At 41.4% G+C, this 487,587-nt stretch overlaps 9 protein-coding genes and 2 long non-coding RNA genes across 40 annotated transcripts; 4 read left to right on the forward strand and 7 right to left on the reverse strand.

Annotated features, from left to right (window-relative positions):
* Window positions 1-9,379: 9,379 nt before the first annotated feature.
* Window positions 9,380-12,580, reverse strand: CTLA4 (cytotoxic T-lymphocyte associated protein 4). Its single transcript, XM_064167187.1, has 4 exons — window positions 12,523-12,580; window positions 10,985-11,335; window positions 10,401-10,510; window positions 9,380-9,478 (listed from the first exon to the last, which is right to left on the reverse strand). Exons 1-4 carry the CDS (start codon window positions 12,578-12,580, stop codon window positions 9,380-9,382), a joined length of 618 nt encoding a protein of 205 aa, XP_064023257.1.
* Window positions 12,581-56,019: 43,439 nt separating this feature from the next.
* CD28 (CD28 molecule) lies at window positions 56,020-61,100 on the reverse strand. The gene is made up of 3 exons (XM_064167202.1): window positions 60,841-61,100; window positions 60,504-60,625; window positions 56,020-57,559 (listed from the first exon to the last, which is right to left on the reverse strand). Exons 1-3 carry the CDS (start codon window positions 61,022-61,024, stop codon window positions 57,419-57,421), a joined length of 447 nt encoding a protein of 148 aa, XP_064023272.1. The 5' UTR covers window positions 61,025-61,100; the 3' UTR covers window positions 56,020-57,418.
* A 71,055-nt stretch (window positions 61,101-132,155) lies between these two features.
* RAPH1 (Ras association (RalGDS/AF-6) and pleckstrin homology domains 1) lies at window positions 132,156-230,274 on the forward strand. Its single transcript, XM_064161300.1, is given in 15 exon segments — window positions 132,156-132,544; window positions 174,062-174,181; window positions 176,293-176,398; window positions 177,231-177,745; window positions 205,032-205,109; window positions 206,463-206,622; window positions 210,769-210,890; window positions 212,482-212,547; window positions 213,914-214,057; window positions 215,263-215,373; window positions 219,629-219,727; window positions 220,280-220,400; window positions 221,817-221,959; window positions 226,333-226,476; window positions 226,479-230,274. Coding segments are annotated over 14 exon segments (3,753 nt in total). The 5' UTR covers window positions 132,156-132,544; the 3' UTR covers window positions 228,303-230,274.
* Window positions 230,275-234,951: 4,677 nt separating this feature from the next.
* ABI2 (abl interactor 2) lies at window positions 234,952-305,660 on the reverse strand. Of its 23 annotated transcripts, XM_064161453.1 has the most exons (13): window positions 276,512-276,673; window positions 271,721-271,748; window positions 269,842-269,880; window positions 268,319-268,495; window positions 265,299-265,316; window positions 258,248-258,345; window positions 257,303-257,449; window positions 256,128-256,252; window positions 255,005-255,187; window positions 253,639-253,797; window positions 246,251-246,337; window positions 245,754-245,927; window positions 234,952-241,035 (listed from the first exon to the last, which is right to left on the reverse strand). In XM_064161453.1, exons 1-13 carry the CDS (start codon window positions 276,583-276,585, stop codon window positions 240,860-240,862), a joined length of 1,485 nt encoding a protein of 494 aa, XP_064017523.1. In that variant the 5' UTR covers window positions 276,586-276,673; the 3' UTR covers window positions 234,952-240,859. The 23 variants fall into 23 exon arrangements, with proteins under 23 accessions (XP_064017523.1, XP_064017377.1, XP_064017544.1 ...); XM_064161307.1 differs by lacking the exons at window positions 269,842-269,880; window positions 271,721-271,748 and adding an exon at window positions 305,487-305,657 and having other exon boundaries at window positions 276,512-276,679; XM_064161474.1 differs by lacking the exon at window positions 255,005-255,187.
* Window positions 305,661-322,191: 16,531 nt separating this feature from the next.
* Window positions 322,192-336,765, reverse strand: LOC135185111 (cytochrome P450 20A1). Of its 3 annotated transcripts, XM_064161506.1 has the most exons (13): window positions 336,621-336,765; window positions 335,565-335,614; window positions 335,310-335,476; window positions 332,113-332,258; window positions 331,300-331,467; window positions 330,558-330,636; window positions 328,839-328,954; window positions 327,495-327,549; window positions 326,086-326,206; window positions 325,266-325,377; window positions 324,556-324,620; window positions 322,706-322,795; window positions 322,192-322,543 (listed from the first exon to the last, which is right to left on the reverse strand). In XM_064161506.1, the coding sequence occupies exons 1-13, from the start codon at window positions 336,690-336,692 to the stop codon at window positions 322,393-322,395; spliced, it is 1,392 nt and encodes a 463-aa protein (XP_064017576.1). In that variant the 5' UTR covers window positions 336,693-336,765; the 3' UTR covers window positions 322,192-322,392. The 3 variants fall into 3 exon arrangements, with proteins under 3 accessions (XP_064017576.1, XP_064017586.1, XP_064017595.1); XM_064161516.1 differs by lacking the exons at window positions 332,113-332,258; window positions 335,565-335,614; window positions 336,621-336,765 and having other exon boundaries at window positions 335,310-335,395; XM_064161525.1 differs by lacking the exons at window positions 330,558-330,636; window positions 331,300-331,467; window positions 332,113-332,258; ... (1 more) ...; window positions 335,565-335,614; window positions 336,621-336,765 and adding an exon at window positions 329,073-329,230.
* Window positions 336,730-344,130, forward strand: LOC135185126 (alpha-aspartyl dipeptidase-like). Its single transcript, XM_064161554.1, has 8 exons — window positions 336,730-336,903; window positions 336,979-337,067; window positions 338,285-338,359; window positions 339,137-339,216; window positions 340,573-340,746; window positions 342,146-342,205; window positions 343,008-343,090; window positions 343,624-344,130. The coding sequence occupies exons 1-8, from the start codon at window positions 336,803-336,805 to the stop codon at window positions 343,700-343,702; spliced, it is 741 nt and encodes a 246-aa protein (XP_064017624.1). The 5' UTR covers window positions 336,730-336,802; the 3' UTR covers window positions 343,703-344,130.
* Window positions 343,867-440,986, reverse strand: NBEAL1 (neurobeachin like 1). The gene is made up of 56 exons (XM_064161562.1): window positions 440,902-440,986; window positions 440,073-440,343; window positions 421,180-421,271; window positions 414,791-414,952; window positions 413,366-413,447; window positions 413,076-413,203; window positions 410,202-410,284; window positions 407,504-407,589; window positions 405,726-406,032; window positions 404,692-404,798; window positions 400,920-401,006; window positions 399,430-399,513; window positions 397,898-397,996; window positions 397,213-397,793; window positions 394,457-394,589; window positions 393,706-393,825; window positions 392,197-392,500; window positions 391,433-391,518; window positions 390,922-391,011; window positions 386,867-387,035; window positions 385,710-385,843; window positions 385,420-385,579; window positions 385,229-385,331; window positions 384,373-384,529; window positions 383,648-383,806; window positions 383,137-383,296; window positions 382,728-382,816; window positions 381,150-381,731; window positions 380,449-380,624; window positions 379,926-380,079; window positions 378,761-378,889; window positions 377,270-377,575; window positions 377,011-377,160; window positions 375,956-376,113; window positions 374,989-375,113; window positions 374,043-374,169; window positions 372,556-372,704; window positions 371,594-371,727; window positions 370,602-370,703; window positions 369,573-369,668; window positions 369,317-369,441; window positions 367,362-367,502; window positions 367,159-367,289; window positions 365,829-365,938; window positions 364,907-365,024; window positions 364,212-364,309; window positions 363,790-363,906; window positions 363,227-363,316; window positions 361,989-362,098; window positions 360,712-360,884; window positions 360,176-360,270; window positions 356,881-356,997; window positions 356,148-356,309; window positions 355,023-355,171; window positions 353,251-353,386; window positions 343,867-350,760 (listed from the first exon to the last, which is right to left on the reverse strand). Exons 2-56 carry the CDS (start codon window positions 440,121-440,123, stop codon window positions 350,659-350,661), a joined length of 8,175 nt encoding a protein of 2,724 aa, XP_064017632.1. The 5' UTR covers window positions 440,124-440,343; window positions 440,902-440,986; the 3' UTR covers window positions 343,867-350,658.
* On the forward strand, window positions 440,967-452,253 carry LOC135185134 (uncharacterized). Of its 4 annotated transcripts, XR_010306373.1 has the most exons (4): window positions 440,967-442,865; window positions 444,609-444,694; window positions 448,413-448,452; window positions 450,653-452,253. It is a non-coding gene; the product is annotated as an uncharacterized LOC135185134 (long non-coding RNA). The 4 variants fall into 4 exon arrangements; XR_010306372.1 differs by lacking the exon at window positions 448,413-448,452 and having other exon boundaries at window positions 440,969-442,865; XR_010306375.1 differs by lacking the exon at window positions 448,413-448,452 and having other exon boundaries at window positions 440,970-442,523.
* Window positions 452,254-452,323: 70 nt separating this feature from the next.
* LOC135185133 (uncharacterized) lies at window positions 452,324-460,497 on the reverse strand. 2 transcript variants are annotated; one of them, XR_010306371.1, is made up of 3 exons: window positions 460,407-460,497; window positions 456,201-456,307; window positions 452,324-452,991 (listed from the first exon to the last, which is right to left on the reverse strand). It is a non-coding gene; the product is annotated as an uncharacterized LOC135185133 (long non-coding RNA). The 2 variants fall into 2 exon arrangements; XR_010306370.1 differs by lacking the exon at window positions 452,324-452,991 and having other exon boundaries at window positions 456,163-456,307.
* A 313-nt stretch (window positions 460,498-460,810) lies between these two features.
* Window positions 460,811-470,451, forward strand: LOC135185106 (shugoshin 2-like). 2 transcript variants are annotated; one of them, XM_064161496.1, is made up of 9 exons: window positions 460,811-460,995; window positions 461,214-461,357; window positions 462,271-462,446; window positions 463,802-463,864; window positions 464,394-464,488; window positions 465,256-465,521; window positions 466,090-468,054; window positions 469,186-469,306; window positions 470,134-470,451. In XM_064161496.1, the coding sequence occupies exons 2-9, from the start codon at window positions 461,216-461,218 to the stop codon at window positions 470,324-470,326; spliced, it is 3,021 nt and encodes a 1,006-aa protein (XP_064017566.1). In that variant the 5' UTR covers window positions 460,811-460,995; window positions 461,214-461,215; the 3' UTR covers window positions 470,327-470,451. The 2 variants fall into 2 exon arrangements, with proteins under 2 accessions (XP_064017566.1, XP_064017573.1); XM_064161503.1 differs by having other exon boundaries at window positions 460,815-461,117.
* A 1,059-nt stretch (window positions 470,452-471,510) lies between these two features.
* IDH1 (isocitrate dehydrogenase (NADP(+)) 1) lies at window positions 471,511-487,005 on the reverse strand. The gene is made up of 10 exons (XM_064161539.1): window positions 486,897-487,005; window positions 484,084-484,211; window positions 482,218-482,509; window positions 480,387-480,492; window positions 477,637-477,814; window positions 477,046-477,197; window positions 474,636-474,776; window positions 473,706-473,868; window positions 473,132-473,218; window positions 471,511-472,822 (listed from the first exon to the last, which is right to left on the reverse strand). The coding sequence occupies exons 2-10, from the start codon at window positions 484,203-484,205 to the stop codon at window positions 472,816-472,818; spliced, it is 1,248 nt and encodes a 415-aa protein (XP_064017609.1). The 5' UTR covers window positions 484,206-484,211; window positions 486,897-487,005; the 3' UTR covers window positions 471,511-472,815.
* Window positions 487,006-487,587: the final 582 nt, after the last annotated feature.

The raw sequence follows: 487,587 nt of genomic DNA on the forward strand, positions 1-487,587 counted from the left end.
TATGTTTAATAGTTCTAAATCCTACTGCTACTTTTCCTCATTATCTGCTTCAGATACAATAAGCTATTTCCAGTTTCTGCTCTTCCAGTTCTGTTGCAAGGAGATCTTTCTGGAACACCTACGCATTCTACTAAACTTTACCCTATTACTACTATTATATAATGAGTAAGATTTTGTGATTTATTTATAAGTTTAAAGCCACAAGAATGAATTTTTAGTGTGAGTCTGAGTAATTAACTACAAAAGTTGATGCTTTCAATATATATACAGGCCCCTAGGACAATTAAATTCAGAGAGTAAAGTAAAAATTAAGTTAAAATGAAGTTGAAAAGATCTAATTGGTCCAACAGGCAGTATTTAAAGTTACAGTAATCACAATAATTAATTGAGCTGGGAATCACATAGTGGCAACTACCTGTAATGTAAAAGGAATTATAATCAGAAAAGAAAGGTTGTCCACTTTGTGGAAAATAATTGTACCTTTGTAACCCACTAAAATGTCATAGAATAGAATCATAGAATCAGCCAGGTTGGAAGAGACCTCCAAGATCATTCAGTCCAACCTATCACCCAGCCCTGTCCAATCAACTAAACCATGGCACTAAGTGCCTCATCCAGTCTTGTACACTCCCAGGGTCGTTGACTCCACCACCTCCCTGGGCAGCCCATTCCAATGCCAATCACTCTATCTGGGAAGAGCTTCTTCCTAACATCCAGCCTAGACCTCCCCTGCCACAACTTGAGACTGTGTCCCCTTGTTCTATTGCTGGTTGCCTGGGAGAAGAGACCAACCCCCACCTGGCTACATCCTCCCTTCAGGTAGTCATAGACAGCAATGAGGTCCCCCCTGAGCCTTCTCTTCTCCAGGCTAAACAACCCCAGCTCCTTCAGTCTTGGAAGGTCAACACAATATTTTCTACTACATGTGACTACTGGATTTTGTGACAGTAAAGCTTGTATTTCTTTTTTCTTTACACACAGACATAACTTCTATTCTTTTTCAAATACCAGATTTATGAGAAAAACTAGTTTTAAATTCACTGTCCAATGTAAGAAGAATTTGAAACTTTGACAAGCTAGGAAGTTGAGAAAAAAAAATTTGTTTGGCAAAGAGATTGATTTATAACAAATCAATATAGTTAAAATAAATTTTAAAGTGCAACACTATTTCGAAGCATTTTGAAATGCCATGTTTCTTTTTTCCAATTTTTTTCTGTAAACAAAAATGTGCCAAGGTAGATTTAAACAAAATGTTTAATGTGCACAGTTTATCAGTGGAAGAGGATATTCAGTTCAAGTACTTCATGTGTCTAGAACAGACAGGTGCTGAGTGTTTCCTGTTTTGCACGTTGGAAAGTAACACCAAAAGCATCCATGTTGCCACACTTCAACTTACTTTTTGAGGGGGAACCATTGTAAAAGACATCACATTTAGAGATGACATTCATGCAATGTGGCTGTGACATTCAGGCTGTGAAGGTCATATCCTCTTACTTCCCCCACACTCTTCCTTTTGCAGCCTGACTTCCACTCCGGTGCCGTGCAGATCGTTATGGTCTTTGGCATGTCACCTGCCTACTGAATAAGAGGTAGCCTGCGTCCCCTCCTAGCTATTTCACGTATTTGTCTGACTAGTGCTAGTGATCTGCTCCTATGGATCATCCCGCGTTGGAAAACAAAAAAAGGAGAAAGGAAACACATGTTCACACATAGCATTGTGATTGCCCCACTTCCAGGAACTACACAGCAAATGCCTAGGGTCTATTTCCAACTGAGGTATCTGAAACCTGAGAGTAAAGTGACTTTGTCCACTTCCTTGAAAGAACCATATCTTTCTTGTCATCAGTGGTTGTATTTAATAAGATTATATGGAAGCCTGGTCTTTCTTAATCATAAAATATGAAGTAAACCCAGGAGAAGCAATGATGGAAGTTGATCTGAAAATTGCAGTAAAAATCGTTACCTTAAAGTGAGGAAATCTGACACAGGCTCTGTGCCTGTGGCTTACATATGGGAGGGGGAGTAACATGAGTTTGGTACCTACTGGTAAAATTAGTATAATGACATATTATTGCAGAGAGATGAGAGAAAAGATCTTAATGAGAGAAAAGATCTTAATGAGAGAGTACTATAAAAAGAAGACTAGACAAATAGTCACAAAATAAAGTATGATATAATGAGTTAGTTTGGCATTACAAAAGAAAGGAAAATATTGTTAATTTGTGAAGCAGACAGTCATCTTTGCTGCAGAATTAAAAGTGAGAAAGCTCTTTTAAATGCTACCCACACGTTGTAACACCTCACCAAAGCTTAACTATGAAACCAGCTTATTCTGCTGAATACTGCTGTTCTAGCCATCTTCCCTGCATGTAAAACAGTAAGTCAGCCAATTATACGGCTATCGAATGTTTCCAGAGTGTCACTTACCAGAAGGATTTGATAACTTACAGACAAAGAAACTGTTTTGTTTTCTGATCTTGATTAAGTATTACTAGCATACCACATTATGTGACAGTTTCAATAGGGCATTATTTTGGGTTCTTGTTTCCCCCCAAGAGTAGTTCTACAATTTTTGTCCAGCTCATTGCATGTAAATTCTTGATCTGTATGATGCAAATCAGTTAGAGTAGGTTTTGTGTTTCCATAGTATCACCTAACACTGTTTCTGGCACAAGAGAAGAGAAGGCCTGTTTTGGATCACCACTTTCTTGTATTTGTTTGGGTTTACATGAAGTAGAAAGATGACAAAAGCAGGAACTAGAGATTGTGTCTAGCAGGTTAGAAGGCTGACTCTGAAAACATACAAGATGAAAAAAAATCTAACCAGAGTTTCTACAGAACTTCAAACATCTCAGCTTTCCCCCCATAGCAGCACCTGAAGAAAGGTTTCTGCAATGCAGCTGAAGGCCAACAGAGACCATCCTTCAATTACAATTTCCATAGGAAGGAATGAGGTTGGGGTATTTCTTACAGTTTATGATAATGCAAGTGCCCAGCACTAAGTACTGCGGGAGTTAACACATTCCAGTCCACTCACGTTCCGGAGGGAGACTTTCTAGTTTTCACAAAAGTAAGCAGTACTTCTGCTGGTTCCATTCGTTGCAAGTTCAAGGAAGCTCCAAATCCTCAAGCAGAAGCTCTAAAAGCAGGACTAAGGTGCAGTAGGTTAACAGCTGGCCATTTCATATAGAGGAAGATTCATTTATTGCCTGTAGGTACTGAACCCTGGGAATCATTGAGGCCTGGCTACTCAGTTGCTCTTTTGAAAGAAAAATTATTTGCTCAGGTACATATATTTTGTTTATGTAAAACCAGCAATCCTATGTTTTTCATGTAAATGGACATCTTGGTCCAAACATTAATGTTAATTTCATATAGAAAAACCCAAACCCAGGCATTGGTATCTGGCTGCAAAGAACCAAGCACCCTGCTGTTTGTTCCAGCTTTCAACACAAGATGCTGTATCTCAGGACAAAGCATGTTGACAAATCTTACCCACAGCACAGCATAGTCCAACCAGATGTTCCACAGCCTTTCAAGCTCTCCCCATTGTATCACATATCTTATTACAGGAGATGGGCTTCTTAATGTCCCACCTGCTGGAACCTTGTAATTATGTGCAAAATCCCATCTTCCTCAAAAATGAGGTGGTGCTTTATGTTGTAAAAACAAAACAAGTAATCCAGGAGCAGTCCAGTCGAAGAAACATCTCAAAACTGACTTTTTTCAGGCAAGGTCATAGCTGTCAGGTTGTCTGATAGACAGTTTCTCAGGATTGTGACTTGATATCACTGCAGTCTGTCAGGAAAATGGTGGGCAGCCACAGCTCTACAGATACTGTCAATGGTGCAGAAAATTACTTTACTGACTGCCCTATGTATAGAGAATTTATACTGAAAACAAAGATCCTTCATTTCATACTGAACAGTCAGTATTTTGTTACTTGCTGAACTGGCTGGTTTATAGCTAATAAGTAAGGTTTGCTTTCTTATTATTGATTCTGCTGGCAAGTGCTGTGTAGCACGTGTGAGAAATGTTCTTATGCCTGTAAATATAAGGGAATTTATCCAGGTTCTTTAATACTAATTTTGACTGCATCTTTCAATTTGCAACTTGTAATATACTTACATTGAAAAATGCCTCTGTCTTACTGCTTCTTTTGTGGGAAGCTGACCTGTTGCTGCCTCTGTGAACACAAATGTCTTGAGAAGTTTGGGATCCCATTTGTATCACATAGATGTTTGAACAGAAATATGTAGAGCAACAAACTACTCAGATCAAATTGAGTATTTTAAAGTACCACTTTTTCAAAGCAATAACCAGAGGAGAATGAAGAAGAGAAACCATCAATGAAGAAATTGAGAACCTCTTGTTAAATTGTAACTTCATAATCACTAAAAAAATTCCACTAAAATATTAAACTGTGGCTGTGATTGAGACAGCTGACTATGGAAACAGAAAGAAATAGCTGTTTAGAAGTTAAAAAATTAAAAGAATAGTGAAATTTTGGGCAGTTAACAATCTTCTGCTTCATGGAAGCGTCTGCCATGTCGCATCAGCAGAATTATTAATGATTCCAAATGAAGTTTTGTCCCTTACCTGAATTCCTTCTTGCTCTGTCCCTCTAGTAAAAAATAACAACAACAACAAAAAAAATCATCTGACTTCAGGGACAACTTTTACAACCTCTCTTCATATATTTACTAAGATACTTCATCAGTAACTGTTGTTTTTTTTTTTTCTCAAACATAGCACAGCTCCTTGCCATTCCTCTTTGATATACAGTTTAAAAGTACCCTTAAATAAGACTGTTCTATCAGTCACAAAAAACATTCACACAAAATGATAACAAAGTCATGTAAGTGCTGAATGTCTGTGTGTAGAAGTACTGGAATAATTATGCCCAAGTGGTGCTCAGGAATCTGCAAGATCAGCAAAGTATGGTGCTGTGTATTTGTAATTATTTCCTCATTCTCTGCAGCTCAAAAGTTTTCTGAATTTCACTCCTTCCCCTCACCCATAGGCCTGCATTAAAAATGTACATTACCCTCCCAGGGACTGTAGAATCTCCACAGTCTAGCTGTGACAGAATCTAGCTCAAAGTACCATTTATGTGTTCAAGAAAGCATGCAGTTTACAAATGTCAAGAATAAATTTGGTTTAGCTATGGATAAACCATCTGCTGTACACCAGCCTGCTTTGGTTTGGTTTTCATGATACAGCTCTTGGTTACATCATCTGCTTTCCATTTATGCTTCTCCTAGAGTCATGATTCAAGTTGTTCCCATCACAGAGAAAACTGATGCATTTCCTGGTTCACTTTTCAGGGCTTACTCCCCAGCAGTAGTCCTTGTCTAGTGAAAGGAAGATGCAATTCATACCTTTCAGTGTACTTTGCCTTCAGATGTCACCTCAGGACCTCATAAAATACTCGTCCTCTTTTGAGCTGCAACACTGCAAGTCAAGAATCACACAGGAATTGTGTCAAGCCAATTAGGAGTTTACTGGTCAATGCAAATGTTGGTTATTGAAAAACAAGAAATTAGACTCAGGGCAATCTTGAGCAAAGGTCAGGAGAATAGGAATGGTAGGAATAGGTCAATGAAAGTCTGCCCTTGCATAGCCTAGGGGTCTTCTTTTTTAATTTGGTAAAGATCTGTGGAAAACAGGATTAATGGATTTTCTCTACACACCTCAAGACCTCACTGAGTAGTGAGTTCAGATTCACATATTCCTCCAAAGAGTGAGGAATGTGAATGTTTCACAGGAAAATATCTGATGATAAATGATGGGCTACTCATAGAGCAGCTAGATGGGAGAGTTTTGCCACTTATTTTCCTCTACCAGCTAGGATTTTGGTAACTGAAAATGGCAAGGAGAAAATATTTCAGATTTAAAAATGGAGAAAAATAAAAGTAGAATATTGGAGAGTGGGAGCTGGTGATGTATGTATATGCCATTGTCTTTGAAGGAGACAAGCATACATGTGAAAGCCCACTTAGATGCAGCCAGACACACACTATCTCTTTTTCACAAACAGGCTGACACATCTCCTGGCTGGATGAAGGACACATCAAAAGAAACTCAGCCTGAATCTCACCAGGAAATACGGTCTCATTACTTGGCTGTCCAGGTAAGATGCTCATTTATGTTTTTAAACCTCCTTTTCTAGTGAGCAGAGTTCTGAGATTAAATCCTTTCACCTTTGCTTTTCACATTCTTCCCAGGAAGATTTCTCTTTATTGCATTTTCTGAGGTGCACACTTACCTAGAGTTTGCACCTTTCATATTGGTACAATTGTGATCTGATGGAAAGCTTGTATGTAGCACCATGGCAAGATGATCTCCAAGTACCAGAGGGGAGCATAGAGCTTAAGGTCCTGGGAGGCAGTACTGGGCATCACAGAAATAAAAATTCCCCGAGGTCTGGGCTCTGTGTTCCTCAGACCTAGCTGCTGTATGTGCTATCTGGAGAGAGGTGTAAGTATCATCTGTGCAGGTGCTCAGGCTTCACTCATCACTGTAGTGTGGGATATAAATTATGAGAGAATCATTGTCAATAACTCCTGAACTGAAATCCCACTTTGGTCTCCATTGCTACATCTCCTAATTTGAGGGCACCTGTTACCCTGCCAGAAAATTCAAAAGGGAAGCCTGGCTTAGAAGAAAAATGGTGGTGCATAAGTATGTCACTTGTAGCCCAGGCAAGGCCTTAACAAGCGCCAGGAGAAATGAAGCACTGCAGAAGAGGAAAAAGTAGCAAGTGAGGATGAAACAAAGTTCATAGGAGCCAGAGAATTGGGCAGATTTCCAATATGATATTTATTAAACATCGTACCAATAATTATGTAAGTGCAGGAGCAGCACAGAGTACTGCTATTGCCCTATGCAAGGTGAACATTTCTGCTATGCTCTCCTCTACTCTAAACTTGTCCTGGTTTTGCTGGGACAGGATTACAGGCCAGCCATGGGCTGCAGGCCATTCCATCCCATGGGTTTTCTCTCTTTTTCCTGATCGTTTTTTCCTGCTGGGGAGGTGTCATTGGGTGATAGAGCAACTGCTGTAGGTTAGCCTCAGATACAGGCTAAATATAGGCAAACATTCACTATTTTAGGTAATTTAACAATCTGGAGTTTATATAGGGCAGAATTCTTCACTGAACATTACAGGTTCAATGTCTCAAAGAAATTCTACTGTAATAAGAGGAATTAGTCCAAGTGGATGCAGATGGCCTAACCATGGTCAACTTAGCTGCCAGAGACTGCAATAGACACAGGTTCTTTGGTGACACAGATAAAAAGACAGCTGAGACCAGAGGTCATGAGGCTGTTTATACATGTCCAAAGCATCACTTCATCCAGGATAGATAAACTTGAAAAATTATTTACTTGAGCTGGTTTTAGATTGCTGAAGAAAACTGACTTCTTGGTCTCAGTGAATAGGAATTAAGGAGAAGAAAAAAGTAGTTGGTTACTGGTTAAGAACCAGACATGATTTAGGGGATATCTGAGCTGTGGTGGAAAATTTGTCCTAGATAATTATTCTTGCATTGCCAGGGTAACTTTACTAGAAGATTTTACAGAGCATGCAAGTGGATGTGTGGGTCAAATCTATTTTTACCAGTCATGAAACACATTTCTTTGAGCAGGCTGCACTGGAATAGGCAGGAATGCAGTCATTTTGCAGTGACATTAAATATGTGATCTTTGAATATTTTAGCCCAAAACACCAGGTTAGTGGAAAAATGGGGGGAAAATCCCAGACTGATGTCAGAATACTAAAACCCCTCCACAAAAAGGATATGTCATCAGATGCTACCTGCAGTCATTGGAAAATAGAGAATATGAATGTTTATTTGTACAGTTAGATGTGGTGCCAGATGAAGGAGCAAGAAGGAAAAAGCAAACCAAAAGACTAATGAGATTTGGTGTTCTGGGAGTTGCTGCCGCTGAAGGAACATGGCATAAAGGGTTGCGGGCTTTGGATTCACAGTTATGGAGCCAAGAAAATGGGATTCACAGCTGTGAAATAGACACATGCTGCCAAGATTTTGCGTTGCAAGGTGAAATTTTGATAGCAAAAAAGTAAGGAGTAGATGAGAATGCTGAAATTGCTTTAAGTGCCAGCAGCTTTGTCCATTTCAGCTAGCATTTGGTGAGTGAGAGTGTTAGAAAGGTGCGAAGAAAACAGGATTTGAAACTAGAACTAGCTTTTCTTAGAAACGTGTGCAGGAGATGCTGTCAAGGTTGTTACAGTTACCTTCTTCAAGTAGGTAACTTTGCTGGAAATGAAAAGGTGATTGGTAGCATCACAAATAGAAGATAGATTGTAATGGTAGCCTCTTGGAGAGAACGAGAGCTGAGAAAGTTGACATGAGCACACAGGCTTCCTCAGAAGGGCAAAACACAGGGTTAGAGAGGAAAGGTTCATCTTGTAATTGCTGCTTTCTAATATGTAGCCACTTCCTGTTTCTTCTGACAATGATGAATAAGAAATAAACTTTAATTTGGGGAAAGCTTCAAATTTTTTTTTATTAAATGGTACATAACTAATAAACAAGATTATACACTGTCAGTATTTTCATGGAAAACAGACCCAGTTACACACAGTGATATACTTCTGCCTTTTGGATAGATGCTAACTTAGCATTTATAAAACGCAAGGCCCCAGCAGAGCTTCTACATTTTTCCAGCAACAGCCTAAGAGGACTCCTACTGGGTTGCCTTTGTCTCCAACCCAGCTGTCAGCACTGGCTCCAATGTCATCAATGGTAACTTCAACATGGCATAGCTGGAACACAATGCCAGTGAAAGGAATTAAGATCAGGCTTTTAGAACAGTAGTGTCATCAATGCCAACCTACGGTGTGGAAGTGCAGAGCACTAATGCCAGGAATGGGACCAATAAATAGCAATGCAGGGAAACCAGTTAACATTCCTTTGTGTCTTTGTGTGCTCCTTGCCTCTGCTGCTCACCTGTAGGATTAGCTATGCAATGACACACAAGGCTCTGTTGCAATAGTGTTTGGATTTCAGCTGATCAGCAGACAAGGCAGAATTTTACATTAAGTTTCTCAGCTGCAACAGCAATGGTTCATAATGCTATACATATATTTATATGTATATATATAGACTACATATTGGTACAATACAACTCAAAGAGTCAATGGCCTAATGTAGCCATTTTTGTGTGACAGCATTAACTGTGAAATGTTAATGCAGAAACTATTTATTCTCCTCCAAACCACAGAAATTACAAAAAATATTCTCTCTCCTTCCTGTACAGCTTTGTAATAAGACAATTAATTTTATTTCTTTAACTTATGTAAATTAGCAAACTCTCTATCCCAGCTAGGAAATAGTTTCTCTCTTTGCTCATTTCATTTAACAGTGATGTGGAATGGAACCACTTTTTTCTCTAGCTTGTCAGAAGGCATTTTCACATAGACCCCAGTAGCGAGACATCGTCTTCTCTTTATCTGTAAAATATGGGAGGAAAGTATAATAAACAAGTAATCTCAGCATAAATATCAACTGGCACATTTAGAGAAAAATCATAGATGTTCTGCCTTTATTGAGTAGAAGGCACTCCAGGCACCTTTCCCTGTGACCATTCTTTGTAGAAAATCCATTGAGAACATTTGAGGAAGAATCAGGATTTACAGAGGCCATTTATAAAGTAACACAGTCTTGCCATTCACAGAGACCTCTGAAGGTGTTCTGGAGCAGAGTTCAGTGTTGGTTCCAAAAAAGGAATATTCACACCTGACAGTTTCCCTTGGCTTCTAAGGACTAGGGCAAATTGAAAAATAGAACCAGGGATGCTCTTTGAATATAACTTTGGCATCAGACCAACTGTGAGTACTCCAGACACCCATGCAGAGGCAACACAGACTTACATCTTGCTTGCCTTTTTCTTTGTGCAGACATTTCTAGCTGTGAAGTTAGAAATGCTGTAAGTTAGAGTCTGTCCCCATCACAAAGGGAAGCCTTTTTAAACTTGCTTTGCAGAGGTGAATGGTGATAAAAGGAAAAATAAAATCCTGGCATTTTCTATGAATCAACTGTCAAATCAGAGTGCACATGAAGACTGTGTTGCCTTTGATCCCAGAAGCATCCATGACTCCAACTTATTCTAAACATCCAAACCTAAGCCAAGAGTCAGACCAGCTGATGCAAGCTGCCTGCTTTCTGGTATTCTGGCAACACAAATGAGCCATAGATCTAAATTGCAGCTCCAGCAAATTCCCTTATTTTGAATTGTTGTAACAGCATTACACTGTGAAGAGGAGCATCCCAGTGTGTTTGGTCCCAGTGTTCTTCCCTGTTCTCATTTCTTTTTCTTTGTCCTCATTGCACAAAAGATTGTCAGCAGGATAGGAACGTGTTGATGAGACTTACCATTTTGCCCACAAAAATGGCTGAGATGATGGTACTGTAAAGAAAAAATCCTGAGGCAATAGCTCCTAAAACCCAGAGATACATGGCAGTGTCTGGACAAGGTTCTGGATCTAAAACACATAATATCACATAAGTCATATCACTCATAAGCCTCATAAGAATGTCAATAGGCCAACTTCCACACTGTTTTTCTCCAGCATGTGGTATCCCAGGATACTACTAGCACTGAGTCCCTATTCACTCAACCTCTAATGCAAATAGGCTATATCTGTTGAAGAACACACATATTACTCTCCACTGTTTCACCATGTACATGACTAATTGCCTAGACATATAGGTACACTAATGATATTGCCCACACTGTCAAGCATCCATACATTGCTAAACATGTGGCATGCTTGTGACTTTGCTTGCTTTAGGTATGTGCAAACAGACCTGAAAGGGATAAGACCTGACAATGATTCTCAGAAGCTTGAGCAGTATTCAGCCTCACTTCTTACAACAGAACTTTGAAGACCTTTGAGACATAATAGCAACTACTTTCACCTGGGAATATCTTGGTACTGTGAAGGTGCTTGGCTTACCAATAACATAGAGATGTGTCCCTTTTCCCTCGTTCATCAAATAGGGTGGAGGGTACATCTTCTCCATCTTGCAGATGTAAAGACCAGTATCATTAGCTTGAAGGCCAGCGAGGGTGAGGGTCACATTGTTTCGGCCAGGGCTCACATGGCACTGAATGACCTCTTCCACACCAAACATTTTAAATTCCATTGTGTAGGTTGAAGCACAAATTTCAGTGAGCCTGTCACCCGTCTGTTTAAGCAGAGTCACTCGAATTTCCGTTGCATTCCCAACGTGCTTGTATTTACACACCAAGCTGGCTACTCCTTGCCTGTTGGCCAGCACCATTGCTGGCTGAGTCACTTCCATTACTGCAAGGAAGTAGAGCATGAAGGTAAGTGGACTGTCAAGAAATTATCTGCAGTGATTTACCTGAAACTTGTACAACAGGAAGGGAGTCCTACCACCTCCTATTATCCATGAATAATTCCTAGAAGTGCTGCTAAATCCTTCCAAGAAAAGGACTCCAAGACCACAGTTCACATACAATATACTTTTAAAAGCACAAGAATTTCTTTGATTGCTATAAATGATACCATAAATCTGAGCAATTACTGGAGGAACGACCTGCAGGCTTCCATTTCCTTCAACACAAACATTTTAATATGCATAAGAAAGCAAAAAAATAGACTTCAGATGGTCAAGCTGAAATCTGAAATTTAAAATTAGGCATTTAAACCACAATTCATGCCTGATAGAAAAAAACATGTTTACACATAGAAACAAACAGGTCGACATTCTGTATGGATGTGTAACATAAGTACTAGGGTAACAGTAACACTGCATGGAAAACCTGTTTGCATATTTTTTTCTGTGGTCTAGTTGCTCCTCATTTTTAACCAGCTGGCCCCTAAGCTGCAGTACAGTGGCAGTGTATGTCCCAAGCCACAGTCTAGCACAGCCTGATAAATGCATTCCAAAAAGTAATTGCAAATCTGAAGAGAAAACTTGTGTAGCATGTACATCCCCACTCTCTGCCTTTTACAGCCTCTATACTCTATCCTGCTACACAGGAGGAAGGCACTAGCTTTTGCTTTCCTAGGCTGTGAAGACAGTACTATGTGGTCAATTTTGGTTTATTTCAATTCTTTTGGGGTCAAGGCTTATCTTCTTTGGTTCTGCTGTGCAAGAAATCAGGACAAAGAGGAGTAGAATTTCTCTGTCCGTTCAAACCATGGACATATCCATGTTATCAGCTGCCAGCCACTTCACTCACAAGGCCTGGCTTGTCAAAATCTTCCTTCCTTCTTGAGCTGCTCTGATTCTTGCTCTAAGTCTTTAGAGCACTATCATCCATCTGCAGATATTACTGCTCTAAAGTCTATCTGTTTTTTCCAGATACTTTGCGGTGCCCCAAGAGCTTGTTCCCAAAATCTCTTATGGAGGTGTCCCAAGTCACTTCCCTCTCTCCCTGTTGTACCCAGTCCATTTTCTGCACAGATGTGAAACCAAGAAAGTGTAGACACCCCCAGCTATCTTGCCTCCTTCATCTACCCACCTTCGGCAATGGCAGTGGCTGTGCAGAGAAAGCCCACGGTGACCAATATTGAGAGCATTCCTGTTCTGGGAGAGATGTTGAAGGGTCTGAAGGTGGCTGATGCCTTCAGACTTAAAGACAAACTGGAACTCTCAGGACTGGAAAAAAGTAATACCTTTCAGGATACTGAATCTTCGAAGTGTTTAACCCACACACGTTGTGTATATATATAGCTTTGATCCCAAAAGCTGTACCTGAAAGTTATATGAAGCTTTGTTTTGGTTTTACGAGAAAGGAAGTAGTGGGTTTGATTAGTACGTGCACAGCTAACCTCAAACAGCATGAACAAAAACAACTATTCAGCAGATGGAAAATATGTATTTAATCTGAAACTGTCATCCATTCTGGTTTAAGAATTGAGGGAGGATAGATAATCATCCAGTAGAGCAGTTCAGGCCCAGTGGTGCTGCCAGCTTGCACTTAATATTTTAGCAATCATCAGGTATTTCCTATTAGGACAACACAAAGAAAACTCTACCTCTGCCTAATGTAGCATGGTGAATCAGTGCAAGCTTGCTGTTTTATGGAGGATTTCCCTCCACCTTCAATTTCTTTGCCTGCTCTAATGTTAGTGCTTTTGAGGCTTAAAAATTGCTGCCCTCTTCAAAATACTGATTACACTGGCAATACCTTAATCTTTTCTTATTAGCAATGTGATTCTAAACATAACCCAGCTTCTTTAAGCTTTTCTGCTTAAAAAAAAAAACAACTCAGAAAAATCTAGGTTTATAGCTAATGATTTCCACATCTATAAAGAACTCTTCCTACCTACAGCTTTTCCTGTCTAAGTGCCTTGACATCAACAGATGAAAAACACTGCAGGAGCTTTGATTACTGCAACTGCTGCTTAGAACATCTGCGTCATTTCAAATCTCAGTGAAACAGTTTTCACCCCTTAGCCTTTTAAAAGTCATGTAAGGTCTGAATATCACTTTGCTTTTCTGTGTGATAGACTGTAATTTCCATGAACCATTGACTAAAGAATTGCACTAAAATGAAATTATATTTCAGTTGCACTGAAAGTCACCATTCTGGTTTTGTCCCTTACTTTGATAAGTGCTTCTAGAAGGTGCTTCATCATTTATATGTTGTCCTGGGCTTGGCTATGATAGAGTTAATTTTCACAAGAAGCTGAGAGGGAGCATAACAAGGATAGCTGACCCAAAGTAGTCAAGTGGATATTTGATACTATATGACTTCATGCTCAGTATATAACTGAAGGAGCTGGCCAAGTGGGAGAAGGGATCAAGGCTCAGCAACAGGCTGAGCATAGGGTTCCAAGCGGTTAGAAATGGCATTGTGCATCACTTGTTTTTTATATATTCTTTTATTACTATTATTGTCTTTATTGCTTCTACTCTGCTTCTGTTGTCCTATTAAACTGTCCTTATCTCAAACCACAGGGTTTACATTTCCTCCAGATTCTCATCCCTGTCCCACCATGACATGGAAGGAGTGAGCAAGCATAGATGTGGTGCTTTGTTGCCAGCTAGGCTTTACCCAGAACATATATGTAGATCTCATAGACTGCAAAAACCTATTTTTAGATTGTGACCTAGAAAAACTTAACAGCATCACTTCTTGAACAGGAGGATATCCAATCCAAAGATACAGGATAAATACTTGATCTTTAAATCACACAAATATATAATGATTTAAATAAATTTACTGCTTCTATACTGATGTGGTGCAACAATTTGCAATGATAAACTCCTTGTCAATATGATCTTAACTGGCATTCAAAACAGAACTGATTATAAATAAAAATACAGCTCTGGGAAAATGAAAACTGCACCCTAATAATGAGTCAGAACCATATTGTACTACTGACTAGACAGGCTTAAGTAGATTTTAATATTATATAAACAATATCACAACATTGTGTACCAGAATATCAGTGAGATTTATAGCATGGAATTACCAAGTCATGACTGACATTTTCATATCCAGAGTAATAACCAAATCACCTGTCCTGTGCATCTTTTCGCCTTGGGGTTTGTATGCAGTTAAACAAATGAGGCATTTGAGCCTCATCAACCATAAAGTCATCTCCTGACAATTGACTGCAACTGCCAGAGCAGACTGAAGTAAGCTCAAAATATTCCCCTTCCAATCCATAGAGATCACCTTGCAGTGGTGCCCTCTTATCCTTGCTAATCAGACTTCTGATCTTGAGTTAAGGTATGCAGATAGCAGGTGTATGATGCAGGATTCCCAGAAAGATCTCTCCTTCACTGCTCCTGTCCTTTTCAGCTCAGTTATGGCATGGAGCAAAGTCTTGGTAAGTGAATGAGATCTTGCCTAAAATAAGACTCACCGCACTCACTGGGAATGCTTTTGCTCTCTGTTGTGCCCTTCTAACTACGCTTCAGCTGATGAAGAGTCTCTGAACTTCTGCTTGGTCCACCTTTCTTGTATATCACAGCCATGCTTTGTGCACTACAGCCACAGGGCCTTTCTTACCTAGTTACTGTGCCTTCTTACTTCTATAGTGTGGTGTCTTGCTTCGCTGAGTTCCTCATCTTGAAATTTTTTTTTCCATCCTTTCTTCTTTACTGGAACCTTACACATGACCTAGTGGGTGAAAGAAGAACCCTCTCTTTGAGATTCAGAAAGTCTTTCAGGATGAATATTCCTTAGGCTGTCTTCAGCAGCCTGTGCTTTACACTTGCTGTGTCCAAAAGCTCAATGTAAATCTTTCCCTTAATGTAAGTCCACATTTTCTCATATATGTATGTTTATTTATTTGTTCTTAGGGGGAATATGAACCCCCAGACCACGGGAAACATTTATACTCTACATGTGCTACCATATCAAAGTGCCAGAGCAGGGGAGAGGCCTTGCGGAGCTAAGCTGCAGAGCCTTCAGCTGAGGAATCAAGTCTGATAGCCTCTTTGAACTTAGCTCTGAGAGGAACACACAGCTTACACTGAACACTGGGCTACATTACTGGGATTAGTCAGTAATTAGGTTTCTCATGCACGTTTCTTTCTCATTTTGGGTTATTCACTGACATTTCAGTGAATCAAATTGCTTTTCTTCATTGAGCACTGATTAGGGCAAACCTTCCCACTGAGACTGTCAGAATCCCACTACAAAATGCTACTATCCACAAAATCTTTTTGTCATACTATAAAGCCTTTCTCATGCGACCCATGTTTTTTTCTTCTGTGACAGGAACTTAACTGTTGAACTGCTTGAGATGTAATGGAGAGCAGCTTATCATTTGCATAAACATCTGGTTTCAGGATATTTTGTTAAACTCACAATGTGAGATCATCTCTTATTATGTTGAACAGTTCATGTTTTTAACGTGTCACAGACTTACTGAGGTTTTGAAATGCACTGTCATTTGAAAAAAAGAAAAAATCCAGACCTCTAAGTGGTATGGCTAAAGATTTTTTTTTCTACAAAACAATAGGTAAAGAGAAAAGGAAATTACACAGTAGCTGGAAAAAAGTAGTGTTTCATTACCATTAAAGGACTAAAACCTGATTGGTGTGAGTAAAGGCCTAGATATGACCAAGTTTGGTGGATCGGTCCTGGTTCTTGAAGGAACCGCAATTCACATCACAACCCCACTGATCTTTGAGTCTCAGAAATATGGCCTTTCTGTCAGCTGGATTCACAGATGGTGCTCTCTAGTCCTAAACCTGCAGAGGCATGAGGAATTCATGTTCCACTACTTCTTGGGCCACACAGGATTTGTCTTCTTGTGCAGTCCTGCTGACCAGCAGATTGCGTAGAAAGACTTGAGGTGTGGGTGGATATATGAGAGTCCTTCTGATTTGTGCTACTGTTGTTGGTATGTCTTTTTTAGAGGCTAGGATTTATTTCTTCTAAGGTAAATTATATTCAACAGGCTTTCCTGAAGTTCAAGGCACCTGTTGTTGTCTAATAAAGAGGGAAACGTGCTTCCCAACTTTTCATGCTAACAGTTGGCAGTTTGCCTTGAAGGTTTGCTCTGTACCTGTTACCCGGTTGGATTGCTGCACATTGTTTGTAGTACTCCATACAAGTCCTAATAGCAACCAGGATCCTTACCTGTGTGAATGTCCTGCCCCTCCCCATGTAGCTTAAAGTCAAAATGTAACTTCTGAGACTGTATGGAATGTGATCCAGACAGAACTAAGAGGAAATACAGGGACAGGACTGAGAAACAACACAGACAAAAGGTTTTTACACACCAGCTGTCTTACCATTCTTCAGTTTCCAGGTTGTGGTGAGGAGATGTTAGGTTTGAGCACAGACCCTGAAGTATCTTGACAGATGTTTAAGAAATCATAGAATCATAGAATGGTAGGGGTGGGAAGGAACATCTGGAAATCATCTAGTCCAAGCGCCTTTCTAATGCAGGTATGCCTACATCAAGTTACACAGGAACATGTCCAGATGGGTTTTGAAAGTCTCCAGAGAAGGAAACTCTGTAACCTCTCTGGGCAGCCTCTTTCAGTACTCTGTTCACCCTTAAAGTAAAGAATTTTCTCCTTAAGTTGAAGTGAAACCTTATATGTTCTACTTTGTACCTATTGCCCCTTCTCCTGGCACTGGCCACCACTAAAATGATCCCAGCCTCATCCTCATGACCTCTACAGTTCAGATATTTATATGCATTCATAAGATCTCCTTTTCAATTTTCTCTTTTCCAGGCTAAAAAGTCTCAGGTCTTTCAGCCTCTTCTAGTAAGAGAGGTGCTCCAGTACCCTAATAATCTTTGTGGCATAAATTTGGCCTCTCTTCAGAAGTTCCCTATCCCTCTTGAACTGAGGAGCCCAGAACTGGACACAGTACTTCAGGTGTAGCCTCACCAGAGCAGAGGGGAAAAAGAACCTCCCTTGATCTTCTGATCAAAATCTTTTTAATACACCCCAGAATACCATTGACCTTCTTGGCCACAAGGGCATATTACTAACTCATGAACATGTCCACCAGTACTCTCATGTCCTTCTCCACAGAGAAGGAGATTTGCAAAGCAGAGCACCATAAATCTCTTCTTAATAGGCCAATCACTTGTGAATTAATATAGAATAAAGCAAACACAGTAACTGAAAGCTGGTCTGTTTTCACCAATAAGCAGAAATAGAATCAAAGGAATCCCCCAAGTGTAAAAATAAGCAGTTAAGTGTACGTTGTGACAAGCTGCAGCTGTGAAGACATGAAGTACTAGAGAAAACTTTTTCTTCTGCTGTCCTTTATTGTGTAAAGCATTGCAAAAACAAAAAACCAGCAAACATCCCCAGAAGTTGCTCTTTGGCTCTGACATCACTGCAGTTTGCATTTAACAAGTGACGCAAGAATAAATCTTTACTGAACATGTGAGGAGTGCTGATGTCCTCAAAAATGAGATGCATAAGAAATATTTTAAATGCAAAGAGCATAATTTGTGTGTGGTATATAGCTTAAGAGCCTGCTTCCAGTCTTCACAGCCCTAACTAACTCCCTGATGTTTAGAAAAAAAATTCAAATGAAATTTCAGACTACAAGATCAAAGCAGGACTCATGGCAAAAAACTGTAATTAAACCATTATATTTAACATTTACAAAGCAAATAACTCAAAGAAGTTTATGTAAAGGAGATAATGCTCCAGCTTAGTGAGCATACAGAGGATTGAAATGTTTGAAAGACAGGATACCTGACAAGGAAAGGCATTTTCCTGAGCCTACAGTGGGAAGTTCATTCAAGGGTTAGCACAGAGCATATTCTAAACCACCTCTTTGAACTGATGACAAGTTGGTAATGAAGATCAGCTTTGTTTGTCAGTCAAAGTCTGGAATCACAGAATCATAGAATCAACCAGGTTGGAAGAGACCTCCAAGATCATCCAGTCCAGCCTATCACCCATCCCTATCCAGTCAACTAGACCATGGCACTAAGTGCCTCATCCAGTCTTTTCTTGAAGACCCCCAGGGACGGTGCCTCCACCACCTCCCTGGGCAGCCCATTCCAATGGCAAATCACTCTCTCTGGGAAGAACTTCTTCCCAATATCCAGCCTATACCTACCCTGGCACAACCTGAGACTGTGTCCCCTTGTTCTATTGCTGGTTACCTGGGCGAAGAGGCCACCCCCCACCTGGCTACAATGCCCTTTCAGGTAGTTGTAGACAGTAATAAGATCACCCCTGAGCCTCCTCTTCTCCAGGCTAAGCAGGCCCAGCTCCCTCAACCTCTCCTCATAGGAATGAAAGCTGATAGCTGGATGGGGTAGAAAATGAAATTAAATGAAATGAAGAAAACTTAGTTATATAGCAGAAGGGGGAAGTCAGCAGACAAGCACAAAGAGAATGACAAGGTGTTCAAATTGACAGATTCACTGTAACATTTGGAACACATAGCAGTGAGACAAAGTTTGCCAAGACCAGAGAAGAGAGTGTTTCCACAGTTAAGATGAACAGCAATCGTGAGCTAAGGGTTCTAAAGGCATTTTGTCATATTCAATGTCCCCACTCAATTTGATTTGCCTGTCTGGGACCTCGATCCCAAAACTAGGACAAGGAGCAATGGGTGTAAATTGCAGCAAAAGAAGTTCCACCTCAACACAAGGGGGAACTTCCTTACTGTAAGGGTCACAGAGCATTGGAACAGGCTCCCCAGAGAGGTTGTGGGGTCTCCTTCTCTGGAGCCTTTCAAGGCCTGTTTGGATGTGTATTAGATAGTATTGTCCTGCTCTGGCAGAGCGGTTGGACTCAGTGATCTCCTTGGGTCTCTTCCAACCCCTAACATCCTGTGATCCTGTGAACTACAGCATGGGGATGTATCCAGTCCCAGGGGCACATCAAGTTTGGGACCAGAAGCCACAAGCCTTGGACATCTTAGGGAAATGACTTCTGTATGGAAAATAGTATGTAGCTTCCAGTGCTTTCAGATGTCACTGCTAGGCTTACAGCCCAGAAGCCACAGTGAGAACACATTTCAGTAAAACCCATGTAGTGTACTGTCTGCATCCCTGGCAATAATGCTTTTTTTAAATTGGCATGGCAGAGCAAGGTGCTATGGAAACACAGCACTGAAGCACGAGCCTTCACATTGCTGAAAGTTTGCAGAGATGGGTTACAAGGCTTGTGAGTTTGCTTTAGAATATGTGTTAAATCATAGGCTGGTGGCTCTGGAAAACAAAGATAAGGAATTTCTGGCAGAGGATTGTAGAATAAATCCCAGATATTGTATGAGTCTTCTTGCTTTTGAAGTGTAGCAGTTGCAAAAATAAATAGTCAGCCCATAACCCAGACCTCTTTGCAAATGGAATGCTGTAGCCAAGCACTGGGTTTGTGACTGGCATCACATGAGTCAGCAAACTAAAAGAAGGTCTCATACCTTACAAAAATTTATTGAGTGCAGGATTTGTTGTTCAACCAACTCTTCACCACAGAATGTGATCTCATGTGCAAAGTGCTACCCATGCATAAATGATAACTCAAACACCCTTTGTCTTGCCTAATTTACAAAGTAATTGAAACCACATTTTTAGGACTTAAAAATTCCCCTTTCCCGAAGTTCCTACCAGGGGTACTATGAAAACAGATCCCTGAAATGACAGAGAGGCCAAATGTGCAAGGAGAGGCTGAGTCTTTCATTAGCCAAAGAGATAGTTTTAAAAAGGTGACAAGCCTCTACTCCTATGTTCAGAAGCTGCTTCTCACTGTACTTGTTTGCTGACAAAAGTTACCACTACCTACAAGCTTTATCTTTCTCATATTTTTAGGCAATCATGTCTATAGCAACTCTAAGAGCATTAACTTGAACTTGTCAATGTGGCCAGCTTGCTCCCCTGGTTGAGTTGAGTGATGATTAATGCCTGCTGTAAGCCTCTGATTGCAGTGAGCACCCACTTGATGTGTTTCTTCACAGCTCCAGCTGCCTTCTCCCATTATCATCACCTGAAAACCCAAAGAGAATCGTAGAGTCATTGAACCACAGAATAAGGATGTTTTGGATTGGACACGGCCTTTAGAAGTCATCTAGTCCAACCCCCCCAGGCCCCATTTACATACTGAAATGCCAGCAATAAGGTCTCACCAGACCCTTCTCTTCATTTTTCTTCATAAGAGTTTTCTGGCCCTCACCTGGACTTGGTTCAACAGGTTCATGTCTTTCCTATGCTGGACCTCCAGACCTGGACATAGTACTTCAGGCCTCAGCAGAAAGTGCAGAGGGGGAGAGTAACCTCCCTCACCTTGTTGGCCATGCTTCTTTTGATGCAGCCCAGGATACAACTAACCTTCTGGGCTGCAAGCATACCACTGCTGCCTCATGTGCAGCTTTTTATCCACCAGTACACCCAAGTTCTTCTCCACAGGGCTGCTCTCAATCCTTCCATCTCCCAGCCTTTATCAATCCTGAGGATTGTCCTGACCGTTTTTATCATAGGAAATCTGAAATTTTAAGATTCAGATCTGGCATACAGAAGAATTCTTACTGTTTTGGCCTCAGGGAAAACAGAAAATATGATAGTAGGCAGTTTGGTTGGCCTGTGTACTAGAGATGGAGACAATCAACGTTTGCAAATGTGCTTCTGGAGAGGATAGAGATTATGCAAAAGGGCTGTAAAGTCCTGAAGAGGGTATGAAGAGAAGGATGGACTGTGGGTGCCACATCAGTTGGGGAATTTTTCTTATCAGTAGCAGTGGTACATACGAAGAAAACAAGTCTATTGGGTAGGGCCCAGTGAAAATCAAGCCCTACATAAACCGGGAGGAAATGTTTTGAATTGTATTATTTTTATGAATGTTGAAGGAAAGGGGGAGAAATAGAGAAAATACATGTGCATCTTTTCCTAAGCCTTCTTTTGAGACCTCACTACCAACATTTTTCATTTGGAAATCATCAGGTCTTTTGCAAAGAAAACAAATGTCTTGCACAACAGCAAAATGCAATTTTGTCTTATTTTCTGCCTAGAACCAGTACTGGCTGAAAAGAGAAAAATGTGAGGGGAGTCTTTTGCAGCAAGAGCAACTGTAGTTAAGCAGAACTTTCTTGAGAAAGTTTCACTTCCTAAGGTTTTTTGCTATGTTTGCTCATTTAAATGGCCATTGTATTAACCCCCTTTTTATGAGTTTCAAATGTCAGCAACCAACTTATGTCTTGTAAAAGAAAAAGTGTAAAGTAGAAGGCCTGGTTTCCGTTCCTCTAAGGACCTCACTGCAACAACAAATTTTGCTGCCACAGTCTTGTCAGTGACATTGCTACAATCTTACCTGTTTGACACATCAGCCTGTGTTAGATTATTACCGAAGGTCAAGAGTCAATACTGATACATGCTATCTCTGTGCCAAGGTCTTTGGGCTAGAGGGATTAGGCACACTTCATCTCCCTTTATTCCCATTCCTCTATTCCTTCAATAGCTCTACCCGTTCCTGACCTGGAGGGATTTAACAACAAATACTCTCTAGGAGTACTTTTGCTGCTGCTTTTTCAAATACCACATCCTGATACAGAGTGATTTCATCTGGAAGCTGTTTACTAGTAGGCTGTGTATTAGGTCATAACACATTGAGCTGGTGAATGCAGACTCTGGAGGGAGTGCAGGTGTGATTGTTTGAGACTTTGATTGGCTTGTTGAGTTCCTGGGCCACTGAAGAGCTAGAGAGAATTAGAGCTGCAGGCTCTGGAGTTTTAAGAAGTTTGGATTTGAATGATAAATTGTCAAGCCTGGAAATGGGACTTTTGCTTTTTAAACAAATTTCTGAAGCCAAAAATTCAGGAGCTTGGCAAGTGTGGTGATATTCTTTAATATCAAGAATGGGGGGGAAATAAGGTCAGAATTTCCAGTGAAATGGGTTTTAGTGTTTTTCATACTAAGTGATTTGATTTTTCTTGCTCAAAGCAACATTTTCTTTCAGAAATCCTTGTTATTTAAGAACATTCAAACCCTATTTAAAGAGCCACCATCAAAAGGAAGCGTTACAATTGTAGGAAAAAATGGATCATTTGAAGCCTCCCAATTATTAATTTTACTTTTCAACTCACCAAAAAAAAAAAAAAACCAAAACCTAAGTTTTTTCTTTCCATTCTGATTGAAATGAGTCGTCTTGACTTTCCAAATTTGCCAATGAAACCAAAAAAATATTAATTATTCATCAAGTTCCAATGAACACCCTTCATAAAACTTCTGAATTATGCAAACTAATCACCTTCTGGGAAATAGTCGTAGACCATTTTATGGTACAAGCTTGCAATGTGACTCAATGCCTCTTCACTTGCACACTATAATCCTCCTCACTCGTTTGATTTTTGAGACTTTTGCCTTGCTTATAGTTTTCAGTTCTCTTTCCCCCTACTACCATCACCTATCTTCTCTAATTTTCCTTAGCTTGCAACAAAATATTCTTTATCTTTTGAAATATCAAATGCTGTCATCCTGTGAGGCAAATGCAGTTAGGAGGACAGAAATGGTTAAATGATTTGGCTTGTGACGTTACTTGCAAAATTTGTCACTACTTTGATGTGTTGGTGGGGGATGGCAGGCCTAGCTCAAGATCTCCGGCAGTGCAGATATTCTTGTTTGGCACAGGGAAGGAGACATTCTCCTCACAGAGATCTGGCCTAGCAGGTGGACTCTAGGGAAAACAAACACTGAGAAACACAACAGAAATAAGAGGCACAAGCTGAAACTGAGGCATCAGAAACAGAATGAAGAAAGGAAGAAGTTTCCATCTACCCCTTCCCTTGCAGCTCTTCTGTTATTATCTTCATTTCCCCCTTCTCTGTGCTCTGTGACTACAGATTCTGCACAAGCAGTGGGAAGGAGGGGAGTGGGAAGAAGTGGGAAGGCTGCCAGCCTCCTCCTCCACCCAGTGAAGTAGCTTTCTCTTGAACTGAATCACAGTCGCTCCCTCCCCAGCAGCCTCGCTAAAGCAGGACCCCAGTCTCATTCACCTACATACTACCAGGCCCTTCAGCTGACCTTAGTACTGCTACTTGCAATTTGCACAAGTGTCGTGGTCTCTTGCTTGCATTTCTCACTCGGTCACAGCAGGGCCTGTGCACCTGTTGCTGCTCTGTTTGCGCTGCAATGGACAGCAAACACATGCACACCATGTACATGGTAATCCATTCACTTTGCTCTTTAGGGCTTTGCTACATTTTTAGCTAACTTCCATGTGCTGTTCTCAGAATCCACTTAAGATAAAGTGCTCACAGCTTCTTCAGGGTTTTTGTCCAGTAACTTGATTTAATAGCAAATGTCATAGAGGCCACAACTAGAGTTTGTACACTCCACACTGTGTTTATGCCTGCCATAGTTGTTTGCATAACTGTTGGATATTTTTCACACTTGATATCTGTTTTACTATAAGAGTGGCTGCTGACAGCAATCATTGTTCATTTACCAAGAAAGCACAGACAGATTCTAAGTTTGTTTCTTTGTTTTTTGTCAAGGACAGATCAATTCTTTAATTCCAGTGCCACCAAGAGCTCCAATGCAGAGCAGGTAAGAGAAAGGCTTAGCTACTGGCACATTTTCTTCTGAGCTGTTTCTGCTCATTGAAGTGACATCTGAAGCTCAGACAGCCAACATGTCTTTGTGGGGAATCAATTTTCACGTGGCCTGACTTCTGCTGAAGGCATGACAAAGAGTTTGTCCTCTTCAGCTGCAGGCAGCTCTAATTTGCGTTGGCAATCATCAGCTTCCAAGAGGGAATTCTCAAGGAGGAGCATTGTTTCCCAGTAGCAGAGCCACCTCCGCCGTTACACTGTGGGCACATGTTTGGTGTAGCCGTTTCTGTGCTGCTTTTGAGCTGCTAAAATGTTCCTGTTGTGACAGCAGCTTCACACAAAGAAGTACTATGCCTTCCCTTCCAAGAGAGGATTGGTGGTGGTGTGTGCCCCTGCAGGGCTCAATTCTTATCTGTTAAGCTAAAGCAGCTGTCTTCCTACCTCAGCATTTCCCTCAGGCAGGCCAAACCTGACATCTTTTAATCTATTAAACTTGTGGAGTTCTACTGTATTTATTACTGTTATCTGAGTGAGAAGACTGTGCTATGCCTGAATTGTCTTTTCACAGAGATGAGATCACACCCTGTCCTGCAGGTGTGATTTCACCAGCAGCCTGACTCAATGAAAGGGCAACTGCTACAAAAATCCATGGTCCCACGGCTCTCCCTTCCTTGTGCAGCTGTACAAGCTAAATCCTTTCTCTGCTTCAGTTCATCCCACAACCAAACTAAGCTGAAGTGGTACAGCTGCCTATTCTTGACAATGCTGATTGAGATCAGATAAAGCAGATCATAAAACTATGTCCTAAAATACTACCTGGAACAAAATTCTGGACAGTTAAGATAGGGCTGGTGAAATCCTCAAGGCTTTCTTTCCAACCACTTACATTTTGTTCTTAAATCCTTCCGAGTCTTGATTCTGTGTCACACTGTATCTCGTGTATTTATTATATAGTGAAGCTAATTAAATCCTAAACATATGATCTGCAATATGGGTGAGTTTGTGAGCAGAGTCAGCTTAGGGAATGAATCAGTAGAATGTATCTGTCTGGTGAGGCACTTGAGGTTTACTCAGCTTCGACCTCAAAGGCCCTAAGCAGTGACTGCAGTAGTAAAGTGTGCTAAAATGCCACATTGCCTTGATAGAAAGGGCTGGAGAAGGGGCTGATTAAACAATTGCTGTGAGAAATATCAGAGATAGTGAATTTGGGCAGGGGAATGTCTTCCAGAGGCAGATACGTGCAGTTTGCTCCAGATACAGACAGGCATGGCAAGGAAATGTCATGAAGTTAAAGCATAACTGAGATCTCCAAAGGATAAGGCATATCTGGGCATGTAGGGGACCTCAAGAGGGAGCTCGGGGAAAAGGAGTCCCGAGGTAGATCCTGCTGGATCAGTTAACAGCCATAAGAATGAGGAAGATGTGAGGAACTCTTGCTACATGCCTGTGTGAACAGCAGACACTGCTTTGGGTGTTTGCCATGAGATACTTGTTTCTGGAATGAATGGATGTGAGCTTCAGAATACCCTGGCTGCACCCACTTGCATTCTCCATCAGCTGTGCCTGAGTATTGCAAGGTATTTAAATACAAAGATCAAGTGTTACCTGGCATCTTGTGGCACTGCCAGGGTTACCCCAGAGCAGGGGTAAGCTGGCAGGTGCTCCCACAGAAGAGCGTCACTCATGTAGAGCAAGTATGTTCCAGTACCAGCTCCAGTTAAGCAGTCTGGGTGCAGCCACTGAGCCTTTGAGGCTGAGAGGTTTTCACAGGACTTATTTTATATTTATTAACAGAGACAAGTCATACAATCCAAAGTAAGGTTTTGTCCCAGGAAAATGGTGCAGGGGGAATGTTTCTACAAGCTCTCTGAGCAGATGTTCCTGTAAGTCTGGGGTTTGGCATCCTGAAGTTTTGTAAGTAACTCATAGGCTTACCTCTTTCTTCGAAGAACATACCTTTTACATGAAAGACTGGACCTCAGCTCTTAAAAGCATAGCTAGCTCTCCCCCCCCCCCCCCTTTAAACACACCCACACATACATGCTTACTTTTATGGTGTGGTCATCCTCACCATTGCCTTAGGATCAGGTTTCGTAATATTGTATCTAGCTCTCCTAAATAGGGCTGTGATTGCCTTTGTAACAAGAAAGGACAGTTGCTAACCTCTGTAACTTGCCAGCCCAAAAGAAGAGGGAAAATAAGAGGAGGGGGGTGATTCTCAGTTCAGTTTCTCTAAATTCAGCATCCCCCAGAAAAATACATAATCACAGTATCACAGTATTATTAGGATTGGAAGAGACCTCACAGATCATCAAGTCCAACCCTTTACCACAGAGCTCAAGGCTAGACCATGGCACCAAGTGCCACATCCAATCCTGCCTTGAACAGCTCCAGGGACGGCGACTCCACCACCTCCCCGGGCAGCCCATTCCAGTGTCCAATGACTCTCTCAGTGAAGAACTTTCTCCTCACCTAACCAGTTAGGTAAAGACTCAGCTAGAAATGGATGATAAAAGTTAACTTAATAAAGAAGTAAAAAATTATCTGACTACACAATTATATTATCGTCAGACCTCCCCAACAGATGGTCAAGACAATATATACCCTTTTGCCATTCCCCTTTGGTAAGAGTGTAATGTGTGACCAAGTGATGTATTCTTAGAAAAGCATCTGCCATGCCTTCCTGAAGAGTTCATTTCTCACAAGCCCTCCCTCTTCTCTGTTTGAGAGCTGTGGGTTTGTAAAAAGCATCATTGTAAAACAAGTCTACCACAGCCAAATGTCATTTGGCCTGCTGCATTCTCAGAACGAGCAATGCCGCGCCCGAGGCAGGAATGACGAAATAGCGAGGGCTGCTGTGAAACATGCGTGAGCTGCAGTGAAACGCTTCCCTATGGGCGCTCCTCAGCTCTGCTGGGCTTTGGTGTAAGGCTGAATGGTGTAGAACAGCTGGGTCCTCCTATCAGATGTCCACAAGAAGGGATCATGCTCCCTATTTTTTCAAGTCCATTACTCATGCTCAGAGTGCAGACCACAGCTGAAGAGCCAGTGCCACTCTGCAGCTGACAGAGTCATCTGCAATGAGGTCTATTTGCAGAGATTCACATGGCCCCAGAGAAGGCACGTTATGTCAGGTGCTGCAGAAGATAAGAAAAAGCTGCTGTTCGTATCATAGAATCATAGAATCAACCAGGTTGGAAGAGACCTCCAAGATCATTCAGTCCAACCTAGCACTCAGCCCTATCCAGTCAACTAGACCACGGCACTAAGTGCCTCACCAAGTCTTCTTGAAGACCTCCAGGGACGGTGCCTCCACCACCTCTCCGGGCTGCCCATTCCAATGGGAAATCACTCTCTCTGTGAAGAACTTCCTCCTAACATCCAGCCTATACTTTCCCTGGCACAATTTGAGACTGTGTCCCCTTGTTCTATTGCTGGTTGCCTGGGAGAAGAGGCCACCCCCCACCAGGCTACAATGTCCCTTCAGGTAGTTGTAGACAGCAAGTGTCCAGCCCCAGCTTGAGCAAATCCAGTCATTCTGGTTTGTTCCTCACTCCACAATGCCATTCACATCACTCAGTACAGCTCCATTCCCCAGGCAAGACCTGAGGTGTTGTGGGTGTAGTATCTTGGCAGATATTCTGATGGGAACACTGCACAAGCGAAAAACAGTGGAAGTCTTTTGGACATGTTAGAACTTAGGCTGGTCACTGCTGTTAAGGAGAATAAAAATTGTTTCTATAAGTATGTTAATGGCAAGAGAAGGGGCAAGGACAAACTCCAGTCCTTATTAGGTAGTGACAAAGTATGAGGAAAAGGCAGAGGTGCTAAACATTCTTTGCCTCAATCTTCAAAAGTGGGACAGGTTGTCTCCAGGACAACTGAACTCCTGAGCTGGCAAATGGAGTCAGAGACCAGTATAGTCCCCCTGTAATCCATGAGGAAGCTGTAAGAGACCTGCTGAGACACTTGGATCCTCACAAGTCCATGGGACTGGATGGGATCCACCCTAGGGTGCTGAGAGAGCTGGCAGCTGAGCTGGCCAAGCCACTCTCCATCATTTATCAGCAGTCCTGGCTCACTGGAGAGGTCCCCGAAGACTGGAATCTGGCCAGTGTGAAGCCCATCCACAAGAAGGGCCAGGAGGAGGTACTGGAAAACTGCAGACCTGTGAGCCTGACCTCAGTGCCAGGCAAGGTCATGAAACAGGTAATCTTGAGTGCCATCACAAAGCACCTACAGGATGGCCAAGGAATCAGGTCCAGCCAGCATGGGTTTAGGAAGGGCAGGTCCTACCTGACCAACCTAATCTCCTTTTATGATCAGGTTACCTGCCTGGTGAATGTGGGGCAGGCTGTGGATGTAGTCTGCCTGGACTTCAGCAAAGTCTTTGACACTGTCTGCCACAACAAGCTCCTGGCAAAGCTGGCAGCTCATGGCTTGGACAGGTTCACTCTGATATGGGTCAAGAACTGGCTGGAAGGCCACCAGAGAGTGGTGGTGAATGGTGCCACATCCAGTTGGCAGCCAGTCACGAGTGGTGTTCCCCAAGGATCAGTGCTGGGCCCAGTCCTGTTCAATATCTTTATTGATGATCTGGACCAGGGGATTGAATGCAACATCACTAATTTTGCAGATGACATCAAGCTAGGAGCAGGTGTTGATCTTTTGGAGGGTAGGAGAGCCCTGCAGAGGGACTTTGACAGGCTGGATGGGTGGGCAGAGGCCAATGGGATGAGATTTAACAAGGCCAAGTGCAGAATTCTACTCTTTGGCCACAACAACGCCAAGCAGCACTACAGGCTGGGCATGGAGAGGCTGGAGAGCAGACAGGCAAAAAGGGTCCTGGAGGTACTGGTAGATAGTAGCTGAACATGAGCGAGCAGTGTGCCCAGGGGGCTAGGAGAGCCAATGGCATCCTGTCCTGATCAGGAATAGTGTGGCCAGTAGGACGAGGGAGTTTATTCTTCCCCTGTACTCATCACTGGTCGGGCCACACCTTGAGCCCTGTGTCCAGTTCTGAGCTCCTCAGTTCAAGAGAGATGTTGAGATACTGCAACATTTCCAGAGAAGGGTGACAAAGCTGGTGAGGGGCCTGGATCACAGCCCTGTGAGGAGATGCTGAGGGAGCTGGGGTTGTTTATCCTGGAGAAGAAGAGGCTCAGGGGTGACCTCGTTGTTGTCTACAACTCTGTGAAGGGAGGCTGTAGCCAGGTGGGGGTTGTTCTCTTCTCCCAGGCAACCAGCAATAGAACAAGAGGACACAGTCTCAAGTTGTGCTGGGGCAGGTATAGGCTGGATGTTAGGAGGAAGTTCTTCACAAAGAGAGTGATTGGCATTGGAATGGGCTGCCCAGAGAGGAGATGGTGGAGTCACCTTCCCTGGAGGTGTTCAAGAAAAGCCTGGATGAGGCACTTAGTGCCGTGGTCTAGTTGACTGGACAGGGCTGGGTGATAGGTTGGACTGGATGATCTTGGAGGTCTCTTCCAACGTGGATAATTCTATGATTCTGTCTTTGTGCAGAGGCTAATTCTCCAGCCAGGGAGCATTTCATCATCATCATGCATTGCTTGGTGCTGCTCTTATCATAACCTTTACAGGCCTGAAGGAAATTCACTGCAAATGGATGTTATAGGAGAAGATCAATTTTTATCAGTAGTTTGAGAATCTATGGGGAATGTGAGGAATATTTCCTGCCCTACTGGAATGGAGTCATACTTTGTCTTGCACAGGGTTAAATGCACAAGTTTAAACCAGGAACAGCTGACTAGATCAAGCAAAGCTTGTTCCTGGTTTTGTATCATTGCATTTCATTTACTGACTGAAACAAGTGAGGAATGTGGACTGAAAAGAGTTGTGAGAACTGTGGTGAACCTCCTGGAGTCTCCAGTTCCCTCATGTTGCATTCATAGAGAGAAATAATCAGCAAACAGGCCCCTGACCTTTTCCTCCCCTCCCCATATCCTCTCACATGGGAACTGTTTGTGCCAGGCCTGGGAGTCTCTGGTACTCAGCACTTAAAGTTACTGCTTGCAAGAACATTTCTTCCTTTCGGAAATGCATCGAATTCCTTGGGACCCTGGGGAGAGGCTGAGTAGGATCTTAGCAGAAAAGGCACCACCAAATTCTTTGCAACTTGTAGTTTTCCTAGACTCATCTCGGGCTGCCCATGTTGAGCTGAGGACTGCAGTCTATTGTGTGCAGCAGCCCACTGTGTTAGATGGCTTGCCAGAAGGGACACGCAGCTTTCCCTCCAGCAAAAAGAAGAGACACAGCTTTTTCTCCAGCTTCTTAGCCTGAGTCTTCACCTCTTGCAGCAGTATGGCTACATGCAGGGCCCACCACTGAGGTGATGTACGTCCTAAATTCTATGGGTGCTGTTAGATACATCCCTGTGGATCTCTAAAGGCAAAAGGAGAACTTTGATCTGAATGGATCAGCTGGTGGAGAAACACTGCTCAGTGAGGTACCATGAACTGCCACCTTTCCTCACTGTGCTCTCATGTCTTCTACATGCTTGTAACTGAAGAGCTGTGGGTCAGTGTGAGTGTGAGGTGAACCAGACATGGGCCTGGGCTAGAAAGGCTGTGCTAGAGGAAGGTTCATGCTGGCAGGTGGCAAGGGAATTTGCTGGAAAGAGGTGTTCATTGCCTCCTCCAGCCGGTCTGGCAGGGGCAGGAGGCAGTTGGGCAGAGGCCAGCAGGAGCACCTAGGCCCCCATCTAGGCTGCTCACCTGGCCCTGCCACAGCCTCTGCAGCTGCTGTGGTGGGACCCATGGCAGTGGAAGGTGATGGGGACATGCCACATTCATGCCCATAGTTCATTATCATTTCCAGTGGCAAAAACCACCCTACAGTTTCATGGGAGGGATTTCTCTCCAAATGTCACCACTCACTCCTTCCTACTCCCACTTTTTCTTCTTAAATACTGTTTCCTTTCCCTTTAGCCCCTAATATCCTTCCACAGTGCCCATGCAAGGACCAGAAGAGAAAGAGTGTTGGAGAGGGAAGTGTGAGTGTGTGCTAGGAGTGCGCAGGGCTTTACGTTTGCAGGGCAGCGCGCACATCAACCTGCTTTCTCTGCTTGAGCACACGGTGTGGTTAACAGGAGATGACAGTGTGAATGTGGCTTTCTGGAAGTTCTGGATGCTGCTGAAGCCCAGTGCTTTTCCACCAGCACACCCACAAGTAGACCTACCACAGGTAGGAGCTCACTAGATCCACTCGCTGGGGAGCTTGGAGAAAAAAAAAGCTTCATCTCTTCAACGCCACACAACCTTTCCTGTTTAGTATCCAGGGCTCAGAATCTCCTGTGCAAGGATAAACCCTTTTTTTTTTTTTTTTCCTTTTCAGTCTAAGGACAGCCCTGAAGTACTGTACAAACTCTACAAATTTAAAGGCAGGGAAATTACATGCAGATTTTTTTAATGTCATTTCTGTCATTTATAATCACTCTGCCTTTCACACGTGTCACAGTTAGTAAAGCAATTGAATTGCTAAGTGTTTGGGCACACAGTGATCTGTTTAAAATGAGGAGGGTTGCCCTTTTTTTTTTTTTTTTTAAATCAGGAAAGGCATAGGTGAGTATTAAATGTCAAGATCATATCCTGTCCTTTCTTATTTCCTCTATTATTAAATGCTCCTTTAAATTCTTCATTAATTTCTCTACTCCTGTTTTATTTATTTATCTATCTCCTTCTAGCTCAAAAGCTGCCCATGTACAGAAGTTTACTTTGTTTTATTATTGTGAAGGCTTTGGTTGAGGTTATATGTTTATATATTTTTAACCAACAATATACCAACTCCACATCAGTTTCTAGCTTTCTGTTGTTTGACAAGTTGCTTAGCAAGCAAAAAGCTCACTGGTGTGCTGCAAACCCCCATTGTGTCTGAATTTTTAGCATGCATCCTCTCCACCATAATTAGCAGCCCTCTCTGTGCACACTGTTGGGTCATCATCCAAATATTCCTGGGTTTATCTATTTTGTCATTATGGTCAAGTCAGACTGTGAATCTTTGAATATTGAGTGGGTAACATTTTAACCTGAAATTCTTAAAGCTTTGAGGATTAGAATCCAATTGTGTTCAAGGGGAAAGTCTGAACTTCTCTGCCACTAAATAAAAGTTGAAAGAGTAAATAAAATTGTTGCTGCTGCCTTGCCCACTGTGAAATGTAATTACTTCAGGCAACACTTCAGGTTCATTTGAGTGTTGTACATCTTAGAGGATGACTGGTCTTAGATGAACAGTGAACTGCTGTCCCCCAAATTACTGTATATAGCCACTGACACAGTTAGCTGATCAGTCACGGAACAGGGAGTTTTGTAGCACTATTTGAGCTAAGTAGCTCTTTGACAGTTGTCTGCTTCTGTGAATCTCTTTTAATTATTGGTCTCTTAGCAAGCACTCAAGGCCACAGTTTTTCTTCTCTGGGGGCTTGCATGTAGCCTGTGTTGCTTAAGTCCACATGTGAAGTCTTTGAGGTTCTTGAGCCCTACCATACCAGCCTGTGTGAAGAGCTGAGTCAGGATTTTCTTGCAGTGTGTCTGTGGCATAGCTTTGCTGAAATGACCTTCAAGAAGAAGATGCCACCTGTTTTTCTAGTCTTGTCTTCTAAGTAAGCAGAGGAAACACTTGGACTTCTCTAGGCGGAAATGAAGAGTGGTGGATAAGGTTGGGCTACTATTAATTGGCATTTTTCAGTGGGCCAGAGCCAAAGAGCAGAGACTCATTGCTAGCAGTGTTACGAATCGGGACACGGTAGCTGATGTTAGTTGAATGTGTCACAATGTCATTGACAGCACAGCAAGCTCCATCTGCAGCCACTGCTTGTTTAAAGGGCAATGAACAATTAGGGCAGAATCAGTCCCTCTAAAAAGATCATTTCAATGTCTCCAAATTTTCAAACATTTGCAGAGCCACTGTAGCAGAGAAGATGTGCTACTGTAGTCACAAGTTGGAGTGTCCAGTGGGAAATCTCAGCTGAGGTACTGACTGTGACAGCCCAGTGATTACTGTCTCAAAACCTGATCTGAACACACAGGGCTATGGCTTTGTTGGAACATAATAGCTCTGGCCTGGCAGAGTGGCTGAACAGTGATCAGGTAATTTCTGTAGAGGTGGGAATTTCTTCTTTCCTTATTTTAAAACCACAGCAACAGCGCCACAGAAAGGTCAGTGGCAGACATGACACTGAAGTGCTCACCTGTATACCTCACTCTGCACACCTCTCGGACTGCAACTTCCAGGGTCCAGGTGTTGCATCCACCACAGAAGACCCTCCTGGGATGTAGACCCAATGCTGAAACACTTTGACTCTGGATCCAAGGAGTGGTGATACCTTTATTTTCCGTGACTTCTTAACTCTCTTTTTCTCTCTCCCTCTTTTTTTCCTTCCCATTTTCTCTCTGCATCAGTCCATTACCAAAAATTTTTGTTGGCTCTAAACAACCCAACTCATCAGTTGTTTGGTGTGTGCTTTAATATGCTCCAAGGGAAATTCTGAATCTTAGCACAACCTCCCCCACTGCCCAGGGTTGGCTTAGAACAGTGAGTCACGACACTAACCTATCCTGTTTTAAAGTAGATTTGGGTCAATGCCTTCTTTTGGTACTATGTAGTGATGTGTTTATTCTTTTTGTCTCTTGTTAGTCTGACTTGTATAAAGACCAGTGTCAGAATAATTTAAAAAGCTCACTGTGGGTGACTGTCAAGTACAGATCTACATAAGATGACCAAAATATAGGTAATTTTAACTGTGTGGACTGGAAACTCACTATCATGCCAATTTTTAGAATAAATAAAGCAACTTAGCAAACAGGGAAATGAGTCTCTGCATAGTCATGGTGAGAGAAAAAAAATCAATCTGATGGGAATGAAAGAAGTGAGTTCAGAGATGATCATAGAATCATAGAATGGTTTAGATTGGAAGGGACATTTAAAGGCCATCTAGTTCAACCCCTCCCCTGTGAGCAGAGGCATCTTTGATTAGATCAGGTTTCTTAGAGCCCTGTCCAACCTGATCTTAAATGTTTCCAGGGATGAGGCATCTACCACATCTCTGGGCAACCTGTGCTAGTGTTTCACCACCTTTATTGTTAAAAAAATCTTCCATATAACAGGTATAAATCTACCCTCTTTTAGTTTAAAACAATTTCCCCATGTCCTGTTCCAGCAGGTTATGCTAAAATTACTGTTTTTCATCTTTCTTAAAGGCCCCTTTTAAGTGCCAGAAGGTCACAATAAGGTCTCCAGGCTGCACAACCTAAATTCTCTCAACCTAAATTCTCTCAGCCTTTCTTCACACAGGAGGTGCTCCAGCTCTCTGATCAGTTTTCTGGCCCTCCTCTGGACCTGCTTCAACAGGTTCATGGCTTTCCTGTGCTGAGGACTCCAGCATAGTAGTCTAGGTGGGGTCTCACCAGAGACACAGAATCATTTCTCAAGCTTGTTCAAGTACCTCTAAATGGCATCTCATCCTTTAGGTGTCACTCAGCTTGATGACATTTGCAAACTTGCTAAATGTGCATTCAATCCCACTACATCACTGATGAAGATATTAAACAGTACTGGACCCAATACAGACATCTGAGTGACACCATGTGTGGACAGTGAGACATTGACCACTACCCACTTCATTAAGCACTGAATAGTCCACTCATCAAAGTCATATCTTTCCAATTTACAGAGAAAGAAACTGTGGGGGACCATGTCAAAGGCTTTACAAAAGTCTAAACAGACAACATATGTAGCTCTTCCCTTGTCCTGGTGCTACTGATGTAATCACTCCATTATAGAAAGCTATGAGGTTTCTCAGGCAGGACATGCCTTTGCTGATGACACACTGGCAGTCCCCAGTCACTTTCCTGTCCTTCATGTGCCTTTAGAACAGCTTCTAGGAGGATCAATTCCATGATCTTCCCAGACACAGAGGTGAGGCTGACAGGTTAGTAGTTCCCAAGGTCCTCCTTTCTACCCTTCTAAAAATGGGTGAAATGTTTCACTTTTTCCAGTCACAAGGACTTCACCTGACTGCCATGACTTTTCAAGTATTACGGAGACTGACTTGGCAGCTACATCAGCCAACTCCCTCAAGATTCTGGAATGCATCTCTTTGGCCTCTCATATACACTAATGTATGTTCAGGTTCCTCAGGTGGTCATGAATCTGACCTCTTACAGTGGAAAGGAATTTGCTCCCCCATTTCCTGTCTTGCAATCCATCCACTCAAGAGTCGTGGAAAGAGAGATTACTAGTGAACACTGTGGCAAAAAATTAGGTGAGTACCTTAGCCTTCTCCTCAGCTGTTCCTGCCAGTTTGCCAGTCTTGCATATCTGAGTAAGCCATGCTGTCTTGGACCTTCTTGGAGATTTGACATCAAATCAAGGGCTTAGCTATTTCTAGGGCAAACTAATCATGAACACAAGATGCCTGGGTAGTAGAAAACAGCATTTATTTATGATGATAGCATAATGAAATGGAGAAGCAAAGGAAATATGTTATCTCCCACAGTATTTATTACCTATTTGTGCTCCTTCAGTGAGGACTCTTTCCCAGTTTTTCTTTATTCTGACCACAACAGATTTCATGTCTTCAACCAGGGTGTTACGTTATTGTGCACCAGAGGAGGGAGATACATGCCCACAAAGCTTCTGAGAAACACATTTACAGGAAATAAATAACACACAAGCAAGTATTTTGCTGTGTGGAGAGCAAGCCCTTACTCTCTTTGACAACTGTTAAGTACCTTGGCTTGGGATTAAACTACTGCAAACTACTAAATATAGTAGGGCTACATAGTGGTGATCATATGGTCTTCAACAAGTGCTGCAATGCATGAATATTATCTGAGGAAATCATAACCAACTGAATGTCATACAGAGGCTACAATCATTACTGTTCTAAAAAGTCCTTCTAATTGACAGGCTGGATGGGTGGGCAGAGGCCAATGGGATGAGATTTAACAAGGCCAAGTGCAGAATTCTACTCTTTGGCCACAACAGTGCCAAGCAGATCTACAGACTGGGCACAGAGTGGCTGGAGAGCATCCAGGGAAAAAGAAGGGACCTGAAGATACTGGTAGATAGTAGCTGAACATGAGCCAGCAGTGTGCCCAAGTGGCTAGAAGAGCCAATGGCATCCTGGCCTGATCAGGAATAGTGTGGCTAGTAGGACGAGGGAGTTTATTCTTCCCCTGGATTCAACACTGGCCAGGCCACACCTTGAGTCCTGTGTCCAGTTCTGAGCTCCTCAATTCAAGAGAGATGTTGAGATACTGGAACATGTCCAGAGAAGGGTGATGAGGCTGGTGAGGGGCCTGGATCACAGCCCTGTGAGGAGATGCTGAGGGAGCTGGGGTTATTTATCCTGGAGAAGAGGAGGCTCAGGGGTGACCTCATTGCTGTCTACAACTCTATGAAGGGAAGCTGTAGCCAGGTGGGGGTTGGTCTCTTCTCCCAGGCAACCAGCAACAGAACAAGGAGACAGAGTCTCAAGTTGTGCCAGGGGAAGTATAGGCTGGATGTTAGGAGGAAGTTCTTCCCAGAGAGAGTGATTGGCATTGGAATGGGCTGCCCAGGGAGGTGGTGGAGTCATCTTCCCTGGAGGTGTTCAAGAAAAGCCTGGCTGAGGCACTTAGTGCCATGGTCTAGTTGACTGGACAGGGCTGGGTGCTAGGTTGGACTCTATGATCTTGGAGGTCTCTTACAACCTGCTTGATTCTATGATTTTATAATTGTGTAGTTGGCAGGCAGATTCTAGACAGGGTCTCATTTTCTCACTGCAGGGCTGCCTCTGTTCTTTCACACTTTATAATCAGATAATTCAGTATGCTTTGCAGATGCATCACACTGCATGGACATATACATAAAAAGATCTCATGGTTTTTTTCTGTAGCATTAGAGTTGCTTCATCTTGTGACTTCAACCCTTTGTAAACTAAGCCATCTCAATAGAAAAGATAACAGACTTTACATAGGTGAGAGTGGTCACTTGAGCTTTGAGATAATGGAGCAACTTCCATATTCTCCCCATCCTCCTTGCTCTGTGAAAGAAATAAAAAGTTAATAGTCAAGCTCTCCATTTTTAAAGTAAGAGGTTCTGTAAATATTTGCAAAATTATTTGCTTTATTCATCAGGGAAAAGATAAGATGATCTGACATTTTGACCTCTGTGATGGTTTGGGGGTTACCCCGCCCCCCCACACTTTTGTATTTGCCCCAGCTAACTCAGACGGACCCTGGGAATATAGATGAAGCAATTTATTTACAGCTAGCAGAATTTACAAGCAGCTATTTACAATATATACAGTTATATACAATTATATACAGAAATATACAAAGGATAAACAATATAAAAGCACAACTCCCCTCCCAGAAACCTGAGTCCCCAGGAGGGGCTCTCAAACCACCCCAACACCTCCCCCCGGCCCTCTCAACCTTACCCCAGTTCTCAGGAAGAAAAGAGGTGCAGCCAAGAGGTTAGGGAGCAAGGTTAGTAGGAGCAGGGTTAATGAGATGTGACCAGGTCTAAGGCAAAAGCAAGAGTGAGAAACAAAATGGAGAAAAAGTCTTTCTTCTTCCCAGAGTTCTCAGCGTGACTGTGAGAGAAGTAGACACAATTGTTTTTCATTTCACTGCCCGTTATCTAGTTCTTCTACCAAAACATTCCAGCTTGCTTCAAACTAGCACAATCCACCCCTGTCTACTTCGCTCAGAGTATCGCTGAGAATTATCCAATCTAATCTAAACCAATATTTACACTAAAACAATATATACAAGTTCAGTTCACACTTCAATCAGATGTAGGTGATTCAAAAGCTCAGAACAGGGACTCCCAGATGATGTTGGGTTCGTGCTCACGTACTGTAGATTCTATCGTAGATTCTCTCAGTGTTGGGCGCCGATGTTACCTAGAACAGAAAACTCCTAACAGCTTAATTTAAACTCTCTCAGCTAAAGTTAAATTTCTCTGTGGAATACACTGGATTTCACCATTCTCCTGCATTACCCAGTATGTATGACCAGGACCTTCAGCAGAAACCACCCCTCGGACAGGTTTCCCTTCGCCCGAAGGAGAAAATACCCAAACAGTTTTCCCTAACAGATTCTTTTCACGTACAACAGGAACTTTATCACCGTCTACTGTTTGGACTAAATCTGATTGTGCAGGTCCTGCTCTGTTTACTGAACCTCTACTATTTACCAACCAGGTAGCTTGTGCTAAATGTTTGTCCCAGTTTTTTAGAGTTCCACCCCCCATGGCTTTTAGGGTGGTTTTCAGCAAACCGTTGTAGCGTTCAATCTTCCCTGAAGCTGGTGCATAGTAGGGTATGTGATAGATCCATTCAATACCATGCTCTTTGGCCCAGTTTTTCACAAGATTGTTCTTGAAATGAGTACCATTGTCTGACTCGATTCTCTCTGGAGTTCCATGTCTCCACAAGATTTGTCTCTCCAAACCAACAATGGTGTTACGTGCAGTAGCATGTGGAACTGGATAGGTTTCCAACCATCCAGTGCTGGCTTCTACCATCGTTAGCACATACTGCTTGCCAGAACGAGATCGAGGTAAAGTGATGTAGTCAATCTGCCAGGCTTCACCATACTTGTACTTTGACCATCTATCACCATACCATAAGGGCTTGATTCGCTTAGCCTGCTTAATAGCAGCACAAATGTCACAGTCATAGATGACTTGGGTGATAGCGTCCATGGACAAGTCAATTGACCTATCGCGAGCCCATCGGTATGTTCCATCTCTGCCTTGATGTCCAGATGAGTCATGGGCCCACCGAGCTAAGAACAGCTCACCTCGGTGTTTCCAATCAAGGTCAATGTCAAGATCAGAGTTGGTATCAACTTGAGCAATCTTAGCAGCTTGGTCTGCCTTCTGGTTATGTTGATGTTCCTCAGTTGCTCTACTCTTAGGCATGTGTGCATCTACGTGCCGCACCTTCACTGGAGTTTTCTCCAGCCGTGCATCAATGTCCTGCCATAGATCAGCACACCAAATAGGCTTTCCTTTCCTCTGCCAACCATTCTTCTTCCAGTCCTTTAGCCAACCCCATAGAGCATTGGCTACCATCCACGAGTCGGTGTAGAGGTAAAGGATAGGCCAATTCTCACGTTCAGCCACATCAAGAGCAAGTTGAACAGCTTTTACCTCAGCGAACTGACTGGATTCTCCTTCTCCATCTTTCGTTTCGGTAACTCTCCTGGTTGGACTCCAAACTGCTGACTTCCATCTTCGCTTGTTCCCAACAAGACGACAGGAACCATCTGTGAACAAAGCATAGTTCTTTTCCTGATCAGAGAGATCACCATAGGGAGGAGCTTCCTCAGCACGAGTTATTTTCTCCTCTGGAGGTTTGGAACAGTCTGTGCCTTCCGGCCAGTTGGTGATCACCTCCACCAGACCAGGTCGGTCAAGATTACCCATTCGTGCTCGTTGGGTTATCAAAGCCATCCATTTAGACCAGGTTGCATCTGTGGCATGATGTGGTGATAAACCTTTGCCCTTGAACATCCAGTTTAGAACTGGCAGTCTAGGAGCTAAAAGCAATTGTGACTCAGTTCCAATCACTTCAGAAGCTGCTTTCACTCCTTCATAGGCTGCTAGAATCTCTTTCTCAGTTGCAGTGTAATTTGTCTCTGAACCTCTGTAACAACGTCCCCAGAAACCAAGTGGACGACCACGTGTCTCATTTGGAGCTCTCTGCCAAAGACTCCAAGTTGGACCATTGTCACTGGCAGCCGTGTACAGAATGTTCTTAATGTCCGGACCAGATCGCACAGGACCCAAGCCCACTGCATGGACTACTTCTCGTTTGATCTGATCAAAGGCTGCTTGTTGTTCAGGCCCCCACTCGAAATTGTTTCTCTTACGAGTCACATCATGCAGAGGTTTGACAATCTGACTGAAACCAGGAATGTGTAGTCTCCAAAATCCCACCACACCAAGAAAAGAAAGTGTGTCCTTCTTACTGGTGGGAACTGCCATGGTAGAGACTTTGTTGATCACATCCTGAGGAATGTAACGGCGACCATCCTGCCACCGCACTCCCAGAAACTGAATTTCTCTGGCAGGTCCTTTGACCTTGTCTCTCTTAATGGCAAAACCTGCTTGCAACAGAATGTCAATGATTTTGTTACCTTTCTCGAAGACTTCCTCAGCAGTTTGGCCCCACACAATGATGTCGTCGATGTACTGGATGTGCTCTGGAGCTTTACCTTTCTCCAGTGCATTGTGGATGACTGAGTGACAGATGGTTGAGCTGTGTTTCCACCCCTGAGGCAAGCGATTGAACTGATACTGGATTCCTCTCCAGGTGAATGCAAACTGAGGCCTGCACTCCTTTGCTATGGGAATAGAGAAGAAAGCATTAGCAATGTCTATGGTTGCATACCATTTAGCCTCCTTCGATTCCAGCTCGTACTGGAGTTCCAGCATGTCCGGCACAGCTGCACTCATGGGTGGTGTCACCTCGTTGAGGGCACGAAAGTCAACTGTCAGTCTCCAGTCGCCCGTAGGTTTACGCACAGGCCAGATGGGACTGTTGAAAGGTGAATGAGCTTTCTCGATGACAGCCTGACTCTCCAATTGACGAATCAGCTGATGAATGGGCAACAAAGAGTCACGGTTAGTTCTGTACTGCCTGTGATGAACAGTTTGAGTTGCAATTGGCACTTCCAGGTCCTCTATGTCATGATGTCCCACAACTGCAGATTCATCAGAAAGTTCAGGTCTAACAGACAATTTCAATTTATCATCCTCAATCTCTACAGATGCTATTCCAAAAGCCCATTTGTGACCCTTAGGATCTTTGAAACAACCTTGTCTCAAAAAGTCAATTCCCAGAATGCAAGGCGCATCAGGACCAGTTACAATAGTATGTGTCTTCCACTCTTTACCAGTTAAACTGATCTCAGCCTGTATCTTAGTTAACTCTTGAGATCCACCAGTGATTCCAAAGATAGAAATGGACTCTGTCCCTTTGCAATTAGATGGCAATAAAGTACACTGAGCACCTGTGTCAACTAAAGCCCTGTATTTCCGAACTCTTGAACTGCCAGGCCACCTAATGAACACATTCCAATAGATTCGGTTCTCTCCACTATCCCTTTCCTCCTCCTGGCTGGAGGCAGGGCACCCCTAATGCTGAACATGGCATGTAGGGTGTACACAGTGATTGGTGGTGTTGCGAGAGGCACTGCAACTGTTGGAACAATTGCAGTTGCTCTCAGGAGCTGAAGAAGTGACAGCTACCTTTCTGGCATTGCTGCCTCTGTTTCTGCCACTCTGCAGATCCCTGACTCTCTTTGAAAGAGCTGAAGTAGGTTTACCATCCCATTTATTCATGTTCTCCCCATATGTGTCACGCAGAAGTATCCACAGTGACGCACGTGATTGCTGCTGTCTGGGTGGAATTTTTCACCAATAATGCCAAAATTAATATGAATATTAAAATCATGAGGCAAATATTAAAAACTGTGAGAAGAAAAACAGTTTTACACGAGCATGTGCCTATACAAACAGTTGGAATTCCTGTCTTAGGCTGAATAACTCTCATTAGAGCCATATTCAAAGCAGAATTTCCATTGATTGTCACATTATTGACCAGAGCTCCTGTAATGTCCTTGGTAATATTCTCAGAGATATTAAAACCAGCATAACCAAGAATAAAATCACCCCAGCTCCAGAACATATCTGAAACCTTAGCTTTAGCCTTATTATAAGCCAGATCAATAAAATAAGCAACAATTTGACCTTTTAACCAACTAAATGCCAAGAAAACAAAACCAGACCAGAGCAATGCACCAACCAAATACAATAGCTGCTTGATTAGCTTCATCTTAATTCCCAGAGCTAATTTCCACTCACTCCAAAATATCTAGCCCCACGTTGGGAAAGCCAATTAAAAAAAATGATGGTTTGGGGGTTACCCCGCCCCCCCACACTTTTGTATTTGCCCCAGCTAACTCAGACGGACCCTGGGAATATAGATGAAGCAATTTATTTACAGCTAGCAGAATTTACAAGCAGCTATTTACAATATATACAGTTATATACAATTATATACAGAAATATACAAAGGATAAACAATATAAAAGCACAACTCCCCTCCCAGAAACCTGAGTCCCCAGGAGGGGCTCTCAAACCACCCCAACACCTCCCCCCGGCCCTCTCAACCTTACCCCAGTTCTCAGGAAGAAAAGAGGTGCAGCCAAGAGGTTAGGGAGCAAGGTTAGTAGGAGCAGGGTTAATGAGATGTGACCAGGTCTAAGGCAAAAGCAAGAGTGAGAAACAAAATGGAGAAAAAGTCTTTCTTCTTCCCAGAGTTCTCAGCGTGACTGTGAGAGAAGTAGACACAATTGTTTTTCATTTCACTGCCCGTTATCTAGTTCTTCTACCAAAACATTCCAGCTTGCTTCAAACTAGCACAACCTCACATAAGGCTTTTTCAAAGTGCACGGAGAACTCAAAGGCTTTTAAAATAATCCATATCATAAAAACTTAATGGATTATTTAGGTGGCATGCATAGTTCTTCCTTATAGTGCCTGAATTGGTCTCTGTACATTTGATGGCTCAGGAGTTCCTAACTTGCTTAAATCACTTTCAGGTACTTGTCCTTGAGAAACAGGGATTCCATATTGATTTATGTTTTTGTTGATTCAGAATATTTGTTTCCTTAAGGAGCTCCTGTTTGTGCTTCTTTTGCTTATTTTGACAGAAGGTTGTTCTGAATATGCAGCTGTTCTTTGTGTGTCTCACTCTTCACAGCAAGACTTCTTGCATTCTCAGGACCCAGGTTGTTGCCAAGTGGATGGCTAAATTTCTTCTGAGGTTTTGAGGAGACTCTTCTTTACATGACTGCCCTCTCTGTGCATAGGACTCACTAAGCCACTTCAAGAAGGTTCTGCTTCAGGAGCAGAGGCCTCAAATTTGAGGGCAAATGAATCATTAGACAGCCTCTGATTTTTTTTTTTTTTTTAATTACTATTGTCCTTCAAACCAGTTTATGTGTTGCCATACCATTTCCCTAGGGAATCAGATTCCTGCTCTAATGTAATCTCTTCCTGTAGCTGATGTCATCAGCAAGATTTAGTATTTGCTAAATAAAAACCAGCACATGCTGATGTTGCAAAGAGGGTACAGTACTTTCATTCAGCACCACCATAACCAATTTCCCTATTCTGTGGTTAATATTTGCAAGCACAGCTGGAACCTGGAGGTTGATGGGCTGTAGATGACAAATTTGTTTTGATCCAGGGAAAGCTATTTGATAATGGAGCATCAGTGTTAAAATCTAAATTAACATGATCCAATTGCCAAGGCTTCCACACGGCAGAAGGAGGTTAATTAAGCAGCAATCCTTTCTCCTGAGCAGTGTCTGCTTTCAGAGAATGAATAACAACATGATCTGGAGTCTACAGTTCATAATGCCATTAGGTTTATTACTCCCCTTTCACAGCCTGCAGTAAAGAGAACTGCTACAATTAATGAAAGAAGTGGATACAGTGCTGCAGTCACGGTCAGGGTAAGGCATAAAATGAAGAGCCCAGTTCTGCCTGTCACATGCTGGTAGAAGGAAGCACCATAGTTTGTTGGGAAGGAAAATGGAATCATCTCTTCCTTTCAGTACAAAGAGATCTCTCCCTCACATGCATCTAACAGCACCCTACCAAAATTCTCCACATGGGAGCAGAGAGGAACTTAATGAAGGTGTCATGGCCCAGGAAGAGAAAGACTGTTAAGCCAATTAGCTAGAAACCAGAGACACTACTCTGCAAATTCCTGCCTGTGGCAGGTTATACATTTCAGTTCCAAATTTCACACTCTGGCACCAGCGTACATCTCAAACAGTCACTGCTGACAGTTCACAATTGTGTAGTGGAATGATGTTTTCCTCTTCTCAAGCATTAAACTAGTGCTTGACTGAAAATAAAGCCAGCTAAGCATGAAAGTCAGTAACAATAAATATTCCTCTCCTTTAATTCCCTTTTCATTGCTTGTACACTAAGTTTAAAAGCAAACAGCCACACATGCCAATCATGTTACGATTCCTTACATTTTATTGTATTCTATTTCCTAGTCAGTCATTTCTCATCTGTTTTGCTTTTACCCTCTAAACTCTTCAGGGCATGGAATATCACTTTTCAGGTTGTGGAGTGTGAAAAAATAAGCTCTTTGGTTATTACTGCAGTATAAATGCATACTTGTGATCACAATGACTGCAGTTGCAGAAAATGAAAATCCTAAAAATTACTTCTCAAAACTCCTCTTTAAAACCATGAGATGATTGGTAACTAATGATAGAAAAACATTTCTTTCAGGACAAGCTAGGCCATTATAAAGACTCAATACCTTCCATTGGAGCAGCCAGTTTTCTGGAAACAAGAAACCATTGCCAGATGGAGCATAGGTCTGGGTGTTTATGCTCTGATGCAAAGTGCATGTGAAAAGCCTCCAGAGTTCTGAGTCCCCCAGGATGAGGCAAGAGAGTTAATAAGATCTGATTTTCAAGAGGGCTGATTGGTGGATTCGAACAGCAAGTTATTTCAGCCTTAATTCTTCCCATTAGAAAAAGCCACACTGCCAAGCAGAGGACAGGGCAATCAGCAGTCACCGAGTGGCATAAACTGTGTGCCAGACTTTACACTGAAGAAAGCTAGGGAAACAGAAAATCACACTGGCATGACTGTAAAAGAAACATTGTCCACTCACAGAACTAACTATATACGGGTTTGTTTACCCCCTCCCAGGCAAAATGTTTTGCCTGTGGAGAAGAATTTTCAGAATGTTTTCCAATTAGAGGGGCTGAGGTGGGACTAGAGAACTCTGAAAAAGCTCCCTTCTGCCCTCTGAGAAAAAATCATGTCTTCTATGTATATGTGCTTGAAATGCACCCTGTTCCTTCACCTTCTTATCACCCCCAGTACTTTAATGCTGCAAATTTGTTGTGTCAAACATCAGCAATTCTCTCCCTCCATGGAACTGCTTCAGAGCAATGCTGTGTTTCACAGCAGTGTAAGGGGATTACCTATGGTTTCTGGGTTGTGAAGTGAGAAATATCACTTACAGAGCTCTCTGGTGATACTGCTGCCTTGGCTCCCCTTTGATGATGACTTGTGTAGCATTATACATAAGTGATAAAGTGAAAAATAAGCTCCAGTAAGACCATGGATCCTATGGTCAGATAGGTTCCAAGTGGTAAATAAGAGGCCCATGAGAAAGAAACTGAAGTGTGTGGAAAGAAGAACATTTATGTGTTCCTGTCCCAGCCCCTGCACCTTTGTAGGTTTGATTTTATAATACTTTCTTTTCTATGTATTTTAGGGCTGAGAAAAGATTGACACTCTTCTTCTTAAGTTACTGTCATTTGTACTACAATGGGAGGAGCTTGACCAAGAGGTGGGGTTCCAGATACTGTACAAAAATGTAGTGACCAGTGGCCAAAGAGTTTGCAGTCTAAGCAAGGAAGATGCATAGGAAGTGGCAATGAAAGCTGAGGATAAAGCTCACGTACCTCTGCTCCTCTGTCACCTCTACATTACGCTGCTTTTGCCACGTATTTCAGATGACCTCTCTATCCAGCTGATCTTGGCCACCAAATCTTTCAGTTGTAGGGACAGAAGGTATTTTAAACCAGCTTCTAGCTACCCAGAGATTCAAAGAGTTTCAGTGCATCTCCAGCAACAGATGATTAAATAGACCTGAGTCTGTTCTAGAGAGTGGCAGGCATGTTGCAGGCTAATACAGATATAGCACATATTATTTAATGTTTTAGTCGTGCATGTCTTTATTCTTGCCACACATTAATATGCTGCAATCTGTGCAACGTTAAATTCCAGACTAATTTATTCTTGGCATGCAAAGCAAGTTCCACAGTCTGCAGAGGAAATGTATGCCGAGGATGCCCTGCCAATACTTGGTAATCTTTGTGAAAAAGGAAAAAGTGAGTCAGTTTGAACCTCCTGATTCCAAGCCAGACTCATCACCTTCACTTGGCTCTTTGTTTTCTAAATGGGTATAGTCCTGATCTTGAAGCCCAGTGGGATGGTTGATCTTCATGAGGCCCTAGCCTGGTGGCACAGACAGCTCTGACTTTCTGCTGCCTTCAGTTTACTGTGCTCTCTTACCACGGTGTACTGTCATGCCCCTTTACTCCTTCACTCCCACGGCAACATAGATATTGTTTCCTATCTAGATGGGCACATGCTTCCTAACCCTGTCTTCTGGTAACCAAAAGTTGTTATCCCCTGCCTATAAGTGCTATGAGACATCTTGGATTATGGAAAGGTTGTTAGAGATGAGCAACTCTGTGACCACAGGAAAACTCATTACATAAAAGATCCTCAGAAGTCTACAGGTGTTCACACAGAGATTAGATCTTTTTCTTCCTGTGAATCAGGCAGATCCACACAAGACATACAGATACATGCTGGCAATTTCCTCTGGTGCAAGATGAGGGAAGATGGGAGAAATGCATGGACTATAAAAGCAGTCACTGTGCTCTGAAGCTTATGTTTGAGAAGCCCAGCTGGAAGGTCTGAACTGTGGTAGAAGGGTAGAAATGAAACTGCAGTTGTGACCAGTCAGGACATTTCCAGGCTCAAGCAGCTAGTTCCTCTTCTTCCTGTGGAGCAGAGGGTCCCTCACATGATGCACATGCACTTGTGATGTGAGGCAGTGGGTAGAGTTTACCAGCAATGTGAAGAATGGCCCAGTTGTGCTTTAAGCCCTCACAACATGAGCCAGCATTGTGCCCAGGTGGCCAAGAGAGACAGTGGCATCCTGGCCTGCATCAGGAATGGTGTGGTCAGCAGGAGCAGGGAGGTCATTCTGCCCCTGTACTCTGCACTGGTTAGACCACACCTTGAGTACTGTGTTCAGTTCTGGGCCCCCCAGTTTAGAAGGGACATTGAGATGCTTGAGCGTGTCCAGAGAAGGGCGACGAGGCTGGTGAGAGGCCTTGAGCACAGCCCTACGAGGAGAGGCTGAGGGAGCTGGGATTGTTTAGCCTGGAGAGGAGGAGGCTCAGGGGTGACCTTGTTGCTGTCTACAACTACCTGAGGGGTGGTTGTGGCCAGGAGGAGGTTGCACAACTACCTGAGGGGTGGTTGTGGCCAGGAGGAGGTTGCTCTCTTCTCTCAGGTGGCCAGTGCCAGAACGAGAGGACACAGCCTCAGGCTGCGCCAAGGGAAATTTAGGCTGGAGGTGAGGAGAAAGTTCTTCACTGAGAGAGTCATTGGACACTGGAATGGGCTGCCCGGGGAGGTGGTGGAGTCGCTGTCCCTGGAACTGTTCAAGGCAGGATTGGATGTGGCACTTGGTGCCATGGTCTAGCCTTGAGCTCTGTGGTAAAGGGTTGGACTTGATGATCTGTGAGGTCTCTTCCAACCCTGACGATACTGTGATACTGTGATAACTTCTGAGCTTTATACATGTGCAACAGGCCTTTGCTTCTCTCTTTGTTTCTTATTTGCATTTTTAATCTCCTCAGGCAGGGACTAGCACATCACTTCTTTGTATGTCACATGTACAGTCTTTACATGTCACAACTGCAGCTTCTAGCCCAACACAGTGCCAGCCCAACTGCTTCAGATCATACCCTAGCAAAGATGGCACATGGAGAGGCCAGGCAGCATGAGCCTGCTGGCTCCACCTGGAGAAGGATGGACATTTGGGTACAAGCCAGCATTCAGAGTGATGATGAGTCACCCAGGTGTGCACAGTAACTACAGTGATAGCCCTTCTGACACATGTAACATCCTTTGCACTCTCTTGGTTTCCTGTTCCCACCACAAAAACTGTTTGCTTTTAGCAAGTTAAACTACTTCCTTCCCTGTATTTCCCCCCTGGCTTGGATCTTTAGAATTTTGCTGTGCATTTGCAATCTGTATGTGTCTGATATCCTAAACTGGGAGAGATTACAGCATCGACTCACTCCTAATGGATCTGAGAATGGTACTGAGATGCTAGTGCTCATGACATTCAATAAGGGGAAGCACTGGGTTTGTCAGTGCCTCAAATTTCACAGGTCTTTGCTTCTGATATTTTTCTAATGCTGTTCTCTAGTCAAAAGTGCTAAACTTTAGTTGGTTGACAAAGAATGCAACCCAGCATTTACATGAGGGAAGGAATACAGTAAGTTGCACTGATGTGCAACTTCCTCATACAAATAACAATGCTAACATCAGCTGGATTCTTCCCCTCAGTTAACAGGCACAAGAACTTGTTATGTACAAGAGCAAGGGATTAATCATTATTGACCAAGCATTCATTCTGGCAGCTATCAAGAACGAGTGAGTTTAGTTTTTGTAAAGAAGTCTGTTTAGTGGGGAAAGTGAATGTTGTATTTGCACTTGGGTGAGAAGGATTAGCCAGATCCTTCATTTTCTTAGGCTGTAGCTGGGGCACAGAAACTGCAGCATTCGGTGTTCCTTGGTAATTAGAACAGCTGTAGCAGAACCACAGGGAGCCCACTGCAATCTGTGATCAAAGGGATGGTCTTCAGTGTTTTCACTGGGTTTACTGATAAAAGGGAGAATCTTACAAACATGTCTCAAATCCAGGGACAGACAAATTGAAGCAAATTTGAAGGTGGAGGAAAATCTTATTTTTAAACACAGATACTCTGATTTTTTCCCCTTTTGTTCTTGATACTTCTTACACCTTAGAGGCTGGTGAATTGACTCAGGCAAGTCAGCACACAAGTCAGTCAAACATCATTAATCTAAATATATCTTAGCACAAACAAGCATACCATGCTTGATGTGCAATTCAAGACATATGTTTACTGGCAGTTTAATTTTATATATATATATATATATATATACATACATATAATGAGAGGGAGTAAAACCAATAGTATTCATGTACACAGTTGTTCACATGTCCGTACATGAAGTGTCCCTTTATAGTTTCAAAGCAGGAGATGTCTTTGCTTTAAAACTTTCTTAAAATAGTGAGACCTCTGCAGTGTATGCAGCAAGCAGTGTTTATGCAGAGATTCACGCTGTCACAGGCACAAACATGAAAGCACAAAAGAATCACAGCTCCTACATCTTCTACACAGACAGTAACACTCAAGTCATGGGTGGTGACCCAGGGCTTCTAGTTCCTGCTAGCATCCCTGCATAGCACTCAGAACAACATGTTCTTCTCTAAAGGGATCACACAGCGGATAGTTTTTCTTGTTACACGTCCCCAAAATTCAGCAGATTGGAGGAGAGGGAGGGGAAAATCAAGCTCCACGCCCTGGGAAGCCAGGCTGTCTTAGTGACTTACAAATGAGCTCGGTGATCTGCAACCATTCTGGGCACTTGATGCTGCAAGAGTCCCTCTGTCTCATTCTCCCTTACACTCTCAACATAATAGAGCTAAGGAAATCCAGGAGAGTAAATTTGGTGCTGCAGATTAGTGTCAGGAAGGAAACTGGATATGCAGAAATTAAACAAGGCCATTTGCCTTCTCTGATCTGCAGATGGTTTTCTTTCAGAAATGCAACTTCTTTCTCGCAGGTGACACCCACACTCCTTCACTTACTGGCGATGATACTAAAGGAGATAAACAACTGGAGCTCATGCAGTTAGGTTTAATCTTTGTATGCCATCATCACCAAGCAAAGCCACAGCAGTAGGAAAACAGAGCTGTTTTCGGCTGCTCATTTCTAACTGACATTTCTTTACCAAGGTGCTCATGTAACCTATGGACTCTTTGAACCTCGTTTAGTGCTTGCTCTCTTTCACAGTGTGTGGGTACTGCCATGCAGTGCTGAACTGCAATACAGATATGCTCTGCCTATACTCCAGTTGTCGTTTTGCCTCTCTGGCTCAGTGTTTTGAAATCAGATTGCAGAATCACAACAGAAACTCCTTAATAAATCTTTAGGGGGAAAAAAATAACACAAAAGGAATACTCTGATTTGAAAGCATTATACAGTGGGTTAAATGTAGGATTTTAAAACAATCCTTTAGTTCAGAAAGGAGAAAAGGCAGAAATAAAGTTATTTTTCTTTTTTTTTTTTTTTCTAAGTGTATATGCATGGTTATTTTGCCTTAAATCTCAGGAAATAAGCACAAAACCTTCATCCTTCCAAGGGCTGCTTTTATTGGAGGAAATCACTGGAGCTGCAGTCCAAACTAATGCATTTTTTAGCTGCTGGAGACAAGCCCTGGAGTCACTTAATTCCACTTTTCCTGCAGTCAGCCATTCATCCATCCTGCCTTTCCAGCCATTGCCCTTTGAATATAATTTGCTGCTTTCATCTCAAGAGTTTCCTAGGACTCAAAAGTATGCTCAAGTCCATGCACAGGACCTGACGTGGTTTTCACCAGCTACTTTCTCACTGATGCATAGTAGGCTATGCAGTAAAATGCACTTCCTGAGGCAAGAAGGATTAGGGTCTTTTTAATACTGTTATTTCTAGTATATAGCCAGGGAGAGGCAGAAGTCTGCTGTGTGTAGTGCGTTCTGCAGCTGGTTTGTTCATTTCCATTCCCTGAGGGACTGTTCCATGGTTTCGCTGAAGTGGTTTCAAGAGTGGTTTCTCCTTTAACTTCTTTTGCTTCTTTCATCCTTAGTGGTGGATTGCTCACAGGGCTGGGCTTGAAAGTAGTGTCAACTTTGTGTCTGTATCAGGAAGAAAGTTTAATCTCTTGCTGTCCAATTGTGTATCTTTATAGCCTCATACTTTTTTTCTGGTTGTTAAGATAGAACCCTGGCATTACTCCAGAGTTCTGCTAAAGAGAGGAAGGACTCTATGGGGTAATGCTCCCAAAGGCAACATTCCAACCTGGACTTCAGCCTCCATCCCCGTGCATCAGGAGCTGCTGAGCTACACAAACAGAGAAACAGTTTGCTTTCTCCAGCCAGTTTTTACTTGGCTGGGGAAGGCTGAGGAGCCCGGGGGTGGGGAGGAGGGATATAAGCACCCTACTTCATCGTTTTCATGAGAAAAAAACAAACCCAACCCTCAGCTCTCATTCTGACCACTGGTATTTGAAGATTAAAGTATCCCGAGAGCTGTCACAGGTAGCAAGCATAGCAGGAAAATGAGCTCGTTCTGACTCACAACAGAGTGATCTAATTTAATGGGGCACTGTTGAGGCTGTCAAGCATTAACTTAGCTGTTATCTAAGTTAAGCTGATTGATGGTTGTGTCTTGCTATAACCCTCCATGTCAGGGGCTTGAAATGTCGCTGGGATTCTGTACTCGCCGTACGGCCTCTGGCAATACCTGGAGCCTATTACTGCAGCTCTGGGCTCGCTGCAAGGGAGCAGGTCAGCATCTCTCAGCAGTGCATGCTCAGATTAAAAGGCAAAGCCCCTGTAGGCAGACCGGAAAATGCAATCGTAGTTCAAGAGCCGTTACGGTCACGCAAGGGGGCAGAAGAGAGGCTAGATAAGAAAGGTTCTCTCTGGCATTTCCTGCCTTTGATTTCTTCATTTTCCAACCTGATCTCTTTTCTTTTAAGGCATGTAATTTCTCAGTCTTCTTTATTTTAGAGAAAAATTATTTTGTACAAAGGCCATTTGATCCTCCTACCAGATTGAAACCACTGTGTTAATTCCCACAGAACTGTTCTGCTACAAGTGATTTGTTTGTGTCTCTGTTTTTACTAGCTAGGGAGTAATCTTTCCAGACTGAAAAACTAGACTTGTTCCAGCCCATGAGACCCTTTCAACCTGATCCAGAGTAGTTAGGAATGATGTAGCCACGTAGTGATATAATGGTTAGGAAAACTGTGACATTTGAAAATTCCTGGTCGCTTAAATAGTCAGATGAATGAGATGGAGTCAGCTCCTCAACCCTGAAGTGCTCCTGGCAAGTTTCCAGGTCCTGAAAATAAAGTTACATTTTGTCTTTATTAACAAAACAAAACAAACAAGGAGGGTGAGAGAAAGTAAGGACCAGTGCCTTGGTCTTGTTTAAAAAATAAACAACCCCCACCATGAATCTGAGACCATTCAACTTTTTGCAAATGGATTTGTATGAAGTTGGCAGCTTCTTACTACTTTGTCAGCCAAACTGGCCACATCAGACTATGCCCTGGAGGCTGGATAGTACTGCTGCTGTAATATGATGCTCTGACAAAAGCACCTAATTGTGAAGAACAATCCATTTGCATCAAGATAAGCAGCTAGAAATGTTTCCCTCTCACAGCCACTTTCAGGCACTGATTTGGCCACAAATTACTGCCTAGTGCTGTTCTCAGCCTTTCCTACTCTGCACTGGACCTTACCAAGGCTCATTACCCTAGCCTCTTTTCTGGTTAGTGTGAGTGACTAACGAAACTGTGTCTTAGTCTGTGATTCATCTTGAATAAAGTATTTTCCAGTCACACAGCAAAAGCCTTGCTGAACGTGGAAAGTTTTTATCTTTAGTACCGAAGCCTCTGTTTACATGCTCCTGAGCTTTTCGTGCCATGCTATTTGTTAGTATCAAACATACCATAAGTCACTAGGCTTGCTTCTGCTCCTGAGAACTTGACACTAGCCAGAGGCCTGCTATGCACAGGAAATAAAATGTACAGCAGTGAAATGCAGTGTGGGAAGCATGTGATGTGTAAGATTCCCACCTGGCTGTTTGAGACAGCATAAAGTCTGAATATGATGGGGAAAATCAGAGGGACACAAAACACCAAATCATTCAAACAGAAAACTAGTACCTATGCAATCACCACATGGCTTCAGTCTCTTATGGCAACTCCTTACTTCAAACTGAAGAGGAATGTGGCATACAAGACAGTCTTTGTCAAGCAAATAACTAGTCAGGGCTACATGTGGAAGGCTGAACAATGGTGTTAGAGACTAACAAACCGAGTGTGCTCCTGAACTGCTGTGTCTGGCATAAAATCAAAAGCAAAAGAGTTGATATGCAAAGAAGGAAAAAGTGGTATTGTGTGACAGATACACAGAGTTCATGTTTATAGCTGCAGAGGAAGAGGCATTTTGAAATAATCTGGTACAGGAAGAGGATATTGGAATTTGGGCGATTCAAACTAGAAAGGACATCTGAAGCCTTTTGGCTTTAGTAAACCTGACAACCCCAATGATGAAGGTTCAAGATACTGCAAAGATCTGCTATGTCCTTTAATCTCCTGTGGGCTTGGTTCCTGGAAGTTTTGTGCTATGCTGGCAACATGCAGGGGACTGGAGCTGCACAACCCTCGGTTGACCCCTTGCAACATATGTTGATTGCCATTCAGATACGATGACTGAAGATCAGATGTTCATTTGACACTGGAACCCAAAAGTAGGGGAAAGGAGGATGTAAAATTAAATACTTGTTCACCGGGATTATATTTGCATTTGTATTGAGTCCTGTGTGCAAGAAAGAAAATCTTCCTTACTGATCTCTCACTGCTCTCCATGAGGGCAAATTTCCAAGTTCAGAGCAGCAACAGAGGGAGGTTTCTCTTTATGTCATCCTATGAACAGCATATAGACCCCAAAGGCAGGGCCAGAGAGTCAGGGCTGTCCTGGCATGTTATGTATTGCCTAAATCCAGATGGAATAAATTAGGATTGCTTTGCTTGTTGTATATGCTAATCCACGTATACAGTCAGACTCCAGGCTCAACTAGCTTGCTTCTCTGCAAACTCTTTCTTTTAGTCCCTTACAGTGCAGAGTAAAAGGTAACTGTAACTGTAACTCCTGCACCTACAGTGCTTTAAAATAAGGGCAGTGTCAATTTTAAGACAGTGCTGGAGATTCTCCTGTCCTTGTATTCCTCATTCATTATATCACAGAATCACAGAATGCTTTGGTTTGAAAAGGACCTTCGAAGGTCATCTAGTCCAACCACCCTGCAGTCAGCAAGGAGATCTTCAACAATAGCAGCTTGTTAAAAGTCCATCCAACCTAATGTGGAATGTTTCCAGATGTGGGCCATCTACCATGTCTCTCGGCAGCCTGTGCCAGTATCTCACCACCCTCAGTGTAAAAAAATTCCTCTTCCTATCTAGTCTGAATCTCTCCTCTTTCCGTTTCAAAACATCACCCCTTGTCCTGTCACAACAAACCCTGCTAAAAGGACTGTTCCCATAAAATCTTGGGTTAAGGAGAAACTCCAATTGCTGCAGCGCTGGTGGTGACGTAAATGCTCAACAGTTCTCTTCATAGAAATCGACTTCTCTGCTAAAAGGAGCTGTATTTGGTCCATGTGGGTATTATGGTTCTCCTCACACTTCTGAGACAGACTTTAAACAGCTCCTTGGCCAAAGCATCTCCCTTCCCTCTACTATTTTCTGTAGCAGCCTCTTTGGGTCTTTTCAGTCTTTTGGTTCTCTTTTTGGTGGTCCACAACATTAAGACGAGAAGCAATAGCTACAAGCTGGAAGATAAAAGGTTTCACCTCAGCATGAGAAACTTCTTTACAGAGAGGGTGATAGAGCACTGGAATAGGCTGCCCAGAGATGCTGTGGAGTCTTCCTCTCCAGAGACCTACGAAACCCACCTCAATACGCTCCTGTGCAGACTGCCCTGGGTGATCCTGCTTTGTCAGGGAGGCTGAACCCAGTGATTTCTGGAGGTCCCCTCCAATCTCTAAGGTTCTGTGATCCTGTGATTTTTCTGTGCTGGGAAGGTTTTACTAGCTCCATGCACACACAATGCTGTAGGTGTTTATATATGTAGACACAGCTCACCTGGCTGTCCTCTGCTGGCTCGTAATTACAGCAACTTAAAAACCCCAACAAAACACCCCAAAAATCCACTCCTTCCCACCATTAAATGAAATGCATCGATCCAAGCAGATTTAGGATCTTTCCCTTTCTTAGTCAGTCAAATGGATTTGTACTTCCTTTGGGTATTCCAGGACTTACTAGTATCATGTCCTGGGAGTTATCAGTACATTTTAAATATGGAAATGACAGGAATGTTGGGGGAAGCATTATACCAACATTTGCTTTAGAAAGTAGTGCTTTCTTCTGACTAGCCTCAGGCTCCATGCATTTATTCAGGATTTAATTTACTGTATCCATTTAATAATATTTAAAGGAGATGGCAAAAACATAATAGAACTCTAAGGAATACAAATAAAATTAAATAGACACATCTATAGCTAGTATCTATATACATATGCAGTTTAAGCAAAGCAAGTTTACTGTGTTTCCCACTTCTGATACACACTTGCCATCTCATCTTACATTTCCAGTAAAATATGTGATTTTTCACAGCACATTGTAATGAGAGCACTTGTTAATGTTGTGTTACACAATGATATGTCTGGTAGATTGCATGGAGCACGGCAAGACAGTACCATACCCTGGTGGAAGGCTGTGCCCAGCCTGGTGCTCTCTATGTGTGGTGGCTAGATGTTCTTTTCTCCCTCCAGGAGGTCAGGAAGGAGGCAGCAAAACATTAGGACCCTCCTCCCAGTCAATGCTAATGAGGAGGGCAAAGATAGGACCATGCATAGACTGCCATGGATTCTGCCTGGCTCCCTTCCCTCCACCCTCTGCATGTGCTTCTTGATGTAATATGAAGGTGCAGATGAGGGCTTTTCAGGAAAAGAGTGAAAAATTACATGGAAGAGCATCAACCTTCTGGGGTTTGTGCATGTGGTGAGGAGAAAGGAGAGGAAATAAGTAAAAAGATTTTTTTTGTTCTTTAACCCCATTATAAGGTTTTGGTTTTGCTGAACTGAATCAGAATAAAACTTTCAGGACATATTGGGTCTGAGCCTGTGGTACTGTGCCAACTGCATGGCTCTGCCTCATGGCAGTGGGCACTCAGGCCTTGCTTACCACTGCCATTGTGGGCTTTGTGCCTTTCCCTGGCAGGGTGGCACAGAACACTTTAGGAACATGTTTCATGTCAATATGACTCAGAGCAAATGGTTTGGGGGCCAATCAGCAAACTCAAATCAAACTTCCAATTTGGACGTACCAAAACTTTTGCTTGGGTTGAGATGTCAAAGCAGATTGTTGTGTCACTTCCATACCTCTACTTTTGTTCCCCTCAAAGACAGAAAGACTTTTAAAATCCTAATTTGGAAGAAAGTAAATGTTGTACAATTCCAATCTTATTTCAAGGTGGGAATAAGGATTTATTTTTCATTTAATTGTGTATTCAGTAGCTCCTACAAAATAGACCTCAAACATCATCTCCTCAGTATGAAAATGAATTTTAGTTCAAGACAACCCCCATCACACTTTAGGATGTCCTGTTAATGTAAACATGCTTAACTGAAAAAAGTGAAACAGGTTGTGCTGAAGATGTCTTACTCCAGCACACAGCACTTCTGAAGAACATCTTTAGATGGGAAGGTAACCCCCAGTCAATGCAAAGCTTGTTGAAGTCCTCAGAGCAGTCCCTGCAGGTGGGTGAGCACTTGCAGGTCCAATTCAAAATGGTGGGAATGAAGAACTCTCACACCCCAAAAATTGGGTGCTTACAGGAAAAAAAAATCAAATTATCTTTAGTTGCTTATAACTGGACCTTGATTCTCAGAAGTGCTCTGGTACAGTCTAGTTGCTGGAAGATGTGCATGAATTTTCAGGAGGACTCAGCAGAATGTCTTGTGAATAGGAACAAAAATTAAAAATGAAAGTAAAGCTCTTCTCAAAATCTGATCTCTGTGTCTTCTAATGCTTCCCATGTAACTTTGTATTCCCTCACTGCAAGAGGCAAACAAACTAGAAATCATATTCTTCATGATGGTAACACATCTCCCTTCCTGCCTTGCTTGTCTTCATTCTTTCTTCAGGTTGCTCACTTTTTCGCTCTGTGGAGTGACTGTTTACAAAATGTCCAACCTAAGGACTCACATATTGATGGTGTAATAGTTTTCTACGAGCCTGACTTGTCCTGGCAGCCCATTTGCACCATAGCCTAATAGCTGAAATGTCCTGTGGCTGACTTTCCACTCTTTCTTTCAAGCATGTGTTTTGAATTTCAACTGTGCCCTGGTCTTGTAGGGGGGAAAGATGATTTACTTTTACATTTTGCCATATTTAACAGCAAAAGGGGGTTCTGAGGATTGGACATACAGGAAAGGAAATTAAGGGTTAAATCTAAGGCAGCAGTTACTGGGAAAGGTCAGTTCTGGTTTTACCAGTAATTGAGCAATACCACAAGTGTTAGAAGGAGACCAAATCTGAGGTCTGATGCCACCTATTTGTCTTACCCACTTACAATCCTCAACACAAGTTCTGTCTTATTTTCAGCTGTCACAGAGCATAATTTGTTTGCTCCTTCTCCTCACCCACACCCCACCCCTATCCTTCCCCCTTGTGTTTGTTTGATTTTCTTTTAGTACATTGTATCGAAGCTTAGCCAATACTTGCTGCAGTGTAGGTATCCATGATCAGTGATGACAAACGTTATGAGAAAATGAGAGGCTGTCCTTCCATGTCCAAGAGCAAGTGACTGCCTAGAAGCACATGAGGCTACTGGTTTGGCAGCTGGTTACTATCAGGGTTGCCAGGACCGATATGCAGTGTAGTCTCGTGTTGGAGCGTAGGATGGGTAACCTTTCTTCTTCTGGTATGGTGGATGCCGAGGAGTCATGTTCATGTAGTCATTCTGATGGTACATATTCTTCTTGGATTTTTGCTGTGGGAGAAGGGTGAAGTATGACAACATTTCTACAATCAGTTTGTCTCACCTTAGGGTGAACATTCAAAACAGGAGAAGAAGAGCAGGAATCCTTTGAGCAGAGAGGGTTTGGCTTAGAGAAGTTAATAATGGATTTGATTAGTTTTTCCTTCTTTGAATTAATAAATTGTCTTACCCAGCTCTCTTACTGACTGCTGAGATTTCTGGCCCTAGAAGCAAACATATATATAAGGCATCCACAGGTTTAAACACATATGTAGAAGAATTAGAACATGTTCTCATAGAACAATCTATGGAATTTGCCCAGCCTGCATGCGAGTCTCCAGCTTATCTGCTGAGATATTTACAGTGGTAGTTCTCCAGGTAAAGGAATGCTGCAAACCAAGGATACAAACAGATGCCTCTCACCATCAATTCTCAGCTGTTGAATGACTCAGCAGAACCGATATAGTCTTAGCATTGAGGGTTGTCCTCATTTTTTAGGAGGAAAAAAGAAATTAGCTTAAGTCAAGCAGAATAAGAACAGGAAAAATCAGCCCAGGCTATGTGTATCATGGTTTGCCTACTGTTTACAGCAGCAACACACAATCTGTGTGCTCTTCTGAGCCTTCCTTCAAGGGGTAAAAGAATCAGATCTGATATTACTCTTTTGTCTCACTGTCTGGGCCTCAATAATCTCATTTCCACTGTTGAATTACTGCCTTACAATGACCCCGTGAGACAAGAGAGGCATTGTCTCTTTCATAAATAAGAGCAGCAGAAGACAGGTGAAATAATTTGCCTATACTCAGAGAGGACGTTTGTGGCTACTGCAGCATTTAAACCTCTGAGTGCTGCAGGCTGTGCATAAGGTTGGTGTTTTTGCATAGCTTAAGGCTTTATTGATCAGGGGCCAAGTGAAGCAATTCCATGCTTTTTCTTTAATACTGCTCATATCTTCTTTTGTAATCTCCTTTCTACTGACATTTTCTCCCTATATACATAAATATGTGTAGATGCTGCAATATAGCTCTGATGTGGAACTGGAGGATGTTTGCTTTAGAAAACCTTTTGGCTGAATTACGCTGCATGTACAGAGTGGAGCAGTTTACTTTGAAGCAATTGAAGCTTTTTTTATGTCAGTGTTACATAGATGCAAGGTGTCAAATGTCAGTCACATGCTGCTTAAGCCACACAATGCAGTGGATGTACGGAAATCATTAGATGCGAAAGCTTTACCCGTACATGTTCATCTCCTTTATATAGGAGTTTTATAATTCACCTGAGGGGTGATTTTACATGGGAGAAAGATGTTAGCATGAGTGAATGCTGGACTGTTAGAGGATCAAAGACTGGTGCTCCTAGAGAGAAAGGCAGTTTTCTTCCAGGAAAGGCTGAACTGTGTGAAAATAGACAAATCTTCAGCTGCTTCTTTCAGGAACTCAAATGAAACAGGCTTGCCTTTGCTGGCAAATATCATATTTTAGTTGGTTTTGGTTTTGTTGTTGTTATTGTTGTTGTTGTTGTTGGGGGTTTTTTTGTTTGGGGTTTTTGTTTGTTTGTTTGTTTGTTTTTTACAACTCAGAGAGTATCTTCTGGGTATCTGTATTTATATAAAGCAATATTCTAAATACATCCACAGTCAGAGTGCATATCATCAGTAGAATACTAGCAGCAGTGATGGCAGCAGGTAAAAATTGATGCAGTAAACAGCACACATCGAATGCAGCATTGTCACTCTTGCTGGGGGCAGGTGTGTTAGTAGCACACTGCACAGCCATTAGTACCAAACAAATATAGCAGGCAGAAAGTGCTTCAGATTGCAGTGATGATTTCGAAGCTACAGTGTCTCATCTCAGCACAGCAGCTCTGATTTAACCCTAGCGGCTGTTTGCTGTAATCGTCGCAGCCTCTACAATAAGGCACACTGAAGTACCACCTAGCCTGCCTTTGTGTTTTCCTATGGCCATGCCCCATTTCATTGTTCTCCATGAGAAATAGCCATGTATTGAGCAAGTGTATTTTTGTCAAATTAAAGATCTCAAACTTTAGATGGCACTGGGAACAGCTTTCTGCACATATACAAAATTTAACATGTCAAGGATTCTGGGCCCTTTATACAAGCTACCCTGTAATGCATTAAAAATCACTATCTAAGGGCAAGATACAGGGAGAAGGAAAAACACAAGGAACAGAACTCTCAACAGTCATTGTTTAAGTCTTTCCCACACAGACTAATTTGTGTAAATCAGCTCTTGGATATCAAAATCCTAGTACTTGTCTAGAAACATGTCCTTCTTCTGCCTCTGCATCAGGCCTCACTTTCTCTTTACTCCAGCAGGCAGAACTGGGTGTGACCTGGGCCTGCCAACTCTCCCAAAGTGGTTGGAAAGCAAAAATAATGAGCTTTCTTAGGGTTAATGTACACAGACAGACCAGGGTCTGCTGAAAGCCCCATGCTCCTATTCCCTTGTAGTCAAGCTGCCACAGATAATGAATCCTCCAGGGAACTGCTGGATAGACACAAGACATCAGTGCAGATGGCCTTGGCACAACTGAGGGCTCCCTAAAGATTGTTTTATTGTAGGCAAGCTCCTTCTACCAGCATAGTCTCAAAGGGTTTTGCCAGGAAGGCTTATAGTGTTAGACTTCCCTGTCAGGGGCAATTGGCAGAGCTAGAGAAAGTGTGCCAATATTGTGGTGTGCAGGGCGCTGCCAGTGCTATGGCATTGCTATTTACTTTAGAACTATACTGCAGGGACCTGACTGTCCACCCGGAGAGCAGCTGGTGTCTGGCTCTTTTGGGGCAATGCATGGGTGTGGGTATGTGTCTGAAGTGAAGAAGCCCTGTCACCCTGAAGTGAAGATATAAGTGTGTTTATGGTAAACATGGCAAGTGTAGCCTGAGAAATTAACTAGAGACAAAGAACACATAGAGCAAATGAAAACAGTAGTTTCTTACCCAGTAGTGAACAAAACCTGCAGTTATTAGCACACTGTACAAAGCAAGGATCCCAGTCATTGCCACCATAATCCACAAAGAAATTGAAGACTGAGGCTCTTGTATTTCGATGTGTGTCTCTTCTTTAAGGAAAAGAACAAAGAAAACCTTAAGTTTGTGAAAGCAAAAACCTTAATCTCTGCTTATTTACTCATTGTTCCAATGTGCCATATATATGAACCACCTCTTTAAGGTGTATTCTTCAAGATTTCAGGAGCAGAATGTAGTTTTACCAGACAAGCCATCATGTAAGGAGCGTGTATGGAGAGGTTACTGGCTATCAGAGTTCCCAGCTTACCTTTCACATGAATGACAGTCCCATTGCTCTTCTCATTGCAGACATAAGGAGGTGGATACATGGCCTCAATTTTACAGAAGTAGATGTCAGTTTGGCTGGCACTCATATTCCAAAGATTGAAGATGACTTTGTTTTTGTCATGAATCACCTCGCAGTTGGATTCTTTATTTAAATTACTCATCATTTTGGATGTGTTCCATGAAATAAAGCAGACTTCCACCGCACTGTTTGCCCCTTTGTGTAGCGAAGCTCGAAACTCCTTCCCTATGCCATTGTATGTGTAGTTGCAGATCAGAGTTGCAGTTTTGTTATCTACAGTGAGCAATGGACGCTGAGCCACCAAAATCTTGTTTTCTGTAAGGGAGGGGAGAAAGTGAGAAAAACACTTTTAAGACAAAATACAGCATGAGACTTCAGAACCACACATCCTCCCATGCAGCTCTTCTCCGTATCTCCCCTGCCCTGCTGACACTCCCTACTAGGAGGTATGTAACCACCAAGCTGCAGAAACAGTTTTTCACAGGAGCTCTTGTTGCAATCTCCTATACAAATAATTACATAGTCAGTAGAGGAGACTGTGAGGTCAAGAGTGTTTCTCTTCGGAGAGGGAACATTAGTACAGAAATTGGCCCATGTGATTAAGATTTAGCATCAGAGCTGAGAAGGCTACTCTGAGTGTGTATGTCCGTGTCTGTATATATAAGGCCACCACAGTCTATCCCTTCCTTATCAAGCAGTTTCCCAGTGGACATTTGTGGAATGAAAATACTGTGAATGAAATGCTTGGTTTGGCAATTGGATTAGAGACTATTATTTATACATTTGCCTTTTAATCCAAGGACAGAGTCAAAGATTTTGCAGGTGAATTTGCTGAGCCATTTCAAGGGTTTGGACAGTGGGTAATGAGCACTAAATGCAGGAACTGAGATAGTTTTAAGTTAAAATAAGTTCTTTCTCTAGCTAGCAGCTGCACTAGATTCTTAATCTCTCAAAAGACTCAGGAGCTGACTAATTTGACACTGCATTGGCACTTAGCACTGGAATGGCCTGCAGAAAAGATGTGACATGGAGGTATAATTCAATTTGAATTGACTAGACAGATACATAAACAGGAAATGTTTTCTGCCATGTTGACCTCTGTGCTACCATCTGCCAAGCAATGAAGCACTTGCAAGGACTGTGCAGAAAGACAACTTCTTCCAAGAAAACATCATCCTATAAAACGAGGCCCTACTTTTCAAGTGATGACCCTTAAGTAAAAGGAAGGGGGACAGAAGTTGCCAGAACTAAGGACAGCCCTTTGCTCTGTGTATATTACTGTGAAAGTCTTCATGCAAGCTCAGCTCATATGAGAGCACAGTAGCCTTTTCACAGAATCATTCAGGGTTTGAAGGGACTACAAGGATCATCTAGTTCCAACCCTCCTGCCATGGGCAGGGACACCCTACCCTAGATCAGGCTGGCCAGAGCCTCGTCCAGCCTGGCCTTAAACACTTCCCAGGATGGGGCCTCAACCACCTCCCTGGGCAACCCATTCCAGGGTGTCACCACTCTCATGGTGAAGAACTTCCTCCTCACATCCTTTTATAGATTCCTGAGAAATACTGGGGTTGTGAGAATGGCCATCATACCTCTTGTCCTCAAAATCTGTGGCAAGACCTATAATCTTTCTGCTTGCTCCATGTTACAAGACTTAATAAAGGCTAGTAAGCAAGGTGTGGTGGGAAGGAGGTAAGATCCAGAACTCCCAGAAAATAAGTATTTCACAGTGCTTAACAATATTCGAGACCAAAAGACTATATTTAGTGTGTTCACACCTCCACAAGAAGATGGAGTACCCCAATTCCTCTTGAGTGGGACACTCTTTCGGGATGAAGGTGATCCAGGGAGCAAAGTAAACATGAAGAGATGCATGAGATGGCCAGGACTAGTGTAGAGTGTGGGCAGTAAAAGCACGCCATGGCTAGCAGGTTCTCAAGTTACCAGCCCAACCCATGAAGCTTCTGAAGTTGCTCATTTTCTCAGTGAAACTCTTACCAGCCCTTTCTTCTCATGAGAGAAGGAACATGTGAGACAGTGGATGCCCTACAGCCTTGTCTTTAGCAAAGAAAGTCCTGTAGTCTATCCTCTTCGCATCTTTGTTCAACATAGCATAAAAGGTGGATCAGAGCTCATCACAACTCTGAAATCCCATGTTTGCACAGAACCCAAACACTGTGGAACTTTTTGTTTTGATGAAAGATGAGCATTTTCAGGCTTTCCAGCAGACAGAGACACAGATCTTGAAATCTTGGAACTAATAACAGACAAGACAGATTTCTCATTGAGGTGATGCCTGTGGTGAATAGTCATTAAAATGAAGACATTTCAGCAAAACATTTCAGTTTCATCAAGTCAGCATTTTCCAGCAAAAGCTCTCACATAAGCTCATAAGGCATTTTAGCAAGGGGTAAAGTTTGTATTGCACCCCTTTAGACAAGGTATTTGATCATCTTCTGATGGCCAGAAGACTGATCGCTGGCCTAAGCGTCAGTGTGCCAGTCTGTGGTAGAATTGTTCAACCTTTAGCACAGCAGGTTTCTACACATCTCACTTAAGACAGAGTGTCCACCATGACAATCTTGACTGTCACAGTGACTGAATGCACCAGAAAAGACCTCTTCTGCCTCAGAGTTTACAGCCAAAACAGGCATACTGGAACAAACACTTGCAGAAGCATTACACTTCAGAAAAAATAGTTGCCTGTTTTCACTGCAAGTGCTCTCAAAAAATGGATGTTTATTGTTCAGACTTATGCTATGGGGAGAGAAAAAATAAAGAAAACTGACAACTCTTCACTGAGGGACCATCTTCAGATTTTAGACTCATCCACTGACCCAAATGACTTACCCCCACCCTTTGCTATATTAAGTTAATGACATCCAGACCCTGATGTTGAGTACGTGGTTTCATGCCTTGAGCATCACCATTTAACTACAGATTTGGACTATTTATGTCCCTGCCATGATATTGTGCTAATTGGCAGCCACCTAAAAAATTTAATTCTTTCAACTTATTTCCACCTCCTGGATTTATGGTCTGGTCTGCTTGCCTTGACACGCAGCCTGGATCTTGATAACTCAGCCCCATGCCACTGATGTTGGAATGCAGAGTGGCTGAGCAGTGGAAAGAAGATTATTTGTGGATTATTAAACAAAGACTGCTCCTATGTGATTTAAGCTAAGCACCTAAATCTGTTTTCACCATGGCTCCAAGTTTGAATCTGAAGTGATTGAGAGAGATCTTTTGGGTTTCATTTACAGGAACTAATTAGCACTTTGTGAATTAGGCTGTAATTCCACTGGGGCAAGGCAGGCTTACCCTGAGTTGTGTTAGACAAGTTGTGCTGCCATCCTTTTCCACTGGGCTTGGAACATTTTTTTAATTGAAGAAAGTCCATCATGACAAAATGTGTATTTGTTTCCTGGCAAAAGCATAGTAAAGCCAAGCATCCTTTAGTTCACTTGTGATCTGAGTAAGATTTGATCATATTATGCTAGATTGTGTGGTCCTGCTCTAGCAGGGGAGTTGGACTCGATGACCTCCTTAGGTCCCTTCCAGCCCCTAATATCCTGTGATATTCTTAGTAGCATCTGAACCATCATGAGCAAACATGCACTGAGTCTGCTTTTGCCTCCAAAGAGGCAGTTTTTCTTGTCAGAACTGCTTTGAGTTTGTTAAAATGGTGGAACTCTGTAACATTTAGTAGTATGTGTTTCCATTAGTGTATGCTTTCCCCTAAACAGTGTTATGATTGCCATTTCCAGAGCCGTGTCATGGTGGATAGCTAAGAAAGTGGCAGTTATGAAATGTTCTGTGCAGTTTCAAAAAGCAATGAAGCTTAAAAATGTAAAATCATTTAAATCAGCATGCACAGGATATAAGCTTTCTCAGGGTCTCAGAATTTATAAGCAAGGATGTGTAAGACCTCTAAATGTTCGTTAAACTTTTTGATACCTTATTTATCATACTGGACATTTGTTGTCATCACATCTGAGATTTTCTGCATCATGAAAAAAAGCCACCATCCATATATGATACCCCTAAAATACAGATTCTGTAACCATGGACCTCTGATGCAAGCAAAATTTTGCTGAAGGGTTTTTTTTTTCTTTCTTATTTGCCAAGAAAGTGAAGTAGGAATGACAAAGTATGGAAAATAACTATTTTGAGATTTTTTTTTCCAGAACTTTCTATGAATCATCATCTGCTATTGGTAAAAAAACATTCTGCTAAAAATATTTTGTACTCTCTTTCTTTTCTATGCCAGTTGACTTGAAGAAACTATTTGCCAGGGCAGGGAATCTGGGATAAGTTGGGAGATCTATAAGCACAGCAATGAAACAGGCCTCTTAAAAACCTGAGGGGCAGGGGAAAATTTGGGAGGGATTTATTTAATCCACAAACAGAAAGACACACATTTATGTTAGAAACAAAGCTATTCCCTTTTTTTGCTGCTACTGGTCTGCTGTATCTTTTCTCTTTTTTCCCAGGTACAAAAGTCTTTGTCTTTTACTTTGGTTTTAGGCCATCCCATGGTGTGTATAATGTGCAGCTGGAGGGATCAGTGCCTTCTAGCCGTTACAAACTTGCCCTATATTAATCTTCCTCACTTTGGTGTGGTACTGCAGGAAGCATTGTACTGCATAAAGCTCAGGTGACAGGTGCTTTAATCAAACCCAGCATGAGCACAGGGCTTTTTTCTTGTCAGTTTGTGACTTTATTTATTACGATACAAGAATTCGTTGATATAATCTTAGCTAACCTTGCTTCATAGATGTTTGCGTTCTGGTAACCTGAATAGGCTAATGGTTGATTTTAACACCCAGAGACTGTAAGTCAGAAGGCTGTGCAAGTAGTAAAAAGATCAGGTCATTTGTGGTATGCCGCAGTGGGAACCCACTTATGTTGCATATTGCACACAAAATACATGGGACAGACAACTTGATCTACCTGCCTCTCTGATAGACCATGGCAAAGCAATCATTTAGCTGGCAAAAAGGCATGGAGGACAAACTTTGTAAATGTTACTGTTTCTGCAAAAGGGGAATGACCAAAGTGATCTTTTGAGTTCCTTTCCATGTTACAGACTCAACCTGCAGCACTTACTGGTGTAATCTAATAACAGCAAACCAGAACAAATTCTGTTGTCTTCCCCAAAATTAAATACCTGAGGCCTATAACTTTGTGGCTTGAGGAAGTCCTGCACAGTTTTGACCTGCCTTAACATTTTCCATGTACTAAGGATCAATAATCCCAAGTGAAACGAAGAAAATAAGTGGAGAAAAGATATGGGGAAAAAGACGAGAACTGTGAGAAGCAAGTGATCTCCTGGTTTTCTTTAAGTAGTTGAACATTCTCAGCAAAGCTGTTGGGAGACTCAAGTTTTTCATGCAAAGAAGGGGTATAAATTCTATGGAGTCATGGAACAACCCCTGTAAACTTTATTTTCTTTTGTTGCAGCTCAAAACAGTTACTTAAGAGCTGCTCATACCTCATGGAAAGGTTTTGAAAACTGATAACCCACTGCTGATATGCATCCCCTCCTCAATCAGTGTCTTCTCTGACAACCCAGGGACCCATTTTGGAAATAATTATGATATTGCAAACACAGAATTAAAAACATGGGGAAAGAACAAGGAAGAAAAAGCCTATGATTGCTTTAAGAAATGGAGATCGTGGCGTCATGCAAATTACAATGCCTTCACTGAAGAAAAGAGTGATAGAAAAATAAGGTAGAAATAAGGAAAAATATAAGCCATTCTATCTCTTCTATTACAAAAGCAGGTCTCTAAAGATGCTTTGCATGTGAAAAGTTTTAAACTGGGAAGCAGGTTTTTGTTCCTATCTGTAACTTGCCTGTGAAATACAAAACACTGATGTTTGGAGAAGACCCAATAACAACAGTTCACAGGCCACTGGTTTGAAAAATTATCTCTCTCAAGATTATCCTAGCAAAAGCTATCATCCCTTGCCTTGGTTTGCATTCTGATGTACCTCTTGGAATGTTCTATTAACTCTGAACGTAGGAGCACTGCATCAACATGACGATGCCAAGACAAAATACTCTCAACCACAACTGGAAATTCAGAAGGATTCACTAAGGCTCAGGTTTTTAATATTGCAAATAGACTTTTTTTTTTTTTTTTTTTTTTTTTTTGTAGTTGAAGTTATTGTCAGAAAGAATTTAGGTATCTGGCAAGTATTGATAAACTACTAATGGAAAAACAATCAGAGCCTCAACAATTCACAGCCTCCCATGCTTGAGCTCAGTAAACTACTCTGCCTTTGGCCCTAGTTCTGTGACAGTGTGAGTCGGCTCAGCTCTGCAGTCCATCACACAAAGCCAGGCCATGGTGAGACCTAGAACTTTGCACTGGAGACTTGAGGGTGGTGGAGTGGGTGCCACAGGAGAGGCATTTGTATCATATCTGCTCAGCTCCTCTACTCCCCACTCCTCTGCTTTGCATTTGTGAGTGAAATTTGTAAAGCCGGAGGGGCAGGTGAAATAACCTCCCTCTATGCACACAATATCCAAATGCATCTGAAATTCAAAGAAAGATCAAGTCTCATCTTGGAGGGATACTTGTGGCAGGAAAAAAGTCAGCCTTTCCAATAAAGTCAAGCTGTGCACAGTGTTAGAAGCATGTCTTGCCTCTCTAATTTCACACAAATTGTAGGACAATTTGTGCAAAATGAATTCAGTGCTATGCTAGACTTTCTGCCCTGGAGTAGACCTTCTCCCTTCTCATGATCAAAGAGAGGAAAAATAGTGGGAAAGATTGAAAAGGTGGAGGGGAGTTGTTACCTGTTACATCAGCAGTGGGGATGAAGCAGAGCACCACGAGGATCCCCAGGAGCATGATGCTAATGGTGGGCCCAGTACCTGGTCCCCACCCCCTCCAGGCACTGCCACCTCTCCCAGGGGCCCGTGCCACCAGCCTTCCTCCCTTCCCTCTGGGGCTAGGCTGCACTTTCGGTTGCTCACACTTCTCTCCTCCCTCTACAGCACATGATACACAGGCAACTGAAACCACTCTAATGGCAGCGCTTGCAGAGGAAGTTAAATTTTGATGACTTTAGTCTTAGGAAATTGCCTCTGAAAAGATCAGCAGCACCTAAAATGTACTAGAAGCCTACCTGCCGAAATAGGGACTCTTGTCCCTGTATTCTGAGATGCATGCTTGTGTTTGGGCTCTGCAGGGTTGCTCTTATCAGGAAGGAAAGGAGGTGGGGGTGCTGTTTCTTTACCAGGTGTACATACAGGCGTATGCTGTTCCCATCATCCTGGCAGAAGCAAACAGCAGTTTTCAGGTTCCCAGTGGCTAAACCTGACTCCTTGGGAGGTTATATGCCCAGGAAGCTCCATCTGTCCTCACATGCAGGAGCAGAAACCTTGTTTTCTTGGCCTGCTGGCTTGCCTCTCACCTGCTTTTTCAGCTCCTGAGCACACTGACATACTTTGGCAGTGGATGGTCTTGGCTTGGTTTTCTGCATCTGCTTGCCCCTTAAACGCAGGGCAAGCAGTGCAAGAAAAAGAACTAGTGATCTGGTATACCTTTCCTTTTCAAAACAGATCCCAAGTTATGTGTGAGCACAATTGAAATACAGTTGTAATACAGCTGAAATCTGAATAAAGGTAGCATGCAACAAGCACACTTCTCAATTGTTGCTTTCATAAGAGGTCTTATCATTTAAAGTTTTTCTCTTTGACTTTCCTGTTAAATGGTCACTTTTCCTTGCCTGGCAAGCTCAATGTCACTTCTCCCCTTGAAAATGGAGGATTCTGAGAGCCAGTTAGAGGCATTTATAACTGTGAGGAAGCCTGGTTATTAACTAATTACTTTTGTCTGCCAGAGCAGAAATACTTAAATGTACCAATGCCTGTCATTATCTGTGATTTATCTGAGAGACAAGAAGAGGTGTTTAGCAGGAAGGCTTTGAAGAAAATTGGTTCATTGTAGAAAGGGATGAAAAGCTATGACCTGTTATTCTTTTTATCCCTCAGAATTTGAGGTCTTTAGGCCATGTTTTATCAGAAATAGTGTATGCAATCTAAGAACAACTTTGGCTGCTATATGCCATTTGCAATGTATATATTTAAAAATATTAGTTTGCTTTGTAATCAGTGTAAATTGCCTAAGCAAAGTTCTTGGATTTCATTATACTTAAAAAAAAAAACAAAAACAAGAGAAAGAATTCTTTCCTACTCCACTATTGTGGTTTCTAGTTAAATATCTGGAAATATTTTTTGAGTCACATAACTCTACAAGAAGTTATCAATTAAGCAGTCTCAGCTTAACTCAAAGAATCCCAAACAGATGTATAAAATTCAGTACCCATTTGCTGAACTGACCCATCCCAGAGATAAAAAACTACTATTGCCACATCTTCTGGCTCCAGTAGATGTATCATAGAATCATAGAATCAACCAGGTTGGAAGAGATCTCCAAGATCATCCAGTCCAACCTATCCCCCAGCCCTAGCCAGTCAACTAGACCATGGCACTGAGTGCCTCATCCAGTCTTTTCTTGAACACCTCCAGGGATGGTGCCTCCACCACCTCCCCGGGCAGCCCATTCCAATGCCAATCACTCTCTCTGTGAAGAACTTCCTCCTAACATCCAGCCTATACTTTCCCCGGCACAACTTGAGACTCTTTACACCAATGAACAGTAGTACCAGGCTTTCCAAAGCCTCTGGTCATGATTTTAGTTTCACCTAATAGTTTTCTGCTTTATCCCTGGCTTAAGGAAACACTTTTGCATTACCCCACACTCTCCAAACCCTACCCCTAAAAAAAAGGCTCTTGGCTCATCTGCACTTTTTGGCTTTCTAGGATTTTAAAAGGCAAAAACCATCATCATTGTGTTCCTGAGAGTATGGCTCTTTTCCTTCACTAAATTGCAGCTCTTCTTCTAAACAGTTGATTTCCAATCATTAGACACTTGATTTTGTCACTTCACATATCTGCTGTTTTTCTATTGTCAAAGTTATCGTGAGAGTTGGGAAGAAGATACAGCTTTCAGCAAGCCCTCTTGCACTTATCTAGACAAAAAAAATACCAACACCTGAAAATGTCCCCTAGGATGCCCTTACTCTCAGCTTTTCATCTCTCTATTACTCCTATATTTTGAGCATTACCCCAGAGTGTTCTGCAGTATTATTAATTCAGCCACCATTCACTCTTGTTTTCACCCTATTTTCCATTCAGATTTCTGTCTGTTCAGTCTACTGTATGCTAGCAGACAGGCTCTGCTTGCTGTCACAGTGATACAAATCTAGACTAACATCATTTTATTGGAACTAGAGCTGTGAGAGCACTGAAGGAGCTAAAATTGCAATTTGGCCATGTTTGGTTTCCATCCCATCATTACATGGCTGAAATTGCAGTCCAGAAGAAGTAAATGTGTTTTCAGGGTATAAAAGAAACTAGAGTTTAGGCTTGGGTTTGTTGGGTTTTGGTTTCTTTTACATTGCAACACGTAAATAAAACAATAGTCCAGGTATTGAATCATGGCTTTCATGGCTACTGTTAGAAAATCAAGCACTGACAGGAGGTTTGACTTGAGTTATAGAGAAGTGCAATAAGTTCTAACATGGTTTCTTGGAGGATTATCTAGATAGCTTCAAAAAAGTGCCAAGGTATCCCAACAGGCTACCACTTTGCCTTTATGTTAAAGAATGAGAAAGTAGTGAGCCACATATCCTGAGCCAAATGTTCAGCTATTAAGAAACACATTCCAAAGCTGGTGTGACTAAACAAGTGGAATAGTTTAAAAGCTACTTTTAAAGGAAATGAAGTCTCCTTTCAACCACTGGAAGTTGTATAGTGTCATAATTGATCCCAGCACATATTCCTGTTTTCAGACAAACAAAAATGTACATGCATACTAGAAGAGCAATTACAACAATATACTGTCATGCACTTATTCCTGGGGGCTCCAGTCTAGCAACATTAGGTTGCTAACATTCCCATTTAACTATAGACAATTAACATTTAAGTCCCCAGACTACCCCACAATGCTATACAAATATTAATTTTAACACTTGTCTGAGGGAATACTGCTCTTTATTCCCTCCCATGAGGAATCATAACACAGACCATGAGAGTAGTCTGGATGGGCTTTATTCAACTTGTACTGCATGCTTGTACACTGTGCCTTGCTAGAGTAAATGGTTGCTTTCCTACAACTTCAAATCTTAAAACTTGGTTATTCCTCCATAGCTGCTTCAAGCAAAGATTTGTTAATGAATAGTGCTATTTGTACTTGGTACAGATGGAAGAGTGGTTATTTCATATCCTTATTGCAAGTAGAATGTCCTATAAGCAGCTGCTGTAGAGATGCAGAAGTGGGGTGGCAGAAACAGTTTAACAAATAGTCATGTTGAGACAGTGAATGATCTATGTTACTTACTTCCTTTCGTGTCCTGTAAGCTAACCCTAACGAGTTGTGTTGCATTTGTCATTTGAAGGGCTCCATAAAGTTAATGGTTGTTATTTTCACTTTGTGAATGAGCAAGGTGAACAAACATGCCTGAGGATGTAGCTCAGGTTAATGGCAGAGTTAGGAACCTCTACAAGTAGCCCTGTGCTCTTTAGCTTCCAAGGTTTGGTGGGCTTTCTGAAGGCCTCCATCCTATGTTGTCATTTTGTGACTTTTCCCTGGTCTGTAAGTCTTTTTACACCCTTCTTTCTGTCAATCCAGCTGCCTTCCTACCCGAAGTACAACCATCACACTTAGAAGGGAAAATCAATGTACTTCAGAGGGAATTCTAAGTTGTTTTTCTGTATTTTACAATGTTACAACCTGTGTCTGGTATGTAGGAACCTTTCAGGGCCAGAGTTTAATATGACATGTCACAGTGGAAAGGAACTTTCTTTTTGGAATAACGTGAAAATTTTGTTGCCCACCTTCAAGATAGCAGCCCATAAATGTGTCACAAATATAGGACTAAGCTCTACCATCAAACACATATGAATTTGAGAAGAGCTTGAAGGAAACCTTCCTATTTGGGGAAAGAATCCTTTTCATAACAGACTGATTATTTTTAACGCCATTAGCTAGAAGCTGTTCATTAGTGTTTGATGGGAAAGGGGCAGGAGTGCACACATGTGCATTCTTGGCTCAGTTCAAGATAAAAATCTCAACCAAATTTCAAGTTGCAACCATTTCTTCTGGCTGTACCTGTTCCTGGTTTGGATTGTTAGAACAAGGCTCAGAGGCAGTGAATTAATAGGTAGAGAGGGAATGGCTCAAAGCTGTGAGATTACCTCTATCACCGGCCTGTTATATAATGTACGACTGCTGCTTCATTGGAAGTCACACGTAGGAGCACTTGAGACAAAGCCCACAGCTGAGTACATACATGTTAGATGTTCTGCACTGAAGAGTTTTCAGATTAAGGTTAGAGGGAGCATAATTTCTTTTAGCTGCATTACCTGCTCCTTGTTTCTCTTGGGTGGAAAAGGTTAGGTGAGCGAGACCCTTGTATATTGCTGAAGCTGATAAAATTGTTCCAGTTTACATCACTTGAAGACCTGATGCTTGGGACTAGTTGAACAAAGAGACACTGGGAAATAAATCCTTAGATTGTCTCAGTCTCTGTTTTAGAGCTGCTGCCAGGCAGCTGAAGGGAGCTGGGCTGGCTCTTCCATTTCTGCTGTGAACAACAAGCTAGTCATCTTCTGTCCTCCCTAAGGAGAGGGTATGGGGAAAGTTGGAAAATAGCTATTGAAGACATGAAAGATATGGCAACAAAGCAGTGGTGCCCTGCATGTAAGGTAGTTCAGAATGCCTCATTCTTTTGAAAGGAGAGAATTTCTTGCCCTCTCTTTTTAACCTGATGAAAACAAAAGATTTGAACGAGCTCTGCAGGAACGTTGCAAACTATTTTAAGTAACAAGAAGCATCTTCCAAAGAACTTAAGGCCTAGAAATCTTGAGATATAGGCCTTAATGCCTAGAAATTCAGAATTCAGCTTTGTCCAAAAAGACAGCTTCTAGCCATCTACAGCTTGTCCAAAGAAGCTACATAGATCTTTAAACATCATTTACAAGATTTGTGTCTGCTAGGGCTGTGCTTTCTTATCCAAGGGAAAGGAGGAGTGTCATGAATCTTGCAAGATCTGAAAGTCTGCTAGAGGGCTGCAGAGGGAGGAAAGCTGAATGGCAGCCACATAGAGCAGGCCTGAGAGATCTGCCTGAAGCTGGCTGGTCTACCAACTGTGCCAGCATTTCCTTTTGGAGAGAAATAATTGACCAAAATCATTGCTGCCAAAACCATCATGTGAATAGTAAGGATAATCAAGAAACCAGAGTCTGTTGGCTCAGACTCTTGAGTCTCTTGGTGAATGTCACCATGTTACCCGTAGCAAGGGAATGCTGTAGCTGAGGTTTCTAGGAAATTATCTACATTGCCCTTAGTTGTAGAGGATGGTCTGCATAGCTTGTATATATGGGTAAACCTTCAGCTGGAGAAAACACTAGCACCTCCACTGGGTTCATAGAATCATAGAATCAAGCAGGTTGGAAGAGACCTCCAAGATCATCCAGTCCAACCTAGCACCCAGCCCTAGCCAATCAACTAGACCATGGCACTAAGTGTCTCATCCAGGCTTTTCTTGAACACCTCCCGGGACAGTGACTCCACCACCTCCCTGGGCAGCCCATTCCAATGCCAATCACTCTCTCTGGCAAGAACTTCCTCCTAACATCCAGCCTATACCTCCCCCAGCACAGCTTGAGACTGTGTCTGCTTGTTCTGTTGCTGTCTGCCTGGCAGAAGACTCCCTTCAGGTAGTTGTAGACAGCAATGAGGTCACCCCTGAGCCTCCTCTTCTCCAGACTAAACAACCCCAGCTCCCTCAGCCTTTCCTCATAAGGCTGTGTTCCAGGCCTCTCACCAGCTTTGTCACCCTTCTCTGGACACGTTCCAGTATCTCAACATCTCTCTTGAATTGAGAGGTTGAGCAGATTGTCAGGATCAGCTCCACTTTGGTACAGTGAAGCATCGTCCAGTTACAGTTCTTCCCACGTACATAAACTTGGGAGGAAGCATTACTCATGTTTATGAACAATTGAAACTAGAATAGAGCACTTCATACAACAAGAGCCCCTTTGAGGAACTGTCACTTGTACAATGGAATATATTCTTTGAGATTACTTAATCCTGAGTACCCCTAACAGGAAATAATTATTTTGGTAGACTCTGGCTTGTAGAATAAGCATTTTCAAGTGACTCCCTTCCCTGAAGACAGTGGCTTCTTTGCACCCAGGAAAATCTAGCTTATGTCTAAATTCAACAACTTTCTGCCTGAGAAGTGGCCTATTCTTAGACTGTGGTGTTGCCAACACCAGCCCACAGAGTTGTTTTCTGCCAAAATACCATGGAAAACAGGCTTTTCTTTGTATTTGTGCCACTTCAAAAAAAGTACTGAGTCATAGCATAGCACACTGGAAATGTTTGTGCTGGACTACATAGGAAAACAGCATAAATATATTAGAAGGAGTTTCAAATATTTCCACATAGGAACTAGGGGGGCAAAATTCCTGATTCTTAGCTGTGAAAAGTGCCAGAAGTGCTTTTCAAATCACTCATCTCCTTGCTCTTCTGGATATGCATATGGTTTGTGACAAGTACTTATTAATTTTGTAATGGATTTTTTCTTAGAAAAGAAATCCTGCTTTTACTTCAAATGGGAAATGTAAAATAACCATTTTGCTGATTAAGAAGACCTTGGTAGATTCAGGGCATAGGGATCCTTGCTATTTCGAAGCAGAGGAGAAAAGTTCATATGATGGTGTATTAGAAGCCACATCCACGTGAGAAGCAGAAAAAAAATCCATGCTTTATTTCAGAGATATCCCCTCTGTCTAGTGGTGCAAGCCAAAAAGTCCCTTAGGAAGCCACCTTGATGCTGAATGTTTAGATGTCTCCTCTAACACACCTTAGGACATGGTCTGGCTCTCCAGACACACCAACAGCAAATAATTTCACTAACTCATTTCTCCTCACGTGAACCAACAGGCATATGCACAGACTGTTCATGTGAACAGGCATTTTGCTGTACTTTGGCTGACATAGAATAGAATCATAGAATGGTTTAGGTTGGAAAGGACCTCAAAGATCATCTGGTTATGATGCCCAGCCATAGGCAGGAACATCTCCCACTAGAACAGGTTGCTGAAGGCCTTATCCAACCTGGCCTCAAACACCTCCAGGGAGGAAGCATCCACAGCTTCCCTGGGCAACCTGTTCAGTGTCTCACCACCTTCACTACAAAGAACCCTTTCCTAACATCTAGTTTGAATCTCCTCTCTTCCAGTTTAAACCCATTATCCCTCTTCCTGTCATTACAAGACCTTGTAAGTAGTCCCTCCTCAGCCTTCCTGTAGGCCCCCTTCAGATACTGGAAGGCCACCACAAGGTCTCCTTGAAGCCTTCTCTTCTGCAGGCTGAAAAGCCCCAACTCTTGTAGCCTGTCCTCATAGCAGAGGTGCTCCAGCCCTCTGGTCATCTTCGTGGCCCTCCTCTGGACTCATTCTAACTGTTCCATGACCTTATTGTGTTAGGGGCTCCAGAACAGCACACAGTACTCCAGGTGAGGTCTGATGAGAGCAGAGTAAAGGGGCAGAATCCCCTTCCTTGCCCTGCTGGCCACGCTGCTCTTGATGCAGCCCAGGACACAGTTGCTGTCTGGGCTGCACATGCACACTGCTGGCTCATGTTGAGCTTTTCATCAACCCAGACCCCCAGGTCCTTTTCCTCAGGGCAGCTCTCCAGCCATTCTCCAGCCAGCCTGTATCTGTGCTTGGGATTGCACTGACCCAGGTGTAGGACCTTACACTTGGCCTTGTTGAATTTCATGAGGTTGGCCTGGGCCCACATCTCCAGCCTGTCCAGGTCCCTCTGGATGGCATCCCTGCCCTCTAGCAAGTTGACTGTGCCACACAGCTTGGTGTCATCTGCAAACTTGCTGGGTTGCACACGATTCCTCTGTCCATATCACCAACAAAGATGTTAAACAGCACTGGTCCTCCTGAGAGATGCCATTTTGCACTGGTCTCCAGGTGGACATTGTGCCCTTGATCACCACTCTCTGCATGCCACCATCCAGCCAATTCCTTATCCAGCAGTGCTCCACCCATAAAGTCTGTGTTTTTCCAGTTTGGTGACCAGGATGTTATGTGGGACAGAGTCAAATGCCTTACTCAGGTCCATGTAGATGATGTCAGTTGCCCTTCCCTTGTCCACTGTTACCGTGACTTCATCATAAAAAGCCACTAAATTTGTCAGGCATGATTTGCCCTTGGTGAAGCCATTGCTGGTTACCATCCATATTGCATAACTGACCTACATGATCACCACTAAAGGGCTCATGGGAGAGAGATGACTGCAGATTGGCTGTGTTGTTTTTACAGACTAAATTTGGCATTTAAACCAGAGGTTATGCCCAAACTAACTGCTAACCAAATACCATAGAATCATACAATCAACCAGGTTGGAAGATGTGGGAGAATTTCTCCCGCAGAGGGGCATGAGCTGTAAACATGAGACCTTGTGATGGGAGATGTCCTTGGAGTCTCACAGGCTCCAAGGAAGCCAGGCTGTGGACTGAGCAACCCACGCACACCTGCTGAGGGGTGGACCCTGCCGGCCCCTGGGGTGGACACAGCTCCAGGGGGCTGACCCTGCCAGCCCCCTGGGGTGGAACCACAGGCTGTTTTGATAAGGGTAACCTATCTGCACCCTGCACGTGGCTTGGGGCCAATCTGTACTGTCCACTTGTGCCAGCCCCAGGCTGGCTGGATACACCTCCTCTGAGCACTAGATAAGACACTGCACTACCCTAATAAAAGTGTACTGATGCATAGCAAGCTGCTGTCTCGAGTCAGCAGTGCCCCGATCTCGCCTCTCGCCAGCCTCTGGACCCCAACAGGAAGAGACCTCAAAGATCATCTAGTCCAACCTATCCAACCTATCCACCCAGTCCAACCTATCCAACCAAAATCATCAAGTCCAGCCCTATCCAATCAACTAGACCATGGCACTAAGTGCCCCATCCAGTCTTTTCTTGAACACCTCCAGGGACAGCGACTCCACCACCTCCCTGAGCAGCCTGTTCAATGCCAATCACTCTCTCTGGGAAGAACTTCCTCCTAACATCCAGCCTAGACCTCCCCTGCCACAACTTGAGACTGTGTCCCCTTGTTCTGTTGCTGCTTGCCTGGGAGAAGAGACCAACCCCCACCTGGCTATAGCCTCCCTTCAGGTAGCTGTAGACAGCAACAAGGTCCCCCCTGAGCCTCCTCTTCTCCAGGCTAAACAACCCCAGCTACCTGAGCCTCTTCTCATAGGGCTGTGTTCCAGGCCTCTCACCATCTTTGTCACCCTTCTCTGGAACTACCTAGAAAAGTTGCATCTAAGCCAGTAGGCAATTATTAAGATTAGAAAGCGAGGCACAGGCTTCCACTTCATGTTGTCACTGTCTCATACACCTACGGGTTCCTTTCTAATAAAACCAGAATAATCTCATCTTTTCCTTACACACAAAGTTTGACCCTGTAGAGGTCAAACTACATATTGCTTATTGCAGCTGTCTGGATAATCTTTTAGATGATATTAAAATACAATCACTAAGCTTTGGAGGTTATTAAAAGTAATACAAAAACTCTGGGTTTGCTGATTTCAGGACAGTCCATTTTTGTACCCAAGCATACTAAGGTTTCATGATAACAGTGGAGTGTGTGATTAAATTTTCCTTGGCTTCAGGAGATTGTTGTTGATGACTCCATTAGCCTTAATTCTGTATCATCAGGTACTTTCACACTCTTTTTAATAAGATGTATTCTCATGACTCTCCAAATTGTCCATGTGGCACATAAAGATGACAATTATTTCAACCCTTCTTTCATAACTCAAAGTAATTTTGTAAGTGTTTTTTACAAAACAAATTATTCTACATAGCATTTTGCCTGTTCAGTCAAATATCCTTTAGGCAGTGTTAGCCAAATTCCATGATTAGTTGCATGTGGGTTCTGTATTATGCACAGTATCCTGCAGTAGGTTTACACAGAGCAGCTCTGCAGGACAAGTGGCAAATCAGTAAGCAGCTGAGCTTTAGGAAATAGAAGTGAAGTGACTCTTGGCTGTTCTCATGATCAGATCTCACTCCTGGTTTCCAGGAGTCATGTGTATTTAAGCTGTAAGTTTAGCAAATTGGTTGTCAGTTCTAAACATTTTATAAACAATTTTTAACACAGATTAATATTAAACTGGGAGGTCACCACACAGAGACATTATTACTATTTGTTCAGTAAGGAACAAAGTAAGGAACTGATAAGCAAACAAATGGAAGAAGAGAGTCTATAGATCATGAAGGGAGGGACTGGCCACCTGAGAGGAGTAAAAGGCTGTTGTCAGAGGGTGTAGGGAAACAACTAGGAAGGCTAAGGCCTTGTTGGAACTCAGCTTTGCAAGGGAGGTCAAGGATAACAAAAAGGGCTTCTTCAAATACGTTGCAGGAAAAGCTAATGTTAGAGGCAATGTGGGTCCTCTGCTGAATGAGGTGGGTGCCTTGATGGCAGAGGACACAAAGAAGGTGGAGTTACTAAATGGCTTCTTTGTCTATACTGATGGAGACTGTCCTCAGGAGCCCCTGACACCTGAGGCACCAGAGGAAAGCATGACAAAGAAGTCTTCTCTGGTTGATGAGGACTGGGTTAAGGAACAGTTGAGTAATCTGGACATCCATAAGTCAATGGATCCTGATAAGATGCACCCACAGTTGCTGAGGGAGCTGGCACAGGTCATTGCCATACCACTCTCAACCATCCTCAGTAAGTCATGGTGGACAGGAGAGGTGCCTGGGGTCTGGAGGAGAGCAAACATCACTCCAATCTTCAAAAAGTGTAAGAAGGAGGACCCAGATAACTACACACCAGGCAGCATCACCTCCATCCCCAGAAAGGTAATGGAGGAATTTATCTTCGATGCTGTCCTTAAGCATATAAAGGACAAGGGAGTCAGTAGGAGCAGTCAACATGGTTTTTCCAAGGGCATGTTTGACCAACCTGATAGCCTTGTATGAGGACATAACCAGGTGATGACGGTAGAGCAGTGGATGTGATTTATCTTGATTTCAGTAAAGCATTTGACACTGTCTCCCACAGCATCCTTCTGGCTAAACTGAGGCAGTGTGGTCTGAATGATCAAGAAATGAGGTGGACTGGGAACTGGTTGAAGGAAAGAAGCCAGAGAGTTGTGGTCAGTGGGATGAAGTCTAGTTGTAGGCCTGTGACTAGTGGGGTCCCACAGAAACCAGTACTGGGACCAGTTCTGTTCAATATATTCATCAATGATCTGGATGAGGGCACAGAGTGCACTGCCAGCAAGTTTGCTGATGACACCACCCTGGGTGGAGTGGCTGCCACACCAGAAGGCTGTGCTGCCATCCAGTGAGACTTGGACAGGCTGGAGGGTTGGGCAAGAAGAAATTTAATGAAATGCAACAAGGGCAAGTGTAGAGTCTTGCACCTGGGAAAGAACAACACCAGGTATCAGTATAAGTTGGGGATTGATCTGTTGGAGGCAATGAAGGGGAAAAGGATTTTGAGGTCCTAGTTGATGGGAGATTGACCATGAGCCAGCAATGTGCACTAATGGCCAGGAGGGCCAATGCCATTCTGGGGTGTATTAGAAGGGCTGTGGTTAGTAGGTCGAGAGAGGTTCTCCTGTCCCTCTACTCTGCCCTGTTGAGGCCACTCAGGAGTACTGTGTCCAGTTCTGGACCCCCCCAGTTCAAGAGGGACATAGAACTGCTTGAGAGTGTCTAGCCCAGAGCTACAAAGATGATAAAGGGAATTGAACATCTCTCTTGTGAGGAGAGACTGAGGGAGCTGGGGCTCTTTAGCTTGGAGAAGAGGAGACTGAGAGGTGACCTCATCAACATTTGTAAATGTGTATAGGGTGAGTGGCAGGAGGATGGAGCCAGGCTCTGCTTGGTGATGTCCAATGACAGGACAAGGAGCAATGGGTGGAAGTTGAGGCATAGGATGTTTCATGTAAACATGAGGAGGAATTTTTTCACTGTGAGGGTGACAGAACACTGGAACAGGCTGTGCAGGGAACTTGTGGAGTCTCCCTCTCTGGAGATATTCAAAACCCACCTGGATACATTCTTTTGTGATCTGGTATAGGTGATCCTGCTCTGGCAGGGGGGATTGGACTAGATGATCTTTTGAGGTCCCTTCCAGTCCCTGACATTCTATGATCCTATGACACACTTCCACCATTTTTCTCCTCCTGTTTTAACAGTTTTTAGTTTCCCTTTCAGAAATAGCATGTGAATTAGGTAAACAGAAATATACCCTTAGGAGTAAAAAATAAACTGAGTATTTTCAAAGACATTGGTCTGCAAGCAATGCATCAATTGAAATGTATTTGTTTAATCAGTTTGATGAATATTTACAGTTAATTTTACAAACACAGAAGTCAGGATCATGTGATGGTCAAGTCACAAGCTGGAAAAAATAGACTAAATTAACTTAATTACTTACTACCATAAACAATTCCTTCATCTCTGAGTCTGGGAAAATTGTGTTGTAATAATAAAGCTGGTGGAAAGACATTCCTCTTTTTCTGCCTAAAGGGGATTAACAGTATGAGGGCAGTAAACTCATACAAAGAAGGCAAAACCTTTGATTATATCAGGGAAACTACTTGAAAAAAACACAATCTCTATTAGTACTGCTGGGATGGGAAGGAGAAGGAGTGTTTAGCTGCTTATCTGACCTGTAGTGTAGGTGCAACCTTCCTTTTCAGTGTTTCCACTTGACTGTTTTGTGAAGAAGTTTAACTGACATCATCACTTTGATATTTCAACATCTGCTCTTGACTCTTCCTTTTGTCCCTGGGGATAGGTTATGCTCGCTTTCATTTGTTCATTAGCTCAAAATAATCTGTTGAACTTAAGCTAATATCAGAGCACTAAAATCAACATCATTTCTCATTAGGCAGAAACCTCCAAAGGTGTGGAAGGCAAGAGACAGCCCAGGAGCACTCAAATTCTTGCTGCAGGCTGGCTGTAAACACTGACAGGAAGTGAGAAGGGCACACACTATACACAAGTCAGGCGTGAACAGACAGACTAAGGTGGAGTGTGTCGATCAGCTCTCATCAGCTGATGTGGTAAAATACTGTTTTAAGTTTAAGACAACAGTATAGATTTCAAATCAGAAGGACCAGCTTCACAGTTGAAACTCAGGTTGCAACCATACTAGAAATGCCTGTTTGTTATTGTCCCATCCACTGAAGGAGAGCGGTGATCATGGGAGAAACCATCTGGGGCCCAGGTGCTGTGTCTGCATATGCCAGAGTTACAGAAAGCTTGACTCATTTCTTCCAAACAGCACCAGCCTCTGTTAATCTGCACTACAGGGAATCCTCAAGGGTTGCTGAGAAGCATTTCAGCTCGTTGCATATTGGTGAATATAACTCTCAAGGATCTAGGGAGTCAGGGGCTCTCACACCAAAATCCATAGCTCCACAGAGCACCTTGCTTGGCTGCTATCCACCTGCACTGCAGAGTATTTCTTTGTCCATCCTTTCACCTTCAGCAGGAACAGTGCCTTCCAGAGTCCATTCCAACCTGACAGCAAAGTCACCCCATGGATATTTTCTTGCCCCCAAAATTCCAATTTGTCTGACTATGAATGCGTTAATGTACAAACCACTGCATGGCACCTGCTGCTTTAAACAAAAAAAAGGTCAGCATTTTTGCAGAGTTTGGCCAAACTGAAATCCTGGCCCCAGAAATATCAATGGGAATTCTGCCATGTATTTCACTGGGCCAATATTTCATACCAGCTCATTGTTTGACCTATTGAATTCTGTTAAGCTGCTAAGCCTAGGCTGTGGACTGTGTGAGAAGACTGTCTCCCCACGTTTTGGTTTCAGCTGTATTTCATTCTGGTCTTGGAATAAGTAGATAATTCTGTTTCTAGTTCTGGACACAGCCAAAAAAAAAAAAAAAAAGCAAGATGAGAGATGTTTGTATTCTTCAGTTAACATAAAGCTGCAGATTCTAACTTTAGATCTACGCTCACTCATGTTTGCAGGTGCTCAGGCTTTGTGTGAGGCATGCAAAGCTATAGGCTGTGGTATGCTTATGTCGCTACATCACATTTTAGGAAGTGATGCTGGAAGGATGTGGATTAGCTGGTTGATTTGTTATTTCATTTTTTATTATTCTGTCAGCATTGTTGCTGTTCAAGTAAGACAGACATGGGCTGAATTTTGTTGACTCCCACACATACTCTCACATCTCGTAGGCGTAGGAACCAGCCAAAAGACTTGAGATCAGTTTCCAATCAAAATGGTTCAGAACTTGAAAACTATGCTATATTTGGCTCTTGACACCAGAAGCCTAATGCCTTTTAAGTGTGCCTTCTCACCAAAGAGCACATGCATGTGTCTTCTCTAGTTTGTCATCTACATTTTCAAAGCTATCTTTACTATTATGTAGCAAATATAATCAAATAGCACTGAGTTTCAGAAAGATGTGGTTGTGCTACACTGTGGGCAGTTTGCACTGGTCATTCACACCTAGGTAAATGCACTATAAGAGATGTAGCTAAAAGCCCATGAGGTTTGTTTCCCAGCAAGACCAGAAGTGCCTGAGGGTGACATAATCAGCTGTCTCCACAGCATTTTTGGGAATCTCGATGATACAGGACTGTTTTCTCTTAATGGGCACTAAAAGCACAAGAGACTTCATCAGCTTGAAACACTACCAATTTCTGAACACTTTCAGAAAGAACTCTGTGCACCTTGCATCAGATACCATGCACAGATAAGAAAGCTTGAGAGGTATCTGCACTGTAATGCAGTCCGGCAGAAAATGTTTTATCAATAATGCTGAAGAAACAGAACTTGAGCTCTTCTTGCTGTACAGTTAAAATGCTGGCTTTGTGAGCAAAATCATAGAAACAATTAAAATCATCTTCTCAGAGGAGTGAACTGCTTCCAGCTTCCATGGCCTTCCTTTGCAAACTGAAGAAGAATGAAAGCAGGGAAATAAAGTGTATAGACCTCAAGAAGGTACATTTCAAAACATCTGAAGATTTGTTTGGGAGGATCCTGCTCTGGACAGCTGTAAGGGAAAAGCTGCTATGGTTTGCTGAAGAGCAGACCATGTCAAACCATCTAATTTCACCGTTGCATGAGATAAGCCTTACCATGCTGACAGGAAGAAGCACTAAATGCCATATATCTCTATTTTCTTAAAGCATTTGGCTGACTTTTATGTAAGCAAGGAAGAAAAATATAGCCAGATGAAAACTGAGTATCAAACTGATTGGAAAAAAGGCTCAGTAGCTACAGACAATTTGCTGTCAAAACAGAAAGATAAACTGAGCTCCTCAGATCTGAGTTCCCCGAGAGTGTGGTCTGGCCTGACACTGTTCATTACTCTCATTAATAACTTGGATGATTAATAAAGTCTGCTTTTCACATCTCCATACGGCTTGGGGTGGGAGGGACTATCGGCATGTTTGGGGATAGGGTTCAAACAGTAATAAATGGAAAATACTGGAAAAGTGGCCTTACACACATACCATAGAGTACAAGATTCACTGCCCATGCAGGAGCAGTGTGCATGATGATGCAGTGAGGAGCAAGTGAGATAGCTCTACAGAAGAAAAAAAAAAATCTATGAGGACCCATGTGTGGATTCCAGGCTAAATATGAATCACTAATATGAAAAAGGCAAAGAACACATTGGCAGATTGAACTGAAAGTTATGTGAAGTTGTCCTTCAACTTGGTTCTGCATCAGTAGTGACTTAGAGTAGCAAGCAATGGTTGGAGTACTATGTGGACAGAAAACTGTGCCAGGCTGGAAGTAGGTGAAAGGAATGCAGTGAAATCAATCAGAAATCTGGAAAGGATTGAAGAGGATGCATTTAGTCAGAGAAGGGGCTGAGTGGAGAATGCAATCATTGAAGACACAAAACACTTCAGGCAAAGATGAAGCAATATCCTCTATATTTGTCAAAGTCAAGGCAGTTCATGCATCCAGAAGTTTCATTGTAGGAAAAAGTTTTATTTGAAGATTTCCAGTATTCCTCAGTCTGAGTTCCACAAAATCCAACAAAACAGCTGTTGTGGTATTTGGGGTTATTCCTGATTACAACCTCAGCTGAGACTGGGATGTGTACAAGAATGGAAACACACAGATGAAGGCATCTGACACAGCCACATCCAGCCAAATCACCGATGAGAGGAGGCTGATGGCCCTACTGTCACCAGTATCACTGAACAGCACTACTTCCAGGAAAGAGAGGCACTGCTTGAAACAATAAATAGCTTATTATATGTAGTGCTTATTCAGGGAAGAAAAAAAAAAAAAAAAAAAGAAGCCCATCCTAATCCAAAAGGCTCAGTTAAAGTTTCAAATTGTCTGTGATAATAATTGTTAGGACTAGAAATAAGGATATCCTTGGGAAAGCCAGACAACTCCAGCTATTTATGATCTAATGTTCCAGCAGGGTTCATTCTACTTCTTTCTGTCTCCAGTGGTTTCCTAAATTAACTCCTATATTTTGCCAAGACTGAAGATCTTCAGCTTACAGCTGTTTTCTCTGCATCTCTTGTAGCTGGTAATATTCTTCAGGAGAACTTGCCCTTCTCTGAGACCACAGGCCTGGGAGCCTTCCATGAGGTTCCATGCAAGATGCCCATGACTGTAATCACACATGATACATAAGTCACTGCAGTTGCCATCTGCAGTATAATATGCATCCTGCCCTTCTTTATGGAACAGAGAGCTCCCCTTTCTGGTATCCTCCATTCATCTATTTGTTTTATAATCCCTTCTATCTTTCTGCACTGTAGTGTTCATCACCATGGGACATTTTCCTCCCAGCCACTCTCCTGTCTCTCTTCTTTTCTGGATATAGATCTTAATTTGCCTCATACCCTTTTTTCCCCTAGACTCTGCAGAGGCCCTTAGAAAAAGAATGTGTCTCTGCCAATTTCTGTGGTTTCTTTTGCAAAGGACAGCCTGTCCCCAAGTCCAGCCAGCTCTCTGCAGATGTTTATTCAAACTGCCAAACTTTTAGAAGTTTGCCCACTTAATTTCTAGTTAGTGTGCTGGAGCTGCGTGACGGTTTGGGTGTTACCCACTCCCCCACTCTTATGAAACCACCCAGACTAGACTCAGCTGGCTGGAAATTAAGGAATTAAGCTTTATATTTACAGCTTAGCACAAGATACAAGCAGACATTTACAATGTATACAGCTATAGACAGAAATAGACAAGTTAAAAAGTAATACAGAAACACAACAGCCCTCCCAGAAACCAGAGTCCCCAGGAGGGGCTCCCAACCACCCTTCCACCTCCTTTCCATCCCTCTACCTTATCCCAGAGTTTGCCTAACATGCAAGGTATTTGGAGGCACAGCAAGGGGGGTTAGACTCTCTACTCTGCTCTCATCAGACCCCACCTGGAGTACTGTGTGCAGTTCCGAAGACCTCAACACAAGAAGGACATGGAACTGTTGGAGCAAGTCCAGAGGAGGGCCAGGAAGATGATCAGTGAGCTGCAGCACCTCTGCTATGAGGGCAGGCTATGAGAGTTGGGGCACTTCAGCCTAGAGAAAAGAAGGCTTTGAGGAGACCTTGCAGTGACCTTCCAGTATCTGAAGGGGTCCTACAAGAAGGCTGGGGAGGGACTATTTACAATGTCTTGTAATGACAGGATGAGGAGTAATGGGTTTAAACTGGCAGAGGGGAGATTTAGACTAGATGTTCATAGAATCAACCAGGTTGGAAGAGATCTCCAAGATCATCCAGTCCAACCTAGCACCCAGCCCTAGCCAATCAACTAGACCATGGCACTAAGTGCCTCATCCAGGCTTTTCTTGAACACCTCCAGGGACGGTGACTCCACCACCTCCCTGGGCAGCCCATTCCAATGCCAATCACTCTCTCTGTGAAGAACTTCCTCCTAACATCCAGCCTATATGTCCCCCAGCACAACTTGAGACTGTGTCCCCTTATTCTATTGCTGCTTGCCTGGGAGAAGAGACCAACCCCCACCTGGCTACAGCCTCCCTTCAGGTAGTCGTAGACAGCAATGAGGTCCCCCCTGAGCCTCCTCTTCTCCAGGCTAAACAAAATGAGCTGCTGCAGCCTCTCCTCGTAAGGCTTGCATTCCAGGGCTCTCAACAGCTTCATTAGGAAGAAGTTCTTTACAGTGAGGGTGGTGAAACACTGGGACAGGTTGCCCGAGAAGTTTGTGGATGTTCCCTCCCTAGAGGTGTTCAAGGCCAGGTTGGATGAGGCCTTGAGTGACCTGTTCTAGTGGGAGGTGTTGCTGCCTATGACAGGGGTTTGGAACTAGGTAATCTTTCAGGTCCCTTCACACCTAAAGCATTCTATGATTCTAACTGGCCAGCCTAGAGGAACATGTATTGCTCAGGGATGTGGTTGAGGCCCTGTCACTGGAGACATTTAAGACCAGACCTGATATGGCCTTGGGCAGCCTGATCCAGTATAATGTATCTCTGCTGACTGCAGAGGGATTGGGAAAGATGGCCTTTGAGTGTCATTTCCAACCCAATGCAATCTGTGAATCTGTGAACACAATCTGTGACGAGTCACTTAAATATGATGGCACCAAGAATAATAGGACACATTTGAGGTATCATGGGTAAGAGACAGTGCAGTGTATGCAAATTATATGGAAACAACATTACCCAAGGGCAATATCAAGGAAGATTTTTCTGTGTGACTTAATGAAAATGATAGTTAAATCTGCAAGGCATAAATGAAATATCATTTATTGGCTTTTATCTACAAAGTTAATTAATCAAGTGACTTTTTAAAGGATTAAATGGTGCTATTGAAAAATCCCCAGGAAATGATCCTTGTTCTTCCTATCTTTCTGGTACTGCACCAAAAACCAGTGATAACTTTAAGAGAAGACTGAATGCTTGTCAGAGTGCTGTTGTGTTCCATGTACTTATTAGTCCCTATCTGCTGAGTGTAGCAGGGATCTTCAAGGTACTATTTTCTACCAGTTCTGAATCAGATTCAGCATGACCTTTTTTTACCATTTGATGCTACCTCTGAGTGTCACACTGAAGTATCATAATCCTCTCGGTGCAAGTGCAGGCATATGCTCTCAGAGAGTCCCATTGACTCTTCATCACCTTCGTGGTTTGAACAACAGCACCATAACTTCAAAGAGCATCCTTTAACCCTGTCACTATAGATCATTCTTTTCATGTCTTTAATCTCTTTCTTAGTGTTAGCTGAGATTTGTAAAATTCTAGTCCATTTTGGAGCCACAGAATCTGATCTGTAAGGCAGAGACAAATCCACACTATTGGGAAAATCTCTGTACTGTATTTTTTTCCCAATTAAAAACAAATAATGTGACAAAAAAACTTGTTTCAGGTTTTCAGTGAGTTCTGTTCAATGATTCAACCCCATGATACTTTTTATTTGTGCAGATTACTTCTCTGCACAAATTTTCTTTATCAGTTTCCTGTAACATCTCCTTAGTAAATGCGTTCATTTGTGTTGCCATTAGACTGCAAAGATCCCTAAAGATGAAGCACAACTAGGCTACCACCCTCATATCACACTGTGTAGCATCAGAATGGGGCTTTGGAAAAGGACAAAACTTCACAAGTCAGTGATGCATGAGTTTTAATTCTGTTGGCTGCTAACTGAATGTATCTGTGCATTTTCTCTTCAATATAAATTATCCTCAACTACTTGTCTGACTAGATGCAAAAATTAGTGTAACCTGTCCTCCTGTGCTAGTTTGAAGCAGGCTAGAATGTTTTGGTGAGAAGAACTAGATTACAGGCTGTGGAAAGAAAACAATGGTGATGTCTGCTTCACTCACAGTCTTGTTGAGAAGGATAGGAACAAGAAATAAAAACATTAGACCACCACTCACTCTCTGGCTGCTGGCTGAGCTGCATCTCTCTAACCTCGCCCTCCATTTTGGGCTAACCCACTTTGCTTCCTAACCTCTGGCCAAACCTCTATTCTTCCTTAGGACTGGGGTAAGGTTGAGAGGGGTAGGGGGAAGGTGAAGGGGTGATTGAGAGCCCCTCCTGGGGACTCAGGTTTCTGGGAGGGGAGTTGTGTTTCTATATTACCTTTTATCTTGTATATTTCTGTCTATGACTGTATATACTGTAAATATCTGCTTGTATATTGTGCCAGCTGTAAATAATAAGCTTCATTCATATTTCCAGAGCTGGCTGAGCCTAGCCTGGGTGATTTCTAAAGTGTGGGGATGGGGAACACCCAAACCATCACACCTCCAGCAAATCCTTAGACACTGCATTCCTGTACAGCTGGAAAACCCCAGTGAAGCAGGATATACTTGGTAGCAAGTAATGGCCACAGCTTAATGAAGGGTGGCAATTCTGCCCGGGGGAGGTTTCTAATGGATGTGGCTATTCTGGTGGCTTGGGCTTGCCCTGATAACTTTTCCTGCATGTTTGTTGATCCATATCTTGTTGCATATATAGAGAGACAAAACCAGGAACTTCTTCAGTGTGAGGAAAATGCTGGCAAAAAACCCAGCACGGGACTAGACTCAAACACCATCCTGGACACACATCTTCTTTCCTTTGAAATAAGACATAAAGAAGGCTTGTCTTTAACCCTGTGTGAAAAGCAGTTCTTCCATGTCCAAGGGGCTGCATAGGAAGTACCTTCTTTTCCTTCATACCTCTGAGCCTGAGAATTGCTTTTGACGTGTTAGTGTCTTGCTTAATTTGATGTTTCAATTACTGAATGCAATACCCTGCTCACAAAGGGAGCCAGGCAATTAAAAGGAATCTATCGCTTACTTTTTCAAGTACTAGTGTAAAACAGTGAGGGTAGAAATCAAGACTCAGAACACAAATGCATTCAGACAAACAGGCCTTAAATGCCAGAGATAAAAATTAAGACAAAACTGAAAAGAGAAGCAAGAGCTCTCTTTTAATTTACTGTTACTAGTCCTTACTCAAGACTGACCACTTAGGGGAGGCAAATGTTTTCTGTCTCTCCCTCGTGTTGAGACTAATGCTTTCTGAGCAAACAAAAAGTGCTGGAGATGCAGCTGTGTCTTGGAATTCAAAGATATCTCAGCAAAGAGCACAGAGCAGTCTCTGTGAAGGGCAGTATTTCAGACCAAAAGTAAATAGCTGCTGTTACACAAACCTGCGCTGTGACCAAATCCTGGAAAACATGACTGGATATTTTTCCCTTAGTCATGAGGGAAGGTTGGACTTGTCTAAAACGATTTTCTTTGTATGATGCTTTAAGGTGGTGAACCGAACCTAGAGCACAGTTTTTAAGCATTAATCAGTGAAAAAACATCAACTTTTCATTTTAGAAATCTCTCTTAAGAGTAGGCTTTCCTATTTGGCACTGAAGATCTGCCCCTCATAAATAGATGATCTTTGCTGCCATGCCTCCATTCAAACATGACAATAAGCAGCAATCGTTCCAAGCTTATTTGTTGTTTCTTTCTGTTATAATTTAACAACTTTTGAAAAACTCTATAGAAGCTTTTAGTACAGATACAAAAGCTCATCCTTGGTTTCTGCATTCTTCTTACAGCATCATACTTATCTTCTTACAGCATCATCTTTATGAGAGAACAAAACTCTCATGCATATTTATTTATATTTGTTGTAAAAATCTCCCTGATTGAAGTAAGAAAGGTCCAGGTCAACAAACATGCTCTAACTGTCCTCTCCCAGCTGCATTTCCTGAAATCCTTTCCCAGCTGGGAACAAGAATGAACTCAGGAAGTTCTCCTCCAGCAGCACACCAAGGAATAAACCACATTTGTCATTTACACCACACTTACTATGTAATGTCCCATGTGACTGTCTTCTCCTGTTTATGCATGTACTATTTTAGGTATATACTTATGTAAGGCAAGCATCACATAGATCTTCGAGTTGTTGATGCTGCGTGGTTGTCAACTTCTTGAATATTTAAGGGGAGAAGAACCAGTTTGAGGTTTAAGTACAAGCCTAGGAGTCAAGAGGTCTGGATTCTATTTCTGTCCTGTGCCAAAGACTTCCTGTGTGCCCTTGAACTGCCCATGTGACCTCTTTTCATAGAATCATAGAATCAACCAGGTTGGAAGAGACCTCCAAGATCATCCAGTCCAACCTATCACCCAGCCCTAGCCAATCAACTAGACCATGGCACTAAGTGCCTCATCCAGGCTTTTCTTGAAGACCCCCAGGGACAGTGCCTCCACCACCTCCCTGGGCAGCCCATTCCAATGGGAAATCACTCTCTCTGTGAAGAACTTCTTCCTAACATCCAGTCTATACCTACCCTGACACAACTTGAGACTGTGTCCCCTTGTTCTACTGCTGGTTGCCTGGGAGAAGAGGCCACCCCCCCACCTGGCTACAATGCCCCTTCAGGTAGTTGTAGACAGTAATAAGATCATCCCTGAGCCTCCTCTTCTCCAGGCTAAACAGGCCCAGCTCCCTCAACCTCTCCCCTTAGGATCTGTGCTCCAGGCCCCTCACCAGCTTTGTTGCCCTTCTCTGGACATGTTCAAGCACCTCAACATCCTTCTTGAATTGAGGGGCCCAGAACTGGACACAGTACTCAAGGTGTGGCCTGACCAGTGCTGAGTACAGGGGAAGAATAACCTCCCTTGTCCTACTGGCCACACTGTTCCTGATGCAGGCCAGGATGCCATTGGCTCTCTTGGCCACCTGGGCACACTGCTGGCTCATCTTCAGCTTACTATCTATCAGTACCCCCAGGTCCCTTTCCTCCTGGCTGCTCTCCAGCCACTCAGTCCCCAGCCTATAGCACTGCTTGGGATTATTGTGGCCAAAGTGCAGAACCCTGCACTTGGCCTTGTTAAATCTCATCCCATTGGCCTCTGCCCACCCATCTACTAAATGAAGAATAATCTTTGCTTCGTGCACACTGTTCCTATGAGGCTTTATTCATACTTCTCTGAAAGTGTTTCAGGTTCCTCAGAAGAAAAGCACTTCAGAAATAAAGCCTCATCTCAGTTTTAATATTGTCTGAGCTGTCTAGCTTAACCTCACCCAAAGGGGATGGTATTTGTAAATGTCATTCTTATAATTAAAAAATCTGTTCTCCTTTTTCTGCCCCCCATACCTTCTCTACTTCCTCTCCTTTATCTTCCAACAAGCTGCAGCATTGTTAAAATACTCCTTCAACCCCTGGGACACTCAGCTGGTCACAGACCTGGATCTGGGGTTTGTTTTATGTGGAGATGTGCAGGCACTTATGTTGCAATTTCTTTTCTCTGCCTCTGAGCAGGCAAACAGCTTTGCAGAAAGAATAGAGCATATCTGTATTTGATTTAATCAGGCATTCAGAACAAGCTGAGGATTTCAGGGAAATGATTCGTCTTCAGTTTCCTTTAAAACAAAGAGATTCCCAGACTGACATTTATGAGCACTTGGGGCTTTTTAATCATCTCTTTGGAGTTTCTGAGGGTGCAGAGGTGAGATACTAAGCTGCTGTTGAACATGAGTGTTTCAATTAATGAATGATTACTGAGTGATCCATTACTGAATCAACATCATACAAAAAATTCAGTATTTAGATGTGAGGAGGAGAAGAGAGTGCTTTGTAGGAGCTGGATGTGCTGCCCAGGCTGATAACTAAGAAGATTTTATTACTGGTGTAACTGTTTAATACTTGTGCTAAGCTAGCTCAATCAAAATGTGACCCAGTCCAAAAGCTCCATTGACTTTAAGCCTAGGCAAGGCCTGCAGAAACTCATGTGAGTTGTGACATCCAGATCCTGATTCTGAGTGCTACATGTCCCAAAGATGAGGTATGTCACCCTCACAGCAACAATTCAGGGCTAAGCTCATGAGTGAAGGCTGACGGTGAACAGGGTGATTCTGCTGGTCTGTTGCACCACCCCCAGAGAGCAAGAACAGCCTCAGGAGTGCGTAGGAGAGGAAGACCTTTGTACCCAAAGCGCAATGCACCCTGGTTGCTCTGGACTACTTGAATATCCCAGAGGACCCATAATATTGGTACACTGGTGAGGTCACTATATAACTGCTCACTTTTTCCTTGGAAGTCTGGTTGTGCATGGCTCAGGAAGCAAATCCTTGCCTGAAATCTGCACAGATACCAAGGTCAGGACTTAAAAAAGCTATCAGCCTCCTGAGCTGTGTGAAATAACCATTGGCTTCCAAATTCTTAACAGCCTTCTATGACACAACAGAACGAGTGCTGAGACAGTGTATTATAGGGGAGCTGCATTGCTGTAAATGCTGTGTCAAAAAGAGACTCTCAAGCAGAATAAGTACACAGATGAGGCAGAAGTTCAGTATGTGAAGAAGAGGAGCAAGTTACCACCAGTAGGTGTAAACATCGTTGCTAAAAAAGACATTGCTTGAAAGACCTGGAGGAGCCTTCATCAGGAATTACATACAAAAAAAAAGAGAGAGAGAGAGAGAGAGAGGAGCAAAGTTTCAAGCATTTAGAACCATGAAAACAAGGAGAGGAAGTCTGAGCTGGATGCAAAAGGGAATGGAAGCAGGAAGCCAGGATTAAGAGAGGACGCACATTTACTGTAAGGGTGCCAGGGCATGACAAGTTCTGGGTCCCGTATTTCCCTGCACTAGGTGACAAGTAGCAGCTATTGATGGTTTACGTGGGAGTAGACCAGCTATCAGATGGAGAATGCTTATTTACTGTCCATCTCCTCCTTTTCTCTGTCAGTCAGCAACGGGAGGTGGTGAGGCATGTGAGGACATTAGTAGTCAGAGCTGCAGCATCCTAACCATTCAGTGCTTTCAGGGAATGCGCAGCTCCTTTGTCAGTAATTTTAGGAGGTTGTGTCAATCGGGGGACGGGGAGGGTGGGGTGATTTATTACAAGGCCAGATGGACAAATCTGTGTTATCTGGCCTGCAGTAATTGTCTCACACCAAACCTTTTTGTTTTCCAGTTGGTGTTCTCCTGAGGATTAAAGCATATAGCTCTGAAAACTACAGACTTAGGAGAGCCAGGGAAATCAGCACTATTGCAGAATCTATGTATCCCTCCTACACCTTCAGTACATTCTTCTCATTACCACAAACTGTCCCCAGGAATGCTTGATCTGAATTAACTACAAGCTCTGCAATATTTTAAAGATCTCTATAGGCCATTTCCTGCCCTCCCAGTACTCCCTTACTTGGGCAGATATCCCAGTAAAGGGCCTTGGGAGTTTTGCTTGAGACATCTGTTCAGATTTCCATTTCAGATTTCTTCCTTTCAGCCAGTATCTTGTTCCTTTCCTCTGACTCCTTGTTATCCTCCTCTTGCTGCTTGGTGCAAAGCAAGGAGAGGAAAGTACTAGATGATGCAAAGGCAAAAGAAAAAGAAACCTGTCTGAAAGGAGCAATAAGGACCAATAGTAATGGGAAAGACTGGAAACTTGGCCAAAGTTAATTTCTTAATTCCTCTCAGCAGTGTTAGACAAAGACAGTTTGATGGATACACTTCAACTATCCATTTTTTATAACACAAAACTTGGCTTTTGCTTGTAGATGAAACTACCAAGCCAAAGCTATCTTACTGAAGTGTGATGGGAAAGACAATCTGCTCTTTGTATGGTACAAAGGCAGCTGGTCTTCGTGTTGTTTCAGATCTGAAAATGTTCTCACAAGGCACCTCTGCCTTTATATATCACCAACTGACTACATCAACTAAGTAGGTTAAGCAGTCATTCAAGAAACAATGGCAGACAAAATGAAAACACAGTTCATTCTTCTTGATGATTTCAGCCACCTTGAGAAACCTGCTTTCCCCATCAGAAAAGACACATCACAACACTTCAGCCAGGAAGCAGGTGAAAATCACAGCTGTAGCTATGCTTGTTTCTTTTTTCTGCAATGAGGTGACATGTCCTCGTGTAGACAAGGCTGCACACCATTTTTTCCAGGTTTAAACACATTTAGCAGCCTCTTGGGTTTATTTCCCAAGATAGATTTTGGTTTATTTCCTTTTCCCTCTCAACATAAGAAATTCTAACTTAGCTTCTTGTCACAAATATTCTGCTTTGTTTGTCCTGCAGAGTTAAGTGTTGCTTAAATATTTTAGGGATTAGAGTGCTTCATTTCAGAATTTCTGTCTCCATGACAACCCTTCTGTGCTTTGTAATAGCTTTGGTGAACACAGTGGAACTGGCTATTATTTATTTCAAACTATGTAATATTTAGCAGTGGAAATGAAAAGGAAGTGAAATCAAGAGAAAAATAAAAAAAATTAGGTAATCTGCACCATTTTCTTTAATAATAATTTTCAAAATGACCACATCATTTTCTGTGTGGGTCATATGCTCATTTCAAGAGTGCCTCATTTTTTCTCAATATTCACCTCTGGGATCATTTTTCATCTCACTACTGCACAGTTTGGCCTCCATGGCCATTAGTGTGATGTGAAAAAAAGCTGCTTCAGGTTGAAAGTGGGTCCCAAGTGGGGGACTTTCAGGTTTTGGGTTTGTGTTTTGGGGTTTTTTGTTTGTTTGTTTGTTTGTTTGTTTGTTTGTTTTGGGGAGAGGGGGGTTGTTTGGGGTTTTCTGGGTTTATTGTTGGCTTTTTTTGGGGGGAGTGGTGGTGGTTTTATCCCCCCCCCCCAAGACTTTCAAATAAACTGCTGACACACTGCAAAAAAACAGAAGTCTATTTTTGCCTGGGACGGTGAATGATTATCTGCTACACAATGTTCACAGTTCTTATGAATCTTAAATGATCCCAGATTTCCATTATTTGGAACCTTGAGTGATGCAAATAATATCCTGTATATGGAATTTCAGTTCTCTGATCTATAGCTGTGCTGGATTTCTAATCAAAACATACCAGTTAAAGTAATTTGGCTAGGTATTTTCTGTTCCATCCTCAGATACATCCATGCCTTTCTCTGTCTTCTTGATGCTGTCCTGCACCCACCTCAGTTTTCTATCTGGTTGACACCCAGCTCATATATGGAGTGGCTAACATGGACTTCTATCAGATGTCAGACTTCTAGCAGTTGTGCTTTGCAGAAGCTCTTTGTGAATAAGGCTCCTGGCAATGATGTGTTTGAATAGTGGCTTGATTTCAGGTGCATTTGTAAATGCATCAAAACAAGGCCTTATTTTCATGTATTTTTAAATGCCAGGGCATTTTTAAAATCAGATTGTGAAAAAATGGTTAAAGTTGACCATGTCATATCAGCAGTGCCACCAAACTCTGCTGAGGGGTTTGCTGTGTGACATCTTTGTGCTTCCGTATCTCCAAAGAGCAGTGATAACAGGCAAAGACTCTGTCTCTGCCTCCTCTGCTCCTGTGTCATATTAGAAGTTTTTAAAATAAATTAGGAGCCAGGAACTACATGTGGCCTGGGCATTTTGATAAGATCTCCATATAGCAGTGTTCTAGGTATTCAAAATGCCTTTCTTCTTATTTTCCCCTCTGTTTCGAAAACGGAAGCATGCATTTAGAGAATAAAACTTGATGCTAAGTCCGTAAAGCATGAACACTATCCATGATGATGTTTTCTGTTGTCTAAGCCATCCTCTTATGCTTCATACATAATGTTGTTTCATAAAGCTCACTGAGATGCAGCCCCAGAAGCCTCCCATGCTCTTCTTATTCATTCTGTCTTGATTTCTAAAGCTACTCAGGTCTGCCTTCTCCTATTCATCAAGCACTGTAATGCTCTGTCATGAGAGAACTGCTATAATTTATAGTGTTAATGACTTCAGGTGGTGTTACCTTGAATGTAAAAGCAATCTAATTAGGCCACCTTCTGGCTGAATCTGACTAAGTCTTTGACTCAGGAGAGACAAGGAAGATGAGAGACTGTGTGTACGGAAGAGTGACTGTAGTAAAAGCAGATGGTGCTCAACACACACATTTAAGTTCTAGGGTCTCCTTTCTCCTTTGTTTCTGTTGCTTCCTTCTTGTTCTTGCAACATCTACAGAAAATCTTGATATAATATGATATAGAACAAGCAGAATGATTATAAATGGATCTTGCCTCACTCCTGGATCCTACAGGTTTTACTACACAAGGCTTGGTCTTCCTGATTCTATAATTTGATTTTAATGGCTAGATTCCATTGGAGCATGAAGTCCTACAGACAACAGTGTCCTTCAACATTCAGAAACATCTGTTAGCTCAGTGTCATTGTACAGCCTGACCTGCAAATGAGCAGATCTGTTTGAACACCAGCACTTTATACTAACCTGACAGCATCCTCAGAAGAAACAAAGTCCAATATTCTTTTTCTCATTTGGTGGAGTTCTTTTCTTTCCCTCGTGCTTCATATTTCACCTTATTTTATCTACTGCTTCTAGAGATATGAAGTTTGAGAGCCCTTTTCTAAGAGCTTAATGCAGCCTGGGGACCAAACATGTAATTCAAATAATGGTGCTTTGCTGTTCCCTTGAAGTGTGGGATAGAACAAGCACCACTCAGAGTAATATTTTGGGCTGACACTATTTGATCAAAGGACATGGAGTGGATCTGCCAGTGTTAATGCTTTTAGGATGCATGACTCCTTTGCTTTAGAAGGGGTTTCCAGTAACTGAGGGCAATACATCTTTGAAACTTCTGTATTTACGGAGTAGTGAACTCTCCATGGTAGTGCACTTCAGGCACCCTCCAGGGAAGAAACAGGTTACAGAGTTTATTGGCACATCCCTCGTTTTCCTTTTCTAGTTTGTGCTCCTTCCAGTTGGGTCTTGTGTCTGTAGATTTTTATAGGTTTTATAGAAGCTATAGCTTCTGTAGCACTCAGCCTGAACTCAAACCCTGCTAACAAAGACAGTTTACTCAGAGCCATAGGCTGTTAGGAATAAGTTTTAAAGATGCCTGACTTCTTTGGAGCTGGAGTCACAATACTCTTGTTTCAGCTGAGTACATTTTATACCTTAAGTGCTGTGCTGCACAATAAGTAGTCTTTATAAAACAGCATATCACATGTACTGCTAATGCCTGTAGATTAAAGCAGCTGTCAGGTAGCAAAACTGTTGCATGCAGAAAAACCAGGCAGACACCCGAATTTGAATCTTAAATTAATTCTTTGTTAGGGACCCACAAATCTTAAGACAGTGTCCAACAAAGAATCTTACAGAGATTTCAAAGTTAAATTTACAGCAATTGTTCTGAATCTGTATTTAGCTTTGAGTTCAACTGCTTTCATTCTAGACTTGAATAAAATTTGCCTGGTTTTCCAATTATATTTATCTCTTAAAAGTCATTACTGTGCCTTGAAAACACTGCCTCATATAGTGTGTGGTTAGGTCGTAACAAAGCCACTACCATGTGTGCTTGGAACACAGCCACTTAACACGTTCTTTGTACTCCGAGTATCACTGCAAAACATCAACAGCTACATCTTTCAGAGGAAGTTAGCAAGTACTGGGGAAGGGTGATTTGTTTCTGATAAACCAGCTAGCTGCCCACTTACTTTTCAAGTAGATCACCACATTCTATTGGCAGATTTCAGGCCTGTTTGGAGTATTTATTATTTATAGTTTTAATCATTACTTAACTGAAACTAACTGAAATTTAGGTTCCTAACAGAAGTACATGTTCACTAGAGCTAATTTGGAAAGCCATACGTGAAAGCTAGTAAAAAGAGTCAACAAAATTAACTTCTCTGCCATCATGCTCACAATCCTTTCTTAATATCAGCTGCTCACACTATTGAAAAAATAATATTGCTTCTCTCTGGGCAATGGGTAGGTACACTTAGCAAACAAAACACACTATGAACTCTAGAAAGTATAAAACACAGGAAAGAAGAAAGTGATATTCTCCTGAAGAATATGCCTCTTTGCAAAACTTCATGTCCATTTCTGACATGCTAGATCTTTTAAACAGTTTTGTATATGTTGCCACTACATATTGTTTTGCCTTTGACTGTCACTGTGATTTTGTCCATAGACAGTTACCAAAGTATCAACATTCAGTGTTTCTTCCCTGCTTCTCAACAGATTAAATTACCCTGATCCCACCCACCTTCATGAGACAAAAGTTATTTCATCCATAGCTGTCATACATCTCAAGGATAACATTTTAATGCAGTTCCATCAGTCACGACTTTCATAAACTTAATTTACTGTTTGGTTTATTGGTCTCACTTTATGAGGCTTTGCCCCCTCTTTGCAGCTGTGAACACATTGCCATAACAGGATTTTTTGCCTTCTGTACACCAGAAATTTGCCCTTTCACGTTCTGAAATCTCCAGGGAAACCCTGGTGGTGTTAATCTTTCATTCCTGGGAACCTACCTCATACTGAAGACAATCTGGGCTTCTTAATAAAAACGTAGCTAAGGAAATAATGTAGGGTAACTGGGCAATGTTCACTAAATCAGCAAGACTACAAAGGATACTTTCCAAGCAAATTGTTTATTGAAAGTAATAAGCTTGGCTTCCAAATGAGTAGGAATTATAAATAGGCATGAGAGTATATCTGGAGACATGTAGGACATGCACAGTCAGCTTTAACTAGTTTGCTCATGCTGACCTAGACCTTCATATTCTCGTATGTCAATTCTATATGGCCACTGGAATAATGACAGACTGATATCTGCAGCTGACCAGCCACTCAGGAGATGACTGGATATATTTATATATATGTATTTGTAACCTCCCACTGTGGCTGGTAGTTATGCCACCTAGTTAACATATGTGGACTACAGCTGAAAACAGTGCAATGGCATTTAATGATTGCTGTGTCACAGAATAGGCGGCAAAGAAGGTAGGAGGTGTGTTTATTTTTTTCTGCCTAAGGGTGGGCAGGTAATGCTTTCAAAACATGTTTTCAGAGGAGTTGAGGAGTGGTTTCTGTCTGAGATACAGAAGATACCTCTTATGTAGGATTACAGCTGTGCTAAAGATCTCTGAAAAGATGTGTCCAGAGAAGGGCCACGGAGATGCTCAGAGGGCTGGAGCTGCTCTGCTATGAGGACAGACTGAAAGAGTTTGGGCTGTTCAGTCTGGAGAAAAGGAGGCTCCCAGGTGACCTTATTGTGGCCTTCCAGTATCTGAAGGGGGCCTACAAAAAAGCTGAGAAGGGACTCTTTAGGATGTCAGGTAGTGACAGGACCAAGGGGAACAGAGCAAAGCTGGAGATGGGTAGGTTCAGACTGGACATGAGTAGGAAGTTATTCAGCATGAGAGTGGTGAGAGCCTGCGATGGGTTGCCCAGGGAGGTGGTTGAGGCCCCATCCCTGGAGGTGTTTAAGGCCAGCCTGACCTAGGGTAGGGTGTCCATGCCCATGGCAGGGGGTTTGGAACTAGATTGTCCTTGTGGTCCCTTCCAACCCTGACTGATACTATGATTCTATATGTGGAAACGGAAATAGGAGACTGCTGCAGGGATACAGAGGACTGGCAGCTAGGGACTGAAAGGGAAATGGGATTGCACAAAGCAAGAGGAAATGACTAAGAACTGTAGCAGAGGTGAGATCACACTAGTGCACAGACTGAGCAGCAGAAACACAGAAAGGCAAATACAAAGGTGTAAAAGATGTGGAAAGAGAAGGAAAAGTCAAGTGGATACACAGAAGCAAAAGGCAGAGAAAATTCTTGTGGTTTAAATAACTTTTTTTCATTAAAAAACACTTCTACATGTTGAAAGTTTTAGGTAAAGAAAGCCAAGGCAAAGGTGCAAAAATGCATAGACAAAGGGGGAAAATGGATTGGAAATAGTCACTTGGGGTAGAAACAGACAGTGCAATTAAGTAGGTTCTGTAGAGAAAAGAAAGAGAAGGACTGGATATCAGATTCATTCCCACCTCTAGTAGTGTACCTGGCAAAGATCTGCCTTTCTGAAGGAAAGCTGTGATTTTGTCCTGGACAACTGAAATTAATCAAAGCAAGGAAAACCCCCAGACATCAGTATTCCGAGGTAATCAACAGAAAGAAGCCTGCAAACAAAGGTTTAGTGCCAGACATAACTGAAGAGAGGTTGAGTGGTTAGAGGCAAAGCAAGGGGCAGACATGACCTTGGCACCAGCCTCACTAACTGCCTTCACCAGCATGCTGAACAGCCCTTCAGTGAAGTTCCCAGACTTCTCTGTTGCTTCTTTATCAGCATTTTGACAAGCTGACTTATCAGCACTTCTAAACTGAGGAGTGTTGCCCTCAAGTACTCTTTCTGCGTTGCTGAAAGTTGCAGCCTTCCTCTACCATGGAATTAGCAGATGAGCACTCAGAGGCCAATTCTAAGAAATATCTTGGAAGCATGAGAGCCACTTCTTCTTATCCAAACTCTCAGCCTAGCCCTGCTGTCTTGTCTAATGTGCATAGCAGGACTACTTGTGCAGAATGAGATGTCTCCGGGTTCAGTTTTGCAGGGCAATACATTCTAGGATTATAATGTTTGACTGGGTCATGGCAAGAGGTCTGTGGTTGAAAACAAATAAATTAATTATTCATAGTCTGTCAGGGGGGAAAAAAAGCCATATAATACCAGACTGTGCATATTTTATTGTCAGGTTGTATAAGTGAGCTATTGAACTGCATACAATCCATGCAAGTCTTTGTTTTATAGATTAGTTTTACAAAGCATTTTGTGTTCCTGCTGAACATAAACAGCCTCTCATATCTCCACCTACTCTACCAAGTATTCTCCTGATTAATTCATGAAGTCTATAATATTGAAGAGGGACCAGGGAGAAGAAATACATTTTTAAACCCTCACCACACTTAACCAGAGCAAACTATCTGTGTTCAAGCCAAGAAAGCAGATGTCTGGATTGCAGCTGTCCAATGCAGCATGTGTTGTCCTTTCATTAGCATTATGCCTGATCCTCTGTCTTTACAAGGAACACAGTAGTTCTGTGGACGTGGTGGTGGCTCTGAGAGGTTATCGACATCAAGGCTAATGCTAGAAATAGAGGAAGCTTCCTCCAAAACTAGGTTAAATCCTAAACCTCAGCTTTTCCTGGCTGGGGGAACACTGGCACACCTCAGTACACTGCTTCCCAAGAACGGGCCAGAGGAGGCAAGTTCTATAGGCTCTTCTGAGCACTGCTACCATCACCAACAGCTACATCATGTAAGAGGAGAAAGACAGGCATTCAATGGGGAGATTTACAGCTTCACCTGGACAAGTGGGTGGAGCAACATGAGTTCCCACAGCGCTCACTGCTTTGGCCTCTGCTGGGCTTTTGCCTCAGAGCCCCTCCACTCAGAGCATATTGAGTGCCTGTAAACTGATGCCCAAGCATAGAAAGTGGCCCCAAAACTTCAAGGATGGGATGACAGAAACAGAAAACTTTCTCAGGAACAAGGACAGCTACTTCACAACCACTTTATGACCAAATATCATCAAACAGGTGCATTCTTATCCATGGATGTCTTCCAGCAACCAGAGCATGGGATGCTCCATTGTTTTCACTTTCATGAAATCAGTTATCAAGGCTGAGCCTGGCTGGCCACAGGCATGCAAAAGAGACAGGAAATTAATCCCAGTATTTCTTACTGACCCACTAAAGGGAAGTACCAGCAGAAACAAGGAGAAAGCTCAGTCTTCCAAGGCTTTGCAGGCTCCAAATTGATAGCTGTCTTGCAAACACTTAATGGAATTCCACTGCTTTTTAGTTGACAGCTCTTGGAATAACTCCATCTGAAGGAAATGCAAAAATAGTCCCCAAACCTCATTCTGTGTATCTGTGTTTCTAGTAGGCTGTATGCATAATGTAGCAGCAGGTACTAGGGTGGGCAGCATTGCTTTGGTAATGAGATTTTTATGTCTTCATATGATCTATACTCTGGCTGGTATTAGGTATGAGGAGAGAGACAAGGAAAGATTGGATCAAGGTGCTAGGCAAGAGAGCCAATGGCATCCTGGCCTGGATCAGGAACAGTGTGGGCAGTAGGACAAGGGAGGTTATTCTTCCCCTGGACTCAACACTGGTCAGGCCACATCATGAGTCCTGTGTCTAGTTCTGGGATCCTCAATTCAAGGAGATGTTGAGATACTGGAATGTGTCCAGGGAAGGGTGATGAAGCTGGTGAGGGGCCTGGAGCACAAACCCTGTGAGGAGACGCTGAGGGAGCTGGGGTTGTTTAGCCTGGAGAAGAGGAGGCTCAGGGGTGACCTCATTGCTGTCTACAACTACTTGAAGAGAGGCTATAGCCAGGCGAGGGTTGTTGTCTTCTCCTAGACAACTCACAACAGAACAAGGAGACACAGTCTCAAATTGTGCCAGGGGAGGTCTAGGCTGGATGTTAGGAGGAAGTTCTTGCCAGAGAGGGTGATTGGCATTGGAATGGGCTGCCCAGGGAGGTGGTGGAGTCACTGCCCTGAAGGTGTTCAAGAAGAGACTGGATGGGGCATTTAGTGCCATGGTCTAGTTGATTGGCTAGGGCTGGGTGCTAGGTTGGACTGAATGATCTTGGAGGTCTCTTCCAACCTGGCTGATTCTATGATTCTATGATGCTATGATTCTATGCATTAATTTCTGTAATGGATTAGGTATCTATCCTCTTGCACTGATGGTGAATCAGGCTTACTGAATGTTTTCAGAACTCATTCTACTGCCATTCTACTAAATTAAGGAGGCATTTAAAAAGAAATCACATGACAGCATTATTGATATTGTCATCCTTCCCCTCCAGAGGCTCCAGGTGCTTTTAATTCTCACTGGAGTAATAAATACTCTATTCTTTCAGAAAAAAAAATCTGACAATTGAAGGTTAAATATGCTCAAATCATCTTTTTGGCAATGTCTCTTTAACTCAGGTGTCAGGTTGAGATGTTCTCACCACTGTTTCTTCCGTTGATACCATAGCAACAGCTGGGTCACATGCCCCTCTGGAGTGCTTCCTATAAGCAGATGTGAACAATGCTGGCTAATAAAGTCTCAGCAAGTGCTGGACAGGAAAAGGACTGGATTAAGTCTCTACTTTTTTTTCTTTTTTAATAACTCCAAACAAAGGCTTTTCAATCTTTCTTATGACACAGGTAAACCCAGATCTGCAGGCAAAACCGATTCAGGCTCCTTCCTCACTTAATAAAAACAACATCAAGGTGGCTAACATTCTACAGCTGTTTTCTCTTCATCCTCTGTAAGCATTTCTCAGGAGCTTGAGGCTGGAGTATGTTTCCATATTCAAATGGGCCTGCAGTGCCTGGATGAATGCTATCTCTGCTTTATTGATGCTTAGTCCTGTTGTTAAATTGATTACACTCTGGAGTATTTTTTTGAATGCTCCATATTTTTTATGCATGTGGCAATCATTTAAAGGAACACTGCTCCATTTGGTCTAATAACTATGTCATTGTTTTTTAAATTACTGAATAAAGCTTTTCACAAGTCAAGAGAAAATTTAATAATGCCATCACCTGGATGAAGTGTTCCTAATCCTTTTCCTTGACTAGTGTGGAAAATCTATGTACAGTCTTATTTATGTTCATATTTAGGCAAACAGAGAATAATAATTCTCTCTTTTAATCTGATTTCTGCTCCAAAGTATCTCCCATAAATTCCTCCCATATAACATTAAATCATAAGCAGTCTTGGCTGTGTCATACTCCCTAGATTCAAAACTGACTTGCAAGGCCTAATCTGCAGTTATGTCAGACATTGCATAATCAATCTGTTCTTTAATTATGGGTTCTTACAAGGACAAATAAATCATACCTCCATGCAGTATGATGGAAGGACTGAAACCCAAACATAAAGAGAGTAGTAAATCTACTCCCTTATGCAACTAAATAGAGATTTAGGAAGAAATAACTGGTAATACTTATGATGAAAATGCAGAGTAGATTCTATGATTTGTAAAGTCTGAATTGGCTCTGAAATTGCAGATGCCTGTAGAGTTCTTAGAAGAATATTTGTTTATAGTGTCTGTATCAATTTAGAGGCAAAAACTTAAAGGATCTAATTATTTTCCTTGTTTTACACAGTCTCTTTTCTTTGCATACCATCAGGACAGAAATCTAGGGAAGATATCTGAAGTACTAATGTCTGCTGCTGAGTTTATATCTTCTTTCTGAAAACTAATTAATATCTATGTCTGTATGTGTGTCTCTCAAAAAGGGTCTTCTTCTGCCACCCCCTTGATAGCTCTATAAGAAATTTTTGAATGGAAATGCTCACTGGTAAGGTCATTGTAAGGGAAATGGCCTCCATTCAAGTAAAATGACAGCCTCTGCTCCAAGCCTCAGACTATCACACAGTAAGCTGCCTGACAGGCACTTGCATGCATGACTTCCATAAGCGTGGAGCACTCTTTGAGCCGTGTAAAAGGCACTGGTGCTTAAACAGGGTGGGCATGAAGGGTGGAAAGAATGCTTACTTGGCTGGGCAGATGCAGATTTAGATGGAACAATGTCTGGCATTTAGAGAGTCTGAGCTTCTCCCACATGTCTGTGGGAGAATGGGACATAAATGGAAGGGAGCATCCCGGCAGGCAAAGAAGAGACACCAATAGCACAGAGAATCCTGATGCTCCAAGCAGCTCAAGTGTACTGGTCTCCTCCTAGATTGCACATCACTGCCATAAGCTGTTGCATAGCTCCTAAGAAGCAAAGAGTGTGGAGGGTGGCCCACACTGGCTGGTCTCAGGACAAGCCCTCCAGGCCAAGTGAGCCAAGAGTTCTTGTCCTGCTGCTGCCCCTTGTGGGGAAGCACAAGCCTATGGTCCTCAGAGTGTTGAGTTAACATTTCTCACCAAAAGAGGTTAAAACAGGGTGGAAAAACTAGACCAGTTCAGGCTAGGAAGATGAACTGTTTGTAGAAGATGGAGTGGCTGCTTGCCCCTGTCCTACCAGAGGGACATGTCTTTTTCTGCCAAACCATCCAGCACCGGGAAGGATGCAGGCACAAGCCTGTAAATAGATACTGCACTAAAAAGATTCAGGCTCTTCACCTTCAGTCTGATTGCCACTGCTTTGAGTTCAGAAATCTAGTCCTGTCTGCCTAAGGATTGCTGGATAACTGGGCTAGTTAAACCAGGCTGCATTAGAAATTAGCAGGCATTGCCTTGGGGATGAATGATGCCAGGAATGAAAGAAACAGGCAAGTAATCATCAGCAGTTCCTAAGAGGATGAAATGCATGCAGATAGACAGATTTAAAGTCAGGAATAACAACTGTGCTTAGAAGTGAAAACAATTTACTTTATTGTTTTATTTGTAGTGATTGTGCACAAGCATTTGTTCTCAAAACTCCTAGGCAGACTGTGTGTGTTATGTTTGTGGAAGGACAAAATCATTGTTAAAGTGTAATGATAATCACAAAGATATAATTTCACCACCAAAAAAAAGATTTTTATTGCAGTTTGTGTTAAGAGAAATTCCAGAGAATTGTAACATATGCAAGCAACATAGGGTCAGCATTGCAGCTAGTATAAATCAGGGTAGCTACTACATGGAGATATACTTACTTACATCAGTTGAGTGTCTGGCCCCAGGAATGTACAATAAAATCTGCCCTGCAGAATGAGACTCCATAACCAAGGATCCCATGACTTGCCTTCCTATGGTGAGAAAATGCAGAGTTAATAATACTTTGCTGCTAGTGCAGTTGATCTGGTATTGTGCTTTTATCCCAGTGCAGCCTGGCAGATATTAAGCATCACGAAAGCAAAAGCTGTAGGAACATTTCTCACCTATTGCAGGAGCTCCAGGTGCAGAAGCCTGCAAGCAGCCAGGCTGCAGGCAGCACCACAGGGCAGTGCCGAGTGGCCTCACCCCATCGAGCGTGCCCTGGAGTCAAGGCTGCCAGTTCAGCTCTGGCACCGTTACTGTGGCATTACTCTCAATTGTTGAAATGCAAAACCAGGGAAAACAAGCTGCACTTCTTTATTTCTTGATAAGTACTTAAAATAGAAGTGCTTGGACTTTTTTTTCTAAGCTACCCCTGTCTTGATATTCCCAAGTAGAAAAGAGCTGCGTGTCACTCTTTACAGCAGCCCAGCTCTCAAAGACTTAGGGCTGGATTCAGCCCAACTATACTAGAGAGTATCCACCCAGCTGCACTAGAAGCAGGGGTCATTTGACAATGGCTCAGAGCAACGCTTTTCAAGCCTTGAACAGCACAACAACTCCAATAATAGTCACTGCCTGCCTTGCTCTTTTCATGCTCTCTCCTAGCTTGGCACTGCAAGAAGAAAAAGCCTCTTTAGAAGATAATGCACACTGTGACACAGACCACTCCTGTGATTTACAGGAGCTAAGGACACTACTAAGGTCCAAGGCATTTCTGTTGCATTCAGAGATACCTTGGCAAAGTCTTCTGGTAGATTAGAAGGAAAAGTAAACAGTTTAATGGAATCTCCTTGCAGCATCACCCATCTCTGTCCTGGAACTGTAGAAGAGACCAATGCTGACGAGTGCTTTGCCAGTACAATGGCTGGTGCTTCCATGCCCAGGGGCAGCAGAACCAGGAAAGGAAAATCCTGCAGGGGGAAAAGCTTTGATCCTTGTCTGGGATGCAGGTAGGGTCGGCGCTCAGCTAGGCAAGAGTGAGTCCCTCAGTGCTGGCTGTGAGTGGGCATGGCTCTCTCCTCGCGTAACTGTTTGAGAACTGGGTACAGCATCCAGAAGAACAGAGCATCTCCCATGTTTTACATAACCTCTCTTCTTCCTCCCACCAGCTGCTGCATCCCTTCACACACAGTGCTTTACTTGCTCCTCTGAAGCAAGGACAAGCCTTTCCTGCTTCCTTCCTACACTAGTGGTGGAAAATCCACAGGCCAACACTGCTTAACACTTGTCATGACAAGACAGTAGCTTTTCTCCTGACTGAACTTCTTTCCTTCTGTTTCTGACTTATTCAGAGATCCACAAAAGGAAAGCTGCCTTTGTGTGATGATGATGTGACAACTTCAACTGTCACCACAGGGCAGATGTTTTCTGCAGCAGTTGGGCAAAAGTAATTAGCACAACAGACGTATAAGCAAACTTGCACTGTTTGTTCCTCAGCAACAGAGGCCTTAGGCTTTGGCTGCCTGAGCAGCAACAAGAAAAATGGTGTAGTCCAAAAGATCTATTACACTAAGCTGAATTTTGCTTGCAGCACAGTTTGATCATTCAGCTTATTCACAACACTCATCTTTGACATCACTTGCTTCTCAACTAATACCATCTGCTCCTTGGTACCACCCTGAGTAAACCAGAGACTTTCTGGAGGGGAAAACAAAGGTTATCAGCCTGCTCTGCAGACTGTAGTAGATGGACTCAAAAGGGCAGCACCTTGCCAGAGTGGATTATGTTTTGCTCAAGGGTTACAGCTGCTCCTTAGCAAACTTTTATTTCCTTCTCTTATTTGCTTAACAGATGCAAACTTTTCAGGTTACTTCAAATATCAGTCTGGTTAAACATTAAATTCTTGCCACCAAGAGATCTGTCATTTGGCAGATAAATAACATTATTGCTGAAGTATTCAAAGAAATAATAAATCTTGAATCTTTGTGTCTTACAGCTACCCTGGGTCTGTGGAGCTCACAGCTGTTTTTCATGAGGGAGATAGATTCATGTAGAGAACAAACATGCATGTAAATCTCTCTTTCCATGTATGCTGCATCCTTCTGTGTTGAATCTTGGCCTTGATAAGAACTGTCATAATATCCAAATGTTTTTCCATGTATGCTGCATCCTTCTGTGTTGAATCTTGGCCTTGATAAGAACTGTCATAATATCCAAATGTTTTTTATCATTGATTGAAGAGACTACCCACTATGAAGTCACTCTTCTGCTGTGTCTCTCTGAATTGAGGTTGGAGTGCAAACTACTTCAGGGACAGCACTACAATCAGCAACAGGCTCATACTGATCAGATTCAGACACCTTCACATTGAAAGCCTGCAGTCTGCTCCTCTCTCTGCAAAAGTCCTCTGACATATATCAACTGAAGAGAAGCACTTCTGTGTTTCTCAGAGATCTTCCAAAGAGAGGTTCTATAATTCTGCCACATTCTCATCTCACTCATTTGAATATTGTCCCCCATTTGAGAAGATGCATAAACCTGGCATGGCTGTAAGGACCCTTCCCATAGAGAATTATCATTACATGCGATATAGATGCTGCTCCAAGTTTCTGTTTTCAGGTTTCAAAATAGACTATAAGGCTAGGAGGATGAAGTTCATGATAGAACATATCTTTAGCAAAAACTGGGAAGATTAGAGAGCCACATAATGGTAAGAATGAAGAGAATACCAAGTAAACTGTCTTAGTCTGGTGGTCACCTTCCTCCTGGACATGGTCCTGGATAGTATCACTCTGTGAACCAGATTTGTTTTAGAGGTGCTGCCCCTCCCTGCTTTTGGAGGAGAAAGACTGGATCTGTTTCCTACTGCCCGTGTCCATGCCCATGTCCAGCTTCTCAAACCAGAAGCTGCCACCACTGTAGCAGAGCTCATGAGCAGAAGCCCAATATATAGTGATCATGAAAGAGGATGTACCTGAAAGTACGTACAGCTTCCAGGAAGACCACGGAAATCTAGGATTGCTCAGTGACTTTTGTCTCAGATGTTTGGGAAAGATGACAAAGTGGGAGCCATGTAGTGGACAACAGGATCTCTTGCTTAACTACTTTGCCAGAATTGTTCCTTCTGTGCTGAAAGAATCCGAATGCAGAGCTCACCCAAAGACACTGAATCTAAGTTTCATCTCCTTTTCAAGAAAGGGTCAAACACTTGACTGTTACTTCATAAACCACCATCATAGGCATCTTATTTTCCAGCATCAATACATCCCATGAATAGCAAAAAACTACAGCTGGCTCACCAGCCTCCAGCACTTCCAAGTCAGAAACTATGCCCAATGTTAAACCTCCTGTAAATTAGTCTGGATTTGAGAGCAAACAGCATACCCTATTGCAAACACCAAAGCAGGACAGTGGCTCCATCCTCCATAAACAATTTAGCCTGATATGATGCACTGAAGAGCATTCATTAGCACTGCCATACTGACTTAAACATGGCAAGACAAAGAAGCTAGCAACTAAAATTAAGATGCTTGGGGCACAGAAGTCCTGTTCAGCTTCTAGTTTCATATTGTACAACAACAAAAAGAGAGAAAGAGGGGGAGGAGAGATGCTTTATATTTTGGGAGTTGGGGGTGGTTTTGTTCTGTTCTGGTTTTGGTTTTGTTGTTTGTTTTTTTTTAAGAGCATTACATAGAAAAAAACGAATCCTTTTCATGTAGCAAGTTCATTTTGTTTCTTAGAGGGTTAAATCTTGCTTGCCTCAAACAAGTGAGTAATCCAATTGGCTTCAACGTGACAACTCCCAAAAGGCAAACAGGATTTTATTCCCTTCAGAATGTGGTACGCAAATTTTGTGAATGAGCTGTTTGAAATGCTGGATGCTTTGTGTGCTAGCTTTGGTACAAGCCTGTAAACCCATGGTGATGGTGTCAGCCAGTTTTTTCTTGTGCTGTAGGTTTAAATGGCTTCCTGTGGCTCTAAATTTAAACTAGAACCTCTCACTACAAATCATGAATTTGTATGTTGGTTTTGTAAGATGGAGAGAATAGGGAGGAGAAGAAGGCAGTCTCTCTGAATGCAGTAGTTAGGGCCAATTTACTTTTACTGGATGTTTTAATTTCCTGAGTACTATCATTGTCCTAGGTCTCTTGCAAAACTGAACTCTGCATCTCTAATGAGAGCAAGAGTGACTGAGCCACATTATACAAACTTTCCCAGATTGCTGACATTGGGGGATTTCTATTCTCTTCACTGACTGAATTTCTGTATACTTACTAAGCCTTCTTGCAAGAAAGCAGACATTTCAGCTTGCAGTTTAGCTCATATTTGCTGCTGATAGTGCAGGCTGTTTTTAGAGTAGCCTGAATTTATTTTCTTTGACACCTCCAGCTACTTCACAAAAGACACTAAATGAGACACCTCCCAGCCTCCATACAACACTTGCACCACTACAGGAGGGAGCTCCCTTGACAAAAATGTTCACATTGGCAGGAAACCAAACCAGGAAGGTAGTCAACAGTCCATATGCATGAAACTCACCCAAGGATAATAGCTTCAGTGATCTAACCTTGAGAGCAGAAAGAATGTGGAAAATCACCCACTAGCTGTTAAAAAATGAACAAACAAACAAACAAACAAAAAACCCCAAACAGTCAGGTGTGTAGAGTCACTGAATCCAAACAGCAAGAAAGAGGAGAATACCACAACATAAGAAGTGCCAAGCATACTGTATGTTGATTTGATTATATCCAAAGAAAGGCTTAGTCCGATCAAAACTTACTTTGGGTCCTCTGCACTTGCTCAAGTTGCAGTCTCCCACTGGCCCATATCTCCTATCAGGTAGCAAGGCTTATGCAGCTTGCATTTTCGGAGGTGTATTTGCATCTCCTTTTTTGTGCGTGTGCAAAAGTGACGCCTACAGAAGCAGAGGGTGAGTGGAGAAAGCTGTTATATAAGCACTGTGGATAGAGAGTTCTGATTGAGTTTCCACTTTGAGCTACAAAATAAATAATCACAGAAAATTAAAATACAGGCGCTTATACCAGGACTGAATATAGGTCATGGATTTGTTTCCTGGGCACTATAGAATCATAGAATCATAGAATCAAGCAGGTTGGAAGAGACCTCCAAGATCATCCAGTCCAACCTAGCACCCAGCCCTGGCCAATCAACTAGACCATGGCACTAAGTGCCTCATTCAGGGTTTTCTTGAACACCTCCAGGGACGGCAACTCCACCACCAACTTGGGCAGCCCATTCCAATGGTAAATCACTCTCTCTGGGAAGAACTTCCTCCTAACATCCAGCCTAGACCTCCCCTGGCACAACTTGAGACTGTGTCCCCTTGTTCTATTGCTGGTTGCCTGGCAGAAAAGCCCAACCCCCACCTGGCTACAACCTCCCTTCGGGTAGTTATAGACAGCAATGAGGTCCCCCCTGAGCCTCCTCTTCTTCAGGCTAAACAACCCCAGTCCCCTCAGCCTCTCCTCACAGGGTTTGTGTTCCAGGCCTCTCACCAGATACTGCCCTGGAACTCATAGGTGCCATCAATCAAGCTACATAAGGTCACCACATACAGTACATCTCACTGTGAGGGAGCATATTGGAAACTGGCATAGTAATTTTTACTGTGTGCTGCTCATTGCTAAACTCAAGCATCATGTTTTTAAGAAAAGTCTTTGTATTGAGAACAGGCCTCAAACCAAAATGCTGGGTATGGATACTGTCTGTCTGTGCACCAGGTTTGATTTCAGATCACTGTGGAGCAGTGGACTCAGTATGCCAGTGCTTCACCCAGGTCATAAGGGCGGCAGCAACTACAGCACTCTGGCAGGAGAAGGGCACTGCAGCCCATCTTGTGTCCTGCTTTTGGCAGAATATAATGCTGGAAATTCAGGGAGACTCTGCAGACTGTGCCCTTCTCTCCAGAGAAATTTCATAGGCAGGACCCTGTAATCTGTGACTCTTTGAAGAGGAAAACTGCTGCACACCTTCTTACATTACTTAAAAGGACTTGGATTTCAGTAATATTATCACTTTTATTTTGGTAAATACGAAGCAGACTCTCATGCCTTGAAAGAGCAAATATCATTGGAAAAGAAGTCATTCATAAACTAATTTGCCCTTCAGCCCAACTAAGATGACATTCTTCCCTGGAGTCTATTTTCCTAAGATTTTTTTTTTCACCAGTCTAGTCAAATGTCCTAATTAATAGACCTCAGTAGGAGGAAAAAAAAAAAAAAAAGAAGGAAGAAAAAAACCCCAATGCCACAAACCAACAAACAAAGCCAACAAAAATACCACAGAATTAAAATAATCCAAAAATCATGGTATAATCTGAAGTGTTTCCCAGCTCCACTGTATTAAATTTGTTCCCAACAGCATGTAGAGAGCCCTGAGAGATTGAGTCCTACAGGAGCAGTGTTGGCATAGGTGTGAAATGATAAAGCTGTATGAAACTACAATCCTCACCTCTGTGAGTCTCCCAGATTTTTGGGGGGGAGGTTTCTGTGTCACATGGAAGGTATTTCTAAGCCACCTTCTGGAAAAATACTGCCTGAAATCTTATCAATTTGAACTAGATATTCCAAATCCCCTAGTTAGCCCTACAAATATTTTTCTTCCCTCTTATAAAAACATTAAGAATCTTTTAAGATCATAAATGGTGACATGCCTCCCTCCTCCGAAATCCTGTTGATGCAAATTAAAGTGAGATACTGTCCTGAAAGTGATGTAAAGGTCCAGGAATGAGACAGAAGTTTCGCAGTTACATCCAAGACAGTTTTAAGGTTAAAATGTTTTGCTTTCAGAACTTGCAATGCCATGTAGGAAGAGTAAAATAGGGCTGTAACCATGAACTCATCTAATCAGACAGAAGGCTGCACTTAACAGAAATTTCAATTCAGAAGAATATCACTGGCTGCAAATGTTCCAATAAAAACTTAACAACAAATACAAGTCAACAAATACAAGTCTAGAAATGTGTCTTTTCCCAATGTCACCTGCTAGCAAGTGCCATAAACACCTACAAGAATAAACACATCTTATTGCTGGAAGATAGCATCAGTGCAGCTGGGACATCTGAGCACATTTCATGGTCAGTGCTACTGCCGGATTCATAATCCTTTCCAGATAACTCTTTGAAGAAAGAAAGCTTAACCTCATTTGACCCACACTTACTCAGGGGGTCCTCTTCCACTTCAGCAGCTTGAGCCACATACAAAGGACCTTGGTTTTGCAATGGTTTTGATGGATTTTCAGGGACACAGATGTGCCTGATTGTGAGGTTTATACCTCTGGAAATCGACTTGCAGTTCATTAACCCTGGTTGCAGCTGTTGAAATCTGTTGCGCCAAAATAGTAAAATGCAACCCCGATTTCCTTTCTTTTGGATCAGGTCTTGACAGCAAGTGCCATTCTCAGCTCTGAGAGCAGCTGGGGTCTTTGGCTCCCGGAGAATGAGGCTCTCTGTCTCCTGTGGGAAGCCTTTGGTCTGTGTGGCTGTTGCTTTGATTTTCTAGTGGTGTGTATTTTTATACACGTCTGTAAAAACAAACACAGTTTATCCTACTGTCACACAGATCCCTTGCAATGCCTTGTCAAGAATGTTCAGCCAGTCTTACACTCAGGACAAGGAATGACTCTTTTTTTTTTTTACAACTGTGGTCTTCTGAGAACATTTTAAAGGCTACAGCGGAAACAGTTTAATTCAGAAATATTTCCTGCATCACCACCAGTGTCTTTTTTTTTCCCTGGGTCTCGATTTCCTTTGCTTTTCCAATGGTTTGGGTGTTCTATATTTAGGCAGTTCACTGAAGCACAAGAGGAGAACTGAACCAAGAACTCGTGAAAAAGATTTCACCCTGAATTTCTGCTTCGTAGTAGAACCCCCCTGTAATTTGGCTGCCTTGTAACTCCCACACATCCCTGCTGAATGCAACTGTGTAAGATTTTAGCAGTGCACAGTGGATTTTTAATTGCCTGTGTGCCTCTCCCTCAAATGAGAAGCAGATGACATCTGCTGCCAGGGTGACTCAGCACATGAAGAACCGCAACTGCAACCCAGCAGCCTGTGTTAAATAACCTGACCCGTTTAATTCAAAAGCCAGTCAAATCTAAGTGCCAAATATTAGATTAAGGTGTGGGTGGGTGGGGATTGGAATGAGCCTAGGAGAGGTGAGGGAAGGGACAGACTGCATCCCTGAACTAGATAGGCAAGCAGTGGAATAGGGAGCAATGTGGCAGTGGTGCTTGGACCCCTAGCCTGCAGCCCTGGACAGGGTGTTTGCTGACTCACAGCCTACCCAAACAAAAATATCAGGCAAAGGTGTTACTGCAGTTGGAGGGGGAGATAGAGATTTGCAGGGGCAGACCAAGGGAACCTGTATGAACCTGCCTTCTGCTGCAGGAAGGGTAAGAGAAGGTAAAATGACTAGTTTCACAGGTGGCTCAGACAGGATGGCCTGCGGGGAGTAGAAGCTCTCAGGAAGCAGTAGCTCACTTTAGCAGTATTTTGGGAAGGAGAAGAGGGGGCACTGCTCTTGCACAAGCTTTGGCATATGAACAAAAGACATTAGGTATCCAGCAGTTAATACACTGGAAAGGTGTATTCCTTGCCTTTGTAACAACAGGTTTTCATTTCCAACTGGACAAGAGCTTTGAAGATCTCTGTTAACAACCTAATGTTTCTTGGTCTGTCTGACCAAGTGTAATTTTACAGCAGTGCTTTTAAGTGTCCAGGCTTGCTTTTCATAGGAATGTAATGTTTCTACAAGGTCATGTTTGGTGATTGAGCCTCCATAGATTGTTTGTGTATGTGTGAAGATATCACAGATTTTCATATCTTCACTGGAATTTGCTGACTATTTACAAGCCTACAAGAAGGTAGCTGGACTTAGTGCAGCTTTCTTCATGTACATGAAAACATTACCATGTATTTATGATTATTTTCTTTCTGAGTAGAAGCAGCTTTCCATGGATCTCTAAACTAAGCCACTCCCTACAAAAAGCTTTTCTTATTCAGAGATGAGGAAACTAAAACAAGAAATGATTCAGTAGTTTTCCCAAGCTAACACAATGCTTTGGAACCTATTTCATGTCTGTGAAGGCAGGTTTTGTGGCTGAACTTAGTGACAGGAGTCATTTACATTTCCTGTGACCCAGTAGTAATGTTACACTATGTATTTCCATGTGCCCATTTTTTTGTTTAAAGAGGCCAGAATGAGTTCTCAGTTTACAGTAACTGTGTTGGTTAAGAATTAATGGCTGAGGTGAAATGCCCAGGAGTTCCTGGAGGAGTGTCTTGGTTCTAGTTCACAATTCCCAGAGACTCAAATACAGGTAATAGAACCAATAACAATTTATAGGATGCCTTTCCCTCTCCTTCCCCTGTCTTTTTTTTTCCAAAGAAAAGGATATAGATGTAGAGGGGAAAAGGTAAAACACACCCAAATAGTCTCACCTCAATTTGGAAGTTAAAAGAGAAAACTTTAACAATAAATAAAAGGTATTTGAGGTAGGGGAGTTACAAAGAGGTGCAGGGAAGGGAAAACAAGATACAAAATGTATATATATAAAACCAGATTGCTGGCAATGGTTTTGCCTGCCTCATGGATTAATGGCCACATGGTAAAACGGAGAGTGGCAGGAACAGGAGGGCAGTGCTGCCAAGCAGGGAGGCAGGGCGAGAGAGCACGAAACAGGCAGGTCCTCTATTTGTCTAGGGGCTAGACAGGAAGGGGGAGTGGGCAAAACGCTACACCTGGAGCGAGGCTCGCACCCACCCCCGGGGAGCAGTCAGGAGGGCCTGGGGGCAGGGCAAGACCCCAAGAGGGTTCACCCTTTACAAGGAGTGAAAGCACAAACAAGTTGTAGATACTGCTCTTCAGGTGTAAGGCTCTTTTCTCCTCTTGTAATGTGACTCTGGTTTCAGAGGTCTCTTCTTTTAGGAGCAAAACGTCCTAGATTAATTTCTCCTGAGATAATTTGTGGAGCTCACTCTGAGCTGTAGTGGCTTTGACTGTATAGTGTTGCATTGTGTGAGTGAGAAGACAGAGAGGCAGCTGGCATCCATTCCAGAAATACATGGGCACTGGAGTCTGCCAGGGCCACACCTGAGCATGTCTCAGTTCTTCCACTGCACGGGTGCAGAAACACAGACTGCTTCTTCCTACAGCTTGTTGGTTCAATCTGGCAATATCACCTAACTACCTTCTTGGAAAACAGTTTTGTGCTTTAAATGTCCTTTCTCTTCAGTGTCTGAGCCTGTGTGCATAATCAGTCAGGGAATGCTCTGGAGAAGGTAGATTGTTGGCCGTGATGTACATGACACAAAGCCACAAAGAAGGTTTTCATTTCAAAGCGGCACATCAGATGCATTATGAAATGACATAAAAAGTTACAGCTGCTCTGCTAATAACTCCCTACATGCCTCAAAATGAAACACTTTATGAACTCGCTATCTTTCTTAGACAGCCTTTATCATGATCTCCTAGCAGCCTCAAGCTAGTTACATTATCATAACAGTAAATGAAATGTCCACCTTGCTGTCTATTCCACACAGATATCCTTTATGAACACTAATGGCCTCTCCGAAGTCAACTAAGCAACTTGTGTGCATAAAAATGTTTGCAGTGAAATTTCAAGGGTCAGTCCCAGCCTTCATTTTGTTTGATTATGTTTCATAGATACACACATTCAGTCATTTCCCAATCCTTATCTAGAAAGCATCCATCCCTCTAGTTACACAGGGAGGTGTGAAGAAAAGAGCACATTACAACAGGTGCTTCAAAGGCAGGGAACAATGCCATCTGCAGAGAAACCCATACACACAGCCTGATGCCCATAAGGAGATACATGAAAAGACTCAAGCAGCTCAGAGAGAAAAAGAACACACAGAAGGCCAGCTGTGTCTTGAGGCATGGTTTCAGTTGTCAGGTCTACTGTAGTATAGAAGATACACCTGATTTCATTAGTTATGCTGAGAATGAAGTGAAGCTGAGCTGCCAGACAGTGTCTTTTGGTGCTGACTGCAGTCTCCAAACATGGCATGTAAGGAACACACTAAGCAGCTCTACCTGAACAGTGAGGCCATTCGAATCATGCTGTGTGCATGCTGTCCTTTCATTGCCTGCTCTAGTGCAGCTCTGATGTCTGAGTCTGTGTCACCAGGGACTGAAAGAGATGTTAGCTGCCACCCAGCCCTTCCAAACAGTGCATAAGGAAGACCGAAGCTAAGAAGTGTGTCAGAGCTCTAAGCTGCCCCTCGGTTCATTGAAACCTGAGACCTTGAAAGAAGAGCAGAGTGAAAATACAAATTGCATTAATTCAGTAGCATACCACAAAAACACTGACTGTGAGCTGAGTTTTAAGTAATCAATACTTAATGTTGCAGTGAGCACTGCTTGGTTACAGAAATACTGTCTTAAAGGTACAAAGCACTCAAAGGATTAAAAATAATCTTTGCCAAGTCCTGCTAAGATAAAGAGGGATGTTTGCACTGGGTCAATCCTGTTCTGTTGCTCTCAGGCTGTAGCACAGAAGAGTTCTCTTTTGTCTCACACTTCAAAATTTGTCTTTTCCTCATCAGAACAAGTGTCATTATAATATGAAGTGAACACCCCCATCATCATTTTAAGGTGAATAAATAAGTGAGCCAGCCCACAGATGCCTTTTTCTTCATATAGCAAATTCCTGTATTTATCTCTGAAGTTATCACACATAGTCAATCTGCTGGGAAATAAACTGTACAGCAGCACCAAAGAGCCAGTCATTAGGCACATATGAACTGATCACATTAACGCATAATTAGCACATAATTTTCTTAAGATCCCATATGGCTCCAGCCATATAATTACTAACAGCAGCACATCATATCATCCAACAAGAACAGGTCAAGCCCTGACCTTTTTCTCCATACATATTTTGATAAGAATGTTTTTTAATTGTTATTTTTCTAGATTTGTGAGCTATTACTGATCTTATTCCTCTCTTTGGAGTGAATGTTCTCTTTGATGGTCTTGGTGGTGATATCTGCTATCTTGCTGCTGTGGCTGACAATAACATCTGAGCTGATCATCAGCTCAGTCTCACAACTGACTAAGAATCTGGCATCTTACCAGCTCAAATAGTGATGCACTGGCTGCAGGGCCCAGGGAAAAAATGCAAATATTTCTGCTGTGTAGACAGCTATACAAATAGCAGAGCAGATGAGGCAACCTCATCTTGGGGAACAAAGGACAAATGTGATGGCCTCCTTCATTCAAGCTAAACAAGTAAAATCTTACCCTGGCTCATTGTCACAAGTTGCCCTCCTCTGTGAATATGCACAAAGGGCAATGCACTGTATCTGCCATTTAGCAGCATGACAACAGCCTGGAGAGGATGTTCTGTGGTCAGGTCTCACTGTACCCTGTCTATGTGCCTGCTGTGTGTGGTCAAGGTGCCTGGGGCAGGCTGAGCACACAAGGCAGCAAATGCCAATTCAAGCAGCCGCATTTTCTTGCCATTCTGTCTTTCCTCCCCCACCGACATCTTTTATGTTGCCATTCCATATGTTTGCTCTATCTCCCTGTGGTGCTGTGCTTCTCTTGCACTCTCACTTTTTCTTGAGAGAGCACAGAAGCTTATCAGGAAAATTGGAAGCTGCCTCCTCTGCGTGGAACATCCAACATCTTGGTCGTTCTCCTTTTTCATCACAGGAGGCTTGGATGTTGGGTTGCAATAGGTGTTTCTGTGCCCATGTCCATCTGTGCTGTCTGACACAATGAGCAGTCTCAGCTGAGATGTTTTTTCACTGACTGTGTCCCAACATGCCATGCATTGTGCAATTTACTTGGCTTTGCTTCTCACCAGAGACATTAACAAAATCCATACCATGCTTCTTGTCTGCCAGGAAGCTATACTCTGCATTAATCTCTCATTTGGAAGACAGGCTATGTGACAGAGATGATTAATCCTAGCCACAGGTAATACTTCCTGTCTTAAAATAGTTTTGGTAGATAAATAACTTCTATAATGAAACACTACCCCACAATGGAGGTTTGGTCCAAGCCAGGAACCTTTGAGTTTTAATTCTGGCTTTTAGACAAAATTGCTTTGTGGATAAAAGTAAGTTGAACCCTGTTTTGTTTGTTTGTTTGTTTGTTTGTTTCACAGAGATGGTACACCTTCAGCTTTCTTTAGCCTGGAGAAAAGGAGGCTCAGGGAGGACCTCATTGCTGTCTACAACTACTTGAAGGGAGGTTGTAGCCAGGTGGGGGTTGGTCTCTTCTCCCAGGCAACCAGCAATAGAACAAGGGGACACAGTCTCAAGCTGTGCTGGAGGAAGTAGAGGCTGGATGTTAGGAGAGAGTGATTTGTCATTGGAATGGGCTGCCCAGGGAGATGGTGGAGTCACCGTGCCTGGAGGTGTTCAAGAAAAGCCTGGCTGAGGCACTTAGTGCCATGGTCTAGTTGATTGGTTAGGGCTGGGTGCTAGGTTGGACTGGATGATCTTGGAGGTCTCTTCCAACCTGGTTGATTCTATGATTCTATGATTCTTTCATACTCCCCCAGAGTTTCAGCATCTACAAACACAACCCTACTTCTCTGGCCACTTCTTTTGCTATAAGCTAGTCATAGATTTTTCCTTGCAGATGTATTGAAAGCCTAAGTTACTCAATGTCATAAAGATTTCTGAAGATGCAGGTCACAGCTTGAGGCATACTACAGTCACACACACTGCTCAGAGATTGTTCTAGGAGCCTGCATTGTCATTATGGTCCCCACTAGTACTCAGTCTACCTGGAAAACATACCCCACAGACCTCATTCTTGAATCTAGGTCACACATACATTCACTGCTGCTCATGGGTAAGATCTGGTCCAAAGCTCATTAAAATCAGCAAGAGTCTTTCCTAATTTAAGTGGGTTGGAGCCAGGACTTTGCAGGATGCAGGAACCCCAGGCTTCCCCACTTGTCCATAGCACAGTGGAGCTGCCTTCTGAGAGCATGTGTACACAACTGAGGAAGTCTTAGCCTCTAGAAGATAAAGGACTTTCTACCATGGGCACTATACAACTAGCATTTAAAAATAGCATTCAAAGTCCTACAATCTCTCTGCACTACTTGCCATTTATATATTTTTTTTCAAACCACACAGAAACAGAGCATGCATTGCAGTGATTTTCATCTATTCCCTTCGACCAGACAAACCAGGGAAGAGGGAGCTGTGAACATCAGGTCTCAGGGGCTAGGAGGAAATAAATGGGAAGAGAAAATGCTGTGTGTGGGAATCTCATCCTTGCAAGAATGTTTAAAAATAAGGAGTAGTGATGAGATAAAACATCTGAAAATTTCTTTGAAAGAGCTTGAATTCATTTCAGCAACTTTTTTCTTTTCAGCCATGTGAAATAAATGTGCTACGTGTTGGAATACTAAAGATAGCTGTGCAGATGCAGAAGCATCACTAAGCCTCCAGAAACATGGTGGTTGCAATTTTAGCTTTAAACTTGCTACAGAGCACAATCTGCACATCCGCATGGCCATGCTATTGCTGTTGCTAGGCCCTAAGCTAGCTATGCAGCACTGTAGAGGCTTACCTGTGAGTAACCCCTGTACTCAGCACTGGTGAGGCTGCACCTTGATTGAATACTGTGTTCAGTTTAGGGCCCTCAATACAAGATATTGAAGTGCTGGAGGGTGTTCAAAGAAGAGAGTGGAACTGATGAAGGGTCTGGAGAAGAAGTCTTATGAGGAGCATCTGAGAGAATTTGGGTTATTGAGCCTGGAGAAAAGACTCAAGGGATACTATCACTCTCTGCAACTACCTCAAAGGAGGCTGTAGTGAGGTTACTGTTGGTCTCTTCTCCCAAGTAACAAGTGACAGGACAAGAGGAAATAGCTTCAGGTTGTGCCAGGGGAGGTTTAGGTTGGCTATTAGGTTGGCTATTCGCAGAAAGGGTTGTCAAGCATTGGAACAGGCTGCCCAGGGAAGCAGTGGAGTCACCATCCCTGGAGAGATTTAAAAGACATGGAGGTGTGGTGCTGAAGGACATGGTTTAGTTGCAGCCTTGCAATGTTACCAGTTGAACTTGATGATCTCAAAGCTCTCTTCCAACAAAATTATTCTATGATTCAGTTAATCTGCCTCTTGCTCTGCTCCCTGAAGGGAAGCCAGTCACTGTAGTAATGGTTAACCAGAAAAGTGGATCGGCTTACCTGTTTAGCCTCCCAGGCCAAGCAGTGACAAACAAATACAAGTTCTCTTTGAATTAGAAGCAGGGAAACTCTTCTACCTGTGTTTGCTTTTGCAATGGCATTTACTGGTAAAGCACTTGGGCAGTGTGACTGAATGATTATGCCAATTCAGCACTGCCTGTGAGAGGTGCCTTCCCCAAAACCCTCAGCCTTCCCCAACTTGGAGATCCATCAGAGCACTGAGGCTCCAGCACCTGTCTCTTCTCAGAGGGCAATGGTACCTCTGGCTAGGACAGAAGCTGCACAGCTCCTTCATTTAAAACCAAATGGACCAAATAGCAAAATCCTTACTTTGATAAAAATTACATTCAAACATGTTTTGGCTGACTACTGGGGCTCATATCCATGAAGAACACTGATGTCAGAAGAGTTTCCAAGAAGAGTATATGAGTAATGTTTCCTGTGGTGGTGGTAGATCAGCACAAGAACCTCAGTTCTCTGTAACCTCTACCATCGGATCAGATATGCTACTTCAAAATAGGTGTTAGATACTCTGGCTTAAGATTTTAACTCTAGGAGATGAAATTTAAGCTCCAAATGTCATATTTAAACTCCTAAATATAAGTGGCCTGATTTTCCAAGGTGTTAAGCATATGCAATGCCTGTTGATTTGGATGAGAAACGTGGGTGCCTGCCAACCATTTTGCAAAACCAGGCCATTTTATTTAGTCTCTGCCACATAGATTCCTAACTTTAAGCAGCCAGGTTTGAGACCTTTTCTAGCTTCATGCAGTTCTGCTTCAGCTTTAGCAGAAAATTACTTCCATTATGAAGCACCCTTGGCCTATTCTCTTTCATCACCATTTTGCATTCATTTAAGGCTGTTTGCAGAAACAAACAAAACCACATCAATTTAAAAGATGCCTTTTTTTTTAATGGCAGAGTAAATAATTTCATAAACACTTTTTAAAATGTTCCTTACAGAGAGGGTGACCTCGTTTTTATACAGCAATTACTACTTAGAAGGGAATTTGTGCTGCAGAGCTGTTCTCTTTAGTATAGAGGACATATTTCAGTGGAAAAGGCAAAGTTAAATGCATAGTGAAGTTAAGTACACACATTGGGTTCCAGATATATGTGAACTATATCACAAACTAACACCAGAAAACACCAGAAGATTAAAAATAAGCACTGCTTCTCAACTGTAATCTAGATTTATGATGTTCATCCCATGTGGTGCTTGATCAGAAAGGAATAGGAATGCATCTATCAGGAGACAATACACCAGGTCTGTGCACAGACTGAAAGTGCCAACTGTTCAAACACAAAGTCCTACTAGAGGGATAGCAAACACAAAGGAAAACAAATATGCTTTAACCCATATAGCTTTACATTAGTTCAGCATTAGTTACAGTCACCAAAATACTTTCCTCTTAGGACACTCTTGTACACAGTAGAGCTATAAATTCTGCAAAATTTCCTTTCTCTGACTGATACTCACATCATGGCACAGGCTTTTAGTGGCCTTAGCCTTAATCTTAGACTTTCAGAGAGAATTAGCAGCATGTGTTGCTTGCATACATCTCCTTGCCATCTGCGGATTCTTCAGGTTCAAGGGAGGCAAAAAATACACCAACATTCAGGAAGCCATTTGGATCTTAAAATCTTAAAGTGGGAAGCATTATGGAAAGTTGCAAATGGTCTGAACTTTCACACTGGAGAGGTTGTTTCAGACAAAGACCTCTTAATTTGGGCTCAACAGAAATAGAAAATTAATTAGATGTACCACCCAGAGAGCAAGGGTTAGGTGGTGAAGAAATAGGTGAGGTTAAGGGAGATTTTGGAGACCTAAGGATGCAGCATAGTGAAAATTTGTCTCTTTGAAGTCTACTGAAGAAGGACATTTGTTTCCAAGGGATAGGCCTGAGCTTCAATACATCTTACTTACATGGTTCTGTGTATAAGACACTCACCAGCAGTAACTCAGGCTCTGGGTACATTCTCTTCTGGAAGAGAGGTTACGCCCCAGAGCTTCTGCAAGTCCACTGAAAGGTGGATCTGCATAGGAACAGTCAGATGGGCAAGGAGCTGTTAACAACAGTCCTATCAGCTGCTTAACATGAGGCACTAACACTAACAGAAGTCTAGAATCACAGTGATGTGGTCTCGGCATGCTGAGGATCTGGTTGCAATTTGACACTCGTATTTAGTGGCAGGGCTTCTATTTAGCTAGCTAAAATTGTTTGCAATGATGTAAGAATAGCTCAGAACAGATCATACTCCCATTTTTCTGACTTTCCAGACATGACCATAATGTTTTAAACACAGGTGTTGGACCCGTGCTTCTGTCTTTGAGCATACACAACAAATTCATTACATAGTCATAGCTGGATCCTAAGTAAAGCCATAGAACAAATATACCCAAGCAAATGAAAACTGAAAAAAAAAACATATGAGAAGCTGCTGGGGCAGATTTCTGGTTGGTTGTGAAACAAAAAACAAAGTAAGCACGACTCATAAACTATTTAAAGGAAGCACAGCTGCAATTATCACCACTCCCCCAGCTCAGCTCAGAAGCAGAGACCCTACCCACCACTATTTTTCACCTCTGACAGACAACTTCTCAGAAAACAGACACTGCATTAAAACCATTGCCACGTCCTGCTGCAGCCTCAGAGGGGCTGGCACTTCCCACCAGCTCTTCAGTCCTAGCAGAAGAGTGGGCAATGCAGGATACCTGCCTGCTGCTGCATATGTGCAGCCCAGCCTAGAGAGCCATGACCAGTCACTACCACAGCACAACCCGCCCTGGGGGGCAGACCTGCAGCTGCAGCCTGGGCTCCCTTTCTGGCAAGACTGGAGCACAGCTGGTCACTTTGAATGGTCTCCAACACTTCTGTAAATTAGCAGTAGTAAGTCCCTGGCAAGACCAGGCTTCCTTTGTACCATTTATTGATTGTACTGTAACAGAACACAGGTGCCTGTGCAGCAGCCCTGCAGGAACTGTCACTATGGCCAGATAGATAATTCCTGGGCATTTCCAGTCTGAACACTTTGACCAGCCCAACTGTCCACTGTGTCCAATGGCATGAGGTGTACTGCTTGCACAGATATGTCATACAGCTGATGTTGTAGGTAGGGATTACTGCCTCCTTCATTAGTCAGAATTGCCACCCCAAGCAGCAGTATGGGAGTGGTAACCCAGGTCCTGTCTCTGTTAGTGCTTTTTTATGCCATGTATTGATGCACAGGTAACAGGGGATCTACATCTTACTAAAGAGCTGACACAATACAAAAAGTGGAAGAATATCCAGTGCAGGAAATGGGAAAGTAAGGACAAAAATATCAAAGCTAAAGCCAGGCAATTACACAGTTACATACATTGATTTTGTGCACTGTAAGCATTGCCAGCTTGCTGGTTTGAGACGTTTCTATTCTTACTGGTTGCTCTGGTGGTCTTATTAACTTCACATGTATCTGAATGAAGTGCACATGGAAGAGAGTTGTAAGGACCATGCAGTGGCTTCACATATTTGTACAGGGAGTTATTTTAGGACACAAGGAGAAGACATCTTGTAATTGTAGGAGAAGAGGACAATAGATCAGTAGAAGAGGAAGAAATTATTAGATTTTGATGAGTTTTACAAGGGTTTGAAAGTTATGTGAAGAGTGTCTAATGGGCAAATCAGTTAACATGAATGAACCTTTGGAAGGATCTGGAGGAAGCAGGAAGATTGCAGAATAACCTAGCATACAAAGAACTCTAGGAAGAGAAGATCATTAAGATGACTTCCAAATTAGAGTCTGGAAGAACTCACTGAGGTAGCTAAACATGAACTGGTTACACTAGCCAAATGCACAGGCATACAGTTGCTGGGAGACAATGGGCTCTGTCTTCTGAAGCTGTTTTTGCACTGTGATAGCCAGTTTGCTCCTGATTGGTATATGCAATAGATCTTGCAAGTTTAAAAAGCTGTTTGAAGCCTCATTGTCAGGTAAAGAATCAGGAAAAGCATGGCTTTAAAACTTAATATAATAACTTTTAAAAGAAACTGGGGTTTGGATTCTTTCTCTCTCTTTTTTTTTATGGGGAGGGTGGGATTGGGCTGGAAATCTGTCAGTTTAGGATAGGTTTATGAGACTTCCAGTCACATTTATAGAAAGGCACTTAATAAGAAGACAGTATCCATTTATAACTTGAGACTGACTTACAGGAAAACTACATGGGCATGCTGATGTGTCAAAAGAAACAAGCAGGTTCTCTCTTACTTTACATGTACATATTGACACAGTACAAGTGAAAACTGAGTTTCAAAAATGTGACAGAAGATAAAAGTTTAGTTTTGCAGGATTTCCCTCATAGGCAGTACCTGTGGAGCTTTGTGCCTGTCAATTCCTTCTTCAGAAAGTTTGTCCACACAGACCCAGAAGTAATCCTCTAATAAGCAATGCAAGCGTGGCAGAGTAAGATAAAAGGGGATTTTATTTCCATCTTTCTTAACACCATATGTTCACTTAATCCCACTCTTCATTTAGCTAAAGGTAATCCCTGAGTACTTCTGTACAAACTACATGCAAAGATAAATCATGTGTATGGGTGTACCTGTGTATAACACTGCACATGTGTCTCTTGGACTAAGAGAGGGATCACACTGATAGAGCTAAGGCAGCTGAATTTTCCTGAACAGATGCTCCCAGATCATCTCCCTCAAAAGTACACATTAAGATTTAAGAAGGAAATTTTCTCTAAAAGAATTACTAATGAAGCTTGCTTGGAATCTTGCCCATCAAATCTTGAATAAAAATCTGAGAAGTTATTCTGAAGTGCCATATAATTTTTCCTACTTCATAAGTAAAACTATTCAAAATATCATGACTGCTGCCTTTGAGAAGTCCAGAAACATCATACAGACCCTGTTAAGTATGCTAAAATATTTATCTTCCTCTTCTCATTCCAGAATGAGAGCTTTTAAATAAATTAAGGCTTCAAAATACAATGAGAAAAAAAAAAAAAAGTTGAAACATTGTGTTCAAAAATCTACTGTCTGGTCATCATCTGCAGCTGTTCAAAAAAGAATCTGAAACTTCCCACAATTATTTTCAGCCGCTCACTAGTTAAAGAGCAACTACTTCTTTAAAAAAATGAGACAAGTTCAGCCAATGTCATGGAAGTGGTCAAAACAGAAATTCCAGTAAATCCTAATGTATGATTTACAAGGCATATGTCAAATATTTCACAGATGCACAAAAATGACAAGGAAAAAAAAAAAAAAAGCAGTTCTGCTGTGTAAATATTTGGTATAGTTAAATAACGCAGAACTTCTGCAGAAAGCTGTACTTTCTACCCAGTCTTGCAACTTCATTGGTGCCTACTGGCTCCTGAAATCATGACTAAACATCTGCACTTGAGCAAGCCACTATCCAGAATGGGATCTGAGGACAAAACATAGCTGAAGACAGCTGGGGAAACATAGGTAACAGTAACTGGAAAAACAAACAGTGCTACCACTGAGTATGTCAGAGATGTGGATATCTCCATCCTGGCAGCTCCAGAAACTGTGCTGCGCTGCTGCACTACATCCACACAAAGTTTCCCCCTATAATTATGGCCAGTGCATAAATGTCTTTGACTAAATTTAAAGTATTTCACTCTACAAGAAACAAAGCTAAATGTAGTACAGTAATTTTTCACAGTACAGCAGGAGAAGCTCCAGAATTCTGTTTTATTTCAGACAACAATGTGACCAATAACTCTTTTATCGAACACTCATAAAATCACTTATACTTCAATAATTAATAAATCAGATTTAGCAGGTAATCAGTCTTTAATGAGTAGTAACAGCATATGAGGTATTTGGGTCTTGAAGGAAAGACTTCTAACACTTACATTAAAATGCTCTTTTTTCTAACTCAGTAAGCAAAAGATATCACTTCTAAAGTGATGTGAAATAGAAACTTGTCAGTGTAAAATGAGAAATTCCACCATCAAAGGAGTAAAACCAGAAGGTTAAAAGTAATCTGAAAGGTAATTGATTACTGGTTGCTTCTTTTATGCCTTACTCTGTAATGGTAACACAGATAACATGAACTTCCAAGACCTTCTGAGAAGCAATTCCAGCCTGAACCAGAGAAGTGCCCAATCCAGACCCCTGGGTTATCCTGGGATTCTTGTAGTTTAATATCAAGCAGTGCCATTATGCCTAAAAATTCATAAAGCCATGCCAAAAAGGTCATTGCAAGAAGAGAACTTCTTGTGAGGACTGCAAAACATATCAGAGCTGCAAAGCAGAAGGAGCAAGCAAAAACAAAGCTGATTTCCCACCTCACTCTGCCACTCACCTTCTTTAGTATTTTGAACTAGTTGTGGACTTGTTCTTTCTACGTACAGCAATGGTTCTCATGACTGCAGAACTTCTGGTATACTTTTGTCACTTCACTGTGATGTTCATGACCAAACCTTGGCCATTACACCACAGCAAATGGGATGCTCTGATGCTTTAGAAGCAATGCGTGATGTTTGCTCCTATGCCATAAATTCTAGTGCGTGGGAAAGAAGTGCTTGTATTTTAAGTGAATTATGTATCAAAACCTTATTATTCTTATGAATGAATAATGTCAGAATTTTCAGACGCATCACTCAAAGAAAGCAAAAATGTTCCAGGCTATATTTATTTGCAGAGTTGTTTGCAATGTTGTTGCCATAGCTTTGGTGTCTTTTTTTAGACCATCCTTACCACATAGCAACTTCTGCACAAACTGACCATGACAGAGTCAATGTCCCTGGACATTTGTTTACATCATTCTCCCTGCTGTTGTTGGCACTTCATTCCTGCTCAAGTTGCCTTTTTTTTTTCCCTATGCAAATAGGCCTTATCCAATTAATCTTTTTCTTAACAGTACAATCAGATAGAAAAGTACTGGCTCCTTCTCTCTCCAAGATCATGTTTTATGAATGGCCATTGCAACTACCGTGATTGAGATCCACAGCTACATATTTTTTCCCTTATAATCATATTAAGTCAGATGAAGGAAAAAGAAAGGCATCTAGGGAATATTAATAGATCTTGGAGCTGTGATAGATCTTAAGGTCTGCAACTACTGCAGAAAGGCACTCATTTATCTGTCTTTCAGCAAGAATCTTTAGAAATAGACACATTTCACATTATTTTGTTCCTAAAGATAAAAAATACATACATTCTAATTTCCTTTTGAAGAAGGAAAACTAATTAAGACAATGGAGCCATTCCCCATTAGTGGAAACGCCCCAGAGTTAACCTGCCTCGAGCACTTTTAGCATCACCGAATCCCCTGGGTGGGATTTTCCAAAGTGCCAGCATTAGCTCTGCCCTGCTCCCATTAAAATCAATTACTGACTTCAGCCTGGGAGGAGAGTCTACAGAGTCCCTGTAGTGCCCTGTACGTTGCAAGATCCTAATCTTTATGTGTGCTGTTGCTTTCCTACTTTTATGTGCATGGCTGCACAGGTGCTCAGATACAATCCGAAGGGCCAGGATTTTCCTCAGAGGAACTAAAAGGGAACCAGACAGTCAGCTATGTGGAATAAAGAGTAATGGATGGTGATGGTGATATAAATCCTGGAGGAAAGGAGGACTTCACATAAGATGAAACTTCATCAAGTGCCTAGTAAAGTCAGTTAATTGCAGCCTCTATGCCCCAATTCACAAAGCAAAACTTTCCAGAACACATTTTTGATGTTACTTCACACAGTGCATTTCCTGTCTACGGAATATGGTTACCATGGGCAGTGATCAAGGCAAAGAGGTTAGAAGAAATAAAAAAGGGCTTTAGGAAGCTTTGTGAGCAAAGACCACATTTGCAGCTGCATGTGCTAGATCACAATAATGCAGGGGACAAAAATACTTCTGGTTTCAGCAGCATAAGCTGATCGCTGTAAGGGCCAAAAAGAAATGTTTTCTTGCCCTGAGTTAGCTCTTCTAACCCCAGATTGTTGAGATGTGCTATAGGATGGTTTGAGTTTTAACTAAAAGGGGTGAGAATGATCATGAATGCTATAGGCAGAATACTTGCTAGTCTGCATTATGGTAATGATAGTGCTCCCATTAAAACTCAGTAAGTCTGTCATGAAGAGCAATGTCCCAAGTAAGGGATTGGTTTGGTACTGACAAGAGCAGAATTCAGACATTTGCTAGGAGACTTTCTGTCTTACCATAGCTTGCTCTCTCTGTGCTTTAAACCATCACCTGAGAAATGAGAGGACAGTCCTCTAGTTTTTGGAGGGGGAATGAAGGAGAATGCACAAAGAAAAGCTGTCATCTTACTATAAATCAAGAGTATTTAGCTGGCTTAGTCAAGATTTTCCTGATTTACACTGATGAAATGAGGTCTCTTCCAACCTTGTTGATACTGTAAAAAGCTGTTTACATTCTAGTGTCCGTGGTGCTCCTCTGTTTGAACTTGCTCTCACATGCAAATAGCAGCAGCCCTTCCTAAGAATGGTAGCCCTGAGAAAGCTTAGCAGCCTTAACCTAGAACATGAGTGGTTTCTACAGTGGAATATGTTTCATAGTGACTGGCTTGACACACCAGAAGCTCCTGTTCAAGTCTGCATTCCTGTAATGGGATACCGTTGTCCCTACACCTGTTGCTTCAAGGTCAATTCCTCTTCAAGATGCTCTTGTTTACACTGAACAGTAGCTAAGATCTCAGAGAAGGCATTTTTAATGTATAGGCTGGATGAGCTGAATAATTTATGTTAATGGCTATGGGTGCTATACCTGTCGCTAAGAATACAGTAATACTTCATAACTTCCATTGGGAAATACCATTATAGCTAGTGGAGCAGCAATAGATGCACTCCAGGTTGAGCAAGCTATTGATGCACAGGAAAGGCTTTTTCATGAGTTTGTATCTTGAAGAGTTTAGTTGGCAAAAATTTCATAAAGAAGCAGGTAGAAACAGTCAGTCTGCTCTTCTCCTTGTAAGAGCTGGCAGGGGTCACACTGCTCAAAGTTCCACCAAAAGGTGAAATTTCTACTGCACAAGTAATTGAGCTTTCTTAGGTCCAACAAAACAATTAAAATGGCAGTTGTTGGTTCTTTTGATTTTGACCTTTGATATAGCCTGCCTGGTGTGTCCTTAATGGAAATTCCCCCAGCTGTCTGATGATCTAAAAGCCTAGATAACCTTTGCTGCTTGGTTTTTTGTTTTTTTTTTAATATACTCAGAATTATATACAGAAATTAAAACTTTTGAAAGACTCAAAGTTGAGCTCAGCTGCCAACAGTGCTTAGCTGGCACTTGAAATTGAGATTGATTTTTTTTATTGACTTTAGGGAGAAGGAAGGGTCAATAATCATGAAATTTAAAAAATCATTCATTTTATGCTTTCTTGTTTAGAAGCAGATATACATTTAAACTGACCTTTTAACCTACTCAGAAGACATAACTTTTTAAACTGTTTCATTAGCTGTTAATTTTATTGGCAGATGTATGACTAAATTGTACTACTTTGAAAACCTTACCTGACATCTAGTGAAGGTATGTACTATTTCCCTGGCCTGGGGGATGATTCTAAAGTAGTAACTGATGTATGTAATTGGATGGTGGTTCTGTAGGATTCACACAGATTCAATCTGGTCCTCAAGCCTAAAATGGTGTGGCTCTGATCTCTATCCAGCACTAAATTAACTGTGTTGTCTGTTGTCTGTATAGGCTCAGGGCAATTTAGCAAGTTTGATATAAAGGAGTAAAATTTCCACATGCCAGAAGCGGAGTTTGCATTAAACAACTACATATTTTTTTTCCTTTCATAGTTGCACGATGAAGCTTTGCACATTTCATGGCCATGCAGCTCCTGAGCTGCTCTGGTGTTGAACGTGGCTTGGCAGTGCTTTTGTGCTGGGTTAGACATCACTGAGCTACCATGGAGCTACAGAATGAACCTGGCCATAGCACATCCAAGCTCAACTTGTGTTGTCCCCCAAAACAGTCACTGCACTTCCTCCATGAAACCCCAGTCTGATTCTGGGGGATGTGTTGTCGTGCTAATCCCTTCAGTGTCATGGACAATCTTTAAGAAAGTATGGTGGGATTAATACAACCTAGAGACAGTCTAAACCTGCTGATAACATCAGATTCATAGTCACTGCCAGCTCACTCTCACTGCTGATATTCAGGAAGTGCATAACAGCACTCAAAGTTTAAGTTATTAACACATTTATGAAACAAAGTGAGCTCAGACATGGATTTATTAATTGTGGAGCATTTCCACAAACTATGAAGCAGTGTAACATTAGTGGTGTATTCTGAATGCTTGGATTATCTGCAACTGGAGGTTACTGTACTCTCTTGGTGATGAACACTATATATATACATAAAAGACATTCAGGGATGCAGTTGAAACAGTCTGATATTTCTGCATCATAGAATCATAGAATCAACCAGGTTGGAAGGTCTAGCCTTGAGCTCTGTGGTAAAGGGTTGGACTTGATGATCTGTGAGGTCTCATCCAACCCTAATGATACTGTGATACTGTGAAGATCATCCAGTCCAACCTAGCACCCAGCCCTATCCAGTCAGCTAGACCATGGCACTAAGTGCCTCATCCAGTCTTTTCTTGAACACCTCCAGGGATGGTGACTCCACCACCTCCCTGAGCAGCTGTCTGGGATATTGTTAATAGTCAACATTTAATTATGACATCCAAATTCTGGAGGTGATTACATGCTAAGGCTACTTACATAGCAAAGATTTTTTTTGCTATATATGTTCAGGTGCATGAGGTTTGTCTTTCAAATTATGTAATTGTATGTACACGTGAAAATAACTTTCCTGTGTACTTGCTTGTATTTGAAGTTTCCTGTTCATGTAGCTCTTGACCTAGCCTGCAACCTTGTTGGCAAATTAGTATTTACAGAAGTAAAACAATTAACATGGGTTTGCATAATTGCTCTGATGTATGGAAAATATTGTGCTTTAGCTGACTGCAGTTTGCTCCTGTGACACACTGACGGATAAGACCTGCCGTAAAAGATGCCAGTGTTCCGGCACGGTGTAACAGCAGTCCTAGCACGCTCGCAGCTGAAAGCAGCACGAGTATCAGCTCTCCGTGTCCCGCCACACATCCCTCTGCCCGGGCAATAGGCTGTACTCGGGCGAATCTCCGCTCGCACGCGTTGTCTGCCGCCGCACCTAGAGCGTTCCGTCCCGTTCGGTAGATAATTGACACAACGGCGAGCTCGGCACTGAAGCTGTGGTGCGATGGGACAAAGGGATCAGCTCCCAGCCGCCGGAGTTTCAGCCCAGGGGTGCCGCAGCGGCTGCTGCCGTGCCCGCGGGACACGCAGGGCTCCGTCGCCTGCCGCCGGCGGAGGCAGCGGGGGGCCGCCGCGCGACGCTCGCCGCGCCCGCAGCCCGCGCCGCCTCACGCGCCTCACGCGCCGCGCCGCGCGCTCCGCACCGCCAGCCGCCCGGGGCACGGCCAGCGCCCGCCGCCAGCGCCCCTGCCGCCGCCGGGTCGGGCCAGAGCTGCTCCGCGGAGCCTGGCGACCCAGCCGCCCGGCCCAGCGCCGGTAGCGCTGGTCAGATACCCCCCGCTGCTGCTGCAGCCGCCCAACGGCTGCCCCTCGGGTGCTGGCGGTGGGCCCGACAGGGCGGAGCGAGGTGCGGCCTGCGCACCGGAAGTGAGCGGCGGGGGGAGCCCGGAGCGGCGGCGGGCGCTCAGGGTGGTAGCGGCGTGCAGGGAGCGGTGTCTCCGCTGGCGGCTAGCGACGTGCTCCGGCGGCCGGGCGGCTCCGCGCTTGGCGGAAACAAGAAACGGGAAAGGAAGGGAGCGGCAACGGGAGACGGCATCGGCGGCCACCATTAGCGGCGGGAGAAAGAGCAGCAGCCTCGGGGTCTGCAGGCGGAGCCGAGCCCGGGTGGTGCCGGCGGCAGCGAGCGGGAGCGTGCCTGCCGCCTCGCCCTTCTCTCTTGTGAGGAGTCGCCGCTGCCCGCCAGCCCGCTGGGGGGCTCCCCGGGAGACGGGGCGAGGTGAGTGGTGAAGCCGCCTTCTTGTCCTTTCTCATTTTGGGGTGGGGGCGGTGGTGGGCGAGCCGGCGGGCGTCTGCCGAGTCGCGGCGACCGTGGGGCAGGCAGTCAGGGAGCGGCGCTTCCTGGCGCTTCCTCTCAGCTAGGCTGTGGGGCGGGGGCCGCTGAGGGACTGCTGTTGCCGGGGACTAGGCAGGGCAAAGGAGTGTGAAAGGGGCGAAGATTGACCGGCCCGTGGTCCGTGTCCTGCGCCTCTCCACGCCTCGAACATCAGCGGCTGTTTTTTTCAAAGCGGACTTTGCGGTGCTGGTGCCTGCTGAAGGTTTGTGTGTGTACGATCCGCCCGTGCGGGACCGGGCAGGGAGTCGGGGATGCGCGAGGGATGTGGTCAGTGGCATCCAGACAATGCCAGCTTGGGTAAGCCTCCACCCTGTGGAGCTGCAGGCAGGCCAGTCCCCCGTACCACCCGGGCAACTCAACACGCTCAAATCCTCTCTCCTGGTGCAGAAAGGAAAGATCGATTGGAATTGTTCATTACAACGTTTTGTCTTGTATAGACCCCAAAAGACCCCAAATCTTTTAAGCTTTGTAGCCATGCAACTTATTGGAGGCGGACTGATTCGTGAAGAGCTTTCCAAGTGGTGTCTGCAGTGGCTTTCATTAAGATGAGGAGGGTGGTGTATTATGGTTTTTCTTTTTTATTTGTATGGGGAAAAAATCATTGCTGGTGGGAGGGGAGGGAGGAGTGTCTGTATACATCAGTATCACATGACCCATGCACAATTCATATAGGTACACTCATTTCTGCTGTGATCATGCCAACTGTAGGTTTTAATTCTCTTGGATTTGTTATCTGATGTGGTAGAAAATAGCTATGTGCTTGGGCACTGTCTTGGCATTTTAGATTTTTTCACTATTATTTCAAGGCTTTTAATGGTTTTTACCCGGTGATAGGTATTCAGAAGGGGATGGACAGCGGTATGTGAAGTGTAATTCCTCATTTATGGGAGGAGCACAGGTACACTCGGTTTGGCACAAGGATGCTATTTCATATGGCTAGTATTTTTACATGTCATTCATGTGATGGGGGAGTGGGAAGCCACTGCTTCCTGAGACTGTAGAATCACATCCACTCCATTTTATACAAATGGCCTCTTTTCACCTGTTTCCCCTCAACCCCCTGTTCTCCAGATGGGAACACATTAACTTGTAATTGCTTTTGAACGGTAGAATGAATGTAGATATTTATTGAAAAATATGTCTAAACCACAAAATCTTCCAGTCTTGCTGTTTTAATCAGCTTTTGTCTGCACATACTCATTTTGAATGGGTGTGGTGGGTAATGGAATATAGTACTATTTTTCTGTACCTTAGTGTATGTTTTTTCATGGCAGTAAATGACTCTCAAATTATGTGATAGAAATCCACATAGAGAGGGTTTTTTTCTTTCATAGAACGAAGAGGGAAGGGGCACTAAGGAATTTATGCATTGCCTTCCTACAGATTTAATTTTCAGTTAGGTATTTGCTTAAAATGGCTTGCAACATACACTGTTTTTCAAATTTGGCGTGGAATGACAGAGAGAAAAGTACTGCTAAAAGATAAGCCATAGTTCTGGAAGGCAACATCATTTACCATCTATTAATCTTGCAGAAGATTGTAAAGAAATAATGTAAAAAAGGACACTGACAGATTTTATATAATCTTCAATCTGTTTTCCTAGCATAGTATCTTGAGACCCCTGCTTTCAGGTTTGAATGTAAAGTAGCTTTTTCCATGGGGAGGAGTGTATTATGTAAACTGTTTTGAACTTCCTGTATATTGCAGCTGGTTCCTTTCTTAATAAGGTAAGGCATGGTACAGAGAACACCTGTTGGTTTCAAGGAGTGTATGAGACTCTTGTGCTACTTTTTGTGGGTTCAACATGATTGTTTTTTAAGAGGATTCATTTTTCAAGAGGGTGTCTCCAGTCTTCTCAGAGTGCCAGAATATGTGGATGTTGCTTTATTTCACCCTTCCCTTAAACCAATGATTTTTACTATTTTTTTTTCAGCTGTAAAGCTATTGTGGTGCTGCTTTATTTGAATTTTGCAAGAATATGAACATGCTTTCCTTTCTCTCTTACTTCAGCATCAAGATTTTTTATAAAATCAGCTGGTTTCTCTAGACAGAAATAGTTGTTTGTGCTCTTAATTGAGCATCTTTATGATGCATTAATCTTTTTTTTTACTGGTTGTACAGCTTGCCTTCCTTCTTCAAATGTCTTTCAGACACTGGAGGGGAAAGAAAGTAAATCTATCAAACTGGGACAGAGTTAAATCTGAGTGACTAAGCCAGTTAGGCAAATACCAAGAAGAATAGTGATGAAAATCCCAGCCGTTAAGTAATTTAGATTGCATTCCTAATAGTAGAAAAATCTAAATCTCTTGTGTTACAAGTGAAGCCAAAGGTTGCAAAATAATCTGTTATGTTAAACAATAATTTTATTACTGAATTTTCAAGTAGAACTGAAATAACGTGCTTCTTGGCTTCCTGTTCAGAATAAAGACCCTACTGAATAAACCTAGAACATGTTACGATTACTCAACAAAGCCAGGAACGTCCAACTTGTGTTTCAGCCTCCAACAATAAATGAAACACTGGTTGATGCTTACTTTGTGATGTTTCACTGGAGTTGCTGATCAGGCAGTCTCAGATTAAAAAGCCATATAAAAAAGGGCAATCCAGCAGACTGCTGACTACTCATGTTTAATGTATTTCAATGTTAATTTTGTTGAAGGAAATGTGACTTACAAAAGCAAAGCTGTCATATTGAGTAAGTTATTGTAAGGATTCAAAACCTGTCATAATTGGCAGTCACAGATTTTGATTTTGAGTACACGTCTTGAATGCCTTCCACTTTTAGGAATGTCTGCAAGGTTAAGGAATGCCAGTGAAGATACTTGCACTCTAATTGCCTGTTATAATTGTTCTTCAGGTTGGCAAGGGCTTTGTTTCTTGTTGTTAGTCTGCAGGCCTAATCATCACAAAAAAAACGTGCTCATTGGAAATGGAATATTACTTTCTAGAGGTTAATACTAGAAATTAGTAATAACCATCCAATTAAGCATATTGGTCCCTGTGAGAAAGACAAGTAAAATTCCTTGATGATTTAGGTTGCTAATAATCATCCTCATAGTTGAAAATCTTGCAAAGACTATCTGCAGCTTACTTTTAATGCGACTTGATCCAAATACATTGGTTGATGTTTTTCAACTTTTCAGTGAGTTAAAGTTAGTTCTTTAGTAGTAATTTTAATGATTTGCTAGGACAGTCTTTAGCTGAAATGTATTACAGGTAATGTTTTACATTAAACTATCTTTACTGAGCTTGCTTTTTTTATTATTGAAGAGCACTCAATGTCTCCTGTGAGCTATCAATCTCTTTGTTAGGAATGGTATGGAGGAGGATGACATAGACAAGAATTTGAAACCGGACTGAGGTTAAATATTAGGCAAAACAGTTTTTGTGGTCTCAATTTTGTAATGAGCTGAATTCTATTGAGAGGTCTGGGAAGGAGGAGGAATTCCAGAGATGTTATAAATACAGTTTTAAAACTTTTTGTCATAGGATGTAATTTTTAGCTGTTGCTGAATTACTGGTCTCAGAAATTTATCAGATTAATTTAAAAAGTGATTCATTCTTCATCACACCTGGTCTTTTTAGTAGAACAATGTGTAAGGTTTTGGGTTTTTTTATACAAAAATATTATAGCAAGTCGAGTGAGGCATTTACTACACACAGGAGCAAAAACTGTTATGATGTGTTTACTTTTCTTGAGTAAATATTTTCTAGTGCTCAAGAACTCGACTTGTCACTGATAGAAATGCACTGATGTTGCACAGAGCAAATGGTAAACTGAATGCGGATTGTTCTCATTTTATGTGAAAATTGTTTTACTTTTCTAGAAAGTTGGTGTTGTATTCTTCTAATTGTGTTTGACATCTGGAATGGTCTTGTGCCACGTAATAGCTATGTATTTAGAAAAGCAAGTTGTGTTCATATACTATAATGGTGGTTTTTTGCTTGCATTAAGATAAAAAAACACCTTACTGTTTAGTGTATCAGAATAGCTGACTTCTAGCAGATTAGGATTAGCCAGAAACAGGAGAAAGAAGTGGCATAATTCTCCTGTTTCATAGCTTTGATCAGTTTATTTCTTGTGTTGTCATTGCAGCACTTCAGATGAAAATCTTGGAGACATTAAATGAAAAATGTGATCATTTATCTGAAGTATATGTGTGAAGTGGAAAAAATACGTTAAACAAAACATAAATGCATAAAAGTACTGGAGGAAGACTAATTGGCAAGCTTTATCCTCTCTGATAAGTTTACCCTTCAGAAAGCTTTAGGAGCAGTTGCATGGGGACTAGCAGAAATTTCTGTTCATGTGATGCTGAGAGCTGAAGTCCACTGTCTGTGGCTGGCATAGGTCCTTTGGTACTGCCAGTGCTTGTCCTTCCCCAAAGACTCAGCAGTTTGTGCAGTTTGTAGGACCTGTAGTATTCTTGGCCTACATTTTTGTCCATCATACTGGGTTAAAGAGAAGTAAAAATGTAACTGTGCTGTGCTTAGATTTGAAATGTGCAGTTCAATTGCTTGTTGTAGTTTGAAGGTTTTTGTTTGTTTTAACTGTTGCTTTCATGGCTCTTGTAGTGTGCTCCCTAAAGAAAAGCTCTGAGTCAGACCACTTGCGTTCCAATGATCTATGGACAGGCTTCATCTTGATGCAAGTTCTGTCATTGTTGGCTTTCTCGGTTTTAAGAACAGCCATCTTTAGCACAGAGAAGTAGTTCATTCTATGCATCATAGTCTTAATGTCTGAACTTGGTTATGGAGTACTGGTAAAGTACTGCCCTGTACTAAAACTCTTGTTGAGCAAGTAGCTTCTGCTCCTGCTATCCTACTATTGTCTCTAAAATTACTTGTGAAAAAATGCAGGTTCTGAGAGGAAGTACTGCAAACTTTAGAGATACTCTGTTCAAGATCTTAACTTTATTTTCTGAAATCCATTTAGTCATTGTAAAAGGAAAAATATCATCAGAAGTATCCAAAAGACCTAATTGCTAGTTTTCCTGAAACTGTAGTTTGTGAACTTGCATCACCTGTTTGCAAAATTGTATTTGGAAGGCAAAATTGTTAAATAATGTTCAAAGTGCAAATAATAATTGTTTATCAAGCATTGATGATAAAATAATCTCGTCTCCAATGGTTGAATTCTTGGTCTGATATAATTTCTGCATCTTAATTTCTTTCAGTATATGTCAGAAAGCTGCCTGCTGAGTTAAGTGCAACATTAAAAGTCTAGTGAGTTACTGCATACTGTGAAAAATGTTACCTTTGCAACACAGAATTCATAAAGGGTTTTCTGGTCTGGAATTTCATTGGTTTTGGAGTTTACAGATGGTCCTAAAACAGTTTTGCTCCACTATGTTGTTTCAGTCAGTGATTAAAAACAAAAGGATTTTTTAGTGCCTCTAGATTTCTTTTAAGTGTTTGAATTGATGATGGTGATAAAATATCTCTTTGTCTAAAATGTGTATTCGATTGTTTTAGTAAGTGATAAAGTACACTGAAACTGACAGATTTTCTTCTCTGTCAAAGGATGTGTAGATTTGTAGTTGTGCTCATATGTTTAATTGGTTGAAGCTGCTGAACTGATCTTTGTGATACACTTCTTTTTGAAAAGGCAGATGTTCAAAAAGAAATAGCTAGTGTAAACACTTGCTGACTTTCCTCCTTCTTCCGTCTGTTTTTGTTACTGATAGATTCTGCTGTAGATGCTATAGAAGACAGCATTAGCAAAAGAAACCTGCACCACCTTTGGAGGGTGTAAAGCTGCTGCATGTGCTGATTCTAAACTTCCTCTGGTTATTAATCTCTGTAGAGATGCATTTGCTATGCATGGAATAGCCACAGTTCTTCCTGCTTGCATCTCTGACCAGTGCTGAACCAGTTGCAAGATCTGTATTCCACTCTGTTCTCCTACTAGGTCCCTTAATGAAATGGTGTTAATAAGAGCAAGAGAGAAGAGAATGAGTGTTGTTTTGTTTTTTTCTTATGTGTTTGCTGTCAGAAATATCCTTAGGTTGTATTTGACTTTAGTGATCGCTAAACTATTGTGTGTTAAAAATACACAAAAGGAGGTATTAGTGTGATCCACTTTGCAATGTGATAAACAGCATGCCAGATTAGTCAAATTGAAGGAGTGATCAGTTGTGTGAAAGATTCTACTTTTGGGTAGCTGTTGAGAGAGGAGGAGATGTGTACATCTTCCTAGACCGTGATTATGTAGTTTTGCAAAATTAAAGGTTCTTTTATCTATAGGATATAAATGCATTTTTAAGAATAAAGACAGATTCCCTTCCAGACTGATGTTTGCATCTTATGGGTATTAAAAGACATCTCTTTAGGGTTTCAGAATCCATTGTAGCAAGTACATTGCACCATGATTTTGTAAATTCATTTGCTTTTATAGCTACATGACAAATGTTATGTGTACTTACTTAGGCAAGATGATTTATAAAACTCTCAGGGATTCTAGCTCAGTGTTGAAACTTCCAAGTTTTCAAAATGTTTTCAAACATCTCATGAATTAAACTGATTTTTGATCGTGGTCTTCCAAAGGTGAAATTGGCATAGGAAACTTATTAGTTTAGCATAAATACTGTCCTGGTTTACTGATTGCCTTTATTTTAATCCTGTGGGGTTTTTTAATACTTTGTTTCTAATCTTACTGCGTGTTACTGCTCTTCTTTATTGTTTAGATGTATTGAATTAGGTGGGAAGAGAACTACTCTCTAACAAACGTGAAACCATTACAGTTGAGAGTTGCCTCACGTTTTGTCATATCATTGCTGAGAATACACAAAGATAAGTTAAAACCCAAAATTCTTCAATTTGTGTTAACTCTGAAACTCTGTGTCTGCAAGGATAAGACAGTGTGTGTGAAATTAATAGCATGCCTACACTAGCTTGGATAATATTCACTGCCCAGGTAAGTGCCTTACTATTGTTCTATGGAAGGTACAGTACCAGTGGATTGTGTCTGCACTTAAAAATAAAGCCTCACTCTTTGCCATTGCACCGTTTGCTATAATTGGCATTTTGCTGCCACTGTATGGTAATTTTTTTTTCATCCTGACTTGCCTAGTTCATGCCTGTGTAGTGCTGAGACATCTTGCATAGGATTTTTGATTCCATGCCAGCAGCCAAGCGTTCTGAGCTGTCTTTATTTATCCGTAGTAATTTTGCTTCCTGCTTTTCTTCTTGCTAGAAGAATCACCGTCATCTTGTTGCGCCACTTAAAATCAAGTTAATCATTGTTGGAATCTGTTTTAATATACTAATGCACGTTTAGACTTCCCAGGTGTCTGTAATCATTCTCCACAGGTGACTAAAGGCCTTCTCCACACATGTGTTTTAAAAAAAAAAAAGCAATTCCCGTAGTGAAAAAACTCCTGAAGTTCTTCTGAGTTTTTAAAGGCAAATGCCTCTGTTCTCCGAGGAAATTGTCACTTATCTCCTGAATGCTTGACTTAAAGTGACCTTTTTGCTTGGACGTGTAGTTCTGAGCAGCTTTGATAGAAACATGGGTGATTGCATGCCATTTCCTGAAAAACATTCTCAAGCCTGCCTCCCGTTATGCGTGGCCAACATCTCTAGTACTTTGGGTTTTAGTTAACAGGTTGTGTCTGGGGGCTTAAGAAAAACACTTTTATCTGTTAGACAGTGGCATTTAATTCAGGGAGGGAGGCAGGGAAAGCCAGTAGTTTTGACTCGCTACTAACTTTGCAAGGTAGTAATACTTACTAAAGCTTGTGAATTCCTTTGTCAGTCTTTATGCACGTCACAGGTCAGGAGAGCAACTCTATGTCAAGCTGTGTAACATAAGACACTTTTTGTTCTGCCTCTAGTTGGGTAGGTCTATCAATAAGTAACTTAGTGATATCTTCTGATCAGTTCTGTGAAACTGAAAGGCTGTTTGTCAGATAGATGTGAGTACAACAGTAGATTCCTGCCCAGGGAGGAAGGAAAGGAATTATTTGGCTTGTATTAGAGGCCTCAGAAATTCTTTCTAAGAAGCATAGCAGAAGTGAGAAGTGTCATTTTCAGCAATTACGTGGAAGGAGAAGTAAGGCCCCATAGAGTGAATTCGTGTTCCCCTCCAGCAGCTGGCAGAGGAAAAAAAGTGAAGCAGTAAGAAAAAGAATTTTTTAGAGTGAACCACATATTCATGTCATGTTTAGCTTGAATCTGTGCAGAAACTTCAAACATTTCCTCAAAACTAGTAATTTAAAGGGAAAAAAAAGTCCTTGGAATTAGTTATTACTACTTTGTAACAAAATATCTTAAATTATCTTCCGTCAATCAGAATTCAGTATTCCTGGAACAAGTAGCACGCGTCGTAGGGTTGAAAGTCCAGTGTAGAACAAACAAAAGTGTTTTCAGACCATATGCTTTCAACTTGGGTCATGCTTCGTTTCTGAAATGTGATGACTTGAATGTCTCTTGTTTTAAAAGGAGACGTTGCTTAAATTTTCATTCTACTCAAGTAGTTGGTATATTCAGAGAGATCATAGAAGGTAAGCTTGGATAGACCATTAAGAGTTTGGAGAATGACTTTATGAGTTGTCTTTTTTTTTTTTTTTCCTGAGCCTTCATTATTAGGTTTATGTGTCCTTTAAACTTAAGACATATAGTACAGGAAAAAAAAAATGTTATTTTGATTTAGCATACAGGCTGTCTGCAATAATTTTCACAAAAAGAGTTTTAGTTGATGTGCTGTTGCTTCTGTTCTGGCCTAATGATTGATCTGAGTGCAGGACGTTATGTATATTGTATTGTCTGTGACTTTAAACCACTCTTCATATGTGGTAACTTCTGATGATTAATATTTTGCACTAATTCTTGCAAGTTATATACTGTATTTTGAATGTGACAAGATGAATGATGTCACTCTAAGCCTCATGTCTTTGTAGACTGTAAAGTAAAAGGAGCACTGGATGAGGCACTTAGTGCCATGGTCTAGTTGATTGGATAGGGCAGGGTGATTGGTTGGACTGGATGATCTTGGAGGTCTCTTCCAACCGGTTGATTCTATGATTCTAAGTAAAAAGTGAACCTGAAAACAGGAATAGGCCCAAGATATAGCAAGAGAAAGTGCTTTAAATGCAATGTCTTCTGAAGACATTATTTAATTTCTCAATTTTTGTAGAGCATAATAAATCTTCTGTTATCTAAGCTTGGATTCCACCTTGCCATTTGTTTTTTTCAGTCTTGAAGGCACAGTGTCTTCGTTTTGTTTAAAATGTACCTCACCTGAAACTAGAAGGACAGGACTTTTCAATTTTCTGTATTTCTGTTGACTTTGTGATATGAGGTTAGTCTTGCATACTCTTCAGAACAACTTTTGGGAAGCAGTGAGTTTTTGAGAACATTTCTGTGTACCTGATCTGATGAAACATGACAAAATGTTATTGATATGTTTTTTGTAGTACGTTGTTGCATTTAATGCTGCCTAAATCTTACTTTTCAACTCACTCTCAAGGAGGAAAATAAAAGATAAAGAGCCAGATGTTCTCTTACAAAAACATTAAAAATTGCAACTGACATTCTACTCTGCAAGGGAATGAGGATGATGGCTCTTCCAGCTTAGAGGTGTCACCAAAGTTTAGGCCAAGAGCACCTGGCATTACAACCTCTGGTATTAAAAAGAAAAGAAGGGTAATAGTACTTGGTGATTCCCTTCCAAAGGTAGCAGAGGGGCCTGTATGTCATCCAGGCCCATCCCAGAGGGAGCTCTGTGGTCTCCCTGGGGCCCGGGTACAGGATATCGCAAAGAGGCTGCCCAAGATAGTTCGTCCCTCTAATTACTACCTGCTGCTGGTTGTCTAGGCTGACAGTGATGACACTGACATAAAGGGTACTAGGGTGATTAAAAGGGAATTCTAAGCTCTGGGCCAAATGATCAACAGGATAGGAGCACAGGTGGTGTTCTGCTCCGTCCCCACCGTGGCAGGGTTGGGTGCTGAAAGGTACACAAACACCAGCATTATCGATAAGTGGCTCAAGGGCTGGTGCCTGAAGCGAGACTTTGGGTTCTTTGACCATGGGGCAACCTTTACTGCCCCATGTCTGCTAAACTCAAGTGGAGTCCCAACTATCAAAAAAGGGCAAAAGAATTCTAGCCCATGAGTTGGTAGCCCTCGTTGAGAGGACTTTAGGTTTAGAGGGGGGTAGAGGATGGAACCAGGCTCTCCACAAAGGAAGATAAGGGTGGTAAGGCAGTGTCAAGGGTAAAATCAGCATCCCAGCTGAAGTGCAGGTACACTAATGAATGCAGTATGGGCAGCAAGCAGGATGAGCTGAAAGCCTTGGTGCAAGAGGAAGGCTATGATGTGATTGCCATCAGAGAAATGTGGTGGGATACATCACACGACAGGAACGCTACAATGAACGGATATAGGCTTTTCAGAAAAGACAGGAGAGGGTGGAGGGGTGGCCCTGTATGTTAGGGAAGCCCTTGATATTATGGAGCTTGTAACTAATGATGAGCATGTTGAGTGCCTATGGGTGGAAATGAGAAGGAAGACCAATAAGACTGACATACTGGTTGGAGTCTGCTACAGGCCACCCAACCAGGAAGAGGAGGTGGATGTGTTATTCTATAAACAGCGGCAGGATGTTTCAGGACTCCCAGCCCTTGTACTTGTAGGTGACCTTAGCCTGCCAGGTATCTGCTGGGAACTCAATACAGCAGAGAGGTGGCAGTCTAGAAGGTTTTTAGAGGGTATAGAGGATAGCTTCCTGACACAGCTGCTGTGCCAGCCTACCAGGAGCGAGACTCTGCTCGACCTGCTGTTTATGAATGGAAAAGGGCTGGTGGGAGATGTGGTGGTTGGAGGCTGTCTGGGGTGCAGTGATCACGAAAGAATAAAATTTTCAATATACAGTGAAGCTAGGAGACCCATCAACAAAATATCCACACTGGACTTCTGGGGTGCAGACTTCAGCTTAGTCAAAGAATTAACTCGAAGGGTACCTTGGGAAAAATCCCTTAAAAATAAAAGGGTCCAGGAAGGTTGGACCTACATCAAGAGAGAAATCTTGAAGGCACAGGAACAGGCTGTGCTGATGTGCCAAAAGCGGAGCTGCTGGGGAAGATGACCAGCCTGGATGGGTGAGTGACTTGTGAAGGAATTAAGGGGAAAAAAAAGAGGGCATATCACCTTTGAAAAGAGAGAGTGGTAACTCAGGAAAAAAATAAGGATGTTTCTAGGTCATGTAGGAAGAAAACTAGAGAGGCAAAAGCCCAGTTAGAATTTAGACTGGCCACTGCCTTGGATGATAACAAGAAGTGTTTCTATAAATATATTGATGACAAAAAGAGGGGCAAGGATAACCTCCGCTCAATTTAAGAAAGATGTTGAGGTACTTAAACCTGTCCAGAGAAGGGCAACAAGGCTGGTAAGGGGGATGGAGCACAGCCCTATGAGGAGCATCTGAGGGAACTGGGGTTGTTCAGCCTGGAGAAGAGGAGGCTCAGGGGAGACCTCATTGCTGTCTACAACTACCTGAAGGGAGTTTGCAGCCAGGCGGGGGTTGGTCTGCTCTCCCAGGCACCCTGTGACAGTACAGGAGGACACAGTCTCAAACTGGACCAGGGCAGGTTTAGTCTGGACATTAGGTAGAAATTCATCATGGAAAGAGTGATTGCCCATTGGAATGTGCTGCCTGGGGATGTGTTGGAGTCACCATTCCTGGAGGTGTTTAAAAGGATACTGAATGAGGCACTTAGTGCTATGGTTTAATTAATTAGAAGGGTGAGGTGATAGATTTGGACTCTATGATCCTAGAGGTCTCTTCCAACCTAGTTGATTCTGTGATTCTGTTGTCTACATTTTTTGCCTTCCAGTATGGATTTAAATATGTGGGATTACAACTGCACGTGCTTCCACTGGATTATGATGTGCCATGACAGTTGAGAAGGCATAGCCTACTGATAATTCAGCAGCTGCTTCTTCATTCCTAAAATGACTTCTGCTGGATTGCTTTCCTTAAAATGTTGGTGTTTTAGAATGATTCATGTATTATTATTGACAGGACTAATGTATATTCAGAAGTGGAGTTTCCTTGGTTTTGCAGGATGATCAAATGTTTTGTATCTGGATACTGTATATAAATTATGCATCTTAAATCATCTCCTTTTATCATGTCCTTATTCCAAGACACTCAATACCGAAGTTTTGAATTTTTTGGAGTATAGTGACAGCCATTGTTCAAACGGTGGTATGTAGGATATGAAATTGTTTCTTTTTAATAGATTTTGTAATATGTAGATGGTTAAGCAGTTAAAATATTGTATCATTAGTTCATTTTTGTAAAAGAATTACAATTTTTGCCTGCTATGACTTATGGACAGCTGTGGTGCTGTGATGGAGTCATCCATTAAACTAAAGAACACTACTGTGTGGGGGAATTAAAGGTCCAGTAAAAGAAGCCCTAAGTTTAATAGTATTTATATTCTAATTTCTGAAGTTCTGCTGGTGTCTCTAGTGTGATTAGTAACATTTCACTAAGAGTTGGGGGATGGCAGCAGTCTGGTCATGTGTTCATCAGGAATTTTCTACCTAGATACATGAACTAGTTTGAATGTATGGTTTGAGGTGTGTGTTTCAACAATAGTAAGTAGTGATGATGTTCTTATCATTGGGCGTGCATGCAGTAGCTCTCTATTTAATGGAACACAGATTGACAACTATATAGTTTTCATATTTTTATTGCTACTGTGCTTGGTATATTTTATAGATCTTGTTTAGAAATTTTGTTTCTAACTAACTGTTTTTTTTTTCCAAACATGAGCAAGATAAGTGCTGAAATGATATCCATGACTCTGCATTCTGTAAAAAATTGATTTGTGCCCTCTGTGTATTACTGAACTTTTATAGTGTCTTGAGGAATAGGACATTATTTAAAAAGAAGTAATGAGGTTTGCCACAGAGGAAGCATTATATTATGGATTAAATGCTGTCCTTACCATCTTTAAACCACACTTTTTATGCTCTCTTGTTACACACATTTATTTTTCTTTTACATGCTCTTCCAGTTCTCTAAGATTTAAACATTGTGTGTGTAGCTCTTTCGTCATCTTTTTGTGTATTAGTCTTACTTAGGAAATGATGCTTGATTTGAAACTGCATAAGTAGAAAAAATACTTTTGTGTGCTCAGTTCCATCTTGTACTTAGGGTTACGTTTGTGTACATGGTTTTAAGTTTTGTTGGTTAGAATTGTCCCACAGGACATGTGATGTCTGTTGTGAACTGGCCAGCATGTTGTTCATGGTATTCGCCACCCCAAAATGCACATGGGAGGGAGGCTAGATAGTATAATTGGCTGTGCTAGTCCTGTACATTGTGTATATGCTTTTCACCTGGAAGAAATCCTTTAGATGATGGGCAAGAATTGAAAAGGGGGCTGAGAACTTGCTTGTTGTGACTTGATTGCACTTAAAAAATAGAAACTGCCAGAAATGATAGAGCTGGAAAGAGACGCTGTTAGAATAGCACAGAGGCTGTGAATGATTCCAGAGATGTATTGCTCTTTTCCAGTTGTTTTCTTGTAAGAGAAGGCTGTAATGTCAGATGAAGAATTGAGACCAGGAATAAACAAGGTCTTAACATTGAATCCCTTTTTAATTACAGATAGTTCTTCACAAATGGCGTTATTGAGGACACACCTGGGCTTGTGCTTGAGCTGTGTCATATCCATGTAGCATAAGCAATTGCACAGAATGGATAGACAGGGTGACAGAAATAGTGCTGACAGCCAGCCATGATTTCCTGGTAGTCGTTCTCAGCAGTACTGCTATCAGACCGTAGCCACTGACTTCCCTTATTAAGTATGATGGTCCACGGGCAGCTCTGACAGAACAGTTGCAACTGATGTTAGGGCATACTAGCACCTGCTTGTTGAGTCATTCACTGCTGATTGTTCTAGCTACTGTACAGTAAATACTGAGTTCTGATTAGTTTCTCTTGGTGACCAGTCTTTTGAAGAGTGGTTTGTACAATAATTTTGCACTAACTTTGCAGGTCTGTCAGTCTTTTTCTACACTTGCTGTGTATCCAGGCAGTATCAGAATGCAAAGTTAAGAATTTAGAATGCTGTTGAAAAATAAAATGAAAGCAAACCAACGTGACCTGTATTCAGCTTTCTCCAAGTCCAATAAAAGGAAGTTGTCTGTATGACTTCCTTTGATATGATGGGAAAATTGCCCAGGTAATTGCTTCCTTATTTATTCCATTTATAGGTATCATCCTTCAAAGTGAGTCACAGGATTTCTGTCAAATGCAAAAGACAGTTTTCAACAGAATGCCAAACAGAGCTGCATGAGAACAGTTGCTTCAGTTTCACCAGCACAATTTTAAGTCTACCTTCTATATGAGTAGTTTGTTCCAAAAACCCCCAGTGCAACCTCAAAACCTATCTGCATGTTCTGCATGCAAATGTTGTAAAGACCTATTTATTGGCTTAAGTATTTGAGGATTCTTGGTAATAGATTATGTTGGTAATCCTTCCTACCTACCAACCAACCACTCATCTACTGGTTTTTCTAAGTGTACAAAAAGTGTACTGGTGTAAATAAAAAGGAAATAAAAGTGATTTTTCTTTTAACTTTCTGATGTTTCTCATACAGTCACAGATAGAAGGGGATAGCAGTGAGTACTAGGAATCCATCCTTCATCCATATGACCGGCAATGGTTAGCACTGTAGCAGCAGTATATGGAAATCTTAACAAGCTTTCTTCCAATAGCTTTTGGGCTTGTCTTTTCATTTTTCCTGCAGGCTTGTCTCATTTGTTTTTCCCTAGTTGAAGAGGAGTGAGGAGTCTCAGGTTGTTGTTTTTTTTTTTTTTTTTTTGTTTTGTGGGTTTGTTTTTTTTTTTCCTTGGGGTTTTGCATTGTTTTTGTTTTGTTTTTAAGAAAAAGCTTTTTGAGGCTTTCCTTCCAGTCTTTGACTCATAAAATTAGGTTTAAATGGTATACCTTTTTTTGTACGTGTATAGTGATCTCAAATCCCAAATACACTGCTGTAAGTCTAGTATTTATTTGCTTGCTTCTTTCTGCGATCACTTCCCCTTGGAAAAAGAAGATTTAATTTGTTTTAAAATGAATCAGAAGATTTGTATAGAGAAATTTGGATTTCCCAACTTTGTGTATACAAGTTGCTTGGATTATCTGTTGCACTCTGCAGAAGTTTAGTCTTAATTTTTTCCTTAGGATGGGAAGGAGAGGTCTTCTGGCTCCTTTCACTCCTTGATTATGAGAGGGAGTGATGATGTGTTTGTACTTGTGGGAGCTTTGCATCAAGAAATCTCCTGTACTATAATTAAGTGATTGGAATTAGTCACTTCAGCACTTTTAAAGGCTTTTGCAAGACTTGACGATGGAAAAGGGATAATTTATGAAAATCAACTTTATTGATAATAAAAACTAGTGTAATTAAAAAAACTTGTATTACTATTTCATCTCATTCTTATATACATTATGACTGAGCTTGTGGGTGATTTTTCTGTGGGGTTTTTGTATGTGACATCTGAAGTTTTTTACGTAGTGATGTCCAACATGCGTAGGGAATTTTGTGCTTTATTAAATGGCAGGGTTTGTGGGTTTGTTTGGTTTTGTTTTGTTTTTTTTATCTCACCCCAACCTGCAAAATCAGTTTGACAATCAACTCTTTGATGTTCCAATTTACACAAAAGTGTATAAAGATCAAATGCACCAGAAGTGTTTGGAGATTGTTAAACATAAATATGTAGCTCAGATGTTGGTGGATATTTTTTTCATGAAAATGGTTTGTTAACCTTTGACCTGTTTGAAAACTGTTGCTTTGAATTATGTCAAATTCTTTCAGCCACTGAGTTACAAGTATCATAATTCAATCTCTTACTCTTCTTCTAATGCATCTATGTCTTAGGAAAATTCAAATATATTTTAGTGTGGACTCTGTTATGTCTTCTATTGCTTTATCTTACGGAAGTCAATCTCCATTATTTATACTTACAACCAACTAGCTTGCCTTATAGCAGGCTTCAGTGCAAAACCTGTTTTTCCTCATGAAACATTTTCAACTGAAGTCTAGGCTTGTGGTGCAAGCCCTATTATATTGCTAGAAGTCATCCTGAAAAGTCTTGAAGAAACTATTCTTGAGATGCAAAGGTTAAAATCAAAAAGTATTGATCATGTTCTGGAGATGCTTTAGAGATTTAGAGTATTTATTTTAAAATTAGGTTTCATTATGTTGGTTTTAGATGTGCTACACTAGTCAAAAAGCTGAAATTCCACATTGCTGTAGTTTTCCAGCCATTAAGAATTTCCTTGTTTGTTTTGGTGATTAGGAACCAAATAGTTTCTTTATAATTTTAGGTCTGCCTTTCATGTTGTATAGAAGGAAAGGGGAGATTAATGTTGGGATACCTTAACAAAAGAGCTGCATTTCTAGATGTGTAAATATGTTGTCTGCTCATTCCTGTGCACCTTTCAGAGTTAGTCAAGTGAACTACCTGCTGTGATATAAGTGAACAAGACGAGATGCTCTCACCTGTGTGAATGCATTTTAACATGCTTCTTGTGAATCAACAAGAAAAAGAGAAAGCAAAAGCAGAGGTGGTGATTTAGTAGTAAGATCTTTTATACCTCACCTTTGAGCTCTGATTCTGAAGGATGAAGATGGATGCAGTCTGTCTTGGGTTCAAATGCAAGTTCCCAGAGACTCTTATAAATTTGGTAGACCCAATGACAATTTATAGAATTTATAGAGTTTATAGAGTGCCCTCCCCTCCTCCCCCTCCTTTCCCCAAAAGACAGGGAGAGAGATAAAAGGTAGGGACACCCCAATAAATCAATCTCACTCGATTTGGAAGTAAAAAAGGAAAAGTTTAACAATAACTTAGAAAAAAAAGGATTGGAGGTAGGGGAGTTTACAAAGGATGAGGAAGGGAAAACAGCAAAATACAAAACAGGGATGGATACAACCCGAGTAGTGTGATGGTGTCTCTGCCTCGTGGCTGGTATGCAGTATCAGTGTGTGTGTGTGTGATCATGAAACGCAGGTAGAGGAGGAACGAGCAAGAGGGCGAAAAGAGGAAGAGACAGGAGAACTCCTGTCTTTTATACCACAGGAAGTGGGGGGAGTGGGCTAACCATCACCTGGAGTGTGGCCCACCCCTGAGGAGGGGCCAAGACCCCTAGGGTCAGGTTCAGGGTCACTCCCCCAGGAGTGTTAACCCTATACATTCCACCCCTTGGTTAGACCACTTCCACCTTCCTAAGAACAGTCTTCTTCTCCAAAGATGGGAAAAGTGTCCATGGGTTAAGAGTTCGTGAAGTCCTTCTTGGTCCCCGGCTGTATCCCAAGGCGATGTGTTCCTCTGGTCCGGTGCAGGTTGCTGAGATGTGAGCAGGGCAGGAACGGAAGAAAAGTCAGTGAATCAGGAACAGTTCTTGTTGGTACTCAGGAAAAGAGTCTTTTCCCTCTGCGAAGAAAACATCAGGAACAGTCTCTTCATGTCTGGCATCAGGGGAGCAGGTGTAGATGAGATGGCTGTAGACATCCTCTGGAGGGAAATCAGGAACAGTCTCTCACTGCAGGGCATCAGTGACGAATCAGATGCAGGGTTCTGGTTGGACGCCGTGGTGTGATGCGATGTTGTAGGACTCTGGATAGCTGCTGCTGTCATGTAGGTTCTGTTGGACGCCGTGTAGTGGTGAGAGTATAACTACAAAAACAACTTGTAACCCCTTATGAACTATGATACAAGTATTGCACAACTATGATACAAGTATTGCACAACTATGATACAACTATTATACAACTATAATACAGGATAACCTGAAAGTATCTGGAACACATGGAATCAACTCTGAGATTTCAAAACCTTTTCAGCTAAAGAGAGATTTCTCTGAGGGACACACTCGATAACACCAGTTTCCATCATCACCCAGTATGTGTGACCAGGACCCTCTGCAGATACCACCCCTTTGATAGGTTTTCCCCCACCAGAGGCAGGAGCAACCCACACAGTCTTTCCCAGTAGATTCCTTTCACAGACTACAGGAACTCCATCTCCCTCAACTGTGGGCAGTAGGGCAGACTGAGCAGGACCAGCTCTGTTAACTGATCCCCTGCTGTTCACCAGCCAAGTGGCTTCTGCAAGGTGCTTCTCCCAGTTTCTGAGAGTTCCACCTCCCATAGCCTTCAGGGTGGTTTTCAGCAGGCCATTGTGTCGCTCAATCTTTCCTGCAGCTTGTGGGTAGTATGGGATGTGATAAACCCATTCTATCCCATGCTCTTTTGCCCAGTTGCTTACAAGGTGGTTCTTGAAATGGGTCCCATTGTCTGACTCAATTCTCTCTGGGGTACCGTGTCTCCACAGGATGTGGCTCTGCAGGCCCAGAATGGTGTTACAGGCAGTAGCATGAGGTACTGGGTAGGTTTCCAGCCACCCCGTGCTTCCCTCCACCATGGTTAACACATACTGCTTGCCACTACGAGACCGAGGCAGAGTGATGTAATCAATCTGCCAGGCCTCCCCATACCTGTACTTTGACCACCTTCCCCCATACCACAAAGGCTTCATGCGCTTGGCTTGCTTTATGGTGGCACAGATGTCACATTCATGGATAACCTGAGTTATGGCCTCCATGGATATGTCCACGGACCTGTCTCGGGCCCATTGGTATGTGGCATCTCTTCCTTGGTGACCAGAAGAGTCATGTGCCCACCGAGCTAAGAACAGTTCACCTTTGTGTTTCCAGTCCAGGTCAATCTGGCAGATGTGGGCAGCCTGGTCAGCTTGGTGGTTATGCTGCTGCTCTTCAGTGGCTCTGCTCTTTGGGATGTGAGCACTGATGTGTCGGATTTTAACTGGCAGTTTGTCCAGGCGTGCAGAAATGTCTTGCCAGAGATCAGCAGCCCAAATAGGCTTCCCTTTTCTCTGCCAATCATTTCTCTTCCACTCCTTCAGCCACCCCCATAAGGCATTTGCTACCATCCATGAGTCGGTGTAGATGTATAGCATTGGCCACTGCTCTCGTTCTGCAATGTCCAGGGCCAGCTGGATGGCTTTCACCTCAGCATACTGGCTGGATTCGCCTTCTCCATCTCTTGCCTCTGCAACCCTGCGTGTGGGGTTCCAGACGGCAGCCTTCCATCTCCGCTTGCTGCCTACCAGGCGGCAGGATCCATCTGTGAAGAGAGCATATGCCTTTTCCTCCTCAGGAAGGTCACTGTATGGGGGGGCTTCCTCAGCACGGGTCACTGCCTTCTCTTCTGTTGGCTTTCCAAAGTCAGTGCCCTCTGGCCAGTTGGTGATGACCTCCACAATGCCTGGACGCTCGAGAGTCCCCATCCTAGCCCTCTGAGTTATCAGAGCCATCCACTTACTCCAAGTGGCATCTGTGGCATGGTGCGGAGTCGAACCCTTCCCCTTAAACATCCAAGTCAGGACTGGAAGCCTTGGAGCTAAAAGGAGTGGTGACTCCGTCCCAATCACCTCAGAGGCAGCTCTGACTCCCTCATAGGCAGCTAGGATTTCTTTCTCTGTGGGGGTATACTTGGTCTCTGAGCCTTTGTACGCCTTGCTCCAGAACCCGAGTGGGCGGCCTCTTGTCTCATCAGGAGCTTTCTGCCATAGGCTCCAGCTAGGACCATTCTCACCGGCTGCTGTGTAGAGAATGTTCTTAATCTCTGGGCCGGTTCGAACTGGTCCCAAGGCCATGGCATGGACCACCTCTCGTTTGATCTGGTCAAATGCCACCTGCTGCTCAGGTCCCCACCCAAAGTTATTCCTCTTTCTTGTAATGTCAAAGAGGGGTTTCACAATTTGACTGTACCCGGGAATGTGCATCTTCCAAAAGCCCACAAACCCCAGGAAGGATTGTGTCTCCTTCCGGTTAGTGGGTTCCACCATAGTGGCCACTTTATTCACCACATCCATAGGGATGTGGCGTCGGCCATCCTGCCATCGAACTCCCAGGAACTGGATCTCTCTGGCAGGCCCTTTCACTTTGCTTCTCTTAATGGCAAAACCAGCATCCAACAGGATATTAATGATCTTCTCACCCTTCTGGAAGACCTCCTCTGCTGTCTCACCCCATACAATGATGTCATCGATGTACTGCAGATGTTCAGGAGCTCCACCCTTCTCCAGTGCAGTCTGGATGATGCTGTGGCAGATTGTAGGGCTGTGCTTCCACCCTTGAGGCAGTCTGTTCCAGTGGTACTGGACTCCTCTCCAGGTGAAGGCAAACTGCGGCCTACATTCTTCTGCAATGGGGATGGAGAAGAAAGCATTAGCAATGTCAATTGTGGCATACCATTTGGCCTCCTTTGTTTCCAGTTCATACTGCAGCTCCAACATGTCAGGCACGGCTGCGCTGATTGGAGGAGTCACTTCATTCAGGCCTCAGAAATCCACCGTGAGTCTCCACTCCCCCGTCTCCTTTCGCACTGGCCATATCGGGCTGTTGAAGGGCGAGTGGCTCTTGCTGATGACAAGCTGCTGCTCCAGGCGGCGAATCAGCTGCTGTATGGGTAGCAGGGAGTCTCTGTTGGTGCGGTATTGCCTGCGATGAACTACACGAGAAGCAATAGGTAACTTAACATCTTCCACCTTGTGGGTACCAACCACGGAAGGGTCATCTGACAAGCCAGGCATGATAGACAGCTGCTCTTTGTCTGCAGTCTCTACAGCTGCTATGCCAAAAGCCCACTTGTTCCCCTTTGGATCTTTAAAGTACCCTTCCCGGAGAAAGTCAATCCCCAGGATGCAAGGTGCATCAGGGCCAGTTACTATGGAGTGCTTCTCCCACACATTCCCGGTGAGGCTTATCTCAGCCTGCAGCACAGTCAACTCCCGAGACCCCCCTGTGACTCCTGCAATTGTAACAGTATCTGTCCCCCTGTGGCTGGAGGGGATCAGAGTGCATTGGGCACCGGTGTCTACCAACGCTCTGTACTTCTCGGCTTCAGAAGTGCCAGGCCATTTCACAAACACGTCCCAATATACTCTGTTATCCCTGGCCTCCGCCTGGCTGGAGACAGGGCACCTCTAATTCTGAGCAGTGTGACTGCATGAGGCACATGGACCTGAGTTACTGGCTTCACCACCCCTTGAGCGAGAGCGCTGCCTGCGGGACACTGGGGCAACCCCTCTTCTGGAGGAGTTATTCCCTGTGTTTGTCCCCTGCAGTTCCCTTACCCTGGCCGATAGAGCTGAGGTGGGCTGGCCATGCCATCTATCCATGTTTTCCCCATGGTCACACAGTGTTCTCCAGAGTGACCCCCTGTGTGTACCCTGTCTGCTCTGGGCTGGTCTCCTGCGGGGAGGAGGAGGAGCACGGCGTGTGTTCCTTATAGCTGAGACTTGCACCCATTCTGAAGGTGAAGAGCAGTCCTCCTCTGCCTTCTGCATTTCAGAGAAAGAGGCTTTTAGCTCGTTCATTTCTTGGGTGAGGGTCTCTACAGTGGCAATTAAGGTTTTCCTCGACAAACTGTCTTCAAACTGTCTTAGGTCATTCACAAACTCCCTGATTGTGGGAAGGTTGTTGGGGTCTCTGCCCAGCAGCAGTGCTCCCAATGTGGGGGCATATGTGGAAGGGGCACACTGAGTCAGTTTCTTTAAGAGGGCTGGCTTCATGCGGACATCATCAGGGTCCGAGGGCCTCTGGTCGGCTCCATAAATTATCTCTTGAACCGCCATTTGCCTCAGGTATGAGATCCCCTGTTCCATATCTGTCCATCTAAGGGGATGGAAAATCATGTCATCCTTAGTCGGGTACCTGTACCTCACAGCTATCAGAAGCCTGGCCCAAAGTGAGTGGGTACCATCGAGCCTTCCCAGCTCCTTATCCACACCTCCATCCCTCGACAAGGATCCCAGCTGTTTCGCCTCCCTGTGATCTAGGTCCACTGTTTCTGCTCCTGCATCCCAGCATTTCAAAAGCCAGGCTAAAAGGGACTGTCCGTTTGCCCTTGCATACTCCTGCCTTATGTGCCTGATTTCCTTTCTGGGCGTGGAGCTGATAAGGATCACTCCATTATCAGGTCCATTTCCAGCTGGTTGCTGTTGCTGGGGGGTGCTGGTTCCCGAAGAGGTCCCTTGCCCTGGATCGGCATCTGCGGGAGGGTTTTGATTTGATCTTGCTGGCCGCGTGGTTATTGGCGCTAGGTGAAGGGGGCTGGGCTGAGGGGGCAGGGTCCGGGGGGCTGCCCTGGGCGGGACCGGAGGCGGAGTTCGGGGCGGAGCCGCGCTAGGGGCGGTCTGCCCTGTCGCCCATCCCCCGCAGTTGCAGCTGGGGCAGTGAGGACCACCCCTCCCCCTAAGCACCCTAATGGCGGCGCCCACTCGATATTTCCACGTGTCCCAGTTCACCGCTATCTTATTAATTCCCAAACCCACATTTACACACAGTGAAATAACAGCTATCCAGTACCATTTCTCGCCCAAAATATCTGGAGCTTCTGTGCTCCAATGCATATACTCAGATTGATTCCATGTTCCAGAAACATTTCTAAACACAGTGATATTACTAACAGAATTCAGGAAATAGGCATAGACTCGGGCAGGCAAATGCTTAGAATATTCCCAGAGCATATCAATGACAATCCAGAAGACATGGTAACTTATAAACTTTAACAGCCAGCCCCACAACAGCCATGCAAAAGCGTTAATGATTAAGACTTTCAGAATATCCATTTTTTAACTTCCAAATCTTCTCTGAAAGAATTCTTTCTACCTAGCCCCACGTTGAGACGCCAAATAAATTGTCTTGGGTTCAAATGCAAGTTCCCAGAGACTCTTATAAATTTGGTAGACCCAATGACAATTTATAGAATTTATAGAGTTTATAGAGTGCCCTCCCCTCCTCCCCCTCCTTTCCCCAAAAGACAGGGAGAGAGATAAAAGGTAGGGACACCCCAATAAATCAATCTCACTCGATTTGGAAGTAAAAAAGGAAAAGTTTAACAATAACTTAGAAAAAAAAGGATTGGAGGTAGGGGAGTTTACAAAGGATGAGGAAGGGAAAACAGCAAAATACAAAACAGGGATGGATACAACCCGAGTAGTGTGATGGTGTCTCTGCCTCGTGGCTGGTATGCAGTATCAGTGTGTGTGTGTGTGATCATGAAACGCAGGTAGAGGAGGAACGAGCAAGAGGGCGAAAAGAGGAAGAGACAGGAGAACTCCTGTCTTTTATACCACAGGAAGTGGGGGGAGTGGGCTAACCATCACCTGGAGTGTGGCCCACCCCTGAGGAGGGGCCAAGACCCCTAGGGTCAGGTTCAGGGTCACTCCCCCAGGAGTGTTAACCCTATACACAGTCCATCACCTGTATAGATTTCAGGACCTCCAAGGAGGAATCACCATTTCATTCCAGTGTTCCCTTCCTTCTGGTGGAAACAGTTATGTGGAACTATTTGTGATTCTGCCTGGTGCAGCATTCCTTTACATTCCGGTCTGGGTCCCTGGCAAAAGTTATTAATAAATAAGTATACATAAGAAATTTGATGATGTCTTTTAATAATCATAAACTACCTTTACTATAAAGATATAGTGGGTTGCAGGGTGAACATGAAGAAGGGTCCCAGTGGAATGACATTTGTAACTCATCAGAAATTATTTATTTTTTTGGCTTGTAAACCTCTTCTGGTTTGTCACAAACTGGTCCTTTAAGATGTGCTAGGCTGTAGCTCCTCTCAGTGAAACTTTATTGTCTTTCTGAAGGATTTATAAGCTTCATTGTAAATCCTTTCATGATGGTACCTTTCTGATTTTAATTCAGTTTGAGGTAGAGAGTTTGGATTAAGCATAATATTATTTTCTACAAAAAGTCAAACTGAAACAAAGAAAAATAATCTTACAGCCAATTCACACCTCACTGTTAGCAATCCAGGGCAAATGGAATGTTCCACAAACTGCTGCATCTGCATAAACTTATTCATAGTTCAATGAACAAAGACAACTTGGAAATTATTTTGCTTTTAAATACTGAGGTTCTAATGAAATCAGAGACTTACTCTGGTGTGCCTTTCATACTCTGTCACCTACTTTTAAAATAACTGCTTTTGTCGGTTTGTGGCTCATTTTGGCTATAGCATATCAGTTATTTTTTTACTCGTGTTTGCCCTTAACAAGATGTGATTGCGCTCCAAGTAATTACTATTTCACGTGTCAAAAATGACATTCCTTATACATTGTGGTCAAGTCATTACAGCTGCTTTAGCAGTAAAAAGAGTCACTCTGATGCATATTCCACTTTTAGTGTTGTATTCTGTAGTCCATTCATCTGGCTAAATCCTTAGAGAGGTCTTTATATCAAAGAAGGTATTTTTGAGGAAACAAAAGTAATTGTTCTTTTGGGTTTATTCAGAAAAAAAAACTTTGTTTGTGAGGCTTGCCAAATTCTTCAACAGCTGTTAAGATGATACAATGATTTTTTTGTTTGACTCAGTTTGTAAACTTCCTTCCTCGTGCATTTATAATTAATCTAGCTGTATGCCGAATTTGTGATAAATCTCTTCCAAATATCTGTCGAGGGAAAATGCCTACGAAATGCTCGCAAACTTCAATGCGCAGTTTGCATTTGCTTGTGAAATGGGTGACCTAATTTGCTGTGAACTAGATGTAACCTCCTCCTCTAGTCCTGCCAAAAGAATATATGTCTAGAATAAGAGCTTGTCCTCATTTTATATAGCAGAAAAATATTCATCTGTGAGAATTCTTGACCAGAAGAGAGTTCTTCGTGCTGGGAGTAATTCCCTGTGGTTCGGTTGCAGTAAGCATACTTAGATTTCAAAAATGGGCTCAGGATGGACAGTAGATTCTCTATGTTTTGTGTATGCCAGCTATTCCTGGATTTGTTGTGAGCCATGTTTCCTGCTGTTTTCCAAATTATGCTGAAGGAAATGACAGCACTGGCAATCAGCCCTGTGGACACAGCGTGAAGTATTTTGAAGGGCTATGGGTGACTGCAGCGATATTGTAAACCTAGGTAGTGTTTTGCCTTGGGAAGGGCAAGATGCTTTTAAGCATGATGCAAATTCAGTATATGTTACACCATAAGCTTCTTTTTATCCCTGTGGTGCTAATTTTTGATGCTTAGAAATTGTGTGTAATTGTTTTCATGCGAGGACATGAATTTTGTGTTCTGTAGGACAAAAACAAGTTAGTGTGTGTAAATAATACATCTAAAAAAGGGTTCTTTAAAAGCAATATTGTAGTATCAGTATGTCTGGTGGGATTTTTTCTTGTTTGGTTGTTTTTCTTTGTTTTCTTTGTTTAAATATTGGTAGTATCTACATTTGTAACAGGGAGAGATGAAGGAATGAAAATATCTGAGTAGCTGTAAAAAGTAATCTATGAGTTAGACTTCTTTCAATTTTTTCCATTGAATTCAGAGTGGAAAATGACCCTTGATATTAAAAAGAGGCAGGGATGTTTGCTTCTTGACAAACTATTGAATTGCTTGAAGTTTTCTAAAGTTTGTGGGTTTGAGTCTCAGTGTATTTTTCAGACAGATATTGGGAAGAAAGACAAAGGCCCTGCTTTCAAAGGCATCAAGCTTTTTACAGAGTATTGGGAGAAACCATAGCCACAACTGAGAATATAGTAGTCTGGTATCCTTGTTTGAGTACTGAACTGTATATACCTGTTAAAACCAAAAATTCCCAAGATTTTTTTTTTGTTAGGAAAGCCTTGAGTGTCCTAGTCACATGTCTTTCTTGGACAAGGACAATGGGATGTGGTCATTCTTCATTCTCCAGGAAACAGAATGCAAGATGCCTCTTGATGATCTGGATGAGGTGATTGAGTCCACCATCAGTAAGTTTCGATATGTTAGAGGGTGGAAGGGCTCTGCAGAGGGACTTGGACAGGCTGGACAGATGCCATGAGTTTTAACAAGTCCAAGTGCCTGGATCTACACTTTGACCACAACAACCCCATGCAGTGCTACAAGCTGGGGACAGAGTGGCTGGAGAGCAGGCAGGCAGAGAGGGACCTGGGGCTACTGGTCTACAGCCAACTGAATGTGAACCAGCAGTGTGCCCAGGTGGCCAAGAAGGCCAACAGCATTCTGGCCTGTATCGGAAATGGTGGAAGGACCAGAAAAGTCCTCCTGCCCCTGTACTCAGCACTGATTAGGCCACAGCTTGAGTACTGTGTCCAGTTCTGGGCCCCTCCATTTAAGAAAGATGTTCTGATGCTTGAATGTGTCCAGAGAAGGGCAACAAGGCTGGTGAGGGGGCTGGAGCACAGCCCTACGAGGAGCGTCTGAGGGAACTGGGGTTGTTCATCCTGGAGAAGAGGAGGCTCAGGGGTGACCTGATCACAGGATGTTAGGGGTTGGAAGGGACCCAAAGAGATCATCAAGTCCAACCCCCCTGCCAGAGCAGGACCGTACAATCAATCCTAGGTCACAGAGGAATGCATCCAGAGAGGCCTTAAAAGTCTCCATAGAAAGAGATTCCACAACCTCTCTGGGAAGCCCATTCCAGTGTACTGCTCTGCAAGGAGGCTGTGGCCAAGTGGGGGTTGGTCTCTTCTCCCAGGCATCCAGTGGCAAAACAAGAGCACACAGTCTCAAGCTGAGTCAGGGCAGGTTTAGGCTGGGTATTAGGAAGAAGTTCTTCACAGAAGGAGTGATTGCCTATTGGAATGGGCTGCCTGAGGAGGTAGTGGATTCATCATCCCTGGAGGTGTTTAAAAGGAGACTGGATGAGTCACTTAGTGCCATGGTTTAGTTAATTAGAAGGTGTTAGATGATAGGTTGGACTTGATCGATGATCTCAAAGGTCTTTTTCAATCTGGTTGATTCTGTGATTCTTCATCTTTCTGTAAAGGAAAGATAATTTCAAACACTGAAAACCTCCAATTGTCTCTAGTTGTAAATTAGCCTGATTTAATAAATGTGACTTTAAAAAACCCCTTTCTTAAACTTTAAAATTATTTAAGTCACCCTTTCATGTCGTTTTATTTTCATAATATAAATATCTGTTGCCTTACTCTATTGATGCTGACCACAACATGAGACAAAAAGATTGAATACTGAATTGCAAAACTTCCAAGAATGTTTATAAGCGAAATGCAAAGCGAATTATAGTGTACGTTGTCTGTATGTGTGTGCATAGTAGCTGCACTAAGCTACTTGCTTACAGTTATCATTCACTGATTAAAAAAACTCATGAGGTTAGAAGTTTGGGGAGAGTTAATCAAGAAACTTTGTGGAGGTAATCTTGAAATCTATATTAAGGAGTGTCTGTATGGAGTTTGTTGATTCACTTGATTTATTTTTTCCTCACAATTGTAGTAGCAAAGCATGCTACTGCCTTTAGTTTTCACATGCAAGGAAAGTGCCATTTTCAAAAAGCTACCAAATGTGGTGACAGCAGACTTTACAGTAGTTGTTTATGTGACTCTTGGTGCTGAGCTGTTTAGACAAGACCTCTGCATCTTAAGATCCAAACAGCGTTTCCTAGGAATGCTGGGCTAATCCTGTGAATTTAAATCCTTCTGTTTAAAGTACTTCTTTAACAAGACCCAGCTGCCAGCCTTGTCTTCTGTCAGTGTTCTGCAGTATGGAAGTTTCATGTTCGCTTCCTCAGTGGCATGATTTATGTTTCCTTTTTTTCCCTTTTTGCTGTGAAAGTTGCTTTTCATACTTCTTCAGGATTCTGTGTTAAATATTTATATTTGGTCTTAATCTCTACAATTGCATTCCAGATAAGGTTCTTTTGGTATGCATCAGCTGGTGCTGTACTGGATTTTGTACTGCTCTAATCTTTGACATAAAACTTTTTAGCTGAAGCTAATTTCTTGCTTTAAGTGTTCCCCCCCTCCCAGGAAATAGTCTAGAACTGGTGTTTCCCCCCACTCCTTCCCTCCCTCACTCTCTGCTGCCAAGATTTATTTAGAAACTGAAGTGATACACATCTTAAGTATACAAATTTAATACAATTTAAAAAAATAGTTTCAGGAAACTTATAACCTAGAGATTAAGGTCAATGCTCAGTAGAGAATGCATAGATTTCTGTTAGGAGTCTGTGACTAATTTCATGGCTTTATGCCTCAAAGTGTTGATGCTGTTTTGAGGTATTATGTGGACTTCTTGATTTAAGATAATTAATCTGTACTTGCAGAGAAATGAGATTAAACTGACAGTAAAAGCAAAGTCCAAGTGAATAAACTATTAAAAAGAAAAAAATGCAGTGAGAAATACTATCTGTTTTCTCTGTTTTATTTAAGAAGCTTTAGAGCAAATCTTTCAGTGACATTCTGATAAAATGGCAAGTAAGAATTAAGTTGTATTTTCAGCCTCAATCAGTGATGACCCTGCCTTTCTGTATCTGCTCACAGACTTTATCCTCATCAGTGATTTGTGCAGGCTTTGCCAGAGAAATAGTGGCGGTGGAATTGTTACGGGTTTTGGCACGCTGCACAACCAGATACATGTCTTACAGAAGTTGTTTTGTGGATTGAGATCATTTCTGGAATGGCTTTTCTTGTATTTTTTGAGAAGAAAGAGCAAGTGCTGAAAACAGTTGTGCTAAGGGTAGGGCTTCTGTCCAGGGAATTAACTTTGGGTTTTTTTTATTTTCTTGCCTGTTGGGGTTGTCAGGATACAACTTGGATTCTTTCAGTATCAACAAGGAAAATGATGAATTGCACTTTCTGCAGTTGTCTTTGTGTGTTGTTAATACATGTGGGGTTTATGGACATCTCAAACTGTGCCTATGCACCTGCAAGATCCAAGGGAGATGCTATTGAAGTACTCTTTCGAATCAGTGGATCTACTGCTGTTGTGAGATTCATAAATGAATGTGTTTTTCCACCTTCATCCAAACTGTGTAGGTCTTACCTGTACTTTCTACTTTCTGTGCCACATAATTGCTCCCAAATTCCTTTGGGCAAGGGCCCCTTCAGACCATGCGCCTCACTTCGCTATCTCGTGAGCAGACAGGGATCGGTTCCTGTCACAGAAAACTGTCCCATTCCTGCTAAGTCTCAGCCTTTCTTTGCAGTCTTGACTGCTTGACAGACTCAACTCTGTCCAGTGACAAACATCAGTCTTTCTCCTAGACTCATGAGGCTCTTCTCTTTGTAGTGCTTCCAAACCTCCCATGGAGAAAACCTCTCCTTGGGTTGTATTTATCTCTTTTCTGGTAGTGTATTAATTGTATAAAATTTATTTATTTTTCTGCATCAGTGACTATCCTCATCTGTCACCTCAGTGCACACAGATCTTTTTATGTAGAAGCTGGAGATGTAAGAGAGCGATGTGGATAGAGAGGGACTTAATGTCCCTGCTTGAAATTTGCAGTGAAGTTGGAGGATGAATGTCGACTGCCAATTCAAATACTTAAATTTGATTTTATTGGTGGCTTAAAATGTAAAGTTAGTTGAGCTAGGGTAGCCTGTTGTTTAGATCTGTTTACCTTTCATTTAAGCCAGTGTTGGTATTCTTTGATTCAGCTTGTTAAGAGTTGGTTTAAAGTAAATCAGATAACTTCTAAATGGAATATTCTTTTTCCTTCTTCAGTATTTCACCCAAAAGACTACTTTCCTACTTCTCTAAACAGTTTGTTTTTTTCCCAAGTTGTGTTTCTTAAGCTTCTGCTGTTTTGTCATGGTAAAGTATAAACAACAAAATGTGATGACTCAAATACTAAGAATTAAACACACATATACCTCAGATGTATCAATCTTTGATTTATGGGGTTTTCTGGAAAATACACAAGTTTATTTTCATTTACCTTTTGTTTATTTAAACTGGAGATGGTAGTTCCAGCTATAGTGAAATGCAGACCTCCACAATGCAATCTTAATTCTTACCAGAAATTTTAAATCATCTTCTGTCCTGTTGCAGCTGAGGTTAGTGTAGAAAATGTATACCCTGATACAAAAGTTCATACAAAACAGTTTGTGGGGAATGGTGATGTGTCATAGCTAAAGTACTCCTCCTTTGTTTTTTGATCTATGGTTTATAGTCTGTCACTAGGCCCTTGCTGAAAGGGATTTGGCAACTTCTGAGCCTAGATAGTACACACATCATACAGATTCCCAGTGTCTGGTGTAGTATCTTAGGTGAGCATAGTGATTATTTTTAACCTTTGAGAAGGTTCACTGAGCAAAAAGTAGCTTTTAACTACTATAGCATAGAGTAGCTCAGAGTCTTGTGAGGAAATGTTCTCACTCCCATGATACTTTGACCTAAATTATGTTCTTACTTTCTCCTAGGTGTTTTGATCCTTCATATTTACTGTCTTCAATAAGCACTGCTTATTGCTAAACCATGCCCCAGTAACACAATATCTATGCATCTTTTGAACAACTCCAGGGATGGCAATTTAACTGCCTCCTGGGGAGCCTATTCCAGTTTGAGAATCCTTTCAAGGAATAATCTTCTAATATTCAATCTAAATCCTCCCTGGTGCAACTTGAGACCATTTCCTCTCATTCTGTCACTTGTTATTAGGGAGAAGAGACCAAGTTCCACTTCACTACAATCTCTTTTCAGGTAGTTGTAGAGAGATGTATTTGGGTATTTCCTGGGATGTATGCATAAGGCCAAGTATAATTACAAAATTCATTGATATTCTTAGTCTGCTGATTGAGAAGAATAATTACCTAATCTTTTCTGGAATAGATGAGGCTGCAAGAGGCAAGTGAGCTCACAAAAATTAGTTTACGTTGTGACTCCTAATACTTTTCTGTATTGAAGAGATCTACTGTGCAGTACTGAAGATCGATTGGGTACCTGTGGAGCGATCAGTCTGGGAGCAGAAGGAATGTAGTCTTACCTGCTTCAGTTGCATTCTTAAATTGTGCTTAGTTTAGTGTTGGTAGTGGAAAGATTTCCTTTAAATCTAGCTAACAACAAGTGTTTTTCAATGCCCATTAAGTTTAACTGTGAGTGTATACCAAGCTGTTTCTTCATTCTGTGTCTCTTCTAATGTATTGTTTGAGACATAGTCTCCTATGGAGTCCACATCCCTTCATGCAGTTTCAGTCACCTGCTGATCCTGAATTAAGAAGTTTCCTGTTCTCTAGGTTTCCTTACCCAATGGCACCGATATAGAAGTACCTTTTTTATGCATTGCCTGTGAGGAGAATAGTAAATACAACCTGCGTTTTGAACAGCAGGGATAGGGATGGAATTGTGTACTGCCTGAGAGTGAAGAAAGTTGATCTGCATAACAAAAAAATGTTTTGCTTATGTTTTGGTTGTTGAAATCCTTCTGAAGGCTCTTGTGAGGTCCTCCTACAGAATAAGACAGCCTTGATTTTGTTGTGTGTTATTGTTTGAATTTGACTTACTCGTTTATTTTTCATCTTTTTCATCTACTGTAATTCAGTGAACATTAGCATCAACAGAGGAAAGAGACGGACGAGTGAGGCATTGCAAAATGTGTTAGACCTTTTGTATCCTCATTTTGACTCTTGCTAGTAGTATATCTGAAAATGTCCTCATTGCGAAATAGAATCTTTTAACCTTTTATGCAGAATTCCATGCATGTTTCTCTGCTTTTTAATCAGATTTTGTGTTCTGTTGGTACATGCAGAATGTTGAAGGTACAGCTGTGGATGCAGGCAGTTTTTCTTGTTTCATCTTCACAAACCATGAGCATTTTGCTTTGTGTTCCTTGTCTTGGTCCTTATCTGTAGAATGGAAATCTTTCTACCTTCTTTCACCTGGTGTGCTGTTGTAGTTTTGCTGGTAAATGCATACAAAGATGTTGCTGGCTTGCATTTTAACTTAATGTCATTTAAAGCCAGTGGGAAGTTTCAGTAGAAGTTCAGACATCTAAGTTTTTGTTTTCCATTTCTGAAATTTTTATGTATACTTTAGCAGAGCTTCCGGCTGACAGATTGGAACGCGTGAGTCTATCAGGTTATTGAGATGCACACACTCTCATCCACTTGCCTTGTGGCAAAAGCTTTACCTACATTGCCCCTAGTGTTCTCCTGTCATTTGCAGCAATGCATTAGGATAATAACTGTAATTGAATTATTATGCTTCAGGACTGAAAAAAGTTGCCTGCTGTGTCTTCTCCCTTTGCTGCTGCACATCTCCTCCCTTCTTCCCCACTTCACAATAAAATGTTTTGGAGTGTTGGGTTTTCTGAAATAGAATTGGGAAAGCAAAGCAAGGAGCCCAGTGGTGTGAGGAGGGGAATTCTCGTTCTGAGATGCTTGCGTAGTCTGACTTGCTGCATACTCAAACTAATGGTTAGAGCTGGCAGAAATGTGCTTGCCTCTCTCTCAGATCAAATTGGCAAGAAGTGTCTAAAGGCTTTTCTTTTTTCTAATCTGTATGGACCAAGAGTCACCTTTTAGAGGCTTCTGAAAATTATTTTCTTAGTAGTTTTTCAGTTATTTTAGAGGCTCCATCAGTTTCAACTGGGGGAGGTTTAATGGCCTGCAACATGTTGGAAGTGTAGTCAAGGTTTTGTAGGAAGAATTTGTCTGAAAGAAAAATTGAGGGCTGAAATAGCAGAACTTGTGAGTCTCTTGTGGTTCTTCAGTGGTTAAGAGAGAGATGTTTTGTAATGGTCATTTATTCCAGCAAAATTTACCATTTATCTAAATATCTCTAAGGCAGATGAACCTGATTGTGGTTTTCTGTCCTCTTCTAATACAGTCATGAGCATGTTCCAAGTATATGTTGTCTGGAGTCAAATGTAAATAGCCCCCTTAAAGCTTTGAATTTGTGCATTCTCAAATTGTGTAACAAAGCTTAGCTTGACTGTGGAGCCTTTCCTTGATATCTAGCTGTCTTATCAAAGTTGCAGCTGCTGCAGGGTATTTCTGTTTCATTTATAATACAAAATGCATCTTCTGTCTACTTTCTGCTAATATTTTAAAATATTCTTTATGTGAAACAAATATTTACAGACATACACTTCTTGAAGTTACAACATTAAGCTTCATTCTGCCTCTCTCTTCATCAGCTTGTTGATGTTTGTTACTCTTTGTGGATGTGATTCCAAAGCTAAACTTGAATGGGAAGAGTTGCTGCAATAGTGCTTGTGTTGTGATAACTACATAACAAAGAAAATTGGAGCTAATGTGTGTTTTTAAGTACATCTCTGCCTACTGAAGGTAGCCTGATACAGATTTAAAGCTATAACCTTTTCTTAGCTTTCACAGTCTCACTCTGTTTTCACACTGCAAATTCTCTAGTCTTGGCTGGTAAGACCAAGATTTTGGATTCTGCAACTATTGAATGTCATTGTTTTAGAGAGTGCCTACATTTTATCCTCTTGGAAAATATTTTAGCTAACTGATAAGCAATTCTTTAGAACTGTCTTCAGGTTGTCTTCAGAAAGAATCTGCTGCAAGACATGACATCATCTAGGGTGCTCTTTTTATGGGATTTGTAGTGCCCACTTGGGTTCTCTGGCTGGAATCATGGTTCAGGAAATGGGACACAATGGTTGATAAAGCTCCTTCTTTCCAAGACAGCATCTGTTTGGCTAGATGTGAGACAGGCACTGAAATACATTGGAGGGAATAAAGGTTTTACTGTGTGCCTTCTCAGCAGCACAGATTTTAGATGCAATTAGATTCTTCAGTAGATATTTTGGTGATTTTGCTATGTCTCCTCTTACAAAAAGAAAGACATACGAGGGGTCACTTCATGGAGACCAATTAAAACTGTAATTATGGAAAGTTAGAGTCAATATAAACAGAAATTATGCTACTAAGGCAGCTTAAGTGAGAATGAGAAACAAGGCTGTGAAATACATGGTAGAACTTGATCCACTTGGCATTTTACCTCTTCAAGCCTTCACACAAAGGAGTGAGTGGGTATTTTGTGTGTGAGTTTGTGACACATCAGAAGTATTTCCCATTGTTTGTTAGAAGTCAAGATGTTGAATATTCTACTATCTGCAGTTTGTTTCAGGAAATTGTGTGCACTTGTGTCAACTAAAGTTAGAGGGGGGAGTGTATGATTTTGATCAAATACAAAGGGAAAGGGATGCTGTAGCTGCAGTGCATGTGAATACAGAGAACTAGATGTTTCTGTTTCCATGCTGCCAGCCAAAAAGAGCTCTGTTCTTTCATATTTGTACTGTCTGTGAAGAGTATTCTGTTGTCATATCCCTGCTTAACACACGGCTTCACTCTAAAGATTTGATGCTGAATCTGTGGAAGAACAGGGGAGCAACTGTGGTACGTTTGACTTCTCCTGATCAGAACCTCTAGAGGTACCTGCTGAACAGCCTGTTGTAATCTGAAAAGTCTAAGAGTGCACTCATGAGCAGTGCTGAGTTTTAGAAAACCTGTATTTACTGTATACAGAACTAGTATATTTGAGGGGATTCCAGGAACAGTAAGACATTTTGCTTTGATGTTACCACCTGATACCTAATTAAAACTTTTTTCTTCTTCCAGTTGATTTTTTAAAAAAACTTATTAGCAGTTGCTAAAACTTTTGCAAGTTATGTGTTTACTGGTGTTACTGGAAAGATTTGTGTTGCAAACTTGCAGATAACCGAAAGAGAACTATTTTTAAGAGCTTAGTGAAAAGGTTGTTGTCTGACTGGAGTTAAAATACAAACAGCTAGAGGCAAAGGCAAGTTCTTGTACAGGCATGTGCCTCATTTTAGGAGTAGCTTTAGAAATCATGCTGTGTATGTTTGGCTAAAAGTTAACTGTTACTTACAGCAGCTTTTAATTGATCTTCTGTTCAGACTCTAGCCTGTTTACGACTCAAAACATGCATTTTCAGACACTCTTTCATAGTTTCAGAGATCCAGCCCAGATCAGTGGGTCAAGGGAGGGGATATTTTGAGCTGTGAAGTTTTGAGTCTCTTGACAAAACCTGAGGAAAAAGGCCTTGCAGTGAGACTGCCTGGTTTTCATACTTGCTGGATTTCTGCAGTCCAAACCAGCCACGTGAAACACTTGAAAATTAAATATGCTCAAACTGCAAATTGCCTTTAAAACATTTTTTATCATATTCTATAATTATTTGTCTTCCTTCTCCCACTTGCTTTGAATAAGTCTTGTTTGTTTCATGTTCAGCTCTTAACGATGTTTGAAGAGTAGGATTTACTGCTTAAGTCCAACACTCTATTTTGATTTAAACAAAAACATCTTGGGAACCCCATGTGCATAAACATTTGTTCATTCTCTTTGGCCAACTTGCTACTAATTATTTTTAAAAAAACCCAAACAAACAAAATAGGTAAAGAATCAAATAAAGGTAGTTCTCCAAAGTAGTGCTGAATTCTTTGCTTCTTTTGATAGCTGGGATGCAGCTGAGTTGGACAATACAGATGTGACAGACAATGGGTTGGTATAAAGAAGACATCCTTAATAACTTGAGAAGGGAGGGGGGAAAAAAGGCAGGAAACGAGTAGTAGACTTGAGTTAAAGGTTATTATGGTCTTTAATAATCCAGTGACCCAGTATTGAAATACATTAGTAACTATGAATGCTTTATATACCTTAATTAGATTATCAGTCTAGTGTGGGATGAGGTGCAACTATTTCTTTCTTGGATCTTGCACTGAGACAGATACTGCTATCCAGGACCTCAAGAGGTCACCTGCAGTACTCCTTAGTATGTAAACCTCTTCATGTGTGCAAGGCATAGATTCAGGATTTTTCAATTTTAAAGTGTTACTACATATATAGGTTTACTTGTTTTGCTGGTAAAAAAGAGCACACAGACATGAGTTGTTCTTTAGGGTGTGGCAACAGATGCTACCTTTGTATAATACATAAATGCATAATTTTAACTCAGTAGATATATAAGCTTGTTGGTTATAATAGGTCTCTTTGCTTTTACTGAAATGGCCAAGGATTTAATCTTTTATCAGACACTCTTTGTGTTCTTGCCATGTTGTGTGACTACAAGTCTGGAAAATGATAGCCTAAAGCGTGGCTTAAAGAAAAAGAAAAACAAACCTCAAAGTTGGCTCAAAAAGTATATTGAAGGAGGCAATCTTACTTGACCAAAGATTTTTATTTGGGATATTTTCAAACTGAAGTTCTGGCTGAGGGAGTTGTACCTTAGTTTTTGAATTTGAGAGGTGTTGGAATGGCTGTGTGCTGTAGGGAGTCTTGATATCAATCATAGAATCAACCAGGTTGGAAGAGATCTCTAAGATCATCCAATCCAACCTATCACCCAGCCCTGTCCAGTCATCTAGACCATGGCACTAAGTGCCTCATCCAGTCATTTTTTGAATGCCTCCAGGAGCGGCAAGAGATGTACTCAGTACCTCTGGTATTGGAAGCTAAAAGGAAAAAAAAGAAGCTCTTTTGTTCAGGTTTTCATTTAGATTAATCTTAGTGTAAGCTGGGTTAAAATATGTCAGAAAATGCACAAAATATTTCCCAAGACTTTTAAAATCCCCCTTCATATATCTTTTTCAAGATCAGTTTATTTCATAATATTTTATGCTTATTGTTGGCTTAGTGTGCTGCAGTATGACATTTAAAGGAGAAATGTTAGTTTCTGTTATAGCATAAGATTTTATGTAAGTGTTTTACTGAAAAACACAATGGATCTGATCCCTGATATGAGGACAGGATATTAATATGAAACAAATAATTTATGTGCCATAACTACCTTTCATTATTTACCAGAATGTCATGAAAGTGTATAGAAATGTGGATGCAAGCCCTGGCTGTCAGTTTTATGAAAGCATTTACATTTTTTTCTATGTAAGTAAACTTATTTAAGCAGTTAAGTGAATGAATATTAGAAGTAAAAACCTGCTAGAACCTCAGCGTAGTATTAGTGTGCACACTGTGTTTATGTGCTCGTATGGTATACTACTGTAATGTTCTGTCAAACAGAACTTCTTAAACAGAAATAGATACTGGCATGATGACATTCAAGGTCAGGCTTGATGGGGCCCTGAGCAACCTGATCTGGTTGGAGATGTCCCTGCTCACTGCAGGGGGATTGAACAAGATGACCTTCAAGGGTCCCTTCCAACCCGATGCATTCTGTGATTCTGTGACATACGATCACAAATGGAAGAACTCTGACTTCTAAAGCAGCTCCAAACAGACTATGTTTTCTAAACCAGAGCATGGTATATAATAGTTCATTTTGGTTCTCAGGGCTAGATTTTACATTTTGGAAATCCAGTTACTTGCTCAGATGGTGTTTTGAACATTTTTGTATTGTCTACTTTATCCTTACAGATTTGCAGCAAGTTCCATAGCTGTTTTTTAGAAAGAAAGCCCTTAGTTCAGTTACAAGCATGAGCTTGTGCTAGCTTGTATTCAAATAATAAAAGAAGGGTTGGGGGGTGAAAACATAGTTTGTTTTCATTTGGAGATTTTATGCTGTCAGTTGCCTTTGAACACACTTAAGCAACTCCAGTTCAAAATGCTTATTACAGTGCTTCTGAAATTACAGTAAATAAACATTCTTGTTGCTGACCCTTTAAGCTCATAGGCATTTCCAGTTGCAGTTGGAATTCTATTTTTGTTTTTCTGGTAATCTTTCCATCATTAAGTGCAGTGTAGACAAATATTTCAGTATGATTCTTTTGCAACTACTTTTTTCTTTCCAGAGCAGAATGTTTTCATTATAGGGAAATAGTTTTCATAAATAAAAATTCCTGTAATCTTTAACTCAATTGATTTAAGGTAGGAACTACTATCTCAAAGTGCAGTTCTGCACAATGGAGTCTCAAGTGAAGGAGAAGCGTGCTTTTGATTATAACTTACTTCCTCTAAGGGTGTTGCTTTCTGGTGACAGCAGTTTGTTACTTTTGTAATTTTGCAGCGATGACTTTTCTTGAAGGTGACAAAGTTTTGTATTTCAATTACTGTTCATGAGCTTTTCATCTTTCCTTGTGTGTCTTTATATCGTATTATACCTTGCCTGTCCTTGAATAATAAAAGTTGCAATGGCTTGTTTAAGAATCAGCCTGAAAGAGTAAATGTTTGATTTGCTTCCCCTTAAATTATTTCCCTAAATATTAAAGTAGTAGGTTGTGATTAAATGTTAATGATGTTCATTAACTTCTAATGAAGGCCTCAGTAATTTTTCATAAAATAATTGTAGAATATTGTGCTTCATGAAGGTGAACAAATGTAGTGAAATGTTTTCTACACTAGGCTACAGACTTACAGCAATTATGTGTCTTCCTGTTTAAATAGTGTTGCAAAGAGTTAAAGCTGAGTGATGCAGTTCATAGTGGATAATGCAGTAGTAGTACATAGACCACACAAGTGCAGGAAGCCTTACTTTCATATGGAAGACTATGCCATGTTGGTGCCTTATTTTATCTATGTATCCCTCAGTGATGCTGCTTATTGTCGTTAACTTCTATTCTGACATACACTTGAGCAAGTAACTTGAATTCTAAAATTATTTTGGCACTTTGTTTGGTATCAGCCTAAGCAGAAGCAGCAGCTACTTAACATCTGCTGCCATTTAAATGATTTAGGCATGTAAGTGCCTTACTTAATGGTGTTACTGCAGAAAATACATTTATTTTCTATTTCTTAGAACTAAATTAGATCTAAATGGCTCATTTAAATATGAAAACAAGCAAGAAAACACACACAGCCTCCAACCCTGAAACTTACACCATTTTTCTTTCTTGCTATAAATAAAAATGGCACATCCTTAGAAAGGTTTGATAACTCTCAATGAAGTTGTGATTGCTCAGGTGTGGTACATATTTGCTGTGATCAATCTGGAGAAAGAAAATGGTCATAAAAAAGAAAATGTTAGGCTTTGTAATTGGAATTCTCCCTCTTTTTAAGTCGTTACTGTTTTGAGTATTTGTGTTAAAAAGTTTAGACACTGTTATCTGAACATTTAGTCTCTGCCTTAATTTATCACATTACTCCTTTAATTGAGGTCCTTTGGGATATCTCCTTCCTGTAATGCTGAGAGAGATCCCTTTTACAGAGCTAGCAAGTTAATATTAGCTGTCTCTTAAGTGAGACACTATGCTCTGTGTGTCTCTTGCAAGTGAATGCTGACAGGCACATAGGAAATGCAGCTGACGTTAGGAAGCCTGGGTGGGGACTACAAGGAGCTGGCAACTACTGCAGGGTTTAGTTGCCAGACTTACTGACACAACAGTACTTTACTTGTAGAAGTTTTCTTTAGGCTGCTAATTCTGTCTTCAGAGTAACTGAAACTAAAGCCGTGTTCTGATGCCAAGCTAAAATAGCTAAAGCAGGCAACAGTTTATGGGGAACTGAGAATGCTGTTTTCATTCCACAGCTTAGATACTCATAAATATTAGTAAAAAGAACAAGCTCCTTTCTTAATGAAAGGATGAGTTATGAACAGTGCCATAGAATACACTACAAAATACATCCCATCTAACTGTAGAGCGGCAAAAATAGCTCAGACAGAAAAGCTAGCAGTGTGAAGTATCTGTAAATACTGAGTTCTGCCTGGTTTACATCACAATTTCCAGTTCAGTCATACTTCCTAAAGCACACTAAGCTTCCCCTAGTCTTCAAATAAAAATTCTTTACTTCAAGTGTATCTAGGCATTGAGAAATGCTAAGCTATCAAATACAAACATGTAATCTTAAATATAATGTGTTTTGTCTTTAATTTGCCACATTTCTGGTCCATGGTAAAGCCTAAGGAGTAGTAAAGCAAAGCTTTGTAGGAGCATGGAGGTGGAATCCAGTTTCTGTTTGTTTTGCAGAAGTTCAGGCAAAAACGAGTTGCTGTCTTTCTGCTGTCTTCATTTCTATATGGGAAGACTTTCAAGTGACTTCCTGGGGAGGAATCTTACATGGGTGGGTGCACCTGACTTACAGAACAGAAAAACTGGTGCAGCCTTGGTGAAAGGATACATTTTTGTTACATAAACATTTTGGCCTTTCACCCCCCCCACCACCTTGTTTTAGCATCACTCTTAGATTTTAGGTAGAGCCTCCCTGAAGTGCTAGAAGTACTTAACAGAACTCAAAATAAGTGTTGGAAGAAATGAGATTCAGAGGGTGAATTTAGTCTGTTTAGTGTTTGCTCAGTGCAGTATGCCACACCAGGCTAGCTTTAATACTGTTGCCCCTTTAAGGTAAGTACCTATATGGTGCTCTCCTTCAAAAGTAAAATCTCTTGAGACTGAAATGGCTTTTCCTGGAGCAACTGGATGACAGTATCTTGTGGGAGGCATTGGCTTCTGCTGATCTCAAAATTGCAGATCATCATGAGAAAGTGAAATATAAGCAATATATAAATAGAAGGAACATGTAATTTTAAATCTTGACGTTTTTTAGCATGAACTGTTACATAAAGTCAAAATTGGATTAAGCAGGCTTTTTCTTGAGATCACCTTTATCATCTTTTGTAACGGTTCTCATCAGTGCACTTACGCAATGCCACGATGTCTTTCAGACCAAGATTTGTCTTTTCTTGGAAACTAGCATTTAGATTTTTATACTTTTAAAATCTGATGTGTAAATTGATGCTTTCTGAAAGCTGTGTAGAAAACTACTGCATACACCATGACTGACTTGACCAAATCAAGCTGTAGAGCACACCATGATATTTTTTTTTTGTGTGTAGCTTCTAGTGGTGATCTGTTCTTGTGTCTCTCTGGACATTCTGTAGTACATCCCTATAATTTACTCTTCTGCAATGCCTGCTTACTCCTGAATTGCTGCCACTGCCTCTAGCATGCATGTTTTCATTCTGAACCAGATCTTGGGTTTTGAAAATGTGGATGTACCCATGGAGGCATGTGTATCTTGGCTATGTGTAAGAGGCTTAGAGAACTTGTTTGAGGAATAGAATACTTATTTATGAAAATATTAATTTCCTTTGTTGTGATAACAGATAACCTTTGAAAAAGGTTAAGACTTTATCTCAGTCACTCAAATTTGTTGAATGTAGGAGGGTCTGATAGCTGTAAGATTCCAGAGAGGAGTTTCTTTGTTGGGTAACAACTGTGCATGTTATCACTGAAGTAATCTGGACAGTGTCCAAGATTTAAACTGTTCCTGGGATGTATTGCTGGCATTCTTTGTGGCATGTTTGGCATTACTCTTTACAGATATGTAGAGTCAGCTATTTGCAGTGCAGTATTGAATGGTGCTGCTTAACTGTGGTCAGCTGAATTCCTTGGACAAGTGTTGAATTTTTGTAATGTAAAGTCCATAGACTGCCAGCAATAGCTGGCAATCAATGCATGTGTTAAATATTGTGGACTCTTCATCTTTTTCTGCATGGTTCTGACAAAAGTGAGCTGCAAGAATGGATTGGTAATTATCTATTGTAGTGTTCACACTAAGTCTTTACTTGGGGGCAGGATAATAAACTGCTGTTACACAATTTTTATAAAGCTTGTGGACAGAGATGCGCTATTACTTTGGAACACCTTTCTAGAAACTCAGTAGCTGGCACCACTTTTCTTAGGCAGTTAAACAATTTCAGTCTCATACTTTCTCTTTTTTTCCCCCCAGATGGAGCAATTATCAGATGAAGAACTTGACCATGGTGCAGAAGAAGACAGTGATAAGGAAGATCAGGATCTGGACAAGATGTTTGGGGCCTGGCTAGGGGAACTGGACAAACTTACACAGGTTAGGGAGATTTCCATCATCTTACAGAATAATTTTTCATAACTATTATATGTTCCTTTTTGGTTGGATGCTAACTAATTAGCACTGACCCTTGCAGCAGAGTAGACTGTAGCATATGACCAGCTCACTACTCTAACATTTCTAAATTTGCTTGTTTTATCTCAAAAGTTGTTAAATTAATTTTGTACAGCCTGATAGCATGCCCTTTCTCAAAGGATATGGTTCTTTCAGACAACTGTGGAATTGGTATTGTTTCCTTGTGTATACAACAAAATACTGACCTTAGCTGGTTAGAAGTGGGCTATATCTGAGAACACAGGGTTGGACATTTATTTGTTCACAAAAAAATTGGGAATATTGCCACTGTTGACATGTTTAGGTACCCTAACACGCCCCAGAGAGCTCACTGTTATTCCAGAGTTTGCTTTCTGCATCGAGGCAGTTGATCTTCTTTTGGCATCTCCTTCTTTCTGGTGCTTTTCCTTCACAAGCAGATCCTGTTTTGCATGGAATGCCAGACTCCTGGGGTGAAAAGCCATTTCTCTTTGGCTGCCTGCTATGTTTTATTCACCTGTGTGAGCTTGATGAATTAATCTTCTCCCTCTTTGTCATTTAGACTTAAGCAAAGGTATGCTATCTGCAGTTCTAGTATGATGGAGAAGAGGCAGCTTTTCTCATCTTTATCTTCCCCAAAGACTGAAGGGAAATTGAGCCTGATTTTTAAGTTCTGCCACATGATTAGCTCATCTCTGTTGTCGTCTTGTTAAACCTGGATCTGCAAGATCTAAATATAGATAGCACACTTGTGTATGCAAGTACACATCCTTGCAAGTATGCAAGGATGATAAAGAATGCTGCCTTCTGAGGTGAATGGACGATCATGTGAGACCTGTGTATTGTAATTCTTACTGGGTTTTGTAACTTTGTATGCAGAATTTTTAATGGTAAGTTGGACCCTTTTGATGGTGTGGGCTCTGCCCCTTTTTTTCACATTTTAGCAGCCTAAAACATCCAAGCAGACTTTACTCGGGGCTTATAGCTACACTGCAGATACACAGGCTTCATGTTAATGTTGCAATTTGTGTGCTAATCCATGCACGTTTCTTCACGCCCATTAGCAGTTATGGTGAGGGAAGATCCACATTATTTCCTGCCTTCATACTGCTATACAACATGGTTTGCAACATAGCCTGACAGCTGCCCTTCTGTCTTTTGAGACTATTGAAAAATTACATTTCCCCCAAAAAACTTTGAATGACCTCATATGGTTTTGTATAAACAAGTTAGTGCAGTTAGCTGTGTCTCAGTTCATTTGTTTGGAAAGTAATCATGTCTTGATACAGCTGTCCCAAACAATGTCCCAACAGAGGCAGGTCATTAGAGCTAATGATCTCCAAACTGCATTTTCCTGTAGTTTCAGCATTTGTTGCTGTTTATCAGGCTGGCCTCTGAGAGCAGTAGGAGGAAAGAAGTTGTTGGTTTTTTTCCATCCCTGAGTTCCTTGAACTTTAACTTTTTTAGATTTCCTCTGTGTTTACGTTGAGGGGATTGCAAGTAGGATCCAGATTCCATTTCACATAGAATTGCTTTTTAAAAGCTTTGTAATTTTTAAGATGCCCATGAGATTGTTTGAATTCACTTTGCCTTCTTTCACTATTGATCTAACAAAAGCCTTATAAAATCTTGTCATAGATTTTGCAGCAGGTGTGAGCACTGTTTGGCAATGATGCAGATTGCATTAATGTTTATCCTGCTCTATGGTACAAGTTACATGAAGGAACTCTTGCCTTGATTCTCATAATCATAAACTTTTGGAGCTGTTGCAATTTTCAGCAGTTCTGAGTTTACTTTAACTGTTTAACATTTTTGCTTCTAAAACCTCCCTATTTTTTTAATGTCTTTTCTCCACTAAACACCTGAAGATAAATTTCTGTAGTATGGTGTCATGTCTTTTCAGTCTAAAGTCTGAAAAAAGAAATTTGTTTCTTTATATGCCAGGAGTTTTGGAGAAATTTATCTTAATGAAAATTAATTTTCATTCATCTTGAAGATTTGCTTATCTAGTTGCTTCTCAATCTTCATTCTGCTTTTTTTGTTGTTTTTTTTTCCAGAGTTTGGATACAGACAAGCCTGTGGCACCAGTGAAGAGATCACCTCTTCGTCAGGAAACCAATCTTGCCAACTTCTCATATCGCTTCTCCATGTACAATTTGAATGGTTTGTGGAATTATTTTCTCCCTCAAATGTTGAGGAAAAGAAACCTGTTCCAGTTATAGATTAGAAGATAGTAAGACATACACTTGTAGCCTAAGTGAGAAATGTTTACTGAAGACATTGGTTTCTGATGACACAGAATTTTGAGTATCCTAAAGCAGTAGGATTTTAACAGCATCCAGTGTCTGAGAATTGTAGTCTAGTCTGCACAGAAATCTACATTCTGGGATCTGGTCTCATGAAAGAATGAATTGATGTTTATCTGTTAAATGGGGAGAGAGAGCATCTTACTTCATGGGATAGGATGTAGGAATATAGCTACAGAATTCTTTCACATAAAACAAAAATAATGTTTTTCCTTGTTGAAAAATTTCCCCTGCTTGTATTACAGTAAGCCTTAATTTAAAAGCTTGAGTATGTGTCTAGTATTTTAGGTTTTTTTGAAAGCAGTGTCACATATCTTTCATTGCTGTAGGAGAAAATGCTTAGCAAAACACCTACACTTCTTTGAGAAGCTGAGGCATGTTATTATACAAATGTATTTTTAGATTCTATGCACAGACCAGCATTTTAAACTTACCATAGATTTTTTTTTTTCTCTTGGCAAATATATTTAACCTAAACAGCTTTATTTTTTTAATTGCATTTTGACTGGTCAGGGGTGGTAGTACAAATACATTTCTGCTTAGCTGGGAACAGAGCTTTTGCAGGACAAACGGGAAAAGAAAATACAGCTTCCTTTGTTCCCTAACTCTGTTAAGTTGCTAAGACAAAGTGAGAAACTGTACAGACAAATGAAGTAACTGCACATACCAAAAACTCTTGTTTGTTGCAGAAGCCCTGAATCAGGGGGAAACTGTGGATCTAGATGCCCTCATGGCTGATCTCTGTTCCATAGAGCAGGAGCTCAGCAGCATTGGGTCTCATTCAGCAAACAATGCTGCAGTGAAACGCCTTGCCACAGAATCCAAAGCTCAGAAACCACCTGCTAGCAGACCTACTAAGCACAGCAGCGTGAAAGGATTATCTCCCTCATCTGGTAAGGTGACTAAACCCTTACATGCAAACGTATCTTTGGATGACATCACGGCACAGTTAGAGAAGGCCTCGTTGAGCATGGATGAGGCAGCCCAACAGTCTATTGCAGAAGACACCAAACCAGTAGTTACTGCTCAGCACAGGAGGACAGCATCTGCTGGCACAGTGAGTGATGCTGAGGTGCGCTCAATCAGTAACTCCTCCCGTTCCAGCATAACCTCTGCAGCTTCCAGCATGGATTCTTTGGATATTGATAAGGTGGTGAGACCTCAGGAACTGGACTTAACATCACAAGGACAACCAATCACTGAGGTAGAGTGTCATTAATTCAAGATTTTGCTCTTTTCAAACTGTTTTTGTTGTTCCTTTCCTCCATGCTAACACTCCTAGCTCAACATGTGCAGTACAGCAGACTGATGGAAGATTAAGATTGCTTTTGCATGGACTGCATGTGCTATGGGTGTTTCTGTCTACAAGGAGTCTTTTTAAAGAATATGTATTTCCTTTTGTTTTTTTAAGGGCTTACCTGATCTCCTCCTAAGACAGTCATGGATTTTTATGTTTTCTAGTTAATGGTTTTTATTCTAACTACATCTTATGCATTGTTTTTAATTTAAACCTGAATAGCACATGGCTGTTGAAAAAGGAGGATACAACTGATCAGACCATACAGAGAAGCAACTGGGCTGGAATACAGCAATAGGTGATACTCATTTGGGATCTTGATGCCTGGAATGCAGTAATGGCAGATTCTGATTTAGTGCCTTGATGTTGCTTTATCAGAGAGGAGACTTTTCAGTAAAAACACAGCCAGTTTGGGGAATGCTGAAAGTACTGGTGACTTGTGTGAGGAAATGGGGAAAATGTTCCAGTAAATTGAGAGAATATAAACTAGAAGCTGTCTTGGACCACTACTTTATGAAACAGAAATTTGCTCTGTTCAAAAGTCAGTTGTACTAGTATGTATGTTCTCTTTTATGGGAGGAAAAATGGAACAAGCTGAATTTATTCTAATCAATAATTAACACTAATTTGCTTGAGCTGTGCTGAAAGCATGCCTCTGCCCATCTGCAACAGAAGTTCATCTGATTTAGTGAGTGATGCAGGCTTGTCAGTCTAATAATCAACTCATCAAGGTCACACTTAGATATAAATCTTTATTTAAAACAGTGAGAAATGAATAAGTGACAGTTTAGGTAAATTTTGGTTTTGTATAAGAAGTTGGTCTTCATTTCATTTTTATTACTGATTCGTACTGAATGAAACAAAACAGAGGTAGGCAGAAATGTGTCCTTTTCTCTTTGAAAGTTAAAATGCAAACCTTTGCATTATTGCTGTAGGCCTAAGTGTTGAAGCTAGGCTATGATAATCATTGATTGTTGTTTGTCAGTCATTTTCTTTCTGTGGTGTGGCAAGGCTTATTTTTGGCTTCTCCAGCTCTTAGTTGCAGTGATTTTATCTTTTTCTTTTAATGTAGAAAATTAGACAATATTGCATTTTTGCTCTCTCTTGGCTGAAACTATCATTTACTTAAATTGTTTGTGTAACTCCCATAGCACAAGAAAGACTTGAATCTTGCCTTTCTTAATTTTTAAGAATTCAGGGTGTTTTCTGCAGTTGATTTTTCAGATTTCCCTCTAGATCTCAGCCTCTCTTCCTTCAGGAGTGGTATACTTGAGACATTAGTAAGATTACCTTCCTTGTCTCTCACATTTTTTAGTTCTTTGATGGCTCAAGCAATCAGCAAACTATCTGCCGCACTTTAATAACTTGATGTTGATGAACCAATAAAGAGAAGGTCAAGAAGTTGCTTCGGCTTCACAGGAAACTAATCTATATTGCTGCAAGTGTTGCAGTTGCCTTCTCAGATGCTGAGGTCTTAGCCGCTGACTGCAAGGCTCAAAATCACCCCCAAAAGCTTTTATCCCAAACATGTGAGAGATGCTTTTGTATACCCGGTGATTGCTTCTCGTAAGAATGTGGCCATTGTTTCTCTGCCCAGATAAGTTGATAAGAATGATTCCTTTGATAGAGGTAACCAGAAAACGTTGGTAATTTGAGAGCCAAATCCTGCTGTCCTCTTGAGAGCCGAAAGCTCTACACTCGATGACAATGTTGCTTTGTTTTCTCTTGTTCAGTTCTTCATTTCAGTAGCTTAAGGAACGTTTTAAACTCTTGAGAATTTTTTCCTCAGGTTTACAGAATTGGTATTCAGCTGTTTGGTATTAAAACTGTTATGTAATGGGATGGGACATTTGACTCAGGAGCAATTTTTTTTCCTCATCAGTGGTGAATGGAAAAGGGGAAAATAACATCTGTTTTGGAGTTTGTAGGAGATTTAGTGGCCATGATTTTTAGGTGAAATTCACCTTATAAATAGGCAGGAGCCCAAGGTGCTAACAAAAGTTTGTTTTGTGTTTCATTCATTTAGTTGCTGAAAACTACTGTTCAAGGATTTAGTAATCTTTGTGGCCAGGTTGTGAACCAAAACACCTTTTCCTAGTAGAGTTGAATTCTCCCACCTGCACAGCTGGCTCAGTGGTGTTGTTTCTAATAGAGGACATCCCTCTAGTGAAGGAGCCTTTGAAGAAGTGCTCATATAGGAAAAAAAAACACAGTTCTGATTAAAAAAGTGAGAGAAGCAGTTACTTCATGGCCATAGTAAATCTGTTTTGAGATTTGTTATTCTCATGTAGTGCTTCAGGTTAGCTCCTCTTTCTGCCTGTCTTCCTTGAGACTGACTGTGGTTGAGCTGACCTTTAGAATTTTTCTCTGCTGCTGTGGCTCTTACAAGAGAGCTTAGTACTTGGCAGCTCTGCCCTTTTGACCAGTCCTTTCTGTCCTCCCCAGGCAGTTTAGGTACTTTTAAAAGTCATCCTTCCTTTTGCAACTTAAGGTAATGCTCTTCCTCTTGTGATTCCAATAAAAGTAAAACGGAAGACTATTTTGATGGGAGGAAGTGCTTGTCTGAAAAAGGAAGTTATGCTTTGCAGTTATTAACTTCAGTATTCTATCTGTAAAATTAATTCTGCTGTCTATTTTAGAGTTCTTTGGCCTAGGAATGTAGGGAAATCCTGTGAAAGGCATGCCATGCACTTGCCCACTTGAGGTATGTGTAATGTAGTGTACTTTCTGACTGCTAATAGTGGTAATTGTTACGGAAAGAGGCTGCAATTCCACAACCACTGAAGATGAGAGGATACGACTTCCCTTTCCTCTCATCATTTCTTCCCCAGTGCTCTTATTTACACTGCCTCATCTCCTCCCTTGTCTCAGCTTTGGCACTTACTGGTCCTTAATATGCCAAAACTTACCACTTTATTCTAGGCCTCGATCTGTGTTACTTGGGTGAATTGAATAGGCTCAAAGGGGTCTGATGTGAAGCAGGGGTACTGGAGCCAAGAACTAGAGGCTGAATGGGAGAGCTGCAATGCATGCATTGGTGCTAATGGATTATTCGAATCTTTCCTGAGCAATTGGACTGTCACCTTAATGATGCTGTCTTCCTCTTTCTCTTAACAGTCTGTGCTGTAGGAACTTCTGGGTCTAAAGATACATCATCATCATCATGGCATGATAATTCTTGGGGGTCTTATTACTCAGGACCACCATTTTTGTTCTCAGTCTATCACTTTCTGGGTTGTCTAAAACCATTGTTTTATTAGTTGTCATCATGATTTAACTTTCTCCTTTTCATAACAGTTCTTAGCACTATCTCTTTGGACTCTGTGATCATTAATGTGATCAAAGACTATGTAGTCTTGAGATCTTGTCATGGTGATGGTACTGTCTGTTTGCACTTGTGTTCTTGTCTTCAGTCTTCTGTATGCATTGACTAAGAAAAGTTGCTTCTACCCCTGCCCTCCATAATTTTTGCTAAATTGAACTTCCCAAATCCTTGCTTCAGCAGTGCATTTCCTTAAATTGGTAGGTTACATTTTGTCTTCATACTTTAGTTGTAATGAGTGGCATACACTTTAAAGTCTTGGTTTCTGCTTATGGAACGCTTGAATACAGGCTCAATGAGTGATGTAATAGCATGACTTGTAGTCATCACTTCCCCTACCTATGTGACTAACTTGTCCCACTCCACCTACCCATATTATTTTTTGCTTTCTGGCTTTGGTCACTCTACACCCAGAAACTGTTGCTATTTTCAGTGAGATGTGCTAAAGAAACAGGAATAGTGGGGAGAGAATAGAGAACTGTGTGGATCATGCTGATGTAGCTAGTTATGTCTGATGAGTGAAAGGGTCCATTCATGGACAGTCTTTGTTACTGTCCTGCATATACTCAGTTCAAACTTCACAGATAAGTTTGAAATCTGCCATCTGGTGTGGCACATTACAGCATCACCCCCACTCCTTCCCAGCATGATGGAGTTCTTTGTCAGTAGCCCACTTTGCACAGCTGAGAGATTCTGACTCTTATGAAGATAATGCATAATTTAACAGTTGGTGGTGACATGTTATTTTTTAAATCTTGTGCTTAAATTCATCATAGTTTCAGACTTAATGTATAAGCGGTGAAAAATCATGGCAGGACTTAAAGATTCTTTGCTTCACTTGGCAGAGAAGGCTACAGTGTAGAGCAAAAAATGTTCTTTGGGGAAAGAGAGCTTTGAGGCATGACAGTTAGTAATGGCTGTAATATGATCTCAGCACACAGAGGCAAAACTCAATTGGCTAGTGGCTCCTGTGGGATGAAGTGGAAAACTTGAAATGAGCATAAGGAAAAACAAAGTTCATGTTCCATAGCCTTGGTTCTCGTGTAGACATGTCACTAAACTGTACTTCCCATGCAGTAGCACGATACAGAAGCTTTTCACCCATTAAAGGTTATTGTAAGTCATAAATATGTGTGATTACTAAGTGTTACACAGTACGAAAATGCAGTTAAATGTTTCTATATGCAGAGAAATCAACCCATGATATATATGGCCTTTGGTAGGCAGTAGTGTCTTAAAGTAAAATCATAGAATCAACCAGGTTGGAAGAGACCTCCAAGATCATCTAGTCCAACCTATCACCCAGCCCTATCCAGTCAACTAGACCATGGCACTAAGTGCCTCATCCAGTCTTTTCTTAAAGACCCCCAGGGACGGTGCCTCCACCACCTCCCTGGGCAGCCCATTCCAATGGAAAATCACTCTCTCTGTGAAGAACTTCTTCCTAATATCCAGCCTATACCTACCCTGGCACAACTTGAGACTGTGTCCCCTTGTTCTATTGCTGGTTGCCTGGGAGAAGAGGCCATCCCCTCCACCTGGCTACAATGTCCCTTCAAGTAGTTGTAGACAGTAATAAGATCACCCCTGAGCCTCCTCTTCTCCAGGCTAAACAGGCCCAGCTCCCCCAGCCTCTCCTCATAGGATTTGTGCTCCAGGCCCCTCACCAGCTTCGTTGCCCTTCTCTGGACATGTTCCAGCACCTCAACATCCTTCTTGAATTGAGGGGCCCAGAACTGAACACAGTAGAGTTGGATTGCTGAACCTCAGATATTAGTTGTATGTGATTTAAAGAACAGTTGTGGTCTGGCTTAGCTTTTGGAGGAGTAGAGCACTATTGTCTCTTATTAAGGTTTGAGTGGTTTTCCTGATGTTACGTGTTTTGTGCAGTTAGCAGGTGCAAAGGATGGTCACAGACATGCAACAAATAAGGCATGACAGACAGTTGATTTATGTTTCTTCTAAAGGCTCTTTAAAAATTATTTTCATGTTATGCCAATTCTGTTATGTCTTAATGCAAAGTGCATTCTGGAGTGTTTCCAGTTATCCTTTTCCTCAGCTGAAAATAGTGAATGGGAGAACTTAATTTGAAATGCAATTAGATAACCTCTTCCTCTTTTCCACTTACTAGTTACAAGGTGGTTTTTAATACATCAGCAGTAAAGGAAAAAAAATACATATTTATCATCCCAAAGCACTATTTTGGCTTCCACTTTTGTTGGCATAAGTGTGAGCCATCCCATCTTGAAATGTTCTTGAAGTGCATGTAAAGTGACTCATCACTTGCCAGATTTTTGGAGGCTTTCAAAACATCCTCTGAGATAAACATATCAGTTTATGAAATATAAACAATACTTGCCTATTTTGGTAATCAGATGTGCTCAGCTAGTCCTCATGAAGGTTATGCATGGCAGTAAATGATTTCATACGATGCATAAGAACCCAAAGATTATTAATGCACTTAATTTTTTTGTTCACTTGATAGTTGTGGTACCTGCAAAACAAATGATGAGAAGGGATGATTTTTTGGTTTGTTTGTATGAGTGCATGAGTGAATTTTTGTCTTTTCCCTTAAGAATTTTGCATTGGAATCCAAGGGAGATGTTTAAAAAACCTAAATTACTACACATGCATGGAATGGGAAGTTTCAAAAATTGGGGGTATATAGATTTAAAGTAAGTGAAAGTGAAGTGAGAACCTAACCATCCGTTCTTGCACATCTATCAGTGTATCAAGATTTATCTGACTTACTTCATAACCATGATTTAAAAATGATCCTGTAGTGTTTTTCCACATAGAAGGTCACTAATTAACATGTAACAGGAGCCATAAGACATGTAAGAATATATTTATCTTCAGAGATTGCCTGTCAACTCACACTCATCAATAAGCTTACCTCCCTGGAAGGAAAAGGAAAATGAACACTACAAATATGTCAAGTTGGACACAGCTGACTGGCAAAAAATTAGTTATGGTGGTTTTTTTTTACCTTAAGTGTGATCACTAAAGGCATTGTCTATGCCTAAATGCTGTTCTCTGGTGTTTCTGTGCTGTTGTAGTCTTTCGTAGATGAGTACTGAATGATTCAAATACTGATGTCCCAAATGCATTTATCTGCAGTTAAAACTGCTTCTTCAGACACTTTTCTGGTAGCCCCTTGCATGTGGCAGTGGCGATACGACTGTCTCCAGCTGTCGTACTGTGTCTGTTAGAATTTGCCTACGGTGCTCTTGGCTTTTATTCCTTTGTGTCCTTTTGGAGATAGCAAACACTTCATGGTTTCTGTTCTCCAGCTGCTCTGTTTTTTTAAGACTAGGGCACACAGTTCAGGGTTCATCAGCCTTCACTTTCTAGTTGTAGGAGACCTATTACAGGAGGATGTGAGCTGGTGGCAGTGGTAGTTGGCTGAGCCAGTATGCTCTTAAAATGCTTCGACTTCTGTTTGTATGTTATGTGCTCCTTGGTTAGTAATACTAGCAGTAGAGCAGTTGCTGATGGAAGCTGCCTGCAGTCCAGTAGGCTTTTTTATCCGGTTAGCTTCCCCTCCTGCCTCTTCACAGGAATTGGTTAGAGAAGTCTGTCGCAGATTTTATCAGTTGTAGAAAACAGTTTGAACTGGGTGCTTGTAAGTAACCACATTATCAAAATAAATCCCACTCTTTCATGCCTATACCACAGCGTTATGGAATAATACTTGTGTTTATTATAAGATTTATCTTGGGAAAAAATAATTATATCCTTGATACACAAGCTAAGAAAATGGTTGCTCAGAGGCTGGAAATCTTACTGGATTCATCTGCAAGAGACAAAATATCAGATCAATGACCAAGTAAATCAAGGCAACATACTCTTAGAAGAAGCAGTCTTGGACCAAGCCACTATGCTTGAGTTGAGAAATGACAAGTTTTGTCTTACTGAATGTCAAAAACACTGTGGGTAGTTTTATGCTTTGGTTGCAGTTTCCAGTGAAGAGATCACTCCTAAAAATGGTGATTGCTTGTTTTAAAAGTTCTGTAAATCGATTTCTTGGTAGATAGACCACTCTACTTACAACCAAGACAAACTCCTTCACTTTTTCTGCAAAGTCTAATTAGATTATAGAACAGAAATACTACATCTGTAGGAAATGAGCAACAGATTACTTGTTTGCTCTTACTTCAGGCTGCCAAAAAATCAAATTTGGAGCAGATGACAAAAATTAAGAACACAAGAGCTGGTTGCAAAACATTAAACTCCTAAGAGGAGAAAAGAATTTGTGCAGTTTTCTTTAGCTGCATATACTTCTAGTTTAGAGGATGAAAACTAGGATTTGTCAGGCTTCTAAAGAAGCTTGAACTCAAAAGAGGAGACTGCATGTTCTGAAGAAACATCTGAGATCTGGGCTTTTAGCTGTGTCAGTTTTGCATGGTTAGCGTTTAGTCCTTTATAATAAAAGTTGCCTCCAAACATAAAGTCTTAATTTTCAGTTAACCAAATTTACAGCTTTAAGTATGATTCCTGTGTTAAACATTTACTAGCTTCGTGTTTGTAAAAGTTACTCAAGATTTAAATCAGTGGTTTGCTTTATGAAACTTGCTTTATTGTTTCCTCTTTTTTTTTTTCTTCATTTAATAGGATTTACCTACTTTTAACAAAAACAGTATATTTGTGATTCCTAACTCCTGAGCTCTATATACTTGTTCTCTTTTAGTGATTAGTATTTGGATGATTTGATGTCCACAGTATTTTTCTTTAGGGCTGATTCGTAGTTTAGAAATCCGCAGACCCAAGCAAATGTTACTTAACGCAGTTAATACTGTAACTGTATTAAAGCTACATGTACTTTTATTCCTTAGGTTTCTTAGCTCCTGTTAAGTGTAGTTTTCTGTGCTGCAGCTAGAGCCCTTCACAGGATGAAGTGTCCAATATTCATTGTCTAATGCAGTTACACATGAACTAGTCTTAGTTTGTGGTGCTGATTTTTTTTTTTTCCTTCCTTATTTCAGTCTTCCACTTAAATGCATCTCTTTTGGATGGGTCAGGCAAACATTTACCATGAAATTATACACCATCTTTTTTTTTTCTTTCCCTGTTATGTGGTTTTTTTTCATCTTTTGGAAAATTCCACTGCTTGAAACCACTTCTGTGCAAATAGACTTTATTTGGGATTTCATGTTTGGTTTATGCTAATTTAGATCCATGCAACTGCTTCACTGAGCAGTCCTACCTCATCTTGTATTGGCACTAGTGTTTGTGCAGCTGCTTAGTGATTTAGATCAGCTTGTGTTCTCCCTGATAAAGCGTCTTTCCATTCATCCACTGGTGACAATCACTACCGTCCATACAAGAGATGTGAGAGCACATGGCTGAGGGAAGATCAGGGCTTCCTCCTCCTTGTGATAGTTTTGTCTTAAATTTCTTAGAACTAGTATTGAAACTAAGCTTATTTAGTAGCTTTCCCAATCCTTTCTGTCCCAATGAAGCAGACTGACAGAGAAACATTACAACCTCACCTGGGAGCTGCATATACTAGCAAATGCAACACCTTATGCACATGGTGCAGCAGTTTTTTAATTCAGAATGTCCACTGACATTTAAAACATCTTAGATTGGAGCAAATTTCAGTGGGCTTACACTGAAATTGTTGGAACTGGGATGAAGTTACACACATCTTTAGTAGTTAAGTAATACTTACTGGAAATTAAATTATTTGGGGTTTTTCATCCTGGGTTGTTTTGGGTTGGTTTTGGATTGTTTTGTTTGCTGTTCTGTGTTTTTTGACTTGCAGAGTTGACCATTTAGAGTTCAGAAATTGAAGTCACCTGCAGTGAAAAAGAGATGCACGAGTTCTGGGAGGAGAGTTGACCACTTTGGAGCGCAGAGGTGTTCTGATAGCTCTAGGTTCTCACTTCCCGTGTCTGGTTCCAATATGCTCTGCAGCAGCCAGGCACTGCAATTTAAAGAGGGCTGATGCATTCTCCCAACATGAACCCAAGCATTCTCAGATCTGGCCAGTCTTTTGTTCCAGACTAGTAGTGTGCAGCCAAGTTGAAGGGCTGGGCAACACTCTGAGACAATGCAGACTTGAGCTTTTTTAATTGTCGTATTCCACAATTCACAGAGTCTTAATGGACTCTAATTTTGATTCTAAAGGTTTATGCTCAGACAAATTTGGGTAACGTTATATGGAACAATGCAAAGCAAATATTTAAGGATGCCTTTGTCAGTAATTAATTTAATGGTCAGATGTGCAGAGGTCTTTAACACCCTCAATATTTTGAAATGAGATAAACCTTCCTTAGCTGTGTTGAAAATGCTTCTTCTAATATAAATGAGTAGTAATCATCCTATGACAGTTAACTCGCCATGGAAAAATTCTGACTTAATGGTTTTACCTTGACACAATTTTTATAAGCAACTGAAAACTCATCTTACATTGGACAACTCCATTATCTAATGCTGCCACTTCAGTTTCTAAATGTCTGTTTTCCTTTTCTGAGGTTTTGATAAGAATAAACTGTAACTGTTTCCATGTCTATCAAACCTTAACTGTGTAGCTCTGTCACCAAAATGTAATATTCCTGAAACAAGTATCTCTTTGAAGGAAAAGGAGCAGGCATTGCATGACTCTCTGCTTTTTAGTAGCTTAATTTATTTTTATGTGAATTACAGTGTGAGAGATGCTCAGGGATCTAAAATAGGATGTCCAACTGGAAATAAGAAATCTCTACTAAATGGGCCTTCTTCTGTATGTGCTTATTAATCGCCATCAGAGCCTATTATGACATTTACTGGTATGGAGGAACTGACATGGGAAGCAGATAACTTGTGTAAATTGACTGTATGGTGGTTTTCTTTTGCAGTGCTGAGAGAAATTAACTCTCACTTGTTGGCTTAGTGAGCAAGTGGTTGTGTGTTTATTTTCTTATTTGTCTCAGCAGACATAGAAAAAGCATGTTGTGTGTGCCTGCAGATGTTTGGCTGCACTCCTTTTATCTGAGATTGACTGTTTCCCCTCAATATAATGGAAAATATGCTTATGTCCTATCTCTTCCTCACTTCCCATTGAAGACAGCCTGAGTCTCCTTTTGTCTTCAAGTAATTGGATCATTTGTCCATAAGACATTTGTATGAGAGATACTGCAACTTCTTAGTCTGATTTTGTTGCTTTCACTTAAATTGTCATTACCATGTATTGCTTGCCTCTTCTGAGCAATCATAAGGCTTTTATTTCTCCTTCCTCCCTTTCACTCTTCTTCTTTTGCACCCTTTCCTCTTCATTGCCCTACATTTTTACTGTTTCTGTGGGGAGTTCCATCACTCAGTCCAAGCATCCCATTAACTTTCCAGGAGAGGAGGCTGAATTGCCTCCTGTAAGTTATTATGACGTACTCGTATGTTTATGTCAATAGTTGTGTCAATTTCCCTGCACACAAACATGACATTAGTGACTTTGAATTTAAGTCATTCATATCCCAACAGTGCAGTGAGGTAACCATGTATATCATTACAGTCAAACTTTTTAGTTTTCAAGTTGATCCTTGCCTGTTTTCTAGTTATTGTTTGAGCAAAGCTACTTAAAATATGCATAACATTTTTTCTGAAGCATGATCATTCTTGGCAATCATAGAATCACGTAGGTTGGAAAAGATCTTTAAGATTGTCCATTCCAACCATTAACCAAACATGCTACCAAGTCCACCACTAGAGCATATCCCTGTGTGCCACATCTATATGTCTTTTAAATGCCTCGAAGGATGAAGACTCAGCCACCTCCCTGGGCAGCCCCTTTCAGTGCTTGACAACACTTTTCATGAAGAAATTGTTCCTGATATCCAGTCTAAACCTCCTCAGAGCAATTTGAGACTGTTTCCACTTGTCCTATTGCTTGTTACCTGGGAGAAGAGAGCAATCCCCACCTCACTACAACCTCCTTTCAGGTAATTGTAAAGGCTAAGGCCTTCTCTCAGCCTTCTTTTCCCTAGACTAGGTAATTCCCATTGCAGAGGAAACCAGAAGAGAGACTTTAAAAATTAGATGTTCATCATTTTATACTGTGTGCTCTTACACATTCTGTAGGAATACATAAGCACAATGAGTATGCAAAGAAAAATACTAGTTCTGCTTTGCCATTGTTGGCCCCATTATTGGGGCAGAAATACAAAAATCATGTTCAAATTACCTTCAATTCTGGAGTTCTCTTGTGAGAACAGTGGATTCTTATTCTTTAAGCTGGAGTCTAAAAATGCAACGTAGTGGTATAGTTGAAATGAAGCCCCTCGTAGTTATCTTTTTAACAAAGTATTGCAAGTGTGTAGCTTTCTACTTCAGGCTGGTTACTCAGTTTCCTTAACTTTAGTTTGTTTCTTAGAGGCAGAAGGAAGCTTTCTTTAAAAAGAAGTTTGTAGTGTTGCTCAACTGTCGTTAAGTTCAGAACAGTGGCACAAGAGTGCCACCAGCTGGTTTAATTAGGTGCATCTGTTAATGTTAAAGTACTAAAAAGTTATATGGCAAGGTATTTACCTACAACAGTCCTCAGTGTCTTGTCCTTTCGTTTTGATTTAGTTTACTGAGGCAAGTTACTCTGCTGTACATACCTTTATAATATTTACAAATTAGTTTTCTATTTACATATTACAACGATAAGACAAAATGCCCTAGAAGATCACCAGGTCATTTTCTTCTTACGCTTTCTACCTGGTTTTTGCTCACTATTAGTAAATTGATAGTGTAAAGAACATCTTTGGCACCTTTCATACTCTATTGTACAGTTTTCCAACCTTGCATGCAGATATTTTGAGCCCTTATTTTAAAATTAGAGAAACTGCATACAAGTACCTTGAGTCCTGTGTCCAGTTCTGGGCCCCTCAATTCAAGAGAGATGTTGAGGTGTTGGAACGTGTCCAGAGAAGGGTGATAAAGCTGGTGAGACACCTGGAACACAGCCCTGTGAGGAGAGGCTGAGGGAGCTGGGGTTGTTTAGCCTGGAGAAGAGGAGGCTCAGGGGAGACCTCACTGCTGTCTACAAGTACCTGAAGGGAGGCTGTAGCCAGGTGGGAATTGGTCTCTTCTGCCAGGCAAGCAGCAGCAGAACAAGGGGTCACAGCCTCAAGTTGTGCTGGGGGAGGTCTAGGCTGGATGTTAGGAGGAAGTTCTTCACAGAGAGAGTGATTTGCCATTGGAATGTGCTGCCCAGAGAGGTGGTGGAGTCACTGTCCCTGAAGGTGTTCAGGACAAGCCTGGCTGAGGCACTTAGTGCCATGGTCTAGTTGATTGGCTAGGGCTGGGTGCTAGGTTGGACTGGATGATCTTGGAGATCTCTTCCAATGTGATTGATTCTATGATTCTAAGTCTTGTCTCTTCGCAATGAGATTGAATCTTTCTAAACTTGTCTCACTTCCATACTAAGTGATAATCAGGTCACTGAATGGTAAGGCTTGGAAGGGAACTTTGAAGATCATCCAGTTCAACCCTGTTGCTACAGCAAAATCACCTAAAGTAACGCCCAGGAACACATCTAGATGGGTTTTGAATACCTGCAGAGATGGGAACTCCACAACCACTCTGAGCAGCCTCTTTCAGTGCTATGCCACCCTCAAAGTGAAGGTTTTTTTCCTTATGTTTACATGGAACCTTCTGTGTTCCAATTTGTGTCCATTGCCCTTGTGTTGTCACTGAACACCAGTAAGAAGAGTCCAGTTCCATCCTTCTGACATTTATCCTTTTAGACATTTATAAGGTAGATGTTCCAGTCCCTTTGTCATCTTGATGGCTCTGTGATGGGCACTTGCAGCAGCACAGCCTTCTGGAGTGTCAGCCACACCTCCCAGTTCTGTATTGTCAGCACACCTGCTGGAAGTACTCTCTGACCCTTTTTTCAGGCCATTGATGAAGATACTGACCAGGAATGGACCCAGTACTGATCTCCATCGTTACTGATGTGTAACAAGAAAATGGATCAACGTTCAATATGGTTCTGGTTGTTAAGGTCTTACAAAAATGTGCAGATAGAGTTGAATAAAGGAGGCAATGTGGCTTGTTACTTGGGAGCTGGAGGCTTGCTGCGGCTGTGAGATAGGCCTCCTGGTTTGTGTCTTCTAGATCCTAGCTAGATTGCTGAGGTTATCACTTCTTCTAAAAAGATCTTCTTAAAATCCACTCAGTGATTATTGCCTACAAAAAATAATTCTGATATGTTTAGTAATTCAGTGTTAGTTGAAAAATAATTTCAGGTGTTGGTGGTTGTGTCATGGTTTTTTTGGGAGGTTGTGTTGGCTGGTTTTGTGTGTGTGTTTGTAAAAAAGATTTTTGCAACAAGCAGCTACTTTGTATGTAAGAAGAGTGTTGAGTTGTTCTGAAAACACTGAAATGTGATATCCAACAGCTGGCCCAAGGAGTTCTGGTATTTGGGTCTGAAGATAATGGATGTTACATTCCTGTCTTCAAAGAAAGGACATAGGAAATCTCTGAAGTCTGAAACATAATTTGAAGCAAGACTTTATTCCATGTTTTTATAAACATCAAGACAAGTTGCTGCTGCTGAATGAACTGCACATGAAAACTGTTTTAATTGTTTTGTCCTAGCAGCATCTAGAACTTTTAAATGTTAATGTTAGTTTTAGTGAAGTCTAGTTTTCCATACTTTATTATCTGTACCAGCTAGAATTCATTATGGAGACATTAGTAGGCTTGTTTATACTCTGCTTGGGGTTTTTTGGTTAATTTTGATATTTTTGTCATCAGACCTCGTTTTCTAAGGTAACACTGTTCCTGTACTTTATAGTTTTGTGTACAGCTATTTAGAAGTCTATTGCAAAAGTTATACATTTTATTTTATAGAATATGAATCTTCTGCTCAGCATTTCTTTTCTAGCGTTTTGAGGATTTTTTTTCATTTTAAAAAAGCATTACTATTTTTAACATGACTTGGAATATTTCCTTCTGGGAGCTGTAGTAGAAAGAAGTCATTGTTGCACTGTCTGCTTATACTTCTTGTGTAAAATGAATGAAAACCATATTTTTCTCTATCCAGGTCTTTTGAAGTAAACTTCATTCAAAGTCTACAGCTTCATATTGTGAGGAACCACTTAGGTACTCAAAAGAAGCAATTTTGATGCAAAAAGTAGTTGCAAGTCTATTGGATACCTGATGGTGGGCTTCATATTTTTTAAGGGAAGGAATAATATGATGATTATAAAGAAATAAAGTTAGTGAGGGCAGTCACCAGAATAGCTAGTGTTATGACCTGCCCAGGTGTACTATTGTCAAGTCTTGAGGCACAGTTTATAGTAACAGATTTGTCACTTAATCATTGTGGAAAGTGCAATCTACCCAATTTGATGATGTAGCAAGGAAGAAAATATCTGTTGATGGTAGTGGCAGTGTTAGATTGACTGGGAATCGTAAGTTGAGTCTGAATCTCATGCATCATTTAAAATCTCAAAGCGTAAGTGCTCACAGGATCACAGGCTGTTAGGGGTTGAAAGGGACTCAAGGAGATCATCGACTCCAAGACTCCAACCCCCCTGCCATAGCAGGACAATACTGTCTAACACAGATTGAACAGCACCAGAAGTGACAAAATGGTTTTGCAGATCCTCTTTTAGTAGAAAATTTCAACATCTGCCAATGCCTTTGAAGTGAATTTTCCTTATGTACAATGGAAATAACTTTGGTAATTTTTTTTCATTTGCACTAATTTTGCATTAACTCTTTATTAACAAAAAAACCCAAACAAACAAAGAAACAAAAAAAACCCTAAAACACCACAAACAACCAAATACCAACAAACAATCAAAACAAAACAAGGTAAAAAAATACACAAATACCCCAAACCAACCTTATGAGAAGATCTGGTTGTAACTGATGACTGAATTTTAGTAGGAAAGCTATCCCATGCCTGCAAAAGTACAACTTCTGGTAGAAGTAAAAATTAGCTTTGAACTGTGATGTTATATACTATTTAGACTTGCAGCCTTAGTTAAGTGCTGCCCCAGAAATATGTGATCTTTCAGAGAATCTGGTAAATGAGTTAGGCATTGAGTCTTTGACTCTGTAACTCATGTTGAGTAAACTTCTCTGAGTATTTTACCGAGTGCAGCAGTAGTCTTCCAACACTGTTACAACCTAACTTTTGTATAACTCCAATCTCAGTATAAAGAACTGGAAGTTTTTACCTTCTCTGAAGCTTTTGTCAAATTCAGAAACTTTCATGGTGTTTCAAAGTACTTACACCTTCCAAAGATGTTTTAATATTCTGGTTGCATGACAAGTTTTAAAAGATTTATAGTGAAAATGGTCATTCTGAGAAATTGTGGCTGTGTGCTCTGGAGCTTACTTGCTTACTGCAAGAGGATATGAAAATGCATGTCGTTGTGGGGATGGACAGACACACAGACTAACACACACAAAAATTTGTGTGATTGGAATTGTTTTTATGTCCTAAATGTGCCTAATGTGATGCATTGGGAGAGAGACAACTTTGTTGCCAGGAGACAAGTTCTCATTGTGATGGTTGCAGGTGGAAGGAGAGCAGATGTTTTTCATGGTAAACAGCTAGAAACGTCTACCTAGGAGTAATTAGTGTTTTGGTTTTGTTTTGCTGGATTTCGTTGATGATACTTTTAGTCTGTGAAAGTACCTGGGGCAGAGAAGTAGGTTAACTTACTTGGAAAGATCATGCATTTGATTTGTCAGAGATTTGAGACATAGACACAAAATTTGAACTCCAGAAGAAGAGAGGCAGAGTAGGCTGTTTTTTATCCTCTGTGTGGTCCAGTGTGGCTATTTTGATCCTCTGTGTGGTCCAGTGTAATTGTAGTATCTTTAGGAAAAGTAACAAACTATTTATCTTTTCCCGAACAATGGAATATTGCTAGGAGCCTGTATTAAAGGACAACATCTGTTCACCTCAGAGGTTGATCCTTGAGCTGAAGTCTTTCCTTTGAAATAGCCAAATGCTTCAAACCACCATTGTTCTAAAATTAAACTTTTTTTCTCTTTCTCCACTGGTTTATGCAGGCCAGATATGTTTAAAATGTGCACATAGTTGTTGTCTAGCCAAGCTGTAATTCCTAGAACTTGGGCCTTCCTCTTGCTTTGCTACTTCTGCTCATTTTAACTTCTGGTTATCTGCAGTGCTGCAGAATGTTATGCAGTAGGAAGGAGCCTTGCACAAAAGGTGTCTGACAAACAACTGTTCTGTTGTCTTCCTGTTTCTAGGCATATATCTGCAGCTCAGATTCACAGAGGTAGTTGCCATCACAGTGTTTTTTTCACATTTTACTGGCCAACAACTGTTCCTATGAAACACCAACATTCTTGATTTCTGAATGATGTTTCTGTGGTTATCTGTTGTCATATTTTGCTGTGGGGCTGAAAAGCACGCAGTATTAGCAAAGTCCTCAGTTGTTGTTGTTTTGTAAGTAATTTATGGCATTTCCATTTCTGGATAGCATAAAAGATCCTTAGTGGGGAAAAGTTCTGCTCTACTTAAAATGCAAGATGGCAACAACTCTAAATGATGAATGATAGGAATAAGGTTAGACTATCTGCCTTGAGTTTCTCTGTAGAAGTATTCTCCATTAAGTAGTATTTCCTTTAAGGAGAGATCTTGTATCCCCTCCTTTGTCCTGATGCTATTGTTAACTGGTAGGCTAAGGAGAGAAGGTGGCTAAACCCTGAGGAAGAGGCTGCAAATGTACATTGTAATGTTCTTTCTAGTGCAGTGCTCTATTCACCAAGAAAAAGTGAATCCATGTTAATTGGAATTAATTTCAGAGTAAAAATGCATACAATAGAATCATAAAACCAGGATCAGTCTACCTTCAAGTGAAGCAAAGCTGCATTATTCACCAGCAATGTTGGCATTACCTCAGGCTTGCTCAGACTGAGTGACCTGTTCTTCAAATGACAGTCTTTCTTGTACCACTGAAGGTCCTGGAAATCCTACGTGTGTAGAAAATGCAGAATGTATTAGTTCATCGCTCCCAGATGATGTGGTTGTGTGTCAGAAAATCTATTTGAGCATTGTGTACAACTGTAAACTATGCACATTTTCATTATACCAGATCCTGCATCACAAAGCTCTCATCAGCATGTGGTTGAGGTGTGAAAAAGTCATTACTCGGCAGCACTGCTATGTTTCTGAAACATAGAATGCAGACACAGATGGTGATTAATTGGCAAGCAGAAAAATCTTCAGTCTATAGCATGCAACCTTTGTCTGTATTAGTGGCAAAGTACCAGGTGGAGCTCAGACTGGAGCCTTGGTTTTGCTTCAGATACTATGTAGAGTCTTTTTTGAGCTGTAACTTTTAAAGCCTGCTAGAGATGCATAGTCAGTCATCCCAGGATATGGCAGCCACATTAAGTAAACTCACCCTGCAAGAACTGTATACACCGAGCTCTAGACATGGTCTCTTCAGGAGACTGCACGTTACTGCATCTCCAAAGAGGAGATACTGTCTGTGCTGCTAATGATTAAACAAGAGCAAAGGAGGCTGCTCAGTTGTCGTGCTACATTCTATATAGTGTTGGAACAGTTGACACAAATAAGGCTGAGACAGATGCAGCCACTTGGAACAGAATTTGCAGTTCAGTGGTGGTTCACAGGAGATATCCTTAATGCTCTTGTCAAGTTCCACAGTGTTAGCCTGATTTCCTTAGACTTGTGGTCATGTTGTTCTGCAAATTCCTATGGGCTGATCATTTCATTGTTTGTCTGTGGCAGATACTGGAGTCACTATTAACTGTCATTAACTGATTTTTGCCTTTTGAGAAGTCCTTCTCTGATGGTTTTTACTGACTTTCTTCCCCTTTTAAAATAGATTAATTTTGTTTTCAACTACTTTCTTTTCTGAGAGAAATACATTTACTTTCAAATTCTTGTATTATATAATTTTGGACTGTACAAAACGAGACACTCCAGTCCTTGGTTGGTGGTTATGTTTGTTTATTTTTTGAAGTAATTGTAAGTCACGTTTGGATTGTTATTATTATGGTAACATCTTTTTCTTTACCTATGGAAACAGCAGGCAGCATAGAAAGGATGAAACCAGTCCCTTGTCTTCAGGATGTCCAGTTTTTAGTGGCTTTATATTTGCTAATGGAAGTAGAATGTTGAGCTTTAGAAGGCTGAATAGGATTTTGAAAGCATTTTAGGTGCATGTTTCCTTGCTTTTGTAGTTCTAAATGTCTTTAAAAATGAGTTCTCTTGCAGAAAAGAAACCAGTAGTGGGTAAGTAAACCTTTTCCCTAATTCTGTACTGTAACACTTCGTACAGGGGAGGATTAAAACAGCATCCTCTGTTAGCACAACTGCTTTTATACCAGTGTGTTAGGCTTGTAGTATTTGCTAATGTTCATGTGTTTATGGGAGGGAAATAAAGTAATGGTGCAGGATTTTTTTTCCTTAACTCTACTTTATCTTCTGAAATCAAGACACTATAAAATTACTATACTGACTTCTTTTGACTGATGTTCTTTCTCTTTCTTTCTGCACAAGCACTCCTATTTGGACAGGGAAACCTCCCTTCTTCTGAGAAACATTGCAGGAAAGCCTTCTCATTTGCTGACCAAGGTGATGCTTCTTCTTTCCACCTGTATGTGACTATTTCTATGTAGAAGGAATGCTTTTGTGTGCTATGCTACTCCCCTCCCCACCCCGCCCTTTCCTGGAACTTGTGCATTTACTTACATTATTTTCTTGATTGTCCAAAGTGCTGTACTCTTAAAGGCTTAATTTTATTGTTTGTTTTTGCAGATTAAAGTTTTCAAGTTCTGACAAATAATAGCCATGTCAGCAGGTAAAATGCCTTAGCTGAAAATGAAATGTGTACTGAGCTAGAAGTTCTTTTTTTTTCCCTATTCCTACTTTAAAAAAAAAAAATTAAAAAAATCACAACTGGAAAATATTTAGAAGTATTTAGTACTGTTAAAAGGTAGTAGTATCCTTAAAATAAGTCAATTTCTGTACAAGTTCTGACAAACTGGTAGTAATTAGTGGGAGTGTTTCTTAAAGTTGATGTGATGGTTTGGGTGTTCCCTGCCCCCACACACTTTAGAAATCACCCAGGCTAGGCTCAGCCAGCTCTGGAAATATAAATGAAGCTTATATATATATTTACAGCTAGCACAATATACAAGCAGATATTTACAGTACATACAGTTATATACAGAAATATACAAGATAAAAGGTAATACAGAAACACAACTCCCCTCCCAAAAGGGAGGGGAGCCTCAGGAGGGGCTCTCAACCACCCCTTCACCTTCCCCCTACCCTCTCAACCTTACCCCATCCCAAGGAAGAACAGAGGTTCAGCCAGGCGGATAGGAAGCAAAGTGGATTAGTCCAAAATGGAGGGTGAGGTTAGAGAGTAAGAAGCAGCTCAGCCAGCAGCCCAAGTGAGAGTGGTTATCTATGTTTTTATTTCTTGCTCCTATACATCTCAGCAAGCCTATGAGAGAAGTAGACATCACCACTGTTTTCTTTCCACAGCCTGTAATCTAGTTCTTCTCACCAAAACATTCTAGCCTGCTTCAAACTAGCACAGTTAAGTTTTGAGTACTGTCTTGATATAATGTGTGGAGAACATCTTTGTAAGACAGTGGTCTAATGAGCCAGGTATGTACAAATCCTGGTTATGAATTAATTTTCTGTAGAGGAAAAAGGTCAATAACACACTAAGAGTGCACAGATTGCCATTCAGTTTAAGAATTACATTTTCTAGACGTATTTCCTTTTGAAACTATGGTTTCAAAGGAGGAAGGATGGAAAAGTGTACTGGAAATGAATAATCATTATTAATTTCTGTATGTAATTTATTAATGTTAAAAAAATTGGGAAAATTCCCCAAAATTCTTTGGATTTTCAGTCGACAGGAAGTAGTTGCACAAAATTAAACAGTTTAAACAATCAAAACCTGGAAAAGGAAGAATTATAACTATATTCATGGAGTCTCAGCATTAACTCTAGCATATGTACTCATGATGTTTTTAGTCGCTGAGTAAGTCTCCTGTATCAAAGATGCTTTCAAACTTACAATAATGATCCCAGAGCTTGGTTGATTGCAAATAGATTAACACCAGCTGTGGCACAGACAGAAACCATGATTTTCTCTTTCATCTCCTTATGTTTTCATATCCTTCCTTATGATTGTTCAGATATGGGAGGAGGGTTGGTTACCATATGGAACTTTAAAAAGGCATAAAATATTAACCATTATGGACTTAATGATCTTTTAAGGCTTTTCAACCTAAATAATTCTATGATTCTGTAAAGTTCATTGCGTCATATGACCATAGACAACCTTATATCAGTGATTCTATTAGACTTCCAAGTTTAATGATTAGATTTATAAATCTTTGTTTTGGATTATTAGACTTTGTAGCCCTTTGAGTCATGTGCTTTTGATGGGCTTGCTGATGTTCTGAGGGTAGTGTTGTTGACAGCTTAGGACTGTCTCAGTACAGAACAGCTCAGTACAGCTGTGTTAGACTACTGAGCCCAGAGTTCTGGTGGAAATACTTGCTAGTTCGCTTCTGGCCTGCTGCAGAAGGAAATCTCTTCAGTAGAATAATGAAATGGAAGACCACTTTACTACTTAAAGCTGCTGTAACATAAGCTCCAATGTGGGAGGGAGAAAAAGTCCTAAGAAATGGGCTTTTCCTTGCAATTGATATTAGAGAAAAGATATTACATCAGTTAACTGCAGGACCATGCTGAAGCTCTATGCTGGGTGCTAGGTTGGACTGGATGATCTTGGAGGTCTCTTCCAACCTGATTGATTCTATGGTGTAACTGGTGTCTCTGGCATTTCACCTATTTCTTATTGTCTTACTGATTGTTGTATTCTTCCCCCTCTTTGATCTGTTTACCTTTTATAGTGACATTAGAGCCACTTTATGAGAATGACAACACTATATCTGTTCTCTAGTAATGTAACTAATTGTGAAAATTCTAGTCATGGAGTAGACACCTTCTGCATTACAGCCATGCACAAACACAGTTCCTGTCTCAGCACAGGGCAGATCTCAGCACAGAAAACGATCCGTTCATTGTGGTGGTCTCTTCATTTTAAACTTATAGAATCATAGAATCAACCAGGTTGGAAGAGACCTCCAAGATCATCCAGTCCAACCTATCCGCCAGCCCTAGCTAATCAACTAGACCATGGCACTAAGTGCCTCAGCCAGGCTTTTCTTGAAGGCCTCCAGGGACGGTGCCTCCACCACCTCCCTGGGCAGCCCATTCCAACGCCAATCACTCTCTCTGTCAAGAACTTCCTCCTAACATCCAGCCTATACTTTCCCCAGCACAACTTGAGACTGTATCATCTTGTTCTATTGCTGGTTGCCTGGGAGAAGAGGCCATCCCCCACCTGGCTACAATGTCCCTTCAGTTCCATATGTTGTTGTTCATATAGCATTCAAATAGATTTCTTGAAAACGGAAAGAAGCAAAAGCATCAGTCAGAGGTTACTGACTATTGAAAATAAAGCAATGTATATTTAAAGTCAAATCTATAAACTTTTTTCCCTATAGGGCTGGAATTTACCCAAAAAATGAATACTGAAACCTAAACTTATGGCTGTGAAATACAGAACACATGCAGATAATTCTCTCAAATATATCCCAACTTAGGACATGGAAATAGGAAATGTATCATGGTAGATTTTGAAGTTACCATTTCTTCTACCTTTTCTGATGCATGTGAAGCTGAACTACGCCAGATAATGGTGATTTTTAAATGGTGTCATGTTTCACATATGTATGTAATCATCTGGAGAAAAGGAATCATGTTACACCTTCTCTTCTCAAATACCTAGTGCTTCCTTCTTAGTGATCTGAAATGAGTGTTGATTCCCATGTTTTGTAGATTATGGTTACTACACCCTTCCGTTGTGAAGTTTGCTTCACGCGTCTTAGGTCGATCTGATTCACATATGCTCGAGCTTTCTTGAATGCAGCATCTGTTTGAAATGTTTCCAATGCCATTTAAAAATACAGCAGTTGATTCCTAACCTGACAAGGATGTTAGCACAGTTTGAAAACTCCAGCCTCTTACAGGCAGTTCTGGAAGAAGTTTTGATGGCCATAACTGGAAACCACAACAGTTATGTAGGTGGTTAGCACCAGGGTTACGCTGTTAAACAGCCTGCGTTCTCAGATGTGTTTCTGCTCTGTTCTGCCTGTCAGTTGAGCTTTTTGTCCAGCTGAAACTCTTACAAATCAGTCTTAATGCCTCATTTTATGTTGCCGTCTTCTTTCCCCACTCAGACTTCCTTACTGTGGTTTCTAAGGCCTGTTCTCCCTCTTGAGTTGTTTGTGGTTTTATTTGTTTGGTTTCTGTTGTTTTGGGGTTTCTTCATTGTTGGGTTTTGGGCTGTTTTATTTCCTCTCCTCTTTCTTACTTTGTCCTGGTCCCAGATCTGGTACCTTTTCTCATGTAACTGTTGGCTTTAGTTAGTCTCAGTGAAAAACCTGACCTCAAACCATAAGACAGGTCCTGTTCAGAGGAAAGCAGGAGATGATTTGGTGCAGCTGTTGCTTTGAGAGTAAAGAGCCATCAAAATACCCTGAAAATGCATGGTTTAGGTCTTGTTTGTTTTCTTACTTTCTACAGCTTTGTCAAATCTACTTTGAGTAGTATTTCAAGGGGACAGCAGAATCTGCGTCCCTGCTGAGTAAGATTCTGTTCTGTGTACCCTGAAGCACACATTCAAACCAGAATGAAGTCTAGTTGGAGGCCATTAGCCAGTGGTGTACCCCAGACATCAATACTAGGTTCAATACTTTTAAACGTTTTCATTAATGATCTGGACGATGAGGCAAATGCAAAACCTAATTTTGGTCTCAGATTAAGTTCCCTACCTCTGGCTCCCACCAAAACCGGCTCCTCAGCACTGATCTCTTGGCTCCAGCTTGTCTTGGGCTGCCCAGTTTGAGCATTGCTCCAGTGCACCCTCCCTTTCTCTCAACCCTAACCCTATAGACAAACTCTTGATGTATGGGATGGATAAGAGTGAGGTGAAAATTGATTTGTTGGGCCCAGAGGTAGATGACTGATGGCACCAAGTCAAGTTGGAAGCTAGTAACTAGTATTGTACCCCAGGGGTCCAGTCCTTTTTTAACATCTTTATTACTGACCTTGATGATGGGGCAGAGTGATGACACTGAACTGGCTGTGACACCAGTGAGTCATGCTGCTACTCAGAGGGACCTCAACAGGATGAAGAAATGGATTGGCAGGAAGCTCATGAATTTCAGCAGTGACACATGTAAAGTCCTTCACCTGTGGAGGAGCAAATCTATGTGTGAGTCCATGCTGTGGACCACCCAGCTGGAAAGCAGCTTGGCAGAAAAGTGCCTAGAGGTCCTGGTGGACACCAAGACCAAGAGCCATCAGTGTGCACTTGCAGCAAAAAAGGCTAATGGTATCTTGGGCTGCACTGGGGAGATGTAATGGAGGATATTAATTAATGCAAGATGGGATTTTTTTCCAAATTAATATTGTTTATTAATTTTGAACTTCAGGACTCTGTCACCACCTGCTCAGTAAATTTTAGTAATAATTGGTTCTGTGCAACAGTCATGGAAACATTATACAAAGGAATAATTGGAACTAGAACAAATAACTGACAATAATACCACATTAAATTCAGTTGAACTGGAAGAGAAGTTCTTGTGGGTTGGCCCTGCTGGGGTCTGGGACTGTGATTGTGCACAAGATCCTGAACTCCACCATCTCCTGGTTACTGCAACCAAGGCTGGCCTCAACCTTCACTACTTCAACCAGATCCTCCTTGTTAGTGAGTATTAGGTCTAGCAGTGCTCCTGTCCTAGTTGGCTCATGCACCGTTTGCATCAAGAGGTTTTCATCAGTGCTTGTCTTTCTGCTCTGTTAATTTTCAACCAGATCAGCTTCCTGACTGAAGTGTCTGCTTGGCCAGAGCAGCACTATGGCTGCTCTAATTGAGAAGTGATGCTATGCAAGGTGTACCAGCCATAGCAGGGACATAGATGCTACTTGCAAAAGCACAGTCTAGGCAACAGTCCTTCCATTGATGTGCATGTTTATGGCAACCTCACTCACACCACTATTACTAGAAGGATTTCCTAGCACAGGGGAAATAAATACCTAAGTTAAATGTGATCAAACTGTGTGACCTGGCCTTGCTAATTTGTGGTGTTGAATAGTTTACAGTTGCAGTCAGATGCTTCTGCCTCCTGTTACGTTTCTTGGTGTGCAACAAAGTGTTGTGCTTAGTACAAACTGATGGATTGCACATACTGTGTACTGTTGACCAGTTGCTCTGGTTCCATGTATGGGGGAGGAGAGAGCCTGCGTTTGTACCTGAGTGCAGTGTTAGGATGGTTTCAGTGGGAAGGATGTGTGGATGACTTCTTGGGCCGTTAGGAGAGAAATAGGAAAAATGATGGGGTTTGAAGAATTACGTGTTTACTAAATTAATCAGATATTTCTTCCTCTTGCTCCGGTGGAACATCCTTCACTGCAGCAGTGGCCCGAATCCTAACTATAAAGCAAGCCTTAAATAACTTACAAACCTTGACTACTATGTGCCTTCCAATTACTATTGGACTTAGACATTAGAAAATAGAAATTAAAAATAATTATTAGAATTAGACATTTCTAATTCTTGCTTCCTTCTGTGCATTCCCAGTAAGTAGATTCAGACCTCTTGCAGAATTAAACCAGTTGTTATTTTTATAATTGTAGTTCTTTTGGTTTGTTTCTCTACATTTAAGCTGACTTTGTTAAACTTGAGTATAAAGCTTGATCTCTAGACCACATTAAATTTGAGTGGAGAAATGAAAAGGCATTCAAATAATAAATCCTTGAAATCTTTATTCTAAAAAGTGCTTTAGGGAAAGATGGATTTTAAACTTTGAGATAACAAAGATATTCTAGTGTGTTTGCTCAAGTACATGAGAGGCTCTTGGCTGATGCCTTGTTACCTGCTGTCTTGTTGCTGCTTGTGTCTGTGTGCTGTAATTGTAAAGTGCTGCTGCCAGGGTTTTCTACAGATAGTTGTGCTGCACCAGGTGTACAGTGAAATGGGGTGGAAAATTGTGTGCCTTCCTTTAGTGAAGAGCAAACCCAAATGTGCTGTCAACCTTTGTACAGCAATAAAGCTTTATGGTTGGGTTAATGAGCAGCTTTTTGAAACCATAAATTACCGTTTCTCAAACTGTATGATAATAAAGTCTTCTCTTCTTGCTGATTTCGTAGTGTGCAGATGCAGATCAAACTTACAAGTATTTAAATCCTTGATTTTTAGTAATAGTTTATTTCTGAAAATGGACTGGTTAATGCTAAGGAAGAATATTTTGGAGTTCCAAAGTATGTTTTAAATCTAAATGATTCTTGGTATCATGGCACTGTTTGTTTTTAATAGAATGCTACTCTGACTTAACCTTTCCAAGCAATATGACACTGTCTTTATAGTGCATAAAAAGTCATAGTTCCCTGTAGACTAATAAAATCCTACGTTCCTAGGTAATTGAGTTCCAAGATAGTGTTTCATGCTCACATTATTTCTGCTCACGTCAACTTATTGGTTCATTTTATTGAAAAGAATTATGTACTCACAAGGCAGCCTATTGTTTTCTCTAGCTGATGTTTTTTCCAGTGCATAGTATAGTCACAGGTGTGAGGGAGCAAAACCTCTGGAGCACAAGTAGCACAGGGAACACCCTTTAGCAGCAATTCACTGGGAAGTGGAAAACTTGAGCTCTGTAGATTTCAGGTAGTTGAATCTCTTAGAAGAGGAGCAGCCACCTAAACACATGGTAAAGAAGCCATAAATTGCATCATACAGAGAAACAACTCATAACAAAGTGTCTGCAGCATGCTGAGTGTTGTGATGCACTGTGCTACTTCTGACCAGAGAATAATCTCATTTTTTTCTTTTCTAAGCAGATTTCATATTTTGTAGGGGAAGTATATGCTTATTTAATATGTTTGCTGTTTTATTTAATTATGATGCTTTCAGATACTGGCTGCGATGAGCATCCACAATGTAAGAGTTCTAAAATGTAAAACCTACATATGGCATCGTAAAAAAAAAATAGTTACTTGGTTATCTGTGTATTTGAAATCCACTTTCAACAGAAATATCAATCTCCAGAAATTAAAAATTAGTATTGCTAGTTCTTAGCATCAACAGATGCATTGAAAATTCAGATAATTTCAATCTATTTCCAGTTGTAACAAAAAATAGATTACTGAAAAGAGCATTAAAACAATGAATGCTTACTTATTTTGTGTCTTAAAATGCTTAAAGCAAGAAATGCAGCCTGTGCTTAGTAAAGATACTTATTGCTACTTACTGATGGAAAAGGGATTTAATAATTCCAACCAACACACTTAGTGTGGAATCCTATTTATAGGATTTGTTTTCCAGACTTTATGTACTGTTAAATTCTGATACTTCTCAGTGTGCTGTTTATGTTCTCTGTTGATCAACTAAAAGTTTGTTGGATGTATTTAACTGTACACTCTTTGTTTAATGTGTGCTGCCCCTATCTGTGACTGTAAATACTTGATATGCTAATGTATTTTCTAGCAGAGATCAAAGTTACTTACAATATGGAAGAATAGAGAAATGCCAAATGTGTCTTTACAAAATGTATATATCCAATATGTCCTGTTGGAGATGATGCCAGTTTTAAGTGTGAGATATATAGTAACATCCTTTGGCTTCAGAATTAATAATCTCCATTATCACTAAGAAATAGTTGAGGATTTATATGTGGTAGGTAAGTCAGCATTTCATTTCATGCTTTAAAGCATGGTAGCCTCAAGATTAAATCCACTAAAACCAGTCTGAAGTTTGTGTTAACTGGAATTCTGTGTGTTGTGTCCCTTAGGAGGAGCAGGCTGCTAAACTCAAGGCTGAGAAGATTAAGGTTGCATTAGAGAAGATTAAAGAGGCACAAGTGAAAAAGGTAAGTTCTTTAGACTGATTTATAAGATCTTTATACTTTTTTTTGTCACCTGCAGAATGAAGGCAAAATAATTCTCGTTTGTGTCTATTATCCTCAAGTTATCCTAGATAGGAACACTTAGATCTTGAGTGGTGTGGTAATTTACTTTCTCTAGACTGGACCTAATCAACAGCATTTTAGCATACACAGCTACAGTATGTTCTTCTTAAGGAATAGCTTGTTTTGCAGATAGTGGGCATTGAGAAGATTTTATCAACTTCAACTCAGACCTGAAATAAAATCCGATGTCCTGAGTTTGTCTTTGTATATTTATCAGTCAGATATTTAAAATTTGGGTCTGTTGTTTTTGCTGACCTATTCCCATTTGCATAGCAGGATTTTCTAGTAATAAATGGATTTCAAACATTGCAGACTACAGGCAGGGGTTACCAAATGGAGAAGGTCTATTTGATGCATTATCAAGAGCATAGTATTCACTTATGTTTGGAGGTTTTCAGTAGCTTAAAATGTCTTTTACTTTTAGCATTTACATTTCAAAACCAGAAAAACTGTCCTGGCTGGAAGACTGGAATTAAGAAGCCAACCAGTGTACAACAACTAGTACATTACAAGTTCTCCAGCTGAACAGGGTTTAAAAAAGGAAGCATAATGATCATCAAGAACAATCAGTTGTCTTCATTACTTTTGGTTTTTAAAAAAAAATGTGTTTTTTTCTGGACTGTGACCTCTCTTAAACTGCCTAAGAAAAGCCATCGTGGTACAAAAGCAGATCTCTTTTTCACTAGAAGTAAATGTTCCCCAGAAAAAGATGGCTTAGTAGAGGTACACTGGTTGCATAACCAGCATTTTCAGAAAATAGGAAGGAAGGGGGCAGAAAGCTGAAAATGTAAATCTGAAAACTCGTGATTCTGTATAAGGTTGTGCAGAGCTCTTTGTAGCTATTCCATCTACATACGTGAGAAAAATCCCCACAAAGGCACTGTTATGTAAACAGAATAGGACACTTCAGGAGGAGTGGGTTTTCTTTCCCTCTCTTTAAGACACAACTTGTCTTAAAGAGGGGTTTAAAAAAGACACAACTTGCAACAAATACATGTTACATTATTTGGACTACCTTTATATTTACTCTTTTATACTAAAGGAGGACAATATCTTGTTAAGAGTCAGTGATACATATGTCTAGCCATCATTTATGGCTTCTTACGTTTTGAAGGTGTGTTTTGATTGGTCTTAATATTTCATGCTACTTTAACAAAATCTTAGAAAAATAAACAAGGTCTCAAAAAACATAGTTTTATTTAAAGTGTAGGAAATTAATCCTACTTCTTGTTTTCTTAATTTTCTACTTAATAGTTGGTGATCAGAGTCCATATGTCTGATGACAGCTCAAAAACAATGATGGTGGATGAAAGGCAAACAGTGAGACAAGTCTTAGACAATCTGATGGACAAATCACATTGTGGTTACAGTTTGGACTGGTCATTGGTGGAAACCATCTCTGAATTGCAAATGGGTAAGTATTAATGATAAACATTTATAATCTTTGTCTACTAATGCAACACTTGTCTGTAGCTGTCTTCAGAATCATTTAAATTCTTGTTTTCCTATTGGGCAGCATCTTGTTCATGCATGTTCGTGAGTGACTTGACTTTAGGATGATCTGGAAATTTTTCTTCTTTCATATTAAAACACATCTGACTTTTAAGTTGTGAATAGAAATTTTCCTAATGTCTAGTCTCTTGGTTTTGGTGTGGTCCTGACAGAAGAAATACATAGGGGATAAAAGACTTTAACTGTGCATCTCCCTCTTTGTAAATATTATTTCATAATGATTCTAATAGCAGCTTTTATTACAAAAAGCTGTCTTTGTTATTTTTCCTGTTAAATGTTGCAAGGCAATTGTCAGTATGGCCCTAAGGACAGTTAAAGCTCCTTTTCATTACATCTCTGTTCATTTGGCCAAAGGATACAGCATCTGCGTAGAAAAGAAGGGACAAAAAGATAGAAAGCAGTATGATTAATCTCCATTATCAGAAATCAGTTGCATCAGGCAATTGTTAAGCACTAAGGGAACACCCAGATCTGAACCCAAATGTCTCACTTCCAGATTAAAATGAAAATTAATATTTCCTTTGTCTTTAGGTGAAACTTTTCTGTTTTAGGCAGTGTAGCATGTTAACTTTGCTTATGGCTAGACAGAGAAGACTGTTGTAGGGTGACAGGATATCTTTTCAATATTCTACCTTTCATATGAAAAATATCTTCTTTCTAGGCTCAAACCCTTAACATTGTGATAAATGCAATTTTCAGTGTTGCCCAATTTTGAAACTAGAAAGAATTAGCACAGATTTTATGTAAATCAAATTAGGTATATGAAAATCACAGGTGTAATTTTACCAATGAGAATGTTACAAATAAATAAATTTATTAGTTCTATAATAGTTTTATGTTTTTATCACTCAGAAATTTCTGAATGTGTAGGTAGCATCATCCTGAATTCAAAGCTTAGCTGTCCTAGATTTACTTTCATAAGACATTTCCATTCACTCTGCAGCCTGGTAAGAATAAAGGGGAAAAATATGTTCAGCCTCTGTGAAAAACAAAAAGCTGGGCTGCAGATAGAAAGATAATTGATACTTATCCAAATAATCAGTGTGACTGAATTAAGATTCTTCTGAAATTAAACTAATGTTAACAAATCTCTGTTATTGGATGTTTCACAAGTACATGCATGCCCTACTGTATGGGCTCAGTGACATGGTGGGAATGCCAGAATTTGGCTGCTGTATGGAAAGAATTTCAAGCTAAAGAAGAATGGATCTTATAATTACAGACTTATAAATTCAGACTACCACATGATAAATCTAAGAGAGATGTAAGAGAGCAGAATTCAGTTTCCTCTATCATCTGCCAGGTTTGCTTCCTGTGATTCTTGGTAGGACAACTGTTAGAACTGTTAGATTTCACATCTGTGGTTTTTAAAAAAGATAATCCCAAATGCTACCTGTTTGACTCAGGTATTTTATACCAAAACTTTAAAAACAGGTGGGAAAAATATTACAACAAAGCCCTCATTCTGTGTACTGGTTTGTATTGTATTGTGTTATTTTGTTGGTGGCTCACAGAATTATAGAATGGCTTAGGTTGCAAGGGACCTTAAGAGATCATCTACTTCAACCTCCTCTCCACAGGCAGGGACACCTCTACCATCTTTTGAAACTCTTCCTTTTTTTGCAGTGTTGATGTAAGAGGAATGAACTCCTTTACCTTTTTTTTAGCAAGACACAGAAGACCTGTGTACCTTCACAGTGTATTTTACCACATTATCTTGTTAGTTGATTGCTCTTTATTTGCCTAGTTCAAGAATATATCATGAAGCCTTTGAGCTAACAAGCTGTGCAGAAAGGCATGAGCCTTGTGGAGTTCCTGATTGTCTTTGCATTTTTGTGGTCTCTTTCAAATGTGGTTTTGAGGACTCTGATATAAATACATGTACTTGAAGTAGAAGACCACCTGTTACTATCTAATGGTAAATGGGAGCTTTATATTACTTTCAGAAGAACTCAGTGATACTACTTCCAGAATGGAAAATGAAAACTTTTGCCCAGTTTTTACCCTGTGTGTTTGTAACAAAAACTGCTCTGGAAGATTTCTTTCCATTGAGACAACAGGTGCTTGCTCAGTTTGTTTTGTTTTGTTACAGCAGAATACTTCCATGAAGTATCTGTGTATTAGTGTTTCATTTTTGCAGAATATTTCTAATAGTAGGAACCTCTCATAATATGCAGTTTTACATACTATAGGTACCTAGACACTCTGTGAATGTTTGAATTCAGTTATTGTTCTTCTATTAGTAGCAATTGGTATGTTTTGAAAGCTGTCCAGTTTCACCAATGAGATTACACTGAGATCTAAGCCTTTGTAGCACAACGCTCTGTTAGGCAACACCTCTTCTTACCTTCTTAGAAGACAGTATTTTTGTGTTGGCTGTGGAGCTTGGTGGAAGCAGAGAGTTTAATTTGAAAGATTCTTAGAGAGATCTCATTGAGACTTCAGCAATGTTGTGTTGTCATCTCAAACCTTCATTCATTCCTTCCAGATGACATTTTTGTTAGTCTTGCTTAATATTCTTATTACCAAAGGTGTTGATTTGTCATCTGACATGTCGTCCTGAGTGACAGCCCCTAGTCTGGATGTGATCAGTGCTATATACCCTCTGTAAAAATGTGATGCAGTTGATTGTCATGGAAAAAACGTGTTCTGCTTTCAGATGCAATTGAGAAGTGAATCAAGTCTCAAATGATTCTGAAAGAAATCATTTGCTGACGTGCCACTGTGGCACCTGTGTGAAGAGGCATCAAATTGCAGGAGAGGTTCTACATCATTGTAGAGAAGAAACTTGCTGTAGTGGTTTCCCAGTGATGAATTATTCTTTATATATTTGAGAATAAGGTGGTTTAGTAATTTTTCCTCTTCTTTTCTTAGTCTCTTTTGCCTATTTTTGGTATCTTGTACTACTGATACCTATTTCAACAGTCAAAGCACAGAGTTCATAGAAGCCATCAGTGATACATCATTTATTCAAGCAAGATAGATTGCAAGAAACAGACAAATGTAGTTTTTTCAGACTTCTACAATACCCCCACTTACTATGGCTATTTTGGTTTTCCTCTGATCATTGTCTCTTACTGTTTTTTTGATACTTTAGAAGTGAGGTAGTGATTCTGGATGTAAAAGCAAATTCTGTGCTGAAAAAGCTGCCTAGTAAATTCCTCCAGAGATTGCATGGACCAGAGTACATTGAAATGTGATAATCTACTTATTTGTACTCATAACATTTGAAATGGCATCATTTAAGTCTGCTCCGTTCGTGTGGCTTTGTTGGGTAAAAAAAAAGCAACCAAACAAACCAACAAACAAACAAACAAACAAACAAAACCCCACAAAAAAATCCACTTCATATACTGATAGATTTAAAAGCCTGAAGAGACATGTAATGGTTTGGGTGTTAACCTGCCCCCCCACACTATGGAAATCACCCAGCTCTGGAAATTTGAATGTAGCTTATATTTACAGCTTGCACAATATACAGGCTGATATTTATAGTATAGACAGAAATATACAAGGTAAAAGGTAATGCAGAAACACAACAGCCCTCCCAGAAACTTGAGTCTCCAGGAGGGACTCCCAACCGCCCTTCCACCTTCTCCCACCCCTCTCAACCTTACCCCAGTCCCAAGGAAGAACAGAGGTTTGGCCAGGGGGTTAGGAAGCAAAGTGGATTAATCAGAGAGACAGCAGAGAGGCTAGAGAGAGAAATGCAGCCCAGAGCTCCCAAACGGAAGTGCCTTGTCTATGCTTGGATTCTTGTTCTTATACCTCTCAGTAAGCCTATGAGTGAAGTAGACATCACCATTGTTTTCCTTTCACAGCCTGTAATCTAGTTCTTCTCACCAAAACATTCTAACTAGCTTCAAACTAGCACAAGACAGAAGTGAGAGTGTTGAATATAGGCATGTCTGAAAGTTGACCAAGTTATTTTCAGTTTCTTAGTGTAAACTTCTTTCCCATGCCTTATCTCCCAGTCACAACTACAGAGAAGTTTCACTCACAAAATGTGACAGAACCAGATGTATTTTCTCTGTTGTTGTTGTTGCAGAAAGGATCTTTGAAGATCATGAAAATTTAGTTGAAAATCTCCTGAACTGGACAAGAGACAGCCAGAACAAACTAATGTTCGTGGAGCGCATAGAGAAGTACGCTCTGTTCAAGAATCCCCAGGTAGGTCTGAGAGTCACCTTGAATGCATGTGTGCTTGCACCTCTGCATGCCTCTTGCAGTTTCTTACTTAGTTTGGCAGCAGTTGTTTCCATACTTTCATTTTGATACTTGTCTGTTTTACTAAAATGCCAGGTAACTTTACAGTTTTGGGACTGTGTGTGTCCACATTGTGGTTGGCACAAAATCAAGTCCCTAGCAGAAGACAGTGAGAAAAACTAAGAGAACAGCTACTCCATAGACAAATGGCAAGTGAAGACAGCATGTGTCCTCTCTTTGTGTAAGCTGGGACCTGTCTCTATTCACTTGTGTTTCCTCTTCCCTTACTAAGAACACAAGGCCCCTTTTCTCTCTCAAATGGCCTCAGAGGCCTAGTAAGTACAGATTTGGTATCTGGCAGCACCTTTTTTGTGTGTTATAAAGGACTGGAGTGAAAGAAACAGAAAAGCAGAAGGTTGCTCCTTGAAGAATTTGAACTGAAAAGAAGTGGATTTGTTATCACTTAATTTCTCTCTTAACTCTTGCCTAGTTGTACTCCCTTTTGGGGACATGAAATTTTGTAGCTGCTTGGCATCTCTTTGGTAATTTCTTCTATTTAAACTGAGTGTCACTTTTGCATGCTCATCCTTCAGGAAACCATCAGTGCACTTTTAAGGCCTGTTTTTCAATTCTTCTTTTTAACTCAAGGGCTTTGCAAAGAGCAGCAAAACTCTCAATTCTTTTTAAAAGCCTGTAGTTGATAATGTTTACTGTTAGCACATATGGCAGGCACTGTTAGCAAGAGTGAGGCACTAGCATAGAATCAACCAGGTTCACATTACAAGAGACCTCCAAGATCATCCAGTCCAACCTATCACCCAGCCCTATCACCCCTGAGCCTCCTCTACTCCATAAATCAAATATTTCTCCTTGCTTTAGAACATTGAGCTGAGTATACTTTGTGAATGGTAGTTTTTTTTCCAGTGTAAGATCTAGAGGTTAGAAAGAGGAAGATTTTGCTGTTACAGTGCTTTCCAAGATGAAGACAACTGCAGAACTCCTTGTTAAAATAAGATACAGTACCTGTGCGAAATTGAATTCCTTTTAAGAAGACTCCTTGTCTGACTTCCTGTGTTCAACAGTTCTTCATGAAAACTTTCTTAATCAGCAAAACTGCCAGGTCAGCGCAGAAAGAAGTATATTCCTTCTGTGTGTGCTGCTTTGAACACATCAAGGCAATATGTAATGAATTCAAAGATATCTGGGGGTTTATATATTTTTGTAGTGAGATTTTTCATTTCATAGCGGTTTTATTTCTGGATGCAGTGTGTCAGTCAGCTGTTTGTTTTGTGGACAGCCAGGAAAATAAGAGCCTGAAAAATGTTGTTAAGAGCCTGTTACTTAAGAGTATGGACTGACTGATATTTCTGGGAAAGGTGGTTCTGTGTATTAGTCAGCAGTCTGACATGATAGTTTGGACTACAGAGTTTTGTTCAATGACTGTGTTTTTCTTGGATAGTAGCTGGTCTCTCTCTTACTGCCACAGGAATGTAGATAAGAAATGTCACTTGATTTCAAAATGCCCATAGAAACATTGAGCTTTCTCTTGTTACAGAACTATCTTTTAGGGAAGAAAGAAACCTCTGAAATGGCAGACAGAAATAAAGAGGTGCTGCTAGAGGTAAGACTGCCAAAACAAAAAAGGGCATAGAGGTCATTCCAGAGCTTGAAGCGATTGAAATTGGTGGATGGAGTTGGATGTAGTTTTGGGACAACTGTGAGTGGAATATGTTACATCTGAGATAAATGACTATTTTAAAGTTACCCTCTTGCAGATGTGGTCAGTCAATTAAAATGTGTCCCTTTGTTTAATAACCATGCGTAGTGATAATCAGAATGTAGTTGCTATGGCTAGCTACAGTTGACATTTGGAAAACTGTCACCTGTTTTTTTTTTACCTATGGGGATAAGAGATTTGTTTTTTCACTGGTGCTTTCCAAATTGTTATTCTCTACCAAATTCTACAGCATTGGGTTAGTGGCTGCTTTATGTAAGTATTTCAAGTTTTGCTAGAAAGCAGAGTAGTTAAAAATGGTTTCAGTTAAATTTCAAAACAAATACTTTCCAAAATGAGTGACAGAAAAGAAAGTGTAATAGTATTGAACACATTAAATAGTTTACAGAACTAAAGACAACAGAAAAAAAATGTGTGGAGAAAATAAATCAAACAGTAAACATGTTATGTAAGCTCAGAACTGAATAGTTTTGTGATGCTTTTTGTAGAGACAAACCCATGCTGAAGAGTCAGTAGTTTCTGTTTGATTTCCAGAATAATGATTTCCGTAGTGACACAAAAGTAAATATTTAGAGCATTTAGTTTTGGATTATACTTAATACAGTTTAGCTTCTAAGTAGCATATATATGCTCAATATATTACTAATACAGGTTTTAGAAAGCGATCATGTGAATACTGTGGATCATAAAGAAGCTTGGAGCCGTGACATGCAGAGGGTTGTAATTCTGTCTAAATCGTCCTATCCTCTAGGATTACTCATAAATCTGCATATTAATCTGGAGCCTATTTAAAGCATTTGTTTTCCTCTGTTAGCTTTTTATAAATAGGACACTAACAAAAGTTGAAGTGTTGGCAGTTAGTAGCAACAAAGTACACAAAGAATGAATTACAGCTGCATCCGACAGCTATATCATTAGATTTTCTATATACTTAGGCTTATGAGGCTATGTTCATAAGGTGACTGTGTGACTTCAAAGCCAGTAAAGCCACTGGGGGATCTGTTACTGATGAGCGGTGGTTAGAAAATCCCTACAGTTGCAGCTAATACTGTGTGTGTCTGAATTACCTTATAGCTTCTACAATAAATCTAATTCCTATCACTACATGAAAAAACCAAGAGCTGTCCCTGTTTCGTATGAGTTCCGTAGATATGCATACAAAGTTTCAGAGTTGTGGTTGTTAGAAACAAGCCTCTGCATGCTGTATGTTCTTCATGGTTCTCTCTTGTCAAACCACTGTATTTATCGGCAGGAATGTTTCTGTGGAAGTTCTGTAACCGTGCCAGAGATTGAGGGAGTTCTGTGGCTGAAAGAGGATGGCAAAAAGTCTTGGAAGAAACGTTACTTTCTGCTCCGAGCTTCTGGAATTTACTATGTTCCCAAAGGGAAGGCGAAGGTATGCTGTAGTAAAGCAGTTTCCCTGAATTGTTTGCTGCTGATAAATCACTCTTATTGCACAAGAGTCTGCCTTCAATTTTGGCTTAGCTGTGCCTTACCTAGTGCCATATCCCTTAACTCAAAGCGCAGCTTTATCGTGCAAACATTGTGTAAATTACTGTGGTAGCACTTAATGTGACAGGTGTAACCCCAGATTTAACATGTAAGAAGACAAGGATCTGCTTTTTGAGTGAGCGTAGGATTGGGTGTTCAGAAGCACTTGAGGAAGAATGATTGATGGAGTTAAGAAGCTGTCCTTTCTTAAACATAATTCAGGTAAGGACCGGATTGCACTACAAATATCAAACCAACTTCACAAGCAGTCTGCATAATTTCATCAATTTTAGTTAGTTTATATAAACAAGATTCTTTTCAGACCAATTTGGACTTGATTTTTTGAAACTGGTCAGTACAATACCATGTCTGCAGTGTCACTTCTGGTTTGTATCAGAAATGAATGAAAAGGAAATAGAAAACTGCTACAACAGCATTACAGTTTTAAGTCTGAGGTACTCTGAGTTCAAATTGTCCATCAGTCTTCACAGCATCAACTGATCCCTAGTACAGGATGTCCACTTTCCACACTGCTAGCAGTGAAGAAGAAATTGTCAGTGGATTACCTTCCTTTAGAGCTGAATACATCTTAGATGTTCTCTTCACAGCCTTTTACTTCATTACAACAATCTACATGCAGAGTAGCCTGTTGAAGCTTGTGTTGTTGAACAAGCCTTGTTGAAGCCACAATCACTGCCAAACATCATTAGAGTTTTACTCACAGTCACACTGGTGTTTGGACACCTTGAGTATTAACAAGATGAAAGGTAACCAGCAGCTGTTAAAAAGTTCACAGTCAACCAATACAATTAACTTTCTCCTGATACTAACTCTGAATAAACATTAGTAGTCTGATGTAAAGTCTTTTGAAAAGGCAAAATGCAGATAAAAATAGAGAAAACCAAACTGAACTTGGGGAAAGAGATCCTGGTTAAAAATGAATGGATTTACCTCTTTCTTGTGTTGGTAGTTTTCAAATCATGTCAAAACTAGTATTTGACCTTAACTAGACCTTACATTAGTGTTAGTCTTAACCCCAGACTGATTGTCAATGCAGCTGGTGTTCTTCTGCAGGTATTCTGTAAATGGTTATGTTTTTGTGTTCCCCAGGTCTCGAGGGATCTCGTGTGCTTCCTACAGCTGGATCATGTCAGCGTTTACTACGGGCAGGACTACCGCAACAAATACAAAGCCCCCACAGACTACTGCTTAGTGCTGAAGGTAACTTGTTAGTTCTTTTGTAAGTTTTCCTATTGAAAGGAGCCTGAAAAATTTCTACACTAATCTTAGTCCCTTATAATTAATAACTAATTGTAAGAGCTCATTAACACAGTGTTAAACTTGGGAGAGATTATCATTTAGAATACACTTCCCATGATAATATAACTAACAGCTGGGGACAATTTCAGGGTGAATCTCTAAATTATCTTCATTCTGTGCATGAGAAATCTAAATTACCTTAAGCAACAGCAGCAGTGAGAAAGCTATCTTTAACTACATCTTCTGTGGAGGCATAGCGAGCCTCCTTTGACAAAGCTACAGTGCAAGAAAGAGAATATTCTTTGAGACTAGTGCGGAGGGAAGAAATGACTATGTATCACTTTCTTCCACATCAAGCTGACAGTTTTCCTTCACCTGATGGAAGATCCATGTGGAATTGGGAGGAGAGGAGGGTAGGAGGACAAGATCACAGAGAGCAGCAAAAGAATGGCTTTAGTGGATTCATGTGGCACTCTAGGTTTCCCTGACAGTGGCCTTTCTTTATAAGCTGCTTAGGGAAAACTTAAACTTGTAGAATGCTGTGGCAGTTGGCTACATCTTGTGCACTTACTTTACCTTTTCCAAACCATTTCCTTGAGTTCTTGTTTAGAAAGTGAGCAGTGAGTGAAGAGCTGTCCATGCTGCTTGCAACTTTGTAAACATGTTCATATTGTCCTGAATTATCTTATTTCTAGACTGATGAGTCCCAATCTATTTAATTACTTGGTCATCATGTGCTGAAACATTGCACATAGTGACTCCATACTGTAGAACAATTTGAGTTTGGTGAGATAGTACCCCTTGAAACACTAACTTCAGGGAGTTGCCATCTTCTCAGAGTGTGTGCAGAAATGTTTTTTGCTGAACTTGAGGGAAAGGGGATGCTGTAAAGGAAGAAGCTTATGCATATAAAGGACAGATAGAACAAGGACAGTAAAACATGAGATTAATAATTTGTGTATTTCAAGTTATTATAAATTGCATCAAGTCATTTTCCTGTCTCTCTTGACTCCCATGCTGTGTTCAGAATGGTGTTAGTTCCTGCAAGCTAGCTAGCTACAAAGCTGTTTTAAAACAGCAAGTAAATTGTCATTGTGGAGTTGAAAACAGTGCAAGTAACGAGAGGTGCTTACAGTTGCAATTAGAGTTTTCCTTTGACCTCTTACCTTCCCTGGTCTGTAGCTTGTGTGGTGTTGCACATGTCATGATATTTAAGTGGTTTGTATGCCTGGAGGAGTGTGTGGCTGCCTGCCCACTGTGTGAAAGAAGGATTCCATTTTCCAGTAGACAGGGCACTGTGCGTTTGGGCCCACTGAGATGTAGACATTGAATATCAAATAAGGAGAAAGTGGAACCTAGAAATACTTCCTGTGTTTTTAGTCGTCATTAGCACAGTTAACTAAACACAGGTAAAAGCAAAAATGTCAGTGTCTGTAGGTATTTGTAAGCTCCTTGAAGTAAATGGATTTCTTCTGCTTACATCTCACTTTCTGTCCACATCATCTGGACAAGTTAATAGTGAGTTAGATTTTTTTCAGACTTGTTGGCCACACAGTGTAAACCAAACTAAGTCTTAAACTTAAGTAATTTGGGTTTGAGTATTGATATTCTGAGCATATATGAGAACATGAAAGTGTTAAACTCAAATTTTAATGTATCTGAATTGTCACTTTAAGTAAATTAATAGGATGTAGATAGTTTGATAACAGACAAGGTGAAGGTATGTTTCCAGTGTGGAAGTTATGAATAACAAAATCACTATATTAAGCAGGATTGAGTTTTCCCTTCTTGTTATATAGACGAGTTACCAACTTACAGAAACCATACAGCAGGATTTTAGTGGAAGCTCACTTCTGTGCCACAGAATTCACTTAAGCTGAATATGCTCTTGGAGAGGTGAATGGCAAATGCAAATCAGGTTCAGAATGGATTTGTCTTTACATGTTTGTCTTGTACCTTACTGTGCAAGGCAAGTGCTATGGTGTTGTTGAATGTAACATTTGTACATGTGTTTATAATGTTCGCTTCTTGTTCTTAAATGTTTGATTTTGGAGAGGTTGTTTTATTTCTATATTAGCCACATTTTATAAACAGGTTCAGTGGAAAGATAGCTTGTTAGTGAAGTAACCAGTTGTGCTTCTGTAGACTCTTCTTTGTTATACAACATGTACGTGAAAGAGGCTGGTGCTGAAAAATGAAAACAATTATCTCATCTCATAATCATAGAATGGTTTAGGTTGGAAAGGACCTCAAAGATCATCCAGTTCTGATGCCCAGCCATAGGCAGGAACACCTCCCACTAGAACAGGTTGCTGAAGGCCCCATCCAACCTGGCCTTGAACACCGCCAAGGGAGGGAGCAGCCATAACCTCCCTGGGCAACCTGTTCAGTGTCTCACCACCCTCACTGTTTACCCTTTCCTAACATCTATTTTGAATCTCCCCTCAGCCAGTTTAAGCCGTTACCCCTCATCCTGTCATTACAAGACCTTGTAAATAGTCCCTCCCCAGCCTTCTTGTAGGCCTCCTTCAGATACTGGAAGGCCACTACAAGGTCTCCTTGAAGCGTTCACTTCTCCAGGCTGAAGTGCCCCAACTGTTGTGGCCTGTCCTCATAGTAGAGGTGCTCCAGCCCTCTGATTATCTTCATGGCCCTCCTCTGGACTCACTCTAACAGTTCCATATTCTTCTTGTGTTGGGGGTGTCAAAACTGCACACAGTACTCCAGGTGAGGTCTGACAAGAGCAGAGTAAAGGGGCAGGATCACCTCCCTTACCCTGCTGGCCACGCTGCTCTTGATGCAGCCAAGACAGCAACTGTGTGCTGGGCTGCACATGCACACTGCTGGCTCATGTTGAGCTTCTCATCAGCCCAGACTCCCAGGTCCTTTTCCTCAGGGCTGCTCTCCAGCCATTCGCCATCCAGCCTGTATCTGTGCTTGGGATTGCACTGACCCAGGTGCAGGACCATACACTTGGCCTTGTTGAATTTCATGAGGTTGGCCTGGGCCCACCTCTCCAGCCTGGCCAGGTCCCTCTGGATGGCATCCCTGCCCTCTAGCAAGTTGACTGTGCCACACAGCTTGGTGTCATCTGCAAACTTGCTGAGGGTGCACTCAATTCCTCTGTCCCTATCACTGACAAAGATGTTAAACAGCACTGGTCCCAGCACTGACCCCTGAGGGATGTCACTTGGCACTGGTCTCCAGGTGGACATTGTGCCCTTGATCATCACTCTGCGTGCTACCATCCAGCCAATTCCTTACCCAGCAGTGTTCCACTCATGAAGTTAGTTATGTATTCTGCCTGTGGAGATGAACATGTCCAGGATAATTTTTAAATAATTTGGGTTTGGAAGACAATAGGAGAAAATATAGCAAAGAGACTAAAAGTTCTTTGATGCATTTTTCAGACAGTCAATTTTCTGTGTCACTGAACTATAAACTGAGAGAAAGATAGTAAGAACTTGAGTATTCTGACTTGGTCTGACAACTGAAACATGAAACTTCTACAGCATGGACAGGAAAGAGCTGAATAATCTATCCAGAATGATTTCTTGTTTCTGACTTCTGAAAACTGTGCATTTCTTTCTTGGCTGCTGAAGTAATAAATACAGTGTCATCTTTTTGGATATGCATGTGGAGCAGCAAGTATTTTAGATAAAAGCTCTTTATCAGTGGGATGGGGACCTTGAAGACTCTACAGGCTGAAAATTAATTGTGCTTAACAGCATGGCATTTGTGGAGTCTCACTCAAGCCATACAAAAGCAGAGACTAATGTGCTTGTTTGCCTCCAGTTTGTTTTGGTGTGAAAGGAAGGTGAAATATCAGTTGTCTTCCTCAGGTGGTGAGTTAGTCCACTGAGCAGTCTCTTACTTGTGATCATGAAAGGTTGTTTTGTGCTGACATTATTCTGACCACTTGGCTTGAGAGTGTAAAGATTTCTCAAAAGCATTACAGATACAGAACGTTCTGACAGTAAGTGGAAGGTACAGCCTGAAAATCCCTCTCTTAGTGTTTCAAAGCTGAAAAGGATGCACACTGGACATGTTGCCAGTCTGCGTGTGAAGCAATCCCCACTACCACTTCTGAAATAGTCTCAAATGCACTGTTGCAAAGCTCCCAGCATTGTTTGTCTGCATAGACCTCAACAGATAAATGGCTTTCCTTGCATTGTGAGCCGTGAAGTGCTGATAAGGATTAACAATTTTTCTGCAGCATCCTCAGATCCAGAAGAAATCCCAGTACATCAAGTATCTTTGCTGCGACGATGTAAGAACTCTACACCAATGGATCAATGGCATCCGCATTGCTAAGGTAACCTCCCCTAGGCAATCTTGCACTGTTGTTGTGAGTTGCCATTACCTGTTGGAAGCCCTTTGGAGCTTAGCAAAATACATGCTACATCTCACTTGTCATTTAGCTGAACAATCTTCTTACATGCTTCACTCCCTAGCACATTGTTAGGCTTTGTTGTTGTGATAGTTGAACCCTTTCTTCTGGTTTCTGCTGCACCTCCGTCAAGTGGCAAAGTTCTAACCAACGTCCTGGCAAGATTTTAGGCAATTCCCTTACAGATCTGACAAAGAAGGCTTATGGGAAAAAGGAGAAACCAGATTTTTGTTTCTGAGATCTCCAGGTTGGCTTCATTTATTCATTGACCCATTTTTTGATTGACACTATCTCTTCTAGCAAAAACAAACTGGTTTTCTTTCAGCAGTTCACCAATTAAAAAATAGCCTCACCCGAGCTCCTTACCAGAACCTCTTTTTTTCTGTCTGGAGGAAAAAAAAAAGTGGAATAGAGAAGCCAGAGGTGAATTTCAACAGACCATATAGAGTTGCTAAATTTGTTTGTCATTTTGCTCAGTATGGGAAACAACTGTACATGAACTATCAGGAAGCACTGAAGAGAACAGAATCAGCGTATGACTGGACTTCCTTGTCTAGCTCCAGTATCAAGTCAGGATCCAGCTCATCTAGTCTGCCAGGTAATAATATGATCCATCTTGTAATGCAGATAATTAATCTGGAGCCCTCAGGAGCTACTGTTTTTGGAAATGCTCTGTTTCTCCAATGTCTTCTATGATATATTTAATCTAAAACATAGACATGTGTATAAACCTGGCCTTACTGCAGTGTGCATTTGGAATATGTTGTAGTTTCTTGTATTCTATTTGAAGAAAAGAAATCCAGCATGTTTTAATGAAGCATATAGCACATGTATGTAGCTCTTAAACTGCTCTTGTTGACTGAGATTAGTCTCTGGCTAAAGGCAAAGGTCCAAGCAATCTCCTTAGAGACAAACCTGGAAAATGCTATTCCTGTTCCTGTGTCAAACTCTGTGTGCTTGCAGTGTTATTCTCCTGTTAACCTCTCACCTGGGCTGGGACTGGGTTTTCATAGCATGTAACAATTTAAAACCTGATGGTTTATATGGTCACATTTGGCTATTCACAGCTGACTGGCAACTTTGCCTGTCAAGTTTAATTACTGGAAACAGGCTGTTGTCTGGCAATGTTTTGTCCACCTAAGGTGCAAGTCAGGAGGTAATGCTACTGAACTGAAAAGGTTCTGAAAGTAGCCTGTGAGGATATGCTGAGCAAATTCAGCCTTCCTGGGAAGTGACAATGTTTGTTCAGCTGTGTGGCACAGCTTGCCAGGTGGAGCAGTAAATTCTCAGTTACTGACAGCTTCTCTATCCAAGCTGGGTGTTTTTCTGATGCGGTTTCTTTTGTAGGGAGCTGCACCACAGCCCACCAGCCTTGCATGTTCTGCCAGAGCTGTAGACCAGCATGTGCCTAAATGTTTTTTTACTTCAAAACAGCATGGGACTACACAGAAAGCAGGTGCCAGGCTGGATAAATTGGTTTGGCAGTGGCTTCTGCTGTCTTTTAAAGGTGCCCTGCGGACCTAGAGCATCATCTGTGCTTGTTAGGTGCAGGTTGCACATCATTCCTTCTCTTCCCTTGAGGAATGGAGCAGATGGAATCAGGCTGCTGCCTCAAATAGTGCAATTTGCCTGTCCTCAGCCTATATCCAGTGTTTAAGGTTATGCTGGAGAGAGCAGGCTGCATGCATTGCATGAAATGGGGCTTCTCCCAAAATGCAGGAGCTGCTGGGTGTTTTAGAACCTATACAGCTGCAGTATGTTTTCACACTGCAGCATATCTGACAGGCTGTCATCTTTCTGGAGCCTCTGGTCAGTAACAGGGATCTGCTGCACAGCAGCGGCCTGGATGTGAGCTAAAGCTCCTGCAGTAGTTAAGGGGAGAAAGGTCCTGTGTTGGGATGAAATGTTTATCCCATGTTTATAAAATGACCAGTAAATGTCACCCAGAGTCCGTTGCAAGCAGACAGAGTTCAGAAGCATTATGGTAACTGTTTTGTCATTTTCTTCCAAACAGAATCTCAGTCAAATCATTCTAATCAGTCCGACAGCGGAGTTTCTGACACCCAGCCGGCCGGACACGTCCGTTCCCAAAGTATCGTCAGCTCCATGTTCTCTGAGGCCTGGAAGCGAGGCACTCAACTGGAGGAATCCAGCAAGGTAACAAGAAGACTTTAGTTTGAAAACCAACATCCAACAAAATGTGCGAGCACACCTGTGTCTCAAGTGAGATATTCACTCTTGCATTGTCAGTGACATCCACTGACATGCAATTGTTTTTTCAGGAATCACTTTATCAGGGAACTCAGCCCTGGAACCTTCTGGTTTTGTTTTATTTGTGTGCACAGAAGCTTTTCATTCTTTGATGATACTACACAGCCCTTCCCATAGAATCCTATTAACTAATGTTGAATAAAGACAAAATAAAGATCAGCTGTTAACAAGTTTAATGACATTCTTTCACTAAGCTCTTCTCCAGTTGACCAGCCACATCTTTCCGTTTCAAAGGTGCAAATAACCCAGACCTGAAGGCAGATAGAGTTAAGAAGTACTTACATGTTTTCTGTTGTATTTGTTGGAAATGGAAACAGTAACCATAGATATGGTCAAAGCAGAAGTACTAAAATTGACAGCAGTTGTGAATTCAGGCAGCTTTCGTATCTTCTGTTGCTAGTAGAGAGGTACAAAAGATTTTAACGCATTGAAGCCTGGAACTTGGGTCTGTTGTCATTTGGTTAGTTGTCTGTCTGTCCTATGGTACTGGACTGGTGTAGCTCCAGGAGAATACTTCCAACCACAGCAGAATCAATGCTTTTAAGATGGTTTGTTGTCAGGCTTAAATAAGACTTTCCAGGTTCCCGAACAGTCGTGACATCAGTATTAACTGCAGCAGCTATGTGTGGAAGTACATTGGCAGGATGCTTTGAGAAGCTTGTTTTATTTCTGTCAATTTTGAATCTTCCTCGGGCTCCAGGTTCAAGCTTTTCAAAACACTGAAACCACAGGTCACTACACCTGACATTGGTGCATCAAATAAATAACTAAAACTAAGACACCACATGAGCTAGAAAGCAGGCATGGCTCAATGTGAAAACTGACCTGGCTGCGTGCCTTGGGATTCAGATCTTTTTTGCAGTGCCTGCTGGGCTTGCAAGTAGCAGAACAATGATGTAGCACTCAGCCCAGGAATGCAGCTTGCTAAATTGTGATACAGATTTTTCTGCTGCTTGAGTGCAACACCCAGTACACCTTCATCAGCAGGTGGCTTGTGTATGCATACAGGGTACACCATTTCTGCAGGAGCAGGGCAGGTGGAAAAGGGAATTTGAATCTGTCTAGCACATGTCTGGCAGACGTGAAAGAGTACTGCAGTGAGCCCTGCGGTGCCACTGTTACCTGAAGTTCTGGGGTTCGTGTGACAATCTTGCTGCTACACTCTGCGAGCTTTTAAAGACAAGTTTGACGTTTACCATGACGAGGGCACAAGTCCACAGTACTGCTGGCGATTGCTCACTTAAAGCCCCAGGATTTTTATGTTATTTGGTTAAAGCAATGCAAAAATATAAAATACTCAGACTAATCCCTGGTAAGGGCAATCCACGCTTCAAAAAGTGCATTTCTCTCCCTCATGTGTAACACAGGTGAATGGATTGCCATAAAACTTGACATGAACCCTGTCAAAGAATAATTTGAAGCCAAGTTAAAAAACGCTGACTAAATTGGTGACCAATTTACCTTCAGTGAAGCTACAGCATGTGCTGTACATGTTGAGCCCAAGGATCTTAACCAGTAAATCAGACTGGCAGTGGAAAATGTTGAACTGTGTGGCAAAAAGTGAAACAGCAGTGCTGAAAAAAACGGTAATTTCTGTGAGAAGGTAGTAGCAGTTGCAGTGACACTGGGATGTGCTGCTTTAGGAGATGAATCTCCGTACAGTCACTCGAGAGATAGCTATTCCATGGTACCTTGGTGACAAAGCTGGATTAAGAAGTGGCAAAGTTAACAAAGACTTGTTGAGCATGTCGCTCCCCCTTCTGCAGCAGCTCTTTCCCCTCATGCCACCTCAGCAAGCAGGGCAGAACAGAGCATGCTTTGGCTCAGCAGGGAGATGGTGTGTAGTACTTGGCCAGTGGCTAACTGCTCCAAAAGTTCTGCCTGTTTTCCCCTCGTTTAGTAAGTGCCAGTAACCTCACAGCAATTTCTTGAAGTCAAATATTGAGATTTAGCAGTCCATCATAATTAACTGAAATTTGCTAACCAGTCCAGAAGCAGCTGGCGCAGGAGAGGAGATAGCAAACAGTTCAATCACAGAAGCTTGGTTTTGCAGAAGAAACAGTTTAAGGGGAAAAAAGGAAATAGCACAGTTCTTTTAAAAACTAGGTACTTTTTCATAGCATTTCTGAGCGTTTCAGATAGCCATGAAGATAGATGCAGGTGCAAAGAGGAACCGATAGCAAGCAATAGGGAATTTTCGAGGTATGTGGAAGGATGTCATATAGTTACAAGAACGAGCAAGGACAACGATCTGTTTCGGGCTTCTTTAGACAAAGTATCACTGAACATGCTCCTAGATGTAGTAATCTAATTTCATTCTGTGGAGATAGGAGATGCTCCCCCTCCTGACAGTGCTCCCTAGCCTGGGTGTTTAATTTGCTCGCTGTGAAAATGACTGTGATAGCTATGATGAAAATTCCTCTCTGTTTCAAATTGATCTAAGATAAAATTCCCCATGGTTCGCAAAACGCAGGTCATCTATCCACTTCATATATGGAAAGATTGGTGCTTGTCTAAAGAATGCTTTATTGATGTGCTCTCGTTCTTCACAGTTGGGCAGTAAGATCTCATTATGTCTCATTTTGTTTGTTTTTGAACATGGTAGTTATTTCAAATGGGATGCTGCAGCAGGCAGCAAACTGCGTGCTTGCCGTGTGTACTTTTAAGTGCCAAACTGAGGAGTTCTCCAAGGCCTTGCCATCCAGGGTTAGCTGTTTTGTTATGCCTTGGTCTCCCTCTCTCTTCTATGCCGCTTTTATTTTTCCTGTTGCCTTTTGCTGTCTCAGGTGTCAAAAGTGAAGTTCAGCACAGCTAAGGTCAGCACACCCGTGGTGCCTTATACAGGGCACAATTAAGGTCAGGTGGTGCTACTTAAAAATCCATTAACCTGAGTGATGGAGAGAATGGTAATTCACAGACTAACACCTGCAAGAGATCAAAATCTCTCCTGTTTTGTTATGTGGACACCTTGTTCTAGCTCCAGAACTGTTATACTCTTGTCTTCCAGACCTAATGTGACAGGTAGAGGCACACCCCATGTATATTGTAAATCATCATCTTTTGTTTCTGACTCTACTGCTTTTGGTGGTGTTCTGCACATAAAGAAACTGTGCACCTGTGTTTACAACAAAGCAATATGCAAACCTGCTCACACAGTGCAAATGAGCATAACTGGGCTAACTTGTTGCAAAGTATCTACTAATGAAGTATAGGTGCCCAGTGTGGTCAGTTGCCCTGTTGGTGTTTCATTTCTAATGCATGTTTCTAGGCTGTGCCTTGTGAAATTCTCAACTTGGCTTGTAGCCAGAGCACTCTGTATTAGGAGGCTGTTTATAAACTCGAGCAATGCCATTAGCTTTTTAACAGGAATGTAGGCTTAGAGTTAGATTGTTCCTCTCAAACTTGAGCAAAACCCAACAAGTAGACTAAAACAGTGCCTGCTGCTTTCCCTTGACTCCTTCCCAACTTTTCCCTGTCTTTCCTTTCTGTTGTTAGCTTAGAGTAATAGTTGCATGTGTAGCCTTTCTGTCTCAAATTAACTTTGTTTTGCAGATCTCTAAATACTTCTTTCTGGGGCCATTTTCCTAGCAAACTCGGCTCTTGGGTTTTTTCCTCATTTTTTTTCTTTGCCAGCCTTGGATAACAGAACATGTGGAGTTGAAGGATCTCAGCAGTATTCTTGCTTAGAGCTTGCTCTTTGTGCATTTTAGAGCAGTTCAGAATTTCTGTAATGCCAAAGAGTAAGGCCTGAGCTAACCAAAATAAAGGTGTGACTGATGCTCTGGGAGGCCAAGCATGGTTTAACTCTAGTCCTGCTGAGTTGAAGAGATGTCTGCAGAGACTTTGCTCTGCCTGATGTCCTCTGTCACAGGCTGTGATGCACTGGGGAGTGCTCTGGGTGATTTTACTTGCCCAGAGGAGGACCAGTGATTCTCACTGCACAACCCTGCCTTCCCCACAAAGGGGACAAGGCTGGTGTGTTTTCTCCCTGGTAGCCAGCTTGGCTCCGCTGAGTCTTGCCAGCTCCTCTCCCTGTCTGCCCATTCAGGCTGCACAGTCCGGGCTTGCTACTGTATGGAATTGTCCCTCGCTGCATTGTTTTGCTAGTACTTCCTGCATGCTGTAATCTGCCACTTGTTTTTCAATGACAGGCAAATTTAGACCTTGACTTTATAATCTCTTTGTCTCTCTCCCTCCCTCCCTCTCTGTTCGTTTCTTTTTCTCCCTTTCCACTGTCACTAAAAACCTCTTCCCAGCAGGCCCGAATGGAGCCTGTGGGTCGGCCCTTCATGTCTGTTGCACCTCCCGTGTCCCCACAGGCCAAAGTGGCGACCCCCTACGCAGCATTGCAGCCATCCACACCGCTGCCTCCGCCACCACCGCCCCCCCCACCGCCCCCCCCCGCCCCCCCCCCCCCCCGCCGCCCCCGCTCCCGAGCCAGGCCCCTCCATCTGCAGGCTCACCTGCCACCATGTTTGTCAAGTACAGCACCATCACCAGGCTGCAGAATGCTGCCCAGCATGGCAGCGCTTTTCCCAAAGCTCCTGCTGCACAGCAGGTCCCCCTGCCCCCCCCACCCTTGGGAAAGCCTCAGATATTGGTGCCCCCCAATGGGGTCATGCCCCCTCCCCCACCTCCACCGCCTCCTCCCACACCAGGCTCAGCCATGGCGCAACTGAAGCCAGCACCTTGTGCGCCTTCTGTGCCGCAGTTCACGCCTCCACCACCACCCCCGAAAATACATCAGGTTCAACCAAATGTAAGCCAGGCCACTGCCACCTCATTGCCACCACCTCCTCCTCCTGTGCCTGCACCACCACCGCCCCAGGCACCTCCAAAGCCTGTCATGGCAGCTCTTCCCCCACAGCCTAGTGGGAAGGCAGCATCACCAGGGGTCACACATGTCACCCCCTCTGTGCCAGCTCCCTTGCCTCTTACAGTAAAGAAACAACCAAGTGTCACCTCTCCCCAGGTGCCTCCGCTGCCTCCAGCCCCTCCTGGCCCCACTCCCCCACCAACATTCCCCAAACAGCAGAGTTTCTCTGTGAAGCCTCCTCCATCCCCTCAATCCCCAGTGCCATCAGTGGTGAAACAGATAGTTAGCCAGTTCCCACCACCTCCCACTCCACCTGCCACCGAGTCCCAGCCTCTGAAACCTCTTCCACTGAGTGTGGCCCCACAGTCACCTCCAGCAGTAAAGGCAAAGCCCAAATGGCAGCCCACATCTGCTCCTTCACCAGATTTCCCCCCTCCCCCACCAGAGAGCAGTTTAGTATTTCCTCCTCCACCTTCTTCCCCAGCTTCCTCTGCAGGTTCTCCCCCCGCTGACAAATCAGGGTCTCCAGTCAAAAAGACCAGCAAGACATCAAGCCCCGGAGGGAAGAAACCACCTCCAACACCTCAGCGAAACTCCAGCATCAAGTCCACCAGCTCCACTGAGTACCATGAGTCCAAGCGACCTTCAGTGGACCGCCTTGTCAGCAAATTTGCACACCCACCAGAACCATCAGGGTCTCCTTCCAAGGAGTCGCCACCTCCTGCAGCTCCTCCAAAGCCAGGAAAGCTCAACCTTTCTGGGGTGAGCCTGCCCATTGTCCTTCCACAGGGAGGGATTCCGGCCAAGGCTCCTGCTCCAGGTGTGTCTGGAAAGGAACCCGTGGTCGAATTCCCTTCACCACCATCAGATTCAGACTTTCCACCACCACCACCTGAAATAGATCTTCCTCCCCCGCCGGTTGAGATCCCATCTGTGTTTTCAGGCAGTACCTCCCCAAAAGTTGCTGTTGTCAATCCCCAGCCTCAGGTGTGGTCAAAACCGTCTGTGAAAAAAGCCCCACCACCCACACGTCCCAAGCGTAACGACAGCACTCGACTGACGCAAGTGGAGGTCACAGAGCCACCGGGGTCAGCTGGCCCTCAGGTGCCCACTTCACCCAAGTCCAGCCTTAGTGTTCAGCCAGGATTCCTGGCAGACCTCAACCGGACGCTGCAGCGGAAATCCATCACCCGCCATGGCTCCCTCTCTTCTGCACGGATGTCCAGAACAGAGCCCACAGCCACCATGGACGACATGGCCCTGCCTCCACCTCCACCGGAGCTGCTGGCTGACCAGCAGAAGACGAGCAGCTTTGGAGGCAGTCATATATCCGGCTATGCAACACTACGGAGGGGACCACCCCCCACACCTCCCAAGAGAGATCAGAACACCAAGCTGTCGCGAGACTGGTAGTCGGTCCCTAGGGTCTGGTGCTGTCTGTGACTTGTGGACTGCTCCATGATGGGCCAACCTGTGATCTTGTGCACTTGGAGAGAAGAAGGTGGGGATGTGGATGATAGCCCCATCAAAAGATGTGATCTCAAACTGTAGCGAAGGCTAAATATAGACATTCCCCTTTCATGGCTAGGCCAAAAAAGTTGGGAGCCCGAGGGTGTTGATATTTTATTGGGAAAGGTGGGTAGAGAGGCATTGAGTTACCTGTTCAGTTTCTTTTCCCCTTCCTATGGATTGGACCAAACCCCCATTTTCTTAATTTTCTGCATTTAGGGGAGAGGGGGGAGGTAATTTTTTGTAGTGTCTGTCCACGTGAGCCATGTTTGTGCATGTAGTATAAGTGTAGGTATATAATATATTGTGATATATTTTGTCGCAATTATAGGAGATACCCAGAATGTTTTTGTAGAGATGTATTTATTGTTTCAGGTGCTGTATTATCTGGAGTTGGACTCTGTAACTAGTCAAATCTTAACACAAAGATTAAGATGTAGGGGGCACTTTAAAGAAAGGAAGACGACGAAAAACGAATCAAAACCCTGCCACAGACCTCTTGGCAATTTGTGGTGGGTAACTGGTGCAGAGCTGAGATGTTCTGCTAGTAACTGTGCGTTGGTCCACTGATTGAGACGTTGGAATGCAGGATACCAAAACATTCTGGTCATAATACTACTGAAGATGAATATGGTCTGAGGAAGGAAATAGATTTTATATATAGTGGGCTGGAGTGAAATATATTTATACTATAAAGAGCCTCCCCCTCCCTTCCAAATAGTTTTAAAATATGCATTGCTACAAATTATTTCAGAGTTATTTGTCCATGCAGGAAGTGGGATCAATATCTATTATTCCAATCCATTATGCATTCTAGCTTTATAGTAGGCTCAATTATTTGTTTCCATGGCTCAAGATGAATATATTTTGTGTTAAGTCCTTCTGAAAGCTGCCAGGACACCTGCAACTGATGCCAACCCACAAGGATGACCTACACCAGTGCGTCACTTGTACGTTGATTCTGTCCCTGACCCAACAGGTAGGTTTCTGTAGAGTGCTGTGTTCTCGTACAAGCGTATGTGTGTACACAGCATAGAGTCTCGCCTTGGCTGTGCCTGATAAGATGCATTATCTTTACAAAAACAAGTGTCTGGAAATACTTAAAGTATCACTTGTAATTCATTAAAAATTGTCAGGAAACCTTCTCTTCCAGAGAAGATAAGGCAGTGGTAATTTCAGGCCAAGCACAGTAAGAATTCTCTCTTTTCTGTGACCTGCCAGAGACCGCAACCAACACATAAACCTGTTAATTACAAAGTTGCACCTTTAATTTTCACTTGATTTAATGTTTACCTGTTAATTGCAAAGTCTATCAGTCAGAGAGAAGACTGGGGAAAAAAAATCATCCTTGAGTGGAAAAAAAAAATGTTGCTAATGATGTAATGACCCATATGAGTAGAAAATAGAGTTCAGTATTTGCTGGTTTTTTTGCTGCCATCGACTGACAGTCAGTCCCTAGACTGACTCCAAGTGCTGGAGTCTTTTCTCTTGTATGTCACTAGCTTGACTGTATGGACTGCTAAGGTAGCTCAGCTGGCCTAGGTGTTCTTGTGCATGTTCACTGCAGGGTAGTGGTAAACAACCTTTGGCAAGTACCAAAAGTCAGACTTTACCTACTCCATCTTTGTTTTTTACCATTTCCCTCACTGCCATGGGGATACTGTCAGGGCTTGGATGGCAAATGAACTTCCCATTTGTTTACCTCTTCTCCAAAAGCAGATTTTAAATGCTTTCCTTCCCCCTAAAAGAACAAAACAAAGGAAGCAGCTCAACCTGACAGTATCATCAAGCACGTGAACAAAAGAAAAGGTAAAGTGATCTCAAGTAATTCAGGATGATAGATTTAAGAAACATTGCAACAGTGTCCCCCATTCTTTACTTTTCTTTCTTTTTTTATAAAGTGTTTTCTAAAAAACCCAAATAATAAATCTTTTAGAATAATTTATGAACAGGAAAGAAGCTTTCCTAATTGGGGGGGGGGGGGGTGTGACAGATCTCTAACTACAGAGTTTTACAGAAGTGACTCATGAAGAGAACAACGGTGCTGTCTCTGCTGACCTGTTTCATATGATCTTTTAAAAACCTGTTTCAGCACCTCTGGAAGTTGTTTTCCTATTTCAGACTGTTTTTTTTGAGCAATAAGAGTATATACCATTGTGTGCATTTTTAAAGCACTGCTATGGAAAGGCACTTTTTTTGTATCTTTCAAATTGTTCGCAGAGTTTTGTTTCTACTATTTTTGTGCTTACAAAGTGTCCTTAAAAGCATTTGCATTGTTGATTTTAAGCATGCTCAGTGTAGCTGTCAACTAACTTCACAAGCTTGTTAAGCTATACTGCAGATAATGGGTGCTGTAACTTTGAACATTGGTCCTCCTGCTGCTCTGTACTGTATACAGCTCCTAGGGCTCATTCCCACCAGTGGAGCAAAAGGTGCACAGACACAGCGGTATCTCCTCAGCCGTTATCGACTACAGGTAACTGGACACGCTCTACTCGCTGGTAAGATGCGTCTGGGCTGATGCAGTGCGTGCTCCCAGATGAGAGCTGTCAGGGAGTTCTGCTTGCCCCATCTGCTTTTCTTCTCCTCCAGGACAGCTCCACTGGTGTCTGTTCCAGCCCTTTTCCTTTTTTTCATTCAGTGCGGGTACCTCTGGGCTTCAGGCTTATCAGAGCACTGTTTTGAGTGCAATTTCTTCAGAGGCATTTGAGTTTTGTTCTCGTTTTCCTACACCCAAGTAAATTTCCTCAGTACCTCTTCCTAGACAACGTATCCATGCTTACCAGTGCAGGCTGCTGCACAGCTTACTGGGAGTCAGAAGTTTAACTCTTAGGTTTGCAGAAAGAAACCCAAACATCAGCAAAGGTGGCGCTCTGTGCTGCTTCTTGTTACTGATTGCTGCCTAAGCCAGCAGTGATACAGGAATAGGGTGAGTGGCTGCAGCTTGCTTCCTCTGAGCTGAGCACTGAAATTTGGTTACAGTGTCGTTCACGCAATGTGGTTGCCTTTTCAGCTTATGAGACCTCATTGTAACTTGCTTTTTCAGTGTATTTACTGATTTCTGGCAGTAAATATTTATGCCTTATTTACAAATAAGTTATTTTCCCTATGTGCACTGGTCTCATAATTGTACCATTTAAATCAGTAAACAAAGGGGCCAGACCTCAGATGTAGCAAGAAACTTCCTGCTACAAACACTGTCTGTATTTGTCTTGGCACTATTAGAATGAGCATGTGAGAGCTGATATTCTGGACACTAAGGTAGCAGATGCTTTGATCCAAAAATACTCTTTAAGTACAACTGTAGCTGTGTTACATGCAGAAACATGCAGCCTTTGACAGTTGTTAAGGTGGGTGTCAGGGAAAGCCTCTCTTCTGCAGGGGCACCAGAGAGCAGACAGCTGCATTTGTTAATCTGCTCCAGATTCAGTCTACAGTTCTTCTCATACAGCAGCAGCATCCACCTCTGAACAGCAGGGTTCCCCTCGTTCAGCCAGGGTTCTCGGTGACTGCAGCACAGATGTGGAAAGCAGGGAGCTAGACTTCTCAGATGCTTGCATTGCAATTTTGGTCTTGGAGAGGTTGTTTTGGAAGGGAAAAAAAACTAGGCTGTTGTATCAGCACTAATCTTACGGGAGAAATTACCTTTCAGAAAACCACGGGTCCTAAACAAACCATAACTAACATGTCTGAGGTGGTGTTTAGTCTTTCAGAACTTGTGGTTGAGGAAGTTAGGCACAAGTTTCACAATAACACATCCTGTTACTGTCATTGGAAGAGGAAAGCTCCTGCTTTGCCCCATGCAGTGGTTTCCTCCTGCAGCAAATCACCGCTGCTTGCTCTGACTTGGTGCACCTCCTTAAAGCCAAAGAGCTCCTCTCCCGAACCTAACTCTGCAGTTTTCTGCAGGGCAGTCGTGACTGACACATGAGGGAAACAAAGTGAAGGTATCTGGATCACTTTGCTTTCAATCTGATGGGAGAGGGAGCAGTTTTCTCAACAAGTGCATTTTAAGATTTATTGTTCTGGACTTGCACATTTTAAAGGTTTTCTAATTCCTTCTTTCTATGCCCACAGGCAACCAGATATAACTCAGATCAGCTCAGAGATTAAAATGCAGCCAGTTTTCCTCTGAGTTAAAATAATTGTTTTGCCACAGTTCAAGGAACCAGTAGTGCCGTTTCAACAGCAGAAGGGCAAAAGAGACAATTCTCTGCTTATTACAGAAAACCACATAGAATGAAGTTTCTCTGCTTCAGTGGTACTGTTGCAGGTAAATCTGTTTCTTGCACAAAATAAAATCACAAGTGGGTCTTACTTCAGAGTGATGTTAAAATCAGTTGCACTCCAGGAAAGCAATTTAAGTTCCTGACAGAAGATAGTAAGGATGCAACCAGGACATGTGAGTTGGTATTTTTGTTCTTTTCTTGTTAGATCACAGACTTGTTCAAACAGTGCGAGTTGAGTCTCGCATCTCTTTTGGGAGGAGATGTTTTCCCAAAGTCTGTTTGTGGCTTCTGCTGTTTAGCTTTGCATTTGGGGCACAACTGGGGCAAACTCCAAACCTTAACAACTACAGGAGATCTTTGTAATGTGCTGGTGTGTTTTAAGAGTTTATTTTGGAAGTGGACGTTTTTATGAAGTTGATTAATTCTTTTTCTCCTTCAATTAAAACACTCATTAAGACAGACAAAACCAGCAGGGGGTGGCACTACTACCATGATCAAGTGAATCACAGACATTGTCTAGTTCTGAAAAGTTTAAGACACTAAACTGCAACCGAGGCAACAGCACAATGTAATGTAAGTGCTGCTAAAGTGGAATAAACAGTGATTTGGGTTGATGGCTGGAATAAATAGTGATTGGGTTGATGGCTGCTGCTCTCAGGCACCCAATACAGCAAGGGCTCAGCGAGCCCTCTGTTCATCAGACGTGGTGTCTTTGAGGACAGCTAGAGTGAGGAGGTGCAGGAACTAGCGCTGTATGGACATTGCCCTGTGACAGGGATTTAGTGAGGGAAATGACTTAAAGTCTAAGTAACAGATTTAGGAACACAACCACCCTTTGAAAAGTGCTTAAAGGGGGCTTCTTGTCTTTATCAGACACAGGAATTTAACCAACTGTTCACCTACAGTGGAAAATAGTTTCCTTCCACCTTTTTCGAGATGCCAAAGATGCATTCAGAGCTGAATTCCAGGTATGCAGATGTGCTTGCACAAGCCTGTACTGAGGCCAAGGAGCTGATGTGCTGCTGATCATCAGCAGCTGTTTGTTGAGAACAGGGCCACCACTGTTAGTGTTGTGCATCTCTTGCCTTTACCCAACTCTCATTTGCAAGGGGTAGGGGCAAATGAGCCTGTGCCCAAGGCTGGTGTTGGTGCTACACTATAAAGCTTGTACTTTGGAAAGGAAAAGTAAATGCTTTCTCACAAGGCTTAATTGCAAATCTCAGTTCTCCTTCTAGTGGACTGTGGTGGACCAGAAGTTAACTAGAGGAGCAGTTTGGTTTATGGCTTACAGCAATTGTTAGCAGCCACCGATGATATCCTGTATAATACTGGGGATGCAGATGTAAGAAAAGTGTCATTGCAATGATGATTTGTCTGTGCAGCAAACTTGTGCCGAGTGCTGTAAATACATTCATGTTTACTGCTTTAAAAAGAAAATTGCACATTTTATCTTTCAATGGGATTGCTTCCCCTCTTCTACCCTTTCCAAAAAAGAAAAATTAAAGCTCTTTTAGACTGATAGCTTCAGGTTGGGGGGGAGCTTTGCCATGTTATAAATATATATAAATAAATGTATAAATATACTTTTTTAAGCATGAGAGAGGACAAAAGAAATGCTACATTATAGAGTACCTGATATAGATCATTATACAATGGAATATGCACAATTCAATAAAGATGATGTAGTTAAATTTAACAATCTGGTTTAATCCTCTGTCTTGCCCTTTTCCTTTCTCATGAATTCAAAACCCACACTGTCTTCTCAGGGCTGCGGTCAGGTATCTGATGACCTACAAGTTAGTCTTTAGATGCTCTCAATATAATTGGTTTTTACTGTTCCTTTGAACAGCTCTTTCCAACAGGTCAGAGCTGGCTTTACCAGTAACAGTGCACGCCAGTTACCAGTCTAAAGCTGACCAAGTGTGACCGCTCACCTTTTCCATCTGCCTCCTCCCATAGGTGTGCGGAGTCCTGTACAGCGCTGCTTGCACAAGAACAGCTGATGCTGGTGTTTCTGTGGCACCTGCTCTGGGCTCCACTGTAGGGAATTCAGCTCTGTGCCGTTCCTGGCTGGTCCTGTATCAGTCACATTTTATAGTGTGTGTTACAGTAGCAGTTATTAACAGAAAAGGAGTAATACAGAGGTGGAGGCAGCCAGCTGAAGGCTAGATGCCAATGCTCATACCTTTGCAGGGGGAAGTGCTGTGCTCAGAACTCCTGCGTGCTCTGGCTCCTGCAAGCAACTGTCCCTGTTGTCACGGTGTTGAAAAGGCTGTAGCCAAAGACACGGAACGTGACGCAGCAGTGGCACAGAACACAGGGGGTGTGCTTTCTTCTTTTTATTTAGGGCTCGTAACAAGAGGGTTTAGTACACAGCAACAGTTAATTCCAAGTACAATTAAAAAATTTAAAAATTGGGGTTTGCACTCACTGGAAGGTGGTTTAAATGGCACACAAAATAAAATATTACTGGTGGCATACAGCTCCCCAGAGTCTTGCAGGCTCGGGCATTTACAGTGGGCTCTGCACTCCTCCACTGCATCAGCAGTGCCAAAAGCAAAAGCACAGCGTGCTTCTCTGACTGCAAACCAAAGGAGGGGGCGGGTTGGGGTACCTGCTTTAGGAAAAAAGGGCATGGACAAAATCCATGTTAGACACTGACATCTCCGGAGAATTCATAGAAACTACTTGTCCATGCAAGTTGCAAAAGACGCTTTTCCAAATGTGAAAAGAAGCACTTGGTCGTTACAAAAGAATCTCAGGCATGTCAGCACTTCAACAAGGCGCCCTAATGTAAATGGATTTGTACACAGCTCTGCCTCAGTAGTCAACAACGCTAGGCAGGATTCTTCTGAGGTTTTAAGAGAAACAGGAACAAATGCACTGCACGCACTTCGGCAGCCCCCACGGTGGTGTGCAGCAGGCTCTAGGTTTACCTCTGGCTGCTGCTGACTTTACTGGTCTGTAATATGCTTTGTAAGAAGCAAAGGTGCTAATTGCTTGGAGTACCAAAGAAACAACATTTCCCGCACGGGTAGGAGACTGCACAAAACACAAGTTGGTTTTTTAACTGAAATCAGCAAAACACCATGCTCGCCAATTTAGTCTTTGTAACAGCAGCTGGCAAACCTTGGCTGCATCAAGTTTTCATCCACCCTTCCCATGGGCATACATCAGGGTATTACTATTCTTGCAGTTTAAAAAGAAAAAGTAGCTCAGTAGAACTGTTTACTACACACTTCAGCTACTTGGGGGGAAAGTGTGTGGAAAAAAAAAAACACAACTGAACACCACAAAACATCCAGCCACCCACAAACTGTTCCCTTTGTGCACTATTCTGACCTCTGTGTAATACACCATTTTACCCAGAAAATGTAGCTCTGCTCAATATTTGCGAGATGTCAGAAAGCAGGAATGTGACCATACCTCTAAGAACAGTAAATTCTTTAACATGTGGCCCATAACCTACAGCACATCATCTACCTGCTCATGCTCAGTTTACAACACCAGCTCTAGAGGTTAGGGGTGTAAAGACTTGCCTTAGTGAACGTGACAGCACAGTACCTTTCTTTCTGCTACTGTTATCAGGGCAGGAACTGAAGTCTCTGCATGGGGTTTGTCTCAAAGCTGCACTGCTCAGTGGCTCTATGTTCTTAATGCAAATATTGCTTCCAGTAGGAGCCACTACGCCCGTGGTTTTCCCTACAGCATTGTCTAGCAGCTTCCAACCAGTTGTCCTGCAGAGAGCAGAGATAGCACCTGTTGCACAAGATGGCCCGTCCCACCTCTGGGAGGAGGAGCATTGTAAATGGTCCCAGTTTACTACTGGGGATAAAGTCACTTCCTTTCCAGAAGTTCTGCTTCTGAGTTACGCCTGAAGCTCAGAAACAGAACTAATAAATGAGACATCATTTCCAGCAGGGGCACATCTGCAGCACTTGCTAGGAAGTAGTGAGAGATCCAGGAAGAGCCCAGCACAGGTGGGAGACACCACTCGCAGCAGTTTGATTGTGCATCCCTCCTCCACTTCTAGTCAATGATGTGCACAAGCACACTAGGCAGAAAGACATCAGTCCTACTGCTGCCTTGCTTTCTTTTCAGAATCAGCTGAAACACCCTAGAGAAATGTGCCAGTTTTCAGAAGTTGCATCACCGCCAAGGTTAACTTTGGCTGTCAGCAGCGAAGAAAGAAAATGCCTAAAAGCTGTGAAAGAGAACAAACTGCTCTAAGCAAGAATTAGCTGGGTCAAAGCCTTCCTGGCACCCCCCCAGCCAAAGACTGCTGGTGCGGTGGGGAGCTGTGGTTCAAACCAACAGCACCCTCCAGCCATTTCAGAAACACCCAACTCAACCACAAGGACAAATGGAGTCCCAGGAATGTCGTCAGCCTCCTAGTAACACACACCAAGTGCTGCCCTCTGACCCAGGACCACGCTGTGTGGAGGTGGGGAGGGAGTCTCTTGTCCTCCAGCAAGAGCAATGGCTCTTCAGCGTATTAGTCCCCATGTCGTTAGACAGGCCAGCGAGTCACAAAACATCACTTCAGGTCTCTTGTGCCTACTCCAGTCACTGTGTAGGGACACATCATTTTGCTGCTTGCCTCGCCTGACCCTGCCCTCTTAGCTCTCTGCTGTAATAGCAAGTGAGAAACAAAAGAACATGAAATCCAGCATAAGAATAGTGAAAAAAACAAACAAGATAAAAGAAGAGGAGAAAAAAATATTCAAACAGGTGAGACATAGGTAACCTCGGCTGGAAAGAAGGCACCCAAAGAACCTGCTTCGGCACTAGGTGGGGACAGACTCAGGCAGCCAGCCTCTCAAGCAGACACGCAGCTGTTGGTAATGGCTTTGTCACCGGGGCCAAGAGCAAGCAAGACATCTTTAATACAACAAACCAAAGCAAAATACAGTGCTAGAGAGGCTGACTGATTTCTGTGCACAATGAAACCTGCTGTCTGGGCTAAGGCAGCTCTCAGAAAGGAAGAAACATACTAATTTTGGCCATACAGCACTCTTTGGGCTATTCTGGAGTGTCTCCTTCCCCAGCCTCTCTCTCATGCATGCACACTGCTGCTTCAACAGCCTGTGATACCGAACACCTTCAGCTGTGGCAGGAGAACTCAGTGAAGTGATATGCACTTATATGAAATACTGAGGTGTTTCCTCCCCTCCATTCTCCACCCCCTTTTAAAGTAAACGTGTAAATTAAAAAAGGAGCCTGCAGGGGGGAAGGTTTTGGATAAGGAGTACAAGGGACAAAACTGGAAACACAATCCTCGTGGGCTTTACTAGCATGCAATCTATGTAACATTAATCTCTAAAGCCTGTTTACCTTGGCCTGGTCTATGACCATTACATCACAGCATCCCCAAAGAAGCCACAGAATTAAAATATGTACAAAATAAAAAATATGCCTAAACCTCTTTACATTAGTACTGCATAATAAAGCATTAAACCAGCAGCAGCTGACCCAAGAATTTCATCCACCCCAGCTCTTGGACAACAAACAACTCCACACGCTCGCAGCAGGGAACAAACTAAGCCCTGGCTCATCAGACCTAAGTCAGATAAGGAGCTTCACACGTTTCACTTTTGAGGTTTTGCAGCCTCATCTTCTGTGCTAAGCTTTGGCAAGCACTCCCCAGAGTTCACACTATTCTGCTCTTGCAACACAGATGACTTGCAAGACGACCAAGCAGCTGAATGAAGATTAAGGACACAGGTGTGTATCGCACACAGTGGAAGTACAAGCTATCCCCACCCACCGGTCACAAATATTCAAGCACATGCTCTTACATGTTTTACTGAGGTGTGACCTGCCTTCTAGAGCACAGGTGCGTAGGGACAGAGGTTTGGCTCATTTAGTGACTCGCTAAGCTGTCCTAGCAAAGCATTTGAGCTTTATCACAAACACACCCAAGGCAAGAGAAAACAGGGAAGCTCTGCTAGTCCTGGAAAACAGCCACTGTGTGAGCACCAAAGGCTTGTGCATTATTACTGATCAATCGCCTGGGCTGCTAGCTGGGCTGTAAGCACCACCTTCCTGTGCAAAAAGCATTTTAAGACCTACCCTATGATACTAGAAATGCTCATTCCAGTGCCTGCACAGTGTTTCTAGGCTTGCTCACAGAGAAATGAGCTGAGGAAACTGAACATGGCTGCTTCTGTTACTCTTGCCACAAGACAGAAGTTTTCATGGGGAAAGGTAGAAACAATAACGCTGTCAGCTTCTGCAAAGAAGACAACAGTGGTTTTGCTACATGACTGTGGATTGAGCAGGGGAGAAAGCAACTTCTATCTCTGCACCAGTTTCTTCTAAGGTGTACCTCTTGTAAGCCTCAACCAAACTAGTTCCTTACACACTGTCACAGTTTGTGCACTCTTCTGCAAGCTTGCGGCAGATCATCATCACAAACCTCCGTATCCCACAAACGCACCTCACTTGACTGCGAACTGCGGCACCTCCCTGCCCAGCTCTGCACCAAGCCTGCACCTCCATCTCGATATGGCAGGGATTGCCAACCAAGAGGACTAGGTCGATTACCTGTATCATTGCCACTACTGCCACAAACCTAGTCCTGGCAGCACTCTGGTTGACACACAGGCCTCAGAAGGCAGCTGCAGCACTGCCTTGCCTACCTTCAACATGCCACTGCTGGCGCCACCTGGAACTCAGCCAGGCAAAAGTTGCTCAGAAAGATGCCTGGGATCAGAAGGTTCTCAGGATGCAGGTTCAGCTGAATTTGCAGGCTAACAGATCTGTAACAGGAGGCTTAATCAGTTCACTCTGTTAATGCATGACATTTACTCAATGATAACATGCAGTCCTTCCTAAGGGTAGACTAGTGGAGCCATCGCTTTACTCTGATCTGCGAGGCAGAATCACTGAGCAGCACTTGTAACTGAGACTAGATTAAAAAGAAAACTATCAAGACAAGGGACTACAGAGCCTTCACTTGGTATTACTCCCCCCCAGATCCACCAGTACAGCTCAAAATATCTATTTCTCTATAATAAACGATGGAGAGGGCTGGGGGAAGAGCTAAGACTACTACTAGTTACTGCTTGGATTTCCATGGGAAACCAGTACACACAACAGCCCTTTTTACTTCCACCGAAGTGATTTTGGCAAGGGACATGAAGACGACAATTGCCGTTTGTCCTGCCTCTGCAGAGGGCTCTCACAGTACGTATGCAAATCTAGCCATCAAGTACAAAACAGCCAATTTACAATACCTGATTGGATTTTTAAGATTATATTGTGCATAAGACTAAAGCTGGGGTTAAGTTTCTCTAGTGCAAGCAGGCATGAATAGACTTGAACCCTAAATCACAGCCTCTAGAGTTTATCCTCAGACCCCAGGAGGACCTGTAAACTTTGTTTTGCTTTTACCGTCAACGGCGTCTGTGAATTTCACTTAAAGCAGCAGTACTCATGGTGAGTAGCTTGCTGTGGAGAGGAGGGTATTTAAATCAGTGCACAACACAAAACAAATCTGTGGCATTCAAAGATGAGGAAGTGGGGTGAGGGTCCTCTGGGCTGCAGTCATCTTAATTGTCTAAACTGAAAAGTGAGTGAATGAAAGCCAGCTCTATGTGCCCCTGTGTCAGTCTACATGTGCAGAGCAGCTGCAGAAGTGTTTATGCTAAAGATGTATCCAGCTATCTGGAAATCAGTTACAGGAATGGCTCTGTGCAGAAATCCCAGTGTTTGCTAGCACACAGCTGTTCTTCCAGCTACACAGGAGTGTAGTGTAGGAACATGAGGGGTGTCCACTGGCCAGTAACTCTCCAGCGCAAGCATCCAGGACATCCCAAGGGCAGGTGCTGCTGCCAAGGGTAGTACCACAAGTGCACACAGGATTCCTAAGACAGATCCCAAAGCCTGTCAGCAGTCAGAATTTGAGTGAATTATCCACTACTCAAGGAGTTTGTAATATCTGAAAGGGTCATCTCAATTCATCATCAGATGGCAGCTGGAAAAGCCATTTGTTCAAACAATTAAAATCACTATTGTTTTATAATGGCAGGGGGGGAAACCAACCAAACAAATAAACAAGGAAACAAAACCAAAAAGAAAAAGAAAAAAAACTACCAACAACAACAAAAGAGTGGTTGTTACAATTATCCTTCATTCAGTTACACTGGATGAGGCCCCAGAAGCTGGTGAAGATCTGGGAAGCCCTGACAGCTCCTGCAGCAGCAGATGCAGTGTTCTGTTCTCTATTCTTCACTCAGAATAATGCATGATCGACTCCACATAGTTCCCTGGGAAGAGCCCCGTCACTCCATTCATGACTCCCTCATACCAACCATCATCATTCTTCTTGATGACATAAATGATGGCACCTTCCTGAAATGAGAGCTCGTCTTCTTTGTCCTTCGTGTAGTCATAAATTGCCACCACTAGGAAAGAACAGAGCATAACTGTTACAGGAGGTACAGGGAGCAGAAGGAACACCAACCTACCCTTTACAAAGTTCTCCACTTGCAAAGCAGTCTCAGAAAGCTGCGCTGCCTCACCTCTTCTGGTGCGCTACTATACAAGGACATGGATTTAACTCCCTATGGCTATAGCCATTCAGATCTACTCCAAGATTCATGTGTCAGATACAAGTGCTATATCAGATCTCTACATGACCAACAAAAAACATGGAAGAAGACTAGTAAGAGCTCTCTTCAGATAGCAGCAAGAATGAGCCAAGGCTTTTGCCCCAGACTTCCACCTCTCTTAGCTTCCCCCACATTTAAATCTGTTAAATGTATGTAGCAGCTAGAACTCATTTCCAGAACACACAGTGTGAAGGTGAGTGAATCCCACTTAGGAGCACGGAAGTAGTAGAGTGGTTCTCTGAAACAAAATGTATGACTACACTGGGACATATTTCTTACAGCTGCAGAATATTTTACTGTAGGCACAATAGCTGTTAAAAGTCAGAGAAATTGGACAAAGCACTGGAAATATTAAAGAGAGCACTGTCTTTAAATGGCAGAAAACAGACATCAGCTCCATGTGGTTTTCCATTCTCGGTCCTGTCATGATGTGCCCTACACAGAAAATTAGCTATGCTGGACTCCTTAACGCTCTAACAAATAGCATCAGTCACTGCTGTGAGCACTTGGCAATGAAATGTGCAGTGCTGCCACTCAAAACAAAGCGGATATTGGACATAGATCCTAAAATCTTGTACCTAGGAAGATACTCTACACCAAAGCAATGAGAAAAAACTAACAGCACGTGTTCATGAGCACAATGTCCAAGAGTCCTCTACCTCATCATTCTTTTCAAAAGAAAAAAGTTCATTTCCTTCTGAGGGAGCAAAGTAATCACTGCACTATTTACTAGGGACACCTGGACCCTAAAGAGATTATGAAGTAACACATACAAGCCAAGTCTGGTATAGAATATGTGTACACAGAGAGATTTGTACCATTTGACCAGTCTACATTTAAGAAACACATCGTTGGCTCTACACTTAATGCTAGCACACCTAAGGAACTCATTCTGAGTAGTTTTAGACATATCATTCTAAGGAAACAAAACACAGATGGTGAAATTAGTAAAGTTTTAGCTTGAAAAACAGAAGTCACTAATGTGAACACATGGTACATCCATTTAAAATCCTCCAAAATTCTTTTCATTGCCTTCTATACTTGATTCATTTAAAAATTTCTTCCTGGAGTCATTGTGCTATTTTCTTTATTATAAGAATAATCCAAGGATCGTGGTGACTTTTAATTCCTTTTTTACTCATTTTTGAGTCCTTTTTGGCACTGAACTAAGTCATTATTTCATGATCAAAAGCATGAAACTCTCCCCTAAGTTTGTGATGAAAAGTCATTTCTTAAGCCTCTTATAAAACTCCCTGAAGCCTGGTTTCTGCTTTACACCACCACTGCTTATTCCTGCATATCACTTTCCTCCTGGCAATGTTCCTCTCTCTAAAAGACTGTTTAATCCCTCTGTCTGTAGTCCCATCAGTTGAAGCTGTGAGCTTATCACACATCCTGAGTTACCAGGAACCCAGGGCAGTGATGTAAAAAAGACTCCAGATGAGACAGGAAGCAGCGATACTGGACCCAGGAGGAGGCATTTGTCCCTTCAAGGCTGAGCCAGGACCTCTTTTAGTTTCAACTGAACACATTTCAATGCAGATATGAAAACCAGAATTACTCCTTTAGGTTGGTATTCTTCCAGTCAGCGATCTTTGATTCTTTGACAATTACACAGAGTTTGGCTGAACCCTTTTACACACAACAGACCACAAATGTAGGCCAAACTGATTATCCAACTGAAATCTGACAGCTGTAACTACATACTTTCTCTATGTGGTATAAGGGCTTCTTTTTTTTCCTTCTGGATACTCATTTCTGTTCATCTGATTGGCAAAGTTAAGCCATTTTCTTACATTTTCATGCCACACAGCCAGACATAAAACTTAGTTAAAAACGACAAAGCACTTTCCTGGACACTGCAGGTTGACTGCTGCTGTTACAGCCCTCAAGTTCAACATCCCCAGTAATTTAACAGGATGCTGTAAATCCAAGTTTCTCCTTATGTTCAAAATGGGTCTTTATTCACTTCCTTCCTTAGCTGTAGGTTACAGCACATCTTAATGTTAAATTTATCTCTGACACTACACAATCTCTTTGCAGAACAGGAGCATACTGAATCCCATCTCTATCTATATTAATCTCTATCTGACACCACCTTGGTGTCCCAGCTTCTACATTCATTTAGGCAAAGGTCATCTATGCTAACCCTGTTAGAAATGCTTTCATATGTACTTAAGTGAACAGCCATAACAAAAGAACAAGCAGAAATCCCAGGAATTGCTACTCTTCTTATTGGGGGTAACAGTGTTTGAACAGCTGTTTCCTTCCATCAGTTTTGCTGCTTTGCATTGTGACACAGAATACCATCTATAGGAACTTGTGAAGCTAACACAGGAACAAACACTTTGCAAAACTAAAACATCAGTTCACAGCAGGACAAGCATGCACATTCTTTGAGAATGGAAGTCTTCTTTTAGCATTGGGGTTCTGATAAACTTTAAGGATTGCCTGCTACCAAAAAAAAACAATAAAAATCTCATCACAGTTGTGCAATCCTCTCCCAAATCTAGCAAAGCAGTCAAATCTTGAGACACAGGACAAATAAAAGCAGAGCTACTCACAGAAGGACAACAGAATCCACACCTATGTCAACGCCTCTTTTTTCCAGTATCCTAAACCTACTCCTTAACAGTTCTTCACCCATCGTAAGCACTTCAATGTATTACTTTAATGAGTATTTCTAAGAACAGCTCAACCTTTCCAATGTTTTTGTCATCTAGTTTTCAAAATACAAATCAAACTTATGTTTTCACATCAGACTCTACATCCACGAGCAAATGTTTGTTCTCCTACGACGTTTTTGCTTTTCTGCAGAAAAAAATGTTCGACAAATCTAAATTTCTCCAGTGTTTGTTTAGAGACTTCCACTACATCTTTGTCATGCTACATACATGGTTTTCTCTGGAAATATCAAACTACAAGTCCTGGACAGTCTTTTGATCAGAGCCTGTGTGACTTGCTGTCAATCAGGGATGTGGAGAGGTCAACAGTGAGCCACGTTAACACCCTGCCAGTCAGCCACTTTGTCTGGCAAACGGTCTCAGCTTGTCAGCAAAGGCTGAGTACTCCTTGCACTTATAGCTGCTAGACAGAGGGTGGGGGAATAACAAAACCCCCCACCTCCCTCAGGAGTAGTAATAATTCCTTTGGGCTGGAGCTGGCAGGAAGTGCCTGTTGCATCTTTCTTCCTTTCCCACGTTGGGATTACAGCATGATGCCACTTTGTGGCATTCTTGAGTTTTTTTTCCTGACGCAGACAAATGTGTCTATGAATCACTCAGCTGAGATGCTTGGTTGCTTTCTATCATCCTCTTTACTAAGAGGTACATGACCTTGTTTCACAGGAGAACATCAGGCAATAGATTTTTTCACATACAAGCATCCTCAAGCCGTTTCCCTCCTCATTTTATTTTACCTGTAGTTTTATTCCAGCATGTTTCTACAGACCTGCTTCAGAACTGAAAGATATGCAGATGCAGGCAGCAGCAGTGCCTCAGTTACTCAGTGCTACATGGGCAGTGCTTTTTAGCTTAGAATGGCTCCACACTGTCAGAGCATTGCAGCTACCACAGCCCCGAACACACGCTACAACACTTCCTCAGATGCTCCCAGACGTTCAAAGTTCAAGTGCAACTGCAGAACTGATTCATTCATTTTTTTCTCTTATGTAAGTTTCTTAGAATTAAATAGGCTACTGAAAGGCAAGTCTTAAATAGATTAGGGAGGACTGAAAAAAGTATGTCATTAGCCAGCTAATTATCCTCTCCTTGTTTCGGGGTATCCCTTGATTCAAGAGTCAGCAGCTGACAAATGTATGAATCCCATCACATAATGGAATTCCAGGAATGCCAAGAAGAGAGATTCTCAGGAGTCCTCTCAGAAGTCCTTTATTACCGTGTTGCAGAATCTCCAACATTAGAGTCTCAGAGCATCCTTAATGGTAGTCCCAGAAGCCCTTAACAAATGAAGCAGCCAACAGCAGTAGAAGTCTCTGAGCAGCCCTAACCCCCAGTCTAGCTCTATTACTCAAAGTAGCTGTTTAAGTACTCTTTCTTATCAATCACTTAACCAATGAAATCCAGCCACATACATAAGCTAAAAGCATTTTCCAATGGAAGGATCCAGCATGTAAGGAGGGTTGGTTCTGCAGGATGTTTTCTTTTGGGATGTTGTTGTTCTGTTCTTTGCAACATGTAATTGGTCAGCTAGAGAATATTTCACAATCCCATGTGCTCTGCATGCATCCCCAGCTCTTGTTGGCAACATAGTGGCTGCAACAGCTAATAGTTATCTTCCTTTTGTGGAGAAAAGAGTGAAGGAATCAGATTCAGAGGGTAGCTTAACCTCCATTCTACAAGTTGCCATTTGGAGGAGCACCTCCTCTACCACAATACCAAATACTGGCAAAGAAGGAGTCTAGGGAGACTCCATGCCCAAAGTGGGATGGCAGGAGCCTCTACAAAATGTTACAAACATATCCATACCATCTGAACAAGCTCTAAACCTACCTTTTTCTAAGTAGGTCCTTGGAGCCCAAGGAGGGTCCTCCTCAGCATATGGATCACTGTACTCCACCACAGCTGCTTCCTCTTCCTCATAATCCTCTGGAGGTGGGGGTGGAGGTGGAGATTCATCAAACACTGTCTCATCCACAGGTGGTGGTGGGGGAGGAGTATCTGAAACTGAAAATAAGCAAGAGCATAACCATGAACCACAGGACCATGACAGCAGGTTGAAGTAATACTTTCTATTTCAATCACTTGCCCTGGGACCAACAGGTAGAACTTGTGGAAACGCACTAGAGACATTCAGTTTAGAGAACAAACAACCAGGATCCTCCAATAAAATATTGCCTTTTCCCTCTCTTCACAGTTTCAGATGAACTTGCAGAGGCAGTCAAAAAGACAGAATTCTGGCCACACAGAGACAAATCTTTCACCCACTCACAACAAAAGCCACAACACATCCAGTAATGAATCGTAGCACAAGGAAGCAGTAAACTTACTGTTTTCTTGAACTCTGGCCACAAATCCCATTAGTGGTAACTGTGGAGTTACCTGTAGAATGGAAGGGGGAGGAGGAGCAAGGGATGCTGCCACAGAAATTAAAAAGAAAGAGGCATTCAGTTAGAAACACAACAAAGCAGTCAACGGGAAAGCAGACATCATCACCGCTCAAACAGTGTAGCAGCCTGCCAAGAAGCTGAGATAAACATGCTGACATTCAAAGAAAAATGGCTCAGGTGGTTTAAGTAACATTTCTAATCTTTACTTCACAGAGATTTCCCCATTTTTTACATTTCCAACCCAGATCTTTTTCATAAGATTAAGAATCCATGCCAAATTATTCTTCTGAGGTTGATGTTCATTGCTACAGCAATATAGCACGCTATGAACAGACCTAAGTAACATATCAAGAGGATTCTCTCCCTATAATCCTCCACCTTTCAAATCAAATTGTTGTTTAATAGAGATGGCTTATGTATCAGCATTCACCCACCACCTGGTACTGAAAACAGGTATAACTAGTTTTCTCCAAAACGTAGGCCAAAAAGCAGCCACCAAATGAAGCAGGTATCTTAGGCAACATAGAAAAAGATGCCTTGTGGAACCAAGCATACTTGAAAGACATGGGATGTCTGACCTTATGGGTAGAACAAAGTGTACTGTGCTGCTGCAAAACAACAGGGTCTATTCCAGATGTGCTGCCTTCATGTGCAACACAATCCACCTGGATGCATTCTTGTGTGATCCTGCTCTGACAGAGGGGTTGGACTAGATGATCTTTTGTGATCTCTTCCTGCCCTTAACATTCTGTGATTCTTCCTTGTTTCCTTCCCACCTGATTTCTGAGACTACTGCACTGAAATCCTAACAGTCCTTTTACTGGTACCAGAAGAGCTGTCTTTGTGCAACACATGTGAGTTCACACTTAAAGAAGAAATCCTCCGCCAGATGCCAATGTTCTAACACTGACTTAAGCCAGGAATGAAAGTTTGCAGTCAAAAAGCATAGTTTACTGGTTTTATCTAGTTTCAGTATTACTTTGCTAGAGTAATGAAGTTACAAGATTATTTCTCCAAAAGCACAACTCAGGAGAAGCACAACTAAGTAATTTTATTGCTAGCAGTGGCATACAAAAAACTTTAGTCCAGTCCAAAAAGAGTGAGAGGGTAAAGATCTATGTTTAACATACCAGTGCATTTATTCAGCTTGCAGAACAAAGCTAAATTTCAGACTAACTCCAGAGCCAGTAAGAAAACTGCCAGGTATGATGTAGTGATTTCCAGAATTCATTCACATCATGATATAAAATAACTCCAGGGCATTTAAAATCCACCTCTCAAAATTTCTTCTAATTGCTTATTTGGGCAACTGTTATCTGAATTTTGTCTATCACTCACATTTGTATTCCTTTCACAACCACACACCCCAAACAACACAAAAAGAGCAACCTTGTACCTCCATACAAAGCAAGCTCCATTACCTCACCACTTAATTGAAATTTCTTGAGATGATCTTGGAGGTCTCTTCCAACCTGGTTGATTCTATGATTCTAAAAATGAAATTTCTAATTACAGCTTCTTTGACTTGAATGACATGACCTCTGAGTATTTATTCCTTCAAGTGTAACCACAGCAGCTGTAAAAAAGATTTGGACTTGCTATTTTTTTTTCCAAAAACAGGAAAAGGAACTTGAAGTCCTTCTGAAATGCAGTAGCATTAATGAATTTAGCACTGCTGTACCACTGTGAAGCCCCTGCCTTTATAAGTATATATGCTATCAAAATATTCAGTTTCAAAAGGTTTCCTCTACTCAATGGTGTATGGATTCATAGAATTTATACCTATGATACAAAACTAGCTTCAGTTTTGCAGATCCCTTCAAGACACTTTGTCTGTGTGCTATATTTCTTGGAAAGAAATAATGAAGCTTTCCACACAGAAAAATAAATCACTCTAGACAAGTGCTCCAAGCAAATACAAAACCAAAAATCCCTTAGTTTAGTTTCACTGTGTAGTTTAATCAAAATGGTGATGCTAACACTAGCTGACATAATTTCTTGTTTACTTGAACTGGCTTATGCTTCAGTCTATGCATGGTGCAGGGACTACCCAGACTTAGTGCCATGGTCTAGTTGACTGGATAGGTCTGGGTGATAGGTTGGACTGGATGATCTTGGAGGTCTCTTCCAACTTGCTTGATTCTATGATTCTATATGATATGTAATGGCTCTAAGCCAGTTTTGACCTTCAGGAGACAATACAATAAACATTTTATCAAGAATTACCTTGTTTATAAAGTGCATCAGAAGATTTTATCTCTACTATCTCAAAAGATGAGATTAGCAGCAGCTTCTACACGCCCTCCCTGTTTCCTTCCATACAGACCCCCAGTAGATTACACAGTTGCTGTAAATTAATTCACAAATGCTCAGGAGCACCTTCCATTAGATAGTAAGAATTTAGCTATATAGGTAGTGGGTAGTGCAGATCACCATCTCAGTACTTGTCCAGTTTCTCCCACAGGCTTTTTAGCCTCTGCTGAGCTCTACACTGCTTTGACAATGGTATCTTAAGGTTGCAAGATTAAAACGTTCACCAGGTAGCACAGCTGGCAAGAGTAGTTTCAGGGCAGTCACACACCGAGAGCATTTATTGATATTTTATTTTTCAGTTGTTAAAAAGGTCTCACCATGAAGTAGAAAAACTGCATTATCTTAGAAAAGGCATTCAAAAGAAGAGGCCATGGCAACTATCTTTCATCCTCCTGTGAAGTGAATAAACAAAAATACCTCTGCCAACATACTGAAAAATCAAAGTGGAAAAATCAGTACTAATTTATTATCAAGCAGCCTGCAAAGAAGAACAAGCCATAGCTGGAACAATTCTCTGCCTGTTAAGAGGTGAAAAAGAGACTTTAACAATTCAAGTTTTCCCCTTCTCTCCAGGAACGCTGAAAGGCACTTGTGGTCTCTGTCCACTACTATGCCATATAGACACAACAGTTCCTCTGTTTTTATAATCTTCATCAATTATGCACCTCTCATTTTAAGGAACAGAACAAAAAATGTTGGTTTAGTATAACTGCAAAGATAGCAAGTTCTGTATTCTGCTCAGTGTATTAGAAAAGTCTCTTACCACACCTGCTTGTTTATGGTGTATGAAGCATGCCAGTATAACTAACTATTCTGTTTGCAATTTACAGCTCAAGTAACTAATCACCATAATCATTATCTTCTCCTTGGGTACACAAGACTCAGTTGTGGTTATGTAACTTACTTAAAGTCTATTTGGAATCTCCTATGATTACCTCTTAACAGTGCAATGGTAGCTTGCAGAGAATTACCTTTTGCTAATGCAGAAATGCACAGCAGTTGTCAGAAACTCTGTGCTTATACTCGAAAATCCTCTTTACTGGAAAGATAATCCTGAAAGGTTTCTTTTATTGTTATCACCCTTTTCTTCCTGCTTATTCCCCTTCAGCTTTCATTATGCACATAATGTGCTTAATGAATATCGTGCATTTAAGGCAACACAACCCTGCCCCCAGCAGGACCATCAATTTCATTCTCAAATGAAGCACATGCATATCTTCAAAAGTGTAACTCATAGCCACTAGTATATGAACCTCATCAAATCCCTTAAAGACAGGTTGCAGAATTTGACTTAATTTCAAGTTCAGTGCTCAGTGTAGAACAACACAAAACACAGAACACACGCACACCGTAGCACTTACAACCCAACATTCAGTTGTGCTGGTGGTAGGGCAGCTCCTAACAAGGAACGTTCAGTTTGTTTCGACAGCATTGTCAAAAAAGCAGCTTTCCCCTACTCTGGCATCAAAGCCTTCACGTCACACCAGAAGCACAGAAAAAGACTTCTTAGATTTAAAGCTACTGCATTCTGCCTGACACGCAGGACACTCCACTCCTTGTTAAAATCTCATCCTGCTTTTTAAGATAGGTCAACCATTAAAATAACAATGCCCGGGCCTTCAAGAGTCTCAGACCTTTGAGACTACAAAGAACATCAGGAGAAAGGAAGATTTTGCCTTGGCTGAAGAGAATTGGGTTAGAGATCAAGTAAGTGAACTGGCCATCCACAAATGCATGGGCCTCAATGGGGATGCAGCCGCAAGTGCTGAGGGAGCTGACAGAAGTCATTCCTAGACCACTCTCCAACAGCTTAGTGGATGAAGGAAAGGCTATGAAAATTCTTTATCTGGGCTTTAGTAAAGTCCTGGATACTGTTTCCCACAGCATCCTCCTTAGAAAGTGGCTGCTTGCGGCTTGGATGTGTGGACAATTTGCTACATTAAGAACTGGCTAGATGGCCGAGCCCAGAGTGGTGGCAAAAGGAGTTAAATCCAGCTGGTGGGCAGTCATTAGTGGTATTCTCCAGGGTCTCAGTATCAGGGCCAGTTCATATCTTTATGAGTGCACCTTCAGTAAGTTTGCAGATGACACTAAACTGGAGGGGGAGTGCTGATCTGCTTGAAGGTGGGAAGGCTCTGAAAGGAGATCTAGACAGGATGGATCGATGGGTCAAGGTGAACTGGGTCCTGTATTTGGGTCACATCAACCGCCTGCAACACTACAGGCCTGGGGCAGGGTGGCTAGAAAACTGCCTGAGGTGTTGGCTGACAGCAACTGAATGAGCCAGCAGTGTGCTCAGGGGGCCAAGAAGGCCAACAGCATCCTGGCCTGTATCAACAGTAGTGTGGCCAAGAAAGCCAAGAGCATCCTGGGATGCACTAAGGTGCCTGTGGCAGCAGACTGAGGAAGGTTCTCTCCCTGATGAAGTCTAATCTGGATTACTGCAATCACTTTCAGGCTTCTCAGTTCAAGAAGGACAAGGAATTACTGGAAAGAATCCTGTGGAGAGCCACTGAGATGATTAAGGAACTTGGAACACCTAACTCTTGAGGAAAGGCTGAGAGAGCTGAGTCTATAGTCTGGAGAAGAGAACACTGAGGGAGGAAACTTATTAATGCTTATGAAGATCTAAAGGCCAAGTCAAGACAGAGCCAGACTCTTCTCAGTAGTGTCCAGTGACATGAAAAGGGCAATGGACACAAAATAGAACACAGGAGGTTCCACATAATCATAAGGAAACAAATTCTTCAGTTTGAGAGTTGCAGAACACTGGAAGAGGCTGCTCAGAGTGTCTGCGGAGCCTCCATACCTGGAAGCATTCAAAAGCCACCTGGACATGTTCCTGGGTGATTCACATCAGGTGATCCTACTCTAGCAAGGGGGTTGGACTAGATGCTCTTCAGAGCTCCCTTCTCACCCTTGCCATTCTGCAATTCATAGAATCATAGAATGGTTTATGTTGGAAGGGACCTCAAAGATCATCCAGTTCCAACCCCTGCCATAGGCAGGGACACCTCCCACCAGAGTAGGTCACTCAAGGCCTCATCCAACCTGGCCTTGAACACCTTCAGGGAGGGAGCATCCACAACCTTCCCAGGCAACATGTTCCAGTGTCTCACCACCCTCACTGTAAAGAACTTCTTCCTAACATCTAGTCTATATCTCCTCTCTTCCAGTTTAAGTCCATTACCCCTCGTCCTGTCATTACAAGACCTTGTAAATAGTCCCTCCCCAGCCTTCTTGTAGGCCTCCTTCAGATACTGGAAGGCCACTACAAGGTCTCCTTGAAGCCTTCTCTTCTGCAGGCTGAAAAGCCCCAACTCTCATAGCCTGTCCTAGTAGGAGAGGTGCTCCAGCCCTCTGATCATCTTCATGGACCTCCTCTGGACTCATTCTAACAGTTCCATGTCCTTCCTTGTGTTGGGGGCTCCAGAACTGCACACAGTACTCCAGGTGGGGTCTGATGAGAGCAAAGTAAAAGGGCAGAATCCCCTCCCTTGCCCTGCTGGCCATGCTGCTCTTGATGCAGCCCAGGACACAGTTGCTGTCTGGGCTGCACATGCACACTGCTGGCTCATGTTGAACTTTTCATCAGCCCAGACCCCAGGTCCTTTTCCTCAGGGCAGCTCTCCAGCCATTCTCCAGCCAGCCTGTATCTGTGCTTGGGATTGCACTGACCCAGGTGCAGGACCTTACACTTGGCCTTGTTGAATTTCATGAGGTTGGCCTGGGCTCACCTCTCCAGCCTGTCCAGGTCCCTCTGGATGGCATTTCTGCCCTCTAGCAAGTTAACTGTGCCACACAGCTTGGTGTCATCTGCAAACTTGCTGAGGGTGCACTCAATTCCTCTGTCCATGTCACTGACAAAGATGTTAAACAGCACTGGTCCCAGCACTGACCTCTTGGCACTGGTCTCCAGGTGAATATTGTGCCCTTGATCACCACTCTCTGAGTGTGACCATCCAGCCAATTCCTTATCCAGCAGTGCTCCACCCATCAAGTCAACGTTTTTTCCGGTTTGGTGACCAGGATGTCATGTGGAACAGAGTCAAATGCCTTATTCAGGTCCTGTCAGATGATGTCAGTTGCCTTTCCCTTGTCCACTGTTGCTGTGACTTCGTTATAAAAAGCCACTAAATTTGCTGGGCATGATTTACCCTTGGTGAGGCCATTGCTGGTTACCACTAATCACTTCTGCTTTGTTTCCCATTTGCCTTAGCAGAGTCTTCAGGAGGATCTGCTCCATGATCTTGCCAGGCAAAGAGGTGAGACTGACTGCTCTGTAGTTCCCAAGGTCTTCCTTTTTCCCTTCCTGAAGAAAGGTGTTATGTTTCCCTTTTTCCAGTCAGCAGGAACTTCACCAGTCTGCCATAACCTTTCAAACGTGATGGACAGTGGTTTAGCAGCTTCATCCACCAGTTCCCTCAGGACCCATAAGTGGATCTCATCAGGCCCCACGGACTTGTGCACATTCAGATTCCTCAGGTGCTCAGGAACACGATCTTCCATTATAGTGGGGAGATCTTCCTTCTCCCAGTCCTTACTTTTGCCCTCTAGGACTCGGACAATTCTGTGACTTAGCAGATGGCACAGCTCCCTTTTATCCCATACCAAACACCAGTGATGTCTCTAAGATGTCTAATGCTTACCCTTGTGTAAGTGCAGTTTCTTGACAGGAGGAAAAAGCATATAAAATAAAGATGGATTAATGAAGAATCAGTGTTTTAGTGCAAAATCAAACGTATGTCCTACACCAAAGTATATACATGATACATGGTATAGATAAAAGATTACAGCTTGTCTAATAGAGACTGAAATGTATTTGGCCACAAAGCCAGTAGTGTTTTAAGCTGCTTGCCATAATGGAAGGTGAACATTCTGTACTTGGAATGTGGCTTTGGCAAGGCTACTAGCAACATACTGGAAGTTACCTGAGATTAACTGCAAGATCTGCAATGGAGACAGAACATGTTCCCTACTGTGTTGAATCCAATAGAGCAGAAAAACTTTCTTACCTGGGTTCTGGTTATAAAATGGTCCTCCATTCATCTGGTTCTGAAGGCTTGTCTGTGACGTGATAGAAGGAGGACGCCGATATGGCAAAGATCCCCCTATTGTTGGGGGGGTGTGTCGAGAGGCAGGCCTGTTCATGCTGTAGAACTGAACCGGGTGACCTAGGTTAGAAAGAGAAAGGTATCAGCAGAGAGAAGAATGATGCCTGCCTTTTTTTATACCTACACCCAGGATTCAAAGGGTTGAAAAGGTTTTGGCTTAGTTTGGTTCACTAAGACAGTCTGCATCACAGGAGCTGGCAGCTCAGCTGCCAGACTGGCAGGACACTGGCCTACATTCAGCAACTGCTCACAAAAGGCAGTATGAAAACATAAAGGTGTCTAAGCTACAATATGAAAGAAAAAAACCCAAAATACCCATTATGTACAATGTATTTTAAGAGCTGTTTCTAAGTTTTATAATTATAAACCTTCCCAAAAAGTAGCACTTTGCAGCCCAGCAATTAATCAAAGTACAGTACAAACTACGTGTAAGCCATTTCCAAGATTTAAAGCTGTTACTTTCTACAGCTCAAACACACAATGGCAACTATCTTATTGTTGCTCAGGAAATAAGCAGAGAATCATCTGGGAAGAAGAGACTGTTAGAAACTACTTCTAGGATGGAATAAATGAAATCATACTCAAAGATCCTCTTTTCAGGGAGCTGTCAATTGAGATGACTCCTTAAAAACTCACTCTACATTTAAATCATTTCCTGTTCAAAGTAATTGATCCTGAATCTAAGCAATAAATAAATAAAGCAAGACTACTAAGCAAGGTATCTTCTGAGCTCACATAAAGTTCTCTGGCTTAAAGAATCTATATTCAGTAAATTGAAATTATTATACTCATATGAGTTATTACCCTCCCTAACTATTCTGCCTCCACCATTTGTGGTTAAGTTTCAGAGTTTGCAAGAATAAAGAAAGAGAAGTGGAGATGCTCACTGTGGTAGAGGAAACATCCATGCAGTGGGAAACAGAACAGCTGCATGCCATAGTTAGTCTATGAGTTTCTCAGCATCCAAACCCCACCAAAATGCCAATGCAATAAGTAATTACATAAAATTTAAAATTATAAAAAATATGTAAATGAGAAAATGATAAAATTAAGTGACAGACGTGTATAAAACTAGTACACCTTGAATTATGTACTATAACCACGACCCTATATAGTTAAGTATTAGCAAATAAATATTCTAGTTAAAGTTTTTAATAAAATCTATTTTTTAAGTTACAAAAATTCCTGCTTCTGCAGTAACTTTGAAAAGCCCTGGAGTGTCATCACATCTGGGTTCATCTGCCCACCAGCTGGAGCAGATACTCACCTGTAGAGGGTGTGGAAGAAACAGCAGGGGGAGTTGGAGAGGTGAAGCCATCAGCAAGGGGCTGAGCTCCTGCAGCAGCAGCAGTAGCATCTGGGGCAGCGGAGGGAGGGGCAGGAGCAGGAGGAGGTGGGGCAGGAGCAGAGGTAGCAGGAAGGGGAGAAGTGCCAGCGGAGCCAGCAGGGGCTATGTGAAGAGAGGAGTAAGAGGTGAGGTTAATAAGGAGATATGTTAGCAAGGACTGGAGAATGCCTCTGACTATTCAGTGTTAGCTGTTTATTAGACACATAGCATTAAAAATGCATGAGGAGATGAGAGAAAAATGGAGCTGTTAAAAGAAGGCTCATTCTTATGCAGATGGTAAATGAGGGTTAAGCAATTTTACTTCTTTTTGCATCTGAAGGGAACAACTCAGAAATTTCCACTGAAAGCTCTGAATTTTGGAAGATGTCTTTAAATATTTTTATTTATGCTTTTTGACCTGCAGCACTGCTGCCTGCAGCTTTTGTACAAATTAGAAAACACAAAGAGGAAAGCCAAAAAAAGGCCAGTTCTTTGGTTCAGAAATATCATGTATTTCACACTGTAAGCCAACTGTACACTCTTCTACGCTGAAGCCACTGAAAGGGCTGAGCAAAGGGAAAGGAGCACTGATATCACTTCCTATTTCTGCTAAGACTGGGGCAATTACATGGAACAAGCATTTTTTGTGACAACTCAAGACTTGTATTAATGCAGTAAATAGATACTCTGTGCCTGTCTCTCATCTAATTTTCTAAAACCATTCTTCTATCTATCTGCAGGAACAGCCAATGAACAAAAAAAACCCACCATATATTTGCTTAAAAGGACAAGGGAGAAGTTTACACTGAAAACACCATTGAGTCCTACTCACTCATGTGCAGGCAGCCAGGCAAAAAAAAAAATCAGATAAAATACGTAAAAAGAGCTCATCAGACACTCCCAGAAAAGACACTACTTGATTCAAACTCATACTATCAATAGCAAACAATTTTCAAGGCTTGCATGTTTCTGAATAACGAACTTTGAGAGTTCTCTTGGGGTTTAAGAGACTTGCAAATGCTAAAGATTAATGCTAAGTCAGAAAGAGGAAGTTTTCATTTACCTGGATAGACACTGGGAGGAGATGGTGTGGGAACTGCAATAGGAACACCCACACTTCCACTTCCACTGTTCTCTCGACTGCTGCTCCGACTACTTGGGTGGCTTCCTCCACTACTCCCACTGCTGCTGTAAGAAACCAAAATAACCCAGAGTGTGAATATGCTGCTGTGCATGTTTAAACGTTGAGATCTTTTAAAGAACACCTTACTAATTCAAAGTAGCAGGGAACAAGAAGAAAGAAACAACAATGACATAATTTTACATAAAGTTTAGTTTTCCTGAAACTTCACTTTGGCTACAACACAACAAGTTTTCCAGTTAGTCTTAGTGAACTTGCCCATAAATGAAACTCTTAAAGGACCTTGCTCAAAACACATCATTCCAATATTCTTAATCCCCCATTGAACAAATACAGACCATTTTCCTATAACTTATAAAATGTGTAGACTGTGGAAAGTGGTTTAGATGCATTTATATGAGATTACTGAAATCTGGAAATTGTAAGGTAATAAAAGTAAATTCTACTTTAAGTCCATCTGCTTAGCCACCCTCAAGTAATTACAATGTTTAATAAGTAAAAATTTCAAGGGAAGTATTTAGACCTGTCACATCACAGAGCTCTTAATTATCCCAGAGAAAAGGCTAGCCTTCTAGTTTAGCTTTATTCTGGGTTTGAAGTTACCAGTATTCTCAATGTACTGTTCTTTTCAGCTACTCAATCTATTAAGATCAATGACTGTTCAAACAGTGTGGACTATAAGCATACTATATATACATTCCTGCAGCACATAGGAGGTAAGTTGCATACAAAGTCCTTTCCTGTTTTGTAAGCATTCTTTGAAGTAATACAACGACCTACTTACTTGAAAGACCACAATTTTAGTAATTAAGTACTGTAACTATTGGCTCTAAAATTAAGGTGACTAGGGGGCTAGGTAAACAATCTTAACATGTCTCCCCAGGCAGTATTAGTTGTTGTTGTTTAATATTCTATGATTAGCTATTCTAGTTTGATTGGAGTGCATTCCCATCATGCCAAGTAACATTCCCAGTCCATATCATGAATCACCATGCCTCACTGTACAACTGCAGATGGATCTGATACTTAGCGTAGCATTCTTCCCCGATATGCTTATACAATACTAAACAGACTTTGTACAGGACTACATGGAATACCTGTATGTGCGATTCCTCTGATTCACAGAAGCTGTTCTAACAGGGCTCTGCTGTGAGGGAACCATATTGCGTGTTGGGCTAGGCACGTAGTCATTTGGTACCACTGGGGGCCGTACTGGCTCTAGTGTACGATAGGGAGAGTGGCGTCTACACGGGGACAAAATAGTTCAGAAACGAATTAAGATAATACAGACAAAGCCAAAGATTTTTTTCTTCTTTTAAAAGATAGCTACATACCCATCAGTAATGGGAGATAAAAAAATGTTTAACTCTAAAAGTCTGTAGTACCCACTTCATAGGATGAGGAAAAAAAAATATAACAATGTCCTTTATCTACTTCAGTCTTTCTAAACTCTGTTACATATCTGCTTTGTTTTAAGAGTAATCCAGATCTTGTTATAAAGTAAAGCACCATGGTCTGTACGTACATAGTTAATCACATACCAACAAACTGCACTCATCCCAGCTCTAGTGTATTTTACTAAGGTCAAAGTCAAGTTCACAGACTTAACAGGAAAGTACTTTTATCACACACAGCACAAATAATTAATGAACAGTGCCACATACTAATTTTCCAGTTGTTTAGCACCACTTGTCAAAGCCACATAATTAATGACTTTTTACTCTAAAGCATGTAGTTGTTAAGTGTTCTGCAACGATAAAAAGGTTCCTGTTGGGAAAGGCTGGTGATGCGTGCCGTCTTCTGGCAGAAACATGCTAAATGATATATAAAACATGATCAGTGGGAGAGGATGTGGATATAACACCTCTTCATCTTTGTGAATGGTTCAAACAAAAAACCAAAAAACCAAACACAGAAAAAAAGCAAACAATGACAAAACAACAATAAAAGTAACACACAGAGACTACAGAAAAATAAAGAATCTTCCCCTTCCCCCCCTTCTGTTCACTACAGCAAATCACACATTTGGTGACTGCACTTACCCAATAGTTCCCTTTCCTGACATCGGTGGACTTGGTGGCTTCTGTGTGGGTGGTGTTGTACGAGGCAGTCCACCCATCTTCATATTCTGTGTGCTGACCTGCATAAAATAATGAGGAGAAGAACAACATTCACTAAGCTCAGCTTCTTGGGTGAGAAACATGAGATGCCTCCAGCAATTAACTCTAAGTAGAGGAAGGTATAAACAAAAAAACTGAGAGGCCATGCACTTTATATGCAATTTCCACTCTGCTAGAAGTCAAAGTTGTGCTCAAAGGACTCTATTACACAGGGTTTAAAAAAAAATGTGTATGCAAAAAGTGAATTTGCCTTTATGCTATCACATAAACATTAAATCACTGATAATAGAGACACCATATCAAATTTGGTTAAATCTTCCAGTCATCTCTTGAGATAAAGGCAGTTATTTCATGTTGCACTACTAAATGATAACTTTGCAAAAATATAATTAATACTCTTTAAAGTATATCTAATATACTAATAAGTATAGATATACTAATAATTAGATATAAAAGTATATCTAATATACTAATATAAATCTAATCACAATTTAATGTAATTCATACAAATCTGGAGAAATCAATCTCCAAATATTATTCATTAATGCTTTCTTATCTTCATGGTATGATATGAAATGTTTTGATTTGTAATTGTATTCATTGTAAATTAATTCACAGTGAATATTATTTATGTATATATAAACTGAAGCAAAGTTATGTGGAGAAAAATGAAAATATGTACTTTTTCCCCCCCACCAAATCTGCAGCAAGTTAATCTCTTAAGAAATAAATGGACGGGGAGAAGAATACCCAGCAGCAATGTGATGTAATTCCTGTTGTTTCCTCCCCTCTGAGGATGAAATAATAATGAAGTAACTTTTACATAAAGAAATCTACTCTAAACTCTAAAAAGTATAATCCCCTGCCCCCCTGACTAATCGATCAACCTAGGCATCACAAACAATTGTCAACAATGTAGGCATTTTGCTTCTCTGTACAGTGCCAGCTAAGCACAGTTGTCTAAAGGATGCATCCCTACAGGAATCGTTACACAGTCTTCTTGCATGGGAGCCTCTGTTAAACAGCTTGGATTTATTGATGTTCACACTGCTGCTCAGATACAGAGATATTCAACACACTTAAATCAGTATGCTTACAGAGCTTTTTCTGTTGTTCCTGCCATGCGCTACTTCACAGCGCCTCTTCTTTCCAAAACCTAAGTCTTGAAGTCTTGCCTCCTGCCTCCACCTCCCATATAAAAAAGGCAAAGTGATCAAGGCATTAAGAGTATTTGCAATCATCATTAAAGGCAAATGACTCCTTCAAAATTTGACCGTAACAACTCGCTTAAAATCCTGGTAATGTTTAGATTTGTGCATTAATAAATATAGAGAACATTGCAAAGGGTAACGTATTCTATATTCCAGTTCACTGAAACTTGATTTTGTAGCTCTAATCGATCCCAGAGCTATCACATTTTTCAGTCTGCTGGGAGGAAAAGAAAACCAAGTGCTGGAAGAGTTTTTTTGGCATTTTTTGGCTGGTTGGTTTTGGCTTTTTGTCAGATTCAAAATCAGTTGTTTGGATTTAGCTGTGCAAGTCAAAATTCTTTTGCACAGCATTATAAAGTCCTTTAAGCCAACTCTAAGCAACAAGAAATCCAAAGTTAATTCAAGTGAGGGATGAAGTATAGCACTGAACTACAACTACTTGAAGGGAAAAAGGAAAAGTGTAAAATTAAGTCTATTTTATTCTATACACGGAACATTGATAGCACAATCTGATTGTTTTTTAAAGTTGCAGCACCCACCGTATTTCCTCGTTCACTGAAGATGCCTCTTTCCCCCACCTGCCTACTCCAGTTGTCAAAGAAAACTCCACACAAACAAAAACCCACCACTTTTAATTAAACTCTCACTGCATTGTTACTTCCTGTATTTCAAAGAGACCTTTAAGAATAGGTGGGCAGAGGGTTTGGATGCCTTTAGATGACAGCAAACTTCGATCATTCGTGTGCCCCTGTACAGTCCATTTAGGCCTTTGGCTACGCTGTTGTTTCTGGCCAGATGATGCAGCCACTAAGCTATTAGTAAGAATCCATACAGAATATGGAATTCCATAAAGAATCTTTTTATTTGTATACAGTCATTGCAGGAATAAATATCAAGTTTTAGGCTTCCACTGTGCTAAAGATACATGGAAAGAAAGGACAGTAGAGGTGGAAGACACAGTGACGCCACACAGTATACAGTAAGAAGCGGAAGTAATACTTGCCTAACGCAGAACTCCAGTGACTGCTAATTTCTTTAACACTGAGAATAAACATAGGACGGGACATAGGATGGGAAGAAAGCTTTAAAAAAATGTGACCAAAGGAAAAAAAGCAATATTTGTTTAATCAAGGAACTTAAGTCAACGGTAAGCTTAGTTTCAGACTCTTTGAAATGACTTTTCAACACTGAAATTGAAATGTTGAGAGAGCAATTAATTTAAGTTTACAAGGCTGTCAAGGATTGATGGCTTTAAGATCAGCTGCTTTAAGTTAAACAACCCTGAGTAATTTCTCCTTTGACTTACAGTCAAATAATCACAGAAGAGAAATGAAGAACATAAAACTATTCCAACAGTTCTGACCAAAATACACAGATATGTATAAATAATAACACAGAGGACATTAAAAAAGGTTGCAAGCTGCCTTAGGAAAGAAAAATAAAATTAAAAGCTATATGACTTGAAATTTCAGCTGACATAACAATGTAACATGGAGGGTACAGGAGGGGGAGGAAAGCCACTAATACCTCCTCTAGTAAAAATTGTCTTGCCTGATCCATTTTGCACATGGTTGTAAAGATAGCTTCCACACACAAATCCTCATCCACACACATCCTTCTTACAAATTTCTAACATCCAAAGCAAGCACAAAACTCAATGTCACATTTGCATTTGCTGCCAAATTAAAAAGAAAAACCAAAAACATTTTCTGGAGTAAGTACGAATTTGCCATAAGTTACATTGTTTCTGGTGATGTTTTCCCTAACTCTGCACAGCTGGAACTATCCGAATGCAACTGCTTAATTAGAGGGTGAAAGCATGTCGGTTGGTTGGTTGACTGCAGGACCCCATGAATCTGTGGTAGGTTTGTGGTTAAAAGCTCACAGATTGTTTTAGATAACTGTATGGAAAAACAGAGCCTGCAACCAAGAAACATCAAGTACCAACTCCTCTTTGTTCACCAGAACAGCTAACCAATACGCTAAAATAGAGAAACAAAAATTGAGAGTAATCATTTGAGCACAAGGCTCAGAAAACAGAACCTGACTGTTCTAAAAGCGAGAAGACAACCCTGTGAACAGACAAGTAGTACCCCAATTCTATGCAAGATGTATGCAGTCATTTTTCCCATTATTTTTTGCCTCTTCCCACAGAAATGAAAAAAAGTAGAAGAATGTTAACAACTGAAATTACATGTAAGATCACCAAACAATTCTGTGGAGATACTAAGTTGTTGTAGTGGTTGGGTTTTTTTACAGGATATCTTGCAGAAGCTTTCTATGTGAATTAGCACTACAGAAGTGGCTCCCATCAAACCTGTTACTCTTGCAACACTGGAGTTGTAATCTGAAGACCTGCTAAGGAAGAAAATCTTGGCAAAGTGACATATCCTGAAGAATGCTCTGAGATCTAGTTCCACAGTAACTGCCATGAAAGTAACTGTAAAGAAATGCACCACTATTAAACTATGCTATTCTGTTAAAAAAGGGTACAATGGTATTTAATCCAGTACTTTCTATATTGAGCTACAGTGTCAGTTTTAGAAAGGTAACATCTGATGACTTCAAGACACGATACAGGGCTGAAGAGAGCCCTTAGAAAATTCTAAGTTTGGGGGGCAGGGGGTGCTTAAATAATTAAAAGTTATTTGTGCAATGTCTGTCTATGGCAACATTTTTTTTTCATACATCCCAGTGATGAAATCATCTTCTTATGGTTCTACATATGACTGAATTTCCCTCATACATTTTTATAGACATTTAACAGGTTGAATTTCTTTATCGCTCCACTGTATAAGAAATTTGTAGTGATAAACTCATTGAAATTGACAAATTCTATAGTCCTTTCAATTCAATTCTTGGCAATGTTTTCAGGGTCAAAAAAATTCAAACAGGAAGTGGAGGGATACATAGTTGGTCAGATATAAGAGCTGGTCATCAGATACACAAAAAGTATTTGCATCGATGCACTGGGTATTTACACGGCTGTAAGGAGCTTAGGAACTTACCTGTATTTCAATCCACACTTTGATTTTTCTGAAAAAATGTCTCATTGCCAGTTTAACTACCAAAACAAAGTGGGTTTGGTTTTATATTCCCCTAAAAGCCTGAATACTAGATATTCCACACACCTCAGGAGGAGTAACTTTCTAAAGCTAAAGTTGGACTTACTCCTAAAGTCTTTAAGTGGCGTCTTATAGTCACGTCAAATTTCCTAGAACTTTAAGGACATCAAAAGAATCACCTTTGCCAAAAATCCAATAAGTGTTGCATCAATAAGTGTGCATCAAAACTACCTTTCCATGCCTTGATTCATCTTGGTAATGCTACAGTGAGGATGAGAGGATGAACAGATTTTTTTGCTCATCATCTGCTGCCTCAAAGTAAATTCCTTTTCAGGCTGTGTTCAGCCAGTTGAATACTTACTCTGTACATCTAACCAAACCATATGTTCATCAGTGGATTAACCAGTTGATAGGGAAATGAAACGTCTAAATTTCAACCCTGTCTTGGCATATGACCAGAAGTAGAAGCTTCAGCAAGTTGTGTTTATTTTACGACATCCACCTACCTAAAGCAGCTGGAGAATCAAGTCCAGTAAACACAAAACAAACATAATGTCAATTCCAACTGACATTCCTCTGACTTCACTGACATGTTCTTCAAAATTTGTTTAGAATGAAGATTCAAGCTACCTACCCAGACACAAGCACAGTTAGCTTTGCAACAGGCAGTCAGTTTAATAGTGTAACTCTTAGCTAAGACTAAAGTTTCGCTGCAGCCATGAAAAATAAATGTAGGCTAAAGACTTCAAATCTAATCTCCTGTAAGCTAAATAAATGTATTATTCTCATAGAACTAGGGTTAGTAGCCACATCCTTATTTTCTACAACTGAAAGAAAGATAATACCAGGGAGGAGATATATATTTTGCAATCCTCAAACAAAAAGCGCTCAAACACTATGTGAATTGAAATTCTGTACCTCACATTTAAACATGCAGGAAATCTCTCATCTATTAAACATTTTCCATTGTGATCACATGTGCTACATACACTTAACTTCCCAGAAGTGTCATCTAGCCATCACTGGGATATCATGGAATCAGGGTTGGAAGGGACCACAAGGATCATCTAGTTCCAACCTCCCTGCCATGGGCAGGGACACCCCACCCTACCCTAGATTAGACTGTCCAGAGCCTCATCCAGCCCAGCCTTAAACACTCCCAGGGATGGGGCCTCAACCACCTCCACAGGCAATCCATTCCAGGCTCTCACCACTCTCATGCTGAACAACTTCCTCCTCATGTTCAGGCTGAACCTCCCCATCTCCAGCTTTGCTCTGTTCCCCCTAGTCCTGTCACTACCTGGTAGCCTAAAAAGTCTCTCCCCAGCTTTTTTGTAGCCCCCCTTCAGATACTGGAAGGCCACAGGAAGGTCACCACAGAGCCTCCTCTTCTGCAGACTGAACAGCCCCAACACTTTCAGTCTGTCCTCAGAGGAGAGGTGCTCCAGCCCTCTGACAGTCCTCATGGCCCTCCTCTGAACACGCTCCAGCATCTCTACATCCCTCTTGTAATAGAGGCTCCAGAACTGGATGCAGTACTCCAGGTGGGGTCTCACCAGAGGAGAGTAGAGGGAGAGAATCACCTTTCTTGACCTGCTGGCCACACTTCTCCTGATGCAGCCCATATCTACAGTAACACCTGGTTTTACAGGCAATCTTTGCAGGAACACAGAGGATTTTCTTTTAGCTTCCAGTAGTGAAAAATACTTAATAATGAAAAATGTTTCACATCAACTATGAACTTCATTTAATTAATATACTCATACTACATATTCATTTCCTATGTTCTAAAATACAGTGCACTCTAAAACTGTGCCAGCTCACTTCCTCCTTCCCCCAAAGAGCTGCAATTCAGATGGAGGATATCACAATACTGAATAAGGGCTATAACATATCTATGAATTAATGTGTTATGACCTCCAACAGAGGATCATGTACTTGATTGTCCAACTGATACAATGGTTTTTATTGATACACCTGCAGCTACTAATGCTACTAACACTTAAATCTCTAAGATTCTTGAGAATTTTGCATACTTCATACTTCAGTCTGAGTTCACTGATACACTAATCATTTAATATTCAGCAAAATAAACCCCTTAGCTTGCAGTAAGAGCTTTTCAAGAGTTATTAAGTATTTCACACAACTACAAAATTTGTGAAAATGTCCATATACAGGTGCCTCTCAGTATTTAAACAGTGATAGTAGTTTCTGAAAAACTTAAGGATACTGCAACTTTAAAAAAATAATATTCAGATTTTAATGTTTTTTACACATCTTTGAAGCCCATTATCTGAGCAGTCTCACACTGAAACATTAATCCAAATCAAATTGTAACTTACACCGTATATAGGATAAAAAGAGTATTACACAGGGGGAGGTTCATATTCAGCTGTTACCTATTCATGTACCTTTTTGTCTACACAAGGTTAGCACAACATTCCTCCCTTGTAAATGATGTGGTTAATATTTTGTCACAAAACTTTTTAAATGAACTGAGTTAGTTTCTTACATAAATACATTAGTTTAGATCACAAATGTTTACCTGCATTGGAATCATTCAACAGAAGGACTGATACACAGGAGGGAGAGCAGGTGTGGCTCTCTCTGCTACAATCAGTTAGCACATTAATCATCTCCCCGTGTGTAATAGTCTCAGAAGAATAAGAATGGAAATCCAGCCCTGGGGTTTCTTACCTTAAATCTAAGCAACCACTTAATGCATAAATGGAGCAAATAAAAGAGGTAAGGAAAAAAAAGCATTGAAAGGTTAGTTGGAACTTCAGGATATGAAGAGAAAGGAAAAAGAAAGAAAAAAGTTAAGCATTCAGCATTAACAAAATAATGTATCAGTAGACCATAGAAAGAGTGGTTAAAGCAGAATGTGTCATGAACAAAAGATTTTCAAGCTGAAACTTTTAATATACATTACCAAAAAGGTTTTAGACCAACAGCTTAAAATTAATGCTCAATTGCTTGTACACAGTTTACTCAAGTTCCTGCAGTGCTAAAAGTCAGCTTTTGTTTTCAGAATGGATTGAGAGATCTAGATGGATTAACTTCAGAGATTAATGTATTTGACCTGTCAAAGGCTAGCCTTATCAATACCCTGAGTTCATTTCAACTGTAACATGTGTTAGCATACTTATAACTATTTGAAACAGAAGCCTCTGAAATATTAAGCTAATATATGTCCTTGCCTAGACAATGCAGTTAGTTAACTCAATCTAGTGCCATGAAGTCTGCTCTCCCAAACAAAGATCAAGAGCAAACCATGACATCTTGTACATACAATACTCTGTATGGATACTGCACCACATAATACACAGTTCAAAAAATACTCCTAAGACATTAACAAGTTTCTAAAACACTTTGCTGTTTATGTGCTAGCTTTTTGACATTAAGTCTTATATTTTAGTGTTTTCAAAATTACTAGTCTTTCCATTTGAATACAATTTGATCTGTTCTCCATTCAACCAATCTAAACACATCATTTCATCTCTTACATTAAACACGCAGAATCACAACAGTGGTGCATCCAGAACAACTACTCTGTTTCACCCATTTCAAAAAGATCCTAATATATTAGAAGAGAAACAATCTCATTTACCAGAAAAATATCCTGGGTGTGGGTTTAAAGGTTAATGAATCTATTAACTAAAACAGTCTGTACTTCATTCAGCTACATTGAAAAACCAGGTCCCCCTGTACTGGCCAGAGAGGCCAACCATGTTAGAGGGCCTATGAGCATAAATGTTTTGCATGGCAGCACTGCCTGGTAACTACAGTGCCTTACTACACATCACTATGAATGAACCAGATGTCACTTCTTTTCTTCTCCATCTTCTTGACTGGTCTCTTTGGAGGGAAGGACAGATTGGAAGACTTTGTGATTCAGGAAACAAAAAAAAAATCAAATTAAGTCTCTCTTGGACAACAAGTGCTTTAGGTTTTTGAAGCATTGTAGCTTTGTGAAGGGAATTCAAGGAGGAATTGCTGGAATAGTACAGTAGCACTTAAATTCTCCCCTCATCTATTAAGAAAACATGTTGTAGAGTGCTTCTCCCTGAAGATGGTATTTACTGGTGCTTCAAATTTCTAAATAGAAGAAACAGGGGCTCAAGTGCCTATACCACTTCTCTCAACATGCCATACTGGATTTTTCAACCAAGGATGCTGCTCTCTTTTTTATCTTGTACTGTTCTCTGTCCAGTTTGACATCTTTCTCAGGGCTTACAATGAATGTCTGCTGCATTAGCTCTTTGACTGTCCTGACAACGCATAACTAGAAGGAAATCTTTACAGCAGAAAATGTATAAAGAGGACAAAGAATGTGGACTAAGGCATCCTGATGCTGACTGGAACTCTATTTATTCAGTAACTCCTGGTCATTTATTTGAAAAGTGTCAAAGCTCAAGCAATAAAGAGCTATAAATAGGCAAATTTAAAGTTCCTATCCCCTTTTAATTTTTCCTCCTTTCTGGTCTCCAGACCTAGTAAACTAATCTGTAGTTACCCAAGCAGAACAAAACCAACAAGTTCACAAGCACAACTGACAACTTTCTCCCCATCAGCAAGACAATAGTTCTTTCTTTTGTGCTAAATGCAGGATTAACCCTTATGGGAAGACATCTACAGATCTTAAGGATAAAATTATTTTAAGTTCTCTGCTTATTATTTCACAAATTTCATTTTCTAGATAAATACTTTGCACTGTAAATATAATTTTTAAGACATTTTAACATATCACAACCATAAAAATTGATGTAAATAATCCATTTGACTCCTCATCCATTTGATGAACTATGTTCTTTCAGAAGAATGCAATTCATTGCACCACAGCGAGCATGATTCTGCTGCATTTAGGCAAGTGGGATATCAATTTATAATGGTTTAGAGTCAGTGCTAAATAATATTGTGCTGCAAAGCAATTCTTTAACAAGTTCAATTATAATCTCCTTTTACAAAAGTGATCATTACAGTATTAGCAACAGTAATCCTACAAGTCACTATGTTCCATCCACATCCAGAAGGAGTTCTGCTTTTAAGATCTGGAGGTAGATTTTAACAGAAGACTAGTCATAGATTCCTGCTCAAAACTGCAGTTATTAATGCTGGGCTTTCATTGTTTGGCTTGGTATTCCAAATTAGGCTTAGAGGCACTTCTTTTCCTTTTAAAATCTATTTGGAATTACAAACTGATGTTGACTCTATTGGTAAAGAATGGAAACAAAAGATTTCCTGTTAATGAACAGGATGTTGAGAAGACCTTGACTGACTTAACTGACTTTGACAGAAAGAAGAAAAGGGAGCAGCACATAATACTTCTCATGCAAAACCTTTCTTCATGTGACTTTCAAAGTAAACCAGCGACAATTACAGATGGATCATATCATATGGTGCTAATTCAGGCAGGAAAGTGACAGTTTAAGAGCAGCATCACACAAGAAAGTATTTAGAAGCATTTTAGAAGGTGAGACAAACAGTCCCAAGTATCCTCAGAAGTAAGACTTAGTGGGGTCACAAGGTTTAGAACAAGTAGGGCAATGGAATGGAAAAGAGCAACTGCGAATTTGACGCAACTCCTCTTATGTGTTTAGACAGACTGGCCAGGCAAGGAGAAACTGGTATATACCATGAAAAGCATCAGGTTATTTTTAAAATATACAAAGACAATGTATTTACAGCAATTTGGCTGTTTTAACAATATCACCTACCTTCACTCCATGTCCAATATCATCTAGAATTGTATAATCAATAGGTTTCCTGATGTAGCGAACTGGTCGCTCCAAGTTAGCTGGTGCAATGATTTTGTGAGTTCTTGAGGTGTTTTTGTTTGTAGTCAAGATACCAATTTCTCTTCTAGCAACTTTCTCTTTGTGAATGTCCACCGTCTACAAAAGACGCAGTGTATTTACTAACAGTTGTATGCATTTGAATACAGAGGCAGTATATAAAAATAATTGAATTAGTTCCAGCGTTTCAAAGATCTCTGTATACTGTGCTAAACATATCACTACATACACTTGATTACATCATCTTTGCTCAACTTACTGTTAACTTCCTTCTCCTTTCCATTCTTAGTAGTTCCCATTAATTTACAGACACTGCTTTAATTGATTCCTTCAATTATCCTTTTTAATTTTACAGTTGCTCCCTAAGCTGCTGTTTGAAATATGCTCTAAATAGATGAAGCATAAGCCTACCGTCCCAAACCTTATGACCTGAAAACCAAACCACGAGCAGGTTTTCTCACACTGTAAAACAGTTTGCTAAGATAGGACTGGTAGGCATATCACAGAATAAAATTTTGCTCAAACTGACAAAGTATTTCAGGCATTAACTAGCACTCATTACGCAGAGATGATTAAATTTAGGTGCTCAGTATCATTCACCCACAACAAAGCCACTGGTTAAGCCCCCAGCATTCACTTAGAACATGTGAGGCCTACACCAAAAACCCCTCCCCCTCCACAATGACTACCACAGGCAAATCTCTAATGCAGGACAAAGCCCATCAAAAATTTGTTGCCTAAATACATGCACTCAAATTTTGTTTGGTCATAAGACTAGGAAAAAAGTTTACCTATCCCTTCCAGGAAAGTAAAAACTGTTATTCATGGGGCATGGAGTTGATTGCATCATTGAAAACAAAAATAATTCCTTGCTCACAAAACAGTTTTCCTTAAGGAAAATTTGCCAGAGTTGTGAATAAGCATTTTAGCTACAGGCTGAAAAAAAATAAAATACCATTAGGATTTCTAAACATTCACAGGATTTGTTACCACTTCAGTGGCGATGAATGGCACCATAAAGGCTTTTCACAGTCAGGAGACAGGATTTGTAACAACCAAGGAACATGTAAAAACTCATTTCCATAACACATTTTTTACATTTTATTCTTCTGTGGGCAAGGAGTGAGGTAGTGAGATTGGTTATGCTGTTTCACCCTTTTGGGTGTGCTGATAGCAGAACCAGCAAAACCCTGTGTTACCTTTGTGCAACCACCACAACCTTTAAAAAAAAACACATTTTTTTTAACAAAACAACACTTCCAAGAAGTTGCTTCTTCACTTTCTTTCCAGAGAAGATTTTCCACAAGTACCAGGGCATTACAAGGAATGTGAAATTACTATCTGTCAAGATTACCTAGCATTTCCCAGCCCTGTATTTTCAAGATCATGCAGTTTCACTAAAAATAAGACCTGCATACAGCTCTATCATGTACACTTCCTGCCACCTCCAGGACTAAACTACAGTTTGTACCAGAGCTCCACAGCTACTACTTAAATCTAGAAAACAGATCATTCACTGTCAAAATATGTCAGCAATCCTCTCTTTGGAAAGCTCAAGTCTTTTGAGCAACAATTTGAAGTTTAATAGAGGAAGTGACACTATCTGGGGCACATCCTCCATCACCCTCAAGGAAATCCCACCCAGATTTGGCCAGTGTATAAACACTGCAGATATTCACGGTTTGTACAAGCTTAAGAGAAACACATATATTTCAGTTACTGCTGATAAAGTTCCTTGTGATGACCAGATCTGTATACCATCCTCCAAAACAATTCTGCACATCAGATCTTTAGAGCTCTTAGAATATTGATTGTACAAGCACATTCCAGGTGAGACTATCAATGTGTACCAGTCTGCATTGTGGTAAGATTCAATATTTTATCACTTCTGTGCCACACATTTGCTTTTGCAGCACAGTTGAAGGAGGAGTCCTGGAATTAATAGCAGTCATACCAAGAGAATCCTCCTCTTGTTTGATGAGAGGTTAGAAAACACTTACTTTCTTGAAAAGATAATGGTACAAGATTGCAACAACTTGGAGGACAGTCTCACATTTAATACCCTGAAGAACTCAATCTCAGACTTCAGCTGTGAACCAGACAGATCACTAGAGAAATGTAGAAACATTACACCAACTCCTGAAGCAGGTAGACGTAGACTAGATATCAGAAAGAAATTATTTACAGTAAGGATAGCGAGACGCTGGAATCGGTTGCCTAGGGAGACTGGGGATGTCGCCTGCCTTGAGGTGCTCAAGGCCAGGCCAGAGGAGGCCTTGAGCAACCTGATCTAGCAGAAGGTATCCTGCTCATGGCCAGGGGCAGGGGGGACTAAACAACCTTTCATGTTTCTTCCAACCTAGCCATTCTACGAACCTATGAACTCGTGTTATAGTCTTTGTCTCACATGCCTCTGACACCACTTACTAGAATGTTAACCTCAGCTGTAACAGCTGCATCCCAAATGCTATATGACTTTTCATATTTGTCAAAATACTGAAATCTTATGGTCTGAACCTGGTTGTTCAAAACTAGTTTATGCCTAGGACACTACAGCCTCAGAGCCTTAATTTCAGCCAACAATCAGAAAGAAAAAAGATGACTTCTTCCTTTTTCTCCATTTCAAGCACTTAGCCTCTGCAACTTTAAAGATGTTCTTCTAACATTTTCTTATGCAATTACCTACAAATACAATGTAAGTGCAGATAGGTAATGTGCATGTTATAGTAGCAGCTGTATCTTGGCACTGTGAAAATTTATTTCCACGAATGAAAAGCGTGGGTTTCTAACTATTCCTAAGAACTGTAAGTACAATCAGTTTATTTAAGGGCTAAAATCAGTGAGGCAGTAGCAAACAACAAAGCCCATCTAACAGGAATTCTCTTTAATGATGATTCAGAACATCTCTTTTACCTCAAATAGCTACAGAATGGCTAAGAGTATAGAAAAACCACCTAATTTTGGTACATATTACTATAATTGTATTGAAAAAACTGTACTGCTAGCTGCTTTTTCCACAATATCATTTTCTTGCCTAATAGACTACTGGAGTTGTAACACCTTAAGACATCTATAAAACAGCAGAAAGGAACATTGAATATTTGATTAGTAGAGAGAGGAACAAAGCTTAACCTGCAACTAAAGAAAACCGAAACATTCATCCTCAACACACACTATTACTGACTGCAGTACTAGCATAAATCCTTTAAGTGCAGCAGAGGAATGCTTGCAAAATGTTTATTCAGCAGTTCAGAAACTTCTCTTGAGAAGTTTTTGGGCTTAGACATGGGCTGACAAAACACCTGTTGTGGGAAGTTTGTCAGCAAAAGTAGATGAGATACACTGTATCCTTCTATAACATAGAACAGTGTTTTCTAACAAGAAATTTCAATTTCCTTACAGTATTATTTTGCATTCCTCCCCCCTCCAAAGCTCCATTATCTTTGGCAAAAGCTTTTAAATGACAGGTCTTTAGCAGTTAGACTCATTATTACCACTTTCTCATATTCTTTCCAAGCTGCCTGTAATAAGCCAAGAGATAGCTTAAGTAGAGGGGTAAGGTATAAACCACTGCATTTTTTTTTCCGCCTTAGAATCTTTCTGGCCATTTTCAAATATCAAGTTTCCATATTGAATTCAGTAAAAACAGCTTCAACATTTGTAAAAATTAAAATAGAAATAATATTAAATAATTTCTGGGACTGATTTCTGCTAAAAGATAACATTATTTACCACTTCAATTTGAATTCAAGAGTTTTGAGAAATATTCTCTTCTACCTGTAAGTGAAATTCTTGAGGGATTAAGTTAGTACTTCAGCTGGTTTTGCCTGGGATAGTTAATCTTCTACACAGTAGCTACCATGGGGCTATGTTTTGGCTTCATGCTGGAAATAGCATTGATGTTTTTGTTATTACTGAGTGGTGTTTACAGAGAGCCAAAGCCCTTCCTGCTTCTCACAGGACTGGGGTGAGTAGGCTGGGGTGTATAGCAAGCTTTAAGTGTACACAGCCAGGACAGCTGAACCCAATTGAGCAAAGGCATATTCCACATAATTTCACATCACATTCAGCCATATAAAGCTGTGGGGAGGTTGGCAGGAGGGCTGCTGCTCAGGGACTGACTGGGCATCAATCATATGATGATGAGCAAACGTTTTCATTCACATCACTACTCTTTGTTAGGTTTTCTCTCTGTCATTTTCCCTTCTCATTACAATTTATTACCATGGCCATCATTATCATTATTTTAATTACTAAACTGCCTTTATCTCAACCCACAGGTTTTACTAACTTTTACCCTTCTGATTCTTTCCTCACAACCTGCTGGCAGGGGTAGTGAGCTAGTGGCTGTGTGGTGTATAGTTGCCAGCTGGGGTTAAAACCACCATTTGGAAGTCTAGATGGTAGTGAAATTTGGAAGTTATAAGTCTCTGCAAACCTTGATTACTTGCTCTTCTCAAAACACTTAAATTGATACATTTATTACAAGTCTGTCAGCCAAATAAAAATAGGTTCACCAGCTTTTAGACCAAATCAAAGTAAACCTAACTTTTAAGCCAACAGGATTTAATGACTTGAATAAAAATAGTTCCAGTAGTAATTATTTCCTTATTAGGGACACATATATAATCTGAAGAAACAAATGAATTTGAGAATTCAGTTAAAAAAGAAAGAAAAAGAAATCCTAGAAGAAAACATTGCTTAGTGTTTGTGTGCTTTAAAAAAAAAAGTTTAATTTGAAAGAATTTAAATAAATTGCAAATTACCTTGAAAACAGGGCCATTGTTTTTAAATCAGTGCCTATACAGCTTTGATGCCAGAAAGATGACATTAATTGCCTCAATTCAAGTTGCATGAATGTATGCACACAAAAGAAGGAGGTCATAATGATACAAAAATGTTGAAAAGCTACTTGCTCCATAAACAGGTAATACATACTTGGGAAAATTAGATTTGCATTACCATTTTTGAAAGAGTTTGGATTTTCTTCTAGGTTGCAAGAACAGAACAACAGAAAACGGTTACAAGACTTAGCAACGGCAGATTTAACTGAACTTCCCTGCAGAGACCAACTAGCTTACACATCTTGCTACAGTTCTCCTAAACAACAAATGCTGACTACAGAGAAGTTCAAGTCTGTGATCTATCAATACTTATTCTCATGACCAATATCATAAGAGCCAAATTCTGTAAGAGGATGAAGTAGATATCTCTATCACGCAGTGCCATTGGTGGAAAGTCACCATGATCACTCATCTTTGTGATAACATGCTTGTTTATATAATTCTTAATATTACCTTGCTAACTCAGTGTATTCTCATCACACAAACAGTAAAACCTTAAAATCTGATAGATAGATTTAAAGAATGTGGACATCAGCAACATTTCACAGCATATGCTAATTTGAAAATGAGAACCATTATTTTTTAAACAAGTATAAATATTTACATGGGTGATCTGATTTAGGATTTAAATTTTTGCTCAAATATGAAACACTGTGTATCATCTGGTTCTGGACAAGGCTCAAGAAGGCAAATAAAAATAGGTTCACCAGCTTTCAGACCAAATCAAAGTAAACCTAACTTTTAAGCCAATAGGATTTAATGGCTTGCATAAAAATAGTTCCAGTAGCAATTATTTCCTTATTCAGGACATATATATAATCTGAAGAAACAAATGATTATTAGCTTCCTTTTCAGCTCTTTGATTAGCATTTAGAAGGAAACACAGAAACTGATATAAATTCACATCCTATCAATGAACAGAGAACTAGGATATTTTATCCTCTATGTCTTCCACTTTCAGCTACACTGGAACAAAAAAAAAACCCAAACACTTTTGAAGAAAACTTTCTAATAGCCAAATTATTTTGCATCCTTCTTTTGATGTAATTTCAAATCAAAATTAAAAGCAGGTTTACAGGTCCAGGTATCATATTTTGCATTATTTTTTTTCCAAACTGAAATACCAATGCTCACTGAACAAAACATTAATGCAATACTGCACTGTGAACAGATGGTAGTTACCAACCTGTTTTCCTCTTCTACATTACTGACATCATTTCAATTCAGACTGGCTGAAATCATAATTTGGCAATGAGGCAATACGCTGTGAGGCATTTTAAGTGGTACCAGAAATGATCAAATTAACTTTACTCCCAGTATATTAAGCCTGTTCTAGGAGAAGTACAATCCAACTTCCTGAAAAGATATTACACAAAAATTATCATAAAATAAATTCCTTTTTTTTAAAGAAAAATAACCATGGAAAGTCAGACAGGTAACACAACCATCTATAACACTGGTAGCCATGGGATACAGTGCCACTCTTCAATGTACTCCATTCAAACTAATAAAGTTCCTTGGATGAACACACTTTGTGCACGTAATATCCCAAATTCTAATTATGTCTCCTCCTCTGATTATCATTTCTTCTATGAAGATTTGGGGAGTATCTTACACATAAAGGATACATACTGAAATTGAAACAACAAATCAAAAAACCTTAACTTCTTTGTTGTTGTTCAAGTGCAGTCTATGATTTTTGGCAGACACATCTTCTTTACGTGTTAGGCACTAATAATTTACTGCTTTACTTCAAATAACCAATCATTTCCTATAAATTCCAAACACAATGTAACCTAGCATCTTGATCTGCATAAATCTCAGCTTCCCACAAGAAAAATAAAAAGTATTGAAATATTGTGGCCATTTCCCCAAAAGCTACTTTACAGACACCGTGTGACAAAATGAACTTTGCACACCTATAAAATGCAAAATACAGTATATGTGTTTGTGTTGGGATATCAAATAGCTCAAACACCTATCAGCTGGTACTAGCCTGTCAAGCACATACATACACAAGCACACACAGAGGCATATACACAGGAAGCACATAGCTGAAGAAATCAAACCTAACCAGTTTATTTTTGCAGCTGCATGAGGCAACTGAGGCAATCTAATAGCATACTACAACTAGAAGGGAAAATCCTCCCCACACCTTCCCTTGTTACTGCTCTGCAATTCATATGACCCCTCAGTGAGACAATTCAACCCAACCCATTAAGATAGCATAAAACTGTTCACTTCTTTTGCTAGTTCAAACTTCTACCAGTTTAGCAATCTTTTCAGCATCAGCAAGCTAACCAATTAGCTTGATCTGCTTACTTCCTACCTTACACAACTCCTATTTTCAAATGTGTTTGTAAATGTCATGATATTCTTTATTTTAACTTACGACATTATGACGTGACACCAGAAAATCCTCACAGCCAAAATGTATTGTTCAAATAAGACACAAAGTACTCAATATGGATGTCAACCAACTCCCCAGTAACAGAAATACCAGAAGTGCTGTTTCATTGCTCCTAATTTCTCTTTTAATCCATCACCAGCACATAAATCTCCACTAAATAAACTACTCATCCTCGGAGCATTATGGTAGTCAAAATTCTCTCATCATTGCGGTGACAGGACACAGGTTCCTGATAGTAATTCAGTTTATTGCTGCTCAGAAAAACGTGTAAAAATTAGCAGGAGTTCTGCACCCATCCACAAAGGTGAAATGTTAATTTTGTCTTCTGTTCATGTCCTTACAAAGTACATTTTATTAGGAAAAGCCAGATGCAAACTGTTTTTATCATTTATGCTTCTGTCATTAGATGCCATTATTATAGCAAAAGGAAAAGTAAAAAGAAGGCAAGACATGTTTTCCAGCATCCATTTCTTAATTCTTTAAGTGTCTGTAGCCAATCAATATCAAATCACCAAACTACCAAACAGGAAATGGAAAGTTTAACCTTTCCTCTAACATAATATTCTGATTTTTCCACTAGTGACTTTTTCTGTGCTTTTCACTAGTGCAGAATGCCCCCTTCCCCAAGCAATAAATCTACCAAGGATACATTTAATCTCTTATTCTATGTAAAATGCTCACACTAACAGATACACAGTGGCTAAATGAGACCCATCCCCAGGATTAATATACAAAGAAATGAATCCTTCTGTTTTAAATGTAACGATATCTTTCATTCGCACAATGTCAGGTGAGACTTTTACTCACTCTACAATTTCAAGCATCAAGAGTGGGAAAAAGTAATCAGAAAAAATGTCTCACTTGTGAAATATGGTTGATTGAAGACTCCATGCGCCGAAGCTGGGATGCCTGGATATCCAGCATTTGCAGAACATTGTTGGCCAAAGTGTTGATCAGATAGGCTACGCTTGCTAATGACTGGGTTGTGTAGGCTTTAGTTTCTTCCAGAGCTCGCTGCTTATCTGTTGACTAAAAGCAAAAATAAAAGGTCTATTTAGTAATGTTTCTCTCACAAAGATTCTTTGCATTAACTCCTTTTGCCCATCTCTAAAGGACACAGAATTATACAAGTTAAATTAATTCTACAAAGTTACCATTTGCCATCCTCTTCTTTAATTTCAAGAAAGATAACTAACTTTGTATTCCAAGTTTCTATACTTTATGAAAGGAATTCAGCTAGTATAGAATCATAGAATCAACCAGGTTGGAAGAGATCTCCAAGATCATCCAGTTCAACCTAGCACCCAGCCCTAGCCAGTCAACTAGACCATGGCACTAAGTGCCTCAGCCAGGCTTTTCCTTAACACCTCCAGGGATGGTGACTCCACCACCTCCCTGGGCAGCCCATTCCAATGCCAATCACTCTCTCTGGGAAGAACTTCCTCCTAACATCCAGCCTATACTTTCCCTGGCACAACTTGAGACTCTGTCCCCTTGTTCTGTCGCTGCTTGCCTGGCAGAAGAGACCAACCCCACCTGGCTACAGCCTCCCTTCAGGTAGTTGTAGACAGTAATGAGGTCACCCCTGAGCCTCCTCTTCTCCAGGATAAACAACCCCAGCTCACTCAGCCTTTCCTCATAGGGTTTGTGTTCCAGGCCCCTCACCAGCTTTGTTGCCCTTCTCTGGACACCTTCCAGCACCTCAACATCTCTCTTGAATTGAGGGGCCCAGAACTGGACACAGGACTCAAGGTGTGGCCTGACCAGTGCTGAGTACAGGGGAAGAATAACCTCCCTTGTCCTACTGGCCACACTGTTCCTGATGCAGGCCAGGATGCCATTGGCTCTCTTGGCCACCTGGGCACACTGCTGCCTCATCTTCAGCCTACTATCTATCAGCACACCCAGGTCCCTTTCTCCCTGCCTGCTCTCCAGCCACTCTGTCCCCAGCCTGTAGTGCTGCTTGGGGTTGTTGTGGCCAAAGTGCAGAACTCTGCACTTGGCCTTGTTCAATCTCATCCCATTGGCCTCTGCCCACCCATCCAGCCTGTCCAGGTCCCTCTGCAGGGCTCTCCTACCTTACAACATGCCCATCTTTTCTTATATACTTACAGTGCAACATCTATACAGTATTTTAGCAATATACTTTAAAAGGACTCTAAGATACTGGTTCGCTTTTTTTGTTTGAACTCTTTAGAATTATTCTGTTTTTCTAAATTTTGTACTTGAAATAGACCTCCTAACAGTCTGCAAGTGTCTGTTAAATACCACATTCCTCACCTCTCCCAATTATTTAGACCTCATTATTACCAAAAACGGTCAATCACAGTGAATTAACTATGATTACTCCCTTAAAATGATAGCTGAATAAAAATGATAGTTGAATAAAATGTGACAGGAATAATTTTTCAGAAGTAGTCCATGTTTTCTTTTTAAATATGTGTGCTTTTTCACACTGTCAGTATTTCCTTCTGTAAAGAATTAGCGTGATCCATTCTTCTAGTAATAGAGCACTTAAAAATACTTAAGCTATTAAGCCATAAGACAGCCTCTAAAAGTTTAAAACAAACATATAATTCAAACAACATCAAAACTAATAAGCTAAGAGTCTAGTTGTCAGGGTTCTGCATTTCTCCCTGAGGAACAGTTCACATGACTAAGATCTAATTTAGTACAAAGAATACAAATTTAAGAACCAGTAAAAGATACAATTAAGGTGCCAAGAAACTTTTGCATTTCCATAGCTTTAGACTATACTGAATTTCATTTTTTGGTCATCTCTATCCACTTCAGGGTGATGGTGCTGTTTTCAAAAAAAACAGTTGTCAAATGCTCTCTATTCCCACCTGCCATTAGAATAGTATAGTTCATCGTTTTCTCTCCTTTATCTATTATTCACAGAAGACTAGCTATCAAGATTCAAGAAATGTGCTTTTACTAGAGGGGGAATATGAAATCATTCTGTATCTTTCAGCACAGGCTGAATCTGCCATCCATCTTATCCTGTGTTACTTTGGGAATCACTGAAAGTAAGCATATCTCTGTTTCAGGAAAATTATTCTTACAGCCCAAGATATTTCCTGAGGCCTTGGAGAAAGACTCTTACAAGAAGATTGCTAGGTTTTGAGGGGAAAAACAAAGGAAAAAAGACAACAAACAATACACACATGAAAATACAAGTCCAGGCATTCGGTTAAAAGCTCATATTAAAGATGTTAGAGCAACCTCTCCTCTGTTCACAAACAGCAATGGCATTTTGGTTGGTCTGTTAGCATTCTTTTTTCTTGCAAGCTACATTAGTACCACTTCCTAGTTTGCTTCTAGAAAGGAAGATGAAAGCAGCTGCTCTTCAGCCATTGAAGAGCTCCCACAACAGTGCAGAAAGGAAGGAATGCTGTCACAGTCAGAAGGCAAGCATTCTTGCCTAGCTATTTCTTTCCCACACAAAACCAGACTCAGCAGCAGAAGGAACTGAAAATTGCAAGAGACAGCTTTTCTGAGCACAGTGTGATGATGTTCACCAACACAGGACACTTCAAAAGGCTGCCTTATGTTCAGTCATGAAGAAGTTAGATAAAAGCTATCTCCCCAGACCCTGTTTAAGAACTCAAGACTTACAGGCAGTGGGATAGCATGATTTTTATTAAAAACACAAAAGCTCCAAACTCAGCTTAAGGACTTCCGAATGAAGGAATATAGAGATCTTTGTCTCTGCTCTCACACTTACAAATGCACTCTTTCTTTCCCTGTCCCTACTCATAATTTCAGTTCAGCCTGCAAGTATCACTACAGCAGGCACATGTATGACTGCACACCTTCACAGCTAGTCAAACAATTTATGAATGGCAATAATGAAAACGACCAGAAGCTTGTCATTTTTTGCTCTGCAGCTGCTGACAAACTCTGTTGATAGAAACAGAAACAGCCAATTTACATTAGCACATTCTATATACAGAATAGCTGAGTAGAAGCCACCAAACAGTTGGGTTTTTTTCATTAATAGCCAGGAAAACAATCTATCACTTTAGAAATAATGAGACTCTGCTATGGTTTTAGTGCTTAAAGATGTGCAAATGTGAGTATGTGTTCACAGCTTAGCCCTTCCACTGATGTAACCTAACAGCTAAAGTCAAGTCACCCTAATTCACACCACTTCAAACCAAGAAGGAAATGGCATCTCATGTTCAAATGCATTAAAAATATCATAAAACAACAAGTCCTGCAGAACACACTTGGAACTGTTATTGGCACAAAAATCCTTTTGATTGAGAGATCTCTTCTATGTATTTGGCTGATAAACTGAACAGCTACCATTTGTTCTATTTAAATTTACAGAGAGCCCAAAATTTTCTCAAGCAAAGCCCACTTACACTTGACATAGTAAAATTAAGGTTGGAACTTGCTCCTTGTATACTGAAAGATGAAGAATGTGTTGATTTTTCAAACTGAGTATTTGGCCCTATTATTGGCAAGCCATTTCACAAGTCTCCCCCCCCAAAAATTAATGACCTTTCAAAAGACAAAAACTTGAGTCTCATGTGTTGAACAGGAGAAATAATTCGAAATACTTAGAGCAAATCTAAAGTTTCCCTGTGGAAGTGTAATAATAATAAATGTTGGTTAAAATTCATCTTGAAATCACAAATTGTGTTCAGCACTAGTTGTGCTTAGCAAAAAAAATAAATTCTAGAGACAGAATCTTATCCTGTGTCCCTATCCATCAAGCTCCCAATGATGTCCACACTCACAATGAACATCAAATGTTATTGCTTACATCTGCTGCCATGCTCAAACCTAGCAGCAGACACCAGTATCAGAATGGTTTAGGCTGGAAGGGACCTCAAAGATCATTCAGTTCCAACCCACCACCTCAGGCAGGGACACCTCCCACTAGCCCTGAACACCTCCAGGGAGGGAGGATCCACAACCTCCCAGGGCAACCTGTTCTAGTGTCTCAACACCCTCACTGTAAAGAACTTCTATCCTGACATCTGAGTAAGTAACTATGTAACAAAAGGGATTTACGGTAATGGTAACAATTTCAAGTTGTCAGCAAACCAAATTCAAGTATAACCTTCATCCGACTAAGACCCGATAGTCTGATCTTCAGAACAACAAAATACCAACCAATATGCTTCATAACTGACTGTAAAGCAGGAAAAAACTATTTCAATAGCCATACCTACCAAAACTCTCTAGCCAAATTTGGCCCCAAACTCATAGCCTCTCTACAGTAATTTCAGTAACATATCAAATACTGTTTCAATACAGAATATTGAAAACAAGAGCAACATTCTGCTATGTTCATTATAACAAAAGGAGTCATCACCATTTATCATTACCCTTGAGTACTTGAAATCCTTCACCTGTCAGAAAGCTTTCATTCAACATGATCAACAACTGGCAGCAAGTATGTGTTCAGTGACCTGACCTAAATTAAACGCCTTTAAACAGATCGCTCAATTTTTATACAGTGGAGACCAAAACTGCATGCAGTTCTCCAGGTGCTGAGTGGGACAATAACTTCTTTATCTCCACTAGTAATGCTCTTGTAGATGTACTCAGCACCCTACTGATATTCACAGTATCACAGTATCATCAGGGTTGGAAGAGACCTCACAGATCATCAAGTCCAACCCTTTACCACAGAGCTCAAGGCTAGACCATGGCACCAAGTGCCACGTCCAATCCTGCCTTGAACAGCCCCAGGGACGGCGACTCCACCACCTCCCCGGGCAGCCCATTCCAGTGTCCAATGACTCTCTCAGTGAAGAACTTTCTCCTCACCTCAAGCCTAAATCTCCCCTGGCGCAGCCTGAGGCTGTGTCCTCTCGTTCTGGAGCTGGCCACCCGAGAGAAGAGAGCAACCTCCTCCTGGCCACAACCACCCCTCAGGTAGTTGTAGACAGCAATAAGGTCACTTCTGAGCCTCCTCTTCCCCAGGCTAAACAATCCCAGCTCCCTCAGCCTCTCCTCGTAGGGCTGTGCTCAAGGCCTCTCACCAGCCTCGTTGCCCTTCTCTGGACACGCTCAAGCATCTCAATGTCCCTCCTAAACTGGAGGGCCACTGAAATAGTAATACCATTGTGGTAGGTCTGAACAGGCCAAAATAGGCCTGAACATGTACTGGCTTGCCCAGACATGTTTTTCTGATCTCCCTCTCTGTTCTGGGGAGAAGCAACTGCAGGAAAGAGTTTGACAAAGAACCTGGAGGTTTTGAGTCTGCTTTGCCCAGACATGTTATGCTCCTGTTTACATCCTGTGGTAAACAAGATACATACACTTGGCTGGTGCCTGCCTTGTGCAAAGACTGCTTTCCCAAATTTGGGTAAAGCAAGCCTATGGCTTCACCTGATGTGGTTGAGCTTGGTTAACTGCCATTCTGATTGGCTATTCTGTGTCCACAGGCCCATTAGATCTCAGGCTACACTGATACAAGAGATGAGCAGGTAGAGACAATGTGCTTGCTTGCCTGCTTGCTGCTGTTGCCATTGTTTCTGCCTAACATGCTCTCACTTCTGCAGTGATTCTGCCATTGCCTTCTGCAGCATTATGCTATGGTAAGCTCTAAATCAGCCCTGCTGCATAAGAAGCCTGATGCTTTGTGAACTGCCTGCTTTGATCTTACCAGGAATAGGCAAAAATGCTTTCATGCAATAGGCCTGCTTAGCCAGCGTGACATTGTGCCAAGACTGCACATCTGCCATGACATCCTGAAAACCTCCAGATAAGACTGGGAAGCCCTGGAAGGGACACAGAGATTATCCAGAGGAATCAGGACCAGGTCAGAGATCATCTGCCTCTTTCCCCAGTAGCCTGTAAAACCTGGGAAGAATTACAAGCCTCACAGGCTGACAAGACATCAACAGAACTCCCTGCAAGAGTTTTGGGTACTGTCTGAAGCTGTAGCAAGCCCCACGAGTCGGGAAACAATATTCTGTAAACAATTAAAGCCTCTTATAATTCACCAGTTGCCTTTTGCCTTAAAGTAGAAAGGAGCACCTTCAGTCCATCAAGCGCTATGACTGACTGCAAGAATCTTCCAGTTCAATCAAGTTTAATGTTTGTGCTATTGCTAGTTATTTCTTAAATGTTCTAGATCCTATGCTATCATCTGTATAATGTTTTCATGTCCATTGCAAAGAATCTGGTAATGATTATTAAAATTTACTGAGTGGGTAGCAAGAGTTTTATCAAAATTAATAATCTTAATTTTGAAAAAATACCATCTTGCAATCAATTAATGCCCCTCCACTTCAAATATTTAAACATGATGGTAGAAGTTGAGGTTAAGCAGTTTTGACATGGAATAACTACACTTGAAGTTAGTCAAGAATCTAATAATCACTTCTCCAGCATATACAGCATCTTTTGTTGTTGTTCAAAACATACAATTTAATGAAACAAAATTCAGTTTTAATGTATGTGACAAAAAGTGAGTTCAACAAGCTGATGTTACTCAGTACAAAACATGCCTAACTGTGACACTGACAAAGCACACTTCAGTTTTCCTGTGAAAAATAGAAGACTGAGCTCTTACATCATCCTTTCCATTCTAACTGTTCCTGAATTCCTTGAAGATACTGAAAGCTTCATACATAATTAAATATTTTACATGTTTATTCAACTGCACAGATGGTATTTGCATAGCCCATCCAAGTGCTTTCTGAGGTCCTTTTGTAAGCTAGAAAAAATGATTGAGAAAACTGAGCATCATTAATCCAATAATTATGCCGAATTCAAGCCAGAAAGTTACATAACTGCAGTGAAAAATACAACAGCTTTCTGTTTTAGCAAACTACCTCATTAAATACTTACTTGCTAAAGAGCTTCACTTCTTCACTATCAGGACTGCTCATTCCTAGAATGAAGAATGCATACCATGCAATTCATACAGTTGGTCCATAAGAGGCAGGTGAACCAAGTATAAGAAAAGCAGAAGCTTGTTCTAAACACTGACATGTTTAGAACAGAAGGAAATGAGATCTCTTAGATCTCCTGGAAAAAAACAATGCCATAAACTAACCAACAGTATTCATACTTTTGTAAAGTGTTTCGTATCAGGTTGTTCTGTTTTTCAGACTACCAGATACTGTAAAGATGCATTACTTGTCACAAAAAATTACTTGATCATGTGTGACTTCCTAATTTTTAAGATGCAGATGCCCACGCCGGAATCGGGCTGGTGATTGGTTGTGGTCTTCGCGCCTAGGAAGCAGTACATCAACTCTTTGCCTAAGAAGGGTGTAAACATTGGCATACTTCCCACCTTGGGGTTCCCACCTTAGAGTTCTCCCCTGCCTGGATAGTTCCTGCAGAAAGAGTCCCACGGTGCTCTGAAGGACAAGCTCCTGAGGGACAGGAGTGTCCCTGCTTTGGACGGCTGCCCACCATAAGCACTGCCCTTATGCAAGGTGGACAGGCCCAACGAGCCTCAGATGTCCTTTGAAAGAGACAAGCTGACAAGCATCTGGAACACCCTTTCTCTCAGACAGCCTAACTCACCTGTCAGTAAACTTTTGGCTCAGCCTGATTAATAGTGGGGAATTCTATGTTCAGTAGCTTAGCCTTTTCCATCTCCTGACTTCTAAAATAGTGAAAGTTATCTATGGTATCCTTGTAAGATCTTCTCAATCAAACTGAATCTACTAATTAAAACTAATTTCTGTATATAGTTTTGGGGGCAGGTTTCAGGAAAATAAAATAATTCTGTTTTTACATATATTCCTGACTTAGTCACATTAATTCCCTGCCTCCACAACATACCACTACAAAATCAACATATTTGTGATCATAAGAGACTAAGCTGATACAAATGCACTAAACGAAGAACCTCAGAAACAGCAAAGATCCACAGGCTTTTACCACCTCATGTATCTGCTGTTCAACAACTCTTCATTCACCAAGGACACTTTATAGTGTGTGGAGTTTTCACTGAGTGCACAAGTGAAAATCATTGATCAATTCCCATCTGATTTTACAACTACTTAATAAAAGAAGTCACAGCATTTGCAGGTCACTTTCAGATGCAAAGTGGTTTTCATCAATTAGAACAAACCACAACCACATAGTAATTACATTCTGCTGTACAAAAAAGTTAGTTGCATCAAATATTTTCTCCTTGGCAAAATCAGATGCAAAGATCTCTCTCAAGAAATCTGATGGAATCTACAACTTCTAAGAAAGGATGTCTATTTCTGCTTCCCAAAACATTATCCAACCACAAGGGCTTACATAACATCTGAGTTACTTCCCAACTTTTCCAGTTTCTTCATTCCACTATAAATTCTCAGTTCATTGCACAGCAATGACTGAGGTCAACAAATGGCTTTAATTTAGAATGAAGGCAGAGATCTCTTGTGGCAGTAGAAGCAGGTTCTGCTACCAAGTGTCCACTGCCAAACATTACAATCTCAGCAAGAAAAGCTAAGCAGGATGCACAGCCATGGAATTCACAGCTGACAGTCTAATGTACTAATGTAATCAGACAACACAGATAGCAGGACAACTTGTAATTGCCAGTGTGCAATTGTAGCATATAAGACAAGACACCCTATTCAGGCAGCAGCTCCCAAAAAACAAGCAGGCAAGTGTTAAGACCACATCTGCATCAGTTACCACAGCTACATGAGGCTGCCACTGAGCTGTGCTGCAGTCATTCTGCTAGGCTTGAGAAAAAGAAGAAAGTGGCCCAAGGAACAAAAGCCACAGGAAAACCTTTGCTTTCTGTCTACAATTAACAATTCTGTTACTTTCACAACTCTTCCACATTGTCAAGCCAACTAACACAAGTCTATCAGTTGCTGTTCACTGTTTCTATTCCTCACATGAGCATACCCCAAAATGTTATCATTCTGGAAGCTGTATTTTAAATTAGCTACTTTGATGACTACGTCTAAAAAAACACATCTGGAGAAATAGAGGCATAGCTATCAGGTAACAGGAAACAGGAGTATGTCCTTTCCAAGGCAGAAGAGCAGAGTGAGAATTTGCATAACCATTTTTCTATTTCTAGGAAATAACCACGTTTGGATAACAAATTCCTTCACAGTGATCAGTTACCTAAATTTGAAATTGTTCTTATTTGGCACATTTTACAGCTGTTGCCAATTCAGACATGCTGAAAGGAACAAACTGTCTTCAGATACATGCCCAAAATAAAACCAACTTCTTTTATTTCACATATAAAAGTAGATAACAAGAAACCTTTATACAATACTCCTCTAGGAAGCAAAAGAACCATTGGCAGCATACTAAAACTCCTAAACCTATAGATTTATGCTCAAATTAGCAAAGCCTGTTAAAGCTGCAGTGGCAGATGATCACCTATTTCTAAAGACCTCAAATTCTCCTGGTTTTTGGTTTGTTGGGTTTTATTTTTCCCTCTCTGCTTTTAACAAGCAGGACAGCTTTCCTTTCCTACTGCAAAATGCTCTAAAGGCCAAAGTCTCTGGCTTCAGTGCTACACCACCACCCGTGCCAATTCTGTCACACAAACTGCATTACATGAACATCACAACACAAATACACTGCTGGCTGACTGAAAAATCAGAACCATCCACATAACCCACAGGACTTTCACCATGTCCTCACTGGAAGAGAGACTAGAAACAAGCAGATAACAGGTCCATTTGCTACTGATAGCCACGTTCAGCCTATTGAAAGCCGGCCTCTGCTGACAGCGGTGGTAAGACTAAGTGATAACCATCTATAACTGAACAAAAGATGAAGAGTAACTAAACAGACTGCCATGATCAACAAAAAGCAAAGGACAGATAGAAGATCTCCCTGAAAATTGCTAAGCAAAGCCAGTACCTACTTAAGAGATTTGTTGCCTATCTGCCCTAAGAGCTTTAACTGCTCACTTTTCTGCCAAAGACTGTTTTCACAACCTTTTGCTCTTGTTACCATAGTGCTGGACAACACACAATATTGGTAGAGTGAGAACAGGATTCTAGCCTCTCATACACAGACTGTTAGCCAAACTCCAGATCTCTGTTCTGCACTCCTTGAGTAACTACTGAACATTTTAGAACTATAGAAGTCATGTCCCCAGAAGAGTCTCAGTCTAATTCCCAAGGGTAAGCAGCTAGGAATAAGGGGCTTTCAGAAGTTTATGAGTTTTGCTTGTTGCTCATAACAGAGCTGCTAAGACATAAAAAAACAGAAGGTTGCAGGAGACTTTTTAAGCAGACTCAAACTTCACTATGCTGTTACAATTTAAGACTCTCAGAACATAAGCAGAAAGAAAAACATTTTCCCAGGCATTGTAATTAGTAGTTATTCTGCTTTTACCAGATTAACCAGCAGTTTTGGTCCATTTACTTCAAAACTAGAAATACACCTTCCATCAATTGCTATGTAGCTCAACCACAGCAGGCAAAGTTGCTATATTCAACCTGCAGCGTGTAACTTAACACCACAGCATCAAGTTTTCTGTAATTATTTCCAGTGAGATGTGCATTTTACACACACATTTTCCTAAGTCTGACCTACTTTCACACTAACTGCAGTGCTGCTTGCCCAGACATTGTTCCATGCAAGCAGCAATTCCATTTTTCAAAGTAATACAAAGGATATTTTACATGTGTAAAAGGATGTGCTCTTAATCTCCACACTAACTACACTGAGACTGTAATGTAGTAATCTCCCCACAAGTTAAATACTATTTGTTTCTGCAAATAAGCCAATTACTTATTTTAAAAACTAACAAGGATCACACTGAGGTATAAAAAGCAATATGCTTGGGTAAACTTTTTCTCCACATCCAATAATTCTTTTGTTTCCCAGACTGATAAACACCATGATTGCAGGTCAGAGAGTCATTTCAGAATTTCTAGTAATATGGAGAGTTTTCTGTCTGATAAGGAAAAGCCAGAAGTTGAAACTCAATCTACCAGAGTCTTCTTGCTTAGCTACAAAGGACCATGGTTCAGACCATCAAGTCAGGATGAGCCAGAAGAGACTGTATTGTTCTGAAAATTCTTTGTGAATTCTTTGCTATAGTTCTGAAAATAAATGTTTAAGACTGCTATCTTAAAACAAAGCACTGCTATTACTTGATAGCCAAAATAATAGAATTGGACACCTCCCTAAGCTCTGTGAATTCTACATGGTTTTTTCAACTTACTCAAAGCAGACTGCATACAGAATACCTTCTCCCAATTAAGAGTATAGGTTAATAAACTTAAATGAACATGACTAACCTCATAGGAATGACAGCAATACCAAACAAAAGCTTCTATTTCTAAACAGTCTAAGTTCCTTTTTTTCTAACACTTCATTGTTAGTTGAAGATATCACTTAACTATGATTTGTGCAAACATCACACAAAGTTACATTCTAAGGCTGCTGAAAAAACACAACTCGAGCAACAACCCAGTCACCATTTAGAAGCAAATCTCTTTGCAAGATCCTTGTAGAGGCAGCAGCCAAGGACATCGCTCTATCAGCATAGCTCATGAAGAATCAGGCAAGTCATTTGGGAACAAATCTAAGACAAAGCTCTTTAAACTTGAATTCTAAAATTGAAGATAAGCAGCACATACAATTGCCATGGTTTGGGAGTTCACACACACCAGATTAACCAGACTAACTCAGCCAGCTGGAAGTTATGGAATGAAGCTATACTTACAGTGTTGCACAATTTACAAGCACGTACATAGATATTTACAATCATACACAAGTTAAAAGTAATACAGAAATTCAAAATCCCTCCCAAACAGCAAGACTGCCCAGAATGCTCCCAACCAACCCTCTCCTCTTCCCCCTCCTCTCCCCTCCCACTACCAACCTCAGAAATAACCAGACAAATCTCTGTATAGCTGACGTGCTAAATCTGCAGAGATCTAAGTTGAGATGTCTAAAGACAACAAGGAGGTTAGAGGAGTAATTACTAGATCAGGTTACATAGGTTTCACGTAAAAGAGCAAAGGCAAGATGCAGCCAGACACACAGATCAAGAGAAGACATGAGAACTAAGTGAGAAGGGAGTGCCTTATCTTACATTTTGGCTACTTATGCCTCTCAGCAGAACAAATGGGTAATATAGACATCACTAGAATTTTTCTTTCCACAGCCAATGATCTAATTTCTCTCATTAAAATATTCCAGTTAGCCTTAAACCAGCACAAGAAGTATCCATACAAGTCTGTCCAGAACAAGTCAGTTATCACAAATGCTGAAAGGGTGCTTCAGAAAATGAAAGATAAACACATTCAACAAGGCCTGTAAAAAGTAGTATAGAGCCCAAAATTTAGCATCTGCCTATCTTCACATAAGTATTAATGACATTTCAGACCTCAGCTTCTACTTAACACTTTTCATTATAAAAGCACTTGCAGGAACTATCTAACATTATCAACCCAAAACATGAACATACCACAGAATCACAGAAACAGCCAGGTTGGAAAAGACTCTCAGGATCAAGTCCAAATGATAACCCTAGTCTACAAAGTTCACCCCTAAACCATATCCCCAAACATCACATCTAAATGACCTTTAAACACAGTGACTCAACCACCTCCCTGAGCAGCGATTCCAACGCTTGACCACTGTGAATTTTTTTTCCTAATGTCCAGTCTACCCTGTTTTAGCTTGAGGCCATTCCCTCTTTTTCTATCACTAATTACCTATGGGAAGAGACCAGCACCAACCTCTCCACAATGTCCTTTCAAGTATAGAGTTGTAGACTTTTTTCCTCAATCTGTCTATCTATCCATCTATCAATCACTAGTCAGATCTCTATGAGATTTGTTCAGACTGATTTCTGCACATACTGGTACTGTTCTGTCCAAGACCTGGACAAGTATTCCTTAGTCACTTCTATATCAACCATGTTTCATAGCTTTAAAAAAATGTGTCAGCTTTTTTTGCCTTCTCCAATCAATATTAATAGAGCGGGGAGCAATCGGATTGGACAGACAAGACACCATCTGTCAAACACATCTTAGCAGAAGCTAAAAATGTACTGCTCTTTTCCTCCTACAAGAGCCACATCCATTGTCATCCAATGAAACAAACTCAAAACTGTAACTATCCTCACCTAACAAAATCCCTACTAATGAACTCTTTCAGACACAATAATTTAAAAGTCAAGTTTTACACACAATTTTCAAAGAAAAGTCATATACAGATTAGAGTTGTCTCAAATAGAGCAAACACTTCCTTCCCACTATACAACCTACATTAGGCCATGAATATTGCAGGTGAAGAACAATTTTAACTCTACAGTTAAGAATTATTATGCTACTCCCTACACAAGACAAATCTCACCATATCGAACTACAGCAGCAATAACAGATAGTTTTGCATTCTGGTACCTTGCAATGGCATACACTCTCAGTCATAAAACACATCACTAAGGAGGCAAGTATTACATATATACAGTCTGGAAACCAGACTACTCAAACTGCACCAACAGTTTGCTTGCAACTTACAAGCATACCTGTGGGCATTACATTTTAATGTAGTAACTACACACATAGTTATGCTTAGATAGCCTAAAACCATTACATTGAAATTACAGAAATGAGAGGTTATAGATTTAGAATAGACATTACAAACTTAGTGAGAGAATGTTTCACTCATCAGTTTTGTGCTGCATTACAGGGTATGAATAATCCTCACCTTTGTGCTATTGTGTTTACAGTCACTAAATTTATGACACAGCATGAGTCTCAGACTTCTCTTATTCAGTTTCAGTGTTATTGTTCTGATAATTCTGAGCTCTTAGCTGTCACAAGAATAGAAACATTAGAGAAATGTAACAACAAACTACAAATGTTTCAAATGTTGAATATCTTTTCTATGTCACGTAGTTACTCTTGCCGTGCATTCTTTCATTTTTCTGATGTGAATTTATTTGGTTTTGAGCTGTTTTAACAGACAGTTACAAACATACATTTAGTCAGTTCTACTACCATCAGAAAACAAGCAAACAAACAAAAGGAGCTTTTGTCTATACCTAACGAAGCGCTGAATAAATGACCTTTTCATTTCATGGGACACACTTAAGTAACATCACCTGTCTACCTATCTATCTACAGTAATAAGGAGATTTTTCACAACATGAATGAGAGGCTCTAAGAGGCACAGAGAAAGCAGGAATTTCCAATCTACATTTTATACAAGAAATTATCTTCTTCATTTTGCAGAATGTCCCACCAACTGCATAACCTTTAATCCTCCACCTTCTTAGATAGGCAATTGGCTTTTTTGCAACACTACCATCTTCCAGTCATCTCACTCAACAGTTTGCACCTAAAACATAGGAAATGAAAGCCTTTTCTCCCTCTGCATTCAGAGGAAGACTCAATCACTAAAGGAGCATAAGACTCAATCACTAAAGGACTGGGTTCAAACATTGCCTTGAGTGCATATGAAATCCAGATCAAAAGATCCTTCTAAAAAAAACCTCCTTCCACTTCGTTTGCAAACAGAAACAGTATTTATCCTGATTTGTAAAGTATGAGACTGAAAGCATCACACAAGAGGTATGATACTTAAAATGGAAAGAATCAGGTAGAAGAAGCTGATTCCTCATAGAATCATAGAATCAACCAGGTTGGAAGAGACCTCCAAGATCATCCAGTCCAACCTATCACCCAGCCCTATCCAATCAACTAGACCATGGCACTAAGTGCCTCATCCAGTCTTTTCTTGAAGACCCCCAGGGACGGTGCCTCTCATGTTGTGATTTAGTTTGTGTAGAGGCATGTAATGAAAAGAATAGCATCTGTTTAGGTAACAAATAAACAAATGAGAAGGGAGTTCAAAAAGAATCTGAATAATCCTTACATTTCAGTTTCCACAGTTGAACATTTCTATCCCCAACAGCACATATAAAGAAAATACCATTTTCAGACTTTTGGCCCTTTAGAGCTGCTCCAGGAATTTCATTAAGTTTATTCTGGGGTAAATGAAAACTGAGGTCAAATCAGTTCATAAAATGCCACAGGAAGATTGTAATGCCTCCTTCAATTAAAAAAAAAAAAAGCAGCAAGCATTTTTGGTCCCCCTGATCACAAACAAATTGAAGTTGTATTCATATAGCAACTGCAGCAGGCCTCCAAACTGAACTTCAGATCTAAAATTCATATTTTATGTTCAGAACAACTTTCTCCCTCATGATAAAAATGCATCACACTGCTTACAGAAAGGTTCATAGAAACTGCTGCTGCTGCCATTATGCAACCTCAGGGATGGCACAGAAAAAGGAAAAAAGGCTGCTTGTTTTTAACACTTTGTTTTGGGTTGTGAGGGTGTGGGGGTTTTATGGTTTTTTTTTGCTTTTTAAAGAATTTAAATCTGAAAAGAAATAATTTCTTTAAGTATGTTTTTCTTTTAAGATACCACATTACACAAAAAATGTGATTTGAGATTTTAGACTGAATATTAAGAAGTTGTCAATGCTGTTTATAGGAGAAGCTAAATTTAGTAAAACGCAATACTTCAAGCCCTCCACAAGGGCAAAGAAATCTCTAGTTCTCTGTATCCTTAAAACAAGATACAATTGAAAAAAAGGAAATCAAATTTCATGGAAGGTGGAACAAGGAAAACCTTGGCCTTTGCTCATCATAAGAAATTAAAGGCAAAATCCCCTCCTCTTGATATTATTTCTATGCACAGCCTCTCCAGGGCACAAGCTGATTATCAGCACTGTATTTTCCCCACTTGTTCACTGAAAAAAATATTATACATAAGTGGTTAAATAATTTATACCTCTGAATTATACATCTGTTGATGAAGTGAGACAATTCATAAGACCCTGTCTTGCATAATACATATACTTCCTAAACCTAAAAGCCCACATATCATTTATAGACCTTACTTAAATGAGGGTTCTTAATATGCTAGAATTACAGTGATTTTTTTTTGTTTTCAAGGTTCTCTGCATCTGATATACCACAGACTCATGTATTCAAATCAGAAGAGCAAAAATTAGACTTCTAGCCCTCTTCCCTGCTCTAGTCAACAAAACTGGATTTACCCTATTGTATTTTTATTTAATAACAAATTGTTGACTAAAATAAAGACCAAAAATGTGACATTTACATTTTAAGCAGATCACAGCATGACAGCGATCAACAGAACAATAAAACAGTAGTTCTATTAATGCATCCCATCACACTGAGAGAAGTGTCCTCAGTTTGCAAAGATTTTAAATTTATGCTTACCACCACCAATATAAGACAAGTGTAACAGAGAATCAAAGCTTACAGATAATTGTTTTCCTTCTGATTGATACAGATGCACATATAGTCAAAGTAATTTCTTCTTCCTTTTAAAGGACTGCTTTTGTAGCAACAACAACAACAAAAAAAAAGCCACTGAAACAATATCCTCACTAGCCTAGGCTAACTGCACACTAATTCTCTCATTCAAGCTGGCTTTTTTGAGCTCCTGTACATTCATTTTGCCCCTTCTGAGACAGTTAACTCCACAGGCATCATTTTCCTAAGCACACAAATACAAACAGACCTCAATCTTCCAAGACTACTTCTGAGATCACCAACAGCTGGATAAAGTAAGAAAACTGAGATGTCAGAAAACACTGCACACTGATTTATCATAAAGAATAAATAAACCCAATACTGTAGTTTTAATGGATTTACTTAGTTCTATTGTAGTTTCAATGTTTTATTGCATTTACTCACCATTCTCCAGTTATTAGCCACTGTGGGAAAATGCAAACAATTTCACTATCATTTCAGCACTTACATACTCCACCATCAAAAAAATTGTTTTTAATCTTTATTCCTCTTTCCCACAAGTCAAATTTATCTAGATCTTACTTGACATGAGCAACTTGACGCTATAATTCTAGGCTAGGAAAGCCAAATCAACACCAATTTGTGTAGTAAACATTTCAAAGAATACAGGTCATATGATATTAAATAGAAGCAATATCCACAGTAATCTAGCAAAATGGGTTACAATGGACAATACAAAACACCTCATATAACGGGCATAAAAATCCATCATGGATAAATTCAGAACAAATATAAGGCAAAAAGCTCTGAAACAAAAAAGACTGGAGGTCTCAGGGATGGGGCCAGGCCAGCAACTGGACAAATGGCAACAGGTACAAACTGGAACACAGGAGGTTTTGCTTGAAGTTAAGAAGAAACTACTTTGAGTATAACAAAGCACTGGAACAGGCTTCCCAGAGAGGTTGTGCAGTCTCCAGAGACTTTCAAAACCCACCTGGATGCATTCCTGTGCAACTTGCTCTAGGCATACCTAACGTCAGCAGATGGGTTGGACTAGATAATGTCCAGAGGTCTGTTCCAACCCTTACCATTCTATGATATTCTTACTATTCAAAATGTCTGGTCTTTTTTAGAATCTGCCTAAACCAGATGGTAATGCATTTGACAAAGACAAAACTGCTCTCTGCCCTCCACTGCTGGAAAAACTGGGTCAGCCTTCTGAAACCTCAATCCCATCAGTGAAACTTTTCATTTAACACTGGCAAGCAAGCCATGGTCATGGTTTTCAAATATCTCCCTCATAAGCCCTTATTTTTTATTCTTTGTACCTACAATAGAAAGCTCTTCTTCAACTCTAAAATAAAAATTTAAGCTCAGTGAACCTATTTGTATTAATACTAAATAAAAACCCAAACGACCTCAAGAAAAATTCTTGCAAGGTTTATCCTAATTCTTTACCAAAAATGATCACTAAAAAGAATAATGAAAATAACATCTGCTTTTTAACAATGTTTATCAACCTCACAATAATTTGCCCATAAAGTACTTCCCATAAAATGTCATAAAAGTATAATCAGTTTGGTTTATTACTTACTTCCAACAAAATTCTGTCTGATAGGTATACAAACATAAAAGAACACCAGTTCACAATCAGCTCTTCTGAAGTTCATTTATTTGTACATGTAAATAGAAATGTTAAAATTTAAAAGAATAAAAACATTTTGATAAGGATAGCACGCAGCAAAGTTGAAATAACCTTCTTCAAACAAATACATATCAGGCATCCCTATAAGCTGTGAACAATATTAGCTGAAATAGCAATTTAATAGACATGATCCGATCATCTAAAAGCAGTTGTTAAATCCTAGTATTATTTGCAGTATAAATCAATGCTGACAAAAAACCAGTCAGCTCAAAAACAGATAAAATATGCTAAAGCTATTTAAAAAAATGTGAGAGAGTTCATATATACTAAATGAGTAATTTCACAACAAAGTTTCCAAATACCATAATAAAAAAAAAAAAAAATCACATTTGCCTACAGGAGCTTTGAAGTTGAAGAAAAAAAACATCTAATTTAGGAGTTCTGCACAAAACTAGCTTTGTCTATGTGTATGACCATCATACAAGCTACCAAAATTGCAATCAGGCAGTATTTGTTCCTCATTCTGCAATTCACTGAGCACAAAACTCCAAACCAGGAATGCTATGCCAATAATAACAAATTAAGCACTTATATTTCAAACTGAAATACCCTCAATATAGGAAGGACATGGACCTGATGGAGTGGGCCCAGAGGAGAGCCATGAAAATGATCAGGGGGTTGGAGTGCCTCTACTACATGGACAGGCTGAGAAAGCTGAGGTTGTTCATACTGGAAAAGAGGAAACTCCAAGGAGACGGAATAGCAGCCTTCCAGTACCTGAAGGGGACCTACAAGAAGGATGGAGACTGTTTACAAAGGCCTGTAGTGATGGAACCAGAGGAGCAATGGCCTCAAACTAGAGAAAAGCAGATTAAGATCGGGTGTTAGGAACCGGTTCTTTACTGGAACAGGTGGAACAGGTTGCCCAGAGAGGTGGTTGGGGTCCCATCCCTGCAGATATTGAAAGTGAGGCCCCTGCCTACTGCAGAGGGGGTCAGACTAGATGACCTTTGGAGGTCCCTTCCAACACAGATCATTCTGTGATTCTATAACTAAAAATAGATATTACAATGGCATCTACTGGAAAAAACCAAAGGAAAAGTGAATAGCTGGTATCAAGTCCATAGTTCAGAGCACATCACCATAAATTTTGACAGAGCAACTTGTGCATTACACCTGGAAATCAGAAAATTAAGGTTTCTCACTGAAACAGGCATGACTGATCTGCAAGAACATAGTTCATTTACTTCAAATAAAAAATGTCAGCCTAACTCATGAGATCCCTGAAAAGAGAAAAGTGCTTCTAAACACGCTGTGATTACATGCTTCAGCTACGGACATGCAGTTCTGGTTGACAAAGTTTGAATAGCTCAATGACTAAAGTTCCAAGTGCAGGCATCCAAGAAAATTTACAGAAGTGATATTACTAATAAAGAGGTTAATTTCAAGTGCACAATTATGTGTGAAAACATAGTATCTGAAAACAAGATCCAAGAAAAAATAGGCCAGCTGAGTGGACTACAGACATAGATTCCACCAAAAAATTGCTGCAAACTGTGGCACTTAAATGTTCTCTCCAATAAAACATTCTGCTGAACACAGCAGAGCAAGACTGCACTTGCTTAAAGCACTGACTAGAGAAGCACCATAGTGGTGCACCACTTCCTGCCTTAAAACCTACAGTACTAAGCCAAGTAAATCACAAACAAGAGACAATAAATTTTAGAGAGCTCATTAACCGCTGGATGCAGAAGCCTGCTTCTCTGAATTACAATTCTTGACCAACATTATTCAATAACTACAATCTGAAAATAAAACTACAGAAGGGAAGAACTGGAATGCCATTTGTAACTAACATTTAGGATTACAAAACTTTATGGAGCAACCTGCATGTTTAAAAGTTCTATTTTCCTCCCTATGCATACAGTATTACCACCAGCAATTCCCATTACCACTAATAAAATGGCTTATGATATTTTCACATCTACTCAATAGAGAAACAATCCTATCCTTCCTGAACTCCAGGCTGAACTTCTGACACTATTAAATGCATTAAATTAGCCTTCCTGGCAAAAAAAGAGTACAGTTAATGCAAAGGAAAAGTAGATTGGTTAAGTGATTAATACTTCAACTTTAATACTTCAACTTTGCCAGCAATATTGACTCACTCAAACAGACAAGATGGTCCTGCACCTAGATTATCCCCACTAAACCTAAAAACAAGCTCACCATAAAGCTTGAGTATAGAGCAACATGCAAGAACAATCTGTGCAACAATTTAATATAGTTACAAGTCCAGTGGGAATAAACTGCATCACTTCAGAAGACTTTTCATACATGCTGACAATGCAAGTGAAGCTACCTAACTCCTTCACAGTACCACAGTATCACCAAGGTTGGAAGAGACCTCACAGATCATCAAGTCCAACCCTTTACCACAGAGCTCAAGGCTAGACCATAGCACCAAGTGCCACGTCCAATCTTGCCTTGAACAGCCCCAGGGACGGCGACTCCACCACCTCCCCGGGCAGCCCATTCCAGTGTCCAGTGACTCTCTCAGTGAAGAACTTTCTCCTCACCTCGAGCCTAAATTTCCCCTGGCGCAGCCTGAGGCTGTGTCCTCTCGTTCTGGTGCTGGCCACCTGAAAGAAGAGAGTAACCTCCTCCTGGCCACAACCACAGTATCTGCCAATGCACTTCTAAATTGATAGGTCCCTAAAGTTTAGGCGTATGGAGATACAGTAGGTAAAAAGGAGAGACTAAAAAAAACCCAACCAAACAAAAAACCCACCACCAAAAGGTCATTAGTACTATTAGCGGTTACTTTAAAGTAACATCAGGGTCTGCCTCCACCTCAAAGGAACATGGAGAAAAAAGGATTGTGAAACCACTTTCAGCCTTAACCAGAGAGGAGACACTGAAGAAAGTAACAAGACTCTCAGTTAATTCAAACTGGCAGAAAATGTCATTTCTTGAAATCAAAAGAACATTAGCCACATACAGTCTTATTAATCACTAAGCTTAGTTAGCCCCTTAAGTTTTGGGGATTTAGTGGTAACCACACATAGAATCACAGAACCACTACAGTGAGAAAAGACCTTCAAGATCAACAAGTTACCTAAATCTACCAGGGCCACTTACTACACCATATTCTTGAGCACCATAACTAGATAGCTTTTAAATACATCCAGGGACGGTGATTAAACCACTTCCCTGGGCAGTCTGTTCCAGTCTCTGATGACCTTGTTGGTATATAAGTTTTTTCCTGATGTTCAATCTGAAGCTCCCCTGCCATAAGTAAACACCATCTCCTCTTGTCCTATCAATTGTGACTTCTGCTAAGAACAGCTATCTCTCCACAACACAAGTAAATGCTAACATAATGGACTGTACTGAAGTGATGTCCCCTCTGGCATATGTCTCGGGTTTACGTGGGAAGGTTTTCGTAGCAAGGTGGCTTCTCTATGGGAAGAGATCAGGAGTTTCTCCCATCAGACAGAACCAGCTCTGAGTCAGCTTCAAACAGACTCACCACTGGCCAAATCTGAGCCAGTCAACAGTGCTGGTGATACCTGTGATAACATACAGATTACAGACCCGTCAGCCTGACCTCAGTGCCAGGGAAACTGATGGAGCAGGTTATCTTGGGGGTGATAAGAGTGCACCTGAGGGATGGCAAAGGGCTCAGGTCCAGCCAGCATGGGTTTAGGAAGGGCAGATCCTGCCTTTCTAACCTGATCTCCTTCTATGATCAGGTGACCCGCTTGGTGGATGTGGGGAGGCCTGTGGATGTGGTCTATCTGGACTTCAGCAAGGCCTTTGACACTGTCCCCCACAGCAAACTGCTGGCTAAGCTGTCAGCCCATGGCTTGGATGGCAACACTCTGTGCTGGGTTAGGAACTGGCTGGAGGGCCGGACCCAGAGAGTGGTGGTGAATGGTGCCACATCCAGCTGGCAGCCAGTCACTAGTGGTGTCCCTCAGGGATCAGTGCTGGGCCCCATCCTCTTTAACATCTTCATAGATGATCTGGATGAGGGCATCGAGTCAGTCATCAGCAAGTTTGCAGATGACACCAAGCTGAGGGCAGATGTGATTCAGTTGGAGGGCAGAAGGGCTCTGCAGCAGGACCTTGACCACCTGGACAGATGGGCAGAGTCCAATGGGATGGGGTTCAATAGCTCCAAGTGCAGGGTGCTGCACTTTGGCCACAGCAACCCCATGCAGAGATACAGGCTGGGGTCGGAGTGGCTGGAGAGCAGCCAGACAGAGAGGGATCTGGGGGTACTGATTGATACCCACCTGAACATGAGCCAGCAGTGTGCCCAGGTGGCCAAGAGAGCCAGTGGCATCCTGGCCTGCATCAGGAATGGTGTGGTCAGCAGGAGCAGGGAGGTCATTCTGCCCCTGTACTCTGCACTGGTTAGACCACTCCTTGAGTACTGTGTTCAGTTCTGGGCCCCCCAGTTTAGGAGGGATGTTGAGATGCTTGAGTGTGTCCAGAGAAGGGCGACGAGGCTGGGGAGAGGCCTTGAGCACAGCCCTACGAGGAGAGGCTGAGGGAGCTGGGATTGGTTAGCCTGGAGAAGAGGAGGCTCAGGGGTGACCTTATTGCTGTCTACAACTACCTGAGGAGTGGTTGTGGCCAGGAGGAGGTTGCTCTCTTCTTTCAGGTGGCCAGCACCAGAACGAGAGGACACAGCCTCAGGCTGCGCCAGGGGAAATTTAGGCTCGAGGTGAGGAGAAAGTTCTTCACTGAGAGAGTCATTGGACACTGGAATGGCCTGCCTGGGGAGGTGGTGGAGTCGCCGTCCCTGGAGCTGTTCAAGGCAGAATTGGACGTGGCACTTGGTGCCATGGTCTAGCCTTGAGCTCTGTGGTAAAGGGTTGGACTTGATGATCTGTGAGGTCTCTTCCAACCCTGATGATACTGTGATACTGTGATATTTAAGGAAGGACAGAAAACACTGCGAAGCACCTGTGAGAGTGAGGACTGAGAAAAACATGAGAGAAGCAATCCTGCTGACACCAAGGCTGGAGGAGGAGAAGGTGGAGGAGGAGGTGTTTCCCAGGACTGGTGCAGAGATTCCCCTGCAGACCATGGTGATATAGGTTGCCCCTCTGCAGCTGATGGAGAACCACAGTGGGGCAGACAACCATGGCGGAGCAGATAGCCAAACTGCAGCCCACAGAAGACCCCATCCTGAAGCTGGTGGATATGGTCTGAAAGAAGCTGCAGCCTGCAGAGAGCTTACATTAGAGCTCCTTGCAGAAGATAACACCTCTGGAAAGAAGCCCACACTGGAGCTGCAGCCTATGGAGAGAAGTCCATGCAAGAGCAGGTTTTCCAGCAGGAAGTATGACCAATGGAAGATCACACTGAAGCACTGTGTTCGTGCAGGACTGTACATCATCGGGAAGGACCGACTCTGGGGTAGTTCTTTAAGAACTGCCACCCACGGGAAGGACTCATGTTGGAGTTTTGTGTGAAGGACTGTATCCCATAAGGGGGATCTCACGCCAGAGGAGAAGGAGAGTGTGTAGAGAAAGGAGCAGCAGAGACAAAGTGTTGTGAACTCATTACAACCCCCATTCCTCCCCTGCCCAGCAGCACTGGAGAGGATGTAGAAGAGTTTGGAATGAAGGAGTTAAGCTGAGCCTGAGAAAAAGAAAGGGGTGGGAGAACAGTAAATTTAGTTTTGGGTTTGTTTCTCACTATCCCACTCTATTTCTAACTGAAGACAAATTAATATTCCCCAAGTCAAATCTGTTTTGCCCATGTTAATAATAAATGAGCATTCTCCCTGTCCTTATCTCAACCCACAAGCATTTTTTTTCTTACTTTCTCCTGTTGTTCTGCTGAGGACAGTGTGAGAGAATAGTTTGGTGAGCACCTGGCAGACAGTCAAGATTAACACTTTACCACATACTACTGCAATCTTAAAATTACATGATTTTTATGAAGTCCTACCAACAACCAGGTGGGCCAGGTATACCTATGTATTCATCCATTTCACTTACAAGATGCCACAGCACATTGTCCATGTATCTATTATCACTGTTTGACCAGTTTTCCCAGTATCATATTCGAAGACTTTCAACTTGTCAGCACCTTCCTAAAGTTCTGCACTAATATTCATTGGAGCTAATCAATACCCACTTTCATGCCTGCAGAAGTCTTCCATCAATGCTAAGTTTAACCACTGAAAATGTATTATAAAAGAAACACGTTAAGGATAGACAGGTTGAAAATGTCTTTTCTGTGATACTTGCATTTCTGACAGTTAAATTTTACAAATATAACTATGCTGCCTTTGTTAAGGTGATATACATCTTCAGTAAAGAGAATAAGACTCTCTCTTCAACTCAGTTATAAACCATACTACCTGAAATTCCCTATATACTTATACAAGCTGTATACTGGTACTGGTCATTACAAGCAACTCCACAGAAAGTTCACATTACATTAATAAAGCTGTAAGGATGAAGTTGCTATTTGAAAGGATAGCCATTTCTGTAATTTAAACCCAAGAGATGCCTTATTCGCTTGTGCAACTTACTGGAAGATGCTTCCAAACCTATAGCTACTTGGTTTTGCTTCCAAGGTGTATGTAAAATTAATAGATATGCAGAAAACAACTATGAAACTCATTGATCTATGGAATGTAGTAAAATCACTGAAAACCAAGTCCTTTTCACTTCTATGTCTATTTAAACAAAGGTATCTGTAAGAGTTGACAGGGACATCTAATAACCAGAAGACCAGAATATCAAGCACAGGAATAAAAAACCCCTTTCCATTCTTTCCCTCACAAACACCAGATGGCTGTTTCTGTATGTAAAACAACACAGTCATGGCAACCTGAAGACTATGAAGAGAGGAAAATCAGAAGCTCACTCATCCTTTACAGTCCCTGTTACTGAGAAATAATGCAGAGTCATCAGAAACACTATGAAATACAGAGCCTTTTAGAGGAATCTAGACAGTACAGTACACAGAAATCCTGTGCTACATCTGAAAGCTAAGTGGGGTGCAGAGGTCTGTCTTCACTCAATTCTGCATTCAAACTCTGGTGATGGGACTTCCTCCCATCCCAAACCTGTTCATGCTAGACACTTAATGGCTGAAATGCCATGAAATTAAGGGTGTTTTTTCTGAGTATTGCAACAAAGAGTTAACAGACATAAGCATTCAGTTACTCTAGAAAGCTCCAAAAATAAAAAGCTGGAGTTTTAAAAGAGCAATGATCATGAGAAACAAACAAAAGATTATTATTCCAGAATTGACTTGTACAGGACATGCTCAAAGAAACGGTACGGGACAAGACAGTGTTGGAATTTATGTTGGGATACCAGTAAAAAAATGTGCAAATTACAGAATTCCTTAGTCTCATTACTTCATAAGTAGACATTTTCTTTGCAGTACTGCTGAACAAAACTAATGTAAGAATATGAAAATTTTGTAAACGTGACACACTGCAGTAAAACAATTTTCTGCTTTTTATGAAAAAGCCAGATAAATCAAGTAGATTACAAATATCTTTTTTATATCAGGAATATCAAATACATTTAATATTCAGTTCATTTCAGTTAATTAATATTCAGTAATATTTAAGTTGAGTTTAGACTGAACTTGGTAACAGAGGACACAGTACTAGTATATAAAACACTGGACAGTATAGAATTTACCCTGTGACTGATGTGTCAGATACCACAAAAACATTCTCCTAAATAAAAATGCCTATCCTATCTTTCTGTTTAGAAGAAATGTGACACATAAATAACTATGATTTCTCCAAATTATTAGAAAAATTAAGACCTTCTGGGCAAGAAAAGTTATTTCATTTCTGTAGTAACATAAACTGAGCAATTATGCTTAAAACTGGACTATTAACGCAGAATTGTAACTGCAGAAAATTTTGTTAAACTAGTTGCCGCAGTATGCAAGTTGAAATTACACTTAGAAGTTTTTCTTCTAGCAATTTATTTTGCTATTTAACACATCAGTGCCTCTTGAACAACACATCACCTTTCCAGGTAACTGACTGGCTGGAGACTTAACAGAAATGTTGAAAATAATTTTAGATTGGTGAACAAAACTGAATGGAAAAACCCTTTTTTTTCCCCCAAACAGCAGCCTTTCAAGTGTCATTGCTGCAGGTCCATTTATTACATATGTGCTGCATCTCCTATCATTTTCCACAAAATGTTAGGCTGATGTGCTCTGATATACTACAGTATCACAGACTCAAGGGAAGGATAAAAAATTATGTAACATTCCCTGTTGCTAAAGTGATTGAGCTCGCTTGATATCAATCACCATTTGGATAGACACTGCTAATATTTTCAAGAACAGATTTTTCATTTTGTAAGCAGAAGTCAAACAAGTTGCACCAAGCACAACTCTACTATGAACTAGCAATTTCCACATTAGAAGATCACACATTCAACTAATTTGGATCTGCTATAATGCTGCCAAAAGAGGAAAAGAGAAAAAAATCATCCCCCTTAGTACCAAACTTTCATTGTATTAATTTTCTACTAAACTGACGTTTGCAACAATTTTTGTGCTGGACAAGAAAACCTCAAAGCACCAACTGGCAGAAAAGCAAAAAGGAGTGGCTTGTTCACCGACAAACACAGTCCAATGACGGGTCTTCAACGCCCCCATCACCACAATGCCTATCATACTGCAAATGAAGTTTAGATCTCAGGCACATTCTGAGTCTCCTCTAGATCTCAAAAATATTCACCACAAACTCTTTCACCAATGAAACACTACATCACTACAGACAAATTAATTAATGTTCAATATGTAACTTTCTGGACGATCTCTTCCACAGATTCCAAGCAATTGCAAGCATATCTTTGCCACAAAATCCAAGGGTAATATTTTTTACTTAATTTAACATAATGTGTTTGGAATACTAATTATTAATAGAAGCAAAATCACCAAGACCCAACTAACCAACAATTAAATCCATTTACCTATTCCTGTTCTTGCAGAGGGATTAAAAAAAAATCAGCTTTGATCTTGTGCAGGAGTTTAGGTAGCTCTGGCACTGTGAAGTGCATTCCCTGATAGATTTATTACTGGAACACTCACATCACCAAATCCAGAAGCTCCTCTTCTCTACAGTAATCTTACTCTACAGTCTTTCAGCCTATTGCCTGGCTGATGTCCTCCATTCTCTGCTTGTTTAAAATTTAAACATGTTCATGCTGTGACCCGTGCTACACCTCACAGTCAACCCTGACAACAGAGTTTCATTCCTTCATTCTCACCTCCCCCGTAAAGCTCTCTGTTGTCACAATGCTTGAACAAATTGCCAACAGTCAGGGTATTGCTTTGTGGTGGGCAGAATCCATCAGGCTGACCAAGAGTGCCTCATCCTTTTCCTTTACTCACCATCTGTCTGTATCCATCTCCTATTATCTTAGGATGCCCTTACAGACTTTATGCTGTCTGTGCCAACAACCTATGATTTTTATTCTTTATTTATATAAAAGAGGATGTAGTCCTTCTCTGTAGCTTTTACAAAAACAATCAAAATGGAGCTGTTCAATTGCAATTTTTAAAACTTTGGTTTACATAAAGAACATCAAAAAAGATCAGAGAAAGAACAAATACTCCAAGCTACATCCAGTTTAGTCTTCCAACATTACTATTCCAGAAAGACCAGCTTCTTTTAAAAAGCACAAATATAAACACATGTATGTCAGGTTATAATGTTATGAAAATATTTCATCATATTTCTCATAAAGAACAAAAATCACACTCATTCAATAAAAGGTTATTACATAATACATCCATGTAACATCACTCCAACTGATGAATTGTAAGTGACCCAAAACACGCACCTTCTTCTCTCCAAAGGACAGCTTTTCAACAATTCAAAAGAAACAGAGCTGTTTTTTTTTAAATAGACATTTTAAGTATTCCGTTATCACTGGTTAAATATTCTTTCCCATTTTCACCGACTGAACAATCTTGCCAGACATCTCATCCCTGCTTGCCCTCTGGAAAAACACAAGCACTCTCCACTTAGACTGAAAGCACAGACCCTTTGTACTTTAGACACTAACACCATGAACCCATGTTCTCCTCCTTCCTGTCTTATGCACTCAGACCCTTTCTAGAAGATCTTTTTTGTTTCATTTTGGTGGAAACTCTTTCATTTGGCCTATCATCAACTATCAAAGTACACAATATTTTACTTCTCTTCCCATTAAAAACAGAAAGAAAGGAAAACGAAAGTCCTAACGCCAACCTGGCTGCAGAGCGGTGACCGCAAAAATCACACTGTGGCAGCAACTTGTGCACGATCTCCTTCTCCCCATTTCTCTATCAATCTCTACCAGATCCTGCACCTATGACTTGGTAGTTGCCCTTCCTATCGAACACTGCAGTCCTGCTTGGGAAGAGCAATACAAACCGACAGATATAGCCCAATTAAAACACATAACATTAACAAACAAACACTGCATTTACAGGAAGGAGGCATCTTCCTAGGGTCAGCAAAAGAGAGTGAAAGGTGGGAAGGAAGGGTAGGAAAAGGAGCGACAGGGACACAATCCACAGTAAAAATTCAATATATTCACAGAGTGGAAGGGATTTAATTTAGAAATCAATGACATATTCAAACGCCTCGTCACCGCGGGGAAATTCACGCTGGAGGTGAACCAGCTTTCCGCCTCTCCAGGCTGCAGCAGCCGGTGCCACTCGCCTATCATCCACCTCCCATTGCCAGGAGAACCGAAGTGCCACGACCCTGCTCCCCTCAGCCACCCGCCGACCCCGGGGCCGAGCAGTGAAGGCAGCCGCAGGGCAAATGACACAAGAGCACAGGACACTGCCCCCCCGGAGCTGCCCCTGCCCGCTCCCCGCCGCGGAGCCGGGGACCGTTAGGCAGGGACAGCGACCGTGAGGCGAGGACGGCCGCTGCCGGGCTGCGCGCGGCCCGCCCCGCCCGCCGCACCTGGATGTAGTTGGTCTCGCAGTACTCGGCCACCCGCTCCAGGTTCGTGTAGCTGTCGAAGAGGGCCCGGCGCCCCCCCGGGATCTCCTCCTCCAGCAGCATCTGCAGCTCCGCCATCTTCACATCCTCTCACCGCGGTCGGTCGGTCCGTCCGCCCGCCCCTGCTGCTGTGCCTCTCTCCGCCACCTGCCCACCCCGCGCGCCCTCGCGCCGCACCCCCTGCGCTGCCGCCGCCCGGGCCCGGCCTGGCGCCGCGGGCACGGAGCGCGCAGACCCCCTCCGCGGCGGGGGCGGGGCGCGGCCGGCAGCGCCCTCTGCGCACGCGCCGGGCCGCGCACGCCTCCTTCCGGTGTGGCGGGGGCCGGGGGCAGTATCCGGGGCAGCGGCGCGCAGCAGCTGCGGGGGTCCAGTCCCGTAGCCTTCTCGCTGCCTGCTGCGCTCTGAGCCTCTCGTAAGAAACGCCGCTGGAACGAGTGACTGCGGCATTGTCTCGTTGTGCTGTTCTGTAACGGCTGCTCGCAGGTGAGGGCCCGGCCCCCGCAGTCTGCACACAAAGGGGAGGCACACGGAGGCGGCTGCAGAAGCGTCCCAGGTTTCTCTAAAGGAAGTGTAACTCGCTCTCAAATGAGCTTTAGTTGTGCTTACTCGGGTTGTGTTCCATGCGGCTCCACAGGCCTATTGTCTGTAACGCAGCCCTGCGTTGCTTGATGTCCGTTACGCACTGAGACACGACACTCGGATAAGCATTTTCCCAGATTCCATGCTACCGACGCGCTGTGGTAGTCAGCAGCTAGAGACCATCCAGAGCTGCAGTCCTTGTACGCCAAGCTGGTACTATACCAAGTTGCTCACATGCCTTGGAAGTGGTCACAGAGTCATCCAGATAGAGATGCTTGGCTTCCAGGTGACTTCCAGAATTACAAATTGCAAACGCCTTGTGTTGGGCCAGCCCTTGGATGGGTCTTCCCTTAACCATGAGATGGGAAATCCCTGTCCTGAGGACTATCTGCCTGGTACCATTTCCTCTTACCTTGCTCCCAGTACCCATCAATCGTAGAACCACAGAATCAACCAGGTTGGAAGAGACCTCCAAGATCAGCCAGTCCAACCTAGCACCCAGCCCTATCCAGTCAACCAGACCATGGCACTAAGTGCCTCAGCCAGGCTTTTCTTGAACACCTCCAGGGATGGTGCCTCCACCACCTCCCTGAGCAGCCCATTCCAATGCCAATCACTCTCTCTGGCAAGAACTTCCTCCTAACATCCAGCCTATACCTCCCCCGGCACAATTTGAGACTCTGTCCATGCTCCAGGGCTGTGCTAGCCTAGTGTCAGGCTGCCTGCACCGCTCCATAACATACGGGCATTCTCTGCCCTAAACCAGCAAGGACTGTAGAAACATCATGCAGCCTCTTTTGGTGCCCTCTATCCCCAGAGTTTATAAGCCATGAGTTACACATCCAAAACTACTGATTTTGCTGTAAAGTCCTGGTTGTCAGCCTCACTGCTGATTGCTAATGTGCCTTTTGAAAGAGCTGATCTGGGCCTTTGTTGCAAAGTATCCACAAAAAAAAGCCAACTAAATCAACCTACAGAGGGCTGCTGTACAGTGTGAAACTCCAAGCCTTGTCCAACACCTCCATGAGTCAAGCACAGCCAGACTTCCCCACCTCACCCTAGGGCCTGCAGTAGATGAATAACACTTGCACATCTGAAAATGGGTCCATGCTCCCCTCACAGTAGCTTCGGCTTGGTTTCTGCTCACATCACAGCTGTTGCAGCTATGGGGGTTGCTCATACCCACGCCCTCAGGACTCTTCACATTAGTGCCAAGCTGGAAGCAGACTAAGGTTTTCCTCTTCATTCACTTCTCAGGTGTGAAATCAAGCTGTCATTTGGCAGTTCTACAGTAAACCTGCATGATCCTTCCCTTGGCAAATGGAAAAAAACTGTTAAGAAAAAGGATCTCCAAAGACGCTGTCAGGAGCTTTACTTAGGATTAGCAGCACCTGACTGTAGGGAGGAGGAATTGTGTCATCTGCCCTCTGCTTTTAGGTACCTAGTGGAAACTTGCAAGAGCCTGACTGTTCTCCAACCTGAACTCAGCATCAGCAAATCTTGCAGGAAGCTCCCACCTGCAGGTCTGGCACCTCTTGACCTCTCAGTGGCCTTGCTGGTGGTTTCTATTGCGTGTAAGAAAAAGTGTTTTCTGAAATACATGCATGCAGCTGTTCACCAGAGTAGCTGGACTGACCTGTCTGCATAATTAGGTGCTTGTTATCTCAGCATGTTTACATTTTAATAGAGTGTTCTTTTGTGTATTTAAATTTAAATATGAAGAATTCTCCTGTCAGAATAATGGCCATCCTATAATCCTCTCTACACATACCAAAAATAATTAGAAATAGTGTTTAAATTAGACCAACTGAATCCAACTACCACTTCCCTAAATTTACATAAATGACTTCCCATCTGTCAAGTGATGTAGTAATTGTTCATACTCCCTCAGCCTTAATTACAGTATTACACACTAACTTTTCTTGTGTGCAAGATTCTACCCTGGATCAGTACCCTCAAGACTAGAAAGCAAATACATTTTCCACCTAAATGGAGAGCGTTAGCAGTAAATAGAAACCAAACCATCTAGCAGGAGACTTCAAATTGGAGGTCGAGATCCAAGAACCCAGGGAGACCACTAATCTTGTGTGCATTAGGTTTTTACCTCTGCCAATCACCCAAGTACCCTGCTCACAAACACTGGCACAGGCAAGCCAATCCTTTGGTCATGAGCAATCTTGCAGCTGGGCACTTTGTGTACATGTCCCACATAACACAGTTCGAACTACCAATTCTTAATTACAGAAAAGTCATCATGGGGCAGCTCATAGGGCACCTACTTTTAACGTGACAGTGAGAAGTCACAGTCAAAAGTCTCTTCCATTTTCTTTCCTATATGTAAAACTGAATGGCACAACCACTGCATAGTGAGTAAAAGCACAGATCCCTGACAGATCCTGCTGCGGGTTCTTAGTTCACTTGTGTGAGTATCTCAGCTCTGGTTTTGATGAGGTTCCCATTTCTAAGCAATTTTCCCTTTTTTTTTTTTCATTTTGTAAACCTTAGGAACAAAAGCTGCATCATACGTGGCTGAGCAGACATGCAGCTGGAAAAAAGGTCAAAGGAAGCCAAACTTACAGTGTGTGTACTGACTATGTTCATAGCCCCATGCCCTTTAGCCAGCAGGTAACGCTTACTGGAGGGATGGAGGAGCAAAGGAAAATTTGGCAAAGAAAATGATCTATAACTGAAATATTTACTTTCATTCCCTCAACAGAGACATATTCATGCCATTCTGCTCACTCTGCATAGTGTCTGGATCTGCCTCTGGATGGCCCCAATACTGAGTCCTGAGGAACACCAGCACTGAATAGCCACCAGCTGGACTTAACTCCATTTGCCACCACTCTTTGGGCCCCGACATCTAGCCAGGAGGATGCTGTGAGAAACAGTATCAAACGCCTTACTAAAGTTCAGATAAACAGCATCACAGCACCTCCAGAGAAGGACAGGACATGTTGCAGAAGTAGGAACTGTCTGTTCCAGGGCATGTCTGATTCCAAATAACAAGGCTTTTTTCTAGGAATTGTATTTTTCTTCTTGAATTTCTTCCCAACACAACATTGTGTGAGAAGGATGAAGCCAGTACAAAGGGATAAACTCTTCAAGGGAGGAAGAGGTCAAGTTAAATAAAAAAAATAATGATCTTTCTCACATTTCAGACTTTGAAAGAAAACAGGCAACAAATGGTCTCAAAGACAAGCCAGCACAAAGCATAGTTGCCCATCAGTTTCCCTTCAAGTGTTCAAACCACAAAGCACTCAGGGAGGTGGGGAGGAAAGAACTGCTCTACTTTGTTTTTCTTTCCTGTCTGTACTCCTCAAAGATGTCAACCCAGAGTGTCAGTCCTTTTGCGTCCTGTTCTGACCCTTGTGGTATCCCCCAGGTAAGGTCTGATACGGGCTTCTGAGGAGACAGACCACAAACATACAATGGTAGAATTAAGGCTCCACTACAGCACCTGAGAAAATTCATCCTCTCTCAAGTATTCATTCTCACTACAGACTAGAGCAGATGTTTCTGGCCTGCTTATGCTTTTTTTCACATTTTCAAGTCCACTTTGCAGCTACAACAGTTAGAACCATTTTCTGAAGCCTTTGTTTCTTCCTGTCTGTAATTACAGTTCAGATTTCTAGGTACCTGCATAACTACAGGAACTTGTTCCCTGGAACTTTATTAATCCTGTCCTGTTACTTTTACCATATAAACCACTCTTTTAAAGTTTTTTTATGGCTTTGCATATCTGAAAGATTCACCAAACAATTGTGTGTTATTCTTAGAATTAACCTAATTCCCTTGCATGAGAAAGATAATAAATCACATCTGTGAAGTCATCTTTTCTCCTTCCATCACACATCTGGTCAAGTAATCTCCTTTCACAAGCCTATGAAGGCAGCTCCTCTTTCCACAGCTTCTGTTCACTATCCCAGTCTGCATCTCTCTCCTCTAAACCACTCTGAACTGCCGCTTGCCTAACACACAGGACTATTTCAGCTCTTCCTCTCACCCACAGCTCTTTCTGACAGCATGGTAAAAGCACAGATCTCAACAATGCAATAATACCTAACAGAAGATGGGGACTGATCATAGAATCATAGAATTCAACAATGCAGTAATACCTAACAGGAGATGGGGACTGATGGTCCCCCATCAGTCGCAGCAGCTTCATCCACCTAGTCTCAGTCTGGTTTGACAGATTACTTATGCGCAGAAGGCAGCCAGGCCTCTCCAAGCTGTCTCCTCTCAGAGGGAATGTAAAAGACTCATTTATTTTAAAAGCAAAGACGTCTCTGACTCATATGAGCAAGCTTTTAGCAGGAAAGAGAGCCTAAGCTGTACTCAACCTACCACAAACTAGTCAAAGTCAGAACCTCAACTCTCTCAGCCTTTTTTCATAGGAGCAGTATTCCAACCTATCGTGATAGGTTGGACTGGATGATCATGAAGGTCTCTTCCAACTTGTTTGATTCTGTGATTCTATTCCAGCCCCCTCACCACTTTTATGGCCCTCCTCTGGACCTGCTCCAACATCCTCCTGGATGGTATCTCATCACCTAGGTGTCATCTGCAAACTGGCTGAGGGTGTACTTGATCATGCTATGTAACTGATGAAGATTCCATAGAGTATCTCCATAGAATGGTCTGGGTTGGAAGGAACCTCCAAGGGTCATCTAATCCAACCCCTCTGCACTAAGCAGGCATATCCTCAACTAGATCAGGTTGTCTAGAGCCCTGTCGAGCCTCACTTTGAATATTAAACAGGTATTAAATAGGTCCCAGCACAGACTCCTGAGGGACACTACTTGTCACCAGTATCCACGTGGACACTGAACTGTTGCCCACTACCCTGTGGATGTGGCCATCCAACCATATTACACTGAACAGATGACCCATGAAATCCATGTCCCTCCAATTTAGAGTGAAGGATGTTGTGAGGCAGCATGTCAGGTCTGATAGCCTTATGCTTAGGTTACTCAGCTAGTCAGATACCAGCCTTAGCTAATAAGCTTCTACTGGGATGGAGCTGAGCGGGTTGTGCAACTGGGATGTACAGCAGCTTGCGATATTAATTTCAAGAGTCCCTATCAGACTACTAATTCCCCAGCTTGGGTATGAAATTGCTGTGGAGGACATCCCTAGCGTGGGGTCAGAGGTGTAGCTGGAAGGCCACAGGTTGGTCATCCTTCACTTAATGGAGTCTAGGCTTGAACCATTACTGATGGAGAAATGAAGCTGATCTCTGCTGTTCAGCGTCTGCAGACCCTTGGCCTCACAGAGCAGCTTATTTGACTCAAGAACACCAAGGCAGTTCATCCTCTCTAAACAGCTTCATTCCCTACTCTGTATGCTCACTAGCCGTGGGGCCTAGATATGCTTTAGTTCCCCTCCTCCCCTCTTTGTGCCTTCCTGCAGTATGTATTTGCTAAATATAATCTGACAGCTTACTTTCTCAGGTCCACAGCCTCAACACCCATGCAGTTTCTCTGTGCCAAGAGCTCTACTTTACAGTCAAGCCATACCCTTCCTCCCAACTAATCCTGCTTGAAGAATGAGCACAACCTTATGTCCTCTCTCTTCGTACCCATCACCATTGCTGGAAGGGGCTCTCACAGCCATTTGCAGGAGCACACCCCTCAAAAATCTATCAGCCTCAGAGCCATATAACTATGCTGGTTGTTGTTTTGCTAATAGCAGCTAGCCTTCAGCTCTAATAAGTTTGTCTCCTTCCACTAGTTCTATTTTTATCTTAATTCTAAGTCTCTTTGAAGCTATCGTACACATACAGTTTCATTGCATGAAGGCGCAGAAGTCTTATCTTACTACTCAATAGTACCTCTCTGCCTCACCAGCTTCACAAAGTGCTGTATTCCTCCAGTGTGCATCCACTGCGGTGTCATTGAAATCTGCCTTCTAGTTGTATTACCTGAACTACTGCACACCAAATCTCAAAGGCCTATTATTATTCGTTCCAGAAAAACCTGGTCCTTGTCAGTGTATGCAACACCTCCAACCAAAAGGCTTTCAGACACTTGCTAGCTCTACTCCTTGATTGAGGAATCCAGAGCTCCTTAGAGTACTGATGTTGTTTATATGCATTGCTAGGATGAAGAGATTATTTCAGGGCACAGATTGGCTATCATCTCTGATATGTAGGAAGAGGAGCAGAGGAGCAAACATATACATATGGTGTCAGCTTCTCTGCTGACAATTTGATTTTTGAAGCTGTTTTTATACAAAGGAAAAAGCAGAAAGGAGAATCCCTTATCTAAAAAAATGGCTGGGAGCACAGTGAACTCAGAAGCTCTCAGGATAAAATACTCTCAGTAGCCTTCCTCCTCCCTTGCCTCCCAGCAATATTTCTTGCAGCTTTCAATTAACTACTTTTATTATCTGAACGTCTGCCTACATGAGTAATTGAGTGAGTCACATCAGCAAAAGATTTAGTGAAGTTTTATGAGGAGGCTGCAGTGTAAAAATTTTTTAAAATCACAGTTTAATTTGCAGAATTTTTTAGCTGTGGTGACAATTTCAAGACCAGTGCTGCAGTAGTGGGAGAAAGAAACACAGAGGTGAGAGGGTTTCCAGTTCTTAAGGGTAAGTGAGAAAATGCAATTGTTCAGTTTAGTTTTCCGCACTGGAAGAGTACAGCTATAAAATACAAGAAGACTAATACAGGATGTATGTTTGCAGTGTTTTTGCTCTAATTAAAGTCACCACCGAGCTTCCTCATGCACAAAAGAGATTCACTGTGAACTATGGTGTGTATATATAGCAGTGGACTCTAGCTAGTTATCACTGCTGGTATATAAAACCAGAGGCCTGAGGCAGCAGAGCCTCCATATCGCTTCCTTCCTCTTTGCACCATAACAATAGTAGCTTTACAAAGACATCTAGGCATTTCAGTAGCCAAGTAGGTGCTTTTTGGGGTATTCAAAACCCAAACAGCTTCAAAAATTTGGTTTCTAATGACTGAAAGCCACAACTGTGCTAGGTAAATATATGAATAGCCAGTGGTATGCAATGCAGTCACACAGCGTAAATAGGACTCACAGTCATACAAAGGTTTTCAGTCCCGGGCCTACGCTTGTGGGTCAGTTAGAGCAGTCTGTTAGAAAACAAACAATTTCCTCTTCCCTTTTAGAAGAAAAATATCAAATCAAGGTGAAGGCTCTGGCAAATTTAATATGGATTCTGCATAGCAGAAGGACTAAGAGCTTCAAAGTCTCTGTTCCCAAACATCTTGCTCATTAGTGAACATGAGATGGCTGTAACTGTTGGGCCAGTTGGTATCCTATCATATGTGATAGTGTATTCTTGCAGGCATCTCTGTGAGTTCCCATTAACTCATATGCCTCACTCCTCTCCTTCTAAGATACCTCTTCCCCATTCAGACTCCTGGAAGAGTTTGCAAAAGCCATCTGACAAAAATTAAGCATGTTCAGAAACAAATCTGCCATACCCCAAGCAGGAGGTGGTAGCCAAGCTGCCAGAAGGCATGGGCTTGGGACCTGGAAACTGCATTTGTGGAAGCTTAGAGCTATGTGAGAATGCTCATATATGTTGCAACAGGGCAGCACTCTTCCTCTCCCTCGCACTGCAGTAATCCAGATCCTGCCGTCTAATGCACATGCTGCCCTGAGCTCTGCCACTGTTGCAGACTGACTTACTGGCATCCAACGATGGAATAAGAGTCACTTTGTGACATACTGGACACTAAGGCTGATGAGCAGGCACTAGAGTTGCTGTATTTCTCTTATGTAGGTATCACAGAGCTCCTGCATCTCCCAGGATTTAGCTGTAAGGCAAATACATGGAGCTACAGCATCAGTGTGCAACACAAAATACTGTAGTGGTTTTAAAGGGATAGCATAGTAAATCACAGCTAACAAGGCCTACACAAGCAAGTCAGTTGCTTTTCAGTCCAAGAAATTACAAATGCAGAATTGTGCATTTTCATAGCAGTGCTGAGGTCAGGGCAAGAATAGTGCTCCCAGAATTAAAAAAAAAATTACCTCTCACAACAGTGATTTCCAACAGGGGATCCAACAGTGACAAGAAAAATGTAGCTTTCTTCCACGCTTCCAGTAGGCTTTACCAACAAAGACATAGGGAAGATGGCATGGGTAATAAAGTCACCTTAGCTAGATCTGAGCCTCAGTTATTTTGTATCAGGGCCCTGGCCAGTAGGAAACAATGCTACCAAGTACCAATTTCTACCCTTTCTCATATTATGAACAAGACAGAGATTTTTTCAGACACCCTTATCTGCTTCCTCTCCCTCACCTCAAAAGATAAATGGCTAAATATGACTGTTTTTCTTTTACCGTTCCAGTAGATACTTGCCTTCCCTGGATTCGTGGTCTAGAGAAATTTGGTTAGGACAAGAATCTTAATGGGTGAATATCACCATCTCTTTTTACATGAGTCTCTTCATTCCCTCCTAGTCTCCCCTTCCCAAGGCTCCTGAACTCAAAGTACTCGTAGAAATCATTTAGTCTATTGCTGAAACACAGCCCTTGAGCCAGCAGGTATACAGATGTTGGAGCATCTCATTCCATCAGTTAAATTGAAGAACTGAATCTAGCTGATGGCTGGGCCCAGCAAGGTCCCTTTTTGAAAGGATATCCAGGGGCTTCTGCTGAAAGCTCTGAAGGGGAAGATGATCACTGTACCCTTGCTGCAGTGTCTGAGTCATTACTGAGTTGGAAGCAACTGTTAAAAAAAAAAAAAAAAGCTTTTTTTGGTGAGACTAAAAAGTTGGCAGCCAAGCAGGCACAGCATTGGATGTCTCACTGCCAGGCTTGTGACACAGCCGACCTGCCTGGATACCAGCAGGGAGGTGAAAGCAGAGCATGCCAGTGACCATGAGCTGCTCACTGCAGAGCAGGTGAGCTTTGCAGAGGTTCAGATGTGGCCCCGGCACTACTACCTCAAACAGAGAGCAAATGCCTCCTGCCTGATAGTGTTACTGGAGCATCAGTTGCCCACCTGGCGCAATGTCTCACTGTTGTCAAGGGACACTTACCAGTGACACATGAGTTCCTCTGCCCTTCCAGCTCTGCATGCTCTCCTCTTTGGGCAAGGCACAGGGCTGCCTTATCATCACTACTCTCATTTATCTGTGTCGCATTTATAATTAAGATTTTGTTCCAAGTTACACTACTTTAAATGTACAATCCTGCAAGATTTGTCCTTGTGACTTTTTACTGGCCTGGAATTTCCCATTAAAGAGATGATCAACTGTTTGTGCCAGAGATGTTGGTGCAGATAGAGAACTATGACTGATGCTTTTTGCCTCCTGGAAGTATGGCTTTTCTTTACAGGAGAACTGCCATCAGAGCAATCATGCATACTTCATTTTGCTTGGGTTCAGGCTCTGCTGTAAAACAAATAGAAATTACCTGAGAAGTAAAAAGAAAATTCTTTCCACTCAAGCCCTCCTCCAAATCTTTCTGTGGGAAACACAACTGTGTTTTGAATGCTAAAATTCATACAGGTTTAAAAATACTTATCTTTAAGGACTGTTGCCATGGAAACACTTATCTTTTTCTTTCTCCACCCTCTATATGTGAGAAACATCTTTTTTTCTTGCATGTGGTAGTTCCTCTTCCCTGTCTACTACCACCAAAAACCTGGCATTGAATTTTAAGGGATGTCAAGTAGGCCTTTTGTTTAGCTGAAAAGCAATTGCTAAAACCCAGTCCTGAGCTCAACTAGAGAAATGCCAAGATGGGTATATACTCTCAGGCTCTAGAGAAAGATGTCTGGTATATTTTCCAGCAATTTGTGCTTTGGACAAGTGGAAAGAAGCAGCAAGAGCTGCCACAGTAATTACAACAGTTCTACTTCCTTGGGGCATACCCACAAGTGATCAAGATTTTCTGTCTCATTGGGAGCTTTTTCTCCCTTTTCTTTTTGCCCTTGATAAAAAGGGCAGGGAAGTAGAGGAAGTTCCTTTTCCTCCTGTATCGGGTTTGACTGAGTTGGAATTAATTCTCTTTGTAGCATCTTTCTAGTGCTATGTTCTGCAGTGCTGTAGCTGGGTGTTGGTAACACACCAATGCTTAGCACCGAGGCTGTGCTTTTCTAACATTTTCCCCTCTAACAACAGGCTGAGGAGTGGGCAAGGTTTTGGGAGGGGACACGGCCAGGCCATCTGACCCAAACTGACCAGAGATATAAAACTAAGTGAAAGAAGGAAGTGAAGGAACATTTGTTGATGGTGTCTGTCCTTCAGAGCAACCACTACACATATTGGAGCCCTGCTTCACAGGAGTGGCTGAATTATGGGAAGCAGAGAATAACATCTTTGCTCTTGCTTCCATGCACAGCCTTTGCTTTGGCCTTTCATCCTATTAAATTGCTTCTGCCTTGACTCACAGGCCTTTGGTTACTTTTTCCCTCTCTACTGTCCATCTAAGAAGGGGAGTGACAGAGCAGCTTTGGTGGGCATTTGGCCCCCAGCCAAGGCCAAACCACCACAGCTTGAAGTGTTTTCATTTTTTCCCAAAGCTATAAGAGAATCTAAGGAGAAAAAAGGAAGTTGTTAAACTGTGTATTTTGCTCTGCTGATCAGGGTGCATCTACATTTTCTGTAGCAGTAACAGAAACCTTGGGAAGGTAATACATGGCTCTCTTGAGAGGTGAGACTCTACAGACAACTCTTGCTGTGAGAAATGTGTGCGCAGTATCCAAGACAGAAATAGTGAGAAGGCAATGCTACTCATCTGTGACTTAATATCAAGAAGCTCAGAAATGAACTATGCAGGTGAGAGGTAGATACACTTCCCTAGTTTGGATTGTCAGCAGCCCCAGGTACACATAACTGTACAGCTAATGGGGGAGCTGGCATGAATGCTGCTCAAGGTATTTTAAATCAACAAATGTCACAGTATCACAGTATCACAGTATCACCAAGGTTGGAAGAGACCTCACAGATCATCAAGTCCAACCCTTTACCACAGTGCCCAAGGCTAGACCATGGCACCAAGTGCCACATCCAACCTTGCCTTGAACTGCCCCAGGGACGACGACTCCACCACCTCCCCAGGCAGCCCATTCCAGTGTCCAATGACTCTCTCAGTGAAGAACTTTCTCCTCACCTCGAGCCGAAATTTCCCCTGGCACAGCCTGAGGCTGTGTCCTCTTGTTCTGGAGCTGGCCACCTGAGAGAAGAGAGCAACCTCCTCCTGGCCACAACCACCCTTCAGGTAGTTGTAGACAGCAATAAGGTCACCCCTGAGCCTCCTCTTCTCCAGGCTAAACAACCCCAGCTCCCTAAGCCTCTCCTCGTAGGGCTTGTGCTCGAGGCCTCTCACCAGCCAGCATTTACTTTTGCAGGAAGTGAGACAGAAGATGCCGAGACTATCCTGTCCATTCAGTGATGGAAAATAAAACATACAGCCCACAACCCTGTGCTGCATGCTACAGCCACGTACTAGCAAGTCCTCAAACTGCTGGGAGCAGAGGGATATTACTAATTTGCCATAATGGTTCTATATGCAGTCCAGGTTAATTAAAATCTAGAGGTGAACACCATCCATGGATATTATGGAGCTTGTGGGAGACCAGCTCAAGAAGCTGTCTGCTTTTCTCAAAGTTATGTTAACAGCTGTCTCACCAGTTGCCCCCGTACAAGGCACAAAAGGCTTTGCCAGCTAGAAACAGCCACAGCAATCAATTAGCAATGGCCTGACTGTTCCTGGCACCTGTGCTGGCTGTCTGCCGCTGAAAGCAGCAGGTTGCATAGGAACAGAGACATATTTAGCCTTTTACCTCTATGAGTTTGTAGCTCTCTGTAGAAGCTTGTTCTACAGTAAGAGTCCATGGAATTAAGACAGCTTTTCTGTGTGCTCTTCAAAACCATCCTGTGGAACTTGTGAAGCATCTATCTGGTGTAGAGCAGAAATATGAAACATAAAAAGCAGTAACTCTCTGTATTATAGAAGCAGCCTTCCCCTCTTGGCTTTGATCCTAGACTAAGGCATTTTTTTCCAGTGCTTACCTACCTCCCCATATTACAGACAGAAGGGATGTCTGGGCCTTAGATACCCATACACCCCCTTAGTGTATGGGTCTGAGCAGCAGACTGATGAAAACCTATTTCCTATTAATTGGACTCCTGAGATTGGCAGTCTGCTATGGCAGTCAAGGTTTTCCCCAGGTTGGCATCTAACAATGCTACAGTTTTGGCTGCAATTTTGCAACACTTCTAGCAGAGAGTCCTTATGCCCAGTCTTTTTTCTTTCCTTACAAAATTTATAGGAACATAACAGTACTGAGATTTCAGCCCCTGATCCCAGTCAAATGCAGTTGATTTGGCCCAAGGGCTCGGAAGTTACATCTTATAAGAAGAGAAAAGGGGAAATAGCCAAACTGTGAAGTGCACTCTACAAACATAAAAGAGTTCTGCACAGAGAATGGATTCATAGCTGAGTCGAGGAGTGTTGCACTAAATCTTCACTGTTAGGCTGTTTGAAATGACCAGCACATATGAGTGAGAAAAGGAAACTTAGACTTCAGCAAACAATATGGCTGTGACCTCAGTGGCACTCCAAGCAGTGCATAACAAATGATTAAGAACACCTCACCCCACTCCTTTCCCTCCATGCTCAACGTGTTTCCTGAACAGATGAGTCAGGGTGCATTTCTGACAGCACTTCTGAGCAAACACAAACTAATGATCAGCTTTCTCCAGCACTCTGGGCCACAGTTACAGACATCTGTGGCATGCACAGTTACTGGTGCAGACTGGAAACAATCCTTCAGTATGTGCAGGCTGACAGAAAATTTGTAACAAATTACATGGAATTACACTAATTTTTCCATTCAAAATTTGAAGGGGTATGTGGCTGTAGCTGAATTTGCACCAGTGGGGTAGTGTTTTAGTATAATGAAGACCAGAAGGGCTCCCACCTTGCTAGGGTGGGATCAGTGTGCTTCACTCTCTCCCTGCAATGCCTGTACACCAATGAATGCAGCATGGGGGAATAAACAGGAGTTAGAAATCTCTGTGTGGTCAAGGGCTTATGACCTAGAGGCAATTCCAGAAGCATGGTGGGACAGGTCACACGACTGGAATGTGGTCATGGAAGGCTGTGTCCTTTTTAGAAGATAGGTCAACAAGGCAAAGTGGTGGAGCAAGATAATACAAAGAAGACAGAGCTGCTGAATGCCTTCTTTGTCTCTGTCTGTACTGCCAGACCCCTGAGGCCCTGAAGCAAGTCAGGATAAAGGAGGAGTTTGACTTGGTTGATGAGGAGCAATTAAGCATTCCAGACTTCCATAAATCCACAGATCCTGATGGGACGCACCTATGTTTGTTGAGGGAGCTGGTGGGAGTCATTTCTAGGCACTCTCCATCATCTTTGGTAAGTCATGTGGAACAGGAGAGGTGCCTGAGGACTGGAGGAAAGCAAATGTCATTCATCTTCAAAAAGGGAAGGAGAAACTGGGTAACTATAGACCAGTCAGCTTCACCCCTATACCTAGAAAGGTGATGGAGCAATGTCGGAAAACACATTCGGTGGAGCGCTATGGGAAGATGACTCTTTGTTCACCAATATGGTTAGATGGTCAAATCCACTTTATTTCCTTGATGCAGTGACTTATATACACTTCTAGCAAGAGGCGTGCTCCACCAAGATTGGTTACAGTCAGAGGGTCCAGAGTTACATGTAAGGTGTGCATAGGTTAACTTATCACAACATTCTAAGGGTCAGACTCCATCACCACCCACTCCAGCCCCTTGGTTATCTAGTCTCTGCCCACCGCAGCTGTGTGTGGGGTGCTTAGTTGTTTACAGCTCGATTTCCTGAACTATCTGGGAACCAAAGAAGTTCCCAGCACGGGTTGCTCATGTTTATAATTCTTGTGTGCTGTGCTAACAAGAATTTCTCCAACAGAGCAACTTATCCATGGTGCTGTCTCGAGGCATAGCAAGGATAAGAAGATCACTGGGAGCAGCTGAGGGGAAGTCATGGTTAACCAACCTGTCTGCCTTTTATGAGGACTAGATGATCTTTTGAGGTCCCATCCAACCACTAACATTCTGTGAGTCTGTAACTGGGGAAGGGCTGTTACAAGGCAGTTGGTCTCTTTAGCTCCAGCAAAGCAGGCAAATGCTGTAACAGAAGCCTGGACCTGGACAATTGCACTTGGGAAGGTTTGCTGGTCTGAAAGGTTTATTCCTACAACATGGCTACAAGAAAGTAGCTCTTCACCACTCAGTTCTGTGACAGCTACTCCTTGTTGAGTTCCTAGCAGCCACAAGTGCATGCACCATTTTCTTTAAATTAAATACTTTAAAGTAAAATCCTTTACCGCACCAATTTCTCTGGAAGGTTTAGGAAATATTTGCAACCTTCAAGAAAAACAGGCTTTTTTTGCATTACCAGTGAGGCAAAGTCTAACATGAACTGCCATCTGAGGACACAACCAACCTTTGATTAAATGGAGGCCAAATTACCAAGAGCTTTCTCACAGTTCACTATAAAAAGAAATGCAAGAGGCAGCAAGCTGAAATGTACGACCCTTTTTCTGCCTGGCAGACAAAAACCAGAACAGCATCTCTGTCTCACCTCTTCCCCAGCATGAACTGCACTCAGGGGAGATTAGAATTTCTACAGCTCCACCAAAAGCAAGACTGACATATTAAACCCAAGAGCAGAATTTTCCTTGTCTGATGCCCACAGAGGCTGGTATCAGATATTAACCCCATAATAACTGACAGGACTGCATTAATGCTGCCACATGGCAGCAATATCAGAGCCAAAACATTTTTATAAAAGCAACAGATTTCCTGACCTGGAAGGTGCCAATAGAAGGAGGTGTCTGTAGAAGTGAGAGTCACAGGTACGTGTGTCCTGTCTGCAGAGGCAACAGAAAGCAGCTCCAGTGGGTGCCACACAATGTGCTCTGTGGTGCATTGGTTGCCACGCACAAAAGTGGCTCAGGCATACAGAGTTTGAGGCTGAGCAACACCTCACCTACCACCACGTATCTTCACAGCATGGTTTGAGTGCTAGGAACTGGAATTAACAGAGCCGTAGAATTGTTTTAGTTGGAAAAGACAGAAGACATGTTTATAAGGAAAAGACTTGGAAAGATCAGGTAAAGGGTGAAACTATGCGAGAGAAAAAGAAAATGTGGAAGAAACACAACCTGAAAAGGAAGTCATATGGCAATTACTCCAATGAGACAATAGGCTAAGAGGCTTCTGCCCTGCAAGCCACTTGCCAGGGCTCTGAAAAGTCTTTCAGGAGCTGGCCCATGATGGCCAAAATGGAAAGAAAGAAGCAGGAAGCGGCATGCGAACACGTGGCATGCAATGCTGCTTTGGCAATCACCTATTTTAGAGGAAGAAAAAGGCTTTTGAAAGGCTTTTAAGTACAACATTATTCCAGAGCCCTATAAAATCAGCACTCTCCCTTTGCAGCATTTGCATGACCAGTCTCGTGCTGACCCAGTGCTGAATAAATTGCAAGCGTTTGTCAATTTCTGATGCTGATTAGATTAGACACTGCCTTCAGAACTGTCGGGACAGAGAATTCCTTTTCTCAGGGCTTTGTTCTGTGGTTTTATTTCATTTTATTATTACTGATGCTTCTGTTTTCTCAGGGGCCAAAGCAAATCTATTCTTCTCAGTTTACTACTATTTCTTATCCTTTCTCTTGCAATTCCAAAGCATAGCAAGATAGCACAGCAAGAGCATCAGTGGTACAATTCCTGCCCCACTTTCACACACACTCACACATACTTCTCACAAGATGCATCTCTCTCCTTGACAGTTATAGCTCTAGCTGAAGGGAAGGAAAGACACTTTAAAATAAAAATACCTATATAAAGAATAAGGCTTTGTCCTTGTGTCTCCAAGGTCTTGTGTAGCTGGAACCCATGAAGAAGCATTTTGCTGGATAAGACAGGACTTTTCTCCAGCTCTAGCTGTTCCTGGAAAGAGGCTGGATTAACCAGAGGTCTAGCCTTTGATTAGCAGACACCAAATATCTCATGCATACACTACTGCAAGGTTTTGTTCCTCTCTTTGCAACAGTTTGACCAGAGATCCAAAAGCAAATGTAAAAAGGCATATGGATTAAATTTACTTTAATATGACTACTAGTTGAGTTAGAAAAAGTACTTGAGGAAGGTATGTGGTTAAGCATGTGGAAGGTAACAAAATCTGAATGTAAAAATCCTTGCCTGAGGCAGGGTGGTGCCAGCAATTCACCCTAAGACCCTTGCTCAGAACTTCACTGCTGGCACTTTCAGCCCCTTGTTTTGCTTGCTCTTAGCTTCTCTTAGACACCGTTATCCAGGCTTCCTCCTTTGGTGAGGTAACCAGCTCATATCTGGTCTCCATGACTTGCCCTTTCACTGGGTGGAGATAGAGTTTCCTTACCAGAACACTCAGCAGAACTGTAGCCACCATATAGGCAAACCTGAGGGAAGAGGCAGGAGAAAAGAATGAAACCGTTGCTGTGATATAAATCTCATTGAAGACAACTCCCAGCTTGGACTGTTTCAGCAGTTACAAGAAGAAGCTGAAAGCCTCTTCTCTCCTGCCTGCCACATAGACACACAAAAATCTTTCCTACACTTACCTCAACTCTGGGCACTCTTGGCTTCCTGAAAAACCCAACAGGGAGAGGTTTTTCATAGCCAGTTCATCATTAAATCTCTCTGGGTCAAACCTATGAAAGATAAAACACATGAAGGCTTTCTGTGCAGCCACATACACAAATGACTGCCAGCAAAATACAGAATCTCACTAACTTGCTCTCTCTAAATCTTGCTGGAGCTGGATAATTCCACACAAATATATGAAGGCAAATGCATCTATGATCCCAGCTAGTCAGCTGTGTCTCATCTTGGTCAAAATCCTGATAAGCTGTGTTAGGGTGACAGAAGGCTGGAACTAACATGCATTACCTCAAGCAGTAGGTATTCAGCTAGGGCACGCAGCTGAGCTGATGCTGTTACCAGCCCTCTATTCTCCTCCAGGACAAACAAACAATCTAGTTTGTCTCCCTCTCTCTCTCTCCCTGCCTGTGTCCTTTCCTCTCTTAGTTCCAAAAATATTTCCCTTTTCTTCCAGCAGCTGGTATGTGTGTGTATGTGTCTGCACTGGGGTGGGAAGCTGGTGACCTGTTCAAGTGAGAAAAGTAGCTTTCAGCATTAGAATGGTGGAGGCTACGAGAAAACTATTACCCAAGGCTGGCATGAGTTAAAACAAGATTCCTGTAATCAACTAACAACAGAGAGGCTAATAAGATATCTTTCCATTTAAATATATAACCATCACCAAAAATCTGATGGGTGGATCTTTCACTCTCTGCTAAACCTTTCTGCATATACTCATGCCTTTGGATCCCTGCTTAAACATCCAAGCTCTGTTTCTACTGAGGTGAAAGGACATATGAGAGCTAACTCTTTGTGAAGCCAGCATCACTAACATTCTCCATGTACCATACTAGTAAATTAGAGATGCTGTAATAGCAAAGAAAATGCAGCTGCCTAGCAAAAACACAGGGAGGGTGAACAGCCACAGATATTTTTGTACAGTAGATTATGTGAAAAGATTGCAAAGAACTGGTCTCCCGCCTCTGCCACAGTAATACACACATACATCAGGCTAAATATCAACCTCCTTCTCCTTGGAATAAATACAGTGTTCAGAGCAGTCCTCACAGTCCCTCCTACAAGGCCTCAGCATAACCTTCCTAATCACAATATATGTCCTATCCTAGTGGGCAATCTCTGCCAAGTTGCACTTGCAGGAGAGGACAAATGATGTTTTAAAGGCTCTATTTCTTCTCCTAAACCTCAGCTGTCTGTCCTTTCAGTCTAGAATAACTGACCCACATTTCTTTCCTAGCCCAAGTGAAGTCAGATACATGTTAGCATTTGCCACCTGGAGGCCAGAGAAAGCTACAGCAATTTTTTTCTTTACCATCTGAAATTCTGGCAGTTTGGTTTTCACAGCTAGAGGTAATGAGGTAGCAATTCCCTCCCCTCTGAAAAAAAAACAAACCGGTACTTCAGACTGACATTTCCTCCCTTGCATCACTGTTTCATAACGAGAAGCAGTGACTGCAGTGCCATCCAAATCACTTGTTTCTCTCTCACAGAAAACCTGAAAAAGAATGTACCAGTGTTTGCCACGGAAGTTCTCCATGTGTGCAAAAGAAGGTGTTTCTTTTTAACTCTAACACATACACACAGGCACATGCAGACTGGAGCATGGGAGGATCATGACTTGAATTGCTCCAAGACCCTATTCATGGAGACAAACAAGTGAAATCTTCATAAATTAATTTTCTAGCAGACTCCCTTTCATCTCCAAAATCTGCTTAAGGTAGGCCCTGCAACCAAGCAGGTTCTGCTGTAAGATCTGTGGAAAAAATTAAAAAGGAAAGGACTTAGTTGCAATAAAATTCTTGATTCTACATACTTGTATGGTGATGGCCAAGATGAACTATCCTGCAGCATCACACCAAGAGCATACAGCACAAGTGTCTGCAAAGAAAATTACAATGAGTATGTCAGAGCAGAAAGAAATGCACAAGTAGAGACACCTCTGGACAGCCCTCCTGGATGAAAATTATTCTGTAGACTACTCACAGTAATTGGCTACTTTGAAAAGCTAATATGCAATATTCATCTACAGGTTTCCACAATCCACGTCCACGCATTAGGATTTTAACTTCTAAGGCACACATTGCAAACTGGTGGTGGTTAGAAAGGGTCTGATACCATTCCTCTACTCTTGCTGGCATGTATATATGGACTACTTTATTCTCTGCAATGGAAGGTACCACTTTGTGTGGAAAATATAAGTCATATGATCAGGCCCAAAATCATGCTCTTTCACACACAACTGATGCCATAAGCCACTTCAGAAGATGATTTCATTCCTGGTGGACCTAGAACTGGACATAAATCTGCTCAGCAAGATAACATGAATTCCCAGAGTCTCTCCCACAGAAGAACTGTTGGACAAACTGTGCCAAACTGTACACATGAGATGATAGAGCAGCTGCTCAGGTTCAACAGTGTCAGAAGAAATGCTCTTTCTGCCTCACCTCTCTACAGGAAGGACAGGAATCAGAAAACTCCCTTTTAGAAAAGGAGAGTGGCCTGGTGCTCCCAGTACTGCCCTACCTCTTTAGGGATAGTATGTTGGTCGACTCTGCCCTCCAGCTCCTGCAGCTGTGCAGCAATAGGAGTAAGCTTTGCTATTCGCACTGTCTCACACAGGACTTGCCGGCAGTATCTGTAACCAGTAAGACTTGGTTAGTTTAACTGTCTCAGTTTGTCCTTATCTTTGTGGCAGCAAGGAAAGTTGAGAATGCATTTAGGGCCACAGTCTGCTCCTGGAGCTGTCTCAAGCCTCGCTGAGATGCTTCATTTTTTAGTGGCAAGCAGTCCTAGCATCATTCTCAGAAGCATTAGATTTAACTGTCAACATCCATGGAAGATTACTGAAATCTCATTCCCATACTTTTTTCATATTTTAAACAAAACTAACTGCTAAAAATCATAAACACACTGGCCCTTTTCCTGGACCTCTCCCCCATACAAGAAGCAGCAAGAACCCACATACTCAACATTGAACTAGTGTTGGAGTCTCAGTAAAGGAAGCACAAAATGTACTCAGCTGCACCAACAGATGCATGAAAAATAAAGGCACACTGTTAACCAGTCCTTATCCTAGTTCTGTATCCCTTTGAAAAGGCTATACCAGGATTTCTCTCTATGTCCTAAACGGTTTCATACAGACACCCTGAAGAGAGCAGGTTGGTCCCTATGTCTGGAGCCCCACAACAGATTCTCTGTGTGCTGCAAGTCATCTTGTGCATTAATCACCTTCAGAAAAAAAAAGGAGAAGCTTTTGGATGCCTTCTCCTGGTCAAGTATAGACTAGCTATCAGGGCCCAGCACATGAAGACCCTGCCCCCATCATGAGAAGCTCGTAACCTACCTTAGCTGCTCGATTTTCTCATGTGTAATTGGTCCCTTCCCCAGAACACAGTCCATCTCCCGATAGAGATTCTGCTGAACATCTTCTGAGGTTGTCAGAAAGTAGACTGCCCAGGTGCACACTGGGAAAGAAATCAGATACAACTGAAAATCCATTCCTTTACAAACTACATTGTTTACTTCCTGTATTTGCAACATTATTTTTGACCCAGAAAAGGGGGACATCTGTTCACAGCAGGCTATACTGATTCTGTGTTCAGTGGCAGCAGTAGAGGCTGAACTCTTGGGTAACATGAGACCAGCAAACTAAAATTCTCTTTCCAATGCTATAAGGAGCTTAGAGAGCTGTGCAGGAGACTGAGCCATTCAGCCTCACACCTCTGGGGAAGGGATCATACAGCCCAGCAAACTCTGGGGAACCACAATTATTAGACCAACCAGGCAGATGAAATGATGGCTTGTCCAAAGCAGCGGGGGGGGGCTTCCTCAGCATATCTCAGTGTGTGCCCCAGATGGCAGTGTCTGGGGCTTCCTACAGCGAGCAACAAGAAGAGCAGAGCTTTCTGCAGCTGGTTGGCCAGCACTTGTCTCTTCTATATCTATTTTGTAAGTTAGGCAACAGATATCTTCAATAGCAGAGAGAAAGAGAAACTTTGCATTAAGAAATAAAAATGTAGGATGAAGTTTCCGTAAAGCTACAAAGAAATGTACTGCTCCTAATTCATAAGAACTGTCTGGAATCCTTGAGGAATCAAGGCCCTTGATTGAAATAACAGTCTTCCTGCAGTACATTGAGAGGATTTTCTCTGATGAGAGGTATCATCATAGTTACCAAATTGACTTTCCACATTCTTTAACACCCAGCTATACCTCAAAGGTTTTCTTTAGAGATCCAGCCTCGCTGGCTGAGATAAGGGGCCAGTATCATAAGAGATTTTACACAGCTCCAGCCTGCTCTTTGTTTTGGTCACTGTTTGGTTTGGGTTTTTTCTATGACCTTTGCACAAATCCTGAAGTAGTTCCTTTGAAAGTCTTCCATACATGCAGTATACCTATCCTCCCAAAATTCAAAGTGGCCAGCCAGGTTTCAGCGCTCTGTTCTAACTTCCTTCCCATGTACCAGAATTTATTTGATCTGTGTAGTTTACATCTTTTGGTGCTTTTTCATCAAATTTAGCATCAGTTCTGGGAAGAAATGCTAAGGTTCACCAAAAGACTGGGAAGGTTGTCAAACATAGCTTAGTTTCAGCTCACCAGCTGTGAGGCTGTGTTCAGAATCTGATGTAAAAATTAGCTTCTTCTACACATCCGTAGCTCAGGAAGAAAAGAATTCTTGGTTTGAAATACTATCATACACAGTTTTAGATATATGAGTGTAAGGATGAAAAGCTGCATACAATCTGTACTTACAGTTAGCAGTGATCATGCATCCTGCCAAGGAGAAAATCATTGTATCTTCCAGAATCTAGGAAATAAAATCTACTTTAGAGAATGAAGTCAGTAAAACTGTAAAGATAAAAAAAGAAGTAGCACATTCTCCACTGAAGCACATGAAATCCCTTTAGTGCAGAGAGCAGGAAATACACCTAGAAGATAAGGATTGACTCTGTAGAACTTCCACTGGAATGACACATGAGAAATCATAGAATCATAGAATCAACCAGGTTGGAAAAGACCTCCAAGATCATCCAGTCCAACCTAGCACCCAGCCCTATCCAGTCAACTAGACCATGGCACTAAGTGCCTCAGCCAGGCTTTTTTGGAAGACCTCCAGGGACGGTGCCTCCATCACCTCCCTGGGCAGCCCATTCCAATGGCAAATCACTCTCTTCCTCCTAACATCCAGCCTATACCTACCCTGGCACAACTTGAGACTCTGTCTCCTTGTTCTGTTGCTGGTTGCCTGGCAGAAGAGACCAACCCCCACCTGGCCACAGCCTCCCTTCAGGTAGTTGTAGACAGCAATGAGGTCACCCCTGAGCCTACTCTTCTCCAGGATAAACAACCCCAGCTCCCTCAGCCTCTCCTCATAGGGTTTGTGTTCCAGGCCCCTCACCAGCTTTGTTGCCCTTCTCTGGACATGTTCCAGCACCTCAACATCTCTCTTGAATTGAGGGGCCCAGAACTGGACACAGGACTCAAGGTGTGGCCTGACCAGTGCTGAGTACAGGGACAGAATAACCTCCCTTGTCCTACTGGCCACACTGTTCCTGGTGCAGGCCAGGATGCCATTGGCTCTCTTGGCCACCTGAGCACACTGCTGGCTCATCTTCAGCCTACTATTTATCAGTACCCCCCAGGTCCTTTTCCTCCTGGCTGCTCTCCAGCCACTCAGTCCCCTGCCTGTAGCACTGCCTGGGGTTGTTGTGGCCAAAGTGCAGAACCCTGCACTTGGCCTTGTTAAATCTCATCCCATTGGCCTCTGCCCACCTATCCAGCCTGTCCAGGTCCCTCTGCAGGGCTCTCCTACCTTCCAACAGATCAACACCTGCTCCTAGCTTGGTGTCATCTGCAAACTTACTGATGCTTAATACTAACATACTTCTTGTTCACAAAAATAGCAATGAAGCAGCAGCAAGGAAAGCTACCAAAGATAAATACAATCAAACATTGCAGGAGTAGAAAACTCCCCCAAAGAGCTCTACTTTAGCAAGGAATCTGACTCAAGATGCAAAAATTTAATGAAAGGCTACAATGTAATGAGCTTCCCTTCCAGCAACCATTACTGTGTACCACCGTAACAGCTGCACAGACCTGCTGGTCACTCAGGCTCCCCTGCAGCAAGGTGTCTATAAAGACATGCCTGTTGAATGATCTGCCTCGGCGCTCCTTGGTAACTTTCCTTAAGGTGGATTCCATCTCCATCAGAGCTTTGGAAGCAAAAAGAAATGTTTACTTTAAAACCTGGTCATCCTGAGTGCTGCAGAGAAGTAAATCCACGTCCCCAAGCAGATTTTCAGACCAGCTGTCCCTGCTGGGCTCACTTACAGAAGCAGCTTCTGTTAGATGTTACTGTCAATTTGGAAGGCAGCATCTCCCATTTACTTGAAAATGTAGGATCCAAATAAGACTGGCTGCCTGCAAAATGCTGCCCTTACAGGTATAACCCAGGTGTACTCAATGAGCTGAAATCACGTTACGGGAAGTGAAGCAATGGGTACTGCTGAACCATCAGAGAATGTGTTTAATCAGCCTCCTCATGAGTAACACATGAGCCAGGTAATACTATTTGCATGGCCTGTTGAGTTACAATTACTGAAGAGTTATAGAACCTCCAGCCACTGATGGTGATCCCCATCCCAAGGGGTTCTACAAGCGTGGTGCAAGAAGATGGCTCTGTACTAAAGAGTCTGCATAAACAGAGATACAAAGGAGAAGAAAACATGGGAGAGTTTTGGCAGAGTCCACACCTCTGAAGATATTTGGGTGATTAAATTCTGGTGGCTGTTGTGGAAACTGGGGAAAGTTAGGAACCTTAATGTCATTGGCTGTCTTATTTAAATTACCTATTCAAGACTATCCAGGAAATATGGAAAAGAAGTTGAATCTCAAACTCCATTTTACCAAGCCTCAGTTAAGCTCCCTCATCTTAGAACTACCCTTCCTTCCTGCTCTTTGCAGATAAAGGCCAGAAACACTTAAATACCAAGCCTTACTAACATCCTACCACAACTTGGGAACAGATCTGAACATGTCTGCAAAGAAAAGTACATTTTAATAGGGCAGTTGTCCTCAGGTCCTAAAAGAGACAGAATCAGCAACATAGAGAAGGAAACACTGAGTCTGGAAGATTTACAAGCAAATTCTTAGCTCTAGACACAAGCTAATTTTGTTTAACATCTTACCAACTGGTATTGGAAGGGTTCAACTATTAACACAAAAAGGACAGGACAATTGAAAAGTAACTTACTATGAAATATATGAAAAACAAAAGCACTGCCACAGCAGACCTGAAAATCTTGTTACCTTGTAACAGCACATCAGAAGCTATCATGTGGCAAGTATCCATCAGAACAGCACCTCTGTGCTTGTGTCTTCTAGCCCATGAGTGATTGTCTGGCAGCACATTCACCAAAGGGTGCATCCTAAGAATGACTATGCAGCCAAACCAAGCAGCTCCATCTGTCTCCACCTAGCACAGTTGTCTGACTCCAAGAAAGGTCAACAGTCAGTGCTAGAGCACAGAACAGAAGGGAAGCAAGCACACATTGATACTTTCAGGATCCTCTCTCAGAGCTAGACCTGAACTAGAGTTCTAGGCCTACAGACATTTTGTGCAGTGGCAGGCTTGTCACTCAACTCCAAAACAGTGATCTTATATGAGAGTAATGAGACATCTGGTATCTTATGGCACAGTGACCAACTCTGCAGAAAAGCCAAGTCAGCAGAGCAAATAAAGTGCTTCCACAGGTTAGCTATCCCAAAGTATTCATCCAATGTGAAAGAAATACTATGATTTTAGGATGAACCTACCATCTTCATAGAGCTTCTTCCTAGTCATGTTTTTGTCAAGGGACCCATCCAAGAAACCTTTCCCAATCTCTGACCAGATCTGAAAGAAGGAGAGAGAACACCACCATCACTCAGAGCAGGCTGACCCTTTCAGCCTTCCTTATTCAAAAAAATGGAAACATCAAGTAAAATTTAGATTTCCTGTGAATGTGAAACTGGTCTCCTCTTTGGGACATCATGTCACATTCCACCTATAATAGCTGAAATTCAGTTGGAATGAAGTAACTGCAATTACAACTGCAGGGGGTAAGGCATGGGAATCTTCAATGGAAACTGGAACTCTTTATTTCCCATTCTAACACCCACAGATTTGGACAAAACATAGCACCTCCTCAGGTTTTCCCTTCTCCATGATGTCACAGAGCCCTCAGAAGAACTCTGAGAAGCAAAAGGTTCCAGCAGCATTCCCGGTAGAGTTTAACTGACTGAGGTACCAAACGCTTCTCAAGTGCCACTGGATCGAGATTCCAGATCCCAACATATTCTTGAAGAAACACTTCAGACTAATGACACCAGGATCAGCAGTAGGATCCTTCTGGTGGTTTCAGTGTGGGACAACTGAAGCAGAGCTCTCAAGCTCTTACATTTAGTGCTAGCTATGTTAAAATAGCAGCAGCTTGTGCTAACCTACACAGAAACAAGCCCTGTGCTCCTGGCACAGAAAAGAACTCTAGGAGGTTTCTTGGCTCCTTGGGTCACTTACTGCATCATGGTGCCTGCGGAATCGGATGACTTCCTGGTCATCTTCAAAGCTGCTGCCCATAGCTGTCTGGGTGACCGACTTCATGGCAAAGCCCAGCATGTGTTGGCAGAGTGGCACATGTTGTGCCTCGGGTAGGGAAAGCCATTTGGCTAGCAACTCTTCTGACAGCTTGAAAGGGGAGGAACCATTAGTTGGCAGTATTATCAGCAACTCATTCACCAAACACATTCTGAAGACATTCCCACCCAGTTCCTGAAGCAGACTGCATGTCCACAGCTGTGAAATAAAGCTACCCAAGGTTTCCTTCTGTTAATAACACTTTAGCCACAAATGTTCTGCCTCTTCCCAAGGATTCCCCCAGTAGGTTCTCCCTTTATCCTCCTCTCTTGTTCCCTCTTGTCACAAAACAAAACTGTAATACTAGCAGCTCCAGATTGGGAAAACAGACCATATTCTGGCTGCTGAACTGAGTCAACAGAACAGTTCCTCACCTGTCTGTGGTCTCAACTGCTGATTCCCTGCTTTTCCCTCCAGTCCTGAAAAATAAATCTACAATCCAGATGCTCTGGTATCTTTAACCTCATCTGGTACCTTGGCATAAAAAGTCACTGAGCTCAGCCCTTCTCCCTAACCCACTGTACCTAAGGGAAACCAAATATTCACACCAAGCTTGAATGGGCAGAAGCTGTTTACTGTCTCAAGTGCTTATAGTTCCAGCACTGATTTGAAGGCTGCTCCTTAATCCCAGTGACTGTTCTCACTAAACTTTCCCCTGTGAGCCACAAGGATTTTCTCTGCTATACAGTTACACACCTTCTGGATGAGAGCAATGTTACTTTGTAAGGACACGGTCACACCATTTTCATACAGCTTTCTCCTTAGGTGGCTGTCTCCTGCATCCCCATTCAGGCTAGACTGGTACCTCAAGAGGGACTTCAGCATTGTCTCAAAGGGATCCACTGAAAGCCAATAAAGGAAATGCCATTTGAAAGTCAGGCAGTCACACCACACAAGGAAGATGAAAACTGCAACCTCATCAGTAGGGTGCTGCTAGTTCTGAGCAGTAACCAAGGCATAGCTCCTTCCCCAAGGAGCAGACTCTGAGGCATCGAGCTTCTCATGCTCCAAGTGAACTGAGACCTCACAGAAGCTCTTCTCTGTGGCAGGGTACCATCCTGTGATTAGCTCTCTTCACAGAGGTCGTCTGCTGGCTCTACCAAATAACTCTTTAGTAGTAACACTTTAGGAGCTTATTCCCAGCTTGCCAGTTCCCAGCTGGTTGTGCCAGTGACTTGCTGTCAACAGTGAGAGTAGCATACTATTTCCCCTTCTCCTCTAACCTGATCTACAGCCCCTCCAGCACATTCCTTCTTGACATCTAGTGTAGCCCACCAGCCCTAACTATGGCTGTGCACTCCAAAAACATCAGCTCTCATGACAGACTTAGATGGAGGTTGCTCTCTGCACTCCTTACCTTGCCTCACAGCCCCAGCAAACCTAATTTGACACTCTGCTGCTCCTGCATGATTTCATTTGCATGCACGGAGTTCCTGGCTGATGAGCTCTTTCAGACTAACACATTCCTCTCTCACTCAGGGCTGCCACCAGCACAGGAGTTCTTACAGAAAACAGTAACCCTGTGAGTTACAGAACACTTTCTACTTCTAACCACCTTACCTTCCACCTTCTTCTGCAGAGACACTTGAAGCAGCATAGAAACCAGACGAAAACACGTAGCCTCTATCTTCCATATCCATGGCTCGCTCCAGGTAGACAGAAACCTCTGAATTCCACTACCAGACACCTCTACCTAATCTATTTGCTAAAGTATATTGGGTGCCTGCAAAACTGTGCAATAAAGCATGGCATATGCTTTGCCTTTTTGTAAACTTTGCTGTGGGCCTTGCAGAACTGACAGAATTGTTAAGGTACTCTTTGGAAGCAACAACCAGGGAGGTTTCAAGAGGGGTATTTTCACTGTTATGTGACTCTAGCTGCTGCTGCCAATTCCTGCTCCAAAGCACTTTGCCGTGGAATGGCTGCTGCTATTCATGCCATGATTCCTTGCTGACTGGCTTTGGCAGAGCTAGGCACAGTGCTGGGGTAGCCAGAAGGACACATGGCTGGTGGTAAAGTCTGCACAGCAAAGCCGGAAAGCAGAGGCATTGGGAGAGGTCAGTGGATGCTTAGCACCAACACCAGCAGAAACTGCAAAGTTTTCCTGGTGCATATGAAAGAAAACCACTGGATCTGCCACATTCTTCATTTCTTCCCTGTTCTTAGTGCAGACTGGCAGTCCTCTGCCAGTGATACACTCACTATGAACTCAGAAGTGCAGAGCTCAAGTTGTCCTTTGCTGAGGGCTGGCTCTGCCTCACACCCTTCGGGAAAGTTACTTCTCCACAGATGCAGGAGGCTAGTGATTCCACAAAACACAAACTGTATCTTGGAGACAGAGCTCTGTCCTGACAGCACTTCCATCAACTTCATCCTTGTCTTGCAGACATCTCTAGGGTTACATTTTCAGTCTCCTTAGTGAAGCATATCAAAATTTGGACTGCTCTTTGCACTTATAAGGATATCCTCTTCCTCATCCCAAGAACTTCAATGTGCTATCCTGGACAGCAGTGCTTCCCTGACAAAGGATCTCAGCATGACATCATCCAAGCAAGCTGCTAACACATACGGGAGTATCTCACCTCCCCAACCCAGCATCCATCCAGCCTCACAACACAATCCAGCCTTGCTCTCTTTCCTTTCTTGTATCCCATTACCTCCATATTAATTAATTGATGACCCAAGTGATAGAAACACAATTTTATTATTTTCCTTCTCTAGAAGTGCAATTATCAAAGAAGCATGGCATGCACGTCCTATTTCTTCCAATCCTTAATATGGATAACCCTTAGCACAGAGGACACCAGACTATTCTGTAGCTGCCTTAGTCACTTCATTTCCTAGCGAGTCTAGGCACTGCATTTGTTTTGCTCCAGTATTTGAGTACTCCCAAAATCAGTACATCTTTAAGAACCTGCCTGCTCAGAGGCCCATCACTGCTTCTGTAAGATCTGAGAAAGTGACTGTCTGCTCAATTTCTCCCAAATGCCCCTGAGTGCATTCAAATCTTTCAGGGTGTGTTTCCACCTTCTGGAATCCACTATGTACACAGATATCCACTGTGTCTTGCTGATCTTCATTAACTCCTACTCCTTTCTCAGATTGTCACCATTTTATTTTCAGCCTGTCATGCAACTGTTCAAGCTCACCCATCATAACCCCAGCATGAAGTGGTGCTGAGACAAAAAGACGGCCTATGTGATCAGATGAGGTGTGCAACCAGAACCTCATTCAATATTAAAAGATGAAAACTGGAAAAAAAGATTAAACTCAAGCATCACCTTAGGAAGCAAAACACACACACCTAAGAGGCGGACACTATAGATTAAAATACCCTTCCAGGACTAAATGGCCAAATCAGCACTGCTGACCACTTCCAAGACTGCAAGATCATTATGGATTTTCAGTACAAAATTCTACACAATAAGGAAAAAACAGACTCTAACTTCTTCAAATAGTATCTGAAAACCCTTCACTGAACCACACAAGGGAGCTACCACAAACTTATACATTTGTTTTCAGACTTAATTTGGCAAAGTTCTCTCTCTTAAATTGTATTTCAAGCTGCCTTTAAAATGGGTGCTAAGTGGCTACAGGATATTCACCTTGGCGTTTCAAATGAGTAACAAGCATGATGCTTTCCATAAACATTTGCCTGCAGGGACATCTTAAAAGACAAGAATACTGATTTCTTGATGGCCACTGGAGAGCAGCAACTCTTGGCCACTGATACTCAAATCCAACAAGGAGGACCAACAACACACCACAAATATTGTCAGCTGCAAACAAAGTCTCATATTTTTTCTACTTGGAATGAAACTCCATCTTCGTTTGACACAGGATGCCCAGCAAAGCCAGAAGGAACAAAGGGCCTCAAAGCAAAGGACACTTACACAACCGGTTGGGGTTGATATGTTGTTTCAGGAGATCAATGGAGCCAAGGCTGACAACAAGACGCCTTCCAAACCAGAAAGAGACCAGTGGGCCATATTTCTCATGAAGATTCATCAGGAACTCATGTAAACTGCTGCTGGCAGTGATATCTGGTAGGTTGCCATCCCTGAGGGACACAAAGGTGGTTATCTAACCATGAACAGCATTCTCTGCCAGTACTGAACTTGACCTACAGGGAGATGGAAACCACTCACTTTTCATCAGTTGGTGTCAGCCCAGGGATACCTGATGCTTGCCTCGATGCCTAGAAGGTGAAAGGAAATCACAGTATCACCAAGGTTGGAAGAGACCTCATAGATCATCAAGTCCAACCCTTTACCACAGTGCTCAAGGCTAGACCATGGCACCAAGTGCCACGTCCAGTCTTGCCTTGAACAGCTCCAGGGACGGCGACTCCACCACCTCCCCGGGCAGCCCATTCCAGTGTCCAATGACTCTCTCAGTGAAGAACTTTCTCCTCACCTCGAGCCTAAATCTCCCCTGGCACAGCCTGAGGCTGTGTCCTCTCGTTCTGGTGCTGGCCACCTGAGAGAAGAGAGCAACCTCCTCCTGGCCACAACCACCCCTCAGGTAGTTGTAGACAGCAATAAGGTCTCCCCTGAGCCTCCTCCTCTCCAGGCTAAACAATCCCAGCTCCCTCAGCCTCTCCTCGTAGAGCCTGTGCATCAAAGTCCTTGGACTGAAGATTTTATACAGGCCTCACAACCTTCCAGCACAAAAGAGAGATTATCCACATCAACACTGCTGAAAATCCATAAACGAAAGCTGGACAAGCCACATCGCTCAGGCCTCAAACCTGGTAGGGCTTGTGAAGCCTATCAACTGTGAGTGCCTGACCCCATTGGCCAAACCAGGATTACTCATCTGCTCAGATGACAGATCCCCGCGCAAAGATGTAAGAGTGAGCTTTGCAACGTGGATTTTCGCTCAGATTTTGCACTGGAGATCTGCACACACGCAGAACCGCAAGGCGAACAGAGGAAGCCATGCGGCGGGCCGGAGCCTGCGGGCTGGGCTGACCTGCCGGCGGCGGGGCCGTCCCGCACCAGGAGCGCTCCTGCAGGCGCCAGCCACATCCCGGCTGGAGCTGAGCCTTCAGACGCTGCCACGGAGCACAGCTAGGGCGGGCCCCAACACCCCTCAGGCCGCCCGGGGCGCGGTGAGGGCTCGACTCGGGCTACCAGCTCCCTGCCCGCCCTCAGCGGGCACTAGGCCGGGCCTGCGCCGCCTCCCGCCGCCGGCTGCATTACCGGGTAGAGGTAGAGTACGGCGCCCACCAAGATGAGGAGGAAAGTGACGGCAAAGATAGCGAAGTCCAGCATGTCCGCGCCGAGACACCGGGAGCGGCGCGGCTCGGCCCCACCCTGCAGCCCGCCGGCGGGGCAGGAAGGGGCGGGCCGGGGCGGGCCGGCCGGGCCAGGCACCGGGAAGCATGGGGAGCCCTCGGCGCCTGCTGCTGGTCTCCAACTCCACTCTGCACGGAGGGGGATACCTGGGTCACTGCCAGCAGCACATCCAGAGCTTCCTCGGGAAGTAAGTGCTGCGCGGCGTAGCCCAGTCCGCCCAGCTCTCCGCGGCTCTAAGCGACCTCTCCCTCTCTTCTGCCAGGAAGGTGAAGCGGGTGCTCTTCGTCCCCTACGCTCTGCACGACCGCGATGCCTACGCCCGCACGGCGAGGGAGAAGTTTGAGAGCCTGGGTAAGGCCGGCCAGCCCCGGGCGCCGAGGCTGCGGGGCAGTCCCTGCGGAAATGCCGCCTTTGCCCTGGGGCAGCGGTGCTTCAGGGGCTGTCCGTGCCGGCTTGCACACAGGCGGGCACTGGGACGGGGCCGGGGACTCCCCTGGGCGAGCAGCTCTGCATCAGGCCCTTTAGTTGGGGTCCGAACTGGGTAGTGCTGCAGGCAGCGGTGGGGAGGGATTTGGCTGTCCGTGCTTCGGGCAGGGCCAGCAGTGGCAGCGAGAGCAGTACCGGGAGACGTTAAACTTCTGCCTGGCGGAGATGCTTTACAGGCCTCCAGAAGAAATCTTGCTGCAACACTTCTGACCACTTAAGGGAGGAAGTTTTTATTCCTGAATATTCCGTGGCATCCTTTTAGCCTCCTTATACCGGGGAGCATCTCTTCCTGTGCATCTTAAACCTCTGCTCAAGCCCTGCAGCTACTGCTGTTCAGTGAGGACCATTACTGTCATGCACTCGGACCAGCCAGGTATTTCCGTGATGTACAGCAGCCGAGCTCTGCTTCGAGCAAAGCTCTTTCCAAAGCAGCCTACAGCAACACCTTCCCCTGCCACTGTAGAGGGTAACTTAGGATACGTTACTCTAGTAATAACAAGTACTCACTTCGCTGAGGCACACACTTTGCTCCTTGTCTTGCACGTTGCTGCTGTATCAGTTGTCCGTGTTCTCCAGACTCCTCTGGCACTTTTCTGTTCTCGGCCAACCTCAGCAGAACAAATCTGTCGAAGCCAGACATGTTAACCATTACCAAATAAAGCAGTCACATCAGATATTTATACTAGTAGTGCTAGAGCAATGATGCCACATCCTGTTCAGACTCTTAGCCCAGCTGAAGACTGACAGCTTTTTGCTGTCTTTTGCTTTCTGTATGGCCAGTAGTGCTCAGCAAGACTTTGTGCCTCAGCCTGCACCTGCGGAGTGAAAGGCCCTGCTCTTGGACACTGAGGATGTGTAGCCTTCAAGCAGACACTTGCTGTAATACAGCAGGGTGCAGAAGCCCTGCACTGATGTAGAATGTAAACTCTGCTTTGTGTTGTAGTGTTCTCGGAAGTTTCCTGGGTTGTCTGGTGAGACATTTCTCTTGGAGGGGGCCTGGGGAAATAGGGCAGAGGGGAATTGAACATAGGATGTTGTTCCTCAAAAATGAAGTGGCAGAGGTGAATACTTTTTTATTTAAGGTTATGGACTAGACAGCATTCATGAATCTTGTGATCCAGTGGAAGCTGTAAGGAAGTCTGAAGCAATATTTATTGGTAAGTTTTACCTTTTGCTTCCTGTTGAGGATTTATATAGTGCACTGTGTTAGTCCTGCTTAGAGGTTGGCACTGTAGAGACAATTAAAACTTTGGGCCTAGAAATTACTGAAAATACAGGCTTGATATTAGGAGGAAGTTCTTCACAGAGGGAATGATTTGCCATTGGAATGGGCTGCCCATGGAGGTGGTGGAGTTGCCATCCCTGGAGGTGTTTTAAGAAAAAAGACTGGATGAGGCACTTAGTGCCATGGTCTAGTTGATTGGATAGAGCTGGGTGCTAGGTTGGCCTGGATGATCTTGGAGGTCTCTTCCAACCTGGTTGATTCTATGATTCTAAAACTGTGCTTTTAATTGAGTACAGTAAGACTGGCTGTAATGTTGGGGCAGGGAGTTGGAGAGATTTATTAATGGAACTTCATCTCCAGTAAATTTCATTTTATTAATTTCAACAGTACTTCAGTGTTAAAAAGCTGTATCATCATTTTATCAAGTCTAGGAAGTTTCAGGGCTATTATGCTCACACTAGGTGTAGTCCTAATACCACAGTTCTGGGTACTGAAAGTGTCTGCTCTCAAACAGCCACCATCATTTGGGGTATGTGCCCATGACCTAACCAATTAACTACTCTTCTGAAACTTCTCATTTTACTGCTGCTCAAAGCAAGATACTACTCTGAATATAACATAGAAATCATGGAGCCTAAAAAGTTTGGAAAGGCTTCAATTAAAACTGGTGGTGAAAGCATGTTAAACAAGTTGTATTCTCTTTCTGCAGGAGGTGGGAACACATTCCGACTCCTAAAAGCTCTTTATGATAACTGTCTGATACAGGAGATCAGGAAAAGAGTTCTTGAGGTAAAAACTACAGGACTTGGGCCAAGTCTAAATGGCAGGGTCTCACGTATAAGCATTTGTTACGACAAACCCAAGTTGATTCTGTATCTTTGTTTTTAATATGCTTCAAATGCTGAACCATCTCATGAAATCTGGTGAACTGAAATCTATGGTCAAATAAGGCTGTCATTAGTTAGTGAAGCCTGAAAAGACTAAGGTCAGACATCTGTCTTTCTAGGGCAGTTTCTCAGATGTAGGACTGCAAGACCTTGGGATATACAATGCTGCAGAGTATCTTAGAAGTAAGGCTCTCAACTTAAAATACTAATGAAGAGCAGTGAAGTTTTTCAACTTGAGGTGTCCACTCTGTACCTTGTTAGTATATACTAGATGTGGGCAAGTTGCAGGTTATCTACTGACAATAAAGTTAGATTCATACATACCTTTTAGACAGTGCCCTGTTGACACTGAAAATGGTGTAATTATTGTGGGTCCCTCCTTGACCTGGAGTTAACATTGTGTGTACCACTGAGCTCTTCCAGTCAGGAGCCCCCTTCTGGCTGGTGAATCTTGTAAGGCATAGCAAAAGTAGACCATTCATGAAGGAGAACAGAAGCAAAGCGTTCTCATAGCAATGCTGAACTGTCAACGACTCCAAGCAGACTTATTCAAGAGCAGTATGTTGGAAGGGCCAGCCACCAAGAAAAAAAGGTTAACTCAGCTATCTTAATATGCAGATATGTGCTGCCTGTTCAGGGCAGAAAGTCAGGAAACACTCAAGTCTCAGTGAAGTCTAGGTAACTGTCTGGTTATATTAACATCACTTTGCTCAAGAGAGCTTATTTTTACAAACTGATCAGCATTGTCCATATGCTTGCATGTTTGTGTGGAATCCTTCCATGTATAACATAGAACATAGTACTGTACATATGGTAGTAATACCTAAACTAGTGTTAAGCTAGCTGGGCACAGTACAGGTAAGCTAATGCTGTGACATTATACTCAGCATCAGATGGTCTGTTCTCTGGAGAAGCCAGTTAAAAGCTAATCCAGGTATTTTCTGCCACATAGACAAGTCTCCTTGTAATAGTGAAGTCCAATATATGCAGTGATGATCTGTGGTCTCTCTTGTCATGTAGTCACAGAGTTGTGAGTACAGGACATGCAACAGTTACTTCTCTGATGGCCACAACACACATAAATTATTGCCCACATCAAAACCTGAATTACTGTTTTACACCTATAAAGTAAGCCATGAAATGAGCTAGAAGGACTAAGTCTGATCTTCTGATTGTTGAGCCTCTGAAATAGATAGATGTTAGAAAATGCAGGTCCTAGTTATGACGGTGTGTACTGATGATTGCTTTTATCTTTCAGGATGGGATTCCTTACATGGGGTCCAGCGCAGGAACGAACGTTGCGACCATCAGCATCCATACTACCAATGACATGCCAATTGTTTACCCACCTTCCCTGCAGGCCCTAGGTTTAGTTCCTTTTAATATTAACCCCCACTACCTGGACCCAGACGTTAAAAGCACTCACATGGGTGTAAGTAAAGCATGCCAGAGCCAACGTGATAACCAGAACGCAGAGCTGGAACAAGTGTTGATTTGGAGACCTTACAAAGCAATAGAATGTCTAACAGCTGCTCCCTAGAACTGCAGATGCCAGTGAGGAAGAAACATTATACTCCCAATTTTTTTTTGAGGGGGAAGAAGAGTTTATTCCAACTCAGTAATACTGTTGCAAAGTGTTTTTAATGAACAGAAATTTTGCAGTCTGAAATATCTGCTTCATACCTGGCACGGAATTGAGGAGGAGGAGAAGAAAAGAGAGAAACTTGAAGTCTTAAGATGCAGTGCACTGTGTTTCTCAAAACTCCAGCCATAGTCTGTTTTGCCTGCTGCTTGAGAAGGCCTAACTGAAATTATATCAAGAGGCTCAAATATCTAAAGGTCTGAAGGATCCATCAGAACAGGGAGATCTTACGATTGTATGCAGTCTTGTGTAGGAAAAGACCTAGGCACTAGTGCACAGAGTGCACTCTGTAATGTCCACTACTGAGCAAGCACATGTGCTGCCATAGCTGGAAGAAAAACACTTTAATCATTATGCACAAAGACTGGCATCACCACTGTATGGAGAAGCTCACTCTTAAATAGTCTGTCAGGAGATAATTTCTCAGAGAACAGTTCCTGCGGTACATCTTTTAGCAGGCCAAATACTTCCCTCATAATCAAATTTTCTTCATGATTAGAGAAGTATTGAGAACTAGGAGACAAGAGATGGGAAGAAAATGGTGTGCTGCTAGAATTCAGATGAAGTTGTAGGTACTCATTTCACCAGCTTGTCCCCAGCAGGCAGTCTTTTCCACATAAATAACTTCTGCAATTTCTCTGAGAGGAGGCTGAAAGCTCTGTGCTGCATCAAGCCCTTGCTGTGTTCCTGGTTTGGTTTAACTACTGTTGCTCAGTTCGGCAGCAAACCTTCAGGAAACATAGCAGAGCTCTTCACAGAAGAAAATTCTTCAGTATAATACCTACTTGAGGACAAACAAGCAGATACTTAATCAGTGGTAATCTGCGGTTCACCACCCTCTTTGACGTAGGTGAGATCTTGGGCACTTGTTCCCACCACCTTCCTTGGTGCTCTTGTCCTGAGGGTGAGCACATAAGAGTATTAAAAAAAAAAATAGAAAAGAAAAAGCTGGGTGAATTGAGTGGAAGTAAGTTTTAAGGCTTTTCACTTCTTTTTGACCAACTTGCAGCAACTACTGCTACTGATGACAGGTAAAATATGTATTAAAATCAATCCTGCTACTCCAGTCTGTTTGAGAGTAAGTTCCTGCTTTGCTTAATGCTATCAAATAGCTCAGTGTCTTGGCACTTGGATAGCTCCGTGTCCTACCTTGCTGCCTGGGCAGCTAAATCTACACTCATTATTGCAGGAGACAAGAGAGGAGAGAATTCGCCAGTATCATGAAGAACCAAACACCCCTCCAGTTCTGGTAAGTGGCAGTTTCTGGTCACAAAGCTCATGGCTGCAGTGTGATGAACGTTTTAAACGTATCCTTGCTTTCAGTGTCGGTTCCCTGCCTGCCAAGCCTCACAGAACTGTGGCATGGAAGGCTAGTTATGCCCTTAACAACTTCAATCGTAGCTTTTGCTCACTTGCAGAAAATGGGTTAGAAGAAATGAAACCCATTCTGCGTATTAGCTGCTTAGAGTCCTGTTGCCCAAATCTGCAACTGTAGGCAGCTCTGATCTTTACAGTTACTGTCCACCATATGTTGTATGTTATGGGGGGTGGTCTTTGTGCAGATGGTAAGATGCTTCCATTTTATCTTTTTGCATATTCTTAACTTTATGTTTTGCTTTCATGAGTGAAGGTTTTTGGATTTGCTTGTTCAGTAACGTGTTCTTAATTAGAGTATGTCCGTCTGGGGAAGTAAGACATCTGGGTTTCCTGTCCCTCTGCTTAAGCTTGGAGTATAGAAGAGTTTCTGCTCTGACAAACCCAGCTGACTGTTGCTAGGTCCAAACAGGATCCAAGAGTGGTGGTAGCAGAAGTGTAGAAAAAAATGACACTTTTCTCCTTAATGGTTTCTCCTTTAGAAATGAAAAATAAGAAAACCAGCTTCTACAAGAGAACTCACCTAATTTTGTCTTGGCTTCTTTGTCAGAAATCAGTAAACAAGAAAATCTTCCCTGCGGTCATGGCAAGCTGCACCAAGCCAGGTCTGCTTGTGACAAGCAGTTCGGCTTTTCAGATAGCTTGGAAATAATGTTACATGTTTCCACCTCCATTAGGGCCTGCGGGAAGGTGCAATGCTGCTAGTGGAAGGAGACAAAGCCACCTTGCAAGGAGTGACAGGAGCACGTCTGTTTTTGAGGTAAATGTGTCATTTAAATTGGTAGCTTCCTTCAGATAGGAAAGAAGAGAGATTTCTGTTAGACTCATGGCAGATGCTGCCTGTCCCCCACATCAGAAGTTATTTAATCCCCTGCTCTGTTTCTCTTTGAGGAAAGTAAGTATTGGTTTATGCTCCAAAGGTGCAGGCAGTACAACAGCACTACAAAGGACGTGTAGTTAACCTAGCCAGTAAGTGCTATGGCATTGCATCCATTGGTACTTTTTGTTTTCAAATTATTGTTACTGTTCACAGAAAGAGCCCCATTAGTGGGCTGTTACTAAAGGCCCAGACTCTGCCAGTTTGGCCTTAGTAAGTTGAACTCTAGAACAAGGTAACTCTTATCTTTGGTCATATGAACGTTACTTAGAAATCTAAGATATGCATCCTGTGATACAGGGAGTTAAAATTGCTTGGTATGAGTAAGGATGCCTTGTTCTATCCCTAGTGACAGATTGAAGCACAATAGTCCTAGCTCTGCTTAAAGCTCACAGCATGGTTTGTCTTGTTTACAGGGGTAAGAAAGCTACTGAGCATGAGCCTGGAACAGATTTCAGTTTCCTCCTGACTGACAGTAATCTCCAGAATCTGTAGTCTTGCATATCATGCAGCAAAAGTCACTGCACAGGAAGACAATGAGGAGGAAGGAAGAAGATGCTCTAGTCCCAGGGCATGTGGAGAACCCTAGCTTTATAAATAAAGATAAATATGCATTAGTGGACTTCCCCCCCTCCCCCAATTCACATCTCAGACATCAATTCTTCCCAGTAAAAAAAGACAATTTTATTGGAATAGATGTGTAATCATAGCTGTTCTTAGGCTGAAAGGGACTGTACATTCATGTATATACCTTGATTCCTTCCCCACCACACAAAAGTTACTTTAACACAAGACACTGAGTCAGCTGTTTCTGCTGCCTAGCTTCACCTGCTAAATGAAAGAATTGTTCATTTAGTGTACTCCCACACTAATCGGTTTCAATTTTTTTGTGCTATTAATAAAGCTAGAAGTTATGCATTCAATTACTTTTATTTGCTTCAGACTCATGTTAAGTATATACAATGCTAATTATGTACAAAAGTGTGCATGTTAAAAATTGTCAGGTTACAAATTTGCAAATCCTAGAAAAGTGCAAAATTTTAAAACATCTTCCACCATGCTGTACAGAAAATCCATCATCAGCCAATATACACACTCTTAAAACATACTGATCAAAACAAAGTAAGACATACAGTATACTCTTAAAGCACCCAGAAGGGAAAAAGATATTGCACAGAAGACTGACAGCAAGTTCATTACAGTGCCTGAAGGGCCATTTTTTGAAAGTAAGTACTTCCAACACTCCTCAGAACGAACATTTAACTCTTAAAGGCATTTTTTGGCATTCAAAAATCCATCTGTAATCACATAATTGCACAATCAGAAGATACAGTTAACGGTTGTTCTAAGGGCTTTGCTTCCACTCCCTCATTAGCTTTAATAAAGAATTCCTTGAGCACATTGAGTAGCATCATAACTTCCATCCAAATGCTTGGCCAAAGGGAGGTAAGTTTTACCAGCAGCATTTCTCTAATTGTATATTAAGCTGCTCCTGCATAATTAAGGGTTGAATCAAAACATGTAGCACAAGCTCTTGATTTTATTCACGGCTTTAAGCAACAGCTCAAAGCTCTGTATGACTAAAGCAATACTGGCAGGTGCAGCACTAAGTTTATTTTAAAATGTTATTTCAAGGTAAAAAATACAGCTCTCTCAAGAGGGAATTACTGAGTAGATAGGAAGCTAAATAAGTGGCTTTTTAAGCTCAGTTAGATCTATGATACCTATGGCTGGATGTTTTCTTATTTCAATTTCAAAGCAGCAGCTCTAAATCATAACCTATACTGACCATCATGCTTTGGGAACAGAAAACACATGAAATGGTGTCTGTGCTGAGTATAATCATGGACCTAAGCTCAGGAAATACTTGCCAAATTTCCCAAGTCCTGTAGATGAAAACAGAACACACAACTGGAGGAACTCCTGAAGAAAAGACAAGATACCCAAATGGCCAGATAAAATAGGTGTAAGTGGTAACTAAAATACACACCAGGTTTCCATAGATGCACAGCAAAAAGGTGAATCAAAATCAAACAAAAAGTACCTTCAATTAAACCCTACAAGTAATTTCTTATATATGAAGTGTTCAAGACTGTAGAAAGGGGAACAACGCTTGCATGTGGGCAGACCATGCTTTGCTGCCACTCAGAGGCATTTCTGCTTTCAGGCATCTGATGACACTAATAGTCAAGAAGACCAAAACAGTATTTTTTTTACCCCCTTTTACTTTTTTAAACTTCCTTTAAAGTATGTGCTAACAAGGGCAGTTAGTGACAATGGGAATTTGACTCCTTGGGCTGGGAGGAAAGACATCTTCCAAATACTTCATTTGAGTCTAACATGGTATGAAACCACTGCACAAAATCTACTCTCCCCAAAAGGAGACTATTAACAAGTGTTGTATTTGCAACTGAAACTAAAAAGATTGAAGCCACAGATTTCAAACCAAATACCCTGGAAAGCACTGAAGCACGTGTTTGAATGTCCACTCAAATATAACCCTCAAGTAGTGCTTTAATCTAACAGTATATATTACATCAGCCCTTAGGCTGACATTAGGATATGAACTTACATGTGACTTTAAAGAAAAGATAATTCTTTGAATAGGAAAAAAAAAAACTATTCACAGCACCTAACCTCAGCATCTAACCTAGCCAGCAAGGTGCCCTTTAACAGTGGAAGAGAGGAGTGCCTTCAGGTGACAATACAGAGTGTCTATACAGATTCTCAATGTAGGAGCAGGAGGCGGCTCACAGCTCCTCCCCTCCCTATATCTAAAGCTCCTTACCATACCATAACTCATACACAGATACACAACTGCAACTAAATACACACATACAGTAAAAGCCTCGTGAAGCATTTGCTTGCTGAAACTGTATTTTCTAATGATTTTGCAGAGATAAACAGGAGGAGTGAGACATGGTCCAGGGAAGTGAGGTATACAGCTCCCACTAAGGCAAGAGTTAAAACAATCACCTAATTATTGCACATTACAAATAGAATTAAATTATCATTCCTGTAGGACTATCTACATTAAAGCAAGCTGATGTAGGACTGTTACCAGTCTCATATAGAATTTCTACAGTGCAGAATGTTTGTTCTTTGTACTTCATTTAAAGGACCCAGAATTACAACTTTAAACAAGATTCTTTTAAAGCAGAGAGTTGAGTAAAGCTTGTAAAGACTTTGCTAAACAAGTTTTGTGAGTTTGGTGATAATATTCACAACCTAAGGTATACCTGAAGGGAGAAAAAAAACCAAAAAGCTTGCTTATATCAGGGTTGCACAACAGCAAAACAACTCAGAGTGTGCATGGGAGTATCACAGTTTTGTTTGGTTTATTGGCAGCAGTGAAGGTTTGTTGGGGTTTTTGGGTTGGATTTTGCGGGGGGGGGTTGGCTTTGGGTGATTTTGGGGAAGTATTGTTTGTTTGGGTTTTTTTTTGGTTAGTGTTTGGTTTTGGTTGGGTTTATTTTTTTGTTTGTTTGGTTTGATTTTTATGTTTTGTTTTTAATTCTGTTCTCTTCTTTAAATCAAACAAGCTTCCTAAAACTGAATTTCCACAATATGTATTAGCCAGCAGGAGAGGTGCAGTTAGTTTAAGATTTGGATTCTTTTCTTTTGCTGGTGTTGGTAAAGTATACAGATGATAGAAGACGTGGTTTCTAGATATCCTATAAGTAAATATTAGATAAGTACCTTGATACAGAATAATTGATGTAAGTCAGATGCTAACTTGGACAGCAAGCATCTAACCATCTAAATGCTCAAAGAGTACAAAAATTGCACATACTAGATATTCTTCACTGTAGATTAAAAGACAATTGAAAATACTATCAAGAATTAAAAGTAAACTGATATTGAGAAATTTTAGAAACATTTTACTTGAAAGAAAGGAGATTTGTCTTCTAAATATCATCCTTTGGTATGAAAGCTCAAAACTGTTTTGGAGAAATTACTCAGTACTAACTACTTGATCTCATTTATGTACAGGTATGAACAGAGACTGAGTTTTCAGTTTCTTTTAAACATGTACATTTACACTCCCACTTACTTTACTCAGCTTCAAAGCTAAGCATTAAACTTTGATAAGTATCATTAGAGTTGTTCCAAAAATTAACAGGGTAGTGTTATGAAACAATTGTTGCTTAAGACTTGTTTATTCTGAATTCCTAATCAGAATTCTCTCATCTCACAGTTTGCTTTTTTTTCATACTTAAATCTCATTTCGAAAGCAAAGGAGACTCTCATTTCACCAGTACCATGGCAGAGGACGGGGGAGTGTGATCCTAAGCTTTACTGACTCAGAGAATTATCAAAGTCAGATTACCCATTTAGTGTGCATTGCTTAATAGGCTCCAATTGACCCAACCTAAGTTATTAATCAGAGAAATTTTCTACCTTTAAAGAGATTCATACAAATAAATTAAAAGCAAGGAAACAACATACCAGCTAATGCTCACACTTAGCACCTGTATGATTTATTTAAAGCTGGTTTTAGGTAAAGGCAAAGTGCAAATCTTCAAATCTATGGGGGGTTTTCCCAGAGGGCCTCTCAAGAATGCTAAGTGTGTGATGGTGTATACCTCCCATCCTCAAGGACCACATAAAATATCAAAAGGCAGAAGATGCTGCCACTCTGGAGAGAGCATGAAGCAGCTCACGGCTCACCTGTCCCCCTCCTCGTTCAGATGCTGCTTTGTGCTGAGCACAAACTAGCCTTAAATGTGAAAGCTTAAGAACTGTTCACATCTAAACCTGTTATAGGCATTTGTGAAGACCACCTAATGTTTGTGATGCACTGAAATGATGGCATTCAAATGCCAAAGCTCCTCACCATTAAACTCTTGAATCTCCCATTATTGCAACTCCGTTATATTTTACTTAAACTTTAAACTGACACAGTGTACTCAGTAGCATTTATTAGACTACTAAAAACATTAATTCAACTGTTGTAGAACTGTACCTAAGGATGTTTTCAAACCCTTGTGCAAACCCTGCTGTGCAACTGACAAAAACAAAACTGCTCTCACCACTCACTACAAAACACCTATCTTCATTTTTCCACTTGATTCTGCTAGCCCAAAGCATCATAATTTCCTGCCCCTTTTTCCTGCAAGTACATACTTAGCCTCCTATATGCATTTAAACAGAACATATATGCATGCTTACAAAAACTATCAATTCAATGCCCTAAAACAGTTCTTTTTTCAACTTCCCATAATACAGATAAATCTCACATTCTGAGCTGAAATTCATCCAAAGCACTCTTGAACAGGCTCTCCTGAAATCCCTTCATGAAATCATAATGGACTTCACATTCTCATATACACACTTAATACTTCTAGGGTATCCTTAGTATTTTTACTGGGTACATAATTGATTTAAAGTAGTGTTTTTCACCTTTCTATAACTTACTTAAAAATATAAGATGTGGATTTTTTTGGATTCACAGAGTCTGAAAAAAAACCCACACCACTCTGAGTTTGGAAATTTAATGCTCTCTTGGCAAGTGACTCAGGGAAAATTATTTTCTCCTAACTTTCCAGATGATCCAGTCTGTCACAGTGATGAGTTACAATATTGCAGCTATGCACGGACCCACTTGTTCACTAGTCTGATTTATCATTTAGTTTATAAAAGTTAAGAAAAAGCAACACAACCCCCTTTACACAGCACACTAATCAGTCACTAAGAGAGACTTCTTTTTTCCAGTAAAAAAAAAATGAAGGAGAAAACAGTTTTAATGAGACTAACAGAACTTGTAAAAACTCTCCTTTTGTGGGGTAATTAGATATTACCATTTCTACAAAGCTAATAAATATTGTGCTAAAAGTTCATGAAATGAGATTACACATGATGGAGTTCCTCAGGTAGTTCAATGGCTCCCCAGCCCAAGGAATATCTGATAACATTTTTAGGAGATACAACACATTCATTTCCATAAATAAATAAAAATAATAAGAAAAGAGATGGTAGAGGGGGAAAAAAACCGTAGCCAAAAGGGAACACACTAGCTAACAATCACTTACAGCTCTGCCTTATTTCTATGCCCCCGCTAGCCCATGATATTTCTCCTTTGAGCAGACATACATACATGTATATACATATATACACACAGACACACATATATACACATACACACCCCCCCCCTTCATACACCACTCCCAAAATTTGTACTTCTCCTTCAACCTCAGGCTTTTCTAACAGTATAGGGTTTATCATTTAAATTATTAAGACCACAAAAATGTTAGAGTTATAAGAAAATACACACTCTTCTAGCATCACATATTACTACACCCCAAAAATACAGTAATGGCTTCCCCAAAATAGAGCATACCATCCCTAACTATTTTGTTGGATATAGCTCATGTAAGGGTCTAGTATTTTCTTTTCCCAGGTCTTACACACATTTGGAAAATGGATCCATTATCTATCTCCATGACTGCTTTTACAGAATAGAAACAAGAAACAAACATATGGCTAACAACTGGTTTGTTGTCACCAAGCCAAGAAACAAGCAGGTGCTGTTTCATTGAATTGTGCTGCAATGTTGTTTAAATGAATTTGCAGTAGGAATTTACCTTTTCTTGTTATGAGTTGCATTACTAATGAGGTAATTTGACCAATATAGATGCTGATTATTCCTCTGTATGTCTTCAAAATACTAAATATATTATGGGATCTCTTGGTGTGTGTCTTTAGTCTATTTAACAATATAAATAATTTTCAGCAGCATGTATTTCCTACCTCCTTCAGCTCCTTCAACTCCTCTGAAGTTAATTCATGACTATACTTTAAACAATTTCTATAATCAAGTAGTGCAACACAGATGTTCCTTGCAGAACACTCTAAAACTGGAACTACACAAAACAAGATAGCAACAGCCATTTACAGGATCAAATGGCAATAAATTGTTCATTGGGCTAAAAAACATATTGAAAAGTTCATAACTCTCAGCTATCCCAATTTTGAGTATGACCACTGCAACTACCAGAATTTTAAGGTACTGCTGGGGAAGTTACAGTATTCTCAAAGCAAAGCCAAGTATCTTCTTCACGGTCAAGGAACACTTGACTCTATTCACCTTTAAATCAAATCCTACTCATCTTGAATTAAATTATCAAGCTTGGGTTTGGAGGTTTCAGTTTTGTGAGGTTTTTGTTGGCTTTTTTGTTTGGTTGGTTTGTTTTTTTCCTTTCCTTTTTTTTCTTAAATAGTTTTGGCAGCTATTTAAAGGGATTGAGGAGTGAACAAGTCAACACAGTTAAGGAAAAATATGCAAGCAAGCTAACTTGCATGGGTACATATGCTTATTACTATACCTCTGTCATAGGTTCATCTTCAAGACTTAAGAACCAAGCCCCTGAATGCTGAGATACACATTTAAATCAACCAAAAGATTAAACATATTTCTGGAATCCATGAAAGAAGGAAGGTAGAAGCAGCAATCACTTGGAATCTCGAGTGTTATATTCAGTCTCTCCTGATGAAATCTGGCTGAGCCGTTTGCTTGATCCCCACAGCTTTCGGGAAAGCTGACCTGAGCGCATCTGTTTAAAAGTAATTCAGAGAAACAAAAGGAGGGGGAAGGGATAAGGTGGATAAATTAAAAAGGAATTCAGACACTGATTCTGGTGAAATGCAGACACCACAATGTACTGCATAAACAAAAATTACACCAACAAAAATTATTTGAAAACAAACCAGAAGTTACACTTAGGGATGACTCTTGGGACTAACAAAAAACAACAGACAAAACACTGACCACAATCTTCTCTGATCTCGAATAGTTAAAGAGATATTGCCAAGTAATGCACCTACTGGAAATGGATTAGAAACAGCATTTACTTTGCTGTTTTGATAGGAAGGAAAAAGAGAAGTGAATGTCAAGCAAACCAAACCAAAAGTAGAAGGACATTTTATTTTAGAGCTTTAGAGAGAAACTGCTAGAAGTGAAAAGGAAAAGAAAACCAAAATGCAGGACAGTGATGGCAGAATGAAGGAAAGAGGGAAAGGTTATCTCCTGGTGTCAAATCTATAGTTTCCCAAAGACCCTAGGTGAAATGCTCAGAGTAAAATTTAAACCATAAATAACTCACACTGAACATTCTGTAAGTAAACACAAATAACAGGAAACCAGAGGCCACATTAAATCCAGCATCTGGTATATCTGCCATCTGACAACACCTCGTAAGAAACTGTTTTAGTGCACTCCTTAAGTGCAAGGCATATGATTGGCCAGTAGTGATCAGCCTGACAGATGATTAGGTTATGAAATGCCTTCCTATTTAATAAACAAGATGCCTGCCCAGCAGTTAGTACTAAAATCAAGCCTGCTTAAGAACTGTACTATCACAGCTGCAGCATTCTAGGAAAGGCACAGCGCTGACAGGGATTAATACTAACAAGTGGTAATACCCCAGACTTCTTCACCATCTCAGACAACTAATTGTTAGAATTACCACATTTATTATATTTGACTTCATACTGGATACTGTCAATGCAAAAACCACCAAAGGCCAATCATAATATCAAGCAGCATTTCACTTTATGCACAATAAAGGACAGTTTCTCCCTTTATCCTAAGGATCAGTATCACCACCAGAAATGCGAGACTGTCTTCTCTTTAAGGATAAAATTCTAGCAATTAATATATTAATTCCAAGCTACAAATAAATCAGTCAACAAATAAATACCCACATAATAAATATTCACATACACAAGCTTTTCAAATATATTGATTGATGCCATTATAGAAATCTAGAATATCTGAGACATCATCTTGTGCTTTTTAAAAATTAAACATCTACTTAGAAGGATATTAAGCTTGAAGATCATTTGGAATTGTAAACAGAAAATCCTGAAAAGAGTAACTGGAAAACCTCTATATTCATAAAAGGAACCCAGTCTTTGAAACAAAACTGTCTCTCCATAGTTAGAAAAATAGATGTGATTAAGAACTGGGGCAAAAAACCAAGAAAACAAAAAGCCTTCAGTCTAATGATACACAAACTTCAGCCTACAAAAGATCTTATGGAACAAGAAGTTTAGAAATGACAGTGACTTAAAAAACTGCTGGTACAAATATATATATATAGCCACATCATATGCAGCTTTTTGTCAGTTCTACAGTAGGAAAAAGCCAGTGGAAACCTCCCATCCCCATCTACTGAAAACAAAATCCAGCAACCATTGTGTGAAGTCCATTTCAAATATTAAACTATGCATCTCCTAACCATTCTAGAATACTGGCAAAGTCATTCTATTTTCACAATTAAAATATAAAATTAAACTAAGACACACTTTGCTGGCATGTACTAAAGGTCATGCAAAAGTGATAATCACATTCTCAAATAAATGCACTGCAACACAACAGATCAGGTTAGAAAGAGAAGCAGGTTTAAGTTAAGCCAAGAATTCTGAAAGTCATGACAAGAAGTACTGAAAGTAAAATATATGTTTTGATCAAGAGAAATTTGGCATAGCTATTTGACAGGTAGATGCTCTGTATTTGATATTGCATATGCAGTACCAACAAGTTTATATTCACCATATGAAGCACAGAGCACAATGGGAACCTACACAAACGATTCTTTGCACATTGCAATTAGAGACTCTTAACAGAAAGAAATATTCCCCCCACCCCCAATGTCAGTCAATGCATATTAAAAAGTATATGTCAGAAACCATAAAAAGTAAAGTAGTTTGCTCTGTTTCATTTCAAATTTTCTTCTGGGGAATTATTTCATCAAGAAGTGGCTGACAACTCTGCAAAGGTTAGCTACTATGGCTTCGCTTATAAAGTGATCAAGTCTGGAAGTTAGTCCAGCTGAGCTTCCCATCTGCGATCCCTACATACCTTTGATTTTTAACAAGAAACTTCAGTAGAACAGTCTCAAAAGTTACTTCTTTCCCACTGAAAACTGAAATTTGCTTTTAAATTTACCCTGCCATAGAGGAGACCTCTTGCTCAAGTGGAAAGCAGAAATAAGTGAACTTCCCACTGTTCGGTAGAAAAAGTTCTTGACGGTGGGTTTTACCTCTGCGGGCTTGCCAACACCAACGATAATCAACTTGCCGTCCTCCAAACCAACAAGGATGTGGCTGTACTCTTTGGTGACAGAAATGCAGTGAATTGGCAGTCGCATGGCTAAGGGGGAGATGCTCAGACTCAGGCTGAAATGAACAAAAACCACAGAGAAAGCACTTCAGGTATTTGTTTGCATAGATGGCAAAGAATCATACTGCAGTCAAAACTGCTGTCCACAGGATGTACTATAAACCAGTTTCTCAAGGATCCAGTTTGAAATTTCAGTTAGTGAAAAGGTATGGATGGGTAAAGCAGTAAATTGAGATATTTTTACTGAAGAACAGTAATATTAGTCCCATAACTGCCTAAGTGTTCCAGAGTACTCCAAATTCCTTTCTTCTCCCCCACCCGCCACAGGTTTGAATGGGGAAAAGACACAAAAACTGCTTTCCCTCCACACCCAGCAGGCTTGAAGGGGGAACAGCAAAAGTCACCTTTCCACACGTGCACTGACCTGTGTGGAAGCCTGCACTGGAATTGGGCTTGTGGTTGGCTGGGTTTTCATGCCCAGTATAAAATGGTAAATGGACACTTTGTCTAGAAAAGCATAAATAGAGCGAGGCAGAAGGGAAGGGGTTCCTGCCTTGAAAGTTCCTGCCTGGAAAAGATTCCTGCCTTGAAAGAGCTCCCACCTTGACAGAGTGCCCAACAGGACAGGTTCCTGCCATGACAGAATTTCCATCTGGACCATCCCCACTTTTGGATGGCTCCTACCTTCTTGCATGGCTCTTGGTTTTACACTGTCTCTCCTTTTGGATGGTTTTCTGTGCAAATTTGCAGGCTTGGCAAGCCCTGGGGTCCTTTGAGAGAGCTGCCAGCGGTACCTGGACCAGCTACTCTCAGACCATATCAGCAGCCAATTTCCTGGCTGCATAGTTTGGCTCTCCCCTGCTGCTGCTGAGGCAGCATCATTCCACGATCATCCCACTCATGGAAGAAGTGCTCGAGACATTTCTGAGTTTGGCGGCTTTTGTCACTCGCCTTAAGGTTCTGCTCCATGGACATACACTATTGGATATTGCCTGCAGTGTCAGAATTGCCTGCTTCCACAGAGGAATCCAGCAAGGGATCACTGTTGAATACCTATCTCACCTCCATGAGTAAAACTCGCTGTCCTCTTAATTCTCTGCTTAGCCTGATTGATATTGGGGTAAAGCTGTGTTTATAGTTTAGCCTTTTCCATTTCCTGTCTTCCTAAATCTCTACATTTGTCCATAACATCCTTTTGAAGAAATTCATTATCAAACTGAATCTGCAAACAAACCTAAACTAGTTTTGTATATAGTTTGGGGGCAGGGTGTTCAGGAAAATAAAATAATTCTATTTTTATAATTCCTGACTCAGCCACATTAATTCCCTGCCACCACGACACTAAGTGGCAACAATCACTCCCATCTGAGGAGCAGTGGAGCTTAAAATTCAGTGAACTACAGGAGGTTTGATCCTGCAAGCTCCTGAGCTCCCAGTAACTAGTTAAACATGAGGACAATCACAGCTTGCAAACATCAGCCACAATCTTTCCTAAGTTGAGCTAAATGCCTGAGATTAATGGGGTCTAGCAAAATTTCTCATTTTTCTCTACTCCCTTAGTTCCCCACTAAAAGGTTTTTTTCATGAAAAGTAATGTTTACCACCTACAGCACCAAGCAAAGTCAAAGTTACACAGGCAAATAAGCCTCCATATTGCATCTCAGTAATAAGCTACAAATGGTGGTACATCACCTGTAGAGATCCCGTATGGAAAGAAATCCTTGTAAGCTTCCCATCACGATATACTCGCCGGTCACACACATGTCTGACACCTCCTCCTTCAGAGTCTCAGAACCCAGGTATTTTCCGTTGACAGAATAGAGATGTAATGCATTCTTATCCTGAACAGATCAAAAGTAAATCTGTCACAGAGGACTGATGGGATTAAGAGTGATTATTTGTATCTTTAGCTCACTAACAGGAACTAACTTGAGCAGTCACCCCCAGACAGTACTGCTGACAGCAGTTTCCCTGTTAAATGAAACAAGAGTCCATATGCAGTATGTATGTATGTATGTATGTATGTACACCAGGTCCCCTGTGGAAATTTTTGAAGGTAATGTCTTACCTATTCAATTCCAATTTTTCTAGAAAAATCCATGGATTTCATGGTCCCTATTTTATAAGGGCTTTTGTTAACAAAGTAAAAAGGAAGTGAATGCTCTTCTTTGCACACATAGGTCTAGAGGCTTTTTTTGGACAAGAAAATGAAATCCTGACAGATGAAAAGTAACACAATCACCTTAAATTCTTCTAGCCTGACAATACCTTGGCCTCTTCTCTCCTCATTTTCCCAATGCAGCTAGTATGCTCAAGTAAGTTCATCTTCCAAGAAATTTCCCATGCTCATAGAAATCATAACAGCTTTCTCATTACTAAAGCAACTACACAGCTGTGGAACAGCTAGAGCAAGTGATATTGTGAACCTGACAGCTCTCTCCAATCAAAACCTGTGGTTACTGGGCATCCTGCACCCAGAACTTACTGCTCCCCTTATAAGCCTCTGTTTCTGTGCATAGTAGAACTTGTTTCTCCTGGTTTCCATTTCAAAGCAGCTTTGCCTGGAAGACTCACTAGCACATACTTGGACATCTTCCTTGCAGTTGTTTGGAGATTTTGATGTAACTTAGAGAGACACAGTATGTCTGTGATAATTCTTTGAAGAAAATTTTACTCAAATTGGCTAGCAAAATAAAAATAAGGAAACAGAGCATGTTCAAAAAGCCTCATTACTTTAGGAAATAAGGACAAAGTTGAGTACATTTATGATTAAAGTCTTCAGCAAAAGAAACAGAGGTATTCTCTGAATTTAAGTACCTTAAGAGTAGTCTTTCCTTCTATGCTAGTGTGGACAACTATATGGCCTTCCCAAGACACAGCCAGGTTAGGAACAGTCAGCAAGAGAGAACTCTCACAAGGTGGTCGCAAAGTCCTCACATATTGCCCTTTCCGAATAGTGTGGACAATAACAGTTCCATCCTGCAACAGAGAGACTGAGTGAAGTTCTTACTCAGAAACATACAGAAAGAGCATTTAAATACAGAGGGAATGTTTTGAAAGCACTTAAATCCTTAACTGGAGATCAAGACTGCTGAGCATGAGGAACTATACATGTGTCCCTTCAAGGACACGTACTGTAGGCATATGAAAAAAGCAAATGCAAACAGGATATGAGGAGATGGACATGCAGCAGATAAACCATTTCATAGGTCACACATATAAGTAGGCATTATGTGCACTACAGAGTCAAGAGTTAAGCAGCCTGTCAGTGTAGTACAGTAAGGTAGAGCATGAGTAAGCTGCTGTTTCTGTCAGAAGCTTAAGCTCTCTAAATAAGTCCACACATGTCAAAGCTTGTCTGTGCAGAGCTGTTTGAGAGAGCCTGCTTTAAGTGGGCAGTAAGAAAGATAGCACATATCTTCTCAATGTGCAAGGCTGGAGAAAAAAAATCATATAGTAACAACTTTTGTACTATCCTTAATGAACTTCAAACACACTCTATGGTTTGCATAGAGAAGACACAAAGAAGGAGAAGTACAAGGATGCTTACCCGAGATCCTGATACTGCCATGTCCAGTTCAGTGCTGATGCCAACACTCGAAACCTCATCAGTATGGCCATAAAGGATCTGTAATGGCTTAGGTGCCAGACCTATAGGCACTCCTCCCTGAGAGTAACAAAAAGTGCAATGACACATTCTCTTGCAGCTGAAGGACAAACAGAGAATAAATTTCTGGTATCTTCAGTATGGGCCGTGAGAGATGTATATTTGACACAGGCCAAAACCAAAGGCTGAACTCACCCATTCCAGTTTGAACTCACTGCTTTTTATGTCAGCAACCCTATTCACTGAAATCACGAGAATAAATGAACATACAGATACTATGTGGATGTGAAAGACAGAGTTACTTCCTTCTATCCCTTCACATGTCCAGTATGCAAAGACCACAGTGAGTAGCCCTAAAGTGAGTTGTCCATCCACCCATTTTTTCTTCACTTGTAGCCAGGTGGGGGTTGGCCTCTTCTCTTAGGCAACCAGCAATAGAACAAGAGGACACAGTCTCAAGTTGTGCCAGGGAAAGTATAGGCTGGATGTTAGGAGGGAGTTCTTCACAGAGAGAGTGATTGGCATTGGAATGGGCTGCCCAGGGAAGTGGTGGAGTGGCCATCCCTGAAGGTTTTCAAGAAAAGCCTGGATGAGGCACTTAGTGCCATGGTCTGGTTGACTGGCTAGGGCTGGGGGATAGGTTGGACTGGATGGTCATGGAGGTCTCTTCCAACCTGGTTGATTCTATGATCTGGCATTGTTCAGTTTAGTATTACAGTTTACCCTGGAATTAAGCACTATCTTCACAGACAAGCTTAAAGAAAATAAAAGTTCTTATCCTTAAAAATCACAGCAACTCTGTTCCATTTTCTAAGGAAAACTAAGGAAATAATCCTTCTCAGTGACTAGCAGTAGTATGATATGCAAAGAAAATCTTGCAATAATATTAATTAAAAATACTAATTTCCCCAAATGACTACGGGGTGTCAAAACAAGTTAGTGCTTTTTTCCAGAGAGTGTACAGTCAGCACATGCAAATTTATTCTCAAACCAGTTCTAATGCAAGACCTGTGCTTAGAGAGAAGTCACAGTAAATAGTTTTGTTGTGAACTCTACCCTCATTTCTGCAACAGAAATTTGACTGCCATCCAAGCTCTGAAAGTCTGAAACATGCAGGAATGAAGAACAACTATTAAAATACAGAGCTGGGGAAAAAGATGATGATGGAAAATGGACAAGTACAATGGAAATTACAGTGTGTCAGCAAAGGACTGCGTACTGTAAAGACTAAGTTAAAACTGTCACAGAAGAATTTACAATGTTACAATGCATCCAAAATCATTTATCTATCCATGCAATGAAAAAAATACTTTAAAAATATTAAGAAGGAACAACTCTAAGCAGCTGTAATCTCCAGAAGATGACTGAACTCTCATGGAAAAGATAAACCAAAAATTTCCAACATTTATACTTACTTGAGACAAAAAAACCCGAAATACTGTTGTGAGCAACAAGAGTTCACCTTTTTGACCATGCACCATTGATACAAAGGTCTTCTTGAAAGAAGTATAAATACTCTCACCATAAAGACAGCATCCATAAAAACACATGCACTTATGCACCACTGTACTGGTTTAATATGCTGGGTTTACTTCAGTGATAAGAACAAGGTGACCAAAAGCACAGTCCATGACATGACAGCTCCCTTTGCAGTTAATCTTACTTGTATATCAGAAATACTACTTGCAATCATACTTACAATCAGAAATTAACATTTCAAATGCATAATGATAGACATGGCCTCACATTTTGAGTATAAGTACCCAAGTGCATCACACAATCACCTTCACTGTGTGACAGCATAAGACAAACATTTAGAGAATGCTAACGTGACAGGTAACAGACTAGCGCTGTCTTTGTTAGCACAGTCATCCATACTTCCCACAGAGGAAATGCAATGCTAAAATGCAACTACTGGAGTGAACAGCAGTCTAGAAATGTAAAAAATCATCAACAGTAAACATTGTTCTTGGCTCAAACAATCTCTCTTTTCTTCCATTCTTCCATCTCTACAACAGGGCATAGTATTTGTGTCCCAGGTTGAGAACTATAGGGTTAAAAATCCCCTGGGGACTAGAAGATTGTTATTTAATCCCATAATTCTGCATAATGCTGCAGATGGGAGTTCCTTTGTTAGTGAAAAGAATTTGTTGGGAAATAATGTATGGGTGTTTTCTGCCTTTGCGTGGCAGAAACCTGTCCAAGGAGTGGTTATTTCCTGGTGGGGGAAGTCCAGGACATGTATGTTGGGCAATGCAGGAAGGTGGTAAGATCAAGGGTGTTTCAGAAAGGAGTTTGATTTTGACTGAGAGAGTTTGAATTCAAAGTATGTAAAAGTTGTTACTGAGTTTCTTTCAGACAGCCAATGTCATCTGAGAAGTCCCATTTGATGAGAAGGAGAATTTTGTCCAGGATCTGAGTTACAGATCAGTTTGAAGAAAGCACCAGAAAGATGATTTGGATGGCACTATGTACTATATAGAGTCTGTTTCTAATTAGATGAGTAGTGTGATGAGCAGGAATTATGGGATTGAATAAGGAGTGGAATGTCCCAGGGTGAGAACTGTAGGGTTAAAAATCCTCTGGGGACTAGAAGACTGTTATTCAATCCCATAATTCTGCTATCTCTTTACAAACTCATGGCAAGGCCAGCTTGTTCTCCTTTCCTCCTCCTCCAACCCTGTGTCGGGTGGAAGCCACTTTTATTGGGACAAACATGTAAGGAGCAGGCCTGTTTTGGGGCCTCCAGAGGCTTATGCTTAGGCCCCTTGGATGGTGGAGGCTTTGGAGGAAGATTGGAGCACTGGGGATTACAGAGTTAGTTTTGGGTTGGGGGAAAATTCAAGGGGGTCGCCATGGATGCTGTATCTGCTTTGTAATTTCTTTTCTGTATCTCTTTCCCCAAATATAATTCTGTGTTTTTTTCTCCAATTCACTTGAGAGCTTCATTCTGTCAGCTCTCTTTAAAAACTACAACAATTTGCTTATCCTAATAACAATCCATGAAATCTTTAGGAATGCCTCTAGAATTCTGCACTTCTGCTCTGTGTGTGTAACTAATTTATATACGGAATATTTCAAACACATAAGACGACAAAAATACTAAAATGATCGACTTTAGTGGACTATCCCCCCTGCAAAACTGAAAGAATGGAAAGCAATAAATCATCATAGCAAACCAGAGAAGCATTAAAAAGCATTCAGAAATTACTTCTTAGAACATGCCTCAATAACCTACCTGCTGAACTATTTGCCATATCATACAGGTAGTATCTCTGGAGCCTGAAATTAAATGAATTCCACAGTAGTCTATGGCCAAGCAGGTCACAGTATCTAGGTAAAGGAAAGAGAACAGGAAGTTATCACATAGATACTTAAGACTAATTTCCCACAGTGACAACGTGCATGCAGTATGTCTACAAAATACTCTGATTTTTAGTCAGCATGATGTGTTCCTCTGATGAGACTGTATTAAACAAGAAAGTAATTACATAGCCAGGTGAACCAATCTGATTTCATCAGCTTTGCTACCTAAAAATAGCAATCATACTTTATTTTGAAACTCCATTAAAACATCACTACAACGACTTAAGAGCCATGTTCAAGTATTTACATATAATCATGGTTGAAGTACTCTCCTGTTCTTATGCTGCTACTCCTTTTTAACTGTTACACTTGTCTGTCCAAGTGCACTGGTTGTAATTCATTCTAAAATGACCAAACTTCAAGGTACAATAGATATAACCTCTCATTCAACAATATAGAGTTACTAACCCATGTGCCTGATGTGCTGTCCAATCAGCTTGCCTTTTGTAAGAGAGGTCACTCTGATGCTATTGTCCCAGTGTCCTCCACTAAAGAGCAGTTTCGCATCATGAGATACTGCAAACAACTTAGAAGTGATGTTCAGCCCTGGTGCAAAAGGACCACTCATGCTGCGTTGTGTTCTGTGGGCAAATGACAAGCAGTTAAGAGTAACCTTAGTTGATACCAACATCTTTGGTACTTCCTACATTCTTAAACATTAATAAGAAATTCCACCTACAGAAGAGACTATACTTAATTTAAATGAAAAAGAAAAAAGTGAAATTAAGTGCTATCAGCAAGGGAAAGCAAGATTTCACCTTAGATCTTTTCAGTCTTTTATGCAATTTGATTCTGTACGGACAACTCATGTGCCTACTAAGTACTGTAACGTCACAGTAGAAAAGGAATCCAAATAAACAAACCCACCACTGCACTACAGCGTAAGGAAGTATGAAGACAGTCCATCCCAGATTCCAAGATAAATTTTTATGATAGATTGGTAGGGAAAAAAACAACAACAAATCCACACACCTGAAGTAGCTCTAAGAATGAAGAACCTTGAAGTGCCACTTACATCATCCTTTATCAGAACAATGCTACAGATTAGAGGGAGTATTACTGACCATCAGAAGATGGTCAGTTCTGGGCCCCCCAGTTTAGGAGGGACATCGAAATGCTTGAGCGTGTCCAGAGAAGGGCGACGAGGCTGGGGAGAGGCCTTGAGCACAAGCCCTATGAGGAGAGGCTGAGGGAGCTGGGATTGGTTAGCCTGGAGAAGAGGAGGCTCAGGGGAGACCTTATTGCTGTCTACAACTACCTGAGGGGAGGTTGTAGCCAGGAGGAGGTTGCTCTCTTCTCTCAGGTGGCCAGCACCAGAACGAGAGGACACAGCCTCAGGCTGCGCCAGGGAACATTCAGGCTTGAGGTGAGGAGAAAGTTCTTCACTGAGAGAGTCATTGGACACTGGAATGGGCTGCCTGGGGAGGTGGTGGAGTCGCCGTCCCTGGAGCTGTTCAAGGCAGGATTGGACATGGCACTTGGTGCCATGGTCTAGCCTTGAGCTCTGTGGTAAAGGGTTGGACTTGATGATCTGTGAGGTCTCTTCCAACCTTGGTGATACTGTGATGCATTCTTAGGTGAAAACTCAGACAATGCAAACAGTGCAATCCACTGCTTGTTGAGCAACTGCTCTATGTTATTATGGGAGATGCATTCATCTGCACCCCTCCTTATCATTTGCTTACTTGGGATTTGTCACTGTTGTATCTCTGATGAATGTAAAATAGTTGGAAATATTTTTATCATAAGGTAGCCATCCATGAGTTCCAATAATGCAGTTCAGACTTGCTGTTACCTAAAGAAGTTTGATAGGAAAAAAAAAGTAAATTAAAAGTATGTTTCCTGCTTGCCTGTAATGGTAATGAAGCTGCAGAAAATCCATCATAGGCTTCTTCAAAATCTACCACAAGAGAAAAGCATGCAGACCTTCCTCCCCACCACTGTTCTATTGATGAGTTAATCCACATGTCACACATATTATCAAGTTAGGAAAGCGTATCTTCTAGACAGGTCAGAGAAACTCCAGGGGAAAAGGAACAGGGAAGAGACAAAAATCTCAAACAACAAAAAAATCAATCAACCCCCTCAAAAAATTCCTTTAGTTTAAATTGATCCTCTTCTATGAAATAGTAACCATGACTAGTTCACATATTAACACAGATAGTTAAAAAAAAAGTCATACTACAGTTCTATTTCTGAGAAAGTAAGAAAGGAATCAAAATAGTCAAGGTTATTTTAATTAGATATTTAGAAAAAACAGAATGAGAATTTTAGGTGTGTCCAAATGACCTAAGCACGTACCACACGAAGCTAGGATAGTAATTTTGACCTACAAAGTAGGAATGCTGAAAAATAACATTCTTTCCTGCAAAAGATATGTATTAGTACACAAAGACCACTATGCAGACCTTATATACCAATGTAAATATAAAAATACTTTCCTCTGTCATCACTTGGCCACCCACCACAGTACTTACACTGACAAATGGAGGTGCCAAGGTTAATCTCAGGAACAGTGCAGGCCTTTTGGAGTGTGTACACACCACATCCAGTACTGTCTAATATATGGGTTGGAAAGTAATTATAAATGGAATGGTGCCATTAATAACTTGATTCTGTTATTTTAAAGCTGGACTGCATTGCATTAGGAAATCAATTGCTGCCATGGAAGTGGATCAATTGGGCAACTCACAATACACCTCACTACAACTTACACTCATGTCTCAGCAGCTCTTAAATGCCATTCAACAAATTCAGTACAGCTATCCCATAGAAGACAAATACTCAACTTAGAGCTGACACTGATTAAAGAGATACATCTGAATATGAACACTGAAGAACTGTTGCTATACAAGCTCTACGAAAAAAATACACCTCTTTGACTATCTGCTGTCTAAGAATAGTATTGACACATGCAACTTACCAAGATCTCTGGACTTCCCTGAGAAATAAAGGAACGTGACTGATTTCTGGGGACAACCGCTTTGACAATGGGCACACCATCACTGATTCCCTAAGAGAAAGGACACTGGTTTGGTTCCATTATATTCAAAAAGGACAATCTAGAACCTGTAAAGAGTAGGACCCAAGGCCTCTGGAATCAATATCTGATATGTACAGCACTCTAAGCCACAGGCACACACATAATCAGTTGAAGCAGGTATGCTTTGTCACAAACACCAGAAATTAAACCCTGGATTTTTCCTGAATCAGTGAGTTTAGCAGCTAAGTCGAGTGAGTCTTCAGATACCATCAGTGACATTTTTAGCTTTCTTGGTTTGGAGGCTAACTAACACTCAAACAAGAACCATACACAAGCAGCCAGCAAAAACAAAGACAGAGTTGATTTTATACACACCACATTTTAAATTATTTTCTTTAACTAGGAAGCAAATTTGTTTTCATCTAGATTATGACCTTTTGTTTCAAATACATCAGAACATTCAGATTAGATTTTAAACACTTTCAAGTAACATATCTATCTACCTCTATGAAGAACGATTTCAGTTCAGTGAGGTGTTGGAAGAGATTCAGAGTAGAGGTATCACTTTTAGTCAGTCTCTGCACTACTTCTTCTGCTGACAGCCTCTGTGGATGGGGCTCCTAGGAAACAGTATTTGAAAGAATATCAAAATGAGACCATTTTATCCACCTATTAAAGGCATGCAAGATAGTCAGAATATTATTGGTAAATCCAGACTCTTAAGCATCTAATTTCCCATTTCAAAGCAAATTAATTTATTTTGAAAATGGTATGCTAAATTTCCATCAGTGTGACCTTTGCAAATGGTAAGGACTTAACATTCCTAAAATTACAAATCATTGTCTTTTCATTTTTTCAGAAATCCTTTGTAAATCAGTTGGATTTAACCTCAAAGGTCTGATTGAGAGGGAAGAAAGAGCATTACCTTTAACAGCTGACAGGGAGTTTGCCCAAAATTGTTTATCATCCCTTCTAAAGCTTTTCTTTCTTTCTCATCTGTTAAAGCATCCAAATCCACAGCCCCTGGATCACAACCAGAATGATGAAGGGTAGGAAAAAAAAGGACATAGTCCAACAAATTATTGAGAACTGACATGGGTCAATAAACATTGAAAAACTTGAAATTCTTGCAGCACTATCACCCCAGGAAAGTCTCAAAACCACATCTCCACAGAAAATGCAGGAAAATCTCCACTGAAAACTCCATTCTGCACATGGAATTTAAAGAGTAAGAAGTGCAAGAATATAAAAGCTTTTGTCTTATGACATGAATTTAATATACTTCATATGTGCAATAAGCTATAAACAAAAGCCAACCAAAATTCACCTTCAGAATTAATAGACAAATAGTTGTCTTCAATATTTGCTGGTTTTAAGCAACTTTATTTGGCTCCTAAACCACTAGAAACCTCTTTCCATAAATACTTTCAAGCAAGCAAATGAGGAAGCATCAAATATTGTGGCTACTTGATTACAAATTACAAATTATACTGCCATATTTAATTTATAATTCTGTAGCCTTAATATGTGCTTCTATATGGGATGGTCACGAATCAAGTGTTTTCTGTCTAATATTGAATACCCACAAGTGTGATGACAAGAGAGCATACTGCTCTGTACCTTCATAAGTACAATAATAGAACACGTTGAGTGCCTCCACTGCAGCTGGTCCCCTCTGCTTGTAGCCAAAAATCAAATCTATCCATTCATGAAGGTGAGCAGAGACGTACTCAGATTCCTAGAAGTGAAAAACATTCCTTTTACTAAGAAAAGTACTGCTCCCTTCCTGAAGTATTCATTACTTTATATGAAAGTTATTTAATTCCTGAACTAAGAGCACCCACAAACTAGGTATATAACAACGGACAGGATAGGAGCACAATAACATCTATGTGTTAAAGGTAGTGACTGTCACATAAGATGGTAACTTAATACAACAACATAGCACATCTAGGCTACTGAAACCCAACTGTACAAGGGAAGGTAAGCTGCTACTTCCCTAGTACCACACAGGAATAACTTGTAGAAAGCAAGGGAAGGCTTATCACCTAAATCCATCTTATTCTGCACTTTGTTTCCTAAAGCAATAAACTTCCAGAAGATTAGTATCTTAGAATCATAGAATCATAGAATCAACCAGCTTGGAAGAGACCTCCAAGATCATCCAGTCCAACCTAGCACCCAGCCCTACCCAGTCAACTAGACCATGGCACTAAGTACCTCATCCAGTCTTTTCTTGAACACCTTCAGGGACGGTGCCTCCACCACCTCCCTGGGCAGCCCATTCCAATGGCAATCACTCTCTCTGTGAAGAACTTCCTCCTAACATCCAGCCTATACTTTCCCCAGCACAACTTGAGACTGTGTCCCTTTGTTCTTTTCTTCTCTTTAGCACAGTGCTTTTAACTGGAAGTTGTAATGGTACTTGTAATGTCAAATGCAACCATAACTGTAGTTTGAACGTAGTCCCAGTATTTTACACAATGAGATAGGTATGTATATTTTTTCTACTGCTACTTTGTAAATATATACATCATCTTACCAGAGCCTTCCTGTGTTTATAAATGAAGTCTTCTGGGGAGTGGGCCCACTTAGGGAGAACAACATCATTTACCACTTCCTTGGACATCTGAAGCTGACCTAAGTTAAAACCTAGTGAATAATTTGGAGAATTTTAAGAATTACTAAAAAATATCTCAAATATGTGGATTTCTAAATAATGATGTAAAAGTGTTCCTTTTTCAGTGTCAAGGAAGGATACTGAAATAAATCTTAATGTAAATCTCCAATAACCCTCCCATTGACACAGGAGGTCAAATTATGCTATTAACGCTTAAAATGTTAAACGATACAGCATAAGAATTGTTGAAAGCATCTAATTTACTTCAAAACTGAAGTCTCAAGTTTAAAAGCAGCATGACTCTATCACTCTATCACTACCTCTGTATATATACCTGCATTTGCCTTTTTTTTTTTTCCTGGGATTAAGAGTCCAAAATTTTTCAATGAGGTTACTTATAAGAATGAAGTTATTTACAGTTTTAAACACTTGCAGAATCATGGCCTTCAAGAAGTCTTAAATCTCACCAGCTTGCATTAGAACAACTCTAAATACATAAATGACTTTTCAAAGTGATTTGGCTGTTTCCAATTTTTGTAGCTTAGACCTGTAGTAGATTGTAGCTAGAAGACTAAACTAGCAGCAGCAAAAACATATAACTCCACTTTCAGTTACGTACTAGGAAGAGAAACAATTCCCTGTGCAATGAATGGCTAGGAGTCTCATTTCAGAATGCAGAATGCTGTCTTCTCAGTCAGCTTTATATATGGGTGAAACTGCTGCTGTCTTCTTGTATTTCCTCCTTCTGATGTGTACTGAAACCTAACATGTCTCTAAAATCAGGAGTCTTAACACTGAACTGTAAGGCAATGATAGGAAGCAGAAAACAAGCTGGTCACCTATAAACAAATAAAGGCCTTTCCTTTACTGAGTTCATTGAGTGGTAGTCCAAACTATCACTCAATGAACTCAGTAAAAAGTATACTAATTAATCTGTACTAATGTTTGGTGTTTAATCAGCATTAACTCTTGCTCTCTGATATTTTATGCTAGGTAAACAACACTATTTTTAGCTATCCCTAAGCCTGCAGTCTGAGTTTTAAGCAAACTTTAAATGTTACACGTTTAGCACACAACTGGTGTGCTCATTAAACAGTCTGGAATCATCATGTTGATGAAAACTAATTTCTACAAGCATACTGCAATGATAAAATAAGTATTCCACAAAATCCATAAGTGGAAGTAACAGTTCTTTTCTGAACAATACAGGAACACTTTTCTATTCTCAAAATACTCTCATAAGTCAATTTACCATTTTGATTCTCCAGGAACTCTGGAAAATAGAAGAACTCTGGAATAAGTTCCTTGACATCGTTGGGATTGTCCATGAGAGCCTGCCAGGTGGCAGGAATAGAGTGGAACTGCCTGTCAGCACAGTCAAATCTGTGGACAAGAAAATTCAGGTTAGACTTTGATCATGTCCTCAGTAGAAGGATTTTTTTGCTCACTACATACCTGCCACTTTGAAGTTGGATGTGAAGTGTAGTGAAAGGTTCCACCCGAATGAGGTAATGCATGACACCAGCAGCATTTGAATAATGTGTCCCATAGTGAAATTTGTCAATTATCCCAAGGGGATCCTCAAAATTTTCATATCTAGAAAAAAACAAACCTTTATAAACACAACTGAGCACCAGAGTTGATTTACATGTGGATTACACCTCTTGTAGACAAGGATTCAAAAGAAACAATCACAGCAAGCCATAGGAGAAAAATACATTAAGTCCCATTAAACACATGGAGTCTCATTCTGACTTAAAGTGCCTGAACAGAAGAGTGCTGAAAGACAGAAATGTACACTGGATGAACCTTTTGCATGCCTGTTCTTAAGCTCTGCCCTAGGCATTTGTTATCACTTGTCAGAAGTGGGACAAAGGATGAGACAGATCTGATTTGGCGTGACTTTAAACAGCAGACAAAAAAATCCCCACACCACTAAGCTGAGTAACTATTATTGAAAGGACTTATTAAAGTTTCCTGCAAGACTTAAAACACACACACACACACATATATATATATATATTAAAAAAAAAAGAAGTGTGCATGTGACTGTGTTCAGGATTGAGGAGAGAGATTTTATTTAACACTCATGCCCATTTCCTTTTCTCCTAGCACAATCATTCTGCAGTAAGAGACCAGTAAGAGAAATTACAGTCAAACATACTTCTACAGAGCAAACTTCATTACAGCCAGGGACAGAACCTAATCATTCACAGAAAAGTGTCCATGTTCCAAGTTTCCAGAAAAAAAGCTGGTTTTGGAAGATCCCTGATAACTACCATCTCATATTAGTGCACACTCACCCCCCACGTTAGCAAAACTAGGAAGGATCACTACAGCAATGATTTTGTGTATGCGCTTCTCATTTCTACCTAAAGAAGAGTTTCTAGAAGTTTCTGAGGTATATTTTATTTCAAAAGAGAACAGCATATTTTATTTCAAAAGATAATTATCTGTGTTTTTAAAAAAGAGCAGGAAACAGATGCAGGATCAATGCTATCTCTCAGCACAGACAGCTCAAATCATCGGTATGATTTCACATTCCTTATCTTGAAGATGTGAGATAGCATCTCTCTTCAAGCTGCCAAACCATTAAATTAAGTGTTTCTATATCCTTTCAGTCTTTTAATCTCTGCATCTGAGAAACAACTGAAAATTTACAACAGTAGGTTTGTCCTTCCAGTGGCATATAAGGTAACTCAGAATCACAGAATTTCTTAGACTGAAAGACTTTCAAGATCATCAAGTCCAATCATTGGTTTCACACTGACAAGTCCTTGACTAAACCAAATCCCTCAGCACAGCATTTAATCACTATGAATTGCTATGGTTGGCAAGGATCACCAGGACCATCCATTCCAACCTTCATCCCAGCATCCTTAATCACTAGACCATAGCCTCAAGTACCACATCCACACGTTTTTTAAACACCTCCAGGGATGGCAACTCCACCACCTCCCTGGGCAGCCTGTTCCAGTGCCTGACCACCCACTCAGTAAAGAACTTCGTCCCAACATCCAACCTAAACCTCCCCTGATGCAACTTGAGGCCATTTCCTCTTGTCCTATCATTAGTAATTAGGGAGAAGAGACCAGCTCCAACCTCACTACCACCTCCTTTTAGGTAGTTGTAGAGAGCAATAAGGTCCCCTCTCAGCCTCCTCTTCTCCAGACTAAACAACCCCAGCATCCTCAGCTGCTCCTCATAGGTCATGTTTTCCAGACCTCTCACCAGCCTCACCACCCTCATCTGAATGCAGCAAGAACAACAAATCAAGAACCTTTGGAAAGGCATCTGTGATGTTTATAAAATTAGCTTTTAAAACTTTCACTGTTGCTACTTTATTTTTAAAATGCGTTATTAGCCTGGAGACTCAGAAAAGATAGAGAAATGTAAGTTCAAATACATACTTCTCTTTCACAGCCTTTGCATTCTTTTCATTGACCACTCCTATGGGCTTAGAGAGATCCCTAAAGACAGCAGGATTATTCAGGTCCAGTTCTTCTGAAGTATAATCCTGCAAAATCCAGGGAAACTATACAAAAAGAATAAAAAAAAGGAAAAAAGAAAAAAAAAAGTCCAAGATCAAATTTGTACTAAAAATCCATCTTTCAGAATAGAAAAAAAATCATACATTTGGCAAAAAAAGATTTTTTTTTTAATTACCACAGGATACTGAGCAAGGTCATTGTAAGTTCGTCCTGCCATTGTGTTCAGCTGAATAAGGTAGTCAAAGTTGGATATTTCTCTATTCACCCATTTCTGAAGGAAAAAAAAAAGATAGCATGGAAGTCACTATGTCAAAGGTAACAGCAGTGTCAGTATTTTTCTGCCAAGGGATAGCATTGGAAAGTGAAAGGCATAGGATTAAGAATGATGTTGAAGGCCAAATATAGTTTCTGTTAATGAGTCTACTTGTCTTTTGATTTGGTGACTGTGCTACCTATATTTCACTGAAATGACATCCCTGATTGATGCCAGCACTGTGTTAAATGCAGACAACTGTCAGTCTCAGAATTAAAAAGGAGAAGAAAAACAGAAATTAAAGAAACAAAAAGGAGGCAGATAAACAGGTACTGCAGCAAAGAAGACCACAACGTCAAAATCCATTGGAGTTCAAAGGTCAAAACTTCTTTATAAAGTGTTCTCCCTTGCGTCTTTTGGTGCAGAAACTCAAATAACACTGTCCTTGGGCCTTTGCTCCAGTATTGTATTTTAAACCAAAGAACAGACAGAGCTGTGCTCAGAAAGTCTACCCATAGTGTGACAGGCATATTTCAGTATAGGTGGTATTTTCTCCTTGTAAACATACGACAGGACAACTTTTATTAGGGAAACAAAGAAAAATCGAAGTAATTCCAATATCTTAAAAGTAATTTGTCAAGCTTCCTGCCTCAAAAAAAAAACCAGTAACTGCAACTTAAAGAGATGAAAGACAAAACTACATTTATTACCTTTAAAAATGTATCAATGTTTAGTTATACAAACATTTAGACATTATCCTTTCCTAGCAATATTACTAATTCTCTTAAGACCATATTTCCTGCTTAATCTTCTCATAGCTTTTACTTAGAGCCCCACCACGCAAAGGTAGCAGGGAAAATTATTTGCACTGAAGATCATGGACTCAAAACAAAAGCAACCCTGCTACATGTTTTCCATTCTTGCTGGGTCATTTATACTGAAATCTCATACCTGCATCAAACCTGAAGCTTTAAAAAGTTCCTGTGGAGATCTGGTCCCAGAAATATTTGGAGAACGCAGTGACAGTATTCGACTATAGACTTTGTTTCGTACCTGTTAGAAAACAGCATTAATAAAAGAATTATTTGGATACTGAAGCTGACAGGTAAACAACTTCTCTGCTACTTAAGATGTGAAATAAATGGAACAATTACACTTCTTGCTGCATAAATCACATGTATGTGGATGGATGTGACATCCTTCAGTTATAGAATACAAAGGCAATGTTACAAAGTTTTATTGGGATTATTTTGTGTGAATGCATCCTACACAGAAAATCATCACTACCCAAGAAGATTCCTAGGAAATGCTTCTATTCAAATAAAGTTATAGCAGTGTCTTCCCCACAAAACTATTGCAAAGGTTTATTTACTTAAAAAGCCCCAAACCACCAAAACAAATCACACAATATTTTACAGGAGCTATTCATAAACTAACCTACTAGTACATAACTCACCCTAGGTTCTGATATTTATCTTAGTCCCACATACAAAGGAACAGTGACATTATGCAGAGAGGGGAGGGGGAAAAGTTCACTAATCCTAAACCACGGAATAAAGAAACAGCAATGGTTTCCAATCTTGTGACAAAATAGAAAGTCCCTTTTGGATTTGTAATTAACTTGCTCAGCATACTTAAAAATATGTGTGGGCTTCGAGCTATTTAGATTAGTATTGATGTGATTTTAGTTGAATTGTTCTATACTAGAGAGTGAGAGAGAGACAGGAAAAAGAAGAACCTTGTTTTATCCATCTTTTCCAAATTAATCACTTTCTAGATGCCAGACTGAGGTTTCCACAAACTGCAAATGAGTTTCTCACAATGGCTATATCGAGCAAGTCTGTTACAGTATTATGAAAGACACCAGATTCAAATCAGACACAATCAGCAAACTTGATACCTTTGCTAACAACGTAAATCCAGGAAATAAAGGAAGTGCATACCTCCTTATTGAAGTTGAGGAAGTAATTGGTTTGATCTGTAAGGAAGATTTCCAAAGCTGACCTCCTCAGGTTGTACCGGCGCAAATGTATCTCTCGAATTTGGGAAAGGTGCCATTTGAAATCAAAACCTACCCCTAGGAAGACCACTTTGATTATTGACTTAAACTATATCAAAAGCTCCTCACAGACATAATGCAGTGTTATTTCCAATCATCACAGAATTATTCCTAGAAAAGGTAAATGTTATATATGATTTGATTAACCATTTTGCTAGGAAAATATTATAAACTTCAGTTACTGTTCTGCTGAAATAGAGGCAGTAGGAAATATCTGATGTAATGTAGAATTTGGTTTTGCTTTTTGATCAAAGACACATTACAAATGTATTCTAAGAACAAATATATAAACTAAAGCCATTTTCTTCCTTAAAGAAACTCAGATAGAAGCTTTTATGTTTAGAATTTCCAAAAATCAACTTTCTGGATATACTGATATTGAAAATGTTACCATAATTTGTAAAACAGTTCACTGTTCTCATACTCAACTGTATCTATTCTACTAAAGTTCACTGAACTCATATAGACAATTATTGATTACATACGACTACTTTTCACTCATTACTTACTACTGTTTGGTAATCAATGTATAAGTGAAACTTTTTTCCAGGGAGATGCCATTTAAGTAGCAAATTAGAGATAATGTCTTTTTTCAGTTCAGAAATTAAAGAAAAAAAAATACTAAATTAGTTAATATATACTAAGAATAGTGAATCAATGTAACAGCTCAGCAAGCATAGTTCCAGATTCTCTATTCTGAAGGGATCAGTCAGCTACTGACAGCCAAGTACAACAGTAAGTACAGATCCATGACTTGCCTCTCCACAATTACTTTGACCAAACTCAGTCTACTAAAACCAGAATGCTGAACTACACTGAAAAGAAAGAGATACTGATCATGCTCACCTTCCTCTTTTTCAGTGCTACCATCAAAAAAATAGATGTGCTGAGTAGTGATCTCCAGCCTACCAGGTATTACATCAATTATTGTAATGAGTTCACAATCTTCAGACATTATTAGCTTTTCTTTCTGACTTTGCTCATCTTTCTCATCCCTGCAAAAAATAGTATTAAGTGTTACAGTGTTGGGTAGATTATACAATTGTAGGAACTTGGTAAGAGTGCAGTGAAAAAGAATCAAATTTGAATGGTTGCACTTCAATAGCACAGAAACATACAGGCTCCCTCCTATCGCATCTTCAGCTACTTGAGTGAGGTACTTACTATCTTTCCCTTGCCCCATACCAGCTCCACTCCATGTCCCTCCCCCCTGCTCCACATCACAGAAGTGACACGGAAGAAGCACAGCAAGCTTTCTCTTTGGAATGCTTTTTAACACAGGGAACTGTCTATCATCTTAATGCTAAGCAAGCAAACATCCATGTTATACAACTGATGGTAAAGGGAATGGCCCTGGCATCTATAGACAAGCACTAATTTCAGTCCTTACAGGGTTGACTGCCACTTGAGCATTATAGACAATATACATAGCTGAAAAGCCTCAACAATTCATAAAATCATAGAATCAACCACATTGGAAGAGACCTCCAAGATCATCCAGTCCAACCTAGCACCCAGCCCTACCCAGTCAACCAGACCATGGCACTAAGTGCCTCATCCAGGCTTTTCTTGAACACCTCCAGGGACAGCAACTCCGCCACCTCCCTGCGCAGCACACTCCAATGCCAAATCACTCTCTCTGGGAAGAACTTCCTCCTAACATCCAGCCTAGACCTCCCCTGGCACAACTTGAGACTGTGTCCTCTTGTGCTATTGCTGGTTGCCTGGCAGAAGAGACCAACCCCCACCTGGCTACAGCCTCCCTTCACATAGTTGTAGACAGCAATGAGGTCACCCCTGAGCCTCCTCTTCTACAGGCTCCCTCAGCCTCTCCTCACAAGGCTGTGCTCCAGGCCTCTCACCAGCTTCGCTGCCCTTCTCTGGACACGTTCCAGTATCTCAACATCTCTCTTGAATAGAGGGGCCCACTGGCCACACTATTCCTGATACAGGCCAGGATGACTTTGGCTCCCTCGGCCACCTGGGCACACTGCTGGCTCATATTCAGCCTACTATCTACCATTATCCCCAGGTCCCTTTCTTCCTGGCTGCTCTCCAGCTTCAGACCAACTGTGAGCAATGAATCAATAATGGATCCTCACAAACATGTACTCAGCCGTCTTTTCCCTGGAGCTCTTCGTGTGTCACTGTTGACAAATATAAATTAAATGTCAACTTCTATGCTATCCAATGCTATTACAAAGCCATGGATTGGTTTATTAAGGCCAAAGAATGAGGGAAGTCTTGTTTGCTAATCAACTCCATAAGTGGTTTCTCATTCCTTAATCTTAGCACACGAACATATTTCAACTATTCTACTTTGCTGTACTTACAAATTTGAACTGGCTGCTGTGTCTTCTTCCGGTAGTTCAAGAACATCATCTTCCAAGTCACTTACTTTCACCTGCTTCACCACCTCCAGAAGCAGTGACTCACTAGAGGGCTGTGTCTGGTACACACCTATCATAAATAACAAACAGACTCAACTCTGAAATGATTTTGCTACAACATTTTCAGACATCTAAACTACTGAGTGTATCTTCTATTGCTGAATCACAGTTTTAACCAAGAAGCAACCAGACCTCTACAATACTTTTAGGGGACGGCAGAACATTGAAAATACTTCCTGAAATACATTTCACACCATAACATTATAAAGAGATAAACATGTTACAAAATTATAAACTGAATTCTGATGTGGACATTTCCAATAAAACATGATGCAGTGCTCTGCCTGACATTGTTAAGACGTGCAGATTTCAGGGAAATACAATGCATTTGGGTTTTACTCAGGTTTACAAGAGTGCTGTTTCGGTTTGGTTTTCTTTGTTTGAGTCTTGATATCCAATATACTTCACTTAAAGAACACTCTACATCATTAATTCAGAACTGGGGCAGAGCACTTCATATGTACACATTTTAATCAGGAGCTCTATGAGATTTTAAACAAATACTGTCTGCTTACTCTGAGCTCTTTGTTTCCTTTCCATGAAAAAATAATTATATGCAGGAAAACTTGTGTGAGTGTTTTATTTTTAACCAAAAAAACAACAAAAATCACATTTCAATGAATGGGGAAATTAATTCTACTCAGTAGGAAGATGATGTCTGACGTCTAAGCATCACCCCTAGGTTACACATTTTACTATAGAGGAAATACAGAAAAAACAAGATTTTGGTGTCTACCATACACTGATGCTTGAGCACGAAGACTGAAGTCGGTATCTTTCCTCAGCAATGACTGAAGAACCCCAAATCAAATAGCAAACACAACTTTACCTAAATTATCTCTCTGGTCACTAGCATCCTGATGAGAGTTGAAGTTGTAATTCTGCACTAGTTTTAGTCTCATACGTGAAACATTTTCCACATTTGAAAGTTTCCAGTGAATAGGATGCTGCTTCCTAGGGAAACAAGAACATTCATAAAAACAATTAAAAGAAGGTGAAGACCTATGTGAACAAACTGATTACAGAAGAGGGCAAGTTTCTGAAAAACACTGGTCAGCTACTGCAAAACACAAAAGCAATGAACTGCACTTTCATTTTGTATTCCATACTGCAGCTCCCATCCTCCTAAAGCATTTTGAAAACAGTGATTTTTTTTTCTACTGAAATACACCAAATTGTTTACACTTGCAGTTAAAAACAATTAAAAAAAAAAATTTACTCAGAAATTCTTAAAAAACTAAGGCAAAATTCTTTTAAAGTGAAATTTGCTTCATAACACTAACTTTGAGGTTTTATGTAATGAGTCTGTATTTTCTTTTCCAGTAGAATCATAGAATTAACCAGATTGGAAGAGACCTCCAAGATCATCCAGTCCAACGTAGCACCCAGCCCTAGCCTATCAACTAGACCATGGCACTAAGTGCCTCATCCAGGCTTTTCATGAACACTTCCAGAGAATGCATCTCCACCACTTCCTTGGGACCCACTGACCTGTAAGATCCCTCAAAAAGTTTTTGCAATCACTTTATTGATAACTGATATTTATTTATCAAGAACTGTTTTTGGGAAAGAGCATTCAGATAAACATCTTAGCATTACACATCAGACTTTGCATTTTAATATAGAGTAATTAAATGTAGAAAACACTATAAAAGATACGTTAAATATTAACATCATACCTCAAGAATGGTTATCAGAGTCAATTTGACAAGGTTCTAGCCATAGGAAACTAAGTTAGACATGTGACCAAATTCCATCTACACATATGCAGTTTGATTTAAGAACTTCACTCTTACATTTCAGACCAAGGACCACGTTCAGAGAGCAAGTAAAGCTGAGCTGCTCTCCACTGTCTCAGAGTAGCTGTGTGTTGACTATTAAGTTGCTTTAGCATACTGTTGTATCTCAGATTTTCCTGTCGAGACTTTCTGGTGAATGGTTCCACAAACTGCTCCTGAAAGACCATTAAAAATAAAAGTAGCACTGAAATAGGTCTCATTTTTGAAAACACAGTTTTGTGGCATGCAAAGCTTCTCATAAATGAAGATGCAGCAGACAAGCTTAGCAGTAAAAATGTCTGAAAATGTAAGGTAATGTTTGAGAGAAATTTCCCGGAAGAAACAGTGCCGAACACCAACTGAAGTCAACACTGAATCCATAGGAAGGCAATTTTTCATCATTAAAATGTGGCCAGTATTGAAAATCCTATTATAATAGGCATGATTTTTTAACTCTAGTATTCCAGAATGTGACTTACACTGTATTGCTCCCTAAGCTACTTGTATAAAAAAAAAGACTTGCTACAAGAATCCTTATTAAAAAGAGATAGACAAAATAAGAGAAAAGTAATTTTGCTCTACTTGCTATAGAGACTTAAACTGATCTGGAACATACACAGAAAGGTCAGCTCAGAAACAATTCTTCCCCATATTAAATAGGAATTGTTCACAGTTTCAAATCTTTTCACTGTTTTAAAGTAGGCTTGAAAAAGATTTTTTTTTAAATCACATTGTCTCATCTCATAATGGAGATGATGTTTTAATAATTCAAAACACAAATCAGAGTAAAACAAGGCACAGCTTATAGGTGAACATAATTCTAGGTTGCTACATTATGAGGAAGGCCTACTGCCCTGAAATAACTCTCTTTACAAATAAGACCCTTAAACAAAAAGGCCAAAACTAAAATTCATATGCTGCAATTTATATAGTCACACTGACCATAAAATCTTAATCAATCACCCACCATGCAATCACTTTGATTCAGATTTTACCCTGGAATTCAGTTTCTCCATCTTGTAGAAGGCAACTCTTGAATTTTAAGAGAAACTAGCACTCAATCCAAACCTTACCTGAAATTTAAGCTTACTTTCTCCTCTCTCCCGGTCTCGCCTGTGCATGTTCACCATAAATGCTTCATAACAATCCTTCCAATAAAGTGCCATCTGCTCATTATCATGTCTGAATGAATTCTCTTCATACTGCTTCATATTTGGTATAATCTGGTTCCACCACAACAGAACAAAAAGCACAAGGGAATTTCTGAATTTGTTGCTCTGCTTTTACGGTTAAAAAGAGAGGGAAATCAATACCAAAGAATCTACTACTTACATATTTGCCAATATAAACCTGCCACTCATCAGAACTGCAGTATTCTTGAAAGTCCTCAAAGAAAGATGGGCTGCCATTGGTAGGAGGCAACGAAGGGAGATGCAGGTTCATAAAAAGAAGTTCATAGATCTTGGATACCAATGTCCGAACAAGGGGAATCAGAAATGAGTAAGTTTCTGTTTTCTCTTCAATTGATTTACTCAAGATGCCTTCAAGCTTCCCCAGGAGGTAGCACGCTTCAGGTTGACTTTCAATCACTTTGGTCTGAAGGAGGGTGTTTAGTTTGGCTGCTGCCATAGCACAGACCTACACAAACAACAAAAATGAATGCAACTCTCAAAAGAGTAATTTGTGCTCTATCTTTTCAGCACAGGAGTATGTACATATTCTAGCTGCATCCCAGGTAACATGAAGGCACACGCGTCAAATATAGGCACTGACCACGACTGGTTGGAAGAGATCATCAAGTCCAGCCCCTCTGCCAGAGCACGACCATACAGTCTAGCTCAGATCACAGAGGAATGCATCCTGATGGGTCTTGAAACTCTCCAGCAAAGGAGACTCCACAACCCTTCTGGGGAGCCCATTCCAGTGCTTTGTGACCCTTATAGTAGACAAGTTTCCCCTTGTGTTGAGGTGGAACCTCCTGTGCTGCAGCTTATGTCCACTGCTCTTTGTCCTATCACAAGAAGCAAGTGAGAAGAGCCTGTTCCCCAGCTTCTGACACCCAGCTCTCAGATGTTTATAAACATTTATTAACCCCCTGTCAGTCTTCTCTTCTCCAGACTAAAAAGCCCCAGGTCCCTCAGCCTCTCCAAATAAGGCATGTATTCCAGTCCCTTAATCATCCTTGTAGCCCTCCATTGGACTCTATCAAGCAGATCCCCGTCTCTCTTAAACTGGCAAGCCCAAAACTGAATGCAGTACTAACATAAATGAGGATATGATCATTTTTTTATTCTGTGATGACCAAATCTGAGTCAACTGCAACCCCCAAAGTCACATAGCTGCATTAAGACAATGCCATACTTAAACTACAAGTTTTACTGAAGGGCTCATACTCCAGGTACAGCTCTACTAAGTTTGTTTGAAATGCTGATCTGACAGAACTCACATGCAATTCATGTACATAAATCTGAGCCCATTTTATAGTAGGTATTTCTCCCATAGAATACATTCATGCTAATAAATGTACTCCATGGTAGAAATAAAAAGTCATGACCAGAATCACTATCTTAACGCCACTAGAGTCTACAGAGTCCTGTCTTCAAACAGCTTGCTCTCTTCACCTTCCTCATTCTCAGGAGCTACACATTGACAGAACTGAAGAGCAAGTTTGGAAGCATTAAGAACCACTAAACCATATTCTTTGTAGAAGGATGGACTGCAATCAGTCTGTTCACTGGCACAAATAGCTCCTCTATAACCAACAACAGTTACATCAAATATGCACTTAAAACACAGTGACTCTTGCAGGAATTTGCAACAAACCTGTAAGTTATCTTGTGCAATGAATCCAAGGAGCACCTGGACTTGCACCTGTGAAAGTCGGACTGCTTCTTGGCCAGCAGAGTACCAAACCGACAGGCTATCAGTGAGGGTCACTAGTTCTTCCAAAAGCTATTGTGAAAACAGAGGATTTGCACAAAGTAATCACGTGGCAAATGGCACAATTCACTACCCAGACATTTTTGCTTAAACCTAATATACTTGGATAGATTCTCCAATAAATTATTGAAATGTAAATCCATTCTTCATTAAGCCTCACAATCACCTGAAGGCTTCTACAGCAGACTGAAAGCTGTCCTGCTTGAAATATTGAAGTGTTTAAAACTCTCCTCAGGCACAGTGAAGGATAATTTATGGGAGGACTGCTATTTTCAATTCAGAGCTGGTATTAAGTACAGCTCTCATTGCTCCAAAGTTCAGACCTCATTTATAATTAGCCAGTTTGCAGCAGAAACCAATGCATTTACCAATAGGAGACTTCTCAAAACCAAACAACTAAAAGCTTCAAGTTTTAGCTATGTTTACTTACAAGCAGGTATTCTGGAGAACAATTTGAGAATTACTATGCTTATGACTCTTAACATTATGGGTTTGGTTTTTTCATCCAGATGACAGAGAGCTTCTTTACACTACTACTTACTACGTTTGCTAGTTGTATTTCTCACTCTGATGTACAAAACAGAGCTATTTGCATACGAATGCACAAAATCATGTTGGAACTCCAATACTGGTTAAAGCCCAGAAATGACATTTCTCAGCTTGCAACTGAGAGCAGAGTTTTGGCTGATCTGTTATTTATTCAGGACACACATACTGATAAGTAGTGCAAAATCTGCTTAAGTTCCAAATGACATCATTTCATTAGCCTCTATGTTTCCTAAATCTTCTGCCGGTCTGAAGAGACCTAGATTTTCAACAAAGAACACCATTTCCAGGCTTATTTCATTTGCAAAGCTAACTATATTCCCTGTAGTAGGTATTAATACTTTCTTACTCTTTAAGGGGCAATCTAATTCACTCCATTCTAAACCTCTGTCCTGTAATATCTATAAGTTTGAAAACATATGCCTAGAAGGGATGACAGCTGATAACTTTTTCCTTACTATTTCAGCCCATATACAGTGCTTCCATTATGTAGTTACTATACCTTTTCTGTCCATACATTTGAATTAACTAGTCCTTCTGCCTGTAGGAAGTCTTGTACAATTAGCAGGAGCCTGAAGGCATTTTCAGCATGTGTAGGGAGAGCTTTGGAATCTCTGTTATCCGTGACTGACCATTCTAACATCTTCTCCAGCAAGCTGCACAGAGAATAAAATCCCAAAGTAATTATTACATGCTCTAAGAGTAAGTGGCTTTTAAAAAATCCAATTAAGTATTTAATTGAATCTCTTAGTCTTTAGTGACATAACTGCTGTCTTCTCCATAAGCCAATGAGGTAAAAGAGATTGAGAAGCTCATGAAAGCAACGATGCAGTCTCAAAACCTCATGGCCATACGACACTACTAAATAGGTTGCAGCGTATATTTCTGACAGTATGTGAAGAGAGAAGAAAGAAATGTACATCTTCCTGGGAAACATTCACTCCTTCTCCTTAGTGAATGCCCCTTATTTTCTCCCTTTTTCCTCAAAAGAGGTTAAAGGACTGATCCATGAACTATACACTCACTTGAGTTTTATTTCATCAGATGGTCTCAGCAATTCATTACACATCCCCAGTTTGGTCAGTGCAGAAAATACTTGTCCTCTCTCAATCCAAGCAGCATCATCAGATTTTTCAATGCCTTTCCACATTATAAACAGTAGGATGTCTGTAAGTAACTGTATGAGTTCATTATCACCTCCCTACAAAATAACAGAAATATTTACAACCATTCTGATCTAGAAAACCTTCCAAGCATTTCTCATTTGTCACAGTCCTTATGCTTGCATGTTTCAGCGTTTTTAGAAAGTCTGCAGTCTAAAGCCTCATTGCTAAATACAGGAAAATGCAAATATCAGAGCCTGTGTCTTGCTTGTACATTGTAATACATACTGACTTGACTTCTACATCATTATTTCAACCTGCCCCTTAGCTACCCTCAATTTTTTCACAGCAAGTCTGCTCCACGCAACCTCTGGAAGACAAAAGACATTGAAATATGGAAGAGAGAGGTGAAGTTTGTATTTTTTTTTTGTATGCTTGTGATGGCTTGGGAGTTTTTTTAACATAAAACCTAAGGCAACTATATACATTATAAAAGGAAGTACTCCTGCTTCCTAGAAATCTGTTGGAAGATGGAAGAAGTTAAAAAAAAAAGGACAATTAAGGTTAAAGAAGGAATTGCAGACAGTTGGGGAAATTAACCACAGAGGAAGTGAATTACTTACTCCTTGGTTTTCAAATAAAGACAGATCAGCACTGAGGCCCACATCATTTATAACGCCCAGCTCTTTGTCAGGCTGCCCAGAAAATGGTTTTGTGGTCTCTACTGGTGACGGTGTGCTGGGCTGGCTATCTGTCATCTGATTCACAGTATCAGCCAGTTCATAAGAGTCAACACTGGACAGATCCAAACTCAAATGTGAAGGATTACTGTGCCACAATTCTTCTCGGACCTCTGATCTGAAAGATATCTCTGCTGTGGATGCACCTTCCAGCGGCATTACAGAGAAATGAGTGGGCACATCCAGGGATTTGTTGTCTTCTAAACTCCACTGATCAAATAAACCATTAACAGATGTAAAAGTGCCAGTTTTGTCTCCCTCTGTCTTATCAGGTTGATGTTTCTGAAGCTCTTCAGCGCGAAGGTTTTTTTCCTCTTCCCGTGAGGAATCAGTCCTGTTCTCTTTAAAGCCAAAATGGACCTCTGAGTTTTCTTTCAGGAACAGCCTAATCAAAGTGTCCTGCCAGCCCAGCTGCTGAGAAATCTGTTGTGCTGCATCCAACTGAGAATGCAAAAGGTGCAAAACCTAAGGATAGAAGACATGCCATACTTACACATTAATTTTAGCTTGTAAGTGTATTCCTCCTATTTTTTCAACTAGACATTTTACAATACTAAAGCTTTTATGGCTTTAAAAAAACACTTCATAGATGAGCCACAATCAATTAAGAAGCAGCAAACAAGACAAACATTTTTCACGATAAATATACATTTGAAAAAAAAACCAAACACCAGAATTCTCAGCACTAGGGAAAAGAAGAAACTATCAAAGCATACTGGCAAGTTCTCACATTTCAGCCACTCTTCTGCACCAATTCCTGAGAAAGCCAGTTAACATAACAAATAATCCTGCACAGCCACTGGACTACAAAAAAAATCAAAATCTAGAACAGAAAATATGCTTTGTTAGGAACTATTAAATAGCTAAAATTAGGAAAAGTGCAGTATTAACAACTTGCCAATGACATCTATTACCAGTTCAGTTTTGTGACTTTGAGAAATCTTAATAGATAATACAGTCTCTCATTCAGTACTAATTCCAGTGATTCAAGCCAGTGAGAGCTTGGTCCCCAAAAAGTAACTACATTTTCCTATCTCTTCCCTGCATCCACAATCCCTATTTTGAACTACAATATTTTCTTTCAAAATAAAATATCAAGAACATGAACAGGACTTTGATCATGGTCTTAAGCACTCGTTAAAGAAATTCAGTAATTCAAAGAGTCTACTGCCTCTAATCAGCAGAAAATACAAATTATCACAGTATCACCAAGGTTGGAAGAGACCTCACAGATCATCAAGTCCAACCTTTTACCACAGAGCTCAAGGATAGACCATGGCAATCATGAGAGAGACTCTGCTTTTTAAAAGGACTGGAATACACAATATTCATCATTCACACAGTAACATAATTTTTAGTTTAAATGATTGCTAAAGAAAGCAAGAAGCAAATCAATTAAGATAGCACACTGTATGGCTTATGGGCTTAAAGGACAGTATTCCAATTTTAAAGACAACTAACCTTTCTACAGATAACCACCCTCATGTTTACATCTGATCTATGAGCCAGATACACTACAGCCATGAGATCTTTATAATTCACAGCAGGATCTGTAGGAGAGAAAGAAAAAATAACACAACTGATAACATGCAGGAGAATGTAAGAGAGAAATGTCAAGAAACGCTTCAGAGTTCATCTCTACACCCAGAGGTCATAAAAGACAAAGTTTCTCAGAGCTAAGAAAATGTTACCTGAGACTCATGGAAACTTAGAATGAAACAGTTCTGTGATGTAAGAGCTCTGGCTTTTCCAAACAAATTTAAAAAAAAAACAAAACCAGGACAAAACAAACAAACAGAAAAACCAATGAACACATTGTCCTCTGAGTAGCAGTAAGTTACTAATGGTACACACAACACTTGCCAATTACCTGCATACAGAACTTGGTTAAGAAGGTTTTTAATCAGAGAAACAGTAACTGATGATTCATTCAAAAGGAGCCCCAGTCCAGAGTATCCAACTTCTCTGAGTCTCATACGATGCTTACTACGTTCATAAACTTTAGTGCATTTCAGCATCTCTTCTAGGATCTGCATAAAACAACACACACAAGCTAAATAAACACAAAGGAGAACCCAGATCCCTTAAAACTTCATTGTCTGTGATACACTTCTACTTTGTAAGCTAACTCAAACAACACAGACCATGGACTTTTTACCTAACAAAAAACAACAAAACCACCCAAATATTTCAAGAGAATACTGATTTCACTGTGAATATGGCATCTAGCAATGAAATTTATCTAATAGAAGAGAGAACAATAAAACTGAAACTTGGATGATGAGGTCTTAGCAATTGCATTACCTATTCAGTTAGAACACCAAAAAATACAAATCTATCTTCAACTGCTTGATTTAAGAACATATAATACAGTTCTTTACCTTAAACACGAGTTCTCTAAGCCTGTCAGAGTATCTCTGATGCAGTAACAGAGCATACAGAATATCAGCATTCCCTGGTTCAAAAAGCAGTAAGAAAAGCTGGTCTGGGGTTGGGCTGGAATGAAGTAGGCTGAAGAGAACATCGAGAATGCCACAGAGCTACAAAGTTAAGACAAACACATTAATTCACAGTTTAATCAGAGTTTATGCTCTGTTTGGGGAAGATTTTGTTGACTTTTAAGTTTACCCTACATTGAGCAGACATTGTGTCTGCTCAATATTACTGCATTTAAAAATAGATTTTTTAAATACATTTTTTCTATATAGAACACAATATTAAAGTGTAATTAGAGCTACAAAGCAAGCTCAAGTTCCATTGATGTCTACAAAATAGAAACTACATCGTTACAACTTCTAATCAGTTGAAGTCTGATTAATTTGGGTGTTTGTAAACAAAAAGAACTTTGGTTATGACAGCATTACACATTATGTGTTTTTTGCCCTTCTCAGGGGAAACGTAATTGGTAAAAGGCCACCTGCAGAGGACTTTGTGCTTCTACAACCAGCTACAAATAAACTGAATGAGACATGAAGCAACACTTAGCTTGCGGTCTTCTCTTTCGTACACTTCCTCTTCTAAGCACACAAGACAAAATTTCTAAACACCCAGAAGCAAAATCAAAACAAGTACAGATTAAACTATTCATTTATGCCATACTGGGTACCTGTTCCTCTTCACTGGTGGCAGCTATATATCCAACGATGCTCTGTATTTCTTCATGTGTTCCACCTTTGCTCAGGAAATACTTGATCAGACCATAGAGGGATGTCCGTATCGTTCTCAGGTCATCAAGGGCCAAATCACTGTCTTTACAGCTACTCCTATGCACCAACAGACAGGAAAAACAACCTCAAGAAGTTCTTCATGACCCATTAACAGCAGTTTGACTGTGCTAGTTTTGCAATTTTTGCCCTTCACTATCTACACTAGCTATCAATTTTAACTGAAGTAAGGCAACTGAATAGCAATAAGCAGTATTAGATCAGACTTACCATGTCTATAAAGGCCTTGAAATGTAGACTCAGACTGATGTGGATACAGGTTAGGATTTCAGTTTCCCCACCTCCCACCCTCCAAAGGAAAGTGTAAGGTCTCTAGGCAATCTCCCTCAATGACAGAACTCAGATATTGAGTAACCAAGAATGAAAGCTTTTAAATTCTTTTGAAAGTCTGATTCAAAATTCTACAAGGATATAAAAGAACTCAAAATGCTAAACACCTTCCTTTTTCATAATGGTAATGATCAATGACTGAATTTGTATTGTTGATAGTCAATCCTTCAGATTTGTAATTGTATTCACTTTCCATGCATTTCCAGTATCACTGACATAAATTTATACAGTTCTGTCACAAAAATTAAGGAAAAGTAGAAAGTTAAATGGGAAAAAAAAGTAACTTTGAAAATTAAAGTAACCACCAAAAGCTGCTCTGCAGTTTCATATACTGATTTTCTCATCAGAATGATAGTGAAAAATATCAACAGCCTCAATCAATAAATGAAGAGAAGTTAGAATTCATACCCATAGTAAATCCTGAGCGTGTCTAGAAGAAACTGCACACCATATTTCTTTCTGAAGAGTCTTCTGCTGTCTTTGATGATTGTAGAAAGATATTGTATATGCCCTACAATAGAAAATTGTTTGTTAGAACCTTGATAAAGATTTATGCCAAGTGGAAAGTTCCCAGTCTTCGTGTAAGTCCAAGGGCTCACCAATTCTGAAGGGGAAGTCCCCACTGTTCCAGATGCTGAAGTCAAAAAGTAAGTGTTGATACATCTGTTGCAAAAGCTGCATGTTCTTTTCTACTGAGACTTGTTCTATCAACAGCTGTACAGCCATCAGTACATTCACATCCATGAAGTTGCTTGGCACCTTTCAGAATAACAAGAGATGTCAAAATGTTGAATAACCTCATAAAGATATTTTCTTCCAAATGAAATTCAGATTCTTTTCTGTTTGACAACAATGACATTACTAAAGGATGCTTCTCAAATTCACTCACCTTTTGTAACAAGGCTCCTAGGGTGGCAACTCCATGGGAGTGAATGAGATTTTCTTGATTAACATGATGTCTCTGAATAAAGTGTTTTATCATCAAGATAAAAGTAGCAACAATGTTCTTCTCCAGGCGTGCTTCTGCAAAACAGAGCAAGAGCAAAAACCTCATTTATTGTTGGCTCACTGCGGAAGAAGCAGAGAGGAAGAAGCAAATCAAGTGTTCACGTCTCACTATTTCCATTTCTCAACTCCTTTTCTGTGCATCCCTAACTGTACACTATCTTTAAATTCTTCTAGTGCAGAGCCACAGTCACTTCATGTCTCTCCAGAACAGTCACCCCAGTCTTAACTTCAGTTGCTTTCTGAGCCTAGCTGTAGGTTACAGACAAATTTCTTTTTGAGCTACAACTTTTTCATGTGTTGCAGTTTTTTCTCCCTCTATATTTGCAAACTGACATTTTCTACCCATGATCCAACAAAAATTAAGAAACAAAGAATTTATTCTTTTACTTTATCACTTCATACTTGAAGTACTGTTTTCCCTCATGAGATCTGACTTCCCAGTGGTTTCTGTTAAGATCAAATTTCATTCTCAATATTAGTTTTTTAAAATCTGAACTTCCGAAAGCTGATATATTTTTTCTTCCTTTTTTGTTATTTTAACACTAAATCCAACTCTGTGTGGAAGAGAACATTTTCCTAAGAAAAGAAAAGCTTGGCTAAAAGCTAAACAGTACTGTTCTGATGCTGCAAAGACTTTGCATGACTGTCTGGCTCAATGCTCAAGTTGTAGGAAAGCTCCTCCTATTGATATTAGGAGGCTTTGCATCACATATAATTTCCCAAAATGATCAGAACAAACATTGAAGAATAAAAAAGTTAAAATTGCATACTGTTACACTAATGTCCTAGTAAATCAAGAGAAGAAAAATAATGCCATTAAATATAGCTACATTTGGAATATGTTAGTAAGTTAATTTTGCATAGTACTGATCTTGTATTCAATATCTATGTCAGATAACAAGGAACAGAAACAGCCTTTCAGCTTTACATAGGTTACTCTGAATAAGCCAAGCCACAATAAAAGAGCTTTCTGCCATTCACAGGAAGACTTTTAAAATCAATCTCAAAAAATATTTCAGTCCAGCTGTACTTTCCTACCTGAAGCCTTTGTGGAGGACAATACCACCCAGTCTCCCTCTACAGGAGTAACTAGTTCTGGAGGTAGAGTTTCCCCTTCAGACTTCTCAGGAATTTGTTCACCAAGAAAACTGATCTGCTCCAGCAATGGAAACAGAACATTCATTCCACCAATACAGTTGATCATATCCTAAATTGAAAAGATAAAAGAAAAATCATTGTAAATAAAATCCCCTCAACTACGGAACAGACATTTACTCCAAATACAAAGACTCTTACATAGTCACAAACTAATCACTGTCTGAATATTCTTAACATGTTCTCCACAAGTCAGCGTGTGCACAGTGTAACTCCAACAGTATTTCCTTGTTGATTAGTATGCAAGCACAACTGATGGTTCACTGCTCATAAAAAAAATACAAATCAGCTCAGATTTCTTTGTTTGAAATTTTCCCTCAAGACAAGACGAGGTGGGATTCTATGGGTGAGTTTTCTACACTCAGACTTTGTACTTTCTAGTTTAAACTCTAGCACTGAAAATAACTTCATTTCTTCATGCATACAGTTTCAGTAATATTAAAGCCAACTCAGCTGAGAACATAATCTCCAAATTCCAGTAACGTCCCTTTAAGCTTTCTTTGTATCATATCAAAAATCAATGAACCAATTTTTGCTGTCAACCAATGGTAGAAAAACCACGCCCCTAATGGTTAAAAAAATAGAAAATAAAATGTAAAATTACTTTATAGAATCATAGAATAATAGAATGAACCAGGTTGGAAGAGACCTCCAAGATCATCCAGTCCAACCTATCACCGAGCCCTATCCAGTCAACTAGACCATGGCACTAAGTGCCTCATCCAGTCTTTTCTTGAACACCTCCAGGGACGGTGCCTCCACCACCTCCCTGGGCAGCCCATTCCAATGGCAATCACTCTCTCTGGGAAGAACTTCCTCCTAACATCCAGCCTATACTTTCCCTGGCACAACTTGAGACTGTGTCCCCTTGTTCTATTGCTGGTTGCTATACTGAATTAGCCCCATGTTGAAGCGCCAAAGTAAGATGTGATGGTTTGGGAGTTACCTGCCCCCACACACAATGCAATCACTCAGACTAGAACCAGCTGTCTGGAAATTAAGGAATGAAGCTATACTTACATCTTAGCACAATTTACAAACATGCATATGACTGTAAATATTTGTGTGTATATATAAGTAAAAAGTAATACAGAAACACAATACCTCTCCTAGAAATCAGATTGCCCAGAAGGCTCCCAACCCAAAACTCCTCCCCCCTCCCTTTTTCCCTACCTTCAGAAATAACCAGATCAATGCCCATATATCATGTGATAAATCTGGAGAGAACTGAGGTGAGATATCAAAAAGATGACAAGGAGGTTAGAGGAAAAAGGATTAGGTCAGATTAAAGAGTTAAGGCAGATACAGCCAAACAGACCACCAGAGAGAAGGAACAGAACCAAGATCTGAACAGTGTGTGAGAAGTGTCTTATCTATATTTTGGCTTGAGAAGTGTCTTATCTATATTTTGGCTAGTTGCATTTCTCAGAAGAAGAATGAGTGATACAGGGTACTGTTGTTTATTTTTTTCTTTCTTCTCACAGCTAAGGATTTAATTTCTCTCAGTAAAATATTCCAATTATCCTCAAACCAGCACAGACCTAAATCCAACTTGGATGTTTTATATTAAGTAAGAGGTTTCTTGCACGGTCCTCCTGTGAGCAAGATGTTTTCCTCTTGTCCTGTGGCTGTGGAGATCCTGCATGTAGCATAGTTGGGAGCGAGGCTGTCTGGGAATGTCCTGGGGTGGGTGGGTGAGTCACCATCCTTGGAGATGTTCAGGAAACCTGTGGACATGGCTTAATGGCCACAGCTGATGGTTGGACCTGATGATCAGACTTGATGATTTCAGAGGTCTTTTCCAGCTGAAGTGGTTCTATTAATGTGTGTTAGTGACGAGGGAACACATGATGAGACTGGTACCAGGTGAGCAAAGCTGCTGGTATGCCTTTTATGGTTTCTGGATGAGGCACTTAGCACCATGGTCTAGTTGACTGGATAGGGCTGAGGTCTCTTCCAATCTGATTGATTCTGTATTCTATATTCTATGGAATTCTGTATTCTAGCACTTTCTATTCCGTGCTTAGAAACTGGCATGGCTGAGAGAGGTAATGCAGCTTTCATCTATGTTTTATTTTCACTATTATCTCTCTAGAGCTAGCTAAAAAGAGGTAGTAATGAGGTTAGTATTGCCCTCTTTTCCCATGTAATTAACAACAGAACAAGAGGAAATGGAGGTGTTTAAGAGGAGGCTGGGTGAGGCACTTAGTATCACAGTATCACAGTATCAACAAGGTTGGAAGAGACCTCACAGATCATCAAGTCCAACCCTTTACCACAATTCTCAAGGCTAGACCATGGCACCAAGTGCCACGTCCAATCTTGCCTTGAACTGCCCCAGGGACGGCAACTCCACCACCTCCCCAGGCAGCCCATTCCAGTGCCCAATGACTCTCTCAATGAAGAACTTTCTCCTCACCTCCAGCCTAAATCTCCCCTGGCGCAGCCTGAGGCTGTGTCCTCTTGTTCTGGTGCTGGCCACCTGAGAGAAGAGAGCAACCTCCCCCTGGCCACAACCACCCCTCAGGTAGTTGTAGACAGCAATAAGGTCTCCCCTGAGCCTCCTCTTCTCCAGGCTAACCAATCCCAGCTCCCTCAGCCTCTCCTCGTAGGGCTGTGCTCAAGGCCTCTCCCCAGCCTCGTCGCCCTTCTCTGGACACGCTCAAGCATCTCAATGTCCCTCCTAAACTGGGGGGCCCAGAACTGAACACAGGACTCAAGGTGAGGTCTAACCAGTGCAGAGTACAGGGGCAGAATGACCTCCCTGCTCCTGCTGACCACACCATTCCTGATGCAGTGCCATGGGTTAGTTAATTAGAAGGGTTAGGTGATAGGTTGGACTCGATGATCTTAGAGGTCTTTCCCAACCTGGTTAATTCTGTGATTCTGTGTGATTCTTCCTACTCTCCTTGAACTAGAAAGTAGAAGACTATTTGCCATTTTACACAGAAGACATCTAAAGGACACGTAACTTGCTCAGACTGTACTCCATTTGTGGAGCACCAAGAAAGTCCAAATCACTAGCACTAAATCTCCTGGACCACGAGAAGTTGTCAAAAAAGGCTGTCAAAACTCTGAGCTGTAATTCTACAATGTAAAGTCAGACCTGAACTTTAGAGGTGTGAGACCCCATGTGCTGGTTTAAGAAAACAAAATAACACAAACCAATCTGTAATACAGGGTGGTTTCACTATGATAGAACATTTGAGCTGGAGATCAGAAACAGGTTGAGCCAGAAAATGTTAAATTTGAAGCTCAAATGCTAAGATTGCATTACTGATATGATTACAACTGCTAGCAAAAGCTAAACAAAGATGATTTGTATAGCCTGTAAGAAGCAGATGCTCCAATGGATCTAACATTAAGGAAACAATGCTGGACAATTAGAGTACAAGCAGAAACAGAATGAGATAACACACTTCAGTGAATAGTTGGTATTTTCTTGAAGCCTTTGGATTGTGAGATCAACAGCCCTGCCAATCCCAAACCAAAAGCAAGTAAGATAACTACTTTATCTACTTAAAATTTTGCTAGATTCTTATATTTTAAGCCCACCCCTCATTTTCTGTTAAAGTTAGTCTGCAATTCAATAATACTTTTCTAAGAGTAACACAGCAAAATCTGTGTTATCTTAACCCTACTAATGTTAATAGAATTCAGAGTCTGACTCCAAGAAAGCCATTACACAATTCCCTGGAGAAGGTAAAATACTTTAAATACAGAACATGCATTGAGAACACAGAAGGGCTACTGCTCTTAATTGTAATGCTGCTCCAGCTAGAGCATTAACTCACTGATTCCAATTTCAAAAACACATTGTGTCTGCTAAATGTAATTTGCATTATGATAACAACTTATGGGCATTCCAGAAGTTAGGTGAATGCATACAACCACCATCATATTTACATCAGGTTCTGCTTCTTTCATTACGCGTTTACCTTTATGTCCCAGTTCACTACTTTGTTTCCAGTTAATCTTCCATGTAAGAGATTTGCAGATAGGTCAAGACAAATTGGGTTTCTGCAGGCCTGTTAAATAAATGAAGATGCTAGAGTATCATTTGGGAAACAAGTTACAGAGCCTTGAACATATACAATTTACAAATGATGTGTTTCAGGAAGTTCCTGCTATGACGCTGATATTCAAACATTTAATTTGCAACACCTGGAAGCATCATATATGTTATCTTAGACTTGACACTCACTACTGTACAAGATAATTTCATCCTTTTACCAAACAAGAACAAACCCTACCATCTCTACACCAGACTACAGCTTAAGACCACTCTCGCAGCTCTTTGTCTTCCCATAATAACCGCAGCAAAAAGCTGGTACTTTCTCCAGGTCTATGAAACCACAACAGCAAAGCAAAAAGAAAAGATCATCTAGAACATGTTCTGAAATTACTGCACACTGTGAAATAAATGAGAAGTTATGTATTGTTTCATACCTTTGGTGTATAATGAATTAGCACCTTACTGGGGAGATCTGCTATTTCAGCCTCCTGAGACTTCCACGGAGTTAAACAGTTTGGACCTATTAAAAAACAGAAACGTGTAAAATTATGTATTTGTAACACATATATTTAAGAATCCACTGAATATTAATGTTGACCTGCACAAATTTTATACTGCTATCTCTGTCATCAAGTTAAATGTCCAGAAAATGAGTCATCTTCAAAACAGTTTCCTTTAGTGATATAAAAATAATTCCTTTAAATGACTGAAGTGGTTTTATGCTAACTCCTAACAATCTCAAATCATTATGGAATTTTCTATTTTAAAACTTTGAACTCTAATACATAGCTTATCAGAATTTTATCTTTTTTAAATGAGTCCTTAATTATGAATTGATTCCTGTGAGAAAATAAGTAAATATAAATCACCTTTAAGCGGAAATACTTTAAAGAGTCTCAAGTGTAAACACATATGTAGGCAAACGGCAGCAAGCTTACAAGTGCAAATACAACCTAACATGTTGATTTTGGTAAGACTGTACACATGCTACATAGATGAGTTTATGTAAACATAATGTTTTAAATCAAACTTCATAAAATACTTATCATTCTGTCTTAAGCTTATTTGTTATAATATCCTTTCACTTAGTACAGCTCTGCAATTCTAGACTATGTGTCTGTGTAGACCTAAGTTTGGTGGAGTTTTGTCTGTAACTCATCCCTTTCATTCCACCAACATCAGTCCAACCACCACTTACCTGCTAAATATAATGCTTTCACCTGAGGAGGTTGCAGTGCTTCATGAAAGATGATAACTGATCCAAGCTGACCCTCCAAAGATGTTGGACATCCCCATTCACTGTCCTGAGTCCCTGCTGAAATCATCTTGGTGATGAGCTCTGGTTTTCCAAGCATACCACCCCAACTTCCCGTAGAAAGAATGCCCGAAAGTGATGTCCGATGGGGCATAATAGGTGAGGAAAAGGGTGGATCTGGCATTTGAGATGGAGGAGGAGTAGTTGTTCTTTGACCAGCTGAACCAATGCAGCAAGAAGTAAAAGACTGCAGAGTCATGCATGGAAGAAAGAAAAAACACATACTTTGTAAAATGTGAAGAAAGTAGGTTAGATTTTCAGTTAGATTTTTGAATACTATCTCTGGCAAACTTGAACTAAATAAATCAAACCAAAAGCAACAAGTTCTGGTGTGACTTGGAAAAGAAGTAACCCATCACAGTAGGCCAAAAAGAACATATACTTTCCACAAGAGCACAGTCTCCTTTCTCCAATAGTAATTCAGTCACTTCAGCCATTGCATAACCTCTGACAGGAGCAAAGCCAGGAAGGATTGTGCTCCAGATACCTGGATAAATGCTCCTTTTCTGGATTATATTCCAAAATACCATCACAGTATGTATGTTACTGTACATGTCTCATATCAATTATTCCCCTCAAATAGGTGCTCTCATGGGAGGTTTACTTGTCCTACTTTTAAGCACCTGGATGTTTAGAATGCTTATTCTACAGATAGGCTAAAATCCAGAATTTTATCTCACAAAGGAAATTACATTTACTCTCATTTTAAAGTGCTATACCAATTTTACTAGGACTGCATCCAATTTAAGTGTTTGCTCAATGTATTTAACAGACGTCAAATTAGGACTTAAAAAAGAGAGAAGAATGTTCAGTGGTGCAGCCCAGTTTAAAGTGGATTTGCTCCACAAAATGAATGGGCAATGATTACAAAGAAAACTAAACAAAACATGTACTCATTCTGATGGCTAGTGTGTTTTCTCTTGGCCAAATGTGTACACATTTCAAATGGTTAGATTAACTTCTTGTAAACTGCTTATCCAGCTAAAAAAGTGTAGATATAAGATTAGCATATTAAGGGAACACACAGAAAATACAAGTTAAAAAAGAACATGGAATATTCCTCACTGAGTACTGTCATAACAACCCTGCTGGCAGGGCTGTGAATAAATGACAGCTCATCATCAATTATGTCCATACGTTCAGGTGGTTACTGTGGCAATCTGAGGAGGTTTTTTGTTTTGCCTTTAAAGTGAGATGACTAAACAAACATTAATTAATGGTTAATTATACTTCAAATTGATACCCTGAGCACTGTCCAAAGTTGAACAGAAACCTATCAGCAACAGGTGAAGCCATCTTAAACTTTTACACCAATTCCAAACTAAAAAAGCCAAGTTCTCAGTGCTCTATCATAGTTCATCACAACCAGCGTGACTTAGGTGGTGAACTTACTTCATTCAAAGCAGGGAATCGAAGTGGGGCAGAGACTTTCTGCTGTCCATTAACATAGATGTACACAAGGCTCTGACCAAAGGGCCTCTTCCCAGGCATATGAACAATGGTTATGTTGTGCTGGTTAAGCAATATAAAATAATTAAGTCATTCGTATAAAGCAGTAAAATGACTGAATCAAAATATTTCACTTCATCTTGACTAATTTGGTGAGGAAATTGCGTAAGAAAATACATCTGAAGGATCAACAAGAAGACAAGACCACCTATCAGCTGCTTCCACTATAAAGTAGTTTAGATGTAAATGGGTTTTTGAAGGGAGAGAGGTGTAGCTCCTTCATGACAGTGCACATTAGTCCTGACATAAAAAAAATAGAAGAGGGCAGGGTGGAAATGCAGTAGCACAGGTAACTCATTCACACAACACCACAGCCAGCTATGCTTGTGATAATTTAACATTTAAAAATCTGCATGTTAGAAAAATCTCTAAGCACAATGCTGTAATTGGCTGTCACAAAGAAATGGCTAAGAATATTGGCACACTTTAGCTCAATCAACCAATAATGTACATGGAAATTGTTTGCACTGTTTGAGGTTAGATTTGTTCTTAGGCAATGAATTATTTAAAAGTGACAGGTAATTTGTAAAACAGCAAAAAAAAACCCAAAACACCCAAACAAAAAAACCCACCCACTGAATTCTGTCCTAACAGCACTATCCTACACAAAGTGCTTTTCAGTATGAAATCTTACCCAGAGAGAATCAAAAAAACAGTGGTCAGGCAGCATCACCGTTGCATACTCCCTCTTTGTGCAAACTGCAACCACCAATACCCCAGAGCATGTAATAAATGCTTCAAAACCCGTACCACTTCCTGTAAAAAAGCTACAGAAAAAGACAACAGAGCACACAATCAACAACTTGTTTCATCCAGACTACCAGAAATAACCTAACACATTCATTAAGGAAAGAACCAACTTAAGCCATTTGTTTGCTGGTCCTGTATTTACTATTTGGCTGTCACTCTTGTTAAAAAATAGAAGCCAAAGGTGATCCACAAAGTTCTCAAAAGCAGCTTGTAGCCATACATCTTTTAGGCAAAAACATAAGCTCAGTCCCAACAAGTAATGCTTCTGTTTGACCCACACAGCTTAAAAAAAGTCCTGCCAACTGCAGTCTCTGGAAGCTACAACATTAGAATAAAGAAGTGCCTGACATGTAAACTGTGCTGGTTTATATCAGTTCAATTCTGGATGTCAGTAAAGCTGCCACTACTACCTGCAGATTTGTGACATTACTGTTACAGGTAGCAGGTCTATTTTTTCCCTTTCTCTTGTTTTACATCATAGAATCACAGAATCAACCAGGTTGGAAGAGACCTCCAAGATCATCCAGTCCAACCTAGCACTCATCCCGATCCAGTCAACTAGACCATGGCACCGAGTGCCTCATCCAGTCTTTTCTTGAACACCTCCAGGGATGGTGACTCCACCACCTCCCTGGGCAGCCCATTCCAATGGCAATCACTCTCTCTGGGAAGAACTTCCTCCTAACATCCAGCCTATACTTCCCCTGGCACAACAGACATTTTATCTACCTTAAAGATCAGAACAGCACAGGGAGTAACTCTTCTAGAAAATTCAGAAATTTCAATCTTTAATTTTATAGATAAATTTGTACTAAAATAGTTTGATTGGCCAGTAACAGTGATTATCTATCAGCAAGAAATTTATTTTAGTGCAGAATGCAAATCCAGGCATTCTTACACATCTTATTTCACTCACATAATGAAGAAAATAAAATGTGAGCAGCTTTCTATAAATAACTCCTACAAGCACACGCTTGATTTGAGAAATCTTTCATGAATACAAAAAAATGTACATAAACTATCAACTGCTGCCAAAACCTCCTACATGTCCATAAGCACCATTATTTCAAAAGGATGCATTAACTACTGTACCATCAAATACCTGTACCTATCAGCATAAAACACAAATACAGATGCAGAGACCATGATTATAGACAAACTCAACAGACATAAGCAGTCCTAAACACTGTAAACCAACAACTAGATCTGTTTTTTTCAGTTGTGTGCTTAACATTTCAAGATGAAACCAGAATTCAATTCTCCCTTTTATTGTATGAATTTCAATGCAATACTGGTTTAGCCTCCCAGAACTAGAAGAATGTATTCCAAATCTTACATAAAATGATACAAACCCAGCCAGTTATCGGTACAGTATCATCACAATGAAATCCTGCTGTGGCTTTTTTACTCTTCAGTGCAATTACACTCCAGTTTTCTAGACCTGCAGTCTACTTAAGGTTTTAGTAGGACACAGTAGCAAACTCTGGAAACAAGTGGCGTGGCAGGTCATCAGGTGGCACACTTCATCACGACTGCACTACACACATAAACAGGGCAGCTGAGGAAATCCAAGGAGCCTCCATCTGCCACCATGCTTATTAAAAACAGAAGCAACACTCTAGGACACAAGGGTTTGGAAAATATTATCTCTTTTATGACTAGAAATGCATTCTTCAACATTTTCCCTGAAACTGCAGTGCAGTAAAACAGACAGAAGGGAGCAAAAGATTATTCAGTTACTAAGCCCCCATTCTGCATTTTGTTTGCTAATGAATGTTAGTGTACAGAATGTGAAATTATACCAAGAACCATTCTTGTCAATGTCTACTATTTTAAGCAAATGTCATTGTGCTCTTATGACAAATCCAGATTTAACCACCTTTATGGGAAACACTGCATAGGTTGCTCTGTTTGGGGTGGGATTTCCTGGAGGTTGATTTTTTTTTTTAAGTTTTGTTTGTTTAAGCTTTGAATCTTACAATTTGGAGTTATGGATATTGAAAGTGTAGACATTAAAGCATTCTAACTGAGAAACTATGTGCTTATTACTGTAACAGCCTGACTCTGGTAACAGATAAAACTGACCCCTTCAAAAACTAAGCACTAGATTGTGGGAGAATTTCTCCCGCAGAGGGGCATGAGCTGTAAACATGAGACCTTGTGATGGGAGATGTCCTTGAGCTTGCTGGCTGTGGACTGTGAGCAACCCATGCACACCTGCAGAGGGCTGGACCTGCCGGCCCCTGGGGCGGACACAGCTCCAGGGAGCTGAGCCTGCCAGCCCCCTGGGGTGGGAACCACAGGTTGTTTACCACAGGGTAACCTATCTGCACCCTGCACGTGGCCTGGGGCCAATCTGTACTGTCCACTTGTGCCAGCCCCAGGCTGCCTGGATACACCTCCTCTGAGCACTACATAAGACACTGCACTACCCTAATAAAATTGTACTGATGCATAGCAAGCTGCTGTCTCGACTCTTCAGTGCTCCGATCTCGCCTCTCGCCAGCCTCCAGACCCCAACACTAGATACTGCATTCTACAAAGTCAAGATGATGTATCACACATCACAGGGCACCATGTCATGTCACAGGGCACATAAGACCTAGATTTATGCTGTTGGAGTAGTTAGAGTAACTATACCTATAAAGTTGCTTCCTCTTGCCACTCTTGCTAGTTGTGCTAGGGTCCACCCGGTCCTGGTCAAGGCAGAGCCAGGCGTTGAAGGAAAAGGCAGAGCCAGGCCACCTATGAATTGATGGGACAGCAATTCCAGCCATGCTGTGGTTCAAGTTGAAATATTGCAAGGCACTAGCCATTCCCTGCTTCCGGGCCATTGCTAGAATGGCTCGCATCACTGCAACAACATAAGGGTGAGCTTGCTTTGGTTCCTCAGTCCTCAGGAGTCGTATTAGTTGAAGCAGTTCTTCTGAGCCCATTGACTGGCTCCCCAAAGAGCCCAAAAGGGCAATCAGGTTCTCTGCCGAAGAACAATGGAGCGCGGAGTGGGAATTTAGTGTCTCAATGATACGGATGACCATGTTTGCATTGACGCATGTAGCACGACTCTGTCTGTTAATGCAGCAGATTCGTCTCAACCAATTTGAGACAAAAATCTGCAGGTCATGTGAGTCTAGTTCTGGAAGCCACTGGATAAGCAGCAACAAAGGCTGGACATTACTAATGCCTAGTATCCCAACGGCCATGTGGTCACCTTCAACAGCCTGAAAAACAGCAGAGAACTCAGACATGAAATATAATAAAACAGGGCTAGAATTACCATTGAAAAGTTGCAAGCATGTTAGCATTCAAGACAAGCACATCTCACCATGTTCATGAGTTCTTCAAGCAATTCTCGTGAGGGCTGACCCAGTGATTTTAGTACCTCATACATGTGTGCATAACCAATTCTCTCCTTGAAGACTTCCTGAGGACAAAAATCCCAGTCTCACTAACAAATAAAATGGACAAAAAATGCTCATCTACCACAGCAGGTTCTAATTTAACACAACATAAACCACAAAGTAACTAGAATATAAGAATAATATTTAACGGGCTAGGGATCTTTTTTGGGTAATATTTCCATTGTGCTATCTCTACCATGCTGCAGTGAGATCCTTCTCATCTGCAGATAAATAAATGATCAAAGTTATATTTTATTAATCACCTATATAAGAATACAATTGCTTTAGTACAATCAAAATGTTTGTTCTATCACCAAATACTAATAGTTTCATTTTTAATGCAAACTATATCATGAAATACAGTGATTACACTGAGAATTACAAGTATTCCAATATTAATTCTTATGTAAAAGGTTTTCCTAAATCAGGTTGATTGAAAACCACCCAAGCTAATTGAATTTTTAGAAAGAAAAAAATCTATATAATTAAGCAGCAAAATCCAAACTAAAGCATCCATTTATGGTTTAATCAGTAAGCAGCCAACCCATCAAAAGGAGTGGATATTCTTCTCCTGACTGTATTCTGCTCTGAAATGAAGATTTAGTTCTTCAAAAAAGAAAATATTCTGTCAGCAGAATTGAGCTGATTGCTTAGGTAAGTATGGAAAGAAAAAATACATGTTGTAGTGGATGTACAAATTAAAAGTTGTACTGACCCTCTGTGAACTGTGCCAGTCCCCACCTCCAATATACAACTCCTCCCATGCCTCCCATAGTCAGTGGAGAAGTAACACTGAGTAATGCTCTGAAGGAGCATAACTGACCCTGTTGTTTCTCCCTCAAACTATATTCCAAGTTCTAATGAAATCAGATGACTCTCCTCTGTGCCAAGTCTAGGGAATCATTCAGTCATGGAATGATTCTAATCAACTAATTAATATACAAATAAACACCATTTTTCTATGGTCTTAGCTTCCAGTCAGATTAACAAACAAACCACAACCCATTCACCTATCAAACCACAAGAATAACTACAAAGGAAGGGCATGGGCATGGCAAGACCAACATTTTTACAGCCCTGGGTTAGTTTAATGTCATGATAGAACTACAACACAAAGTCTTCCCTGAAAATTCCTGCAAACACCCATTAATTCCACCCTTCATTCATGGGACAAGAAACAATGTACTTTCAACTATTTGTACCTCCATTATAGATTCCAACTGCCATTAACACTCTGATCTTCCAGTTTTAACAGAAGATGGCTCAGTGTCCAGCCATTAGATATGTATAAAGGGATATGGGATGCTAATCAGCTATTCCTATTTGACAGGAATGAATGACCATAATCTGCTCACCTTCATCAGCAAGATTTATCAAGATATTCTGATAAAGAACACTAACTGGAAACAAGATCAAAAAGTCAACTGCAATCAGGCCTCTGCACATATAATGTTACCTTAGCAGCTGGAGAGTTGTGCATTACTGCTGTGAGGGCTTGAATGGTTGATACTGCCAAGCGGTCTAGGTGTCCCTGAAATACCTGGAAATAGCAGATACAGAAGTTACACACAAATACGAAAATACAGCTCAGCTCCCAAATCTACACCGTGCCACCTGCCAGAAGGCAAACCAAGAGTATGACAACATGCCTCAACAATCACCTCCCCAACAGTCAAGAATTCATAACCCCATGACCTACAAGGAATTATGTAAGAGCAGACAACTATCTACACACTTGAAGAAGAGAGAAGCATTCACAAACACATTGCACTTCAAATATTCTGATGGACAAACAGGATTTCCTCATGCGGCTAATGGACAACCTCAAGAGGGAGGGAGGAAAACAAATTAGGAAACCTCTACACGTAGTGTGTGTGTGTGTGCTGCTGGTCAGTCAGGCACCTCCATACAAATCCCTACACGCCAATGCAACACACACACAAGTTATAAAAGTCACACCAGCACAGTAAGGTGGCTGCCTCGCTGGTAGTCTCATTGCATCACTCAACATCTCTTTCCAATTTAATGCATCTTTTGAGGGTCTTTTCTATAAATTCTCATATTGATATTTCCGTGGTGGTTTTAAGGATGAAAACATTGAAACACTACTTTGCACCCATCAGTGAACCTAACTAGCAAAACTGCAAACAAACATAGTCTGTTTCATCATCTCTGAAATATTATATGCATCTCAGATCTATTTTGAAAATGAAAAGTCAAGAATCAGAAGACTGTGTTAGATGTGAAGAAACATTTACATGCAGTTAGAGTGTCAAAAAGTTTCTACAAAAGCCAAAGCTATTAGTCAGAATCACAATTTGTAGATTACCATACCTTGTATTTAGCATTTCTTTACATTTTTCATCAGAACAAATCATTCTACTATTAAATTAATACAACAACAATTTGCATTTGAAACTTTGTACAGTACTCTGGGAAAATTAAAGCACAGGCTATTCCTACCTCCCTGATTCAGCCTGTCCATTGTATTGGAAACATCTGTGCTTGATAACAAGCAAAGAATCAAAACATCAAGTAAAACCATTGAGATTCACAAACAAGGCCCCAGAATCCAAAACACCACAGTGCTGAGACAAAGAAGCAAAAAAAGAGGAAAGGAAGAGGAAAAAAAAATCATCACCAGATTGATAGAATTTATTTGGATTCCATTCATGTACTTCACCTTTTCCTTAAAAGAAGCATAACTGAGGCTCAATCTATTGCAAATATATGCAATTTGAAGTAAAAGAATAAAACTGAGGTTGAATTCAATCTGTTACTTAGAGAATTTTTTTCCAGGGATAGAAAACAGTGATGTATGCAGCACACAGTTCACCTTGCTCTAAAAGGCTCAAAAGGGGAATGGTTAAGGTGAAGCACAGGAATCAGTTTTCCTGTGATTGTGTCTTGACTTCCATTGAAGCAAAGTACAGGTTAGGTAGGTACCTGGTCCTCATTCATTTCTGTCAGTAATTTGTTGGCAAGGTCTTTCTCACTCTTGTCTGCCACTTTATTGTTAGCATTTAAAAACAGCTGTTAGAAACAGAGATAAGAATAATGGATATAATTGCATTAAACAGTTACATGCAGCCAAACCTGTGGAGGCTGCCTTGGATTTGTATTTCACATTCAAAAAATGAACAAACAAAAAAGTTCTCACACTGGTGAGATGAAATCCTCCTATGAGATTAGCCTAATGTTAATCCATACAATATTGAAGACTGTATTTCTACTAAATAGTAACAGCTTCTTTCCCCCCCAGAAACAAAGGAAAACCATGTAATTGTTGAGACAACAAAACAGATCTATCTGGAATTCATACAGGTCACTGGCTTATCAACTGTTATTTCATGTAAAATATGCAACATGACAGGAGATGCTCAAAAAATTTCCTTGTAAGAAATAGACAACAGTGGGGTATTAGCAAAGAAATACATACAAATGTTTCACTGTTATCCACTTATACATCATCTTAGGTGAAGGCTGGAGATACCCTGGCAGAATATTTAAATCCTCTAACAACAATGGCAGCAAAAATCTCTATGATACGTAGTGTTTAGGGCAGGAAGAAGGGCAAAATACTTCTGAAATCATTCTAACAATTAGACAGGTTGCAAACAGCTTTAAATCAAACATATACCCATAGGACATTTTTAACTAGGAAAACTGCTCTATGTAGATTAGCTAGATTCCTAGCCAGATTCCTGAACTTACAAGTTTAAAGCTCATTAAATTCAGCTATAACCTAATCAGGATTAAAATTTATCTTCTTCTGGTTTTAGATTATATTGGAGTGCTAAAAAAATCCTGATAAAAAAGCTTGAGAGGTACCTTGGGTTAAAAAAAAGAAAGGGGCACAACATTTTCCTTTAGTGGGAATAAAAACTAAGAATTTGTCTTCCCCTAACCCCTATACATTTTGTTCCACGATCCACTAAATAGTCTCTCTGAAGAAGAGTAACCTGAGAAATCAATTTCCATAAATAAGCACAAACAGAAGGACAACACCAAAGATATTACTTTGATTTACATAGGTGTGAAAGCACATAGTTAGAAACACATTTTGGAAGGTATATCACAGCCAAGGGTACTGAACACTGCCTCAGAGGGCTGTAACACCAATATTCTTATTTGTGCTTGTGAAATGGAAGTGTATAAAGACATAAACAAACAAAAACCCTGACTTCCATATCAGTTCTGGTAAGACATGAAAAATGGAAAAACAGATTTTTATGACAATGTCTGCATGCCTTTAATTTAAAACTTGTTCACAAAATAATTATTTTATTTTTAAGCAGGCTCACTGCTAGTAGTCATTCTGCATTGCTCAAAGTCTGATCTCTACCTAGAAGAGTTTAACAGATGAGAAAAGATTCAGGACTGATGAAGCAACTTTGTTAAATGACTCAGTACAGATTAAGTACCTCCTGACACCTGTAAAGCAGAATCCTCTTTTTGGATGCCACAGGCAAAAAACCAATATTTGGATCATCATAACTTAACCACACAGGCTTTTTGCAGTTTTCTAAGCCTAGAGCAGAAGCCTTAAGGTTTAAAGTTTAGAAGACTGTTGAACTCCAAATACTTTGGGATATCTACAGCAGAAACAGATTGCATAAATTAACAGAAACTAGGTTGGAAGAGACCTCAAAACCATCTAGTCCAACCTCTCAGGGTAGGAGTATAGTTTAAATGAGATGGCCCAGCACCCTATCAAGTTTGGCCTTGAAAGTGTCTAATGTAGGGGAAGCTACCATCTCCCTTGAGGGTTTATTCCAATGTTTAATAGTCTGAATGATGAAAAACATTTTTCTGGCATCCAGTCTGAATCTCCCCAGTAGCAACTTGTGCTCATTACCCCTTGTCTTTACCATGGGGCTCTTTGTATGCCTTTTCTTTACTACTCCTTTCCATGGAAATGCCTTGCATCTCAAATTTGCTGATGATCCAATAGCATCATGAGATTCCCATGTGTATGGACAGCAGGGCTGCAGCTGGGCTGCAGAACACACTTTACACAGCCTGCTGGCAAACTCAGTACCAAGATCTTCAAAGGTAAATAAAAAAAGATCTAGAAATACAGTCTCAATACCCAGTTAATACAGAGAAATCCTAAATCCAGAGCTAACTGTTTGGCTTTGAAAAAGAATGATGATACACTATATTGGTAAATACAAATACAGCTCTGTCCCTGGAGCTGTTCAAGGCAGGACTGGACGTGGCACTTGGTGCCATGGTCTAGCCTTGAGCTCTGTGGTAAAGGGTTGGACTTGATAATCTATGAGGTCTCTTCCAACCTTGGTGATACTGTGATAACATCTTGCCAATTTCCACTCTCCCTACTTCCCATCTTTGACCGTAAAAGGCTGAAAAACAAAACACAACCCACACCACTATGTAGCAAACTGACAGCATTGATACCAAATCAATCACAGTAACATCTGAGACTATGACAAACAAACAAAACTCAAAGAGTGTATCTTTTGACATACCTATTGGAAAAATAAAAATAAAAGAACCTGCAAAAATAGACTAGCTCTTCCTGCTGTCTTAAATTTCACCAGTTGTTTATATGAGAACAGGAACATAGCTAGTCTCCATGAACATCACACTACTTTGTTACTTAAGAAGAAACTAAAAAAGATATCCCTTACAGACTACAAAGTCAGATAAAAATAGGCAGGTTCCCAAACAGAAGAGGAGAAAGGAAAGGTCAAACAATGTCTTTTCAGAAGATTAAAAAAACCCTACTAACATTATTCAAAACACTTGAAAACAACTGGTGCTCTGCCACTGATTATAACTACAGTTAAGACATAATTCAAATTATTTTTCATATACCACTGCACTATGTTCTGATACAAAATCAAAATGGATTTGAATCAAATCATACACTGCAGCTAGCATTACATTATCCAGCACTGGAAGAGCTCAAAATAGCTACACCATGAACACATCACAAAAAGAGAAATGAAGTATTCCACAGAGTTACATCGCATTTACGTTCTTTTGCAGAGAGAAAAGTGAAAACTACAAAGCAGTCAGTGAAAGACAGTATCCTGCAGGTTATGACAATCTGGGATTGAGATGAAAACACAACATCTATGTAAACACTAAACACACGTAGGAGAAAAACTGAAGAACGTTTATAACAGCCTGAACTCATGTTTTACATCAGCTACACAAGACTCAAGCATTGTTATATACTTATAAAAGCACACCAGAAAGGTTTTCTTAATGGAAAACTTTATCTCTGAAATTAGAATTCAGACCTCCATCCAGCAGCATTTGTAAGGGACTTCCCAGCAAAATGATGACAGAATACAGGGGGACAAGAAAAAAAAAAAGAAAACCACCAACCAGGAGGGGGAACTGACTCCAGTAGCAACCTTAACATATTGTGGATACTGAATGGGGTCTGTAAAGGTATTTTTCTCACAATTCAAAATAAACATTCATTGCTTTACCAAGACAGACAATAAACTTCATTAGGAATAAAAATTTAGAGCAACTAAATAGGAATAAAAGTTTATAGCAACTTGGACCATTCAGATCTTTCACTGAATTAGTGGCTCTAATCAATCCAAATCTTTATTCCCAGTACACAGACATTATAAAATTCCATTTAATTCAGAAGAAAAATTTAAAAGATAACCAGTATGCCTTCAATACTACAAGATAGGTTTTGTTAAAAATATCCTGATAAGGGAAAATTTACCTTGCAGTTCTGCAACAGTCGAATGAGATGCTCAAAGCAGTTACTGTTAAGGAAAATTGCCTGCAGTACAGGCCTATCTGTGCAGTCTAACATGGCTGTGATGGTATCTATAAAATTAAAACAGAACTGGCATCAAAGACAAAACACTTCCCAAGTTCTTTAGGTATTTTCTCTGCACGTTACATAACAAACATGGGGGGGAGGGGGAAATATACAACAGACTATATGATGTAAATTCTTTGCTCAAGAATGCCATGAGTTCTAAGCATAGAGCACTAGGTCTAAAGCTAAACGTTTTGATGCTGTGACATATAATCTATTGTATATCTGGAGTGAAATTCAGGCACAAAGTATCTTTGATTGTACTGGGACTCTGTTTAAAGTCATTGCCATTTGTGAGTACATAAGCAGTGTGCCCTTCACTTAAAGGACACAAATGCTTCCTCACCAAGCAATTACTCTGCATTCCACAGCAGCCTTTTACTGCAGAGTTTTTCACAGCCTTGGTCTTCCTGAAAGCTTGGGAAAATAAATACTTCTATTTGTATTTCCCATTCTAAACATCAAAGTAGAAAAAAACCTGCAAATCCTGAATTCCAATGACTTAAACTTAACTGCTTCAGACCATTATTTTTGGCTACTGTTTCCAGTAATACCATTTAAAGAGTGAACTATCACAGAACACCCACCACATAGGTGTTTTATTGGAGACTCGTCTTATTCTGCAGGTAAGGTGCTGATGAATATCAGCTGTTGCCTAGCAAAAGGTGGGTTTTTTCAAGTGGGACTGGCAGTGCATGAACTTTGGTTAAATTACAGCAATTCAGCATGTTTTTCTGGTTTTTTTGTAGTGAATGATTAAAAAGAATACATCTGAACTAATGTCAATGCAGAAATGTTTCAAATCTTTTAGTTATTTAGCCAAGTGAACATTTTTTGGTACCACAGTCAGTTATACTAATATGATTCAATCATTATTTGCTTCCTAATTATTATCAAGAGATACTGAAAGAATTGCACAATTGAGTACTCACTTAGCATTTGAATCTGTAGTGCTATGAACTGGCTCTCCCACTGCCTGCATCGCCTTGGATTAGGTAAAGCTGAATGGTCTGAATTAAGCAGTTTGAAATAGTTCTCCAATATTGTACTCGTCTCCACTTGTCGCTGGTCAGAACTGCTGGTTAGAAGGATATGCACAACTTCTGTTAGGCACTTCAGAGTCAGTTCTGCCTTCCTGCTCACTTCCTCAGGGTTCCTGTCATCCCAGTTGTCACAGTCTGCTAAAACACGCATCAAGACTTCCATGGTGGCAGGAGATACTGCTTGAAGAGCATTCCTCTGAAACCCAAGGGGGGTGAGAAATTATTAAAGAAATAATAAATAAAATAAACTCAAACCCCCTCAAACCAACAGTTCGAGTTTTCTGAATCACGCAATACTCATTATTATGTCTGTTGATGTTCTTTAATTGTTAAGTAAATATGAAACATTCTATTTGGATTATACTGATGAACTGCATCCCATCTCCTTCAATTAACTAAACTTCCTTTTTCAAAAAGAATACTTACAGGGAAAAATAAATATAATTTAAGTGTCTGCTATGAAATTCTTTGAAGGCAGCCTTGATAAATTCCCAATTCTAGTAAAACTTTCACTTGAATTTTCATTTTAGATCATGAGATTCACAATACTACATTTGTTTTTGAAAAGCACCTAATAATTAGCATACATTTGTCTTGGTCCTGAGTGCATGTCCCTCAATTCTCTTCCTGAAGGTCTAACTGCATAGGTTCAGGGACACCATATATCTGGGGCAGGAGCCCAGCCTCACAGAGAACTTTAAGAAGCTTTCAAGCTCTTAATTTTCACACCTGCCTGAGCTGTGCTTGCAGCCATACCCATGCCTGGCCATATACTACCTTGAACCCAAGCGTGAGTGCCCAGCTTGATATTAGACCTGTGGACAGGCCAGGAAAACACTGGACTCCTGACTGACCCTAGTTACCATCATTAGATCAAATCCTCAACCTATGCTGACCAGACTTCCTGGCTAGATCTCAGGCTTTATCACTACAGACTTGTCTAGTTATCTGAGGGTGCTTGATCCTGGTTACTATCTTCAGATCTGTTCTGATCACCTTGGTCAGGCATAGTGAGACAGCACCTTTTGCCAGTGAGGTCAGTTTGCCTGCATGGTCATCATGGTTGCCTCTTCTGGTAGAACAGTGGCTGGCTTTGCTGCTCCATGGCAACATCCTAAAAAGCTCTCTCTTCTGCATTGTCAGAAGTAACATTTGTTTGTGACCAGACTTAGAAGCACCTAACAGAAGTCAGCCATGGCAGCAGATATTTGCTTTGTTAATAATGAATGGATCCTCCTTCACATTACTTCAAAGATTTTAAACAGCTTCCAAGCTATAAAGGCCTTGTGCCTCATGCTGAAACAGCATTCTTCCAACACTGAGACTTAAGCTAGATGAATTTCAAACATTGATACAAAACTTCTATCTTTGCAGGGGGAAACTCCTAATCTAGTTATGCATATTTTTTATGACTGGAAAATATCACAATAGGTACATATTCATATCAACTTAATGCAGGCAGCAAATTTCTACTGTTATTTGAAAGCAAGACCTAGCTTTTAGCACTGAAGGTAGTATTGTACAAAACAACCCCAAACTTCATAAGACAGTTCACAGGCAAGAATAAACTCTTCTCACTTCTGGGTTATGGGGTATGTAGAAGTCTTAAACTACAAACATGCGTGTCAAGTCTTCGGCAAGCTGGAAAGAGTTCAGAATAACCTTACCTGACCACCAGCCACAATAGCTCCAAAAAGATGCAGCAGGCAACATTTCAGGCTTTCCTTGAGATGTTCACTTTCTTGAAAACATTCTAACAGGCATAAATAAAAAAAAAGATTCCTTTCTTTGGTCATAAATTATACAAAGTCTTTTTCCTCTCAAAAAACCCACCAAAAAATCAATAGAATAATAGAAAGATTCTCTACTCCCTGCCATCATGCAAATTTCAAATCATCACTATAGAACTTTCATTTTCTTTCATGTAAATTAGACATTCTAGCATTAGCAAAGTAACACAAGAAGACCACAGTTACCAGGAATTCACTGGACCAGACTTTCACCTTGCATAACACCTTTCATGCAGGCAGGCAGAACTATAGACATACAACTTGAGTACTGTGTTCAGTTCTGGGCCCCCCAGTTTAGGAGGGACATTGAGATGCTTGAGCGTGTCCAGAGAAGGGCGACGAGGCTGGGGAGAGGCCTTGAGCACAGCCCTACGAGGAGAGGCTGAGGGAGCTGGGATTGGTTAGCCTGGAGAAGAGGAGGCTCAGGGGTGACCTTATTGCTGTCTACAACTACCTGAGGGAAGGTTCTAGCCAGGAGGAGGTTGCTCTCTTCTCTCAGGTGGCCAGCACCAGAACGAGAGGACACAGCCTCAGGCTGCACCAGGGGAAATTTAGGCTGGAGGTGAGGAGAAAGTTCTTCACTGAGAGAGTCATTGGACACTGGAATGGGCTGCCCGGGGAGGTGGTGGAGTCGCCGTCCCTGGAGCTGTTCAAGGCAGGATTGGACGTGGCACTTGGTGCCATGGTCTAGCCTTGAGCTCTGTGGTAAAGGGTTGGACTTGATGATCTATGAGGTCTCATCCAACCTTGATGATACTGTGATACAACTTTTAATCTGGCCCAGAATGTAAAAGGAAGCCAGTTTGTTCATACTAGCAACATACAGAAGAGCATGCTAACGTAAAGCAATTAGCAAGCATGACAAAGGTTAATCATGGCACAGAAAGTCTAATGTCACATGCAATGTAGGCAGCTCAGAAAAACAGTACCTGAGCTTGCTCCTTTTTAAACCAAACATCCCAGGGAAGCATGTGCAGGTCTGTAACCTTTCTAAGAGGAGTCTCTTTAAAGAGAATTATCCTGCATCTCTTCTAGTGCCCTACCTGATATAAATGAGTTATAAACAGCCTAAGGAACTCTTCTTACCTAGAGGTATAACCTAGATATTGCTGCTACAGCAGTAACGCTAGACAAAGACACTGCAACAAGCTACAAGGAATTATTTTATTTGGAATTCCACCGTTGTAAAATTTCCAGTAACTTTATGAGAGAGAACAGATGACAACTTGGGTTTGTAAAAATTGATATTTTAAGCAAACAATAGACAACCTAAGAATTTTTTAGTCATTAAAATAATAATTTAGCCTTTAAGATAATTACTAATCATTTCAAGGAAGATTTCTGTCTACATATTGAATGTCATTTTCTTCTAAAAGAAAATTGCGCAGATCTTTTTAAAATCTGGTCTTCAAAAGGAAAGCTTAGATGACCACACTTAGTCTGCTAACCCAATCACTCCTTAGACTCATAGCCTCTGAAACTTTTGGGGAACCTCAGGCAGATTTGAGAGAGCAGTACTGAGGAGACTGAATCATTAGACTGGGCAGACCAAAAAGATTTTAAATTAGTGCTGCCATGGCAGAATGTCTAAAGCACATACTCAGCAATTTCTTGCTTTTTTACATACACAGAGAGGGAATCTCAAGGAACAGCAGGAGTGTGACTCGAGCCTGAGAAACCAAATTAGAAAATGCTAACACTCTAGGAAGGAAGCTTTTGTTTTTAATTTAAGCTGAATTAACAGCTGGCTGCAAAAAGGGCTGATTTACCCATATCCTCACCCTTCCAGCATATTCCTGCTGGCACTAGGATTTTGATGTGCTAAACTGGTGAACTAGCTGAGCACCCTGCCTTCCCAAGATTTAAGTACAGAACATGGACATCTAAGTCCTCCTCTTCCACACAGCTAACCTATAATGGCAAAAGCACATTAATTTTGAAGTAGCCATCATGGTATATAATGACTTAACCAGAGACAAAATAACACAGCTCCCCAAACTTCAGTCCAAGGAGCATGTGCTAGTTGGGTGGTATGGTTTCCTTCATTCTAGATGTTAAAACACATTAAGAGACAAAAATGCAAGGACACTTTCCTAAGATTATTTTTCCACACAGGCTACTTAAAACTGCTACAGAGATGTTACGTGTGATCAGTGTATATACTGTAATAAATGGAACACCAGCAATTCACAGCATCAGCCCTATTAAACCACGTGAGGCACTGAAAGGAGCCTAAAATCACCCAGGTTTTCAGAGATCACAGAATGTCAGGGGCTGGAAGGGACCTCAAAAGATCATCTAGTCCAAACCCCCTGCCAGAGCAGGATCACCTACACCAGATCACACAGGCGGATTTTGAAAACCTCCAGAGAGGGAGACAGAAGAATCAGAATGGCAAAATGGTGATGCTCAGAGCAAAAAACAAGCACACAAAGCACGGCACTTCATTCAGTCTCCAAAAGCAAGTAAGGGGCTTTTACATTTATCAGGCATTCTTAGGGGAAAGGAACTGGGTGTCACTAAGTTCACTTCTCCAAAGACGACAACTTTAAAGCATGCTGTTGATAATACTTACGGTAAAAGAAAGGGACAAACTCAACAGTGAGGGATGCTGGTTTATACTTCTGCCTGCTCTTTTCAACGGCACTAAGGAAACGTCTGCCATGGCATTAAAAAAAGATACATAGAAGAAATTAGATATTACTCCTTTACGGCTTATTAATTTATAGCCTCATGGTAGAAAACATTGCCTAAAATTAAGAGTTATCTTTTGCCCATAAGATTTAAAAGTTCAAGTAGTATTTTGTTTGAAAACATAAATCACAGCTACTCTTGTATTTACTATTCTGTTCCAAGAAATACCTGAGCTTGTCACAATATTGTTTAGTTAAGTAAATAAAAAAAGAAAAGCCAGCAATCTGTTACTCAGTCCCTGCTTACTATAACTAAGCCACCAGCTAAGTTGCCAGATTTCTTAAACATACACCCTGAAGTGAGCACAAAATACTTACAAGGTCATTACAGGAGGCAGAGGGAGGGGTGTCACAAAATAAAACCCCTCAAACCTAAAGGGAGAGAATTCTACTGATACACTCAAAAACTTCTTTCCAAAGAAGGAGCATGTCTATATTGTGATCTGCAGTAACTTCTTTTGCCCAAATTCAACCAAGTCTGTCTACCCCATTCCTTCTGGCATCCTTGTTCCACCAGTTTAGAAACATAGGCCAGGTTTTGAATGAAGCAAGCCACGGAAGCACCCTCCTGTCAGTCAGTTACAACGAAAGACCTCTTCACATATCCTCAAACATAATTTTAACTTCTAGACTGCCAGTAAATATACTATAATTTTCAAAAGGTATTTAAGTCACATCCTGTTTCAGAAATAACAACATGGTTTAGTGGTGTGATTATGTTGATTCACTGCCAAATTCTGCACCTGCACTTGCTGTAAACTCACTGATTTTGAGCACTTGCATTCTAGCTAAGATCCTGTGCTGGCTTTAGGTACACTAACTCTGAAAACAACTTAGCAGTCCATGTAGTATTATGGCATACTGCAGATTTTGAGCTACAGAGGAAGTCCAGAGGCCAAGGTTCACATGATCCCCACTCTGTTTGCAGAGCCAGACATGTGACTTGCTGTACAAATGCAACTCAAAGAGCTAGTAGGCTTTGAAGCATGCATGCCATGAAAATGGAACTTGAGGTTTTGTTTGCCTACGTAACCCTATACACGATCTCTCTATGCCTTTGGTTATTTGCATGCAGAGGTTCAGTATTTGATGCATGTCAAAATGGTCCTGACAGAAATAAAATTCAGAAGCTAAAGGAAAATCAGCTCTGAATGAGAGCAGCAACAACAGCAGAAAACATGTTAACTATAACAGATTATGCACATTTAACATTATGAATTTGGGGCTAATAGAGGAGAATTGTAAGTGAAAAAATCTCACAGAAACTTAGAGGTCTCTGAAGAGTCTGATGTAACAGAAAAAGTGAATCACTACTAGTTTCAAAAAACACTGCCTGTGCCTAAAATGACAGGAATTAAGTATCTTGGAGAGCCCACTTACTGTCTCTCCATACTTCCATCTTTTGGAAAGCCTCACAACTCTTTTTGTGATGTGTTCTCCACTAAAACTACAGGTTGGGAGGTGATCTGCTGGAGAGCAGCCCAGGGGAGAGAGGGACCTGGGGGTCCTGGTGGATAACAAGCTATCCATGGGACAGCAATGTGCCCTTGTGGCCAAGAAGGCCAATGGGATCCTGGGGTGTATTAGGAAGAGTGTACCCAGCACATCAAGGGAGGTTCTCCTCCCACTCTACTCTGCCCTGGTGAGACCTCGTCTTGAATACCATGTTCAGCTTTGGGTTCCCCAGTTTAAGAGGGACAGGAATCTGCTGGAGAGTGTCCAGTGTCCAGTGGAGGGCTACGAGGATGATTATGGGACTGGAGCACTGCCTTATGAGGAGAGGCTGAGGGACCTGGTGCTTTTTAGTCTAGAGAAGACTGAGAGAGGATTTAATACATGTTTATAAATATCTGAGCGCTGGGTGACAGGAGGCAGGAGACAGGCTCTTCTCACTTGCTCCCTGTGATAGGATAAGGAGCAATGAATCATACAATCAACCAGGTTGGAAGAGACCTCCAAGATCATCCAGTCCAATCTATCACCCAGCCCTAGCCAATCAACTAGACCATGTCGTGTGCCTCATCCAGTCTTTTCTTGAACACCTCCAGGGACAACAACTCCACTACCTCCCTGGTCAGACCATTCCAATCCCATGGCAAATTACTCTCTCTGTAAAGAACTTCCTCCTTATATCTAGCCTATACCTCCCCCAGCACAATTTGAGACTGTGTCTCCTTGTTCTGTTGCTGGTTGCCTGGGAGAAGAGACCGATCCCCACCTGGCTACAACCTCCTTTGCAGCTCAAGAGGTTCCACCTCAACACAAGGAGGAACTGTAAGCACTGGAACAGGCTCCCCAGAGATGTTGTGGAGTCTCCTTCTTCTTTCTCTTTAAAGTGGAGATTTTTAAGGCCTATCTGGATGTGTTCCTCTGTGACCTGAGCTAGATTGTATGGTCCTGCTCTGGCAGAGTGGTTGACTCTATGATCTCTTTGGGTCCCTTCCAACCCCTGACATTCTGTGATCTTGTGTAAATGGAACAGGATTTATGAGCACTCTGACAACTTTAGTGGCAGTAAAGTTGTTTTTAGGATGCCTGGGTTTTGGTAGGGAAAAAAAAATCCACTAATCCCATTCTAAAGACTGCATCTTTGGGGAGAAATCCCACCTGAACTGCACTGTTCAAGAGCTGTAAAATGAAACAGGAGAACATACATGTTACTTTGCGTGAGGCAGCAGTAGTTCTGTCAGAAACTTTATAATTCATCTAGAATTGTCTTTCAAAGTATCTATAATCTTGCCCTATTCCACACATACCCTGCAATTCGCTGCCTCCAGTTTCGATACGGATCATAGAGACTTTCACAAAAAGCCAACGCGTGTCTCACAAATTCTTCTATGGGGGTCTGATCAGCCACTTCTTTTTCTTTTGTTTTGCTTTTCAACTGAGGAAAAAAGAAAGCCATGGTCAGCAGATTGCTAGAAGTTGAAAAGCAATCTTCATCTCCCCCGCCGCACTACACTACTACTGAAAAAGCGGATCACAAAAGTAGGAGCAAGAAGTATTGGATGGCAAAAATAAGAGACGTGAATTGTTAACCACATACCTGTTGAATGTATAACGTAGTCATGGTGATAACATGGTTAATGTATGAACACATCCCAATCTCCTCCACATTAGCCAAATTTCTATGAAGACAATATAAAAACCACAAAAATGTACAGAGTGTACCATCTGAGGCAAGTTCAAATAATGTTCATTTTAGCATTCTGTCTATCATCATATAAAAGTATATTGGCATTTCATAAGTACTCTCCAAAAGACTGCATGTACTCAAATGTTTATTTCTGTCACAGTAACAGCTCTAAAGTTTTCTTCTAACAGGAAGGAAACAAAAGGCCTGATTTGCTTTGCTGTAGGCCAGTTCTATCTGGAATTTGGGGTTTCAGAGGTTAAGTAGATTCCCAGGACTCTCTAAATAGAAAGCTCAGAAATGGTATCTGATAACAAAGACAGTAACTTCCACTTATCCCACGTTACCAGTGTGTAGGCTTTCTAAAAGTTTAGCAAACAGATTATCTAGCAGCATTTATTCACTGTAAATTCTCCCAAGGAAAACAAAAGCATCTAATATTTCCATTTAGACCATAAATAAGTCAATAGCAACGAAGAAACAGCATACACATGTTGCTTCTCAGTCTTGAGGACAAACCACAAAGATCAAATACTAGAGGGATGATGTAAGGAGTTTTTTTCAGCAATTAATAAAACTGACCACAGTATGTAATTCAGAAACACAGTACCATTATCTACTCAGCTCATTTAATGTTCCAGGATACTTAAACACCACCCTACAACTCCTTGCATTGTTTCAGGGTTAAAGAGAGCTGAAGGACCCAAAAAAACCCAATCCTTCAAATACTCCTTGAAAAATGAGATTCCCTGTTATATTTTACCTCTTTTCTCCCTTAATGCAGGTTATAATAGAAGACTGAAGAAGCAGTGAGGAATAGATTCCTAAAACCATTTTATTCACCTGCTTCAACAAAATAAAGCACAGAAGAAAGCCAGTTGCATTAACAGTGTAGTAAGTTAGTTTCCCAAGTTGTTTATGGAATTTTAAGTATGTTAAGAATGTGAAACATTTCTTCCTGTACAATTCCCTCATGAGTTATTTCATACCCTAGACTTGTTAGAGTGTGCCTTTTCTTTTAATATTATTTCTTATACCAGGTACACCATATCTGGAATTCCTGTACCTGTATTTTACATAATTACAAGGAATTTAATGTCTATTCCCCTTCTACTCTATTTCTCATGACAAACATTATTGCTAAGATGATTAGATTGCTCTCCTCTCTTTTATCCCTTCTTCATTTAACTTGAAGACTGTGAGAAATGCCATTTCTCTGTTCCTACCACAAAGTGCTAAATCACACTGTATGTCTCGTTAGTATCTGTATTGATAGGCTGCAGTAAGATTTCTTAAACAAAACAATCACATTGCTGATGTAGCAATCAGAACACCTACCTGCAAAGGATGATGAAGAACTTCACAAGTAAAAGAGACAGAGCTTGCTGCTGCTCTTCTAGTCCATCTGACATTTTCTGGACACACTGTAGCAGCTGAAGCCTGAGGACCTGAAGAATGTTATCAGGAAGCAGCGATATTCCCGGAGGAACATCATCCACCCTAAGGAGAAGAAAACACGGGCAGAATTGTTAATTGTGCAAATGACACATTACCAATCAATTCCAAAGTATTCAAGTAGTGTTCCAATAAACCTCTATAAGAAAAATTACTGGTCTGATAGCTCACAAACATAGAATCATAGAATCATAGAATCAACCAGGTTGGAAGAGACCTCCAAGATCATCCAGTCCAACCTAGCACCCAGCCCTAACCAATCCACTAGACCATGGCACTAAGTGCCTCATCCAGTCTTTTCTTGAAGACCCCCAGGGACGGTGCCTCCACCACCTCCCTGGGCAGCCCATTCCAATGGGAAATCACTCTCTCTGTGAAGAACTTCTTCCTAATATCCAGCCTATACCTACCCTGGCACAACTTGAGACTGCATCCCCTTGTTCTATTGCTGGTTACCTGGGAGAAGAGGCCACCCCCCACCTGGCTACAATGCCCCTTCAGGTAGCTGTAGACAGTAATAAGATCACCCCTGAGCCTCCTCTTCTCCAGGCTAAACAGGCCCAGCTCCCTCAACCTCTCCTCATAGGATTTGTGCTCCAGGCCCCTCACCAGCTTTGTTGCCCTTTTTCCAATGAAGCATGATGGTGGCAACATACAATCCCAGCAATGAACTTGTGCCAGTTTGAAGCTAGATAGAATGCTTTGGTGAGAAGAATTAGATTACAGGCTGTGAAAGAGAAACAATGGTGATGTCTACTTTACTCATGGGCTTGCTGAGATGTATAAGAACAAGAACATAAATATAGATAACAGAGTCGCTCTCTGTCTCTGGGGCTGCATGAACCTCTCTCTGTAACTTGCCTGACTAATCCATCTGCTTCCTAACCCCCCTGGCCAATCCTCCAAACTACCTTGAGTGTACGGCAAAGTCTTGGGTAAGGCAGTGGGGTGAGGTGAAAGTGGAAGGGAGGTTGGGAGCCCCTCCTGGGGACTCTGGTTTCTGGGAGGGCTGTTGTGTTTCTGTATTACTTTTAACTTGTATTTTTCTGTCTATAGCTGTTTCTATTGTAAATATCTGCTTGTATATTGTGCTATGCTGTAAATATAAACCTTTATTCAATTCACAGATCAACTGAGTCTAGTCTGAGTGATTTTCTTAAGTGTGTGGGGGGTGGGTAACACCCAAACCACCACAGAACTACACTGAAAAAAAACCCAAAAGTATTAAAAATTAATTAAGTGGATTCTTAAACCCTCCTCCATGCAATAAACCAGCCTTAATGGTCACAGCAAAATGGCATGGTCTTCAGCAGGTCAACAGGTGACCCTGGAAATCCCTGAATGAGGTAAAGGATGACTTCAAGAGAATGAAACAAGAAAATTAAACAGAAGAGGAGTATTTTTTACTTCCAGATGATGATTAAAAGCTGAACTAGATGTCAATTATTAACTAACTATTGAGATCTAGTTGGTATTCATCCACAGTGAACCTCCGATCTTTCTTACATGCATTACAAAAAGCCATACAAAATATGACTAAATACAAAAAGAAAGCTGCTCACAATGAGATGAAATGACTTAAAAATCAGGATCTGAATGCACAGGAAAGAGGGCTCGCCAAAATCCACCTCACTCTTGGCACACTGCTTTTGTGTGAAAAACTATCCCATACTTAACCAAGCAAATACAGTTTTTTACTGCTATCTAATTGTTTTTAGGAGACACAAAAATATTGTTGTATTGGGGTTAAGTGTACCTATCCTACCACAGCAATTGAAGCCTGTTTATCCACTGCTGCATGTGCTAAAGAGAGTTTGCCTCAGGCAACAGCTGTTTACCCTGACACATTCTTTATGAATTCTACACAGGAAAAGACAGACGTAAGCAAGAGCCTCAGAGGTTACAAAACCCTGTGACATAGCCAAAGCCAGGGGGAAAATGGCAACAAATGAAAAATTCAGCTAGCTCAAAAATTCACTAATATAACACTTGCATCGATGCACCTGTGCAAGGCATCAAAAAGCGTGGAGAAACGCAATGATTGATTCCAAACAGCGCGACAGTGACTGTTCGACAGAACATGGGAACAATACCTTGTTTAGCTTACCAAGCTGAAAAAGAAATCTGTAAGAAGGCAAAAACTGAGGCCAAATTTAGTAAAATGACCAGACAGATATAAGGCATGTTCTTATGTCCTAGAAAACAAGTGATACTTAGAGATACACAGAGCACCAAACTCTGTTCCTTTGCCTCTTTAGAGCTGTGCAGTTTGCTTTTCAGATCTTGGGATTCATCAAAGATTGAACACAATTTTTACAGAGTCTGGGCTCTAAACCAATAAAATTGAGAGCAACTGCTTTTTACCAACAAAACTCAAAAAAGATATTTTAATTCCTACAATGGCACATTCACCTCTCAAGATACAACAGATTCACACCTTCTAGCACTATACGCACGGCTCCTCACAACTGGATAGGTGACCAGCTCTCTATTAGGAAGAGTTTTTTCTTTGACAGCTGAAATCATATATCCAGAAGTCATTTTCCTTAAATGGCCAAAAAGTCTTTTTCAATATGACCCTAACATACTTCAGAAAAGCATATCCTTCATGCCTCAAGTCCCAGAGAATATTTTTTTTCTGCAATATCTGCCCACCTCTGCCACTGTACAACCCAGAAGAATTTACTGTCTCATGCAAGACTGGAACAAGAAATACTAATTGGGATTATTCAAACCAAATATAGTATTAGGTATATAAATCAATCAATCAATAAATACCTGTAAGTAATCAAACTTCTTTTTATTTCAGAGCAAATTGCTACTGTATCAACACAAAAATATGGAAGTCATAATTCTACATGTGTAGTACCCATCCCTGCAGGTGTTCAAGAAAAGACTGGATGAGGCACTTAGTGCCATGGTCTAGTTGATTGGATAGGGCTGGGTGCTAGGTTGGACTGGATGATCTTGGAGGTCTCTTCCAACCTGGTTGATTCTATGATTCTATGCCAATCCTTCCCTGACACAACTAACTATGTAAACAAAGTATTCCAAAGGGAAGGAAAAAAAAAATCTCAGAAATGATACCTTATGTGCCATTCTTATTTGATGGCTGGTGCTCTACCTTGAAGTTACAAAAAAGACCTTGACACATTTGGGTTTTTTTAGTTATGATTTCCTTGCATTACATTAGCATGGTTATGCAGCAATATAAAAGCCATCTCAGGTATGCAAAAGGAAGTTGAATTAGTCTCTGTATTATATTCACATACTATGATCAAACATATGCACTGGGATTTTCAATCTCTCCTCTGCCGGTGATAAGCATTTTGGAGCACAATGCTGTAAAAAAACAGGTTTTACTTTTCAACAACCATGAAACTATATCATCAGCATTCCTATCATGATCCCTGAATAATTTTATGTGGGTTTGAAATAAATAAGTTAACAAAGTACTGTTTCTATGGTACTTCACATAAGCCTGTGATCATGCAAACCAAGAGCAGAAAAATAGCATGACATCACTCTGGAGGCCTTTGTTGTTTCTGAAAGTATTAAACCAAATGGAAATTCCTCTCCTTCAGTGAGGGGAAAACTCCCACCATCTGGTAAAGGTTTTATCCTGTTCACAGTAAATGCATATGAGATGAACAAATGTTCTCACAGAAAAAACAGGTGCACCAAACTTTTCTATTCAATGCTCAAAACTGTCAGTGTAACTATTTTCATCTTTTCAGTAAACTCATTGAAAACACCTTTAGTGAAACCATTTCACTTAAAAATATAGAGTAGATGCAGAAAAATGAAGGTAGAACTGAAGCTGTACAAGCCTATAAGCTGCAAACTGTATAAGATCTCCTTATAGAGTCGTATCATGCTATTGGATACACTTGGTCTCTATATTTAGCTATTCTCTAATTTTGCACTATGTAGCATCTTTCAGATTTCCAGTGCAGACTTAAGGAAATTATTATCTTAATTTATGGAAGAAATATTCTTATCAGTTAAATCAGCAAGTGACAGTGCCAACTAAGAGTCTTTCTTTCAGCAAAACCAGTCCAGACTAATAGTTTCATTACATTTCTCAAGTGGTGTTTTCTTGGCAGCTAAAACCAGTGAGCATCTTTTATATTGACACAAAACTTATATCTGTCTTCCAACAGGCTAGTTTTGTCCAGCAATCCCTACAAGCTCTTTTCTCACTACACTGTTTCTCATTATTTCCTGTCATTTGCCCTTCAGTAGACAAGGTCTTTCAAACATGGATCTGTAAAGCATACCAAGATTTATATAAGGTACAAAAAGAAGTACTAATCCACTTCGTTTCTCACTTTAGCTGGCATCATTTATTATTTCCAAGACCAAAAGATAGAACTATTTACTTAATGAGCAGTTTCAGTACAAAAGTTTTTTTTTCTTTTTTTTAAATTGAGTCTACAGGGTCCTATAGCCCCAAGAGGAGTCAAGGAAAATGAGAATTTGGTGGTTCCACAGTTACCTACTTGTTCTTTCTTGAAGGTTCAAAAAGATCAGTTCCACAACACAAATATCTGCAATATAAACTGATAAATTCCAGAAAGATGCTACTTTTCACAAACCTGATTATCTCACAAATGCAAAGGAGGGCAAAGCCTGCAATTCTTTGTTAATTATTGCATCTCTCAAACACTGTAATGTTTAATCCAGTCATCAGAGCACAGGAATGATCTGTCTTCATCCCTATGTTATTCTGATACACTTTCTCTACAGCTGTTACACAAATGAGTCTTAATCCACACAGGCCTATTCTTCCAGACTAAATCACTAATCCTGTCACTAACCCCAGAAAAACAAAACCCACTATTTTTATGTTCACTAAACCCTCATTTAGCACAATGAAGATGTGCTCTCCACAGCTAAGAAGTGTTCTGCACAGCTAAGCTTCTTGTTTGGTTTTATGTCTAAATAAATTTCTGTAAAAATAACCAACAAAAATTAACCCAAACCCCATGAACACATACAAACCAAAACACATTTAAAACTCCAAAGCACCAAGACATTCTTTTTTTCCAATGTTCAGATTTCAATATGTAGCAGTATATGTTAAAGATACCCTGTGTCAAAGTACAAACCTTTTCCCTTAACTAAAGAAAGAAAGATGTATTTTTGACACTGAAAAGAAAAGAGATCTTCTAAAATAACTCAGAATCAATCTGAAGGTCTTTCTTATTGGTAATTTTACTATATATTTTGCATTCACTATGTGGAAACTTCTAATACAAAGCGTTGAGAAGCTCAGGTTTTATCCACTAAGATCCTGTTGCAGCATTCATTTCCTTGTAATAGTAGAGGCTATCACTTACACTTCAAACAGGATCTCATCCAAAGCCCATTAAAGAATTTCCATTGATTTCAAGAGGGCTTGGCCTGCAGCCATCATGCAGGGAGAGCCATTCTTTGCAGTCAAACACAAGTAGTGGTACCAGCTATGATACTGGCTGGTTCTCACGACTTCTGATTCCTGTAACATTTGTTTTTCTTAAAGTCCTTAGCTCATGCAAGCATTTTGAAACCAAGAGAAAACATCCCGTTCCTAAGCTTCTATAACTCATTTGCCAAGTTAGCCTTGAAAACACAATCCTTAGAACACAGCAGACAAATTCAAAACACTAAATATGCCTCTCAGAATTTAGACTTCAATACGACCTCATGATTATATCTGAGAACTTGTGGTCAGCAAGATGAGTGAAGCAAGCAATACTTTGGTCCTGAACTAAGACTTCACAGATATATACAAAGAAATCACTTTAAAGTCTATCATTTGTGCACATCCTAATTTTTAAAATGTTTTCAGCTACAGTATCCAAATCTTTTTTTAAGCATTTCACCTTATCCTTAATCTTAAAAACAATCACCAAAAAAATTCTTTACCTACACCTTGCTTCTCTTCATTCACTGTTGATACAGATACCAAGCACTATTACTGACTAAAATGATTTCATATACAACATTTGATGAATACCTATTGAAAAAATGCACAAAGAACAACAATTTTTTCCATGAACAAAACTGATGGATACTCATGCCATCTCCTGATATAATGCAAATGCCAGTATTTGCCTAGTTTAATCATTCACAACCCATCTTGGCCTTTGAAAGAATGGAAGTGTCATTCAACAATTAAAAATCTTCATCCTGTTTAAAGACAGTATTTCTGCTGAACACGACTGGGCTCTCAACCAGGTGTGTTTCATGTGTCAAACAAAGATGATCAGGTCTGTAATTCTACATACCTGGTCGGCAGCTTCTCAAAGTCCACATCCAGAAACTGCTCATAGCTAGAAACAAAACTATCCAACCAGAGCTTCAGGTAATCTGGATCTTTCTGTAAAAACAAAAGAGAATATTGGACAATGTTGCACTGAAAGTAATCCATCAAGAAGTCTGTAGTAGTAACTTGAATGGAAAGCTCTTCTTTAACACATTTCAACCAGGAGAAAGAAGGGAATATACAGATTTTTGGAACTGATTTTTTTTAATGTGTCCTTTGTTCTCAGTCATGTTATGCTGATGTGGCAAATCCTGCTCTGTTCGTTAGTTCATGAGTTCCTGGTATTGATGACAATCAAGCAATTTTAGCTTCTCCCTCACCAACAATCTCTACTTAGTCTTCAGAGTAGCAAGTACCAGCTTTACAGTCACTGGTATATTCTAGCACTGATGGCACACACACACTAGTATATAACACTTTTAATGGCTTAAAAAAAAAAACAACCAAAGAAATAAGAACTCAAATAACAATCCTAACCACAAAATAATTTGATTTTTGCTTCATTCATTGATCAATATGGCAGCTAGAGCCCAATACTGCAGTGTTCCAAGAGACAACGTGGAGGCTGTGGCTTGTATACCTGATAACAATGAAGCAGACAGGGATTTACAGTTAGGCTGCCTAGTTGTTCTTAGTATCACAGTATCACAGTATCACCAAGGTTGGAAGAGACCTCACAGATCATCAAGTCCAACCCTTTACCACAGTGCCCAAGGCTAGACCATGGCACCAAGTGCCACATCCAACCCTGCCTTGAACTGCCCACACAGACCCTGTCTGCAGCCAGCAGTTCCTCAGGGCAGGGTACAGCACTAGCAGGGAGCGCAGATACTACCACCACAAACCACCCTAGGAAAATTCTGCTAAAATGTTACATTTGAGATAGTCTCATCCTAGAATTTAAGCTGCCAGGCCATAGCTAACATATTTCTCCACAAGGTCTGTATGGTCATGTCCATTAATATACATCCATGCAGTCCCACATTCTGTGTTACACAATTTAAATACCTTAGGCAAGCATTATAAAGTTATTTTCAAAAATAGTGTGTGATTTCTAAATCTACTTCATAGTTTACAAAACTCTGCAAAAGTTCTAAACTTTTTTCTTCATCTTCCTCTTTTTCATTGTCTGTATCTCTTCTTTCTTGCTTGTTGCTTTTCTATTACCACAGCTGTGCCAAAAAAAACCAGTTTACTTCCCTGCAATGTTAAAACCAAGGAGCAATCTGTAACTCTAACATAGCATTCAATGTAAAAGCCAGTTGCCAACAAAGAGAGAGTCCTGTCAATGCAAAATAGATACTTACAAAAGAGCCTCCCTCATGGAAAAAAAAAAACCACAACAAAATCTCTAGCATATAAATGCAAATCCAGACTCCTCTAATTCAAGCAAGAAGTGTCAGAAACATCCAGATACAATTTACTCCACTACCACTATTAATTATATATGAAATGTGTTCAGATCCTATGACAACAGGTGTCAAATAAAACCTTCAGCTAGATACATATCTTGTCTGAATATTTGCTTTACTGCATTTTCTTCTTCATTTTAATACATTATTGTCTTATTTCCTCTTCTTCCACATCATTCCTATTCTCTCCCTCCTTCAAAACATTTCCCTTCCTTGCCTCTGCATTTATTCCACTTTTAATGGTTTTAAGTTATTATTCCCTTTCTTTCTCTATTAAAAAATTGTCCAAAATGTATTCTGTCCTGCAAGTGTAGTGAAGCCTTGGCCTCATGTTTCATATGCACTGAACACCAGTTACCTTGAACGCACATACACACGCACATTAATTGTCCTCAAAATGAAATAGCAACACACAGAATGAAGTAATCTGTTGAGATAAAGAATAAGTTCAAGATTTCCAAGAGACTACTTTAAACTACAAAGAATAACAAATTATCTCAGCCAGTTAAATATAGAATACAAATCTCAGCTTCAGAGATCAAACACCTTGAAGACCAAACAAAACAATGGACAAGACTTCCTAATACCCTACAAGAACAAGCTAGATGTAGAAGAGATGTTATCTTCAAACAGTACAACACCAACAGAAACTCTGCATACCCTTATGTCCACCTCCCTAATGATAATGCCCATACATTAGCAAAAACTGAATTTATATGACTTTTGTTCATGCTGAACAAACTGTTTTGTGTTTTCTTCGCATGAGCAAGTTCTCCTTGAAACAGAACATGATCTACTACACTGATTTTATTCATATTCCAAAACTAAAATCATTGATTGACACAGCTGAGGCACATCACTAGCTGTTGACAGTAAACTTTTGTTAAGAAAATTCAGTTTATCTTGAACATGCACCATGAAGGAAGCTACGCAAATAACATCATTATCTGACTTGCTTCAACAAAACGTGATGGATGAAAGAAGGGGAAAGGGAGGTCAAAAGACAAAATTAGATTAAATGTTTGCTTGCTCTTTTTAAATGATATAGTCTAAATCAGCTTCAAGATTAAGATTAAATTAAACCTCCTGATCCTGAAACTGTAATGCCTCTGGCATCCTATCAGGGCAGACTAGCAGTAAAAGAGAACACTGGCAGACAAAATAAGCAAGAAACAGTAATGATGTAGATGACAAGGACAGGCCACAGATGTTATAAACGGCCTCAAGTTTTTGCTTACCTGCAGTGCACATACTTCTCAATTCACATCGTCACTAGAACTCCTTCCACTTCTCATACAAACTGCAGTACTGTGTGATCTTTACCTGTGGCACATTAATGCAGCTCCTTCCTACCTCAATCCTCTGCCAGTCAATTAGTTATGAATAAACCCAAATATTAAAATGAGCAGCTTTTTTATCAAAATACCAGGTAACACTACTAGTCTGTGCTAGCAGAAAAGAGCTTATGCAATAGTTGACTTATTCTGAGTCAAACCTAAACATTTCTATCCAGGCAACAGCACTAACTCAACACAACTTGGGGGTTGGGGTGGGGGGGGGGTCCTCACAAAAAAATCAAGGCAGAAAGGTAAATGAGATCACTTAGCAACATTAGAAACAGTGAGAAATAAACCTCTATTGCAAAATGGCCAATAAAAGCATGACACCTTTCCAGAAACAAATGAAAAATAAGACTTACAAAGCAGCAGCACATCCTACTAGGAAAAAAGTGACTCAATATTTAAGAGTTTTGCTACAAAGTAGGACATGTAGGCTATTTCAATAATATTAGAAGTTAAAAACAATTTTCAAACTTGGAATCTGGTACAGGTTTTTCTTTTACATTATTTATAGCAAACAGTCCAGACCATGCACCAGTCACCTGTTGAAAGCTACAAGAAATCTAATCCTTACAGAAGCAGTTTTCAGAAACTTAAAATAATACATTTTATCCAGGGCAAAGCACACAAAAATGACCATTCCTAAAACACAGCTAAATACATAGAATCATAGAATAAACCAGGTTGGAAGAGACCTCCAAGATCATCCAGTCCAACCTAGCACCCAGCCCTAGCCAGTCAACCAGACCATGGCACTAAGTGCCTCAGCCAGGCTTTTCTTGAAGACCCCCAGGGATGGTGCCTCCACCACCTCCCTGGGCAGCCCATTCCAATGCCAATCACTCTCTCTGTGAAGAACTTCTTCCTAATATCCAGCCTATACCTACCCTGGCACAACTTGAGACTGTGTCCCCTTGTTCTATTGCTGGTTGCCTGGGAGAAGAGGCCACCCCCCACCTGGCTACAATGCCCCTTCAGGTAGTTGTAGACAGTACTGAAGGCCAGCTTACACTTCGAATGCATCTTATATTTCCTCAGACCAGAAACATGATAGTTTAGGAGAAAAAAAAAGTCTTTTTATATTGGTTTAAAAATCTAATTTCGTAATAAAATCAAACAGTAGTAACGGATATGAGCTGCTTTCTGTGCACAACACACACTGCAATTATCCTGGCCAGCATCTTTATCTTGAAATGAACTTTTTTTGGAGGTCAGTTGTTGCCATTTGATATGAAGTTTTAAATTAATTAGATTTTAGAAATTATTTATGTTAAGTTCTTTTCTTATCCTCTCTTCAGGTACCCTCTATTTTCTCATGACAGAAGTGGTAAACTGCATTTACAGCAGAATTCATATTGACTTAAATTTTAATGTGAATATATTGATGTTCTTCAATGCCATATTAACTTTTCAAGCTGGTATATGCTGCAATCTGACAAATACCTGGGTACCACATGGCACAAGATTGCATCCTGTGGGTATGGCAATACTTCAGATCTGTGTTGATACCAAGAGCAACAAATCACTGAACTGCAACCTCGTCTCCAACTGACTCACCATAAATTGTTAGCTACTCCATTATATCTGCAAGAAAGAAGTGTAACTTAGCCAGACCACAACAAATCACTTTACATACTAAGAAGTCTTGGTACTAGTAAAAAAAAAATATATATATTTTTGTGATGGTTTAGGTGTTACCCCCCCATACACACACTTAAGAAAATCACCCAAGCAGATGGATTAGTTACACAGACAGCAGGTTAAAGAGAGAATGGAAGCAGTCAAAGTTACCTATGTTTGTGTTCTTGGTTTTATACATCTCAGCAAGCCTATGAGTGAAGTAGACATCACTATTGTTTCCTTTTCACATCCTACAATCTGATTCTTCTCACCAAAATATCCCAGCTAGCTTCAAAATAATACAATTCTCTTTTTCCCCACCTTCATCATTACTCTTCTGCTGTCATTCTGTAGACAGGTAGCTGGAGGCTGTATCTCAGCAAATCCAAATAGTTTCCTATGGTGCTGGTTGAAGATGCACCATGTTTTTAAAACACTGCTTGCAAAACAACATATGCTTTGGTAACTCACTGCAAGGCCAAACCAGGATAAGCCAAGTTTAGATTGGTATTTTTCCCATTCTTGCCACAAACTCTCTGCAGATGTACCCTGAGACCAACAAGAAATTCAGAAGGAATTTTTTAATCCATACCACAGCAATAAAAGCAGAAAGAAGCTGTAGATGGTAATAAAATACCTTTCACCAGTTACAATTTTCTAATCATCACAAGCTAAGAAAACACTGGTTTTCAAAATCTTGCAGCTTCCTGTCACAAGCCAAAGCACTTCATTCATTTATCTGAAACTTAGCTAGGTTTTCTGCAAGACAAATCTCAGTATCTTACTTGAGTAATAATTTGTATGTAGAAACTTAATATTTCTAAAAGAGAATGCCTCTGTACCTCGACACTGCAAGAAGCTAAACATTCACCTTGAATTAGCCATTTCTCCTCACAGTAATAAACTGAAACCATTAGGCTATCTTAAGGATCTCATTGTAAGGATATGTGCAAATAAAACCAAAAAACCAATAAAAGGTTAAAAGTGCATTAGTTGATAGCCACAAGTCTGCAGAGCTTAAGCTTAGGCTTCCTAGCTCAACGTATCATAATGAAAGCCTGTGAAACTGCTAGAGCAACAATTAGTCCTTCACCTGCAGTAATGAAAACAATAAAAACAACCAAAAAAACCACCAACCACAACATTTTAAACCTAGTAAGTCAAACGTAGCTCAGAGCACCTGGAAATTAAAACACTTCTTTGTTCTTTCCCTTCCTTAAATATTTCTAGTTTTCTTTTTAAAAACATAGCAACCAAAAAAAAACCCTAATTGGCAAAGCAAACATGACAGCCCTGCAGGCCTCCATTTCTATACGATGCTCCCAGCATAGTAACAAATGTCATAGCTCTTTACACTTTAAAAGAAAGACTACCAGGCCTGAGCACTATAGTGTGCTCAGTTCTGGGCCCCCCAGTTTAGGAGGGACATTGAGATGCTTGGGCGTGTCCAGAGAAGGGCGACGAGGCTGGTGAGAGGCCTCGAGCACAGCCCTACGAGGAGAGGCTGAGGGAGCTGGGATTGGTTAGCCTGGAGAAGAGGAGGCTCAGGGGTGACCTTATTGCTGTCTACAACTACCTGAGGGGAGGTTGTGGCCAGGAGGAGGTTGCTCTCTTCTCTCAGGTGGCCAGCACCAGAACAAGAGGACACAGCCTCAGGCTGTGCCAGGGGAAATTTAGGCTTGAGGTGAGGAGAAAGTTCTTCACTGAGAGAGTCATTGGACACTGGAATGGGCTGCCCGGGGAGGTGGTGGAGTCGCCGTCCCTGGAGCTGTTCAAGGCAGGATTGGACGTGGCACTTGGTGCCATGGTCTGGCCTTGAGCTCTGTGGTAAAGGGTTGGACTTGATGATCTGTGAGGTCTCTTCCAACCCTGATGATACTGTGATACTGATACTGTGTTTCTAACGGGCACCTAAAACCAACCCAAATAAACCAAGAAAGACTGAACAAAGAAAGAACCTTAGGAAAACAACACAACCACAACAGAGATCAAATAAACTAAACCCCGTACAGCAAAAGAAAACAAAACTTACAATTCCATAAAACATGAAGAGCAGAGTAGGTATTTTCTCTTTACCAATAATGGAGGGAGGGAAGAGGGGGAGGGGAAGGAGAAAGGGCAGGGAAGGGGCAAAATAAAACCACCCTACTTGTCTACAGTATGGTAAGCAACACTATAGCTAAACACTGGCAGACAATTAGCAAGTTACCCACAAAGTCGAACAATTTAACAGCTTGGGGAGTGAGGGGCTGGGGGGCTTTTTGTTTGCTGGTTTTAAGTCAAGCTAGTCCATCCTTAGACTTGGCAGAACTGGGGAACAAGTTCTCAATGCTAACACCAACTTCAGCGCTTAACAACAGCGAAATTAAGCCAACAGCAGGTCTGCACTCAGCACTGGTCAGGCCACACCTTGAGTATTGTGTCCAGTTCTGGGCCCCTCAATTCAAGAGATGCTGAAGTGTTGGAACATGTCCAGAGAAGGGTGACAAAGCTGGTGAAGGGCCTGGAACACAAACCCTATGAGGAGAGGCTGAAGGAGCTGGGGTTGCTTAGCCTGGGGCTCAGGGGTGACCTCTTTGCTGTCTACAACTACCTGAAGGGAGGTTGTAGCCAGGTGGGGGTTGGTCTCTTCTTCCAGGCAACCAGCAACAGAACAAGGGGACACAGTCTCAAGTTGTGCCGGGGGAAGTATAGGCTGGATATTAGGAGGAAGTTCTTCACAGAGAGAGTGATTGGCATTGGAATGGGCTGCCCAGGGAGGTGGTGGAGGCACCATCCCTGGGGGTCTTCAAGAAAAGCCTGGCTGAGGCACTTGGTGCCATGGTCTGGTTGACTGGCTAGGGCTGGGTGCTAGGTTGGACTGGATGATCTTGGAGGTCTCTTACAACCTGGTTGATTCTATGATTCTATGATTCTATCTGACAGATATGACATTCCCTAAGGAAATGAAGCAAAAAAAGAAAAGAACCATATCCAAAACCTACACTAACTTGAGGAGAAGCTTTTTGTCTTTGCTATGTTAAATTATCTAGAATCACAAAAGGTTCCTCTACTCATGAAGAGTGATGAAATGAACGACAAAGAAACGTTCTAATGCAGTTAGGTTTTTTTCAGTAACTGCTTTGCCTATGAAGACAGTCGTCAAGATCTTGATTTTCAGTACAGATACAGACTCTGAAAGCAGGGCCTCACGATCCCTCTGGCTTTTGGAGTTTTAAGCAGGTGTCAGAAAAGTTACCACAGGGATAACTGGTTTGTGGCAGCCAAGCATTCATAGCAATGTCACTTTTTTGGTCACTCGATGTCAGCTCTTCCTATCATTGTGAAGCAGAATTCACCAAGCATTTGATTGTTCACCCACTAATGCTGGGCATGACCTGCTCCAGGGACAGAGACAGGTGGGGAGTTTGGCTGGGGCAGTACACCTGTCACAGCATAACCCAGGTGTCCTAAGGCGAGCTCAGGGAGGACAGAAACCTCCCATGGAGCAGAGGGGCAAAAGCTTGCTCGATCTGTGCTAGTTTGAAGCAGGATAGAGTGTTTTGGTGAGCAGAACCAGATTACAGGCTGTGAAAGGAAAATAATGGTGATGTCTACTTCCCTCATAGGCTTACTGAGATGTATAAAAACACAAGTCAAAACATAGATAACACACTCGGCATCACTCTAGCTTGGGCTGCTGGCTGAACTACATCTTACTCTCTAACCTCACTCTCCATTTCGGACTAATCCAGTTTGCTTCCTAACCCCCTGGCTGAACCTCTATTCTTCCTTGGGACTGGGTTAAGGTTGAGAGGGTTAGGGGGAAGGTGAAGGGGTGGTTGAGAGCCCCTCCTGGGGACTCAGGTTTCTGGGAGGGAAGTTGTGTTTCTGTATTACCTTTTACCTTGTATATTTCTGTATATAACTGTATATACTGTAAATATCTGCTTGTGTATTGTGCTAGCTGTAAATATAAGCTTCATTCATATTTCCAGAGCCGGCTGAGCCTAGTCTGGGTGATTTCTAAAGTCGGGGGGAAGAAGGGGGAGGGAGAACAACACCCTAACCATCACAGATCTTAAGAATTTTCCTGCACTAGTAATGACTTTTTTTATATTTCTAACAAAGCAGGCAGAACTGAACTCTTGCATCTTACTCTAAGTTAAATGACAACACAACACTGGCATTAACGTCCTCCCATTGAAAGTCTTCAGACCCACACTTGTGAGATACAGGCAAATTTAGCCAAGGTTTCCAATTGGCACTATTAATGTATTTATAGAAGGGTTGCTTTTAGATTTAACAGTAGCTCCCACGTCATCTAAGGCTTAAAGCAAACAGACACAACTGGAAGGGCAAAGCTCAGTACAATTTTTATAGCTATTTGCAGGAAGTATTAGTTGCTAAAAACAAAAGCTGGATCCACCCGAGGCTATTTGCAGTGTTACATTCCATGCTCTAAAAGCAAAAATTCCCTACAGGGCAGTTCAGAGTCCAACTGTCAGACAAGTCTGACTTGTTTGACAAGACAGTTGTTTGAAGTCGTTAAATTTAACATGCAGTTATCAAATGGCCAGCCTGGTCAGACTACTGTGCATAGCAGTCAGTCAACCTTCAAAGTGGATTTCAGCTTAGAAGTGCTACCATAAAATCACCCTGGCACTGGTATTATGGCAGCTAATCCTTCATCCCCAAGCATTACACTTAAAATAAGAACAATCCCTTGGTGTTAGGGCCAAATTAGATCTACAAAATGTAACGGTTGGAAATTAAACATGAAACACTACCTCTAGATAACTGATGAGTTTAATAGTCTTATAACTAACTGAAGCAGTCTGTATAATGCAGAACTGCAGAATACTTCTCAACACTGTTTGAAATAAACTTTTTATTGGGTGATTAGAAGGTTTGTTTTAAGGGAGCATTTTCCTCTTCTTGTTTTCAGACATAAAAGGCAACATTTTTAGCATGAGATCTCCTAGCAGCCTTTATTCTAAAACATGTCAAAGTGCTTATGCTTCTTGTGAACCTTTCAAATCTGTAAAATGCCAAAATAAAACCTGAAAAACTTTGTTAAAACAGCAATGCTTGTTAGAATTAGTAAAAGACCTAATAACAAACCACTCTAAAGTGTCTAAATTGCCTTGATAAACTCAGTCAATTCTAATTATCATTACGTCCCCAGGCCACTCAATTCAAGAGAGATGTTGAGGTGCTGGAACGTGTCCAGAGAAGGGCGACAACGCTGGTGAGGGGCCTGGAACACAAACCCGATGAGGAGAGGCTGAGGCAGCTGGGGTTGTTTAGCCTGGAGAAGAGGAGGCTCAGGGGTGACCTCTTTGCTGTCTACAACTATCTGAAGGGAGGCTGTAGCCAGGTGGGGGTTGGTCTCTTTTCTCAGGCAACCACCAATAGAACAAGGGGACGCAGACTTAAGTTGTGCCAGGGGAAGTACAGACTGGATGTTAGGAGGAAGTTCTTCCCAGAGAGTGATTTGCCAAATACATGCATAACTTTGGGCACAACTTTTCACTTTAATCACAACACAGATTTTTGAATGAGCTGTTGATCCAAAAGAAGTAAGGCTCTTGGCAAGTAATAAAAACCCCTCCTTTTTTCAAATTTGCACAAGCATTTTTCCATTTTTAGAATTAAAAGGAGGTGTGTGTTGTCTTTTATAAATGGGAATTACAGTGAATCATAACAGAAACAACTCTTTGGGGACAAGTTTAAAAATTCCATTCGGCATATGGACTTACACCAAAATAAACCTACAGCAGTCAGCCACAACATAATTTGGGTTACAAACATTAGAAGACAAGTGAATACATTTATTCTCTTTTCAAAACAAGAAAAATAATTTTCATCTTCCACTAATGTCTTAGGTTTAAAAAAAAAATTACTTTAGTTTTATTCATTTTCCTTCTACTTCTGACCCTCAACAAAAGTAGGGAAAAAGAATGAAAGATTTCTTACTAATGGAGGGAAAGCTTTTATTTTTCATTCTCATGCTCTTTTTTGTTGTTGTTTTTGAACGGCAACACAATTACAGCTTTGTAGCTTCAGACTGGCATGTGACTGATACCATCCATGGGATGTATCTACTTCATCTGAACTCAGATTTTAATGTCTTCCTATTTGAGAGAAAGTATCACCAGGAGGCTCCACGTATAAGCCGGCATGCAGCATTTCAGTCTTTGAGTGTCCACTGCCAAGGGCATTTATCAAGAGTTTACCATTCTGTGACATATTACAGCCTATTAACATTTTTTTTCCCACTGAAGTTGACACAATGAACTAACAGCAGTAAAAGGTGGAAGCTGTATTTTAAGCTTAAGGGAACAAGAACCATCCCAAGTAATTCAAAGGCAACTAAAATAACATGATATCAAAAGCCTACAGTGTCAAGATAAGCCTAAATTCAATGAAAATTCAAACCATATCTTAGCAATGTTTTAGAGTTTCATGCTTTACTCCTTTAAAAACTAAGTTATGCTGTCATTTTACATGAGAAAAGGACTCAGTTTTAATAACAACACACACAAAGCCAGCTTTTGCTATCAAGTTTCTAACTTACAAGTGTGATGCAAGAGGCTATAAAAGTTTAAAATAGAGAGAAAACAATCAGCCTGTTATTTCATCATATCAACAGGTAAGTATTGTTAAGTGTTTCAGTAGATAAAGAAAAGGCAGAGAACTTGGTTGCAGCTTATCAAAAAGAAATCTGCATTTGTGTCAGTGTTACATAATTATTTTACACCATATTTAACTAAAGCAATGTTTTTGTTTCTTTAGCCATTTGTTTTTGTCTTCTTGGCCTAACCACACCTTATATTAACCTTGTGAACTATATACTGAAGGTATTGGGAAATGAAGGACTAGAAAACAGCAGACTAGAGAAAAGCAGAACTTGCGTTACTTGTGCAACTGCTGTTTGGTATCCACTGCATTTCTGCTGGTAGTTTTTAAAAGATAAACATAGGTAGATAATGAGATCAGATTTCTGTGATAAACACCCCATGCTCTATATGCTGCTTTATTGCAAAGAGCTTTACCAATCCAGTACAATGAATCACACGAGGTCTTATGGATAAAAAAATAGGCCCGTATGCAGTCACACCTGAGCCACTGTACTCACTGCTACTTTTGAGACTTTTTTTGCATTTGGGTTATTACAGACACAGCTGAACACACCAGCCAAACATTTATTGATGGAGTTGGTAAGGTAACTTAAAACCACCTTCCATCTATCACAACCATCTTCTACAGAACTTAGTAGGATGAAGTCACTGGAAACTCCAAGCTGATGCCTTACATGTTTAGTTGGTTTTGTTTGTTTGTTTAGGGGAGCTAATTCCTTCCTATATATATGTATTTCATCAAGAAAAGCATAGTAATTAAAGAAGTTCCTCTCTCTTCTACCGCAGCTGTTTAACCTTTCTGAAGCCTGTAAATATTTTAACAGCATCTACTGACAGCATTTGGATTCGGGCATTAAGCTTCAATGCTGTTCAATGGGCAGCTATCAAGTCTTTCTGCTGTTTCTGTATTGCAGCACAAACATAACTGCATATTGTAGTTGATTCTGCAATATTCTTTTATCAGGACACATGTTATTCCCAGATCTGAGCCAGATGATCATATTAAACCTGCATTAACTGAGATATCACATAACAGCCCAGTGTTTATTAAATTAACTCATAATATTATATCAACACACAGAAACAGAAGCTTGTTCTTTATCTTTGTGATAAATCCTTCCATTTAAGAGACATTTGATTCTTTCATTTCAGTACAAGCTTGAGCTGAAATACATTTGTTGGTATGTTCAGAGCTGGATATTTCTCACTAATTCTGTAAACAGCTCTGAAATTCCATGTAGAAATTTCAACCTCATGCTAAACACCAGTAAAACCCTGAATCTTAGAGCAAAAGCATGGAAAAACCTCAGACACTTATTTATCTTAAAGTACCACGTGTGTGTGTGTATATAGATATATACATATATGCAATACTGATTATAAAACTATAAGGAACTAAAATAATTGCCTTGCAAATGTTATCGTTTTATTACATCTGTCTGCACAGATGTATCCCATTTTGTTTCAACTTGAAGTCTGCATTCTCTGTTACAGAACCTCTGAACAGCCATCAGAACATGTTCACCCTAGCCCACAATTAAAGAAGGTAATGCCTACTGTAAGTTAAGAGACCAATGTCTCATATAAAGACACTATTTATAGGAAAAGTGCTCTATTTGTAACTATTGGAATTGTGTTTGTTCTTTGACTGTGAGACATGTCTTTAAATAGTAGACAGTAAATTCAGAATTGAAGAGCAACTGTTCTTGGTATTCAATGTCCATTCTCAGCTCAGCATCCCATAAATAAAGACAGAAGAAAAAAGTATTTTCACCAATACGTGGCCACAAGTGACTTGTGATATCACTCAGAATCCAGAGATATATTTAAAACAATCTGCAGTAATGATATTTTACACATCAATTGTTCAATAAATCTTCACTTACTATTTTCAGCAAAGGCACAAATTTACATGAAAAAGACTTATGAAAAACTTCTTCTACCGCACATTTGGTTTGCTCAAGCATTCATCTAGCTGTAAGCTGAATACTTCTTTATGTAGTGTAACAAAGGCAATATATACTGATGTGAATCGCTGACAAAACAGCAATTGTGCAAGAAAGAAGACAAGTGCAAGCTCAGTTGGGATGCAATTGTATTTGGGATGCAAAGGTCTGTGTTTCACATGGGGCTTACAGTTTAACATCAAAGATTATATTACATGTCTCTTACCACAACTAAGCTAATTTTGCTAAAACAACATTTCTTTGAGAAATACAGCTGTGACATGATTTAGGTGAACAATTCAATTCAACTACACTGCTTTATGCAGCCCTATGATAGCTGTGTCTAAAACCTGATTTAATCATCACCTTTTTTTTTTTAGTTTATTTACAAATACTCTCTAATTTTATACAGGGACAGGGGTTAAAAATCCTTGTAAGCAACACCTCATGCTGTTTAATATAAACTGATAAACAATTCCTTCTAATTTCATAATGCTCTTTGGAAGGTACACAGTTGCTGTCATTTCATGATCGTCATATTAAATACCATAATCTTTTGATGCAGATGATAGAGGGATTCAACTATAAAATATAGTCAGGAGGCAATACTTCAAAAAAGGATAGTTGAAGGGACACTGACAATATAGCAAGATCCCTTTTTGTCAGTGACAGGCAGTTGGTAGGTCAGCTCAGCAACACTGAGAAAACTGCTATCTTCTCATTCCAAGCCAGCTTTTTTGACAATCAAGATCACCCTCTTTTTTTCAGCCCAACACAAGGTGGTTAAGGCTAACAAAATTCGTCCCAGGGAGCACATTCTTGAAAGGATACAAAGACACACAACTTTATTCTCATAGTTCAAGGACAATTTTCTCTCAGTTCTACACATTATGTTAGTATTAAGTTGACATGGGAACAGGGAATGAATGGAAAATACTCTCTTTCAGAAACTCTTCTCACTTACAGCACAGAGTATGCATTCACTTACATGACCTTGTAATGTTAATGAAAGCTTTAACTCAAGCCAGTTACATGCACATTAATATGGCAAAGTTTCAGCTTCTATGTATTTGCATTGCAACAGTCTTCTGATAGTTAAGCCAGCCATTTAATTACAGAAAAGCTAGCACTGCTAGCACACCAGTTTGTACCATTTCACTCATCACAGTGGTCTGCTCCTGTCTAACATACAGAAACCACAGTTTCTCCCAAGACCACTTATTTTCTCATTCTAGTCTTCATCTGATTCCTGTAACACAGACTATAAGGACAGCAGATGAGGAAAAATAACTCAAAGTAACAGGATTTTAACCACTTCAGGACAATTTTGGGGTAATGCATAAATCATATGTAACAGGGTTTTTTTTCTGTCCAGCTTTCAATGCTCTTCTATAGAAAGTAGCACAGCTCTTTCTATGCTAAAATTATTAAATGAGAAGAAGTCTAGTTGACTGGATAGGGCTGGGGGATGCATTGGACTCGATGATCTTGGAGGTCTCTTCCAACCTGGTTGATTCTATGATTCTATGATCTATAGATACCCCTCACTATGCCAGAGAGAAAACTACAACACACCTATCTCAATGCAATCAGATTTTGTAAAAACAAAACAAAGCACAACAAAATACCACCACAAAAACAGCACAACATAAGAAAAGTCCCTATAGTAAGATACCTTGTACAAACCTGCTGCTCTTAACACAGCAAGTGATGTGTCTGTCTCAGCTCTCTACAACAGTAAAGGCCAGATTACCTTTAGGACTGGTAACACTCGAGTTCCTACTGTATTCACACCAAGCTTGTATGTTCCCTCTGAAAAGTGAAGCACAGGCTAGAACCTGCCTGAAAAGCAGACTCATGGCTTTCCCTTCAAACTATTATATCAAGTATAAAGTAACAGCAGTGTTTAAATTAAGTCAGAGCTTTACTAAAGAGAGTGTAAGAAAACACTCAGAATCCTTGCAATACAATGAAAAATGACATTTTCCTGAGGTAATACAGCATCTAAGTGCCTGTGTTTATGACTTTGAAACCCCCCACCAAAGCAATTGGCTATTTATTTTTTTAGATAGGAAAGAACAATCTCTTTACCCACAACAGAGTATCTGATCACTTTCTAAGTAAAATAAAAAACACCAGAAATCCTGACATGTTTTATGTCTAAGACTCTGAAATACCTACCAGAACAACTGGAAAGAATGAAACACACTTAAAGTTTTACAGGTAAGACAGAGGCTGGACCTCTACAAGTTGAACCTGTAGTAATAGTTACTTCAGAGGATTAGAAACAACAGATCTATTTTATATACCAATACATAATTAACATCTAAGACAATGTGAATCAGCTAATATCGCAAAAGTAATATGATCACAGCCATGCTGGTCTAAAGCTACAAGGCAAAACTGGTAAAGACTACCTCAGTCATGGATGCATGAAAGCATGCCCTTTTCCCAGACTGCTTCAATTCACCTAAAAGAGCTCTTCTCCTGCTGTATAATTATGTTAGTAACACATTTTCAGGAATCTTCTGCATACACACTTATACACGAAACATTCCATGCTCCCATGTAAGTTACTGAGGGCGCTGAGTGACAATGAATATTTCTGATACTACCACTGTCTTTCTAGCCTACAGGAGAAAAATTTCTCTACAGAAAACAGCTCTGTTTCCTATTTTACAAATAATTCAATTGTCTTAAAATGTGCACATTTCTACATTGGGATATGAGGACAGCAGCTTACATTTGTGTCAATATTCAAGGGAATAACAGCAGCATGTATCAACAAAGAATTGAACAGGGGAAAAAAAGGCATTTAAAACTGAAAATTATGGAAAAACATGCCAACAAGTCACACCTTTAACAATGTTTTCTTTGCAGAAAGTTTGACATTATCTTTTAAAAAAATGGGAAAGAAAGAAAAAGAAAGGTAAACAAATAAATGAAAACACAGACAAACTACAAATAATTCAAGGCAGGAACATCTTAGACTATCAGTAATACAATGCTGTGATGCAATTAATTTTTAAACTGCTTCCATGCAACAGCTGAAGCATCCTAAATCATGTGTGCCCATTACTTTCACATGTATCTTAGACAGCAAACCATTACCTGCACCCTCGTACACACTGCACTACAGGAAGGTTTTAGGGGAGCAGAAACAAAAATATAACCCAAACCCAAACTCAGCTCTTAGATGACAAACTTCCAGATGAAACCCAAATGCATACCAACTGAAAATCAACTTTTCATTTCCACAGAGGTCCTAGTTACATGCTAATGTCAGCCCAAATCTCCAATCTCTAAATAGCACAAAGGGAAATGAAAACAGAGGAATGCCTTCCTAAAGTTGCTTTGCACGAACGTAATTGTTCATCGGACACCCGATACTGCCAAATACATCAAGTGGTCACAAGTAACAAAAGCCACGACTCAGGGTAGAGGGTAAGATGGTAATACAGCATTGTATATCATTTTAAAGCAAGGAGAAGTCTTGCTGCTTCAGCACAGGGTGCTATATTTAACATACTATCAAGAAAGACTTGATTATCTAAAAAAGGCAAGACAGACAAGGCTAATTATAAGCAACAATCTGAAACATCATACACAAAAAAGTAACGGGTTTCACTGTTCCTTTAGTTAAAAAGGTTGCAAAATCTAAAGCCAAATATTTGGGATTCGTGGCACAATAAATTACCACCTTACTCAACTGTCAACTCCAGCAGTTTCTGTAGTTCAGAGGAATTGCCAAGCTTTCCTTTCCAGCATGTCAGCCACAACAAAGCCATGACAGTGCAACACACAGAATATAGTACTACGCTTCAATAAGCAGTCCTGGGTATATATAAAAACACTTTCCCCTAAACTACTATATCCTGTCACTAGTGATTATTTATTACTACCACCTTCCCATTGTGATAGATGTTCCAAGGAGAACAAAGCACAGATGTTTTCAGTACATGACTGAACAATCTAGTTTACAGTAAGGCTTCACCATTGTACATCCTAAGACCTAGCTTCCTCAGTTGCTCTTCACCACTTAACTGAAGACAAAACACTGTTATGCTGGATGCCTGCTTCAAGCAGAATGAGGTATCATTTTAACCTCAACAAGCTGATAAGAGAGATAGAAAAAGCAGGTTTGTGTCAAGCACTTTTTGTAAAAGTTTAGTCTTCTTTTTTGGAGCCACTTTAGTTGCCTTCAAATGTTGAAAACAAGCTATACTTTAAAAATATTTTTTTCCACTTAAGAATAAGTTCTCAACCTATGAACCACCTAATCATGCTCTCAATATATGGGTCTGGAAAAAAATAATACTGAAAACATCACCAACAGGTTATGAAGGCTGAGTATGAAAAAAAAGTAATTTTTTTTTTAATAATCCATCCTCCACCCCTGAGAGCTGAATAAATGGTGTATGTATCATTCCCATAAAGAAACTGAACATCTTGTAAGTGATCTAAAGACTGCAAACGTCCTGCTAGTGTGCAGGCAACGCAGAGATGGAAAGCATCCAACCTGAACTAAAAGTTCAAGCAAAAAGCAGGGGAAGGTATAAAACTGACAGAATAATTTTAAAAAGAACTAGGGAGAAAAGAGACAGAGCATCCACACAAAGACATTCGGAGCATGGCTCATCTCGCAGCCCTGCTTCCCAAAGATGAGGAAAGCCTGGATTCTTGGAATCTGTTCCAAGTGTCTTTGTTCTCACATTGATGAACTCACTGGCAAAACATCCATCTCCTCCAGTGCTAGTTCACTTCCTACTGCCATTGGCATTACTAGAGTAGTTTAAAAGGCAAAGGACTGTGCAGATATGTTTCAACACAACAATTACTCACGTGCAGCAGTAAGAAGTCATACCATGCTGCTATGGTTTTGCTAGTTTGATTTTTAACTACATACAGAGCATTAAGATTACGAACTCACACACAAAAATGAAGAAAAGTTACAATTAAGACTTTGCATAACCCTCCTTCAACGCTTTACAAAGTTGCATTGTTAACATGGTCTGCACTTGAAATCTCTCATTCTATGCTGTTGAGAAGGACTTTCTCTACAAATTAACTGGGAAGAACAAGAGAGCATTTGTCCTTAATGTTCCACTGGTTGGAAAAGTTAAATAAACACTGATACTTATGAAGCATGAGTCTGCAAAAAGGAAAAAACCAAAACCAGAATATAAGATCACCAAAAGCTATACACTGCCACCAAGTTCCTATATGGCAGCAGGCCACTCCTGTCTTTTCTAAGTTAATATGTTCTTTATTTTACAAATATCTGTTTAATCTGCAATCTAATTCATGTACATACAGAGCAGCAACTGTAAAATGCAAACGAAGACAGCACAGTATTCTAATAGCATTCCTGCCAGGCTAAGGAAAGTCATTATTACTAACAGCATACTTATGTGTTGTAATGACAAGCGGCAAAGTAAGACTCAGAAGTAAATTAAGAAATCTGCTCTTTAAGAAGGTATTCACTAATATAGTGAAAGTGGAGCTGCACAGAAAACCTGTAAGTATAAAGGTAAATACTAAAGAGTGGCAAATTTAATTAATATAATACATCTTACTGCCACGGCCTTATAAAACAAATAACTATGTGAATAGATGTTCCCATAGGTAAAAGACATAACTACAGTAAATGCTTAACTAAGCCACAAACAGTCTGCAATTCACACTTCAACAAAACCCACAACCTGAACAGCAAACCAAGAGATGAGGTTGCACTAAGAAATGCAGTTCTATCATTACGGAAGCTAGACAAGTCTACCAGACTTCTAAGAAAAAAAGAAAGGGAAAAAAAGGGGAGGGGAAAGTGTTTAAAACGTTACAGATACATTTTAAATACTTGAGTTCCAAAGAAAACAAGAAAATGACACACAAGTACCACCAACCACCAAATACTTACCTTACTGCAGTAAAGCATCCAAAGCTCATAGAGCCTCTCTCGGGATGCCATTCTTGCCCTTCCCTTTCTGCCGATACCAGCTACTTTTGTTCAAGATCCGATCATGCTCAGCTCCCAGGTGTTTTCGCAGCTTTCGCTTTAGAGTTGTACCATAAGCGATGAGAATGACAGGGTGTCAGGGCCTCCTTTTCAGGTAAACAACGCAGCACAACACAAGAAGCTGCGGACAAGTGTCAAGCATGTCCGCTCTTCGCTGCTTCGGTTTTGATCTCTGAAAGCGAAAACACAACCCTTCAGGCCTCTGGTGGAGGAAGAAACAAAATAAATCTGCACTTAAAGCCCACAGACGACCGGGCATTACGCGGTAGCAGGTCGCACTGCTTTCGTCTCTGGCACGATTACCCCTTAGACGGAGGGGTCTGGTTTCCAATTTTCGCGGCGTTCTCTTTTACGATTTGTGTTCAGGGATCCTGAGCGGGTGAAGCAGCAGGACAGTTAAGAAGGGACGCCGGAGTCCCGAGAGCGCAGGGAGGTGCCGATGGTAACGTGGCTCACCCTCTCGTCGCTGGAGGACGGCCGCCCCTCACGCCGAGGCCCCGGGCCGGCAATGACAGCCGCCACTGCCGCCCTACTCTCCCCACCCCCGGGCTCCACAGCCGGCCTCGGAGCTCGGCAGGCCCAAGCACCGGCGTCTCCCGCAGATTAGCCGCTGGCCAGGCAGAGACGCTAGCCGCGGCCTTCCCCGTCCCCAATGGAGACCTGGAGAAGCCCTGCGCTGCCCCGGTCGCCCACTCCCGGGCGAAAACAGCTGCCCAGCGCCGCCACCTACCGCGCCCTCGACCTCTCCCTGCTCCCGCCGCGGCTTCTCCCCGCAGCCTACTCGGGCCACGGAGAGTGGCGGCCGGGCAACGCCGCACAGCAGCCGGGCAGCGGAGAGGGGCGGACCTCGCCACATCGGCCGCCCCGCCTGCATTCCGCCACACGCCCCGGGCCACCGCCCAGAGGCGGGCAGGCTGCGGACGCCATCTTGGCTGCGCCGGGTGGGTGGAACCTACGCTGCAGTCGGAGGATCCGGGGCCGCTCTCCGACCCTCACCCGGCAGTCGTGGGGGAGTGCCGAGCTTCTCGGCTAGGTCGGGATCTCTAGTGGCGTTCCCGGCGGCGCAGCCGGGCCGCAGCCCTCATAGGAGCAGCAAGTCACTATCGGACATCGACCCCCTCTTCCTTACGCGGGTCGCCATTCCCAGCCTTGTGGGGCAGAGCAGCTCAGAAAACCTTCATCCTGCCTGACAAGTGATAAAGGTTATCAAGTATACGCTTCCATGTGATCCAGAGGCCTGCCTGCCTAGCCTCAGGAGCATGGCCACACACATACACCGTCTGGAGTCGGTCCCTGCAACGTACCTTTACATACTCGCCTTGCGTTTAGAAAATCAGTGAAGCTTCCCTGGAGAAGAAATTGGAGGGCAAATCTGTGCTCAATGTTGTATCGTGGATCCGCAGTGGGGGAGTTGGAGAAACAGTTTTTTACTGCGGTATCTAAATGCAGCTCCTAGCGCGGATCGAAGGACTGACAAAAAGGAGTCTGTAAGATTATTTTTAGTCGTGTGGCACATGTGCTCTGGTACTTGCTGCTAGCCACAATAATCTCCTGCCTTGAAGTGGCAACATAATTTTTTCCATCAAGAAAAAAAAAAAAAAAAAAGGAGTTCAGAGTCCAGCTCTGTCTCCAGGGCAGAAACTGCTATGTCTGAATCACACTGGAACCTCCAGAAACAGACTATGCCTCTTCCCCTGAAGGACTCATCTTAAGCCTTGAGTTACTGCCAGGACCTGGTCCCTACCAGTCAACCTGTGTCACCTTTCAAGCAAATGCAATCCACTGCTATTAGTCCCTCCCACAGCAATCTCAGGAAAGGAAGTTCCTTCTGGCATATTTTTTGAGTTACAATTTTTAACCCTATCTTCCTACATCCTTTTCTAGACTAAACAATAGCCTGTTTCAAACTTCTCTTGCAACTTGAAGAGGTCAGGCCCAAGTAAAGCCATGAACAGAACCTGGTCCTTCTTTGAGATGTTGGCCTTGAATTACTGACTTCTTCAAGTGACAGCAGCTGCTCCCACATACAGAAATCCTGCAGCAAGCTCTAGTAAAACAATACAAAAACATCTTCTGACAGAAGTAGGAGAGGAGACTCCTCTCTTGTGAAATGCTGCTCCCCACATGTAAGTAGGATGCTCAAAGACTGTAAAACAACTGGCTTCCACACTGCTGGAGTTGTGCTGACAGTTATCCCAGTGGGCTTAGGCTGTTACTCTTGCTTTTGTAGGCAGTTCTTACCATATATAGGGAAAGTAAAGCTCTTGTGTTTCGTAGCAGCTCAGTCTCTTCATGTGTCATACAGAGTGAGTGGTCTCCTGGTCTGACCGTGTAGAGTTTTTCCTAAGTCAGGTAACTCACTATGAAGTTGTTGAGGAGGCTTATGGATATCTGCACCACTGGATGTAGGTCAAGTTTATTCTCTTGCTGTTGGGACAGACAGACATTTGAGTATTTCCTGACAGTTCTTTCTCACGTACAAATATGATCCATAATGAGAGAAGCCAGTGAAGTAACGTGCCTACAGCTCTATAGCCAGAGGTGGTGTATAATTCTGGGTGAATTTATATTTCAGTGTACTTAGCTTCATAAAGACTCAGACAAGGATATGGAAGTCAAAGAAGGGGGGGATGTAAAAAGTATTACCAGCTATGTACTTTAAAGTGTTTTTATGGATTGGTCCAGCTGCCAAAGGTAATTCTTAAACTTTTAACCACATTCTTTTCCATAATCATGTACCAGTTGTTTCATGGACTTAAATATCTAGGTAGGCAGTGTTCATTTGTAGTTCATTGTATTTGTATTTCATTATCCCTTAGCTGCAGTCTAGTAACTATCTGTTCACAACAGTGCTTGTTTCTTATACTTTCTTCATTACTTGGGATTTTGTACTTTATCTCTTCAGTAGTTGCATATTAGTAACTCAGTCATCTCGCTATGGACTGAACTTGTCAGCCAGCAAGTTCAGGTAACAATGGATAGAGAAAGGTGTGATAGGGATAAGGAATGAACTTGAGGTTAGAGAAGAATTCAGCAAAGGCATGAACTGCACTGGATTGCAGCTTTGAGCCCAGTGACCTCTGAAATGGCAGGGAAGAGGACACATCCTTGCAGTAATACTTCTGTTAAGCTGTATTTATTTTCTGTAGAAGCAAATGAAAAAGAAAAAAAATCTCTATCTGATTTTCAGATATTCTCAACCTATTGTTTGGATCTAAGGCTTCTCCTGAGATTATGGCCCAGGTCAGCAAAATTCATGCTGAGATAGGTATATGACAGAGCTTTTATCTGAGGTTTTGCTTAATGTCTTAGGGCTAACATCTTGTTTACTAACAATGAAGACCTGAAAAGTGCTTAGAAATGAACTTGCTTCTCAGTTCTTCCATCTTCCTTTGCAAAGAGACCCTTGCACAGAAGCAAGGAGTAATATTTACATTCTATATAAGGAAGTGGTCTTTGCAGCTACATGTGAAACTATCGAAACAGATTCTGCTACAGCTAATGAAATAGGACTTCGTGGATACTGGTTTCTTGACATTGAAACTAAATTAACCTGAAATCACATTTGATGTGTGTGTTGGAAAGGAATAAGCTGTCTCTTCCAAGATGCCAAGGCCTCTGAAATGGTATTTTGCTGAAGGTAGCGCAAGATCATCTTCTTTCCTTGAGTTTCTCTGGCTATGATTGTACAAAATGAGTGTGCAGTTGTTCTATTAGGTAAACCAGCAAGCTTAATTAGTGTTTACTCTTCTGATCCATATTCACATTGTACCTCAGCAAGTTCAGGGCTTGTTAATTGTTTGCAAAATTTGGAAATAGGAAGGAACGTGTTTGCCCCTTGACACATAAGATGGTATCTATGGAGTTTGGTTGTTTCCATTTAAAGTGTTGGAGACTGGCCACAGCTAAAGCTGAGAGGTGATGCTCTGGCTAATAGCATTAAGTCCCTCTGGCCCCTGGCTGCTCTGCTTTTGTTTATGCAGAGTCTAGCCATTCAACAGACTTAAATTCAGGAAGGAATTTACTCCAGGGTAGCCTGGGACCATGGTGAGTGGTTTTGTCCTTCTCTGTCCTTTCAGCTTATTTCCACAGGAGGTCTTCAATATAATGAATCTCCTGCTGTGTAAAAGGCCTAAGCAGTGACTTGATGCGTTTTGCTTCTGTTCTTTAGCTTAGGCTCCTCTGCCAGATGCCTTAGGTTTGCATCTGTGACAGGAATGCTCTTGTATAGTGAACCTCTAAAAGACTCTTCTAGACTAAATAGATAGTGTTTGTATGCTTTGGTCTGACTAGGTTATTACAAGCTGTAACAGCCAGTAAAGATTCAAGGACTGATGTTCAGGCTTAGAACTGCCTCTCTCTCCACTGCTATCATTTAGGTGAGCTATGCTAAAGCTAGCAGGTTTATGCTGTGCTACAACTCTCTTTATTTTGCAGATGCCTGAAGACACCAGTTGTTACTGCACGTGATTTCATTGTAGAAGTGTTCTCCTTCCTCCACCAAAACTACTTTTTCACCCTGAGTAAGCCATCCCATATTGTCCACCATATTATTGCCAGTGATCAGTGAAGCTGTCATACTTGAAATTTAAATGGTTTTGCTTTGGTCAAGAAGTTCTTTAATTAATTATTTCATTATGTTGCAGTGCTCATCAGATCTGGATCTGCAGCATAGCTCCTGAAAGTAATCAGTGCTGGCAGTAAAAAAAACATGGCAGCAAAGAAAGTTTAAGGATGAGTAGGTGATGGTAGTCTGTAGCAATCTGTCTGAACTTAGCTTATTCTTAGCTACCAGGGTAAGGCTGTCCTGAAGAAACCTGAGGCAGCAACTAGGCGCCTATCTTCTCTTGCTTTGGAGAAGGATGCAAATAAAAGGATACAGCTAAAGGCACATAGGCTTAGGAAAGCTTCAACTACTACTAGACATGGGTTCTTACCAAGAAAAAAAAGTCACAGTGACCTCCTGGAAGGTATATATTGGCTGCAGCACATCGTCTGCTTCTAAGTGGGATGTGAAGCTAAGGCTATGCCCTTCCTTATACTCTTCCCTATGCCCCTGTGGATCGTCCAGGGACTCTGCTAGCCCAAGTCCTGACACAGAAAGGATACAGAAACCTGAGTGGTGGTTGTAAAACTTGAAAGCTGAGTTTTAAAGTGTTGTGTAAACAGCACATGCTTAAAGTGAAACTTCTTGGGGGCCCCACTTGCATGCTGAATGGGGTTGTAGACTAACATAGTGGGCCACTCTTCAGGTTTCTAACCCCAGGCCCTAGGGAGAGTTTCTACTTCTCTGTGATACAGTGTCAACATGAATTCATGTCTACAAACAGAGTGAGGTCCTAGCTACACGACAGAGCACAGCATAGGCCCTGAGCTAGAAGTAGGTGAGATGCAGTCCTGTGCAGAACTCTGGACTTGATGCTGAATGGCAGCAGGAACTATTTGGCACAAGGACTTGTTTTCATTACGAAGTTAACAAGCAACTGAAAAATGTATTTTAGCCATTAACAGAAGTATTTTTTTTTTATAAAGACAGTGAATACTGTAAATTATTTGCTCTGTCATCTTATGTCACAGCTGTAGGTTCAATATGTAATACCTCTGTGATATTTACAGGAGAACTACTTCTTTGAAGCACATAGTTTTTTTATGGGGACATTCAAGATATAAAGTATAGCCTGTAATAAATTCAAGCATGGAGTTGGTATCATGGGCTCAATTACAGGTGGATTTTTGGTTTATCATAACCAAAGAATGTATTTCATATTTTTCTCTAAGGTCTGAAATATTTTTTTCCAAATATACTAATTTAAAGTTTATCTGAAACTGCAGATAAAAAATCATCTTGGCAATTTACATGCAGGGCTTTCTCTGAGCTTGAGTAGCTTGTTTCCCTTGACTTCAGAAAATGTACTCCTATCAAGTAAAGCAAGCATAGGCTTTGAAACCCACTGTAGTCAATGCACTTTCTGAGTCTGATGAACTTCAAATCAAAGGCTGAAAGCACTGCAAGAAAAGAAAGCCTAATCCATGCAGGCAAGAAAAGAAAGCCTAATCCATACAGGCTCCAAAAGTCTTTTACCTTAAAATAGCTTAGGAAAGTTCTGGATAGAAAATATCCATGTTGGTTGGAAGGATCCAACATTACAAGGCTGAATGAACCTGTAGTGGAAGTCATCCTGGAGAGAAAGGCAGTTACTCATGAACTCTAGTATCCTACCTCTGAAGCCATTTGTATCCAGCTGTGCTCTTTCTGACTGTAAAGGCAAATCCAGACATGGATGTACAGTATATTAAATGGTAGTTCTAGGTGACTACAGCTTGCTAGATGCAATACTGATGTTAGTGACACAACAGTGACTAGCCATTAGGTTATGCAGAAAAGTCAGTTTAACAGACATAATCTGATCCTCATTTAAAGCAGCAGTGGTGTGAGTTGTTTCTGCCCTGGTGAGAGCAGAATTGCAGTTGCTTTAGAAGACTTGTACTAGGGTAGGAAGCAGATATGGAGTTCAGCCAAGACCACTTGGATTGTACATACATGAAAAAAAATAAGCTGTGACATACCTGGACTGGCACAGCAGTCATATGCCCTTGATGTTCCTAAATGTTGATAAGGCTCTGGCTGGGGCAGAGGAGAGCTTTTTCTGATCCTATTTTTGTTACACAGCCTTAGGTGGGCAGGTTTTTTAGCTTTTTATCTACAAGGATGATAAACTGTTTCAAGACTGCCTCTTATTCTTTTATATAGCATAGCAAAGATTTTCTATATTTGAGATAGAAAAATACTTTCTGCTCTTGTGTCGATGCTCAATACTATTTTTGCAAGTGTTCTGGTACAACTGTATAGACACAAGAGTACTGCTGCTGTGCAAAGACCAACAGTTTGCTCAGTTAAAACACAAACAAAAACACAAACAAAAGCCCACAAACAAACAAAACCCAACAATAAAACACAACCAAACCAAACAACAATTTAGTATCTACATTTGTGGAATCAGATTTACTGGACACTCTTATTCTGAATCCAGGAAGCAGGCAGAAATGTATTCTAATTTTAGGATTTTGTCCTGTCCTGCATACTATTTCTCAGTTTCTTATTCTTGGGTACTCAGCATCAGTCTCCTGAGTCAACTTCCCTTCAGTCTATCTTGTTTCTGCCCTCCTCTTTACAGCTTGAAAGGATGCAAGAGTGTCTGCACTAGCTTTCAGGACTTGAATCCAGAAGTTGGCTTAGCTAAGAGAGGCCCAGAACTGCATGTCAATGAAAAAAAAAATAGCTGCATTATTATATGCAGATGGAATGTATCTGGAAACTTGCTCTCATGGTCTATGAAACTTCTGTTGGACAGGGAAACTATGAATTGTATATAAAGGTCACAATATGGATGAACTTAACTTTTCATGAGCATTGGAGGGACACATTCTAGCATCAGGGCCATTTGTGGGCCAGGTCTCAAAGCCTTTATCTGTCAATACTGAAATCTTTCATATCTTGGCAGCCTCTCCCCTCTTAGTAAAACTCTCCAAGGGAATGAGTCTAGGATGGGAAAACACAGATCTATTCTGTGCTGAAACATTAAGAAAAAAATAATGAGGCAAATATGCCTTCATTTGCAACTTAAATAAATAGTGCTATCTGTACATGGGGATATGTCAAGTTGCCACTGTAGTAATATAGTCACCAACTTTGCCTGCCTTGAAAGAAGAAGAGCATTGACCTGGAGCACAAAGTACGTAGTTTGGTTCTCAACTCTGTACTAAACTTCTCTATGCAAATCATGTTTAGTGAAAGTGGGGTTAGAATATCAGCACAGTTAAGTGGTTTTATGTATATAAAATAACAGATAAACACACTATTGAAATACAAATTAATATAATGATCTCCTCCCACCCGCCAAGCATTAAGCAACCATTCATTTGGCTGAGAATCCCCACTAACTCCTTGGGAGTCTAAAGCCTATTAGGTGAATTTGCTAAGTGACCATTATCTAAAACAGCAGAGTAAAAGGTCAAGCAATATTTCTATTATTGCACTGATTGAACACGTGCTGGAAATGCTGCAGCAGAATTGCTTCATGACATTTTATTTTTAATCTCTCTCTGTTCCCTGATTATATGAGACAAGAGTTTTTTTAATACATAAGGATTCCCAGTGAGGATACTTTCATTCAAAAAAGTTCAAAAGTTACTTCAAAAGTTTTCACAGTGTGCTAATAAAAAACCTGTCTTGATCTTCAGGAGCTTTCGGATCAAGTACTGCTGCCTGTTTCCTTTAACGGTAAGACTATGTGTACAAGAGAAAATACGTGTGAGAGAGGGGAAATGGTATAATTGGAAATGTGTGGTAATGGATGTTTACAATCAGGCTTCACTCCTGAAATTCTATATTAACATAATGTGGAGCTTGTAGATTAAGAGACTAGAAGTTGAAGGATGGATGCCACTTGTTTAAGGCAGATAAGAGCCTTTTTAAATCTTCACAGAGAAATGTCTAATTTGAGAGACAAAGAGACTTTTGAGCCCAGGTATGAGCCATTGAGGCAAAATGAAACAGCACAGTATTATCTTCTGAAGCTGGTGTGCTCTGGGGCTATTTAGGTAAAGTTATTCTGCTGCTGATCATCCTGCTAGTACCCTCAGTTAGTGTGTTGTTATGACAGTTGCTTTTTCACCCCAGGAAAACTGAAGCACAGGGATAATTTCAAAATAGTCCTGAGTGTTCATTAAGAGAAATATACCCTACATGCCAGCAACTACAGTTCCTATCATAAAATATAAAATTGGGATGCTCTCTGTGAATTCCTGGTACTCTTCTCTAGTACATTTGTTTGTAATGTATGCTTGAAATTCTCTGAGCATTTGCAAACAGAAACAAGTAAAGCCTCTCAGAATTCTTTAAAAACCAGAAATGACGACCATTGCTCTCTGAGCTGGAGAAATCTGGAGAGGTTTAGCCACCCCCAAAGTCTAGGATGCAGCAGAGTCAAGAATCCAAACAACCTAACTATTGTTTTGACCACTGAATATTGCATTTCTGGTCATTCTCGCTTTTGATCAAAGGAATGCCAATATGTAACCTGCACACCACTACATAACCATATTTCTCAATTACACTAATTGAACTGATGCTTTGCTCTCTGGGGAGATGGTCTGTTTTTTCTTTATTTTATTCTTGTTGAAGGTGAATGAAATGCTTTGGTTCCCTGTTCTAAACAGGCAAGTGTTTAGAACCTGTGTTAGTAGGGTAACCTAAGCATGTTCACACACACATTACACTGTACAGTTCCTATAAATGCACAGCAGTAGGCATTTGTGAATGAGAGGAAACATGCTTTTTCACATCTTTGCCTGAAGAACTGATTTGTTCATGCTCCATTTCTCTCTGGATGAAGCTTGGTGTTCATATGTACAAGAGATATTTGATCAGCTAAGCAGCTTACTTGGTGCAGCAAAAGACAGGCAGGAGGGCAGAGATAGTACCCCACGTACAAAAGAACAGAATAGAAGGGCAAAGAATAGTTCTATTTTCCTTTCCAGTGTTGTCGGTGAAAGGCTGGTGAGGCTATTACTGATGGGTCATGTGAGTGTGAAATAATGGCTAAATGAGGTCTCCAACATCAGTCTGCCTCACTGCCATAGAAGTTGCTTGTTTGTTTTTTTTTTTTTTCAAGGACTCCATTATCAGAATGTTTACTAGGCAAAACAAAATCAAAGCCTACCATTCAAAGCCCAGATGTAATTGATAAAAATTAAACATATGCTAGATAAGGTTGCAAACTATCCTGGCAGATCTATGCTCTCTGTACCACTTTATCATTCCAAAAGTCTGCAGCACCTTGCTGGAGAGGGTATTAGATTTTCCTAACCATGCCTGGAAAAAAAATGTATCTGGACTCCACTATATAAATAAAAATATATGAGATCCCTTAACTGTGTTTTGTTGTATTTTATTGTAGCTCTCTTTCATTGTTTCTTGGAGTGCCTGCTGGCACAGGATTCAGTGATGATTAATAGGCATGTACATAATTATTTGAATTATAGTTAATGCTGCAATGGACTTTATAGCACAGTAAGAAACTGTACTCTTTCTAATCCACACTGGTATGCTTATTTCATTTATTTTGCATGCAGAGTAGTTTGGCAGTTTTGGGATTTGGCCCAATCTCCTGCTGCAGCACAGCTCTGAAGTTAGCAGAGGCAGAACATTTGACAACAGCTAAATATTTAGTTCATGAAGTTTATTAAAACATGCTGTATAAAGGTGATCTGATTTAAGGGTCTGACAAAATTCTTTCTGGAGGAATCAGCTGGGGAGCTTTGATAGACTGGTGGGTGCACGAAGAAACTTGTTTGCATAAAGAATTTGATACCAAATAGAGTGTTCACTTTCTACTGAGTTCTCTGCCTTTTTCTGTCCCTCCTCCTCAGTACTTACAACTGGATATAATTATTAATGTGGCTTATTTTTCTGCTTTCAGTGGTGTGGCAAGAAAAAGACAATTGTCTTCTGGGAAAACGGAAAAGAGGAATATGAAACCTGCACCTTCACATCCTTCCACCACAAACTGCTTTGCTGATGTTGTTTGTAACCGTATCCCGACGAAACTACTCTTCAGTATATTCAGCCCTATTCTAACGAGCTTTACATCAGACCTCCTGCCTTCATCCTGCTGGAGTTCCTTGTGGCGATGTTTCTTTGGCTCTTGTACTTGACTCGATACATTGTTGCAGAATGGTTTCTGTCCCACTGTGGATAGTATTGCAGCGCGGTGCTAGGCACCAGCTGTATTCACATGCCAACTCGTGCCAAGTGTGCACATACTATCATCAGACATCTCTTTTATGTCATGTAAAACAAATTTGTGACTGCATCTCGTCTGAGCTTTGAACTATGTTCATTGCTTTTTGCATAGCTGAGAAAATAAAAGAGTTTGAAGTTATCCTAGCTAATTGGCCTGGTCGCAGCAAAGACTATTATTATTGTTATTATTATTTTCAAAAGACAGTATGTCTCAGGAAAGGAGAAAATTTCAGTCAAAGTGGCAGAAGGTTATCATTAGCCAAACCTACTGTGCACACATCTACAAACATCTTTCAGCTTTCAGAATCTGGCTGTCTGGAAATGTGAACATGTGAATGGAAACCACTTGATATGCTGGGCTTGCTTTTTGTATGGAATCAGACACCAACCAGCCAATGGGGGGAGCAGCTAAGGGGCAGGTACTTACACTCTGAAAATGAAACACTGTTTTTATACTTACTAACATAGCAAGATTTCTGTTGCTTACTCTACATATAGCTGTACCTAGAAACCCCAATGAAAACTGGAGTCAGCAGTGTTCTAATAGTGAAGACAGCACCAGAGTAACGCAGCTCATCACTTATTTGTTCAAGACTTACTGTTTATTTTATTGCAGGTCAGTGAACAAAACGCAGTCATGAGATCTTAATCTCTAGCTGTTTAATCTTAACCACCCCCTCACCATTTTTCTCCTACTCAAGTGTGCAGCAGCAATATCCCCTCCTTCCTTCGTGTAATGACCTCATTTCAACCCGCAATTTCTCTGTACTTTGGCTTTCAGGAGGTCAGACTGATAGAGTTGTAAAGAAACTTGCACAGGTCTATGTACTACCTGCTGCCTACTGCTGTACTGAGTTTGTCTGCAAAAACAGAAGCCCCTGTTTAGAAGCTGGTGGATACTTTGAGATTCAGGAGTGAGCCTGTGCTGAATATGATAGGCAGACAAGTCTCAGCAGTGAACACTGGCCATGGAGGAAGTGATAAATGAGTCTGGATAGTGCATTCCAGCAACCCCATTTCCTGCAGAGTGAACTAAACAGACCAAAACAGACAATGCTGCACAAATTGATGGTTAAAATGTTCCTCCTGTGTAAGAGAGGGTGGTGTTGCTATTAAGCCCACTTTAGCCTTCTCATCTGAATCCATTAGGCCTTGAATTGAGATTCTAGTGGCTTGAAAGGAAAGTGGAATGATGCATGGCCAAGAAGCCTCATCATTATCAGCATTAAGACTCACTAGATAATCTGTAATTTCTTAATGTATCAAGATTTGTGATACACTTCTTAATGTATCAAGTCTTTTCCCATGGATGGCTCAGAACTGAGAGAACAGGTGTCCAGGACAGATGTTTACAGCAGTTACACTTTATTTTAGACCAATTTGAACAGAAAAATTGTGATAAGTTACGTTGGGGAAAAAAACCAAAAAGTTAATCTGATGAGCTGAAGACAAGTTTTAAGTCCATGGGGACTTCTAAAAGACCTTTTGAATCCCTATTTAAGTTTAGCCATTCCCAGGCTTTCTTGTGTAGTGCCTATCTTATGGCACATGTGCAGGGAAGCTGATTCCTGCCTTACTCTGGATCATGTGTGGGAGCTGCACAGCACTGTGAACAAGGGGAAGCATGTACATCCTGCTTCTTAAGTTCTTCATCCTCTCTTTGGCTCTGTAAAGTAGCATGGTGGGTTGAGAAGCAGAAAGGTTGCACTGGGAAAATGTAAGCTCCCAACACACTAACAGGGAAGCAGGAGAGAGGTGGCTGAGGGAAGAGGAGAGAATGTCAGAGTCTTGGATGCAAGATATGAGGAGTAGGAAGGATACAGTGACTGATAAGGCTTAAAAACAATTCCACAAATGTGTTACCAGAACTATGGTTGAAGACATCCATCAGCTTACTCATAGCTAATTGAGGTGCATGAAGTCTGTGTCTTTGTTACACCTTTGCTTCTTTTGCATTCTTTGCTTTTGAATCTTTTCCAGGCTTCTCTGGAGAGATTGCTCTGCTTCTGTAGCTCCCTGTAGGATGCAAATGTTAATAAGTGCAAGCACAGCATGCAGGGCTGAATCTATCAGGAGAGATGGGGACTGCATGGCAAATCAAGTTCCCTCCTGCTGTGTGACATGTGACGCACATTGAACTCCGACTGTGTGGGAGCCCCTATACTGGGTCAAACAGCAGCCCTGCTGCTAGAATGTTTTCTTGGCTCTCCTGCTCAGTGGAGCTGCAATGAACAATAGGCTTTAGCAAAATATGAACAAATAGAAATGTACGGCCAAATTAATTTACATCCTAGGCTAATCTGACATTACTGAGTTCTTTGTAGAGCCAGTGTTGGGGTTTTTGTGTGTGTGTGTTTGTTTGTTTGTTTGTTATTGTTGTTTGTTTTTGTTTTGAAATAATATTTAACTGTTGTTTCCTTGGTTGTTTCTTGGAGTTTTGTTTGTTGGTTGGTTGATTTGTTTTTTATTTGAGTGGTTTTGTTTTGGTTTGGTTTGGTTTTGTTTTTAACCTAAAAGCGATAGTAGTGAATGTGTTTAGCAGAGCTATTAGCCAGAAGAGGGCCTCTGGTGTATGTTGAAGATCGTTGGAGCTGACTTTCTGGCTCATGAGTGACACCTCCTGCCAAAGTATGATACAGTTGTGAAAGTCTAATTTAGGACTCATAGTCTGTTATAAATTAATGCTACTATGAAACATCTCATGCTTAGAGAGTACTAAGAAGGATAGACCAGAAATGCTTTGTGGGCTCTGGGCAGTCTGAGGTGATGCTCTAGCTGTGGCAATCAATAGCAGTGTTGCAAAAACAGTTTTAGCAGCTCCTGTGAATTCTTCAGACCTACTTTGTCAGCTTACTGCTTTCCTCTGGTCAGTAAGTTCAGTTGCTTGCTACCTTTTTTAGCTCTCATTGCTAAGCAGGATACTCTGCTGCTATCTGGTACTTGATGCCTTGTGAGGCAAGAACAGCCTCACATTAACTTTGGCTTACAGAGTGCTGCCAGGATTTTACAGACTACTGCAAGGGAACAGTTGCAATATATGGTTAGAGGTAAGGGATCCCAGCTTCAAATTCTTCATTAATGCTAAAGTTACACTCATTTTTGCTGCACTTGGAGAAGAAACAAGGAAGAGAGAGTGGCTCTTTCACTGGCCAGTAGAATAACTGGCCTTTGCAAGAACTGTAGTATTACTAGCCCAAGCTTAAGAACAAAATGATTGTTAAACACTAAAGCTGATTCTGCTAGAAACGTGTAATCTTATTGCTTACCTCAGCATGAGGAAAATGCTCCTTGTGCAATCACAATGAACTTCAGGAGCCTGAGCTAGACACTATTTCTAAGTTATAATGAAAAAATGCCTGTACCTCTACTCCCATAGAGAATAGGCATAGACCAAGGTTTACAGTATCCTTTCTATATGCAATTGCTGAAGCACAGCAGGCTGTAACTTGGTCGCTTTGCTGGGACAGTTTCTGCTGCCCCATGTGCCCTTGCCATGGCTTGTGAGAACTGAGGTGAAATGTGCTCATTTTGCTTCCAGACATACTATGCAGTTTTGGGGGCAATCCACATGTCAAATAGATGCAGAGGGAGCTTCAAAGGATGAATCCAGTGGTCATGGATGGACAATAATTAATAAATTAGAAGGTAGGTCTGCAGAAACCATGTGCCAAGCAAAATGGGCATACTCTTTTGTGGTGAGCTGAAAGTAAGATAACTGCTTCAGTGATCCTGATGGATAAATGACCACAGCTTTGCTGGCAGTTTTTGTCCTGTCTGCTTGGCCCAGGCAGCTACTTGAAGAGCCCATCCCCACTGTCCACAAGTAGCTGAACTTCTGCATTTTATAGCCCTTTGTGTACTAGTACAGCCTGGGCATTATGCTCTGCTGTAACACCCTGTCAGGCAGGCTGTAGTTGCTCAGCTGTTCACATGGCAGACCCTGAAATGTCTGGACAAGGAATTAGGAAACTCTGAGAAGCAGCAAGCAGTCAGTATAGCAACCATTATGTCTATCTCAAACTAAGATGTCCCTTCTCCTGAATTATAAATCTTCTGCATCCTAAATCACTTTAGGGTGTGACTTAGGCTCTCTACTTATCTATATATCTTGTTAAAGCTAGTGCTTAATTTTCAAGGAGATATAAGCCAAGGATTCAAAAGTGATGGAGGGGTAAGAGGAATCTCCATCACTTAACTTTGATGAAAAATGGGGGGAGGGGGGGGAGAGATAACTAAACCTGAGCTCCACAAACATTTAATTTGGGGAAGGAATGGATTCCAGGATTTTGATTTTAGGACTGTTAAGGAGATATAAGCTATGCTCCAAGAATTATTGTTAATGAAAAGAGTCGATTTAACCTCCTAAACTAATTAGGGTTTTGCAAAATAAGTTACCTTTATTTTCCAAATTCAGGAAAGCATTTCCATTCCTTTATGTAGAGTAGGAATTATCTTAAGCCCATGATTAAAATTAAGCAGTGGTGTTGGCTAAAAAAGAAACTGGAGACCATAATAACAATGGCTTATCATCTTCTTCTTCAGAAAATTTTGTAACTTTGCCACCTCATGACTATCAAGGAAATACCCATGAGTTCACTAGGCATGAGACCTATGCAAGTGCACATGAAATGCGTAGAAAGACTGTTTCTGTTCTTTGTTTCTGCTTGTTTAACATCAGGATATAAATCAAAGCTAATGAAAACCCATTGTCCCCCCAGAAGCCCCAACAACCAACAACCTGAACTAACAACCAACCAACCACCATGGGAAAATGTATGGGCAGATGGAAAACATCCCTCCTCTGCAGTGTATGGTGTGTGCACAAAATGGGGATGTCTAAAAATAGTCTTGGTTGGAAATTCCTAGAGAAAAGGATTCCTGCCCATAAGAAGCATGACACTAAAAATACACTGTGTACTGTAGAAGGAAAGCTTATCCCAGGAGCAGAGGGGAAGATCCTTCTTTTGAACCAACATGTGAAATGTCCCTATGCGGCACGTAGCGGCATTTCTAGTTCTTAACATAGGAAAAATCAACTGAGATCACAGCTGAGGCTGCTCTGATGTGCGTTTACTGTGAGCTGGAGTGAGCTCTAGCGCTTTCTGGACACCAGGTGGCAGCTTGTCATTAATATGACGGCTAATTATGTAGGAGGCAAAAAATAAAGAGCACCAGAAACACTGTGAATTACAGGCCACTACAGGTAAAAAAGATTTCATTCCAACCTCATTAAAGATGTTGAAAAACCAACAAATCACACACATTTGCAGATCTCTGTCAGTGTGCTGCTGAGGACCTCATGCTCATAGATCTCTTCAGTAGGAATGCTGTTCTGTAAAGACATGTAAAGAGAAAGGTTCAGTTCTCCAGTAGTCTTTTAATGTCAGTGTTTGAAATCCAGCTCATATCCCCTTCCTCTGATTTCTGAAACAAGTTTCATGAGAACTGCTATTATTATTTCAGGCTGCTAGTACAAATGTATGGAGATCTTGCTCACCATTTACACTTGAGTGAGACAGGTAACCCATACACACATATAGGACCACCTTCTGAAACTGCCTGTTTTGTTTTCTGAGGCTGAGCAAAACCTAATGGCTACCTAATAAAAATGAGATGGATCTGTAACAGTTGCACTGTCTGTATATGGTTCCTTCAATGAACAAAGACATCCAGAGTACAAGGAGTGCTGCCAAACATCTTTGCCATGTCATGGCAGACAGGAGAGGTGCCTGAGGACTGGAGGAGAGCCAATGTCACTTCAGTCTTCAAAAAGGGCAAGAAAGAGGTTCCAGGAAACTATAAACCAGTCAGCCTTACCTCCATCCCTGGAAAAATGATGGAGCCACTCCTGTTGGAGGGCACCTCAAGGCACTTGGAAGAGAAGAAGGTTATCAGGAGTAGTCAGCATAGATTTACCAAGGGGAAGTCATGCTTGACTAACCTGATAGCATTCTATGATGCCATAACTGAATGGGTGGATTCAGGGAAAAGACTGGATGTAGTCTACCTTGACCTTAGCAAGGCCTTTGATATCGTCTCCCATGACATTTTAGTGAGCAAGCTGAGGAAGTGTGGGATGGAAGAGCAGACAGTGAGGAGGGTTAGGAACTGGTTGCAAGATAGAGTTCAGAGGGTGGTCATGAATGGTGCCAGGTCCAGCTGGAGAGTTGTGACTAGTGGTGTCCCCTAGGGATCAGTGCTGGGTCCAGTCCTGTTCAATATCTTAATCAATGGCATTGATGAGGGCACAGAGTGTCTGCTCAGCAAGTTTGCTGACAACACCAAGCTGGGAGGCTTGGCTGATACAGCTGAAGGCTGTGCGGCCACCCAGTGAGACCTGGACAGACTGGAGAGCTGGGCACAGGGGAGCCAGATGAAGTTCAACAAGAGTGAGTGCATAGTCCTGCAGCTGGGGAGGAATAATAAACTGCACCAGTACAGGCTGGGAGGTGATCTGCTGGAGAGCAGTCCTGTGGGGAGGGATCTGGGGGTCCTGGTGGATAACAAGTTAACCATGGCACAGCAATGTGCCCTTGTGGCCAAGAAGGCCAATGGGATCCTGGCATGTATTAGGAAGAGTGTGTCCAGCAGATCAAGGGAGGTTCTCCTTCCCCTCTGCTCTGCCCTGGTGAGACCTCATCTTGAATACTGTGTTCAGTTTTGGGCTCCCCAGTTTAAGAGGGATAGGGAGAGGGTCCAGCGGAGGGCTATGAGGATGATTAGGGGACTGGAGGGCATGGCTTATGAGGAGAGGCTGAGAAACCTGGGGCTTTTTAGTCTGGAGAAGATTTAGAGGGGACTTGATAAATGTTTATAAGTATCTGAAGGCGGGGGGGGAGGGGCGGGATGGACAGGCGCTGCTCACTTGCTCCCTGTGATAGGACCAGGAGCAATGGGTGTAAATTGCATCAAAAGAGGTTCTGCCTCAACACAAAGAGGAACTTCTTTACTGTGAGGGTCACAGAGCACTGGAGTAGGCTGCTCAGAGAGGTTGTGGACACCTAATATCCTGTGATCCTGTGAGTGTTTCTAAGACAGGTGCCACAGGGCAAAAGATACAGCTTTCTTGCCCTCTTACCATTAATATTCCATCATAATAAGACTCTACTTGGGATACGTGTATTGGTTGCAAGTTGCAAAATTCCTGTGTGGTGTTTTGAACAAGAACATTGTTAGCCTGATGTTACAAATGCAAAAAGTAGTTCTGATCTTGATTCTCTGCTGCTTTTACTCCATTTTCACACTGGCAAGTCATTGCAACAGCTCTGCAATACTCATGTTGCCTCTTTTGTTAGGTTAGTCTGAGCATTCAAGTCACTTGGCCACAGCAAAGGAAAAGACAGAAGAAGCTTATGTGTTTAGTTCTACTGTAATCATTTGACTGAAGTATGACAAAACACCTGATAAATGCAGGGAAATGTGAGCTGAAGCCCAGAATTGTCTCAAATACACTAGGTACCTCATCACTTGCAAGATATTTACTGAGATTCTCAGCTAATTGAAAGATATTTTGTTATGTGCAGGTAGCTTTACTTTGTATTTCCTTTTGGTTAGTTAACTTGAACTATCCAACATCCTCTGTGGATGAGCTTTGTATTGCTGAAATTTCACCAAAAACTTGTATCTTGGATACACTGTACCTGGATGATGTTCACAGCCAATCTCTTTAAATGCTAATTTTAGGAAGACTTTAATTGATCGTTGTAGGAACGATTTAGCTTGTCGAAAAGCTCAGTTTGTACTTTCTCAGGTCATGCAAGTTCCTTCAAATTATTTCAGTCTACAGAATTCACTCAAATGTCTGCTTTACAGGAGGACTCAGATATGAGTAAAAAAAGCATCCAACAGAAAAACTAATTAGGTAGAAATTACTCTGATGAGGAGAATCTATTAAACAATCTATTAGAAAAAAAATCTATTAAATTCCTACTGTAAATTGCTGTTACTGAAACCATTTGACAACTTATTCCTTAGCATGATATTAAATATTTTATGGAAATTATCACAGTATCACAGTATCATCAGGGTTGGAAGAGACCTCACAGATCATCAAGTTCAACCCTTTACCACAGAGCTCAAGGCTAGACCATGGCACCAAGTGCCACGTCCAATCCTGCCTTGAACAGCCCCAGGGATGGCGACTCCACCACCTCCCCGGGCAGCCCATTCCAGTGTCCAATGACTCTCTCAGTGAAGAACTTTCTCCTCACCTCAAGCCTAAATTTCCCCTGGCACAGCCTGAGGCTGTGTCCTCTTGTTCTGGAGCTGGCCACCTGAGAGAAGAGAGCAATCTCCTCCTGGCTATAACCTCCCCTCAGGTAGTTGTAGACAGCAATAAGGTCACCCCTGAGCCTCCTCTTCTCCAGGCTAAACAATCCCAGCTCCCTCAGCCTCTCCTTATAGGGCTTGTGCTCAAGGCCTCTCACCAGCCTCGTTGCCCTTCTCTGGACACGCTCAAGCATCTCAATGTCCCTCCTAAACTGGGGGGCCCAGAACTGGACACAGTACTCAAGGTGTGGTCTAATCAGTGCAGAATACAGGGGCAGAATGACCTCCCTGCTCCTGCTGACCACACCATTCCTGATGCATGGAATGTATGTATCTGCATGGGCAATGTCAGCTTCTTGAGGACAAATTCAAAGGTGTTCTGAAAGCAGTGCATTAACTTGGACTAAAATGTAAACGACTTAAAAAAAAAAAAAATCCTTCTAGTAGGTCTGCAAGATGTCACCTTCGTGCAGGTGAAAGCTGCATGCCAGGAGCTGAATACCTGGGCAAACAAACTCTAACTTTTGGGTGGAATCAAAAAACTTCTTAGCTAAGAAGCAGCATTTCCATTTCTTTAGTGCTAGATAAGGAACATGGGGAATCAAGTTCCATGAGCCCCAGGAGGAAGTGTTTGCGGCTAGCTGTACAAGAGCTTTCACAACATCACACCTTCCTAATACAATTATCCTTCCTACCTATTTACATCTTCACAGAGTATGACTCATCTAAATACTTGGACATCTGCACCCACACAGCCTGGAGGACTTCAAACTCCCTCCCATCAAGGCCACTGTCTTAGGCATAAAACCCTGACTTGTTGTCTCACCTGTGTTTAACTTAACACACTACGCAAATGAAAGCTCTTGTGACAAAATCCCCCATACATGCCCAAACAAGCAGTCAAATGTCAGATTCCCTCTAAACGTCCAGAATTGGAAAACCAAACCAAACCAATTAACAAAACCAAACAAAACTCCACAACCTCCCCACCAAACAAATGCAAAGAAAACCCAAACCGAACAGCCCCCCCAACAGCCTGGGTTCTCTTGAAACGTCGGGTCCGTGCTGTTTGAAATGCCAGCTTGAAGCACTCAAGCTCAGGGCCTTAAGGCTTGTTTTCCTTTAGGTGACAGTAAGCCTTTCAGAGCAGCCCTCGGGCGTACCTGAGGCGTTTCGGGCGTTTTCGCGCTGCGCGCCTGGGGCAGCGTGTGGCAGTCGAGCCTCACAAAGCGCGGCCTCAGAAGTAGGAGCTTTCAGGCAGATACGCGGCCGGCGGCTCGGAAGGTGGCATTTAGGGATGTCCGCTCAAGCAGGGCAAAGGTCTCCCCCTCTAAAAAGGCAGCTGGGCTCAGCCCAGCCTAACCCGGCAGGGCGCTGCAAAATGGCGGCGCATTCGGAGCGTACAGCGCGGCGGCTATGGGCTCTCCGCGCAGCCAGGCCCGCCCGCGCCCTCAGGGCCTGGGGGAAGCAGCGTTCCCCGTTCCACCGCAACCGGCACGGAGGATGGAGAGTTTACGCGTACCACGTCTCATCCCGCCTTGCCCCATCGGAACACGAAAGGGAAACCAACGGTCGCCACCTCCCGCCACCGGCTGGCGGGGCGGGGCGCCGCGGAGGGCAGGCTGCCCGCCGTTTCGGTTGCACTGACGCTCTGCCGGCGGGAAGTTCATTTGGTGCCCGCTTTCCTCCCTCTGCGGCCCTGGCGAAGGGCAGCCGCCCCGCGTCCGGTGGGGTTCGCCGCCCCTCACGCAGGTGAGACTGGGGGTCTCCTCAACGCTGAGGCAGTGGAGGGGCTGCCAAGCCTGGGAGCGGGTCGCGTCGAGGAGTGGCGGCGCTGAGTCTGCAGGGCCAGCGGAGCGGCGGGGAGGCCTCGGGTACGCGTCCCGGGGAGAAAGTTAAGTCTTGGCCGGCGAGTACGTGCTGAAGGGCAGAGTAGGGGTGCTAACTCTGCTCGGTTTCTCTTTCTCCAGCTATGGCATCTTGTGAGACTTCTGAAACATCCCTCTTCAGCCTGAGTGGTGTAAGAGAGCGGATGCGGGAGAAGAAAAAGGGTGCCCTTAGGACTGCGAAATTGAATGCTTCGCTTGCATCGAAAATAAAAACAAAGATAATTAGTGAGTGTATTTTGTTTTGCTGTCCACTAAATTGGCTTGTAACTGTGCCTTCGGTAGTGGCCGTGATGGTGATGGGCAGGAGTTCTTACCCAGGGGTTATATTTAACAGCTGCTGCTCTGTCTGTGGGTTTCTAGTGAATTCCATGCCCTGAAAATTAGTGTTCAGTGCCTAAAGGTGTCTCGGGTATGTGTGACAGGCAAGTTTAATGTAGAATCTTTGGAGCTGCAGCTGGGTGCATCACAGGGTCCTTGGCACCATCTCAGATGGCATTAAGAGTGCTGTCTCTGGGTAATGGGTAACCAAGCCCTCTGAGTCAAACCAGCAAAAATAAGAGATGTGCAAAGTGCATATGCAATCCTGTGTAGAAGCTAGCCCAATTGTAATTTGTTTTCATGGGCAAAAGAGTGTAATGATGGTTCATGAGATAATTTGGACTACCTTGTAAAAGTTAGGTATTTCTGTTACTTTTGTTTTGAAATTGGGAAACATAGATCTAAATCTGCTCAGGAGCTACTACAGAAGAAAGTAAGTTTTTCTGTCTTTTGGATGAGGATGAAGTCTCAGAGCTCTAAGGTGACTTGCTCAAAGTCAGAAGCATATCTTTTGTAAACTCAGCACCTGAGCCACTCAACCACTCCTTAAGAACTGAAGCAGTAGCTTGCTGGCTGAGCATGACCCTCTGAGGATAGAGAGAGTATCTGTCTGAAATTTTGCAGGTTTTTGTGGAAGGTTTTTCCTGATGGTCTCTAGAGACTGCTGTTGATGAAAGTAATTACACTACTAACTTTGTGTGAGGGCTGTTGGTTGTAGAGTCTGAGGGAGGCTATTCTGCAAAGAGGGAGAAATAAAATGAGGGAAGAGGCATGGATGAGACTTTGATGCTGATTTCCTGTACTACTATATCTCTTACAGACAACTCCTCCACTATTAAAGTCTCCTTAAAGCACAACAATAAAGCATTGGCTCTGGCCCTTAATGCGGAGAAAGCCAATGCGCAGCGGCTCACCCAGGACAAGGCCACCCTACAGAAGGAGATGGAGCAGTGCCACTTCCAGAATGCTGTGCTGCGACACAGACTCTCTCTCCTGGTATGGCATTAGCTATGTTGCTTGCATGGGAAGGGGTAGTGGGCAAGGTATGTAGCACTGGTATCTAAACCTTGGGAGTGAGCTGTCACTGATTGTGCCTACTCTCTGCATGGGAAAAATTGTAGAAAGTTTTGGGTTGGAAGGCACTTCTGGAGGTAGGGACATATTTAACCAGATCAGGTTGCTCATAGCCCTGTCCAACCTGATCTTGAAGGTTTCCAGAGATGGGACATCTACCTCACAGAATTGATCAGATTGGAAAAGACATTTGAGGTCATCAAGACCTCCTCTGTTGGAAACCTGTTCCAGTGTTTCACCACCCTCCTTGTACAACATTTCTTGTATCTAGTCTAAATCTACCCTTTGGTAGTTTAAAACCATTTCTCCTTGTCCTATTGCAACAGGACCTGCTAAACAGATTGGCCCAGTTTTTCTCATACTTTAAGTACTGAAAGACAGCCATTATGTCTTCTGTGGCCTTCTCTAGGCTGAACAACCCCAGCTCTCTCAGCCTGTGTTCATGGGAAATACGTTCCATCCTTCTAATGTACTTTTTTTTGGGTGGTGCTTGTATGGACCCACTCCAAGAAGTCTGTCTTTCTTGTCTTTCATTTGATGCAGCCCAGAATGTAGTTGATTTTTCTGGGGTGCAAATGCACGTTGTCAGCTTGCATCCAGCTTTTCATACACCAGTACTCTCAAATCCTGCTCTGCAGGGCTGCTGTCAATCCCTTATCCTCCAGGCTATATTTGTACTGCACATTGCTGCCACTCAATTGCAGGACCTTACACTTGGCCTTGTTAAACCTCATGAGTTTCACACAGGCCCAGTTCTCGAGGTTATCTCTCTGAATGGCATCTCATTTCTCAGGTGTCAACTGTACCCACTCATATTAGTATCACCTGCAGACTTGCTGAGGGTGTGCTCGAGACCACTGCCTGGGTTGCTAATAAAGATATTAAATAGCACTGCTCCCACTGTGGACCACATATCACTGACCTCCATCTGGACATTGAGCCTTTGATGACTGGATGGGACCAGATCCCTCTGGGACCAATTCCTTTATATACTGAACAGCCAATTCCTTATCTACTAAACAGTCCACCAATATCCATCTCTCCAGTTTAGAGAGAAGGATGTTGTGGGGGACCATGCCAAAGGCTTTTCAGAAGTCCAGATAGATGACATCCATTGCTCTTCCCTTGTCCACTGATGTAGTCATTAATTTGCTTACTCTTTCTGACAAGCTGTCTTGTCCCCAAAATCAACAGGTTAGCTCTGCTACCAGCATTCTTGTTGAAACAGGCATTTTGATGTAATGACTTTATGGTTTCTCTCTGTTACCTCAACACAGGAAAATGCCTTGAATGAAGTTGAAAACATTGCAGCTGCAGTTAGGACTGCCCGGCTGTCTGAGGTGAAGCATGGGAAGCACTCTGCTCTGGGAAAGGGGCTCTGTCTCTTCCTTTGTGTTGCCTCCTCACTTCAGTATTTGATGCTTCAAGTGTTTTTCTTTGCTTATTTGAACTGTGCTAGCTGCATCATCATTTTTAGTTTGGTAAAAATGATTCTCAGTTCTAAACAACCTTTGAGTTATTGGCTGTATTGGCCAGTAGGCTCTTTTGCTATGACAGGTTGTGACTCCTTCTCAAGTTCACTTTTTGGCAACTTGAGATGGGGAATAGGACATGTTTTGTCTCATGGGTGGGTGGGAAAACTTGTCTCAGATTATCTGATCTTATTTAACTTCATCCTTAAGGTCGTGGAGACACAATCTGACCCTACTGCGATTTACTCTGTAATTTGTGCAATTTTGAATAGGTCACTAGCAGTATTTAACATACTTTCCCTGGGCAAAATTGAGCTTCTGTTGCTTTGTGCAGGAGGCTGCACAGAGGACTGACTGCAAGAGCTTTAAAATACCTTTCCATTTCTCTGCTTTCCAGTTCTGCATGAGTTCTGTGTCCTCTTCTAATGACCAGAAGTGCAGCATGACTGAAGATAGCTGGGACAATGATATTGCAGATGGTCAGCTTGTGAGGTGAGTCTTAATGTCAAATATCACTAAACTTGTCCTGAATTTCTGTATGTTCAACTTTCTCTTTTGTTCTATGTGTGTGCCTATATGTTTGTTTTATGTGAGATGTCTGTCTTCTCTGAGCCACCATGGCTTGATGTCTTATTTGTCTTAATGCCAAATCTGTGCCTAAAATGGTCTTTCTCCCTTCTTTGTTTGAAAGCCTATTACTTGTAGGTAGTTTTTCCTTTGCAGCTGATGAGCACTGAAGGATTTCTTTGAGAGAGGGCCATAGCTGGATTTGTTACATATAAATGCTTAATAGTCATCTACTTGTGTCATGTAAACTTGTTTCTTGTAAAAAAGGTCAGTCAGATGGACCTCTGAAAATATATTTGGCATTTTGTTTCTTCTCTGTCTGGTCTTCCCCTTGCACACAGAGAACCCCTTGGAGCTAGCCACGTGTACCTTCAAGTAGCTGTGGTAGCCTTCCACAGCAAGGTGAACCTGTACTCACAACCTGTATGTTGAGAGGCCTTACTTCCATGTTGTCTCAGTATATATTTCTCCTGCTCCTCTGTCTAGAGCAGTGTGCTCTCTTTGTGAGCTGTGCTTGCAAAAAAATGGGAAATCTGTCCTAGCTGGGCAGCATCTGTTTTTCAGTGCTTCAGGCCTTTAGTAATGTATTTCAGCAACTCTTGATGAAGGTGAAAGCTGTAGCTATTCTGCTAGATCCTGAGGCATGTCAGAGGTATGGAACATGCTCTGCTCCTGTTATTCCTTCCCACCAGGGCTGCAGGGATGCTAATGAGGGTGCCCATTTCCAAGCTATGTGATTCAGGACAGCAAGGTAGCCACTCCATAATACAGGCATCCTCACAACATCTCCAGAGACCTGCTTCTAATGAGTCCCCAGAAACTGTGCCTGTTGCCTCCAAAGACACTTTGCCACCACAACCTGCTGAGAAGCCTCAGTCTCACCAGGAAGAGAATGGGAAGAAGCCAACTGAAGCAATGGAAACACAAGAGATTCTTCATGAGTCTCACATCTTTGGAGGTAAATCTGTGTCTTCTGCTGTTCATAGGGTATGAATTTGTGTGTCCATGTTCAGAAATTAATGAGTGCAGTGCCGTAGCTTCAGTTAGCTTCCAACCATCACTCCAGCAGCTCCTAATGACTCTTGAGAACTGTGTGCTTCAGTGACCTGGCATTGTTACAATTGTGAGTATCCAGACTTAGGATGTGTTAGTGGGGATATTTGGCTTTTTGGGTATAGCCACTGACATAAGATTTTCAGAAATGTCTGAAGGAGCAGAATCTGACTAGATGTACATCTTCTGTTCCTTGTGGATCTGACATATTAATAGTAACAGTTATACAAATCACAAGTATTTAAAAAAACTGGGCTTTGTTAAGAGTTCTTGGTTTGGGCTGGATTTTTGTTCAGAGGGAAGCCAACTGAGCAATTACATTACACAGTCAGTTTGGGGAGTGCTGGCAGAGACAAACCCGTGTTTTTTCTGTGCTCTGGCAGCTTGTTGCATGGCTTCTGGCGGTATGGGGAAAGCTGGTATTTGTCTGCTGCATTTCTCAGTCTTAAGAATTATTTTTTTCTTTCTAACAGGGGCCTTGTGTGCCACCCAACAAAAGCCCAACAATTTCCCAGAACATGCCTGGCAAAGTCATTCTTTTTCCTATGAGGGTGATGAGATGACCAAACAGTTTTCGGATCGACTCTCACAAAGGCATATTACTCAGAGGAGAAGGCGTTCTACCCTGTTTGCAACAAGTACTCCATCTTCTGGTGTGGATATCTCCTCACGTCTCAATTCCGCTCAGGCAGCTCAGTGGAGTACCACAAGGGACCGCAGCAGCTCCAGCATGAGCAACACACAGCCACAGCTGACATCTCACAGCTCCCTGCTTTCTCTTACTGAAACTGCTGTTATTCCTCACAGAAAATCTTTGGGTAAAGAGATTTTCTGTGATCAGCCTCAGGCTAAAGAAACTGAGTGTAGTGCTAAAACAGATCCCAGCTACAGCCAAGTCCCTGAGTTTGTTCAGGTAAAGACTGAAAGCAAAGGTAAAACTGTTGAGAAAACATCTGTTAAAAAGGCAATGACAGAAAAAAAGAAAACAAATGCAATTAAAGCCAATGCAGAAAGTAGTTCTGATGTACTGCAAATTGAAGAGAGTGCTCAAAATGCAAAGCAGTTTCTTCAGCCTGAAATTCCAACATGTTGTAGTGAGTCTGAAGTTTATGAGATGAGAAAGAAGGTCTCTGTGGGGACTTCCAACAGGAATAATACAGGCTTTCAGGTGGAGCAGCATTCCTGCTGTCCTGATAAACTTCGAGATTTCAGAAGAACCTATGTGGTGAATCCAGCACAGCTGCACAGTCTTAGAAGTGATGACTTACTGGAACAGGGTAAGAAGGAAGTCAATTTTAAGATCCAAAGCATGGAGAGCTTGTCAAAAAGCCCAGTTTGTACAAGTCAGGAAGCTGCTTCAGATGATTCCAGTGTACAAAATTTACTTCAGTCGAGGAAGGAGACTTCAACTGCCTGTGCTTTACCAGAGGACTCAAGTACAAGCAAAAAGAGCCTAAGACAGAAGACCAAGAGAAAAACTAGAGTAATTAGGCAAAGAGATTGCTCTGATGAGGAAAATATATTAAATACTGTGAAAATACCAGGGGCCAAAGCTGAAGAACAGCCCGAAATAAGCCAGACAAGCAGGAAGAAGGCTGCTCTGATCACTACAACTGCTTTTCCTGACAGAGAAGTTGGGTTTGGACCATGTATAGGTGTAGGAGGAGTAGCTAAGGAAAGCACTGAAGATTCATCAGGTAACCTGAAATGTAGCAGGAAAACTTATATTATCCATCCTTTTGATTTTGCAGGGAACTTGGGTTGTGCCCAGACAGAATTTGAAGGGGGTGAAATTTTACCTGTCAGGTCTGTTTCTGGGAGCAAAGCTAGCAAAATCCCCAGGGTTCACAGGATGGTTGGTGCTCACAGGAGTAAAGAAGAGAGAGGGGTCCCTGAAGCAGAGGGGCAAGCTGAAGTTGCCAAGACCATGAGTGCTTCAGAAAAAAGGGCTTATCCAAAACTAAAGTCTCAGAGGAAAAGGAACACCTCTAGACCTCCAGAGCCTGATTCCCTGGCCAGACAAAGTGATGGCACCAAGGCTGTCGTTGGAAGTTCAGCAGAAGGTGCGTCCGAGCAAACTTCTCTGAGAGGGGAGCTTTCCTGCGTTACAGATCTACCGTCTGTGCCAGACACCTTCCTGAAGGAGCAGATAGCTGAGATATCACTTACAAATAACCTTCTGGACCTTTCACAGAGTCTTGAATCCTCTCCTGTGACCTGTCCTGCAACCTCCTGTGTCAACTCCAGTCTTGCAGATGTACCAGTTTCCAAAAGCTTACATGCTGGTGGCAACAGAAGTCCTGTTTCAAGAATGCCAGAGAAATCCTCTGTTTGGTTGGGAAGCTCCCTGACATTTAAAGAAAAAACTGCAGAGGAGATACCTGGGAAAAGAAACCAAATTGAGCCAAGTTCTCAGAGCTCACCTCCACAGGAACCTGGTAGGTGGTAGGCTGGGGAGGGAACCTGGGTTAGGGGTAAGTGCAAGTAATCCATGCAGAAGTGCTTATATTTTTTCTTCCCCTCCTTTTTTTTTCAGAGTTAAAGATCAGTGTCCAATATACCATTTAGGCTTCTGCTTGTGCTGATCAGTCATTTCTGTGGCTGCATTTGCTTCTAGTTTATCAGTGTTCCTCTAAGAATTTTTGATCACTTATTCATGAGCAGATATTGGGAGAAGACTAGAAGCATGTCCTGCAAGTTTTAGGTTACCAGTCCTGCTATATATGGGGCATGCCTATCAATTTAGAAAATCAGTTACTTAAGCAATTGAAAATTGTAATTTTGTGCTTGCTCTTCCTGCCATGGGCAGCATTACTGGGGCACAGAATATGATGGAGTTGGCAGATTTTTGGTCCAGGATAGTTAGTGCTGCAGACTTCATAGTTCTACGTGGTATCTTCAATGGCTATACATCAGGAGCTACCTACCTACATTCTCTTAGTTGTTTTATTTGTTTGTCTTTGGAAAGGACTTGGAGGTAACACAGTAGTTAAGCTGAGCTGCCTCGGGAGCTTGCTGTTACTGGATACTCTATAGAGTTGTTTTGTGGAGTTTTTTTCTTGTAGCTGTTGACGAACAGGTCTGTTGTAGTTAAGAGTGACCTGTGCTTTCTAGCGAGGGAAAAAGCTCTGCTCTCCCCCTCCTGGCCAACTTCACTTTGAAAGCTGCAGTAACCACTGGCAGGGTTCTGTGCCTTGCTGGAAGTCTCATATATTTTTTGAGTGCCATAAGCTTCTGTTCTCCAAGTTGTAAGCTCCAGAGCATTAGAACTATCAACTATCATTTTTGTGTGGTTTTTCAACTACACCAGGACCTAACTGTACTAGCAGTATTTTTTCAGTAAGGTACCTAATTTGATTCATGAACTGACTTTGGAGGAGCAAGTCTGTGACCTTTGGACAAAAACAGGCTCCTGAGTATAAAGGTAATGTGATTTGAGTCAGGACCATATAGTGTTCAGAGAAACCTGGTAATGCAGCTCTTCTCCATTTGGTAGCTCTTTCTCAGGATATCAGGAAATGATTTGGAAACCCTTTGTTCAACTTGTGTCCTAATGTCTCCCTTTGCAGAGAAGATGCCACTACAGAACTTGACCAATACCAGGACTCTGTCTTCCAGCTCTGAAGTGTCAAGGCGTTCAGCCAGGAAGAGACAGGATCCAGGCTGCTACCAAGAGCCAAAACTCAACCGGTAGGACTTTAAGATAGTCCTTCATGTGACTGTTCCCATGCTGCAAGCCTTGCCCTGTCCTCATGTGCCAGGGCTGGACCCTCTCTCACTTTAGGTTCCTCTTATCCTTCCTGTTTCTGTGACCCTCCTCTTCTACCATAGTGTGGTTAAGCCAAAATGCATTGTTAGTGCAGATGCATGTGCAGGTTCCTGGTAACAAGCTACAAAAGATGTTACTTCCCTCACTGCAAGGAGTACCTCTCTTAGCAGATTGTGTCTATGGCACTCCAGTGCTAATAAGGGCTTAGCATGAGGATCAAATACAGGCTAAATTAACTGAAACCCCTGATTTCACTTGCTGCCATTCTCTTGATATCTTAAATTTTATACAACAACTGAGTAAGACTTCCATTTTAATCAGGTTACAATGACCAAAATGCTAGGTTTTGATCTCTGCCCTCTGACCAGACTATTCTGATTCAAACTTTCTGGCAGGTACAAGTAACTTAAACAAGTAGCTGCATCTTTTCTCTGAGAAAGTGTAGATTCAGTACATCCAGTGGCTATTGTACAGAACCATTTAACCCCTAAAATGACTGTTATGCTACTTAGATAATATTATGTTTCTTTCTTGAAATTTATCACAGTTTGAACTTTCTGTGAGGAGCTGGTTATACTGAATATGAAGATACTCTGTACTGGTACAGCTATTCTTGTATGGGACAAAGATGGTATCACTTAGTCCTAGATGTGGTTAGCTCAGTAAACTCAGAAATTTTAGAGACTGAAGTCATACACATAGTCAAGAAATTCCCTGATGGTTCAATCTAATCTTTTTGGTTCCACAGTAAGCTGAGGCGGGGTGACCCATTTACAAATACAGCATTCCTCTCCTCACCTATCTACAAAAAGCAGAAAACTGCCAAAGCCAAGGAAACAACCACGAAGATGAAACAGAACAGCTCCCTGGAAGAATGTCCTGGTGTCAAGACAGGCATGCTAATAGTGACAGGCAGAGACATGGAACCAGAAGTAAAATAGTGGCTGAGAACGCAGACCCCACGTTCCTAGTAGCTTGTGCATTTTTACTAGAATTCAATGCTTTGCATAGCTGACTCTTTTATTTGAGATGTAAATAAAGTCTCCAATATGGACAGTATTAAAAACTTGTGGCTTTTGTTTGCTGCTCTGTCCCTCTCCACCTTTAAATGCTAGGGTGCCTGTCTGTCAAGATTTTGTGCACGAGTGTTTGTGCTACCAGAGACAGTTCTACCCATTCTCTCCTGACCTTGTGCAAACCTGGAGGGCTGATCTTGCAGTGCAGGTATGGACGAGGGCTGCTGAAAGGGTATGAAAGGGTCTCAGCAGTCCAGGCTTAGACAGGAAGCAGAGTTGACATGCTGACTATGCTGCCTCGCATTAAGTCTTGTAAAAGGTGGCTTCTGTGCACATGAAACAATTCATTGAGAAGTCATATTTAGGATGATGGCTGAAGCCTTGGACAGCCCTAGAAAGTGGAGCTCTCTGCTGTGGTGAAAGGGAGCCAGGTCAGGTTACTGCCTGCATGCACTATCCAGGACACACAACAGCCACATCCAACTCCATCAGTGTCAGCACTAAAGGTATGCTGGTCTATACTTTAATGAAAGAAAACTTTTCCTGGAGTCTAGTGGAAGTGTTGGTGCAAAGGGCTGTTTCTAGTGGTGGGAGCTATAGGGTGCCTGGCCCAGGGCCCTGTGGAGCAGCTGGTATACTCTGAAGCTTTTTTTCATTGCAGAATAACTGCCCACAGGCCTCTAGCACTTGTATTTTTACCATCTACTGCTGTCTAACTTAAATAATACTACTGATATTAAATGTTGTAGGAAGCAATAGGGAGAAGTGATTTCATTAGTAGTAAGAGGGAAGACAATGTGCTTCCTTGGGAGCAGGAAAAATATCTCCTCTTTTCCCATGACAAAACAGGGACACTGTTCTTCTGACCACACTTATTTTCCCAATGCAAAGTCAAGCAGTCCTTTCTCTGCTCAGCATTTCAGTAACATCTACCACTTCAGGAGGATAGATTTGGTCTTGCAGCATTCTCCAGAAGATGGAAGCTTCATTAGAGCAGAGGGAAAATACTGCTGAAACAGTGCAGGGAGAACACCTGACCTGCAGTCAGGTAAATGCTACTATATTGTTTACACTTAAGCTATACAGATAAGTCATTAACACAAATCACATGATTTTTAAATTACCATTTATTCAGTTTCCTGAAAGGTACTAGGCTTTTTCTGGTACTTCAACTCCAGAAGTGGGGTAGGAACTAGTAAACAACACAGAACGTGGTAGAGGTGCTGCTATACTATGATTTGACTGTAGCACCATAAATATCAGAACAGGATAGGAACATAAAATCCAGACAGGAACATAATATCTCCAGCTGTCCTGATGATTGTTTCAGTTGCCTTTAAAGGTTAGCAACAAGACTTTTTCCAGCTGTGCTTCTTATATGCTTGGGTTAATAGCAGAACAGTAGACTACCATGTTCATTCATACTGAAGGCACAGTGACAGCTGCTAGTAGTTGTAGAGCTGTATTTCAAACATATACATACCAGAACAATTGTTAGTACTAGCTGATCCCATCTAATATCTGTCCTACCAACACTTACAGCAACTCATGTGCAGGGTGAGGGTTCATCTCCTGCATAACCAGTTTCTGCTTTTTTTTAAAGTTGTATTAGTCCTAAAATAAAACCTAGGTGGAAATGTTACCTTTAAATCCTAGTGACCTCATTGATGCTTACCACTACACTATAGATCATATCTTGACATGCATCAGAACAAATTAAAACTCTTAGAGGAGATATTTTTGTGTTTGTATCACATTCCAACAGTCAGTCCCAGCATATACTGAATGGTGCTGAAAGGTACTGGAGTCTGAGGCAGAATTTCCCCATGTATGCTAATCACATACAGGAAGGGAAGCTACAAAGAACATTAATGGGGTTTTATTTTAGTCTGACCTAAAATGTTCTTTAAAAAAAGCCCCAAATAAACCCATGGATGGAACAGTTTTTCACAGTAATAATCTGTCTTGCTGTATCACAACAGAGACAATAAGTAATAGCACAGACACCTGGAGAAAAGTGGAAAGTTTTGCACCTTGTGGTGCAATTGTGGGGTAGGGGAAGAGGGAACAGTTCCTATGCTTTACATCCAGTCAGAAGGAGTACAACTAAATACATGGCCTGCACTGTGCCATGGCTTTGTTAGGCTCTTAGCCTCTAGGGTTTGTTTCCAGCATTTACTAAGTGCTTCTCAGATGCTGCAGTACTGAATGTAGCAACAGGGCCAAATCAGGCTACTATGCTCCAGTTGGCATGAAAAACTGAACTGATGAAGAGAGGTGCTGCAGTAGAGTTGGCATAGCCCTGTGAGCTCACTTATCCTCTGGACAGTACTGGGGAAATGATGGTCCTGATTTCTAAGGTCTGTTGGACAGTGTCATCACTGGTTTGACCAGAGCTGTGATTGCAGACTGGCTTACAGTCTAAGAGAGAAAAGAAACAGATCACAAAGGTCATGGAGAGAAACATCAGGTCTGCTATGGATGACATCAGAAATCCAGATCCATATTGAGCCTGAAATCTATCACATTCATCTGCTTAGCAAAAGTAAGGCCTAGCCCAGCAGCTCAAGGGGTTTAAGAAAATGTGGTCTTTTAAACATTTAAAAAAGCATACATGTTCATTTGACTACTTGAAATGTTACACAGCTGAGTGGGATAGAGTACCGCTTACACTCCGGTGTAAGTGGGAGATGCTTGATTAGTAGAGCTTGCATAGAAGTCATGCCTTACTTAGGCAGAGTGGCCAGCTTCACCTTCAAGTTCTCAGCAATCTTGTCCATAAACTCAAAGGTGTTCAGGTAGTCGGAGCGTGTGACACTGAGCAGGGCAAAGAAAACAAGACAGACGTTAGTTGTAACTGCACTCAAATGATCAAAGTAGCAGAAGGCTGTTCAAAGAACTATTAAGTCTTCCCTCTAAACCCAAAAGAGTTATCTCCTACTCATCAGGCTGATGATTTTGACAGAAGGCTTCAGAGAAGAGGAAGCCAGGTAGTATTTTGCAGTGAAATAGGTCTCCACCCTAACAAATGGACAGGGCAGGATCTGCCCAATGTAGCCAACCTGACAAACAAAATGTTTGCAGTTTCTTCCCTGGTGCAATAGCAGGGACAGAGCAATGCAGACTAAACTACTCAGGGCACGGACTGGGTGTCTCATGTTCTGTTTGTATGTCACTGGGTACAGATGAGCCCTGTTCTGTGACCAGACTCCAGCAATTCCTCACCATATTAAACTTTCCAGCAAATATTCAAAACCATCAAGTAAAACAGCTTCTTCCAAGCACAGATCATTACTTCACTTACTTAGGTAGGCCTTTGATACAGGCAGCAAGGTCTTTTGTCATGAAGCCAGATTCAATAGTCTTAATGCAGACTTCTTCCAAGGCAGCAGCAAAGGTCTTAAGGCTAGTGTTGTTGTCCAGCTTAGCTCTGTGAGCAAGTCCTCTTGTCCATGCAAAGATGGAGGCTGAGAGAGAACACTAGATTACTCTGACCTTCTAGAATTACCTGCACATTGTTACAAACTGTCAGGTTGAACAGTGATTATTTTCCTCACGATTAGAGAACTGAAAACAGAAAATTTGTTATGGAAAAAGAGAACACTTATCTTCTTCTAGCTGCATTTTGTTCAGCTCTGAAGAAGAACAAACCCCAGAAACTACTTGCTGCCTCCAGCAATCTCTTGGTGCTGGCCATTTTATCTTATGCTGTTTCTGCCAAAATCAGAAAGAACGACTGCGGGTAAGACTCTCTGCTTACAAAGCTGTCCTTATGACAGAAGGGGGCAGTCATCTTCTTGCTACTACATTATACTCTGGTCTCTGTGCAATAGTATGGGCTTCTTTCCTTCACATCCCATGTTAGGTAGACTTATACTTTAAACACGAATGTGCCTTGGGTGGTGGCTGGGTCTTTCACAACATCAGGAAAGGGAGTAAAACAAAAACCAACAAACCTACACTTTCATGCGATTGTGGCTACAAACCCATTGTTTCCTGAAGAGTGAGAGCATGTTTCAAAAGCTAGGTTAGGTCTGGCTTATTGCTCACACACTCTATTCCAGGTCTGGTTTTGCTACAGGCTGCAGCTGTCTCCATAAAAGAAAAATGAGCTATGGTTTACCAGTTCACCACTCAGTGGTGCAATACTCTGCAGAAAGGATGCAGATGTTCTTATTCCAAACTTGTTCTTTCATGTTTAGAAACTGCTGCAGGGCAGTGAAAAGCAGCTCACCAATGGGGTTAGTGGAAGTTTCCTGGCCTTTCTGGTGCATGCGGTAGTGACGAGTAACTGTGCCATGGGCAGCTTCTGCTTCCACAGTCTTGCCGTCGGGGCAGATCAGCACACTGGTCATCATCCCCAGAGAGCCATAGCCTACAGAATACAGAGTTTAAAGAGTTTGGTGTCTTCTTTGGACAGTCCCTTTAAATTCAATCCACCCTACAATCCCCCTACACCCTCGCAGTCTTCATATGAGTATTGCTGAACAGCACTGCAGCTGCAACTAACTGCCTAGTCCTGACATGCCAAAAGAACAGCTCATCCAAATAGAAAGCGCTATTGAACCACGAGATACAGATAGGCAGACATCCTCTACCACTTCAAAGAAATTGGTATTCTCACCTACCTTGCCATACAGATTGTTACCAAAAAGGTGCAGTATTAGAACAAAGAATCCTAAATAAGCAGTGTTGGGCTGCCAATTGCTGTCTTCTCCATAGGGTTGTAGGAAACAAACCCACTTCATATCAAGAGCACCTGCTCTACTGAAAGGAACAGTAAGTTGTCAAAACTGGACAACTGCATCACATCTAACCCTGCAAGTTCTAGAGATCTGTACCTTTTAAAGTTCAATGACATTGATGAGGGCACAGAGTGTCTGCTCAGCAAGTTTGCTGATGACACCAAACTGGAAGGCTTGGCTGATACAGCTGAAGGCTGTGCAGCTATCCAGAGAGACCTGGACGGACTGGAGAGCTGCACAGAGGAACCAAGCGAGGTTCAGCAAGGACAAGTGCAGAGTCCTCCTGAACATGGGAAGGAATAATAAACTACACCAGTACAGGCTGGGAGGTGATCTGCTGGGGAGCAGCCCAGGGGAGAGGGACCCGGGAGTGGTGGTGGATAAGAAGTTATTCCTGGAACAGCAATGTGCCCTTGTGGCCAAGAAGGCCAATGGGATCCTGGCATGTATTAAGAAGAGTGTGTCCAGCAGATCAAAGGAGGTTCTCCTTCCCCTCTACTCTGCCCTGGTGAGGACCTCATCTTGAATACTGTGTTCAGTTTTGGGCTCCCCAGTTTAAGAGGGACAGGGATCTGCTGGAGAGGGCCCAGTGGATGGCTACAAAGATGATTATGAGACTGGAGGGCATGGCTTACGAGGAGAGGCTGAGGACCTGGGGCTTTTTAGTCTGAAGAAGAGAAGACTGAGAGGGGATTTAATAAATGTTTATAAACATGTGAAGGCTGGGTGTCAAGAGGGGGAGGGACAGGCTCTTCTCACTTGCTCCCTGTGATAGGACAAGGAGCAATGGGTGTAAGTTGCAGCACAGGAGGTTCCACCTCAACACAAGGGGGGACTTCTTTACTCTAAGGGTCACAGAGCACTGGAACAGGCTCCCCAGAGGTTGTGGAGTCTCCTTCTCTGGAGACTTTCAAGGCCTGTCTGGATGCATTCCTCTGATTTGTGCGGGATTGTGTGGTCCTGCTCTCACAGGGGGGTTGGACTCAATGATCTCCTTAGGTCCCTTCCAACCCTTAACATCCTGTGATCTTGTGGTCCTTGTATAGCATGTCCAACACACATCCTCATTCTGTGGGAGGCAGTTTACTGGCACTACTTTATAAAGAGCATATTACATAAAACAACACCCTCCCAACCTTGTCCTGTGGGTTCCTGCATCTGTATTTGTCATCAGGCAGCTCAGAATGCATCAAAGGGGCCCCCAAAGGTCACCTTGTCCAACCACCCCTGCAACGAGCAGGGACATCTTTAAGTAGATCAGGTTGCTCAGGGCCCAACCAAATTTGACCTTGAACGTCTTCAGGGATAGGGCCTCCATCAACTCTCTGGGAAGCCTGTTCCAGTATTTCACTACCCTCATTGGAAAGAACTTCCTCTAATGTCCAACCCTGCTGTATGGTACCTTCTCATTAGTACCCTCAAGTCCTTTATTGCAGGACTCATCATCCCCCAGTGTGTACTGGTAATGAGGATTGCCCCAACCCAGGCACAACTGCCTTGTTGAACCTCATGATGTTCACTTGAGCCCACTTCTCCAACCTGTCTAGGTTATATATAGCATTTTGATCAAGCACAAGAATCTGTAAAGTCAAACATATAAACCCCTATTTATACCTCAAAGGTAGCTTTAAGTCCTGAAGGTTTTCCATTAGAATGGAAAGCTTTATCAGTTATTACACTGGTAGGAACTACCATCTGTTAAAGAAGAGCAACGACACAGTCTAGTCAATGAGTTTTCTGGTAAAAGTGAAATCAAATTCTTTGCCTGCCTGACATCTCCATAAGTTTGAAACGTAAGTTCTGAGACCCAGTATCACCTCCTGAGCCATTACATATGACATGAAACAGTCACAAAAGACTGCTCTAAACCCTAACCCTAGCACAGGAAACATCTCATACCTTGTGCAACGGAGTCAGACTGCACATCTCCATCATAGTTCTTGCAGGCCCAGACAAAGCCCCCTTCTGATTTGAGGGCCTGAGCAACCATGTCATCAATGAGCCTATGCTCATACCAGATCTTTTTGGCTTCAAACTGGGATTTGTATTCTCTAGGAAACAAAAATCAGAACACCTTGTCACATAGACAAAAAACAGTGTTTGCAGTTTGTGCAAGACATTGTGCATAGACATAAGAGTAAACCCAAGGAAAAACCCAGCAAAGCAACAATCAGGAAATGTCAATCTCCTTTACTTCTCCATCCCCCTTCCTTGTTTTGTTAGACAACGCCAAGTCTGCTTCAGAATCATAGAGGAGCACAAAGAATCTGTGACTCTATTAGGAGAGATGAACACCACAGTCACATTTAGTTGAGATTTAAACATTAAGTACTCTGTTCTACAGACAAGGAAGACTGTGACAGAGAAGGCACACAGCTCCTCAGTTCCGATGAATCTCTGAAAATGCTGAACTGTAGAGCTCACAGGGCTGAAGATGTTCCTGCTGTAGACTTTACACTGCAGTAGGAACTACCCAACTATCCTTGTTACCTGTCATAGATCTCTTGGAAGATGTCTTTAAAGCGTCCATCATATCTCTTCAGGATGGTGTTCTTGGTGCTCATGTATAGAGGCCAACCTTTAGACAGTGCCATTTGGAAGGAACTGTGGGCAAAATCCTTAATAGACTGGTCAAGATTATACATTCCCATGGCTACACCACCACAGCCTGTTAGTGGAGGGAGAACAGATAGGAATCAATTAGCTTTAGTTTGGACTCAAGATCTGTCAGTCTTCCCATAGCATACTCTGGCAGGCAGGCTGGTGTAATTCCCAGCATCTTGACAGAATTCTCAATTTAAGGCTGGTTCTTTAGGAAGAAGATATACTTTGTACTATCAGTCCAATCCTCCAGCAGTCCTGTGACACATGGATTGGATGGTGGGTTTTGTTTTACAGCTAGGTACATCTTAAAGTTCTAAGAAGTTTCTTCCTAATCCAGCTTAAACAGCAGAACTCTTGACAGGGAAAAGTATGCTTCAATTCCTACTGGGTAGATGCCTAATACAGAGCATTTTTCTACTAAAGCAGCAGGCAGCAGTTTGTAGCAGGACTCAGTCAAGCCAGAAGTGGGATGGCTTCCATTTTAGGCTTTGACTACACTGCAGGATGAACTCGAACAGTCTGGGGCTGCTTTGCCTAGCTCAGGTAAACAACTTCACATACACATTCTTGCAACTTTTTAAGCACTCGTCAGACCCAACCTGCGTCTTTGTTTCACTTGCTCAGGCTGATTTCTTGTGGGAAGAACACGCAAGCCATCTGGGTGCAAGGGAAAGTCCTGAGAAGGCTCTGAGGAACCTTCAGTTCCCATGGGATTTGGACTGTACAATGTGGATGTGTTGGGAGCCTGAATACAGGCACCCTAAACTTACAGCCCAGCTCACCTTGGGGAGAGCAGCATTCAGATCATGGGAGAGGCTGAATGTGGGTCAAAGTAGGGCTTCATGAAAAAGCTCTGTCATCTTCAGAGCACAGCTCTTTGTGTTTCTAGTGAAAAGTAGATACCATGTACTTAATTTTAAGCACTTCACTACTGCCACCTTTCTAGTTTGCTGTACAGTGCCTTTATCAGGGATCTTTGCTCTGGAAACACCCTAAATGTTTTGGGGTTTAAAAGTATTTTTATTTATGAAAATATCTTTTCATAGCATCAAATTATCCTTACCTCCATATAGTTGTTTAGTGTATGGACATGCATGCAGAATGAAGAGGGGAAGCCAGGGCAGGTTTATCTGCTTGCCAAGACAGTAAGGTCATTTACAATTAGCACTGGCAAGGAATTAAATTCCTGTTGTTACCAGTGAAAGTGCTCCCTTGCCTCCATTAGCAAGTCAAGGACAGAATAAGATCTGATCAGCAACACAGACTATGTCTGCTGGAACAGTGATTTCTTATTACCTTGACAACTGCTATGAAGTCACATAGGTAAAAAACCCCAAACATGTGACAACCATACAATCGTACTGCCTACTAACAATCTCTTGATTCAGTGTCAAGGCTGAACATATTAGCAATAGCACAACCCTCCTTTGCTTCGTAAAGAGAAGTGTTGTGCAAGCAGATCTGTAGGGAGCAGAGTTCCCCCAGAGCAACAGCAGTAACCTGCCATTTTTGCACTTCCTTGTTTTCTGATGCAACACAGAGCTGCAAATCAGAGCGTCAGCTGGAACTGCCAGACATCTCCAATACAAGCTCACCATTTCATCAAATGGAAACAGATTAGGACTGGCAGTAAAGCATATGAACTCCAGATGAAAGGCTGTGCAACAAAAGATAGTAGAGATTTATGCTTCTGTGAGGAAGAACGCCAGAGAAACTGTTACCAAAAAGGGTCCCATGGCAGTTTTGGTATGTTTGCCAAGCCAGCTGCATGCAAACCAGAATTCTGAGGTATACAGGGGTGTACTAGGTTTTTTACAGCCAGAAACAAAACATAGAATCAAACAGGTTGGAAGAGACCTCCAAGATTGTCCAGTCCAACCTAGCACCTAGCCCTATCCAGACAACTAGACCATACTCTCACGCATAGGTCACCATGAGGCTTCAGAGTCTGAACCCTTTGATCAATAATAGACAAGGGACAGCACTTGTGTGAGGTTTTCTAACACCTTGGTTCTAGCAATGTGTGTGCAATTGTTTTCAGGCAACAAAGCCCACCAATATCAGGACTCCTCCTACTGAGGCTACCAATGTCTACAACCAGCACAGTAATGCCACTGGTAAGGACACCAATACTTTTGGGACTGCAGCTGTTAAAACAGTTACAGCCTATACAGCCAGGAACCTACTTGTCAAATCTTTTCACCTTACAGAATAAGTGTCAATTCCCATTTCTACTGAAAAAAATAGAGATGGCTTAATAAAGAAGGGTACAAACTGCAAAGGTATATAAAGTCCAGTGAGACAAACTAAACTGAGTTATACCCAAATCACTCAATCTCCCCATATGTCAAGACACATTTAAATAATGACTCTGTCTCTTATTAGAGCAAACACCATACATGTCACTGTGAGAGCCATCACACAAGCACAACAGGAGACCAGTCTTGTACAGCTGTATGTTTGATATACCTCTTTCATCCCAGGAAAATTTCAAGTAACTTTTGTTACTTCCTAGATAAAAGAAGGCCCTGACATTCTCCCCAACTCCACCTCACATATTTTGTCATCAGACAGATCTAACTGTTGAATTAACCCAAACCCCTAAGTTTTAATCACAGCTTAGAGATAATACCTACTTTCAAAGTTATGGACCAGATATGTAACTGGTTTGCCACCATCTGCTGGAGTGTAAGTCATCTCTACTTTTCCAGGCCCAGGGACCACAAAATCAGTTGCTCTGTACTGTAAGAAAAAAAAAAAAGTTGCCATGATGATTTTAGCTGTCAGGAGAACAGAGACATAAAAGACAACCTGCATGTAGGAAAGCAGGATGCAGGATAGCATAAACAGTTTACCATAAATCCCACTGAACATGCTCTGTTACTCAGCTATGTGGCCACTGGATTATTTTACTAGAGAGCAGAGGGACAAATAGTCAAGAGTCTGCCCATTTCCAAAGAGATCTTCCTCTCTAAGGGAAAGCTTGCAGACTTTTGCAGATGCACTGAAGTTTTAAAGTGTTGTATGATCTGTGAGTAGGCCTCTTCTGGCCTCAAAAAAATTCCATTTATATCACAACTATTAACATCATAAATAAGGGTAAATCATGCAGCACCTTAATGAAGGCCATTATTTCTATCCAGCACATAACATTGGAAAGGCCAATCTGGAGCAAGAGTTCTTCAAATTCTGTAAATGGGTATACATTTTGCTCTTGAGCTACACAGACTCAAACAAGACCCAACATGTACTTCAAATATTTAAATTGTGCCTTATCTTCCTAACTATCCTGAACAGTACTATTTAAGCTTACATTTCCTTGAAAACCATCAAGGTTTTTCATGTACTTTCCCTTCTATCTATCAAACCCTTGCCTTGAGCTGTTATAGAAGTGTCTTGCTCATATGTCCTTTACATGTTCCTATATTATTCCTTTCAGTTTAATCTCATACTTTAGCAGGGTTTCCATCCTCTCCTTTAATCCATTGTTTCCTATTTTTATTTCGACCTTCTCACTTATTCAGTACTCTTAAGAATGCCAGACCCCATTGTTTTGTACTGTCAAGACTTTGCAATTATTCTCCTCTTGGAAATCTATTATTTTACCTTCCCACCCCAACTAATCTTATGATTTGCCTTCAATCTGTGCATTTACCTATCTAGTTTGGGAATACAAGTCTTCCAGAAAACTTTTTTTCACATTTGACTGCTTTATGGCATATTACTACCCACAGAAGATGCTATCATTGGTTCTTCTGGGCTGCCCAAAGGCCACTACACTGAGTGTGATGCCAGGGCTTTCACAGCCTTGTACTACCTCTACCAGGAGAGCTGTGATAAAGGATGCTTCCCTGCTTCAGCTCCACAGCCTGATGTGCCAACATTAACTGCAGAAGTGCTATGCAAGTATGGTTAAGAAGCAGGGCACAATTTAAAAGCCAAACCAAAACCAAATCACCCACCAAAACCTCCAAACAACAAAACTCCAAAACCACAAACTTGCAGAGAAAGCAACTTTGTCCACTTCCAAAAAAAATAAAAATAAAATCACACACTCAGATCCATTTTTGCTGTACACAACATCTGCCACCAAAAGATGGGCAGTGTAAAGGATCTTTTCTGTAAAGGATATTTTCTAAATACATTGTTACACAGGGAGGAGGGCTCTGCAGAGGTGAACTCCTCCCAAACTTACAGCAGTTATATTCTGTGTACAGCTTGTATACAAAGCTATCTTATCTAATCACAGGCCTTTTAACACAGTTTATAAGCTAGACTGTCTAATGAAGAAAGGTATGAACACGGCTCCTCTGTACTTTGCCAGGTGATGTACAAAGTGCTGGCAAGTACCCACTCGCAGGTGGAGTGCCAGGGATAGCAGCAGCACAGTAATTGCTCTAAATCTTTGTATCTCTACACCAGTCATAACTAAGCCTGTTGAGAAGGGTAAGCACTGAAGCGACTCACTTGGTCCCCGTAAGCATGACGGCCGATGACAATGGGTTTCACCCATCCAGATACCAACCGGGGAATGTTCTTGCAGATAATAGCCTCTCTGAAGACAGTGCCACCTAGGATGTTTCTAATTGTCCCATTGGGAGACTTCCACATCTGCTTCAACTTGAACTCCTCCACTCTCTTCTCATCAGGAGTGATAGTTGCACACTTTATGCCAACATTGTACTTCTTTATTGCTTCAGCAGCTTCCACAGTTACTTTATCATTTGTAGCATCACGATGCTCAATGCCCAAGTCATAGCTGTAACAAACCCACAGATGGTCAGAACTGCACAGGACATTCGTATCTAATAGGGAAGAAACAGGAGCCTATGTATGTCTGAGTACAGTGTCAGCAGTCTACCATAACTGAAGTTATCCCTCTTCCACTGCAAATGCTGCTGGAGTGGAATAACATACATTCAGACACTGCTGGTGGTAGGAGAAAGGATGGCTTTAGCTTATGACTCAGCCTCTCTACCAGCGTGGGACATAGCCAGCATTAGCTCTGCCTTCCCTTCTGAGCTTCCTGGCAATGGAACCTTCCAGTCTGGTATTATAATGGTGCAAAACAGTACATTCCCCATATATATATGGGTCTTTATTTCAAAGCACTTGTGCCAGGGGCTCTGGCTCCCTTCCTACACTGAGTTTATGAAGACACTAGGCTTCAGATCAAAAAGCGCTTTGACAATGGACCCACAATCCTGCTCTGGCAGCAAACAGGCCAATACTCTCAAGTCAGAGGAAGCACGTTTCCCACACTGTTTTAACAGCTTGTAAAAGAGAACAACGGGTGCCCAGCATGGGACAGCCCTGAAGCAGAGCCAGCTGTACATGAATCTAGCCGTTGTGCTGCCTCAGCCAGGGGTCTGCTTTCCCTCCTCTCCTTGCTCTTTGAAAAGGGGCACTCTTCAGACTGCATGCACACATTATGATGCAGGGTTCCTGTTTGCTTGGTTCTCAATGCCAGGAAGAAAATTACTCCAGAAGTAAGGAAAAGGTGTGAGGCTTGCAGGTTTAAGAATGGCAGATATTATTGAAGACCTCCGCCCACATGGCTAGGCGCAATGCAGCTGGATACTTCTCTAATGATTATAGCCCAGTGGCTAGAAACGGAAGAGATTATTTGTTCTACTTAACCAGGTGCTGTAGACAGCACATCCCTTTTGCCATACCAGCTGCTCCTATTTGTTTTTGGTTTTTTTCTTCCCAGAAGAGTGTAGGAGCACAACTTGACCTTGTAATTGCAATAGTTAGCTCATACTGCCAGCAGCAGAGCTCAGGTTTACAGGACATCAGGGTCTGAGCCCTACAACCACTCCTTTGCCCTTTAGCTGATCTTCAAACAGACATGACAACAAGCCATAAAGCACCTCAGAATCCACAGATGCTAGGCTGCATGTCAGGGACTGGCCAAAACAGTCCATGTTTCTAATAGTTTAGACTGCAGGAAGTCATGCAGACTGCTCAGGTCCTAGAAAGTCAAGGCACGGGGGATAAAAATGCAGACTGTGTCTGTGAGAGACTTCAGAGGCACAGCACAGAAAAAAATAGCCTCTCTCATAAGTAAGCATTCATTGCTTAGTTGTGAGGAACTCCAGAGAATCTGCCAGCAGACTTCAACAAAATATGTTCATTATGGTCCCATGTTTTCTCAAGTATTTAGTGAGATGGCCCTTTGGTAAGTTAACCAGGGGAGTCTGCTGGAAACTACTAGTACGAAAAAGGGCCAGTTAGCCTCATGCTATGAATCGCTTGGTGCTAAGTGAAAGATGATTGACGCTTAATGACACGTGCAAACTGCAGTATGAAGTGTGTGATAAAGAGCCATACCTGTGCAAATCCAGATCTACGTAAGGAAAAATCAGCTTTTCTTTAATCAGTTCCCAGATGACCCGTGTCATTTCATCTCCTTGCATCTCCACAACAGAGCCTCCATGGATTTTTTTTGACATCTTGAGCTGCAATAGACATAAGAAACCACAGCCCAAGTTAGAAACTGTCAACACACATCACCAATAAACTTATCCTGCATTTTTACAACACTACTAGAAGGAAGCTACTAGCACCATACAGGAAAGCTTTCCTAAGTTTTTAACCAGTTTACCCTTAGTTTCACACTGAATGGTAGTTTTCTAAGTTCCAGCTCCTACGGATGTATATCCAAGGATGAAAATAAGGGTTAATATCTGAGATTTAAGGTCATATGTTCTAAAAACATGAGCTTTGATTATGGTTGTACAAAATTTGAAAGCATGACCAAACTCTAACCTAAATTCCACAGAAACAGTTCTAGTCCAGTTGCCTGTTTACCCTTCTTTTTCTGAAAAAGAGAAAGTCAATGGATGCCATTTTAATGAAAGTCCATAATGCTAGCACTATAAAGATTAATATGTTGCCAGCTTCTTTATTAGCTTCCCCTCCCCTGCAGGAAACAGGTCCAGAAATCCAAAGGCCACACCAAGAGTACTTTCTCCTGGTAAGCTTTATTTCTGCTGTTAAAACAAACACTGGACAGACTTGTTTTCTGTATGGAACAGAGGTTTCCCAATGTGTTTGTTCAAAAGCTCTCGAAAAATAAACCTGAACTCTACCCTTCTATTTACACTTTGCTCTTTGACAAAACCCAGCTTCACAAGCCACGTACTGCTCTAACACAGTGCCCTGCTTTCTGACAGCCAGTTTCTTGGTTCTCAGTTCTGATTATGCAACAGCTATGAGTTGGCAAGTTTCTTCTCCCAAGACAGACCCGTTCTTGTACACAGCTGTTCAGACACTACAGTAAGATACCAAATCCTTGTGCCTGAGGTTTCAGTCTCACAGATACTGAGGTCCAAGAATGGTTTTGTCCAAAAGAAGAATGTCTATTGTAGACAGTCTATTCACCTTGATGAAATCATCCAGAGGTGTGAAGTTTGTAATGCAAGGACCCCAGATTGTAAACAGGGGGGGAAACTGCTCCCAGCTAACTTGCACTTTATTTCCAAAATCCAATCTGTTAAACACTTTTAGTCTAGGGAGAGAAAGAACTTTCTAAGCTGTGCTCTAGTCACTGCATTAAGCTTTTCCAAAGTTTTTAAGGAATGAGGTTGTGAGTTACTGAGACTCACTTTACTATGAGCACATGAAAAATTAGCTAGTCTGAAACACTCCCATTCCAAAGAGAGATTTTGACTTACATTAGGCCTCTCCAGTTTTCATAGGAAACTTTAACTTCATGTGACCACACTCAGTCTGAGCTTGGGTAATTTATGCATGTATTTTGTGTTGTATTTTCATCTGCAGCTATCTAAAGAAGGACAGCATCACAATCCCTTGGGCTAGGCACAGAATTACTACTCAGGAGACTTCAGTACTGCTTTTGGCATTTACACAGTCTGAGATACAGGTTGATTCATTTAAGCCATCACTTGTTTTGTGTTTTGGTCCCTGCTTAAGTAAAACCAATTAGACTATGTCAGTTATAACAATAGGTTTTGTAAAGCTTGTTTCAGACCTATACAGTGCAGCTGTCACAAGGAAAACACAAAGGTATGTGAAATGCACCTCCACTGATGCAGGTCTCCACTGACACACGGAAAGAGCTTCATAAACAAGCCTGACAATATCCTGCACGTTTATCTGATCACAGCCCTTGCATTTGTCCCTTCCTCAAACACTGATAACCCAGTTTCTCGATGTATAGGAGTAATACTGCAGTAGCAGCATCACTCTTCTGCACATCAGTCAACATGTCAAGAGCGTCTTCTAGACAGCACACATTCCTTAAACTCTGTCACTCTTATCTTTTGATTTTACTCTCTCCAGAGCTGCCAAAATTCAGCACAGTCTTTCTTCTACAGCAACCTTTCTTTAAATACACTTAACCCAGGCATGTAGTCAAGGCAGCTTAGAAGAAACTTTGTGGATTTCCAAGTATTCCTTGGTCCTGAAGAAGGACTCAGGGCCTACAATAAATAATTAACTACTGCAGCAACTCCTTAATTCAAATTTACGAAACAGCTCTTGAAATCAGGCATGCTTTGAGAGCGAGCAGTGCAAATCGCCGTCTCACAAACTCACAAACCGAGGTCTTGCCTGCACTTGTTTTTCGACGGCGTTGCCCTCCCTTCACGCCCGCAACCCGCCCCTGACAAGGCGATGCGGGCTAGCTCATCCGACACAGGTAAGATTCAGCTGACCAGGCCGCGGGCTGCAGCCGGTGCCCCGATCGAGACTGAAACGCAGGCACCGGCACAACCTCAGCACGGCAGTGCCCGAGGGCGCTCCCTTCAGCCCCGGGGTGCTCCTCGGCATACACAAGGGGCACAAGGCGCAAGTGGCGTTAGGTGACACTACCAGCTATCAAGAGATACCTAGATTGCGAGCGAAGAAAGCCTAGCCCCGGGCGGGAGTCCCCTTAGCACCCGGGGCTCTTGAGCGATACCTGCAGACGGAAAAGGTGCTAAGGGGAGGCAGCTTGAGGCGGGCAGCCTGCCGCAGACTCTCACGTCGACCCGTCAGAAAAAAGCTGTTAAAGCACAAACCCACCCTCTCAGGCCCCTCTGGAGGACGGCGCACGCCGCGTCAACCAGGGGAAGAACAAAGGGCGCAACGTGGCCCGATCGCACCTCACCCGCGGGGCCCCGAGAACTGAGCCCCATTACCTGCGGAAGCGGCGTGCCCAGCTCTGACGGCGATACGGGGGCCTCGTCCAGTGCGGGGCCTTTTATGGGGCCGCGCCCCCGGCACCGCCCGGTCCCGCCGCCGCGGCGCCCCCTGTCGGCCTCGCCCGTCCTCACGGCCCCTCCTCCAGACGACGGGGCAGAGGCGGGCCGGCCGGGGAGCGATTGCTCGGTCCTGGCGTGCGGGTGTGGTTCTTTGCCGTGCCCACCCCATCGGGTCTACCAGGGTGTTGCGAGCGTATGCCTCCCTCTGAGGAGGTGGTAATAGCACGTAAGGTATCACGACTGTTACACCGGGACACACAGTCCGCAGTGCGGTAGCCTGCCTGCCGAGCTGGGCTACTTCTGCGCTCTCCCAACAGTCGCAGTAAGTGGCTTGCGCCGCCACAGGGAAGCTGATGGCGCTGGCAGGCACGAAGGCCTGTGCACCGTGGAGTCTTGGGCGTGCCTGGACTCCAGGGAGAGCGCAGCCCGCCAGGCTGCTCAGCTGCACTCAGCTCAGCACTCAGCGCTGTCTGTACTGGCCCGTTTGCTGCCGCGGTGTGCCGGCGGAACCGCTCTGGAGCCCAACCAGCCCAAGCCAGCTCAAGCGTACGGACGGGCGAGGCGCTGGCTAGCATAGAGACGGCCATGTCACCACTGCGGCCCCCCGAGTAGCGACGGATCCTCGCCC

Source organism: Pogoniulus pusillus, chromosome 2 (genome assembly GCF_015220805.1).
Source record: "Pogoniulus pusillus isolate bPogPus1 chromosome 2, bPogPus1.pri, whole genome shotgun sequence".
Taxonomy (NCBI): domain Eukaryota; kingdom Metazoa; phylum Chordata; class Aves; order Piciformes; family Lybiidae; genus Pogoniulus; species Pogoniulus pusillus.

Bases quoted from the DNA above. Each gene is read 5' to 3' on its own strand.
- ABI2 (XM_064161307.1), bottom strand. From the start codon at position 305,603: ATGGCGGAGCTGCAGATGCTGCTGGAGGAGGAGATCCCGGGGGGGCGC. The intron at 257,450-258,247 runs GTAAGTGCAGTC...GTCCCCGTGTAG, and splicing joins TCAGGAAAGGGAACTATTGG to ACGCCACTCTCCCTATCGTA. The intron at 245,928-246,250 runs GTAAGTTTACTG...GCTTATTTTCAG, and splicing joins GGCCAGAGTTCAAGAAAACA to TTTCAGATACTCCTCCCCCA.
- CTLA4 (XM_064167187.1), bottom strand. From the start codon at position 12,580: ATGCTCTCAATATTGGTCACCGTGGGCTTTCTCTGCACAGCCACTGCC. The intron at 11,336-12,522 runs GTGGGTAGATGA...ACTTCCTTGCAG, and splicing joins AGCCACTGCCATTGCCGAAG to TAATGGAAGTGACTCAGCCA. The intron at 9,479-10,400 runs GTAAGTCTCATC...CATATTTTACAG, and splicing joins CCATTTTTGTGGGCAAAATG to ATAAAGAGAAGACGATGTCT.
- CD28 (XM_064167202.1), bottom strand. From the start codon at position 61,024: ATGATGAGTAATTTAAATAAAGAATCCAACTGCGAGGTGATTCATGAC. The intron at 60,626-60,840 runs GTAAGCTGGGAA...TTTTCCTTAAAG, and splicing joins GACTGTCATTCATGTGAAAG to AAGAGACACACATCGAAATA. The intron at 57,560-60,503 runs GTAAGAAACTAC...CTTCTCCCACAG, and splicing joins CAGGTTTTGTTCACTACTGG to CAAAAATCCAAGAAGAATAT.
- IDH1 (XM_064161539.1), bottom strand. From the start codon at position 484,205: ATGTCAAAAAAAATCCATGGAGGCTCTGTTGTGGAGATGCAAGGAGAT. The intron at 477,198-477,636 runs GTAACAAGGATA...TTTGTTTCCTAG, and splicing joins TTCCAAGAGATCTATGACAG to AGAATACAAATCCCAGTTTG. The intron at 473,869-474,635 runs GTGAGCTGCTTT...GTTCTCTCTCAG, and splicing joins AACTTCCACTAACCCCATTG to CCTCCATCTTTGCATGGACA.
- LOC135185126 (XM_064161554.1), top strand. From the start codon at position 336,803: ATGGGGAGCCCTCGGCGCCTGCTGCTGGTCTCCAACTCCACTCTGCAC. The intron at 337,068-338,284 runs GTAAGGCCGGCC...TTTTTATTTAAG, and splicing joins GGAGAAGTTTGAGAGCCTGG to GTTATGGACTAGACAGCATT. The intron at 340,747-342,145 runs GTAAGTAAAGCA...TCATTATTGCAG, and splicing joins TTAAAAGCACTCACATGGGT to GAGACAAGAGAGGAGAGAAT.
- NBEAL1 (XM_064161562.1), bottom strand. From the start codon at position 440,123: ATGGCATCCCGAGAGAGGCTCTATGAGCTTTGGATGCTTTACTGCAGT. The intron at 385,332-385,419 runs GTGAGCCCTTGG...TTTCTATTGTAG, and splicing joins GGACTTCCCCTTCAGAATTG to GGCATATACAATATCTTTCT. The intron at 355,172-356,147 runs GTACTTAAATTC...TGATCTGTTCAG, and splicing joins AAGGAAAGACTACTCTTAAG to GATAAGAATGCATTACATCT.
- LOC135185106 (XM_064161496.1), top strand. From the start codon at position 461,216: ATGGCATCTTGTGAGACTTCTGAAACATCCCTCTTCAGCCTGAGTGGT. The intron at 468,055-469,185 runs GTAGGTGGTAGG...CTCCCTTTGCAG, and splicing joins CTCACCTCCACAGGAACCTG to AGAAGATGCCACTACAGAAC. The intron at 469,307-470,133 runs GTAGGACTTTAA...TTGGTTCCACAG, and splicing joins CAAGAGCCAAAACTCAACCG to TAAGCTGAGGCGGGGTGACC.
- LOC135185111 (XM_064161506.1), bottom strand. From the start codon at position 336,692: ATGCTGGACTTCGCTATCTTTGCCGTCACTTTCCTCCTCATCTTGGTG. The intron at 330,637-331,299 runs GTAAGTGACCCA...TCCTTCTTTCAG, and splicing joins TCCGCAGGCACCATGATGCA to ATCTGGTCAGAGATTGGGAA. The intron at 324,621-325,265 runs GTAGGGCAGTAC...TTTTCTTTGCAG, and splicing joins AACATACTATCCCTAAAGAG to ACACTTGTGCTGTATGCTCT.